Consider the following 466,398-nt stretch of genomic DNA (forward strand, 5'->3'; position numbering starts at 1 on the left):
CTAATTCATTATATGCCAGAAGCAGTGCCTAGACCACCAAAGAACTATAACCCAACCACCATGGGAACCACCTTAAGAGAAGATGCATTCCCTCTTCTATCTAAATCTAGGATGCCAGGGGCCCAGCTAGGACTGAGGACGACTCCTCAACTAAGCCTTGTCTTTTTTCCCCGTAGGGAAGATGCCCGTGATGCTCTGCATTTCCCTGTGCTATTCCTACACCTGTGCTATGTACCCAACACACAGTAAATGCCCAAACAATGTCTGCTGGCAGATCAACACTAACTTGGCTGGTGCTTATGTGCTGGGGATAGCAAGATGCTCAATAGATGCACAGTACTCTGTGGACCTAAAGGCCGTTGGAAAGAGCTTCCTCACCATTTTGGTCACTGAAGCTAGGAAGGCAGTAGATCTAATTATAACCCCAGGGCTAATCAGTTTTCCCATTTGCAAAAAGAAGACCCAGGGACTAAAAAGCACATATCACAGAGTCACTGTGGGGGTGAGCAGTACATGGCGAGTAGCAGTTGACAGCACGATAAAAATAACACACATGAAAACAGGATTTTGTGTGTGTGTGTGTTAATTTAATCATACAAATATTCATTTATACAGTAAGGAAAAACCTCCCCATCTTCAGCTCCTCCCAGGCACCAAGAGGCCCCACCACAAACACCCACCCAGCCTGCTTGCTACACACCACTGTCCAGGTTGGACGGGCAGCCACTGCTGCTCCAGCACTCAACCAAGGAAATGAAGGAAAGGCAAGGCAGGGTGGGGTGGGGAATCAGCTTGCACTTCTGAGCCCTGGCAACCCCACCGTCCTCTCCTGCTGGGGCTCCGGCTGAATTTGGGGATCCCATCTTGGCCATCCTCAAGCCACACAAGCTGTCTTGGTGAGGTTCTATGATGAGCTTAAGGTTACAGCCAATCCTTACTGGGGGAGAGAAGGCTGTTTCTTGTAGAAAAATACCCCAAATTCAACTGTCCCCATGGCAAAAAGAAAAAAAAAGGCATGCACGCGTACACACATCCACACACACCTCACTCCATGCACACAATAGGTTCTTCCCAGGCCTGAGTCTCTCTGCCTCCCTCGCTGGGCTCAGGCCCCTAAGGATGCTGCTGTCTGCCTCCTCTCACGGGTGCCAGACACTGGTGGTCCTGCCTAGAGGCAGCCTGACTTTTGGGGAAGAGTCCAAGAGGAGCAGAGCACACTGGGGCTGAGAGAGTCACTTCTATCACCACACTAGGCAGGGGAGGAGAAGGGGCTCCAGGCACTGCTCAGAACTCAGACTAGTGAGAGGGGACTGAATGGTCCTGGGGCAGCCATGGAATCCCTTACTCCTATCGCATGGCTTATGCTTGCTCTGGCCCTCTGCAAGGAGCTCACCTCTCCAAGGATGTGTACAGAAATGGTTTGCTCTTGGGAGGGGAGTCAACGTGCTTGGGACAGTCACCTTGCCTCCAAGCAAGAGGAGGAGTGGGATGCCTCTGGCAGGGTCAGACTCACTAATGGTGACCTACTAAAGCCCCAGCTGAATCAAGCCAGACAGCCTCTCCTGGGAAGTGGGGAAGGGACACCTGGTGTGGGGCTGATGAGGAAGCTAAGAAACCAGGTGATGTAAAGCCTCCCATGATCCTGCCAGCAGTAGCTGGAGACGTGCTGTCTTGAGGGCCATCAAACCAGGAGAATGGCTGGGGTGTCTGTGGGCTCCAGGGTGGCAGTGTCCCAGGAGGTTGGCACCAACAGTAGTGGCAATCTGGGCCTCAGAGGGCCCTCAGACAAAAAGCCATGGTGAGCCCCTGGCTTGGGCCGGTGATGGCCTGGGCACCCAGAGGGACTTCCCTCTGCTCAGGAGCGGGGCACTTGTGTGCACTGGAAGCGGCTGCTTGGGGTGAGCCGTAGTCTCACCCCAGACCCAGCTGCACTGCTCTCCTTGGCAGGCTGGCCCCACCTTCCCCCAGCACTTTTCCACTGGACCAAAGCTTATCCTTTTATTTTCTGGGAGGTGGGGAGGTAAAGGGGGAACTTCATACAAGCTTTTCTCCCACAGTCAAGCTTTAAAAAACAACAGTCTCAGAAGAGGATGAGGAGGAACAAACAACACACATTTTTGGAACTCAGACACTCAAGAGACAGACAGGCAGGCAGACCCTCACCCACACCCAGGCTATATGACCCCTTGCAGCCGCTCATCACCTGGTCTCTCTGCTCGTCTCTCACCCCTGGGGTGGATGGAGGTGTGAGAACAGGCAGGTGACCCTGCAACCGCACCCTAGATCCACATCCCCGACTATCACACCAACCAAGACTCAAGGGAAGGAGGGGGTGAGAAAAAAAGAGAAGAGGGACTTTGCATATTCTTGTATCTTTGGCAGACAGCTGTTCTAGCCTGGTTCGAGCATCCCATGGAGAGGTCCACATCTCAATCTGCTTGGGATCCACAGGATGCCAGTGGGGCCACATGCCCAAGTGGGCAGCCAGCCGATCATCTTCTGCTCTGGCTGGGCTGCCCCTCGCCCACCACCTCCCAAGAGCCAAGCATTCTGCTGAGGGTGGGGGTGCTCTCATTTCATCAAAGTGTGGTCTCCCAAATCACATAGTCAGTAACTGTGGCCCTTCCCCATGGTCAATTCCCCATCTGGGGCTGTAACTTCATATGTTAACAGCTCAGCCTCCACTAACAGGCTGTGAAAATAGCACAAAAGACAATGGGAGGGAAACAAGGGAAGGGAGTTTGTTAACAACAGAGAAGCCTGGACACCTTTCCACCTGCCTGCCGCATGTTTGCTGGTGAGCTGCACCAACACTCGTGTGTGTGTGTGTGCATGTGGCACACACACACACAGAGGCACTGTTTCCAGCGCAAACGGGGAGCCACTGTGTATGAAGAATCCAAAAGAGCAGTAAGCGTGATGGCATTTCTCTCTGCCAAGAGAAACATGGAAAAAAGCAATCTGAATTGTTGTGTGTGCAGAAGGACACCTCTCGGCCTCAGAAACTTCCATGTTGCCCAAGATCTGTCTTCAAGACTTCCTCTGCTGGCCACACAGGGAAGTTTGGTCTTCAGAGAGGTTCTGATGGTAACAAGCCACAGGGTTGATGAATACAAATGTCAAAGGTGTAAATCAACAGAAGATTAAGCAGAAAAGAAGAGGAAAAGGGTGATAACTCATTGGCTGATGCCATTAAAAACAAATGGGGTCAGAGACTGCTGGAGTCAGGTGGCACAGGAGATGTCCACCTGTAGCACAGACCCACAGAGTCCCCAAACATGCCACACCAGCTTGTAACCTGAATCGCTTCCAGAGCAAGCAGCTATTCTAGAAAGGGTATATTATCCCTTACCTTAAAAAAAAAAAGAAAAAAAGAAAAAAAGAGTGGGGAAAGAGGGAAAAAAATTAACGTGTGCTCAAAACTACAACCTGTTTGTAGGCAAAGTAATTTTTGTTTAAAAAGATGGCTTTTTTTCCCCCATTTGAAACTTTGTTTTCCTTCCCAAGTGACCTAATGACTTGTTAGACTGATGCCTAATAAACAAAACCCAAGGCGGCTGCATGGGTTTCTTCTTAGTAGCCTCAACACCATTCCTGCGATTCAGCATTCACACATGCATACTGAGTTTACTCAAAACTAGTCTGTTTTGCTTCTTCCTCTTCTTCCAGGATTGGGGGAGAGGGGGGTCAGAGCCAGGGGTCCATGCGGTATGGTCTGCAATCCAGAGGAACCCCCTGCCCTCCCCCCCACCCCAAAGTCAGGCCTTCTGTCTTTTGTTAATTTTTCTTCTTGCCGGTGTCCGTTTAAGACTGGCCGAAGGGGTAAGGCCCGTGGAGCCCCTGGAAGAGAGTGAACATAGTCAGTGATGATAAACAAAGCAGGTACAACTTGACAATTAAACCAAGTTAAAGAATCTATGGTCCCCAGTGAGCCAGAAGGAAGCCCCAAGGCATAGACAAAGCCTGAGGTGTTGTCCTTGCTACCCAAAACCTCAAGGGGCCACATATCAGCATTTCTGCCCTTAAGTGTTCCCACTCCATCACACCAACCAAAGAGATGGGAGGCAGTGGGGGCAGTCCTCATCTTTCAACTGCTACATCAATCAGTGTCAACTTTCCTCCATCCAGGTCACAAAGCCTTCCTTTCTGCTGGACAACAACGTCTCAACCTTTCTGCTAAAGATCCCAGTGCACCATTTTCTGCACCTTAACCTTCTGGCTAATGCCCCTTATACCAACAACAGCACTGCAGCAGAAATGGCAACTGTCTAAGCACGTAGATAACAGGCATGGTACTAGCAGCTTTGCACACATTGTCTTTAAACCTTACCTGAAAGCCAGGTGAGTATTACGACGCTCATTTAACTCGGGCCCATCTGACTGCAGAGAGTAAAAGACCTGCTCCAAGTCACATGGGTAGAATAAGGCAGAGCCAAGGTTTAAAACTAAGTCTGATTTTTGCTCTCCCACACTGCCTCTCCCTTGCCACGTGATAATAAGGTTTATTCTCTATTCCCAAAGTTATTTTCAGTACTGTTTGGGTGGAAAAAGCTTCATAGTCTCACTTTTCCCTTATATTCAGAATGAGACACCAAGATGTGCCGACACCAAAAAGCAGCGGCATGAACTTGCTGGAGGATGCCCTGTGACTCCCTCCACCTTCCCACCCTCCTCCTGGAGTGTGTTCTTTGGAAAGAGTTGGTCAATGCCAAGACCTAGAAGGGCAAAAGCTAACTGGTGACCAGCCTCCCTAGGGTCCTACACCCTAAAGTGGCCTATGGGCAGCTGGACCCTTGGACCAAATGGACCAAAGGGGTACAAAGAGCAGATGCCTCAACCATAACTGTGACAAATGATTGGAGAGTGTTGATGCTTGACAACTAGGTTAAGAATCCTGAAACTAGGCACAACCGAGAGTGAGAAGGCACAAGAATGACTGACATGAAATTTCCTATTAGCTTGATGGGATATGGGCAGTCAGAATTTGATTGTCTTAAAAAAAAAAAATGACACAGAGGCACCAGGGTGACTCAGTGGTTGAGCATCTGCCTTTGGCTCAGGTCATGATCTCTTGGGGTCCTGGGATCAAGTCCTGCACTGGGCTCCCCACAGGGAGCCTGCTTCTCCCTCTGTCTGTGTCTCTGCCTCTCTCTGTGTCTCTCATGAATAAATAAAATCTTTAAAAAAAATAAAAATAAATTAAAAAAATTAAAATATGACACATTTCTTTGAGGAGGGAAAACAGTGTCTGCTTGCTGGGTTGGCAGTGATTAGAATCCTTTTCGGTATAACTTTGTCCTGTTTGCTTCCATCTCCCCAGCATCTAGCATGATGCCTGGCCCAAGAGGTACCCAATAAACATTTGTTGAATTAATAACTAAAAGAGGACAGGTATTTCCCAGACTACTATCTGGAGTGTCAGACACCTCTGAGTCGAAGGAATATTGGCCATTCCAAATCCAAGTTTTAAAATAGCTGCTTAGGCCTGGCGACACAAGTGCCTGGGGGTCATACCATCTATCTGGTCACAGTCTCCTAGGTCCCAAGAGAGGCAGGGCTCTCTGAAGGTAGTTAGCCTGGAGATGCAAGACCCTCCCTGTTTCCACTGCTGTGGGATGTAGGCCGCTCAGAACTGGGAGGAGGGGATCTGGGTTCTACTCCCAGTTTTGCACCAGCTCACAAAGTGACCATAAGGTCCTTTCTCCTCAGAGGGTCTCGGGTTCCTCTCTGAATCTTTCCAGGATTTCAAGCTCTAGGAGTATTGACTCAATATACTGCCTGGCTCAAGAGACTGAAAAATAGGACTCTAAGAAAGGATGCCCTTTGGTCATGTTTAGGCCAGAGGTCAAAGATGACAAGAATAGGGAACATGAGATTAAAGTTTCTATAGTGTTTTCAGTGGAAGGCACTGAAACTGCTTTCGCTTTTTTCCCCTCCCCTACATAATGCCTCAAAAGACCGGGAGTATGTCTCTAGCTGCTTGGTGGTTATCACTGAACAAAAAATCCTGACCAGGTGAATTTGGAGGATGGGCAGGCCTTCATGGATTGAGCATCAACTACACACGAGATGCTGCTGGGGCACTTTAACATATTCTCTGTAATTCTTGCAAAGATTCACTGAGACAAACCAAGATCTCCAAACTCAGAGAGGTGACCAACTTCAAGGGCACATAACTGGTAAGAGCAGTGGTGTTTAAAATGGCCACATGTTTGCCAGTCCCCAAGTGAACTACATTCCAGCAGGTAGGCTAAGGCTGTAACCATCTCAGCTACCATGGTACAACCTGATTAACAAGGGTGGGCTGGGGAGCCAAAGGGCTCTCAGACTCCATTCTGTAGGGCCTGGTTGGAGGTCACACACACCATTAGTAGAAAGTATAGAAAGCTTACAACAAGGTGTCCTCAGTACTTCCCAGTATTTGTTCATCTGGAATAACCCAAGGAAAGCAGTAACGGCCTTGATTCCTACAAGAGTTAGAACCAATACAATGCTCAAAGGTCTCTGTGCAGGAAAAAATGCACAGACAAAAGAAAAACCGAAAGACACCAAAAGACAAACAGCATTTGCTTTCTATGAAATATTTTCCCCTAAATTTAACTGTCTTCCAGACCAAACCTCCACACACTTCAACATGGGCCTTAATATCCAACCAATAGCCGTGTGACTTGCCTGGAATGCTTGGAGAAGGGAGTTCGTGACCTTGCTAAGGAGCTGTTGCACATTCCCATTTTACAGATAAATAGAATGGGTCCTGGGCAACCGGCAGAGGGAGGAACAAAAGCACGATGAGCATTTTCAGACTTCCACTTTTGACTGCCTTGGCCCTTGGACATTCAGTGTGGTATATAACTAGCTTAGATTATGGATTTGTTGGCCTTTAGCTTGGTGGCTGAAGTTCTGTGTCTTTTGGGGAAAAAAAATGCTACCTAATCCCTTTTTATCCAGAGAATGGCATATTGGAAGTTGTTGATGTTTTATTGGTGCAGAAAGGTGGCTTGAAGAACAAACTCTAGTCCCACCCACCCTACCCTTCAAATTAACTACCATCACTTCCAGGAAGGGAGAGGGAACCAATTCTATTTCAAAACCACTTTATCATCTAGACTCCCCACACGCAGGATTATAGGTGTCATAGATGGATCACAGAACACAGGCAATGCATTACTAGTGGTGGAGGAAAAGCCTGGCAGAGATTCCAAGAACAGCTTGTTCAGGGCATCCAATGGCAGGAGGCCAAGCAGGAGGCTACGCAGGAAGTGCCTTTCCTAGCAGTGGGATGGAGGTATATTTGAAACAGGAGGCCCATCCACATTTCAGGTTCCACTGGAGTTCCAAGGCCCAGTGTAACAGGTTTTAGTGGCTCATGTCTCCAACCCCAGCCTAAAAGCAGGGTTTGGCAATAGAGATAACGTTCATTCTCTTCTGGGCCTAGCAACTCTTCAACCTCCATCCAGAGGAACAAGAAACTGGCTTCAACTGACACCTCTCCTAAAACAGCTGTGACTCTACTAATAAGAAAAACAGGGACAGAGGCATCAGGTGGTAGGTTAGTACAGAGCCCTGAATTAAACCAACTCAAGTGAAAATTGTGGCCATCAGCATGATTGCAAAGCTCAGGAGTCTGGTGCAGAAGGCTGCCCTTCTCTCTCTGAGGAATCACTCCTCATCACACAGAGACCAACCACAAGGCTGGATTTATCCATGCTAAGAGAGGGTATGAATAATCAAACCCTGAAAAGAAGTCCTGTTATCTGACTCCAAGTCTAAAGGCCAGTTCCCCAGGGCCTATTTGAGTTGCACAGTTTTCAAGGCTTTCAAAGGCTACATCTGTTAAGGGGACAGGAAAGTTTTCCTGGCAAAGGAGAGACAGCCTTTAGGTCCACAGGGACTGAGGTGTTGCCTGTGTGCTTCAGCCTTCCCTAAGCCCTTCACTGCACAGCTGCAGTAGCTATGAGCCCTGGGACCTAAATTCTACTTGGCTCCAGGGCAGGCAAGCTCTCTTAAAGCACAGAAGCTCCATACCCACCAGCTAAGACAGAGGTGCCTCTCTGTTCCTTGGTGTCTGGGAAAAAGACCTCGGCCTCAGGCCAGCTGAATCATCACAGTAGTTGGACCAGGTCCTGAACTGAACTTCCATGATGGAAAAACTACTGAGAGCCATAACTTAGCTAAAATTCTAAAATATTTTAAATATTTTTAGAAGACAACATTTATGGACAAAACATAACTCAGTCCCATTTACCACAATCTCCTAAAAAAGACAATTTAAGATCCAGTACTTGTGATCTGTTCTCAAACAAACCTAAAAATAATCTGTGATTTTTCACAATAGTTTATAGTTGCCCCCTGTGGACTAGCAGAGTCACTCTCAGCCAGTGATCTGGTTATCACTAATCTTATGTGAGTGTGGACCTGCAAAAGTTCTCTTAAAATACAGAGAAATCAAAGTAACTTTTTGAAGAGTACTAAAAATTGTCACTCAGAGAAAACATTAACTCTATGTTAAGGTACTAAAAAGACAGGACACGAGTTCTGTTTCAGCTGGACTATTTTTAAAAAGTTTCCTCATCAATTTTCAACAGTAGGAAGTATGGGGCTATGAGGAGAGTAAGTTGCCCTTGAAGAGGGTGGAACCTGCTTCTGCCAATTCTTTATGCCTTGCATACAGTTAAGTCTCAAATAGCAGCAACACAAATGAGTGAATGACGGTGAACTACTCTGCACTGATGAGCCATTTGGTTTTTAACATTCCAGGGAGAAAAAAAGGAGGCTGAAAAACCTACTGAAACAACGGTGTGTCTTACAAGGGTTTTTTGGGGTACACCTTTTCTATTTGGAAGTTAGTTGTGTAGATAAAGCACCACAACATGGACACTTTCACATACCTGTCTTTATTTTGCTTTTATTTGTGATTTAAATAAATAAAAAGGTTCACACACATTAACAAAAAGGAGCGTATGCTGCAGGGCTGTGAAATAACATGCTCTCCCGGTGTATACTGATGGCAGCATCAGATAACATCGGGAGAGCCCTCCTCCGCCTTACTGCCTGAGCCAGTCCTGGTCAGCGCTGCTTCTGCCTAGTGCTCCTTTTGTATCACTAACTACACTGAATGCAAACACAGAAGAATACAAGATTTAGTACTAAGTTCTGTCCTGATCCTGTACTGCAAACATGGTGTGGTGGGGCCCTGCTCACAAGGCTGGCTTGACTGACCACGCCCTGATCAAACCTGTTCTTCTCTTATTAATTAGAAATAAAGTCTCTATTGGAATAATGGGCAGAGTAATGAGGACTCTCTCAAGAAAATTCAAACCAGGATCCTTCCCTCAATGGCGGCTGACTGCTCCAGGAGGTTTCCTACTGGAAGAGCAGGGCCACGTGAGCAGGAGAGGTACTTCTGTAGATGCTTCCACACTGGTGTTCAAGCCACTTTCATGTGACAGTCCTCAAAATTTCAAAGATATATTTGATGCACTGGCTGAGGATGAGTATGAGAACCAGCCAAAGGAAAGAAAATAAACCTATTTTTATGCATGAGGGCTGATCATGGGGCAGGCTCAGTTCACAGCCTTCTGCTTGTGCCAAAGCTGCTCAAAGCTTGACTCAGTCGAAGTGTGATGATTTTTTTTTTAAAGCCCTGCAAAACCAATTTTTTATACTTATCTCTGTAACAGTTTTTCTGTTGCTCTTAACTAACTTCTACAATCCTGCTGGGGACCTGGTCATCTATCCATCCATTCTCCCTCTACCCATCCATCCAACCCTTCATCATGCAACTCTTTTTTTAAAAAAATATTTTATTATTCATTCATGAGAGACACACAGATACAGAGACATAGAGGGAGAAGCAGGCTTCCTGCGAGAGCCTGATATGGGACTTGATCCCAGGATCCCAGAATTAGGACCTGAGCCAAAGGCAGGGGTTCAACCACTGAGCCAGCCACCCAGGTGCCCCTCATCATGCAACTCTTATTCTTCCTCTCTTCATCATCCCTCTTCCCATCCTCCCTCCAGTCTTCCTCCTATCTATCTAGAGCTCCCTATGGCCAAAGGCAACTCTCAGAGCATTCACCTATCCTACTGTGTGGCAACTCAAGAATATCACCATAAAGAATAAAACTCAAACAAGATTGTGAATTAAACATATAATTTATAGTTCTAAAACAAGGAGATGAAGAACACTGGCTGGGTTTGACTTTCCCTTTCAGTAAAGACTTCAGAAAAAGTTATTTACAATTTGGCATTCTAGCTGCCAAATCCCATGTAACAGCAGGTGTGTTAGAATCCAGTTGGGGGGCTAGCACACAGAGCTTTCTCATGGTCACCTCCTAGGGCGGAGGAACTTCCTAAACAGGAAGAAAGAACTGACAGGAGTCTCACTGGGGAGGGCACCCAAAGGGAGAGAAGCTTACTCAAGTTCCTAGCCCTCTCACCATTGGTGCTGGCTGCACTGCGGGGATTCTGCTGTAGCACTGGGGGAGGCGGCTGGTCCCATTTCCTCTTAGAATTTCCTTCCAAATTTCTGTAACCTGTCAACTATACCCTTCCTTACAGGCTACTGCAGTCTCCCACCTCTTTTACAATTAATTCACAGAATCACTTGCCGCCCTCCAGTGTCTGGCTAACTGAGGTAGGAAAACAAATGGTCTCTCCTTGGTCTCATTCAGCCATACTTGCTGTCATCTTGCCATGATCCTGCTCAAGAGTGTTGCTGTTACTCTGCTTCTTTCCACATTAAACATTGGCTCTCCTTTGCTTGGCTTTCAAAGGTCTTCCTTCAAAATTCGCCCCACCCTCTTTAAGCACACCGTACTCTGCAGCAGGCTGGCCGGTGTCCCGTGAACACACACCACCTGTGGATGCCTCTGGGCCTTCCTACGTGTGATTCCTCTTCCTCCAATTCAGTTTGAACCTAACAAGTACCAAGGTACCAGTGCCTTCTCCGTCCTCAAACTTCATATGAACACTTACTTAAAAGTCAAGTGGAACTCAATATACTCCTTTACTAGCTGTTATTCTTTCCCATGAGCTAGTCACATGTATGTAATCAGACAGTAAATACTTTGAAGATAAGGATTAGCATGGGTTGAGCACTCATTTATGAACTAAATAGTATCAAAGCTATCTCTCTGTATAAAGCAGTTTTAATTGGTCTTTGGGCAATGAAATCACAGCAAAAAGTTCAAGATTCTCAGGCCTTGCAAGTGGATGTGTCCAAAGCTTTGGAAAAAACCTCCCTTGCAGCTGAACTCTAAGGAAGCCCCCATTTCCCCTGAAGTCCAACAGCTCCCAGCTTCTAACCTTGAATTCCCCACCTGTCCTGCTAGAACACAGTTACAGCAGACTTAGCTGAGAACACACCAGGGGGAAATTTCTCACACTTCTGAATTTCGCTTATCTGTTTGAACCTGTGATTTCACTAGTCCTACACTTTGAGAACTTCCATCAGAAATTAAAATGCTAAATTCAGAACATAGGAAAGAAAAACACCCTCATAACCAAAATAAAATATTCTGGCAATCCTGGGAACACTGGCTGCATTTTAGCTACAAGACTGCCCAGCATCAAACCAGTTTAAAACAATGCTCAGAGCCCCAAAGCAAATAAAATGGAGCTGAACAACTTTGAAGCTCTTGAGGGACAAAGGGGAGAGTTCCTGGAGATACTTTTTATTTTCAGTCAGACAGTAACGTTACAAACAACAAAAGACATTTTCTAAGGCTCATAGTGTTTGCTTAATTTATTTTTAAAATGCACACATGACCCATGCCAATGCAAACACCAGCAAGGCTGGGAGGACTTTCCTGGCTCCTCTGGGTTTTCAAAAGAGAGTCATGGTAATATCATTAAACCAGAGTTTCCTGACAATTCCCTTCTGGTACAGAATGTACTAATTGGGCAATGAACAGGACAGGTTCCTCAGTTTTGCACTGCTTCCTCCCTGGTCATAAATTCTTTTGGAGCTCCAAAAGATGAACGGGAAAGTCCCTACGACCTGACAGTAAGTGTAGACTACTTTCAGTGAACAACCAATGGTCGTTGCTTCTGCCAGCAAACCTCATCATAGTGTGGTCTAGAAGAACACTAGACTCAAACTGGGTTCCTGGGTTCCAGCCCATGCCCCACCCCTAATCTGCTATGTGAGGGTGAACAAGTCACTTACAACTTCCCTATTTTGTCAAATGAAGGGTGTAACTACAGAAGTCATGAGACTGTTACAAATTGAGAATAAGTACAGTAAATGTGCTTTGAATAACATGAAGTAGTTTGTTTAAATGTTAGACAGTATTAAGCCCAGTCCGGTCTTTGGACCTCTTCTCTACCTGTACCAATGATTCACAAGTAGGGAGATTTTGTCATCTTCCTGCCCAAGGGACAGTTGACAATGTTTGGAGATATTTTTGGTTGTTACACTTGGGGTTGGGAAGGTACTACTGCCATGTACTGGGACTGGGTAAAGGCCAGGAATGCTGCTAAATATCTTACAATGCATTTAGACACCCCCTCCTACTCCCCACCTCAAGACAGATCTGGCCTAAAATGTCAATAGTCTTAGTACTTCAGCTGAGAAATCCTGCTCTACACTCATCACTTAGTGGACTGCAGCCAGTCTTATAGCATTACATATAATCCGTATGTCACAATTCTCAGATTTGTATCTCCACCCAGACCTTTCTCCTAAACTTTAAATGCAACCTGGATATACAACAGCCCACTTGACATCTCCATTTGGATATTTAAAGAAATCTCCAGTGTGCCTCAAATGGACCTCCTGACTTCTCCCCATTTCTACCATAGTCTTTTCCCTTTCCATTGATGGCAATTCCATCCTTTTAGTTGCTTAGACCAAAAACCTTGGTGTCATCTTTACTCCACTGTCTTTTACAACCCCCTTCCAAAGGCAAGGGGTTTATTTATCACCCCTCTGCTCAAAACCCTTTAATGGTTTCCTCTGCTCCTAAGAGAGAAAGCCCAAAGCTTTGGAAGGGCCCACAAAGCCCCCCCACGATCTAGTTTCCATCCTCTGACTTCATATTTCTCTACTCTCCTTCACCTCCACTCTGTTCCTTAAACAAACCAGGTAAACTTCAACCTCAGGGTGTGTACTGGCTATCCCTTTGCCTAAAATATGCTTTCTCTAGATAGCTTTTACAGAAATAAAATCTGACTTTAAAGGGAATAAGCATGTTCAAAAAGAGATTTTAAATTCATTCCAGAAAAGTAAAACTTCAGAGACTATATCTTTAGGCCATAATAGAGGAATACAGACAGGTTTTGTGGCTTCAAGACGGTACAGATGTTGCCGTCACAAGAGTGATTTAATGGAAATTTCAATGTCAGCAAAGATCTAAACCCAAGTAACTATGGAGGGTCTAGGGAATCTTTTTCTTTGGGAGGCTAGAGAGAAAAACTGGTTTCTACAGTTTCCATAAGAGCTTGTGAGGGGAGAGGGTTTAGTAGTAGAGAAGTCACATAATATTTAGTTAATAACTGGCTTGATCCTCATTTGAAATGTAGCACTATAGTATAGAAAGCATTCTCTCCTAACCCACTGCTGTTAGCTAAACTGGTAAGAATATGTACTTGAACACTATTTATGATTTATGAATGCAGTACACTGTTAAGAAAGCAGGCTCAAGAGTCAAAGACAATTGCTTTTGTTCAGATCCTAGTTTTACCATTTCCTAGCTGCATGACCTTGAGCAAATCATGGAACCTGTGTACTTCAAGTCTCTGCAACTGCAAAGGAGGGAAGAGAGCAATCCCTGAACCATGGTACTGTTGTGTGCACTAAATGAAGTAATGCATATCAAACATTGAGCCTGCTGCCTCTGAGGAGCAAATGCTGGGGGTGGGGAGGAAGGGAGGCGACCAGTGTTTTTGTAATAAACTTTGTAGAACTACTTGGCTCTTTAAACTATATACATTGATAATTTTAACAAAAATTAAATTTAAAAAGTTCTCGGCACAGTGCCTGGACATAGTAAGTGCTCAATAAATGGTAGTTTTATAGCTCTAATTACGGCATTCTGATTGGCCTCTACCTGAGTGTCCTGTGCTTTTGCTACCTGTCCCCTGCCAAAAGAAAACAAAAACTGGATAAAATATCAAGTGACTCAAGTTTTCCTTCTAGTTTCTCTCTGAATCATCTCTAAACCTTTCACAAAAGGGTAGGCATCTGAGAGCGAAAACTCAAGTCCCATGGCAGTGGGAAGGTCACACTGCCCTCTACTCCCTCACAAAACCAATTATCCCAGCTATAGACACCAACCACCTGCCTTCTGGTCAAATTCAGGGCCCTCTGCTCTGGGCAAATGTTGAACCCAATTCCATTATGTCACCCCAACCTCACCCCCTATTATTATGTTAAACTGGCTACTTCAAAATAGATAAGAAGATCCATCACTCTTATATCCTCAGGCCCACATAGCAAAAGATTTGCCTTTTCCAAACCTCCCCAGGCAACCTCTACTAAGATTTCTAAACTCTCACCTAAATGGAGGGAAAATAACTCCTCTATGCCTTAGTCAACATAGATTGTAGCAGATCTAGAGAGAGCTGACTTCCGATGTAATAAAAGCAGACTGACTCCTGCTCTATCTCCAGAGCCAAAACATACTAAAGGTTGGCTGTCAGAGAGAGATAGGAAGAGAAGCAGGTGGGAATGTGGGCAGGCAGGGCAGATGGCGCTCGGCAGTGGCTGACACTGGAGGAGCACGATGAACCTCCCCACAAAGATAATAACAAGTTTCTCCTTCTGAACCAGCACTTGGCGGAAGTAATAACAGTGGCTCAGACTGTAATCCAGTTTAAAGGAGGAGTATATGACATATACCAGCTCCAAACATTTTTTAAAGTAAGAACAAATACAAAATAAGAGCCATAGGCCAAGTAACAAAATAAATGAATCTGGGATTCTTTTCAGCTCCCTCAGTGTAAATTATTACTTTTTTAAGAGAAAGGAAGTGAAGCATTTGGCCTTCCTTAAGAACAGCCCCTTGGTTTTTGACAGCCACACGCCTATTACCATCTGTCCTGCATCAGACTGTTTGGCGTGCTTTTCCTCTGTAAGAAAGCCTTCTTAGAAAACATTTAGATATTAAAAAAATTACTGGCAAATAAGGGGGAAAAGCCATCTAATTTTAACAGGACTTTTCTCCTTCCACACCTCTATAAAAAAATTTTTTTTTAAACTATTCTCACACTGTCCAAACAGAAGCTATCCTGGCCTCCAGAGATGAGTCAGAGAGCTAGAATGCATGGCAACACTAGCCTTGAGTCAACAGAGTAAGCACCTATCCTACTGTGACTGTTTGTCCTCAGAGGCTCTTGAGCTAATCACATAAAAAGGGTTCACTATAACAGCACCTAACCTTCATCAATACTTGATCTGACTGTTCACATGGGACAGGTCAGCCACAATTGAGCAATGAGACCAGCTAATTTCTAACAAAAAGCAGGGAGTCAGATTTATGAATATTTGGAGGAGGTCAGCATATACTTACTTTTCTGACTCTCTTTGACAGCTCTCACACAGGGAGGGGCCAGGCCTTCTGAGTTGTGGGATGGAACTAGAGCTGGCATTCTCACCCAGAGCTTCCCCCCAGACATGGAGCACTGAGTCCAGAGAGCTTATGATTATTCAAGTACAGCTGGGGAAGGGCTCCTGGGGTGTCCAGTTCCTGGCACTGCCATATGTGTCATTATGATGACATACCTATGCAGCCCTCCTAGAGCAGATGCATGAAGCAATCTTTTCATTTCATCCTACCAACCTCACCAAGTTAAACTGTAACTATGGAGGCAGTAGGAAACCATATCTATTATAGTTGTGGTCATGGGCTTCCAAGAGCATCATGTTCTTTCCCAGCCTTAATGGGAGGCAGGGAGTAAGTCAAATCTACTGTTTACTCTGATCCCTGACATGGGGGCATCAGGTACTCCTCCTCCCTATCCAATAAAGGTGGCACCTGGGGTGAACTGCAAACACACAACCCAAGTCTAAAGCCCAGAGGTTCCCTTCATTCTTTCCACTCATTTAATAAACAAAAGGGTGCTAATCATTATAAACACCACAAAGGTTTTGCACCCTAAGTTCTTATTTTTATTAACCAGGAAAACTACTTTAAAGACAAACAAGGGAACTCTTCAAAAAGAAGATGCCACAGGCAATTTTCAGTTTACATTAGAGCCACTGATCTTATTTCAACTCTGCTTTTTTTCACTCTTTGATGATACCGATCATCAACTCAGTAAATGCTTTAACCAAATACAGCCTCCAGCCCAACAGGAGGATCTAGGGAGAGCCCAGGTTTACCTACTAATACTACATTTTAATAATGTGGCACCTTGGATTGGAATTCCAACTCTGCCTCTCAATAGCTATGTAATATTGAGCAAGTTACTGAGTCCCTTGGAGCTTTGTTTTCTTGTCCAAAAAATGAGATCAAACATGTAAAGTACGTGGCAACACACTTGCCATATAGGAATAGTTAGAACATAACTTTGGTATACCCAATCTCATCACTGTGTCAAGCATACTCTCGAGCTGACTCAAGCATGCCTGCCTTCAAAAATAAATAAATCTGGAGGTGCCATGTTAGTATACATTATGTATATTATAATGTATAGTATACATTAACTCAGTTAAGTGTCTGCCTTCACCTTCGGCTTGGGTCATAATCCCAGGGTCCTGGGATAGCGCCTGCATCAGGCTCCCTGCTCAGCAGGGAGTCTGCTTCTCCCTCCCCCTCTGCCTGCAGCTCCCCCCTGCTTGTGCTCTGTGTCAAACAAACAAATAAAGATAAATCTGTATTCTCAAGCCAAACACAAATGTTTAGCATTATGAATAAGCTCTGCTTTAAGATATCCATTTAAGTACAGTCTCAATTCTTTTCAAAGCCATTTATGACTATTTCATCCACTGCTCCTCAAAGAAAAGCACCGCAACCTGAACCCATCTCTGTCACCCACATCTCCTGAGAACATGTCTCTTACTCATTCTGCCCTCAGCACTTAAAGTGTTCTCCACTGTCCTTCCTCTTTCCAAATCTATCCTTTGAAAAGACCAACTCAATCTCTTCTTCCTCTCTGCCCTAAATTTAATCCACAGCCATACACACAAACTGCACATTTTGACTGTTTTTGTCTCTCCATACTTAACTAAATTGTTTCCTAATTGCTGTATGCATATTTCATCTCCCCTACTACACTGTATGCTGCTAGTTGATAGGGGTAAGTTCTTTTATTCTTCAAGTCTCCATCTGAACAATGTACACTGATCTAAAATGTACACAGATGTGTTAATAAATACTTAGTGATGTCTGTCTATACCCTATCCTGTTCTCTTACTGCCTTAAGAGGTGGAGCTGACTCAACTTTAACCAGAAATCCTTTCAGAGCAATTGCTAGATGCACACATAAATGCATTCTGAATAAGATTCTCCTTAAATTAAGAAACAAGAAGGGTGCCTGAGTGGTGCAGTCAGTTAAGTGACTGACTTTTGATTTCAGCTCAGGTCATGATCTCAGGGTCATGAGACTGAGCCCTACACTGGCTCCCTGCTCAGTGAGAACGGAGGTCTGCTTGTTTCTCTCCTTCCTCCTCTCCTCTGCCCTTCCCTTAACCTTAAAAATCAATCAATCAACCAATCAATCAATCAATCTTTAAGGAAGGAAGGAAAAAAAGAGAGAAAGAAACAAGGAGGCTCCAGTTTTTCTTTGGGACCTAAGTGCCACATTCTCAATGCATTATAGCCAATAGTCTTCTTGAATATCATCTCCAATGAGAACCTTTTCACTGTGGTTCTTGCAAATATTACTTCTAAATGATCCTACAGAGTTCATGGAAAAAAAAAAAAAAAGGCAACATACCATGAATTCATCAACCTCATCAACCTCAAGAAATCTCAATAGTCTCTACCCTCACCATAGCCTAGTCCTTCAAAGAAAAAAAAAAAAGACAACATGGTAGGACCTCAACTAAGGCTGGTAGGTAATCCACTCTGACCCCTTGCCAATCCCACCCTAGCCCCCACCCCCTAGGCCTGGGCAATCACCACAGAATTGGCGAAAAGGCATCAGTCCCTAAAGGAGTGGCAAACAACTAACAGTTTCACAACTTAGGACGATGAATGCAGTGCTGTGGCCAAGAACAGCCGCCTCCTTAAACCACAGGAACTACTGATCCAAGTAATTCACAGTTGGGAGAGGGGCTTGTATTATACAAAGCACCAAAGCAACTCGTTTTGCCTCCTCTGACTCTCATCTTCCCATTGAATTCAACTGCAAATTCCAATTCTAACAGGACATGCTTACCCTAGGGCTTGGCTCACTTAACTACCTGGAATGGTTATACTCTGGAGGGTTAAATTTAAGGAGGAAAATCTGGAGAAATAGGAGCTTAGAGGAAAAAACCTTTTATTATAGTGTTACAATATGAAGTCTTAACTCAAATACAGGCATTTTACTGTCTTGCCAATTGACTTCTCTTATATCCTGTGCAACTAACATGACTCCACAGAATCCTTTATGACAACCATTCAAACAACAAAAAAAATTAATCCTCTGTTACACCACTACTGAATGAAGTCTCTCTTACTAACTAGAATGTGTGGAGAAATAGGATTCACATCACCAGGTTTCTTTTCTTAATTTGCCTCTTGATCTGAACCATATATAAAGCATTAGTCAGAAAAATACCATTCTTACAACAGACAATTTGTCCTCAAATAAACATCAATTTTATTTTTCAAAATTTGAGGGTAAATCCCAACATGATGCAAGGGCAGACTTAACAGTTATATGATTGTATAGGGTGGGGTGCTGGGCCTAATACATAGCATTGTTAACCAGAGAAGAATGAAAAGGAATGCTCACAGGCCCGTACCATATGAAACATCTGTAACTGTGAGCGCTCAGCATCAAGACTTTACTCAACCAACCAAAACCAACAACCAAGAACCATCATCACCTTAGCAGAGGGTAGAAGACACTGTTTAATCAGCTAGCAAGGAGAAGCAGATCAATAAATCAAACACAGAGAAGAGTGTCTCAGAACTATCAAAATATTTAAATTCATGGTGAACTCAACAATTCTCTCACTTACTGTCCCACACATAAAAAGTCAAAATATCACTTGGGCCACTCTGGGTTGTGGGTGAGGAGGTAGACAGGCCGTAATAGACTGAAAATACATCAACAAGAAGACATGCAAATAAGGTAAATAAAGCGAAAGCCCAACAACAATATTTAGGATATATAATTGAGTTTGTCTTTGTTCCTTGGAAAAATGAAAGCCCCACCCAAAGCCAAAGTAAAAACATAAACAAAAACAACAAAGCAGGAAGAGATTCCAAAGGCATGTGGTCTAGGTTTAGTATACATTTACACTGGAAGGACAGTTGGTGATATTTTGACTTTATTTTTTTAAATGCTAAATGTAAAAAACTTTGTTCTTTCAACACCCAAACCAGAGCAGAGAGACAGTAGTAAATTATAAATGTGGATAAAGTAATCCACAGGACATGAAGATGGGGGAGGGGGAGGGGAGAAGGGGTAGGTTTTTGTATTGTTGCTGTTGGCAGGAGAGCTAAGCAGTCTTAAAGAACATTCTAGGCTTCTAGGTTTGCCATGAAAGGGTATCACAAATCCCAAGGCCCACCACCTACCCCTTCTCCTCTTCTCCGAGGGCACCTACCTTACTGTAAGTCACTACTGATAAGTTGTTTGCGTGACTGCTGGGGGACAGATTTACAGAGTTCTGTGAGAGTCTATTCTCATCTTGCTCGGTTTGGTCAGGAGCAGGAGCCCATGTGTTTTTGCTGATCGAGTCGAACCCGGAACCCCCAGGGTCTTTTAAGTTGTTTTCATCTGATTGTCGGTTCTTTTGGGGAGAGGCAAACGGGTTGAAGTTTCCTTCTACCTTGCGATGTGGCTGTGTGTTGAACTCCGTTTCAAAAGATGACAGCTGCTGCGTTACTCCTAAAAGTCCACCCACCTCCACACTGAGAATCACCCAGATGACATCTGAAACAAAAGGGCAATTCATGTCAGTGACAGGCATTCCTTCAAGACCCAAAGCAGCCACCACCATTACTCCAAAATGCCTCTCAAAGCCACCCAAATCTTAGGAAGGAATGTCCTTTAAAAGCTGGCTGACAAAGTAGTCCAGTACATTTGCACTGCATGCATTTCTACATTTTTGATAATATCACATTCAAACTCCAGTACACATTCAGTATAGGTCTATGGTAAGACCTGTGAAAGTATCTGTTAAAAGGTTACCAGTTGATCCTGATGCACAGCCATATTTGGAAATCACTGTTCCAGAGAACAATGATCTATAGACAGAAACCTAAAAACTATTTTCCCAGAATTATAAGCTCGTGGTTTTGCTTTGGTTTGAATGTATGTAACTAGAAAACTCAGGGCAGAGGTGCCTGAGTGGCTCAGTCGGTTAAGTGTCTGCCTTCCACTTCATCCTGGGGTCCAGGGATTGGGCTCTGTGTTGAGCTCCCTGCTCAGCGAGGCGTCTGCTTCTCCTTCTCCCTCTCCCCTTCTCCCCCACCCTGTGCTCTCTCTCTCTCTCACTCTGTCTCACTCTCTCTCCCTTGAATAAATTCATTTTAAAACAATCTTAAAAAAAAAATAGAAAACTCAGGGCAGGCATAATTCTTGAGCCAAAAAATGCTTATAATTACTAAAATTGCAACTTATCAACTACCTCCTCTCTACTTCTTTGAGCAATTTAGAATGACAACATACTGTCCAAATAGGACAACGGAGAGTAAAGAGGGGAGCTAGTAATAATGACCACCAGGACACACATGTAAACCAGCATTAACCATGAGTATATTAAGACAAATATCACTTGGGGTGTTTTCTTTTTCTAATGATCTATGTGATCAAAAGATACCAAAAATTCAGTATGCCCAGACTTTCTAAAATAATCCAATTTAACACCAACTTTGCCTTTGTCATATAGAAGCCTTACCATCTACATTGAAACCATAAGGATGTGTCTTAAAAAGAGGACTTTTGGTCGTAATTCAGTTATTTTTCTCAACTGCCAAAGCAAAGGGTTCAAATAGAAGAGTAAAGAGTTCCCTTTGATGTTCTGCACCTCAATTCAGAGAACAGTGACATCAACTTTCCTGCTAGGAAGGCCTTTAAAAAGCAAGCTACAGAAAGGTCAAGAAGCTTTTAAGTATGAATCCAGCTGAAGCAAATGTGAAAAGTTATCCAAAGCTCCTGAATAACTGCTAAATGGTTGATACAAAAAGGCTAATAAATTCCATTAGTTACTCACACAGAAATTCAGATAATATTAAGAATAGGGAACCCCCCGCCCTACCAATACTAAAAGGAATAGTGAAAGAAACTGGGGAAAACACTCTTGGGCTGTGCTTAATCTCAATTTTCAATCTGGGTTCTGTGTCTGATGAAGGCCATAAATACCCCATTTGCATTAGGTGGTTTGGGAGCTTCATTAAACAGCTAGGAGCCAGAACCCAGCTAGGAGCCAGAACTGTAGTAAGCAGAGATGCAGTGACATCTGCTGTTGACTTCTGGAATTAGCACCTCTGCAGCCACTAGCTGCACTAGCAGGACTCCTAGGAATGGGAATCCATTCCAGACACAATTTTTCATTAAAGCAAATGTGAATCCTCATGTAAACTTGTGCCAGAAAAGTTCAATCTGTTGATTAACACAGGATATGCAGCATGCCACTTCATTTGGAAATATGGGATGGTGCTAGGTCAGAGGACTTTGATTCAGAGCTCTTAAGTCAATCTCATAAACCAACATGACGTAGGCCTTAAAGAACAATTCAGTGGCAGGCAGCTAAGGAAGATTCATTCCATGCTTTCCTAGCCTATCTTTCTAACCAAAGTCAACATTTTTTCACTTTATTTTTTGTTTTTCTCAAACAGATATGCCCTATCTTACAGTACATTAATTCGTACTACTTCTCTTTCACCCATCTATTTTCCAAAGTTCTTTTAAGCACATGATATGTTTCACATACTCAGTTACAGGTCATACACTTCCTTCATTTTGCTCAGGAAACTAAATGCTTACAAGCAGAGAAAAGATAGTCTTCTGAAGACTATTATCAGTATATAAGACTAATGACATCTTCTCCCCTGGCTTTAAGAACTAAAACTTCTTTCGTGTAACTCATTGGGCCATATCATACGTAAGCCACTGCACTCTCTTTACTGTGGCTATTCTTCCATACTGTTCACAGATTTTACATTGTAGCTATAAAGAGAGGGTCATTTAAGAAACCACTGATTTATAAACATCCAACAATGAACACTCCAGCTCTGATCCTCCCAAGTTATTATTACCATGATGGGTCATTATGAACAGCAAAGTACACCTTCTACATGGTATAATCTAAGCCATCTAAATAAGCACTACTAGCCCGCATGTTTCTTTTTTTTTTTTTTAAGATTTATTTATTTATTTATTCATGATAGAGAGAGAGAGAGAGAATGAGAGAGAGAGAGAGAGGCCCACACAGGAGGAGGGAGAAGCAGGCTCCATGCCAGGAGCCCGACGCGGGACTCGATCCTGGGACTCCAGGATCACGCCCTGGGCCAAAGGCAGGCGCTAAACTGCTGAGCCACCCAGGGATCCCCAGCCCTCATGTTTCAAAATGTGTTCGTCCCATGCAGAATGTGCGAGAATGAGCGTGTGTTAAACAAAGAGAAAAAAGTGATCAAAATGGACCAAATAAGCTTGTTTCAGAGAGGCTGACCACCGATTCTTGCCAGAATGCCTTACTTACTGAGGTAAGAACTGCCAGCCATGTATTTTACTACTTGTGATGGAAGGAATCGTAGGGGTCATCAAATGAAAGGCTACACCTTCTAGATACAGGATTCGAGGTCTGGAGACAGAAATGATGGACCCGATATCAGTCTTCAAGTTAAACGCCAACTTGTACTGATGACTAAGAACACTCAACTCTCAGAATAGCTTTTCCAACTCATACTTATTTCTCCTCAACAGGAACTTGGGAATCCAAGAACTCAGGGAACTACAGCTATATTAAGTCAGTCCCATTTCCCAGGCTATAATATCTTTACCAACAAACATATATGATTTTTGGTACCAATAACAAGAATGAGCCAACAGGATGTCCTAGAAAAGTAGCCAATAAAGTAGAATCAAGTGCCAAGCCTATACTTTATGGGTTAGTAAAGCCAATGGAGAAACTGATTTTAGAATGTCTTGCCTTAAGGTGTTTTACAAAAAGAATCTGAGCCAGGACTTTGGAGATAAATGGTACTATAAATAGTTTCATTCAGCTTGTCCCTTTTACATATAAAACCTTTAATAAGTATATAACTTTAATAATAAGTATAAACTTCCTTTTGTAGAAATGTATGATCAATTACTAAAGAGAGTACACAAACTTTGTACTTTTTTTTTTTTTTTGTAATTTTTATTTATTTATGATAGTCACACAGAGAGAGAGAGAGAGAGAGAGAGAGAGAGGCAGAGACATAGGCAGAGGGAGAAGCAGGCTCCATGCACCGGGAGCCCGACGTGGGATTCGATCCCGGGTCTCCAGGATCGCGCCCTGGGCCAAAGGCAGGCGCTAAACTGCTGCGCCACCCAGGGATCCCTGTACTTCTTTAGTTTAGATTTATTAGAAATGCAGAGCAAAAGGAAAGTATTTTGGGGTGCCTGAATGGCTCAGTCAGTTGGGCATCCAAATCTTGATCTCAGCTTAGGTCCTGAACTCAGAGTTATGAGTTCAAGCCCCATGTTTAGGGAAAAAAAAAAAAAAAAGAGGAAAATACTTTACTTGAAGCCCAACTCCATAATCTTAAGGAACCATACTGATGTACAAAGACATCTCAGATTATGGTAGGAATGTTAGAAACATTGCATACGTCTAAAGGCTGGCATCACAGATCAAATCACGTGATAATAAAAAAATCAGTACAATATTCGAACTGGTAAGTTTGTTCCTTGTAGGGTTATGGGTTATAATACATGCATAGCATGGGTACATGTTAACTGGAGTTGAATAAGTAAATGAATTGTGAAATGTGGGAGAGCAAGGTTTCTCATTGTTGAAGAAGGATATTACAGATGATCAAGAAAGGAACATTCTAAAATGAACTCTGTGGTACCGGATTAAAGTCAGAGACAGAAGTATAAACTCATGTTTATCTTAATATATATACAGATGAGGAAACACAGAAACAAGGATAGATATGTCTGTTTACAGAGGTTAGGATGTATACACACATGACCTAGCTCTGTCTGCTGAGAAGGCCTAGAAGTAATAACAGCCCAGTAGTACTGAACATATCCAGTGCCCAGTGGTTTCTGAATAGCATTCGCTAATAGAAAAAGAGAAATGGCTGATTCTGGGCTAAGACATGGAAAATATAAGATGAGCCTGGAATATCTTTGTAATATCAGAAACTAAGAAAGTGTTCAAAAAAACACTTTCAAAAAAAAGGATAGAAGTATGTCACAGGGATACAGGTGCAACCTGAAAGAGCTCCTTCTGGCCAAAGCTGGAACAATTTAGGCAATAAAATAACATAGTACTGGATTATAACTCAAAATATAAAATAGATATTAGATACACATGAGTCCATAGTGATACAAATAAATGACTTAATGGGTAAGTAGAGATAAATTTCTTTACATAAGAACTCCAAATAATATATGTAGTTACTTCCCCTTCTACAAGATGGAGTTTAATTCTATATATCCCCCAATCCATATTGAATGTGGGACAGACTTAGTGATTTGCTTCCAAGGAACAGAACAGGGAGAAAGACGCCTGGTGGTTCAGCGGTTGAGCGTCTGCCTTGGGCTCCCTTCAAGATTGAGTCCCGCATCGGGCTCCTTTCAAGGAGCCTGCTTTTCCCTCTGCCTATGTCTCTGCCTCTCTCTCTGTGTCTCTCATGAATAAATATTAAAAAAAAAAAAAAGAATAGGGAAAGAGAAAAACAGTAACTTTACAATGGAGAAACTGGCAACAAACAATTTAATCAAGTGACCCATGTTAATATCACCAGTGATGTTATGTACATATCAGGTGCCCCCTGGTAAGGTACTTCATCTCTGTAGTATTCCCCAAATCTATAACATTAGTCTAAATAAATTTAAGAAAACATCAGAGAAGCTCAAATTGGGGTATGTTATGAAGGATACCTGCCATTATTCCTCCAAACAGTCATGGGTCATGAAAACAGAAAAGACTCTGAGAAACTGTCACAGGTCAAGAGACTAAAGCCAAGATAACTACATGTCATGTGGTGCCATAGACCAGATGCTGGGAACAGAAAGTCATGAATGGAACGATGAAATAAAATCTAAAGAAAGATAAAATCTAAAGAAAGTCTATGCTCACTTCAGCAATACATCCATGAAAACTAGAATGTTATAGACATTAGCATGGCCCCTGCACAAGGATATGCAAATTCATGAAGCGGTCCATATTTTTTAAAAAATCTAAATAAAGTCTGGAGTTCAGTTAATAGTAACTCAACATGTGCCACAGTGTTGAGGTCTTCATTCTAACAAGTTGTCCATTCAAACTAGACACAGGAGTTCACTCCTATATGCAGTGTGATGGCTCTTTTCTTCCTGGGCTACCCTATTTCAGTACAGCAGTAAGGGCCAGTCAACAGTCTTCAAACAGATGTAACAGCAACAGCTATACAAATGAGCCATCACCTTGATGTGCATGTTAGGCTGAAGCTGCCCAATGACTTCCAGAGCATGCCTCTGGCATGCACAAAATACAAACGCAAGTCACTTGAAGAAAGCAATAATGTGCCATATCAGTATGCTCCACTTGGGTCTAGGCTTCCCAAGGGACAAGGCTAGGGGACTTGAGAAAGCACAACTTTTACAAACTCAGTTTACGAAGACACCTCAAAATGGTTCAAACTGTGCCTCGGACTGAAATCTGATGGGCTTCTGATCCCCAGAGCAAATGCCCTGGGCGTGTCCCAGGGAGCAATGAGACCAGAGGGCCCCAACACCAGGAGACACATCCTGGCTTCTGTCAGCATGCACATGGAAGACTACGATGGAGGTCACACCTAGGTTTGGGAGTGCTAGATTCAAATCCTTCCTAAAGCTCCACCCATCTTCCAAGCATGACAGAAACTCACATTTGCCCTGAGGATTAAGAAACAACTTGGAAAAAAAAAAAGAAACAACTTGGATCCAGACAGGTGCACAGGCTCCAGTCAACTGCTCAGCTAAAGGCTGTAGGCTCACATTTCATCTCCCACAGGAAGGCTGGATATGTACTGCCTAGTCTGAGCACTGCTAGTCTATGCCTGAAACATTCCCAGACAGTAAGTAGTGCAAAGGACAGCATTATGAGCAAGTCTCAACATATTTGTGTCTGTCTCTTGGAACTACTAAGGCGGCAGTGTTTGTGTACCACTGGGAAAAGAAGGTACTTCCAATTGTCAGCACTAATCTAACTAGTCTCAACTTCCAGTCTACATTTCCACACTATTTATTCAACACAGAGCTCCCATGACAATGGCCAGGCACTTAGACACTCACTATATCTATCAACACACCACCTACCTACCTTGGCATTGAAGGGAGAAGAGGGTAGAACTGGGCTCCATCCAGTTCATGAGGTGCTCCGAGTGACACCTGAAGGACTGCCTCTGCTCAAACTCTGTTCCCTACCCACCCTTACTCCCCACCTCATCTTAACACAAATGCATTAAAACCTTGTTCCTGGATTTCAGTATTATTCTCAGGAATTTCCAATTAAAATGCAAATGCCCCTCAAAGGAATATAGTAAGCTACCTTAAACTCATTATCAAATCAACCACTAGGCCCAAGTTCACATAGGGGAAAAGAAAAAGGCCTAAGAGCAATGAAAGCCTGGATGAGACGAGACAGTGATGGGTCCCTGGGGCCCCTAATAGGGATAGAGGTCCACAAAGAAAAGTTGAAATGGCAACAACAAAGTAACTATTCCTACTTCACAATTTTCCTAAATCATGCCCTATTTAAAAATTATGAGCTTCTACCTTGATTTGGGGATAGGATGGGGGACTACAGTGATCATTTAACCATTTAATTACTGGCTTCAGTTTTAGGAAACAAGAATTTCAACCTCTCAAATCTAGGAAATCAGTGCCATAGAAGTTAAAGAGTCAAAACATATCTGAGATCAAAGATGAAAATCAGGGTGCCTGGGTGCCTTAGATGGTTGAGCATCTGCCTTTGGCTCAGGTCGTGATCCTGGAGTCTTGGGATAGAGGACTGCGTGGGGCATCCTGCTCAGCCAGAGAGCCTGCTTCTCCCTCTCCCTCTGCCCCTCCCCTTGCTCGTGCTCTCACTCTCATTTACTCTCTTAAATAAAACCTTTAAAAAATATTTTTTAAAAAGATGAAAATAAGCTCAGAATGAAAAAGAAAAAAACAACCCTATTAACTGGGCTGGAAGGACAGACACTTATTTACAAAGGCAGGTGCAAAGTTAAGAGAAAACATGATTTCTCCCAAGATCATGTAGCTGCTATAAAATGCTCTAACAACCCTCGGATTGACTACTGCTTTCTTACCAACGATACCCCCAGACTCATTTTGTTGTAGCATCAATTACTGAGGATTGTTGATTGTTAAAATGCCCCTGCCTCAAGATAGCACCCAAACCTTAATTAATCCTCCCTTCTAATCCTGCCTCAGAAATAGCAACCAATCCAAAATTGATCCCCACTTTCCGTTGAGCCCTCTCAGGAATCCTTCAGCAGGAACCCAAACTGTATGAAGACTGCTTCCCTTCTCCCTCTCGTTGTGTGGCATTCCACAATTCCCCCTAGAAAGCCTGCCCTCACCGAATTACATTAATAAATTCTGGTTGTATCAGGCTAGGGGCTTGTTTCAGGTGACCTTTGAAACCTTCTGGCTTTCTCTTTCCCCTCCCAGCTTCAACTTCTAGATGCAGACTCCATCCCTTCCTACTTCCCTTCTCTTACAGACTGCCCTCTCATGAAGTGGGCCAGGTTGGCCCAGCCATCAGCTGATACCACAGGAAAGAGGAATGCATTCATTCAATGATAAGAGGGTCAGAGAAAAGAGAGAAGGAACAGCCTCAAGAGTAGAGAAAACCCAGGAGTATATGGTGTTCTAGAAGCCTAGTCACAAGCGTTTCATCAATTGGGTCCAGTGCAGCTAATAATCCAAGTAAGGCTGAGAAGTGAGAACAAAGCATTGGAGGTAGCATTATGTAAGTCCACTGGTACTGAAAAGAGCAGTTTCAGTGGAGTGGTGGGGGCAGAAGCCTGATGGAAAGAATTCAGGAGTACAGAAATCAAGAGGTGGGGATAGTCATTACTGACACAAAATATTCCAAGGAGTTTTGCTATGAAGGAGAGCAGCAAAATGGGAGAGAAGCTGGAGGAAATAACAGCATTATATTATATGTAACAGCAAGAAATTTTTAGAAACTTGAATGTCCATCAGTAGTGACCGGCTGGAAAAATGATGACACATCGACCTGAGAGGGGACACTCCACAGCCATAAAAAGTAATGAAGATTTCTAGAGTGGGGCACCTGGGTGGTTCAGTTAAGTGTCGGTCTTTGGCTCAGGTCATGATCTGAAGGTCCTGGGATGAACCCCACATCAGGCCCCCTGCTCAGTGGGGAGCGTGCTTCTTTCTCCCTCTCTCTCTGCTACTCCCTTGCTTGTGCTTTCTGTCAAATAAATAATTAAATTTTTAAAAAAGGTTTCTAGGGAATCCCTGGGTGGCTCAGCGGTTTGGCGCCTGCCTTTGGCCCAGAGCGTGATCCTGGGGTCCCGGGATCAAGTCCCACGTCGGGCTCTCTGCATGGAGCCTGCTTCTCTCTCTGTGTCTCTCATGAATAAATAAATAAAATATTTAAAATAAATAAATAAATAATAAAAAAATAAAAAAGGTTTCTAGAGCGATCTCTAGAATATATTATTAAGTGGGGAGAACAAGATGCAGATCAGTATCTATCGTTATGGGACTTTTGTGTAAGCATAGGGTCAGACTTACATATATTGGCTAGCATTTGAAAGACAAAGCAAAACAACAGTGTACAGATAAACCATAAATGAATAAATAAAAATGGGTATCTCGTTGAAGGAGGCAGTAATGGGAGACTCTTCTAATTATATCATTAGTAAATTGTGACTTAAGATTAGTAGAAATGCCCTAGATACTGAAAAAACAAACAACAAACAACAAAAAGAAAACAGAAAAAAAAAAAAAAAGAAAACAGAAACAAAAAAACCTAGGTCAAAAGGAGATGGAATAAGCGCTGGAGATAAATTTTGCAGGATGGTGATTGGCATAGGATAGGAGCACAATAAACAGCCAATTATTTACACAACACTACTTGCATTAAAAAACAAACAAAAAAATGTTTATTTTGTTGCCCTGTTGGAAGTCAGTCAATGTTAAGAGTAACTATAGCTGAAGGATTGTAACAATGACAGTTAACGAAAAGCAGAAAAGACCTTATTTAAGCAAGTTAACATTTAATGCCGTAATTTAAAAATCAAATACTTTGGTAAGATTGGGCATTATCTTGTCAGTGAACACCTCCTGTGGTATGGAAGACAACACAACAAAACAGTAAACAGTTTTCAATTGATAATGTAACTTTATAAGCAGTCTGCTCTGCAGACCACCTATATCAAGACCATGTGGGGGGCAGCCCTGGTGGCTCGGCGGTTTAGCGCCGCCTTCAGTCCAGGGTCTGATCCGGGAGACCCGGGATCAAGTCCCACGTGGGGCTCCCTGTATGGAGCTTGCATCTCCCTCTGCCTGTGTCTCTGCCTCTCTCTGTCTCTCTCTCTCTCTCATGAATAAATAAATAAAATCTTAAAAAAAAAAAAGACCATGTGGTTTGTATGTGAAAAATACAGATTCCTGGGTCCCTAACTACAATGAACTAAAATGGGTTTCATATATGAAATCTAAGTGTTTATGATATCTCTAAGAAGGGTATATAACCCTTTAACTTTTAATCCTCACATATTAGTTTCACTGAAAGCAATCAGAGCACCAACTCCTTCCTCTAAAAACTGGCAATTAAAGGTAAAGAATTTAACCTAGCCTTATTATAAAAACATGAATTTCAAGTTGTCATTGTTGATGAAAAAAAATTTACTTTTTTTTTTAAATTTTATTTATTCATTCATGAGAGACACACAGAGAGACATAGGCAGAGGGAGAAGCAGGCTCCCTGTAGGGAGCCTGATGCCGAAATCAATCCCAGGATCTCGGGATCGTGACCCAAGCCAAAGGCAGATGTTCAACCACTGAGTCAACCCAGGTGCCCCATAAAATTTTTCTTTTTATCCCAGAACTACTCCAGCTAATGTATGAGGAAGACATAATCACATTGTGACCCCTGATGAAATGATTCAGGCAGTAATTATCAATGAATGAAAACCATTAGGGAAAAGGTTGGTTGACAGGGAGGACCTCTGCAACTGAAGGATCAGGCTATCACTACCTAAAACCTTTGATTACTTTTAGCATCACTCAAACCCTAACAATTTTCAATAGCCAAAACAATTTGAAAAAGAAGGAAGTTGGAAGTCTCACATTTCCTGATTTCAAAACTTATTATAGCACTACAGTAATCAAAACAGTGTGGTATTGTTAAAAAGATGGACAGACCAATAGAAGAGAAGAGAGAGTTCAGAAGCAAACCCTCACATATATGGTCAAATGGTTACTGACAAAACTAGAAAGGCCATTCAAAGGGGAAAGGACAGCCTTTTCAACAAGTGGTGCTGGGAAAACTGAACATCATATGCAAAAGAATAAAGTTGGACCCTTACTTCACACCATATACAAAAATTGACTCAAAATTGATCAAAGACCTAAACATCACAGCCTAAACTATAAAACTCTTAGAAGAAAACACTGAGATGAAGCTTCATGACACTAGACTTGGAAATCATTTCTTGGACATGACCAAAAAAAAAAAAAAAAAAAACACAGGCAACCAAAGAAAAAATAAATTGGACTACATCAAAATTAAAACTTTTGTGCATCAAAGGACACAACAGTGAAAAGGCAACCCGCAGAATAAAGAAAGTATATGCAAACTGTATATCTCATAAGGAGTTAATACTCAGAATATATAAAGAACTCCTACTTAAAAAACAAACAAACAAAGAAAACCAAAGCCTGGGGTGCCTGGGTGGCTCAGTCAGTTAAGTATCTATCTGCCTCTGGGTCGAGTCATGATCCTAGGGTCCTGGGATGGAGCCTGACATCAGACTCCCTACTCAATAGTGAGTCTGTTTCTCCCTCTCCCTCTATTCCTCTACCCACTTGTGCTCACTTGCTCTCTCTCAAATAAATAAAATCTTTAAAAAATGAAAAATGTGATTAAAAAATGGCTTGAATTGACAAGCTGAATGACCAAAAAGCACATGAAAAGATGCTCAACATCACCAACCATTAGGGAAATGCAAATCAAAACTGTAAAACTTACTACCCATTAGGACGGCTACTATCAAAAAAACAGAAAATAACAAGTGTTGGCAGGGAGGGGAGAAATGGGAATTCTTGTGCACTGTTGATGGGAGAGTAAAATGGTACAGCCACTATGGAAAACAGTATGGCGGTTCCTCAAAAAATTAAAAATACAACTGTCACATGGTCTAGCAATTCCACTTCTAGATGGATACCCAAGAGAACTAAAAGTAGGCTCTCAAAGAAATATTTCTATACCCTTGTTCATAGCAGCATCATTCATAGTACTAAAAGGCAGAAGCAATCCAAGTATCCATTGATGTATGAATGCATTCTAAAAGTGCAGTATAGGCAGCCCGGGTGGCTCAGGGGTTTAGGGCTGCCTTCAGTCCAGGGTGTGATCCTGGAGACCTGGGATCGAGTCCTGCATCAGGCTCTCTGCAAGGAGCCTGCTTCTCCCTCTGCCTGTGTCTCTGCCTCTCTCTCTCTCTCTCATGAATAAATAAAATCTTTAAAAATAAATAAATAGGGATCCCTGGGTGGCGCAGCGGTTTGGCGCCTGCCTTTGGCCCAGGGCGCGATACTGCAGACCCGGGATCGAATCCCACATCGGGCTCCCGGTGCATGGAGCCTGCTTCTCCCTCTGCCTGTGTCTCTGCGCCTCTCTCTCTCTCTCTGTGGCTATCATAAATAAATAAAAATTAAAAAAAATAAATAAATAAATAAATAAATAAATAAATAAATAAATAAATAAAATAAAAGTGTTGTATATACATATAATTGAATATTATTCAGCCTTAAAAAAGAAGGAAATTCTGATCCATGCTACAATTTGGATGAACCTTCAGGACATTATGCTAAGTGAAATAAGGCAGTCACCAAAAGACAAATCCTATAATACTGTCTGAAACCACTTATATGAGGTACCTAGAGGCGTCAAATTTATACAGACAGAAAGTAGGATGGTGATGTCAAGGGCTGGAGAGAGAGAGAGAAATGAGAAGTTATTATTTCATGGGTACAGAGTTTCAGTTTCACAAGATAAAAATACTAGAAGTGGATAGTGATGATGGTTGAATAACAACGTGAAAGCACTTAATGCCACTGAATCATATACTTATAAATGGTTAAGATGATAAATTTTGTTATGTGTATTTCACCACAATTAAAACATACAAAAAATACCCTGAAGCCCAGTAACTTTAAGTTAGTCCTCCAAGGGGCACCTGGGTGCATGGCTCAGTTGGAGAGCCTGCTTCTACCTCTGCACCTCCCCCTGCTTGTTCTTTCTCTATCTCTATCTCTCTCTCTCTCAAATAAATAAAATCTTTTAAAAACCCTAAAACCTTAGTTCTTCAAGGCCAAATCAGTAATACATTATTTGGCAGAATGAAAAACAAAAACAGAAGTCAGCTATTTTTAATCCTAATCTAGTGCTTATCTATAATACCATGTAGCACTCCCATCCCTGGTCAGTTTTGAATGTTCCACCAATCAGGAAAGAGATAACAGTTAACACAGACAACTATTCCTGGCAAAAAAAAGATGGAAATATTAACATTCTCATTATTTAAACTTCTATAGCCTACAAATAAAGCATAATCTGAGTGGGTAACAGCACAACTGCAGGAAATTAAGATAGATTACAAGTACACTGAAGCAACTTAAAATACTAATTTGAGTACAATTAAGTTTAAGAATAATGCAGGGAATCAAAACTACAGCTACAGCACATTAAGAGCCAAACTTATGCAAGTGGCATAAAAATACAGATTAAACGGACATTTTAACAATCATTTTGGCAGTTATGTTGAAAAGCACTTAAACATAATGCTGGATAAAAAGGACTTAATATTTAAATATTATCCATTTTATATGCAAATAGGTAGAAAGATAGCTGGTGTTTTTTTTGTTTTGTTTTGTTTTTTGTTTTTTTTGTTGTTGTTGTTTTTTAAATGATAGTCACACAGAGAGAGAGAGGCAGAGACACAGGCAGAGGGAGAAGCAGGCTCCACGCACCGGGAGCCTGACGTGGGACTCGTCTCCAGGATCGCGCCCCGGGCCAAAGGCAGGCGCTAAACCGCTGCGCCACCCAGGGATCCCCGGTGTTCTTTTTCTTTCACTACTACTGCTGAATTTCTCAACCAGTTTGACTAGCACACACTTGGAACTTCTTGCTATCTGTAATATTTTCATCAAAGGACAATTTAAAATAGAATATTTAAGCAGAAATACTTCCAACTAAGTATTTAGTTCATCAGAAAGTCAAATTTATTTTTTTAATTTATTTAATTAATTAATTTATTTTTATGATAGTCACAGAGAGAGAGAGAGAGAGAGGCAGAGACACAGGCAGAGGGAGAAGCAGGCTCCACGCAACAGGAGCCTGACGTGGGACTCGATCCCGGGTCTCCAAGATCGCACGCTGGGCCAAAGGCAGGCGCCAAACCGTTGCGCCACCCAGGGATCCCCAGAAAGTCAAATTTAAACCACTGATTTACCTAATTCAAACTTAAATATACATATATTTTTAAAAAGGCCATTCCTCTTTGTACACATGCTTCTAAGATGAAGTTTAATTTAGGACTATGATACCTTTCTATAGAGTTACTATGTATGTTCTGAATACTTAAAGGCATAACAAGACATAGGCCCCATTTGTCTTTTTTAGAAATTCAAATCTTGTATCTTTGACATAATTATGGACAAAAAGTAGTAAACAGCATTACAGATGACAATTAGTTATTCCTGGTGAAAGCTTTTCTGTCCTAGAGATCTGGTAACACACTACATTAACTCTGTTCTCCCTTCCCCCTCCTCCTAAAAGAGGACAGGCTTTGTTTCTGGCTTCAGAGAAACTGCTGCCAGTCAACATCACCATCCAAGCAGGACCAACGCAAGAACTAGCAAAACAAAACCCCTTCCTCCTCAATGTTCTCTCCAGAATTACATTACAGACCTCACATTCACTGACAAGTCAGAGTCAAAGACAGTGACAAAGCAGAACTTCCTAAATGTTTCTTCATTCTCCTCCTCACATTTTTACTTTCTCCTTCATTTCTTTGGTCTGGCATATCTTGCACAAGCACCCTGTCCTCTTTCATTTCCTATTGCAGCCTCCTAATAGGCCAAATTATTTTCCTGGCTCAAATCTGGGCACAGACCTTTGGAGAAATGAATAAGTACTCATTCCTAAGCTGAAGAAGGTCTAGCAAAATCCACACATGTGGGATCTTAGGGTTCACTTATGACCATCTGGACTTGTCAATCCTCTAAAAGAAAGTCAATCTCACTACTCACACACATTTGAGGTGTACAGCATATACAGACGCCTCTCCTAGGTCCCTTAGTCTGGGCCATGATAGCTGCTACTCATCTCTCTTCCAGATGACTGATGGTGTAAATATTCCTCAGAGTACTATCACCTCCAATCCATTTTCCATTCTTTCCCACACAAAATTCTCACTCATGTCAAACTGCACAAGTCACACTTAACCAGAGTTTATGCTTACTTATTGCAGTCTGAAAATGTGGTGCCTTGTCCCTGTCACCAATCTGAATCCATTTAGTTCAAATACCACATATTAGGGCAAGCCTTTCTAGACCATTTGATCTAGAAAGTTTTTTTCTAATATTTATTATTGAAGAGAAGTATTTTTAATAGACTTTATTTTTCAAGATTTTATTTTTAGAACAGTTTTTAGGTTCACAGCAACACCGAGAAGATGCATATATCCTCTCTACCTCCATCTATGTACAACCTCCTCCACTATCAACATCCCTCACCAAGGGAATATTTGTTATAATCAATGAACCTACACAGGCACATCATTATGTTCCAAGTCCATACTTCATATTAGAGGTTACTCTTGGTGTTGTACATTCTGTGGGTTTTGATAAATGCATAATGATGTGCATCCACCACTATGGTATCATACAGAATAATCTTACTGCCCTAAAAATCCTCTGCACTCTGCCTATTCATCCCTCCCTCCCCTGGCCTTCACTGATCTTTTTACTGTCTCCAGTTTTGCCTTTTCCAGAATGTCATATAGGAATCATACAGGATGTAGCCTTTTCAAATCGGCTTCTTTCACTTAAGAGATATGCATTAGGGGGATTCCTGGGTGGCTCAGTGGTTTAGCGCCTGGCTTCGGCCTAGGGCATGACCCTGGAGTCCCCGGATCGAATCCCACATCGGGCTCCCTGCATGGAGCCTGCTTCTCCCTCTGCCTGTGTCTCTGCCTCTCTGTGTGTCTCTCATGAATAAATAAATAAAAATCTTAAAAAAAAAAGATACGCATTAAAAATTTCTCCATGCCTTTTCATGGAATAAGTGCTCATTTCTTTTTAGTGCTAGAAGTATTCCATTGTCTGGATGTACCAGTTTATTTACCCATTTACCTATTGATAACATCTTGGTTGCGTTCAATTTTTTGCAATTATGAATAAAACAGTTATAAACACAGCAAGAGTATTTGTTTTATAAGAAACTTTCAAACAGTCTTCCAAAGTGACTAACTATACCATCTTGCACTCACGTTCACAGTAAATGACAGTTCCTGTGGCTCCACATTCTCACCAGCACTTGGTGGTGTCAATGTTCTGGATTTGGTGCATTTAATAGGTAAAGAGTAACTATCATGTTTTAATTTAATTGGCAATTCTCCAATGATGTGATAATGACAACTTTTCAAATGCTTATTTGCTATCTATATATCTTCTCTGGTGCAATGTCTTTTTTACATTTAGATTTATGATCCATTTTGAGTTCATTTTTGCCAAGGATATATAAGATCTGTGTCTAGATTCACTTTTTTTTTTTTTTTAATGATACTCACAGAGAGAGAGAGAGGGGGGCAGAGACACAGGCAGAGGGAGAAGCAGGCTCCATGCACTGGGAGCCCGTTGTGGGATTCGATCCCGGGTCTCCAGGATCGCGCCCTGGGCCAAAGGCAGGCACCAAACCGCTGCGCCACCCAGGGATCCCTAGATTCACTTCTTTGCATGTAGATATCTAGTTGATTCAGCACCATTTGTTGAAAAGACTATCTTTTCTCCATTGTCTTTGCTTTTAAAGATTTATTTATTTGACAGAGAAAGAGAGAGCAAGCATGCACAAGCAGGGGGAATGGCAGGCAGAGGGAGAAGCAGGCCCCCCATGGAGTAGGGAGCCTGATGCAGGGCTCAATCCCAGGACCACGGGATCATGACCTGAGTTGAAAGCAGACACTTAACTGACTGAGCTGCCCAGGCGCCCCTGTCTTTGCTTCTTTATGAAAGATCAGCTGACTGTATCTGTATCCATTTCTGGACCTTCTATTCTGTTGTTCTATCAAACTATTAGTTTATTCTTTCACCAATACCACGTGGTCTTGATTACTGTAGCTTTATATAATAAGTCTTGAAGTCAGGGAGTATCATTTCTTCACCTTTGTCTTTCTCTAATATGAGTTGGCTACTCTGGGTAGCATCTTCACAAAAAATTTAGAATCAATCAGTTGATATCGACACAAAAACCTGCCGTAATTCTGACTGGGAATGTGTTGAATCTATTGATCAAGATGGGAAGAAATAACATCTTGACAACACTGTCTTCCTACCTGTGAACATGGAAAACCTTTCCTCTTACTTAATTCTTTGATTTCTTTCATCAGAGTTGTATTGTTTTCCCTCATATAAATCTTGTTCATATTGTGACAGATTTATACTTTGGTATTTCATTTTGGAGGGATGCTAACATAATTTCAAATTCAAGTTGTTCATTGCTAGTGTTACAGGAAAGTGATTGACTTTTACATATTAACTTTGTATAATTGCTTATTAGTTCCAGGAGTTTTAGTCATTTTTTAAATTATCTATATAGATAGTCATCTGCAAAAAAGTGCAGTTTTAGCTCTTCTTTCCCAATCTATATACCTTATTTCCTTTATTTGTGTTATCACATTAGCTATAACTTCCACTATGATGCTGAAAAGCAGTGGTCTTTTCCTTGCCTTATTTCTGATCTTAGAGGGAAAGTTTCTAATTTCTCACCATTATTTTTTTTTAAGATTTATTTATTCATGAGAGAGAGAGAGAGAGAGAGAGAGAGAGAGAGGCAGAGACACAGGCAGAGGGAGAAGCAGGCTCCATGCAGGAAGCCCGACGTGGGACTCGATCCCAGGTCCCCAGGATCAGGCCCTGGGCTGAAGGCGGCGCTAAACCGCTGAGTTACCCGGGCTGCCCAAGGATAAATTTCTTTAAAAGATAAAAGCCTATTCATATTTTCTACTTCTTCCTGTGTAAGCTTTGGCAGATTACATCTTTCAAAGAACTGGTCCATTACATCTAGGCACAGAGTTGCTCATAATATGCCTTTATTATCCTTTTAATGTTCACAGGTTCTGTAGTAATGTCCCTTCTTTCATTTCTTATTTTAGTAATTTGTGTCTTGTCTTAGCCTATCTAGAGGCTTACTGATTTATTTATTTTTTTATTTATTTATGATAGTCACACAGAGGGCGGGGGGGGGGGGGCAGAGACACAGGCAGAGGGAGAAGCAGGCTCCATGCACTGGGAGCCCGACGTGGGATTCGATCCCGGGTCTCCAGGATTACGCCCTGGGCCAAAGGCAGGCACCAAACCGCTGCACCACCCAGGGATCCCAAGGCTTACTGATTTAAATGATCTTTTCAAAGAACCAGTTTCTGGTTTTGCTGATTTTCTCTATTGACTTTCTATTTGTAATTTCATTGATTCTTGATCTAATTTTTATTATTTTTCTTCTGTGTACTTTGGATTTAACTTGCTCTTCTTTTTCTAGTTTCTTAAGATAAAAGCTTTTAAGATTATAGATTTTAGGCCTTTTTTCACATTAAGCTGAATATTCTTCTGCCTTGGGTATTCAACACAAATGTTCAACACCTTTCTGATTTTAGGACCTAGAATCTCCGACTTCACCATTAAGATCCCACGAGAACTCCAAAAACAAAACAAAACAAAACAAAACAAAACAAAACAAAAAACAGATCCCTGGGATATCTGAGATGACAGAAGCCTTAAGGAATCTTTACTAAGTAGTTAATACAAAACAAGTTAACAGTTGAGGAGTGACTACTGTACTACAGGTTTCACAATATAGTCAGGTCTTTTAATAATAATAACAAAATGCTAAAATAATAACAGCATCTAACAATTAATGCTTATCATGCCAGATGCTGGTTTATAAACTTTTACATGCATTAACTCTCTAATTCCCTCAAAATCCTATGAAGTAGGTACTGTTTTCCTTATTTTATAGATTAAAAAAATCTGTCACTAAGAGATAAAATAATTTCCTACCAGTCATATTCCTAATTACTATTAACCAGAAGTCAAAACCAGATGGTATGATTTCAGAGCCCACACTACGACTCTATTGCCCTATATGTTACTAATATAAAATTTATGAATTTAACTATAAGTAAGCCAAAAAAGTTATGTTTTACTCATTCTTAGCAAGCAGCCCAGATTCTATTATTCAGATGGCTGTCTAATACATCTATTATTTTATCATTATTTATACACTTTGCCCCACCTCAGCAAAAAGAATTAGCAACCCACAGAGACAGAAGGCACATTAGTTGTTGCCAGAGGCTATGACAATAGGGAGTGATTGTTTAATGGGCATGGGGTTTCCTTTTGGTGTAATAAGAATGTGTGGGAGCTAAATAGATGACAATTGTACAATATTGCAAATGTACTAAATGCCACAGAGTTGTACACTTTAACATTTTACCACAATATATATATATATATATTTATTTATTATTATTTATTTAAATGGGACATCTTTTTTTTTCTTTTCTTTTTTTTTTTTTTAAAGATTTATTCATGAGATACACAGAGAGAGGCAGAAACAGAAGCAGAGGGAGAAGCTGGCTCAATGCAGGGAGGCCGTATACAGGACTCGAACCCTGGGACTGCGGGATCACGCCCTGAGCCGAAGGCAGACGCTCAACCGCTAAGTTACCCAGGCATCCCTTACCACAATTTTTTAAAAGAAGAATTATCTAGGGCAGGCTGGGTGGCTCAACTGGTTAAGTGTCGAACTCTGCACCGGGCATGGAGTCTGCTTAGGATTCTCTCTCCCACTGCCCTTCCCTGACCCTGTCTCTCTCTTTCCCTCTTGAAAGCAAGCAAGCAAGCAACCAAGAAGGAAATAAGAGAAAAGAAAAGAATTATCTACAATATTTTGATTAATAATAATCCAATGGAATGATATTCAACTCCTAAAAATTGTGTTTTTGAAGAGTATTTAACAAGGGGAAAGATCCTAAAATATTAGTGAGTAGGGAAAAAAGTAGGTTACACAACTGTGTAGCATAACATCAAATTTGAAAAATAAATTTTTATTTTTATTTATTTATTTTTTTGAAAAATAAATTTTTAAAAAATATTTGGACACATACATTAACAGTGTTTATATCCATATAGAAGAGTAAATATTTTGTTTTCTTCTTTATATTTTTTGTATATTCTAAGTTCTATATTTCTTTTATTATCAGAAAAAATACACTTATAAAAGAATTTAATTGCAAATACCTAATAAGTTTAGTGATATAACAGACTTAAAAGTCCCTCAAATAAGAGAACACAAAACATATAAAATGATTGAAATAAATTCAAATATATCAATAAACATTAAATGTGAGTAATCTAAATATACCAATTAGAAGACAGAGATGATCAGACTGGGTGAAAAGTTAGTCTAACTATATGCTGTCTCCAAGAAACTCCAAATATATAGACACAGGTAGGTTGAAAGTAAAAGGCTGGAAAAGGATATATCACGTAAACACTAATCAAAGAAAGCTAGAATGGCTCTATTAATATCAAAGTAGACTTCAGAGTGAAGAAAATTATCAGGGAAAAGGGGGACATTACGCAAAAATAAATGGGTCATTCACCTAGAAGACATAATTTTAAATGTGTATGCACCTAACAACTGACCTTCAAAATAAATGGACCAAACACTGACAGAACTGAAAGGAGAAATACGCAAATCCAAAGCTGTAGGTAGAGACTTCAACACTTCATTTTCAATAATAGATAGAACTATTAGACTAAAACAAGCAAATGATAAAGACACAGAGAAATTGAAAAACCAATACCAACCAACTGGATCTAACTGACAGTTATACAACACTCCACTCAAGATACCAGAACACTCTTTTGAAGTATGCATAAAATATTCACGAACAAACCCCCCCCCCCCAAAAAAATATTCACAAACAAGACAGACAATATCTTCTGGGACAAAAACATCTTAACAAATTCAAAGAACCAAAATCAAAATAAATTGTGTTCTCTGACCATAATGGAATGAAACTAGAAATGATTAAATAAGGTAATGGGAAAACCATCAAACATTTGGAAATTTAACAACACATTTCTATATAACCCATGGCTCAAAGAGAAATTTCTCAAGAGAAATTAGAAAATATTTTTGAGTGAATAAAAATAAAAACACAATATTTCAAAATTTGTGCTATGTAGCTAAAAGTAATGCTTAGAGGGAAATTTACAGTTGCTATAAAGTAAGTGTTTATGCCCCCATCCCCAAATTCTTATGTTGAAACCTAATCTCCAATGTGATTGTATTTGGCAGTGGGGCCTTAGGAAGATGATTAGGTTGAGGGTAGAGTCTTCAAGAATGGGTTAAGAATGCTCTTAAGAAAAAACAAACAACCACCGAGAGAGCCCTTACTCTCTGCCTTGTGAGAACATAGAAGACAGCCTTCTATGAACTAAGAAGCAAACAGCAGACACCCAATCTGCTGGAGTTTTGACCTCAGACTTCCCAACCTCTAGAACTGTGGGAAATAAATTTGTTTACAACACACTTCATCTATAATAGGTTTGTTACAGCAGCCCAAATGGGCTAAGAAAATAGTTTTAAACACCTATATTATAAAAGAAAGGTCTCGGGTCAACCTTAGCTTCCATCTTAAGATGGAAGGGCTAAACAATTAAAAGCAGAAATACAATAACTGAAAACAGAAAAATAAAGAAAAATCAATGAAACTAAAGACTGGTTCTCTGAAAATACCAATAAAATTAAGAAATCTAGCAAGAAAAAAGGAGAGAAGTGGTGCCTGGGTGGCTCAGTCGGTTAAGCATCTGCCTTTGGTTCAGTCATGATACCAGGGTCCTGGGATCCAGCCCTGCACTGGGCTCCCTGATCAATGGGAGCCTGGTTCTCCCTCTCCTCCCTGGTTTGTGCTCTCTCAATAAAATAAATAAAATCTCTTTTTTAAAAAAAAAAGCAAAAAGAAAAAAGGACAAAAAACATAAAACATCAAGAATGAGAGAAGAGGGGGCGCCTGGGTGGTTCAATAGTTAAGCATCTGACTTGATTTCGGCTCGGGTCATGATCTCCAGGTTGTGGAACCAAGCTGCACGTGGGCCTCTGAGCCTGGTGTGGAGTATGCCTATCCTTCTCCCTCTGCTCCTCCCCCCCCCCAGGTGCGTCCACACACGCATGAGCTCCCTCTCTCTCAGGAAGGAAGGGAGGGAGGGAAAGAAAGAAAGAAGAAAGAAAACCTTAAAAAAAAAAAAAAAAGAAAAAGAATGAGAGAAGAGATTATTACTACTGACAGAAGGCATTAAAACAATAACAAAGGTACTACAAACAACTCTACACACAAAAATTTGACAATTTAGTGAAAAGGACCAATTCCTTGAAATTAACCAAAGTCATCCAAGATGAAATAGACAACTTGAACAGATCTATAACTATGACAATATACTGTAGTAATTTTAATTCCAAAGAGAACCCTCCCAGATGATTTCACTGGCAAATTTCTTAAAAGAAAAACACCCCCATTTCTATACAATTTCTTAAAGGAAAAAAAAATTAGCACAACATATTAGTTTATAGAACTGCATTGTCCATGAGGCAGGCTACTGGCCACAGACAGATAGCTATTGATTACCAAAAATGTGGCTACAGCCTCATGTTGAAATGACCCTATTTTGGCTATCCTAACATAAAATATATTACTTTGAACATTTTTAAAAGTCCTCACATAAGATTTAGGTCAGAGGTAGGATCTGTTTTCTTAATCACTTCTGATTTCTAAACATAAAACAGAAACTAAAACTAAAAAGAAAAAATGACTTTGAAGTGGCTACTAAGCCACAGCTTAACTCACTCTAGAATTCAATTGCTCTCAAAATCATCTCAAAACAAAGTACAAGCAAAACTCTTAGAAATCAAGTGGGAGGGGGGAACGCCTGAGTGGTGCAGTTGGTTGAGTGTCTGACTCGTGGCTTCAGTTTGGTCATGATCTCAGTGTGGGATCCATGCTCAATGTGGAGCCTGCTTGGGATTCTCTCTCCCTCCCTCCCTGCTTGTGTTCTCTTTCTCTCACAAATACATAAATACACCTTAAAAAAAAAAAAGAAAAAAGAAAGAAATCAAGAGGAACTGGAAGAACACTGATCACTACAAATCAAAATCCAGAGGTTAACAGGTACACATAGCATTCCTTTCTAGAGCCCCAAGGTCCAATACTGACAACTCTCTTTGTAAAGAAAGGGAAGTACAAGCTCTTTAGAGATAAAAGGAGAAAAATAAAGAAAGCTTTAAAAAATGTAATTTTTTTTAGAATGAACTGATTTCTAAATGACAAGTATCTTTGCTGTTTCAGGGAAAAACCCCTTAGAGTATTATGGGGCTAGAGTCAAAGCATCATTTACAGGAACAGAATGCATTTGCTTTTCAGTAAGGAGACACCCTTTTCAAAGACTCCCACCTTTAACTACAAGACTAATGGGAGGTTTCTAAAAATACAGTAATGGCTACATTCTGAGCAGTAATTGAGGAATATAAATTCCATCTGAAAAACTAAGATATCAGATAAAGCTTAAGAGACCAATACATGGATCATTTTAGACACTAATCATCAATCTGTTACAAAATAACCACACAATTTTCAGCAGGTTTATAGCACATACTGATAAAGTAGGTATTCACGATTTGAATGGAAAGCAATTATGCTTGCTTCCTTACTTTTATAAGAGATATGATCTGGCCTAATTCAGTAGAAACTGCACACAATGGCACTTACTAAAAATTCCCATCATATGATAATCCAGTAAAACCTTAAGAATTTCTCACGTGAAACAATTTCAACATATATGGACATATTTTTTTTTGAGAAGTGGAAATATACATATCCCGTCATGTCCTTTTTTCCTCATTTTTATTATTTCTGAAATTAAAAGTATCATATAATCAAATGTGTTCATTTAATATAATGGCTCTACACTCCCCTCCCTGCAAGAAAGGTAATCATTAAATGAATGATGTATATTAAAATTGCTATCACATAAGATCAAAGAAATGCAGTTTTTACGTGTTTTACTATGATAGGGTTATGCTAAGTAACAACACTTTTTAAAAAAAATATTTTCTATCTGACTTTTTTTTAAAGATTTTTATTTATTTATTCATGAGAAACACACACAGAGAGAGAGAGAGAGAGAGAGAGAGAGGCAGAGACACAGGCAGAAGGAGTAGCAGACTCCATGCAGGAAGCCTGACATGGGACTCGATCCCAGGTCTCCGGGATCACAGCCTGGACCGAAGGCGGCGCTAAACTGCTGAGCCACAGGGCTGCCCTAACTAAAAACACTTTTAAACTAGATCCAGCCCCCAGCTACAGCCCTTACCAATGCATACACACAAAAGAGTTAGGGATTCTATATACGTATTTTTTTTAAAGATTTATTTATTTATGATAGACATAGAGAGAGGCAGAGACACAGAGGGAGAAGCAGGCTCCATGCTGGGAGCCCTATGCGGGACTCAATCCCGAGACTCCAGGATCGCGCCCTGGGCCAAAGGCAGGCGCGAAACCGCTGAGCCACCCAGGGATTCCCTATATACATATTTTTTTAAAAGCAAATTATGCTTAAGTATTTAATCTTTAAAATTGTCAGGGATTTTATAACTATTTTCTTTTTAATAAGAAATATATTCATATTTTAAGAAAGAATTATATTTGGTTAAAAACATTTTTAAGGGGGCTCTTGAGTGGCTCAGTGGTTGAGTGTCTGCCTTTGGCTCAGGTGTGATCTCAGGGTCCTGGGATCAGCTTGCCACAGGGAGCCTGCTTCTCCCTATGCGTATGTCTCTGTCTCTGTCTGTGTGTTTCTCATAAATAAATAAATAAGATCTTTAAAATCAAAATAAAACAACATTTTTTAAGGAACTGTCATGTCAATCCCTAAATTTTGAATCCTTGAAACCTAACATTCTAGATCAGAGAAGTTTCTGTTAACAACAAAAGGGCTTTAGCTACCATAAGAAAAATAGATGCTGCTTTCAAATTATATTTTGCCCTATCAAACATATATACACACACACACACATATATGTATTAAACGTATATATATACATATATATATGTATATTCTTCTGATTTCTTGATTTTCTATGTTCCAAACAGGTTCATGACACATATGTGCATTTTAGAGGCTAATCTGAACACTACAGCCATTTTACATTGCCTTCGACTCATTTGGAACTACCTAGACACAACCACCAAATAATTACCACCATCTGGTAACACTACCACCAACAGTAGGCTTTCTTCTCTGAAGCTGAAATAGCAAATCACCTGATAGACTTAATATTAATCTTACAACATAAACATATTTAAGGATTCCAGATTCATTTACATTTGAGACGTCCCTTCTAATAAAAACATTTCCTACACAAGTCACAATCAGCTTAGGCTAGAAGGGCTACTCATATTTCTGATATTACAGAATTCTAGAGACCAGAATCCAAACAAAGAATGCCTACTGAGGATCTTCTAGAAGCAAATGAGGCAACCTTTTGAGTATAACATATAAAAGAGAAAAGTTCTAATGGTAACGTCAACTAAATAGACATTTTTCCAAAGATATCTAGATGGCTAACAGACACATGAAAAGATGCTCAGTAACACCAATCATCAGGAAAATGAAAATTAAAACCAAAATGTAATACCATCTCGCACCTGTCAGAATGGTTATTATCAAAAGATAAGAAATATCAAGGCTTTTTGTTTTTTTTAAAGTAGGCTCCATGCCCAACATTGGGCTCAAACTCACGACCTCAAGTCATTCTTTAACTGGAGAAGATGTAAGAACTTTAAAAAGTTTTAGGAAATAAACTGTGGTTTATATAGAGCACCCAATAAGTTTCCTAGCATGTGGGACTTATTATGGCTTAGGAACTTAATAAGGTAAGTTCCAGGGGCACCTGGGTGGCACAGTCGGTTAAGCATCTGACTCTTGGTTTCGACTCAGGTCGTGATCTCAGGGTGGTGAGGAGCCCCGCATCAGGCTCCCTACTCAGCAAGAAGTCTGCTGGAGATCTTCTTTTTCTCTCTTCCTCTCTCTCTCCCACACCTGCTCTCCCTAAAATAAATACATCTTTTAAAAAATGAGGAAAGTTCCATTTCTACCTCAGAAAAATGAAATGAATAACATGTAAGTATTTAATGTACATTTGCAATGTCCCTAGGAACCCATGTGAACTATTAAAAAGAAGAGCTACTTCAAGCAGGAGAAACCTTCATTAGCAGATGATGACCACACTATTACTTCATCTTAGCTTACTTCACAACCAGAATGCCTACACAGGAGTAAATCTCTCTTACAGAACTGGGAAGAGGGTACTCTATTATTGGAAGAGAGGAAGCATATTACTGTTGGTATCAAGACTAAAATGGTGACAACCACTCATGCTGCTTACTGCTTCCCAAGAGTCAAGTGTCCTAAGTGTTCTTAAGAAGTGTGCCATCTGGGATCTCTGGGTGGCGCAACGGTTTGGCGCCTGCCTTTGGCCCAGGGCGCGATCCTGGAGACCTGGGATCGAATCCCACGTCGGGCTCCCAGTGCATGGAGCCTGCTTCTCCCTCTGCCTGTGTCTTTGCCTCTCTCTCTCTGTGTGTGTGTGACTATCATTAAAAAAAAAAAAAAAAAAAAAAAAGTGTGCCATCTTCTAGAAGGCAGGAACTCCTTTGAAGAACACTGATATTTACCCAACTACCTAAGAGTCGCCTCACCAATATTAATCCCATCCTCATCCCTAACTTACTCTAGAAATGTAGAGAAGACTTGGGGACTAATACCCCATCTACCCTAAGCTCTGACAGGAACCAATACCCTGCAGTCAAAGTTTCTTTGTGAACCCCATGTAGTAGTGAAGACCAAATTAATGACAAAGATCATTTTATCAAAATGATAAAACTACTTTTCTTAATTTATAGCTATAATTTATAACTTTTACTGAACACCATATTATTATCTCTTGTCTTCAGTTTCCTCATCCATAAAATGTAGCCAATACTTCCTTTATAAAAAGTAATTTATATGTACACAGCCCAATACAGTGTCTGACATACAGCAGGTATTAAATAACAGGTTGCTTTTATCTAAAAAGCAAATCTGTAAAAGAAGATAAAAGAAAATATTTGGGTTTGAAAATAAAGCTGCCAGGAATCAGATATGATTAGAAATGTGTGCGGTCAAAAAGGATTGCTGGTAAAGATAAATATGTGAAGCTAAGGTATTTAGTAAGGGCCAAGGGCCATATACACACACCCCACATAATGAAGAACTGTCCATACAACACACCAACAGCACCTCTCTTGAGAGATTTTCAGAGCACAGCCAACTGAAAATGGGTAGGTGCCCCACTTTATAAATTATTCAATATAGCAAAAATTCCCTTTGAGGACAAGAAATGAACTGAAACAACAGAAGTCTTATTATAAAAAATAAAGAAAATTATTCTTTCTAGAGAAGACCATCTAAAGACTGTAGAAGAGACCACCCACCAAAAACAAAACAAATAAACTTTGCTGTTAAGACAGGAAGATGAGACCCAAGGTAGTTACCTAACTTGTACAAGTTTGTGTCCAGGCAACCTAGGCCTACTTTCCAAACACTTTCCACTATACTATACTCTATGAGCTTACAAGGTGAGAGCAGAAAAACTGGGAAGGGTAAAGAATGCTTAACAAGGCAGGTTTTTTTTCATGTGCTCATAGCTATGGTTTTATGTATACTATATCACATTCTGCCAGCAATCTACCATGTCTGCTATCAGCATGTATTATGATCAATAGTAATCTGGATTCAGTGAAATATTGTAATATTACAGAATTATATTCTTTACTAGAGAAGATGAACCGTTTACAAACTCTAGGTCACACAGCACCAGAGGTCATCAGAGAAGGCAAGAAGGCAAACAAAGCTTAAGGAGGCTCCTAATTCAACAAGATCAGTTTCATTTTTAGGTTTTCCCTTTTTTTGAAGGGGCATTCATAAATGCTCTTATAAAGGAAAGGGTTCTACTGATTTTTTTAAAATGCTTTGAAAATCATGGAAGTAAATCAATTATTAAGATCTCTTGAAGGTATTAGATTTCACAAAGTCCTGAGAAACAATTCACAGATTATATGACCACAAAAGGCTTTAAATTCTTTATTGCCTCCAAAGCTAGTATATTTATATCTACCTCTAGAATTGATGACAGATGTTATAGGTACAAATTTTAATGTCCCACATAGTGATAATTTTTATATTACCACTAAAACACACCACACGACCAGAGTTTTGAAACACTAGAGAACAGTAAGAAGCAGTATCTTTGCATCAAAGGGATTTTTTTTAAAGTCACATCCCTCCCTTAAAAACACTGACATTCATTTAAAAAAAATCTCCACTCTGCTTTGGGCTCAGCTTTCTGAAGTTACAAAATAAATAAGACATGTATCACCTTACGTTTTAAAGGTATGTGAAGGATTCATCGAATTTAATTGGGTAGAAAGAGGAAAAATGCCAAAGAGACGTAAGGGGGTAAGTGCAGAGAAACTGCAATGGCTGGCGGGGAGAAAATGCAAATGGGATCTCAGCAGTGGAAGAAGCTAGTTGATCCTTGAACAACATAGGTTTGAACTGCCCAGATCCACTTATACATGGATTTTTTAAAAAATAAATATAGCGCAGTACTGTAAATGTATTTTCTCAATTTTCTGAAAAACAGCTTACTTTACCAGAACAGAACAGCACAGTATATAATACATATAACTACAAAACATGTGTTAATTAGCTGTTAATATTATTGGTAAGGTTTCTGGTCAACAGGCTATTAGTAAAGTTTTCGGGGAGTCAAAAACTTATAGGGGGCATCTGGGTGGCTCAGTTGGTTAGGCATCTGCCTTCAGCTCAAGTCATGATTCAGGGGTCCTAGGATGGAGCCCTACATCAGGCTCCTTGCTCAGCAGGGGAGTCTCTCTCTCTCTCTCTCTCTCTCGTTCTCTCTCAAAATAAATAAATAAAATCTTAAAAAAAAAGTTATGCTGGATTTTCACATGTCAGCATCCCCAACCCCCTATGCTGTTCAAGGGTTAACTGTACAGGTACAAAGGTTCTTAGAAAAAGTAGCCTGAAAAGGGAGTCCAGAGGGAAAAAACAAGTAATTTCTGCATTCTGATACATGATTGCATATTCATTTGTCATTCAACAAATAGTTCACAGTCTAGCAGGAGAGAAGGATGAGTAAAAAGTAAACAAACACCTAAAATACAATGTGTCAAGCGTAATAACAAGCTCGTGCATAATATTAATGAAAAAAGGAGGGATGAATTTCCATGGGGTAGTGAGGAGAGTAAGCAAGGAGGGAAGGAGGAATGGTGACTTCATCCCTGAGGATGAATTTACTGGAAAGAGAAAAGATATTTCTGGCGATAGGAACAACATGAGCAAGGACATGGTGAAGTGAAAGCATGTGGTGTCTTTGGGGACTGGCTGTGGGGGAGTAAAGAGGAGACTGACAATGAAAGTGAAAATGAGGCCAGATCGTGAGCAGCTTTAAGCCCCACGCCAAGGAACTGGGCTTCAGGACAGTAGGCAGGGAGGTTTCAGGCAAAGAATGATGTCATATAAGCACTATGAGACACCCTTTCTAACATTAAGATTTTTTTTTTGAGGCTACTAAAAATATGTAGTTTCCCCTGGTTGCAAAAACACAGAGACGAACATTAATTCCAGGACCCCTTGAAATCACTCCAAAGGCCCCACTGGCCTTGGGTCCAGTTAGGAGCTCCCAGAGGGTGGGAACTATTCACTATATATATTTTTTTGGATTACCAGGACATGGGATATAGTGGAACCAAGAAGAACCAGTTTGTGACAAAGGACGGTTAAGACTGAACAAAATATGACTCCAAGGTTCCTGACTGATCACCTCGGTGGGGTGTTGTTGAGAAGAATGTAAGTTTTGCCTGGAAGATAATAAGATTCAGAAATCTACAAGATGTCTACATGTTCTGTCCAAAAGCAGTTAAAACATAGGGTTGGAGCTCCAAAAAGAGTTTGCAGACACAGAGATGAATCTGAACATTGCCATGTACACTGAACTGGTGACAGCTGAACCTACATGGATGGATGAGGTCACTGAGCATGAAGAGGACCCAGCTCAGACACTAGCAATCCTGGGGCAAAGATGAAACTAGACAGAGAGAGATCATTCAGAAGAGGAGAAACAAGACAGGTATCATGTGAGCCTAGGAAGATATAGATTTCAAAAAACACTTGGAGCAGGTGCCAAATGACAGAGGGGTAAGCTAGTATGAAGACTACGTGGCTGCTGAATTTGGAAACTGGGTAATCTCTGATTTTCATTTCTCTAGAGTGGAGAAAGAATAGACTAGGTTGAAGAACAAATGAAAAAGGGAAGAAGAGGCAGTTTAGCTTACTCTGCTCAAAAAGTATACCCATAAAGAGTGGAGAGAGGTGTCGTCAGGTCCTCAGGTTGGGAGAAGTACACACATTATGCATTATCTTTTTTAGGACTTATATCTAGAGACTCTGAGAACAAGGACTGCCTTTAGCATTTCTATAGCACCTACTAGATTATATAATAAAAAGAGCAGAACTACTAAATCATTGTTTAGAATGCACAATAGATATATATCTATATATCTATATCTATATATATATCTCACACACTATCTATATATATATCTCACACACTTCACTAAATTTTAACTAAACTGCTAGTGTAAAAGGGAGAGCACTTGGGGATCCCTGGGTGGCGCAGCGGTTTGGCGCCTGCCTTTGGCCCAGGGCGCGATCCTGGAGACCCGGGATCGAATCCCACATCGGGCTCCCGGTGCATGGAGCCTGCTTCTCCCTCTGCCTGTGTCTCTGCCTCTCTCTCTCTCTGTAACTATCATAAATAAATAAAAATTTAAAAAAAAAAAAAAAAAAAAAAAATAAAAGGGAGAGCACTAGACTGAATCTGTTAGATAGTCACTGAATGAAAATCATTTACCTGCATGGGGTGACTGTTTAAAAGAGGTCATGCCTTGTTATGTAATTTGACAGGCTCTGTGAGCAACACTGGGAATGCTGTAAGATATTACCTTAATTCCTTCACCCCGGGCTGCATAAGAACATACTCACCTCCATAGTAGAGTCCTGTAGCAGTGCACATCCGCCACTGTCCCTGATACATTCCTGCTCTGCTGGGGCTGCACATCTGGACGCTGACATCTGCAATCTCCTGGGGCTCTAGCGATCTCACCATCACCATGTTCACATGTCCAAATTGGTCTCCCCCGACATATTTAAGACAAACCCCTGGAGGCCAGGCCTCTGCCCCTGAGTTCAAGCAAAAGAAAAAAATGTTAGGCAATTAGTGGTCCTATGCTGGGTGCAGTTCATTACAAAACTGTAGAAGAGCCCTTTTTCTCTTTCACACATACGTGAACCTAGCCACATATCCTTGAGCTATAAAATGTCACAAGACTGACCAGAAGGAATTATCAGAGTTAACAACCTCTGACCAACAGTCTATCCCTAAGATAAGGCACATATGACCAAAGCAAGGCAGTTCCTCAAGAAAATGTGTTTTAAGAGACCCCAGGAAAGGCCACCCATCACACCGAATCTGCAGAACCTAACTAAGAATGATGTCTGCGAAGAGCTGTGGAAATGAAGCATAGGCCACATCTTTGGAGGCCTGCTTTCTTCACTAAGGTTACTTACACATGCCCATTTTCACTAGAACTTTTTAAGCTAATTCTAAGTAAAAACATATTTGATTGTCACCAGTTTTTCTATCAAGGCAAGCTGATGAAACACATGAGGAATAATTTCTATATTATGTTCTTTTTAAAACTTTTCCCCTGATGTATGACTTTTCCTTCTGGAGTCCTTAACTATGAAAAGACCAAGGTGCAAATGACCCTACAAGTTCGAGAGAGAGGAGTCAAGTGAAAGTTTCATTTTCAGGTTCAAACAAGTAGTGGGGAAAACAGGAACAGTGGGGTGAACTCCCCTGGTAACAACACACTGATCTGTGGTCTCAGAGGTGAATGACACCAGCAAGAGGTACCTGCACAAAGAGTAGGAATAGCAATACAAAGACAAGGCACGGGCAGAAACGTCTTTCCTTCTTTGGTCTTTCCTCCTTTGGAAGTGACAAAGATCTTATTTGGGTACCTCCTCCTGTGTACCTGTAAACTAATCCAAAATAAGCAATCCATATATGGACTAGTTCTGAGAGCCAAAGGGCCACACAGTGACTAGAGGCTATCTTTCTGGTGAAATCTCTCCAGTATACTCTTTTTTACTACAGACAGAAACCTCTATATATCTTTTGGGGGGGATACATAAATTCACTATAAAAAATAAATCACTGTGAAAAAATGGGCATGGCAGGACTCTAGGACAAAGCATGCTTGAAATGTAACTCCTGAGAGCATTCTAGGATGCCTCAATACCTTGTTCTCAAAGTGTGAGACTGGTTTTGATATACTCGATGACTTACTACTGAAAAGGGAATCACAGAGAAAGGTAACTACAGCTCTACTGCTGAGATCTCAGTCCCATAACGAATGGCACATTCTGTGGCTCTTGGATCTGAAGGGGTAGCAGATGAAACAGTAAGCACAATGTTTTGTCAGACCCTCTTAAAAACATACCTGCTAGCAAAGTGCTCTCCTTAAGTTAACATTATAAAGGGCAACCACTGCTGGTGGAAAGCTTGTGATGATACCCTGGCAATACATGCAAATTGTTTCTCATTTCTGGAGCCCATGGTCTTGGCAAAAGCGTATTTGTCTGAGGTCAAGAATAGTAGCAGCTGGCATGGAGCACCTTGGAAATTGCCAGTCTCTTTAAAGACCAAGATCCAAGAGAAAAGTTAAGCTGCTATATTAGGGTTGAATTCACAATTATTCTTTCAAACACACACACGTACACATGCACACACCTGTAACAAGACATGTTAGTATGAAAACCCAAGAATGTCTGATTTTGAACTTCTAAGAAAATGAAAACCAAGACTGGGTGTGGGAAATACTTGGCTGTCCTGCACAGACAACCATAAGCAGCTGAGATGGACAGAGCTCTCAGCTATGCAAAAGAGGAGTGCCAATATTCTCTAGGGAGACTGCGTTAGTTGGTAAACATGAAGCGATTAACAAATTATGCAGCTACTGTCCTGATCTTTTTTAATATGCCAGATACTCTATTCGTATGGTGCCTGGGGAGCTTGTTGGAGAAAAAAAGTTGATGAGTTATCCACCATCAACCCTAAAGTATTAATTTACTATAAAGTGAAGAACCAATCATTTACCTTATAAGAATTACCAATAGTGTTTACTAAGACATTTAGTTCTTACAGCCTGGTAAGTCATGTAACTCTAAAAAGGTCAAAGATACTAGTTCTTAACACAGAAGGAAAGGAAATACTGGTAAGGGGCATGGACCACCAGCATATCTAAAATCTAGATTTGAGAAGTATAATACAACAGACCTTCATATTAAGTCTCAGTTACAAATTGGCTTAATGGAGGGTAGATACATCTAAAAGAAAAGAAAGACCAATCTGTGTTTTATGACTTAAGTATCACAAGCACACATTTGATCAAGGCTATGATTCTCCAGTTATCATAGAATATAATTTTATTCAAAAAAATTAAAAGTAAAAACAAAACAAAAAATCCTGACATATGGCAACTTGAGATGATAGAGAACACGGCAAAAAATGAAATAAAAGTCCACCAGTTCCAGAAAGCCTGGATTTACTAGGTATAAGTGATTACAGAAACAGTTGGAAGATAGTAAGGAACATCCAGAGACCAATGAGGAAGACAAACCTTGATAAAGACCTATTCTTTTTAAGCCCTAAAAGTCTGGAGACTACATTTCAAATTAAGCTGCATGTGAACAGGGACCTTCATTGATCTTGTCACTATTTTCTTCCTGTACTTGATATAAAGTGACTGGAATATAATAAAATTTGCTGAATGGATGAAGCAGAATTGCCTTTTCTATAGTCGTCCTGAAGAGAAAGGCAGAAATTAACTGTTTTAAGGAGCCAAAAGAAAAATGGAGGAAACAGTTGTTCTTTCTTAAGTTCTTTTCTCAACTCTTATGTTCACAAATAAAGTTGACTGTGAAGCCACTTTCTCATACAACAATCACACATACTTTGCCAAAGTCCAAGAAACAGCAGAGTTATACTCAGCTTAACATTCACTATGACTGGAAAACAGAGCATGGTTGTAAAAACTCAGAAGCTAAAGTATTGGTAAAGAAAACTGTCTATTTTCACCTTGGAGAGGCAGTTTCAAATTTTTACTTTCAATTTTGATTATAAGACTTCCTGTTCAAGTTTCCCAAGCTTCTAATACTCATATAGTGCCAAAAGTCTGGATCCTGGGATTCTGCATCTATGTCATGAAATGTCTGACTTCTGTTTTGGCATGGTCTGTATCTAAGGATTTAAACAATATTAAAAGTTGAATTTTAAACAATGTGTAACATTTATCTTCTTTGGGGAAACTGCTGGGACAGCTATATGCAATTCCTTTACATCTCATCTGTTGTATATTTGAATGCCTGACATGCCTGAAACATGACAGCAGAGAGATACCATGAAAATTATTTATGAAACTATTTCAGTGAGCACTTCTCTCGTGGAGAAGGTTATGAATGAAAGTAAAAGAGCCAAAGGAGAAATAGCTAAGGCCTGCCCTATTTCTGTTACTATATTTCCAGGAAGAACTCAGGCCAGATTAGGATGACGCCGATGCCAGTACACGTGCATGCTTTCCCTCTTTAATATCTATTACTTAGTTATGGAAGGTCAGTTTCTCCTTAATCGAATGGAAAGCATGCAGCTTATAGATACAAAACTATTTAAAAATGGATGAACAATTTCCAAAAGGATAAAAAAAATCTTTGTGTTCAAAGTAACTTAAATGGTAAAAACTCCAGCCAACTGTTGCCCAAACTCTTCAAAAAGTGTTCAGGCACAAGAATGGCCTTTCAAAGAACAAACAATGCAGACCCAGAGGCTGTTTTAAACTGGAGTTACCATGCAAAAGCAGGCGGAAAGAGCAGCGAGCCCCACCGATACAGATTTTCTCCAAGTCAAGGTGAAAGAAAGGCAGGCTCTTTGGGGTTCTGATCTGACATTTAACAATTTTATATCAACCCCTCCCAATTCCCCATTAACTCAAGGAGCTGTGTGGTAAGTGAATGGATGTATCAAGAGGATGTTTGACATACAAATCGGTTTCTGCAAAAAAGAGTAGCTCAAATATTTCAGTGGTACTCTCAGAACTTTTAATATTTAAAAACACTATAAAGAATTCACAGCAAGCCAGACTATTTTCAGTAGTTTCACTATAAATAAACAAGGTCTTAATTTTTTAAAAAATAAAACTGAATTCATGAATAAGCTTCAAAAGCAGTTTTGAGCAGCAACTAGAAGGTTTTAGTAATTCAAAGAAGAAACATGATGAACAGAAGCTGAACTAAAGAGACTGTTTTAGGGGCACCTGGGCATCTGACTCTTGATTTCGGTTCAGGTCATGATCTGGGATCAAAGGATCAAGTCTCACATTGAGCTCTGTGCTCAGCACAGAGTCTACTTGGGATTCTCTCTCTCTTCCTCTGTCCCTCCCCATGTAAGCTCATTCTCACTCGCTCTAAAAAATAAATGAAATCTTTAAAAAAGAAATTGTTTTAATACTTTTAAAAGCCTACAACACTGGGACGCCTGGGTAGCTCAGCAGTTGAGCATCTTCCTTGGGCTCAGGGTGTGATCCCGGGGTCCTGGGAGCCAGTCCCACATCGGGCTCCCTGCAGGGAGCCTGCTTCTCCCTCTGCCTATGTCTCTGTCCCCTCTCTGTGTCTTTCATGAATAAATAAATAAAAATCTTAAAAAAAAAAAGGGCCTACAACATTAAGAAAAGAAAGAAAGAAATCAGACCAATAAAAGGGAAAGAAATCAGGCAAAAATAATTAAGCTTTGAAAAAAAGCTTCTTTTTTGGAAAAAAAAAAGAATTTCAAGAAAAACAGAAAACATGGCTATTTTCCCATACCACCATGTGTCCCTCAAACTAACAATGCCCTACACAGTTACAACCAAAAGGGAAAAGAAGCTAATGAAAATTTTATAAAGCCATGGATATCTCCAGTCATCTACAACATCGGGTCAATCCGGATTATACACTGAACTTTCATCCAAAGGAGAGTTACTCCTAAAAAAGTCAGAAAAACTAAGAATAAAACTTTGGTACATTAGTTAGTATATAAGGGGATCCCTGGGTGGCGCAGCGGTTTAGCGCCTGCCTTTGGCCCAGGGCGCGATCCTGGAGACCCAGGATCGAGTCCCACGTCGGGCTCCCAGTGCATGGAGCCTGCTTCTCCCTCTGCCTGTGTCTCTGCCTCTCTCTCTCTCTCTGTGACTATCATAAATAAATAAAAATTAAAAAAAAAAATGCTAGCTTAGCCAGTCTTTCCCCATCATAAGAAAATTACAGTACAAAAACTTAAAAGTAAACAGTCAATAAAAGGTCACTTTTACAGGTTTATTTGAGCCCTGAGAGTTTTTTTTATCACGTCACATCAGATCACCTTGCTAGACAGAGTTCCCCCACATACACAGATTTTTAGCTAAATATGCCTTCTGCCAAGATTCCCAACTCTCAGAATTTCTCTGTTAAGTCCTCAGTAACAAGGAAGTTAAAGCGCCCTGATCTAGTCAGCCGCATGAATAACTACTGCATGAAAAAAGCAATACTAACTCCACTCAAATTTAAAGTCATTAAAAAGAATTTTACTAGCAAAAGGAATAATTGTTACCAGACATATACTCAGATCCTATTTTCAAAGAACTATCACTAACTTATTTTTAATTTTTCTTAAAGTCGGCAGTACATTACAACAATGCTTCAAAAAAATTTCTCAATCTTTCCATATTTCCCATTCTGAGCAAATGTCCACACCTCTTACCCTATTTTTCAAAGTGGTATTAACATTTCAGAGAGATATCTCAATGAAATTTCATAAAGAAAAAAAAAAGAAATTTCATAAAGAATCATCCCTGTGGTTTCAAAGAAATGAGCTTTCAAAAGAGCAGATGCTCACAGCTCTTTCTAACCACCTTGTTCTATTCAAGGATGTACCTCCTCTAGCCTTCTGGAAAGAACTGGAAGATTAATTAGAGCAGAATTAAAATGACAGAGTAGAACTGTACAGGTGGAGATAATACTACCACCACACACAGGCTTAGTTGCTGGTATCAAATGAATACTGAATTGTTTAGAGGCCATCAAGACCTGGAAAAAAAAAAAGAAAGAAAGAAAAAGATCTAAATCATTTTTCCTGATCCATGGCAGGGGACCTTTCATTGATTTCTCGTCATCACACCAGTATAAAAAAGTACTACATCAGGGTGCCTGGGTGGCTCAGCCAGTTAAACGTCTGCCTTCGGCTCAGATCATGATCCTGGGATCCTAGGATCAAGCCCTGCATTGAGCTCCCTGCTCAATGGGGAGCCTGCTTCTCCCTCTTCTCTGCCTCTGCCCCCACCCCCACCCTCCATTTGTGCTCTCTGTCAAATAAATAAAATCTTTAAAAAAAGTACTACATCATATATAAGAAAAAGTTCAGTTACAAAAGCACATAACTTAAGCTAAAACATTTCCTTATTTCTTTTACTACTAAAAAAAAAAGAAAACTGGGCAATGAAGAATTGACCATTATGTATTTACCAGAATTCTGGATCCGCCATGTTTTTATAAATTGAGTATCAGGAGGTATCGACTCCCCTTCTCCTATGGTGACATCTTCAACAAATGACATAGAGGGCACACTGATGTTTGGGCTCTCAAAGTCGTAATAGGCGCCAATTGCTGCTTGTAGGTTCCTACAAACAAAAAGAAAAGGCAAAAGACTTTACTTTAGTCCTGGCCAGAGTATATGATCCTGATTGTCAAAATAAATGAAAAAAGCCTTTTTCTTAGGGTTTGGAATAGAACTTAAGGCTCCTGGTATATAAATCTTCAGAGCCACTGATTCTGGCTGAGGCACGCCTGGGACTGATAAACTTATGCATCACTTTCCTCCTAAGGTGTGCACACAAAAAATAAGAAACATTAGCACCATCAGCAACATCTCCTCTTACCCACAAGGAGAGCAAGTATGGGTAAGGAAGTCAATTAAGAGACGGCTCCCTCTACAACCTTTTGACTGGAATTCTAAAAACCCCTCTATTTTAAAAGACAAGCTAATTATTTAATTTTTTGAAAAGGCAACACATGCAGATAGTTTAAAGAGTTTTGTAAAATGAAAAGTAATCATCTTGTCTCTTCTTTCCTACACACACACATACACACACACGTAACTGCTCATATTACTTTCTTCAGTAACCTTCCAGAACTTCCTCATGAATATACAAGCAAATGATATATATTCTTACTTCTCCCCCTTTTATACAATTAGTGACATATTATACACTTCCCTTTGCTTTATTCTCGTGAAGATATTCCCTGTCAGTACATAATGAATATCCTGTTTTTAATAGCTGTATCCATTGTACAGATACATCATTATTTATGTAACCAGTCCACTTGCGAGTTTGTTTTCAGTCTTTAGTTCTTCCATAAATAAGCTTAAACACATATTGTTTTTATAAACATGCAAGTGTATCTGTAGGATAAATTCCTCTAAGAGATAGTGCTGGGTCAAAGAGTATATATTTGTGTTTTTTTTGTTTTTTTTTTTTTAAGATTTTACTTATTTATTTATTTATGGTAGACATAGAGAGAGAGAGGCAGAGACACAGGAGGAGGGAGAAACAGGCTCCATGCTGGGAGCCCGACGTGGGACTCGATCCAGAACTCCAGGATCGCGCCCTGGGCCAAAGGCAGGTGCTAAACCGCTGAGCCACCCAGGGATCCCCCATATTTGTGGTTTTAATAGATATATCCTAAACCTTCCTCCATAAAGTTGTACACTTACTGCTCCCATCAAGAATGTATCAGAGTGTCTATTTCCCCATTTGCTCATCAACAGTGTTCATCCAAAGTTTTGGATTTGTGTCAATCTGATAGGTAAAAAATAAGATCTCAGTGAGCCCTTAAAATGGTTTTCTCTTGTTACATAAAAGGTTAAGTATCTTTTACCTGTTTAGGAGCCATTTGAAGTTTCTGTTTTAGAACCACCATTTTGTAAATGTTAGTGTTCTTTTTAATTACTCATAAACCCCCTTATGTCAGAAGGAACTACCAACCACACAAATCGAGTCTCTAATTAAACTGAAACACATGATTGACAGCAGATTCATTCATGCCAGAAACCAAAGGCCACTAAGGGTTAGTTTAAGCAAGCTGTGTTCATTAGAGAGACCAAAGAAATTGCTAGTAATTACATTAACTGCTCCTCTTAAGGTCTTACTTAAACTAGTGACATCATCTCCAGTCCCCACAGTAGACAGCAATACAAATTGAATTTTTCTAAACATAACCCAACCATAAGCCAATGGATCCAGTGGGTTGTTTTTAATTATGCATAAACATAGCATGAAAAAAGCTCCAACAGTAGTATACAATTGTTCAACAGACATATTATTGACAGCAAATACTTTCTGCTGGGGGCCTGCCTGTTCCTCCAGGTGTTTGCAGCTGCCAGAAAGGAAGGCTATATTTAGAGCAGCTGCCTCAGGTCAAGCCTCACGCAATGGTGGCCCGTCATATTAGTCAGTAATAACTAGAATTACACCACTAACAACTGCCTGCCTGTTGTGTGTGTACTAGATAAAATTTACATGGAGCTGAGCTGGGCCAGGGGCCAAACTGCCTGTTTGCTTGACTATTCAATAGGAAGGCTTGGACTTTAGTCTTCCCAGCAACTTCCTTCTCTAGCTGTGATGCAAAATGAGTAATGTGACTGGCCAAACTTGGGGACGCCCAGCCACTACCACCCACAAACAGGCCATAGGAGTGTATCTGAAACCAGCCATACACTTAGGAATCAGGGAATGAAAAACTGAAATGTAAGCCCAGTTTGCCTTTTGTTCTTCTAAAAACTCTTCATAAAAGCTATGTGTCTATCATTTTATAAAGATAATTTTCTGCTGCAGGAACTTCAGCAAACAGCCTGCTGAATTGTTTTCTGTTCACTTGGCTGTAAAATATGCTTGGGAGGAAGAAACTATTTGTGCACTCAGGACAATTGCCAATTCTCATCCCCAGCATGTATCATATTTCACCACTTGGCTCTGCCTGATATCAGAAAGGACTTCAAGACCACTCCAGTAGAAACATAAGCACATTCAGCTACCCTACTGAGACAGAGCTGGCCCCCTCCTCAAATCCTGTTTCACACAGCCCAACTCATCCCATGGCCAAGCCAACAAAACTACTTATTTGTACCTGTATTATATAGGTAATTCATCCAGAGAAAGATTAAGAAGCACTTTTAAAGCCCAAAATGAAACCAAAAGTAGTGAACTGGACTTCTGGCAGGAAGCAGGAGTGGAGGATGACAAAGCAAATTAATTTCCCAAGTACAAAGCCAAGTGTGGACTTCAGCCCAATGCTGCTCTAACCCATCCGGCAGGTACACAGCTTAAAATGTGGGTACGCAGCTTTTTGGCACTTAAATCACTTATATCACTGCCGTGCTGGGCCAAGCAATGGCAGAAATAGACCAAACAGCTCCAATTCAGTGTGAGAACAAGTAGATATGAGAGCATGTATCCCCGTTCAAATCAACATACTCAGTTATTATTAGCCAACAAGAAATTCTACATGAAACAGAGCTGGCTGAGGAAATGGGAAAAGGAAGAACACAGACTCTGTATTCAACCCAAGCTGAAAGTTTAAACTTTCAGGTTCCTCCAGCATTTTTGCTCAGAAAAAGTCTTTAATCTGATTTCAGATTAAACCAAGAGCACCCTAAAGAACAAAGGAAGACAGTGTAACTGAGGAAAAAGGCACAGGCCAAGACGATGGTGATGGCTATGAATATGCTTAATGCCACAGAACGGTACACTGAAAAATGGTTAAAATAGTAAAATTTAAAATGGCTCTGAGGCAGCTCCTATGCCTGGCTGTGGGGTTTTGAACAAGTGGCTAGGAATCTATGTCATCTTACTCATCTACAAAACTGAGTTTTCTGTTATCAGAAGGCTGGCTTATATTACAAAGTTGGCACGATAAGGTTAGCTGCAAAGACTGTATGAGACAATGTGTGTAAAAGCCCTAGGGCTGGCATTCAACCAATATTTAACTAATAATGAGCATTTATCCACATGTTAAGCACTCAAACAGAGACTAGGGGACAGAACAGATAGGAAGACAGGCAAGGCCCCTCTACACAGCTTAGTTTAGCAGACTTCACAAACAAGGGACATTCAGAAAGGGTAACTCCCAACTGTCTCTCACACTGAGGTAATTTATCAGCCCAAGGCAGCTTTTCCTACTGTGTGAAAAACGGGCTTGGTGCACAAAACAGTCTCTACTGCACTGATAATCAGGTTAACCTGATTCAGAGTAGAAAAATTTGGTGATGTTGATATGTGTTCCCTGATGAAATGCAATTTTGTAACTCAGAAGCAATACTGTCCAACATTAATTTTATAGAGGAGGCTACAAATCCAGTAACAGGTAAATAACCTGTCTCATGCTAGACTATTAGAAGATTTATTCAAAGACATAAAACTTCACTTACCTAGAACTTTCCAATTATCTAATAACCTTCCGAACACCTGATTTTCTTAAGAACATAATAATTACCATCATGAATTTTTTTTAAGATTTTACTTATTTATTAACTTTAAAGTAAAGAGAGAGAGCCCGTATGAGTGGAGGAAGGGGCAGAGGAAGAAAGAAAGAATCTCAAGCAGACTCCTCACTGAGCATGGAGCCCAATGCAGGACTTGATCTCATCACCCTGAGGTCATGACCTGAGCCGAAATCAAGAGTCAGACACTTAACGAAATAAGCCACCCAGTCACCCCCACCATCATGAATTCTATGAACAAATTAGTTGTAACCTTCCCTTAAGCTGAATTATGGCCAAGTATCTAATCCTGCAAAAATTCACAAACACAGAACATTTATTTTTGTACTATGTATACATATTTAGGTCAGATTACTGATCTTATGAGGAAAAATAATCTATTTGCTGAATGTATATGAGAGTAGAAAAGAGTTAAGAAAATCAGGAAATCAGAATTAAAGAGGGAATGTCAGAAGACTAAGAATTAGCTTAGATTCTAAGGAAAATAAAATCAGATACCTTCTCTTTCTGTTCTCTGAACAAGAATTCAAAAAGACCCAAATTATTTATGAGGTGGAAAAAAAAAAAAACTACCCAAATTTTGGACACAAATGAAAATGGGAAATCAGAATAATGAACCGAACCAGTTAAGCACAAACAACAGCATCTTTGGGCTGTGAGCCATGATTATTCCAAACCACAAGAAGCTTCTCTCACCTCTGGACAGGCTGCTGCTAAGGCCACAAGCCCAGTGGCAGTCTCTGATGTAACTGAAAAACCAAACTAGAAAAAGGATCAGCAAAATAGAGAAGGTTCTTACTAGGGCTTTCCAACATCAACTCGACAGGAATCAAATGTGGAAGACCAGAAAGAGAAGTCAAAAAATAAGTACTTGTGACTATATGAAGAAACTGAGAATTTCATGAAACGAGAAAGATGACTGCAGGTAGGCAACAGGAGATGGGCTGAAGAAAGCTCAGTATTTTTAAACCTAAAAAATAACTCAAGGAAGATACTATTTAACATGTTAAGATTGGTGGGGTAGTGGAAGAACTTGTGAAAAGTTTCATCAAAAGGAGCAAGTTCACACCAGCATTCACCCACTTCTTAGAGCCCTAGTAAGTTCAAGATCATTTCTTCTCTCTTTTTTTTCCTGGCTATTTATTGATCCATTAATTTTATTACTTTTAGAACTGATCCTTCTAACTAGCATCAGTAGTTATACTTTTTCCAAAAAGAAAGTAAAGAACAAGCATTGGGCCATGAAAAGGCAAGGTGGATGATTTTTTTTAAGATTTTTTTTTTTTTTTTTTTTTTTAATTCATGAGAGACAGAGAGGTAGAGGCAGACATAAGCAGAGAGAGAAGCAGGCTCCCTCTGGGGAGCCTGATATGGGACTTGATCCCAGAACCACAGGATCACGACCTGAGCCAAAGGCAGATGAGCCACCCAGGCACCCAGCACTAGATTTAAAGGGATGTAACCACCAAACACAACACATGGTCTTGAAGTCCTTGATTGAATTCAGACTCTTTAAAAACACAAAAGAAGGTTATAAAAGATACATTTGGGGACAACTAAGGAAATTTAAACATGGACTAGATAATTTTTACTAGTAAAAAATTTTTGTAAATTATCTTCATATCTTAGTATGTGGTTATTTAAGAGAATGCCTATTTTTAAGAGAAGCATGCTGAAATCTTTAAGGATGAAGAGTTGTGATGTCTACAACTTTCAAATGATTAAAAAAAAGTTTATACAGAGAAAACAAATTATGACAAAAATGTTTACCACTGTTGAATCTAGGTAAACACTACAATTCTTCAAAATTTTCTGTAGGTTTGAAAAGTTTATGATAAAAAGGCCAATGGAAAAAAGAGAGAGAGAAGGGGAGAGAAGGTATCCTTTTGTCCTGCCACTGGAAGATACCAAGAAAATTCAGTGAACAGAATTACTGCAACTATCTTCAGAACATGAAGAGATCCAGCAGGAGCCTCAGGGTACCTAATGAGGATGTGGCTGATATACAAAAAGTAACCATCCAGAAAGAGGGAAAAACTGTTGTGTCCTTGAAGATATAAACCACTAAATTAAATCTGGCAACTCTAGAGCCATGTTACATTGGGTATTCTTGTCATCTTGAGATAATTAAACTGGCTAATTGTTTAAAAAAGCAGATTCTAAGGACACAGAAAATTCAACACTGGCATTGTAGAAGTTTAGTATCTAAGTGCCTTTGACTAATAGGTCATAATCAAACGACTTTTCCTTTTTTAAAAAATTGAGGTGCGATTAGCATAGCAAATTAACTACTTTAAAGTATATAATTCGGGGGCATTTAGTATTTTCACAATGTTGCACAACCACTGCCTCTCCAGCTCCAAAACTTTTTCATCACCTAATACCTATTGAGAACACCCTATACCCGTTAAGTAATCATTACTCATTCCTCCTTCTCCCTATTCCCCCCTATTCCTTGGCAACTATTAATCTTCTCTACAAATCTGCCTATTATGGATAACTTAGATAAAGGGAATCATACAATATGAGACCCTCTGTGTCTCGCTTCTTTCACTTACATAATGTTTTCCAGATTCATCTAGAATTGTAGCATGTTAATCAGTATTTCATTCCTTTTAATGGCTGAATAATATTCCATGATATGTACACACTACATTTTGTTTATCCATGCATCTGTTGACGGGCATTTCGGTTGTTTCTACTTTTTGATTATGAGTAATGCTGCTATGGACATTTATATACACTATCTTTGTGAGTATATGGCTTCATTTCTTTAAGTATACACCTATAAGTAAACCTGCTAGGTTATATGGTAATTCAATGCTTAAGTCTTGGATGAACCACCAAACTGTTTTCTATAGTTGCAGAACCATTTTACTTTTCCACCAACAATGTATAAGTGTTCCTATTTCTCCACAACCTTGCTAACACTTTTCTTTTTTTCCAATTATAATTATCCTACCAGGTGCAAACTGATATCTGATGGTTTTGATTTGCATTTCCTTAATGATTAATGACCTTAAACATTTTTTTCTTGTACTTTTTGGCCATTTGTATAGCCTCTTCAGAGAAATGTCTGCTCAAATCCTTTGTTCATTTTTTGACTAAGCTGCTTACTATCCTGCTGCTAACCTGTAAGAGTTCTCTATATATTCTGGACAGTAGACCTTATCAAATAGATGATTTGCAAACAGGCTGGTTTTTCTTTTTCTTAATAATAATGTCCTTGAGGACACTAGTACCTGGGTGGCTTAGTCAGTTAAGCATCTGACTCTTGATTTCAGCTCAGGTCATGATCTCAGGGTTGTGAGATTAAGCCCTGCATCTGGTTTCAGGCTCAGCATGGCTCTCTCTCCTTCTGATCTGCTCCCTCCCCCGCCAGCTCATGCACACTCTCTCAAATAGATAAAATCTTTAAAAATAATAATATTGTCCTTTGATAACCAAAAGCTTTAATTTTGATGAAATCCAATTTATCTAGTTTTTCTTTTGTGACTCATGCTTTTGTCATCAAATCCAAGGTCATACAGATTTAACCCTTAACCCTCTCTGCTTCTAAACAGCTTATTTTAGCTTTTATATTTAATATTTTTATTTATTTTTGAGGGAAAGCATACATGCACACAAGCAGGGGGAGGGGCAGAGGGAGAAGCAGACTCCCCGCTGAGCAAGAAGCCCAATGCAGGATTGATCCCAGGACCCTGGGATCATGACCTGAGCTGAAGGCAGATGCTTAACCACTGAGCTACCCAGCTTTTATATTTAAACCATTGATCCATTTTAGTTACTTTTTATATAGGAGTAAGGTAGGGGTTGAACTTAATTCTTTTGCCTTTGGTTATCCAGTTGTCCCAGCACCACATGTTGAAGAAAATCAAACATTTTTAAGAGAAAAAAAAGCTGGACAAACTCTTGGGTATGGGTGGAATCCTGCTCTATTTAAGATCATAGCTCTTGGTGACACTTACAGGACAAGTCCAATCAACAGTGTGAAGCTCAGATTTGGGAAATCAAGTGGGAGAACAAGTTGAGACATGCATGGCACCTCATCTTAAGTATTGTAATCCTTATGCTCAAGATCACCCTAAATGGTATTTCCTGTTCCCACCAGTTTCTAGGACTAAAGGAAGCAACAACATATATCTAAGGATCAAACTATATTATAAGCACTAAGTTTTTCCCTCTCTGCCTATCAGTATAGAATATTTACTCATTTATTTTTTGACTTATTCATGATTGTAGGTACTGAAAACATAAAGATAAATAAGACAAAGTATTTGCAAAGTCTATTAAGAAAGATTTGGGAACAATTAATCACAATTCAGTGTGATAAATGTCAGAGGAGAAATATAACTAACAACTATGAAAGTACAGAGGAGGAAATACCTAATTCAAACTAAGGCATCGAGAGAAAGCTTCATCAGCCAGGTAGTATCAAAACTGATAGACTCATTAATCACCTAGAGGAGAAGTAAAGGGGCAGTTAGATGGAGAATGTGCAAAGGCACACAGATGAAGAAAAATCACCAATAAAGTCCTGATAAGAGACTGAAGTATTGCAAAAGTGACAAACCCAAAATGTGTCACAAAGTTAAAGTGAAATGGGGCTTCCTCCATCTCAGGCTGGGAAACCTAGCAGTCCTGTTGTAGGTATAGCAAAACAGTTGGTTACACTCCAAAGGAGCTTTGGACAAAAAAAAAGAAATTGCTCACAGAAGTTTGTGCTAACCTCAGTAAGGTTCTGCAAAACAATCCAATCTGCAAAACACAATCCAGCCCAATCCTGCCTACTAGAGAGCTGTGACACATAAGACAAGAATATAACAATTAAGCAAAGCCCTTTCTGCTAAAGCCAGAGATCCAAAACCTCTAATGGTCAAATAATTACTTTGCTGAATTTCAGCAACTGAATTCTTTGTGCCACTAAGAGACTGAGACTCTGGATAAATACAATGTAGACAGCCCCGTTCAGAACACTGAGGTGTTCTGAAAGGGTTCCCCTTAACTGCTATACCCTCTCATCATAAAGTATTTTTTAAGATTTTATTTATTTATTCATGAGAGACACAGAGAGAGAGGTAGAAACATAGGTGGAGGGAGAAGCAGGCTCTCTGTAGGGAGTCTGATGTGGGACTCGATCCCAGGACTCCAGGATCACGAACTGAGCAGAAGGCAGATGCTCACCACTGAGCAACCCAAGCGTGTCCCCCACCTCCCCCCATCATAAAGTATTATCTGACAGAAATGCAGCTGGGGAGGGGGGACAATTATTCAGGGCTGACTCCACAGAAGACTTGAGAAAACTCTAAATCCAGAATTTTTCACCTATGCCCTGAGGTAGAAAGATAAGCAAAACTAAGGAGAATTAAACCTGGTCCTAGTTATTCTCTTCAGCAATCTTAGAGATGAAAAAGCCTAAATACTACTGGAGTTGGTTATCAAAGGGAATGATCCAATATGAAATAGGTGAGCAGTGGACTACAGTTTTAAAGGAGTCTATCAGCAGGAGGCTGTAATTATTATACTCCTGGTCAAACCCTAGGTCCAAAAGGTTGCATCTTATTGGAAGGGGAAAAAAGCTAAACCAGCATGGCCCTCATAAAAGGAACAATCTTCCACTCTGTCCTTCTATCCCCTGTGCTCCTCTCAAGGGTGGTCCTGAAGAATATCAGACATGGGGAATCTTCTGGGGCAAGCCAGGCTAAAGCCTTCAATCCTCTGCCAGTGAAATGAGTTAACAGGGGACCATGAAACTTGCTGATTGTATTATACTGCTCCTGCCCTGTAGAAGACAGTATATGCTCTGTTTTCTTCTGCTTATATACCCCAGGTTGAGAATACTGCCTGACACACAAAAGGTGCTTAATAAATGAAATAAACTAGAAACCAAAATATAGTATTTTTCCTTTCTCCTTTTTATCTGGTCTTCCTCTCAAGATTATATACTGGGACTATATGACAGAGGCCAGAGGAATGACGAGAACCAAAAAAATCTATGAGTTAGGGATGCCTGGGTAGCTCGGCAGGTTAGGATAGGCATCTGCCTTTCAGCTCAGGTTGTGATCCTGTGGTCCTGGGACTGAGCCCCGCATCCAGCTCCCTGCTCAGCAGGGAGCCTGCTTCTCCCTCTCCCTCTGCCTGTGTTGTCTATCTCAAATAAATAAATGAAATCTTAAAAAAAAAAAATCTATCAGCCCACAAGCTGCAGGATCATGCAAGTGTTTATCTGGACCAATCAAGACCAAACTAGGGAAAGCAAAGCTATCATCCTGAGACCTTCAGCTGGTGGGATGGGATACCTTTGAAGGTAAGTCACCATGTGATAGCTGGACCTGACTAGGTAGGAGTCATCTCCCATTGGGGAGGGAGATGAGAGAATCTGTAGCTGTTACTTGTTTAGCCAAATGGCCTCACTTCCACATATGACTCCTTAGGGACAGAGTGAGGTCACTGCACAGTTAACAGAAGGGTGAGGGCACCCTGGAATTTGGAACCGAGAGTTTTTCCCATAGTGTCTGGGCTGCAAATGACACATCTGGGAGCTTCTGACAGTGATGGTTTTCTTCAGCAGAGATAGAAGACCACTGAAAACCTACACAGAACATACATAAAAGGAAACCTGAGGGGGTGCCTGGCTGGCTCAGTGTTGGAACATACAACCCTTGATCTCAGGGATGTGAGTTCAAGCCCCATGTTGGACGTGGGGCCTAATTTTAAAAAAGAAAAAGAAAAAGAAAAAGAAAAAGAGAAAGAAACCTAAGATATTTAAAGTCCAGTTTTTCCTAAAGCCCAAACACATTCCAGTCTTTGGGTTCTGTGTAACATAGCGACATCCTTAAAATACCTCCCCCCACTCCAACACACACATCTTTAGCATTATCTAGTCTGAAGTGAGTTTGTTACCTGCAACATAATAGGCCCAGATGAATTCAAAATTACATAGTGTGTCCAGGGATAGAATCTGTATGTAGGGGCAAAGTGTCTGTTATAAGAGGCAGAAGAGGAGCTGGAAAGATAAATTAAAACTCAATTCAAATCCTGTAATCCCACATTTGGGTATATATATCCAAAAGAACTGAAAGTAGAGTCTCAAAGAGATATGTACACATCAATGCTGAGAGCATTATTCATAACAGCTGAAAGGTAGAAGCAACTTAAGTGTCCATCTGAACAGGTGAATGGGTGAATAAAAATAGTATATGCATACAATGGAGTGTTATTAAGTCTTTTTTTTTTTTTTGTTATTAAGTCTTAAAAAGGAAAATCAGTCACATGCTAAAACATAGATGAACTTGGATTACAATAAGCCATAACAAAAAAACAAGTACTTTATCATTCCACTGATATGAGGTATCTAGAGTAGTCAAATTCATAGAAACAAAGTAGAAGGATGACTAACAGGGGCTGATGGGAGGGGGGAGATGGAGAATTACTGTCTAATGAGTATAGAGTTTCAGTTTTACAAGATGAAAAAGTTCTGAAGGTTGGTTGTACAACATGCTTAACACTACTGAACTATATACTTAAAAATGATTACTATGGTTATGTTTTGTCACAATTTTTAAAAATTTAATTAGTATGAAACCATTATGTTTCATTAAGAAATTTGGACTTCTAGGGATACCTGGGTGGCTCAGTCAGTTAAGTGCCTGCCTTTGGCTCAGATCAGGATCCCAGGGTTCTGGGATGGAGCCCCATGTCGGGCTCTCTGCTCAACAGGGAGTCTGCTTTTCCCCCTCCCTCTGAATCTCCTCGCCACCTGTGCTTTCTCTGTCTCAAAAAAATAAATAAAATCTTAAAAGAAAATAAATTTGGAGTTCTAAAAGCAAAGGAGAAAAGCTAAAGGTTTAAAAAAAAACTTCATGGAAATATAATTTACATAGTATAAAATTCACCCATTTCAACTGTAAATATAATAATTTTCTAGTAAAGTTACTGAATTGTAAAACCATCACCATGTTTTAGAACACTTTCATCAACCCCAAAATGTCCTACTCTCTGTAACATGTAAAAGTTAAGGTATGTGAATTAAGGCTGCTAATCAGCTGACCTGAAAATGGGGCAATTATCCTGGATTATCCAGGGGAACTCAATGTAGTCACTTCTCTAAGAGAGGACTGAGGGAACTGGAAGAGAGAACCAGGGTGATAGCCACATGAGGACACTCAAAGCATGCTGGCTTTGAAGATGGAAAAATGAGACCATAAGCTGAGGAACGCATGCGGCCTCTGGATGCGGGGAAAAGGTAATGAAATGGATTCTCCAGCAAGAACACAGCTCTGATAACACCTTAATTTTAGCCCAGTAAGACCCATTTTGGACTTCTGAACTTCATAATTGTAAAATAATAAACTGATATATTTTTAAACCACTAAGTTTGTGATAATATATTACAGTAGCAAAAAACTATGAATGGCTGGCTATTTGTCTTATTATTCTTTCTCCTTTACTATATATTTGAAAATACTCATTAAAGAAAAAAAACTATGAATATGAAAGGAGACTAAAGAAAGATCACAATAAGGTACTGAGTCATTTCTTTCATCATAACTCTGCTTTCAAGAACTCAACTAACCATTAAAGATGTATATTTAGAAATAACTCCCATTTTTCTGGCCCCCAATTTAACAGTCATGAATAGTTCCTGAAAAGGTAACAATCACTAGTTTCAGCGCTAACTGAAATTTCTGAAGATACTTAACTAGAACAGCCCAGAGGAGACATGAAAATGTATGATATCTGAAAAGTCCCAGAATGACAAACAAAAATGGTGATTCAAAGATAGACAAAGCTATCTTCATAAACAAAACATCTGTGGTTTATTGTTATTCACGAAACTTTCTTTGGGACATAATTTTAAGTAGCAGTTATGAAATGATCAGGTAAATCTTTAAGTAAGTATGGTTTTCAAAAGCATGTTTACCTAACAGGAAACTTACAATACACCAGCAGTGGTCAAATGTGTCTTATCCTGTAGCCTAGTCAGAGAGCTAATACTAGAACTTATGGGGTTTTTATTTTTAAAAAAAAGGACAAAGGGCCTAGAGGCTAAATTGTAAATATTCTATTCTCAAATCTAGTTTTGTTTCCACATACAAAAGAAAATGCATGAACTTTGAAGAGAAATACTACACATCTTTTTATATACACTATTGATTAAAATGCTCTATACCTAAGTGTCTTGCCTTTGATATATTTTTTTAAGATTTTATTTATTCATGAGACACACACACACATACAGAGGCAGAGACACAGGCAGAGGGAGAAGCAGGGTCCATGCCCGGAGCCTGATATGGGACTCAATCCTCGGTCTCCAGGATCATGCCTTGGGCTGAAGGCGGTGCTAAAGCCTTCACCTGGGCTGCCCAACCTTTGAGATTTCTTAATGGCATGCTACCAAGGCCAGCTTCAAAGCCTTTTCAGTTTCATCTCCCCTAATGAACAATGCCAACCATACCATCTTTGGAGATAATTCAAAAGAAGACCTCGGTATACCTCATCTCCAAAAACACATACTGAAGACACATCTAAGAGAGAATCTAAAGCCCTTATGTTATCAATCTTACTTTTTCCCGTAAGAACAAAAAGGTACATAAACCTTGACTAAGTTCTGTGTAACATGATAAACAAAACCAATGCAATGTTATCATCACTACCAAAAAATGCTACATAGCGTTAACGCCAACTCTACTCTTCAACCAACCCATCTCCAAAACTCTATGGCTACATTTGGCTACTCCCTGGTACATATGAGATAGGTACCTTTAAAACGCTATTTACATACTTACAGCTAGGAGACTAAATTAAATGGAACTTGTAGAAATATGATAAAGGTAGATTTTATGATAGCTCACAAACCTGAGAAGACCTTTTTCTTTTACACAATAATAAAATGACAGTATAAATATGTCAGAGATTGCTGCCATTTTTCAGTAACTAATCACAGAGAACAAGAAAGTAAGACAACATTTAAAGACAATTTCCTGGGCAGCCCGGGTGGCTCAGCAGTTTAGAGCTGCCTCCAGCCCAGGCTGTGATCCTGGAGACCTGGGATCAAGTCCCATGTCAGGCTCCCTGCATGGAGCCTGCTTCTCCCTCTGCCTGTGTCTCTGCCTCTCTTTCTCTCTGTGTCTCTCATGAATAAATAAAATCTTTAAAAAAATAAATAAATAAAGACAATTTCCTTTAAAAGTCCTAGGACACTGGCAAACAATCTCACATATTCTATTAATATTTCAATGTTCTGGGCAACTAGCTACAAATGACAAGTAGTCAAGTCTAGACAGCTCATCCAAATATGGCATTTCTTATACATTACGAAAGAAAAGTATTTTTAAAAATAGCTACTTACATGACACTGCATACTTGCTACCAGTTAGACTGGTATCAAAAATAGTCATAAAATGATGAAAGAAGAAAGAAAGAAAGAAGAAAGAAAGAAAGAAAGAAAGAAAGAAAGAAAGAAAGAAAGAAAGAAGAGAGAAAGAAAGAAAGAAAGAAAGAAAGAAAGAAAGAAAGAAAGAAAGAAAGAAAAGAAAGAAAAGAAAAGAAAAGAAAAGAAAAGAAAACAAAACCAGGGGAAAGAAATCGACCTGATTGGTTTACAAAGAAAAAGTAATAAAAACAGAAAAAAATCTTTCTGTAGCTTTTTCTGATTCTTTCTAAAAAAAGAGTGGTCTCTCAAAGAGAGAAAAGCAAGCAAACACACCAAAATAATAACACAGTACAGGAGTTTCTGTATTTCTGGCTTTACAAAAATCAAGGAGATCTGTCTCTCTGCAGCACCTTTTCTTTGGATCCTCTGTGGCTGATGGCAAAGCAAATACACTTCTTTCCACACTATTAACACACACTAAAAAATAACCAAAAATTTTGTTCATTCAGCATAAAATCCTTCACGACTCTATTTTTCTAAGTTCCACTTAAAAATCAGCAGTATCAGGATCCCTGGGTGGCGCAGCGGTTTGGCGCCTGCCTTTGGCCCAGGGCGCGATCCTGGAGACCCGGGATCGAATCCCACATCGGGTGCACCCACCTGGTGCATGGAGCCTGCTTCTCCCTCTGCCTGTGTCTCTGCCTCTCTCTCTCTCTCTCTGTGTGACTATCATAAATAAATAAAAATTTTTAAAAAATCAGCAATATCTTTACAAAAGATTTGCCAACTAATAAATCAAGTAACAAAAGAATTAGAAATTTACCTTTTTGCAACCCACTCAGGCAATAAACTCAGGGCAAGGATCATCAATGGATACTAATACACCTGGGAGGGCAGCCCTGGTGGCTCAGCGGTTTAGTGCCTGCCTTCAGCCCAAGGCCTGATCCTGGAGACCCAGGATTGAGTCCCGTTTCGGGCTCCCTGCGTGGAGCCTGCTTCTCCCTCTGCCTGTGTCTCTGCCTCTCTCTCTCTCTCTCTCTCTCTCTGTGTCTATCATGAATAAATAAAATCTTAAAAAAAAAATACACCTGGGAGAAAGATTGATGGGGAAAAGGATATTTTCTGTCAAAGACTACTTATTAATTACAAAGGAAAAAAAAAAGAAAAAAATTACAAAGGAAAAAAAAAGAGGTAGATGTGGGACTCGATCCCAGGACTCCGGAATCACATCCTGAGCCAAAGGCAGATGCTCAACCGCTGAGCCACCCAGGAGTCCCTCATGCATTATTTCTAACAACAACAACAAAAGTGTTTGACCTGAACCTAATTGTGAGGAAACAATCAGACTAATCAAGACAGGACAAATGGAATCTTAAAAATTTTTAATGTCATAAAACATCCAAACGACAAAGGTGACGGATACATTTTCTAGGTTGATGGCAACTAAAGAGACATGACAACCAAATATAACATGAGATGTTTGAGAAGATCCTGGATTTAAACAAAAACACAAAGTAAACACATTATAAATAAAGAGTATTTGGGGAATAGGAAAATCTACATATGGCATATATATTGGATTAATACTACAGTTTCCTCACTAAATTCCTAGAGAATGACAATAATATTGCAGCAATGTAATGATGTCACTGTTCTTAACAGATATTTGCTGAAGGGCCAAGGGTTGAAATACCATGCTATCTGCAGTTTATCTCAAATGATTCAAGAGATACAGAGAGAATTCTCATATATTGCTGGTGGGAATGTAAATGGTTACATTTCGAAAGAGACTGGCAGTTTCATAAAAAGTTAAATACAAAATAGCAATCCATTCCTAAGTATCTACTCAAAAGAAATTAAAACCTACATCCACACAAAGTCTTCCTAGAGAATGTTCACAGCAATTTTATTCATACAGCCAAAAATAGAAACAATCCAAATGTCCATCAACTGGTAAATGAATAAACAAAATGCTACATATCTATACAATGGAATACTGCTCAGAAATAAAAATGAAATACTGATACATAAAGGGATGCCTCACAAGCATTATGCTAAGTAAGAAAAGCCAGATACAAAAGATCACATATTATATGATTCTACTGATATAAAAGTGAAGAAAGAAGGAACCCCTGAGTGGCTCAGTGGTTGAGCGTCCGCCTGGCTCAAGGCATGATCCTGGGAGTCCTGGAATCAAGTCCCAAATAGGGCTCCCTGCAGGGAGCCTGCTTCTCCCTTTGCCTGTGTCTCTGCTTCTCTCTCTCTCATTAATAAATAAAATGTTTAAAAAAAAAAAAAGTGGAGAAAAACACTACTTAGAGACAGAAAAAAGATCAGTGGCTGCCTGAGGTTGGGGGGTAGTAATGAGAATTAACAGTAAATAGGCAGGGGTACCCAGCTCAGTTGGTGGAACTTGTGACTTTTGATCTTGGGCTTGTGAGTTCCAGCCCCATGTTGGGTATAGAGATTACTCAAAAATAAAATTCTTGGGGATCTCTGGGTGGCGCAGTGGTTTGGCGCCTGCCTTTGGCCCAGGGCACGATCCTGGAGACCCGGGATCAAATCCCACGTCAGGCTCCCGGTGCATGGAGCCAGCTTCTCCCTCTGCCTGTGTCTCTGCCTCTCTCTCTCTGTGTGTGTGTGACTATCATAAATAAATAAAAAATAAATAAAATAAAATAAAATAAAATAAAATAAAATAAAATAAAATAAAATAAAATAAAATAAAATTCTTTAAGATTTTATTTATTTGACAGGGAGAGAGGCAACAAAAGCAAGGGGAGTGGGGAAAGGGAGAAGCAGACTCCACACCAAGCAGAGAGTCTGATGCAGGGCTCAATCCCAGTATCCCAGGATCATGACCCATGCTGAAGGCAGCTGCTTAACCAACTGAGCCACCAGGAGTCCCTAAAATTAAAATTTTAAAGAAAAAAAAAAAAAAACAGAAAACAGACAAAACTCTTACTGGAGTGATGAAAGTATTATTCAACTGGATTATACTGATAGTTGCTCAATTCTTACTAAAAATCATTCAATTATTAAATGGGTTATTTATAGTATGTAAATTATGCTTCAGTAAAGGTATATAAAAATAAAACAAGTGTGGTAAAATGGTGATTATATAGGTATTCATTGTGCTAGTCTTTCAACTTTTCTACAATTTTGAAATTCTTCAAAATAAAAAGTTAAGGGTTAGATTAGAATGAATTCTGCAAAACACACACACTCAAAATTTAGTGTTTGTAACTGCAGATTACCTAAAGGAAGTAAAGGACATGTGTACCACAACTGTGATAAATGTAGGATTAAAGTATTTAACTGTGTAAAAAAGAACACAGTATGTTGAAATCTAGGGCCAATTTTTATCCAAGGATTTGATTAATAATTTTTCTCAACTTAGGTGTTCTTTTTTCCTAATTACACAAGTAATGCATATTTATTGTAGAAATTTTAGAAATTAAAGTGAAAAGGAAAGATTTAGAATTAAAGTATAAAAAAGAAAATAAAAGCTAACTATAATCTCATAGCCAAAGATAACTATTAATAATTTGTTCCTCAGCTTTCAGGTGTAACAGTTCCATTTCAGCAAAAGCAAGCTATCTATATATGACATCATCACAACTTGATCAATTGGCATGCTGAAATTTTATATCGCACCCAATCACATAAATCATAATAAGAATGAAAAGGCAAAATAAAAAAATTTAGATGGAAATCCAATGCTTCCTTTCAGTTTTCAATTAAAAAAATGCATGCACTGGGACGCCTGGGTGGCTTAGCGGTTTGAGCATCTGCCTTTGGCTCTGGGCATGATCCCAGAGTTCCAGGATCAAGTCCCACATCGGGCTGGCTCCCTATAGGGAGCCTCCTTCTCCCTCTGCCTATGTCTCTGTTTGTCTCTCTCTCTCATGAATAAAGAAATAAAATCTTTAAAAAATTAATGCATGTACTAGCCTCAGGTCTCCCCCCAAACCCTTCTAAAATACAGATATGATGCTGCAGATTGTAACAATGTACATTTGTAACCCCCAAAATTCACATGTTGAAACCTAACCCCCAATGTGACAGTTTTAGGAGGTGGAGCCTTTGGGGATGATTAGGTCATATGGGTGGAGCCCTCATAAATGAGATAAGAGAGCTCCCTCACCCCCTCCACCATGTGGGATTTCAATAAGAAGTCAGCCATCTATGAACCAGGATCAGGCCCTCACTAGACATCAAATATGCTGGCACCTTGATCTGGGACTTCCAAGCCTCTAGATCTTGTGAGAAATAAATTTCTGGGGTTTATAAACCACACAGTCTATGATGTTGTTACAGCAGCCCGAACAAACTAAGACAAATCAGAGAAAAAGTCATAAATTCACAAGGACAAAATGAACAAGTGAGGAAGCTATATTTGGGGCCCTGGAAGGTAGACAGACAAGTGGTAAATGACTTAGCCAACCTGAGAAAGCTGAATCCTCCTCAGCCAGCAGTGGGGAAAAGTAGAGAAGCAACAACCCGACTTAAAATGAAGATTCCCAATAGGTTCAGGAATTAACAGCACCGGTACCCTACAAGTGAAGGTGAAGATATGGATAAAAACAGGAGAGATTATGCATTTACCTAAACCCAACAGGTAGACCTGTCTAAACACTGTGTATGCAGCCTGGTGAATGCCTCACCCTGGAGGAAACGGGTGGGTTTTTTTTAAGCTCTCACTTAACAAAAACTATGTTCAGGTCCAACAGCTTCCAATTCACTTTCTGTGTCCGATTTTTAAATAGAAGTAGATAAACAAAAACAAGCAAATACTTAAGGTAAAGAAGACATCGAATGTGAAAGAAAAAGACTATAACAAGCACACAGAAATGGAAACTTGAAGAAACAACACTGAGATCTCCCAGAAAACAGCAACAAAACAAAAACCGTCAGAAGCTGAAAAGAGAAAAGATAGAGAGACAACCAGACCAGAAGGTCCAATCTAAAAATAGAAGATCTAAGAAAAGAGAACACAGAAAACGAAAAGAAGAAAATTAAAGGATTAACTCAAGAAATCTCCCAAGAACAAGAGGAGGACAGTTTCCAGATTGAAAGGGCTCCCTAAAGCTGAGCACAGGTAAGAAAATACATGTTGAAATGTATCACCATCAAACTTCAGGACACCAGGACACAGCAAAGTTACCAAAAGCTTCCAGAGAGGGAAAAGACAGGATTCATACAAAGAACAAAGAATCAGAACAGCATCACATTTCAACGTTTCTACTGAGAAACAGAAGATAAAGGAACAATGCCTTCAAAATTCTGAGAAAAATATTTCCAACCTTAAAATTGCTACCTAACCAAAACTGGGATACCAACTAAGCATCAGAGTAAAATATAGTTTCAGAATATAAAAGTCTCAAATTTTATCTCCTCTACATTCTCAGGAAATTTTTAAAAATGGGGTCCAGGAAACAAGGTTTCCAACAAAGGGTGGGGAGTAGGAGTGTGAAAGAAATCCCCGGGGTACCCAAGATGTTAAGAGCTGCGTAGCACACCCAGAGCTCAATCAGTCCAGATCAGAGTATGTCAAATTCTCTACAAGAAACTTCAAAAAGGTAAAACAAATATAACAGTTTGAACTTACCAAGGGATTCATAGTTGGCAAGGACTTTGAGGGTAACTTAGGAAAAAAATACCTAAGAGACTAAGCAAACCAAAAATCAACACATTTATTATCCTTGGGGTAGCAAAAGATTGTACAGGAAAGGAAAATGAATCTTAAGTATACTAATAAACTCAAGTGTCAATAAGCATTTAAACAATTAAAACAATACAAAACTGAAGACTGACTTAACCAAATTACAAATGATAAAAATAGGAGAATGGGAGATAGGGTGACTGACATCAAAAATTTCCATGTGCCAGGCACAGCTATCTTTTGTCTAATCATCAGATAAAAACAGATATTGTCCTTATATGTGAGGAAACCAAAGCACAGACAGGGTAATAATTTGCCAAAAGTCACACAAATAGTAAGTAGCAGAAGAACTTTGAACTTTTTTGCTCTTCACCATCACATTGGCTATCAAAGAATGAAATCTCCATCTCCCAGCGGGAAATCAACAGGTAATGGTTAAAACTGGAAAAAAAAAAAAAAAAATCAGTAGAGAGGTAAAAATCTCAAAATCAGTCAAAAGAACTGTTTGTTTTGGGGAGTGAAAGAAGGAAAAAGGGGTCTAGAATTCTTGTTCTTAATCCCTGTAGAACTACTTTACTCTTGAAAACTGTGCATTTATAACTTGGATAAAGTGAAAATTAAATTTTTAAGTAAACCTTAAAACTCTTTTTCAACCCTAGAAAACTGGACATAAACACTAATATGACAGAAGAAAAAGTGAAAAAATAAGACCAAAAATATAAATAAGTATTTGATACATGATAAAGATAGCATTTCAAATCTTTGGGGGGACGAGGGTGTGGATATGAATTTCTCAAAAAAGTAGGGGAAAATAACCAATTATCTGAAAAATATATTAGATATTGATCTCCCACCACACTGCCAAATATATTTCAACTATATAAAAGATTTATATGTAAATTTTGAAATCATAAAGAAAACAGAAGTGAGTAATAATTAATATTAACAATTATGAGGGGAAAAGATTTCTAAGCATGAAACCAAAAGCAGAAATCAAAAAAGGCTGCTGGTTTCAGCTTCATAAAAATTCACAAAAAAAGTACCACAGAGTAAAAAAAAAAAAATTATAAACCAAGTTAAAAGACAAACTAGAGGAAAAGCAAGTATTTAATAAGAGGCTAATTTCCTTAATATGCAAACAAGTCAACAAGAGAAAAAAATAACAATCCAATTAAGGTAGACAAGAAAACACTAGTAAGTCATAGAAAAGCACAAAAGGCCTCAATAAATCTGGGGGAAAATACAAATAGCCAATAAAGATATGGAAAGATGTCCTACCTCGTTCATAATTAAAGGAATACAAAATAAAATGAATACACCTTTAACCCATCAGATCAGCAACAATGTAAATATAAAGATCATTCTTGGGTTGAAAAAAGTGTGTGGCAAACAAGCACTCTTGTACACTGACAGTAAAAATGAAATGTCACAATATTTTTGAAGTGAATTTGATATTACCTATCAAAATTTAAATTGCCCATACACCCAGCCCCAGTAATTACACTTCTAGAACTGTACCCATACCAGGGTAGCTTTTTAAAGCAAATACGTATACCCTAGCTGTCCATCAACAAGGAACTATTTAAATAAAATATCATCAGCCACAATGAAAAAAATACCATGCATCCATTAAAATAAATGATGTCTTCAGCATTATTTTGACGTGAAGCTAATCTAAGAACAGTATGTATAGTATGACTCCATTTGCATGTGTATGCGTATTTTCAAGCATGGGGTAGGAGATAAGACCTCTATGCAAGTGATGGTGCATCTACAGATCATGATCTCTGTCGGAAAAACTCTTGACAAGTGAAGTAGATGATAGATCTGAAATGACCTGGCCTAAAGTCCACACTTAACATATCAAAGTTTTTTTTTTTTTTAAGATTTTATTTATTTATTCCTGAGAGACACACACACACAGAGAGGCAGAGACACAGGCAGAGGGAGAAGCAGGCTCCATGCAGGGAGCCTGACGTGGGACTCAATCCCAGGTCTCCAGGATCATGCCCTGGGCTGAAGGCAGGGCTAAACCGCTGAGCCACTCAGGCTGCCCTCAAAGTTTGTTTTAAAGTGCCGTGGAGGAGAAAAATTTCCCAAGACCTAACATATAAGACTTAAAGACTACTATCACGAACACTGACTTTTAACTGTCTATACAGAAGACAGTTCTTTTTCAGAAAGAAAGAAAAAAAACTGTAGGAGGAAGGATTTAAATCTGTGTGTAGAATGGAGGAGATATAGCTATAATCTTCATTAGCATACATATGGACTCTGTGACCACTATGATCAAATACAGGCCTACAAAGGTACATAGCGTCTCTGAAGAAACAGAATAACGGCCACTTCTGGAGAGTCAGTCAAGGGAGACAAAACACAAGGATTTACATACTAACTTTTCACAAAAAACGTGTACTGTTTGGTACTGTTTGAATATTTTTTTAACAATAATGATTATTTTTTTATGTATCTAGACTATTCATCAGTAAAACAGAATAGAATGAATTTCCATAAAAGATCCATGCTATAACACAGATAAACCTCGAAAACATTATGCTCAGGAAAAGAAGCCAGCCACAAAGGCCACATACTGCACATTTAAATGGTGGTCAGCTGGTGCTGAAGGCAACAGGACTGACCACAAATTGGCATAAACCTCACTGGAGTGACAGAAATGTTCTAAAACTGGGGGTGCCTGGGTGGCTCAGTTAGTTGGTTAAGGGATTGACTAATTAATTAATTAATTAATTTTGGCTCAGGTCAGGATCTCAGGATTGTGCGATCCCTGCACTAGGGGTGGAGCTTGCTTAAGATTCTCCTTCCTTCCCTCCCAGCTTCAGCAGTGCCCCCTACCCCCACCCCCCAGGGCTCTCTGAGGGGGGGAGGAGGGAGTAAAATACTGTCCTTCTGGTGAGAAAAAATGAAGAAAAAAAAAGACAAAAAGATTAATGACTGTGAAATCAGAATGATGGGTACTCAGGCTTCATTACACTTTTTTTTTTTTCAAATTAAAAATGTAAGTCTATTAAAAAATAGCCAATGTACACACATAAAACTTAAGATCTCACCAAGCAAACAAAGAAATGCAAATTAGGGGCCCCTGAGTGGCTCAGTCAGTTAAGCTGTTAAGTGTCTGCCTTCCCTAAATCATGATCCCAGGGGTCCTTGAATTGAGCCCCAAATTGAGGTCCCTGCTCAGTGGGAAGCCTGTTTCTCCTGCTCCCTCTGCCTCTCCCCCTGCTTCTGCATGCTGTCAGATAAATAAAATCTTTAAACTATATACCTCTCTCACGTACAAATATCTACATATGCATACTTGTGAACACAAACTGACAACTGAGTAGTATTGTCAAGTGGCTTTATTTCTTTATTGTCTTCCTTCAACATTTCTGAATTTGTTGGTTTTCAGTATTACTACTTTTGTAGTCAGGGGGGAAAAATTCCACTTTCCAAAAAGCATACTTCGTTACAAAAAAAAAAAAAAAAGGACAGGGCAGCCCAGGTGGCTCAGCAGTTCAGCGCCGCCTTCAGCCCAGGGTGTGATCCTGGAGACCCGGGACAGGGTCCCACATCCGGCTCCCTGCAGGGAGCCTGCTTCTCTCTCAGCCTGTGTCTCTCTCTCTCTGCCTCTCTCTCTCTCTCTCTCTCTCTGTCTCTTATGAATAAATAAAATCTTTTTTAAAAAAATGGACAAAGGCCATGTTCAGCCAATTCATAAAAAAATACAATGGATATTTAGGACATAAAAGTACTCATCAGAAATGACAAAATACAAATTAAAACAAGTCTCATTTTTTTTAATCTACCAAGCTGAAAAAAAATTTTAATTGTAATATTCTGCATTGATGAGGTATTATTACTCACACAGTAGTGGTGGAAATACAAATTAGCCTGACCTTTATGAGATAGAGAATTTGGCAATTAAATATTAAGAGCACTAAAAGCCATGTTTATCTTTAGCTCGGCAACCTAATTCTAGGAAAAAATTCTTTTTTTTTTTTTTTTTTTTTAGGAAAAAATTCTAAGGAAATAATTAAGAATGCCAAGCAAGACTTACCTACAAGGATATTCAATACTGAGGCTATAGTGACAAAAAATTAAAAACCCTGATATCCAATGAAAAAGGATTATTAAATTATTTTATATCCATGTAACAGAATACTATGAAGCCTTTAAAAGTGTAGAATCGTATTTATTAAAAACTAAGAACAGCCATAAGAGATTTTAAGTGAAAGCAGATTACAAATAGTGTGTGTAGCAGATGAAGAGTATCCACCAAAATTCTCATCTACTCAGAACCTCAGAAAGTGGTCTTATTTGGAAAGAGTCTGCAGTTTAGAAGAGATCAGGTTAGGCTGGGCCCAAAATCCAACTGCCTAGTGTCTTTCTGGGGAGGGAGAAATCTGGAGACACATACACAAGGAAGAAGGCCACGTGATTACTGAGGCAGAGATCAGAGTGAAAACAGCTACAAACCTAGAGAACCCCAAGAAATGTCATCAGAAGCTAAAAGATAAGGGAGGATTCTTCTCTAAAACCTTAGAGGGAACACAGCCATACTGATGCCCTGACTTCAACTTCTAGCCTCCCCAGAACTGTAAGAACATAACTTTTTGTTTTAAGCCACCCTATTTGTGATAATTTGTTATGGCAGCCCTAGCAACGTCCCTAGTGTATAAAACAGCAATCGGGTGCACACTGCTTAAATCTGAATCATACTTCTACCACTATTATCCATGTAACTTTAGGCAAATTATTTAACCTTACTGAATCTCTTTTCCTTTTCGTAAAATGAGGATAATGTTACTTACTTCCTAAAATTATTGTGAACATTAAATTATAGAGTAAACAATTACTTGGAAAGGTATCTGGAATATAGTAAATATTCCACTTTTGTAAAACATACAGGTACACACACATACTGTAGTATGAGAAAAATAGAGATGAAAAGGTTAAAATTATTTATCTCTGGCTCCTGTGAGTATGGCTTATTTCTGCTCCCTTTTTGCTGACTGGCACTTTCTAGCTTATCTGCAATGATTTATGTAACAATAAAACTTTATATCATAATAAAATAGTTATTTTTTAATTTAAAATTTTTAAAGGCAGTTGGTTTCCAGTTGTAGTTATATGCAAAACCCACCCTGCAGCCAGTGATCTCCATTTTCCCAAACCCTATTATCAAAGTATTACAAAAAATTAAAAAGTAAAATTTACTATAGAACAGAAATGCGGGGGTGCCAGGGTGGCTCACTCTATTAAGTGTCTGCCTTTGGCTCAGATCATGATCCCAAGGTGTGGGGATCAAGCCCCATATTAGGCTCCCTGCTGAGCAGGGAGTCTGCCTCTCCCTCTCCCTCTGCTTGTGCTCCATTGAAAGAAAGGAAAGGGAAAGAAAAGGGAAAGGGGAGGGGAGGGGAGGGGAGGGGAGGAAAGAGGCCAAAGCAAAGGAAAGGAAAGCTAACCAGAAAGCACTTTAGAAAGCACACTGTGTATCATTCAATGGAGTAGTAGGCTGTTGCTCCATAATAGGCTGTGAATCACTGACCTCAAGCACAATAATTCAAGTGTGAACCTTTGGAAACACTTCACAGAGCCAAGGCTCAAACATAAGAAAACACCACTGTTCATTTTTTAAAGTGAGTCTTTTAAAATCCAGTACATAGTAATTTCAGTGGGCCTGAGTTCCATATTTGGAATAAATTGTTCCCTCCCAAGACATATATTAACTTTGGCAAATCATTAGAAAACCACTCACAAAATCAATTACGCTTACAAGTGAAAAATGTATTAGTTTCATCTGCACAAGGCAACTTAATAATAAGAGCTAAACCTCTTCTGTGAGTTTCAGTCTTGTGTTTTAGGTTCCTAAAAAGTTTAACTCATAAAATGTGTTCCCTGACAATCTCTCATAAGCAAATTCAGATGAACTCACTAGTTAACACATTTTGCTCTTAACATAGCAAAAGAACTTTTTAATAATTATATGTAATTACTGGATGAGAGGCTGTTGCTCAATACAGTGAAGAAATTCTACTGTACTTGAAGAGATCAAATCTACCTCTGCACTTTTAGAAAAGTATGTATCTATTCGATCATCCCATCCAAGTATCATGACAACTAATTCAGTTCAAGGGCTGTGGTATCCATTATACTGGATAGGAAGAACAATTATTCAAATTGCAATACCACTGCTGTTAAAATACATATATGCACACACACTTCTCTAAGTATATATGTGTATATATATGCATGCAAAATTCTAAAGGCATAGAAATTTTCTAAAAGGTACAGAAAAAAACAGACAGTAGTGGCTATATGTGGAAAGGAAAGGGGACTTCTGCTTCTCACTTTTAGCCCAGAGTTTGCAAATTAGTGGCCCAAGGACCACATCCTACCTATAGATGTGCTTTATTTGGCCCATACAGTGTTTTAAAAATATTTGAATTAGTTGCCAACATTTGAAAATCAGGAAATTTTCCATAAAACTCTGATTTACTGGCTTCTCTTGAAAAAATGGAAAAATCTAAGAACACTAGGACGCCATTCCATCCTGGTAATATTTGAATTAAGGGAAGTAACCTTCTTAAAAAAGACAAGTACTTTCTAGCGCTTGTTTCTTTCCAACACTTCAACTGTTCAGATTCGCCTCCTGACATCTATAGACATTTTAGTTTGCAACCCCTGTGAAGGCCTTTCTAAACTACTTGAACTTACTATGTGCTTATATTACTTTTTAAATTTTTTCCTCAATGAAATACAGAAAAACTTTAGAGACCCCACAAAATATTTTTCTCCATTCACATCTAAATAAATGTTACCTAATATTCAGTTCAAGGAAATATGCCTGAAAAGGTAGGTATATAAGGTGGGCCAATATTTAGAGGGCTCAAATTGCTTCCAGATACAATATTCTTGCTGTTTAATTTTAATTTCTTTCACGTCATGTTTGGAATATATACTGGCAACATTTAAATCTTATGGCAAATGAAATCCACAAAGAAAAAAAAGCCTTAAAAAGAGCCTAGATTATAGAACTTATTTCTTCAAGATTTCTATAAAAACGAAGTCTTTACTCCATTTACCTAAACAGCTTACTTCAAATATTTACTGAGCACCAAATATATACCATTCATGGCAGCAGATGTTCTGGGAGAACCAAAAACTATTAGGGTGTATTTTCCCCTCCTGCGTACGTATCATATGTGATCAATGATATTAAAAAGGCAAGAGTGGAGTTTAGAGAAGACAGCACTACTACAGTGATTAGTGTCCCAATTTCAAAAAAAAAAAAAAAAAAAAAGGATCTCATGAGGCATAAGAAAAGGAAAGAACATTCTAGGTAGAAGAAAAAGTTTAAAATTGGGAAAACAAAAGTAGGTGTGGAAAATGACCAACAAATCAGTTTGAATGGAACAGAGAGAAAGAAGATATCCAGAATAAAGATATACCAGAAAGGTTTTTGTTGGGGGCACCTGGCTGGCTCAGTCAGTTGTCTGTCTTTGGCTTATGTCATAATCTCAGGGTTCTCAGGCTGCCTGCTCAGTTGAGAGCCTGCTTCTCCTGCTCCTAGTGCTCCCCCCCCCCAACTTATGCATGTGCACACTCCCTCTGCCTCAAATAAATAAATAAAATCTTAAAAAAAAAAAAAAAAAAAAAAAGAAAAGATACGCCAGAAAGGTAGAGATAGATAAACCAGGACCAATCTTTGGAGGGCCCTGAATGTCAAGCTCTGTTCTTTTTCTAGTATTCAACAAGGGCATTGTTAAAGGTTTTTAAGAAGAAAAAAAATGCACCAAAATAAAGCTGTGATTTAAAAGATTAATCTGGGTGGGTGGAGGGACAGGGTAACTGAGTGACAGGCATTAAGGAAGGCATGTGATGTGATGAGCACTGGATATATGTTGGCAAATTGAATTTAAATTAAAAAAAAAAAAAAAGGACGCCTGGATGGCTTAGCAGTTGAGCGTCTGCCTTTGACTCCGGTCGTGATCCCGGAGTCCTGGGATCGAGTCCGACATTGGGCTTCCAGCATGGAGCCTGCTTCTCCCTCTGCCTGTCTCTGCCTCTTTTTCTCTCATGAATAAATAAATAAAAATCTTATTAAAAAAAGAAAGATAGATTTATCTGGTAGTGGTGTGTCCATTAAATGGATTAGAAGGAAGAGCGCCAGGTGTAGAAAGCCAATTTGGAGAGTGTTCCTGTTAAGGTTGTGGCAAGGGGAATGGAAAAAAGAGTTGGGAAGTGCACTGCAGAGTGGAAACGAATGGGGTTTGGCAAATGATTTGAGGTCTCCAGGAACAAGAGGGCATTGGATAGAATTCAGTTCGAGCCTAATGTCTGGAAGACCAATGGAGCTATTAACAGAAAAGGGAAAAATCAGAATGAAAAGCGGGCTAGTAGGATGGGGAAAAGGATAGATTGACTTTTTAAAAACACATTTAGTTTTGCCAACAATATAACATCCATAACATATTCCACCATGAGAAAACCTTGCACCCTTTTCTGGCCCAATTTTTAGGTTTAGCCAAAGAGAGTATATATCTATACAAGTAAAGGATATATTTAATACAGAGTCAATGAGAAGCCAGTCACAGAGCATATTAAGCTAAATTAAAATTAAGCTACAAGGCAGCCCAGGTGGCTCAGCAGTTTAGCGCCACCTTTGGTCTGGGGCATGATCCTGGAGTCCCGGGATCAAGCTCTCCCTGCATGGAGCCTGCTTCTCCCTCTGCTTGTGTCTCTGCCTCTCTCTCTCTCTCTCTCTCTCTCTGAATAAATCTTTTATAAAAACAAAACAAAATTAAGCTACAATAGGATTAAGTTGGACTCCTACCTCACTTTCTATACAAAAATTAACTCAAAATAGGTCAGTCATCTAAATATAAAACATGAGGGAACCCTGGGTGGCGCAGCGGTTTAGCGCCTGCCTTTGGCCCAGGGCGCGATCCTGGAGACCCGGGATCGAGTCCCACGTCGGGCTCCCGGTGCATGGAGCCTGCTTCTCCCTCTGCCTGTGTTTCTGCCTCTCTGTGTGTGTGTGTGTGAGACTATCATAAATAAAAAAAAAAAAAAATTAAATATAAAACATGAAATCTTAAAACTCTAAGAAAAAACATAGAGATAAATCTTCATGACCTTGGGATTAGCAATAGATTATTATATCCAATGCAAAAAGCACAAGCAACAACAAAAAAATTAGATAAACTAGATGGCATCCAAAATAAAAACATGTGCATTGAAGGATGTTATCAAGAAAATGAAAAGACAACCTATAGAATGGGAGACAATACTTGCAAATCACATATCTGATAAGGGTCTAGTATACAGAACATATAAAGAACTCTTACAACTGAACAAAAAAGACAACCCAAATTAAAAAAAAAAAAACAAAAGGACTTGAAAAAACACTTCTCCAAGGAAGTATACAAATGGCTAAAAAACATACTAAAAGGCATTCAGTATCATTAGTAATCAGAGCAATAGAAATAAAAATTGCAATGAGGTTCCACTTCATACTCATATGAATAGCTATAATTTAATAAAGGATAATAGTGGTTGGTAAGGTTATGGAGAAACTGGGACAGACCTTTGTTCATTGCTGGGGGATATAAAATAATTCAATTGCTATGGAAAATACTTCGATGGTTCCTCAAAAAGTTAAACATAGAATTACCGTTAAGACCCAGCAATTCAATTCCTAAGTATTTAACCAAAAGAAGTAAAAACAGGTACTCAAATATGTGTACATGCATTCTCATACAGCACTATTCACAATAGCCAGAAGCTGGAAGTGGCTTGAACATCCATCAACAGATGAATGGATAAATTGTGGTATCAGCATACATTGAAATATTATTTAGCCACAAAAAGTAATGAAATACTGATACATGCTATACAATATGGATGAACCTTTAGAAGACATTAGACACAAAAGGACTAATATTGTATGGCTCCCTTCATATGAAATATCCAGAATAGGTACACATCCATAGATAAAGACTTCAGATTGATGGTTGTCAAGGCAAAGGAAGAAAATGGTGACCCGGGTGATTGCCAGAGCTTGGGTTTCCAGGGAATGAGGAGCAACTGCTTTGACAGGTATAGGGTTTCCTTTTGGGGTGTTGAAAATGTTTTGGCTACAAAGAAGTGGTAGCTACCACATTGTGAATGTGGTAAATGCCACTGAATTGTTCACTTTGTCATGGTTTGATTTCATGTTATGTTGATTTCATCTCAATTTTTAAAAAATCAACAATATTTCAAACAAAAAATAAAAATAAATCCATGTCTTGTCATTCCTGAGTCCATTAACCAACCATATTTTACCCAAGCCAAGCTCCTAGATGGCTCTGCTCCACTTGCTCCTTCCTGGTTTCACTCAGGAAATAGACTTTACCTACAATATACTGCTTTTCCATCAATTCAAATCCACTAATTATTTCAAAACTTCTAAGAACACAACTTGCCTATGGCAGCCATTCAATCTTTGTGAATCACTGGTTGTATTTGATTCAGTCCATTCCTACCTGTCTGAAATTTTATACAGTTAATTCGGTATTGATATATGAATGTTTCTGCATTATCCTGAAAATTTTCTCTGATCATTTCAGACATGTTCTTTTCCTACCAGAGCACAAATTATAATAGTAGCTGTCTTCTGCTTTTTGTATTACACTGTCTGCTAAGGATCTATCCGAAATACATTCATTTAAATACTATCCGGTTGATAGTTTTTGCTGTTATGTGCTACACAAATTTTGTGTGGAAGGAGTGGGAAGATAAGATATGGTAAAGAAACCACTTCCACCCACCCTAGCTATAATGGAGATTAGTTTTGACTTCATCTATGATCAGGAATACAAGTCCCACAGCAATACCGTTTGTAAAGACTTCCTGTAAGGCAACAATGTATGTTTTACTGTGCTCCTTTTAAAACTAAAATGAATCTAAATGCTCTATTTGTAAACTTGTTTATATCATACCCAGAGTCCCACTTTGTATGTGTCACTCAAAAAAGGTAAGAACAGGGATCCCTGGGTGGCGCAGCGGTTTGGCGCCTGCCTTTGGCCCAGGGCGCGATCCTGGAGACCCAGGATCGAGTCCCACATCGGGCTTCCGGTGCGTGGAGCCTGCTTCTCCCTCTGCCTATGTCTCTGCCTCTCTCTCTCTCTGTGACTATCATAAATAAATAAAATTTTAAAAAAAAAGATAAAAAAAAATAAATAAAAAAAAAAGAAAAAAAAAAAAGGTAAGAACAAAGTAGAAGAGAAGAACTCCAAAGCAAGAACTCCCAATCTTCTTGAAAATGTCATAGAGTGTAGGACACTGGGGTGGCTCAGTCTGTTGAGAATCCGACTCGATTTCGGCTCAGGTCATGATCTCAGATCAGGGTCATGGTCTTAGGGTTGTGAGATCTAGTGAGTGGGGCTTGTGCTCAGCAGGGAATCTGCTTGAGATTCTCTCTCTCTCTCCTTTTCCCTCTGCCCCTCTCCCACTTTAAATAAATATTTTTTAAAAAGGTCATAGAATGTTATGCAATCCTTCCCTACCCTCTTCCTAAAATTGCTGCTTGGCACAAATTATTTTCAAGAAACCCAGTATTAATATATGGTTTATCTGTTATAAAGGGACTTTTCCTAGACTCATGCATATAAACCAGAGAATGGATCAGAAACTCATTTACCATGCAGGTGACTGAGAAATGGATTAAGATCAGGCAGGAGAGGTACTGTGAAATAAGAGGTACAACTGAGGGCAGCCCCGGTGGCGCAGCGGTTTGGCGCCGCCTGCAGCCTGGGGTGTGATCCTGGAGACCCCGGGATCGAGTCCCACATCGGGCTTCCTGCATGGAGCCTGCTTCTCCCTCTCCCTGTGTCTCTGCCTCTCTCTCTGTGTCTATGAATAAATAAATAAAATCTTTAAAAAAAAAAAAAAAAAAAGAGGTACAACTGATTTTCATGTCTAGATTCTGATTTTCCTTCACTGTGTCAGTTATACCTTTATTTTATTCAGTTGGGTGCCTCTGACAATGTTGACAAAGTCAACAGGACAAGACTGATAAAAACATTTTCCTCCAAGTTACTTTTCTAGAAAACATCTGTTCCATCCATGATGGGCATATGTAATGTTCCAAAAAATACAAAATACTTCCTGAAGATACCTGCAGGTAACCTAGGATGTTGCAACACCACAACTGCAAAGCACTAGCCAAATGAACAGTCAATACAGGCTATATGCTAGTCAAAATTATTGTATTTATACCTGTAACTCCTAAGTTAATGTCCTCTAAAAACCTAGAAGTATTAAAAAATAAAATAAAATCTAGGGGATCTGGTTAGCTCAGTTAGTAGAGCATGCAACTCTCAATCTCGAGGTCTTGAGTTCAAGCTCCAAGATGCGCATGGAGCCTACTTTAATTAAAAATAAAATCTAAAAGTGTTATTTGCCTCTTGTCACAAATGCTAAAGAACTCACTTTAAAAACACGAGACAAAAGATTTTGAAGGCCAGAAGTGAATTTAAAATCTTATGTAACGTTAAACTGTACACTTAAATAAAATGGCTTACGTTAAATTTTTATGCTGGTTTCCCCTTAAAACAAAAAATGTATTAGACTACATTAAAGGATGAGAAACCACTAAATTGAATGTGCTTAAATTATAAAAGGTTAAAAAGCTTTAGTGATTTGATTAACAGAAACTTTCTGACCTCTTAAGGAAGATGTTTATTAGATATTCTCCATCTCCAAGGAGGGTATAAGCAATGAAAAAGTCTAAACTGTAGTAAGAGAGATTTAGTTTTGACAAAATTCTAACTAGAAAAGTAATTAAACACAATAATAAGGTATCATGCAAATCTCTGCCCTCAGGGATGTAAGAATAAGCTGATCTTGGAAGTATTATACTCAATTCTTCAGGAAAAACTGAAATGAACTAGAGGATCTCTTAAGCAGCTTCCAGTTTTAGAATTCCAGATTCTATACTCAAAGCCCAGTAGTATCTCTCTGCAAGACATTATACCTACAGAAAGTTTTTTTTTTTTTTTTTTCCTACAGAAAGTTATACTAATCTATAAGCCATTCCAGTTGGCTTCAGATATTGGGTCTTTTCACACCATTTATTCATTTTATGTACTCACTTAGGAACTGAAAATTGACTACTTTTTTTAAGAGGCAGTTCTATCAATTCTCCAGCAGCATGGCTGCCAACTCAGGTTTATCACTACAAAAAAATGCTTACATTGAAACATACTTGGTTCCAAATTAAACAAATAAATATATCTACATACTGCACAAGGAACAACTAGAAAAAAAAAATTCTAGGGTAGATAATTTACAAAGCCAAAACATTCAATTTAGTTCAACAGCTTCTTAAAAAGTTGTTTGTTACTGAAAACAAAAAATACTTACTTTTGAAAACAGAAGCATAGTCTTTCCAACTTGAGTTTCATTTTAGAAAACTTATGGCCTACATTTTAAAATAATTTTTAACTTACCATATTATTTTCTAACAGTTATCAAACAACTAAATGATGGTTATTTATTAAAATGCACAGCAGGCACTTATGAAGTCACAGTAAAGTTAATCATCTCAAATTCAACAGGTTAATCACAACAATTTGAGAGAGATTTTGCTAACCTGTATTAGGATTATCTCAACAGTTTACAAAACTGGATATTAAACGATACTTAAAAATAATAAGTATCTAGATCATATATTTCTTTTTTTTAAAGATTTTATTTATTTATTCATGAGAAGCAGAGAGAAAGGCAGAGACATAGGCAGAGGAAGAAGCAGGCTCCCTGTGGGGAGCCTGATGCGGGACTTGATCCCAGGACCCCAGTATCACCCCCTGAACCAAAGGCAGAGGCTCAACCCACTGAGCCACCTAGTTGCCCCTAGACTATGTAACACACAAATGTTTTGACCAAGTACAAATGTACAATTTCATTTATTTTAACTAGATCTTATTAATTATAATGAGTATTTGTTTAAAACAAAAATCTAAGAAGACAAATTTAGCCAGGTCAAAATAGCAATCAAAATACAATACTGCAGCTAACTACTTTCATTAGAAAGAAAAGAATACCAAGCCTCCTTTCAGTTCAGAAATAGTTTTTCATTTTATAATCAAAGACAAAAAATATGACTTCTACAGCCAAAAAATAAGGTAATGTAGCTTATAGCTGAGTTATCACTTAATTGCCTGGATTTCTAAGAAGCTACTAACTTCTAACCACTTTAAAACCTGATATGACTTTACAGCCAAAAAATAAGGTAGTGTAGCTTAAAGCTGAGTTATCACTTAATTGCCTGGATTTCTAAGAAGCTACTAACTTCTAACTACTTTAAAACCTGAATCCATCTTTTAATGGCTCATTGCTTTGTTCAGAAGTGTATCGCACCTTGTTCCCCCCCTCCCTTTTTTTAAGATTTTATTTATTTATTAATGAGAGAGAGAGATAGAGACAGGCATAGACATAGGCAGAGGGAGAAACAGGCTCCACGCAGGAAGCCCGATGTGGGACCCAATCACAGAACTACGGGATCACACCCTGAGCCAAAGGCAGCCACTCAACCACTGAGCCACCCAGGCGTCCCTATCACACCTTGTTTCTTACAGATGTCATCTCATTAGAATACATGGTGTCTTTGAGCTTAATAATTTTTTATTTAAAAATCCAAGTAAAATTTTTATAAGGCAACTATAATTTTTAAGTTATTTTTTTTCTTATCCACACTGGGCCTCATCTTTCACAACACCTAAAAACAATCTTAGATGTTAAACACACACACCTCAAACATATAAAATTCATTACACTGGTTCTGTAGCCATAATAATTATACTAATAAATACTGACTCTAAAGAACTAAAAACTTATAAGGGCAGGGTTTCAGTGGTACAACTCAAAAAGCAGTGGGGAGAAATAATGATCCTCCCCTACCAAACTGGTAGCAACAATATGCCATTTCCTATGCTAAAGTAGTATAAACAAGGAAGAAAAAGAGCTGGAGGTACAGAAGTAGGTAGATAAGAGAACCCTCATCAAGATACAGCTTTACTTCCAAATTTCACTAGTGTAATACTTGTTCTCAATGTTTTCAATAACCTCTACCACGGACTATTTAAACACCATAGGTTGGTGTTCAGAAAACTACTAGAAGCTGTAAGTCCCTCTCTTAGATAATCCCAGACATAAAAGATAGAAGTGGGGATCACAAATGCTTCTTCAATTATAAAGACTTTCTCCTGCATTCAATGCCTCAAAAAGTTTTCTAAAATCTAAAAAACTCCACTCTTGCTACAACAATCAAGTTTAAAGGTAAAATAACAAGACCTACCAATGATGCAACAATGAAAAACAATTCACACACCACTCTTGGTGTGACCACAGCTACAAGTAAGATGAGCATCATTCCAGAAAGGACTAGAAGAAGAATGAGATAAAGAGGAGGCTTACAGCCTCTTTTTTTTTTTTTTTCTGGCATTGCCTGAGGCATTCAGTGGACATGGAATAAAGGGAAAGCTGGTTGTATAAGTGATGCCAAGAGAAACAAGATTCCACATGTCAGGGGACTGAATGCCCAAACACAGAGAGCAAAGGGCACTCATCCCATGGCTTTCTGACCAAAGAAAAATGAGTTGTTTCACCTGAAATCCTTTCAAAGTAAGTCTGATGGTCTCTACTTCATCACTCACCCTAAGTGAACTCCACAACCCCTTCTCCTAGAACAAGGAGAAGCCCTGCTTATCAAAAATAGCAAGTGCTACATTCAAAGCCAAGAAACACTCCTTTAGTCTAAGTGCCATGGTCTTCTGCCTTAATTCTACAAGGAGACACCAAGCCAAAAAACTGGTTCCCAGCCTAAGCCAAGCTCTCCATTTTCCCAAACATCCCAAATAACTCAGCTTTATTTCAGATAAGCCCCTCCCCACTCTGACATCCTGGGGTCCAGGGCTCCAGTCCCCTCAGAAAGTTCCCTCGTCCAAGATGATCTCCTTTCCTTCACCTTTCCTAAGGCTTTCCCGGACCCAGCCCCAGGTCCAGCACTTTTCTGGTCTTCCGTTAGTAGATCTACTAGCATACCCCCCCACTCCTCTCTGGCACAACTCTTCAGGAAAGTCATCTCTCTTACCGTACTCACTTGTCCTCCCCCATAATATTGTTTTCCTTTTTCCCTATCATTCCTCGAATGGAGAAACCCAAACAAACACGCACACGCACGCACACACAATATGTGTTCTCAGCTCCCAACTCCCAAGTCTCTCCCGTGCCCCAGGTTCTTCCATTAACACCGAATTATCTCCCGGAGTTCCCCCTTATCCCGGTCTTCCTCGACCCTAACTCCATACTCCCAGCTTTTTTCCCACTCCCCAAATTCCTATTTCCTATTCTGCTTACTCTTAACCAACACCACAGCCCTCTTGCGCTCAGGTCTACTCCTGTGCCTCCGTACTCAAGTCTCTCCCGACGTTCCTCGGCCCCTAATTCTCCGCAGAACCTCAGGAGCCCCTCCCCAACCTCCCCTCCGCCCCTCCTGCACCCGTGGCCCCCCACTCCCCTCGAACGTCCTCTCTAGCCTTGCTCAGCCCCCCAATTTCTCCCCAGTCCCCGAGGCACCCCACACGCCGTCCACGCCCTGGGAAGGGGGTGCCCCTCAGTGCCCGCCCGGCCCGCCCTACCGCCGAGCTCGGGTGTCCCTTCCCTTCCCCGCGGGCCCCAGTGCTGGCGCGGCGGGGCCGGCTCACCAGTTGGTCATGTCCAGGAAGAAGGCGCAGCCGGCCGGGTTGAGCTGGAAGCCGAGGAGCCGCTGGAACTCGGAGATGAGCACGTCCTTGTCGGTGGTGCCCAAGCAGCTGAACTTCTGCATCAGCTCGGGGTCCAGGTCCACGTCCATGCCCTCCATGGCTGGGGCCGGACACCCGCCTCCCCGCCTCCTCGCAACCTAGCCGCCGCCGCCGCCGCCGCCGCCGCCGCCGCCGCGCCGCCGGGCCCGGGGACAGGGAGGGGGCCCGCTGCTAGCAGGCGCCGCGACCCCGCTCCTTTGAGGTAGGCCCCGGGCCTCTCACCGCCTCATAGGGATAAACTCACTCAGCCACTCACTCACACTCTCGCTCCCCCCCCTCCCACCCCCCCCAGCGCCGCCGCCTCCGCCGCCGCCGCCTCTCGCTTCGCCGCCGCCTCCGCCTCCTCCCGCGCCGCGCCCACTGCGCAAGCGCCGCCCGCCTTGCCCCGCCCCTTCCTCTCCAGGGGCCCCGCCCCTCGGCGGCGTCACAACCCCGTGACGTCCCCCGCGTGACCTCACCGCGGTGGAGCGACGGAGCGGGGAGTGGGAAGGAGGAGAGGGACCGCCCCGCGGCTGGGGGTGACTCCTGGTCTGACCTTCTGCTCGCCCCACCCCCACCCTCAAGGGGAGGAGTTAGAGCTCGGGGTTTGGGGAGAATCTCGGGGATGTCGGTCTGCGGCAATTCCACCATTTTGCAGGTGAGGAAACCAGTCTGGGAGGAGAAGCGACCAGGGCAAGGTCAAGTACCAGGGTGTACGCAGGACAGTCTTCTCGGTCAGGGGTTTGCCCCTCGCCCTGAAACGGTTTGTTTGCGTTAAGTTTTAAGAGCTGCTTTCCCGGATAGGCAGTGCCGTGACTCCCTGGTTTCCAGCCATCCTTCGTAAGGGTTACTACAATTTATCAGTGTTGTTTCTGTTATGCAACAGTGGTATCAAGTCTCTGGAAAGTAAAGGAGGCCTTGGATACGAACGTCAATCACAGGTCCAGACCGCAGCACCCGCAATCTCCTGCTCATTCTGTCAAGACCAACCCTCTCAAAGTAAAGGTTAAGTAATGAGTATTGGGCATGCCTTCTTCTGTTTTTAAAATAGAAAGCAAAATATTGCTGTACAAATGGTACACCTGCCTGGTCAAGATCCCATTTGAAGATCAGAGATTGAGAAAGGCAGCATAGAGACGATCTTGTCTACCCCCTTCCATTCCTATTTGTCCAACACCGCTATATCCAAAGGGGAAAAAGATGAGTAAGAAATGGCCTTCTACCTTTCAGTAGCTCTCTGTTTTACGAATAAGGAAAGTGAGATCCAGAAAGCTTATATCTTGTCCAAAAAAACCCCAATTTCAGATTCCTAATGGGGTATGTTTTCCTTTTTTTTTTTTAAAGATTTTATTTATTTATTCATGATAGACATAGAGAGAGAGAGAGGCAGAGACACAGGGAGAGGGAGAAGCAGGCTCCATGCAGGGAGCCCGACGCGGGACTCGATCCCGGGACTCGAGGATTGCGTTCTGAGGCCAAAGGCAGGCACCAAACCGCTGAGCCACCCAGGGATCCCCCTGGGGTATGTTTTCCATGACGATTTCAACGCCACACAGCACTAGAATAAGTCACCAGTAGTGTCTGGGTTTCTAGGAGGTTTTAGAAAGGGAAAGCATTCTACTTCCTTATGTCCCAGTACCAAATAAGAGTTAGTAGGGGGATCCCTGGGTGGCTCAGCGGTTTGGCGCCTGCCTTTGGCTCAGGGCACAATCCTGCAGTCCCGGGATCGAGTACCGCATCAGGCTCCTTGCACGGAGCCTGCTTCTCCCTCTGCCTGTGTCTCTGCCTCTCTCTTTCTCTATGTCTATCATGAATAAATAAAACCTTCAAATAAATAAAGTATTAAAAAAAATAAGAGTTAGTAAAATATGATGGCTTTAAAAGCTTGGGTTCTGGGTCATATATCTGTAAGATTCAAATTCTCATTCTGCCAATAAGTGGTATTCACAGTGCCTGCCCACATAGGATTGCTGTGAGAATTAAATGAGATAAAATATGTAAGCTCAACACAGTGCCTATTCCTTAAAAAACACTTCGAGAAATGATGACTATTGTGGCCATAAACATGACTATAGAAATAGACAATGGTACAAGTAGCCTACGTTACTACTTCACTTGGATCCCCTTCTACTTCATTTTGCTTCCTTGTCCTCTATTAAAATTTGAATTATATGCCCTTTCTCTTCTTTAATGATTTTTTCCCCTCCAACATGACTATCTTATGGGAAACAACTGTATCAGCATACAGATACATTATTTACAAACTCCTACTGTACAGTAGTTATAAACATTTTATAAGAAACTGGTTTTAGGCCTCTAATACCTGTGGAAGCTTAGATCATTGCCAGGACCTAACTTTTGAATGGCCACAATGTTGAAATATTTTACTAATATTAAGGAAAATTCTGTCTCTCTCAGAGGTAAACACATATTGTCCCTATCTTATGGGTGATGGAATGGGAACACAGATTATTAAAAAATCCCAATATTAGACCTATAAAAGAACCAGACTGTCTAGCCCAACCTCCCCATTTTACAGATGAAGAAATTGAAACCAAAAGAGGGGAACTGATTCACTCAAAATTAGGCAGTAAGTAAGGGATCTCCAAACTCCCAGTTTAGCACTCTATCCACTATATCCTGCTACAATTCCCTTTATGCTTTGAGTTCAACTTGGCCTTACATACAAAATAATCAGAAATTGATGTTAGTCTACTGACTAAAATTTAAGTTAACTTGTAATACCTATGAATTAAAGTTGTGTTAACCAAGGATCCAAAAGAAGAAAATGTTATTGGAACCTGACAACTCCCTTAGAATGCTGACCCAAGGAGAACAAACAACTCTTGGCCAGCCCCATGCAATACTAGGGTCTTAGCTCACATATAAATAGCCCATAAAATGCAAAGAGATCCTGGCAAATAAGAGACCCAAGTAGCTCAGAACTTCAGTTCATGGCAGAAGTTATCTCAAAGGAGCGCAACTATTCCTCAAATTACTTCTGAAACATTGTGGGGACATTTTTAGTTCTCATGAGATTGGAAGTGGTACCCCAGCCATTAATTCCTTGAGGACCAAGAATGCTAAACATCTGCAATTCTTATGTCATCCACACACAATAAAGAACTGACCCATTCCAATACACTATGCAAAAACACTGACCAAAATGAGGTATTACCCAATCAGGACACTCACAGAAATGTGAGTTTCCACTTAAATCTGAGGGGTTAATAACACATATGGTTCTTCTATAATGGCTCTGTAGCTGTGTTTTGTTTTATTGGGAAGAAGGCATGGAGAAGGACTGGTTGAGAGACAAAGGGACAAATTGCTGAGTGCCACCCTAAGGAAGAAAAGCTGATGGCAATATTCCCAAAGGGCTTTTAGGTTTTATGTCAGAACAGTGTCAGGAGCTATGCCTGGAAAGGCCACTGCCTGGAATATGCCCAAGACGAGCCAGTTTCTTTCTGAATTTCTTGGGCTGGTGATCTCGATTGAGAAATTTAAATGGGCACTTGAGTGGCTCAGTTGGTTGAGTGTCTGCCTTTGGTTCAGGTCATGATCTCAGGGTCCTGGGTTTGAGTCCCGCATGCGACTCCCTGCTCAGTGGGGAGTCTGCTTCTCCCTCTGCCCCTCCCCCTGCTCTCTTTCTCTTTCTCAGTCTCAACTAAATAAATAAATTTTTAAAAAAAATTTTAAATGAATCCCAAGTCCCCAGATGAAGCCAAAGTTTCTTAAAGGAATTAAGCCATTCTATCATTAGAAGTTGAAAGTCTAGGAGAAAAGTGATTCATCTTACCAGGGCAGCTGAGATTGTGTCCAGATCTCTAAGTCCTTAAGATTCAGAATTGCCAAGACCAGCTAATACTAAGATTATGCCACAGCATAACTGATTAAGAGAACAGAGTCCAAATTGGCATTAGGGTACATTATATGATAATAGCAACTTGTAGTCAAAACCTTTTAGGTATATATCCAAACTGTGATGACCTCCTTTTCTGCAAATCATTAATGACCCTCTATGTGGCCTCCAGCAGCCATATCTGCCCTACATGGCCCTGTCCTTTAGCCCCCATTGATTGGAGGAGAGGGAGATGCTTAACTTAGATCAGCCAATCAGATTCTCTCTCAGGAATTTCGAACTGAACTCAGTGAGTTTGTGGAACAGGCCTGTTTACTTGAAAGTGAGAGAAATATAGAAAAAGGTCCATCTTTGTGGAGCACCCATGAAAACGAGAAAATGCCTATCTGCAGAAAGACAGAAACAGAGAAAAACAGAGAAACAAAGATGGGAGACCTAAAGACTTGAGAGAGAAGTTCCTCAATCATCCTGAGTTCTGATTATTCAGCTTCCTTTAGATTCCATGAGAATCTCCAGGTTCCATTCAAAATATGTTATCTCTTAGATGAAATTATTCTTTTTTAATCTTTTTTTTTTTAATTTTTATTTATCTATGATAGCCACACAGGGAGAGAGAGAGACAGAGGCAGAGACACAGGCAGAGGGAGAAGCAGGCTCCATGCACTGGGAGCCCGACGTGGGACTCGATCCCGGGTCTCCAGGATCGCGCCCTGGGCCAAAGGCAGGCGCCAAACCGCTGCGCCACCCAGGGATCCCTCTTAGATGAAATTAAAAAAGAATCAAGTTAATAAATAAGTGAAGTGAATACAGTATTTGATTTCTAGATAGAGATGGACATCCTACTCTTAAAAATAATGAAAACTTGAGGCTAGATTGGTAGAGCATGCAACTCTTGATCTCAGGATTTGGTGTTCAAGCCCCACATTGGGTATAGAGATTTCTGAAAACTAATTAATTAAAAAATTAATGGGGGCACCTGGTGGCTCAATCAATTAAGCATCTGACTCTTGATTTCAGCTCAGGTCATGATCTCAGGGTTGGGAGATCGAGCTCAGATCAATCCAGTTCCATGCTCAGCAGGGAATCTGCTTAGGATTCTCTCTCTGTCTCTCCTTCTGCCCGTACTCCTCCTGCACCCACCTACCATTTGCACATGCATTCTCTTTCTAAAATAAATAAATCTTTAAAAGAAATAATGAAAACTCCCGTAGGAAAAAAAAATAAGGATGCAAAAAGGCAATTCACAAAAGAAGAAATACAAATGGCCAATAAACATGTTGAAAGATGTATTATGCTACTCATAGTTAAATAAATGGATTAAAACAACAATAAGGCATCACTTTTTTCTAATCAGATTGTTAATGCTTTATAACATAATAGTTTTTGTTGGCAAGAGTATGGAGAAACATGTCCTCTCAAATACCACTGCTTCTGGGAATGTAATTGATATAATTTTTCCTAAAGATGAGTAGATGTGAATTTAGATGAATTGATATGAGGAACTTTAATAATATTTATATATAATAGTCCCCAAATCCCCAAAAAGCTTTTTTATTAGAAGTATTATAATACATATAATAATAAAAAGTTGGAAATAACCCAAATGTCCATCAATAGGGGAGCTATTGAAAAAAACGTAGCAGAGGTGGATTCATTCTTTTTTTTATTTAAATTTAATTAAATAACATATAATGTATTATTAGTTTCAAATATGGAGGTCAGTGATTCATCAGTCTTATTTAATACCCAGTACTTATCACATCATGTACCCTCCATAATGTCCATCACCCAGTTATCTCATCCCTTTGCCTCCTCCCCTCCAGCAACCTTCAGTTTGTTTCCTATTATTAAGAGTGTGTCTTATGGTTTGTCTCCCTCTCTGATTTCATCTTGTTTTATTTTTTACCTTTCTTCCCCTATGATCCTCTCTTTTGTTTCTTAAATTCCACATATGAGTGAGCTGATATGATAATTGACTGATTTCACTTCGCATAATACCCTCTAGTTCCATCCACATCATTGCAAATGGCATGAAGGGGTGAATCATTCTTTTCATCAATATAATTTTACATGAATCTGTGACCAAAAAAGTAAGGAACTGGAAAGAAACTTAAATGAATATTTTAATAATCTGAGAGAGAAGAAGAAATATCCAATTATGAAATCAAAGAAAAGACTGATAGTATAAAAAATTTAAAATTTCTTTGGGCAGCCCGGTGGCTCAGTGGCTTAGGGCTGCTTTCAGCCCAGGACGTGATCCTGGAGACCCGGGATCGAGTCCCACGTCGGGCTCCCTGCATGGAGCCTGCTTCTCCCTCTGCCTGTGTCTCTGCTTCTCTCTCTCCCGCTCTGTAACTCTCATGAGTAAATAAAATAAAATCTTTTTAAAAAATAGAATAAAATCAACAAGGAAAAAACAATCTAAAGGGAAAATTGGTAAAGGACATGAATGGGCATTTGATAAGAAAAATTATAAATGGCCTACAACTGTATGAAAATATTTTGAATACCATGAATAATCAAGAAGTGCAAATTAAAAGCACAATATCATTTTTATCTGTCAGTTTGGCAAAGATTGATCATAGCCAGTATTCTATAAGATGTGAAGAAAAAGGCAATTTCATACAATATTAATAGGATTACAGATTGGTAGAAACCTTTTTGGAGGATATTTTGGCCATGGCTATTAAAATTTTAAATGTGCACCTTATCTTAGATTTCATATAGATAACTAAAAAAGATGGCCAAAGATATATGTTGAAGGCTGATCACTACAGATTTGTAATGCTGGAAAATTGGAAACAATCTAAATGACCAACCGTAAAGTTTTGATTCGATTATACTAGATTTATGCTATAGAATACTACACCACCATTTAAAAAATGAAGTAGGTCTATATGAACTAACATGACAAGATGTAGATTTTTTTTAAGCAAGCTGTGGGGGATCCCTGGGTGGCTCAGTGGTTTAGCGCCTGCCTTTGGCCCAGGGTGTGATCCTGGAGTCCCGGGATCGAGTCCCGCGTTGGGCTCCCAGCATGGAGCCTGCTTCTCCCTCTGCCTGTGTCTCTGCCTCTCTCTCTCTGCCTCTCTCTCTCTCTATATATATATGTCTATCATGAACAAATAAATAAATCTTAAAAAAAAAACAAGCTGTGAAACAGTATATATATATTATGATCTCTTTTGTATTAAAAAGCATAGTAAGTGTATATGTTTATGCATGTGTGTGGAATATACACATAACAAAATATTTGGGGAGATATATATCAATAGTTAAGGAAGGTGGGTTTATGGTAGAGTTGCCATATAACAACTGGATATCCAGTTAGATTTGAATTTCAGGTAAACAATTTTTTTTTTACCATAAGTATGTCACAAGCATTAACTGGGTATCCTGTATTTTTTTTATTTGCTAAATCTAGCAATCCAATTTATGGGGAATGTTCACTTTTAATGTTAAATTTCTGTATTGCTTGAGTTTTTACACTGAGCATGTATTCATTTTTAAAAGATAAAAATTTTAAATAACACTTTAAAATAATTTTATGTTGGTAATGTAGAATTTTATATGGCTCTTTGAAAACACATTTTGGGGGACACCTGGATGGCTCAGTGGTTGAGCATCTTCCTTTGGCTTAGGTTGTGATCCCAGAGTCCCAGAATCAAGTCCCACATCGGGCTCCCCATGAGGAGCCTGCTTCTCCCTCTGCCCATGTCTCTGTGTGTCTCATGAATAAATAAATAAAATATTTTAAAAAATGATAAAAGCTGTAAGAAAACAGTACTATTACCTATGCTCCAATTTCTAACAGATGCAGGAATGAGTGAATGCAAGAGATGTATAGAAGGTTATACTTCAAGGTATTAATGATGACAGTGTCTGAGTGTGGGAAATTATGGGTATTTTTACATTTTTAATCTACATTTTTAAACTTTCAATAAAATGCTCATGTCATAAAACATCAAGAGACACTTCATTTTAAAGAAAAGAAAATTAGGTGACCTAAGGGTTTGTCAAACATGTGTTCATTTTAGTTCTGGACACTCTCTTCCCCATGTCAGCTGGCTTAAATTTTGTAAACTGCAAAAGCTAGGAAGCAGCTAACAGTCCAATGAACTATCCAGTTGAGCAAGCAATGTCTGCTGACTTACTATCAGCAAGGATGAATTAGGGGCCTTGTGCTATATGACCATGAACAAATGACCATGAACAAATTACTGAGTCTCTCTATAGACCTCAGTTTACTCATTTCTGTATAAAGAATGCTGCAAAAAGATCACTGAAGTGGAGTAAAATAGTAAGTCAAACAAAAGAAAAAAAGTTTTTGGAATTTAACCTATGGCTACAATTAGAATTTGCATAAACATAACTGTGAAACAAATCTTACATTCTATGCTTATTCCCCAGGACTGGAAGTTCCAACAAAGTAGGCATAACTGCTTGTTGAATATTAAGGTATTACATGGCAAGAGGGGAGATACAAGGACATACATTTCTATAAATAATTATACTTGTATATATGTTTATATATTATACATATGTGTGTGTGTGTATATATACATATATATATATATGTATATATATATATATATATTTGTTATATTGAACATGTGCTCAAGTGCCAAATGAGCAGTAGACAAAGACTGAGTAGGACTTGGGAGGAGGGAGGGGTCAACGGTGGCTTGGGATACCCATAGAGACCTTTAAGATTCCTTGACCAGGCCTTGGATGATTCTCCACAGGATTTAAGGAACAGGCTAGAGAAGTGACACATGACAACAAAGTCATTTAGGGGACTGGGTAGCTTAGTGGTTGAGCATCTGCCTTTGGCTCAGGTTGTGATCCTGGGGGTCCTGGGATCGAGTCCCGCTTCCTTCAGGGAGTCTACTTCTCCCTCCACCTATATCTCTGCCTCTCTCTGTGTCTCTCATGCATAAATAAATAAAATCTTAAAAACAAAGTCATTAGACATTTATTTATTCTTTAAAGTGTGACCAAAAACCCCGCACATAACAAAACTTACCATCTTAACTATTTTTAAGTGTACAGTTAAGAAGTATTACCCATATTCACATTGTTGTGCAGCCAATCTCTAGAACTTTTTCATCCTGTAAAACTGAAACTCTGTACCCTTTATTTTTTTATTTTATTTTTTTTTAAGATTTTATTTATTTGTTCATGAGAGACAGAGAGAGAGAGAGAGAAGCAGAGACACAGGAAGCAGGCTCCATTCAGGGAACCCGACGTGGGACTCAATCCTGGGTCTCCAGGATCAGGCCCTGGGCTAAAGGCGGCGCTAAACCGCTGCGCCACCAGGGCTGCCCCAACTCTGTACCCTTTAAATAACAACCCCCCCAACTCCCTCTTCCCAGTCTCTGGAAACCACCATTCTAACTTTCTGTTTCTGTGAATTTTTAGATACTTCATATAGGTGGAATCATACAATATTTTTGTGATGCACAAAAGTTTTAAGTTTGATGTAATCCCATTTGTCTATTTTTGCTTTCATTGCCTATGTTTTTGGCGTCATTTACAAGAAAGCATTGCCAAGTTCCAATGTTGTGAAGTTTTTTCCACCATGTTTTCTTCTAAGAAGTTGTATAGTTTGGGTTGTACATTTAGGTCTTTAATCCATTTTAAGTTAATTTTCATATATGTTGTAAGATAAGAATCCAACTTCCTTCTTTTGCTCAAAATGGGAGTCATTCACATCTATAAGACCCAGGCTCCTCTTTGCCTATGCTGATCACTGCCTATGCTGATCACAGAAATATACCTGAAAGTGGATTCAGGTAAAGGAAATAAAATCTAAGGTGTACCTGAGGGGGTACAGGTTCATTTCCCTTAAAAATGAATGGGTGAGATTGAAGAGCAGCCTATGACAGTGAGTGGTACCTCTGCTTTCAACATCCCAGAGCGTGAAGGGAAAGAACCAGATCCCCTACATTTGAGGATCCCTTTTTCCAGTTCTTCTATCCTATTTCCCTATTGAAGAGATTTAAAAAAAGTAGAAGGCACTAACCCACTGTACTATCTTGTCTTCTAGAGAGAGCATCTGATGCCCTGGGTCTCCCTGTTCTTACTGTGGTGAATGGGACAATGCGGGGGTGAAGGGTGGGGAACTTGATTGTCTTTATCTCCTATCCCACAGTCCCTCAACCTAGATATCCAGAAGTAGTCCGTTCTTTTCTTTTCTTCCTTCTCCTCCCCCTCTCCTTCTCACTCCTCCTTCCTCTTTCTTTCCTTTGTCTTTTTTCTTGCATCTTTTCTTGGCCCCTTTAATCTCCCAGATCCAAAACATTATCTAAGGAAACACCAACTCCTCACCTCTCCCTCATGTAAAAAACAAACAAAAATACCTCACAACTCTTCTTGTTTTACTATGATCACTCTTTACACACTCTCCAACTGGGTTACCATGTGTGAATCATCTTGCTATATGCATCCAAGCTAGCAGTAAGAATGAGGAAACATAGTTAATGAACCCTTACAATATGCCCAATGCCCAGCACTTTAACTACTTCAACTCATTTAATCCTCACAGCCAAATGAAACCAATATTATTATTATTCCCATTTTGCAGATAAGGAAATAGAGAGTGAGAGAGTTTAAATAATGCACCCAAGGGGACAGCCAGGATTTAAGCCCAAGGCTCAGAAAGGAACTTGTGCCTTCCTTTTTGCCCCAGATTTCTTCCAGTTCTAGGAATTTTTCCTTTTCACCATGTTCAACTTGATTGTGTTTGCATTGAGCAGTCATTCCTGCTTCTAATTGTTTCTTCGATAATTTCTAGGATACTGCCAGAAAAGACTGGGGTAACAAATACTAAATACTAATATTTTCAATTTATGTGATAACATCTCATAATTTCTCAACAGAGCCATCCATTCTCTCATCTTATTCTCAAGAAAAACAGGTTGTATAAGTTTATTTTTTAACAGCTTCATTATTCTGCAAGGACTCATACTGCCTATTGCAAATAAAACTAAGCAATATAGAAAATTACATAGAAGAAAGTAAAAAAGAATGCCTTAAATCCCACTACCCAGAGATAACCATTATTAATATTTTAGAATATGTCTTTCATATAACTCTCCATTTGTATAGTTTGCCTCAATGATAGTATACTGTATCTGCCTCTCTAGCCTGCTTTGTTTTTTTTTTTAGATTTTATTATTTATTTATTCATGAGAGACACAGAGAAAGGCAGAGACACAGGCAGAGGGAGAAGCAGGCTCCATGCAGGGAGCCCGATGTGGGACCCGATCCCAGGTCCCCAGGATCACGACCTGGGCTGAAGGTGGTGCTAAACCGCTGAGCCACCCAGGCTGCCCCTAGCCTGCTTCTTTCATTCACGGTATGTTGAAAACAGCTTTTCACATCAATAAATACATATTTACATCATCCTTTTTAATGGCTATATGGTATTCCAATTTAGGAATGTACTTTACTTGACCAATCTATTGATGAACTCTGAGACTACTTTCAATTTTTTATTGTTGGAAGAAATTGTTAACCCCCATATAAAGAAATTGGTCCAAAAAAAAAAAAAAAAAAAAAGAAATTGTTCCCTCATAGGGAACTGAAGCTCTGAGGGAACTGGGCTCTATGACCTCTTTTTAAAAATCCAGGTCTGGAAGTAAATGCTTAGGCTAAACTGCTGACTTTTGACTCTTTTTTTTTTTTTTTTTTTTTTTTAAGATTTTATCTATATATTCACAAGAGACACAGAGAGAGCAGCAGAGACACAGGCAGAGGGAGAAGCAGGCTCCATGCACCGGGAGCCCGACGCGGGATTTGATCCTGGTCTCCAGGACCGCGCCCTGGGCCAAAGGCAGGCGCCAAACCGCTGCGCCACCCAGGGATCCCACTGACTTCTGACTCTTAAAACAGTGCTTTTTTCAACTAAACTACCAAGATCAGGAAACTGGAATTCTTAACATATATATGGATTTGATAACTAGAAATGAGATTTTTAAATAACGGGCCCATTTTTTAAGAAATTAAGTATATGGCGCGACGGATCCACCCGGGGACGAGCCTGCCCAGCACCTGCGAGCGCCATGAATGGTTCCTCCAGCATCGCCACGATGAAGAAAGTGGTTCAGCAGCTCCGGCTGGAAGCGGGGCTCAACCGCGTGAAAGTTTCCCAGGCAGCTGCAGATTTGAAACAATTCTGTCTGCAGAATGCCCAACACGACCCCCTGCTAACTGGTGTATCTTCAAGTACGAATCCCTTCAGACCCCAGAAAGTCTGTTCCTTTTATTTTTTTTTATTTTTTATTTTTTTAATTTATTTATTCATGAGAGACAGAGAGAGAGAGAGGCAGAGACACAGGCAGAGGGAGAAGCAGGCCCCATGCAGGGAGCCCGATGTGGGATTCGATCCTGGGTCTCCAGGATCATGCCCTGGGCTGAAGGCAGCGCCAAACCGCTGAGCCACCAGGGCTGCCCCAAGTCTGTTCCTTTTTGTAGTAAAACGAATCTTTTGATGGTTTTCTAAGCCACTTTACATGAACAAGTGAATATTCAAAGGAGAACTAAATTTGAAGCCTGTACAAAAGCTTATCCCTATAACACGTGCCATACTATATAAACTCCTACTTTTGTCAGTCCTTAACATTTACCTCTCGGAATTTTCATAAATTCCTTTTTTTTAATTTTTATTTATTTATGATAGTCACAGAGAGAGAGAGAGAGAGGCAGAGACATAGGCAGAGGGAGAAGCAGGCTCCATGCCCCGGGAGCCCGACGTGGGACTCGATCCCGGGTCTCTAGGATCGTGCCCTGGGCCAAAGGCAGGCGCTAAACCGCCGTGCCACCCAGGGATCCCTGAATTTTCATAAATTTCTATTTCACAAGGGTAATTATTTTATATATACTGGCAGCAGCATACAATAAAATACTTAAGTGTAAAAAAAAAAAAAGGAATTAAGTATATACTTACCATAAAAACCAGCCATTCCACTCCTATGTGTTAACCCCAAATAAACAAAAGCATATGTCCATACAAATATTTTTACATAGATGTTGATAGCAGCTATATCTAGTATTCAAATAATGTAAACAACCTAAATATATTTATCAACAGGAAAATGGCTAAACAAATTCTGATATATCTCTACAATGGGATAGTACTCAGCAATAAAAAGGTATGAACTATTGGCCATACAACATGGATGAATCTTGACTATTATATTGAACAAAAGAAGCCAGACACAAAGGACTATATACTGCATATCTCACTTATATGAAGTTCAACAGGCAAGAGTAAGCTATAGCATTGGAAAGTGACTAGTGAGACCTAGGGTTGCAGGGAAGTTTGAATGGATGGTGAGGGGTTGCCTGGGAAGAGGCATAAACAGACTTTTGGGGTTGGATTCATAGAATTGTTCTAGATCTTAATTCAGTAATGGTTAGATGGGTGTATCCATTTGTCAAAAGTCATCAAATGGTAGGTATGCTTTACTTTTTTTTTTATTAGAGACAGGGAGGTGGGCAGGGGCAGAGGGAGAGAGAGAATCTCAAGCCGACTCCCCGCAGAGCATGGAGCCCGATGCAGGACTCAGTCTCACAACCCTGAGATTATGACCTGAGCCGAAATCATGAGTTGGACGTTTAGCTGACTGAGGCACCCAGGGACCCCTCAAATGATACTCTTCATTTTTTTAAGACTTTATTTATTCTTGAGAGACACACACACACACACACACACACACACACAGAGGCAGAGACACAGGCAGAGGGAGAAGCAGGCTCCATGCAGGGAGCCTGATGTGGAACTCGATTCTGGAACTCCAGGATCATGCCCTGAGCCGAAGGCAGACTCTCAACTGCTGAGCCACCCAGGTATCCCAATGGTACACTTTAAATGGGTGAATTTTATTGTATGTAAACTATACCTCAATAGAGGTTTTTTCTTTAAAACTGGCCATCTGGTTTTATTAACAAGCCTGTCTACAACAGGCGGTAGAGATAAGCATTTGGCATAAATAATAAATGGCTGTCAGTGAATGAATGACTATATTTGCTGCTTAAAAGAAGAGGATGAAAGACACTTGTTTGAACCTTTCACAGGAGCAGGGATTTACAACCTATCAGGTGAATAAATTGCTTTCGTGGACTTGACCCTGAAGAGATGAGACCCCACTTAGCCATACGTGATTATGGGTGTTGCTGCTTTGGCCTAGCCCTTCGTAGACGGGAGGATCCCCAACAATAGGCCTCAGGCAGGCATCTGAGTAGGAGCAAGGCCTCAGGGACACAGCCCTCCCCTCAGCATACACTTCTCAGGCAGACCTGTCTAGGAGGGCCACCTGCTAAAGGCCCGGGGCAAGCCACCGCCCATGCAAAAGCTGAAGGGTTCCCTGAGAAAGAAGCCTTGGTGTTAAAAAAAATTAACTTTCAAGGGGAAAAACAAAAGCCATTTTCTGAAGCTGGGCAAAGGTGAGCATTTCCTGGAAAGTTAAATGCCTCAAAAGTTAATTTGAATTTCAGAGGGCCATGGTAATGACTCAAATGTGAGAGCACCTCAAGGGCCCTGCATGAGAGGCAATAGAATTTGCTGGCCTCCTTCAGTCTATCTCCTGGGGCTGCCAGAACCTTGGAGACCAGTTTTAAGGTTATCTCAGTTTCTACAGAAAAGGGGAAATTAAGTGAATTGCAGGTGCTCAATTGATTAGGAATGTCAGAGGTACTTGCTTGGAAAGAGAGCAAAACAAAACAAAACTGAAAAGCCCTAAAGAAGAATCTCTATAAAGAAATGTGTCTCTGTAACTGATTACAACAGCCAAAGCAAAATGTTTGTTTTCTCTGCAAAAGCATGATGTATATATGTGTGTGTAAGTGAGAGAGAAAGAGAGAGAGAGAATGCTATAAATGAGCCTGAGAGAGAGAGAGAAAGTGAATTTTTTATTTCTTACCAGACCTCACATGACCAAAAGGTACTTGGGTCCATAACCAACGAATTCCCAACCTTCCTCTGTGTGTATTCTTTTTTTCTTCCTCTGTGTGTATTCTTAAGCAAGTGTTCCTCTGAGTGTAATTTCCTGCACTACTTAGATCAGAGTCACTTGGGGGAGGGAGAACTCTTAAAATGGTCCATTCCTGGGTCTCAGGCCCCTAAAACCTGAGTTAGTGTGTCTGGGGTGGAGCCCAGGAATCACCAGGTGATCCTTATGAACACTAAAACTTGAATATCATTGCTTTAAACAAACAGTGAATTGTTTATTGATGATTTGCTCAATAGTACAACTCGATTTTAGGTTCACAAATTGAACTGTATTTTCACTGGTATATTTGAATTACAACTGTCTCAAGAAAAGCAACTATGAATTGGTGAAGAAGCAGACCAGAAAAAAACAAAACAAAAAACATTGATGGTTAGGAATGTAAATCCACCACAACCTTTCTGAGATTGGTTGCAATATGTATCAAAATCCTTCCAAATGCTTTGACCCAGATTTTCCACTCTTAGTCATGTATCTTAAAAAAATAACCTAAAGAGACCTGAGATATGTACAAGAATGTTTATTTTGCTATTGTTCATTATAGTGAAAAACTAGCACCATCTAAATGTCTAACAACAGGAGGTTAGTTAAATAAATTATGATAGCATCATATAATAAATCCAGATTGATATTTATAGAAATGGAAACATGTTTACAATACCATATTGTTCAAGAGAAAAAGATTACCAAAAAATTTTTACACATTTCATTTTTGTACAAAATTAAAAAGAATTGGAAGATAAGAAAATGTTAACAGTAATTATCTCTGAGTGGTAGCATTACAAGAAGCATACATTTTTCTTCTTTGTAACTTTTCTAAGTTGTTTTAAAATAAGATATATTATTTTCAATCAGGAAAAAAAAAAAACAAGGCTGTATTCATTTCAAATAAAAGGGTAGTAGGCCACTGAATTCCATGTCAGAAGATTGAGTTAGGTGTGCCTGGGTGCCTCAGTCTGTTGGGCATTTGACTTCTGGCTAAGGTCATGATTTCAGGGTCCCGGTATTGAGCCCTATGTCAGGCTCTGCGCTCAACAGGGAGTCTGCTTCTCCCACTCCCTCCTCCTACTCATGCTCCTGTGCTCACTCTCTCTCTCTTTCTCTCTCTCTCCCTCCTTACCCTCTCTCTCTCTCAAATAAATCTTTTTTTAAAAAATTGGGTTGAAGTCCCAGATCTGCTGTTTTGAACCTCACTCTTCTTTTCTCTGAAATGAAGATGGTAACACCTGCACTACCCACCTCAGACATTACTAGAGAGTTAAATACGGGGGCACCTGGGTGGCTCAGTGGTTGAGCGTCTGCCTTTGGCTAGGGCGTGATCCTGGAGACAGGGTCCTGGGATCGAGTCCTGCATCAGGCTCCTTGCAGTGAGCCTGCTTCTCCCTCTGCCTCTGTGTCTGCCTCTCTCTGTGTCTCTATGAATAAATAAATACATTTTTAAAAAGTGTTAAATATGGAATTGCTTTGTAAACTATAAGATGTTTTATAGAGTTAGTGTATTGTGTTGATTTTTCACATCAGAATCTTGAATTCAGGGCAGCCCAGGTCGGGTGGCTCAGCGGTTTAGTGCCGCCTTCAGCCCAGGCGTGATCCTGGAGACTGGGGATCAAGTCCCACATCGGTCTCCATGCATGGAGCCTGCTTCTCACTCTGCCTGTGTCTCTGCCTCTCTCTCTCTGTCTGTCTCTCATGAATAAATAAATAAAAATTTTTTTAAAAAAAAGAAACCTGAATTCATTCAATACCTATATATAATACATAAAGATCTGTCATTAAAGCATAATGCTAGACTTTATTTTTTTTAATTTTTTAATTTTTTTTAACGCTAGGCTTTAAAAGAATTTTTTTTTTACTTTAAAATAATTTTTATAGACGCAATCATATAATAAAACTCCAGGTATACATCACCTAGTTTCAATATTATCAACTCAGGGCCATTCTTGTTTTAGTATATTTGCCACCCTCTCTCTCTTCTCCCACATTAACAAAGCACCAGACTTTCAACTGACATTGACTCTCTGTAACTTTCATGTACACAGGAGAATGTTTCAGTTCTTAGTTTCTCATCTGAAAAGGGTAGAGTTGTACACTTTAAAAAGGTGAATTTTCCGGTATTTGAATTGCATTTCAGTTAAAAGACAGGGGTACCTGGGTGTTCAGTCAGTTGAGCATCTGACTCTTGGCTTGGGTCATGATGTCAGGGTCGTGGATCCAGGCCTCTGTGGGGCTCTGCACTCAGTAGGAAGTCTGCTTGAGATTCTCTCTCTCTCTCTCCCTCTCTCCCTCTCTGTCTCCCTCCCTCTCTCACTCTCTAAAAATAAATACATAAATATATTTTTTAAAAAGACAGGAATTAACATATGTGCAAAACTTAGCATAAATGTCTGGCATTTAGGAATGACTTACTATGGGTAATTTCTCATCCATGGTGTTGTCATCACTTCAAGCTCTAAGGTGGCTACAAACCTTCTTAAAAAAAAAAAAAAAAACAGGGATCCCTGGGTGGCGCAGTGGTTTAGCGCCTGCCTTTGGCCCAGGGCGCGATCCTGGAGACCTGGGATCGAATCCCACGTCAGGCTCCCCGGTGCATGGAGCCTGCTTCTCCCTCTGCCTGTGTCTCTGCCTCTCTCTCTCTCTCTCTGTGACTATCATAAATAAATAAAAATTTAAAAAAAAATTAAAAAAAAAAAAAAAAAAACCAGGGATCCCTGGGTGGCACAGTGGTTTGGCGCCTGCCTTTGGCCCAGGGCGCGATCCTGGAGATCCGGGATCGAATCCCACATCGGGCTCCCGGTGCATGGAGCCTGCTTCTCTCTCTGCCTCTCTCTCTCTGTGTGACTATCATAAATGAATAAAAAATTAAAAAAAAAAAACACTCACTAAAAAACAACTAGAGTGTAACAGTGACAATATTGTGTCAAATGTAGTCATGAGATTGTGAGTGACATTTTCCCCCTCAATATATATGGAAACCCTCTATGACTTAAATTAAAATCTTGTATGATTCAAAATATATGCCACTTAAATTGGGGAAAAAATACCCAAAATGGTAGCCAGCCATATTATCTCTCCAGATTGTTCATTCTTGGAAGGCATTCTACCAGAAATTCGACACCACCATGATGAGTTGATTTAATGCCATTCCTAAAGATTAAGCGTGCATCTCAGCATTAGGATAATCAGAGACCTTGAAGCCTGACACACTTGAGTTCAAATTCCAGCCCTGTCACCTATCACCCACGTGATGTTGGAAAAGTGAATTACTCTTTCGACGTCTTATATTCTACCTCTGACAATGAGTAAGAGACCCAAATAGGAGAATGTATATAAAAGCACTTAACATGATGCCAAACGCATAGTGGATTGGCAGTGACATCTTACAAGATACTCACTTCATTTATAGAATACCCTTAAGAAGCATACCATAACATTGATTTCCTTTGGATGAATGAAGAAAGTGACAAACTTAATTAGTATTGCTGAGAGTGTGGAGCCAGATGATGCTCATTTGCTACTGGAAAAGTTAAAATAGGGACAAGCACTCGGCACAGCCACTATTTGGCAGTGTCTAGGAAAGATGAAGAGGCGGTTTTCCCTGCATTCCAGCAAGTCCATTTCTAGGTATATGCCCTAGAAAATGTGTGGGAAGGAGACAGACGCGAGAATGTTCATTGTAACAATGATTATGAGAGCCAAAAATTGGAAGCAATTTAAACGTCCATCATCAGGGAAATGTTTAAATCAATTGTGATATAATCATGAAATGAAACACCTATAGCAATTAAAATGACTCAACTAGGGACGCCTAGGTGGCTCAGTGGTTGAGTGCCTGCCTTTGGCTTAGGGCGTGATCCCAGAGTTCCGGCATCGAGTCCCACATCAGGGTCCCTACATGGAGCCTGCTTCTCCTCCCTCTGCCTGCGTCTCTGACTCTCTCTCTCTCTCTGTGTTTCTCGTGAATAAATAAAATCTTTAAAAAAAATGACTGAACTAGTTACATGTGCAACATGGATAAATCTCAAAACCATGAGGTTAAAAAAAATAGTGGTGGAAAAATTTGTACAATATGATGTGATTTAAAAAAAATATGATGTGATTTTTATAAGTTTTAAAGATGGGTGAAACAATAGTATACAATCTTTATGGAATCATATATATCAGCTTTTAAAAATAATAAGCAGGAGCAGCTGGCTGGCTAAGTTGGAAGAACGTGTGACTCTTGATCTCAGGGTCATGAGTTCAAACCCCACACTGTACGTAGAGATTGTTTAGAAATGAAGGAATGAATAAATAAATAAACAAACTTAAAAATATATAATAAGTAATGAATTTAGGAGGATGCTTACCTCAAGAAAGAAAAAGGAGGGAATGTAATAGGGGAGATATATATGTGCATGTGTGTGTAATTGTTTCTGTAATATTTTATATCTTTAAGAGTATCTAGGGGCGCCTGACTGGCTGAGCCGCTGGAGTGTAAGACTCTTTGATTTTGGAGTTGTGGATTCCAGCCCCATGTTGGGTGTAGAGATTACTTAAAAAATAAAATCTTTTAGGGGATCCCTGGGTGGCTCAGTGGCTTGGTGCCTGCCTTTGGCCCAGGGCGCGATCCTGGAGTCCCGGGATCGAGTCCCACGTCAGGTCCCGGCATAGAGCCTGCTTCTCCCTCCTCCTGTGTCTCTGTGCCTCTCTCTCTCTGTATGTCTATCATAAGTAAATAAATAAATCTTTTAAAAAATTTTTAAAAATAAAATCTTTAAAAAGAAAATTTTAAAAAATCAAAGTATCTAAAGTAAAAAGATCATAATGTTAGGATTTGTGTGTAAGGGCTTGGATGTTTATTATTCTTTTTTTGTATTATTCTTCATACATAGATATGTATATGTTTATAAGCAGGAAATATACAGTGCTTACAATATCATAGGCACTGTTAGGTTCTTTACATGTCTTAACTAATGTAATTATTTCTACCTGTAAGGTAATTACTATGATTATCCCCACTTTACAGATGAGAAAACTTGCTCAACGTCACATTTTTGGTAAGTAATCCTGGAAGTTGAAGGCAATCTGGTTTGAGTCTGATCTCTTAACAACCATACCCTACTGACCCTTGAAACACTTTAAAATTTTTAAATTTAAATTTTATTTATTTAATTTTATTTTTAAAGTAAACTCCACCCCCCAAAGTGGGGCTTAAACTCACAAACCTGAGATCAAGAGTCACAAACTCTACTGACTGAGCCAGCCAGGAGCCCCCCTCCAAAAAACTTTTTTTTCACATAAGAGGGAGGTCATGGGACAAACTAGGAAGTAAAACCCTCTAGCATCACACAGGTCAGTGAAAAGGCATTTCAACAACCTTTCCTAACCTACTTCTGCTCTTGGTAGGAAATACTTAAATTTTCCACCAGACCACATAACAAAGCCAGAGAGCGCTGCCTGGACCCATAGACCATACAACATCACCAAGACTGTGGTAACACAACAGTAAAAGCCAAGTCACCTCTAATTTGGGAAGAGGAGGATAAGTCAAACAATAAACTCTGAGAAGACCCTTTGGAGGTCTTACACCTGGAAGAAATTCCCTGGAAGGCAATGCAAGCAGGATAATTCTATGAGTGAAGAAAATTTTTTTGTATTTTTTTTATTGGAGTTCGATTTGCCAACATATAGCATAACACTCAGTGCTCATCCCATCAAGTGCCCTCCTCAGTGCCCGTCACTCAGTCACCCCAACCCCCCGCCCACCTCCCTTCCCACCACCCCTTTTTCGTTTCCCAGAGTTAGGAGTCTCTCATGTTCTATCATCCTCTCTGATATTTCCCACTCATTTCCTCTCCTTTCCCCTTTATTCCCTTTCACTATTTTTTATATTCCCCAAATGAATGAGACCTTATAATGTTTGTCCTTCTCCATCTGACTTACTTCACTCAGCATAATACCCTCCAGTTCCATCCATGTTGAAGCAAATGGTGGGTATTTGTTATTTCTAATGGCTGAGTAATATTCCATTGTATACATGTACCACATAGTGAAGAAATTTTTTTTATTTAGAGTCTGAGATAATAATCCTGAGAGTTTTGAGTGTTGCTAAATTACTGTCTGCATTTGGGCAGGACCAGTTGAATGGGCAAATTCCCAAATGAGTCAAAATCCACACGAATACAATAAAAGTGGAATCCAAGCTTCTGCTGTATTACACCAGAGCACAATTAAGACTAGATTATAAATCAAATATAATAATCTGCTTCCAGATCTGTTGGTAGCCTCTGCCAACCCTTTGGGGTGGATCAGAGGCCATTATGGACAGCTGGCCTGTGGAAGATGGCTAACAGCCTCCTCCAAAGATCTTCCATAGCCCTGCCTCCATGTTCCGCATCCAGGCATAGTGTGGTTCAAAGGTTTGGGGAGGCTGATGACTTGGACTGCTGGTGGCAAGTCTCACAGCAAAGAGAACTTAACTGAGCAAGCAAAATGCTTTAGGGGGGAAGTTAGGGGACCATTTTTCAAATGGATAATTTATTTTTGGATGATAGAGGATATTTTTACTTCTGTCATAACTCTGAATTTTATGATTTTATTTTCCCTCTAAGAAGTCCCTGTGATCATCCATCTGTTCCCACGAAAGAGTGAACACCTCTATGGATAAATCAATCCTTAGATTTCCAGAGGAATTTCTTCTTTATAAAGAGGTTCCACATCCATTATGCTATTTGGTTCTCAAACTATCTTAGTCATAGGAAATAAGAATAACAACAATAATAGCAATCATATTGAATGTCTTATGATAATGAAAGCTAATCAAAAAGACAGCATATTATAGATTCCATGTATATGATTGTCCAAAATAGGTAAATCTGTAGAGATTACTCGTTGCCAGGGGTGATAAGGAAGGGCTCCTGGAGAGTGACTGCTAATGAGGACGGGGTTTCTTTTTGAGGTGATGGAAAAGTTCTGGAGTTAGATAGTGGTGGTGGTTGCACAACTTTGTGGATATATGAAAAAACCACTGAATCATATGCTTTAGACTGGTGAGTTTTATGGAATGTGAATTTTTAAAAATTCACTGATTTTTTTAAATTGCAGAACAAAAAAAAAATGGTACTCACCATGTGCTAAGACAAGAGAAAGGGCTTTACTTGGTTCAAGCCACCTATGTCACCTAATTATCCTGACAAACTTAGGAGATAGTATAATTTCCTTATTTTATAGATGGGGACACAGGCTCAGACAGATGATCAGTCCGTAGTGATGTGGCAACCAGTAAGCACCAAGCAAAATTTCAGTTTCTCACCTTCATTCTCCAAATCAGTCTCCTAATTGTCATTCCATTCCAGTAATTCAAAGAGATATTTCCAAGTGAAGTTCATCCAATAGTATTTCTTCTGCTCAACTCTTTTAGTAAAAGGTCTTTTTTTTTTTTTAAGATTTTATCTATTTGAGGAAGTGCAGGAAAGAGTACAAGTGGTGGAGAGGGAGAAGCAGGCTGCCCATCAAGGAGGGAGCCTGATGCGGGGTTCAATATGGGGTTCTATACGGGGTTCAACATGAGGCTCCATGCAGGGTTCAATCCCAGGACCCTGGGATCATGACCTGAGCTGAAGGCAACCACTTAACCAACTGAGCCACTCAGGTGTCCCTTGGTAAAAGGTCTTCATGCTTTTACCTTTTTTCATGTCTTTTTAAATTTAGGATTCTTTCTCCCCAATTTTAGAGAGTTAAACACAACAGTGATTTCCTCTCTGAAAATACTTAATTCTCTAAACTACCTGTCTTCTGATAAAAAGCAAACCTTCATTTCTTAGCTCCCAGGGAAGTCCCTTAGGGTCACACAACCACGGCTGATTTTAAGCAGAGATGTGATGTATATCCCCTACACTCGTTCTGCCCCAAGACATGATTACCTTGTCACGCAGTTCCCAAAGGTTTTTGTTTACTCTGACCTAATAGATCGCTTGGATTACAAATGAGTCACTCAAAATACCAGAGATAGCAGCAGCCTCCGTGATGGGTAAATCCTCAGACATTCAGAGCTGGAGCAAACCTTATAGAATATGTGTTCTGACCTCTCAAACATGGAGCATTCCAAGGTGGGGAGATGTTGAATGACTTTCCCTTGGTGGTGGAGTTAGCAGCAGAACTGAAGTTGAATTTCTGACACTATGTATCATTGCCTTGGTAAATGTCTCAAATGATTCTCTATCCTTGAGGCAGTTCCATTTAGTGTTACTGATATTGCTTGTTAATATATTACTATGTGAACTTTTCCATACTTTTGGCATATCCATCCTATGGATTATTGCATAATCATTAAAAATTATGAGGATGAGGGGCGCCTGGGTGACTCGGTTGATTGAGCATCTGCCTTCAGCTCAGGTCATGATCCCAGGACCTTGGGAGTCCTGCCAAGCAGGGAGCTGGCTTCTCCCTCTGCCCCCTTCTCCTGATCATTCTCTCTCTCTCTCTCTCAAATAAATAAATCTAAAAAAAAGTTATGAGGATGAGTATTTATTGATATTTATATAAAATGTGTTTTAAAAGGTTAACTAAAAAGTACAGTACAATCCACTCTTTTGGGAAAAAAACAGCAAAAAACTATATGTATAAACATTTATAAGTACTAGAATATGTACTGAAATGTTAACAGAGGTTATATCTCTGGATGGTATCATTGTGGGTAATTATTTTTCTTCTTCTTTGTGATAATCTACCCGTTATAATATTTTTACAATTTACTTTTGAAAAGAATAATTTTGTATTTTTAAAAAAGAGTAGGCAAATGATTTTTAAATAGGACACAAAAAATACTGGATATAAAATAAGTAATTGACAGAATGAATGAATTATTTTAAAATTATGAAAGACATCATTAAGAGAATGAAAAGGTGAGTCCCAGAGTGGAAAAATATATTCATACATGCATCCAATAATGGACTTGAATCCAAAATATATATTATAAAAAAGTTTTAGAAATAACTAAGTAAAAGATAGACAACTCAATAGTTAGAAAAGAGACTGAAACAAGCACTCACAAAAGGGAATATCCAAAATTTCCAATAAGCCTATCCTATATACCTTTTAAGATGCTGTTGCAAATTAAAACATACAAATGAGATACATACTCATTAGAATGGTACAATTTTTTTCTGATTTTTTAAAAAATAAGTTCTAGGCTCAACATGGGGCTCAAACTCACATCCCTGAGACCAAGAGTTGCATGCTCTACCAACTGAACCAGCCAGATTCATTCCTAGGCCTTTTTTTTTTTTTTAAGATTTTATTTATTTATTCATGAGAGACACAGAGAGGCAGAGATACAGGCAGAGAGAGAGGCAGAGAGAGAGAAGCAGGCTCCATGCAGGGAACGCGACGTGGGACTCAATCCCAGGGCTCCAGGATCACGCCCTGGGCTGAAGGCAGGTGCCAAACTGCTGAGCCACCCAGGCATCCCTGTTCCTAGGCTTTTTGATTTTTTTTTTAATACGTTGAATAACACAAGTTTTTTTTAAAAGGCCATACTGAATACTAAGAAGGTTGTGGAACAATTAGAACTCTCATACATTTGTGGTTGGAATAAATTGGTACAACCACTTTGAAAAACTGTTTGTCAGGGACGCCTGGGTGGCTCAGTGGTTGAGCATCTGCCTTCAGCTTGGGGCGTGATCCCAGAGTCCCAGGATCCAGTTCCACATTGGGCTCCCTGCATGGAGCCTGCTTCTCTCTCTGCCTGTGTCTCTGCTTTTCTCTCTGTGTCTCTCATGAATAAATAAATAAAATCTTTTTTAAAAAAGGAAAACTGTTAATAGGTAACTATTGAAATTAAACCCATGCTTACACTCTGATCCAACAATTTCTCTCCTAAGTACAGACCTGAGGGAAGAGAGCTTATATCTACTAACAGACATAAGGATGTTCATAGCAGTGCAATTCATAATCACTAAAACCCTACTGATTTTAGGCTTGGAAACATCCAATGCCAATGAACAGTTGGAAGGATAAATTGTGACCTCTCCACACAGTGGGATACTACATACAAACTTGAACTTCTGCTATGTGCGACAACATGGATGAATGGCACATACATAATGTTGAAAGAGCATATGCAGCATATTGTCTCTGATCGCATTGATAAGATTGGCAAAACTAATTTCTGCTGATAGAGGCTGGACTGTTGTTTACCTGAGAAGATGGAGAGGAAGGACAAGGCTGGGTGGAATCCACGAGAGAGCTTCTAAAGTGCTGTAAACATTCACTATAAACCAATCTAGAATTACACAGGTATAAACATGGGTAAAAATTCATCAATGAAGATGTTACCTGAAGAAGTGTCAGCTGTTCCTTTCCTCCAGGGGCACTTGCATTACAAAAGGGGACTTTACAGACACTGTGGACAAAAATACGCAGGAGGAAGAAAGGGAGTTTACAAAAACAAGTCACAATTGAAATGATTGTCAGTTTCCTTAAAATTTTTTGAGGGAATTCCAAGAAGCCCAAAAACTTTTAGATAAACTGAAACTTAAAATCTGTAGCAATCAAATCCCTCACTACACTCTCACATTATTATCGTAGTCGAGTCTCACAACAACCTGTGAGGTGGTCTGGGTCACTGACCCCATTTTACAGACCAGGAGACTGATTGGGAAAGAGAAGCACTTTTCACAGGATTAAGTAACTGGAGCTACAGGTCAGAATGTGAACTTGAGTCATCTGAATCATGACCCCACACTGCTCTCCTCTTCCAGAAAAGCCTTTTCACCAACATGGGTTCATGAAATGTCCTTCCTGGAACCAGCAGAGAGGAAGAGCCAGTACATGCAGAATTGCCTCTGGAATATTCTTTCTCTTTTTTCTCTCCTTTTCTAGTTTTTAGTTCAGTGTTACTTGTGCTGTGTCACCTCTTGAACCTTTGGAAGGTGTTGGTAGCAACTGCAAACTACCACAACCTTTGATTTCAAATTTTCTCCACACTTTATTTTCACCTCTAGTCATGGGTGGGTAGTGGTGACAACAAGAGGTGGTGCGAGGAGAGCTTTAGCCTCCTTACTCATCAAGCCACTCCAAGTAAAAATGTAGTTTAAGTAGAAAAAGTGCTAGGGAAATTTGGCCTCATAACAACTTCCGGAAATTAAGACTCCTAAACCCCATAGCCCCAAGAAGTGTCATTTATGTGAAATACCAGCTAAGGGATGCCCCTAGAATTGCACAAGAGGGAAGATATGCCAAACCATCTTCCAAAGAGTCTGCCCTGTTTAAGAATCCCCATGACAGAAATTCTGGAGCCACCTTTGTTTTTGGTAAGTGGTAGGAAATCAGGACTCCCCAGGATCTGGGAGATACCAGCAGAAAGGATCAAGTCCACAGAGATCACAAGAGCAAGGGAGAAATGGAATAGGACCATAGGGTGAGACCGGTAAGGTCCAGAGTCCCAGAGGTCAGGGAGTTCAATCAGCAAACATAACATGATTAAGCAGGGCCTCACATTGACCCTGGGGGAAGGCTGTCTGAACTTTGGTCTTGTGTGGAGATGAGAAGAGTTCTGAACCCACTCATGCTGATTTCAGCCACAAGGAAGTCCAGGGCTTGCAAATAACCACTAGAAATACTCAGAGAACTTCTTGTAAGAATGACTAAAATTGTATGTTTGAGTTAAGACTTCGGTAAAAGTTGCTATTTGTTTCAAGTGGATTCATATTTTGATCTGGAGTCTGGAGTTTTTACTTTACTGTATTCTCAAATCTGGGACATCAACTAATCCAAGAGAGGATTAATTTGGCTATACCACTGAATTACATTGTTTATGAAATGTGAAAATTTCTCAACTCTGGAAGATTGGTGGAAGGTGAAACCACAGTCTGTGTTGGTGGGCCAAATTCTGGTTTGGTTATGTATAGGAGGAAATGGAGTAAGGTCTATGTAAGCTGCAGGTCTCAAATTCTGGTCCCAGGTGCCCATTTCCAAACTGAAAGGGACATTTCTATCTGGGAGAAAAGACGTGGTCATGCATGACTCTTTGGAGTCCATCCTACTCAGGCTCATGAATCCCAGTGTTCTGTTTTTCAGGTCACCAGGAGGCCCAGAGTGTCCCTAGTTGGGTCTCTCTGGAGGACTACCTACTGTGGCACTGAGTGTGGGGAAAGTTGTGAACTCTGGACAGATGTTACATCTGATGTCTCCTGAATATCACTCTTTCCTTTCCCTCTAAATTCCAGAGTAGAGAATAGGCTCCTTAGCCAGCTTTGTTGGAAGTTTGTCAACACCTGTTGTTTGTTCAGAATAATCAGAGGGGCCATCTCAGCAACCCCAGGGAGTTCAGGGGTGCCTGCACTGCTACTATGTATCTGCATTAAGATATATTTTGCAAAAACGACACCCTGTGACCCATTGCTCTTCTATTACATCCTGCCATGTGGGCCCTGCTCTAAGGCCTTGATCTTTCTTTTTGAAGAGACTAATGTCCATTACATTGTGGTCATAGAGCAAGGTACAAATGGGCAGCAGGTGGAAAGGATTGGCATGAATAACTCCACCACTAACCAGGGAATTGATATAACTAAGACTATAAGAGACATGAGAAGTTGTGGAATCCTAATAACATGCAATTAGGTTCATTATGTGTGAGGCCCTGTGCTACACATGTCATGTATATTAGTTGCTTCATTTAATACAACAACCCTATGTAGTCTTATCGTCTCTATTCAATGAATGAGAAAACCTAGAAAGAGTTTAAATAAATTGCTCGAGTTTACATAGCAATTATGGCAGAGCCAAAGCTGGGTGTTCACACAACTTTTTATTTTCCTTTGGACCACACAGAAAGACTACATTTTCCAGATCTCCATGCATTTAGATGAGATCATGTGATTGAATACTGGTGAATTAGATGTAGATGCGATATACCCCATTTCTCGGTTTAAAACATTCCACGGGCACTTCTGCTATCTCTTCCTTATTCACACAGCTGGAAGCCCAGGACCACCTTGCTTCCCTCTCCCTCCCAAGGACACAGCCCAGATACCCTAAATAACTACCTGGTGGAGAGCGTCTCAAGGGAGCTGACTGGCTTACGTTACACCGTAATGGGAACAATAAATAAACCTTAGCTTGGTTGTGCTAAGCAGTTGACATTTCAGGGTTGATTTGTCATTATTGTGTAACCTACCTACCTTGAGTAGTAGCCAAGATTTGAGCGCAGGTCCGTCTGACTTCAAACCACTCTTAACCAATTCCTTAAATGAGCACAGAAGGATCAAGAAAGACTCTAATCCCTGAATCTGCCACTAACCTCACAAAGGATCTTGAGTAAGTCATTTAAGTGACTCGGTTTTTCATTTGTCCATTGGGAATAAAAATGTCTGCCCTTCTAATCCTTCAGACTTGTTGCAAAGAGAATATAAAACCATTCCTACGAAATAACTTAAAAAACGAGCACCGTACAAGAGCAACGAAGTGTTATTATCTGGCCCATTTTCCCACCTCTGATTAGGAAACTATTCCACTGACCTTAGAATTGGCATGAAACTTTAGTTTTGTAGCCCTGCCTCTGTTTTCTCTAATAGTTGTTCTTCTGGTACCTTTAAATTTTAGCATAATCAAACTTACAGAAGGGTTGCAAAAATAGTCCAAGGAGCTCCTGTATAACCCTTTACCCAGATTTCCCAATTGTTTACATCTTGCCCCATTTCTGATTTATTCAAAAGTAAATTGGAGACATTATGTGCTTTACCACTACTGAGGGAACACGACCTTGCCAACACCTTGATTTCAGCCCAGTGAAACGGATTTCAGGTTTCTGGTCTTCAGAACTATAAAAGAATAAATGTGTGTTATTTTAATGTACCAAATTTGTAGCAATTTGTGACAGCAGTTATAGGAAACTAATACAGTCCATATTCAAAAAATTTGTCCAGGGATCCCTGGGTGGCTCAGCGGTTTGGCGCCTGCCTTTGGCCCAGGGCGTGATCCTGGATCCTGGGATCGAGTCCCACATTGGGTTCCCTGCATGGAGCCTGCTTCTGCCTCTGCCTGTGTCTCTGCTTCTCTCTCTCTCTCTGTATCTCTCATGAATAAATAAATAAAATCTTTAAAAAATATATTTGTCCAGATAGAATCCATTACACTTGCTTTGGTTCTCAATCCAATCTCCAGTTCAGAACCATACTTTGCATTTATTTGGTGTGTGTAGTTTTCTTCTAAAATGAAACAATTCCTCAGCCTTACTTTGCCTTCCTTGACCTCGACACTTTATTTATTTATTTATTTATTTATTTATTTATTTATTTATTTATTTATGAGAGACACAGAGAGCGAGAGAGGCAGAGACGCAGGCAGAGACACAGGCAGAGGGAGAAGCAGAGGGAGAAGCAGAGGGAGAAGCAGGCTCCATGCAGGGAACCTGATGCGGGACTTGATCCTGGCACTCCAGGATCATGCCCTGGGCCGAAGGCAGGCGCTAAACCTGCTGAGCCACTCAGGGATCCCCGACCTTGACATTTTTTAAAAGTGCAGCTTTTTATTTGTAGAATGTCACTCATTTTTTGTTTAGCTGATGTTCCCTCAACCTTAAATTCAGATTATGCATTTTGACAGGAATATAATATGATATCAGGAAGTATATGAAGTTGCTCTGTCTCAAGATCAATAATGTTTATTTTGATCAAGTGGTTAACCTAGACACTGCTAGATCCCTCCACTCTAAACTTACTAGTTTCCCCCTCTATAGCTAAAAGTAATTTGTGGGGAGATACTTTGAGAATTTTCCTCATTACACTTTAACTCTCAAGTTTCCATGTCCATGATGATTTTCTTTTTTTTTTAAGATTTTATTTATTTATTCACAAGAGACACACAGAGAGAGGCAGAGACACAGGCAGAGAGAGAAGCAGGCTCCCTGCAGGGAGCCCGATGTGGGACTCGATCCTGGGACTCCAGGATCACGCCCTGGGCCAAAGGCAGGCGCCAAACTGCTGAGCCACCCAGGGATTCCCCCCATGATTATTTTCTATCCCCATCATTTCCTTCTGTATTAGCAGATATGATTCTACTGTAAGGAAGATCTCCTTCTTCTTCATTATCTATCTATCTATCTATCTATCTATCTATCTATCTATCTATCTATTTCAGGGGCACCTGGCTGGTGCAGCAGTAGAGCACACCACTCTTAATCTCAGGGTGGTGAGTTCAAGCCCCATGTTGGGCATAGAGCCTACTTTAAAAATAAGTAAATATTTATTTATTTCAGAATAGACTCATAGATTCTTAGTTAATGCAATGGGCTATAATCTACTGACATCATTATTTATTTTTGATGCTCAGATCATCCCAGATTTGGCTGGTGGGAGCCCCCTTAGGCTGGTTCCTGTGCTTTTTTTTTTTAAGATTTGTTTATTTAATAGAGATAGAGCGAGACGGTGAGCGGGAGGCAGGGCAGGGAGAGAGGGAGAGAGAGAGAGAGAGAGAGAATCTCAAGCAGACTCCATGCTGGGTACAGACCCTGACATGGGGCTCAACTCCAGGACCCTTAGATCATGAGCCGAACTGAAATCAGGAGTTGGCTGCTTAATTGACTGAGCCACCTCTGCGCCCCTCCTGTGTTCTTTTGATATATCCCCAGAATTTATGGAGTACTTTCCTACTTTCCGGCACAAGAAGGTATTTCAGGTTCATCTTATTCTTTCTTTGCAGAAGTCTGTTCTCCAAGAAACCCTGGTTTCCCTCCTTGGAAAATGGTATTTAGAAACCAAAATCTGGAGGGGTGCCTGAGTGGCTCAGTCAGTTGAGTGTCTGTCTTCAGCTCAGGTCATTATATCGGGGTCCTGGAATGGAGCCCTGCATCAGGCTTCTCACTCAGCAGGGCGTTTGCTTCTCCCTCTGCCCCTCACCCTGCTCATGCTTTCTCTCTCTCTCATAAATAAATAAATAAATAAATAAATAAATAAATAAATAAATAAATAAAATCTTAAACCAAAAAGAAACCAAGAGCTAGCTCATTGCAGCTGGTATGTCGTTGCTTCTCTAGGCTCCCTCAGTGGACAAAACCAGAAAATTTGTATAAAACCCTAAGTTCATACTGATACCTCCAATTCTAATCCAACATCACATGGTATATTCCCTCTTTTTGTAACTCCCTTTAACCAACTGTGAGAAAACTGGCTCCCATTGCCCTCAGTATATTTTCTTATTTACTCAAGCCTAATCTACCAAGTATAGGTCAATATTTATTTATAGATTTGGCAGGGGGAATGGACAGTGAGATGCAGACATTTTAAGTACATAATTTGATGAGTTTTGACAAATGCCTACATTTATGAGGCCCACATCCCTACCAAAACAAAATAGTTTCATCATCTTCCTTGCCTCAGCAATTTGACCCCCCCAGACACAACCAATTTTTAAATTTTATTCCACCATAAATTAGATTTTCCTGTTCTAGATCTCATATAATTGAAAATAAACTGTGTGCACTCTTTTGTATCTAGTTTCTTTGGTTCAGCATAATGATTTTATCTGTGAAGTTCATTCACATTGTTATGTATATTGTTAGTTCCCTTTAGTGGTTGACTAATTTTCTATTGTATGAATTTGTTTAACCATTGTACTAGGATGCACACTGGGTTGTTTCCAGCTTGAGGTTATTATGAAAAAAACTTCTTTGAACATTTTTGTACAAGTTTTTGAAAGGACATATGTTTCATTTCCCTTGGGTAATTGCTTAAGAATGAAATTCTTGAGTCATAGGGTAGGTGTGTATTTAATTTTATAAGAAACCCAAACATTTCCCCAAAGTAGTTGTACCATTTTTCACTACTTCCAGCAACAAATGAGTATGCTAGTTGCTCCACCCTTGCCAACATTTGGTATATTCAGTCTTTTTAATTTTAACCATTACAGTGAATTTAGGGAGGTATCTCACTGTGATTTTATTTTATTATTTTTTTAAATTTTTATTTATTTATGATAGTCACACAGAGACAGGGAGAGAGGCAGAGACACAGGCAGAGGGAGAAGCAGGCTCCATGCACCGGGAGCCCGATGTGGGATTCGATCCTGGGTCCTCAGGATCGGGCCCTGGGCCAAAGGCAGGCGCCAAACCGCTGCGCCACTCAGGGATCCCTCACTGTGATTTTAATAGACATTTCCCTAATGCATGACATTTTTAAGCTATTTTTTAAAAGACTTATTTATTTATTCATGATAGACACACACACAGAGAGAGAGGCAGAGACACAGGAGGAGGGAGAAGCAGGCTCCATGCCGGGAGCCTGACGCAGGACTCGATCCCAGGACTCCAGGATCGCGCCCTGGGCCAAAGGCAGGTGCTAAACTGCTGAGCCACCCAGGGATCCCTTTTAAGCAATTTGTTATGGGCTTATTGGCCTTTTGTACATTTTCTTTCGAGTGTTCAGGTCTTTTGCTCATTAAATATTTTGGAGTCCTTTTCTTATAGATTTTTAAAAATAAATTTCAGGGTGCCTGAGTGGCTTAGTCAGTTAAGTGTCCAACTTTTGGTTTCAGCTTAGGTCATGATCTCAGGGTCCTGAGACTGAGCCCTGAGTTGGGCTCCTCTGTTCCTCCCCCTGCTCTCTCTCTCTCTTCCTCACTCTCTCAAATAAATAAATAAAAATTTTCAAAAAATGTTTTTAAATACACTTCAGGGGCACCTAGATGGCTCAGTCAGTTGGGTGTCTACATTTGGCTTGAGTCACGATCTCAGGGTCCTGGGATTGAGCCCCAAGTCATGCTCCCTGATGAGCAGGGAGCCTGCTTCTCCTTCTCCCTCCCCGTGCTGTGCTCTCTCTCTCTCAAACACTCTCTCTCTCTCTCAAATAGATAAATAAAATCTTTTTAAAAATCAAAATAAAAATACACTTCAGATGCAAGTCATTTGTGAAACAAATGTTTTATGAACATATAGCGTCTCAGGCTATGGGTTTCCTATTCATTTTCTGAACTATATCTTGTCATAAGCAGAAGTTTTAAATTCTGAAAAAGTCTAATTTATCAAATCTTTAAATAGGGGGATCCCTGGGTGGCTCAGTGGTTTAGCGTCTGCCTTTGGCTCGGGGCGTGACCCCTGAGTCCCGGGATCGAGTCCCACATCAGGCTGCCTGCATGGAGCCTGCTTCTCCCTCTGCCTGTGTCTCTGCCTCTCTCTGTATGTCTCTCATTAATAAATAAATAAAATCTTTAAAATAAAATCTTTAAATGGTTATTTGCTTTCTAAGTCTTAAGAAATGTCGGCCTACCTCCAGGTTGTGAATCCCAAGTACTTTACATGAGTACTGGAATCAAATGAACAAATTATAAATTCAGGAAGCCAAAAACCAAACAGACTTTGTTGGTGAGCAAATGAAAGATTTTAAAGGACATCCAAGAGAAAAGGAATGAGAGCAGGACTAAAAGCTGCTTTTTCAAGTGTCATTGATGGAGCTTAGATGAGAGTCATCAACCAGGCTGAATCACTTGCAGTCTGAGAACACCTAACAAAGCAGCCATACTCCTTCCCACGATCCCAGGGATTTGGGGGGAGGGTGTTGAAGGGTGTCAGTTTAGGAGACTACATGTTAATTTGAGTCACTTCTTTTAATGAAGAGTCTGTCCACTCAAGAAGGCAGTTTGTAGATGGATTGGAGTGACAGTCCTATAGTGCAGCCAGAATACATATGATGTGCCCCAATACCACATTGCTTTTCTTTATTCCTTTTATTGTAAAAACAATCATTCTTAATTTTAAAAATTCATGAAGTTTAAACATCAAAATTTTAAAAAGGTATACAGTGAAATACATCCCTCCCACTGTTACTTCCACAATAGATAACCAGTCACTAGTTTTCTTGCATCTCTGTTAAGAGATTTTGAATGCATTTACAAGATAATACACATACATGGTATTTCCCTTTTTTATGTAAATGATATCTACTGTATACACTGTTCTGTGTCTTGCTTTTTTCAAATCAATAATATGTGTTAGAATGTTTTCCAATCAGTACACAAAAATATTTCTCATTCTTTTCCTCAGCTGCATAGTGTTCCACTGTATGGATGTCCCATAATTTATTTAACCAGGCCCTTTTAAAAAAAAATGTTATTTGTTTGTTTATTTATTTATTTATTTATTTATTTGAGAGAGAGAGAGAGAGACATCGAGTGATGTGAACAAATTTTTCTTTTATAAATTCAAGTAGCTAGAAACCAAACAGACTTTGTTGGTGAGCCAATGAAAGATTTTAAAGGACATCCGAGAGATAAGGAATGACAGCAGGACTAAAAGCCGCTTTTTCAAGTGTCATTGATGGAGCTTAGATGAGAGTCATCAAGCAGGAGGAGGGGCAGAGGGAGAGGGAAAGGGAGAAGCAGACTCCTCACTGGGCAGGGAACCCAATGACACAATGACACAGGGGCTGATCCCAGGACCCTGGGATCATGACCTGAGCTGAAGGCAGACACTTAACCAACTGAGCCACACAGGTGCCCCATAACCAGGCCCTTATTGATGGATATTTAACTTTTCAGATTTTTGATGTTTCTTTCAAGTACTGCTTCAGTGAAAAACCTTGTATATACATCATTTTGCATACCCACAACTATAACTGTAAAGCAAATTCCTAGAAACGAGCTTGGTGAGTCAGAGGGTATATACATATATTATTTTGGTAGTCATGACCAAATTGCCTTTAATAGGAATTATCTCAACACTGGTAATGTATGATAGCTCCTATTTATCCACATTTATGGCTAATCTAAGTGTTATCAATCCTTTGGATTTTTATCAGTCCAATACATAATAAATAAATCTCAGTGACTTTTAGTTTGAACTCATATTAAGTAAGGAGTATCTTTTCATGTGCTTAATAGACACTTTATATTTCACTTTCATTAAGATTTATTTTTTAAAAGACTTTATTTATTTAATTGAGAGAGAGAGAGCATGAACAGGGGGAGGGGCAGAGGAAGAGGGAGACATAGGCTCCCCATTGACCCAGGACCCTGGGATCATGACCTGAGCTGAAGATAGACGCTTAACTGACTGAGCCACCCAGGTGCCTCAATATTTACTTATTATTATTATTTTTTTAAGTAAGCTCTATACCCAGTGTGGGGCTTGAACTCACAACCTCAAGATCAAGAGTCATATGCTCTACTAATTGAGCCAGCCAGGTGCCCCTCATTTGTACTTTTTAACTGAGTTGATGATCATTTTATTATTGTTTTACAGATGCTTTTTATCCCCAGTGTCTTCATTAAAAGCCGTATATTATTTGAAGTTCAAATTGCATACAATAAGATTCAACTTTCCAAGGACTGTCCCTTGTATGTGGGAGGCCTTGCCACACAATGGTGTTTTGAAGTACTTTTTTGAAAAACTCCAGAGCAGTAAGAGAGTTATAGGGAGCAGGTTACATTCAGGCCACAATTTCAAAAGTCTCATATGCACAGGCAGTGTGTTTAACAGAAAGAAGTTAAGCTCTGGAATCTAGTAATTTGGGTTCAAATCCTATCTTTGCCATGTATTAACTATGCAATTTTGTTCAGATTATGTCACCTCTTTGGGTCTTGGTGTCCTCATCAGTAAAAAACCCTCAAAATCAAATCCTATCAGATAACACAATGAAAGCACACTGTCCAGTGCTGACACAAACTAGGTGCTTTATAAATATGTTTCCCTTTCTGCGGGGAAAGCCAGTCACCAGAGACAACATGCCCTGGGGCAGCAGAATGGTGTGCGCATGTTTGTGTGTGTGAGCGTGCACATGTACATGTGCTTGCGCACACCATTCCCAACCATGACCTCAGATCCTATTAAAGTATTAAGCCACGAAAAAGCCACTTATGTTTCTGTTTCCAGCTTTCCAACGTGGCACTTCTAGGATCAGGCTGAAAGCTTCCTGTGTTCATAAAATGGGCTCAGGAAGAAAATACTACACCTAAGAGAGGACATTCCAAGAGTAATAACTCCTTTTCAGTAGAGTTACTCAAAACCACCCTGCCAAACCTGTTCTTCTGCCTTGTTGATTAGTGCCTAACCAGGCTTCCACCTGTTCATCCAACAGCGTTAGATTAGAGTTTCAAAAAAAGAACTTGCTCCTCAGATCCTGGGGCATTGGCTTTTCCTATTCCCAGTTGTGAACCCTCTGTTTACTGTGAGGGAGACAAGACAATCACGGCAGAACTAATGAATAATCATTCTCTCCCCACTCAGCCAGACAAAAATGGATGAGGTCTGCTGCCATCCTGAAGGTGTCAGATGCTCATACTCACTGAGGTTCTAGTGTTGCCCAGGCTAGGTGGCAAAAGCCTTGCCTCCAGGCACTGGCTTTGGAAAGCAGCATCTAGGTCACCTCTCAATGATTTCACTTGCAGGGTAGACTGGGCTAAAGATTGGGTGAAGTCCTCAGAAGGACTTCCCTTCCTCCTACCAGTTATGGTCATGAGTCCTCAGCCATAGCTATGTTTATACCCATCTGGGACACCCGGTGTGAACTTCTAAAGCTGGTGCCCTTTGTCCTTCTGTTGTTTCCAAATAGAAAGGTCAAGTGTTAGCCTTCTGAGTCTACCTCATGGTAGCAAGGTCTCAGTTCAAAAAGAAAAGTTAGGGGATAAAGTCACAGTTGTATGATCCTCCCCACGGAGGTATCTATCAACAGATCAGCTCTCTCTGAACTGGAAGTACAACTCAGAGTGCAGAGGCACGTCCACCTGGGATTCAGCCTCTCCCCCACATTTTGGGGCCCTGAGGTCTGGGAAGGAAATAAGAATGGCGGATTCTGGGGTGTTTGGGTGGCTCAGTCAGTAGAGCATCTGCCTTCAGCTTGAGTCATGGCCCCAGAGTTCCAGGATCCTGGGATTGAGCTCCACATCAGGCTCTCTGCTCAGTGAGGAGCCCGCTTCTTCCTCTCTTTCTGCCTTTTCCCCTGACTCATGTTCTCTTTCACTCACTCTGCTCTCTCTCAAATAAGTAATCTTAAAAAAAAAAAAAAAGGTGAATTCTGAAGAGTGCCTCATAGATAGAAGAGTCAGCAGCCACTGACAGCTGCAAAGTGGATCTGAAGTCTTTTATTGGAAGGGAGACGGAAAATGACTCTGAGTTCTGCAGCTCATCTCTTGTGTGGCCCTGAAGAGGCCTGGAAGGATTCCTAGATGTGTGTGGAATTCAGGAGACCTGGTTTTTAATACTGAGTCTTACTATTGACAGTGCCAACACTATTTGTCAATTATTGCAGGGCTAACCTGTGCTAAGTGCTTTGTAATAATTATTTTATTCAGTCCTTACAACCATGACCCCATGAAGTAGGCATTATTACTGTCCCCCTTTTACAGATGAGGAAGCTAAGACTGAAAGAGGTTAAGCAACTTTCCCAAGGTCCAAGCAATAGCTTGTGGTACTGGGATTTAAACCCAGGCATTTTGGGTCTAGAAATTGTGCTTATTACTTCTTTTTTTTTTTTTAAGATTTTATTTACTTATTCATGAGAGATACAGAGACCAGACAGAGGGAGAAGCAGGCTCCCTGCAGGGAGCCCAACACAGGACTCGATCCCAGAACCCCCGGGGATCACCACCTCAGCCAAAGGCAGGCACTCAACCATTGAGCCACCCATGGTACTTCTTCTTGATGAAGTTGTCTTATCATTGTCCTTATTATATAATGCTCTATAGCTCTTTGTTTAAATGCTTACTGTGTACACTAAACTTAATGGTGGACATAGCATGTTTAATCATTTTCCATTGATGGTGGCCAACACTGACCTGAACAACAACTGGGTAGTCAGCAAACATTTATTGAATAAATATTAAATAACTGAATATTACTTCCTGTGCCTTAGCATTGGGAAAAGATGAGGGTGAGAGGAAGGGAAGTACAATGTTGGTCATTGAAGGCACTAGGGACTCAAGTCCTCTGGTGGTTACAATGGAAATTACCACCTTAAACTGGGTATTTCCTTTGAGCTGGGTTTTGCAAACTGGGTTACATATGAGCAACGGTGGCAGCTGTACACGCCATTTGTGGCCCGGGAGGCTTTTCTCTTCTTCCTTGAAAACAGTACCCACCACCCATCACCTCTGGATACTCCTGTCTCATTCCCTCAGGTTTTAGTGGGACCGTTATTACAATTCCCCACCCATCCCTATCCAAGGAAAATTCTTGACTCAAGCCTAGCCATTCAGGCCGCTCCCTGGCTTTTGGCACTATGGTGCTAGAAGAATGGAATTTTGGAAATATTTGACGGTATCTTGCCTGGTTGTGTAGAGGAAGCCAGGCTGAAATGTGAGAAGTTGAAGCCAATGTACAAAGAGAAGCAGACAAGCAGAGATGAGATGAGAGATGGAGAGACAAAGAGACAAAGTAACAACATTTTTTGAGACCATACCTGGAGATAAATCTACCCTGAGATGTCCCAATTTCTGGGCTTCTGTAGGGAGCTATTTGCCAAAGCTAGTTTAAGTTGGTTTTGTCACATGTAACTAAGATAATTCTTTCTTTTCTTTTAAAAGATTTTATTTATTTATTTTAGAGAGCACGCTCATACAGGACTCGGGGGGAGGAGCAAAAGGAGACGGAGAAGCAGGCTTTCTGCTGAGCAGGGAGCTTGACACAGGGCTCAATCTCGGGACTCTGAGATCATGACCTAGTGAAGGCAGATGCCTAACGAACTGAGCCATGCTGGCACCCTATTCTCTCTTTTTTTTTTTTTTTTTTTAAGATTTTATTTATTTATTCATGAGAGAGACAGAGAGCAAGAGGCAGAGACACAGGCAGAGGGAGAAGCAGGCTCCATGCAGGGAGCCCGATGTGGGACTTGATCCTGGGTCTCCAGGATTATGCCCTGGGCCGAAGGCAGGTGCCAAACTGCTGAGCCACCCAAGGCTCCCCTTCTTCTTCTTCTTCTTTTTTTTTTTTTTTAAAGATTTTATCATTTTTAAATAATCTCTACAGCCAATGTGGGGATCGAACTCACAACCCTGAGATCAAGAGTTGCACACTCCACCAACTAAGTCAGCCAGGTGCCGCAGATTCTTTAAGGCTCTTAAACATATGAAAAAAATGCTCAACTTTATTCATAAGAGAAATTAAAATTATAATACAGTGGCACTTTTGGATTGAAAAGATGAAGAAACACTCTTAAATACAATCACAATAGAGGGAAATTTTGCAATATTTTTCAAAATGATAGATGCAAAGCTCTTTAACCTAGTAATTCCAGTTTTAGAAATCCATCCTACAAATATATATATATGCCAATTAACTGTGTGCTTCAGCATCATTGTCATAGCAAAAGACAAGAAATAATTTAAGTGTTCATCAATAAAGGACTGGTTAATATATTAAGGTACATCTATACAACAAAATACTGTGCCATATTGGGAAATAGAATCAGGAAACATATGCTTATATTTGCATATGTGTGGTTTTTCCCTGAAAGGATATGCAAGAAACTGACAAGGGGATGTGTGTCTGGGAACATACTTTTGTCTTTTCCTAATCTTGCATCATGTGTACTTATTACTTATTAAAACATAAGCAAAATACATTTTATGTTTAAAATACCTTAAGAGGGATCCCTGGGTGGCACCGCGGTTTGGCGCATGCCTTTGGCCCAGGGCGTGACCCTGGAGACCCAGGATCGAATCCCACATCAGGCTCGCGGTGCATCGAGCCTGCTTCTCCCTCTGCCTGTGTCTCTGCCTCTCTCTCTCTCTCTCTGTGACTATCATAAATTAAAAAAATAAATAAATAAATAAAATAAAATAAAATACCTTAAGAAAAATTGAAAAATATAAATGTTATGTATAAAGTAGATTGCAAATATTTTAAGATATCATCTAGAAAGTTCCAGGGCATTTCAAGCTCAGGTAGGCACTTGGGATTTTCACCTGAGACCTACGGCAATGAGGGTAAAAAAATGAACTCTCTCAATTGCTTGGGACACTCAGGAAAAGTGTGAAAAGCACTGCTTTCTAGATAATAAGGCCCATATGCAAGACTCAGGGGAGATACCATTTGGAACTCGGAAGTAAAGTTACTTTCTGAGTTCTAGAAAACAGACAATTCTAAGTTTTTAAAGCAGAAGGAATTTAATTCAAATGAGTGGTTTATATAGGTTTTGGCAGAGATTAAAAGTGAAACAGAGAAAAGTGAAACAGTCCAGAGACAAGCAATAGGAAGAAACTACTGCCGCCCTCACACTGGAGGAACAGAAGGAAGACATTTTGTTACCAGAGTTGGGGCTGAGGATCTGCTGCTAGAAATCCGAGCCAGGTAGGTGGGAGGAGACAGCTTGAGTTTGGGGTGGGGTGGAGGTGGGGATACTCTACCTTCTTCCTCCATCTCTCCAATTTCCAGGAGTGCCCCTCTTCGGATGTTGCCCAGTAACAGCCTGGAAGCAAAACAGCACAAGAGTGCAAGACACACAGCCTTCATGGCATCACTGCCATACTGAAAAGAGCAAGGGAAAGGTGAAGAATGGATCTGAGGGTAAAGCAGGCCCAAGATCAGCACAGAAGGAAATCGGACAGGGGGTGGGGTGGTGGGTAAAAACATGGTTGACAAATCTATCTCCTTTGAAAAGAATCAACTCAGGGTGCCTACACAAAGGTGGGTTTCTAGAACTGCAACATTAAGGCCCAGATAATTTCCCCAAAATGTTCTTTAGAGCTGGTTCTCCAAACTAGGATCTAACCCTGAGCTATATGCTATGTCTAATTGTTCTGTCTCTCAAAAACACGTAAATCCAGAATGACATCTTTTCTTGATTTGGTGAAGGAAAGAGGCCATTTGTCCTATAGAATATCCCAACTTCTGAATCCGTTTGCTGCCTTTTGCTTTACTTTAGCTTGATCCTCTTGCCTAGCCTATAAACTTGAGTAGATCCAATTGAAACATTTTTTGGTAAGAATAGGTCATACTTGATGATGCCTATTGAATGTTGACATCCTAGCAGGAGACACATAATATGATTGTTCTACCATTAATAATGCTAGGATTTACTATTGTTAGAGTGATGAAAGCCTGATAATTTCATTGGGCAGTTAACTTTTAAGACGGGGCTAGTAGTTCTTGTGGTACACTTTCCCTTGTTAAAACTAGTTTCCTCATCTGAAATGTGAATAATAGAATTGGGCTTTTTATAAGTATTTTTTAAAATATTTTATTTTTAAGTAATCTCTACACCTAACCAGGGGCTCAAACTCACAACCTGGAGATCAAGAGTGGCATGCTCTATTGACTGCACCAGCCAAGCACCCTGAAATGTGAATAGGGTTTTTGAATAGATCAAATAAATTAATGCATTCAAAGCACCTAGGACATAGTAAACATTCAAATAAAGCAGCAATTATTATTTTGATTGCAACGCCACCATCGGAGAATATGGAGAAGAATCAAAAGCTCTAACTCACCATTCTAAACAATTACTTGGACGCCTGGGTGGCTCAGCGGTTAAGAGCCTGCCTTCAGCCCAAGGCCTGATCCTGGAGACCTGGGATCGAGTCCCACGTCGGGCTCCCTGCACGGAGCCTGCTTCTCCCTCTGCCTGTGTCTCTGCCTCTCACGAATAAATAAATAAAAACCTTAAGAAAAAAAAAATTACTTCCCTTTTCTGAGACCGGTCGGGTCATTCTGGAGTCTGGCAGGCCACGCTGGGAGCTTGGCCTTGCTGTTGCGCGGGTTAGGTCTGTGGACAAGATACGTAACTGCCATATGCGGAGGACTTAGCATGTACAGACGTTGCACCAAACACTTTACAAGCATTTTCACATTTAATTCTTAAGCTCCACAAGTGAGAATTATCACCCATACTCTTCAGATGCGACTGAGTCTCAGAAAGATCAAATAACTTGCTCAGGTGGCACCGCCAGGAAGCCGAGATAGGACTACCATCTCCTCGGGTCCACGAGACCCAAGAAGAAGACGCATCGTAAAAACTTTTGCATCGGGCTTATTGCTCTAAGAGACCTATGACTTCCCTGCTGTCACCTTCTCAGCAGGCTTTCTGGGTCTTACAAGTTGAACTCCTCTCTTCCTAGCGTCACTCCCTTCCCCCAACGCCCCTGCACAGGACTCCCCCTAACCGACATTCATTCGTCTTCCCCAACTCCATGAGGGCAGGGAGTTCTGTCTGTTTTGGTCACTGCTGTCTTCTTAGCATTTACAGCAGTGCCTGGCACACAGCGGACGACGCTTAAGAAGTTGTAGACAGGGATCCCTGGGTGGCGCAGCGGTTTGGCGCCTGCCTTTGGCCCAGGGCGCGATCCTGGAGACCCGGGATCGAGTCCCGCGTCGGGCTCCCGGTGCATGGAGCCTGCTTCTCCCTCTGCCTATGTCTCTGCCTCTCTCTCTCTCTCTCTCTCTCTCTCTCTCTCTCTGTGACTATCATAAATAAATTAAAAAAAAAAAAAAGAAGTTGTAGACAAACGAAAAACGCTTTCGGAAACGTCAGGGAGCCAGAGTGCAGCGGCGCGGATTGAACCTCGCAGGGACCCTTCATACACCCCCTTCCGCCTTCCTGTAGGCGGGGGGAGAAGGAGGAAAGCCCCGCCTAAGGCCGGCGCGCCGCAGCAGGCCCCGCGGACTGGAGGACTAGCGGGAGTTTCTGGAGTCGCGTTTGACGCGTCAGCTCCGCGGCGTCGGCGCCTGCTGTGTGCGTCATTTCCGGGCGGCGCGGGACGGAGTGGCCAACGGCCTGCAGAGCAACATGCCTAAGTGAGTCGGGGGCCCGAATCTGCGGGTGTTGGCGCTCACGGGCAATCACTGTGGCCCAGTGGGGGAGTGGAGAGCGGGTTCTAGCTCTTGAGGTTTCCCGGAGAGCGGCAGGCTTGGGCGAGGGAGCCCCGGAATTCTAGACGCTGCCGTCTTTCGGAATGTGGAGGTCGACTCCGCGCAAGGCAACCCCCCTCCCTCCCCTCCCCCCCCCCCCCCCCCATCCAGCTTGTGTCAGGTCGCTTTGTAGGAAGTCTTGGAATCGCGGGTAGATCTTTTCATAGTTTACGTTCATTGAACAGCACGTCGGTGGGTGGGCTCTGTTAACTGGCTGTCGTCTTCTCTTTTTCTCTGCTTTCTATCTCTTCCCAGGTTTTATTGTGACTACTGCGACACATACCTCACCCATGACTCTGTAAGTAGCGTCTCTTTTCATTTTCAAAGCACCTGTGTGTGACAAATTAGATGTATTTATTTATTTTTTAGGTGTAAATTTGTGCTTTCCATCCTGTGGGAGTTTAAGTGCGTCTGCTTGGAGAAAATCTGGATTTCTTTTTCCCCATCCTTCCTGTAACTGTTTTCGTAATTTGTAGTTATGAGTCTTCCAGCGGTTGGTGTTTTCAGTTGAGACCCAAAATAAAGGTGAAAATTGAAGGTGAAAAAAGTTTATGACAAGTGAAAATTCCAGGGAGATCTAAAGTTCAAATATTTGATTGTGACAAGGCACTCACACATTTGATTGACTAAACTGGAAAGAAATGCCTAGATTTGAAACCTGAGTACTGTCCTTTCATTTGATTAAAAGCTGCCCCCCAAAATTAAGATCGAATATTTACTGTGTGTCAGGCAGTGTTCCAGATGCATAACATATATCATTTTGTTTAATGCTTATGATAAGTTAGTATTATCTTCATTTTACAGAGGAGGAAACTGAGGCAGAGTATGGATACATGACTGGGTGTGTTGCTAAACCAGGAAGTTGTACAGAGCTAAAAGGTTAGCCTAAGCAGTCTAAGTCCAGGGCTTCTGTGCCAGCAGTTCCCAAACTTCTTTGGTCCCTTCCACTCTTAAAAATTACTGGGTTATTAAAAAACAAACAAACAAAAAAAGTTACATGAGTTATATTGGTTTAGCTATTAATATTTGTTGTATTTGAAGTTAAAACTTAAGATACTTATTGATTCATTTGAAAGTAGTATTAACAGACGCTTTAATTGTAATACAAATAACATTTTAAAAGTGAAAAATAGCAATTTTCAAAAAAAGTTAGTGTGAAGAATGGCATTGCTTTAATCTTTTTGCAAGCCTCTGTAATGTCTGACTTGATGGAAGACAGCTGGGTTTTTCTGCATTAAATTTGTTGCACTATATTTTGGTTGAATTGTATGAAGACTTCAACCGCACAAGCATAAGGAGTACTTTACTAGCCTTTTTAGATAATTGTGGATATTCTTTAATACTTTATATTACTATATCCAAACTAGTTTCAGTGTGGGCTCTTGAAACCATATCAAATTTTTCATACTGTTACATCAGAATTCACTGATCTGGGGATGCGTGGGTGCCTGAGTCAGTTAAGTGTTTGACTCTTTTGGCTCAGGTCATGATCTTAGGGTTGTGAGAGATGAAGCCCTGTGTCCAGCTCTATGCTGAGCATCAAGCGTGCTTAAGATTCTCTCTCCCTCCCCCCCCCCCCCACCAAATTTCACTGATCTGTCTTGTACTTTGAATATTTTACCAGACATGATTTTGTAACATGCTTTGGTCAATTGGAAAATGAATATTGGAATATTGGTTCACTCAATTTTACAGGTCTTCCAAATGTTGACACATTTGATTATGTAATATAAATATTCACATTAATGTCACAATCTAATAAAAAAAATACTTCCTAAGTATTAGGAAGCTGACAAGCTCATGGTAGTAAATAAGGTTTTCTAAAATTCTGAGTTTTGGGGATCCCTGGGTGGCTCAGCGGTTTAGCGCCTACCTTTGGCCCAGGGAACGATCCTGGAGTCCCGGGATCGAGTCCCGCGTCGGGCTCCCGGCATGGAGCCTGCTTCTCCTTCCTCCTGTGTCTCTGCCTCTCTCTCTGTCTATCATGAATAAATAAATAAATCTTTAAAATAAAATAAAATAAAATTCTGACTTTTGTTTGAAAGCTCAAATTTTTTTTTTTTTTAATATTTTTTTTCAACTTTTTTTATTTATTTATGATAGTCACAGAGAGAGAGAGAGAGAGAGGCAGAGACACAGGCCGAGGGAGAAGCAGGCTCCATGCACCGGGAGCCCGATGTGGGATTCGATCCCGGGTCTCCAGGATCGCGCCCTGGGCCAAAGGCAGGCGCCAAACCGCTGCGCCACCCAGGGATCCCGAAAGCTCAAATTTTATTGTTGGCAGTAAATAGTACCAATTGCTTCCTTAAAGTGACAGGCTCACTTGATTTATTTCTAAGAAGTCTAAATTTCCAGTTTGTGTCTCAGCTCTGTCAGATAAAAATGTTCCATTGAAGAGGCAGCTGGTAGAGCTTACAACTTGAACCATTTACATTCCTGCTTTTCTTTGGAATGGCTCCATATTTTGGCATGTGGCTGAAGTACTTTGTATATCTCATTTTCACCCAGAATATTCAAAAGACATGAACACAAGAGTATATATAACAGTTATATATTAGTAGGTATGATAGAATTAATAACTTTGCTGCTTCAGCAAGGACAGTCTCCATGAAACTGGATATTTTCCCCCTGTGAGTGCATAGTGTTGAAAAAATACAATAATCCCTAATGAATTGGGTTGCCATTGCCTCAGGTCATTCTAAAGTGTCAGAAGTTTGGCATCATCTGGAATTGTCAATACAGTGAAAAAGAAATGTCTTTGTATTATGAAACTACTTTGACCTTGCACATCTTCCCAAAAGGTGGGTCTGAGACACCCTTAGATGCTCGTGAGCTGCACCTTGAAGACTACAGCTCTATACTTTGCTGCCTCTGCAGAAACCTAATTAAACCAGAACTTTTGATCATCTTGTCCTCTTGAAATGTAGCTTCAAGGACCCTAGCCCATGATTTCTGTGTTGTTACTTCATTTGGAATTCTAACACTTGGTCAGATGTAGTTCAGCATTCATTTGTGGAATATTGAAATAAGATGGTCCCTCTTGAAGGAATAATAGTTTTGAATATTACTTATAGTTTGTCCTGGATGGGACTCCTCCAATAAGTTGGTATTATGGTAGCTTGCCTTTAGAATCCCAGTCTTGGGACACCTGGGTGGCTCAGTGGTTGAGTGTCTGCCTTTGGCTCAGTGTGTGATCCTGGAGTTCCGGAATTGAGTCACACATTGGGCTCCCTGCATAGAGCCTGCTTCTCCCTCTGCCTGTGTCTCTGCCTCCCTCTCTGTCTCTCATGAAATAAACAAATAAAAATCTTAAAAAAAAAAAAGAACCCCAGTCTTTTTGTTTGGTCAAACCCCTCATCATCATTTTCTGATATAGCGAGTAGGCTAATTATAGCTTATCTGCTAATGCCAGCATTTAGAGAATTGAAGAATTGAAGAATATTTCTTTAAAATGCATGTCTCTTTGTGAGAAATGCCAGGTGCCTTTGTGATATTGTTGTCCTAACATGATAGTTTGTGAATGTAGTAAAATTCCATAGTGATTGAACCGGTTCTCTGTGGTGGACTTTGATATGCAGTAAACAATCAGTGCTGCAACTTCTGAGTTTTTGCTGACTTTTAGGCATGATTTTGTTATTAGGCTTAAGGCCTCATTGTTGTATTACATAATAAGTCATTGAGGAGTCAGGGAACAATATTTTGAAATGTAGACCATGAAAAGACAGTCTCTGTTCATGTGATATTGGTCATACCTGGTTCTAGTGAAGCAATCCTATGAAGAGAGGATCTATCAGTAGGAGGTAGTTAGGCAGTCCTGAGGAGCATCTGAGTAAGATCTGGGCTCCAGGCCTTCGTTTGCTACTTACCAGCTAGTTGGGTTTTTTTGTTTGTTTGTTTTGTTTTTTTAAGATTTTATTTATTCATGAGAGACGCAGAGGGAGAGACAGACTCCTGTTGGGGAGCCTGATGTGGGACTCAATTCCAGGACCCTGGGGTCACGACCTGAGCTAAAGACAGACGTTCAACCACTGAGCCACCCGGGTACCCCTGCCAGCTATGTGTTTTATCAGACAAGTCTTTAAGCACAAATTGAAGATAGTAAGCTTGTGATTTTTTTTTTTTAAGATTTTATTTATTTATTCATGAGAGACACACAGAGAGAGAGAGAGAGAGAGGCAGAGACACAGGCAGAGGGAGAAGCAGGCTCTATGCAGGGACCCTGACGTGGGACTCGATCCCAGGACTCCAGGATCATGCCCCGGGCCAAAGGCAGGCGTTTGCCACCGCTGCGCCACCCAGGGATCCCAAGCTTGTGATTTTTTAATCAATTTCATTGAATTATATTTTGATTAAATGCATACATTCTAAGCATACAGTCTGATGATTTGGCAAATAATTACAGTTCAGTGTATACATTGAAATACAGGACATTTCCATCATCCCAGAAAGTTCCTTTGTGTCTTTTTATAGTCAGTCCCCTACACCCTTGGCCCCAGTTGATCTGGGTTTTATTATGAAAGATTAGTGTTACTGGTTTTAAAACTTTATATGAATGGAATCTTAGAGTATTTAGTCTGTGTACCTCATTTTGTTTGCTAAGCATGCTTTATTTTTTTAAAGGTTATTTATTAGCAAGCAGTCGAGCACTAGTGGAGGAAGGGGCAGAGGGACAAGCAAACTCCCTGTTGAGTGAGATGCCCCATGTGGGGCTCAATCCTAGGACCCTGAGATCATGACCTGAGCCAAAGTCAAACACTTAACTGACTGAGCCACCCAGGCCCCTCTGAGCATAGTTTTGAGATTTGTCCATAATTGTGTGATTCAGTGATTGGTTCTTTCTGATTAACATTCCATTGTACCATGCACATGTGATTATTATGACAATTGAGACACTGCTTGTAAAGTAAATAGCATGGTGTTTAGCATGTAGTAAGTGTTAAATAAATGTTAACTTGTTAACAATGGTTAAATGTGTGGAGTTTATCTTAATGTCAATTCTACCTGAGTAAAACTGTTAAAGAACAAAAGGATTAGTGGGCTAGAGACACAAGTCTGTATGTGACTCACATAGTCTGTATTCTAGACCCATAGTCATTTAAAAGACGATATTCTCATAAACAGTATAATTTAAATATATATAAACTATATTATTTTGCTATAGGATAATCTTAGAGCATCAAAAGGCATATTCTAGATCAGAAGTTTGCAGACTTTTCCTTAAAGTGTCAGATTGTAATTATTTTAGGTTTGTGGACCATATCATCTTTGTTTTGATGACTTGTAGAGGAAAGAAATAGATAGTACCTTAATAAATGAATGTGGCTGTGTTCTATTATGTTGTTTTACAAAATCAGGTGGCTGGCCCGTAGGCCATAGTTTGCTGATCTCTGGTTTAGATGACATAGTAGTTAAATGACCACAGTGCATTGTTGGATAATGTTTGTGAGTGATGCTTTAGCACCCAGCTAAAGCTGCTAAAGGTACCCAGGCCACCTATATAAAGGAAAGGGTTTATAAAATTTCTAGTTTGGAAAACTTGTTTCTTTGACTGATAATGACCTTTTTGTTTTACAGCCATCTGTGAGAAAGACACACTGCAGTGGTAGGAAACACAAAGAGAATGTGAAAGACTACTATCAGAAATGGATGGAAGAGCAGGCTCAGAGCCTGATCGACAAAACAAGTACATTTCAGTGTCTTGTTCTGATGCTCTTGATGTGGTAAAATGGTTCCATTCTTTCTCAAATCCCCGTCTCTCTGTTGTTTTTCACAGAAGCAACTCATTCTGAGTGATAAATAGCGTTCTGATGTGTTGAACAAAAGGATTAGAAGGTTGTCGGTTTCTCAGGGAATATAGGAACACATTAATATTATTGAGATTAGAGCAAAATGTATTGCTTAGATTAGGAATGGTGGCAGAGGAGAATGAGTTACCTAATATTTCTTTATTCACATGGACTAGATTTTGTAGCAAATTTGTATGAAACCTCCTTTGTAGTGATCGTTGTTTTTAGAACTATTTTCTTTTTATAGTAGGAAAAGGTGGAGGTGGGTTTATCGTTACCTTCAAAGAGTCTGAGAGACTTTGAGTTTCTTATTCTTATAGTTCTGACAAAGATAACCAGTCAAGAAGGAAGTAATGGATGTGACATAATGATCTGAGTATGTTTTGACCTCTGTCGGACATTCCATACTCTTTTTCTTTTGTTTTATGTAGGCTCCGTGCCAGCATGGAGTCCAACACTTGTTTGAACTAACTACCGTAAGATTAAGACTTGAGCTGAGATCAAGAGTTAGATGTTTAACCATCTGAGCCACCCAGGAGCTCCTCTTTTTGTTTATTTAGGGAAATTTTTGTTTAGGCTAGTTGAGTTCAAGACACTGACAGAAGATGTTGCATTTCTATCTTAGATCATTCTGGTGTGTTTGACACATGGCCTTTCTTAGTTATTCAGAGCTGGCAGGCAAATGTGGGCTTTGATGGTGTTGCGATTTTAAGGAAAAAAAAAAAAAGCTTATGGAAAATCTCAAAGTAGAAAGGTTAATGAATGAGACTCCCATGGCTGACCCCCACCCCTGATTTCCATCACCTAGTTGTAACAGTCTTGTTTTGTTTAAACATAGGTTCTTGGGATCCCTGGGTGGCTCAGCGGTTTGGTGCCTGCCTTCCACCCTGGGCATGATCCTGGAGTCCCGGGATCGAGTCCAACGTCAGGCTCCTTGCATGGGGCCTGCTTCTCTCTCTGCCTGTGTCTCTGCCTCTCTCTGTGTCTCTCATGAATACATGAATAAAATCTTTAAAAAAAATAAAAAATAAAGAAATAAATGTAGGTTCTCAAACTTAGCACTGCTGACATTTGGGGCTAGATAATTCTTTGTTGTGGGGCTGTCCTGAGCATTTTAGGGTGTTTAGCAGTAGCCCTGGCATCTGCCCACTCGTTCCCAGTAGCAGTTCCCAGTTGTGACAACTAAAAATGTCACCAAGCATTCCCCGGTGTCCCCAGGGGGTCAAAGTGCCCATAGTTGAGAATACTTTTATCTTCTCCCTTTCTCCATCCTGGATTATTAAGGAGTAAACTCAGATATTGTCCCATTTCATTAGAAAAAAATACATTATAATGTAATCTTTTTTTTTTCTATTTGAAAATATGTTAGAAATTTCTTGGTATTAAAGGTTAGAATTATATTCATTTACTTATTTTCTGTATGAAGCAAAAGAATTTAGGATGAGTAAATGTTTTTGATGGATTATGGAAGAGAGAAGGCAAGCCATCAGGGACACCATGTGCTGCTGTCCATGATTATGTTGGCTTTGAGTCTGCTGTCTACTCCTCAATCTTTACAAGTTGTTCTTCTGCTTAGGGTGTGGGAAGTGACATTTTGATTGGAAAAGCCTTTGTTGAGCTATGATCCCCTATAGAGCACAGGCTCTATTCAGAGGCATATGAATGGCTAGCTTTATGTAAATCTCTACTGTAGGTCATTTTTTGGGATCTGACCTTTAGGAGTTGGCAGTGATTTGCTTGAGTAATTTGACCTACGTTGTACTGGTCGGGTAGAAAGGGACTGGACTGCAGATTGCACTGAATTGGAAAGGGCTTATATTTAGGAATAGCTTTCTGAGTGTATATTTTACTTTTTCTTTTTCCTTTTCTTTTCTTTTCTTTTCTCTTTTCTTTTCTTTTCTTTTCTTTTCTTTTTGAAGATTTTATTTATTTATTCATGAGAGACACGGAGAGAAGGCAGAGACAGAGAGAGGGAGAAGCAGGTGCCTCCAAAACTCCATCTTGGAACTCTGGGATCACGCCCCAGGCCACAGACAGACGCTCAACCGCTGAGCCACCCAGGAGTCCCTATATTTTACTTTCATTTAGAATTTTTATTTATTGGGGCACCTGAGTAGCTTAGCGGTTGGGCTCCTGCCTTTGGCTTGGGATGTGATCCTGGGGTCCTGGGATTGAGTCCCACATCGGGCTCCCCACAGCGAGCAGGCTTCTTCCTCTGCCTATGTCTCTGCCTCTCTCTCTGTGTTTCTCATGAATAAATAAAAAATTTTTATTTATTTTTTTATTTTATTTTATTTTATTTTTTTAATTTTTATTTATTTATGATAGTCACACACACAGAGAGAGAGAGAGGCAGAGACACAGGCAGAGGGAGAAGCAGGCTCCATGCACTGGGAGCCCAACGTGGGACTCGATCCCGGGTCTCCAGGATCGCGCCCTGGGCCAAAGGCAGGCGCCAAACCGCTGCGCGACCCAGGGATCCCCTTATTTTATTTTTTTAAAGATTTATTTATACGTGAGAGACAGAGAGAGAGAGAGAGAGAAGGGAGGCAGAGGGAGAAGCAGGCTCCATGCAGGGAGCCTGATGTGGGACTCCAGGATTACACCCTGGGCTGAAGGCACGCGCTAAACCACTGAGCTACCCAGGGATACCCTAAATAAAATTTTTAAAAATTTATTTCTTAATTTTAGTTTCAGTATAGTTAACTGAGTATATATTTTAGTATTTATGCGTGACTTCTTTGTAAAGCTATATATAAAATATCTTCAGTTTCTTTTGTTTTCATTTGTGCCTCATATTGTCTGTATTAGATATTTTTTCAGATCAGAATCTCCTTCTGGGCAGGCTCTTGCTTTAAAATTTTTGTTTCTTTTTTATGTCTCTTAGCTCAGTATATTAATTTCAAACCTAAACCAACATATGAAGTTTTACAAAGCCTGGCCTTTGGGCAGATACACACTCTTTTTCAAATAAAACTGTGAATGGTTCACGCTGTTTGTAAACCACATCTACTGATTAAAGATGACTGCGTCTCTTTGCTAGACGCTGGTAGATTGGAGGTCTTCATTCCATTCTCCTGTTGATAATTCAGCCATAGAAATGCTGACTAAATAAAAATAGGTTAAAAAACCCAAATCAATAAACCAATCAATTGTAATTTTTGCTGGTGAATTTCTATGATTGATTTAAGAACTATAGAGGCCATGAAATAATAATCTTAAATGAATACTCTGTAGGTAAAGTGAAATAATTGAGACCATTAAGGATTTTTTGATTTTTAAAAGATTTTATTTATTTATTCATGAGAGACAGAGAGAGAGAGGGAGGCAGAGACACAGGCAGAGGGAGAAGCAGGCTCCATGCAGGGAGCCCGATGTGGGACTCGATCCCAGGTCTCCAGGATCCTGCCCTGGGCTGAAGGCGGTACTAAACCGCTGAGCCACCAGGGCTGCCCAAGAGACCGTTAAAGATTTAAAAGAAAAGTGTTATTTTATCAATTGGGTTGTTGAGTTCTTATTTACCGTGTGGTGTTTTTTATCTCACTCTCTCCAAAGCCGCTGCATTTCAACAAGGAAAGATACCTCCTACTCCATTCTCTGCTCCTCCTCCTGCAGGGGCAATGATCCCACCTCCCCCCAGTCTCCGTAAGTTTACAGTTTTTATCTTAACAGCCATAACTTAAGGGGGGGAGATTATCCTTTGATTTTGTTAGATTATCTTACAGTTGACTTTTGAATGCTTATTGAATGAATATATAGGTAGTGAAAAAAACAACTTCAGTGGTATCATTTCTGAAATATCATCAGAGTTGCCTTCTGATCAGGTTATTACTAGGATATTGTATTTGTGACATCCCATGTGGATCTGAGAAATTCAGTGGAAAGGTCAGACTGTCTCTGTGATTAGACGACCTAAAATATGAAAAGGTATAGATGAGTACATTAAATTATTTACTGCTGTGAACCCCACACTGGAGGATTAAAACTCTTCAGTCTTTATTTTCTAACCCACCTGGCACCAATATATATTCCTTTGGAAAGACAAGAATTGGACAAGAATTGGACAGTTGAAAGTGGAGTGGAGAGTGGCCTCTCCTCTCTGTGAAGGTTTTTGTTTCTGAATGACAGAAGAGTGAGTAACTAGGCTATAAGTTTCATTGATCTCCTGGGAGGGCTTAGACTGTAATTGAATTCAAAAACCTAAACTTGGTCCTGTAAGTAACCATGGATATGAACATTGGAGTAGTCTGTTTATAGTAGCTGCACACTAATGTAACTAGACCACTAATGTACTTACACCATCCTGGGAACAGGTTAGGCCTTGCTTGAGTCACAACAGCTCTCAGGTCACCTCTCTGTCCTACTCTGTATTTTGGCTAGCTGGCACCCAACTCCATTATTTTTAGTAGTGAAATAATCTATACTATTAATGTACCATAATTAGCCTCACCATTTTCATATTGTTGGACACTTAAGTTCCAAATTGTTGTAAATAATTTCGTCAAGAATATCTCTACATATGTTTTTCATAATTTAAGTATTTTCATAATTTAAGGATTTTTCTTTTAAGGGTTTTATTTATTTATTCATGAGAGACACTGAGAAAGAGAGAGGCAGAGACACAGGCAGAGGAAGAAGCAGACTCCATGCAGGGAGCCTGATGAGGGACTCAATCCTGGGATTCCAGGATCACACCCTGGGGTGAAGTTGGCACTAAACCGCTGAGCCACCCAGGGATCCCCATTTTCATATTTCTAAAGAATATTTTAAATATTTTGATATTTTGAAAAACAGATCTGAAATTAGGTACTTCTGGTTTTAGTTTGACAGGAACTCTATAGAAGGCATAATTCTTAATAATTATGCTTAGAATATTAATAATAATTCTCATAATTCTTTTTAAAAAGGAATTTAAAAAATTAAATTTTCGGGATTTTTTTTTTTAACCTAGAGAACCTGACTTCATTTTATACTTCTGTCTAGACAGTCTTATTCTTGTTTTTTAGACATAAAGTGATTAAAGTTTTGTGGCATATTGATTTTTGTGGCTTTACTGTTATAAAAGAAACCATAAGAAGTCTATTGTTCCAGAACTTGGACAGGACCATGAAGCCCAACTAGTTTCATAGAAGAGAAAAAAAAAATTAATATGTAAGCCTATCTTAACCTCCACCCTCGTTCGATATTCCAGCGGGTCCTCCTCGCCCTGGTATGATGCCAGCCCCCCATATGGGGGGCCCTCCCATGATGCCAATGATGGGCCCTCCTCCTCCTGGGATGATGCCAGTGGGACCTGGTGAGTTTGAATCTCTTTCCTTTTAGGATGCTCCATTGTGTTTCAGTTCTCCATTTAAATGTAATTCTTAATTCATTGTAAATAATAGGTTTAGTATTATTGCAACAAATTATATTTGGTGAATATGTAATGATGAAAATAAATAATTGTTTTATCAGTATAATTGAATGCTACCCAAAGACCTATGCTACTAAAACCAGGATAAAGCTGCCTTTTTTTTTCTTCTCTTCCTCCCTACTGCTTACTTGCCTCCTGACTTTTGGCCATTTACAATGGAGAAAAAAGTAAATGAGTTTGTTCCAAGGGGGGTGGGGGGGGGTGGATAAAGGGCACGGTAGGTAAATACTTGTGCTGCTACTTTTTTCAGTTTTGATCTAGAGCAGAGCTACCTTGTTGCTGATTTAATCTTGCTGGTTAAATAAGCCAAATTAGTATATGAAGAGGGCCTTAGCACTGTAGTTAGTCAGGAAGGGTGTAAAGATACCTCAAACATTTTATTTTAATATAAATAAGAATGTACATTAGTTTGCAGATTTATCTGAAAGCCGGTCAGGGCCTTTGCTTTGAAAATGAGGCTACTGATTTGAGCACCATATATTTTTTTCCTTTTTTTTTTTTCATATATTTCTTTCCTAAATCAATAATCCATATCCATAATATATTCTTTAACAACTTTTTTTCATTTTCTTTCAATGTTAAAACCCTTGTGAGGCAGTCTAGTTCTGATCTTTTATGATCCTCTTATCCATTAAATTTGTGAGCACTTTTTGGGATGATTTACTTGAGTTTTTTGAAATATCTACTTAGTTTTCATGGAAACAGTTCTTTTTTTATACTCATTTTATTGATTGCAGAATAAATTATGTAATTATAGTAAATCCAATGCCCATAAGAAACCTACAACTCAACTGGTTGGACAAGGTGCAAAAGTATTAGAGTAGCTTTCCAGCCAGAAGCATTCAGTGTGCTTATTACTGTGGGTATCATTTAGAGAGATGTTAGGAGAGTCTACATAAGAGCTCCTGCCTTACTGCCTTGTGAACCCAAAACAAGGTGACTTGGCTTCTTTTGCATTCTTATATCAGGATCACAAATTCAGATTCTTCGAGGGGTTAGGAATGTGGTCAACTGGTCAATGCATGACACACCTAAAGAAGGCTTCTAGAAACTCAGCTTCAGCCTGTGGTTGATATTTGAGAATGCAGGCTTGGTATTGCCGGTTCTCCTGAGTATTTTGTTGTTGTTTTCAGCCAGGATAAAATAATAAGATTATTTAAATTAAAATAATTAAGTAGTTGGGGGTGGGCAGGTATAAGATAGAAGGTTGGGGGGATCCCTGGGTGGCGCAGCGGTTTAGCGCCTGCCTTTGGCCCAGGGCGCGATCCTGGAGACCCGGGATCGAATCCCACATCGGGCTCCCGGTGCATGGAGCCTGCTTCTCCCTCTGCCTGTGTCTCTGCCTCTCTCTCTCTCTCTCTCTCGCTCTCTGATGACTATCATAAATAAATAAGTTAATTAAAAAAAATTAAAAAAAAAAAAAAAAGATAGAAGGTTGGCCAGGAGTGAATAATTATTAAAGCTGGATGATGGGTACATGGATGTTTTTTATACTCTTTTTTTTTCTATTCTTGTCTATGTTTGAACATTTCCATAATAAGTTGAAAAAAACAATCTAGAGTTACTGCTTACTAGTGATTAGATTTAGTAGTTGCTAATGTTGGCAATTAATTACAAGTAAATGCCCTGTGGAGACCAAAGTAAACAACTTTTCAGATGCCTTGTTTTCAATCTTTGGCCTGGATGAGTTTCCTCTAGGAAATGCAGAATATGAATTATGTTATAGTGGGTTTTTAAAGTAAGATACTTAGAAGTTTAGTAGTATTCTCTGTTCCTGTTGATCTTAAAAAATTCTGTACCTGTTTTGTCTTTGCATATACTTGTGTTTTACTTTTTATGATAAGACTGTATTTGACTTTGAATATAGTTTTCTCTTGAACCATTTATTGCAAGCCTTTAATTAAAATGGTTTAATAAGTAATTAGGGAAATTTTTATATTTAAAAGAAGACCTGAAAATTATGAGGCATAATAATAAAATGAATACCCGTGAACCCACCACTCAGCTGAGGAAGTAGAATATCTGTGAAGCTACCTATGCTCTTCCCCATCTTGTCCTCCCTTCCCTAGCTCATATATTTGGCTGGTATATTGATGGGACACCTCAAAAAATTCCTTAACAGTTTCTAAAATGCATTAGAAAACCAGATTTTTGTGTGTGTGCTAATTGTTGTAAATCACATTATTGCTTATCTTTCTTGACTTGAGCTAAGTATGGTTACTAACAGGTTCTCAGCATGGGCCTCCTGCTCACCTTTCCTACAACTCCGAACAAACGCTTAGTGGTAAGATTGTCCTCCGTGCCTGTGTACATTCATGAAATAGCTCCTGGTTTTATGGTGAATAGAACTGATTAAAAATGCTGACTGAGTAACATGTGATTTAGTTGTGAATTTCCCTGAGTGAGAAAAGGTCAATGTAGGGAACTAGTATCCCTGGTGGTTTCTGAAAAGCAGTCTATTAATAGTTTCCCCCTTTACTATCATTATATCATGATTCCCATATGGTTCTTCTGTTGACCTTTGTTTTTTGTTTGAGAATGTCTAACTAATTTACAGATGTGATGAATTTGTTGCATTTCTTCTGTCAAGTATGTCTTTCTTTCAGCATTTTGCGGGGGGGGGGCCTACTTTTTTGTCTTTAATTGAAGTCCCATCAAGCTTGCTCATAAGTCATATTTTCTGACTTTTTTTTTCCTTTTCTTTGTTTTGTCCTGCAGCTCCTGGAATGAGGCCGCCTATGGGAGGCCATATGCCAATGATGCCTGGGCCCCCAATGATGAGACCTCCTGCTCGTCCCATGATGGTGCCCACTCGGCCAGGAATGACTCGACCAGACAGATAAGGAGAGACAGGAACCTCTTTATATTCATTTTATATTACTTGTTCTACTTCACCAGGAGATCATGGTGCTGTGACTCTGGGTGTTTTCTAACAGCATGACAAGGAAGACTTGCTTCCCCTTCCTATTGAGAATAGTTTTTGCAGGGGAGTAGTGAGACAAAAAAAAAGGCAATTTTCATTTGTATTGTGAAATGTGAAAATAAAATTGTCAACTGTTTTAGTTAAAAACGTGTTCCCTTTTTTCTCTCCTCTGTATTCCTTGTGTATTATAAAAGAGATAAAGTACTTCAGTTGTGTTTCTCTAGCACATTATCTCTGCAGCATGCCCTCCACATGACATTCTTTTTCCTTAGCTATAGTGGTTCTTTTGGACAACTTGCCTTTATTTAGTAAAGTTCTCTTGTGCAAGACTTGGTAAATCTAACACTTGTAGAACTTTTTGTTGATTAAAACAACAGCACAATTGGTTACTTTTTCACATGAACAACACTTGGTGTATTAAGTGGAAAATTTAAAATCTTTTATGCCGCAGTAGGAAAAAAGACTTTCCAGTCTGTATATGTCAGCTAAAGTTGGCAAGAACTGCCTTAACCTCAGCTTCTCCTTTCTCTTAGTTCCTCTTTTTCTTGGGCTTCAATAATCAGAAAACTTTCTAATAGCAATGGTAAAATTATACAGATTTCCATGGTAAAGAAGTTGTCTTCAGAATGTCCTTTGTTAAATTACTGGGCTATAAAAGTAGGATATCAGAGAAACACCTAGAAAGTAAGCCATTGATATTGTTTATATTCTGCTCAGTGTAAAAGCTAAGCTTTTTCACATTGCAAATGGGAGTGAAAATTACTGTACTTGGGGAGGGCAACTTAGCAATATCTGTAACAATTATAGTACCTTTGACTTAACATTTCCATGCCTAGGAATTTATCATACAAGTAGACTTGCGCATGTACAAGATGACGTGAGTATAAGACTGCATTGTAACACAAGATGGGAAGTAACATAGATGCCTACTGAAGGGGGACTGATTTATCAAGTATGATACAACCGCAAAATGGCATATACGCCAAGCAGGTTAAAACAGAATAAAGAAGCCTATATATACTGATGGGGAAGGAGCTCCAAGATACACATTGTACTGAAAATTGATTTGTTCAAAATGTATTGTTTGCTATCTTTAGAAGAAATACCCATATGTTCCTGTGGATGCATGAAGGCTCTCTAGAAGGACAGATAAGCAATTGGTAATACTGGTTGCCCGTGAAGAGTAAATGGATGGCTGGGTGGGGACAGGGATGAATGAAAAAGGCTTGTCACCTTTTATATCTTTTAGATTTTGAATCATTACTTATAAAACAAATTATCTTTGCCATCTGATGTTATTGTTACAGTGATGTTATGGCAAAGGTGCCCTAAACCAGCAGTTACAACCTGGCTGATGATTAGAATCATGGGGGATCTTTTTTAAAAGTAAGGATTGCAGATTTTGATTCAATACATCTGAGGTGAGGCTTAGGAAGTTGGCATTTTGGGAAAGCTCCCTAGGAAATTTTTAATATTAGTGGGTTTAGCAAACTCTTAGGATTTATTCTACAAGGAATGTAATACTGGATGTATATGTGTGTCTATAATTTTTCATAGATGTGCGGTAGAAATTGAAATGGCAATAGGTGGATGGCTTTTTTTCCTAGAAACTTGTAAAAGGGCTACTATAGGCAAATGAACAACCTCCTCTAGGTAAACAAGAGGCTAGAAATAGAGATTCTGACAGGTGATTTTATGCCCAGCCTCTATAAAGCTGAGTCAGCTTCCAAATCTGAGCCTTTGCTAGGACTACTTAATTGCTTTTTAATATCTCATTGTTACATCTTTTAAAGAAGGACTTACTAGAAATTGATAGTTTATATATCTGAGTTCTGTGGCTCAGATTTGTTATAAAATCTTTGTAGACTTAAGATATGGGAAACCTTGCCAACTGAGCTTACATTGACTCAGCAAGTTTCTGGCTTGATGCTCTGTCAGACTCAAGGTGCAGAGGGTGTCTTTAGTGTATACATAGAAAGCTTACAGGTACCTATTTTGCTTTTTAAAATAGCCTCAGGTATTTCCTAAAAGGAATAACCCAGGTCTTCCTAAAAGGAAGCTTTTTCCAAAGTATGTTTTTAAGGTTGACTATCCATTCCAGAAACATTTTTTTCTTTCAAGATTTCATTTTTTTTTTTTAAAGATTTTATTTATTCATGAGAGACACACACACACACCAGAGGCAGAGACACAGGCAGAGGGAGAAGCAGAGGGAGAGGCAGAAGGGGAAGCAGGCTCCATGCAGGGAGCCCAACATGGGACTCAATCCTGGGACTCCAGGATCACGCCCTGGGCTGAAGGCAGGTGCTAAACCACCGAGCGACCCAGGGATCCCCCCAAAATTTCATTTTTTAAGTAATCTCCACACCCACCGTGGACTCAAACTGACAACCATGGGATCAAGAGTCCCACACTCCACTGACTAAGCCAGCTAGGTGCCCAGAATCATTTCTTTGAAGAAAGTATTTTACATAGTTTTAGAAAAACAATACGATGACTTAAAAGTTTAACAAACTTTACAATGAATGTATGTAGGGATAAATAGTTCTAATAAGGTTCTTTTTGTCTTTTAAGTCAAACTTTATAGTTAATGAATATAAGATACTTCCTTTGTAAGAGGCTATGAAGAATACAAACAATGCTGTTGGTCTATGCCTTTAAGCATCTGGTTTTAATTGTAAAATATGAATCAACTATAATGTGGGAATTTGTATAGTGCAAACAAGAATGCCACTAGATCTCAAGCAAAGTTAGTTTAGATGTGGGCTTAACACACTTGCTTCCTTTCTGTGGGCAAATCCAAAGTCATAGGAGTGCATTTAAAGTCCAAGCTAGCATCATTTCCACTGTCTTGGCTTTAGTGGTTTGTCAGAATGCCAGTCTCCTCAATTCCCAGCTGCATAAGAAACGGGATCCTTGCATAGAACCACAGGCTAATTTGGTCATCCTATATGGAAAAAGTCCAGTGGTGATTAAGTGTTTGTCCCAATTAAATAGCTTCAGTCAGATGATATCTCTTATTTAGGCTCCTAGATATATTTAGTGAACAAAAGAAAAAAGCCTGGCTGCCTTAGTTTTTTATTATAGAAGTATCCTGAATAAATGCTAGCTAATTGGGGTAATTTTTTTGCCTCTCAATTGAAAGCCTAAGGGTTAGATTTTCTGGCACAGAATCAAATACAGTATCTAAAGTAGTTTGTCAGCTGCAGGAATAAGGTAAATCTGAATGTTGCTTACTGTCCTTACTCTTTAGGCATGAGGGATTTCAGACTTAAAGAAAAGTTGGCAAGAGCTGTACAAAGAACACTTATATACCCTTTGACCAGAATCACCGGTTTGTTGTCAGCTATTGGCATCTTAACTCCATTTGCTTATTTGCACGCATGTTTTCTCCCTCTCGCTATATATATGTATGTATGTATTTCGCCTGAACTATTTGAAAGTTGCTCATATCATACCTTTTACCATAAATGCTTAAGTCGGTATTTCCTAAGAATAAACACATTTTCTTACACAACTGTGGTTTAGTTCTCAAGTCCAGCAAATATAACCTTGACTCAGTAATTTAATCTGCCAGTCACATTTCATTTTTGTCCAGTGGTCTGACATTGTCCTTGTATTTTTTTTTCCCCCTTTTCTGTACAGGATTCTTTGCAGAATCACGTACTTTATTTTTTGGTCAGATGTCCTTTGTCTCCTTTAATCTAGAATAATTCTCAGCCTTTGTCTTTTATGACGCTGACAATCTTAACTACCTTCTGTTCAATATATTGTTCCTCATTCCTCATTTTGGGATTGCCTGATGTTTCTCCGTGATTATATTCTGGACATGTCCTCATTGTATCCCTAGGATATCACATCTGTAGGCAGGCTCACAGGATCCATCTGCCTTTCATTGGTGATGATAATTTTGATCAAAGCTTTAAAAATTTTGTTGTGTACTTTGATACATATCAATCATATCTCAATAGAGTCGTTTTAAAAAGTCATAACTAGGGATCCCTGGGTGGCGCAGCAGTTTGGTGCCTGCCTTTGGCCCAGGGCGCGATCCTGGAGACCCCGGGATCGAATCCCACGTCGGGCTCCCAGTGCATGGAGCCTGCTTCTCCCTCTACCTATATCTCTGCCCCCCCCCTCTCTTTCTGTCTCTGTGTGACTATCATAAATAAATAAAAATTAAAAAAAATAATAAAAAGTCATAACTACCACAAACTAAAAGACTACTCTCAAGAACCATTAGTCAGTAATAACCTATCTTTGCTATTCAGCACTCTAAAATCAGTTACCATGAAGAAGAACAAGTTAGCAGTTGCTAGAGGTTAGAGGTTAGTGGTGGCCAGGGATTAGGGTGTTGGGGTGAGGGGAGCAGGAAATTACTATAAAGGGGTAGCATGAGGGAGATTTTTGTAGTGATGGAGTAGTCTGTATCTTGACTGTGGTAGTGGTTATACAAGTCTACATATGATAAAATGATGGAATTATACACACACATCAATACAAGCATATCTGGTTTTATTAGCTTCACTTTATTGTGCTTTGCAGATACTGTGTTTTTTACAAATTGAAAGTTTGTGACAACTGTTGAGCAAGTCTGTTGGTGCCATTTCACATTGTGTCTCTGTGTCCATTTTGTTAATTCTCTCAACATTTAAAACTCATTATTGTAATATTTGAATTGCTACAAATCTCATAAAATTTTAACAGATGAGGAGTTGCTTCTTACTGATGAGCAAGATATTTTCTTGATATGAAATCTACTCCTGGCGTAGATGCTGTGGAGATTGTTGAAATGACAAAAAAGATTAGAATATTACATAAACTTAGTTGATAAAGTAGAGGCAGGGTTTGAGAAGACAGACTCCAATTTTAAAGACCTACTATGGGTAAAACACCATCAAAGAGCATTGCCTGCTACAGAGAAATCATTTGTGAAAGGAAGAGTTAATTGATGAGATAAATTTCATTGTTGTCTATTTTAAGAAATGGCTACAGCCTCTCCACCCTCCAGTAACAACCACCACCTTGATCAGTCAGCAGCCATCAGCGTTGAGGCAAGACTTTCCACCATCAAAAAGATTATAACTCTTTGAAAGACAAGGATGGTTAGCATTTCTTAGCAATAAGGTTTTTGTTTGTTTTTTTTAAGTAGGCTCCATGCCTAACATGGGGGACTCACAACCCTGAGATTGAGAGTCACCATGCTTTAATGCTGAGCACCCACACAAACCAGCAGTAAGGTATTTTTAAAAATAAGGTATGTATATAATTTTTTGGACATAATGCTATCACACACTTAATAGACTATATACAGTATAAACTTAACTTACATGTGCTAAGAAACCAAAAAACTTATTTGACTTGTCTTGTGATACTTCGTTTATTGTGGTGGTCTGGAACCAAACTCAACCTGCAATATCTATGAGATATGCTTGTATCCATTTCCTGAATTTTATGTTGTACTCTAGTTATATAAGGTGTAACTCTTGCAGGAAAGTGAGTGAAGAGTACATAGGACTAATCTGTATTATCTTTACAACTTCTTGTGAATCTGTAAGTCATAATAAAACATTAAAACATTTTTAGAAACATGGACTTATGCTTCCAGAAAGATAGAATTGATGATGTACTTTTCCCTATTCCTACTGCTAAGTACAGCTAAAACACTGGAATGAGTGTGTGTGTGTGTGTGTGTGTGTGTGTGTGTGTGTGTATGAAAAGCATAAGAAGACTGAAAGGTGAAAAGAAGTGAGATCTGTTAGAGAACTTGGGACCCAAGGAACAACTAAATGAGCTCTGGATTTTCTTTTTGCTTCATATATACCAGACTTGTTGCTGAAGGAGCTGGCAACCAAGAAACAGTGATGGGCCACAGACAAAAAACACCCCAAGAAGAGCCTGCTTTCTGAAGTCAAAGGACTAGAAAAGAGGTTAGCAAGACAGAAGACTTTTAGATAATAATCACTCTGCTCCAGCCAAACATCACAGGGAATATACAATATAGATACCCAGGGAATATACATACTCCCACTCATGCCATCCTCGTGGGAAGCTTATTCTTCCACCCTTCCCCAAACTCCTAGGGTGGTATCAGAAAAGGCCAAATAGGGAGCTGAGATTATCATCCCCTATTAGGCAATAACAAGCCCTCCCGAGAGTCAGAAGAGGGCTAATCAGGACTTTAAGGATTTTCAGCAATGTCCAGTGGTAATGAGGCTGCATATACCCCCATGTCAGTGGAGGCCTTGTGAGAAGCATTAATAAGGCAGTCTGCTATACCTTGCTAGGAAAGAATTAGCTGAGTCCTACTAGAGAGTCAGAACTCCCATCTTAGCAGTAATAAGGAACCCTTCCCTGGGTGTCCAAGGAGGCTAATTGTCAACCTGGACCTCTGTTTTCACCTGACCATAACAAGAGGTCCCCTCCCCCTTTTGCCAGACCAGTGTGAGAAAAAGCAAAACAGAGGGTTTAAATAAGATCCCAAGTCTTAGAACATAATATGAAAATGTTCAGGTTTCAATCTAAAATCACTCATCATACCAAGAATCAGGAAGAATCAAATTGAATTTAAAAAGGCAATCAATTGATATCAATGCCAAGATGGCATAGATGCTGGAACTATTTGACAAGGATTTTAGAGCAGCCATCATAAAAATGCTTCAATGAGCAATTATGAGTATGCTTGAAACATGAAGAAATAGAAAATCTCAGCAAAGAAATAGAAGACGTGAAGAAGAACCAAATGGAACTTTTGGAACCAAAAATTAAGTAAATTCAGTGGATGGACTCAACAGCAAACAATCAGTAACATGAAATAATCAACTTGAAGATAGAATACTAAAAATATCTGATGTGAACAACAGAGAGGAAATAGACTAAAAAAAAAAAAAAAAAAAAAAGCAAATCTTCATGGGCCTGTGGAACTATAAATAAAAGATTTAACATTCAGGGATCCCTGGGTGGCACAGCGGTTTGGCGCCTGCCTTTGGCCCAGGGCACGATCCTGGAGACCCGGGATCGAATCCCACGTCGGGCTCCCGGTGCATGGAGCCTGCTTCTCCCTCTGCCTGTGTCTCTGCCTCTCTCTCTCTCTGTGTGACTATCATAAATTAAAAAAAAAAAAAAAAAAAAAAAAAAAAAAGATTTAACATTCATGTTGTAAGAGTCCCAGGAGAAGAAATAACCAAAGAAGGTACTGGAACAAATATTTGTTGAAAATGTCCCAGATTTGCAAGAAACATAAACCTATATAAGAAGTTGAGTAAACCTCAATCAGGATAATCTTGTACTTTTCAAGATTTTATTTTTAAGTAACCTCTGCACCCAGTATGGGGCGCTAACTCACAATCCCAAGATCAAGAGTCACAGGCTTCACTGACTCAGCCAGCTGAGCAGTCTTCAATCAGGGTAACTCAAAGAAATCCACACATCAAGATATGTTGGAATCAAACTTCTGAAAACTAAAGACAAAAAAAAAAAAAGAAAATATCCAGAGAAAACGACACCTTATTCTTGAGGGAAAACATTTTTGAAGGACAGATTTCTCATCAAAAATTATGGACGCCCGAGGGAAGTGCAGCACTTCTTTCAAGTACTGAGTCCAATATCCAGTAAAAACGAGCTTCAGGAATGAAGGGGAAATAACAAATGTCCTCTGATGAAGGAAAACTAAGAGAATTTATTGCCAGCAGACCTACTTTAAAAGAATGGCTAAAATGTCTCAAAACAGGGAACAATAAATGAATGAATCTTACAACATCAGGAAGGAAGAAAGGACAGTAAGCAAAAGTATGGGTAAGTGTAATAGACCTTACTTTTTTTGAGTTTTCTAAATTATTTTGGATGGTTGAAGCAAAAGATTGTAATATTGATTAATGTAGCTCCAAATGTATGTAGAGAAAATATTTAAAGCAATTATACTTCTGGGAAGGAAAAGAGACCGAAAGAGAGGTCAAATTTCTGTACTTCACTTAAATTGGTAACTGGCAATACAGTAGGCTGTGATCAGATTATGATAGAAATAATGTAATAACTAGAGAACTAAAAGCTGTGCACCTAAAAGTTACCAAAGCTATACAAAAACATTATGGATTCAAAATTATTTCAAAACTTCTTACAAAGCTACAGTAATCAAAACACTGTTACTGGTGTAAGGATAGATACAGATGAATGGAACAGAAATGAGAATCCAGAAATGGATTATTGCTTTTATCAGCAACTAATTTTCACCAAGACATTCCAATGGGAAAGATTATTCTTTTCAACATATGATGCTAAAATAACTAGAAATCCACATGATATCTAAATGAAGTTGGTCCCATTCATCACATCATATACAAAAAAGTTAGCTCAACATGGATAAAATTCCTAAATGTCAGAGCTAAAACTGTACAACTTTTAGATGAAAACATAGATGTAAATCTTCCTGACCTTGGATTACAACTATTCCATAGGTGTAACACCACGAGCACAGCAACAACAACAAAAAAACTGGATATCATCAAAATTAAAAAATTTTGTGCTTCAGGGCTGGCTCAGTCACAAGAGCATGTGACTCTTGGTCTCAGGGCCGTGAGTTAAGCCCCATGTTGGGTGTAGAGATTACTTGAATAAATACATAAACTAAAAAAAATTTTTTTGTGTGTACTTAAAAGGACACACAGGAAAATGAAAAGACAACTCACGGAATTGGAGAGCATTTTTGCAAATAATATATCTGACAAGGAACTTGTATCTAGAATATAAAACTGCAGCTGAATGATAAAAAGACAACCCAATTTAAAAGGGACCTGAATAGACATTTCTCCAAAGATATACAAATGGCCTATAAGCTAAAAGATGCTGCGCACCATTAGCCATCAAGAAAATATACGCAAATTCTTAAGCAAACATTAACAAATATAATTCAGCAATATATGAAAGTAATATACACCAGGCCCAAATGAGATTTTAAGGATGCAGGCTGGTTCAGTATTTGAAAATCCATCAGTGTAGGAGTGTGTGGGTGGCTCAGTCAGTTAAATGTCTGCCTTCAACTCAGGTCATGATCTCAGGGTCCTAGGATTGAGTGCCCTGCTCAGCAGGAAGTCTGCTCTCCTTCTTCCTTGGCCCCTCCCCCTCCACTCTTGCATTCTTTCTCTCAAATAAATATGTATAAAATCTTAAAAAAGGGATACCTGGGTGGCTCGGCGGTTGAGCGTTTGCCTTCAGCCCAGGGCGTGATCCCGGAGTCCCAGGATGGAGTCCCACACTGGGCTCCCTGCATGGAGCCTGCTTCTCTCTGCCTATATCTCTGCCTCTCTCTCTTTCTCTGTGCCTCTCATGAATATATAAATAAAATTCTTAAAAAAAATAAAAAATAAAATCTTAAAAATCCATCACGGGACTCCGGGGTGGCTCAGCAGTTAAGCGTCTGCCTTCGGCTCAGGTGTGATCCTGGGATTCCAGGATCCAGTCCCATACCGGGCTCCCTGCATGGAGCCTGCTTCTCCCTCTGCCTGTGTCTCTGCCTCTCTCTCTCTGTGTTTCTCATGAATAAATAAATAAAATCTTAAATCCATCAATGTAATCTACCATGTTAACAAGCTGAAGAAAAGTCACATGAACATAACATTCAATGCAGAAAAAAGCATTTGAAAAAATTAAATTCTTGATAAAAACTCAAAAATAGGAATAGTGGAGAACCTCCTGAATTTGATAAAGAGCATCCACAAAAAAATGTACAATTAACATTTATACTTTATACTTAATGGTGAAAGACTGAATGAGTGCTTTTTCCCTTAAGATTGAGAACACAGAGTATATCTACTGTCACTGTAACAGCATTCCAACTGGTCTTAAGGGTTAACTTCCTTCCAGTTCATGCACCCCTTGCTTGCTGACTGAAGTCCCTTGGTCTGTAGTAGACCTAACATAATCTTGAGATTTGCAGACCACTGGCCTTGAGTGAAGGATGCAACTTTCCCAGAAGATAAAGTCTGACTAAATTTGAAAACAATTGCCACTGATGGGAGTAAATATGTTCAGGGTCATGTCAACAAAGGACTAACCTTTGGCTGGGCACTTGTTTCTTCTGCACATAGCCCTCCTCCCTTTACCCATGACTTCCCCTTTTAAAACCTCCAGTTTCCCCTCGGTGGAGAGCCTCGGTCTTTGAGATGTTAGTCCACCATCTTTCCAGGGGGCCAGCTTCCTGAATAAAGCAACCTTTCCTTTCCCACCATGACTTGTCTTCTGAGTATTGATTTTCAAGTGGTGAGCAGCCGAACCTGAGTTCAGAACCGGTTCTCAGTTTATCACCAGTTCTGCTACGCAAAGTGCCAGGAATTGTGGCCTGCTTAATAGATGAAGAAAAGGAAATAAAAAGCATTCATATCAGAAAGGAAGAAATGTTCTGTATACTGAGTGTATTAATGTCAATGTTCTGGTTGTGATATACTAAAAGTTCTCAACATGTTGCCCTTTGGGGAAACTGAGTAAAGGACACAAGGTTCTCTTTGTATTATTTCTTACAACTAAGAGTTAATATACAATCATCTCAAAATAAAGTGTTTTAAGTTTAAAAAATGTACGGATTGGGCCCAAATTCCTCTTATTTTTGTATGCTTTGCAGTCTTAGTATTGCAGGGAAAGATAAACACATTCAAACTATAGGTTAGAGTATACTCTAAGTAATTCTCCTGACTCTGTCTCTGCCTCTGTGTCTCTCATTAAATAAATTGTTTAAAAAAGCAATTTGGGGATAACTTGTAGGGAAAATTGAACTTTCCATAAGATACACATAGGAATGCACGAAGTTTGTAGATTGTTTAAAAAATTTAACATTTATATAGTTGACCATGCTTGAACTGCCTCTGGAATCAGGTAACATTGTATTATGTGCATATATTACCTAGTCACAAAAATGAATAGGTGGCCAGATTTCCGATAAGCATATCTCAGTATTTTACTCAGGTTTTTGTCATAAGATTCAAGTCCAGAAAGCTGCCACCTTTTCACCTTTTGACAGGTTTTACAGGTGTCCCCAGCATACGGATTACACTTGAAAGTGTATGAACGACATAGAATGGACGTAACTCTGGATCCAGAGGAAGAATCCTTGAGTCCTCACCCTGAGTTTCACTAAGTAGTTGTGGCCTTGGGCAGAGTTTTTCAACTATTTTTCCTAGGTTCAGTTCCTTATGTATTGAGTAAACATTTGCCTATTGGTTCGCCTGGCGGAGGCTAAGAGGGGCAGAGAGAAGATGGTGAGGTGCTCCCTCCCCAGCTCTTTCGCACAGAGCAGCAGACCGAGGTGGTTGTAAGGGCCGGGGAGGTTCTTGAGACCACTTGTCACTCCTCAGCCCGATTCCCGGAGTAGAGTTAGTCGGTGCTCAGCAAGCAATGATGAACGTGCGAAGGAAATGAATGAGAAATGGACGGGGCACTGCGCAATTGTCTAGAGAATTCCTGCAAAAAATTACAAACATGCAGCCTTTCCCGTACGCTTCAAAGCACCTGCCGGAACCTGACACACTTCAGAGGGGAAGACTTTCTGGTCTCGGTGGGTGGAGAGAGAGGCGGACCGCGCACGCAGCGCAGGGAGCCAGCCCGGAGCCGCCCCCGCCCTCCGCCCGCCCCGCCCCGCCCCGCCCCGCCCCGCCCCGCCCCGCCCCGCCCCCACCCTCCGCCCGCCCCGCCCCTCGCCGCGTGCGCGCGCCCTTGTCGCCGCGCGCGCCTCGGGCCGCTGCGAGCCGGGCGGGCTGCGCGCCATCTCCGCGTCGCTCCGGGCTGGCGGCCGCGGCGCCGCGCGGGGGTTGGGCTCGCGGCGGAGCTCCCGGCGCCGGGGCAGGGGCGGGGGGGCACCATGGCGGCGGCGGCGGCGGCGGCGGCGCCATCTGGTCCCCGCGCCGCGGCGAGGTGACGGGCCGCCCCTTCCCGACTGAGGAGGCCACGGCTGCCGGCCTGCCCTCCACGCGGCCGCGGCTCCGGCATGGCCGGGATCATTAAGAAGCAGATCCTGAAGCACCTGTCCCGGTGAGAGCGCCAGCGCCGGCCCCCCGCCGTCCCGGGCCCCGTCCTCACCCTCGCCGCCCCGCCCCCCCCCCCGTCCGCCCTCCTGCCGGCCCGAGCCGGGACTCGAGCTGGACCGCCCCCCGCCCCCCGCCCCCCGCCCCCCGCCGGCCGCCGCGCCGCTCTGCCCCTCTTCGCCCCGGCCCTGCGGTGCTGGGCGCCTCTGCCCTTGCGGGGCGGGGGTGCCGGGCTTTCCCTCCACTCCCGCAGCCTCCCGACGCCTCCCGCGCTGGGTCACCCCCTCCTCGCCGCGCGCCTCCTAGACGCCCAGACGGGCCCCGGGGAGGTGAGGTCTCCCCCGGCTGCGCGCCCCCTCGTTTCCTCTCCGCGTCGCCGGCCCCTCTGCCCGCCTCTTTGCCCGCCCCACCACCCCCTCCGCTGCTTCCTCTCCTTCCTGGTACCAGCTCCGCACCAGACTCTTCATGCTCCGGCCCCTTCTAAATAACCCATTTTCTGCTCGGATTTCCAACTCCAGCACTGGTGCTCTGCCTCCGAGGAGCTCCAGCTCCTCCACTTCTTGGTTTGGCCGACCCTGTTGCTTCACCCCTGAAGTGGATACGATCCTTACACCCAGGGCCGTTCCCTGATCTCTTTTCTCTCTCCTTTGCTTCTCTTCTCATTACACAGACTAAATGGAGAAAGGTCATGAGAGTTGGGCATAAAGTTTCAACAACCTTCCCTTTAAGATGTGGAGGATTTTTGACAGCCTGTGAAAAGAATTAACCAAGTCCACTTCTCTGCAGCCATTTATTAAGCTGTGTTATGTCTCTCAGTAGTTTTGTCGGTCAAAACCGTTTTCAGGTGTGCCTGGGTGACTGCTGACTCCTGTGCGATTTTGCAGGTTGTCAGAACCGGTGTCCACAAAAATTGGAAGCAAGCCTTCCATTTCGTTTCCACTCTTTATTCCAGGCAGGTGTTGGAGATGCCTTAATACTTTTAGCCAGCCTTGTATCTCAAGGGGAGGGTGATTCCAGCCTTGTCCACGCTGCTTTCCCTGAGGTAGGAATAGGGGATTGGAGCCAGTCAACAGGGGACACAGGGGCCTTGCACTAATCTGCCTTCCTGGTGTTCTCATTGCCTCCGTGAGTGATATGTGAGACACTTTTGCTGCCACTGCATCCCTTTTTTGGCTGACACTCTGGCTTATTTACTGTTGCTTTGATTTTAGACTTTAATTAGTAATTAGATTCAGATACACCTGTTGGTTAATCACCATCCTATAAAAGTAAAAGCGAATTGGAGGCTGGAGCCAGAAGGTGCCTTCAGACCCTTTACTCTGATTGACTATCTAATAAATTCTTTCTTAGGTAGCATTCATCTGGGTGTTCCATGAATTTGGTTGTAGAAAGATTTAAAAGTAGGACTAGTGATTGTGAAATTGTATAGAAAATTTAAAGGAAAACTGTTCATTTGAATAGAGTCAGAGCATTTTAGGATTTAGAGATGATCTAAGCTAACATAGCGTTGTGTTTTAGAGTCCAGACTCTTTCTGGTTTACTTTCTTCAATTGTAAAATGAGGATAATAATAATCTAACTCACAGGGTTATTATTTTTTTAAAGATTTTTTATTTATTTATTTGAGAAAGATAGAACATGAGTAGGGGGAGGGCTAGAGAGAGAGGGAGAAGCAGACTTCCTGCTGAACAGGGAGCCCAGCTCAGGCTCGATCCCAGGACCCCAGGATCATGACCTGAGTAGAAGGCAAGCACTTACTTAACCCACTGAGCCACCCAGGTGCCCCTCAAAGTGTTATTTTGAGGGTTACATGAATAAATATATGTAAAGACTTAGCACAGTGCCTAGCACATAGAAAGTGCCCAATAAAACAGGAGCTATAGTTATTTTTGGGGCTACCACTTGTTTGACAGTTTGATATAAGCCATAGACTTCTCCAGAAAAATCCACATATGCAAATAGGTAGTTTTTTATGTAAATTCTGGGGGAGAGTTTTGAACTTCAAAATTACATGCCTGAATCCTGCAAGGCATCCTGGAACTAGGTGAAGAACCCCCGACTAGTTCCACTCCCTCATTTTATGTCTGAAGAAACTAAAGCCTAAAAAGGATAAACAACTTGCCCAAGTTGCAATGGAAGGTAAGGTAGTGAAAAAGAACCTAGCTTTTTTTTTTTTTCTTTCTTTCTTTTTGTTTTAAAGATTTTATTATTTTTAAGTAATCTCTATACCCAATCCAGGGTTCGAAATCATAGACCTGAGATCGAATTGCTCTTTCCACCGACTAAGCCAGGCACCCCTAGAACGTAGGTTTCTAATTCTGATATGTTTTCCCCTTTAGTGCACATGTATTCTCTGCATTCGCTATGAGTATAGAGTTTTTAAGGGAAAATTTTAATATGATTTCTTTGGGAGAAATTTCTGGTTTCCTCAGTGTTGTGTGGTTGACTGAGGAGGAAGAGGAAGAGAAGGTTATTTTGGGCTGCAGCATCAGGGCTCCGGGAAAAGGTGGTAGGACATGGACCTGGAAGATGGACGGTCAAACTCTTTGGGCCTTTCTATTTGTTTATCCTGGAAAAATGGCCTAATCATGTATGACATTTGTATCTCTGTATGGTCTCTATGATACCTACAGAGGCTGGCCCACCTGGGGCGGAATTATAGCTTCCTTGGCTTGCCAAATCTCATGGGGAAAGAGAAGAGAAGGTATATGGAGTTACTATGTTAAATAAACATTTGTAGGTGTTTAATAATTACTTGATGATGATAGTGCCACTTGACCTGGAGGAGAGTGTTTTAACAGCAGGAAGGATATCCCAGTGACTCTCGTGTTTAATTTTGGTCATGAAGTTTCGGACATTACTAATGTTTTGTTGGAATGCATCTTCGTTAGTAGTATTCTGGTAAACAAGATTGGAGGGAGGTGGTCTTCAAGATATTTTCTTTAAGTGCCTGCACTAGGCCCAGGCCCTGATCTGGGCACCAGGGATTCAGCAGGGAAGAAATATAAACATCTTTTAAGGGCTTTAACCTATCGTTTGGATGACTACTGTGTAGTACAAGTAGCTGCAATGCACAGTATTCTTTTAAATAGACCCAGGAAGAGACCTTTGCTTAGAAACCAAAGTAATCATTTAAAAAATAGCCAAAATTGATTTTTCACTAAGTTGGATTATTCTTGTTTTAGCTTACCTTAACTAATGACCTTTCGTAAGAAGAAATGTGATTGATTGTCAAGTAAGTCAAGGGACTAAGGCTCATGGGAAGAGCGTGGACTCTGGAGCCAGAGAAGCCTGATTCACCCTCCAGCTCTGCCACTTAATGAACAGGTCAGCCTTTCTGAGCCTTAGTTTTCTTATCCATGAAAGATGAGAATAAGGAAGAATGTTACGTAGCTAGCAAAGTTTTTTGAGAATTAGGGATAAAGTATTTATTATAATACTTTATAGCATATAAGTAGCATGTAAGTAGGGTTTAATAAAGAGTAGCTATTATAACATGACTAGAGAAGTTAGGGACACTGCCATGGTGTTATTGACAGTAACCTACCTGACTGGCTTTTTTAGAAACCTACCAGAAGTCTTGATTATTTAAATAGCAGCAGGAAATGTGACTCTAAGTGACAGAAACACAGCTGATAGACATGATAGATATTTTAAAGACATAAGTATTTGGTGAAATCCAGAAGCATACAATATTTCAGAGTCCTCTTGGAGGATAAGAGAGCCTGCTGTGAGCTCAGCCCTCTTAGTTCCTGATCAGTGCCTCCCTTCATTATTATTTTTCATCCTGAAGAGATCTTCATGGCCAGCTGCCAGTGAACAGAGGGGAGCTACAGGCTCAGAGAGGCTGACTGCTAGCCCCGGGTCTGTGTAGGGAAGGATTTGCAGGAGTAGGCTCAACTTCTAGGTCATGCCTCTTTGTACTAGACTTTATTTATTATCACCTTCATTTCCTAAATAATTATTTTGTTCATTTCCTAGTGATGGTCAAATCATATATGTCTTTGTTTCCCTTCTGCATTTTTTTGTGTTGCTTCAGAATAAAGCTTTTTTTTTCTTAGCAAATAATAATAACCAACTGCAAATAAGCACTTTACATGTCTTATGATGATGTAACTCTCAGACTAATCTTATGAGGTAGTTACTAGTCCTACTTTATAGTTGAAGAAATGAAGCACAGAGAGGTTAAGCAACTTGCCCCAAATCATAACTATTAAGTGGTGGAACTGAGATTCATATATAAACACTTCAATTCTCTTTATGACTCTGCTGCTGTTTGCTTCTCATCTACTGAATATACTCTTGCCACCAGCATCCATGTGAAGAAACGATATTGCCAGCAGCTATGAAGCCTTCTTGTGTCTTCTTCTGTCATTATCTTTACCGAGGGATGACCACTGTCCTGAGTTCTAACAACACATATTAGTTTTGTCTGTTTTTGTACTTCATATAAGTGGAATCATATCGTATGTATGCTTCTATGTCTGGCTTCTTTAGCCCAACATTATTTTTGTGAGATCAATCCCTATTGTTGAATTAAGTTGTAGATCCTGCGTTTTTATTGCTGTATGGCATTCTATTATGTGAATATACCTCAATTTATTTATATAATGTACTACTGATGGACATTTGGTTAGTTTCCCAGTTTAGGGCTCTCATGAATAGTGCTGCTAGGAACATTCTAGTATATATTCTTTGGTGAACAAGTATACACGTATCTGTTGGGAATATACATAGGAGTGGAATTTCTGGATTATAGGATATGTATATGTTACATTTTAATAGATACTATTTTTTTTTAAAGATTTTATTTTTATTTATTCATGATAGTCACACAGAGAGAGAGAGAGAGAGAGAGGCAGAGACACAGGCAGAGGGAGAAGCAGGCTCCATGCACCGGGAGCCTGACGTGGGACTCGATCCCAGGTCCCCAGGATCGCGCCCTGGGCCAAAGGCAGGCGCCAAACCGCTGCTGCCACCCAGGGATCCCTAATAGATACTATTAAACAGTTTTCCAAAGTGGCTATACTAATTTGCTCTTCCACTGAAAGTGTTTGAGAGTTCTGCTTACTCTTCATCCTTGCCAACACTTGGTATTTTTCATCTGTTTCATTTTAGCCATTCTGGTGGATGTGTTTTGAAAATTTATTTACTTCAGCAGTAAACCAGATGGCCACTTTGTTTTTGCCTCTGTTTAGTTTTAAAATTCTGATTTATTTGTAAATTTTAGTCACAAGCAAATGTCGGAACACTGAAAACAAGATCTTTTTGGAGCAATGTTCAAATTAAGCAGGTTCAATAAAAATAATTAGGGTAATTTATAACTACAAACCCATAACATATCTTTTTTTTTTTTTTTTTTTAAGATTTACTTATTCATTTCAGAGAGGAAAGAGAGAGCATTCACGGGGTGGGGAGAATAGCAGAGGGAGAGAAAACTCAAGCAGACTCCATGCTGAGTGCAGAGCCTGATCTGGGGCTTGATTTCACAACCCATGAGATCACTACCTATGACATCACCACCTGAACCAAAATCAAAAGTTGGGCATTTAACCAACTGCGCCACACAGGCACCCCTAGCCCATAACATTTCTTACTTGGAATGGATCTGAGGCTTAGTTCCCTGTCAAAATAGCTGTCATGTACATTAAGAAAAAGGGGGTGCTATTCTTCAGGCATTTGGGTTTTTGTTAAATATTTGGTCTGCAGACTATCCTGGATATGAAATAGTTACACTCAGTTCTGTAAGCTGGGCACCCCATTTGCATAAATTTTTTTTATCTTTACTAAAGAAACTAAAGAAACTAAAATTTGAATTTCATAGCTTTTGTATTACAATCTTTACACCTTTCTAGGGTCTATTGTAAGATGTTGTCTCACATCTTAAAAGGTAACATTTAAAAGCAATACAGATTCAAAGCAGTGCTTGTATATGTATCTGACACACAACAGCTTAATGTGTGGTGCACAAAGAATGAAATTACCTGCTTTGAAAAATTGATTGAGAGGCACATCAATGTAGCAGAAAAAACTAGGACTTCATGAAGAACATTTTCCAGTATTTATGGGAGCCCCATACTCCAGTAGAGTCAATCAGTATCTATAGTAAAGGGGAAAACTTAGGTGTAAAGTAATACACATTAGAATTTAGGTAAAAGATAGGTTGTTTGTACCTTTTTGCCATAGAACATTGATGGTGAGAAGTCAGTATGTTTAAGTCTCTTACTTATGGATGTAGTATGTTCTCAGATTCTAAACTTGGTATTTGGAGTGTGTATTCCAGTAGAAATAGTGTATTAAATGTTGACTAGGTTTCAAGTTAGTCCGCAAAACCCATAATGGGTTAACTATAATATCAGCTCAGTAGATGGAGTTCTGGGTCTTGGTTGTTAGGGAAACATTTGAAGGAAGGGTGGAGGTGAAGGAGAGGAAGAAAAACGTTTTTTCTCTCCCATTTCTTGGAGTAAGATCTTTTAGATTATTGAGATCATTTTATCTCAGCAAGGAGTTTTTATGCTTGTGATTAAGGGGTGTGACCAGCATTTAGTCAGCAGGCTTGAGATGCTGATATCCAGTTTGCTGAATAATCTCACACAAAGAAGCATTGTCCTTTGTCATTTTTGAATTTTGAATATTTGTTTGATGTATAGGTGAATTACCCGTTTATGTAAACCTAGAATCTAATTCTGTTGTAATAAACACACAATATTGTAAGCTTTAAACTATAGTGAATGTTCTAGACAGCAGCTACCATGAGGGAAAATTGTTTTGAACTTTACCAAATGTTTGTCATTATTTTAGAAAATATTGTTACTCTGGGCAGCACCGCTCGTGGAAATGAATCTGTTAGGGTTGAGAAACACCAATTTACACTAAATTTTGCAACACTTGAAGTTTGCTCTTGATATACTCTCTCTTCCCTTGATGCCTCTTTCCTACCTCTTAAAGCCCTCCTCATGGACCCCATCACCCCAATTCTTCCCTTAGCCCTCCTCACTTTTTTTTTTTTTTAATTTTATTTATTTATGATAGTCACATAGAGAGAGAGAGAGAGAGAGAGAGAGAGGCAGAGACATAGGCAGAGGGAGAAGCAGGCTCCATGCACCGGGAGCCTGACATGGGATTCGATCCGGGGTTTCCAGGATCGCGCTCTGGGCCAAAGGCAGGCGCCAAACCGCTGCGCCACCCAGGGATCCCAGCCCTCCTCACTTTTACACCAAAATTCCCAGTTCTTTAGGTTATATGATTTCAGCTAAGTCAGCAGGGGATATGGAGATAGTATTTTTGGAGCAGGAATGCTACTCTAATTAGACCAATTCTAATTCAGAATATGTCCCACAGGGTCAGCTTTCTTAAGTTACAGTTACTTTCATAGCTTTTAAATCCACAGATGCTCTGGAAGTTCCCAGTTTGCTTTTAGTTTTCCAAAAATGGTTTCTAATTGGAACCATTCTATTTGGGATGGAGCAGCCATTTGTGGCATGTATGAGCCCTTTGAAAGTTGGAGAATTCCAATATATAGAAAATCCAGATAAGAGTTGGCTAATTTCATTCAAGCTGAGTGTTTCCAGCCCTCTGGTTTAGTGCTTTCTCAGGCAGACCTGAAAACATGTATTTCCCTTTTCTAAGAGAAATCTGTTTTTATTTTCTATTTCTCTTTATTTACTTCTTTCTTTCTCTCTCTCTGAAGTCTATGAAAGAAGGGTCTGCAGTTCAGGAATACATTTCATTTGAGAATTATGTCTTACTAGATTGATGGGAAGTTACAGGCATGGATGGCAGTGTATTATGAGATACCCTTTTCCTGAACCTCAGCAGAGTCCTCGTTGTCTCCCTTCCTTTCAGGTGGAGTTGGCTGTGGCTCCTTAGTTCTCTGAGCCCACAGGAGAGTTTCCTCAGTCTCTTTGAGGAAGATTTGCTGCAAGATAGTTGGATGGTCAGCTGCAGTTGGTGTGTCAGCCATTCTCAAAGGGAGTCTAGCCTTCCCCCAGATAGCCCCATACTCTGGGCTGCCTTTGGGGACTCTGTTTCTGAGACCATTTATTCATTGATTCTATCAGGAAACTTTACTGACCACCTTAATTTTATGGTAAGAGCACTAACAACTCGAAAACAAATGAGAAAAGATTCCCTTTCAGGGACTCCGCTGCCTAAAGTAATAGACCTGTAAACAGCCCAGTAAGGCATTAAGAAGTACCTGTGGAGCCTGGTGGGGGGGCACAGGTAGTCAGGGGCTGAAAGGTGATGCCAGGCAGAGGGAGTTACATGAGTAATGGTACAGAGTTGAGAAACACTAGGGGATCTTTAAGAGACTACATATGGTTCTGTGTCACTTGTATGTAGGATTTGAGGGTGGAACATAGCTAGAGATAATATTGGAAAGATAGAGGCTGAATCATAGATGCCTGTAAACTATGTATAGGCATCTAGATATGGCTCAGCTTGTTCTCTATTCCCATTGATCTGGGTCTTAGGCAACTGAAACTTCTCCAAAACTCTGTGATTCTGTTCACTTTGTTAAAAGTGAGAGAAATGGAGGAAAAAGAGAGATGGTATAGTGTAGTTAAGGCTACAAGTTCTTGAGTCATGCTACTTGATTTTGAATCCTGGCTTGCTATGATCTTGGATAAGTTATTTAACATTTCTATGCTTCAGTTCTCTCCTCTATAAAATGGAGATAATAGTTGTCTTTTATATCATAGGGTCATTGAGAGAAGTAAATTAATTAAAAATGTATATTAAAGTACTTATTAGGATCGTGTTTGGAATAAAGTAAGCAACAATTAAATGTTAGCTACTATTTTATTTTATTTTATTTTATTTTATTTATTTTTTAAATAATACATTTATTTTTTATTGGTGTTCAATTTGCCAACATACAGAATAACACCCAGTGCTCATCCCGTCAAGTGCCCCCCTCAGTGCCTGTCACCCATTCTCCCCCACCCCCCGCCCTCCTCCCCTTCCACCACCCCTAGTTCGTTTTCCAGAGTTAGGAGTCTTTATGTTCTGTCTCCTGTTAGCTACTATTTTAAAAATAGTTTTTGTTCTCAGAGAAATATCATCCTTCTTTTTCATTTTCCTGTTTATTTTTTTATTATAAAAGCTTCTAGACAGAGCTTTTAGAATATACTAATCTCTCTCTCTCTCTCCTTAAAAACCTTGCACTTTCTAATTGTCTCCAACAGGAAGGGTATGCCTTCTACTTCAGCTTCACAGATAAATTTATTTCCGTGTTTACATATGACAATTCTTTTTATTTTTTATTTTTTTTTACATATGACAATTCTTTTTTTTTAAATCATTTTTTAAATTTTTTTAAATTTTTATTTATTTATGATAGTCACAGAGAGAGAGAGAGAGGCAGAGACATAGGCAGAGGGAGAAGCAGGCTCCATGCACCGGGAGCCTGATGTGGGATTCGATCCCGGGTCTCCAGGATCGCGCCCTGGGCCAAAGGCAGGCGCCAAACCGCTGTGCCACCCAGGGATCCCACATATGACAATTCTTAAACCTGGTTTAACACGTCTGGTTTATCAGAGTATTATAGTTGGTTTACAGTGTGTGAAAGAATGTGGATGGATTGTTGGATATGCCCTTTAGTTCATTCCATCTGTTCGACAATTATCATTTATTTGCTCTGTATTATCAATAAACATTGATTAAGCATTCTTATCCTAGACTTTGTGCCAGACACAGATCTAAATGAAACAGTTCTAGCTTTTGAAGAACACATCGTCCTTCTTGGAGTTAGAGACCTTCATTTTTATTTTAAGCTCTTTGTTTCCTCCACAGCTACTTATATGATTTGTACCTATTTATTTAAGTGAGTGAATGTGCTACTATCTTAGGTATTTGTTCATTGAATGATCTCTGCAGGGGAAACTACTCAAAGGTTTGCCAGGGCTTTTCTTTCACCATTGGATGTGAAAGATGGCTCATTTTGAGGAGTCTTTGCACCCCCCCCGGTCCCTCCCCCCTCCACTTTTTAAAAGTAGGCTCCATGCCCAGTTTCAATCCCAGTGTGGGGCTTGAACTCACAACCCTGAGATCAAGACCTGATCTGAAATTAAGAGTCAGATACATAACCAGCTGAGCCACCTAGATGCCCCAGAGCAGTCTCTGCCTCTTAAATAAGCTATGTTAGGGCCAGTTCTGCTCAAAAATTAAAGACAGCCTTGTGTATGCAATCTTTTTTCCTCAGTTTCCTCCTTGAAAATTTCCAAAGCTCAGATAATTTATATGCCATACTTCCCTAAATAATTGACGCTATGCCATGAAGAAATATGTTAACATTCAGTATTGAATAACCAACAATATCTGTTAGAACGGTCCTTTTCTGAGCATTAACAACTACAGTTTCTTTTTTTTTTAAGACTTTATTTGAAAGAGAGCACAAAAGGGGCAGAGGGAGAGACAGAGGGAGAAGCAGACTCCCCACTGAGCAGGGAGCCTGATATGGGTCTTGATCCCAGGACCCTGAGATCATGACTTGAGCCGAAGGCAGACACTTAATTGAGTGAGCCACCCAGGTGCCCAAGTATTCAGTTCCAGAAGAAGACTGGCTTGAGACACATGGCTGGTACAGTTGTGTAGCATGTGACTCTTGATTTTGGGGTTGTGAATTCGAGTCCCATGTTGAGTATAAAGATTACTTTGAAAAAAATAAAATCTTAAAAAAAAAAAAAAAAAAAAGACTGGCTCAAACCAGAGTATTAGGACTTCAGCTAAATAGGCTAAGTTTTAGCAAGATTCCAGGCTTATGGAAGGGAATTAGAATGTTCATCAGGTTACTGTTGAGCATTAAGGAAAGCGCGCTTCACAGTCTCCAGAACGTCAACTGGCCTAGTATTGGAATGGGAAGTTAGGGTAAATGGCAGTGCTTCAAGTCATTGGCTACATAACTACTGTGGATGTGGGGAAATTTGTATAATTGGTTACAGTGTAGAGAGTGTAAATCAGTATCATACTTATAGGGAGAAATTTGGCAATATATGTTAAAATGTAAAATGTACAATTTTACTTTTATGAATTCATCCTACAGAAGGAACCAAACAAGTGAGCAAAACCTAGAAGGCTATTTAGTGAAATTAATGTAAAAGAGCAATCAGTAGGGACTTTATTAAATAAATTATGATATTCCATACAGAGGAGTTGCTTGTAAATAACTTTCCAATTATTTTTGTCAATTATTAAAAAGTACTTAAAAATTTGACAGTATAAAATGCCCAAGATATATTGTTTATTGAAAATAAACACAAGTTTTAAAAGAGTATGTATGGAATAATTCTATTTTATATATCTATCTAGATATATAATTACTTCCATGTATTGGAAATTCATCTTTTCCTTTATACCTTTATATATTGTTTCAATTTTTTTATGGTAAACACTTCACCAGCAGATCAAGACGGTGATTTCTCTATTACTGTCTGTCATACTGTTTTGAGATGGTACATTTGTGCACATCTAGTCATATGTATTTTTTGGTAACTCACATCATGGTTGCCTCTTGGGATATAATACCACTGAGATTTAGTGGAAAGGGTTCTCCTAGTAATATAGGTATATCTTATATTGATCTAGCTCTTTCTCAGATAAAAGTTATGAACTCTGGACAGTATGTAAAAAAATAACTAGTTGAAGACATTGGAAAGTGACCAAATCAGGCAGAAATTGATAGGAAACTTGAAAGATGGGAATTGTACTGGCATGCTTCTCATTTGTACAATTCTTTTGCCTGAGGATACTCCCCAGTTTGTCATGGTGGGTGGTGGCTAGAACTCAAGCAAAAGTCTATAGTTTTATAGTTTGGGGAGTTGGAGGATTGAGTTTAGGACTAAAAGAGGGACTGGAGAATGAGGGGAGAATTCTCAGAGAGGAGGGAACAACAGAAAAGGGAGTCCTAAAATCTGCTTTTAAATTCTGTCGAAATCCTTGGCATGCATGGGGAAAGGCTTCATGGAGCCTAGAAAAGGGGTAGTTGGAAAGGTGAATGAATTGAGTTGAGATTTAGCTGTTGCCCCTTGTGGGGGAGACAGAGTTTGGAGTATGAATCTAGCCAAGTTAATTTCCCAGTAGAATAAAATTCATTCTTCAGAGGCTGATAGACAGAATTTGGAATCCTAATAATGTTCAGTATACAATAATAAATGACTAGATGTGCAATGAAGGAAAATACGACTCATTGTTGAGAATAGCTGTCAATAGAAATTGACTCCAAGATGACTCATATTGGAATTTTCAGACAAGAACATTAAACTTGGTATTAATAAATGAACAGGTGGAGAATCTCAGCAGAGAAGTGGGAACTATAAAAAGAACCAAATGTAAAATCTAGAACTTGAAAGTATAATATCTGAAATGAAAAATTTATTAGATGTGCTTAACAGCAGATTGGAGATAGCTAAAGAAAGAGTTGGTGGACTTGAAAACAGAGTAGCAGGAATTATCCACTCTGAAGAGAAAAAAAGATTAAAAAACGAAAACAGCCACAATGACTGTGGGGCATTATTAATATATACATAATTGGAGTCCTAGTGGTAAAAGAGAAGACATCTGGCAGACTGTATTTTCCAAAGATGGCTGCAACAGTAGCTACTATCCTACATGTTCCTCTCTTGGCCAATAGAATCGAGTTGGAAATGACATCCATGCTACACAGAGCAACCTATGTAAGTGCTCCTAGTTAATAGCCCTGGCTTTTAAGACGTTTCAGCCCAGGAACCAACAATGTGAGTGAGGAAGCCACTAGGTGATCCCAGCTGCCAGTCATTCGTTGGTGTCCCAGATGAGGCCCCAGAATTCATGAATCAGAGTAAAGCTATCTCAGTTGTTCCTTGGATGAATTTCTAATGCATAAAGCCTGTGAACTTAATAAAATGCTTACTGTTATATGGAGCTAGGTTTGGAGTGATTTGTTATGCTGTAGTAGATAACTAAAACAAGACAAAAATATTTGAAGAAACAATGGCTGACAACTAAGCAATAAAAAGATTAAAAATGAGCAAAGGATCTGAATAGACATTTCTTAAAGAATATGCATAAATAGCCACAAATATATGAAAAGACACTCAACATTATCAGCCATAAGGAAATGCAGATCAAAATTAAAATGGCTACAAGGATGACTGATAAAAAAGATAATATAATAGTGTTGGTGAAGATAGAGAGAAATAATAACAAATGTTGGTGAGGATGTGGAGCAACTGGAACTCTCAAACACTGCTGATAGGGCTATAACCTGGTGTGGCCACTTAGGAAAACAGCAGGGCAGGTCCTCAAAAAGTAAAATGGAGTTACCATTTTACCCAGCAATTCACTCCTACATATATACCCCAAAGAAATAAAAGCATATGTCCACACAAGGACTTGTACTTGCACGTTCATAGCATCGTTATTCATAATATCCCCAAAGTGGAAACAACCCATATGGCCATCAGCTGATGAATGGATAAACAAAATGTGGACTATCCATACAATGGAATATTTTTTACCATAAAAAAGAAAGAAGTGCTGATTCCTGTTACAACATGGATGAACCTTAAAAATGTGCTAAATGAAAGAAGCTAGTCACAAGAGACCACATATTATGTAATTCTATTTATATTAGAAAATATATAGAGACAGAAAATAGAATAATGGTTACCAGATTAGGGGAAATAGGGAAAATGGGGATGATAGCTGAAGGGTAGTTTTTTTTTTTTTTTTTTTTTTTTTGGAAGAGGGTAATGAGAACATTCTAAAATAGATTAAGCTTATGGTTGCACATCTCTGTGAGTATACTAAAAGCCATTGAATTGTACATTTTAAATGTGTATATAGCATGTGAATTTCAGTAGAGCTGTTACTAAGAAATAAGAGCTAAAAGTTCCAAGTTTGGTGAAAAACATTTATAGAATCCAAGAAGCTCAGTCAACCCTAAGCAGGATGGATGCAATGAAGACTACTCCAGGCACATCATAGTCATGTTGCTAAAAACTAAAAGAGAAAAACTTAGGAGCAGCCAAAGGAAAATGATTTATCACATAAAGGAGAACAGTGTTCTAAATTAATGGCTCACTTCTCATTGATAACAACGGAGGCAAGAAGACAATGGAATGATATCTTTAAAATGCTGAAAGAAGCTTTCAACCTAGAATTCCATATCCAGCTTAAATGATTTTTAAAAATGGGAAGTAAAGGCATTTTTAGACAAATGAAAACTGAGAGAATCCTAGCAGTACAAGAGATAATGAAGAAAGTTCTTCATTTTGAAGAGAATTGATACCAGAGGGAAGTTTGGATCTTTAGGAAAGTGAAGAATGCTGGAAATGTAGGTGTAAAAGACTATATGTATATTTTTTATTCTCAGTTTCTTTAAAAGTCAAGACTTAGGTCTAACACTATTTTGTGGGTCTGTAACATATGTACAGTAGTCCCCGTTATCCACAGTTTTGCTTTCCATGGTTTCAGTTTTCTGTGGTCAACTGCAGTCTAGAAGCAGATTATCCTCCTGACATATCAAAAGGACAGTAGTAGCCTGACACGTGTCATAGTACCTATGTCAGTCACCTTACTTCAACTCATCCCATAGCCATTTTATCATTTTACATCATCACAAGAAGAGTGAGTACAGTAAGATATTTTGAGAGAGAGAACACATTCACATAACTTTTATTACAGTGTATATAGTTGTTCTATTTTATTATTGTTAATCTCTTTGCCTAATTTATAAATTAAACTTTATAATAGTTCTGTATGAAAAAAACCCCAGTATATATAGGATTTAGTATATTTCAGGCATTAATTACAACATGCCTGCAATTTCAGGCATCCACTGGAGGTTTTGAGATGTAGCCCTTGTGGATAAAGGGGGACTACTGTAATATATATGACAGTTATAGTCCAAAAGTTGAAGGGAAATAAAGAACTATTTTGTTGCAAAAGTTCTTACATTTTTATGTGAAGTATTACAATATTAACTGTGAGTAGATGTGATAAGTTAAGTTTGCATATTGTATCCCTAGAGCAGTCTCTCCGTCTCTCTCACACACATGTATAAAGATGTATAGCTAAAAAGTATGTAAAATAATTACGATGAAATGCTAAAAATAATTAGGTTAACCTAAAAAGAAGGCAGCAAAGGAGGAATAGAGGGGAAAAAATCAAATGAAACAGAATGAATGATAAACCAAAATCCAGCCAGTAAAAAGAATTACATTAAGTGTAAGTGAATTGACCACTCCAATTTAATGGCATAGGTTGTCAGACTGGATGAAAGATAAACAGGTTGAAAGTGAGAGGATGAAAAAAGGTACACCACCATGTGAACAGTAAGCACAAGAATGCTGGAGTGGCTATATTATCATCAGACAAAGTAGACTTCAAGACAAAGTTTACTACTAGAGATAAACATTTCACAGTAAAAGGATCATTTCATTAGAAACACAGTCATTAATGTATATGAGCTTAATAAAAGTTTCAATACATATGAAACAAGGAGCACCTAGATGGCTCAGTTGTTTAAGTGTCTGACTCTTGATTTCAGCTCAGGTCATGGTCTCAGGGTCATGAGATCAAGCCCTGCATCCGGCACTATGCTCATGGAGAGGGTCTGCTTAAAATTCTCTCTCCTCTCCCTCTGTCCCTACTCCCTGCTCACACTTGCACATGTGCTCTCTCTCTCTCTTTCTAAAATGAATAAATTCTTTAAGAAAGAACAGTTAAAAAAATAACACATGAAACAAAATTAAACAATTAAAAGCAGAAAAGGGCAAAGCCACAATTACAGTTGGGTGTTTTTAATACTCTTCTCTCGGTAGTTGATAGAACAACTTGAAAAATATCTAAAGATACAGAAGATCTGGGGTGCCTGGGGGGCTCAATTGCTTAGGCATCTGCCTTTGGCTTAGGTCATAATCCCAGTGTCCTAGGATCAAGCCTTGTGGGGCTCTGCTCAGTGGTGAAGCTGCTTTTCTCTCTCCTCCTCTTCCCTCTCCCCTGCTTGTGCTCTCTGTCTTATTCTCTCTCAAATAAATAAAATCTTTAAGACAAAACAAAAAATGTTTATTAAAAAAAGATGTAGAAGATCTGAATAACATGCATTGCCTTGCCTAATTGACATTTATAGAACACTGCACATAACAACTGAAGAATAAATATATGTTCTTTTTCAAGTGTACAGGGAATGTTCACCAAAATAGACAATACATTAAACTATAAAATATGTCTCAACACATTTCAAAATATTGAGAAGTTACATAGTGTATTCCCTAACTGAAGTTTGGAATTTAATTAAAAATCAATACCAATAAGATAACTGGAAAGGGCTGCAAATTAGGAATATTTATTTATTTTTAAAGTTTTTATTTACCTATTTGAGAGAGAGCACAAGTGAGGGGCAGCGAGAGGGGGAAGCAGGCTCTACACTGAACAGGGAGTGCAGCTTGGGGCTCAAGGACCCAGGGATCACAACCTGAGCTGAAGGCAGACACTTAACTGACTGAGCCACCCAGGCACCCCCAAATTTGGAATATTTAAAATAACATTTCTAAATAACTGATGATCAAAGAAAAACATTATAAAAGAAATTAGAAAATATTTCTAGCTAGTTGGCAATAAAAATTCAACATATTAAAACCTGTGGGATGAAGTAAAGTGAGTAGCTTTAAACACTTCTATTAGGGAAAAATTTAAAAATCAGTGGTTGAACTTTCCAACTTAAGATGATAGAAAAAGGGATCCCTGGGTGGCTCAGTGTTTGAGCATCGGCCTTTGGTTCAGGTCATGATCCCAGGGTCTCGGGATCGAGTCCCACATTAGGCTCCCTGCAGGGAGCCTGCATCTCCCTCTGCCTATATCTCTGCCTCTTTCTGTGTCATGAATAAATAAGTAAATCTTAAAAAAAAAAAAAAAAAAAGAATGTTGGAAAAAGATGAGCAAAATAAACCCAAGTAAGTAGAATAAAGGAAAAAGTAGAAATCACTGAAATTGAAAATAGGAAAAAAAAATAGGACAAAAATAGAGAAAATTAATAAAGACAAAAGGTTTTTTTTTGAATATCAAAATTAACCTTTAGTGAAACTGATCAAGAAAAAAGTCATAAATACTACCAGGAATGAAAGAGAGGATATAGATAGATCTTACAGATGTTAAAAGGTATTGAGGGATATTATGAATATCTTTTGTCAAAAAAAATTGAACAACTTAGATGAAATGTACATAATTATTTGAAAAAAATAACTTACCAGACCATTTAAGTAAGAAATAAGATTCATTTAACACGAATTCCTTAGGGAAATAGAGAAGGGAAACACTTCCTATCTTGTTTAACATGTGTCCATCATAACCTTGGTAACAGAAGCTTGACAGAGATGTTGCAGACAACAACATGAATGTCTATATAGAAATCTTGCGGCTTCTTAAAGTTACTAGAACTGATATGTTAGCAAGGTTGCGACATACAAGATCAATTTATATCAAGTTTCAAAAAGATTGGAAATGAAGAAGTAAAACTCTTTTCACAGATAAAATTTTTTACGTAGAAAATCCAAAGGAACCTACAAAACAACCACTAGAGATAATAACTGAATTTTTAGTAAGTTTGTAGGATACGAAGTCAATGTAGGGGCACCTGCTGGCTGGCTCAGTCAATGGAGCATATGACTCTTGATCTGAGGGTTGTAAGTTTGAGCCCCATGTTGGGTGTAGAGATTACTTAAAAATAAAATCTTAAAAAAAAGGTCAATATGAAAATATCACTTTGATTTCTGTCTTCTAGCACTAAACATTTAGAAAAAGTTTTTAAAGTTTCCTTTTAAATATTCCTTTACTACATAGATAGATACACAGATAAATTGAAGAAAAGATGTATACTGAGAACTATAAAACATTGCCTAGAGAAGTTAAAAAAGACCCAAATAAATATGCTTACTTTGATTGTATACTGTGTTCAAGAATAGGCTGACTCAGTTTTGTTAGTATGTCAGATCTCCCCACAAACTGAGCTATTCAATCCTAATCAGAATTTCATCAAGTGCTTCCCCCCCCATATAAAGTCGCAGTCTGATTAAACAATTTTTTTTTAATTTTTATTTATTCATGATAGGCACACAGTGAGAGAGAGAGAGGCAGAGACACAGGCAGAGGGAGAAGCAGGCTCCATGCACCGGGAGCCTGACGTGGGATTCGATCCCGGATCTCCAGGATCGCGCCCTGGGCCAAAGGCAGGCGCCAAACCGCTGCGCCACCCAGGGATCCCCTGATTAAACAATTTAGTGGAAATGAAAAGGACCTAGAATGGCCAAAATAATCTTGGGAAAAGAGGCAAAATGAGGTTTATACTTTACTTTCCATCACATCCAGAATGGAAAAACTGATAGCTACTTTAGTGATTGAGATGTTTTGTTTAGATGATTTGGGGGTCCTATGTTTAAATCAATAGCTTGATGTGTTATTTTTTTTGCTAAAAGGTATGCCTGTGGTGTGGCTGAGCAGTGAAAATACTTGATATGGCTTTGGGTAGAAAGTTTAGAAACCAAGGCCTGAGCTGTGATCACCTTAGGAGAAAAAGTAGTAAAGGAAGCAAAGTGTGCTTGCAGTCATTTTTGCTTTTGTGGGGGTTCAATTTCTATGGAGCCTGAAGCAGACTGCTTATTGCAACTTACTGACTGTATTACTAACAATAAAAGTACTGAATTACAGGGTACAGGGTAGTGGAAGAATTGAATGAATGCTGGGTAAGATCTCATTTCTGCCATTTACTTAGTTGCAGGTTTTCCACGGGCTAGCTGGACAAGTCATTTAACTTTCTGGCCATTTGCAAATTGTAGATTTGGACTAAATGATTATTTAAGATTCCTTCTACTCTGAAATTCTGCAAATCCAAAAATCTAAGAATTCTCACTTCCTAACATTGTGGTACATTTTCACAAAGATGTCTGAGAGTCTTTCTCTGTTGTCTCTTTGGCAGATTGCAGTCCCCTGGCAGAAATGAAACCTGATCAAAATCTGTTTCTCCAGCTTGATTTCATCTTAGTTTCAATGCTCTGTAACAGCAACAGATGGCTAGAAAAATGTTTCGTGACATACTTGAAATGGAATAAATAGCAAGCTTCCATTAGCCTTTTCAGCAACCCTGGAATCAGTGATGCCATTCATAATCAGGAACACAGATGCTAAATAAAGTGGTTTCAGATCAGATCTCCAATCTGGTTTCCTTGTTTGAACAAACCTCCACAATCCTCCACAACAGGCCCCGGATTACCTTTTCACCTGTTTTTTGTTATTACTGTAAAATCCAGTCAAAATCAGTTGAGAAATTCTTATTGCCTTTTTTGAGAAGAGAATAACATGATATCCACCTTTTGTTGAATACTAAAAGTAAATTGATATATGAAAAAGCAAATTATATATCATTATTACTGTTGGAGAGAATAGCCATTATAGTCCAGCAAACCTGCATGTAATCTCTAGAGAGATTCTTTATTCTGATAGCCAAAATTATATAATAAAAGGAAATTTATCCTCTTACTTGGTTATTCTTCTGTGCCTTACCTGGAAATATGAATGATCACTTTTCATCTGGGGCCTCATCACACTTTGGGGTAGGAAGACAGGTTCTTCTGGGTTTTGTGCTTTTCTAGTTCCTCCGTGTAAACGCTGTTGAAGAGCAGGATGTCAAGATGCTGGTGAGCAGTCCTCACTGAGATTAGTCTGTGATCCTGGCTGGTTGCTGTTCATACAGTTGCACTTATTTCCAAGATCAGTTCACCTGGTTTCTATCAGAATAGAGTGGGCACAGTGTTCTCTCCCCCACAGAACTACCCTGAAGCAGTCAGTGCTGTCATTTGCCAGATGACATGATTATGACATTCATATAACTCTGCTGGTTACCAACTGTAGGCCTTTGTTTTTAGTTGTTTGGCCTTGCCTTTACGCACTTGATTTTGACTACCTTCATTGATAATTTTGTTCCCTGTCCTCAGTTCTCTTGTGACCCAGTAGTACTAGAGAGACAAGAGATGAAAATCTGTTATTGGAGCCAGAGTGGGATATAATGGAAAGAAAGGCTTTCTGGGGAAAATTAATTTAGTTTTAACCTTGTCTAGATATCAATTTGTAGACACCTGGGTGGAAAGGATAGAAATAGGCATACTTGAGAATAGGGGATCATATGTTGTGATAGAAAGATAGCTGAGGGGTTGTCTCTTGACATCTTGAGTCCCAGGATAATAATATAAGCCTCCTAAACCTTTTTTTTTTTTTCCTCCTAAACCTTTTTGAAAAAGATAATAATTTAATCCTTGTCTAAAGGCAGAGAGCAGTGGAATCCAGAAATAATAATGATTATGATTTATTTATTGAGCACTTAACAAATGCCAAATATTTATATGTTAGTTAGCTCTGTTAATCCCCGCAGTCCTGTGAAGTTGGCTTTACAGTTTGCCTAGAGTCACAGCAATTAGTCAGTGAGAGAGCCAGGTTTTGAGCCCAAGTCTAACTCTAAAGCCTGTGCTCTTAAACACCAAGCCATAATAAGAATAGAAGTTGAAAACTTCTCTGCTCTTGAAGAATTGATTTGTGCATCTCTTTTCCATCTCATTTTCCCTTCCTTGAATCACCTTAGCTGGTTAACTGAAAACTAAAACCATTTTCAAACTTGAGAAAACAGAAGAATCACCCTGAGTTTGTTTAAAATGCAGGTCCCAAATAAATGAATAAATGAATAAATGAATAAATAAATAAAAATTGCAGATCCCTTACTCCCTTCCCCATTGTGATTCAGCGTTTCTGGAGTGTGGTCCAATAATCTGCATGTTAATACAAACATACACCAAAGTGATTCTGCTTATGTGATCACAGGACCATAGTTTGAGACACAGTGCCCTATATACTGGCAAGGTTAGGTTGAAATATAACACAATCTCATACTTTTTTTTTTCAAGGCTTGAAAAATGACACATTTTATATGGAGCTGTAAATAGATTTTGCATAGAGCACAATGTAGAAATTAGATACATGGTGCTTATATAGTATCATTTTGAGAATGTCAGTGCTAATATGTGGCATAACTTACTATTGGCTGTGCTTATGTTTCATTCAAAATATGTTCCTTTTATTTTTTTTAGAGGAATGTACTTGAAAAAGTCCCTGTTACTTTCTTTTCTTAAAAATGGTTTTTATTATAAAGAAAAGTAAATTGTCTTAGTGATTCCCAGCCTTTTATCTTCTGCATATTATTATTATTATTAAAAATATTTGTTTGAGAGAGAACAGAGAGCACAAGTGGGGGCATAAGGGGGGTGCAGAGGGAGGAGAAGCAGGTTCCCCGATGAGCAGAGAGTCCAACATGGGGCTTGATCCCAGAACCTTGGGATCATGCCCTGAACTGAAGGCAGACACTTCACCAACTGAGCCATCCAGGCACCCCTCTCTCCTGCATATTAAAGGGTCCTTATTCTCATCTCTGACAGTGACTCACCCTACCATGATTCCCAATTGAAGCAGGGAGGTAGGGTCTTATCATAATTTGTGGGGAGGGGAGGAAGAGACATACAGTCTTCAAAACTAATTTTACATTTTCAAAAATTATTATTTTTAAGACTTAATACTTCTGAAGGATGCCTCACCTGAATTTGTGAGCTGATATGGCTTCCCTGAATACTTAAGAATAAAGGAAGGGTTGCTAGAAGGAAATAACAATAATAATAATAATATGTCTGACCTAACATCTTATCTGACATAGAGACAGTGTGGTTATTAATCAGCACTTCTTTAATTTTCTCTTTTTTCCAAATTGAAAAGTGTTATTGGCTATAATGACCATTTAGTGGATTTCCATGGAAATAATAGCTTCTTATCTTTACTCTTTTCAGGTTCACCAAGAATCTTTCCCCAGACAAAATCAATTTGAGCACCTTGAAAGGAGAGGGTCAGCTGACCAACCTGGAGCTGGATGAAGAGGTTCTGCAGAATGTGCTGGAGCTGCCCACCTGGTTAGCCATTACTCGGGTCTACTGCAACAGGGCCTCTATCCGGGTGAGAATGGGGGTCAGAGTGCTGTTGCTGTCCTTGGCCAGCAGGCATGCTTTCTGGAGGGGCAGCTCCCACAGCCCTGAGTCTTGCTTTCCTCTTTCAGATCCAGTGGACAAAGTTGAAGACACACCCCATTTGCTTGGTAATGACCTTTCTTGATTGCAAGTAATCAAATGGGAATGGCTGGGATGGGGTTTTAATAGATCTGAGAAAGGATGGGGAAGAGTCCTGATAGGTTAGCCCTTTTGGGAGTGGTGATTGCTGTCTTGCTTGTGAGCTTCCCTCTGAGACAGAGTGACCACTGTCTGGGCTTATTCTGAAATTACTGTGATGTATAGTAGCACCGAGACACAATACCCAGGAGTCCTGAGTTGGTTGTTTTGCCTTTGTTTTTTATAACAAATTTTGCTGTCCAGGTTCTTTTAGATTTTCTTTGGAATCCTGACAGAGAAAAAATTAGAAATTTACTTCATGTTGACTATTGAGTGATGATCAGCTGAAAGCCCTTCAAGAAAAGAAAAATAGCATGCAATAAATGTACACTGTAATGTGGAAAAAAAAAAAAAAAAAGAACAGATCAGTGCATATCTTTATCCAAAGATTAGGATCCCCAGGGATAGTAATACCTCTGTAACTTGGATTTATGTGTCTGCTGTGAGCTAATCCCGTGCTTGTCCTGGAGTTCTGCTGCTAATGGACATAGAAGAGGGAAGATGAGGCCTCTCCTTGCATTTCAGTTTGTTCATTCATTCAACAAACATTTATTGTTTGCCCACTGTGGTCACAGCACTCTACTAGGAATTAGAGCATAGGGATGAATAGATGCAGTGTGTGCTGTGTGGGGTTTTGTGGAGTTGCTTAGCTCTCTATGGCTTTTATTTCAGTGTCTGGATAAGGTGGAGGTGGAAATGAAGACATGTGAGGAGCCTCGGCCCCCGAATGGACAGTCTCCCATTGCTCTTGCTTCAGGACAGAGGTTAGTTGCTTAGGTCCCTATTATTTCCAACATGTTAACTGTTCATATCAACTTTCAGTGAAAAATAAAAACTTTCCTTACAGGAATTTTCCAACATACACTAAAAGTAGAGGGAATAGTGTAATCGACCACCATGCACCCAAGATCTGACTTCAATTATCAACATTTTGCCATTCTGTTTTCACCTTTTCCCTAACACTGGGTTTGTGTGCATACACATGTGTGTATTTGAAAGCAAATCCCAGGTAGTACATGATTCCATCTGTAAATACTTCTGGATACTATGTCTTAGTAGACAGGGATTGTAAAGAAAGGAAGAAAAAACACAATACTATTATCACAATCAATAAAATTACTAGGAATTTGTTAATATTTATTTCATATTCAGGTTTCCTGAATTGTCTCTCAAATATTTTTTCCAGTGCAGTGTGGATCCAAAGAGCTCCATATATTACATTTGGGGATATGCCTTTCAAAGCTCTTTAATTGTAAACCATCCCCCACCCTTACTCTTTAATATACCATTTATTCTTTGTAGAAATTAGGTAGTTTTTTCTTTTTTTTTTTTATATATATTTTTTAATTTTTATTTATTTATGATAGTCACATCAGAGAGAGAGAGAGAGGCAGAGACACAGGCAGAGGGAGAAGCAGGCTCCACGCACCAGAAGCCCGACGTGGGATTCGATCCCGGGTCTCCAGGATCGCGCCCTGGGACAAAGGCAGGCGCTAAACCGCTGCACCACCCAGGGATCCCTAGGTAGTTTTTTCTAAAGAATTTCCCACATTTTGTATTTCAATTGATTGTGTCAAGGTGATATTTTAAATGTTTCTTTTTTTTTTTTTTTTTTTTTATTTTAAATGTTTCTCATTTAACCTGGTAGTAGGATTTATTTTTTATTTTTATTTTTTTAAATTTTTATTTATTTATGATAGTCACACAGAGAGAGAGAGAAAGAGAGGCAGAGACATAGGCAGAGGGAGAAGCAGGCTCCATGCACCAGGAGCCCGACGTGGGATTCGATCCCGGGTCTCCAGGATCACGCCCTGGGCCAAAGGCAGGCGCCAAACCGCTGCGCCACCCAGGGATCCCTGGTAGTAGGATTTAAAGGCTTGATTTCAATGCATGCTTTTTGTTTTCTTGGTAAGAATACTTTAGAAATTGTACCATGTATTTCCTATGGTAACATATCAGGAGGCACAAAATGTTCCTTTGGTTAAGATTAATCAGTGGATTCAGATGGTGATGGCCTGATTTGTACATTGTGATAAGTTCCTCATCTGCCTTTCACCTCATGATGTAAGGACCGTTGATGATATTTGTCTAGATCTGTTATTTCACTGTAGGGTGCAAAACAGGGATTTTATAATTCTTTTCTTTCTATTGCATTTATTAGCTATGATTTTTTATTTTTTTATTTTCTTTAAAAATTTTGTTTATGGAGACAGAGAGAGAAGGCAGAGACATAGGCAGAGGGAGAAGCAGGCTCCCTGCAGAGCCTGATGCAGGATTCAATTCCTGGACCCCAGGATCATGACCTGAGCCAAAGGCAAACTCTGAACCGCTGAGCCACCCAGGCATCCCAGCTGTGATTTTTTTTTTTTAAATTTTATTTATTTATGATAGTCACATAGAGAGAGAGAGAGAGAGAGAGAGAGGCAGAGACACAGGCAGAGGGAGAAGCAGGCTCCATGCACCGGGAGCCCGACGTGGGATTCGATCCGGGGTCTCCAGGATCGCGCCCTGGACCAAAGGCAGGCGCCAAACCGCTGCGCCACCCAGGGATCCCCCAGCTGTGATTTTTTTATAAGAAACTTTCTTTCACCAACTATTTGATTACCCTGAAGTACAGTTTGTATGAGAATGTTAGGATAATTGCTGAATTTTTTACTTTTATTTATCAAATGTAAGAATTATAATTGACATCCTAATAATCTCCAAGGAGATTTTTTATGGGTGTGTGTGGGGGGTATGAAGGAGGCTTATCATTTTGAATTTATGTGGTTTTTTTGGATAGCTTTAGTAAAGTATAATCAATACAAAATAGACTACACATATAAAGTATACAATTTGATAAGTTTTGGCATATGTATATACACCATGAAATCATCAACATAATGAAGACAATGAACATATCCATTAATCCTTAAACATATTGCTATTCTCCTTTGTATTCCTTCTCTTTCCTTTCACACCCTCTCCTATCCCCAAACATGGCTTTCTGTGACTATAGTTTACAATTTCTATAATTTTATATAAATGGAACCGTATAGAATGTACTGGTTTTTGTCTGACTTCTTTTACTCAGCATAATTACTTTGAGATTCACCCATGTTACTGAGTGTCATTCCTTTTATTATTGATTAATATATTCCATTGTGTAGGTAGATCACTGTTTATCCACTTGTTAATGGACATTTTATTTACAGTTTTTGGCTATTGTGAGTAATGCTGCTATGAACATTCATATACAAGTTTTTGTGTGGTCATGTGCTTTTCTTTTGGGTAAATTCCTAGGAATGGAATGGTCAGGTGGTATGGTAGGTAAGATTTAACTTTTTTTTTTTTTAAGATTTTATTTATTTATTCATGAGAGACACACAGAAAGAGGCAGGGACACAGGCAGAGGGAGAAGCAGGCTCCCTGCAAGGAGCCCAGTGTGGGATTCAGTCCTGGGACTCTGGGATCAGAACCTGAGCCAAAGGCAGATGCTCAACCACTGAGCCACCCAGGCGTCCCAAGATTTAGTTTTTTAAGAAACAATCAAACTTTTCTAGAGTGGTTTACTATTTTACATTCTTTTTGCATTTTACATTCTTTTTACATGATTTTATTTATTTATTTATTTTTTCTTTTTACATGATTTTACATTTAAATTTTCTTTCTTTTTTTTTTTTTTACATTTAAATTTTCTAACATCCTACTCTTCCATTTACTTTTAAAAAAATTTGTTGTCTTTCATACATCTATAGTCCTCATTTGTCTTGATATTCAGATGTCCTTATCTTTGGCCAATGAGAGCTTTTTGGAGACACCTCCTATGTCTTTTAGAGAAGACCCCAATAATCTTTTTTCTTTTAGACAGAACAAGATGTTTCAGGCTTCTCATATACATCCTTACTTCAGACCTGGAATCTGACATTACTCCAAAGAACCCTGATTCCTTTTAGTGAGAAATGCTATTTAGAGAGAACAATCTGGGCAAAATGTATTCATTGAGTTGTAATTGAATAAGGACTTTTAAGTGTTCAGTTCTAGAGTAAAGTTATTTTTAAGAGAGAGAAGAATAGGGGAGCCTGGGTGGTTCAGTTGGGTAAGCATCTGCTTTTAGCTCAGGTCATGATCCTGGAGTCATGGGATTGAGTCCTGTGTCAGGCTCCCTGCAGGGGTGACTCTGCATCTCCCTCTCCCACTGCCCCTCCCCCTGCTCATGCTCTCTTGCTCTCTCTGTCAAATAAATAAATAAATAGAATCTTTAAAAAAAGAGAGAGAGAAGAATAAAGATAATATGCTGATATTTCTCAATTCAAATTAAAAAAGAGAATTTTAAATTAGCTTTTTAGATTTAATGTTTGTATTTTTGTTCATATGCTGAATCTTGGTTCCTAACAACAATAATGTAATAAATGATTTACTTTTTAAATTGTTTAAAAAATATCAAAACCAGTATTATAACTATCAATACAACTAGATTACTGTACAGTAGATTTCTGTGTGTGTGTGTGTGTGTGTGTGTGTGTGTGTGTTTTAAACTTATAATATGTCTCATAGAGAAGAATGGTCAAATGCTGTGTTTTAAAGTCACTTGAAATCATTTTTTATGCGGTTGGGATACCAATTTGACTACAAAGTAGTTCTTTTTTTTTTTTTAAGACGAATTTTGCAGTTTTAGGCTCACAATAAAATTAGAGGAAGGTACACAGATTTCCCATATCCCCTTTCCCCCCACACATGCATAGCCTTTTCCATTGTTAACATCCCCCCCAGAGTGTGGTACGTTTGTTACAGTGGTTAAACCTACATTGACGTCACAGTCACCCAAAGTCTATAGATTATGTTAAGGTTTACTCTTGGTTTTGTACATTCTCTGGATTGGGACAAATGTATAATGACACGTATCCACCATTACGATATCACAGTATATTTCACTGCCCTAAAAATTCTGTGTGCTCCTTTATTTATCTCTATCCTTGCCCTCAACCCCTGAAGTCAATGGTCTTTTTTCATTCTCCATTATTTTTCCTTTTCCAAAATGTCATATAGTTGGATCCATACAGTGTGATTCCATCTTTTTAGATTGGCTTTTTTCACTTAATAATATACATTTAAGATTCCTCCATGTCTTTTGCAATTCTATAGCTCATTTCGTTTTAGAATTGAAAATACTCCATTGTCTGGATGTACCACAGTTTATCTGTTTACCTACTGAGGGACAGCTTGGTTACTTTCATATTCTGGCAGTTATGAATAAAGCTGTTGTAAATATCCATGTGCAGGTTTTTATGTGGACATAAATTTTCAACTTTTTTGGGTGAATATGAGGAGCATGATGATTGCTGGATCATATGGTTAGAGTATGTTTAGTTTTGGAAGAAACCACCCAACTGTCTTCCAAAGTGGCTACACCATTTTGCATTCCCACCAGCAGTGCAGCTCCACAACCTTGCCTGTATTGGGTGTTGTCAGTGTTCCAGATTTTGGCCATTCTAACAGGTGTGTAGTGGAATTTCATTATTTTCATTTCATTTCTTTATATATAGTGTAGAGCATATTTTCATATGCTTATTTGCCATCTGTAGATCTACTTTGGTGAGTTGTCTTTCAAGGCCTTTGGTACAATTTTTTATTTGGGTTGTTTGTTTTCTTATTGTGAATACGTGTTCTTTTATATTTTGGGTAACGGTCTTTTATCAGATGTGTCTTTTGCAGATATACTGCAAAATACTCTCACAGTCTGAGACTTGTCTTTTCATTCTCTTAACACTGTCTTTGCAGAGCACAACTTTAATTTTTTAAAATATTTTATTCATTTATTCATGAGAGACAGAGAGAGAAAAAAAGAGGAGAGAGAGAGAGAGAGAGAGAGAGGCATGGACGCAGGCAGAGGGAGAAGCAGGCTTCATGCAGGGAGCCCGACATGGGACTCGATCCCGGGACTCCAGGATCACACCCCGGGCTGAAGGCGGGCGCCAAACCGCTGAGCCACCCAGGGAAGTTTTTAATTTTAATGAAGTCCAGTTCATCAATTATTTCTTCCCTGGATTGTGCTTTTGGTGTTAAATCTAAAGAGTCATTGCTATACCTAATGTCATCTAGGTTTTCTCTTATGCTATCTTCTAGGAGTTTTTTAAAGTTTTTTTTGTTTTTGTTTTTGTTTTTGTTTTTTTTTATTTATGATAGTCACAGAGAGAGAGAGAGAGAGAGAGAGAGGCAGAGACATAGGCAGAGGGAGAAGCAGGCTCCATGCACCGGGAGCCCAACGTGGGATTCGATCCCGGGTCTCCAGGATCGCTCCCTGGGCCAAAGGCAGGCGCCAAACCGCTGCGCCACCCAGGGATCCCTTTCTAGGAGTTTTTATATCAGTTTGTTTTAAATTTTTGAATTGTCTTAAAACTTATTTTTAAAAAATATTTATTCATTCATTCATTCATTCATTCATGATAGACACACAGAGATAGAGATAGAGAGAGAGAGAGAGAGGCAGAGAGACAGGCAGAGGGAGAAGCAGGCAGAGGGAGAAACAGGCTCCAGCAGGGAGCTCGATACGGGACTCAATCCTGGGACTCCGAGATCACGCCCTGGGCCAAAGGCAGGCACTAAACCGCTGAGCCACCCAGGGATCCCCATTATTTTTAACTATGTAAGATACAAAACTAAAGTTCCAAAGTTAAAACTATAATACAAGGTATATGTATGCATGTTTGTTTGTGTTGTCCCTTTTCTTACACAAAATGTAGTATATCATAAACACTTTCCACATTGCTTTTTTAAAAAAACTATGTCCTGGTGATCACTCTATAGAAGTATATACAGCAATGTTCCTTATCCCCCCTGCCCTTTTTTTTAGTAGGCTCTACGCCCAACATATGGGACTTGAACTCATGACCCTGAAATCAAGAGTTGCCTGGTGTACTGACAGAGCCAGCCAGGCACTTCCCCTACTCCTTTTTGAATTTATAGAATATTCAGAATATTATAGGGAGGCATCATAGTTTGCATAGCCAGTTCTCTATTGATGTTTGAGTTATTTTCAGGGTGTTTGCTTTTACAAATAGTGCAGCAATAAATGGCCTTATCACTTATCATAAGTGTATATGATAGCCTAGTGATTCTGTTTTTTTTTTTTTTTTTTTAAGATTTTATTTACTTGAGAGAGAGTGAGAGAGCATAAGCAGGGGGAAGGGCAGAAGGAGAGAGAGAAGCAGGCTCTCCACTGAGCAGGGAGTCCAACACAAGGCTTGATCCCAGGACTCTGGGATCATGACCTGAGCTGAAGGCAGATACTTAACTGACTGAGCCACCCAGGTGCCCCTAGCCTAGTGATTTTTTACAAAGTTTACACATCAATAAGCAGACTACTGACTTTGAGAATCCCAGAAGCCTCCTGTGCCCTTTCTAGTCCTATCTGCTCTCAAGGGGAATTTATTGTGATTTTTAAACATCGTACCTTAGTTTTCTCTATTTTTAAAGTTATATAAATGTAGTCATGTAGTATGTCATCATTTCTGTCTAGTTACTTTAGCTTCATGTGATGTTTCTGAGAGTTGTCCATGTTACATGTATTTGTAGTTCATTCATCCTCATTACTGTATATTCTTACGTTGCATGTCACAGTGTGTTCTGTTGTAGATGGACATGTGGTTTGTTTCTAGTTTCTGGATATTAGGTATACTGTTGCTATATGGAACTGTCTCTATCATGACTGTGGTGGCCTCTGCATCTGTTGAAACCCTTGACTTGGGCACCATAAAGAATGAATTTTTCTGTATGTAAGTTAAACATATGTAAGAAAACATAATGCTACTATGAATATTCTTGTACATATCTCTTGGTGTACACATTTCTGTTTTATATAGAAGAGGTGCAGGGTCATAGGCTGTGCGTGTGTTCTTTAGTAGATACTGCTAGATGGTTTTCCAAAGTTTTTGTGCCACTTTTCCCACTAGCAGTGCATAAGAGTTCCAGTTGCTAGCACTTAGTATTGTCTATTTTTTTATTTTAGCCATCTGATAGATATGTAGTTGTATCACATTGTGATTTTATTTTATTTTTTTTTAAGATTTTATTTATTTATTCATGAGAGTCACAGAGAGAGAGAGAGAGAGAGAGAGAGAGAGGCAGAGACATAGGCAGAGGGAGAAGCAGGCCCCATGCAGGGAGCCCGATGTGGGACTTGATCCCAGGTCTCCAGGATTTGGCCCTGGACTGAAGGTGGCGCTAAGCCGCTAAGCCACTTGGGCTGCCCCACATTGTGATTTTAATTTGCATTTTCTTGATGGTTGGTTTATTGGAATTTTGAATATCTTGTTTAATAAAATATTGATATAAGTATTTTTCCTATTTATCTTTTGGGTGGTTTGTCTTTTTCTTATTAATTTGTAGAAGTGCTTTATATATCCTGGAGTCGCTCCTTTTGTCTTCTCTTTTTTATTGAGGTATAACTGACATATAACATGATATTAGTTTCAGGTGTACAGCAAAATGATTTGATATTTGTATATATTGCAAAATGACCACCAGGATAAGTCTAGTCAACATCCATCACTATACATTACCACTGTCCCTTTTATTTTTATTATTTATTTATTTCATTGTATTTTTAAAAAATATATTATTTTTAAGTAATCTCCACACCCAACATGGGGCTCAAACCCACAATCCCCGAGATTAAGAGTTGTGTGCTCCACTGACTGAGCAAGCCAGGCACACCTGCTATCCCTTTTATTTTATTTTTTACTTTTTTAAAAAAAGATTTTATTTATTTATTAGAGAGAGAGAGAGAGAAAGCACACACAATTGATGGGGTGGGGCAGAGGGAGGGGAAGAAGCAAACTCCCCAATGAGCAGGTTGCTTGACATGGGGCTCTATCCCAGGACCCTGGGTTTATGACTTGAGCCGAGGGCAGATGTTTAACCCACTGAGCCACCCAGGTGCGCCACCTGTTGTCCCTTTTAAATTGCTCTATTATAATTATTGTAAATTGTCTCCTCTGTATTTCATGTCTTTTTAAAAGATTTATTTATTTATTTTTTTTAGAGAGAGAGAGAGAGAGAGAGAGAACAAGTGGGAGGAGTGGAGAGAGAGGGAGAGAATCTCAAGCCAACTCTGCACTGAGCATAAGAGCCTGACATGGGGCCCAGTATCACATCTCTTAGATCACCACCCAACCGAAACTAAGAATCAGAAACTTTTTTTTTTTAAAGATTTTATTTATTTATTCATAGAAACAGAGAGAGAGGCAGAGACAGAGACAGAGGGAGAAGCAGGCATCATACAGAGAGCCCGATGTGGGACTCGATCCAGAGTCTCCAGGATCACGCCCTGGGCTGCAGGCAGCACTAAACCGCTGCACCACCGGGGCTGCCCAAGAATCAGAAACTTAACTGCACCACCCAGGCGCCCCTTTATTTCATGTCTTTTTAACAATTTTTAAAAATTGTGCTAAGAAACACAATATAAAATTTACCATCTTAACCATTTTTAAGCATACCGTTCAGTAGTGTTAACTGTATTCACACCCTGCAGCAAATCCCTAGAGCTTTTTTCATCTTCTGAAATTGGAACTCTGTATCCATTTGTATTGGTTTGCTATAACTCCATGACATAATACCACAGAAGGGCCACCAAAATAGTTAAAATTAAAATTTTTTCACAGTTCTAGGGCTCGAAATCCAATATCAAGGTGTCAGCAGGTCCTGAGGCCTCTCTCCTTGGCTTGTAGACCTGACTCATCAGCATTTTCTCACATGGATTTTTCTCTGTACCTGCTCATCCCTGGTGGTGTTTCCTTTTTTTCTTTTTAATTGAAGTACAGTTAATATACAATGTTTTTATTGGTTTCAGATGTACAATATAGTGATTTGACAGTTCTACGCATTATGTAATGCTCATCATGATAAGTGTAGCTACCATATATTATTACAGTATTATTGACTATATTCCCTATGTTGTACTTTTTATCCTGATTTATTACTTGAAGTATGTACCTCTTCATCACTTCACCTATTTTGCCCATTTCTCCTACCCCTTCCCTCTGGCAACCACCAGTTTGTTCTCTATATATGAGTTTGGTTTTATTTTGTTTTTTAAAATTCCAATCTAAGTGAAATGGTATTTGTCTTTCTTTGTCTGACTTGTTTTACTTAACATAATACCTTCTAGGTTCAACCATGTTATCACAAATGGCAAGATTTCATTCTTTTTTATAGCTGAGTAATATTTCATTATATATATGTGTGTGTTTATATATAAATACATATATACATATATACATTTATATATAAACACATATATACATTTTTATATATACATACATATATTTATCCATGCATTTGTCGATAGACCCCTGGGTTGCTTCCATATCTTGGCTACTGTAAATAATGCTGCCATAAACATAGGGGTGCAGATGTGTTCTTAAATTAGTGTTTTCATTTTTCTTAAGTAAATATCCAGAAGTAGAATTACTGGATCGTATGATACTTCTATTTTTAGTTTTTTGAGGAACCTCCATACTATTTTCCACAGTGGCTGCACCAAATTGCTATTCCCACCAACAGTGCATAGAAGTTCCCTTTTTTCCATATCTTCACCAACACTTGTTTCTTGGTGTTTTGATACTAGCCATTCTGATAGATGCCAGACGATATCTCATTGTGGTTTTCATTTGCTTCACTGAGGATGAGTGATGTGGATCACCAATATCATTCTTAATGTGTTTTTTTTAACAGAAATGATTAATTCTTTTTTTTTTAATTTTTATTTATTTATGATAGTCACAGAGAGAGAAAGAGAGAGAGGCAGAGACATAGGCAGAGGGAGAAGCAGGCTCCATGCACCAGAAGCCCGATGTGGGATTCGATCCCGGGTCTCCAGGATCACGCCCTGGGCCAAAGGCAGGCGCCAAACCGCTGCGCCACCCAGGGATCCCCTGCGCCACCCAGGGATCCCCAGAAATGATTAATTCTAATGTAGTACAGTATACCTATTTTTTCTCTTTATGGATTAGCTCTTTTTGTATCTTATTTAAGGGCTCTTTTCTTGTCCTAGGTATGAAGATATTCTCCTTTGTTTTCTTCTAAAAGTTTTATTGTTTGACCTTTCACATTTAGATACAATCAGTCTTAAAACTGATTATTTTTCTTTTTTGGTGTAAGATAGGAGTCAATATTATTTTTTCCCTGTCGGCATCTTCAAATTGACCATGCCCTGTTATTGAAAGACCATGTTTTCCCAACTGCTCTGTCACCTTTATTATAAATTAAGTGTGTCTCAGTCTAGTTTTGATTTATAAATGAGGTAGAACATTTATATATATATATATATTTTAAAAGATTTTATTTATTTATTCATGAGAGACACAAAGAGAGAGAGAGAGAGAGGCAGAGGCAGAGGGAGAAGCAGGCTTCATGCAGGGAGCCCAATGTGGGACTCGATCCTGGGACTCCAGGATCACGCCCTGGGCCGAAGGCAGGGACCAAACAGCTGAGCCACCCAGGGATCCCAACATTTTTATATTTAATATCATTTGCACTTCTCTGTGAACTGTCCATATTTTATCCCATTTTTATTGGCCTGTAGGTCTCTTTCTTTTCAGTTTCCTAAAACTCTTCATACATTTGAGATGTTAGTCCTTTGTGATATAAATTGCAAATATATGTATTTTTCCAGTTTATAATTTCCATACCTTCTTTTTCTCTTGTAATGAGAACTGATTTCATTTACATGTCAGGAATGTCTGTGTTTTCTACATTCAGAAGGATTTTAACATGGCCTTCATTCTTCTCCTCACCATTTCTGACCTCTCACTGTGGAAGTATAGCTATAATCTTTGGGATATATTTGACAGGGTCAACTAGACAGGGTCTAGTTGGGATTGTTCTTGACCTCTTGCTCACCTAGCTGTAGTTCTTTCCTCTTTCTACTACCTTTGCAGAGTATGCTTGTGTCTTTGAAGATTTTATAGAGACCTAGCATTTCCTTTCCTCTCACACAACATTCACATTTAGGTAGTTTGTGGACTGTATGAATATTTTTCAGCATGCTTGGGTGGCTCAGTCGGTTAAGTGACTAACTCTTGGTTTGGGCTAGGTCACGATCTCACGGTTGTGGGATGGAGCCCTGAGTCAGGCTCTGTGCTCAGCAGAGTCTTGCTTCATATTCTCTCTCCCTCTCCCTTTCCCTCCCACTCACTCTCTCAAATAAATAAATAAATCTTTAAAAATACATATATATTTATATTTTTTGAATATAATGGAGGAGATATATTTATATGTGTGTATATTTTAAGATTTATTTATTTATTCATGAGAGTCACACAGAGAAGCAGAGACCTAGGCAGAGGGAGAAGCAGGCTTCCTGCAGGGAGCCTGATGCGGGACTCGATCTGGGATCCCGTGAGCTGAAGGCTGATGCCCAACTCTTGAGCCACCCAGGCATTCCTAAAAATATATTTTTCAATTTATTCTTTCTAACAGAAGGGGGATTATTTCCAGGTCAACTTTTTTTCTTTCATTTCATTCTTCAAAAAATCCAATTAAAAAGAGTACAAAAAATTTTCAAAATTAAAAAAATTTAAGTAGAAATAGGAAGAGAGAAATAAAGAAGTCACCCACGATTCCTAGTACCCAAAGAGAGATAGTGTTAATAATCTTGTCTGATGTCTTCCACTATAAAGAGTGTGTACCATGTCTTACCTGATTCTGAACATTGGTCTGCCTCATTTGTTGTAGTGAGTATGGCTTTGCTGAGAAGGTGGTGGAAGGGATGTTCATCATCGTCAATTCTATCACCGTCAAGATTCACTCCAAGGCCTTCCACGCTTCTTTTGAATTGTGGCAGCTCCAGGGCTACAGTGTCAACCCCAATTGGCAGCAGAGTGACCTCCGCCTCACCCGCATCACTGACCCCCACCGAGGAGAGGTGACAGCCCTAGTATTACAAGAGGAGAGAAAGGGGAGATTCAAAATGGGACTCATTTTTAAAGGATATTATTCCTGCTTTGGGGATTTCCTCAGATATGTCCCCCATTCCTGTGAACCCAAGAATCCCAGCGTTACTGTTACATCTTTTCTTCTCTCAGGGATCTCTGATCCATTCTATTCTATTGGTAGGATCCCAACTGAGAATGGTGGGAGTTCCTGCTTTGCTCATCTTTTCCCCTTGGACTTCCTGCTTCTTGGTTAATTTCCATAGAATTAAGGGATTTTACCTTTTTTCCTTCTAGGTTTTAACATTTAAGGAAATAACTTGGCAAACACTTCGCATTGAGGCAGATGCTACAGACAATGGTGATCAGGATCCAGTTACCACTCCACTAAGGCTTATTACCAACCAAGGCAGGATCCAAATAGCCCTCAAGAGAAGAGTGAGTATGTTTTCTGACTCCATGAAAACTTCCATCTTTTATTCTCCTAGATAGCCTGGGAGTTGGTGTTCTTTCCTTTTTGAATATATTGGCTCCAGGAATAACCATCGAAAGGGGCAGACCTGTAATTCAGTGTTGTACAGAACGTTTCTGTGAACATTTGCACCTCCTTGTCACCTGAATTTTGGAAACCACAAATTTTACCCATATATAGGGACTGTGACATAGGTACCTAGCAGTTGACTACTGTTGTTTCTTGTTAATCCAGAAAACATTAGTAGTTTTGTAAGAAATTGACTCTCCATAGTGTTTGCTGCTTTCCTTTCATGTTCTGGGGATTGAAAAGCCATTTCTGGAATTAACTGGGCAATCATCACATGGAGGAGTTGGAATGAGACCAGATGTTGAACCCCATGTTTTATGTGGCTCCTTCAGACCAAAGATTGCAATGTGGTAGCCTCCAAGCTGATGTTCCTGTTGGATGACCTGCTGTGGGTGCTAACTGACTCACAGCTCAAAGCTATGATGAAGTATGCAGAGTCGCTGAGTGAGGCCATGGAGAAGTCAGCCCAGCAGAGAAAGAGCCTGGCCCCTGAACCTGTACAGGTTAGAGGCAAAATAGATACCCTTGGTGGGGCTAGGGAGATGGTAGGCCAGACCTAATTCATGTTCATACCAACATAGATGGAGTTGATACTTTATTTGGGGCATTTGTCATTTGGATAGGCTTTGTTATGCTTCTAATTTATTCATTTATTCTGTTCATTGGGTACCTCCAGTGTATTAACTATATAGTACTAGCCACTGGGAAGGAAAAGTAGAATAAGCCTCTTATTCCTGTCCTTGGAGCTCTCACTGTCTTAAAATATGGACTGTACACAAATTATTACAATAGGAGGTAGTAAGTGCTGTGTTATAGGTAGACACTATGCCATGAGAGCACAAAAAAGAGGGACCTCACTACACAGGCTTAGCATCAGTCAGCTAAGTCCTGGGGGATGAGAGCTTGGGGGCAGTTCAAACCTCAGAACAGTACTCTGACTTGAGTTACTAGACTAATTATAATTAGGCTTTTTGGAGTTTGGGTTATTTAGGTGGGACAGACCTAAGTGAGCTATCAGGTGAATAGTTAAGAAAAGGAGGGGGCATATTGCTAAATTGTGGCTTTCTTTAGCCTGAGCTAAAGCTTAAGAAAGCCTGTGCGGAGCCTCTCTGGGTTTGGACTTCTTGTTTTTCTCTGTCACATGTAGATCACCTCACCTGCTCCCAGTGCCCAGCAGTCCTGGGCCCAGGCATTCAGTGGTGGCCAGGGCAGCAGCAACAGCAGCAGCAGTCGCCTCAGCCAGTATTTTGAGAAATTTGATGTGAAAGAGTCTTCCTACCATCTGCTCATCTCCCGCCTGGATCTGCACATTTGCGATGATAGCCAGTCCCGAGAGCCAGGTACCCTGTCGGTTCTGAGCCTGGGCTGCCTGGTCTGTTAGCTCCTTCAGCTCCAGACAAAGCTTTGGGATGGAAGGCTCTTTGCAAGATGCTGTGGAGTAATTTAGTTGGCTTCCCTTAATTCCAGGCATTCCTTGGGCCTCAGTCTTTGTGGCACCTCTGTCTGTTGGTGTGAGGTAGTGCTTACAGCCATTAGGGTGTAGTGGGACCACTGGTAATACTTAATGAGATACAGAGGCCAGCACTCTCCCAGGCTTCACTAAGTTAGAATCTTTAGGGGCAGACCTCAAGCAGTGTATACATTTTTTTCTCCCCAGTGTGTCTTGGGCAATGCTGAACACTGGTTTAACCTTGTAGGAAAGTAAATTCAAGTATAGGAAACACCAGGATTTTCAGGTTTTTGAGTCAATTTAAGTATTTTTTATTTATTTTTACTTTTTTGTTGTTGTTGTTTAAAGATTTTATTTATTTATTTGTGAGAGACACAGAGAGAGAGGCAGAGACACAGGCAGAGGGAGAAGCAGGCTCCATGCAGGGAGCCTGACATGGGACTCGATCCTGGGTCTCCAAGATCACGCCCTGGGCTGAAGGTGGCACCAAACCGCTAAGCCACTGGGACTGCCCCAATTTAAGTATTTTTTAAAAATATTTTATTTATTAATTTGAGAGACAGAGAGAGAGAGAAAGAGAGAGAATGAACAGGGAGGAGGAAGGGACAGGGAGAGGGAGAAGTAATTCCCTGTTGAGCAGGGAGCCTGACACAGGGCTCAATCCCAGGACCCCAGGACTCCAGTACCATGACCTGAGCTGAGGGCAGAGGCTCAACCGACTGAGCCACCCAGGTGACCCCAATTTAAATATTTTTTATGTGTAAATGCCCTCTTCCCAAGCAGAGAGGTTATGTTGCATTCTCTTCATGCTTTTACATTCATTAGGGCAGTTAGTATTACATACACATATATGTTTATTCAAAGTGAGAAAGGAATTGACTAATTTTTTTCTTTCACGAACCTTGGGAAAATCACCTAACCTCCTGCTTAACCTCTGAGTTTCTTCATTTGTGAACTTGAGTTAAATCATATCTGACTCCTTTACTGCATTGGTTGTCGGTCTCAACTGAAATAATATACTGAATTTGGGGGACCCTAATTATAGTCACATACTCGGTATTATTATTCCTTTGCTGCCTGTTCCTTTAATACTCTGTATTTATTTATTTATTTATTTATTTATTTATTTATTTATTTATTTATTTATTTATTTATTTAAATTCAATTTGCCAACATATAGTATAATACCCGGTGCTCATCCCATCAAGTTATAGTCCCTTTATACTCCCCTTTGCACCACCTTTTGGCTTGAGATGCTCTCATATGGTAGATTTTTTTTCTTGTGCTACCTTATCCTTTCTGAAGGTTATGTCTGCCTCTTAATGACACCTATACTATTTTCTTGGGGGATCTTACCTTTCCTTTCTGGGGCTTCAGGCAGCATTGTCTCTCTTGCTTAGCTATTCCTTGGTGTTGAAGTGACTTCAGTCCCAATCTACTCCCACTCTGAGAGAGCTAAAAGAAGCAGTGACAACATAGATTGCTTTTGTGACTACAAGAAATAAATTGCTCACTGGTTTGCCACCAGTTATTTTGGAAGTTCTTTCCTAAAACGATTATTATTTTGTTTGGTTGTTTTTTCCAAGTGTAACTCCAAAGGCTTTGGGTTTTTTCTCTTGTTTTATCTTGAATCCTTTCAGAGGTCTTTATTAAGAGTATATTGTTAAGAGTTTTATCCTTTTGGGATGCATAGGTGGCTCAATGGTTGAGCATCTGCTTTTGGCTCAGGGTGTGATCCCCAAGTCCTGGGATCAAGTCCCACACTGGGCTCCCGGGAGAGAGCCTGTTTCTGTCTCTGCCTATGTATTTGGCGCTCTCTCTGTGTCTCTTAGAATAAATAAATAAAATCTTAAAAAAAAGTTTTATACTCTTTCTTGATGGAGAGGTATTGAGCACTGTCCTCTTCATATGGCCAGGACCCATAATCCAAAGGAAGATATGAATGATTAGCCTCTCCTGCAGCCCTCATATATTTATTTATTAAACTAAATTTCTCTACTTGGTGGAATTTAGGGAATTTTTGAATGAGATATTTTTAGGTATGGGGATAACTCCCAACCTACCTTACCAAAGTATGGTATATGACTCTCTCTCTTTTTTTTTTTTTTTTTTGGTGTATGACTCTTAAAGGAGCAAGAAACAGAACAAGTTTTTGTGAACTTGACTCTTCTGGGATTTGGGGAAAAGGGGAAAGGAGAACTAGCTGGCACAGCAAGAGCTCTATAATTCTCTGGAATTGTTCTATCTAACATGGAGCCACATGTGATTATTGTTGGCTGATCCAAATTGAGATGGGCTGCAAATTAATATATGCATGAGATTTTGAAGATATAATAGATAATTATTATCATATTATATCTTGAAATGATAAAATATTGATTATATTCATTTAAGTAGTAGTATGTATTATTAAAGTTAATTTCACTTTTTTAAAAAACTTTTTTTTGTATGGCTACTAGATAATTTAAAATTACTTATGTGGCTTACATTCTATTTCTACTGGATAGCATTGCTCTAGAACTGTCTGTCTAGTATGGTAGCCAATAGCCACATGTGGCTGTTAAGATTAGAATTAAATAAACTAAAAAATTCAGTTCTGGGACGCCTGAGTGGCTCAGCGGTTGAGTGTCTGCCTTGTCTTGGGGCGTGATCTGGAGTCCCAGAATCAAGTCCCACATTGGGCTTCCTGCATGGAACCTGCTTTTCCCTCTGCCTATGTATCTGCCTCTCTCTCTCTGTGTGTCTCTCATGAATAAATAAATAAAATCTTTAAAAAAGAAATTCAGTTCCTCACTTGCAATGGCCACATTTCAAGTGTTCAGTACAATCTATAGACCATATAAGATTTTCATCATCACAGAACATTCTAGTGCTGCTCTAGAGGCTTGTTAAAGGCTAGATCTATCTGCTTTTTCATCAAGGGACACCATAGGCTGGGATGTTGGGTCCTTGAGCAACCTACCTCTCTCTTACCTCTCTCCCTTGGTATTGGAAGTGAAATTATTAGAAAATGGGTGGGTCCTCGGGGACAGCTTAGTGTGAGGTGGGGCAGCATTATCTCTAAAAATAAAACGGAGCAGTGTATACTCCAGCCTTCAGTTGATGAGGAAGAGTGTCATCTGCCTCTTTAATCTTTTTTCCTTAGGATGAGGCCTGTGAGCCAAAAACTTTCTTTCCCTCTTAAGGCCACACGGTCCTCATCCCACCAGTTCGTTGGAGAATTTTAATTAGTCTTTTATGGATACTACTTATTATTTATGTCCCATATATCATTATGTGCATATAATTAACCATGTTGGTAATTGATAATTAAATATAATTAGATTTTGATTTTAATTCTACACCCTACTTTAATATGCACAGTCTGTGTAGTTTATTCTTCTTTTAGGTCTAACTAACTCCAATGAGGGGAGCATTGCTGTGAAACCCTCTCCTTCCAGTAGTCTCACTCATGCATTTTTTTTTAAAGATTTTTTTTAAAAATTTATTTATGAGAGACACAGAGAGAGAATGAGAGAGAGAGAGAGAGAGGCAGAGACAGGCAGAAGGAGAAGCAGGCTCCATGTAGGGAGACCGATGTGGGACTCTATCCTGGGTCTCCAGGATCACGCCCTGGGCCGATGGCGCTAAACCATTGAGCCACCCGGGCTGCCCAGTCATGCATTTTTAACTAGGATGCTATCACCCAACGGCAGAGAAAAATTGGCTCTTTTAAACATCTTTATTGAGATTGAATTCACATAGCATACAATTCACCCATTTAGAATATACAACTAAGCATTTTTTAGTACATTCATGGGGTTGTGCAATCATCACTACAATCTAATTTTAGAACATTTTTGTCCCGGCAGCCCCGGTGGCGCAGCGGTTTGGCGCCGCCTGCAGCCTGGGGCGTGATCCTGGAGACCCTGGATCGAGTCCTGCGTCAGGCTCTCTGCATGGAGCCTGCTTCTCCCTCTACCTGTGTCTCTGCCTCTCATTCTCTCTCTGTGTCTCTATAAATAAATAAAATCTGTAAAAAAAAAAAAAAAAACAAAACATTTTTGTCCTTCCTAAAAGAAATCATGTACCCATTAGCTGTCACTTTCCATTTTGTAGCTCTAAGCAACCACTGATCTCCCTTCTGTTTTGAATTTTGCCTATTCTGGACATTAAAAAATGAGTTCTTTGGTGAGATGTGGGGGCAAAAAATAGTCTTAGCTATAACATGGTTTCTGCCCTTCCAAAGCTTAACCCTGCATGAAAAAATTTTATTCCTTATATTTAATTTCTTTCATTGGGTTTTCTTGGTTATCACATGAGGAGCATTGACATTGAATTCATGGAAGAAGCACAAGATATGGTGAATAGATGGCTGTGAATAGAGTACTTTTCCCTATTGATTGCTTAATTTGAAAATCATGCAGTGGGAGTGGCCTTGCACATAAATGCCTGTTGGTTGCCATTGACTGCCTTGTTGGTGGTGTTATATTTGAGCCTCAGTGCTTTTGTGATTTGAACTTAAAGAAATAAAAATAGTTTTTATTTTATTATTTATTTCTACAAGTTATTCAGCAAATCATTAAGTGTGAAAAGAAAAAATATGACCTAGTCTTAATGAATACCTAGAAGCTAGATAGGCTAAAAGATTTTTTCTCATAATAAGTGAAAGTTAAAAGTTATGTTTACTGAGGTGCACCTGGCTGGCTCAGTTGGTAGAGCATGAACCCTTGATCTCGGGGTAGTGAATAAGCCCCACATTGGGCATAGAGCTTACTTTAAAAAGTTCATTAAAATTCATTTTAAGAAATTTATTTAAATTTTCCATTTTTTTGCTGAAAAATACTTTTGAATAATTAAAAATTTGATTATATTGCTGTTGTGTATTTCTGATTTGCATATGTAATTTGATACATTATGATTTATATAAAATAAATTTCATTAAAGGTTATTCAGCAAATATACATATAAAGTTGTTAAATATTAATAGCTTTAACTTTTATTTATTTATTTATTTATATTTTTTAAAGATTTTATTTTTTTATTCATGACAGAGGCAGAGACACAGGCGGAGGGAGAAGCAGGCTCTATGCAAAGAGCCTGATGTGGGACTCGATCTCAGGACTGGGACTCTGGGATCATGCCCTGAGCTGAAGGCAGACACTCAACTGCTGAGCCACCCAGGCTTCCCAATAGCTTTAAGTCTTAAATTTAACTTTTGATTTAAAACAATTATTTAATCTTTCATAACCATGCATTGAATAAAAGGAGTAAACTTCATACTTATTCTTTTTATGTATAAAGCACAGGTAGCATATAGTACATAAGCAGATACATAGTGTATCTGTGGTATGAAAATTTCATGAAGAGGGGGCAGTTGGGGAAAAAATGTCTAAACAAGCTTAGAGGTAGTGATAATAAATACAAAGATTGAGAAATAGGAATGTGAATGTAGGATGGTGATTAGTCCAGAATTTGGGGTGGTAAAATCTAGATTAGACAGAAATGTATTAGCTTACCCCTTGAGGATCCCATGGTATTTCCCTTCACCCTAATAAGAGAAGTATAGAACAGTATAGTTCAGACATATAGTTCATGCATATGTAGGAGAAAGTTTCTACTCTAACTACTACTAACAGTTCTTAGAGTGTAGTTGGAGAGATAGGTAGAAATAGGGAAAGTTCATTCATTTAGTAAGCATTAAATGTAAATTCAAGATAAACATAATACTTTGTTTGACTTAACACTAAAAATTCCAGTTTACCTACAATATCCTGTATGTGTCATTTACAGTGTCCTTGTTAGTGCAGTGTTTTAGTGTTCATGGTACTGTGTATGTACAGTATGGAATGATTATCTAATTAGCTCTGAGGCTAGAATATGAAAGTAAATAATATGGGTTCTGTTTTGGGGGAATTTGGCTTATGCTTCTCCAAGTGTTGGGCCAAGGAATAGCATTCCTAGCATTTTTAGTTTTGGGGGGAACCAATCAATTAGGGTTTTAGAATGTATTGGTAGGATACCTAGGATTCTAATTCCTGAATCCTGAGTTTTGCAGTTTCTTTTGCCTTTCTGGAAATCTGGCAGCCATTTACAGAGATAATGGAATATACTTTTTTTGGGTCTTATCCATTGACTGTTAGAGATGAAGAGAGGAGGGCCTCAACCTTGCAAATCCTTGACATCATGGCCTTTCAGTTGCAGTTGCACTTGTGTATCAACTAGGCTTTTTTTTTTTTAGAGAGCGAGGAGGGGGTGGGGAAGGGCAGAGGGAGAGGGATTGAGAGAGAATCTTAAGCAGGTCCAAGCTCAGCACAGGGCTAGATGCAGGTCTATCTCACAACTCTGAGATCATGACCTGAGCCAAAATCAAGAGTTGGTCACTAAACTGACAGGCGCCCCCAGGCTTTGGAACTGATCCTCAAGAGGACCTAAGTACTTTAAGTGGTGTTTAGGCTTCTTTGTTTCTTCTGCTGCTGTTCACCTTTATTTTTCTTTTATAGGTGTCTCTGCAAACAGACTGACGGGTGGTGCAATGCAGCTTACTTTCCGCAAGATGGCATTTGACTATTACCCCTTCCACTGGGCAGGTAGGACAGCCCTGAATGGCAGCAGTTCTAGTGTGTCCCTTGTACCTATGTATTGAGGACATATTCCATGGGTTCATTCCTGTCTGCCCAGCAGGAGGGTACCAGGAATTGCAGCTCAGAGAGGTATTGGGAATAGCCCTCTTCAAGAAACTTGTAGGTCTGCTATCGATGATTCTTTATCAGTGATGGAAAGAAGTAGGAGGAGAGGCAGTGCTTGAGATGTTGCTTTTGATTCCGTGTTCTGCCCCTTACTTCCACTATTTTTAGATCTCTCTAGTAGTCCATGGTCAAAGATGGTGACAGCATGTTTGCTGGCCTTTTTCGGAACCTTAGGGAAAAATCACATATGGAATCCAGAAGAACTTGAATGTTCTCACTAGATTTTTACTTTTCTCAGAGAACTCTGGATTGGAGTGAGGGATCAGATTCTGAAGTAGGACTATACCAATGGAAGATAAAAATCAGAATGTTGGATTATGATCTTGAACTAAAATCTTATTGCTTTATTGTTGTATAGGTGACAGCTGCAAACATTGGGTACGGCACTGTGAGGCCATGGAGACCCGAGGCCAGTGGGCCCAGAAGCTGGTGATGGAGTTTCAGAGTAAAATGGAGAAGTGGCATGAGGAGATGGGTTTCAAACCACCTTGGCATCTGGGAGTAGAGTCTCCCTTCCAGAAGAAAGCAGGTAGGTTATAAGGAACTGGAAGACTCCCATAGCTTAGCCTTTTGCTATTTACTTTTGACTCTCCAGTGAAGATAAAGCCCTGGACTAACTAATTATCCCAACCTCATCCCATGGAGAGTTGTCAGTGACTTCTTTTCTTTTTCTTTTATTTTTTTTAAAAAGATTTTATTTATTTATTCATGAGAGATACAGAGAGAGGCAGAGACATAGCCAGAGGGAGAAGCAGGCTCCCTGCAGGGAGCCTGATGAGGGACTCAATCCTGGTTCTCCAGGATCACGCCCTGAGCCTAAGGCAGACACTTAACTGCTGGTTGACATCACAACCTGAGCTGAAAGCAGGCACTCAACCATTGAGCCACCTAGGTGTCCCAGTGACTTTTTTTCTTTACAGAGTCCTAGCTGTCTTTAGAACTAGCCGCAATGTTGAGGAGAGGTTGTCGTCCCCTTTATTCCATAGGCTGTGGCCTTGGTCTTAAGGAGAATACAGTTTTTTAGTTTCTTCCAAAAATTAGATGGTATTAATCAGTCTTTCCTAATTATAGCCTTGATGATCTTAGGATTTTTACTTTCCTTATTCTATTAATAATGAGAGTTGAATGTATCTGATTCTCTTTCCTACCTTCTTATTTTTATTTAGATTCTCTCTCCAGTCCTCGAAAGAACCCCCTTGAGAGAAGCCCCTCTCAGGGCCGACAGGCTCCCTTTTGGCCTCCAGCCTGGAATCGTTTACGCTCTAGTTGCATGGTAATACGAGTGGATGACTTGGACATCCACCAGGTGAGAAGCCCAATGCAGGGAGACATGGTTGGAAAGGGGTGGAGCAGTTCACTTGGAAGGCAACAGGTGTGAACAAGATTGTGGAATTTGAGGACTGCTTACTTGACTTCTGAATGGGTTGATAACACTGGTCTGTTTCTTTCTGAGCATGGCTGCTGAGATCAGGACCTGCAATTCCCCTAGTTTCCTCTGATACCCTACTATAACCGTTCCCCTGAGAAAAATGCACTTTTTTTTTTAAGATTTTCTTTATTCGGGCAACCCTGGTGGCTCAGTGGTTTAGTGCCGCCTGCAGCCCAGGGCGTGATCCTGGAGACCCTGGATGGAGTCTGCATCGGGCTCCCTGCATGGAGCCTGCTTCTCCCTCTGCCTGTGTCTTTGCCTCTCTCTCTCTGTGTCTCTGTGAATAAATAAATGCAATCTTAAAAAAAAAAAAAGATTTTATTTATTCATGAGATAGATAAGAGAGAAAGAGAGAGAGAGAGGCAGAGACACAGTCAGAGGGAGAAGCAGGCTCCATGCAGGGAGCCCGATGTGGGACTTGATCCTGGAACTCCAGGATCACGCCCTTATCTGAACGCAGGCGCTGAACCGTTGAGCCACCCAGGGATCCCTGAGAAAATAAACTTGCAGAAGATGTGAGGCAGGTGTGAGAATGCCTGCAGTAAGTGTGCAAAGCACTCTGTTTCCTGTGAGAGACTTTGCAAGGATTGTAGTGGCTTTTATATGACCTCAGAGGAAATTGAGGAAATTCTATTATAGATGCTGTACGGGTACTAACAGCAACTTGTGTGTGGTTGTGTAGGTTTCTTCAGCTGGACAGCCAAGTAAGAAGCCATCTACACTCCTCTCCTGCAGTCGGAAGCTTCACAACCTACCCACTAAGGTCTCTGCCATTCATATTGAATTCACAGAGTATTACTTCCCCGATAATCAGGAGCTTCCAGGTAAAGCATCTCATCTGGTCACTTCTTACTTTGCAGCCAGCCTTGGGGCCATGGCTTGTATTCTCATTTGTTGCTAGGAATTTTAGGTGTTTGAGTTAGTTTAGCACACTTTTGTTAAAAATTCTCCCTTTATAAACATGTATCTTTGCTTTCTTCATAATAAGATGAATATCAGCTGGTAAGTAGGAATTGACTTGCTACTCTATATATGATGATTCTTTTTTTTTTTTTTCCTGCTTTCTAGTTCCCTGTCCCAATCTCTACATTCAGTTAAATGGTCTGACATTTACTATGGATCCTGTCAGCTTGCTCTGGGGAAACCTCTTCTGCCTGGATTTATATCGCAGTTTAGAGCAGTTCAAAGCTATCTACAAGCTGGAAGATTCAAGCCAGAAAGATGAACACTTGGATATCCGACTGGATGCCTTCTGGTTGAAGGTAGGGGAGAGTGGGATTTTTGTTCCTTGTTGGCAGCCCTAGCTGCATTTCTTCCATGGCTATAATCCTGGGTTCTACTCACCCCTTTGATAGAAATAAGAAAAACTATAACAGCTCAAATGGTTGGTCTTTTACATGTGTATTAAAAACAGGTTGTGGAGCTACTCAGATATCCATTCTGAATTGGGTTTCATTTTCTTTCTGAAGGTTAGCTTCCCGCTGGAGAAGAGAGAGCAGGCTGGGTTGCATCGTCCTCAGGCCCTCGTCTTTTCTGCGTCGGGCATGACTGCCACCAATACACGTCATGCCCCACATTGTAGTTGTCCAGACCTCCAAAGTCTCTTCCGAGGTTTTGCGGCTGCTGAGTTCTTTCATTCCAATTATGTTCACTTTCCCAAGGTTCCAGGTGGCTTTAGCCTTCTGCACATGCTTTTTTTACATCATGCTTTCCAGATGGATTCCCGACTCCCTCAACCCAGTACCCTCCCTCCCCAGAGGCTTAAGGCTTCCCAGGATCTGTGGTCCATCCACTTCACCCAGATCTCATTGGACTTTGAGGGAACAGAGAACTTCAAAGGTCATACTTTGAATTTCGTGGCCCCCTTCCCCTTGTCCATTTGGGCCTGCCTACCCCTCCGCTGGCAGCAAGCTCAGGCACGGAAGCTCCTTTTGGCCACAGAAGGGAGGTTGAAACCATCAGCTAGCTTTGGCAGTCCTGTCCATTCTGAGGCCCTTGCCTCTGATGCCGTGCCCCATCAGCGGTCAAAGACTGAGCATGATTTGAAAAGCCTATCAGGCCTCACAGAAGTCATGGATGTTTTGAAAGAAGACAGCCGTGGTGTGGACAACAAAGGGCCTCTGACTGAACTTGAGGATGCAGCAGATGTCCACATGCTTGTACACTCCCCTGCACATGTTCGTGTGAGGCTTGACCATTACCAGTACTTGGCTCTACTCCGCCTGAAGGAGGTGCTACAAGGTCTTCAAGAACAGCTGACTAAGGATACAGAGGCTATGACTGGCTCCCCACTGCAGGACCAGACAGCTTGCATTGGGGTCCTCTTCCCCAGTGCTGAGGTGGCTCTGCTCATGCATCCTGCCCCTGGGGCTGTTGAAGCTGACTCTGCAGGTTCAGATACCACCAGCCTCATTGATTCAGAGCTGTCTCCTTCAGAGGATAGGGAGCTGAAATCTGATGCCTCCTCAGACCAGGGCCTAGCAAGCCCTGAGAAGGTTCTGGAGGATAGTGGCATTGAAAATTTAGATGCATCCCATGACAGGTCAGTGCCTCTTCATAGCAATGAAATACTACAGGATTCAGATTCTCTTGCACAGCAGGAGGCAGGGAAGGGCCATGAAGCAGTCGATTCCTTACAGGCGAAGAGACTGAGCAGAACCCAGACATCCACCTCACCAGCTGTGGTGAAGCCTCCATGTGGTAGGGATACCGCTGTGAATGGACAGGCAGAGCTCAAGCCCTTGAAGAACATTGAGGGAGAATTGTCAAGTGCTATTCACATGACCAAGGATGCCACAAAGGAGGCCATACATGCCACTATGGACCTTACCAAGGAAGCTGTATCCATGACTAAGGATGCCTTCAGTCTGGGCAGAGACCGAATGACCTCCACCATGCACAAGATGCTGTCACTGCCCCCAGCCAAGTGAGTGGCTCTCTGCCTCCTTCATTCATCCTGTCTCTTCCTCCTAGCTCTGGTCTTTGGGCTTAAGGCCTTCTGCTGCGTGTGCTGTTAGATTGGGAAGTGCCATGTAGTCCAGGAGAATGCATAGAATGGCCTCTTTAATGTGCGAAGCCTTTAGTTTTCAGTGCTGCCTGCAGGGCAGTGGAAGAATTTTCAGGCTACTTAGAAGATATAGGTATACCAACTGGAGAGACTTATTTTCAGGACTACATCTAATTCTGTGATAGGTGAAGAACCAGAAATTGGATTTGCACATGCCTCCATGTAGCTTAGCCGATTCTTTTTTTTTTTTTTTTTTTTAGCTTAGCCTATTCTTGGGCAGTTTTCAAGTCAACATTTATTGCTTCATAGGATCTTCCCTTCTCTTTCACTGATTCGCTCTTATAGATACAGCTATGCTCTGTGAGAATAATAATAATAATAATACCTGGCATCTGCATGATATTTTATTCTTTTTAGTGGCCTTTCACATAACATTTTGTTTGATCATCACAGCAGCCCTATGAGATAGTGATAAAAATTCGTATCCTCAGTTTATAACTGAGGGAACTGAAGTTTCAAAAAGGATGAGCCCATGGATGTTGTATCTTATAAATAGAGAAGCTGGGGCTTTGGATTTGCTCTTTCTGGTACACCTTATCAATGTCTGCCAGAGTAATAGAGAAGGAAGAATTTCATCTGTTCATTCAACAAAAAATTTTGGAGCCCCTACTTTGTGCCCAGCTCTGTGTCAGACACTGAAGAAACAGTAGGGAGTAAGCAGAAAAATACAGAAATGCATAGTTAGAAGAGTGGAAAAGGTATGGATTTTTCCATTGGTGCCTTGTGGTTTTAGGAATGATAATGAAGATTATGGGAAATCTTTGTTGGGACTCTTTGTGCTTTGGGGACCATGGTTTGAAGAACAGTGGCTTTGGAGCTTTGTCTAAGTGAATTGTGGGTCTAAGTGGGTGTCTGAGCAATGTCAGTGCTAGTACTTGCTAGGTGCAGAAAGCCTAGAAGGAAGGAGAAGGGAAAACTTTCAGGGATAAATGATATAGTAATATGAGGCAACACTTACAGAGTGTTACAGTGTGTGTAAGCACAGTCCTGAGTGCTTACAATGTTAATCCATTGAATTCTTGTAACAACCCTGTAGGGCAGGTACTAATATCAGTCCTCATTTTACGGACGAAGAAATTGAGCTCAAAGAGGTAAGAAACTTGCTTAGGGTCACATAACTCTTGAGTGGCGGGGCAAGGATTGAAAGCCTTGAGTCCCAGACACCAAATGTGCTACTTTTTCCAAATGGAGAAGCATAAGGGAGGTGGGAAAAGAGGAGAGAGAGGTGATAAAGGGAAGAGAAAGGTGTGTGACGCAAGCCCTTTTTTTCACTCACAACCTTGACATGCTGACTGCCCAGCCCACGGTCTCTTCGCAGTCCTCCCTGTCCTCGGCTTCTCTGTGGTGTTTGTACTTGCAGTTGCTCTGAACGCTTACAGGTCTCAACCTGTGTGGCCGCTCATGCTTCTGGGCAGGAGGAGTCTTTCCTTCTTCCTTGGCTGCTCTCTTCTGCCTTGAGTTCTATAAACCTAACTGCTCCATTGCACCAGGCTGTCCGTATTCTCATCACTTTTATTACAATCTTTATGTTTTAAATTATAAAAACTAGTTTTGTTCGTTTTGTTGACAATGTAGGAAAAGAATAAAGAAGAAAAGAAAGTCATTCGTGACAATGCAGAGATAGCCACTATTCACATCTGGATCTGTTTTCTTCCAATTTTCATACCTATATTTGGATACCCATTGTGAATGCTTTTATGTGTATACACGTACACTTACACGAATATTATTTTACAATAATACAATTATTTCTCTATCATCTAGAAAATTTCTAGTTTTATTCACTTAATGTTTGTGAATTATTTCCCATTCGTTAGGTATCTGAATACATAATTTTTAATTGCTCTATTATATTCTGGCAAATGGATGTATCCTAATTCATTCATTCATCTCACTATGGGAGAGGGCTTTAGTGTGTTTCCAGTTTTTCTCAGAACCAAAGCTCTATTAAATGCCCTTGTTTTTGTGAACATAACTCTTTTTTAAAAGATTTATTTCTTTGAGAAAGTAAGACTGAGACAGAGAGCACGAGAGGGGCTAGGAGCAGAGGGAGAGGGAGAAGCAGACTCCCTGCCAAACAAGGAGCCTGACACAGGGCTCAGTCTTAGGACTCCAGGATCATGACCTGTGCCAATGCAGATGCTTAACTGACTGAGCCACCCAGGCGCCCCAATGTGCACATTAGTCTTTATGCATATCTAAATCTTTAAAATAAAAACCTAGAAGTGGGTTATTATTGGGTCAAACGCTGCAAACATTTTTAAGGTTCTTGATGTATTTGCCAAACTTCAGGAAGGTTTATATCAGTGCATTTTTCCATACCTTCTCTCAAGGTTATTTTATTCATCTCTTCCTCTACTGTAAAGTCTGTATTTTCGGTTCTGACTTTTCTCCCCTCTCCTGCTCTTCGTTAAAAACCATCTACTGCATGTGGTTCCCCATGGATTTCCTAGGGATATGGCGAACCTCACATACATAAAACTAAATTCCCTATCCCTCCCAGACCAGTTCTTTCTTTTTTCAGTAATATCATTCTCCTGCCTGTTCCAGTCATTTGTCAGACTCTGACTGTAATTTCTAGAACAGGGGTTCTCAAACTGAAGCATGTTGCAGAATCACCTGGAGCGCTTGTTCAGACGGCTGAGCCCCACCTCAGAGTTCCTCATCTAGTAGGTCTGAGATGGGGCCTGAGAATATATATTTCTCTAAGCCCCTTTTTTCTCCCTGTTGATGCTGATGCTCCTACCTGTGTGACACTTTGAGAATACTACTTTATGGAGTCTTGTATCCATTTCTGCTGTCTGTTCCTACATGTGGACTATTTCAGTAAACTATTTTTTTTTTAAAGATTTTCTTTATTCATGAGAGGCACAGAGAGAGAGAGAGAGAGAGAGAGAGGGGCAGAGACACAGGCAGAGGGAGAAGCAGGCTCCATGCAAGGAGCCCGATGTGGGACTCAAACCCAGGAATCCGGGATCACATCCTGAGCCAAAGGCAGGCCCTCAACCACTGAGCCACTCAGGCGTCCCTATTTCAGTAAACTATTAACTGATTTCCTCATTGGAGCTCTTTTCCTCATTAGCTTGTGTGAAAGAGCCAGGTCAACCTTCTTAAAACACAGGTCTGATTTGTTATTTCATCATTCTAAAACTTTCAGGCTTTTTCCTTACACCCTCTAGTTTTAGTTTGAACCTACTTCTGTGACATAATCAATTATGCCACACAATTATGCCAAAAATTCTATATATAGATATAGATACCACTTTTTGGCTTTGTTTTTAAAGTAGGCTGCATGCTAGGGCTTGAACTCATGATCCTGAGATCAAGACCTAAACTGGATCAAGAGTTGGATGCTTAACTGACTGAGCCACCTAGGTGCCCCCACTTTATGGTTTTTTAATTGATTATTTTTTAGAATAGTTTTAGGTTCATAGCAATATTGAACAGAAGGTACAGAGATTTCCCATATACCCTCTCTACTTTATAGTTTTAAAAGCACTTTCATATATAACCTTTTATCCACGTTTTTCTGTAATCTGGCTGCAATCCGTGTGGTGAAAGTGGCAGGAAAAAACACTTAGCAGGAAGTTAGGAGACTTGGATTTTTCTTAATTCTCGTCTTTAACTATGACCTTGAGTCAGTTTCTTCATCTATAATATGGGAAGGTAAGAACAAAAGATCTTTAAAGATTTCTTTTCAGTGTGTTGTGCCTTTCTAACTTTATCTTCCATTGCTCTCCCCAACAAAACCTAAGCTCTAGCTGTCTCCAAAGGTACTTTTTGTTGTCTAGCTCCATGTCCTTGCTCATGCTGTTTCTTCCCAATAAAATGCCACTTCCCTGTCTCTTTCACAGTCCTTCAAGGGCCCGCTCAAATGCCATCTCCTTCCATAAAGCCATTACTGATATCCTTCTTGTCATCCTTTCCCCTCTTTGATATGGCCTAGCCTTTGGCTGGTACTGCTGTCCCTCTCTTCTGGTGTGTGTGATTTACTCCCATACAGTGATAGTTGTATTTAAATTTCCTCTCTCCTGATAGACTATACATTCATTGAGGACAGGGGATACCTTATTCATTATTTTATTCACTTCCCACCCCCACCCTGTGCCTAGTATGGTGCCTTATATGCAGAAGAATCTCAGTAAATACTTGTGGAATGGGTGTGGGTGGCTTCAGGTGTCATTCATTTGTGCTGGGGCTGTAAGTAGTTGGTCTCCTCTGTATATGGGATGACCTTGAAAGTTTGGCATTTAATGTTGATATGGCAGAGGCACTTACGCAGTTTGAAATGCCAGATTCAGAAAGGCCAGCCGTTGAAAAATTATATGACCTCCTTATAGCAGATAATAATTGATACCAAAATTTATGTATAAATAACTATTTGGGCTGAAAGTGTTGGGCGTTGCAAGGGACAAAACATATCTTCTAAACCACGTTTGTGGTTTTTGTTTTTTAAACAGGGAGCCCATGGCCAAAATAGATGAGGGGGCAGTAGCACCATTGAGTGGAGGAGCTGCCCGACTCCGATTTTTCTCCATGAAGAGGACAGTATCTCAGCAGTCATTTGATGGCGCTTCATTGGATAACAGTGGTCCTGAAGACCGGATTTCCGTGGACAGTGATGGCAGTGATAGCTTTGTGATGCTCTTGGAGTCTGGTAGGTGGAAGCAACCATGTGGCATTGAAGTCCAGAAAGCGTTCTTTCTGCTCCCTATATACTGGCAGGATACAAAAGGAGCTGAGATTTGATAAAATAGACATTTTCTTAACCAAACCAAAAACCAGAGAAATGTTAGTGGATTTGTGGCTCTGGCTTTATCTACACATCTTCTAGGTTATTGATTAACACTTGACCTTTATCACAGAATGAGACTCAGACCAAAAGAGAGAGTGCTAGTCTTATAGTCATGTAGCTATGGCAGTAGGATTAGTTTGGTGGCTGGTGTCAGTGGTGTGTGTTTGTTGTCTGGTGTTTCTTTGTTTTTTTGCTTAACTATGTATTTTATTGTTGGAAAATAGGAGCTTTTGTCTCTGGTACAATGAGTAACTACTGAGAATTGAATCACTCACTACTGGAAGTTACACTGGTTTTTTTCATCTTTTTGAACTGGAGACTTTTTAAATGGTCCCTTAAGAGTGTCTAAGTGAAAATAAAATAAAAATAAAATGAAAACACTGTTTCTTAAGATGGGTGTTGTGTACCTCTGTTTTGTTTTATTCTGGAATATGGAATAATATGGGAAGTTTCAAATATGCAAAAGAGTAGATGGAATCAAATAATGATGAACCCTCATGTACCCATTATCTAGCTTCAAATATTAAGAACTCATGGCCATTCTTATTTCATATATACTTCTGTTCATTTCTCTTCTTCTCATGTTATTTTGAAGCAAATTCCAAACATACAGTTTTATCCATAAATATTTTTATTATGTATCTCTAGAAAATAGACTTTAAAATATTTGAAAAAAATTTAAATTGTGGTAAATATATATTATTTAAACTTTACAATTTTAACCATTTTTAGCTATAATTCAGTGGCATTACATATCACTGTGCAACCATCATCACTATCCATCTCCAGAACTTTTTTCATCTCGTAAAATTGAAAATATGTACCCATTAAATAATAATTCCTCATTTCCTTCTCCTCCAGCCCCTGGCAACCACCATTCCACTTCGTATTTCAGAATTTGACCATTCCGGGTACTTCATAGAAGTGGAATCATACAGTATTTGTCCTTTTGGAACTGGCTTGTTTCACTTAACATAATGGCCTCAGGGTTCATTCACTTCATAGTATGTGTCAGAATTTTCTTCCTTTAAGGCTAGTACCCTATTATATGTTTATACCATATTTTGTTAATCCATTCATCTGTCTGTGGACTCTGTCTGTGGACTCTGTGGACTCATTTATAGAGTTTTTAAAAATGTGCCCAAATATCACTATCCCATTTTTAAAAATTAGCAATTCTTTAAATTTATCAAATTACCAGTTTTCAAATTCCCAATTGCATCATAAGTGTCATAAGTGTTTTTTTTTTTTTTTCCACAGTTGTCATTGTATTTAGAGATTGAATTTGAACAGAAATTTTTGACTTTCAAACTCATTTGTTGTCTTTCTTATGCAGAGTCTGGTCCAGAATTTCTTCCACCAGGAGCTCTTCCAAATGACTTAGACAATGCTGGAGTTCAAGGGAGCCCTGTTATGGAGAGTTATGGCCAGGGGTCACCAGAGGCCAACAGTTTGGTCTCACCCAGTGGAGAAGGCCTCAGCCCTCACCCGGTCAGCTGCTCTACTCTTCTTTGCAGAGGGAAGGCTGTAGCTAGAAGCTTCCAAGGGGCTCATCTAAAAGAGTATCCTTCTACAGGTCTCCATTCTGGTCCTGAAGGTGAATGAAGTGTCTTTGGGGATTGAGGTACGTGGTGAGGATCTGACTGTAGCCCTGCAGGCAGAAGAACTGACCCTCCAACAGCTGGGAACCGTTGGACTCTGGCAATTCCTGCATGGACAGTGCTCAGGTAAGGATGGTGGCCATTCCAGGAGAACTGGGATTTATCTAGGGCAGCTCTAGCTTCTTGCTCCTGTCACTGTGTCCCAAGGTTAGCTGTCCTTGTGCCAAGCCTATGGTCCTGTCCAGCAGCAGTTAGGAGGAGAAACTCTAGTGATGCCTTCTTCTTGCAGGGAACCTCCCAGAGCTCTTTGCATTCAATGGCTGTTCATCATCTTCATTACCCAGGTGCTCCTTAAGCTTATACAGGAAGCCACTGTCCACTTCTTCATTTGTGTAGCTGCTGACATCAAACTATATCTGATCCGGGAATTTCTGTCATTCATATTCAGTCCTTTTATATTTGTAAATTAGGAGATAACAGGAAAGAGCTGAGCTTTAGCATTTAAAAAATATTTTTTAAAATGTTGGGTAGATACCAAGGAATACTTAAAAAATATATGTAAGGTATGAAATAATAAAAATACAGTGAACCCATGTACACTACCACCTAGTTTAATAAACAGAACCATACTATTAACTTTGAAGTCCCCAGGAGCCCCTCTCTTGAATATTTCTCTACCACTCACCTGTCATAGAGAATCCCTATTCTGAATTTTGTGTTATTTATGGCAGACCTGGGTGGCTCAGTGGGTTAAGTGTCTGTCTTTGGCTCAGGTCATGATCCCAGGGTCCTGGGATCGAGCCCCACATTGGGCTTCCTGCTCAGTGGGGAGCCTGCTTCTCCGTCTCTCTCTGCTGCTTCCCCTGCTTGTGCTTGATGATAATACTTTTGGCATTGGATTGCTATGAATATTAAATATATGTAAAGTGCTTAGAATAGTCCCTGCTAATTAATTTTTTCCTTCTGTCTCTCTCCTCAAAGGTACAAGTTTTCAGGAATCCTCAACTTTGAAGACTAACCACATCAGACCAGCTGTGGGCCTTCGCTTTGAGGTGGGGCCTGGTGCAGCTGTTCATTCCTCACTGGCCACACAGAACGGCTTCCTGCATTTCTTGCTTCAAGGCTGTGACCTTGAGCTGTTCACTTCGGTGCTCAATGGCCTGGGGCCCTTCTTGGAGGATGAGGAGATCCCAGTGGTAGTTCCCATGCAGATTGAGCTCCTGCACTCCAGGATCACCCTAAAGGTGAGAGGAGCTTTTTGGATTTTACCTCAGACTCTGTCAGGCAAAGAATTCTGGCAGTGATAGCTATTCACTTCTTCCCTTGTCATGGTACAACATGGTGACTATCAAGTGAGTAAATGCATATTAGCATTGTTAGTGAAGGTTATAATAATACATAAATGTGTGTTGCATCAAAATGTTCTGGATTTAGGTGAGGAGACCTTGTCTCTAGCCCTGACCATGTCTCTGGCTTGCAGCATGACTGTAAATAAGCCCATTAGATTATCTAGTCCTCAGTTTAACCATCTCTAGAATAGGAGGTACTCAGTTATGCTTCTCTACCTTGCAAGAGTGTATGGATACATAATTAATGGCATAAAGCTGCTTTAAGCTGAATGGTAGAAGCATAGATTGTTATCTGAAGTGCTCTCAGCTGGTTGGCGGCATCGGCTTCTTTCCTACAGGATGTGGTTTCCTTCTTTCCTACAGGATGATATCCCCCCCATCTATCCAACATCTCCAGGCCCTATCCCCATCACTCTAGCCATGGAGCATATTGTGTTGAAGCGGAGTGATGATGGTGTGTTCCACATAGGCGGTGAGTTGGGCTTGTCAACCTCCCGGCTTCTCTGCCTTTTTTCTCCTATAAGGGAATAGGTGATAACGAGGAACTGTTTGCGTGTTTGCAGCAGTTTGCCATTCAGAACCTTTACTTTTTTCCAGCTGCTCCTCAAGACAGACCATCGGCTGAAGTCCATAAAATTGAGAAGAGCCAGCCCCCAAAAGAACAGATGTTTCTGGTGCCCACAGAAGCTTTTGGACAGCAGGTAGGGACCTAACTGAACAGTACCCACAGACCCTTAATGGCTGTAATTACAGAAGCTGGTAAAACTCAGAGGGCTGAAAAGGTTGTCTATGCTGTGTACAGCTGGGTGGTTGGGGCTCCTGTCACCTAGCAGCAACTTCTAGAAGTGCTTAATAGAGGATATAAGTCAGGAACTGTAGGTAAATGGTTAGTGATCATATTATATTCCACCTGTTGCTGTCCTTACAACTGATGAACTCTGAAGATGGGATTAGGCTTTTTTTTTTTTGAGAAAAGCCAGCATAAAGCACTTTTATTGCAATAATAAAACTTGAAACTCATACGTAGTGCGGGCAGGTGGGGGTGGGGGGGTAGGCAGCAATAATTTCTCTCACCAAATCACTACACAGGACAGCAAAGGGGTGAGAGGGGGAGGAGGAAAAGCCAGGAAACTCTGAGATCAGCCGGGGGAGCCGAACATCAAAAACCAGGAGATGCTGAAGCTGTGATGACCAGCATCATTTTCTCAAGACAACACTCAAGGGTTTGTCATGATGGCTGGGCTTTCATTGGGTGTTATGTGTCTACAAACAGCACCTTCAATTTAAACTTTCAATTAAAGTTCTTAAAATTTGGAAAGTGGAGCTCAAATAGCTATGAGATTACAAAAGTCCTGAATATCCATTAGAAAAACCACAGGATGGAAAAAAAACAAAACAAAACAAAGAGCCAGGCCATGAAGAAGGCTTCAGAGGTCCCTGCTGGCCTGGGGACAGATACCTGTAGTGTCCAATATCGCAGTGAGAACAATCTGCTTCCAAAAGGCAGAGGGTTTATTATTGGGGGGGGGGGGGAGAGCAGGGGAGGGGTAGTGGAGGCAGAGGCTCTCCCCCTCCCCACTTCAGTTTCAGGTAGGGCTTTAATTCAACCCAAGGACATCTCTCAACTGGGAGAGTTACTTCGGCCCTCAACAGTGCCTCAAATCTGCTATGGCTTTGCAGCGCAGCAGCAAGAATGTTTAATATATAATAGATAAAAATTTCATCCAAAAAAAAATAAATAAATAAAATAAAGATTCTTGTAATCCCCCCCAAACATCAATTCCTATTCTAAAGTTAACCCATGACTTGTGCTGTTAATACTTGACTAATACTTAAGTGGAAACCTAGATCCAAAAGACTGAAACTGAACCTTCACCCCAAAATGAAAACGAAATCAAATGAGTAACTTGAGGTTTATGGCATATAGTTTAGGTCAACACACACACGAGGAGAAAGGGAAAGAGCAAAGCTGGGTGACAGAACACATTCAGTCGGGGTCGATGTTTATACAAAGAGTGTAGTGGAACATCAGGAAAAGCTCCATACGGACTCGCGTGTGCGCATCTGGAGGCGCCACATCCCTCCATGGCACATCCAAGAATGGGGAGCTCAGGGAGGAAGCCATTCCTGTTATTCCAGTTTCAGAAGCTCCACGTCAAAGACGAGAGTGGCATTTGGTGGGATGATGCCTGGGTGCCCAGTAGCACCATAGGCGTAGTCTGGGGAGATAGTCAGTTTGGCTCTCTGACCCACACTCATCTGGGCAACCCCTTCTTCCCAGCCTCGGATCACCTCCTGCTTGCCTAGCATAAACTTAAAGGGCTTGTTTCTGTCCCGGGAGGAATCAAATTTCTTTCCATCTTCAAGCATCCCCGTGTAGTGCACCACGCAGGTCTGACCGCGCTTCGGGAAGGTGCGTCCGTCTCCGGGGGAGATGGTCTCCACCTGCACTCCCATGGCGGCGGCGGCGGGGGGAGGAGGGGGGGGGGAGGGGGGAGGGGGGGAGGGGAGGGGGAGGGGGGGGAGGCGCTGGGCGGGCGGCGGGCGGCGTGGACCGACGGCGGACCTGGCGGCGCGGCCCGGCTCTGCTTCGGCCCTCGGCGCTGGGCGGGCGGCGGGCGGCGTGGACCGACAGCGGACCTGGCGGCGCGGCCCCGGCTCTGCTTCAGCCCTCGGCGTCTCGCCTCGCCTCGGGATTAGGCTTTTAGAAAGTTCTGGTTGGGTTCTCTTGATCACCAAATTTGTGGATTTTTCTGCTTGAATTCTGACTCCTTATTCCCTTACCAGATGTTTTTGCAAAGCGTGTTACTTTATTTATTAACTGTAAATTACTTATTATTCTCCAGGTGAAAGAATTGCATACCCTACAAAAGGAACTTACAGAAACTAAACAAGCATTGGCCAATGCCAACCAGGATAAAGAAAGACTGCTTCAGGAGATTAGGAAATATAATCCCCTCTTTGAGCTGTGATAACAGTGGCTCAGCCATGTGTGCCAAGGGGAGAGGAGGAGGTCACCAGCAATAGCACCACCTATGACAGAAGGCAGCAGCCAGCACTGAAATCTGCTAAGGATGCCAGAGGGACTGGGGAGCACTCAACTCACTCCTCATGCTGTCCTTCCTCCTAGCTGTTCTGATCTGGGCGGAACACAGGGCAAAGAACGACTACGTTCTAAGGAATGGGGGGCAGCTTTGCACGTGGCTCAAGCATCATGTCATGCCTATATAAAGCCTTTTGGCCCTTTGCACACTAGGTGGATCTGCTCAACACCATAGGGCCATTTCACCACTTGGTTTCATGGCAGAGACATTTGTTTCCTCTACAACCTGTGCGAACAAGAGAAAGTACCCACTCCTCAGTCACCCACAGAGCCACCAAAGATTCTATGTCCCAGAGCTTCCTGTAGCCGACCTGAAAAGTCTCTGGCCTGAGCTTTGGCCATGGTAGTAGAGTGGAATAGGAAATAGCCAGCAGGGCAGGGGCTAGGAGAGGCACAGGAGTAAGGGAGACTTGGAAACTGCCTTTTTTGGGAAAGGAGCCAAGCTTATACCATCTTGGCTGATACTGCAATCACATTTTTCAGGGTTAAGGTTCTTTTGTTATACTATATCATTGTGATGCTATGGTAGAAAGTAAACGATGGTACTGGCTCAGTTGTGTCATCTTACCTTTCTATAACATAATTTATTTGAAAATTTAAATCAAGAAAAAAATACGAGCTAGGCTGAAGGTATAATGTGTAAGAATCATTAGGGGAGCTTGTCCTGAGCCCACTGTTGTCTGCTGGAGTGCTCTCTGTCTTCCACAGCTGTACTTCAGAAGTGATTTCCTCTGTCTCCCTGGGCTCCCTGGCACATCTGCTCTCCCAGTTCTGGGACTTTCTACCAGCACTCTCCTTTGCACTTGGCGGTTTGGGAGCTGAAAATGTGTTTTAAACTGTAATGTAAACATCTCAACTTGTTGCCTCTCATAACCCTCTATCACTGTGGCTTTTTAAAATCATGTAATTTTGGCTTAAGTAAAAAAACAAAACAAAACCCCTTCAACCTACCTAGGTTTTCTCCTTGCCCCATGAAAGAGCTATTTCCCCCCTTTCTTTCCTATCTGATTCTTCCCCAGCATTCTACCTTCATCCATACTGCTCTGTAATATACTTCAACCTATGTTTATTGGACAGAAGTTCATCAGCTAACTTACCTTGAATTGGTAAGATGGTAAAATTAGTGATTCGGTGGTGTCACATAAGTCTTAATCACATGACATATTGGAGAAAGAGAAATGTTTTCCTTTATGGGAAATCATGCCTGACTTGCATATTCTAGTTTTTTGAGGATAAAAAGAAACATACATCCAAGAATGAACAAGATACAATTTTCTCAGACTGGTAAAGAACTTTTGTCAAGGTCTTCACTAAAGCAACTTTAAAAACACCAGTTACTATGACATACAGGAATATTTTGTCATGCTTAGGAAACAACTTAGAGACTTAAGAATAAACATCTTTCTGGAGATAATGCTAACAGAGGAACAGAGGAAGTTTCCTGTGGGTTGATGCTTAGTTTAACCTTAAGGTTTTTATAAATTACCTGAAAGTAGGATATTATAATGCAGTCAGTAAAGATAAACCAGAAGGGATTAAAAAAACAAAACAAAACCACAGAAGGCCCACAAGCCAAACTGTGACAACACAGGAAAAGGATAGGTAAGGTTCAGTCTAGGGAAGTATAAAGTAATAGAAGAATCAGCAAGGCAGCAAGCTGTTAGAACTCAGCACAGTAACCTAACCATTGCTGAGGAGAAGGTGGGGTCAATGTGCTGCTCTGGCTCAAAGCCCAAATGGGTTATCAGGAAGGGCTCACAGAGACAACACAGAAAATAGGGCTTCATAGAAAACCATTTCAATGGCTTAGATTATCTGTGCACTGATAGTGACCTTATTTATAAAATACGTGGTAAAGGGAGGAAAGGTCCAGAGAATAGCAAAAATTATAAGGGGGTGGAGATACTTCCACACGAGGACACGTGTAGAATGTTGGCTCTGACTCTGGAAAGATAAAAGTTGAGGGTAGTGTGAAATCAGATATCCAGCTGAGAGGAAGGACATGCTCACCAAGTCCTGATATACTAGCTCTGGGGCTTAGCCTCATGGCCTTAGGTACAAGAAAGCACTTCTCATAGTAAATCAGAAACTTAAGTTGCTCATTGTTCAGCAAGTGATGCTGGCAGAGCTATATATGAGTGGCGGAGGTTTTAGAGGAATCCTTGTATGGTGGCCTTCCAAAGGAATCATGGAAAACTAGTGCTATTTGATACACCACAACTGAGAGGGTAACTGTGTTCCTCTATGCACTCCCCCTTAATGCTCCTTTGGAGGCATAATATTGAACAAAATGATCACTGGTCCTCTCAGGTACGGCCTTTCTAATGTTCTTAGAGGAGGCCTTGAGGAGGGAGATCAGTGGCCGGAAAATAGAATCATTCAAACTTAGACTCACCCGAATTGGTTTTTTTATTTTATTAAAAAAGATTTTATTTACTTATTCATGAGACACACACACACACAGATTGAGAGAGAGAGAGAGAGAGAGAGAGAGAGGCACAGACACAGGCAGAGGGAGAAGCAGGCTCCATGCAGGGAGCCCATCATGGGACTCAGTCCAAGGTCTCCAGGATCACACCCTGGGTGGAAGGCAGGCACTAAACTGCTGAGCCACCTGGGCTGCCCCCTGAATTGGTTTAAAATCACATTCTGATTCTCTTTCCCTTCCCTCCTCCCCCCACCTCCCCAGTGTCCCTCTGGTCCCTCTCGTATCCCTCCATGCAAAGAAAATGCCTAATGGGCATTGCTTGATATATCTTCACTTTAAGCCTGTGCTTGCTGATATGCAATACAAGCAAATCTGGCAAACATCCAGGCAAAGCCCTTCAGTGGCCAGAGTTCAGTCAGGTTCCAGGTTCTCTGGATTTCTTGTCCATATGAAGAGATGGAGCTCTAGAATTTCTGACTTTCCTATGTGGCATCCTTGGCTCTGTGTCTTGAAATCCTCCTGCAGCAAATGGTAGGGGTCATTGTCTCAATGCATTTTATTAACAAATATCTTGTATAATTTCATACTCCTGTTTGTTGGAGGAAATACGCATAATGAAGAAATGTGATCTGGTTGTTAGTCCTTAGGATAGATATAATGTAAAGGAAAAAAAAAAGAAAGGAAAACAGTAGTGCTTTGGACTGCTATGATTTCTGTCTTGGAGCTTTAAGACTCTGAACAAGAAATAACAATACCTCAAGAAAATGTCTGGAGTGATAGCACCACTATCCCTCAAAGACCTCAGCTGCTGCACATCACCATTTCAGCTGTGAAGCATTTACAACTATATATCATCTATGATTGTCAAGGTTTCCTGTTTACATGGGTGTATTGGAGATAGGTGTTAGTGCATATGGACTAGTTTAAATATCTCTTAGCTGAGCTGCAGGGTGGTTATTGATCTCAAATTTGTTTTCAACTCACTGGAATAATTAACCTCATTTCTTTGACTTAAGTCCAAAGGAATGGGTTCTATTCTTGTGATGGCTGCTTTTGCTGTTTTATGTAACCTGACCCTCATTTTGCCATGGGCCTCAAATTCTATGTACCCTTTTCGTGGTTCTGAAAGGAATGGTTTTTGTGTACAGAATATATATAAGGGATAAACACTGCCCCTCAACATACCCCATAATTTAAATGCTTGCATTTAGCTCATTTACATTAGTTCCCCCTTAGCCCAGTTCACCGGGGCAGTGGAAGGCAGGTAGTTTGAAGTATTACCATAGTGATACAGGAATTTGCCATTCTAAACCTTTACACTAAAGGTCTGTTTTTTTTATCATTTAATACTCACCTATACTTCTAAAATCAGTTTTAGTAATGTGACAACACTGTGGAAACAAATGAACATTGCTGAAGTGCTAATAGACATTTGGTTATTTGTGAACTGCAAAAGCTGTCATTACCTTGCGATTTACCATAGTCATTGCTGTTTCAAGAGAAGCTGGTGTGCTGAAACATCCTTTAGCGGACTACAGCCCTCACCTCGATCTTCCCCCACCTTCTACTAGAGTAGGAATATTCCCATTCTCTGGATAGGTATGGATGGTAGCTCTTGTTGAGTGGGGATTATTTTCCCTATCTTACAACAGACATAAGGAGAAACACTCTAGGAGAATCTTATTGTTAGGTGGCTAGACTTGAGATGTGACCTTTCTCCCTTATTATTTTTAAATTTCAGCCTCATCCAGTATCTCAAATTGCAATAGATACAGTTCTTATAATCGTTAAAAAAATAAATAAAAATTCCTGTTAGAGCTGAGAGACTATCTGCCTTTCCCCTCTCCAGTTTATTAGTTTTCAGTCAAGATTTAACCTGAGTCTTACAGCATTTCTTTGTGGAATGCCCCACTGAAATGTCTTCTTCACTGGCTACATGTATGTTTAAAGACTGGTTTTAATGTAAGATACTAAAAGTCAGATTTGCTCAACTTTGTGAGTCCAAGCTGTTTCCCCTCCATCAGGGTGCTGAACAGATTGACATCTTTTAAGATGTGCTCAGGAAAGCATCAAAAGAGAACAGCTTTAAAACTCTTCTTCCTATAACACTGAATGACAGAGGAAAGAATTCTTGGGGATTGCCAATTATATACAGTAAGTAGCCTTATTACTGCTAATCACTGTCAATAAAAGGTCACTCCATTCCCCCCTATTTGAGGAAACCAATGAGAATGTATCTAATGAACTGGAATACTGGTCAGTGTTGGGAAGTTTTAATGTTGCATTATCTAATCAAACCTTGAGCGTACTGGTTCTGTGAACCGCCTGAAAAAAGCAAATTAAACTTACTAAACGTTGGTTGTGGTATTTCTGTTTATAGGAACCTGAAATATATGGGCTTTTACATTATTTTTAAGGGTTTAAATACTCTTTAATTTTAATGATTCTAGTAGAAAATGGGAAGGGCTCAAATTTTCGAAAAAAGCCAAGACCAGTTTTATTCTGGCACCAAAAAAGAATGATGAACTTCTCCCCATTCCAACCAACTAGACGTAAAATGAATACACATATGGCAAGTTGGAAAACAGTTTAATGATCACTCACCAAAATCCATAGGAGAACTTTACACATTTACAAGGGCAAACTTTTCTGCTACTTCCATTATCACTGTGTTCTTCATGGTAAAATATCTCGTGTCAAAAGCTTCTGGTAGTTTCATTTACTTAAAACCAGATGGAGGAAACAACCTAAGTCAGCAACTTCATGCTTCAGTGTGAAACTATCAAAGCTCTCTTAGAAAGGTTTTTCTCTCTGAAAGTAGCTTCCCTGTCTAGAAGATGCTTAAAGGCCCAGGTACCTTCTTCCAACTAGCCAAGAAACAGTTAAATGCCTCAAAATACCCAAAGAGGTCCCAATATTTAGTCAAGCATGTATGAAACAGGCTGCATGCCTTTTAGATGTGATGAATATCAGAGTTCTGAGAAAGACATTAAAAATCATCATGGAATCCTTGGAGGACTGCGATACTAAAGCACCAGTGCAAAAGTCTCATGTAGTAGGAAGTCCAGAACCAGTACTTCCTCCTTCAGTACCAGGCCTTTCTAGGCTTTGATCTAGAAAAAGATGATTTTTTTGTGCTTTGAGTTGGGGATCTGTCCCTTCGACTTTAACCTCCGAACAGCCTCCCTCATATGTTTGGGTTGTAGTGGTGGCATTTCTCCCCACTTCTCACACACATCCAGTGCTAAAAAAGAGGACAGGAAGAAAGCTTCATTGTCACACAAAGACTTCATATCACACAATCCATTTGAATCCTGTAATTCCCATTAACCCTTCTTAAGCTTGCTAAGGAAATAAACCAAGACATTTTCCCTTCTTAAGAGAATGCTGTGAAACAGGTCATGTTAACTTTAGTATAATATATCATATCAGGCTTTGTCATAGGCAACAGTTTAAAACATATCTTCTGCTTGAAAAAATAAAACATTCCTCTGACAAGATTAGCGATACATTGTGGCCAGGTTCTTTCCTGACGGAGAGAGGGCAGTTCCCATGGGTCATAACACTGGGGACTATACCTCATCCACCACACTGGTGAGCCCCCGTGATTGCTTTTCTTGTGTCTTTAATTTGGCATCAGAAATGAACAAAGTCCATTGGAGAAAAATAAGTTTGCTTCTGTCACCCTGGGCTGAGGACAAGAATCAAAGGAGATTTCCCAGATGCTTCCTTGTCTCTGAGTATTAAAACTTTTGAGGAATAATGGTCATGCCCTCCTGAATACAAGGTGCCCCACTTGGTTAACTCCTACTAATGCAAATGGAAACTCCCACAAGTACTCTAATAGGTCCCTTAGTATAGATCTTCTTGAAAATAAGACCACCAGAGTATCAATAATACTCACCTTCTTCTACCACTTCCCCGACAAAGACCTTGGAAATACCAGACATAGCAATAACGACATTCTGAGACACAGAGGTTCCAGTGATGGACTGGATCAGCTTGAAAGAAGGACAAAGACCATGAATTAAGATAGTCAAGAACTGGTTTTGGAATACAGTACCCTTAAGAGTTTTTCTCTAAAAAAGTGCTAAAGGCTGGATGCTGAAATTAAGACTATTAAAACAAGGATTTGGGTGTACAGTGACTTATTCTGTATGTAGAGACCGTATCCTTATAATATAAAACTCCCAATTCATAATTGAGGGGCATGTTACTTTTATTTTCCTGCATGAATGATCCACCCGTTTGACTAACACCTCACTCAAAATGCCAATGGACATAGCTCATGCATTTAGTTCAGCTCTCATATTTGATGGAAATGAAGTGTGGTAGTCCATTCTTACCCTTTTAATGGCTGCCTTAGGGAAAGCTGACCGGCGATACATTTCATAACGGTTCAGCTGCTCCTCCGAAAAAGAAGAAACCAGGATTCTAGACAAAGATTCAGGTAATTAAAGTGGCTTACAAGAATGAATGCTTAAGATATATTATTACATCAATAAAAGCAAGTTTCGGACAATTAGTGAATTTTCAAGGGGTCAATAGCATTAGGCTTTGTGCATACAAGGAATGAAGATAAAATATTTTTATTCTTAAGGAACTTGAGAAAAAAGTGAAAATACAACTTCCTTTCTACTTCATTAAGCATAAAAACTTGAATAACAATGTTGGGTCACTATATAATATACTATCTAGATTGTATTTTCAGCACTTTGCTCTCTCCTTGTAACTCTATACCTTTACTACACATTGATGGTAAACATTTGATACATAAATTTATATTCAAACCAGTAGTTAGATTTGGGGGAAAATATTTGTAAAATATATGGAAAATGATTAATACTTTCAAATAATTAAAAAGATGGCTATATTAATTTAGAAAACAAGCAAATGACATGAATAGGGAATTTGCAAAAATACCAATGGCCAATACAGAAGAAAAATTAACCTTCATTATTAACTAAAGAAATTAAAATTAATAAAATAACATTTTCATGAATCAGACAAGTATTATAAAGCACAGTATTAGTAAGAATGGGAGGATAAAAAAACTCATACCTGCTGGTAGAGTGTGAAGTGAACAACCTTTCTGGAGAAGAATTTGGAAATGTGTATGAGGAATATTTGAAAATATTCATACTGTTTGAACTGGCAATTCACTTCTAGGAGTTTATTTAGGAAATAGATGGACAAGTATGTGAAGGATGTGCTCAAAGATACTCGTCATAATGTTGTCAAAAGAAAAAAAGGAACTATAGGGGTTATTTATCTGCATAATGGAATATAATGAAGCCATTGCAACTGAGGATTTATGGGCATATTTACTGACAGGAAAATATTTAGCTACACATATCAAACATTAAAAACAAATCTGAAAAAAAAAAAAAAATCTGAAAACAACAACAACAACCAAAACCCCCAAATCTGAAGAAGTATATAATCAAATATATATCCGGGGTTACTCTGGGTGGTAGGATTATAGGTAATTATTTTTTCCATTTTTCTGTATTCTCTGAATAATTTCCAACGAGCCCATACTACTTTTATAATCAGAAAACACAATGAGGGGTGCCTGGCTGGCTCAGCCCAGGGGAGTGTGTGACTCTTGATCTAGGGCTTGTGGGTTTGAGCCCCATGTTGGGTGTAGAGATTACTTAAAAATAAAATCTTAAAACAACCCCAAAACACTACAATGAAGCTACTTCCAAGTAAAGAAAATTATGACCTAGATATATAATTACTGATATGGAAAACATTCACCATATATAATATGAAAAACAGGTTACAAATAGTAGTATCTTTGAAAAAAATTCTAGATATGTATGTATAGAAAATATCTTGGAGACTATATACCAAAATATGAACAGTGTTTATCTCTGGTAATAAAGTGATATCTTTCTTTTTACTTATATTTCCTAAAATGTAACATAGGATATTTGCTTTATTTTCTTTTGAATATAAAAAAGTAAAAAAAATTTAAAGGCCAAAGAAACTTATTAACTTTGTGTGGTCAAAGTAGAGCCTTGGAATGGGGGAAAAAATCACAAAGTGACTTACTGCATCTTTTGAATCTCATCTTCATCCACTTTTTGCTTCTTCTCTTTCTTTTCTTTGGTATCTATTTTTATTTTTTTGGCTGCAGGAGTAAGCAAAGAGGAGTCTTCCCTTTCAACTGCTGTTAAATCTGAGATGTCCTGATTCTTGAGCTGAAAAGATGAAAGAAACCCTATTACATATATATTCAAGCCTACATTCCAGACTTGGGCAAGGTAAGAGTTCATTCACATTACAACACAACAAACTTATTATTCAGTAGTTTTTTGGTCCCAAGCCCTGGCTGTGCCATCATACGTAAGACACACTCTCTCTCCTAGAGAAGTTTATAGCTCAGCTGTGTAATCCAGTTTTCCAGTTTAGCTATGAACATAGCTCTAGTATGTATTTACAAAAGAAACGATGTGCCAAAGATCATGAAAACCACTCTGCCTCCTTGAGCCCACTTTCCTGACCTCATTCTTTAGAGGGGATGTCAGAAAAGTCCTCTCCAACCAGCCAGCTCTTCTGCCTCTAAATCTATAGAACTCTTTATTGCTGATGATTCCATCTGGAAAGAACATTAAAAAGGAGGCACCTTCTCATCAAAACAGTGTTTCTTTGGATTTGGAAATTTTAATAATTTTTTTAAAAGTAATTTCTACCCTCAGCTAGGGCTTGAACTCATGACCCTGAGATCAAGAGTCCCATGTTCTACCTATTGAGCCAGCCAGGCGCCCCTGGATTTGGAACTTAAAAGTGAGCTTCTCTAACATGTAGTGCTCTTCTCTTCCTATCTTTCATTCTACTGTATCATACTAATATTTATTTCCCATTGCTAGACTGAAAACTTTTTTTTAAAAAGATTTTATTTATTTATTTATTCATGAGAGACACAGAGAAAAGCAAAGACATAGGCAGAGGGAGGAGCAGGCTCCATGCAGGGAGCCCAATGTGGGACTCAATCCCGGGTCTCCAGGATCATGCCGAGCCAAAGGCAGATGTTTAACTGCTGAGCCACCCAGGCGTCCCCTAGACTGAAAACTTTTTGAAGATAGATTTCTTATTAATCTCTCCCCACATAAGCATTTAACATAAATTTACTCGTACTAGATGTTTAATAGCAATTAAAATCCAAATTCATCCTCTCCATCTTAATGTAAGATCAAAAGACACAACAAACCTCATTAATGGGATTTAATCTGTTTTCCCTAAAGAGGAACTCACATAAACTCATACAGGAATATGAGGGGACAGGTGAAAGTGAAGGTAGTATATCTTTAAAAAACTTTTCCATTTCTTCTCTAGTTATTTAATACACATTTTCTAACCTCTCTGTGCTTTAATTTTGGTGATTTCTATTTTCCTTAAAAATGAGCCATTTTTCTTAGACATTAAAATTTATTTGGCCTAAACTTGAACATCAAATATTTCTGGTTTGTTCTGTTCTTCTCGTTTCTTGAGTTGGGTGCTTATCTCCTGTTTGTTAACAAAAATATAGAAAGCTATGAATTTTTCTGTAAATAAGGTATTGGCCAAAGCCCATAGGATTTGATGTCACGTTCTCTTTGGTCAATGCAGTAGTTAAATGTTGGAAGGAGGTAAAAATGTGACTAACCCAGTAAGTCCCTCACAGTCTCCATTGAACGATTCTGCAGCGTGTAATGACAAAGTTATGCTTGAGCAACATCTAGGAGAAACCATATTTCGGTCAAAGGGGTTCTAGAATCCTGGCTTCTAGCTCTTGCATAAAGTCTTAGTGTGACATCAGGTCCCAATTCTTCACCAGGAAAACCAAGAGGCTATGCCAAAGTCCCTGAGGGGCGCCTGGGTGGCTTCCTGAGTGGGGAAGGAGGCACTCTTGATCTCACCGTCGTGTTCAAGTCCCACCTTGGGGGGGGAGAGTTTACGTAAAAAAAAAAAAAAAAAAATCCCTTATAAGTAGCCTCGACAGGTAAGGGCAAGGATTAAAAGTATTAAACCCAATGGCTAGGTCTCTGGAACCGAAGCAGCATTAAAGTTTTGTCTCTTCCCTCTCCCCGCCCACCTTTTCATATCTAGAGAGTTATGGTGAGTTAAGAGTTTTATCTTAGCTTGGAGGGACCAACCAGGAAGGCGGTCGGGAGAGCACTAAAAATCTCGGAATACTCCTCTAGCCTCATCAACACTTCCCTCCCTACCTCGCCGTCTTCGGCCGTGGCTTCCTTCAAGTCCCCATCTCCGTCCACGTCAGTTTCCTCCGGGATTCCGTCAGTATCTGTAGGCCCGGGGACCCCGGGAGCAGGGGCCGTTTCATCTGACTCCCTTGCCTCTCCACCTTTTTCCGTGGGCGACTCGCAGGCATTATCCATAGCGGTAAGAAAAAGAGCGGAGAGATCGCCCTCCTGTCAGATCCTGGAGCTCACGCACGACCTACTGGAGCACAGCAGCCCCGAAGCTTACTTCCTGTCGTCGCTCTGTGATGACATCACTCCTACCGCTCCTCGGAGGGGACAGTTTGAAGCACGTTTAGAGTACTTCAGGACTCCCTTTTAACTCTGATTCGGTGACGGTTGGAGAGGGAAGACTGAGGTTACAGAATTCAGTTTGTGGATTTTCCACACTGGGAAAGAAGAGTTGTGTTGCTTACTGAAGGACTTTTTTCTCTTTTTTCCCCCTCCGTTCTGCCTTTCCAAAAACGAAGTTAACTGCTTAATCCGCTTTTCTCAGAGTCAAGTTTGGGGACGGGAGAAAACTCCATTCCATTGTACGCGGGTGTGGTGGGATGCGGCTACCTGGTAAATTTATAGGCGGGGACACAGCTTCGTACATTTCAATTGGTTAGCGATCGTGGGCCTGTGTGAATCGCCAGCATTTCTCTTCGGTTCCTTATGCACCTTAAAAAAAAAAAAAAAAAAAAAAGTCATATAGCTCGAACAGAATTGATCCAACCCATTTATTCACGCCACAACTGTTGAGCGCCTACTTCGAGCTAGGGACAGTTCTAGTAGCAACAACACATAGTTTCTACCCGCATAAGTGATTTTTCAATTCACCGGTCCTAAAGATCGAGGTCGGTTTTACAAACCTGACTTCTTAGGTCAGTTTGGTTAATCTCATCAAAAGGAGAGGAAACGGATTCTACTGGGAAGGGAGGTCTCGTCTTTGCATATTTCACTTTAACGAGCCATGTCAGAGATTGGGACCATCAAGAAGTGGAGGGATTTTTATTTAAAAATTTTCCTCTCTCCCGTGATTGAGGTAAGAGTGGGGCATTTTATTCACCTCTGTATCACTAGGCCCCCACAGACACCACAGATTTAATTTATGCGTGCTCAAAGAATGGACTTGGAAATGTAGGTGGGCGTTACCGTATTTCTCTCTTTGTTTGCACGCTGCCTGGGTGAATTACCGTATTTCCTGTCCTGTGGGCTCCCAGAACCTTTGGGGAAGGAGCGCACTTCGGGAGGCGCCTACAGGTGGACTCCGTCTGTCCCCTTCCACCCGTACAGCGGGAATCTCCAAGTCGCTTTCCTCTTGCCGCTGGAGGCGTATCTCCGCACTCCCGGGTCCACTTCCCGCGGCCCAAAGCCACCTGCGCCCGCCGGCCGAGCCCCGCCCAGCTAGGTGGGCAAGGGGGCGGGGCGTGGGGGCGCGGTGACGCGTGACGCCAGATCCCGGAAGTGACGCGCTCCTGGGGCGAAAAGGCGGGGGGAGGGGGGTGGTGTCCCCGGCCGGTTTGGGGGGTGCGTTGCCCGGAGACGGAAAGTTTGGGAGCAGGAGCAGGCTCGGCCGCAGCCCTGGGAAGGGGGTCCAGGGGGCGGTGGCCCTGGGGATGGGGAAGGAGCAGGAGCTGCTGGAGGCGGCCCGCACCGGGCACCTCCCGGCCGTGGAGAAGCTGCTGTCGGGGAAGCGGCTTTCCTCGGGCTTCGGGGGTGGCGGCGGCGGCGGCAGCGGCTCCTCCGGGAGCGGCGGCGGCGGCGGCGGCGGCGGCGGCCTCGGCCTCGGGTCCTCTAGCCATCCGCTCTCCAGTCTGCTCAGGTGAGTGACGCGCCGGGGCGGGACCGCCGCCCGGGGATCCCCTCTCCCCCGCCTGTCCCCTGGGTGTCGAGAGAGGTCCGCGCTCCGGAGAGCCGTCGGGGTGGGCTTGCGGCACGCCGGGCCGAGGGCGGGCGGCCCACGGGGCGAGGGGCGCCCGTGCAGGTTCGCGCGGCGCCGGGCTGCCGTCTGGCGTCCCGACTCGGCTGTGGAGAATGGTGGGAGTGCCCAGGCGCAGCCTCCGCGCCGCATGGCACGGCCGGGCTTCACCTCGCCCGCCTCGGGTGCCAGCTGCCGCTTCTCACACGGCACTTCAGAGCAAAGGAATATTCATTTTAAATCTCCCTCACCTCGTGCAGAAACTCCCACGCCTTGCAGAATCTCGCCGCTCCCCTGGAGGAAATTCTCATGATTTCCTTCTTTTGGGAACTTGGAATCTTCCACCACGCCCCACGGGACCTGGCTTTTGTTGTTTACGTTAAAATTGTGTCTGGATTTACCACGTCCCGAGTGTTCTTTTAGCCCCTCTTGTGCTCGGAGCTTAGATTCTAGTGCGTTGTAATGAAGCTCATTGGGTTAGTCCTGCTGAGTGGCGTACGCAGGATTCGTCAAGGGGTTTATTCGTCAAGAGACAAAGCTTTAGAAAGAGTGATTTCGGAAACTGAGGGGTGCTTTAAACTTTTCCGAGGTTTGTTGTTAAACACTTGATCTGGAGCTATCTGGATTCAGAGAAGAAGGTCACTTTTGCCTGGATTGGAGGGGGAGTTGGAGGCGCTTTGTCAGTGTGAGTAAAATGTGTTGGTCAGCAGCACTTTCATTGCCTGTTTTCTTTTCCTTCCTTGTTCTTTTGAGGTTTTCAAGAAGTGGAAGTTCATTTAGAAATGGCTTCGTTGGCTTTTGTTCCCTATTAGTTTACGTAACTTCAGTTCGAGTGAGCTTGGACCAAAGCAACCTAAGGAGGTAATAAATGTTAGGTATTAAGCACTAAGTACAAACCCAGGTCTACACAGGAAGGTTTTTAAGTAGCCGTGTAAGGGGCATCTGGGTGGCTCAAATGGTTGGATGTCTGCCTCTGGCTCAGGTCAAGATCCAGGGATCCGGTCCCACCTTGTGCTCCCTGCTCTGCCCACTCATGCTCGCGCGCTCTCGCTCTCTCGCGCTTTCTCTGAAATAAATAGTCTTTAAAAAAATAAGTGAATAAAAAGCAGTGTAAGAGAAGAACTCTCCCCAGGAGTTCTTTCGTGGAAGCTAAAACCAGTGCTATTTGCCACAGTTTCTCTAGCCCCTAGAACAATGTTGCCACACAGTTGGTACTCAGGATTCATTGAACAAATAGAAATATCAGTTAAAGGATGACAACTTTCTAAATAGACTCATGGTGGTACTGGCAGTAATTGTTAGTAGTTCTGAGAAATGAGACATAACTTTGGGAGGGAGGTGGAGATCAGAGCTTCCAGGAGAAGTACTTCAGCTGGCTTTGAGGGATGTGAGGATTTAGATTAGGTGAAGTTACAGTGAGAGCATTCCAGGCTGGCAAGCCATGATCAGCGGCACAGAAGCAGGAAAGGAAACTTATCTGGTGCTAGTGGGGCACTAGAAGAACTTCCTGCTGGAGCCTTGAGTGGTTGGGCTTGATAAAGGGTAATAGTAATGAATGGTTACACTTCCATCTTTTAGAGTGACTTAGTTTTTCTTATGTTTATAGTCCCAGTCCCTAGATCAGTGCCTGACAACTCATGGGTGTTCAATAGATGTACTTTGAACACATGCATTAGGTTTGGAATCTTTCTTGGATTACTTTGATATTTCTGCACTTCTGATGTCCGAGAGATGAGAGAAAGACTATACAAGTTTGGAGGTGCCTATCTCTAATTAGATGAATAATGTAACTTTTGGAAGTTTGTCAGAGATAACCTTAACCCTTAATATATCCTGCTGAAGTGAGAAACTTCCACATATCTCCCACCTTCAAGGATGGGTCAGATTACTCTTACTGGTGACATTCAGAGACTTGAAATTTTGCTGAAGATTTAGCTGCCCTGTGGTTAATCAAGATTGGGAAATCTTTGTTGACTACAGTGTTTTTACTTTTGGCCTCATGCTAATATATCCGGTCTCTGTCATAAAGTGTAGATGGTGGCTCCATTTCCATGCATAAGAGAGTTGACTCCTGACTTGCTCTTGTATCTCTTGTAGAGATGGCCTCAGAGCTGCCTTAGCCTCTCATCCCTGTGATTCCTATGGGCAGGGAGGATCTGCAGGCGCTAGTTACACTAGGTGTGTCATTAATTAGAGATGATTCTGGTTCAACCTAGTGAAAGATTTCTGAGCAAATGACACTCTGTATTTAAATAGTCCCCAGGTCAGCATGTCCTTCCTTTTTAGGTTTGGAAATAGTAGAGGGTAGGTTCCCTGTGCCCACACTCCCCACCTCTAAGGACCTCACAAAAGCTGTGGAATCATAGCTTCAGATCTGGCCTTTGCATTAGCTGTCATGTCTTACCCTCACTAGTGCAGCTAACTGCAACCTGTGTTTGTCCAGCTGTTTGAGTGACCAAGTAAGGCTGGCAAGAATGGGAGCTTACAGCTGTAGTGGATATAAATGTTCTAAACCACATGTGTGTTTTTCTGTTCATCCACCCCAGTTCCACAAAGGTTTTGTATTTATTCTTAAGCTACAAAATGCTCCCTCTCTCACCCCATTTCTTTACTCTTACACTTCTTGGACTTAGGTCTTAACCCTCCCTAATGGCCCTAATACAGATCTCTCAGGCTTCTACTTCTTTGGAACCTATCATCTCTAGTGTACAGTAGCTTATTGGCTCATACTTTACCTGCCTACCTTTCATAGTTTATTGCTGTGGCCTATCAGTATAATGTTTGCATATAGTAACCCTCACCAACGGAGAACGTACCTGAGAATCAGATAGTCCGCAAAAACTTCTACTAGGAAAAAAAAAGCTGTTACAAACTTCATATCTTTCTGCCCTTCACTTATTTATTGCACGTTTATTCAGAGGCAGATAGTATAATGCTCAAGACCACTTGTTTTGCAGTCAGACTGCATGAATTCACAGAGTACTGCCACTGCTGCCTAGCTGCTTGAGTTTATACAAATTGCTCAGCCACTTGAAGCCTCAATTTCTTTTATCTGTAAAATGGGGACATTATTGTGTGCCTTATAGGTATCATCTTGGATACTGTGTGTAAGACATTTCCACAGTTCTGGCACATTGTAAGTGCTCACTGTTAACCATCTTCAGTTCAGCACATACAGTTTTGCTGTACTGCCCCTGCTGTGTGCAAAGTACTCTTCCAGACATATTATAAATTGTGTTCTTTCACATTTGGATATGTGTTTTCTGGACTATGGCAGATTAGAAACAGTAAATAAAGAAGAGGGCCTGCTTAGGTAGGCACATCAGTGCTGTTCATTTATCTAGTGTTTATCCATCATCTACTTTGTGCTAGGCTGATTGCTAGATGCACTGCAAAGTTTAGCTCAGACCTGGCGCATAGTAGGAACTTTATGAAAATTACCCCCTCTCTTGATACGTGGTCTGTTTCCTTACAGCATTTATAGCAGTATGTCTGTGTGACAGATCGACAAAATAAGAGACAGAAAAAGCAATTAAAATCTATCATAATTTTTCCCACCTCAGTAATTTGAGACTATTAACATAGATGAGCATATCTTATACACTTGCCCAAGCCCCAGGCATCATTGTATTGTAATTTAGTGCTGTAACTGCTGTTTATTATGGCTCTTAGCCATCAAATACAGATTAAATTATGTTCAGTGTAGCATGTTAATGAAACTAGGAGAGACAGATTTTAGTTTTTTTATCCAATATGATTCAAATAAAAATTTTATTACTTAAAAGGACAAGCAATAGATTATTTAGAAAGCATAGTTATCTATAATGTCTAGTCCTAGAAAGGCTCTGGATGGCATGGATTTTGCTTTATATAATATTACCTCATTTTCTGATTGTTGAACAGATGCATGCCTTTAGTTGGTACCCTGAGACAGACACTTTGTTAAACTTCTTTTTAACTCATGGTATTTTTCAGCCCTGGGTACAAATTTTTGTGTAATGCAGAGTTTGATATGTTGATGGTCATACTGAGACTACTGATTTCCAGGAAAGGAAAGCAAATTTTAAATGAGAAGGCAGTAAGATTTGACTTAGAAGTGAATTCTATCAACTAAAGGGCCAAAAGACCTGACAAAAGGAAATGTTACAGGAAAACATCATGTATTACCTTAAAACTGTATTGAATTATGAACTAAATACTGATATATATGAACAATGTAAAGTGAAATGCATTCCCAAGGGTTCAGAAGCTTAGAGAAACAAAACCAAAGGCTAGGATTGAGGAGTAGATTGTGTCATGGTTTAGGAGAATTCTATACTTAATTTCTCAAGCATGAGAAGAGCGAACAAGAAAAGAAGCCAAGGAGTCTTAGTGGAGAAATTGGAAAATTTATAGACAGTAGCAATAAATGTGGCTATAAATTTTAGTTTTTGCTCTACCATTTGGTGTGTATGGGGGGAGACTATCCAGAAATAGTCACGAGTTTGCCAAAAATATGAAATATTTTTTGAAATAAGGAATGAAGAATGAAAACTTTTGAAAAATGGACCCCACTTTGGGAACCATAAAAAGTTCTTCCAATATCAGAATGTATGACAACTTATTCGTTGTTTTTAAGAAAGATTCCTAATGTTTATGTCAGGAATTCAGACTTAAAAAAAAGAAAGAATGGTTAACATAACCCTTCCATTACAGTGGTCCTTCATTCACCCCCTCGAGTGGATGTGTTGCTTGGAAATGATAATGACATGACAGGTTTTCTCATGCTGGCCCTGCTACTTTTGCCCTTCTCTGGTGCCAGATTTCTTTTGAATATGCCTAAGTTGAGCAAAAATGATTTTAACATCCTAAGGAGTAGGACAGTGCTGACCAAGAATTGTAGAATGTCAAGTCCTGAAGGAGAATCTCATGGGCTTGTGTGATCTAAGTTCTAATTCTTCCAAGAGAATGCAACAAAACAAACAAAACACAATTATCCATTAGGATAACCATTTTCTAGATCTTACACTAAGCCTTCCTAATTCATTAAAAATGATTTTTTAAGAACTTCCTAATATATATCTGTTAAGTATGATTTATTGGGATTGGAGTCCTTTTCCTTATTTTGGAATTGCTGTGCATTTTTGCTTTCTTTAAAGCAAAGTATGACTTTGTGTGATTATTTTGTATGCAAAAATAGTGCCTAATCTTAAACTGAGTAAGGCATGTAATTGTAGAAAAAGCTAATTTAACAGAAATTTGAAAAGTCAGACATCTCTTTTTCTGAATTCTCCAATTGAAGTTCAGTTTTTACTGTCTTAGTTACAAATTAGAGACTGGGTACAGTGAAACAATCTTGTGGTCTAAAGAATTTGATTTGTATCCAGTAAACTTCAGCATGTTCACTTGTCCTGGGAGATTATGGTCCCAGTGAAAGTTGCATGGGTGGCCAGAAAAATCCCTTCAGAAGATTCTTTTTTTCTTCTTGGTTTGTTCACCCCAAACAGCTGTGAATTTTGGTTTGCAAAAAGGAAGTCGAGGCTATTTCTACCCTAGTTTTCAGCAGGGAAAGTAAATCACTGGGTTTTATAGCTCAGAGACACCAAGGAAACCCCAAAAGTAGATAGTGGAGAGTTTGTTCTTGGAAATGTCAGGCTCTCCTGTGGGTAGGAACTTGGTCTCTTCTGGACAGCTCTCAGAAAATGTTCCCCACACTGATTTCCAAAAGATTACTGGGAGATTTTTTTTGTGGTACAGAAAATTATATTGTTAAATTCATAGAACATCTTCAAATAACTTTGGTGTGGTTAGAGTTAATGGTGGTAATACTAGAAATTATATGTTATGGCTTCATATTTATCCTTTCTTAGTAATTTGTAGATCAAGTTTGTTTAGTTTACAAATCAAAAAAGAGTTTTTCAAACAAGTCCATTTTCTCTGCTTCATTTGTGATGTTATTACCACTATTAAAAATGGTGGAGATGGTCCAGGAAGCTGAACTGCCCCCCCGGGTTGCTTAACTGGCAGAGGTTTAGCATGGCTGTTGAAGGTCAGGCTCTGACCCAACTCTGTCTTGTGAGTTAGGCAAGTTATATAACCTCTCTGAACATCTGTGTCTTCATATGTATAATGGACATGGGATAGCAGCTACTTCCTGAAGCGGCATCACATGAGCTGAAATATGAAAGGCACATAATGCCTGGTACATGCCAGGGACTTGGTACCTAGGCTGCTAAAATCATCTGTTGGGAACCCGATGCTTGACAGCTTGATAAACTGGAATGATAATCCTGTTGTTAAAGGACATATTTTATATTGATGCCCTTTCAAAATGTATAATAATTGATAGCAGAAACTCCCAACCTTTTCAAATGTAGTCCCATTTTTAGAAGCCTAAAAATGGTAATAGTGGCAAATTACAAGCTGATACAGGTCCACAATCTTTGGCTGGAAACATTGAGATTTAGTATCCAGAATTTTGGGGTTGTTGGAGAGGAATAGCGAGCCCCTAGTGGAATCTGGGTCAACACTCTGAAACATTGTATTACTGAAGTGAAATCTGTCAATATTCACACTAAAGGGGATAAATATGAAGCAGTTTATCAGTTTAGGACGGGTTTAGTACCTAAACTTTTAAAAATTTATTTTCAGAGATTTTTGGATATCTGGATTGTAAATAAAGGATTATGGATCTCCATATTTACTATAGAAAAATTACTAGACACATAAAAGCACAAAGAAGAAAATAAAATCATCTGTAATTCCACCACCTAAAGGAATTAACTGTTGTAGTTTTGGTGTATATTCTTTGGTCTTTCTTCCCTGCAATTTTTTTGGCAGAAATGACGTTGTTCTGTACCCACTTTGTCTAAAAATTTCATTTAGTATATTATAAACACTTTCCTACCATTTTCTCTTCAACCTCATTTTAAATGAATGTGATATTCCATAGTGGTTATGAACTAATTTGTTTAATCCCTCCTCTGCTGTTAGATAGGAGTTTTAGTTTTCTGCTATTGGAACGGCACTGGGATGTACCATCTTGTATCTAACATTTTGTGCATACTCATACTTGTAACATTTTATACACAGGATAGTAGATGTAATTTGAGTATTCAGCTATTGCAAAAAATCATACATGGATTTGCATTTTGAGGACTTTATAGTCATTCTAAGGACCCTTAAATCTCCTGGGTCCTTCTGATTGGAAAGCAATGTACTGAACTATGGCTGCTAAACACTACTTATATTTAGAAAGTTATCTTTGTGCAGGCATTAGATTTTTAATGGTCAAGTTGGGACCTCTTGGGTCCTCCTTCAGAGGCTAATATTTAGAAGAGGGCCATTAATAACAAATGCATGGAACAGTATGCTCCAAGCAAAATGAGACAAAAGCCATTTTCTTTTGTTGTTCTAGCTTTTATCAGGGGAAATTTCAAACATAAAGAAGTCAAGAGAATAAAATAATGAATCCCTGTGTACCATATATACTCATCAAACAATTACCGGCTTATGACCAATTTTGTTACTTTATATCATCTCTCCAACTAAATTATTTTGAGGAGAATCCTATATATCATATTAAGTACATCCTTAAAAGATAGGGACTCTTTAAAAAATATTCACAATACTGTTGTCACATCTAAAAACTGGCAATTCCTTAAAATCATCAAATGTTTAGTTACAGTTAAAATTTTCCATGTTGTCTAAAACATTTTATATTTTACAGTTGGTTTGTTCAAATCTGTATCCAAACAAGGTCTACACATTGTTTTTTTTTTTTTTTTTCAAGATTTTATTTACTTATTTATGAGAGACAGAGGCAGAGACACAGGCAGAGGGAGAAGCAGGCTCCATGCAGGGAGCCCAACGTGGGACTCAGCCCCGGGTCCCCAGGATCACGGCATGGCCAAGGCCCAAAGTGGCGTGAGCCACCCAGGCTGCCCCCTACACATTGTATTCACATTGTATTCACTTGGTATAGCTCTTAGTCTCCTTAAATCTGTGGGTTTCATCTTTGTTATTTTTTCTCCAGTTTATTTTTTTATTTTTTTAAGATTTTATTTATTTACTTATGTGTGTGTGTGTGAGAGAGAGAGAGAGAGAGAGAGAGAGAGAGAGGCGCAGAGACACAGACAGAGGGAGGAGAAGCAGGCTCCATGCAGGGAGCCTGACGTGGCACTCAATCCTGGGTCTCCGGGATCATGCCCTGGGCTGAAGGTGGCGCTAAACCACTGAGCCACTCGGGCTGCCCTCCAGTTTATCGGTTGAAGAAAAAAGGGTATTTGCCCCATTTCCCACAATCTCAGTTTTGCTGATTGCATCTCTGAGGTGTCATTTAACATGTTTATCTGTACCTTATATTTTCTATAAGCTGGAAATCAGATCTAGAGACTTGATCTGATTCAGGTTCAAAGTTTTTGGTAGGATTTCTTCCTGGGGGCGTCATGTACTCCTTCATTCATTCAGTCTTTCTTTATCATGATGTCAGCAGCCATTGGGGACTACTACTTAGATCCATGATTTAATTAAAGTTGGAAAAATGGTGATATTTCGTTTCTGTTTTGCCTTCTTCACTTATTAAAAGGTATTTTTTAAATTTATTTTTATTTTTTAGAGAGGGAGAGAGAGAGAACTTGAGCAGGAGCAGGGCAGGAGCAGAGGGAGAGGAAGAGAGAGAATCTTAAGCAGGCTCCATGCCCAGTGCGGAGCCAGATGACCCTGAGATCAAGACCTGAGCCCAAATGAGGAGTCAGATGCTTAGCAAACTGAGCCACCTAGGCACCTCTGGAATACTTTTTAGAGAGAAACTTTGTAAAGAAGCCTCCTGCTATCAGGAGGTACAGTTTATTCAGGAAAGATGAGTTAAATGCTTATTTCTTTTCTGTTATTTGCCAGTTTTCAGATCAAGTTGGTTACTTAGTAGTCTTCAGAGGTGTCTAATGAGTTTTTTGTAAATGTTATTATGAAATGTATTTAAACATATCTATGCTTCAATAATAACCTTCTTAAAAACTTTTTGGGGTGGAGCGTGGGAGGGGGCAGAGGGAAAGGGAAAGAGAAACTTAAGCAGGCTCCACGCGCAGTGTTGAGCCAGATGTGGGGCTTAATCTCACAACCTGAGATCATGACCTCAGTCAAAATTAAGAGTTGGATGCTTAACTGACTGAGCCACCTAGGTGCCCCCAATAATAACCTTTTAAAAATGTTACACTTAGACTGTCAGTTTTACTTTACTATGAAAAGCAGTTGAATTGGTTTATAAGGAAGAAGTGTTGTGTGTTTGTGTATTTTACTTGAGTGATATTTCTACTCAGTCTCCCAGTTTGTGCTGGTTCATATGGCCATTTGCAAATCAAGTGTTCTTATCTTTGAGAGTAGATTAGTTCAGCTAGGTTCCAATCTTTTTTCTCTTTTAAATTTTGTGCGGGTCATAGATAGCCCTATAGATGACAAAGCCGTAAAAAAGATGCTCTGGGGACTTGAATAATCAAATTTCTTAGCTTCTACTTTTGGAAGAGCAACTTTATTTTTTATTTTTTAAAGATTTTATTTATTTATTCATGAGAAACACACACACACAGAGAGAGAGAGAGAGAGAGAGAGAGAGAGAGAGAGAGGCAGAGACATAGGCAGGAGAAGTAGGCTCCATGCGGGGAGCCTGACATGGGACTCGATCCCAGGTCTCCAGGATCAGGCCCTGGGCTGAAGGCGGCGCTAAACCGCTGAGCCACCTGGGCTTGCCCCTGGAAGACCAACTTTAAATGGTGTTTTCCCACCAGCTTTATGGATTGGCTCTAGATAAGAAGCTAGATGTGTCAAACTGAGTTACTTAGATTATTCAGCCTCATTTGTTACTCTGATTTCATGGTGTTATACTTTTTATATGAATATTGAAGAGCCCACTGAGTTATCTTTTATTAAGTGTACCAAGCATATTTTTCCATGTACTTATTGTTGATTTCTGTTACTGCATTGGGAATTCCCATTCACAGCTCTGATTTTGAGTTCCTGTTCTGACGTCTGTGTATTTTCTTTGCTTAGTTTGGAGCTCAAATATATACAAAAGCATTTCTTTTGTTATATTTTATTCATTGGTTTTACATATTTGGAGTAAGGTTGGGCGGTTTGGGTCTGGGTCCTTCTGCATTGGCCCAGATTCCCCCATTGGCTAGTCATTCAAATGCTACATTTTAGAGTCAATTTAAAAGTGATAAAAGCAGCATATGGAACCACTTATTTTTTTATTTTTGACAGTTGTTGGGACAGTCTGTGTTCTACTTTATTTTATTTTTTTTTAATTTTTATTTATTTATGATAGTCACACAGAGAGAGAGAGAGAGAGAGAGGCAGAGACATAGGCAGAGGGAGAAGCAGGCTCCATGCACCGGGAGCCCGACGTGGGATTCGATCCCGGGTCTCCAGGATCGCGCCCTGGGCCAAAGGCAGGCGCCAAACCGCTGCGCCACCCAGGGATCCCTGTGTTCTACTTTAGAGAGATTTTGACCTCTATTAGACAATGACAGCATCCAGTGCCATTATACTGACTGATTTCCTGGCACTTTCACATTGGGCTCTCAGATTCCTTAAAGAGCATTTTCATTAGTTAAGATGAAAAATGAAAAGTAAGAGAAATATACTGAACTTCTTTACTCAGAAAGGCAAATGTATCTTAAAACACTTCGGTTTCATTGTGCCAAGTAGTTATCAATACCTTGGAATTGGATGGTGCATGATTCTTGCAAGACTGAGGCTGTGACTCTGTCTCCCTGTGATGGGGTCCGTCCTTTGTCATGATTACACTGCATGCTTATCCTTGCCTGTAGTGACTAGAGGTGACATGATGTATGGGGTGAGTCAAACTTTTTACTGTGCCTGGAAAAGTAGCTCCAAATGGATATCCCACTAATAAGACCGGTAGTCAGCATTCATTGAATATGCATTGATCCTAGATTAGCAGCATTGATTTTTACATTTGGAAGGCATTACCAGGTGCTTGTCTTTACTAGGATTGAGAAAGTAAAATTTTTTTGTCCATCCTGTCATGCATTTTATGACTTTCAGCTTTGAATGCATACAATTAGATCTACTAATTACAGTAGTTCTCAGTCATAGCGGAAGTTTAAAATCTCAGGGATTTTGATTTTTTCTTTTTTTAAGAAATTCTTATAGGTGAAAGGTAGACAAAGTAGTACTGTTACTTGAGGTATCAGCTATTATAAGAAAACACAAGCTAGTTTATTATTGAACCTCAGAAAAAGATCCTTCTTAAAGGGGATTTCTGCCTGTGTCACAGCTCTTGTCTGAGTGAACCAACTTATTGACTTTGTTTTCCTTTCACTCGAGTAAGCATTCATTGTGATTTCCCTTTGTTTCCTCTAAACACAATTTGTGTCTCGAATTATTTTTCCTTCTGGATTATAGTCAGGATCCACTTAAAAGAAGTTCAACCACCAGGAAAGCTTACCAAACAGATCGGTTCAGGGCTGTTTACATGAATCATTGCAAGATTCTGAGGCTTTCTTGTGTTTGTGGATCTGTAGCTCTTTGCGGGGCCTGGAGAAGAGCCCTAGTCCTGGCTTAGTTTGTAACAGAGCATTGTTCCCTGCTCTTCCTCTGATGCTGTTTGATAAAGCCTGTGCATCGGTTGACTCTTCCCTGGGTTGGGTCCAGCTAGCTGATTTCTTGCTTCTTGAGGTCGTCCCACTGTCGTGATAAAACGTGCAAAAGCCAGCCCATATTACAGTATTTGGGGTAGTGAACTTACGAGTGAATTCATAATAGCTCAGAGTTGTTGCTATAGATTGTATTGTAGGTGAGTATGTACATGTGTACCGGGGAGAGGGATAGTTTCACTTCTTGAGCAATTAATACTTTGTGCCAGGAACTTTACATCTATATTTTCTCAGTTTACCTTTAAAACGTGCCTAGTAGATAGTTATTGTTATTCCCATTTTGCAGATGAAGAAGCAAAGGTTCAGGGACAGGTTAAAGTGACCAGCACAGGGCTATACAGAGGTTACAGAGCCAAGAGTTTCTCTGGCTCCAAACCGTTGCTTGTGTAGAACTATACAGGACCACTTGGAGAATTCCATCTCTTTGGTAAGATTCAAACATCACATACTTTATGCTTAAGTAATATCTTACCGAAAAAGATGAATTAGGGATTTATTTAAATTTAATAGTTACTTTTATGACACTTTGTGCCATGCACTGTTCTTAGAACAGTGAACTGGTTCTTTTTTTTTTTAATTTTTATTTATTTATGATAGTCGCACAGAGAGAGAGAGAGAGAGAGAGAGAGAGGCAGAGACACAGGCAGAGGGAGAAGCAGGCTCCATGCACTGGGAGCCCGACGTGGGATTTGATCCCGGGTCTCCAGGATTGCGCCCTGGGCCAAAGGCAGGCGCCAAACCGCTGCGCCACCCAGGGATCCCTGGTTCTATTAAAATTCTAATATTTACAAATATTGACTCCTTTTGTTCTCGTGACAACTCTTTGGGAAAGGCACTAGTATCTTTGCCATTTTATTGATGAGAAAACTGATGAGAAAACAAAGTAGTCACATAGCTTGCCCCCGGTAGTAAGTTAGGAAGTGGTAGAGCTTGGTTTTGAACACAGGCAGACTGGCTCTGGAGTCCTTGCCCTTATTTTTTATGCAACTGGGGATTCTTCTGTTTATCCAAGAATGTAACACAAGATCCCTTTGGAACACTTTGACTACATAAAGTGAAAGGCTTATTTAAAAAAAAAAAATTGGCAATTTCCCTGGAATATAGGAAAATTAGATGAGGGGAATGTCTTTAAACTTATGCCAAATAATATATTAGTTTAGAGGATATAGGGGAATGCCCCGCAGCTCATGAAGAGGAAAAAGCCTCCCATATTGTTTCTTTCAAACTTTTCTTCTAGAAAATTCCCATCTTCCTCTAAAGCAGGTTAATATGTTCATGAATTTCATCTGGGAGAAAATTCAGCCTCCTCCAACTCCTTCCCCAAGTTCAAAGTGATAAAGATTTGTTTTGGACACGTGACTGCCAGATGTACCACCAAGGCCAAAGTGTGTGCAAGGGAAGTAAATCTAAACAATTGGCAAGAAACCAGGGGCCTGTATATTTGAAGTTATTTCAAACTCTTGCTACCCACTCTGCTTTTTTGCAGCTCTCTCCTCCTGCCTCTTATGACCAAATTTTGTATCTCAAATAATAATTAGTTTACCCATAAAATGATTTTCAGAGAATATTACCTGACCAGTTCAAATGAGCATTGATACTAGTTTGAAGCCTGGGATTTGGGGATAGGAGATGTTACTTTCCATAATCCTTGGTGCTTTAATCTTCACAATCCTGTGGTAGAGGTATTAGTGACCACTCTACTGATGAGATTCAGAGAGGTTAAGTGACTTGCCCAGGACTGAGGCTTTCTATTTGGGCCTTTAGAGTCTGATCATGGCTACCAGAAAGAAAATCGTCTGAGCTCCCAGGTTGTAGAAGTAGAAGGAAAATGTAGTATTCTATATCCTAGTTAAACAGCTCTGAAAACACCTATGGGTCCTATACGCTTAGCAGTAATAGAAGAGCTCTATTACTTTTTACCTACAAATACCAATACCTCAGATACTGAAATTGGCAGAGATTCCAGATTTGCTACTTTTTAATCTATTTCTATCTCCATAATTGTGTATTTAAGACCTAGCTGGAGAATAGTTCTCTTGCTAGTCACTCATCAGCAGTCCTTTGGCTATCATTAGCAGACCCAGAGCAGATTTTCAAAAAGGTTTTTAAGTAAATGATTCAGGACTTACTGCTTCATTTTAAAGTTGAACTGTTTGATTCATTTTTTTAATTTTTATTTTTTTTAAATTTATTTTTTAAGATTTAATTTATTTGAGAGAGAGAGTACAGGTGGGGAGAAGGGGCAGAGGGAGAGGAAGAGAATCTTAAACAGGCTCCAGGCCCAGTGTGGAGCTCAATGTAGGGCTGGATCTAATGACCCTGAGATCATGACCTGAGCAGAAATCAAGAGTTGGACGCCTAACTGAGCCACCCAGGCATCCTTGTTTGTTTTTTATTTTTTATTTTTATTTATTTTTTTCTTATTTGTTTTTTAAAAGAAAGAGTGTATAAGAAATTAGGATCCAGTAAGTTTACTTGCTATGTTTTGTCAATCAGATTGATAGAGCTGTCTTTTTTTAATGTCTTTTCTGTACCCATTATGATCTGTTAGATGCATTGTCTTCAGTTACCATCACTTCTTTTTACCTCTCTTTAATATTTACTCTTTACTTTTACTATATCATTAAGTTACAGAGAGAACTGGTGAAAATGGCAGCCGAGGCATACGTTAGCTTCTGCTCATTCAATTGGCAGGTGTTTATGAAGAGGTAATTCTTGTGAGTGAGTTTTCATAATCATTTAAAAATATCTATCGGGGCACCTGGTGGCTCAGTCAGTTGAGCATATGCCTTTGGCTCAGGTCATGATCCCAGAGTCCTGGGTTCTAGCCTCATGTTGGGAATCCCCGCTCAACAGGGAGTCTACTTCTCCCTCTCCCTCTGCTCCATCCCACTCGTTCTCTCTCTCTCTCTCAAATAAATAAAATCTTTAAAAAAAAAGTACTTATGTTTCCTGAGAGGAATGCATATGTAATTGTAAATTTTGTATAAGCTGCTGGTACTAGCAAAATGGTCTAAATCCAAGATTTATTTTGTGTGTGTGTGTGGGGGGGGGGTGGATAGAGAGGAGGTCCCACTGTAATCTATAAAATTGATTGCTCATAACTTGTGTGTTTTTTATCTTGATATTTATGCTTTCTAACTGCCTTATTGTTGGTTTTGGTCATCATTCAGAAAAACCAATTTACCAATAAGCCACTTCTTTAAAAGCCAAATCACCAGATAGAAGTACATTTTTTGGTGGATCAAATCAGCTGTGAGTTCAGACCACAGTCTGGGTCTCTAAAAAATTGTGAATGTTATCTAAAAACATAATGACCACCATTTTACCAAATTGGTGGTAAATGGTCTGAATTATTTTTATTTTTATTTATATTTATATTTATATTTATATTTATATTTATATTTATATTTATATTTATATTTGTATTTATTTGTTTTGTTTTGTTTTGTTTTTTTGAATGCTTTCCTATTGCTAAGGTGTTATCTGATTTTCTTTTGGTGATGAAATAATGAGGTTACTGGGGTCATCATGATAATGAATCTGACTGGTATCACATTTCCTCATTACCAGGTACTGGGACTCGTGAGATATTGACACATAGAGGCTTAACTGACTGCTTTTTTATTATTGTTTTGATTGTGATTCACATTTGTTTTTGTTTTTGCTTTTTTAAGATTTACTTGTTTATTTGAGAGAGAGTGAGAGCATGCATATGAATTGTGGGGAAGGGCAGAGGGAAAGGGAGAGAATCTCAAGCAGACTTTCAACTGAGGTTGGAGCCTGACTCAAGGCTCAGTCTCATGATCCTGAAATAATGACCTGAGTCAAAACCAAGAGCCGGCCAATCAACCAACTAAGCCACTTAGATGCCCCTTGATTCACAGTTGTTTTAACCTCTTTGTTTCTCATTCCACACTTAGTATTTATACTTAGAATTGATCTTTGGGTTCGTGTGGCCATCTGGGTTTGAGTAGAGCAAAATCTAAGTCTTGTCTCTCCTTCCTTCATGGATTTTAATTTTAGCTTTTGATCTGTTGTTGTAGATACCTGGACAAAACCTGCAAATTAAGCTTTAAGTTCTTCATGTCCCTAGAGTTTTATTTTTATTTTATTTTATTTTTTTAAAGATTTTATTAATTTATTCATGAGAGACACACACAGAAAGAGAGAGAGAGAGAGGCAGAGACAGGCAGAGGAAGAAGCAGGCTCCATGCAGAGAGACCGACGTGGGACTTGATCCTGGGTTTCCAAGATCAGGCCCTGGGCAGAAGGCAGCGCTAAACTGCTGAGCCACCCTGGCTGCCCTCATGTCCCTAGAGTTTTAGCTTGGTCTAGGCCCTCTCTAGATCCCTGGGATCTGAAAAGTACATAGGTCTCCTAGTCTTAATCCTCTAGTCTCTCCATGGGCTACACAGAAAAATCAATCTGCATGAAACATTGTCTCCAGGAACCTTCCTCCTCCCAAGTGCACACTGCCTCTGGGAGAGTGCTTGGAGAGTAGTCCCTCAGGGCCTCCCACCTAGTACCACCTCAGCCACACTCTAGCTGAATGATCTTGGGAATGTTTTTGTACTTTGTTTTCTCATCCATGAAACAAGGCGATGTTTGGGTCCTACTAGGGGTCCTAAGGAAGGTGCGTTAGCAAGTCTTAAAGGAGTTGCAGAGTCAGACTGTGGCTTGATGTCCTCTCACTGTGTGTGGGAACGGGGCCAGGCCTTTCATATACCTCGTCCAGAAGGGTAGGTCAGGAGAGGAGGAAGTCTGTCTGTCCCCTCCCTTGTCTATGGGAGTGTGTAAGTAGGCCATTGCTCCTGTCCTTGAAGCTTTCATAAACAAACATTGGTTAGTGACTGATCACTGTATGTTATGCAGACTCACATAGGAGATTTTTAGGAATACAAAATTTGTCAGTTCCCTTAAGAAATTGGCTTGATTCAAACAATGATACAGTGGCCCTATCAACTTCTCAGAGAACTGGTTGATTCCAGGACTGGGGCAGGGAAAAGAAAAAAGACAGGGACACATCAAAAGGACACAGAAATCAACCTAAAAGAGCTCTCAATAGCTAAAGCTGGAATAATTTGAACAACAAAATAAATAACAGTAGTATTAGATTATAAACCAAAGAATAAAATAAATACCCACAAGTTTTGAATAAATAAATGAGGGTGAAGAGATAGCTCTTCCTTTCATAAGAATTCCAAATAATAAATGTATAAGGAATGAGGGGAATGAATAGAAAATCGCTTTAGTGCACCACAGTAATAATTGCTGCAGGCAAGATCTCCAATGGAGGCTCAAATTAGTGGGTAAAAGTTTAAGGGGAAACAATATTTGCATGGCCTCAAAGCATCTTCCCTAAAGTATCTATTGATTGCTGTTACGCTTTCAACCTATGCTCACATATTCTTTGAAACTCTTCTCTCCAGGAGGTGGAGTTTGATTCCCCTCCTCTTGAGTGTAGGCTGGACTTAGAGACTGGCTTCCAAATCACAGAGCATGGAAAGGGAAAAAAGTAATTTTACAGTGGAAGAACCTGACAGACACCACCTTAACCAAGTGATCAAGGTTACCATTAGCGATGGTAAGTCATGTTGCTATCACTTACCCCTACTAGGATGTGGTAAGGGGGTAACTTGACCTCTTAGGTTCTCCGAAATCTGTCCCCACGGTGTAATCTTGAGAAAACAGATAAACTCAAGTTGAAGGACATCCTACAAGATACCTGACTAGTATTCTTTAAAAGTGACAGGGTCATGAAAGACAAGGAAAGACTATGGAACTGTAAGAAATTATGAGAACTAAGTGTATAGATCAATCTTGGAACAGGAAAGGGGCATGTGTGTAAAAACTGGGGAAATCTGAATAAAGTCTGCAGTTTAGTTAATAGTATATTGTACTATTACAATATACCATATACAATATAGTGTTAATGTCTTAAGTTTTGGTCAGTGTGCCATGGATATAGAAGATGTTGACATAAGGGGAAAGTGGGTGAAAGGTATACAGGAACTCCATAGTATCTTTGCCATTCTTCTGTAAGCCTAAAATTATTTCAAAATAAAAACTAAATAGACGAAGTATCAGATAGTGGCTCTGGAATCCTATTGTCTGGGTTCAAGTCTTGCCTTTGCCACTTACCAATTGAGAGATACTAAATGACTTTCTTAATTTCTTTGCCTTTTCCCTCATCTGTAATAATAATTCCTCCTCCTTAGGTACTCAGTATGTAGCCATGGATATAAACAATGTTTGCTAAAGGATTTTGGAAGAGGAGAAGATGGTGAGGGGGATATCTGGCTAGAGTGGCCTGGAGATCCCTCCTCCTATAGACTCCTGGGAGGTGGGACTTGAGCCCTGCCCTTGAAGAAAGCCCAAGCTGTAGCTGATGGGAGATTGCTGTGGAGGAGGAAAAGGAACAGATAGGGGCAAAGGTAGAGAAACTGTATTGGGAAAGATCTGTTTGAGCAGTGAGTAAACCATCCCAGGAGAGTGAAGACTGCCTGTGGAACCAATGAGGGGGAGGCTGGCAGTGGCAGGGTGGGTGAGTGCCAGCTTGGATGCTGGCTTGATCAGGTGTAGGCTTTAGCTCTAGGCCTGAGAGAGGTGGGGAGGGGGGGAGTACGAAAGGAAATGGGCAAGAAAGAGGAGAAAGGGAAGGGGGAAGGAAGGAGGGAGGGAGAGAGAGAGAGATTGAAAAATTGTTTCAGTCCCAACAGGATTGTGGTTGTACTTTGAGTATCTGTTGATTGAGGAAATATATTATGACAGAATGACTGTGAAGGTAGTAATAATCTGCAGTAAGTGTGTTTTATTAAGTGTGGTAGCTTCTCTGTACCTCTAGGATATTGTAATATGTGTGGGTGAGACCTTTATTCTGCCTCCTGACAATGTCCACTGACCTTTTATAGTAACACTTTGGCCCCAAGGCTAAGAATCACTGCTCTAGGTGACCAGGAGTCTTCAGTGTGCAAGCATACTTTGACTTCAGAGCCCTGTCTTTGGGGCTGTCTTCCATCACACAGAGAGTGTGTTTCTTTAAAAAAAAAAAAAATCTTGAGGTTTAACTTATGTACAGAGTACATGGACATTAAGTGTACAGAACAGTGTAGTGTTATCAGTGTATATATCTGTGTAGTTATCAAGTAGATCAAGATATAGAACATATCCAAGACTTCAGAAGGCTCTCTTGGTCACTGCCCAGCCAAAAATGCCCTTCCTTGAGGAAACCACTATTCTGACTTCTCTTGCCATCAGTTTTTGCCTGGGAATGTGTTTCTTTTTCTCCCCCTATACGTAAGTCCATGTGGTACAGAGAAACTGGAACAGGGATGGGTGTGTATGTGCCAAATACTACACTAGACAGATTTCCAGGCTTAAATAAATTCTCCCATAAAACCACAGACCTAGGCTTTGTGTTACTTATCTAAATTCAATCCCATATCTCACTGACTGAAGAGTCTGTGCTTTTTCCATGACAACATGCTCTGTGCCTTCAATTGACATTTGCCATAATAATTATCATCATCATTAGTGTAAAGTCACTTTAATAGTTTTAAATTTTTTAATTTAAAAATTTTTATTTATTCATTTAACAGAGTGCAAGAGAGCACAAGCAGGGGGAGCTGCAGAGGGAGAGGGAGAGACAAGCTCCCCACTGAGCAGGGAGCCCAACATGGGGCTCGATCCCAGGACCCTGGAACCATGACATGAGCTGAAGGCAGATGCCCAAACTGAGCCACCCAGGCGCCCCTTTTTCTTTTTCCTTTCAGTAGTTTACATGGTAGTCATAAAGCAGCAGTTAACACCCAATCCCCTTTCAGTGCTTTTTTTTCTAACTCTCTTGGATGTAGGGGGAGTTGTGCTGATTTGGAACCAAAGAACAATGGCAGTTTCTTCATTTACTGGATGCCAGACCATGTGCTAGTCAGTGGAGTTAGAAAAAGAATCTCAATTCCAACTTCTAATCTTGTAAGGGGGGACGGAGATAATAGTGTGATAAGTCCTGTGAAGCAGAGGGATGCTGTGAGATCACATAGAATTAAAAGGGCAGGGTTGCGGGTGGAGGCAGCTCCAGGTGTGAGGGAAACGTGCCTCCTAGAAGAAGTGAAGTTCGAGTGGAGTTTCAGAGCTCATAGGAGTTGTATAGGCAAAGAAGAGGGAAAGCGGGGGCTCCTTTTAGCTGGAGTGAGAGTGTATGGTGTATTCAGGGAATGAGTATATGGAGAGTATGGTGCATTCAGGAAACTACAGGTAATTGCCTGGTGGGAGTGATAGTGGTGGGGTGCTATGGAGTAGGGAAAGACAATCTGAGATAGCAGGCAAAGGCAAGGCCCTCATGCCCCTCTTAAGGAGCTGGGTTTTGTCCTGAAAGTAATGATGGATTTGCAATTTTGGAAGATCACTTCAGGTTTTTGGGAAATGGATCCATGCGGTTGAAATTGAGTAGGACGGCAATTCGATTAAGGCTAGTAACTATGGGTAGGGAGAGGAGGCCAAATTGGAGAGATATTTAGGAGGTCACCTGAACAGGCCTTGGTAGTTGTTGATTTGCAATTGAGAGGTTGATGACTACTACATAGAATTTAAATACGATGTTACCATGTAAAGAGAATGGATTTTTTTAGGACTGGATTTCTGTAAGTCACAACTGAAATGACCTACTTTTCCTCCTCCTCAGCACAAGGACCTTGTTTGCTTTAAAACAGCCCCATTACTTATTTGGGGGTCATAGCAGTTTGTAGATGGAGGCCTACAGTTGTATGATACCTTTTTAAAAATCAGACAGATAAATTAGTCTTCTGGTTTGTTTTATTCATCCTTTGTTCCTTGTAATGAAAGCTAAATATCCCAAGTGGGTATTTCCAGAGAAGACCCACAAATCCCTAAATGGAAGGAGCCCAGTGATATGGAAAGAAGAAAAGGCAGACCTTATTCCTTTCAGGATTTTCAGTTATTTATTTACTGAGACATGTGCAGAAAGCCAAACCAGCACCTCTTGTGAAATGGTGTATAGACTTGATTCTAAGGGTTTTATGCAGTTTAGAGCCAACCCTGTCTTTGCTTTTGCCTGCTAAAACAAGCTCCTCTGTGTGCACAGGATAGCAGCAAGGGGGATCCTTAAACCCACCGGGCTATTATCTAGATGCCCAGGACTTCCTCACTCACAATCCTGGTCCTTAGCTATGGGAATGTATCCTCCTGAAGCTCAGGGACCACGTGCATAGGACTGAAAACTTCTAGAAAAGGCAACACAAGCTGCCTGGGCCTTGTGATTGGCAGCATCTGGAGTTCCAACCCTGAATGGTCCCAAACCACACCCTTTATGTTGAGGGGAAGCTTTTCTCTCCAGTCAGCCAAAATCCAGCCATCTGCCTGCCCCAACTCCAAATTTTCTATTATAAATTCTTGGCATCTTAGAGCAAGAGATGTTGTGTGGGGGCAGAGAATCCTTAGATGAACAGAAGAGAAACGGCAGTTTGGCTCCAGAGACTTCTATAATAAAACTGCAAGATACATTTCTTGCCTCTGGAATCACTATGTAGTGTTCTGAGCCACCATGAAGCTCCGCTATTCCAGTTTACAAGTTGTGCCCAGGGACTGTTAATGCTTTTACAACAACACAAGTTCTTGTTTACCCAGAAATGCTCATTGCAGTTTGAAGTTGTAGAGTGAACAAGCATGCTAGGTGTGGAACAATTTATGAGTGACTTCAGTGGAGTGTTTTGATGAAATCTAATAATCACATGCTAATCTAACACCTCTGATCATATGCATGATCATTATTGTGCTGCATGGTAATTATAAGCAGTTCACATAAGTGGCTGTAGTTAGTATTAAGTTTTATGTGGCCAAATCCAATTTTCACAGGTTCTTGTTTATTAATTTGTTGGTTCTCCAGCATCTATAATTAGCATCAATGTCAGCATTTTGCATTGATACCTCATGTAGTCTGATTCTCATCACTGGCATGCTTTGGTTCCCCTGTGTTTAAAACAGAGAAGTCTAGATTCTCTTCTATAGAACCCCCTGGAGGGAGAGAGTTGTCCTCAGTCCCATTCTCTCTCCCCAACCAACCTCAACCTCAGAGCAACTCCTACAACATCTCCCTGATCTCAGGTATTTTGAAAGTCAGGGGTCTTTAGAGAATTGAAGGTCCAGTTCCTGAGAATGAGTGGCCTGCCCAGGGGTAGGAGAGCACACTCTGTTGGGGTGAGAGACTCCTTCACATCTGAGAGGAGTTGACAACATATTAAAGAGTAAGGATTGAAATAACTGAAAACTTCTCACTTAGATAGTAAGGATTTAATAGACATTTATTTATAGAACTATCTTATTCTACCACACAGTTGATTTTAGGTTTTAAGAGTGCGCTTACAAGAGTAGTGTGAGGGGCACCTGGGTGGCTCAGTCAGTTAAGCAGCTGACTTGATTTTGGCTCTGGTCGTTATCTCAGGGTGGTGAGATTGAGCCCCGTGTCTGGCTCCATGTTCAGTGGAGCCTGCTTGAAATCTTCACTCTGCCTTTGCTCCACCGTCCCTCCCCCCCCCTCCCCCCCCCCCCCCCCGGTTATGCACTCTTGCTCTCTCTCTCAAATAAATCTTTTTTTTTTTTTTAAGATTTTATTTATTTATTCATGGGAGACACAGAGAGAAAGAGAGGCAGAGACACAGGCAGAGGAATGGGAGAAGCAGGCTTCATGCAGGGAGCCCGATGCAGGACTCGATTCCAGATCTCCAAGATCACACCCTGGGCTGAAGGCAGCGCTAAACCACTGAGCCACCAGGGCTGCCCTTTCTTTTCTTTTTTTTTTTTTTTAAGAATACTTTGATATCTTGGTTAGAGGTTCATTGAAAAGAAATGATACATTTTAGATGGAATGAGATACAGAATTGGTTTTGAGTGATGTTTTTAATCTACCCTTGTGTATCTATGTGGCATGTAGTGATGGGTGGTTCAGTTTTTGGTGGTGAGATGCAGAGCCTTTTATTGTGGTCCTGCTGCCTGAGTGTGTATTGTCTATTTTTATTGTGGTTAACCTGACCCGCCATTTGGTTCCCTAAGGTTAGAATTTCCTTTCCTGTACTTGATGAATGCTATCAGCTTCTGTAGAAGTGAACTTTGTTCTTTCTTCAAACATTTATTGACTTTCTGTGCTGTGATAGGTTCTGTGCTAGGAGCTAGGTACAGAAAGATGATCAAATATCTCGACTTTAAATAATACCTTTTGCATTTACCTCTGTAATCTCTTTTGGCCTCAACTACCCCTGTAAAATGCAGAAAGGCTCTTCATGTACCCACAATAAAGATAAGTAATCACAGAGCAATGAACCAAGTTGTTTAAGATTGCATATCATAATAGTGGCTGAGCTGAAGCCTCGGTCTCTTGACCCCCCAAGTATTCACTAGGTAGGAAAGATTAAATAAACAGTCTTTGAATCTAAAACCAATCAGTCAGGAAGGATGGCATCTTCTCCGAGAAGTTTATGCAGACATTTTTTAAAAATTCATACAAATGATTGAGACATACTTTTGAAAATTTGAGAATTAAAAACATTCAGAATTTAGGGGTGCCTGGATGGCACAGTTGTTTGGGTGTCCAGTTCTTGGTTTTGGCTTGGGTCATGATCTCATGGTTGTGAAATTGAGCCCTGCATCAGGATCCGGGCTCAGTGTGAAGTCTACTTGGGATTCTCTCTCCTTCTATCCCTCTTGCTTGTGCGAGTATGCTCACTCACTCTCTCATAAATAAATAAATCTTAAAAAAAATTCAGAATTTAGACAGTAAATTTTAAAAACTCAAAAAAAAAAAAAAAACCTCATAGTTTGCTCAACAAAAATATTCATCACCTAGTAAATCACCCTGGGCCTAGAATGATATAGTCATCACCTTTTGATTTATATGTATTTTCAGGAAGATACTGTTCAGTTTATTTTTAAATTGGTTTGGGAGGGGATCCCTGGGTGGCTCAGCAGTTTCGTGCCTGCCTTCGGCCCAGGGCATGATCCTGGAGTCCCAGGATCGAGTCCTGTATCGGGCTCCCTGAATGGAGCCTGCTTCTTCCTCTGCCTATATCTCTACCTCTCTCTCTGTGTGTCTCTCATGAATAAATAAATAAAATCTTTTTAAAAAAATTGGTTTGGGAGATCGTAGGTTTCTTCTAAGATTGAGGAGGAAATGTTTTTGAAAATTCGGTTAGCCAATATTGAGTTGGCTAGGATGAGAAAAACAGAGCTAAGTAAGGTAATGTGCCAGCCCATTTTCTTGCGCAGCTAGAAATCCTCCAGGGTCTAATAGCCATTTGAGGTTTATTCTGTGAAAAAGGCCTTTGGGTTCTTTGTGTTATTGACTCTTTTCAGTTTCTGAAGAACTTAGGAAGGAAAATTTCCTCACAAGTGAAGTGAGAAGAGAAGAGCATTAAACATTGCATTGTAGACTCCAAGAAAACAGTGTTTATTGAACACAGGCCTGTCTGAAGGCTCTGAGTATGGCAACAGGATGTGTCACAGAGTTATTTTTTCCTGGTGCTCTTAGTGAGGGCTTCTGGCAGCAGCAGTAAGAGGGCTGAGGTGGCTCGGTATAGTCAGAGAGTATGGACTTGAGACCTTGCTGAACTGAGGTGCTTAGTTGTATGATCTTGACAGATTGCTTGACAGATTGTATCTCGTTTTTTCAGCCATAAAATCGGGATGATCTTGGGGCACCTGGGTGGCTGAGTGTTTGAGCGTCTGCTTTCAGCTCAGGTCATAATCCTGGGGTCCAGGACGAGTCCCACATCAGGCTCCCCGGGGGGAAGCCTGCTTCTCCCTCTGTCACTGCCTCTCTCTGTCTCTCATAAACAAACAAACAAACAAACAAATAAATCCTTTAGAAAATAAATAAATACAACTTTTTTAGAAAGGAAAGTTTAGAGTATCCTGTATCTAGAAGGTCCTCAGTGGGAAGTATTAACTAGCTCTTTATGTATGTTTATTTCTGGGATCATTTGAAGTCTGTCTCACCCATCAGAATATACATTCCATGAAGGCCAAGCCCATATCTGTCTGGTTTGCTAACAAGTATCCCTGTCCCTATGGCAGTGCCTAGAGCTTAGTAGATACTTCTATACTTGGTAAGTGAAGGAGTACCCACAGTACTGTAGCATCTGAGAAAAAATGTAGACCTGCTGTCAATAAGCATAGATCTATATTTGTTAGCATCTGGGCACTTCAGGTCTAGGCAGGTTTTGGGGTTTTTTGTTTTTTGTTTTTTTGTTTTGTTTTGTTTTGTTTTTGTAGGTCTTTCTTTTTTTCTTTTTTGGTTGATGAGGTACAGTTTGGGTTTTTGTATTCCCAAGATTTCCTATTTCCTTCTGGGGGATTTTCTTCTTCTAAGTCAGCTTGTTTGATGAAAATGCAATAATGGGGATGCCTGGGTGCTCAGTGGTTGAGCATCTGCCTTCAGCTTGGGTCGTGATCCCGGGGTCCTGGGATCGAGTCCCACATTGGCCTCCCCAGAGGGAGCCTGCTTCTCCCTCTGCCTATGTCTCTGCCTTTCTCTGTGTCTCTTATGAATAAATAAATAAAATGTCTAAAACAACAATAACAACAACAACAACAACATAACTCTCTTTTAAAAAATGCAATAATGAAGTGAAAGAAAATACTGGCTATGGTTTTGTTTTGAGGTGACTGGCATATTCTTGAAGCCCTGATCTCTGAGCCCCTCAGTGGTTTGGGGTCCACTCTTGGCTTAAGGCAGAGCCTGATTCTCTCCACTCTCGTCTTCTCAGAGAATGTATTTAGTTCCAGGACTGAGCTGTTTTCCTTCTTGTAGTCTGTTAAAAGCTTCTGAGGGATTTGAGGGTAAGGGAGCATCGTGTCTGCATCTTACTTTTTGACACATTAAGGAAATCTGGACACAGAGATTTATGAAAGGGTGAGCCCAGAGTCAATCACAGGACACTTTTCAACAAATATTGCTGAATTGGAGTTAAAATGTTAATTAATATGAAAATGAAAAATTACTTTGAATTGAGACTGCTGCTTCCTCTGTGTTCTCAATGGAGCCTACCGTGGAAGAATAATTAGACAAAATGCTCTCTATAAAGCATCTATTTTAAGAAGAATGATTCAAAGAGGAACTCAGGTCCAAGAAATGTTCATCAGCAAACAAAAACTGAATTGCCAGGTTTGCCAGATGTCTCGTTTTAAAGAAAGTTTTCCTCATTTGGTCTCTTGTAAGAGTCTTCCCTTTGGCTCTGAAATATGTTCTGCCCCCATGTAACTTAAAAAGTTTCACAATGTTCAGAATCCCATCTCTGAAGGTCTTATAATTCCGTGTGGTTCAGCTGGGAATTGCATTGCATAAAAATAAGGGCAAAAAAATACTACACTACTGGACTACAGAGTTCTGGGAAATTTTCCTAAGTTATTTAGTATATACAGTCTTGGTCTTTGGCTCAACATTTATTGAGCACCAGCTGTGAACAGACACTTCTCATTCTTTAAGGCAGCAAGCAGCAACATCACTGCTGCCTGCAGTGTGGTTGTCCCTCATTAAAGGTATACTCGACAGCCCTCCTACCTTACCTGGGGTAACAGAATAGAATGGCTATGGTTCAAGGGGGCTTTCCTTTTTATAGTTAGAAGACAAAGTACTTTCTAAAGGGCATCTCTTTTGGGGGTACAACATAAAACACTTCTGCGAATTCCTTAATTTGATCCACTGCTGAACCTCTCCCTGCAGGCTGTCTCAGTGTCCCGTGTACATTGGCAGATGAAGAGCAAGGGAGAGAAGACAGAGAAGTTTAAGGAGCTAGCTGAGCAGCCTCTCCTGCTTTGCCCAAGCATGGCAGGCAGGGCTGCCTAGGGAGATACGGGAGTAGGTCCTTGGCTGAGTGGAGAGGCTCTTCCTGTGTGGTTTATGGAAAGGCAGCTTTCACTTGAGGTACATTTAGACATCAGTAATGTTTTCTTTTGCACCTTTTCATTTGTGTGACCTCTTTACTTTGCATCCATCCAAGTTCCCCTGCCCCTCTAAATGTTCCAAATTACCTATCACAACCCCTCTAACATAGCTAGGTTGGACTTGGTGTTAGAAAATCAGAATTCACATTAAAGTGCAAATGAAGTGGCAGTCTGCCCTGTCCCACTATGTTTGTCTGTTAAACTAACCAAAAAATCTGATGGTGTGCTGCAGGAAAAAACCTTTGAGATAGAGGTTCTTTGCTTTCTTCCAGCTGGGTAGAATAAAGGGGCATTTTGTCCCTACGGAATCCACAGCTGACTGCTCTGTATGCCCTCCTTGCTCACTGACCTCTTCTCTGGACCTAAGGCTGGGCCCAGCTGGGCCCCACCTCACCACCCTGTGGCTTCCCTGTAGGTGTTTCGCTCTGGTGAGGGTCACAACAGTTTATGAGGGTGGAGCTGTGGGTGGGAGGGAGCCGATAAGCAACTTCCAGAAATCCCAGACTCTACAGTCCTTAGAGAGAGGAAGAGGCTGTCTCTGGTCTCCAGCTGAGCTCCCTGTACCTGGTATCACATACAACTGGCTCTCCTTGAGAAGGCTTTTCTGCTCCCCTCAAATTTTCTGTCTCAGGCTCACTCCAGAAATGTTTCCCTGTTTCTCATTCTGCCCTCTCTGTTTTGTGCCTAGAACCAGCCCCTGACTTGTTCCTTCCAGAGACCAAGTTTAGCCAGCATTGAACTCAAAGCCTTGAGAGTTTGTGGTTGTAGAACAACCTTCTGGTTGAGAATCAAAGGATGTGGAATTCCGTGCAGTTGGGGAGTGGGATTGGCGATTCTGTTTCAAGGCAGGCATAACTTGGGAGAGGCAGTGTGCACGGTGCTCAGGAATATAGATTTTGGGACTGCTCAGCCTGGGTCCAAATGCCAGCTCTCTGCATAGCAGTAAGTTATTTAAACTCTCTGTGCCTCGGTTTTCTTACTTCCAAATTGGGAATATTAATAGTACCTACCTACCTCATAGTGTCCTTGTGAGGATCTTTAATATTTAATGTATGGAGATGTTTTGAACAGCACCTGGCACATGGTAGATGCTTATTCAATGAAACCTTTATGACTGTTACACAAGGTGAGGCTGTGGGGCTGCTGAAGTGGCTGCCAACAGGTTCATCCCCGACCTGCCTCTGTGCTTTCTATGTAGAACATTATGATGAGGACAAGAAAGTGGCAAAAGGTATCTCTGGATGACTTTCACAAAAGCTATCACATGTGTTAGCATGTTGTCTCAAGATCTCCTTAAAGCTGGCTACTAAATCTGTTTCCTGAATTTTACAGTCCAACGAAAATTATTCTGTTGCCTTCTGATCTATTGAAAGAAAAAATTGATGCAAGCATAAGAAGTTTTTTTTTTAACAGAACACCATGTAATTTTGCATATTAAATGTGACTTTGACACGTTACGGTTTCATTTTGAAGTTTATATACACCTTAAAAAACTTGATCCTGAATGAATATCAGGTATGATTGGTAAACTGTAATGTTTGTAGTTCTTTATGCAAGAAGTTAGAAGTTAGTCCCTTGGAAAGGTTCCCTCAGGAGACTATTGTTTCTAGAAAACATTAAATATTGGCTTGGAGCACCTTTTCAGGATCGTGGCTTGCCCTTGAGCCCAGTCTCTTTAATGTGTGAGGCTTGTGCTTTATGGCTCATTTCTCTTTCTTCATTTCTCACCACTGGTGGCTCTGTACTGGATGCTTCAGCATGATTTAATTTAACAAATATTAAATGCCCATTTGCAATTCCCTTGGACCTGGGCCCTGTACTGACTCACATCTAGAGCTGTACATAACACCTCTTCCTCTAAAACCTTCATGGTCTGATTTTTGCAGCTTCTGGTCTCATCTTAGGGAAAGCAGTAGTTATGGTGGTTAAGTGCCTAGACTCTGCAGTCAGACAGCATGGATTCAAATCCTAGCTCTGCCACTTGCAAATGGTATAACCTTGGAGAAAGTTCTTAACCTCTTTGTTTCATCTTTAATGGCAGTAATAGTAGTGAGTGTCTCACACTGTTCAGATAATTACAAGAGGTGATCCATAGTACATTTAGCATGTTCCAGGTACATAGATTAGCTTCTCAGCAAGTGGTAGCTATTATTATTGCTGTTGTTGTCATAAATATTTCCTGCGGGAAGTCTTCCAATTCTACATGTGAAGGGGAGGGAGCCTTTCCTTTGTGCTCCCAGAACCTGTTCTGTAACTTCTGGTGTTGCATTTGTCATGCAGTGTTGTAATTTCCTTGCTGTCTTGTTTCTGTCCACTGCAAGCCCCTTCAGATACTCAAGGTCTCTGTCTTGGCTACAGTTGTATCCTCATTACCTGGTATACATTATTTTTTTCTTCTCCCTGCTCTAAAATGTTAGGGTAGGTGCTTTCTTCTTCTTCTTCTTCTTCTTTTGTATTTTAAAAAAGGAGTCCTTACCTAAATTGCTGTTGATTTTTTTTTTTTAATTTACTTAATCCCTACACCCAACTTGGGGCTTCAACTCATGACCCCGAGATCAAGTGTTGCACACACTTCCAACCAAACCAGCCAGGCTCCCCAGCTGCTGTAGATTTTTTTTTTTTTTTAAGATTTTGTTTATTTAGTGAAAGGGAATAAAGGGGAAAGGAGAAAAAATGAGTGGGAAATATCAGAAAGGGAGATAGAATACGAGAGACTCCTAACTCTGGGAAATGAACAAGGGGTGGTGGAAAGGGAGGTGGGTAGGGGGTGGGGTGACTGGGTGACAGGCACTGAGGGGGGCACTTGATGGGATGAGCACTGGGTGTTATGGTATATGTTGGCAAATTGAACTCCAATAAAAAAAAGATTATAAAAAAAGATTAAAAAAAAAGATTTTTATTTATTCATGAGAGACATAGAGAGAGAGAGAGAGAGGCAGAGATAAAGGCAGAGGGAGAAACAGGCTCCATGCAGGAAGCCTGATGCGGGACTCGACCCCCGGTGTCCTGGATCACGCCCTGGGCCAAAGGCAGGCACCAAACTGCTGAGCCACCTGGGCTGACCTGCTGTTGATTTTTTTTTTTTTTTTAAGATTTTATTTATTTATTCATGATAGACATAGAGAGAGAGAGAGAGAGAGAGAGAGAGAGAGAGAGGCAGAGATACAGGCAGAGGGAAAAGCAGACTCCATGCCAGGAGCCCGACGCGAGACTCAATCCCGGGACCCCAGGATCATGCCCTGGGCCAAAGGCAGGCGCCAAACCGCTGAGCCACCCAGAGATCCTCCCCACTGTTGATTTTTGATGAATGGGTCTGCTTGCCTGTTTTGTCATGAGCCAAGAGGTACAAATGTTTCCCTATACCCTCATTAGGGCAGTTTTTAAAGATGCATCAAATTTGGGGGATGAAAAATCACATTTATTAAGCCTATTGTGCTAGGCTCTTTAGATACATTCTTATGAATTTTTCTTCAGCTTCTCTGAGTTAGGTGTGAATAGACCCATTTAAGAATTGTGCAAGGTGGGCAGCCCCAGTGGCTTAGCGGTTAAGCGCCACTTTCGGCCCAGGGCGTGATCCTGGAGGCCTGGGATCAAGTCCCACATCAGGCTCCCTGCATGGAGCCTGCTTCTCCCTCTGCCTGTGTCTTGGCCTCTCTCTCTCTGTTTCTAATAAATAAATAAAATCTTAAAAAAAAAAAAAAAGAATTGTGTAAGGTGCTCAAGCATCATTCAGCTTTAGTAAATGTCAGAGTTGGGCTCTAAACCTAGTCTGATTGTTCCCTAGCCCACAGTTAAACCATTGCAGAGCCTTATTGTCTCTACTCTTAAGGAGCAGTACAAGTAGACTTCAAAACTAATCAAAGGGCTTGATTCTGTTGGGAAGATACTGAGTTGGATATGATCTCATATATTGAGCAACTGCAGTACTTTAATAGCATAAAACGTTGAGACTGTCCTGCAAGCAGATAAAGATTTTGGACATAAACAAGCTTGGGAACATTAGGGAGAAGAGAGCAGAGAATCATCTATTTTTATAGTTTCATTTCTTAGTTTTCCAAGAGTTAAAAATAGAGCTAATCATGCCCTCTAGGCCCCTGGATCTTTGGTTGGTACAAAAAACTTAGTGTATCCAAAGGATAGTCTTATAGACTTTCTATCAAAATAGGCCATTGTCAAAGAATAGGTTCTACCTCTCTTCTGAATATGTTTTTTTTTTGGACAACAAAACACAGATGGGCTTGGAAACTAAGGTTTACTGGGGACAGAGATGATTTAAGTGGTAAGATAAGCTAATCAGAATAATACAGTGTTTGTTTTTTATTCCAGGAAACATTAGAGTACCAGCCTTTTGTAATATTGTTAAATTTTAATTTTCTATTTGCAATATTAAAAAACAACAGAGTGGGAATGGCATGCTCTTAGGTGATTAATTAGTGCCCCAGGGCTGAGCTGTTTCTAGTGTAATAGGCCTGCCAACTTGCATGGCCACCTAAAGGAATCCCCTTCTCCTCTGGTTTGTTCAGTCCCTCACCCAAACTGACTACACAAGGACCACTCAGAGGAGCTTCCTAATATAGCTGCTGATGAAAGCCTTGGCTTCAAAAATATCGAAGGCTCCTTCTAGCTATGAAATTGTATAAGAACTCTGAAGATACAGAAGAAAGGAAAATCTTTGTTGTTCATTTTAAGTCCTTCAGAAATGTTCACATCTTTTCAACGTTAACATCTTCAACAAATTTTATTTAAAATTTTTTTCTAATGGTAGGTACCTGTGCAATGACTTCTCTTCTCAAAAAGCCCAAGTGTAACTTAAAGCTTTCTGATCAGAAGATGGTGAAGGTAACGACTTATTTATCAAGACAACTGATGTTTGTTGTTCACAACAGCGTGAGCCACTTTGGGGAGTTCTTTTGGGACGCGGATCCATCTAGTCAAACTTGCAGACTCAGTGTTGTTAGCATCTGTTGGCTAGTGAAAGAATCAGGCACTTTTGTAAACAAATGTTATGAGCATTAGAGGTTTGTGGGGAGACTCAGAAGAACGTATCTAAGATCTTTTGAATAAATCGATACCCTCCTCTAGGTTGTTGCATACAGATCATTTAAAACCTTGTTCTTTGCTCTGTTTCCTGTGTGGATTATTCCCCTCTGTCCTTGTAATTGACATTCTTTTTTTGACTAAGCCTCTGAATGTAAGGGTAAGGCAACAGCAGCTAAAATTTCAAGCACACTTAACTGTATTTGAAGCACTGTGCCAACACTTTACATTGAATCTTCCCAAAACCTCATGAATGGGTACTGTTATCCGCATTTTATGGATGAAGACACTGAGTCATAGAGAAGCTAAGTAACATGTCTAAGGCCAGAGAGCTAGCTAATGGATGAGCCAGGATTCGATGTGGCTCTGGCCCACATTCCTAACCACAACACTGTTCCTGTCAGGGCTGGAGGCATCATGAGAAATGTAGACTTTCCAATTGAAGCTGTTATTTTCATACATTGTTTTGGCCACAGACATCACCTTCCCATTGTGATCAGCACACCTGGTTTTGTTTTCCAGCAGATTTGCAGAGGTGAAATCTGTCCTCATAGGACTGAAGTTTCCTTTACACACATATAAGACTGCTCAGGCCCACTCACAGTTAGCCTTTGTAGCTCTGGGGCCCACCCCAATGGAAGACAGAGAAAGAGGGTCCAGAGTACGGAGGCCCAAGTGTTCCTCCAGGGAGCAGCCAGAAAAGCCACCACAGGAGGAACCAGCAAGAACTAAAGGAGAAGTCTCAGAAGGCCATGACAGAGAAACCAAGGAAAAGTTTGATCAACTGTATCAAGTGCTTTAGAGATCATGCAAAATGAAAACAGAAATCAGATGAGTTGCTGATCTTTGAGGGTGCAGTTCCATTAAAGTGGGAAATGCTGATGGTGGCCTTGTGAGGCTGTGCACGAGTGTGTAGGGAGTCCACTCTGAGGCTGTTGTATATGGAACACTGACTTCCAGAGTTTGGCAAGGACAGTAAGAATTGAAATAGGATGGCTTTTGGAGCCATGGAACCCAGTGAAGCTCTATTCTTCTGTGTGGTTCTCTGTTCTAACTATATCCAAAGGCAGTAGAAAAACCTGGGGGAAGGGAGCAATTGAAGATGCTGCTACAGTAATGTTAATCGCACATATTGAACGCTTACTGGGTGCCGGGTACTGGATAAGCATATTTCCTGTTGTGTCTTTTTTAATGTCACATTAATTCTTATTTAATAAGGTTAAGCCACTTGTCCACACTCAGAATGCTGCTATGTTGTGTAGTTTGAAACTGAGGTCTGCTGGGCTACATCATGGGTATGATGGAATGAGCAGATTATAGGGGAGATAGAGTCTGAGAAGGGAGATGCTTTTCTTCTTTTGAGACCCTGGGAGAGGATTCCTGAATTCTGGTAGAGAGAGGAAGACGGATTAACTAACTCTCTGACTCTTAGTTACGTGTGCTGTGCTCAGTGGCAGGCTCCATATGCTCCTCATAGCTTCGTACACAAAAAGCCTGCAAGTTGTCTGAAGGATGTCTGCTTTTTTTTTTTTTTTTTTTTTTTTTATGGTCCAAGCCCTTTTGCGGAGGCAGGATCTTCAGACATCTAGAGGAGGTTTAAAAAAAAGTGAATACACTAGGAATGTTGGCTTGGCTCCACAGCCTCCCAGGATCTATTTGTACTTGGCATTGAATGGAGGGTTTTTTTGGTGTGTGTATTTTCTTTTCTCGTGTATTTATGGATGTTAATATGAACCATTCAGCCAGGTCTATGAAGTCTGATAGAGGTTGGTCAGAGTTTGGTTTTAGATAAGTTTTCCTCTAGTTTTTCTTTCAACAAAATCCTTATGCATTTATTGGCCCCAGAGACCTGTGTCCTCAGTACTCACTACAGTCCTCATAAAGTCGTTGAAGATTTGTACAAATTTTTTACTTCAGAAAGCTTCTACAGTGGTGAACATAGTTGCTTTAAAAAAAGCTTCTACAAGTGCAGTTTCCCTGTTTTTCCAACCTTTAACCCTTCCTAAAGGAGACATTCTTTGGGGGCAAGTTGTTAAGTTTCGTGTTTCTCTGCAGCACTGCTATTTCTGAATGTGGTTTGGCAACCACTGACAAAGGGACTTTTGGGTTTCCAAATGGGTGGCTCCTGCTATTTCAAGAAAATCTGTGTGAAACAATCAAGGACATGGAGGAGGAGGCAAAATGATAGAGACAAAGGCATAAGAATCTGCTAGTATATTTATCAATATTATCCGATCTTAGAAGAGTCTTAATTGCCTCTAGTGTCATTCTTATTTTTCCTAATTATGTCAATCTTTTTTGCCTCTTTGTTGTTGAAGACTAATTTTTAAAAATTGGTGCTCAGCAGTTACTATTTTGTTTATTTCTCTTAGTCTTTTAAGTGTTCTCATATTTCTTCCTTGCATTTATTTACAAGGAGACATTGAATTCTTAGTACCTTACCAGTCTGTATGAATTATAGTTACACATTACTCTTTTCTTTTTCTCAGAAGCCTTGACTGTCTTAGCAGACTCTTGATTTCTTTCCTGTCCCCCATAAATGATTATTTCTTAATAAAATCCATTTGTTTGGGGCCTTCGGTAAACCCTCTTTTAATATATTTTTCTCCTCCTAGTTTCTGTAGAATGGCTTTACTGAAGTCCTATATGATAGATGACATGAAAGGTGCAGGAAAAAGGAGTCTCATTGGTCCCTGGTCATGACCAGATACTGAGCATGTAATTAGGCCTTGGAGCAAAGGCCTTCACACATTGTGTATGATAGCCCTATGGACCCAGGGCTAAAAGAGTAAGAAACTTAGCACCTTTCTAGAGAAATAGCTGAGAAACCATGGAGGCCTCAGTGATAAAACATGAAGGAAGAGCCTTTTCCCCAAGAATTAGAGAATTTTATTTATTTTTATTATTATTATTTTTTAAATTTTTATTTATTTATGATAGTCACACAGAGAGAGAGAGAGAGAGAGAGGCAGAGACATAGGCAGAGGAAGAAGCAGGCTCCATGCACCAGGAGCCCGATGTGGGATTCGATCCCGGGTCTCCAGGATCGTGCCCTGGGCCAAAGGCAGGCGCTAAACCACTGCGCCACCCAGGGATCCCGAGAATTTTATTGAGGGTGATTTTGTTCATAGAATTCTGGTGAACTGTGTCTGGAAATGAGAAAACTGAGGAAAAAGTAATTTTAGCTTGAAGCTGGGTTCAGGGGTGGGGAGTGCTCTTTGGGATTCAGACCAAATGGAGCTGTCTTTAGTTCTTTAGAGCAGTGATTATCAACCAGGAATGATCCTCCCCATTCTCTGACATTGATGATGTTTGTTGTCAACGATGCAGGGGTGGGGAGTGGTGCTACTGGTATCTAGTGGGATGCTATGAATATATACAATATACAAAACAGTTACCCCAGGGATGCTATGAATATATACAATACACAAAACAGTTACCCCAAACCAAGAATTATCTGGCCAAAATATCAGTAGTGAGAAAGTTGAGAAACCCTGCTTTAGAGAGAGTCTTGAGAGCTTTTCACCAGGAGGGATTAGAATTAGGAAGACTAGAGGAGGCTGTAAAAACACTCGGATCTTATTATATGCACTAACGTGTCCAGGCTAACATGAAGCAAAACTATGACTAAGGTTGTATTTGTGTATTTCTCGCTCTGGTGTAGTTTTGTCTTCTGATGATTACAAGTTATAGAAAAGAAATTTTGATGTTCCTAGCCACTGGTGTGCTATCCTGCAGAGGACATAGGTGAGGGATGCTCATCAGTAACAGTGGCAGAACATTCTGGAGTCTTGGACTCTCCACAGCAGTCTCTGGGTGACGGCCGCTTGGGAAACTTACTTGTGGTAGTTGAGAAACTTCTTTGATGGCTCATGGCCTCCCTTGACCATCCATAACCTTCTATTGGATTGGTTTGAGGAAGAAAGACAGCCCCTCAAATGTTTCTAGGATTTTCTGAAAGTACAGTGTTCTCAGCCTCTTAGAGCCATTCCTCTTGGGGCTAATGATGTTAGATGTGTGATTTCTGTCTTTGACTTATACTAGTGCAGGGATGGGAGAATGTTGATGATGCCAAAGATCCTTTCTTTAAGGAGACATCATCATTTAATTCGTAGTTTCCAAAATGGAACCTTTTGAATTGTTTTGTGACTCCCTTCTAATTTGTGTCATAGCACTTATTCGAATTCTTAAAACAAGTATTTCTTACCATTGAATCCCAGATCCCAAAACTGTGGACTTTGAGGTGCAGAGTGTGTAGACAAGGAGACAAAATGTGTTCTATCTCCGTACTTGAGGTGGATTTTTATATTGGAACACTCACATTAGTCAGATGTTAGTTTAAAGAGTTTATGGCTCACTCATGGACGGCCTTGTTACCCTGGTTCCAGCCTCCCAGGAGGAGAAAATCTCCTCTTTCAGCTGCTGCTAGACACTAGAACCAGTCCCTGATTGTGGGTTTGACCTTGTTTCTTGTCATCAATTAACCAGGTATTAGTAGTGTGCAGCTTGGGGTTGGGCTGTAGGGCATATAGACATGAATCCTGCTAGCGAGTAACTTAAAATCATGGTGCAGTATAAAGCAGTGTGTAATTATTATATAGTGATTAGGAGTACAGGCTCTGGCACCAGGCTTGAATCCTGACTCCAGGGCTTTCTGCTGTGTATTTTGAGGCAGATAGGCTAAGTTTGTCTCAGTTTGTCCATTTGTAAAATGAGAATAATTCCATTAGGTTGTTGTAAGGATTAAATTAACATAAAATATTTGGAATGGTGCCTAGCACATACTAAGTATTCAATGACTTTTTTTTTTTTACATGAAGAGGTACAAAATATAGGAACTAGAGGAATTCAGAGGAGGAGGAGGTAAGTTGAGGCAGATGTGGTCAGAAGAGGTTTCATTGGTGGGCCTTGACATGAGCTGTAGGTTTGAGTCGGGCAAAGAGAACATTGTGCATGAGGGTAAGAAGGGACTTGATGTGTTTTAGAAGCTATAAGGAAACATTAAGGTAATGGGAATTTAGTTTGGGTTATGTGATTTTATGTGTGGGAGGTGGGAGAGATTGATAAAATCTAACACTATTCTAAGGGTTCATTACTATAGAAGGGCACCAGGGGCAATTTGGGTCACAAGGCATTTCTGAGCTGTGGAATGACATAAGGACCCAGAAATTCAAACAGATGAGTCTGGTAAACTGAGAGAGTGGGTTGAAGTAAGGAGAATGACAAGGGTCAGAAGGCCAGCTAGGAAGCTGTTCTGTAAATTATCTCATCTGGGTCAAGACTAAGTGATAGCCATGGGAATAAAGAGGAAAGGATAGGTGTAGGTAGTCTTTTGAAGTAGTGCTAACATATAGGACTTGATGCTTGTTGGAGACACAGGGGGAGACAAGTATGAGGTGAGCTGAATCTTCCATCCTGTACGAATGGCTGTGTAAAAATCTGGTCAGAGAGAGAATGAAAAGGAGGAGCAGGTTAGGGGAAGGTTTCATGAGAAACAAGAAAGTAGTTACCCCTCACAACCAAGAGCAACTCTAAGAGCAGCTCCATTCCCCAAACTGAGAGGACTTCCTTTGGGCTGCAATTTGCATGCAGGAGCAGTAGGCAACATTAGCATTTCCCCTGCTTGTTCAGGGCGTTCAGCTTAACTTGGTCTGCTGTAAGCATGGCCCAGACTTGGCACTTACCGTAGCACTTAGTGGCTACTGTTCAACTTGACTGCCAGTTCCCCCAGATACTCTTGAGCACAGGCTTCTCAGAGAATTGAGTGGTATTTGGGCCACAGCCCTAGTTTTCCCTGAGGGAGCCTCTGAACCTTGATAGAGGTTGGAGATACTATCTCCCCTTCCCTGTTTTCACAAACCACAGACTTCTGCTGTTTCAAATATCTATAAAAAAAACTCGGTTACCATGATAAGGCACCAATGGTGATATGATTGCTTTTGAGATTGCAAAGGAAGAAACATAGTGGAAGAAGGGGAGCAGACTTGCAGAGCCCCAGGCACCACAGGATTGTCTGAAAGGTCTCAGATTTTCATGCTTGGAATCACTCTGTCAGGAGCACTCTGTCACAGAGATGACACTGCAGTCTTCTGATAAGGAAGGGCCCTGGCCTCCCCCAGGCCAGGGCTATAGCCCAAAAGCCCAAATAAAGGCATTATCCCAGCAGGGGGGATTGGGCTAAGGACCTTCTCCATATTTGCTTTGTTTCAGTGATTCTTTTTTGAACAGATTTTTGGTTTGTCTTTGTTTTCTGTTTTTTTCCTTCCCTGCTTTGTGTCAGACACTGTTCTAATATTTTCCAGGTACTGGCTCATTGAATCTTCACAACAATCCCATTTGAGGAGGATACAGTTGCTACCCTATTTTATAGATGAGGAAACTGAGGCACAGCATGGCCGAGCACCTTGCCCACAGTTGCACATCTAGTACTGTGGCTGGGGTTCAAATCCTGGCAGGCTAGCTCTTGGGTCTCTGTTCTTCGTTACCTTGTCTCCTGGGCTCTCATCGGTTAGCTGGGGCCATCGTTTTTAAGGTGGCATTTTCTCTTTCCTCTTTTAGAGGAATTTGTTTTAGGAATGTCACATATAATGTAAGAGGGAATGGGTGCTTTTTTGAGTCCTATAGACCTGCTGTGAAGACTAGCTGTGCTCCCTTATTCACTGTGTAACCTTGGGCAGGTCTCTTAACCTCTTTTAGCCTCAGCTTCTAAGTCTAATGTAACAAAGATAAGACTGGTCATGAAGATGTAAGACAGTTTTTGTAAAGTGCCTAGAATTTAGCAGTTGCGGGGTCTTGAGCCCACAGGATTCAAACCCTAGCCACAGTACTAGGTGTGTAACTCTGGACAAGGGGCTTCACCATGCTGTGCCTCAGTTTCCTCATCTGTAAAATAGGGTAACAACTGTACTCTCCTCATAAGAGATCTTTGTATAGAGAGGGAGAGAGAGATATCAATGACAGATAACTAAAAAAGAAAAATCTCTTTCATGGATTTCAGAAGTCCTACAACAGCAACACAGAGAGTAAACCAGAATTATATGGGAAAAAGGTAAAAGTGAGGCCTAATAGAGACTTTTTAGGTCTCTGGGTCTCATAACTAAAAGTAATGGTTATATACCTGAAACAAATGTAGCATTGTATGGTATCTATACTTCAATTAAAAAAACTTTTTGGGGTGCGTGGTGGCTCAGTCAGTTAAGTGTCTAACTTTTGATTTCAGCTTGGGTCACGATCTCAGGATAGATCGTAGATCGATTGCCACATTGGGCTCTGCACTCAGCATGAAGCCTGCTTAAGATTCTCTCATTCTAACTCTTCCCACCCCTCATCACATGCGTGCACTCTTTCTCAAAGAACAAGACAAACAAAACAAAACACCTCTTTAAAATAATGAAAGTAATGGTTAACCAATACAATCTTTATAGTAAAGAGAGAGAGAAAATATTTCAAAAGCATAAAAAAAATGAAGAAAAAATTTTAAGCAAACTGGCAGATGGCTAAATACTCCAATGACAATGGTAAAGAACAAAACTACCTCTACTAGGATAGATATCTGGATGATTACTCATTTTTCATTACTTTTAGGGGAGGACTTAGCAAGGGAGGAGGGGTGGTAGGTTCATCTCTCCAAGGCTGTGTTTGGAAGGCCAACAACTGAAGTAGGTAAAGCTTAGGAAAGGAATGGAGAGAGAAGTTTCTGTGAGAAGGAAAGTAAGTGGATGGTCCTGGAGGCAATACAAGCGCAAGCTGCAGAGCCCAGCAAAACAGGATTCATACTCCAGCCTTACCACATATTCTCTGTGTGACTCGGGCAAGCTGTTGAATTCTTTTAAATCCCAGATTCCTATAAAATAGGGATGTCAATGTTTACTGCACAGAATTCCATTAGGGTTGATGAAGATGACTGTGGCAGGCCCTAATTGTCTTTCCCCCTTCTTTTGGCCTTCTTCCCTGTTCTTCTGCTCGACTCTAATGAAGCCAGTTTCTCTGCCTTTGCACAATTTCCTGTCATGGAAATTAACAGCAATTTTGCAAACTTAGGAATGTTATGTCTTCTAAGAAGTATCATTTGCTTCATACCCTGATAGCTACCACAGATGTAGCCAAGTCCCCTTCCTAGTTGGTAAGCTACCCATGAGAAGTGACCCTTCTTCCTTAGTACTTTGGTATAGGGGACGGTTTTATGCTTATCTCAAATAAAGGCTTGGACCTTCATGCTTTCTTAGCTTTGAGATTTTTCAGAAACATGTTTTATCTTTGTAAAAAGAATCTGTATCCCCTCCCTTTCTGCTTTTTTTGCTCCTTACAAATGACATTATTTCATGGAGCCACCAAGTCTTAAGAAGTATTTAAATCTTATAAAAACCTGGATGACTTAAAATGGTTGAAGGAGGGAACTGCTGTACCTTTTCTTCCAACCAGTCTAGGTTGAGGATGAAGCCAATTTGCTGAGTTCTTTTTCCTTCATTTAGGAAAGTCTCTTATAGTCTACATGCAAGCCTGGGAAAATCCACACTCAGATGAATGTATGACAAATAATACCCCTTTATGTTCTGGACACTTCCAAAGAGCTAACGGGTAGAGAAATGGTTGTGTAAGAAGCAAAAAATAGAAGATTAATAATCAAAGTTTTTTTTTTCTGTAAGATCTCTTTTTCACAATAATATATTTTTATGAGTGAATCTGTTGTGTTTGTAAAATAGAGACTGTAGGAGAACCACCTGTATTTATTTCTGCAATTCCATGGTAATAGCCACTATGCAGAATAGGTAGTGTTGAATGATGACTCAACATTTTACTATTCTCACACTTTCAGATAATGTACACTTATCTTTATCTTTTCCTTCGTTTTATGTATTACTTTCTAACTGAAGAATCTGTATGCATACCCTTTAGATCAGAGGCTTGGAACATTGACTGTATTTGAGTCTGTATTCAAAGTTTAATAAACATATATTGCAGAAGAGTGTGTTACCCTAAAACAATCAATAGCTTCTGGAGAAGAGATGAGGTGAACTGTTATAGGCTGAGGCTTCCAGCAGCCAGTTGGATGACTGTGGGTAGTTCTGACACAGTTTAAGATAACAGAGAGAAACTGAGGATCTGGAATGGAATTAGGCCTTCAGTTCTAGCCTCAACTCTGCCTTAGAGTCATTTCTCCCCTTTTGACCATGCTTTTTTCATATATAATATAAGGGAGTTGGTTTGGATGCTTCCTAGGGTCCCTTCTAGCTCCAAAGCTTCTGATTCTTAGCAGCTTTCTGCTTGTATTAGAGACAAGACAGATACAGGTTCATAGGCCATAATGTGTGTGTTATTCTTGTTCTTTAACTTGGTCATATCGACCAAATGGTGTGTGGTGGTGGTGCTTTTTCTTAAAGCTTATTGAGGTATATTTCACATGCTATAAAATTCACCTACTTAGAGTATACAGTTTAGTAGTTTATAGTATAGCCACAGCCTTGAACAGATATCACCATAGTCTTATTTATTTTTATTTTTCTTAAAGATTTTATTTATTTAGTTGGAGAGAGAGAGCATGAGCAGAGAGAGGGAGAAGCAGCCCCCTCACTGAGCAGAGAGCCCAATGCAGGGCTTAATTCCAGGACCTGAGATCATAACCTGAGCCTAAGGCAGATGCTTAACCGACTAAGCCACTCAGGTGCCTCATCACATAGTCTTAATTTTAGAACATTTTTTATCATTCCCAAAAAGAAACTCCCATACACATTGGAATTCACTCCCCATTTCCTCCAATCTCCCCAGGTAACTACTATCTTTCTTTTTCTATGGATTTGCCAATTCTGGACATTTCATACAAATGGAAGATAAAAACAGATAAAAGAAGAAACCTGGGGGTACCTGGGTGGCTCTGTTGGTTAAGCGTCTGCCTTCGGCTCAGGTCATGATCCCAGGGCCCTAGGATGGAGTCCTATGTCATTGGGCTCCCTGTTCAGCAGGGAGTCTGCTGTTCCCTCTCCCTCTGTTCCACCCCTCCCCGCCCCCATGCACTCTCTCTCTCAAATAAATAAAATCTATAAATGAATGAATGAAGAAACTCAAGCAACCTGGTGTGTGAAATAAGCGGAAAAAGTGATCCATGACAGTCTGGATTGTGCCTGGAGTCTTAGCATAATGTTTTCCGGGTTCGTCTACATTATAGCAAGTATCGGTACTTCATTTTATTAAATTGCCAAGTAATACTTCATTGTATGGGGATGCCAGATTTACTTATCCATTCAGCTGATGAAAATTTAGATTGTGTCCATGTTTTGGTCATTATGAATAATGCTACTTTGAACATTAATGTACAAATTTTGTGTGGGCATAGGCTTTCATTTCTCTTGGAGTGAGTTGCTGAGTTCTATGGTAACTCTCTTTACCTTTTTCAGGACCTGATAAATTGTTTTCCAAAATGACGGCACCGTTTTTGCAGTCCCATCAGTGTTTGAGGGTGCCCGTTTTTTCTTATCCTTGCTAGCATTTGTTATTGTACATTTTATTTTAGCTATCCTAGTGGGCATAAAGTGATTTTTTATTTGCTTTTCCCTCATAGCTAATGATATTGAGCAACTTTTCATGTGCTTATTAGCCATTTGTATATCTTTTTTGGAGAGCTGTCTTTTAAAATCCTTTGGCCACATCTGATTAGTTATTTTTATTTTTATTGTTGAGTGAGAAGAGTGAGTCCTTTTTTAAAGTTTTTTTTGGCAGTGTGGAATTTAAATTTGTGTCACTGATCATTCCAGCACTACTTTGGTAGACTAAATATCACTGGTTAAATGGATTTTTTGAAGTCAATATTAGAAGTGGAAGCTTGAAAAGATTTTAAATGCAGGGTGGCCGAAGGGTCATGCATGGAGTGATGGGAAGAAGGTTGTTTTGTGGGGTTTTTTTGTTTTGTTTTGTTTTGTTTTTTTGTTTTGTTTTGTGTTTATACATGGAAAAACTTTAAGTTTTCTGGAAGCAACTGCCCTTCCTTCAAACATTTGACTTCCTTTGATAGCATACCATGCCTGATTTCTTCCCACCTCCTTGTGGCTTTGACTGACATCTTCCAAAAGCATTTTCAGGGCTAATGGCTTTGAAAAATACTAATGAATTAGATGGAAATTAATGCAATCAAACATTGTTTTCATTTGAGGATATTGTGGGTTTAAAAAAAAAAGGCAGTCAATAGCTGATATTTTATGGCTTGTTATTCCAGAAAGTGTGGCTCTAGACTGGTATACTGTGATATCTGGAGGAATGAGCTGGAGAAAGGGAGAAGAATGGAAGAACCAACCAAATAACTGTGTATGTTGGTAGATTGAAAGCTTTGTTTTTTCTTTTGCTCTCCTTAAAATTGAAGCATTTTTAAGAAAGTTGATGAGAAAGGAAACTCTCATCTTAGTTCCCAGGATACTTACAACACTAGGTGAAATGGGCTTCTATTCACCGAAGTCTTTGGAGCTTGCCTAGAGCTTGGTTAGCTTTAAATTATTTTGGCCTTATTCAAGGACCCTGTCTAGTTATTGTCCATGTTTTCATTTGCATGTGGGTATAGCTCAGGGGTCTTCCCTGTGCTCCTTCCCTTGGGACTTAACACAAGAAGAAAAAAAATCTTGCAATTTTGCCGCTTAGTGAGTGTTGGAAACTGGGCTTCATGACAAGTTGGCTCTGAACCAAGCTTCCTTGCTCTTACACATGTGAAACCTGTTTCTTTTGGCTAAGGTATTTAAAGAAAAAAAAGTATCTACATCTCAGCTAAAACAATCTTGCCCTACTCTCCTCCCTTTCCGTTACCCCGCTTCTCTTAAACTTGTTCCCTCTTTCTTCCTTCCCAATTTATTAAGACTGCTGTGGCTCACTTTTTCCAGTTAATTCAAAGAGCAGGCTGCTCAGGTTTCTTCTGTCGCATGTTTTTATCTCCCTTAGAGCAGTGGCCATGTTAGGCCATTTGCATTCACTCTAATATAAGAAAATCTTTTTGAGTTTTGTCCTTTCAATATGCTTGGGAGATCTGACCCTGTTTTCATGCATGGGGATGGACTGATTTACATTTTTTAATGCCCATCTTCTGAATCCGAAGTAAGACTACCTAGTGTTTGCATTAAAAACTGCCAAGATTAAATGTGGAGCTGGGACTTTCTGACATTGTTGGACTTTATTTTTTGTACTTGAATTGGTGAAAGGAAAATGCTTACAGTAATAAGTTGGTATCCTCATTCCTGGGGTTTTTGACATCTGCTGTGTTAAAACTAAATCATGGAGGCATAAAACTCTTTAATATATGTTGTTAAAAGCCCCACTGGATAAAATACACATTAATATTTTATTTTATTTTTTATTTTATTTTTTATTTTTTTTATTTTATTTTATTTTATTTTATTTTTATTTTTTATTTTTTATTTTTATTTATTTATTTTTTTTTTATTTATAGAGACAGAGAGAGAGAGAGGGAGGCAGAGACACAGGCAGAGGGAGAAGCAGGCTCCGTGTAGGGAGGCTGACGTGGGACTGGATCCTGGGCATCCAGGATCACACCCCAGGCTGCAGGCGGCGCTAAACCGCTGCTCCACAGGGGCTGCCCACATTAACATTTTAATATTAAAAGTGTGATCGAGGGCAACCCCCGGTGGCTCAGCGGTTCAGCGCTGCCTTCAGCCCAGGGCGTGATCCTGGAGACCCGGATCGAGTCTCATGTCAGGCTCCCTGCATGGAGCCTGCTTCTGCGTCTGCCTGTCTCTGCCTCTCTCTCTCTCTCTCTCTCTCATACATAAATAAAATCTAAAAAAAAAAAAAAGTGTCATCGATACCTCCTGTAGATCTCTGGCCACCACCAACTGTGTAAGAAGAACCATGAAAGAAAAAAGGTGCAAGTTACTTATTTAAAATAAATAACTTGGGTCACCTGGGTGGCTCAGTGGTTAAGCATCTGCCTTCAGCTCAGGTCTTGATCCCGGGGTCCTAGGATCGAGTCTTGCATGAGGCTACCTGTGAGGAGCCTGCTTCTCCCTCTGTCTATGTCTCTACCTCTCTCTGTGTGTCTCTCATGAATAAATAAATAAATCTTTAAAAATAACTCCCCCGTGAAGTGGTGATGGAGTTATCCTGTCCCCAGCAACTGGGAAGGGAGCTTTAGGAACTTGTTTTCAAGTGCTCAGCACGCCCTACTCTGTAGTGTGCATCCAAGAAGTATGCATCATAGGGAGAGAGGTAGATGAGGAAAGCATTGAAAGGGAAGAGGCAGTGTATATTTGGAGAAAGGTGATATTTTGCTGAATCAATGGGGATATGAAGCAGTGAAAAAGAAAGTAAGAATGGGAAGTATAAGTTGTGACTGGACCACACAAGTAACCAATCTTTCACTGAGTCATTTTGGCCTCATTTTGAAGTCTGAGGGGTGCCACTGAAGGTTTTAGAGTAGCTTAGGAATGATTAGACTCTGGCTTTAGGAAAATTAACCTGGCAAAAATCTTTATAGTGTTCATCGTGGGGAAACTAAATTAGGACAAGGTGCTAGGGGGCAACCTGGGTTTAGCACCACCTTCGGGGCAGGGCGTAATCCTGGAGACCCAGGATTGGGTCCCATGTCAGGCTCCCTACATGGAGCCTGCTTCTCCCTCTGCCTGTGTCTCTCATGAATAAATAAATAAAAGTCTTAAAAAAAAAAAAAAAGGACAAAGTCCCAGGGCCTAAAATAAGTCAGTTGTTTTGTAGCCTGTACTCTTCTAGAATTTGCTCTTTTATATATAATATATTATATATATATATAACTTTTATAATATAATCATATAATATATATTATATATATTATATATTTGGTCATATATATATATATATATCATGGACATGTTCCTTTGTCATTGAACTTTCTTTCTTTTTTTCTTTTCCTTTCCTTCCTTTCTAAAAGATTTTATTTATTTGAAAGAGAGAGTGAGCCAGTGAGAGAGAACACAAACAGGGGGAGCTAGATATACCACTTTTATTACCAATAAAAGTGTTTGACAGTTGTGGCCTTGAGCTGCAGCCAAATGAGCGCACTCATTTTAACATCTGAAGTGGACAACAGGCTTACAGACTAATCACTAGCAGAAGTGTCACAGGAGCCATTCCCTGAAGGGCAGGCTCTTTACTTCTTGGGATGGGACAGATCAGAAAACATGCTTCCTGCAGACTGAGAATACAAGTCTCTTTCACAGCTTCACTGAACTGAGTTCACAAGTGTTCTCAACAAACTCACTTAATTTGATCCTGTATGTTTCATCAGATTTGTGGAATTTGCTTGCAGATCTTGTTGCTTGAGAGGACATCTAGGTTGCAGTATGCATTTGTTAAATATTGTTATCACAAATTAGTCCAGTTTGCCTTAGCAATATTATGATAGGCACAATGGTGAAGTAAGGATTTAGTTGCCTTTTGCTATTTGCTTTCAAGCAATCAGAAGTAAAAAGAATAAGGCAGCCCGGATGGCTCAGTGGTTTAGTGCCGCCTTTGGTCCAGGGCGTGATCCTGGAGACCTGGGATTGAGTCCCATGTCGGGCTTCCTGCACGGAGCCTGCTTCTCCCTCTGCCTGTGTCTCTGCCTCTCTTTCTCTCTCTCTCTCTCTGTGTGTGTGTGTGTCTCTCATGAATAAATAAATAAAATCTTTAAAAAAATAAAAAGAATATGCTAAGGACAATAAATGCTTTGCATTTATTTGAATAGTGTTTGTTAATGGCTTCCTCATTCTGCTTCAAAGAAATATCTGCAAAGTATATGACAGTACAAAAGTCAACCACAGCAAGCTTGAACAGTCAGGAGTATTTTCTGTTTCTCTGCCCTTTTCATGTCTTGCTCATCTAAGAAACGTGACTGCTGCTCCCAGCACTTGTGGGCGGTGGCTGAAGCTGCTTGACTAGACTTTAAAGGAAGTGCTGTGGTACAAGCATAATGAGTTTTAGTCAGCTTGATCCTGTTTAGATGGCCACTAATGCTCTCATTTCCAGATTTGACTTCGCAGGGACTATTCACTTATCTTTTGAGCCAAGAATAGTCCTAAGATAAGAGGTTATGTGGATTAAGAACAGAGTGCATTTTGCACCATCTAATGAGCACTTTGTGTCTCTAAAGTTGAGATTCCACAAAGGGAGCTCTGGAAAACAACTGCCCATAAATTTAGAAGATACTGAAAAGATTAATTATACATTCCTTATCTCACTGAGCACCCTGAGCTGACCGATATAGTTCACTGACCTGAAGATGGATCCAAGAAGTCTGGAATGTGCTGTTTCACATTGTTTCTCTTGAGAAATGTATTTGATCAATGTGCAGAGCCTTCGGGGCAATACACTTGGTATGACCTTTATCCTTGAGGTACCTATGGGAGTCTGTATGTGACATACACGATGAGGATGAGGATTTGGAGGAAAAATGGAAATGAGAGATGATTTACATTGTATCAGTCTATATAACTGAGAAATACTTTTTTCTGATTATTCTTAGTAGACAGTCTTTTCTATACATTTGATATAAAATTGAGCCAAGATTAGGAATGCTACTAATCCTAACTTTTCTAAAACAATATAATTTTAAAATTATTAAGATAATGCATCTTCATGATGGGAAAAGTCAGTATAAAAATCTATAATGTCTCTTTATTCCTTCAGTTTTTTCAGTTCTATGAATATATATATTTTAAATTTTTTTCCTATGCTTTACAAATATATTCCATTTTTGTTTTGATAATGATACATAATTTGCAGTATAAAAATCTATAATGTCTCTTTATTCCTTCAGTTTTTTCAGTTCTATGAATATATATATTTTAAATTTTTTTCCTATGCTTTACAAATATATTCCATTTTTGTTTTGATAATGATACATAATTTGCAGGTTGGGTTTCTTTACTTAACACATTGACATTAGTTAATTGAAGGATTTTTTTAAATCACCAATGAGTATTGAGTCAACAAATATTTTGTATCTAATGAAAGGAACATATGATTTTTCCTCTTTAATATGTTAATAGATACATCAGATTTGATGTTCAACACTCCTGACATTCTTTTTTTTTAATTTAATTTAATTTTTTTTTTTAATTTTTATTTATGATAGTCACACACAGAGAGAGAGAGAGGCAGAGACATAGGCAGAGGGAGAAGCAGGCCCCATGCACTGGGAGCCCGACGTGGGATTCGATCCCGGGTCTCCAGGATCGCGCCCTGGGCCAAAGGCAGGCGCCAAACCGCTGCGCCACCCAGGGATCCCCACTCCTGACATTCTTAGTATCACTTTAGTCAGTCCTTAAAATGAACAGCTGCTCTTTTTTAAAGACATTTCAGAGATGTCACCAAGCAGCAGTGTGTGACCTGGGCTAGGATACCTGAGAGGGGCGTGGTCTGACTTAGGCTGGAAATAGGGCTGAGCACACAGTGTAGGAGTCAGGAAATTGAATTGAGATCCGACACTTTGGGAGCTGTTCTCAGTGTAGTTGTTGGTGGTTAGAAGTTATACCTTTATTAAGAAAAAAAAGAAGGAGAGAGAGAAAAGAAGTGATACCTTATTAGGGGTTAATAATATCATCAGTCTACAAAGTATTGGATCTAAGGAACATTGTCCTAGTTGTAACCTTGAGGAGTTTGCATACAGAGAGGTTTTAGCACTATGACTGCTTTCAATTTTTGGAGTTTATTATGTCTAATTTTCTTTCAGAGTCCTTTGGGGAGATGTCTTAGTGGCCAGGTGGAATTTCTCATGCCATTCTGCAATTAAAATATTTGGGTGTCTTTCAAGTACTAGGTCACAACCATGGTCATTTCATTTCTTCGAGGAATCTGATTCCAAGGGTAAATTTCTCTGCTTTACCAGCTCTTTCTAGAATAACTGGTGACTTAGCAGTACATGACAGAGTAATTGGAGATGTGCTGTGAACAGTCATCATAAGTGCCAGAGCTCAAGTACTCTTGGGTTTATATGGTCTAGATTTAAGATTAGTAGCTTGAAAGAGATGTGATCTGTTGGCTTCTCAGAGCTAAGACAGTTTAAACATTTAGGTTTCATGCTCCCAATCTAAAGAGTGACTGAATGGGTGATCTCTACAGTTTCTTTTATCTCCATAATATTTCAATTTTGTGTAATCGCACCCACTTCTCTTAGACTCATCCCTCAGTTGAGAACTGAAGATTGCAGGCAGGGGTGGGAAGTTAGCATCTTGGCTTGTGTTTAAATTGTGTCACCCTTGTTGGCTTATGCCCCGTTTCATTCTGATGCTGATTTTTGTCTTCCCAGGTTTTGGACTATACATTGCTATTTCTGGCATTAGTGTTCATTTTTTAGGGACTGTGGGATTTTTTCAGTAGACTTAATTTTTAAATTTATAGAAAAAATTGCTCAAAGGACAGATTCCTATATACCCCTTCCACTCCCTCACCCCCACAGTTTATTATTAACATGCTATATGCATGGTATTAGCATTCTGACTGTGTGATACGCTTGTTATAATTGATGAACCAATATTGATATGCCATTATTAACTACTCTACTAGGGTTCACTCTGTGTTGCACAGTTTTGACAAATGCATAATGTATATACCCATCATTACAATAATCATACAAGATAATTTCACTGACCTAAAAATAACCTGTGTTTCATCTATTTACTTATCCTCCACACCCCCCTGAGTCCCAGGCAACCTCTGATCTTTTACTGTCTTTAATTGTTTTGCCTCTACTGGAATGTCATATACAGTTAACCATTGAATAACATGGGGGTTAGGGGTACTAACAGTCAAAAATCTGCATATAACCTTTGCCTCCCCCCAAACCTATACTAATCTCTCACAGTAGGCCAAAAGCCTTTCTAACAACATAAACACTTGATTAACACATATTTTGTATATTGTTTGTACTGTATACTGTATTACTACAATAAAGTAAGCCAGAGTTAAGAAAATCATAAGAGAAAATATATTTGTATTATTGTACTGTATTTATTTTTTAAAAATCCATGTATAAGTGGACCTGCTCATTTCAAATCTGTATGTTCAAGGGTCAACTGTAGTTAGACTATATGTTGCCTTTCCAGACTGGCTTCTTTCACTTAGTAATGCACATTTAAGTTTCCTCTATGTCTTTTAGGCTTGATAGCTCATTTCCTTTTAGCAGAATAATATTCCATTTCCTGGGTGTAGCAAAGTTTATCCATTCACCTACTGAAGGACATCTTGGTTGCTTCCAAGTTTTGGCAATTATGAATAAAGCTGGTATAAACATTCATTTGCAAGTTTTTATGGACATACATTTTCAGCTCATTTGAGTACTTCAAGTGCAATTACTAGATCATATGGTAAGTCTATAGTTTTGTAAGAAATTGCCAAACTTAACTTTCAAAGTGATTGTTCGCATTCCCGATCACTTCGCATTCCCACAGGCAATGAATGAGAATCTTGTTGCTTCACATCTTCACCAATATTTTGTGTTATGTTTCTGATTTTATTTAATTGTAGTTTAATTTGCAGTTCCCTAATTCCCTAATTCAACATGTGATGTTGAGTATCTTTTCATATGCTTTGTTACCACCCATATGTCTTCTTTGGCAAGGTGTCTGTTCAGATCTTTTGCCTGTTTTTAAGTTGCATTGTTTGTTTTCTTATTGCTGAATTTTAAGAGTTATTTGTATGTATTGGATACATGTCCTTTATCAGATATGTGTTTTTCTCCCAGTCTGTGTCTTGTCTTTTCATTCTCCTAACAGTCTTTTTCAATGAGCAGACTTTTATTTCAATGAAGTCCAGCTTATTAATATTTCCCTTCATGGCTCATGTTTCTGATGCTGTATCCATAGAGTCCAAGCTCATCTAGATTTTCTCCTATTATCTTCTAGAATTTTATAGTTTTGCATTTTACATTTAGGTCTATGATCCATTTTATGTTCATTTTGTAAGAGACATAAGGTCTATGTCTAAATTCATTTTTTGCATATGGATGTCTAGTTGTTGCAACACCATTTGTTTTAAAGGCTATCCTTTCTCCATTGAATTACTTTCGTTCCTTTGTCAAAGATTCATATATTTCTGTGACTATTTTTGGGCTCTGTGTTCTATTGATCTTTTGTCTGTTTGGTGGTAGTGTTGTTTTTGTTTGTTTTTGTTTCTGCCAATACCAAACAGTCTTGATAATTGCAGTTTCAGTAAGTCTTGAAGTCAGATACTGTCAGTCCTCCAACTTGTTCTTCTCCTTCAATGTTGTGTTAGCTATTCTGTCTTTTGCCTTTCCATTAAAACTTTAGAATCAGTTTATTGATATCCACAAAATAACTTGCTGAGATTTTGATTGGGATTGTTGAATCTATAGATCAGTTTGGTAAGAATTGATATCTTACTAATATTGAATCTTCCTATTCATGAACATGGAATGCCTCTCTATTTAGATCTTTGATTTCTTTCATCAGAGTTTTATCATTTTCCTCATATAGATCTTGTTCATATTTTGTTAGATTCATACTAAAGTATTTCATTTTGCAGTGCTAATTATTGTAAGTGGTGTTATGTTTTTAATGTCAACTTCAGTGGTTCATTACTAGTATCTAGGAAAGCAATTGACTTTTGTATAGTTTGTGTCCTGCACCCTTACTATAATTACTGAGTTTTAGGAGGATTATTTTTTGATTCTTCAGGATTTTGCATGTTATGTTTTATTTCTTTCCCAATCTGAATACTTAAAAATTTTTTTAAAAAATAATCTCTATCCCAATATGGGGCTCAAACTCATGACCCTAAGATCAAGAGTTGCACACTTCTCTGACTGAGCCAGCCAAGCACCCCTCAATTGGAATACTTTTTATTTCCTTTTTTTAAGTAGGCTTCACCCTAACTCACGACCCTGAGATCAAGACCTGAGCTGAGATCAAGAGTCGAATGTTCAACCATCTGAGCCACCCCTTTGTTTTTCCTTTTCTTACTGCATTAGCTAGGACACTGAGTAGGAGTGATGAAGGGGGGACATCCTTGTTTTGTTCTTGATCTTAGGGGAAAGCATCTAGTTTCTCATCATTAAGTATGATATTAGCTACAGGTATATTTATTCTTAATCAAATGTGGAGGCTCTTCTTTATTCCTAATTTTCTGAGAATTTTTATCATGAGGGGGTGTTGGGTTTTTGTCAGATGCTTTTTCTGCATATCTTGATATGAACATATGATTTCTCTTCTTTACCTTGTTGATATGATAGGTTACATTAATTGATTCTCAAATGTTGAACCACTCTTGTATACCTGGAATAAATTCCACTCAGTCATGGCATATAATTCTATTCATGTATTGTTATGTTTGATTTACTAGTCTTTTTTTGAAGATATTTGCATCTATGTCATGAGAGAAAGTGGTCTGTAATTTTCTTTTCTTGTAATATCTTTGTCTGGTTTTGGTATTAAGGTAGTGCTGGCCTCTTCAAATGAGTTAGGAGGTCTTCCCTTTGCTTTGCTTTTCTGGAAGAGATTGCAGAGAATTGGTATCATTTCTTTAAATGTTTGGTAAAATTAATTAGTGAAACCATCTGGGCATGGTGCCTTGTGTTTTGTAAGGTTATTAATTTTTATGTCAGTTTTTAAACTAGATATAAGACCATTCAGATGATCTATTTCTTGTGTGAATTTTGGTAAGAATTCATCTATTTCCTTTTTTTCTTTTTAAAGATTGTATTTATTTATTTGAGAGAGAGAGAGCACATAAGCTGGGTGAGGGGCAGAAGGAGATAGAGAAGTAGACTTTTTGCTGAGCAGGGAGCCCAACGCGATGCGGGGCTCAATCCCAGGACCCTGAGATCGATCATGACCTGAGCTGAAGGCAGATACTTAATTGACTGAGCCACCCAGGTACCCCCTCTCCTTTTAAAGATTGATTGATTGATTTGAGAGAGCATTCACAAGCAAGGGGGAAGGGGCACAGGGAAAGGGAGAGGATCTCAAGCAGACTACCCGCTGAGCATGGACCCCTCCCCCCTACATGGGGCTCTATCCCAGGATCCTGAGATCATGACTGGAGCCAAAATCAAGAGTCAGACACTTAACTAACTGAGACACTCAGGTGCCCCCAAAATTTGTCTGTTTCATGTAAATTATGAAATTTGTGGATATAGAGTTGTTTATAATCTTTTATTATCCTATTAAAGTCCATGGGATCAGTAATAATGACTCCTCTTTCATTTTTGATGTTAGTAATTGTGTCTTCTCTTTTTTTCCTTGATTAGCCTGGCTAGACATTTATTAATTATATCAATCTTTTCAAAGAACCAGTTGGAAGGACGGGATTTTTGGTTCATGTTATAGGTAAGAGGCATAATCTTGACTTTGAGTCAGTCTCTAAATTTTTGCCAGTAATCGCTGTATTTGTGTGTGCACAAAGGCATAAGTATGAAGATCTAATACAGAGATATCATTAGAACTTTTTAAGGACTTTCATTAATAAGACTAAGGCTTTCATTATTAACAGAATGGTGGGTCAGGGAGAACAACTTTGCTTGCTGGCTCCCTATGCTAGCTATGTATCACTGGGCAAGTGACTTCACCTGTCTTTAGTTTTATGTACTAATCGCTTCTCTGAGCATGTTAAAACTTGTAGCGCGCAAGTTCTTATTTTACTGTTTAGAATGAAAAATAGAGCTAACATAAAGTGTCTAATATATACCTAGTAGACTCTGTTTGCAGCTATTGTATTTCTAAAACACATCTTAGACTCATTAAAGATTCTCTGGGTTAAAAAAAAAAAGATTCTCTGGGTTTCTTCATACTCTAGGTCTTTGGGAAGTGATAAGGGCTTTCCTCTTATTCATTGATATGTGAAGCTGTATTTCTTCCCATAGAGAGTTTTTGGTTTTTGTAAATGGCTGCCTCTTGACTTGTACATTTAAAATTTGAGAAAGAAAAAGTTGTTTGTGGGAAAGCCATCCAGTTTGGGAAACTATTTTCCAGCCTTTATGGTCAAGTCTCTTATTTCTGATTTGGTAGATACTGGACACAGCATGGCCTTGCTTTTTCTGTCAGGTGTTTTGCCATGGTTCCTAGTCATCCAGTGTGAGTGCTGATTTTTGGCCAGACTCCAAGGACAGGGTAATGGGTGCTTTTGGGGAAAGGTAGGAAAGGAATTGGGCAAATAGCACAGATTTGGGAGGCTGATTAAATGCAGATCGCAGCAGAGTTCCTGAGACAGGCTCTGGGATTAAACTAGATTGAAACATAGTACAAATAGAGACAAAAAAGTGAGTGGACTTAGTTAAAGCCAAAAGTTCTGTTGTTGTTTTGTTTTGTTTTGTTTTTAATTTTCCAAAGTAATGTGCCTTGTTTAGCTGTTTTCACTAATGGAAATTGCAACTAGGTGGCTACAGCACTTACTAAGTTAGGGAGAAATGACTTTAAAAATTAGTTTTTTGGGGTTTTTTTTTTTTTAAGATTTTATTCATTTATTAGTGAGAGACAGAGATAGAGAGAGAGAGAGGCAGAGACACAGGCAGAGGGAGAAGCAGGCTTCACGCAGGGAGCCCGATGCGGACTCAATTCCGGGATCCAGGATCACGCCCTGGGCCAAAGGCAGATGCTCAACCACTGAGCCACCCAGGTGTCCCTAAAAATTAGTTTATTTTTTATTTTTATTTTTTAAAAGATTTTATTTATTTATTTATGAGAATACACAGAGAGGAGAGAGAGAGAGGCAGAGACACAGGCAGAAGGAGAAGCAGGCTCCACGCAGGGAGCCCGACGTGGGACTCAATCCCTGGTCTCTAGGATCACGCCCTGGGCTGAAGGCAGCGCTAAACCGCTGAGCCACCCGGGCTGCCCTCTAAAAATAAGTTTAATCAGAAAAGCTTAACACAGCAAAATTCATCTGTATAACCTGTTAAGTATGTATTTTCAGAAATAATTGCCTTGTTTTCTTTAAGAACAGAGTGTGATTTTTAGATATGAAACCATCTGCTTGGGGGAAGTTACTTTGGCTATGTAGAATGAAAGCAGGGAGGGGGTTACTAGTAAAGTGATTCTGAGAAGGAGATAGTTACTTATATCCTGAGTCTCTTGGTTCAGAGTAGATGGTGGCACTTGAATAAGAAGTCTTGGTCATGGACCAGATGCCGGGGGTGGGGTGGGGGGGCACAGTTAGCCACAGCCGAGAGATTACTTGCTGCCCCTTAGCCCCCTCAGAGTGCTCTGGCTTCATCTGCAAACCTCATGGACTTCACCTCACCTCCTTTCCTTTCACCTGGCCTTACAGTACCAGACCATTCCTCACACTGGGATTTACCCATTCGCAGAATGACTCTGAGCCTTAACAATGAGAGTGTTTAATTGTGTGCTGGACTGAATGTTCAAACCTCTTGGTCACTTCATGAAGAGAAGAAGTAAGGGAAGGAAGGCAGGGAAGGTGATGGAAGGAGAGAGCTCAGGACAAATGTCATATGAGGAAGGAAGGAAGGTTTCTCCTCGCAGGTGGTATAGTAAAAAGAACATTTCACAGGAAGATAGGCGGCTTCCATTTTCAGTCTAGTTCAGCTATTTACTGGCTGTTTTCTTTTCTTTTCTTTTTTTTTTTTTTTTTTTTTTTTACTGGCTGTTTTCTTTTCCGCAGTTTTCCCGTCTCTAAATTAAAAGTTTTGGGCAAGATGGTTTTAGGCACTGGAGATTGAGAGAGGAATAAAAACAAGGCCCCTGCCCTTGAGGAGTTCATACTCTGATGAAGGAGACAGGTTTGTTGTAAGCAAATAAAACAGAGTATTGGAAGGTTTTGAATAGAGGACTATAAAGAAAAGCTGTGGGTGAAGTTAATTCAGTCTGAAAAGTGGGATGACATTTCACTGGGGCTTTGAAGGATGTTTGAGATTTCACAGAGTTTAAAATAGGATGAGTCAGAATAGCAAGCATAAAGACAGGGGACACGTAGCTGGTGTCCAGGATGTGTACAAGAGTGTGGAAGGTGGTAGAGTCAGGTGACTGGGTAACTGGGAAGGGCTTGGGAAGATCCTTATTGCATGGCAGACTACGAAGCTTTCCCCATAGGCAAGAGAGAGCCATCAAAAGCTCTTTGGGAGGAATATCTGATTGTGTACGTATTTTAGAAAGTTAATAGTGACAACATTGTAGAAAAAAAAATTTTTTTAAGATTTTTGTTTATTTGACAAAGAGAGAGAGTGTGCACAAGCAAGGAGAATGGGAGGGGAAGAAGCAGACTCTCCGCTGAACAGGGAGCCCAATGACCTGAGCCGAAGGCAGACGTTTAACCGACTGAGCCACCCAGGCACCCCAAAAGTGTTTTTTATTTTTTGTTGAGAGAGAGAGACTTAAGGCAATCAAGATCATTTTGGAGATTATTTCAGGAGTAAGATAGCAATTTTGGAAGTGGAGAGGAAGGGACAAATTTGTGAACAGTTTTAGGATGTGGAATATCTGGGATTCGGTAACCCCCTGTTGACTCACTCACCTCCCCTAACCTCACTGTCACTTAAACTAGAGGTAAAGAGCCATTATGTACAATTCCTACAACATCCCCTAAAGTCCACTAGCCTTTGAAATCACTGACTCATTTGTTCCCTTCCCCTGGGGACTGGTACTGCCCTCTTTTGGGCAAGCTTGTTCTTAGCCTCTGTAATTGAAGAGCTCCATTCAGAAGCAAATGGGAATAATTGATTTTCATCCGCCAGAGGCTGGAAAAATCAAACACCACAAGAGGTTTTTTTAAAAAGGAGGCCAAGTCCAGAAATCAATTTTCTCCATACTCCTTCTTAAAAGAACTCTTAAGAATCTCATAAACAGAATTTGTGTCCCTGAAATAGATCTGGCTTCACTTAAAAAAAGAAAAAAAAGAAAAAAGAAAAGGTAGGCGTGTATTTGGGGAGGGGTTAAAAATTGTCTCACTATTGATAAAACAGTAAGGAAGAGTTTGTTGAAGACCACTGCAAGTGAAAAAAGATGAGGCTCCCTTCTGAATATAACAAGGACAAGTAGGGATTTATAGCCAAGGAGCAGGGAGGGTAAAGGGTCAGGGGATGAAACATTCCTAAGAGGAAGCAGCAGGGTAGGGGGATTCTTGCTAAACTGACCTAACTGGATTCTTGCCAAAGGCAGGCCAAGGACTTAAACCGCAAAGGTGGGGGATGAGAAACTGTATCAGATAGGGTGGGGAAAGCTCTTGTTGAACTTAACAGGATTCTTGCTAAAACTTACCTCAGCAGTCCAAAGACAGGATGAGGACCAAAGTCAAGGCCTAGTTGAAAAGAATACTCAGAGGAACCTGACTAAAGTTTGGTCAAGGAGAGAAGTGAGTCTTTATCAGTTTGTGTATGTGTGTGTGTACGTCTGTGTATATATTTGTGTGTTCTATTACATAAGTAATGCATGACTCACTCCCCAGAACTCATCAATCTAAACTGTTTGGTACATAGCCTTCCATATATAAGCAAAGGATTAGAAAAATACACCATTCCAACAGAAATGAGATCATACTCTATATACTGTTATGCAGGTGCATTTCCCACATCATATATCTTGCATGTTTTCTCGTGTCAGCACGTATATACTGACTGTTCTCATTCTTTAGAATGCCTTGCCTCACTTTAGATCCTGAGTCAAGCCCTTATATTTTTTTCAGGTTTTTTCATGCACATTCTCTCATTTATTCCATAAAAATAACCAGTTTACAGGGTTTTTCACCCACATTCTCCCATTTATTCCATAAAAATAACCCTCTCAGGTTAGGGAGAGGGCAAGTGACATCTCTACTGTACATAGGGGTTAGGTTATTTACTAGAGATTTTGCAGCTTAATCTGTTTGAAGTCTAGGCTTTACACATATGGGTCAGTTGCATGTGTGAATAAAATTGAGATCTTTGACATTAAGATTTCATGTTAGCCACATCCATAATACTATTTTTGTCTGTGGTGCTTGGGCCCTTAGGAACATGGTGTATGTAGGACCTGGAATCTCATAATAAATTTCATTTGAGGTGTTCATCCCTTTTGCAGGTATTAACTTCCATATATTGAAATTTTTGTCATTTTAATTTCCTTAAAACAACGGTAGTCATCTTAAATACCTTTAGATTAAATGAATTCAGTCAATTTGTATCTTTATACTGTTGATACTTTCAATAGTTACCTTAAGTAATGAAGTTTGTCACTAATTGGATTTCTGAAAATGTTATTAAGAGTCTTTCAGTTAACTGCCTCTACTCCTTGCCCTCTGGGACTTATTTTCTACCTAGAACGTAGTGCCTTTCTCTCTCAGCCCTTTTTATTAGTTTCCTATGACCCTGGTGAGAAAGAAAAGGAGCAAGACAGAATGAATGAGGAGTAGGGAATGTGAAGCAGGGCAGAAATAAGAGAGTATGAGCTATGGGGGAGTCATCTTATTCATGAATGAGAAAAATAGTGGGGAGAGCATATTTCAAGAAGTTGCATATAGCACAGTGGTTAAGATTTTGGAGTTAAACCCAGTGTCACCCATTCTAGCTCTATACCCCCGGTTAAGTTATTTACCTCTCAACTTGTCAGTTTCCTAGGACTCCCTTTTAGAGTTCTGGTGAAAAGTAAATAGTTATTTAATCCGCTTAATTAAAGTCTACTTGGGTCAAGGTAAACATTTAATGTTTGCTGTTGTTTCTAGGCCTTTTAGAGTCAAAATTAAAGAAATGGGTCTCAAAGTCTGGATGGAGTAAAGTGACCATATAATTTATTGTCCAGGTCAGGATGCTGTTAATAATTATTCTGGGACAACAGATATAAGTCAAGATTTATGATTTCTCTAAGGCAAGGCATCTTTGTCCTCAAATGTGACTGATTAAGGTACCCTACCTTCCCACCTCAGCCCAGTGAAGCCCCTGGACTTTGACAAGCCAGGGAGCAAATCATTCTTATAAGCACTTATTCAGACACACACACAGACACACACACAGACACAGACACACACACATTTTCACTAAACAAGAGAAGAAATAGTGCTTTTTCTTTCTAGGTAACATGTTATCTTAGGGTGGAATGAATCTGCATGCATATGTAGTAAAATTTGTGCAGTATTTTTTTTTTTAAGATTTCATTTATTTATTCATGAGAGACACACACACACACAGAGACAGAGGGAGAAACAGGCTCCATGCAGGGAGGGACCCCAATGTGGGACTCGACCCCGGGTCTCCAGGATCACACCCTGGGCCGAAAGCGGCGCTAAACCACTGAGTTACCCGGGCTGCCCTGTGCAGTATTTTTTTACCTAAGAAATCACTTGGCAGGGGCGCCTAGGTGGCTCAGTCGGTTAGGTGTCTGCCTTTGGCTCAGGTCGTGATCTCAGGGTCATGGGGCCAAGCCCCCACATCAGGCTCCCTGCTCAGAGTCTGCTTTTCCTCTCCCTCCCTGCTCAGTCTCTCTCTCTCTCTCTCTCTCTCTCTCTCTCTAATAAATAAAATATTTAAGAAAGGAAAGAAGGAACTTGACAGAAGATATTTGAGTTCTTATAGTCTCTATAATCTAAAAATTACCATACTTTTCTTTGAGTAGCTAGTCCCCCCTCATGCCATTAGATGTAGATTTCTCTTAATCTTTGAGCTTGCAGCGTGTGGCAGGTGCACTGCTTTCTTGGCAGTGAGTATATAGTGGTAAGCATAGTTGTTTGTATTCTAGTGAGAAAGACAGTCAAATAGTGACAAATACAGAACTCCACAAACTGAAATTGGAGCAATAAGGGCAAAGTAAAAGAAGCTCTATAAGTAGCTCATGAAGAGCCAGTCTTGCCTGGCCTGGGAAGAAAAGAAAGGAGTTCCCTGAGGAGGAGAGCTTTGCTCAAGCTGGATAGGAATTAAAGAGGTCAGTTGGAATGGGGAGTTGAAGAGGAGGGACAAAGGAGCCTGGCCTTCTAGGACAGGAGACCCTGAGTGGAAGAATGCAGAAAACCATGAAGTGTCTGCTTTTACAAGATCACCTTGGCTGCAGTGTGATCACACATTCTCCCTGCTGTCTGCAAATCCTGCTCATCCCTTTTCTTGCTAATGGAATGCCATTCATCCCAGCCTTCTTCCCTTAGCGTTTGCACAGTTCTTTATTTATTTTTTTTTAGAAGATTTATTTATTTATTTTTTTTATGATAGACACAGAGAGAGGCAGAGACACAGGAGGAGGGAGAAGCAGGCTCCATGCCGGGAGCCCAACGTGGGACTCGATCCAATCCGGGGACTCCAGGATCACGCCCTGGGCCAAAGGCAGGCGCCAAACCCCTGAGCCACCCAGGGATCCCCCGCACAGTTCTTTTATAACACAAATCACATTGCATTTTTGTTTCTGTGTCTCTGAAGTTCTTTAGAGCAGGGACTTGGTCTCATTTACTGCAAGGTACCTAGAAAAGCACAATGGCATTTCTCTTTCTTCCTTCTGGGCTCCAGATACTATGTAGTTGCTGCTTGGGAAGGTGGCACGAGACAGGCACAGTCCCTGCTGTCATAGAGCATACAGTGTGACAGCTGTTTGTCTTGCTCGGGGACTGAACGCATTGACTGATTCGCCAGTTCGAATCAGAATTTTGAACTCTAGAGGTCATTTTCATGCAGTTTAGTACTAACTTTTCTTGCAGCTATGGAACAGAAACAGTGTTAAGAAGCCATGTCAAGGTAAATTGAATCAAATAAAAGATAAGGGCCCCAAAGTAATAGTGTAAACCATGGGGGAGCTATGGCTTGGAAAAATTTCATTTATACATCAATCCTTCTGAATACATTATAGTAACAGCAGAGAACTCCTTTAGTGGCGTTCGCTTCATGGCAGCATACCTCCTAGGTGTCATGTCCAAGTCCACAGTGAGACAGCAGTTTCATTGTGCACCCCCTCATGCTGCCAGCTCAGATTCTGGCCCCCTGCTGTAGACATTGGAGGCAGTGCTAGGCTTACCTCAGAAAGTAGCCATTCTTGCAGTGAATGTCCAAGGACTGTCTCCCTGCCATAATGCAACTTGCTGACATGTGTGTGTATGTGGTCTAGAAGCAGAAGGGCCCCGAATAGAATGCCGTAGAGAGCAACACTGGACGTAACCAGTGTGTCTCTTCTGAACACCGTTGTTCTTGGCAGAAGGCAAAGGAGCACTCTTTGCTGGCTTTGTGGACCAAGGAGGCCATCCTTCCAAGGTAGAGGGTGTCAGTCATGTCAGCTGGGAAGTTAAAAGGAAGCATTGCCTTTCTGCTGGTGTTTCTCCCTCATGAGGGAATAAAGCCTTCAAGGTCACTGCCTCTCATTGTGCTCAAAACATAAAACACATGGCCACAAAAAGCCACAGTTACCAGAATTATACATTTCATAGTTTATTAGGGCTTATCCAATCTGTCATGTAGTGTCAGAATTGTTTCTGACGTTTTTACCAGAAGGCCATTTACACACACCTGAGTTCCTTTCCGGTAACCATTTCCAGCTCATAGCCCTCTGTAGCTGTATCATCCATATTTTGGATTATTATGCTTATTGCTGTTGTTTCTGGATTTTTAACTTTTAGGCATCCTCTGTCAGTCTTTGTTGTGAAGAGGTTTTAGCCTTCTTGCACTGTGTTAATCCACTGCCTCTTCACCCATCAGATAGTTCACAATTTTTAGTTATAGCAGTAACTAATGTTTATGTTGATATTATAATGGCTGTTAGTATTATTCACCTGCTGGCCCAATTAGCATACTACAATCTGATTTTTTTTTCCTATACAGTCCACTAACTACCTATCTTGTCAGTCTTCTAGTTTCCTATGCCCAGCTCATTCTTAATTCCCAAACTACAACCATATTTTTTAAATCCTTAAATGCTATTTTCCACATCCCGGGCAGACATATCTGTAGATCTTATCAGTTTCTTTTTCTCCTACAGGCAGGCCTCTGGAGCCCTGCGTCCTTTAGCCACGCTTGAGGCTTGCTGCATGGCTGATCCCCTTTGCCTTTTTTTTTTGCCCCATTTCCTGGATGTCTGTTTTCCCCTTTCTTGGTTTGCTCATTTATTTGGTAAAGCATATCCTCGAGTTGCTTCCTGATAAAAGGTGTGTGGGAGGTAAAATTTGAGACCCGGCATGTCTAAAAATAACTTTATTCTCTTCTCATACTTGTCTGATAATTTGTCTGCTATAGAATTCTAGGTTGGAAATCATTTCACCTCTTGAATTTTGAAATCATCACTCTTTTGTCTTATGGCTTCCAGAGATACTATTGAAAATTCTGATGCCACTCGATCCTTTGTGTGCCAACTGTTTTTTATTCCTGGAAAATGTATTCTCTTTATCCCATGACTTCTGAAATGTATTCAGAAATTTCACAGTGTTCCTTGGGGATGGGTCTTTTTAAAAATTATTCATTGTACTGAGCATAGGATGGACTCTCAACTGGAAGTTCGTATCCTTCAGTTCTAGGAGAATCTCTCAAGTTTTGTCTTTGATAATATTCTCCTTTCTGCTTTTCTCTTCTCTCTGGAACTCTTGGTCTTATAATCTGCTTATCTTTTCTCTTGTATTTCCCATCTTTTTCTTTGGTTACACTTTTTGTGAGACTTACTCAGATGTATCTTCTAGCTCTTTATTTCTGCTGTCCTTTTTTAGTTGCCAAAAACTTTGCACTGATTATTGCAGTTTTTTTCTGGTCCTGTTTTTGTGTGATAATAGTTTGTTGTTGCTGCTGTTGTTTTGGGTTGAGATTTTATTTGGTTTTCTGATTTCTATTCCTTTGAGTCCCTTTATTCTGTTTTGTGCTGTTTAATTTCATGTTAAACACCCTCCTCAAATGTCTTTGGTTGTCATTTTCATTTAAGAGCAAGTCACTAAAGAACCAATTGCATGGTCTGTATAGAGGTGGGAAGAACTTGACAAGGATAGGTTTTATATCATATAGAGTGATTGGGCAGGAACCCACCTGCTTTGATGGGGAATCCCCCAAAGTCAGGATCTGTTGAATTTTTCCAGGGAGTCCTTTGGCTTCTGCAGGAAAGACTCTTCCAAGTTTCTGTTTGGGGATGGGAGTGGGGCTGCCAGCATTCTGGGAGCAGAGCTGAGATCACATCCTTCAGGATATAGACTTCCTTTTAGGGTTTCTGTTTTCAGTACCGTGCTTCTCTGCCTTCTGCTGTTCCTGATGTCCCCACCTCTGGAGCTCATCTAGTTCAATTTCTTCACAGAACAGATCTACCTTCTCCTGCCTGGATACAGGGAGTAACCATCTACTGGCTGCCCTAGATGTAACCAGAGATGTAATGCTCTAACACCTCCATATAAACAGAATTTGTATCAAGTTCTTGTTTTTAACTGCTCCTTACCCCTGGCTTCATGTACCACCTGGTATCTCTAATCCCTGAGCCTTCCCAGGCTATGTATGTGTGAAGGCAAAAAAGGCATCCCCTTTTATGGCCACGGGGATTCACTTTCTCAGTTCTGCTAACTTCTATACTTTTCATTTTCCAAAAAATGTTGACATTTTATGTTCACTGTTCTCTTTCTCCTGTCCCTTGTTGGTTTTTACTTGCATTTTAATGGGGTTCAGGAGTGAGCAGAAATAAAATACATGTTCAGTTTTTCACCCTTAACTTGATTTTAGGGGAGGTTGCACTGTTTCTGGAGTTATGTGTCTAATTGCTTCATGTTGGTGAGCTGTGTCTTTTTCCAAAGATCACAAGCTTCTTTGACATTGGGGATGATTTCAGGGGCTCCTTGTTACCTCTTCGTTTAAACCTTAATAGTTAAGTATGTAGAAGGCATTTTAGTGAGGATGTGTCAAATTTGAGTAACATGAAGTCTTTTTAAAATTAGACTGGCTTTGGATAATGTTTCATTATATTGAAAAACTGCCAGCCCCACTTCAAGTTCAGAGAGAAATATGCCTTTGCTAGGATAACTGAAAGAGGAAAACAGCAAAGGCCTTTGGCAGAAAAACTGCTATTTAGACCTTAATGACTTCATGAAACTGTATGGAAAACTGCTCAGAACCTCTTACCCCTCATGTTTATTGCCATTGCTCTCTCTTCATAGAGCTGTGCTAGAGAAGGCCCTTTCCTGGCTTAGCACTCTGAGAGCCTTTGACCTCCTGAGAATTAGCACAGGAGGTGGACAGAGCTCCAAGTTGTTTCAACAGTCAAGTTCAAGATCCTGGAGAAACTGGGAAAAACATGCACTGACAGTCAAACATGGGATTTTGTTTCAGGGCTGCATGAATTAGCTGTATGATGATTAGCAGGTCATTCGAACTTCAGTTTTCTTACCTATAAAGATGGAAATAACACTCTGTACTTTGGTACTCCATAATATGGTTGTAGGGGTCAAATGTGGGGAACACACATGCAGGTAAACACTTGAACATGATCATTTTAAATTAATTACGTAACCAACACAGGGCATTCGGGACCCTCATCGACCCACCTGCTGACTAGACATCTATGTGTGGGAGTCCAAATCCATTTCAACCCTGAATAATCTGGTTCAAACTTTCTCTCCCTCCCCTCTTTTCTTCTCCCCTACCTGACAACATCACCATCACAAAACAAAGTGACCCTGGTTTTCCTCCCGAATTTACTCTCATTTGGCTCTTAATTTTTCCCTTCTCACCCACCCTCATGCTCCTACCCTGATTTAGCCACCAGATTTTCTTTTCATTGATTCTATCCTTTTTCCTCTGTCCTCCTTATGACTGCCTTCATTCAGGTCCTCACTTCATGCCTGAATTGCTAACTTCCAGCCAGGCTCCCTGGATCTAGTCACACACTTCTTCCTCTCCATCATCTACACAACTGCTTAGCATAATGATTTTTTTTTTCAAATTCTGAAATATATAAGACCATCACAACAGCATGGTAAATAGCAAGTTAGCTGTTGAGGTTCCCATCTCCTAGCTGTTAACAGAAGGATTTCTCTAAAACATACATCTGATTCTCCTCAAAACTTCAGTAGTTTCCGTGACCTTTCATAGCTGGCTCTGCCTGCCTCTCCATGCTTGCATTCACCATCCTTTCACTTCTGTGCTCCGGCCACTTCCAGTTACTTGTGTTGCCCCAGCAAACTGGGGCAACTTGGGAGACCGTGAATTGAGGTGTTTCCTCTTTGTTTCTTCTGTCTGGCAGATTCCTTCTCAACATTAAGGCTCTGTCCAAGGATCTTCTCTTCTGTAAAGCCTCTCATATTTCCATTTCCCTATAAGCTGCCCTTTGCGTATGTATGTAAGCTACTTCCTTCCCAGAATGTCACACACTGTTCAGTATTGTCATTTGTTTACTTGTGTGACTTCCCCAGTCTACTCAAGGATGGAGACTCTGTAGCACCCTGGCATATGGAAGATAGTGCATAAACATTTATTGAATTAAACTGGATTGAACACTGCTGGCGCATCGAGATGCCATTATTTGTGTAAAGTAAGCAGTCAAGTAGCTGGGCAGCCACACGAAGCAAGCTTACTGCCAGCAGAGACCACTATGGGGTATCATTGGGTCTTGAGACCTGATTCCATGGAGTAGTCACAGATGAAAATGTGCTGGGTACTTTGGTGCTAACTATGGTTCTTCTCTCTCTGTACTTTATGGACAGACATCTCAAATGCAGTATTCTTATGGTCCCATCAAGAGACTGTTGCCATTTTTAATGATTAGGTGTAGCAAGTCTGTTACTGCAAAGAGACCTTGTCTATTTAGGTAGCAGGTTGGTAAAAACCCAGTGTTAGAAGTTGCATAGTGGTGGCCCCAAGTCAATTCCCTGCATAGTTCTGTGCTCTTGGAAACATGAGGGATTTCCCTAAAGAGCTTAAAATATATGGTGCAGGGCAGCCCGGGTGGCTCAGCGGTTTAGCACCACCTTCAGCCCAGGGCCTGATTCTGAAGACCCAGGATCGAGTCCCACATCAGGCTCCCTGCATGGAGCCTGCTTCTTCCTCTGCCTGTGTCTCTGCCTCTGTGTGTGTGTGTGTGTGTGTGTGTGTGTGTGTGTGTCTCATGAATAAATAAAATCTTTAAAAATATATATATATGGTGCAGATGAGCAGCATAAAGAATTCACAATAGTTCAAGGTCAAAAATGATAAATGCCGTGGTGAAGCTGCCATAGATGATCTGGAAAATCTGAGGTGAGTGAGATTAATATCAGCCAGTGCAGTCAGGAAAGGTGTCATGGGCGAGGGCACATTTGAATGGGCCACTTTCTGTACTGGATAGAGTGTCTCCATGTATTTTCTGTTCTTACTTGATTTCACAGAGACTTCCGGTTTTTGCCTGAGTTTTGCTAGGTCTGAAGAGCGATATGTAGCTTTAAATATGGGTGTCATCGGGGATCCCTGGGTGGCTCAGCAGTTTGGTGCCTGCCTTTGGCCCAGGGCGTGATCCTGAAGACCCAGGATCGAGTCCCGCATTGGGTTCCCGGCATGGAGCCTGCTTCTCCCTCCTCCTGTGTTCTCTGCCTCTCTCTCTCTCTCTCTCTCTCTCTCTATCATAAATAAATAAATCTTTAAAAAAAATAAATATGGGTGTCATCAATGGACCTCTTAATTCAAATTGAAGGAACTCTGATTCCCTTTTAGAGATTTTGTGTTTGATCCCCATGGTTTGGACTTATTTTGAAAGTGCTCCCCCTCTCCTTTAGTGTGGACTTTGTGTCTTTCCCCAAGCCTGATGTATAGTAGGTGCTTATGGTTACTTCGCTGACCTTAACTCACCTGGGTGGCCTCTGTGAGCCTGATCCCTGCGCTCAGAGCCCCCTGCACTCAGAGCCCCCTGCTCCTCCTTGCTCTCCAGTTACACATCAAGCCTGCTCCTTCTCAGGCTGTTTGCATATGATGTTCTCTCTACCTGTCCTCCCCAACACACACACTGCACCTTTCTTCCCTTCATTCACATCTCTTCTCCGAGGTTCACCTTCTTAATGGGGTCTTTCCTGAGCCTGTCAGCCTTATTTAAATTGTCAGCCTGTCACATTTTATTCTCTTACTTTGCTTTGTTTCTTTATGGTACTTATCATTACCCACCACCATATTTCTATTTATTTGTTTATTTGCTCACTCTACCTCCCTCTAGATTCAAGATCCATGAAGGCAGAGACTTTGTCTTTTCCCATTTGCATTTCCAGGCCATGGAACAGGGCCCGGCACATAGAGGCCCACTTCACTTATCTATTGAATACATGCAAAGTAGCCTCATGAGCAGGCCCTCCGTCAGCACCTGTCCCACTGTAGAGAGTGGACTGTGTCTATATGGCTGGCCTGTTCTTCTTCATCACTACTTCCAGAGCCAGCATGCCACCTGCCATGGATCAATGTGTAGTCAGTTTGTAAATGGATGGAGAGAGGCCTTTCAGGTGGGACTCAAAGGCCACAGGTTCTCATCAGCCATATTCTTCCTTGCCCTCTCCAGTGTCTTTAGATGCCATCCCAAATGTAGGCACTTCTGAGTCCCAGAAGGCAAGACTTGCTGTCTGTGTGGTTGGGTTGCTGTGACACAGCTTAGGCTTCTCAACCCTAATACTATTAAACTGGTTCAAACCAGTTCTCGTTTTCATGAGCCAGTTAAGTCCTGGGGAGCCTATCACAGAAGAATTAACAGATGCAGAACAAGATTTGAAGGATTAAGGGACTTGTCCTACAACTGACAAGTGGCAGAGGTAGCTAACTACAGAGCCTCAACTCTTAGCCTGGGTACTATAGTTGCTTCATTCAGGGTCACTGGCACTCTTCTAAGACCCATCAAGGGTAGTGTGAGGGTTTGTTTTACAAATCAAGGGCAGCAATTGCATTTCTGTACGATCTATACAGGTTAGACTTGGTTTCAGAATCTCCTGGACTGTCCCTCTGTCACGCCACCCATTTTCTTGGTGCATTGTATTTTGCTTTTGTTTATTGGTGAACAACCCTTTGGTATTTACTATCAGAAAAACCTAATAGGACAGCTGTGATAGAGAGGAAGACCCAGACTGTAAATAGCTCTTTCTTGGGCTGCCATAAAGGAAGAAACTTGGGTGGAGGGGGATGTTACTACCATCCTGTGTGAAGCGAAAATTCTAAGCAGAGAGATTCAGTTCTCTGTTTTCATTTAGATGTTATTTAATATATTCCCCATTCGCCCAAATTTCTAGATGGATATTCAGAGGAGATGCTAGTTAGGGAAAAAAGCAGGGGAGGCGGGGAAGATCTTATTAGTTGGAGATGTTGCAGCTTTATGCAGGGAAGTCTTTTTCTTTCTTCCTTGTCCTTTGGAATTGTTTTTAGGGATATACAAGGGTAACCACCTCTAGACCAGAGACATGGAGGTAGGTGTTAGAGAGTGAAAGAAAGCTTGCTCAGTCCTGCCTTTCTGTTAAAAGCAAGGGCAGTTTAAGTCTTATATTCAGGTTATTTTGGGACCTGGACTGAGATCATTGTGGAGCTAACAGGTTCCTGAACGAGTCCTCAGAGCCCACAGACCTGTGCTCCTGACCACCTGACCCAGTACTGGTATTTTCTTTTTCCCAACTCCTGTTGGTTTATTCCAGTCATCTTGCTGTTGGATTGTTATTCCAGCCTTGTACTACGACATCTTTATGTCCTCTTGTCATCCCAGTTAGGTCATAAAGTCCTTGTGTGGCCAAATGCCAGACTCCAAATGTGAAGTTTGGGATCTGCCACCGATTTGGGGCCAATTATTTGTTTTTTGATTCTAAGTGTGTCATCTATTTCTTAATAGAATGACGATGTTTTGTCTGGTGGGTCACTTTGAAAATGAGTATGAGTATGAAAATCATACATCCTAGATTTCCAGACCCATTTCACTTTCTATCATTCTCATTGTCAGGTACAGGCATACAATTTTTGGTTTAGAAAATGAGGTTATCATATACATGTGACAAAGAGATATAATTGCTTTTAATTCTTTGCTTGGAAAGTGCTGTACGAATCCAAGCTCAATGGAGGATAGGGATGCCAGGATGTACCTCAGGCTCCTGACGCTGTTACCAGCATCCTTAATTGACAATCAACAAATAACCTGGATACTAAAGCATACGTATCTTCTCTTTTCACTTAAAATTTATCTTAAGATTTTAAACCTAATGTAGACATGCTCATTAAAGTGACCCAGGTCACACATATATAACCACTTATTATTAACAGTTCTCTTTTCCCTGTGCATAGTTTCTTTCCCCTCTTTTAAAAAATTATTAGTATAAAAACACATGAATGCATTTCTCATTGTGTTTTAAACAGTGTGTTGAAATACAGAGCAGAACATGAGAATCTCTCTTCACCATCTGTAGTGTCCCCCAATACACATTTCCTTACCCTTGGTAACCACTGTCAACTCTTGGCAACCACTTTTCCCATCACTCTCCACCCTATATGTGTATGTACATTCATACTTCTAAAGCAAGGACTCATATTTTGTGTACTACACAATGACTACTTTTTTTTTTTTTTTGCTTACCCATAACACAGTATGTTTTGGGAAATTTTTCTGTGTCAGGACACATAGTCCCAACTTGTTTTTTCCCCTTTGTTGTGGTTCTTATTGTTAATGGTTATGTAATAATTCATCATATGGGCATACCTGGTATATAACTGCCCACCTGTTGACAGACATGAAGTTTGTAGTTTTTGCTTTCACAGTGAAGCAGTCCTTTATAAGCAAATATCTTTGTGCATGTGTACAAGTATTTCTGTTGAATAGTTGCCAGGAAGTGGAAATGCTGGCTCAAACTGAATACCTATTTTTGGTTTGGCGGATGCTGCCAAATTGTCTTCCCAGAGGAATTCACCAATTCAAACTCATACCAGTGGTATATAAGAGTGCTTGTTTTCCTGATCTTTATAAATACTGTTATTCTCATTTTATTGTCAGTCTGATTGGTGAAAAGCAGTGTGTGATTAGTTTTTTAATTTTAAGTAATCTCTAAACGCAGTGTGGGGCTCAAACTCATAACCCTGAGATCAAGAGTCACATGCTCTACTGACTGAGCCAGCCAGATGCCGTAGAGTGTGATTATTTTAATTTCATTTTTCTAGGCTGTACCTCTGTAGATCAGACCTTGTCTAATTTCTGCTTTTTAGGAATTCCTCAACATTGTCAGTTACTTGATGAGTCTTTCTCTTTTTCTTGCCTGAATCTACCTGTTTGTCTGTCTTATCATCTATCCATCTGTGGTGTAGGGTGGGACTTGTTTCTATACTTCATAGAACTTTAGATAGGAATGGAGTAAACTTGTGTACTGAATCCAGTATCCTGGTCAGTTTCCCGGATAGTTTCTTTCTATATGGTATTAATAGTTTTGTTTCTTTTTTCTCCTTAACATCATATTATAATCTCTTTTCTTTCTTATTACATAGCAATATAAATTGTGATATCAGTGTGATGTTCTACTATATTCCTTAGTTATTTATCATAATCATTTCTCTATTGATGGACTTTTGGGCTATTTCCAAAATTTATTGTTATAACTAATGCTGTGTCCTACATCTAAGCATAAAGGCTTTGGGCCCAAATGGTTTTACTGGTAATTCTTTATGATTTAGGTGCTCTATGCTAATAATGATTCCTGAATATAGAAATGGGTAGATGGCTGCCCAGCTGATCTGTGACCCAGACCTAATACTAATATCCAATAGCCATACCACAAGAAACAAAAACTTTATTTTTTTAAATATTTTATTAATTTATTCATGAAAGACACACACACACACACACACACACACACAGAGAGGCAGAGACACAGGCAGAGGGAGTAGCAGGCTCCATGCAGGGAGCCCGATGCGGGACTCTATCCTGGGATTCCAGGATCACACCCTGGGCCAAAGGCAGGCACCCAACCGCTGAGCCACCCAGGGCCTCCCAAACAAAAACTTTAGATCAGCCTCATTTATGAATGCAGTTGTGAGAATCCTAATTAAAATACTCTTAAGTAGACACTCTTAAGTACAGTTCACCAAGATAGACATAATAGATAATGGCCAAATTAGAGGAATGAAAGAATGGCTCAGTATTAAACCTATTGATAACAACATGTTAGTTGGTTAAATGTAGAAAAACTGGGATTATTGTTACAGATGCAGAAAATGCATTTAAATTAACTATTTTTTTAAAAGTGTTTTTTTTTTTTTTATTTTTAAGTAATCTCTATACCCTATGTGGGGCTTAAACTCACAACCCTGAGATCCAGAGTCACATGCTCTGCTGACTGAGTCAGCCAGGCACCCCTAAATGACTATTTTTAATAACATTTTTAAAAGGAAAAAAAAGATACTTCTGGGGTGCCTGGGTGGCTCAATTGGTTAAGCATCTGCCTTTGATTCAAATCATGATCCCAGGGTCTTGGGATCAAGCCACACATTGGGCTCCCTGCTCCCTGCTTCTCCCTCTTCCTCTGCCTGCTTCTCCCCTATACTTGTGCTCGCTCGCTCTCTCTCTTTCTCTCTCTCTGTGTCAAATGAATAAATAAAATCTTTTTTTAAAAAAATAAGATACTTACTTTACATGTTACAGAGTATCTCAAACCAACTGCCAACAGTAGAGACATTCATTAAAAGCAAGAACAAAACAAGACTGTCCTCTGCTATTTAATATTATTTTGGAAATTCTGGCCAAGGGGCCTCTGGGTGGCTCAGTCAATTGAGCATCTGACTCTTGATTTTGGTTGGGTCCTGATCTCACCATCATGAGATCAAGCCTGCATCGGGCTCACACTGAGCAGGGAGCCTGCTTGAGGTTCTCTCCTTCCCCCCTCTTAAAAAAAAAAAAAAAAAGCTGCTCTGGCAGTGCAGTAAGGTGCGAAACAGAGGTAAAAATTAAGGCTTTGAGGATTAAGTTAGATGACACTTCAGCTTTCATAGTACAGTATTTTTTTTAAGATTTTATTTATTCATGAGAGAAACACACACACACACACACAGAGACAGAGACAGAGGCAGAGAGAGAAGCAGGCTCCATGCAGGAAGCTCAATGTAGGACTCGATCTTGGGACCCTGAGATCACACCCTGAGCCAAAGGCAGATGCTCAACCACTAAGCCACCCAGGCATCCCCATAGTTTTTCTGATTCAAATAAAGCATTCAAATTATAGATCTTTTTACTCTTCTTTTTAACAATAAGACATTTACAAAGGAAAGACCCATTGTCTCTTGCATCTTAACACACGTCCTGATGCTTTTATTAATGTGGATTCTTTCATCTTGGTTCTTGCTGGTTAAGTCATCCAGATTATCTGTAGGTCTGTGTTGAAGTCTCTCTTAAGTCTTCGGTCACCAGTGCAGAGCTTGGTATTAAATACCTGTGACTGAATGGTTGATTCTGTGCTATTTTTGATGATCTTTCAATGAACTGTTTTTACAATCCTGGGAGTATTCAGAGGCACAAGTCCCAGACTGAGTGAATAATGTGGTTAAAAATGAGAAGGGTACATGGGGTGCCTGGCTGGCTCAGTTGGTAGAGGGCATGTGACTCCTCTCAGGGTTGTGAGTTTGAGCCCTACGTTGTGGGTAGAGTTTACTTAGAGGAAAATGCACAAAAGAAGATGTAACACTTCAATGGCTTGTCATGGAGCAGAATTCAAACATATGAAGAGAAATGGATTTAATTTTTTAAAAATTAAAAAAAAAAAAAGATGAGAAGGGTACCGAAGAGCAAGCTCTTAAATGATGACACTATTATCTTGACACCTGACACCCTGTTCAGCAAACAATTGTGTATCCTTGGTGTTGTGCATTTCTGTAGTAAATAGCTACTGTCCTTTATCAGAAGTCATGTGGATGTAACTGGTTTGGTTAAACACCACAGAGAATTATTTTCTAAGCGATTAGCTGGCTCTAAATTTGGTTTGTGACTTCAGTCTTTTTTCCCCCCACCTCTATAGCATCTGGAGAGGGCCAAATGTGAACTGTGTTGACAGCACTGGCTATACACCTCTACACCATGCTGCTTTGAATGGCCATAAGTAAGTATTAATGTGCTATATTCTTGTCCTACTCTCTAGAACCCAGGCCTTTTGGTGGTCTTTTTGGGTTTCTATAAAGAATTACCAAGCAGTAGTGTTGAGGAACAGGGGAAAAACAAAACTAAATTCAGTCCAACCAGAGTTTCTGAGTCTCTTTTAGTGTATAATTTAAGCATCCTACTCCACCCCTTAAAAAACTTCAAAAGCTAAGTTTTACCTTTTCTTCTGTTTGTCCTTTTCTACTTGGAAAATGGTGCAGGGCTACATGATGATCTGAATATAAAGGTCATATTTGGGCAGCCAGATCATAAAGGTGCTGGATAATCTCTTAGGTAACCAGCACCTTTGTAACCTGAAAATAGATTAAGTGGTCATAAGAAACGTCCCTCCTATTAAAGTAGTTATTTATTTACTCTGTCTTTTTGCTTGCCATTCTTCCCTCGTACAGTTAGCCTTGTAAACAAAGGACCATTTTTAAGGAGAAAAATACCTAAATCATACGGCCTATTTAATTCTCTTAGGTGTTGGTTAGTAGTTGTTGGGTGGGATTTCTACAGAAAGTTTTCTGGAGAAGCTGTGCTTTGGGAGGAAGTCTAAAAGAAGATGACACAGGTATAAATGGTTTGGCAGCCTTTTCCAGAGGGCACTGTCCTCCAAATGAGAGAGAATGTGATGGCTCAGCCCAAGGGCAGGCACTGTAGTGGAGGACATTGAGTAGAATTGCCAGGACTTGGAAGAATGGAAACCAGAGTGCAGTAGTGTAGAGGGTGATAAGGAGAGTTTGAGGCATCATGCTCTAGGAGATACAAAGAAGTTTCATTTTTATAAGGAGGGATTATTGGAACCCTTTTAGATTCTGTTGAGCCAGGAGCAGGGTGCTTGCCACCTTGTGATATTCTGTATCACTTGTACAGTATTTGGCCCAGCCTAATGGACTCTGATGTGCCAAAAAGAGGTGATGATTGTTTCCTCCTACATGAAACTTTTCTGAAATATATCAGATGTGCTCATTATGTCTTCTCTCTGGCCATCTTCGACAAAGCTAACAAGGACTCTGTAGTGAACCCTCCCAACCCACTCAATAACTAGTGGGGTCACCCAAATTAAAGCGAATCTTGAACTTAAGTGACTAGGGCTTGTTAGCCAAGTTTATCTCCAGATGCTGTTTTTGTTTACAGTGGGGGTTTTCTTTGACCCCATGCACATGGAAATAATTATACATTTGTATCTGCTTCATTAGCGGTGTCACCACTAAGAAAGCCAACCCCTTCTTTCTGGATGTATCAAATGATACCATATGTGTCTGGCTTATGTTTGCAGCGACTTTAATTCTGCTCTGCCTGTCTGCTCTTAGCTCCCACATAACCAAATGCTCTGAATGATGTGGTGAATAATGATACTTGTTTTGCATGACTACCTTTATGTAAATTTTATCCCCATATGCTGTTTAAACATCACAAGCAAGGAAACATTGCAAGGTTTAGACAAGGGGACCAGACATATTCAAAATAATGGAATATAGATGGATTGTCTAGAAAACCTAGAGAAATGAGGAGGTGATAGGCAGTATCGGTTTGGCTCAAGATGTTTCAGCTGCATATCAGCAGCTGTACATGTAGCTCATGGAATAAAAGGAGGAGACTGGGTGATGAGCTCAGGTAGAAGGGGGCCAAGTGAGCTAGTATCTGAAAGGGCTTCATGCTGCTCACATGTGAAGCGCTGTTCTGCAAACTCATCATTGATTTTTGCCTTCTAGGGATGTGGTTGAGGTTCTTTTGAGGAACGATGCGCTGACCAACGTGGCTGATTCTAAAGGCTGTTACCCTCTGCACTTGGCAGCCTGGAAAGGAGATGCCCAGATAGTGCGGTTGCTCATCCATCAAGGGCCCTCACACACCAGAGTCAACGAACAGGTTGGAAGGAAGAGAAGTGTTCTTCCATTCGGTGATAGCCCGACCGTGGTGGGCCTAGCACTGTTTCAGTTCCATAGCACAGATCTCAGGGAACCAGCTCTTCCAGGCCCTACAAATGGTTCCCCTCATCCCAGCACTATGCTTGTGAGTGCACCAGGGAGATCTTAAACCCCAAGGATGCATTTTACATGCATTTACATTGTGCAGGTTTGGAGTCATGCTATAATGAAGATCTAAATACCTCACATGCAAAATGGGAAATAATGCAAATCCCGGAAAATTGCCTAGAGGCCATTGCAAACCTGCAGGCTTAATTAATTATACATTGTGTTTAGACCATTCACATGGCAGTGCAACGTTAGCCAGTAAATAGCAATCCTCCCAGTATGTATCAGTGCTCTGTGGACCATGCTGTTGTCTTACCTACATCACAGCTGGCAGAAGTGGACAGACTTGTACCGGGACTGAAAAAGGAACTCACAAAAACATCTGAGTAACCTCAGAGGTCAGAGGTAATTCAGCAGAGTGAAAATCATTTACACTTCAGAGTGTCATGTCAACTTCAGAGTGACCATGCTTTGACAAAGCAGAGATAATTCTTAGAAAATAAAAAAGACAGCATTTGAGCAAAAATACCTTAAAATGGCCATGGATTAGGTACTCTGAGACCATACTTCCTCTTTTTTACATTGATTCCTTTGGAAAAAGTTCTACTTCCATAATGCAAGTTCTAGACAGTCCTCTGATAAAATATCGTTTCCTGTAGTTTGGATCTGAGATCATGTGTCCCTTTGAGAGGAGGTGGGCTTTCTGTGTGTGACAAGCCATTCTGTGTTCCTCTGTGCTCTGAACTAAAGCAGGTACTTTTTTTAGTTGCTTGAATGAGAGAGATGCTGCTCTTTCTCAGTGAGCTCGGGACTATTCTCCTAATGACTTTGCTGAGAGGAGATTGTTACATTACCTGTAGGATTAGATCAAGGTTATTCCTCAAAAAATAGGAAATCACTCTTGCGAGCCCACCTATCAGCAAGGCTATGCACATTCTCATTGAGCTGTTAAGAGCATGACTGACTCAGAAGGGGAGCTTTACTCTGAGTTGTTTAAGAAAATTAAAGCAATGTGCCCAAATCTCTCAATTTGGAGATTGTGTGTTTGTAGCTGTTAATCAGCTTCCCTCTCCCCTCTCAGGCTGTTTTTTCTGGATAGGTAAGCCACAGAAATTTAAGATCATTGATGAGGATGTTTTTAAGAATGAAAATTGTCTCTAGAATTGCAGCTTTAGAATCTAAATGCAGTTTTACTCCTCCTGGCTAAAGTGATTATAATTTCTCCTATCTGGAGGAAATGTACAAGGAGGTTTGCTTTTAATCTAATATTCCTCAATGTTAAACAAACTATTAATGGGTGTTAAACACCCATTAAGTCCTTCTCGTTTAAGAAATTTTCGGCAACCATTTCTAATCCTGTCTTTGCTCACTTTTGCCTTGGAACACAGCTGCTTGGATTTTTGAACCACTTGAATGTGCTAGCTTGTCCTGCTCACAGCTGCCTCCCCCCTGGAGTATCCTGTTGATAGGTGGGACACCAGCCCAGTGTTCTGAGTATCTGACAGGCAGGTGGGTGGGGCAGGGGCTGGGCAAGACGTTTGCAGTAGCTGGAAGAACCTAATGGCTCGAGATAGTAGTACCACATTGATCTATTTAAAAACCATTAATGTGGTTCCAGTTGGATGCTTGGATAAGAGGGGGTGATGAGTGCTGTGCCCTCAAACCTGCCTTCCCCATTAACTTCCTTTCCAGGCACCCAGAAGGCAGATCCGAGTTGTTCTCATGTTGGGCCCCCTCGGAGCTGGGCATTGCTTTGATATATTTCATCCATTTTATCATCACATTTTCTTTTCCTCTCCTTTTTATAGAATACTCTTGAGATCAAAGAATTCAAAAAGTACGGCCCCTTTGACCCTTATATCAATGCCAAGGTGTGTACTTTGCTGCCAGGATTTCTCTGCATCATTTCTCCAAGCTGCGCTCCCTCTTTGGTCCTCTCTGGCTTCTACTCTTGTCCACTCAGGCTCCTCATCATCACCCTGGCTATTGTCTGCTTCGGCCCATCTGCTTTTGGCTTGTCTGGGAGTGGGAAAGTGCAGCTTCAGTGGGTTTGGGCTTTATTTTTAAAACCCATGCTAATTCTGGAAAGGTTGGGTGCTTTTCCTAGAATGTCTGAAGAGCTTAGAAATGGCCGAAATGGGGAAAGAGAAGGAACCATAATATACACATAATTTACCATTGTGATTGCTAAATTCATTTAAATTCAAAAAAGAAAAATTCAATTAAGAAATGTCAAACACATTAGCTTTTTAATAAGCATAGAAAAATGGTTAAATTGTACTTGCTGGATTAGCTTTTTTTTTTTTTTTCCTCTGCTTTATTTCTTTTAACGTAGAATCTAATTTTCAATAGCTGGTAGTGGAGATGTTGGGGAAGGGATATGGTGACTCTTGTTTTACTCTTAAAAGCTGTCCCTTGTGACTCCCTCCATATTTCCTAGAGTTCGTGCCTTTCTTCCTAGGACTTGAAAGCCTCAGTTGCTTCTCCCCAGCCATTAGCTTCTCTCACTGCTTGCTCATTCTTGGCCCTTGGAAGGGCTCTGAAATAGAAAAGGAAGTCACAGGGTCAAGCAGGGCACTGGCCTCAAGTCTCCCTCCTTGTGAGGCTGGGGAGAGTAGTGGCCTGGTAGGCCTGGTGATGAACGGCTCAGCCCCTCTGGCCTTGGCCACATCAAGAGGCAGAGCTTGTGCGTTGGTAATGGTTAGCCTCTCTCCTCAGTGCTCTCACCTGCTGGTTTTGATCTGAACCATTCACGTTGAGGTTTGCTTTTTGGCATCAGTCTGGAGTTTGGTTGAGTCAGTGCATTATTCACATTAGCTCCTTTCCCTTGCTCTGAATATAGTAACCTCAGGGAAGAGAAACATAAGGTACTTCTGCATGTTGCCAGATACAAGGCAGATATTCCTTAAGAAATACTGATTTAGCAAATGGACCTCCCCGTGGGCTGGATCTCCACAGCTTCTGTGGGCCATTTATTCAGCTGTCTGGCCTTGATGGGAATGGCAGATAAGCAGTTTGGGAATAGTGGAATCCATTAGCTTTTGTTTGGCCCTTTCTCTATAAATTCTGTTTTCTAATATTCAAAATAGGAAGATACTTTGTTTTCTTCTTTTTTGGGACATAGTGTAGTAGAGGAGAAAACTCTTAAATGTCACAGCCTTTCAAGTCAGGCCTAAGTTTGAATTCTGTGCTACTGCTTACTGGTTTTGTTGACTTCTATAAGTTACATTTCTGTAAGCCTCAGTTTCCTCTTCTGTAAAGTGCAGTGTACTATCTGTCTACCTTGCTGGATTAATTTGAAGTTAAAAATAAGAGAATGTACATTAAGTACAACTATCTAGTAACTAGTAATATTTGAAATCTGACTTTTAAAGGGTATATACCTTGTGGTATTTCTGAAACGGCACTTTGGAATTTGTTCTTTGTTACTGGTGGGTTGAAGCTTAATGAAACATTGCTCAATTAGTCTATTTAGGGTTTTGTTTTGTGGGGAGGCACCTTGAAGTGATTGTTTTCCCACTCGGTGGTTAGTTCAGTTAGCTTCTAAAGCTCTGATTAAAGGGTAGGCCTTTGGTTCTTAAAAGCACATTTTCTTACCCCTTGATTTCCCACACAAAAAAGAAAATTGGTCTAAATGGAATAAGAGCATACTTCTCTTTCTGAAAATACTGCCCTTTGCCTCCCTCCCACCCCGCAAAGACCAAATGATACAAACTGCACAAAGAGATAAAGTTGTTTGGATTTTACTACAAATGCAAATTCTCCTTGAGCTAGTTTGACTCTAACTTCACTAGGTTTTATCCTAATTTGCAGGTTTTTATTGACCTAGATTGTGTCTGGGAATTGTTTTGTGTGCTAAGTCCATTCAGGCACCTGTAGAAATTAGGAGTTCTGGGAGCAGAGGTGGTTTTCATGAGCTTTCATCTTCTTTGACATATGGAGCCTTTTCTTTTTCAGCAACTCAGCATAAATCAGTCCAAAATGTAGGTCATTCATAGCTAAGGTGCAACTACTAAAATTGTTTATTTGCCCCCTTTAAAAATAATTTTAACTTACTCTGAATATCATAAGATGAGCAATAGTCAACTTGGTTTTAGATCTATTTTCCTGCACACTTAAAAATAATTAAGTTTCAGAGCTGGAAGAGACCTGGAAGTTGTCTTGACCAATTGCCTCCACATTCTGGTGAGCTTATCTGGTTGCACCTGAAGCTTTTGTAAAACTTTTTATCTTGAAAAAATTTTCAATTTACATAAAGTTGCAAGCATGATTCAGTAGACTGCATTGTACTCTTCACCTAGGTTCACCAGTTGTTAACATTCTATCACATTTGCATGCATGTTTTCTCTCTCAAACATATATGTATATTGTTGCTATAGTTGATGATGAACTGTTTAATACTTAGTCATGACATCATGACTGTTTAACCTTGGAACTTCAGCATGTGTCTCCTAAAAACAAGGGCATTCACTTGTGTAATCACAGTACAGTTATCAAAATCAGAAAATTCAACATTGATAGAATACTAGAATCTAATACAGAATCTGTGTTCAGATTTCACCAGTTTCTCCAATAATATCCTTTAGAGCAATTTTTTTCCTGGCCCAGGATACAACCTAGGATCATATATAATCTGGAACAATTCTTTCACCCTTCTTAGTGTTTCATGACTAAGAAATACAAACATTATGTCTCTGGCTGTGACCGAACCACCAACCTTTCAGTAACAGCTAAACACGCTAACCATTTGCCACAGAGACCCCCAACATTGACAGTTTAGATTCAGGAATGCCACAGGAGTGATGTTATATCCTTCCTTCACGTCACAAGGCACATGATGTCAGTTTGTCTTGCTTTTTACCATGATAGATGATTGCTTGGTCAAGTTGGTACCTGCTAGGTTGGTAAGCATTTTAATAACAATCTTCCTGGGCTTTACCCTCTGAGGTGCTACCTTGGCAGGCCTGGGTGGGACTTAGTTACTTTTAAGCACTCATGTAATTCCAGGATGAAGCCAGTTTGAGAGCTACTGATCTAGGCCAACTTTCCATCCGGAATAGGAATCCTCTTCTCTCACCTGAAAGATGAGCCATCTACCCTTTGTTTCATCTGGTTGGTTGTTTCTCTTGGTAACGACCAGGCTTACCACTTGGCAGCATCTTTTTGGATTCTACTGATTTTGGTTTCTTATACTTGACTGATACCTGTCTTCTTAAACATTCCATCTTGTTGGTTAGGGTTCTGCCTTCCAGAGCACTGCAGAGTAAGTCTAACTCTTCTTCCATGTGGACTCTGTTCTCACGTTTCTCCTTTGTCTGCTAAATTTCAGGAGGCCCAGTTTGTCCTTTTGTTCCAATTTTAGTATATTTCTGAAACCTATACCTCTGCTGCTACAGAGATCTCTGTTGTTTCTAACTTAAGTATTTATCAACAGTGGACAAGAGTACAGTTGGGCTAAAATCTAAGCACTGGGAAGTGATGGTTTAGAATAGTTTCAAAAAAAAAAAAATAGAATAGTTTCAAGACGAGAAAAGCCACCAAATGTTTCTGTATAGTTTTCTATTGCTTGTAGTTTATGCATATGTTAGATAAATAGACGTAGACAATGCAGAAATATAACGGATTTACACGTTAAATGGGGTCTCCATATGTAAAGTATATTGGTATCTTTTTTCTTAGAGGTACTAACTGTAGCAAGGAGAAATGAAAGTGAGTATCCTCAAGATGGGCAGGAATGGAGAGTTTGTGCAAAGACCTTGGGGAAAATTGGGGTATTTGATCTTAGTCTCCTTCCTCAGTCCAAATACATAGTAATATGATTCTGGGAACTCTTGAGGTATATGGTGAGCACCTGTGGTGTGACTTGGTAGGTGTGAAAGAGGAAGATTCCAGGTCATGACAAATCTGTACTTCCTTGGAATCCTCCCTTCCTTTGGGTCCCTGAATCAACACTTAGTGGCTTCCTGCCCTGATAGTTGTCCCGTTCAAAGGGGAGCAGGTAGGAAGAGCTCATTATAATGGCCTGTGTTCAATAATCGAGAGATGGGGTCACCACAGACTTCAACTCAAGAGTATTATAGTTACCAGACCAGGTTTGACAAAGACTGAAGCATGAAAAAGATGCTTTCTACACTGTGAATTTGAGTACAACATTCTGCAGAGATGTGGTTAGGCCATTTTTAACAGAAGCAGGAAATTTGTCTGGTAGTGATCAAGACTTTGCTTTCAGTAAGGCAGCTTTGTGGTAGTTGCTTTAGTTCTCAAAAAAAAAAAAAAACAGAAAATTTTTCTTTTCTTTTCTTTTTTTTTTTTCTCCTGCTGGATAGTTTAGAGTTTTACAGTTCTTCAGGCCCTAACGGTATACTACTATTTTTTTTTTTAACAAAATCGAGGACAGATTATTCGAGTTGTTGGGAGACAACTTGGATATAAAAGAGACAGCAGTGTCTGCCTCAGAGTAAACAAGTTTTTCTGAATTGGAGTCTTAATAAGAATAAGCTGACTTTCTTGGCCCTGCTGTCATGCTAATCTTGAGATGTAAAACCCTGAGAATCCTCTTAAAACTTCTCTGGGTTGCTGCTCTGCCCTGGAACCACTGTAAAGAAAGCTCCTGTGTATTTTGTTGATGTAGCTGCCTTTCATGGTGAGAACATGAAGTGACAGCTCTAAGTTGGCTCAGGGAGCACCTGGTGTTCAATTGGAAATGGGCATTCCAAATGGGGGTCTTAAGTGGTTGGTTTGGCACTGGGAACCCCAAAGATCTGCTTTCTGCCCAGAGTTTCCCCTTCCCTTCAGACTTTTAGGTTGACATGTAACCCACCCCTTGGGCCCAGTTGTATCCTAGGAGGCCATTGCTAACCAGCTGTGTCCTGTGGCCAGTGAAGGCTGCCTGCACTTCAGCTGCTGTTCTCTTTGAGCTGTGTTTGAGCTCAGTGCTGCTTCCTCTATTTATCTGTGTGCATTTATCTTTGCATGTGGCTCCTGCTACCACCTTTTCTGTCCTTATTTCATTTAAAATTTCTTCTTTCTATCATTCTGACCTTGGGGGCTTCACTCCCAGTGGCTCTGGATCTTTCTGGTACACTTGGTGTAGCTGGAAAAAGTGATGCAGTCAAATGCCAGATTGAAAGCAGATGGAATTGCATGTGTGTTTGGGTAACTCCTGGACTTACTTTTAATGTAATTAATAGAATTAAAGCAGTTGTGGAAACATTGCATTTTTACCTTTTGATCACTGAAAGGTGCACAATATTGACTTGATGGACACATCACCCTCTAAGCTTTGTTTCCCTAAAGTGGCAGAAGACTCCTGGTTAAACTTAGGAATCTCAAAATCTTGTGGGAGAATTATTTTCATTAGTGCATCTAAAAAAGGGGAGAAGTCATGGAAATTACTTTATTCCTGCTCTAATTATACATTGGCAGTAGTAGTAAAAGAAGGAGCACAATTGGAATGACTAACATTTTGCTCCTGATGGTTGAAGCACAAACTTCTCCTATTTCATCCCAGGTTCTACCTGTTTTGAAACAAAATTGGCATTAAAGGACCATGGGGTTGTGAATTTGAATTGATGGTCCTGTTACAACTTTGAATATTTTGCACCTCTCACAAAACATTCCCGTGTGTGTGATTGTGATTGAATCTTTCCTACATAAGAAACACTTCCCTGTGTTGTCATTTGTGCATGCATTGTTTGGTGCAGGCTCTGGGAGTAGGCACAGGGTGACAGCAGGCCCCCCTCTCCCCCAAGTTCCTCTGTGACAGAGCTCCAGTACCTCCCTCCCCCTGGAAATGGCTGTGGCTGATATCTGAATGAGCGTGATGAGCGTGATGCTCCACTCTGTTACTTTGATTGTTGGCTGGTTGATTTGCATGCAAGAAGCTATGCAAATGACACACTCTTTCAAGAAAGCTTTCATATAAGGCAGTGGATGGTCAACAAATCTAGAATCAGTACTGCAGGGCTAACTGAATATAAACTGTAAAACCAGTTGAAGTTTAAAATGAGTCAATGGCAGTGATACTATTGGCATTCATGTGTTCCAGGGCTTCGGCCCAAGGCCTGCCACCTTCCCTCAGTTCACCTCCTTGCAAGGAGATACTTCCTTCATGGCACACAGGAGGAGACTATAAATCTGATAGTCTCTGATGACAGCTCCCCTCTGGCAGTACTGGGGCACAGTGTGGCTGATGGGAGTGGCCAGGCTTATTTGCTGGGGAGTATATCTGGAATCTGACCGACTTCTAGTAGCCTCCAAATATCGCTGCTATTTTTCTCATTTAAATTTCAGTGGTTTTCCACGTGTGCATCCCAAGTCATATGCCAGTCTGCCAGTTACCTTTCTGACAGGATCTGCTTGTTAAACTCTTTAGAACAACGACAACGAGACGGCCCTGCATTGTGCGGCACAGTACGGCCACACAGAGGTGGTGAAGGTCCTTTTAGAGGAGCTGACGGACCCCACCATGCGCAACAACAAGTTTGAGACCCCTCTGGACCTGGCCGCGCTGTACGGGAGACTAGAGGTGGTGAAGATGCTCCTCAATGCACACCCCAACCTCTTGAGCTGCAACACTAAAAAGCACACCCCTCTGCACCTGGCAGCAAGGAATGGCCACAAAGCTGTGGTCCAGGTCCTCCTTGACGCCGGCATGGATAGCAACTACCAGGTAGTGGGGCACATCTACCTCCTGGGCTCAGGGGGCCTGGTCTCTCTAGGGAAGGCACAAGTACCATGCTGCTGGGCTGTGTTCTCATTTAGCACGTTTCTCACCACGTGTCAAATGCTTCCATTTGTTGACTCATTTTAATGTGAAAACTTCAGGGAAACTCCTCAAGTGAGTCCATTACTGTTTTATTGTTATTTTTTATGTTTTTCTTTTCAGGGGTAACATATAGTCATTATGCCCTGAAAAGATGTGCTTGCGGACTCCCTCTCAAAATTAGAACAGTTTCATTATCTTCCTATACAGGTGTTCCCACCGCACGCATTGGCCACCTGCAAAGTCCCCTCAACTTGATCTTGCCAGCAGGAGACTTGGCATTTCCCTGCTGTCTTTAGGATTTGCATTGACCAAACCACATGGGACGTCAAGGTGGTTTTTTGTTTTTCCCCTGGTACTTTTCTTCTCATTACTCCTTTCAGCCAGGAAGGGGGAGCTTTGAGGAGCTCTCACCAATAGGTGGCTCCAAGAGCTGCTACACAGTTATTCCTGTGTGGCCTGATGGTGGCATTTCAAACACACTTCATGTCTGGGCCACAATTGTGGTTCCGGAATACAGACAAGAAAAGTAGGAAAGATAATGACAGAGGACTTTGTGTGGTTTATTTTATTTTCCTGCCCCTTCTTGTCTATATCCCGTTTGTCGTGTGGAGCCACACCAAACCTGGGTCACTGTTCTGATGACATGCTGCTCTGCGCTCTCGTTTGCTTTCCAGACGGAGAAGGGCAGTGCTTTGCATGAGGCTGCTCTGTTTGGCAAGACTGATGTGGTGCAAATCCTGCTGGCTGCAGGTGAGAGGTCGGCAGCGCTCTCGTCTACACAGCATGCCCGGGGTGGGCTTGTTTCTCCCTAGCCTCCCTGGAGGGGGATTTTTGCTGGCTGCCCTCCAACCCAATGTATGTATGTCTCCATTGGTTGATTGCAAGTGTACAAATTGTTCTACAAGAGCTGGATTAAATGTCTTTGGATGAAAAATGTTGGTTGTGCTACTGGGAGCGTTAGGAGTCCTGGAATTGGACCCCCTTTAAGGCTGTCTTGCAACTGCTCACTCCCCCTGTTCAACCTGGTGTGCCTTTCTAGGAATCGATGTCAACATCAAAGATAACCGTGGCCTGACTGCCCTAGACACTGTCCGGGAACTGCCTTCTCAAAAGAGCCAGCAGATAGCAGCACTTATTGAAGGTACCCGTTCATCTGCCTGTCGGGTTGGCCTGGGGACACACTAGCCAAACCAAGGAATTTGTATTTGCTGAAGCTTTTTTTGTCTTTCCACGTAGATCACATGACTGGAAAAAGAAGTGCAAAAGAGGTTGATAAAACCCTCAGGTCCCAGGGACCTCTCATCTCCAATATGGACTCCATATCCCAGAAGTCTCAGGGTAAGGCGGCCTTTCTCTGCCAACCAATGGGCTCTCACCTTGAAGAGTTGAACTGGCTTTGGTAGAATGCAAAAAGCTTCATTTAAATAATAACTTCAGGGGGTTGGGAGTACTTAATAAGTTCATAATCAAATGTATTGGTTTCCAGCTAGTATATGAACTTTTTTTTATTGGATATACCTTAGGCCTTTGAGCTTGGACCTCTTCTTTCCTACTTTATCTTATTCTCTAATTTATAGTTGGCTCTGTGAGGTCTGTTTTGGGATGTGTCATAGACAGGGTGATCTCAAGATGAATTCAAATCTCAAGGAAACCTTTTTCTATACACACGCTATCATGCTTTAAGCACAGTTGGCCCTCAATAAATAATAAACGAGTGTCATCTGGTTGGTAGACAGTATATGGCAGATTTTGATACTATATCATTTGGCTAACAAATGCAGTCTGGGCACTAGGTTGGGCAGTCCAGCCTCTCCATCATTAGCCCCTGAAATCCACCATTTCAGATTTATCGAGCAGCCTTTTGGGTCCCAGGTATGATGAACAAGAAAGACAAAATACTGACTGACACCTTCCTTCAGGTATTTACAAAGCACGGTAAAGACAGCCAGAGGAACAGAACAAAACCAGACACTGGAAGGGGAAAGGGATTTTTCAGAGGAGTGCAGGATGAGGTTAGAGGGTGCTCGGCCTGTCTTCACTGTGGAGTCCTCGTCTACCCCCTCCTCCACCACCCCCATACATTTTCTTGACCTCATAATCTACTAGTAATGGGATTAGTAGTTCACTAAGATGTTAGCTTTCAAGGATTTTACAGTTACGGTTTTGACTATTTGCCAGAGACCCGGAGATGGCTGATCCACAACAGTCCGTAACTTTTCAGAGTCGCAGACTCAGATCCCAGGTAGTCTGAGGTTCCTAGGTCTCTGGTGAGTGAGTTTAACCTTGCACAGCCTCCAAGATGTCAGAAAGGCATCACAGAATTTAAAGGATTACTTAAGTTTGCAGTTATACTTTGCTACGTTCTATGGTTTAAGGTTATGCTGTGATGGCATTGAGGTCCTTGGGAATTCATAAAGGTCTTGGGGAGGTATCCCTCATAGACGTCAAGGATTTGCTATAGTGAATTAGAGAAAAATCTCTTTAAGTCTCAGGGTATAAAGAGCAACTGAAACTCTCTGTATTGATTCCTGTCCCTGGAGCAAAGCAGTCATTTTCTTTTCCTGCTCTCAGCTACTGTTCATCAAATTCAGGCTGATGAGGGGCTTTGGGTGGTTGCAGTGGTTGGAAATCCGAAACTGCTCTCCAGCCATTGACTCTCACTCTCTGACCTTTTCAGGTGATGTGGAGAAAGCAGTGACTGAACTGATCATTGATTTTGACACAAATGCTGAAGAGGAGGGTCCCTACGAGGCGCTATATAATGCCGTCTCCTGCCATTCGTTGGACAGCATGGCCAGTGGGCGATCGTCTGACCGAGACTCTGTGAACAAGGAGACTGAGGCAGCAGGAGTGAAGGCTGCTGGAGTGAGGCCTGTATGTGGCCTGGGGCCCTCACCAAGCTGGGGACTGTGTTGTCAGCCTGTGCTTCACTGGGGCATGGCAGAGGGACTGTGCTCCGAGGGTGGCTCGCTTTCCAGAGGCCTGCACCCTGCTTCCGTGTCCCTCTGGGCACTGTCACATCTCACTCTTGCTTAGTGTGGCTAAATCGTATAGAGTGCCTTGAGGTCGAATTTTGGTTTTTCTGATTTCAGCATAATATGTGTGCATTGTCCTGTTAGTTTTGGGCCTTAGAGCAGATCGAAGCATTTTATTCCCCTTTGGCATCTGCTACTTCTGTCTTTGGGGTCTCTGCTGTGTATTGTTAGTTTTCTCTCTGGAGAGCAGTTCCACGGTGAAAGAGCTCAGTGAAGTAAGTTCTTGACTACCTGGAGTGCATTTGCACCTTCCATTTGCCCTCGGAGCATTATCCATTTGGATCTGGACAGATTCTGCCTTCAGCAGGGCGGTAGCAAGGCTTAATCAGACATCATATGTGTTAGCATGCAGCATTCCCATTTTTTCCCAATTACAATCTCTCCAGCCATTTCTTTCCCAAGGTCTACCTTCCCATCTCACTGCTTCTTTCTCTAGTACTTGCTTCTGCTTCCAGTCTTGTCCATCCTTCTCAAGATGTTTTACTCTCTTTTTCTCCCTCAGGGTTTTACTCTGAGCCTAAGCCTGAATCCATAGTCCCATCAACCTTCCTTTCTGCATTGCCGGGCACAAGAATTTCAGGCTTAGAGCACCACATTTTTGCCGAACTTGCCGTTGCTCTAACAGAATCCCAGTGATCCCAACTTGCAGCATATTTTCAGGTGTATATTAATTCTTCCTGTTGGAGAGGCTGGCCTTTCTGTTTGGTCTGAATCTTCCCCATGACTATTTGGATGACCCTTTGGCTACCAGGTGATCCTTTTCAGATGTGCCTGGGGATGGCTTGATGTTTCTTCATGTTCTTTTTTGGTTAGGCTCTGTGCCTTGTCCTAGAATAGTCCCATCATTTCTGTATGGATTTTGGCAAAGCCCACCAGTCTTGCAGTAGACCGCCATAGTGGGTATTATCAAGGGCTGATAAAACCCCCCGTGAGCGGTGGAAGCACACATACATGCCAAGCACCACCAGCACGGTGCTTCCGTGGTCAGAGCTGGTTTGTTTCACTTTCACCTGTGGAGAAGAGCATCGCTTTATGGTCCTTACAGGTGATGTCCATTAGAGGGAGCTGGAGGCTTTACAAGAAGAACGCAGGGTTCCTGAAGTAAGCTCTGAATGACCCAGTTCCTGTGGGTTTAGCCGCTCGCTGATTTATAGTCTCTTTGTTCCGTCCCACTCCAGGAATCTATCCTCTGGTGGTCTTGCTAAGTAAAAACTGACGCATTTGGGGGTGGTGGTGGGGGGGCGTTTGCGTGCTTTGCTATTTTTACTATGTTGTGGCTGTGCTACCTTCCTGGCCTTTGGTAATTAACTGTGGCCAAGGGACTGACTGTTCTGTGTCTTACAAATGCAATGGACGGTGAGCATAAATCAGCCTGGTGCTTACAGGACCTGGGTCAGGGTTTTCACATTAGAAAAGCAGAGGCTTTTGCTTCTCTCTCTCTTTCCAGAGTCCCTGGTGATCACTTCTTGCACGAGAAGAGCTCGTATTGTTTTTTCTAGGCTCCTTTAGTCTTGAGAAGGCTTCTGGGATGGACCCTTTTTGCTGTTGTTGTGTTTCATTTCATTTTTCCTCAGCTATCTTTACCCCAGGGTTGGATAACTGGTGTAGATTACAGGCCTGCTGCTTTTCCCATCCCCTTCCTTGTGGAGGTGACACCTGGAAGGAACCAAGCTTGTTTCTGCACTCCTGCAGTTAGACAGCTAGGAAAAGTGGATCCGAGTGGACAATCTGATCTAATAGTTTTGTTTGGCTTGAAAAGACGAATCTGTTTTGAAGTTGTTGCCGTGGGGCATCCATCTGGTTCCAGTAACTATTGGAAGGGCTGATTTATCAAGAATACTGAGTGCCGAGGCATATTTTAACAGAGAGAGATCATGGATGCCAAATGCTAACCAAATGCTAACTGACCCTGGTGGCTCCTGGGACATGGGAGACATCCTGCAGACTTCTCTGAGGCTCTTGCATAATTCAGCAGGTGCCTCCACCCTGGCTTTTATAAATATTCCTGTTCTAGCAACACAGTACACTAACCTACAAGCCAGGGAATGAGGCTACAAGCCAACTTCTGGTTCAGGTTTGTGGTAGGAATGTTGATTATGAAGCATGGTTTGGACTTTGGACTGTTGATAGTGCTGACGATATTGCAGGTACAACGGCAAACCTCTCCAGCTTTCTGCCACCAGATGTTGTGTGTATTCCTAAAGTCATCTACCTCGCTTGACCTCATGAATCTCTGCTTAAGGGTGCTTCTTGCTCTAGGGCATGGATTGGCAACATATGGCCCACAGACAGCTGCCCATTTTTGTGAATAAAGTTTTATTGGAATGCAGCCACACTCATCTACATATCTTCTCTGTCTACATTGTACTACAGTGGCAGGGTTGACCACAAAGCCTAAAATATTTCCTCTCTTGGAGAGGCCCTTTGAGAAAGAGCTTACCAGTCCTTGCTATAGGGCAGATAACTGACAAATACTCCATTTTTAAATAAGCTGAGATGAAAGGTTTTCATATATGAATGATACATAATAGTAATCATTGAAGGAGGTGACCAAGGATTAGAGACCTGTTCTGAGCTTTGATGAATAAATGGGGGTAGCATTTGAGTTTGAACAGAAATTGATATTTTTATCTTTGATTACTTTCCTCATTACTTCCTTAATAACTTGGGTTTGTTAGAACTTAGACAAATTGGTTCTTTTGATTTACTTCCTCTTTTTAACATTGTCAGAAAGTTGAGCCATTGGCCTTCCTAGGCTAGAGTTTTATTATGGATATGATGAAGGACATTTTCTGATGATGCAGCTCCATGGTTTCAGTGCTAATATTTCTCACCATGGTGTAGAATATGAAAGAAGTGTTTACAATCTCCGCCACAAACATCAAAAAGCGAGGCGCGTGCTGATTGAATTTTACGTGTGTATGTGTGTGGAGGAGGTGGTATATGTGCAGATACTAAGCCATCTGTTTAGATACAGATCCTTGAGTTTAGTCTCTCAGGGGAGTTCTTTACAGTATTCTTTTTCATTTCCAAGGGCTAAGATAAGAACAGAAAGTTAGATATTTGAAAAAAGAGGTAGTGAAATACTTTTTCTCTTCTACAGAGGGAACGTCCACCACCTCCTGCAAAGCCACCACCCGATGAAGAGGAGGAAGAGCGCATAGATAAGAAGTATTTTCCCTTGACAGCTTCTGAGGTAGAGGGTTGAGGGTTTATTGCCATCACTGAAATATGATTTTTTGGAAAATACGTTGATGTGTGCTTAAAGACGACTGTGCTTTTTCATTTTCTTATCGCCTCTTTGGATCAGTAAATTTGTATTGTGTATGTCAGTAATCTGGAACAAGACCTTTCCAACTCACTCAGAAGTATTAAGCAAAGAATTTTAATGGAGCTGTCTAGCAGACGGGCATTATTGATCTACATTGCATATTAATTATAACCATGCCTAATTTCTTCTGGCTCCAGTAGCTAAAGAGTTTGATTTTTTGCTTTTTTTTTTTCCTGTGTCATCTTTTGACACAAAATGTAGACTATGCCCCTAATCACTGTTGTAGAGACTATGTCACATTAGCAAGCTTTGGTGCTTCTGCCCCAAGTGTCATATTTCTGTTTTCATATTTTTCTTCTTCATTTCACGTGAAGAATCTACCAAGACAAATATGGAAAATGTCACAAAGACTCAATTAGAAGAGAAGTGGGAGTTGTGGGGGTGGGAGAAATCAAAGAAGTTTATTTGAGAAGTCTAGTCCATCTTTTTTAAAAAATAAATATTATCATAGAGTCAATAGTTCAATATTACCTCTTGGTTATATGAAGAAAATATCTTCTATGATCTTTCATTTTCAGAATGCTCCTTTAATACTTCCCACTGTGCAGAAAATGTTCAGTATTTATTTAAAATATTACATAATTTGGTTACTTTACAGCTCATTCAGTGGCCTATTGTTCTTTAATTTAAAAATCAGCTGTGGGGAATGTCTGGGTGGCTCAGCGGTTTAGCGCTGCCTTTGGCCCAGAGCATAATCCTGGAGTCCCGGGATTGAGTTCCATGTCGGGCTCCTTGCATGGAACCTGCTTTTCCCTCTGCCTGTGTCTCTGCCTCTCTGTCTCTCATGAATAAATAAAATAAAATCTTTAAAAGGAGAAACCTGGAGCAGATTCATTGGAGCTATGTCTCTATAAATGCCTTATGCCACTTCTTTTTTATTTTTTTTCAATTTTTTATATTGGAGTTCAATTTGCCAACATTTAGCATAACACCCAGTGCTCATCCCAAGTGCCCCGCTCAGTGCCCATCACCCAGTCACTCCAACCCCCCGCCCACCTCCCTTTCCACTACCCCTTGTTCATTTCCCAGTTAGGTGTCTCTCATGTTTTGTCACCCTCACTGATATTTTCACTCATTTTCTCTCCTTTTCCTTTATTACCTTTCACTAATTTTTATATTCCCCAAATGAATGAGACCATATAATGTTTGTCCTTTTCTGATCGACTTATTTCACTCAGCATAATACCCTCCAGGTCCACCCACGTCGGAGCAAATGGTGGGTATTTGTCATTTCTAATGGCTGAGTAATATTCCATTGTATACATAGACCACATCTTCTTTATCCATTCATCTTTTGATGGACACCGAGGCGCCTTCCACAGTTTGGCTATTGTGGACATTGCTGCTATAAACGTCGGTGTGCAGGTGTCCCGGCATTTCACTGGATCTGTATCTTTGGGGTAAATCCCCAGCAGTGCAATTGCTGGGTCATAGGGCAGATCTATTTTTAACTCTTTGAGGAACCTCCACACAGTTTTCCAGAGTGGCTGCACCAGTTCACATTTCCACCAACAGTGCAAGAGGGTTCCCCTTTCTCCACATCCTCTCCAACATTTGTTGTTTCCTGTCTTGTTAATTTTCCCCATTCTCATTGGTGTGAGGTGGTATCTCATTGTGGTTTTGATTTATATTTCCCTGATGGCCAATGATGCGGAGCATTTTCTCATGTGCTTGTTGGCCATGTCTATGTCTTCCTCTGTGAAATTGCTGTTCATGTCTTTTGTCCATTTCATGATTGGATTGTTTGTTTCTTTGCTGTTGGGTTTAATAAGTTCTTTATAGATCTTGGATACTAGCCCTTTATCTGATATGTCATTTGCAAATACCTTCTCCCATTCTGTAGGTTGTCTTTTAGTTTTGTTGACTGTTTCTTTTGCTGTGCAGAAGCTTTTTATCTTGATGAAGTCCCAATAATTCATTTTTGCTTTTGTTTCTCTTGCCTTCATGGATGTATCTTGCAAGAGGTTGCTGTGGCCAAGTTCAAAAAGGGTGTTGCCTGTGTTCTCCTCTAGGATTTTGATGGAATCTTGTCTCACATTTAGATCTTTCATCCATTTTGAGTTTATCTTTGTGTCTGGATGTATGAAAATGGTCTCGTTTCATTCTTCTGCGTGTGGATGTCCAATTTTCCCAGCACCATTTATTGAAGAGACTGTCTTTTTTCCAGTGGATAGTCTTTCTTGCTTTGTCGAATATTAGTTGACCGTAAAGTTGAGGGTCCACTTCTGGATTCTCTGTTCTGTTCCATTGATCTATGTGTCTGTTTTTGTGCCAGTACCACACTGTCTTGATGACCACAGCTTTGTAGTACAACCTTAAATCTGGCATTGTGATGCCCCCAGCTATGGTTTTCTTTTTTAATATTCCCCTGGCTATTCAAGGTCTTTTCTGATTCCACAGAAATCTTAAGATGATGTTCCAACTCTCTAAAGAAAGTCCATGGTATTTTGATAGGGATTGCATTAAATGTGTAAATTGCCCTGGGTAGCATGGACATTTTCACAATATTAATTCTTCCAATCCATGAGTGTGGAATAGTTTTTCACCTCTTTGTGTCTTTCTCAATTTCTTTCAGAAGCGTTCTGTAGTTTTTAGGGTATAGATCCTTTACCTCTTTGGTTAGGTTTATTCCTAGGTATCTTATGCTTTTGGGTGCAATTGTAAATAGGATTGACTCCTTAATTTCTCTTTCTTCAGTCTCATTGTTAGTGTATAGAAATGCCACTGATTTCTGGGCATTGATTTTGTATCCTGCCACACTGCCGAATTGCTGTATGAGTTCTAGCAATCTTGGGGTGGAGTCTTTTGGGTTTTCTATGTACAGTATCATCTCATCTGTGAAGGGAGAGTTTGTCTTCTTCTTTGCCAATTTGAACGTCTTTTATTTCTTTTTGTTGCCTGATTGCAGAGCTTATGCCACCTCTTTAACAATGACTTGGATTAGAATTCCTAATGTCCAAGGATAAGGGCAAGGCTCTTAAAGAAATATTAGATAATGAGGACTTTCTGTTCTCCCAAGGCTTTTCAGAGCATAAAATTTGTCAAAAAAGTGTCAAGAGAGGGGTACCTGGGTGGCTCAGTCAGTTGAGCATCTGTCTTCAGCTCAGGTCATGATCTCGGGTCCTGGGATCTGGCCTCATGTGAGGCTTCCTGCTCAGTGGGGAGTCTGCTTCTCTCTACCCGTCCTCTCAAATTAAAAAAATAAAATCTTAAAAAAAATAAAAACAGTGTCAAGAGATGGATGGAGAAATCTCCATATTACTCTTCTGGATAAGGGACTCTGAGATACTTATAGGACTTATTTCTGAATAGCCTGGGAGTCTGAATCAGTTGGACCACTGCAGTCAGAAGTTAGAAGACCATGAGAACCCCGGCTTTGCTTACTTAGTGATTATAAGTGCATAAATAAAGAGATGATGTGGTCTACATCATTATCCTTTTAATGATCAAGATAGATTATTTTTGCTATAGTTTGAATGAATAGGTCTTCTCCAAAAGTGAAGGGTTTTTTTTTTGTTTTGATTTGTTTTTTTTTGTTGTTGTTGTTGTTGTTTTGACTCTAGTCTTCTTTGTCTCGATTTCTTATACTCTAATAGCTTTACTACCGTAACACTCATATCCTAGGAAGCACTGGCTCATCACAGTTTAGACTTTTATATTTGGCACGCAATCAGCTTCAGTGTTTGTGTCCTATTCCCAAGACTTGCCATTGTCAGATGACCTGTAGAAGTCTTTTAAGGGGGGACAACTGGACAGCTCAGTGGTTGAGCGTCTGCCTTTGGCTCAGGTCATGATCCTGGGGTTCTGGATTGAGTCCTGCATCAAGCTCCCCACAGGGACCCTGCTTCTCCCTCTGCCTATGTTTCTGCCTCTTTTTCTGTGTCTCTAATAAATAAATAAATAAAATCTTAAGAAAGAGAAGCCATTAAAGGAAGCTGAGTATGGCTGGCCCTAGGAGAGCTTATTAGATTAATGACCAGGTCACGAAACTGGCTTAAAGAAATTAAACACACATGTGTGTGCACACATGCTATTGAGATGTTTTTGCCCTGCCAAATGGGCTGCCAGCTGCATCATACTGACCATGGTCTTTTCAGTGTTCAGATGTGTTAAACATTCATGGGAAGGTGCAGCTACTATGGTATCTCTTCCCAGAAAACTGCCCACACCCCGACCAGTCACTCAGTTGGTTACAGTTAGGTGGTGACTGGTAGTAGCTTCTCTCTGGTGCAAAAATATTGCTTTACTTATAGCAGAAAATATGGCTTTTTGGCTTTGATTTATTGCCAGCCCTAGAAGAAAGGGGCAGAAAAGATTAGGGAATAATCTAGTAAAGAGCAGAATCCTTTCTATTGAAAATCCGTTATTGCTATATTCAGTGTGACACAGGGCTTCTTGAGTGGGAGTTAGGAAGGCTCAAAGCAAAGCAGTCTATTGCTTTATTATGAGATTTTAATCCCCATAACTGGTGGGAGCCAGGACTAAAGCAGAAAAGATCACCCTAGAAGTTGTCTGGGTGTGAGCAGGGGACTCTCACTAGAGAGTCTGAAGAAGGGAAAGAGTTACAAATTGGATGGAAAGTCCTATTTCCCAGGAAAAAATGAGGCCATCTTGGTCCAGAATCAGGGGAAGTGAATTTTATGGCCCTGGTTCTTTCTGCTAGTTGCTCTCTATGTAACCTTGGGCAAGTCCCTAGACCCACCTGGGAACCTGGTTTGGGCATCTGCAAAATGACAGAGCCAGGTGCTCTTGAGCTGTGATTTTAATGGTTTGGGTCTCTCCCAGCATTTGTTGCTTCTATGCTTCAGTTGTTGTGCAAGGAGCCAGGCACAGAATGAATGAAGGTCGAGTGGACCTGATTTTCCAGATGGAAGTCATCAGCTGTCCTGCTTAAGAAAAAAGGATATTATAGGCTGGGTATCCAGACTGTCAACTACCTCTCAGACAAGCATGCCTGGGGCTATATGAGGGCCCTTGCTGTGTGCAGAACACTTACTGGAATCAGATTTCCAGGGCTCTGGCTAAGTGATAGCTATGGGTGTGTAAACCTGCAGAACACAAATTCCTGTCTGTAAAGCCTGTGGTATTAAGTTGACACTGTATGAACTGCTTAATGGTCCCTCTTTGTTCCTTTAATTGTGTTCCTATGAAGAGGTGAAAGGAGTAACTAATACAGGCAAATGGCTCGTTGTAATGAAATAGCTTTTAGCTTCCAGGTGGCTTTCAGTAAGTGGAGGTCCCTGCTGTGCTTAGCAGAATTTCAGAAAGGAACTATCATTCTGCCTTTGGAGTGGCAGTCTTGTTACCAAACAGGAGCCACAGCCTCTCATTTAGTCTGAGGCCACTAGAATCCTTGTTGTCTCATTAGGCTGTAATACTGTGAGCTACATCTCCCAGAAGCAAAACCCTGACGAGTCACAAACCCGATTCATTTCCAGTGAGCTGTGAGGCATATCTGAAGGAAGAGGTTTCTGCATGTACCAGAGAATCACATTTGTTAGGCTACCATTATTTGTTAGGTGGACTTGCGAGTTCCTCTGAACCCCTTTGTTCATAATCTATCCCTTCTCCTAGCCAAACTGCACAAGAAGAGGTTTTGTGGAATCAATTTAAACTTGTATTGCCATAAGTGTAGTAGGAAGCCAGCTTTTGAGAGAAACTTCCCTGTAACCCCCAGGGACCTATGAAGAAAGGCTCACAAAAATAGAGAAGGATACACAGGGTACTTTGTTTCTGGTAAATGTCAGTCATTCAGGGTCAGTCAGAAGTCATTTGATTCCTTCTTGAGAAGGTGGAAAGGATTCCAGCCTTGGAGTAGTATGTGTGCATATTAGGAAAGAATCATGGAGAGAGAAGGCCTTTGTGATGCACCCTAGCTAAAAACTGCTTGGAAGCTACTATCCACTGAAAAGAGACCGTGTAGACCACTGTGATGATGGGAGAGGAAGCAAGGGAAGGGTGGATCTTAGATTTTCTTAATGGCTTTTTGAAGGATAAAATGAGGTAAGAAAAGGAGAGTGTTTTAATCAAAGGCCATTGAGATTTGAGGTACAGGTGCATATCCAGAGAAGCAGATGTGGTTCCCTGTGACCCTGGAGCTGTTTACCTTCTCTCCCCATCTCCCTTCTTCTCTGGTGAAAAAGGAGCCAATAATCTCGAATTTGTTCTGCACAACCTGTCCTGGTATTAGCTACCCCATAAGAAGTTCTATGGTGTTTTCTCTCTTAGGTCTTGGCCATGAGGCCCTGGATTCAGGGAAGTGCAGCCAGGGAGGAGGACGAGCATCCTTATGAGCTGTTGTTAACAGCAGAAACAAAGAAGCTGGGATCCATGGATGGGGACGGAAAACCAAAAGGTACACCCCCTCCCCCACCCTGCTCCCAACAGAAGCAACCTCAACAGGATTTTTTAAATGTGTGATCCTGGGTGGGAAGGAGAGGGTGACAGTCCTTGAGATGGGGAAGTTGGGTGTCACAGCGTTGGAGGTGGCAGGTATATTATGACCTTTCATTTTAATACCCCGTGTCAGAGTTGGCTTGCCCCCCTTTAGCACGCAAAGGAAGGAGGTGGTGTTAGGTCAGACAGACCAGGTGGTCCCTGTGGAAGGAGAGATGGACCACAGTGTTACAAAGATTGATTTGGGGTCTCAAGTCAGAAACCCTCAAGTGAATGCTGTGGAAAAACCAGCCCAACAAGTCGGTCCCTTTGGGTTTAGGCTGACAGCACAGGCTCTGCTTTGAGTCCTGACCTCAGAGTGAGATGCTCCTGGGGAGGGGCCTGTGATTGGCTGCCATCCGGTAACTAGAATGCTCTGTCGCCTTGGCCTACTTTTATTGCCTCTGCAAAAATCTGTTTCCTCTGTGAGGGAGTGAGTGCTGCAGGACCGAGAGCCAGGCCACCGACCTAAACGCAGTCACAACAGAGGTGAGCATGCTGCCCTACCGGAGGATGGGCGACAGCCTCTGTTCTCAGAAAGAACAAGGGGCAGTGCCATTCCCACTGCACTTTGAAGGAACTACTGTGGCCTCTTCCAGCTCTTTATAGCTTCCAGGTACTAGGTCCTCCATGGGGTATTATTTGGCGCCTCCCCTCAATCCTGACAGTCACTGTTTGGTAAGAATGGGGGGTGCAATGGTTTCTTTGGAACCACCTTTTACTGGGCCTGTCGGAGGGTAGGGGGTGACAAAGAGAACATGTGCATAGTATGTGTATGACATTGTAGATATTCTTTTTAACGATCGGGTTTAAAAGGTTTCTCTTCCAGCACACAGAAACTTTGTGGTCATTTTTATAGTAGTTGTTTTGGTTTGGTTTTTTTAGGTTTCCATTTGGAGCTTTCTCTAAAAAGTTATAATTTAAATACAGTAACATTTACCCTTTTTGTGTACAGTTCCGTGAGTTGTGACAAGTACAGTTATATAACTACCACCCCAGTCAAAATATAGAATGGTTTTATCATACCAAAAATTCTCTTGTGTCCTTCTATAATTGGTCCTACACCCTTCCCTTACCTCTGGCAACCACTGTTTTTATGTCAATCCCAATAATTTTGCCTTTTCCAGAATGTCCTATAAATGGGAATAGTGCAGTATGTACTCTTTGAGTCAGGTACCTTGCACTTAGCATAATTCACTGAAAATTCATCCATGTTGTTGTGTATATCAGTAATTTGTTATTTTTCATTGCCAAGTAGTACTCTGCTGTGTGGATGTAGCACAGTTTATCCATCCTCTAGTTGAGGGGCATTTGGGTCATTTATAGTTCTTAGCAATTACAAATAAAACTATAAACATTTGCAGGGTTTTATGTGAACATTGTTTCACACCTCTTGGAAAAACACTAAAGTTGGGATTGCTGGGTCCTAGGTAACCATAGGTCCTAGGTAACTATATGTCACACTTTATAAGAGACTGCCAGGTCATGATCCTGAGGTCCTGGGATCGAGTCCCGCATCGGGCTCCTTGCAGGGAGCCTACTTCTCCCTCTGCCTCTCTCTCTGCCTCTCTCTGTGTCTCTCATGAATAAATAAAAATCTTGGAAAGGAAAGGAAAGGAAAGGAAAGGAAAGGAAAGGAAAGGAAAGGAAAGAAGGAAAGGAAGGAAAGGAGGAAGGAAGGAAGGAAGGAAGGAAGGAAGGAAGGAAGGAAGGAAGGAAGGAAGGAGAAAGAAAGAGAGAGAAAGAAAGAAAGAAAGAAAGAAAGAAAGAAAGAAAGAAAGAAAGAAAGAAAGAAAGAAAGAAAGAAAGGAAAAGAAATAAGAGAGGGAGAGAGGGAGGGAGGGAGGGAGGGAGGGAGGAAGGAAGGAAGGAAGGAAGGAAGGAAGGAAGGAAGGAAGGAAGGAAGGAAGGAAAAAGAAAAAGAAAGTAACTGCCACACCATTTTCCAGAGTGGTTATACCATTTTGCTTTTCCATCAGAGTTACAGTTGCTAGTGTCCTCCCTAGCACTTGATATTGTCAGTTTTTTAAAAATTGTAGTCATTCTAGTGAGTGTGTAGTACTATTTCATTGTGGATTTAATTTGTATTCCCCTAATGACTTATGATGTGAACATCTATTAATGTGATCATTTGACATCCATATAGCTAGTGAAGTGTCTGTTGAACTCTTTTACTCATTTTTAAAAATTGAGTTGTTTGTGTTCTGATTATTGAGTTGCAAGAGTTCTTTATATATTTTGGACATTATCAGATATGTAACTTTCTCCTAGTCTGTGATTTGTCTCTATTCCCTTAACAGTGTCTTTTGAAGAGCAGAGGTTCTTAATTTTGATGACATTCCATGTACCTTTTCTATTGTTTTATTCTTTCTTTTGGATAAGATCATAAATATTTTTTCCTATATTTCCTTCTAGAAATTTTGTAGGTTCAAGTATATATTTAGGTGTGTGACCCATTTTGAGGTAATTTTTTAATGTGATATGTGGTATAGGTAGAGATTCATTTTTTGCATATGGATAGCCAATTGTTTGAATGATCTGTCAAAGACCATCCTTTTCTTGCCTTGGTCACTTTGCTATTCTTTTTCAGAATTGTTTTAGATATTCTATTTCCTTTATCTTTCCATACAAAAATTTAGAATGAGCTGGTTGATTTCTATAAAAAGTCCTGCTGGATTTTTATTGGGATTGTGTTGGATCTGTATAGCAATTTGGAGAGCTATCTTAACTGTAGTGAGTCTTCTAATCATATTGGTAGGCTTTTAATTGAAACATTTAGAGAGGACAGCCCCAGTGGTGCAGCGGTTTAGCACCGCCTGCAGCCTGGGGTGTGATCCTGGGAACCCTGGATCGAGTCCTACATCGGGCTGCCTGTATGGAGCCTGCTTCTCCCTCTGGCTGTGCCTCTGCCCCCCCCGCCCCGCCCCTCTCTCTGTCTCTATGAATAAATAAATAAAATCTTTAAAAAAAAAAAAAAAGAAACATTTAGAGAGAGTGTAGTAGAGCACCAATGCATTCTCTAGTTGTTTAAGAATAAATCATACTGAAATTAACCCTTAAATAACAAGTACCTAGTTAATGTAATGCTCTATTTGAAAGCTGTTCTTAGGGAAGAATTTTTAGCATCAAGGAGGAAGTAGATTATGATTCTTTCTCTCTTTCAAAGGCTTATTCTGGACCCACTATAAGATAGCTGGCTCAGCATTTGGAAGGATGAAAAAGAGAAAGTCAGACAAACTTCATACATAAGGCTGGTCTCCTTGGCTGCCAACTCCAGGAACTTTCTTTTTTTTTTTTTTAAGATTTTATTTATTCATGAGAGACAGAGAGAGAGAAGACAGAGAGAGAGAGAGAGAGAGAGAGAGAGAGGCAGAGACACAGGCAGAGGGAGAAGCAGGCCCCATGCAGGGAGCCCAACATGGGACTCGATACCAGGTCTCCAGGATCACACCCTGGGCTGAAGGCGGCTCTAAACCACTGAGCCACCTGGGATGCCCCTCCAGGAACTTTCAATCCTCAAGTCAAGAGATCTCCAGGTTAAGGAGGGAACTGCCACAGAGGACTTAAGGCCTCACATCTCCTCCTCCTTTGCTTTGGTTCCTTCCAGCGTGGCAATACTGGGCTAACTGTTAAAAGTAGTGGTGCAGGAAGCAGATTTAATTGGACCACAGCATGTGGGGTGTGCCTGCCCCCAGGCAAGCTGTTGGATCACTCAAAGAGCTTTTAGACAAAGGAGTTGAGACATTAAATATGAAAATAGGCTCTGCCAGTTTCTCAGTAGCCTGGAAGAAATGCCTGCTAGAGTTGATAACTGAGCCAGTCAGCAGATGATATTATAGATTAGTACACAGTCAATCTTATCTGCTCTTCCACTAATGTCATTATCTTAAGCAGCTTTTATGAATTAATTCATCAATTCTCAAAAGGCCGTGTTAATAAGATTACTAGAGCTTTCAGCCCTCCTTACTATAATTCAAGAACTTAAGGTTAGGAGTAGGATGGGAGATTGTTTAAAGTAAGTTTAAAAAGTATATTTGTATTAGCTCACAGGAAAAAGAAAATTCAAACAATATAGAAGTGAATACAAGTAAAATGGTCAAGTCTTGTCACCACTTGGCTACTCACAGTTGGTAGAGGTGACCATAGTTTGAAAGTGTAGTGTCTGCTTCAGGCCTTTTGCTATCTTTATTTTTCAAAAAGTGACTATGTGAGATCATTTTGTTTTTAACCTAAAATAGGACCATATTTAATGAACTGTTTTGCATTCTTGTTTTGTTTTTTTAATTTACCTTGTCTATAGATCATGGGTACAATTTTTAGTTCTTAAAGATCTACCTTATTCTTTTCAAATGGTCGTTAACTATCCCATGACTAATTTTTCCATTCTCTAGTAGATGGATGTTTACATTTCCTCCAGTATTTCTCTGTTTTAAATGAAACTGCTATGGGCTTTCTATACACATATTCTTACATGCTTCCAAATGTATTTCCTTTTTTAAAAAAGTTTTTTAGGGATCCCTGGGTGGCACAGCGGTTTGGCACCTGCCTTTGGCCCAGGGCGCGATCCTGGAGACCCGGGATCGAATCCCACATCGGGCTCCCGGTACATGGAGCCTGCTTCTCCCTCTGCCTGTGTCTCTGCCTCTCTCTCTCTCTGTGACTATCATAAATAAATAAAAAATTAAAAAAAAAATTTTTTTTAAAGATTTTATTTTCTTTGTTAGAGCAAGTGAGCATGAGTAGGGGGAGGAGCAGAAGGAGAAGCAGACTCCCCGCTGAGCAAGGAGCCAATCCCAAGACCCCGGAATCATGACCTGAGCCAAAGACAGGCACTTACTTAATCATCTGAGCCACCCAGGCACCTCAAGAGTATTTCTTAAAAGACATTGATAGGAAGTAGAATTAGCTAGTCAGAGTTTAGGTACATGTCTAGGTCTAACTGGTGAAGCTGAATTGCCCTCTCTAGATGGTAAAGGAGAATACACTCTCCCATTCCTTCACCAACATGGCATATTAGCACTCTTTAATGGTTTTTTTACCATGATAAGCCAAAGAAATGTCTTTTGTAATTGGTCTCTGCCTGATCCCCAGTGAAATTGAGCATCTTGGTCATTAGTGTTAGGTAGTCTGTGAGTTATCTATCTTTTTTTCCTATTTTTATACTTAGAAAAGTAATTAATGGTGGTGGAAACAGTTCATGTTCTGATAATATTTGGCCAAAGTGATACTCAGAAGAAAGTTTATATCCTTAAATTTATTTGTTATAAATCAAGAAAGACCAGAGTTACTTGGGTGGCTCAGTTGGTTAAGCATCTGACTCTCGATTTCAGCTCAACTCTTGATTTCAGGGTCGTGAGTTTAAGCCCTGTAATGGACTCTGTGCCCAACAACCAACCAATAAACAAACAAACAAACTAAAACTTAACCAAAAGAAAGTAGCAGAGAGGAATTAATAAAGATAAAAGCATACTTTATGGTGTGCATGTTACACCTCATTTAGTTAAAGAAAAAATAAAGAAGAAAATAAAAGCAGAAATAATAAAGTAAAAAAAAAAAACAAACCAGTAGATTTGACCATTATAATGAAAACTTGTTTGCTTAAAAATTTTTTTTGATTATTTAATCAAGAAAAGAGGGGAAAAAACACAACATGGAGGAATAACATAATGAACACATACAAACAATTTAGAGATTTTAAAAATTAATAGTAAGACTTTATAGAAATAAATTTTTGTGCTTAGTTTGAGTTGCTGCCATCCTCCAGGATGAATTGTCTAGGAGACTTACTCGTCCATCACAATGACCAATTGCAGTAGAGTTTCTGGTGGCATTTAGTGCTCAGTGACTAAGCATCTTGCACTATCTATGCTAATTCCACAATTGCTGGATTGCTGTTTATGTCAGTAGATATAACAAAAATTGACAGAAGGAGAAAGCAGCCCATGAAGTAGAAAACTCATTCCTCCAGAAAGGTACTAGGCCCAGATGGTTTTATGATAGTTTTTTCCAATGAGGTATTCCTCTGTTATTTAAATGATTTCCAACATAGAAGTCTTCTGAAATATATTATTCAGGGCTAGCATAATTAGCAATGAAAGCAGTGTTTCTCCAGTTTCATGTGGCATAGTCATTAATTTCCCTTTGGCATTTAACTCTTTGCCCACTGGACATTCTGGACATACTGTTCAGAGAAACAGTAGACAACTTTCCAGGTTTGATAGCAAATGGGAAAGTAGCCAAGAGCTCTAAAAATCGTTGTTCTCTGTGATGCTCTTTTGCAGCATCCACTAATAGTGCTTAGGTCCCGGTGAAGTGGTTACTTAGCTGAGGACAGTGATACATGTGGACTCTTTGGCACACAGCTACATTCTGAGGTTTTTAAGAAGCAAGTAAGTCAATATTCCTGAGAGCCATGCATTTAGACCTAAGTGAAGTTTGTGCATGAGCATGATGAAGACGTCTATCGTTTTGGAGGGGAGGAAAATGTTCTCTTCGCTTCTTCCTCTACTCCCACATCCAGAGTGCTGCCAATCCCGAGCCTATAGGGAAATCTATAGTGTAAGCCTTGGCTTTTCCTTTTGCCAGCTTGGGATTCTTAGGTGTACATCCATGTGCAGCCCCATTTTTACATTTGGTTTAGTAAGACTTCAGGAAGAAGGCCAGATAAGTGTTCAATCTACCATCCTCACCTGGAAGCCCAGGCCAGATTCTCATGATCTATTCCAAGGAATAAGTTTGGATGCTTTTCCCAAAAGCAAAAAAAACATTAAATGACACAGTTTAATAATTAAGCCTTATCTTCAGCAGCTTCCTCTTCTCTCACCTTTGTGCATTAGAGGAACTCCTGCCAAAAGCCCTACAGTATAACTGTCTTGCTCTTATCAATTTATATTTCTGAGTTGAAATAGTTGCTTTTCTTTCCATTGTGGAACAAGTCCAAACCTTGTGAACTGTACATTCATATTTTCTCCCATGAAATGTATTGACAACCATTTATATACATATGTATACATGAGACATATGTAAAATACATAAAAGGGCAGAATATGTTAAAATTCTATAAAGTGGTACAAAGTAATTTTGGAGTTCAAAATAGGAATAAATTATGTTAGTGCAGGAGATCAGGGATGGCTTTGTGAAGGAAATAGCATTTGAGCTTAACCCCAAAATAGAGAATTCTTCTTGCTAGGCAGAAGTAAGGAGGAAGAAGAGGCCATTCCAGCCAGAGGGAGTGGCATAAACAACGGTAAGGTGTTGGGAGATGATAGAGCTCATGTTTAGAAAATGGTAAGTAATCCAGTTCAGCTGGAACAAAGAACTGGTTGTAGAGTATTGGATCTCAAATGTCAGTCATTATTCCAAAGACAGTGCAGTGTTGTTGAAGCTTTTTGAGTGAGATGGCAAGATAGAAGCCATGCTTTTATCATTGTGGAATCTTAGATTGCAGTTGGGGGAGACTAGAGGCAGGAATACTTTGAAGTCAAGAGACTTCAAGGAATCTCTTGAAGGAAATTAGGGTCCAACAATCAAATATGGGAGAATCAGGAAGAGAGGGTATTAAGGATGATTCTGAGGTTTTGAGCCTGGGAAAATAATGTGCAGCTAACAAATGGGGGATTGAGGAGGGATATGCTTGAAGGAAGATGTCAAGTTCAGTTTTGAGTTTGAGGGTTTCAGGTCCTAGGAGAACATCCAGCTAAAGACACTCCATAAACACTTAGAAATGTGAGTCTAGTTTTCAGGAGAGATAGAAAGGTTAGAAATGCAGATTCACTGATCATCCAAATTGAGGTGATGGTTAATGTAAAAGATAATCAGTTGCTGAGAGAAAAACTAGAAAGAGTGAAGAAGTCAAGAATACAACCTATATTTAGAATCACAAGGGTAAAGAAACACAGGAAGATAACCAGGATAATGCAGTGCCTTCGAGCTGAGGCTGAAAAAGATGGAACCCCAAAATAACTGTTGTTTAAACAAGATAGAAGTCCATAAACAAGGAATCCAGGGCTAGCATGGCAATTCATGGTGGTCAAGGAACCAGTCTTTTTCTGCCATCTCATGGTTCAAGGTGACTATTCAGGTTCATACTGTCAGCACAGGAAGGAAGGAAGGGGAGAAAGGAGGGTGCTTTAAAGTTCTCAAAAATTGCACACACCACTTTCACTTATAACTCATAGGCCAGAATTTGGTTATGTGACTATACCCACCTACAAAGAAGCTGGGAAATGTAGTCTTCAATATAAGTGGCTGTGAGCCAATCTAAAAAAATCCCATGACCCAGAAAGAAGGAGAGAGAGAGTACCAGGGATAACTGGTAAACTGTGTCAAATGATACAGAAAGAACTAGGCGAATGAAGACTAGCAAAAGGGTTCAGCAGTTAGAAGGCCATTGGTAAATTCAGGATGGGGAGATACTTCTCGGAGGTACGTGGGAAAAGATCAATCTGTCCCCAGGTTTTAACGTGTTATTGACAGTAGTTAAGGAGGTTTCTCTGGTCAGAGTCTTCTCAGGAAATTGGTGTGATTCTATCCAAGAGTGGAGGTGCTGTGGGAAAGATGACAATCTGAACAAAGTGGGGGAGATGAGGAATTCATCCTACAGTGACAGCACAGTTTTCCAGAGATAGATACAAGAGTGGGTAGGCCTGCTAGTCCACTTGGATCCTTGCTCTATGGCCTGAGGAAGCCGTTTAACCTGTGTGAGCCTGACTTTCTACATGTAAGGTAGGGATACAGATTCTTACCTCATGGTTGCTGTGAATATTAAGAAAAGGCTTAGCCGGGTGTCCAGCATAGAATAACTAGTACCTAACACCATGTAGCTGTTGAACGCTGGCTGAGCTAAAGAAATTGGTAGAGGACTCAGTCAGTTGTTTCTTGAGTATTCAGTGGGGCTCAACATTCCAGCAACTGGAGAAGAGAAGGCAAATGGTCACGATACCCAGTGTTGGAACTGGCAGAAGATCAAGGGGACAGAGATGTCAAGTGTGCTGTTAAATTAGGCACGGTTAAGTATCATGGCTGGTTGGAAACCGATCCAAGCAGAGCTGGTATACTGGGGCGGGGGTGGGGGAGGTTCAGGGGCCAGAGGTCCCCCAGCAGGAGTGAACAGACTGCCCAAGAGGAGCTGAAGGAAATGGGGGAGCTGTAAGGTAATCAGGACCGAGTCAAGGCAGGACAGTCCTGAGTCCCCAAACTGGGCTGTACCTATGGGTGTTGCAGTGGGTAGAGATGGGTCCTGACCTGAACATTCCCCACTGTGCTGCTACACGTCACCCTGCACTAAACTTGCAAGACTATTGGACAGTCCCCATCAGTGGAGTCTTATTCTGTCTAGTTCACAGGGCCCACAGAGAAGAAACCAGCCTCCTTTGCAGAGTTGGGAGAAAGGAAACCAGCCTCTGTGTGCAGTGTTAGTGTGAAGAGCAGTTCGGAAATGGTTGTAAATGAAGAATGATGATAATGATTGTAGCTACCACTTAATGAGTGCTTCTCAGGGACACCCATGTGCTGAGCCCGTCTACACTGATTAGGTCATTGTGTATCTCATGACAAATCTTCCGGGTGGGGGCTATTTTTATCACTGTGCAATAGATGAGGAAGAAGTTCAACGTTAGAGCTGGGTCTTCAGCCCTAGTCTGGCTGAATCCAAAGCCTGTTTAGCCATGAGGTTAAACCATTTTCATCCAGGGCCCTGCTGCTATACACATTCTTAAAGTCCTAGAACTGGAAGATTAGTTCATCTAATAAAAATCAAATCTTACTAACTCTCACAGCCCTAGAGAAATGCATCCCAGCCTTTCTTTCTCTCTTTCCCTTTTTTTTCTCTCTCTCTCCCTCTCTTTTTCCTTCCTTCCTTCCTTCCTTCCTTCCTTCCTTCCTTCCTTCCTTCCTTCCTTCCTTCCTTCCTTCCTTCCTTCCTTCCTTCTTCTTCTTCCCTTCTTTCCTTCTTTCCTTCCCTCTCTCCCTCCCTCCCTTCCCAGAGAGGGAGAAAAAAAATCACAGAGCTTGGACTATAATTTGGACCTCCTGAATCCCAGTCCAGACCTCTTTCTGTTTCTCTGGTTGCCGTGGACCAGAAAATGGACTTTAGGTCTACTTGTCTTATCAGATCACAGTGGCTGGCAAGTGTCTGCATAACCTAGTTAGCACCTTCCTTCTGAGGAAAACACAGTGACCTTCCATAAGTAGCCCTGTACTTGGGCATTTTCCTGGACACACACACTTTCTGGTTCCCACTGCCGTGACTGGGCATTTAGAGGGTTCCAATCCTAATGGAATAAAGAAAGTGGAGCAGTCTGGGTAACTGGGGTAACCTTCTTCAGGTTGGAGGGTTGATTTGACTTAGCAAGTTCTCATACAAGCCACATTTTTTTAACCTTAATCTAAACAGACAGGGGGGTGACTGAAAATGTGTAAATGTTAAAATGTTATTATTCAGAAGCCCTTGAGATCCCCATGGATCATCATCATAATTAGAATGCAACACAGAAGACCCCTTGCTTCAGCAGTTCACAGGGTAAAAGGAAAATGAATGTTCAGAATGAATAAAGATTGAAAGTTGAAGGGGCTGGTAATTAGCATGCTGGTGTGTGCCATTCAGTAGAGCAGCTGGCCTTGATATGTGGGGAGAGTAAGGAAACAGCTGTCCTTGTGTCCCGGCCCATTGTTTCTCTCCTAGAAGGGCAGGCTGTGGGACTGCTGAGGGCAGCTCAGGAGGAGGATCAGAAGCTGCATAGTTCTGAGGTGGGAGTGCAGTGATTCCCAGTAAGAGGGAGAGCCTCAGGCCTGATGGTCCTCTTCTGCAAGTCTGGGAGTCCCAGGAGTGCCCACACACGAGGTTCACATCCCTGATTTTTCTAATGTGTTTCTGCCAAACTGGAAGCCTGTCAAGGTCTTACTTGTCCTTCAGCACCCAGCTGATACTCTTCTGAGAATCCTTCTGGTTGAAAGTAATCACTCTCCCTCCTGCTCACTGTGTTTTTGGTTTATACTTTTCTAAAAGCATCTATTAATTTTGGCGTTGAATTCTAGTCATTTCTTCTGATAGCTGGTAAGCCCATTGGGGAAACTCAGAGTCTTCATCTTTTTAGCTCCTAGGTGCTCCCTGAAGGCAAACATTTTGCACATGCCCAGCCACAGTTCTGGGGCCCATTTCCCACTTCAGCCTTCTCACTGTATTATCTTCTATCTCCTCCTTCTGCTGTCCAGAGCTGTAAGGATAATGAAGGCAATGGATACTCTCACACATCATGTATACTGTCTTTGGTGATCTTTTCGACAGACCTATGAGCAACAGACTAGTTGTTGGTCTGATCTGTGAGCAAAGTATATTGTAATGGATCTGGTGTGGAGAATAATAATAATTGTTAACATCTCTTGAGAGCTGGCATGTGCCAGGTGTGGTTCTTGACATGTATAATTTAATTCTCACAACAATTCTATGAAGTCAGTGCTGTGGTGATCCCAAAATTATAGATGAGAATTCTGGGCACAGAGAAGTTAAGTAATTTGCTCAAGATCTGGTTCATGATCAGTACATTATATTGTTGCCACCTTGTTCCTAAGAGACCTAATATTATCCTGACTTTGCAGAAGGAAAGGATCACTGAGTAGTTCTTTTCCTACCTACAATTTGCCAGGATATCTAGCTTAGTCTTGGATATGGTTTTCTATGGGGAAGAGATCACTAGCTTATTAAGATCCTGAAGATCTTTGATCCTGACAAGCTTTTCAACCACCAAGGTATCTTTCCTAGAGAATTGCCTGGGTAAGTCATATAATCCTAAGAATCCTTTCCCAAGCTTTCTTATACTCCATAAAGTACTGGTAGGTTATGTTTCCCCTAATGGGATTATGGCCCTCAGGAATTCTTCCTCTTCACTTATTTCCTCCTTCCATAAGTTTCCATTCCTTCTTTCTGCCCACTTCCTTCCCCCGGCATCTGTCTGGTATTAAGCTCTTGGCATCGGTCTCTCTTTCTTCATTGATGGCTAGCATGAATGGGTGGCTGTTAGACAAGGCCTTCATTGTCAGCTCCCACAGCAGCAGTCAGAACATTCTCCATGGCCTGGCTTCTGAGGTCCACCCAGGCAGCATGAGCCAGGCTGACTCCCAGTTCTGGACTCCAGTGTTTCTCTTTTGTTGTTGGACTCCTCTCCCTCCCCAAAATATTGTGAAATAAGGAGCTAGATGCTGGCACAAAGGATTAGAAGCCTGTGTTCCTGCTACCAGAGTCCTCTTTTTGTATTCAAATGTAGTCAGAGGAACGTTGCACCTTGGGCCAAACTCTAGGACATTGGCCATTTTGGGTAGGGTCTGAGAGGTACCAATTTTGACTCTCCCCATCAGCCTCTCCTAGGAAGCACTGTTGGTCTGAACCACCAGTAGATGGTCATGTGTCATCCTCTCTGGCCCCACCTTGCAACGCTACAGGGCAGTTTTGTTCAGGCTGCCAGTTGTCATACGCGGAATTCATAGCTGTGAAGTCATGGCTTCCTGGGGCTGAGTTAAGCTGGACGGAACTCTTATGTATGTGTGTACAACGTTTTTTCTTCCTAGAGAAATGATTTGAGTTGTTCAGGGCTTGTTCAGTGCGCTGGACCTGACCTTTGGGGGATACAGTTTGTGAGTTAGGGGTGTGAAAATCCCGAAGCAGTCAAGTGTAGAGGAAGGAGATTCCAAAGTTCATACTCCTGGACTCCTGTGGATAAGTAATCAGTGCCATAAAGTGGAGCTAATTGGCTGCCTCCTTGAAGCCCCAGCAGGCTTACCAAAAGCTAAACAGACTGTGGAGACTGAACCATTTTCTTGAGAAAGTGAGGTGAGTGGAACCATGTCCATGCTCAGGCCTCAGGGTGATGGGCTCAATATGAGAACTGGTTGTTGGCGGTCTTAAAGGCGGTCTTGGAAAAGCCAGCATTGTGGGACTTTGGCATTGGGCATGGGCAGTAAACACTGTGTCTTAACGCATCATGTTTATAAAGCACCCCCCTCCTCACCTCACGACCCTGTTCAGTTGTGGAACTGAGCTTCAAGGAGTCTTGGGCTGCAGGCAGGCTATTGAGGGAGAGTGGGTGCTATGTAAGAAGTTCCTGAGAGAAGCCCCTAGGCAGGGATCTGCAGCACTCCCCAAAGGGGAGAAATTTGCCATCACAGTGTGGTTAAGACTTGGATACTCATCACCATTGGAGCATAAAAGGGATTTTTAACAACTATGCAGTCCATCCTACTTATTTTAGATACCGAAGCTCAGCAGGATGAGGTCACACAGCTAGAGAGGAGCATAACCAGGACCAGAGTCAGGTGTTCAGAAAAGCCTAGGTTAAAGTCTTCTCCCCCACCACCTTGGACAAACCACTAAAGGCCTGAGGGCCTTAGATTTCTCATCTGTAAAAATAATTGAACTTGATCCTTTGGGTTCTAAGATTCTCTGAACCCACGAACAGTACTTAGGAACTTTGGGCAGACTAGGGAATTTAGTATCTATACTGTAGATTCCAATTATAGAGAAAATAACACTGAATATCAGCTTAGGAACATGAGCTAGTGCTGGGCACAGGGTTGTTCATCTATCCTGCTTATGTGGGTGAAAATCTCTCATGGGTCTGAGTTCATTCAGGGCAAGTCCCTTAGGTGTCCTAGTGTGATACTGATGTTGGACTCTGATTTGGTCAATTATTTATGCCACTCCAGGGCAGGGTATTTGATATCTTGGGTGAGTATACAGTCGTAGTTGGCCTCATGAGCTGGTAGTGTCAGATTTCTGGGATGTTGAGGAGGCCTTGAGAGAACTGCAAATGTTTCTGGGCATTGACAAATTAGACCATCCTGTTTTCAGTGGATCAGCTGAGGCTAAACTTAAGCAAATAGGAGCAGCTGGGAGGCTTTGGAAGGAGTGAGATGTGCACATTCTCAAAAAAAAAAAAAAAAAAAAAAAAAAGTCTGTGCTCCCTGAGGAAGGAAGGATGAGGCGTGGAGCCCTGAGCAGCCCCCCTGTGAGGAAGGAAGCAGTTATTTCTCTGCTGTTTTGTTTTGCACGTTCAGTCAAAGAATTCCAGAAGTTGCAGGTTGTGGATCCTGACCTCCATTTTTTCACCCTCTGTTGCTGCTTGCCAGAGGAAGGGAGGGCGGGTGGCTCTAAATAACACTTTGGCCTTTATGGAAATGTATCAGATGTTCCAGGAGTGAGTCTTGCCTGCTCCCTGGCGCTCTCTCTCTCTCTCTCTCTCTCTCTCTCTCTCTTTCTCTTTCTCACTTTTACTCCAGATTTGCTGTCTCCTTACCCGTGTCCTTTCTGTAGGATATAGTTAGTACTTCTCGCCTTATATAGCAAGGTCTGGTCGTTAATGTTAACAGAAACTTAACAACAGGGAAGGCTGCCAGCTAGCATTAATCAGGCCAGTGTTTGGAATTTCATAAATGCTCTGACTTTGGGTACAAATTGAACATTAAGAACAATATGAAACTGTTTTCTTCCTTCCTCTCTCTTCTTCTTTCCCTCTGCCCTCTCTCCAGCCCATCCAGCTTTTCTCTCTTTCCCCGTTTTTGAATTCCTCAGCTCTGCCGTACACTCGCTGCACTGGAACTTTGTTGATTTTTGCCACATTTAATTTTTTATTTCTCTGTCTCTCCGTCCACTCCAAGACCACAGGCGGAGCAGCAGCAGCCGGAGCCAGGACTCTGCGGAGGGGCAGGACGGGCAGGTCCCAGAGCAGTTCTCAGGTCTCCTCCACGGCTCCTCCCCGGTGTGTGAGGTGGGGCAGGACCCTTTCCAGCTGCTCTCTGCCACTGGCCAGAGCCATCCAGAAGGGTCCCCCGCACAGGGCGCCTGTCACGAGGCCAGCATGCAGCTGGAGGAGACGGGTGTACACGCTCCTGGAGCCTCCCCACCCAGTGTCCTGGACCAGGGTAAGAGAGTGGGTTACCCGGCCGGCCTGCCCACCACCACCAGCCAATCGCACCCCGAAACTTTGACTCACACAGCATCGCAACACCCTGGTGGTGCCGAGGAAGAAAAAGACCGGAGTGGGACTAGGAGCCGAGCCCCTCCCACCAGCAAACCCAAAGCTGAACTCAAACTCAGCCGCAGCTTGTCCAAGTCTGACTCTGATCTCCTGACCTGCTCACCCACGGAGGACACTACAATGGGGAGCCGGAGCGAGTCCTTGTCTAACTGCAGCATCGGGAAGAAGAGGCTGGAGAAATCGCCCTCCTTTGCCTCTGAGTGGGATGAGGTAAGGCCACGTGACATTAAAGGGAGCTGGGCTGGCCACAGCCCACCACAGCTACCCTGTGTGCTGACTCCCGGGCCCAGGACATGTGGGCCAGGGTTGCCCTGGTTCCTTCATACTGTGACTAGAGCATTTCTGACAACTGTGATGAGGCAAGCCCAAGTTGCTGGGGCAGGGGATCTTACTGTCCAGATGGCAAAGGATAGGCCCATTCATGGTTAAAACTAGAGGGTGGCGGCTCCAAGCAGAGCAAGTCTGAGGGTGAGGCAGTTCCTAGAAATGACACGCTGTTTGGAAATATTTGGATCCCATTAGCCACCATCCAGGGAGTCATACATACCCTGAAGCTGCTTAAGAAGAGCTAGAAAACCTAGTAGGAGTCTTCAGAAGGAAGAAGGAAGGTCCAGGGTCAGCTAGGAGGGGGTAAGAAGGGTGAGCTTTGGGATGCCTGGGTGGCTCAGCGGTTGGGCGCCTGCCTTTGGCTCAGGTCGTGATCCTGGGATCCAGGATCAAGTCCTGAATCAGGCTCCCTGCGAGGAGCCTTCTCCCTCTGTGTCTCTGCCTCTCTCTCTCTCTCTCTCTCTCTCTCTCTCTCTCTCCCCCCCTCCGCCCCCCCCCCGTCTGTGTCTCTCATGAATAAATAAATAAATCTTTAAAAAAAAAAAAAGGGTGAGCTTTGGGAGAAGCTGCTGAAAAGGGATCAGATGGGCTTTTCTATTCTCCACTCCTCCATGATTTTTCATACTGCATTCCCCTGGAAGACCAAACGTCTCTCCCAACAGAAACATTCTGCCCGTCCCACATTCCCGGGTTGATGAGGCAGAGGGCTAGGTGGTTCCAAAAACAAGGAGAGATTAGAGAGGAGAAAACATTTGGAGTCTGAGGCCCGGGTTCCTTTCACAACCATTGTTAGAGAATAGTTAGAAATATGTACCTGAATATTTTTTCAGTGACCTGTGACATGTCTTACTAGGCACAAGAATGTGTTTGTCAAAGATTGGTAAATACCCAGAGAATGTTCAAGTGCTACCTTTGCAGGCTTCTTGCTGAAAGGGAGCTGCCTCTGAAGGGGACTGGGTCTGTCTCCCAGGAACATTCTTAGGAGATGAATTTAGCTTGCAAATTGGAGGGGAACAGTGCAGCTGCCGTGTCCATTTGAGCAGTCTGTAGACAAAACGCCCTACCCAAATCTATTCAGGTTGCAGCTGCAAAGTTATATAAACCAAAGCGAATCCCATTCCCAGCGTGGGAACAGAGTGGGGGCAATTCCTACGGCACTCTTATCTCCAGATAAGATGTGGTTTAGGACTCAGGGACTGAGGGATCCTGTGCAATAGAAAGTTTTTACAGGTTCAGAAACCGAGATTGAGTGAGCCTGGACTAGACAGACGCTAGACCACTTAAGGAGAATCAGTTTGAGTTAACAGAGCTCCTGGCCCGTGGGAGATTACACACAAGAGTCTGTGTGCTCTACCTTTGCTTTTTCTTTCTTTTTTTTTTTTTAACTTTTTTTTAAAAAGATTTATTTATTTATTCATCAGAGACAGAGAGGCAGAGACATATGCAGAGGGAGAAGCAGGCTCCCTGCAGGGAACCCAGTGTGGGACTCGATCCTGAATCCTGGGATCATGCTCCGCATCCAGAATCCTGGGATCATGCTCCGCACGGAAGGCAGACGCCCAACCTCAGAGCCACCCAGGCATCCCTACCTTTGCTTTTTCAAAACAGAGGTTTTACTTGTTTACAGACAAGGATATAGGCTAAGGCAGCTTAAGAGTAAGAGAAGTCCAGTGTACTCTAAAATGGGAGGAGGGGCCAACGGAGAAAAACATCAGTGGGGGTGGGAGGGTGGAGATAAGTTTGAAGACAGAGGGTGGGAGGAGGCTTCAGGAAAGATCCCAGAGACATGGAATTTGATGTGGATTTAAAAAACCAAGTGCTTCAGGTTTCCCTGAAGCAGGTTGCAACTAGTTGAAATGAAGAAAGAGTTCTGGTGGAGAGAATAGTGTAAGCAAAGGCATCAAGCTGGGAAAGCTTGGGTCATTGGGTTTCCATAGAGAGTAGAGGTCGCATAGGGGAGCATAAGGAACAGGGGCATCACCTGGCTGGCTCAGTCAGTGGAACAGTGACTCTTGATCCCAGGGTTTTAAATTCGAGCCCCATGATATAGAGATCACTTAAGAATTAAAATCTAAAAGAAAAAGAAATAAGGGTAGAGGGTGAGATTGGGACCACCTAGTGGGAGTAGTCTGAACGTGAGGCTCAGAGTGTGTATTTGGTTTGAGATCAAGGCAGTATCTCAGAATCTTTCAAATGGGCTGGAAGACAGCTTTACCAATCGAATGAATTACCTCTTCTTTTTGGCTCTATCTCCTGAGCATGTACCTTCCACCCAAGAGGTCAATAATGCTGGGTGATTTGCCACAGGATTTCCATGCTCTGTTAACATGCAGCTTTGCCAGGCAGGCTTATAGCCTCACTATTTCCTCCTGGAGAAGAAACATGAAATCACTGAAGCACAGCCCAGCTTAATTGAAGTTGGCTGTTCAGGCTAACATGCTAGTTGTCCCTTGGCACCTTAGCGACAGGAGGTTCATATGTTTACATTTCTGTTCTTGGTAGAGCTTGCAGGTGGCTATAGTGAACCCTGGGACTGTTTGAGGTCTGGATGTCCTGGACCAGTTTGTAATGTGACTGAACCACCAGAAGCACTGTTACGCTTTAAATTTGAAAACCTAAGGCAACTGAGATCTTACTGGAAAAAATTCGGAAGATTGAGATTTGCTCATGAGATTTGCTTGTGTAGAGTATATTAGCAGGGCCCTCCATGTGTAATCCTTCATTGCTGTTTTTGAGTCACATTATACTTGGTTTTGGTGGATACCTCTGTCTAAAGAGAAACTTCAGAAGTGTTCTCCGCAGGGGTTGGCCCTAGACCGGAGAAGCCCTTGGCAGACTTTCCTAAAACAGGTCATTAGTTAATGGCTGCTCCCTGCCCTACCCCTGACCAATGCCTGAAGGCTGCTCTGCCTTATCTTGTACTTGAGATCTTTTCTTTATCTTCCCTAGATCCCTGGGAGGTTGGGGAAAGCTGCCCTGAAGGAGCTTGGGTCCCCGCTCAGCTCCTCACTGTGGAGCCCAGGCAGCTGTGATCCCTGCACAGATGGAGTTGCAGGCCAGTCTGCCAGGTTACTCCTAGAAGGCAGTGCAGGGAGATACACAGGACTCAGGCTCCAGAGTCAGCAGATGGAGCTTTGAGCCCCGGCTCCACCATTAGCTCCACCTTGTCGCATGAGTGGCCTCAGGAAACCGTCACGTTGTTACCAGTTCCTGTGAGACAGGCAGTCAGCTCTGTGTTTCAGAGGGATTTTGACCAGTTAGACATGTGTTTAAGTGCCTAACACAGTTTCTACTGTGCATAAAGTATTGAGTAAATGGTAGCTCTTCCTCTGATTGTTATGCCTGGAGCTTGGGAGAATGGCACCTGAGGCTCAGAGTGTCTCCAGAAATAAAGGCAGAATGTTGGGAGGCTTGTCTGGTGCTGGCAGAATGCTGGGGAAGCAGTGGAGTTCAAGCCCCTCACGTGGTGACCTATTGCGTGACTCAGGCCCGCCCTGGAGATAGAAGGGCCTGCCCAGCCTGGGAAAGTAGGGCAGCAGCCCCCCATTGTTCTTTGAGAAATTAATGAGCCTTCCTGCCAACTCCCAGGAGAAGAGAGAAGTAGGAGAGAAATCTGTGGCCTACTCTGTGGTTTATTTTTCAGATGTAGTCTTCTGTATAAGGGCTGGCAGTGGCTGCTTGATCGGTTGCTTGTTGGAGCTGATGTTATGTAGCTGGAGAACCTGCACAGCTGGTAGGTTAGGAGTCACTTTTTCCAAATACAGACTGCTCCTTGCAGGTGCTTCAGCCAGCCCTTGTTGATAACCCAGAATGAGAGGACTTTGAAAAGTTAGCCTGGTTAAGATGAACCTCTGAGATGGTATCCATTATGACACTAGCATTCTCCCTATTTTCCATTAGATTCTTAGTAACAAAAAATAATAGAGTTTGCTTTGAAAAGAGTTCAGCCTAGGAGGAAATCTAAATCCAAGCTTCAGTAGATACTTTTCTCTGTTCACCAGTCAAAAGTCAAAGCACTCCTTGTTATCTTAATGATGGGCAATAGAATAGGGGCATGATAGAAGGCAAATTGGAAAGCTATCCACCAAATATAACTTTAAAAATACATAGATTAGGAACGGGAGAATCACCTACATCTCTCTACAGGTTGTTAACCTCTGTTAACATTTTATGTATATCCAAATTTGAGCTCTTAGTGTATTTACCAAACTGTAGTTTGTGTTTCTTACCTAATTACTACATTTTGTGGGTATCTAACCGTGGCAGCATCCATAAGATCTGGATTCAAATCTGAATTCTGAAAGGCACAGTATCCTGTTATGTGGCTGTGTCAGAAGGCTAGTTTGTTGTTGTTGAAGCTATCCTCCAGTTGGGTGTCAAGGCACCTTGCAGGGCATCTTCTGTCTGCCCCTGGGATGTTTCTTACCTTTCTCTGCCTGCCCATGCACCCCAGAAGGTTCATCTGTGTGGCCTGCATCACAAAGCCAAGGAATCTTGGGTTGACCGTGTCCCCCTACTTAAGACCTGCTCTCCTATGGGGACCTTTCCTGAAAGCTGCTATCTCTGGGTTCTGGTAACCAGTCCCTCCCCTTGATACTTCCAGCCTGGGGCTTTTGGCTATGACTCCCTCTCCTCGCTTGTCACTCTCCTCCCTTGTTGCTCTCTCTTTTTCTCTCTTTCCTCTATCCAAATCTGTGTAAATTATCCCTTTATTAAGCTCCTTTGGTTGCCCAGTTTGTGTCATCTTTTTCCTGAGGGGACACTGAGTGGTACAGCCATTTGTAGCACTATTTCTGTCAAGGGTAAGCAAGCATAGATGGCTGTGTGCTGGAGCTGTAAACATGGCTCCTGCATGTAAATTGTGAATGAATCTTCATTTGCAGATGAGCCAGAGGTGTGGATATTCAGCGTACTTAGGATGCAGGAGAAGTTCATCATCTAACTTGAAATGTTTCCACCTCTGACTGTAGGGAAGAAGCCTGTTCTCCTTTCCAGAGTTGTTGGTGTGCCCAGAACCACCATCCCCTGATGGATTTCCATCCTATCTCTGCTGCGCTGCTGTGTGGTATGCCCCCGAGTGCACACAGCAGCAGCAGCAATTAGTGTCTGAAATACATAGCTCCTAAATAGAACAAAAATTACCTTCTGGTTGGATTGTGGCTTGGATGTATATAGTCTTGGGGGTCAGGTAGGTCTCTCATATATCAGCCTTTGAACGGGATTGAAGTTTATGGGAGACAAAACCTCAGAAGGCTGCATGTTTACTTAGCATAAACATTTGAGTAATTGAAAACTTGGCTGAACGCTTAAGTGATAAATTTGTGTTTTGTTGTTTTTTTTTTTTTAATTTGTGTTTTGTAATCAGCTTTCACAAGTGGGAAATGGGTGAAGAGCAAGGTCATGTGTTTTGTGTGCATTTTGTACGAGCTGAGAAAAATTTCTGGCCAGGGATTTGAGGAATGCCCTGGTTTCACCTGAAATAGTAGCCGAGGGAACCCTTGGCCCTCAGATCCCTCATTGAGCAGTGAAGTGGCAGCAGCAGGGAGGGCACCCTTCCCTTCGGGTCCCAGCCGCCCCACCCTTCCGGGCACACCAGTTGGAAGCATGATGTCATCAAGGGAAGAACTGATTGGTTGAACTCCACAGAGGCTTCGGTTGCTTTTAACCCTTGAGGGTTGAGTATGCTAAAAGAAGAATGGCCTAGATGTGAAATAAAGAGATCGGAGCTGGAGTTTCTGCTGACAATGACTAAAATTTCCATCCCATAGCCTGCAGTTTGTATTGTTCTTTATTATGTAAACAAGGATGCTGTGTGGTCTTTCTGGCTGAGCATTGCCTGCCCACTCTAGCTAGACAAGAATGTGACTCCTACCTCTAGAGACAAATCGGAGCCTGGAATGTCTGTTTAGTTGTTTCCTGGTATACACAGGAGTCATAACTTTTGTCCTAGAACCTCAAAATTTCCCTTGGTTTTAAGTGGCTTGGTAAAATTGAGGGGGTTTTCCCCCCCATATTTTATTTTTATTGTATATTTATTTATTTGTGAGAGATACAAAGAGGCAGAGACATAGGCAGAGGAAGAAGCAGGCTCCCTGTGGGGAGCCCGATGTGGGACTCGATCCCAGGACCCCAGGATCACATCCTGAACCAAAGGCAGACCCTCAATCACTGAGCCACCCAGGCGTCCCTTCCCCCGTATTTTAAAAAGAAACTCACTTAGTTTTAGGCACTCCTGAATAAACAGTTTTGCCTTTCTAGCTGCTAAATCCAGGTGATTTTGGTTGGCTCTGATTTAAAAAGGACATCTCCATGGCCTTGATGCTAACAGAACACCATACATAGTGTTATAAATAAGCCAGCATTAGTCCTGGCTGTACAGTTAGTGAGGGGAGGACTGGTGTGCTTGACCCCCGCCACAACCCACAGGACCACCCTTGATCACATCATGCCTCTGAGTGGACACCATGCCGTGCTGGAAGGGCGGGCCTGGCACCCAGTCTAGACGGGTACCCTCCCAGCTGCTGCCACTTCATTTAGCCTGGGGTTCTGGAGGGCCTGGCTTTTATCCTCCCTGTTCTCATTTCCCAGCATTCCTGTCCTCTCCAGCTTTCTTCCTGACTGCTTTACTACCTTTTTACCCCATCTGCTTCTTTCTTTTCATTTCCTTTTTTCCCCTTTACTCTTTCCTCTCTGTTCCTCTATGCTCTTTCCTGTCTTTTTTACTTTCTTCCTCCATACTTTCCTCATTGACTTTTCTTTTCATTCTTATCCTTCCTGCTGGCATCAAAGAGAGGCTTTTCTGATAGCCATTCCTCAGCCTTCACCACCTGAAGGGCTTTTCTTTTCTCTTTTTAACCCTTTCACCAGCATCCATTCATTTCTATATTCTACAGAGCATTTTAGTGCTCAGAGTTTTAGTGTTCAGTGTCCAGTGTGTATTTCACATCTAGGCCACTCTTTTAGCATATTCAACCCTCAAGGGTTAAAAGCAACTCTGTGGAGTTAAACCAATCAGCTCTTCCTTGCCCACAGGAGACTCATCCACACTGTCTGTCCCCCTGTCCTTTCAGAAACAACCTGGTTCCATTTAGCCTCATCAGCACAGCACCATCAAGGACTGGGTAGGGGGACGCCTGGGTGGCTCAGCGGTTGAGCGTCTGCCTTCGGCTCAGGGTGTGATCCCAGAGTCTGGGGATCGAGTCCCACATCAGGCTCCCTGCATAGAGCACAGAGCCTGCTTCTCCCTCTGTCTGTGTCTCTTCTCCCTCTCTCTCTGTGTCTCTCATGAATAAATAAATAAAATATTTAAAAAAAAAAAAAAGGACTGGGTAGGGATTTTGTGGTATTTGTGAAATTGCCAGAATATGAGAACTTTCCTTCTTTGCTCCTTTTTGTTTCCTTACATTTTGTTTTTTTTGAACACCAGACCAAAAGTATGGGTGACAGTGAATGTTAGTGAATCTGAGAAGAATTTGATCTTTAATGCCAGTGCATACAGATGCCAAGAATCACAGGAACATTTTCTGAAACATTCTTTTTATATACTTTGCTTCTGGTTTTATATCTCTCTTCCTTCTTTTTTTCTAGTAATGACATCCAGTTGGATACAGACTGATTTTATGTAATTTAAGGAATAGTAGTTGGTCTTACATGCTAAGCAATTGTGTTTGAAAATCATGTAGAGGTATTTTCACAAGATTGACAATATAAAATTGGAGTATACTTTTATTAGAATTTTTCATTCATTCAATTAATTTGTTGAATACCTGCTAAATTCCAGGTATTCTATTATTCAAGCACTGGAGATGAGCAGTGAACAAAACATACAAAAATCCCCTGCCTCAAGTAACTGACACACTAGAAAGCTAGAGGGGAAAGAGAGAAGACAGGAAGTAAAATCCTAGTATGCTAGTTGGTGATAAGAGTGCTAATGAGAAAAATAAAGCTAAGAGGAGGGATAGTGTGGTATGGGGGTAGGGTTGCGGGGGAGGGGGCTCCTAAAAGGAGGGACAGGGCGGGCTGTGCTGAGCCACCAAGCTGCTTTCTCTGTTAGTGATTAATTTTCCTGTCAGACAAATTTGAAATTCTATTCTACACTTATGTTGTCTTACAAGTGTAACTTATTACTTGACTTTTACTTTTAACTTTCTTTCTTTTTAACCACTACTACCACCTGCTTCTTTTCTCTTGTTTACCCCCCTCCCTCACTGATTTTTTTTTCTGGTAATTTGTGTTGGGGGATGTTTTATACATACATGTGTATGTACATATGTGCATATTTATGTATGTACATGCATACATATATTTATTAAGCTACTAAAGTAAAATGAAATATGAATTTACAAGAATTTCTCAAACTTGGGGGCACCTGGCTGGCTCAGTCAGAAGAGCATATGACTCTTGATCTGAGATCATGAGTTTGAGCCCTACATGTGGTGTAGAGATTGCTTAAACAAATAAAATTTAGGGACGCCTGGGGGCTCAGTAGTTTAGTGCCTGCCTTCAGCCCAGCCATGATCCTGGGGTCCTGGGATCGAGTCCTGCATCGGGCTCCCCATTGGGAGCCTGCTTCTCCCCGTGCCTGTCTCTGCCTCTCTCTGTGTGTCTCTCATGAATAAATAAATTAACGTAAGACTGGAAGAATGCAATTAATCTGGACCTCACCTGTAACGCAGAGCTCTTTCCTGGACCGTGGTGTTATCCCACCACCCTCGAGATGTGCTCTCTGCTTTCAGTTCTGTGTTTTCGTGGATGGCTCTCTGCCTTTACTTCCTTTACTTTTTTGTCCTGCTTTCTTCCCATGGATGTTCCCTTTTGATGCTTCCAGGTGAGTAGCCAGTGGGTAAGAAGAATGCCTGTGGCCTGGACAGGGCCAAGATGCTAAGCAGTCTTTCTCAGGCATCCTGTTCTGTCTTGCTCACATGCTCTAATGACCGAGTCCGTGGCGCCACAGGGCCCACCTGTCCATAACTCAAGGCAGCATGTTTATTTGTCTGGACAGGTGGAAAACTGCCCAAGCTCACCAGGGGCCTACAAATGACAATTTGTCTGGCAGTCTGTTCTTGCCTGTCCTGATTTAGATGGCCAGGAAGCCATCGTAAACTCAGATGAAATGGTGTGGTTTGTGTAAATGTTCTGGTGCTTTTCCACCTTGGAGCTAATTATTTTCAGCAGAGCCACCCCAAAAACCCACGGGAGGAGTGCCTTGTGTCTGTTATGCAGTCATTGTGCAGTCCTGGAAGAGCTTCCCTCACTGACTCCTGGAAGGTGAATGACCCTGGAGAAGTTTATCTCCAGGGCCTCACTGTTCCCTCTTTGCTGACCCAGAGGATAGGAGGGAAAACCATGCAACTTGGGGTGTAGTGGCAGAGGAGAGTACTTCAAGGGTAGGAATTGCCAAAACCCAAGGCGTTGACCTGTGCTGTGGGAGGGAATAGTTATCTTAAACAGCCTTCATATCTAACTGCGTATAGATGTTCAGGCAAAGCCAACCCTGGTAATGGAATTTTTGTACACTGGGGATTTTTTTTAAGCCATAATACTCAGTATTATATGGCTGAAATTTAAAAGGTACCAAAGAACATATAATTGTTTTAATGCTTCCCTCTCTCTCAGTCCTCCAGACACCCAGGTCCTTTCCTGAGTTTTAAGTATCCTTCTAGAAATATTTGTGCATTTATAAGCATATTGGACATATCAAATATTTTTCTTTTTAGGATAAGTGGTGCCATATTCTACTTCCTTTTCTCATTGAATAGTATATTTTTGGGATCCCTGGGTGACGCAGCGGTTTGGCGCCTGCCTTTGGCCCAGGGCGCGATCCTGGAGACCCGGGATCAAATCCCACATCAGGCTCCCGGTGCATGGAGCCTGCTTCTCCCTCTGCCTATGTCTCTGCCTCTCTCTCTCTGTGACTATCATAAATAAATAAAAAACTAAAAAAAATAGTATATTTTTGAAAATCATTCTAATTAAGTACATAAAGTATTTCCTTTTCTTTTTTATATTTCATAGGATTCTACAGTATAGATATACTTAATCATTTATTTTAAAAGTTTTCTCTAGATGGATATTTTAGATGTTACTCAGTTTTTACTAATTATAAGTAGAACTACAATGCTTATCCTCATATAAAGTCATTTTTAAGATAAATTTCTCGACACCTCACCGACCTGGAGGTGGTCAGCTTTTTAATCTCTTTTTGGTTAACAGATTGGTAATGTTATCTTGGTATAGTTTTGGGGTTTTTTTAAGATTTTATTTGTTTATTCATGAGAGACGCAGAGACATAGGAAGAGGGAGAAGCAGGCTTCCTGTGGGGAGCCCGGTGCAGGACTTGATCCCAGGACCCAGGATCACGCCCTGAGCCCAAGGCTCAACCACTGAGCCACCCAGGAGCCCCATCTTCGTATAGTTTTAAAGTGGGTGTCTTTTTTATTATGAGTGAGGCCAGCATCTTTTCACATGTTTAAAAAACACTTTTTCTTTTCTGGGCTCTGCTTGTTCCTTTGCTTTCTGTTTCCTCCCTCCTCCTCCTTTTCTTTTTCTTTTCTCATTATTCCCTTTCTTTTCTTTCTTAATTGCTGTTGTTGATTTGATCTCTTTCTTTGAATTTTTTTTTTTTTTTTTATTTATGATAGTCACAGAGAGAGAGAGGCGCAGAGACACAGGCAGAGGGAGAAGCAGGCTCCATGCACCGGGAGCCCGATGTGGGATTCGATCCCGGGTCTCCAGGATCGCGCCCTGGGCCAAAGGCAGGCGCCAAACCGCTGCGCCACCCAGGGATCCCTCTTTCTTTGAATTTATAGAAGCTCTTTATGTTTGAAGAAATTAGCCCTTTATCTAGAATATGAGTTGTCTTTTGGCTTTGTTTATGGCATTCAATGGATTTTTTAAAATTATTATTGAGTTATTATTGACATATAACACTGGATTTTTTTAACACAGAAATTTAAAATTTTGTACAGTTGAATCAATCTTTTCTTTAATGACTTCTGGATTTTGTGTCCTAGTTAAAAGGATCTTTCCTACTCACATTTTTAAAAAAATAATTTTCTTATTTTCTTCTAGTACTTTCATGGTTTTATGTTTCAGGTTTAAGTTTTTGTTTTTTTCTGGAATTTATTTTTATACAAGAGAGGATAAGCATCCTGTTGACTTTTTTCTAGCTTTATTTCTAACTTTACTTATTGTTTTAAAGATTTTATTTATTCATGAGAAACGAAAGAGAGAGAGAGAGAGAGAAAGAGACACAGGCAGAGGGAGAAGCAGGCTCCATGCAGGGAGCCTGACGAGGGACTCAATCCCGGGGCTCCAGGATCACACCGTGGGCTGAAGGTAGTGCTAAACTGCTGAGCCACCCAGGCTGCCCCAAGTTGATGATTTGATACACGTATACACTATGAAAGAATTCTCCTCATTGAGTTAATTAACATGTCCATCATCTCACATATTTTCCTCCTCCTCCTCCTCCTCCTCCTCCTCCTCCTCCTCCTGTTTTGTGAGAACATTTAAATTCTACTCTATCAGCAAATTTCAATTATATAATACATTGTTATCAACTATAGTCATTGTGTATGACTGTACACACAGTTTTTACTAATGTAAAATGTATAGATCTTCAGACCTTATAACTGAAAACTTGTACCCTTTTAACAGCCTCTCCCTGTTTCCCCCCCACCCTACAGCCCCTTCTTCTATAAGTTGGAGTTTTGTTGTTTTAATTTTTTTATGATTCCACGTATAAGTGATACCATACAGTTCTTATCCTTCTCTGATTTATTTCACCTTGCAGAGTATCCTCCAGTTTTTTTTTTTAATACCCTCCAGGTTTATTCATGTTGCAGCAAATGACAGGATTTCCTTCTTTTTTTTTTTTTTTTAATTTTTATTTATTTATGATAGTCACACAGAGAGAGAGAGGCAGAGACACAGGCAGAGGGAGAAGCAGGCTCCATGCACTGGGAGCCCGATGTGGGATTCGATCCCGGGTCTCCAGGATCGCGCCCTGGGCCAAAGGCAGGCGCCAAACCGCTGCGCCACCCAGGGATCCCGATTTCCTTCTTTTTTTAAGGCTGAATAATACTCCACTGTATATATACATACTATATGCATAATTATGTATAAATTGTATAAGTTATGCATACATAAATGTACATTACTATATTTCCTTATTCTATCCATCAATGAACACTTGGGTTGTTTCCATACTTTGGCTATCGTGAATAATGCTGTTGTAAACATGGGGGTGCATATATCTCTTCAAAATACTGATTATTTCCTTTGGATATATACCCAAAAGTGAAATTGCTGTATCATATGGTAGTTCTATTTTTAATTTCTTAAGGAACTTCCATACTGTTCTCCATAGTGGCTATACCAGTTTGCATTCCCACCAACAGGTTGCAGGGCTCCCTTTTCTCCACTTCCTTGGCAACGTTGGTTATTTCTTGTCTTTTGATTATAACCATTCTAACATATGTGAGGTGATCACTCACTGAGGTTTTGATTTGCATTTCCTTGATGTTGAGTGAAGTGGAGCATCTTTTCATGCACCTGTTAGCCATTGGTATATTTTCTTTGGAAAAATACTTCGTTACATCTTTTGCCCATCTTATTTTAAGTTAAGTTATTAACTTATTTATTTTAGAAATAGCAAGTAAGAAGGGGGAAGGGGCAGAGGAAGAGGGAGAAGGAGGATCTCAAGTAGACTCCACACTGAATGTGGAGCCCAGTGTGGGGCTCAACCCCATGTCCCTGAGATCACAACCCAAGCTGAAATCAAGAGTTAGACACTCAACTGACTGAGCCATCCAGGCGCTCCTCTTTAGCCCATGCTCGTTTTAAATTGAATTGGTGTTTTTTAGTTTGTTCGGTTTAGGTTAGGTTTTTTGGTGGGGGAGGGGGTTTGTTTTTTTGCTATTGAGTTTAAGCGCTCCTTGTATATTTTGAGTATCAAATATGTAGTTTGCAAATATCTTCTCCCATTCCATAGGTTGCCTTTTCGTTTTCTTGATAGTTTCCTTCACTGTGCAGAAGCTTTTTAGTTTGATGTACTCCCATTTCTTTATTATTGCTTTTGGTGTCAAATCCAAAAAATTGCCAAGACCAAACTTCCTGCTCATTTTTAGCAACTATTCGATCTAGCCCACCATTTGATTCCATTTTCCAAGTAAGGAAACTAAATTTCTAAGAGTTGAAAGAACTTGTTTAAGGTGTTAGAGTTGATAAATGAGGGAGGCCAGTTGGAGCTATCGCTTCTAAGTCTTAATAAGAGTGAATTTAAAGTAGAGGTGAGTTAAAGTATTGTTTTCACATTAATTTACAGTTACTTTTCAATTCCTCTTTTTTCAACCCAACTTATTACAGCGCTATCCTACTGCCCCCCTCCGCTCCCTGCTCACCCCGAACTCCAGACAAAAATGTTGTCAGTATATAAAGGAAAGTGACTTGGGAGAGGGAACTCCTGAGAGAAAACATGAGTTTTCCATTTCACTGTTTAAAGCTCGAATCATTTCTTCCCCTTCCTGCTGTCCAAGATGGAGGACTCTTACTTAGGTTTGGGATCTTTTCTGCTTTTGTTTTTATTTTGTGTAGGACTTGCAGAGTGGTGTGGTGATTTCAAACAAACTCTCAAATTAAGAGATTGAAGGAAACCTGAGTTACTCTGTCACCCACCTGCCTTAAACACAGTCACCTGTGTGTTGTCTAAAAGCAAACTTCTCCATAGAAACTCCAAGTGACTACCTCTGTGGTCCACCATTACTTGTGTGAAATCTCAGAAAATCCTTTCTCATTTCTGACTAAGATCTGTGCTTTCCACCCCATCAGTCTTAGTTCTACCTTGAGGGTCATGCACGCTGTTGTGCTTAATGGCTGTTTTGATATTTGAAGCTGCAGTTATGTCCTGCTGCTCTCAAACCTTTTTGTTTCCTTGCCAGGCACCCCAGTTCCTTCTCCTTTTCCTCAGATGACTTGACTTGTTCTCAAACTGCATCTGTCCTGGCTGTTGATGCATCCAGGTCATCAGGTCCTCTTGAAGTTGTATGACGTCATTGCAGATTTAATTATACAGTATGATGATTTTACTTGTCACATGGCCCCTGATAAAGCCTCATCAAGGAGTGTGATTGCCTCCTGCCCTCCTGAAAAATTAAAGGGGATAAATGTGTCTGTGAGCCCAAATCAAGGACTGTACGCAGGTACTCTCCAGAGCCCCTACACCCTCCTCAGGATGCCTTACACAGAGCTGCTCTGTGAAGTGACTGAGCTGCATGTGGCCTTGGGAAGCTTCTGCCTGTGAGACACAGCTGAGCCTCTCCCCTGTTGTGCAGACTCAATGTAGGTCCTCCTGGCACTCCATTATGGAACAATGCTTGTGACTGTTCTCCACCTGCCGGCAGAATATCTTGCTCTCGGTCCCCGAACCTTTCTCAGGCATTGTTGAACTCCCCATACCCTTAATTTGCAGGGAAAGCTGCTTTGGTACCAATTTTTCACTTGAAGTCAATAGGAGAGATGGGAACTAGGAAAGCCTATGTTGTATAAATGACCCCCTAGCAGGCCCTGTAAAGAGTGTCTAAAACCCTCACTTTCCCTGGACTCGAAACTCTTCCTCTTCTTCCCTCTTGTATCAGTGACCAGGTTTCTCCCCGCCATCTCTCCCATTCCCACCCACCGTCCTGGTACCCCCTCAACAGCTGCCTCCTTGGGATTCTCCTGCTCACCTTTGGGCTTCTGCTCTAGTCCTTCTTTCTTGTGGCTGCTTTTCACAATCCTGAATAGTTTGTATTACCTAGAAACCACCTTTGGTCCCTGATTTCTGCAGTACAGAGTCCACATTCTTCGCCTAGAGTTCATCGTACTCCAGGGATCCCTGGGTGGCACAGCGGTTTGGCGCCTGCCTTTGGCCCAGGGCATGATCCTGGAGACCCGGGATCGAATCCCACATCGGGCTCCCGGTGCATGGAGCCTGCTTCTCCCTCTGCCTGTGTCTCTGCCTCTCTCTCTCGCTCTCTCTGTGACTATCATAAATAAATAAAAATTAAAAAAAAAAAAATAGAGTTCATCGTACTCCAGAGAAAATGACCCCAGGGTCCAGCTTCTATACCTGGCTTTCTCTCTCATCTTCACTCTATTTTTTCCTGGCTCCAGGCAATTCCTTTACCCACAATTTTCCTCTACATTTTGGTTTACACCTTTTTTTTTCCTGCTGGAATGGCTGTCAACGTTTTATTGAAATTCTACCCTTCCTTAAAGGCCCGCTCATTCATTTATTCAACACATTATCAAGAGCCTGTTGCACAGCAGAGATTGGTTTAGGAGCTGGGTGTACAGAAGTGAAATAGCAAACAAACACTCAGCTTTTGAGGGACTTACAGTCCAAGGGGAAGATAGATGTTAAACCAGCACAAACAAAAATATTTCACAAATGAAGACAAATGCTCTTAAAGAAGAACACAGTGCTGTGAGGGATGAGAGGTGGGGTAGGCTGCGTTTAGATCGAAGGAGTTAGCCTGATGATGAACAGTGGTAGGGACCAGAGAGCCCAGTTGATGGAGAGAAGGAGGTCCAGTCTCTACTACAAACCCACCCGTGGGCACCTCAAGATCGCAGAGGCATCCCCTTTGGCTGTTGACTCCTCAAGGCACCGATTTGCACTTATGGGCATTGCTGATCTTATTTTTTTGTGCATGGCCTATCTCCCTAATGGGATCAGAGACATTTCAAGGATAGTAATCACAGTTCATTTTTACAAGCCCTTAGGTTCCCCTTCCCAGAATGGGCACTTAGAAATGTGAGCCAGTGGTTAAGGACCTCAGATGTTGGAGGTCCTGAGTCCATAAAATGTCATGTTCACTCCAAAGAGCTCAAGGTTTGGATTGCTAAAGACCTTGCCGTGTTTGGGCATAGATCTCTTTTTTTTTCTTCTCAAGGGAAATATAATAATTAAGTCCTTCTCCATCTCCCCCTTAAATTTTGAATTTTTTTTTTCATTCTCTAGTAATAAATCATAGGCCTTTTGTACTACCACTGAGGGATTCTAGAAAATATGTGATATAATTTGCTTCACAGATGAGAGCATAGAAATTTATGGGTTTCAGAAAAGGTTTATTGCTAATGTTTTGTGGATTTCTCAGTTTGATAGATTAGCTCCCCCCCCTTAATTTAAGTTGAAAATGTTTTACTAAAACATTTTGATTTTTGAAAGGGAGGGTTGAATTTGACATTTAAATGCCAGTATAAGTTTTAAGCTAACTCCATTTACTGCCTGCCCTCTCATACATAAACTAGTTAACATTTATAAAGAATGTTGAGAACAGAAGCCCCCTTGGAAATGTCACAGTGGATGTTACAACCCTTTCTACTTTCAAATCGCATATATTTAAGTCAAGAACAAAAATAGGTTTGGACTGTTCTTGGCCCTTCATCTTTTAAATTAGATTGAGAACAGAAAAGAACCAAACCAGATATGGGATATTTCAGTTAAAATACCAGCTTCTGCCCAGGTAGCTCCATCTGTCCCTGTAAGTCTCCAGAAGGGCTCGCTGCGGTGGAGTGAATGCATAACTAAACAAATCCTTAGCTGGGTCCGTGTGTTTAAAGCCATTTACAGACTTTATAGGCACTTAGTCGATAGAGCAGAAGAGTTAAGTTAGCATTTCTGACATATATGAATGCTGGTGGAATTGATTTGGCTAAAGAGAAAATTTCCCGACGCCCATTTTTTAAAAATCAGAAATATTGCTGCTAATTTAGAAATAAGGTCTTTGATGAGTCTCCCCCATTGGGGTATTAACCCAGAGATCTGGCCATGCTCCAGTTCAGATAATGCTGTTTCTCTGTGCTAAATTCCTCCTGAAGGTTCAATTAGATTTGGCCTTTATTCATCCTGGGCAACGACTGGAAAACTGCCAATTTCTAAGGCCGGAGCTTAGTGATGGATGCATTTGTCTCACTGCTGACAAAGATTTCAATGTATAATGTCCCAGGCCCTTGAGGGTGGAAACAGAGACTGATCTCAGTGAGGAACAAGTCTATTGGCCCTCACGCTGAGATGCGTTAACGTCTCTCTGTGCTCTGGAAAGGGTTCGCTTGCTAGGGTGGGCCCAAGCAGGCTGGATTTTGCTGCCTATTCAGACCCTGTAACTGGGAAAGAGGTCCACTAATTCGGTGTTTTATTCAAAGCCATCAGTGGTGTTAACATCCCCAGTTCCTTTGGTCTGTCAGTACACAAAGCAACATCTACTGGGTCTTGACACAGCTTGCGGAAAATGCCACCTGCATTTGGGGAGCATTGTGTGCCTCTACCAAGTTTGGGGCTGCGCACTTTACTGAATTTAGTTTAGACAGTGCTTCCTACTTGGATTAATGAAAATATATTTCCAAGTCTTTGTAGGCTTGACATTTCTTGGGTCATTGCATCATTTGCTAAATTTTATTCACTATGGTAATTGTGTCTATATTTCTTCAGTGTTGAGCTGGGAAAGGATGCAGCATCATAAATCAGGGGAGCTTAGTGAGAGGCAATCAAATCTACAAAGGTGAGGGCTCCACATTCAAAGAAAGGAAGCCTGAGCTGAGAGTGTGATTGACACCTGTAAAATCACAGGACTACAGAGGCCAGTCACAGCCCCGTTCCCAAATCCTAGCATAATGAGGTAAAACACAGATGTGGAAACTTGAAGGTGGTGTGTTAGAACAGCTCAACGAAACCACTCACGTTCCCTGGGTGGTAGTAATCCTGTGGGACTCATTACCCTCATGAATACGTTTGCTTAGGAACTGTCTTGCCATGAGTAACAGATGAAAAGGCATAGTCTGGGCTGGCCTCCCTGGAGCCCTGTTCCTAGCCACACTGCCTGTGGCCATCCAGGCTGGCTGAGAGGGTACACTTTATCAGCAGTTTGCTATAAGATGCCAACTACATGTCAGGCATTGTGCTAGGTGTTGGGTACAGGAGGTATAGATAAGGACACAGCTCTTTCTCTTAGGGCACTTTCTTGAAGGATATCAGGGGTGGCTTCTGAATTTTGTATAAGGAAGGTTTGGAGGCAGCAGTCTGATTGGAAGCAGAGGCTTGTCTTAATGATATACTTCACTGTTTTCACTTAAGTTTTATGTGTTAGATCAACAAAAATCGTTTCTAGATATGCTTTTATTTATGTCGTATGTAAGACTAAGAAAATGTTAGTTGTTTATACATTAAAGAATCTTTTCTTTGGGTTGGCTTGTCAAGGGACTGTTGAAATCACAGGTGGATAAATGTGCCCCAGCTCCAAGGTGCCCCTCCTTGAGGCAGCCATTGCCAGGCCCCATTTCTACATGTTTAATCTTAATGCCACATTGACATATGAGTCTTAAGGTAGTTGTTTGTTTTGCTGAGTTCCTTTCTACCTCAAGCCTGGCTACCTACCGGCCTAGAGGTTGCCATCCTGGGTCTGTCAGAGATCAGACAACTTCACCTCTCTTCCCAGTCTCACAGTTGATCTGTTGGTGATTTTGAGCAAATTATGGCCAACTCTGAGTAACAGTTTCTCCTTCTATAAAATAAAATAAAATGAGAATTTTCCGGCAGGCTCTCCCCATGGAATCTGAAAGGTCAGTGCTTTGCCTAGGACACATCAGGAGATTTGTTCAAAAGCCCAGCCTCTCAGAAATATAGTGGTGTCATCAGTGGCTGCCCTTCACAGGTGGCTGCCCCACCTCTCTCCACTCGCATCCTGCTTTGCATTCAGAGCAGGAAAGCTGTTCACACTAGGCTCATTTAAAACCACAGTTGAGGAGGTTATCATAGGATCCTTAATTTAGTGAGAGGCTCCAGTTTTCCCCTCAGCAGTTGGAGTGATTAAATGTCACACTATATCAGGGGAGTACCATTTAAGAACATGGATTTCATGCTGGGTGCTTCTACGTTCCCTGGTTGGTTTGGGGCATAGGACTGACCTACCTTGGCAGCACCTTGAATTGGGGCATTCGTTGAATTGAATTGGACTGACCAGCCAGAAGGATCTCAGGACCAGGACTGCTGTGAGGGCTTCACCTGCCCTGTCACAGTCAGCCCCCTGGAGCAGCTAAGATGTTATCCATATTTCTCATCATGCTGCCCAGACAGCCGGGCAGAACATTTTTGCTTTGAGCTCCAGTGCTTGCTTTCATTCATTGTAAAATGTTTGAGCCAGATAGTTCCCCAAATAGTAGTTCCTCTCCTTACAGATTAGTAAACTGAGGCCCACAAAGGATGCGACCTATCCAGAGTCTTGCAAGACCTTTGACGGTGCCCAGACCTCTGTTGCCTAGCAACATCTTTGGGACAGAGTAGGGACTGTTACTTGTTGAATAAATGAACACACCCAGATCTCCTGGGATTTTGAGTAACAGTTCATTTTTCCTTTTTTGGTTTAAACTGTCAGCCTACCAAATCTGTTGGTTCAATGACTGATCTAGAATGATAGAAGATTACACCTATTTTCATGAAACAGATGATCACCCTTCCTGTTGCAAATGCCAAATGGAAAGTTTAACTCCTCATTGTTCTTTCCCTCATTTATGGCACTTTCAAGTAGTGGTCCTCAGGGTGTGAGTACAGACCGCACATAGGGACGTAGTAGAAATGAGAATCTTGGACTACTGAATTGACCCCTCTGGGGGTGAAGCCCAGCAACCAAAAACAGCCTCTCTAGGCAATTCCCTTGGTGCCGAAGTTTGACAACCACTGCTTCAAGAGCTGTCTTGGCAGAGTTTCCTCTAATGTAGGGTTGTATAACATTAGTAATCAAATAAAATTTAGTGCAAGTTTTATCTGACACATTTAATATATCCGTGGTAGTTAGTGTGCTAGCAGTAATTAGGCAAATGAAAAGCAGTTCTTTTAAATGGCTATTAGGAGTATTACCCAGGCAAATCAAGTTTTTATAGTTTTTTTCCCCCCCTCTGTTAGCTTTCTCCAGTATCTGATAGCGGCCATGCTGTTGGCAATTTCCCTCATTACACAGATCTACATCCTTCAGACACCCACAGAAATAACACTCATTCATATTTGAAGCTAGCTCTAATTTCTCAATTGTTGCAGTTCCCTGTGACCATCTATCTTAGGTTGAGTTCCCCTCAAAAGCAGGATTTAGATGCAAATAGTTTATTTGGGAGGTGATCTCCAGAAGCACTGGTAGGGGTTGGGGTCGTGAGAAAGAAAAGAAAGCAAGAAAAGGTTTGTGATCTCGGGGTTACCTCTCTGAACCCTGCAGCTCAGCCCCACTGGGAAACTCTGACAGATGGCTTCAGTTATCCCAGTGGAGGGTCGAGGGGGCAGGGTGTTCACTACCTCCAGTCAGTCTGGGTGAGAGCTGCCCCCATAGTTGGAAGAGAGGCAAGACATTACTGCCCTGGCACTTCCAGTCTACTCAGGATTTGGGCCTGGAGGGCTCTGGTGGCCAGAGAAAACCCACAGAGGGTTGCAGGTGCTTGTGGTTGCACACTCTCTGATGAAGCAGGCTCAGAAATGATGAGTGCTGAGAGAATATAGGCCAGTACTGATGGTACCTGTGACACCACCCATCAGTGGTCCCAGGTTTTTTTGCATGCACCCCTCCCCACCCCCAGGAGGTCTTTGTGGAGCACCACCATTATCCCTCTTGGCACTTCTTGGGACAGACCTGCTCCTGGGGTCCCGGTCCTGGAGGGGACCTAAAAGCAGCTACCAAGGATGGTGTCAGGAGGAAGGGAGACTGTGCTGTGAGAATACTCTGGATCTTAGAGTCTGAGCCAGGGAGAGGGCAAGATAGAGTAAATGAAAAAAGTCTGGCACTGTGCAAAGACGAAAAGGCAAAGCAGAGGATTCTAGGTAAGAGGAGTAGAAGGCAGAAGAGAAACTTAAATTTCTTGTCAGCAAAGCCTAACATGCCCTTTCCCCCAACCCTGAACAGCACTCTCGACTTGCCCACTCTTGGGTTCTAGTCTCTCCTGGCTACAAAGAATGATCAGAAGCCAGCCAGGCTGAGAAGAAAGGGAGCTGTGTGCCAGGCCTCCCTTTGGGTGGATCTGTTGGCACATTGTGGTTGCTTGCCAGACTGCAGAGGATAGAGGAACCAGAATTTTGCACTCTTACTGAGGTAGTCCTAACCTAGTTTTGACCGGTCAATGATAAAAGGAAAAAACTAAGGACAATGAGGAATGTCATGGTAGCACTGATAGGGTTTGGTTACCAGCTGTCTTTATTCAGATTATGTCTATTCTTTTTTTGTGCTTCATTGTCCTTTCTTCTATAAAACGAAGGAGATAATTTTCATGTTAACTTAATTTTTTTCCCATATTCAAGTTTTTTATTTTGAAATAATTATAGATTCACAGGGAGTTGTGGAAATAATAACAGAGAGATCCTTCACCCAGTGCCCTTCACCCAGCCTCTGCAATGGTAGTATATTACATAACCCTCATACAATATCAGAACCAGAAAAATTACATTGGTATAATCCACACACCTTACCCACATTCCACCAGTTTAACATGTTCATGTGTGCACACACACATGCATGTATGGTTCTTAATGGTTTTATTAGGTAGTAGGTTCATGTAATAACCACCACCACAATCAAGATAAGAACTGCTCTGTCATAAAGCTCTCCCTTGTACTTCCATCATGTTCATTTCTAAAGTCCTTGTTTACCATGAGAAATAAAATGGCAACCATATAACTTTCCCTTGATCCCAGTTAGGAGGGAAAATGGCCTACAAACTTGCTAAGTTTAGGGACCACTGCCCTGTGTCCCTTGTTGGAGTGAGACAGCGCAACACTCTGCCCAGAAGCCATTTTCCTTCCAGAGGCAAGTGTCCAGGGATGCAGAGACTTAAGGATAAGAACACTCATCTCTACCTGAGGCCTTTGCCTTCAGGGTTCAGCCTCTAGGGGCTTCAGTATCTTCCCCAAAGGTTGCTCCATGTTCTGACACTTCCCCAACTTGCAAAATCAGTGGGTATCTCAGCAGAGAGGCAGGAAGCAAGGTTGTAGGCCCTGTCTTGCCCATCTCCTTGCCTTGGTCAGGTTACTTAGCCTCTCCAAGCCCTTGTTTCCTTACTTGCCAAACTGAGAGCCATGTCTTCCTGTCCTTTTGTCACCACTGGCATGGTGATGAGTCCAGACGGCTAAATTCATTGATCCTTGTACCAGCTGTACTCACTTATTCCCACTTCTGGGAGCAAAGCATTTTTGAAAAAGGGGTAGAAGTTTTGTACTTCACAGTTTTGACTAGAACCATCCTGTTTATTTTCAACTGTGTAGGAGCATATTTGAGATTCTGATGCATGTGCACACACACAGAAACACACACTCACACATAGACAGCCTGAGCTCAAAGACGTTTGAGAAAAACAAATCTCTTGTTGATCATGGCTACAGTGGATACTACACTTCCTTCAGTCTAAACTTACACTTTCTCTACACCAGTTCATGTGTTGCCCAATCCTTTAATTGGATAAGAGGTAGAATCTTAGATGACAAAGTATCCTGTACATCAGTTGATGGTAGCACCAGGAAGCCCCTCCTGGAACCCCTGCCTGATCTTTTGCCAGGGACTCTTGGGGGCCTCAACAAGCTTCTCCTTGTCCCATTCATTCTCTCCTCTAGGCCTAAGGGATTGGCACGCCTGTTCAGGCTAGATGGCCTGCCCTCTGTCTCTTCCCTCTCTCGTCTTATTCCAGCACTCTATGAGGAAATGACAAAGTTTTCCAGGGTCTCCCCAGTTTTGCTATAACTGAAATAGCCACACAGTCCTCTTTTTACTGCTGGTAACAAAAATGGAAAACTCAGAGGCCAGAAGAAATAGCCAATAAGTGGCCAACAATGGAGATGTTATAAAGTTATTGGAAATATTTAAGGCAATAATTATCCTGGGTATTAACTCAAACATTAATAAACCAGTTCTTTCCTTGGCTCCTCTGACTGACTTCTTCCTCATGAGGTTGTTGTCTTGAGGCTATGCATAGCTCCCTACCTCCTGGGCCTGCATGCAAAGCCCCTAGAGAACAGTTCTTGGCAGTGATAAATGCTTGCAAAAGAGTTGAGCCTGGTTGGTTGTGGTTGCTCGGGAATCTCGGTGCAGGCTGAGGCTAGAGATGGTCTTTGGTGGGTGGCCTGGGGATCTCCCAGACCAAAGGTTTTGCAATGTGGAGAGTACAGCATGTCCATCTTTTCTGCCTTTCTTCTCCCTGTATGCCACTTTTATTGATGATCTTCCTGAGAATATTCGTGCACTCTGTAATTGCAAAGCTCCCTTGGTAACAGGCCCAAGGGTGCAAGTCCACAGGGCTTCTTCTGGTGCAGGCAGTCTTCAGTGAGACTGTTTTGAAAAGGCTGTGTTTTTTCTGGTTATATGATGTGGTTGTATATTTGAACATGTAAGTTTAGCCCACACAGTTTCATGCTGCTGCCCATATAGGGAATAGCTTCTCTCAGGAGTCCCAGAAGACTGTGACCTTGCCCTGCCAGCCCACTGAGAAGCAAGGGCTTATGGCTCTCCCTTTACCAGTGTTCTTTCTTCAGCTGCTGGATCCTTTCCAAGGCCTCCCACTCCCCCTGCAGTCAAAGAGAGCATCTGACCTTGAGCCAGCGTCTCAGAATTTATTGGGCTAATTCAAGGATATCAAGTGAGATGGCAACTGACATGCTTTAGGAATACTGACATGGATGGCAAACTCCAAAGAAAAGCCAAGGGGGTGATAGCATTTAATCCAAGAGGCCCATGGCCCAGAGGAGCATGGAAGGGAGGCAGTGGCTTAGGAAAGGCATGCTGTTTAGTGACCGTGTTCTATTTCCTACAGTGGGTGGTGGGCTTATGGATGAGTTATTTCTTCCTGATGTCTGAAATCATAATATTATAAAATAGACCCTTTGGAATTTAAGAAATACTTCATTTTTTCAAGAGGAAAGAACACAGTTACTTGTGGAGGCCAGCCTAGGACTGATAATAGAGGTTGTTGACTGAGGAGTTTAGCAGTGAGACAGTGAGGGTGCAGATGGAGGCATGTTAGGTGGAAAGACTCCACATATCTGGGAAAGCTACCACTTTCCTCCTCTCATTTTCTCTTTGGGGAAAAAAAAATCTCAGATCCAAGAGAGATGGATTGTTCTAAACCCATCCCTCCCTAAGAATCGGTTAGATGTAACCACTTTAAAGGCTCTTCATCTGTTTTTCCACTGGGTATTGACTACACCCGTTCAGTGCTGGGTACTGGCTAGGAACCCCCATGGGAAATACAGAAGGAGCTGAAGGGGCATGGCGTGCACATGTTGAAGGACCAGGGATCATCCTCAGACTATATGTGAGATGTTTGCATTAGTATAGTATAGCTGGGCTGCCTCTGCCCAGAGATCCTAAAACAATGACCTTAGATGCAATTAGTCCAGAAAGGGTGCTGGCAGGGAACCGTGCTTTTCAAACACCAGCTGTGTGCCAGCCACTTACCCATGTTACCACATTTAATCCCATACCTTAGTGTGAAGCAGGTGTCATCATCCAAATTTATAGACGAGGTTCAGGTAGGTTCTGCATTTTGCCAGAGGGACAATCCAAGGAGAGAGCCTTGCTCTGACCCCCAAAACTTGTTTATGTTAGACTGCACACAATGTGGATAAGCATGGATGACTTGAGCTAGTCCTGGACAGAATCATAGGGTGAGGATTTGGGGACCACAGAGAAATTGAGAGAGAAGAGGCCTGCCCAGCTCGGGCTTGGGATCTCTCAAGCAGCAGGGATGTAGGTTGGTAGGTAGGGTGGGGTAAGAGGTAGACACCACCATTAGGCCTCCGACCAGGGTCAGATATCCCAGGTGCACCATTGTCCCTGGTCTCAAATTCTGCCTTCCTACCCAGAAAGTAATCATCCTCCATGTCCTTATTCTCATGGATAAGAGAGTTATTGGAAATATTTAAGGCAATAATTATCCTGGGTATTACTCAAACATTAATAAACCAGTTCTTTCCTTGGCTCCTCTGACTGACTTCTTCCTCATGAGGTTGTTCCACATATCTTACCCCCATGAGTATACTTGGGGGATATAAGGATGCCATTCCCATAGTTTTTTGGACTCCCTGATGGGTAGGGCAGGGCACAGACTAGTTCCTAGCTCAGGTTTTTACTTTAGGGTGACCTTAGATGCCCTTGAGCTTCAGAAAACATGTAAAAGACTTGGAAGACTCAGGGTAGGTAAAGGGTACCATGTGGAGGGGAAGGATCTTAGTTAGCCTGGTGACTCTCTGTCTCAGAGCTCCAGTTTGAGATCTGGGCTGCCAGGAATTCCTGCTACCAAGTGCTGTGTGCAAGTGAATGGTGGCTGGAAATTTGACTTGCCTAAGATAGCCTCTGAGTGGATAGAATGTAAGAGGCCATGACTTGCTATTGCCTTTGATCTGTAACTCACACGGCCCTAGCTGGTTGGCCCTGGCCCCTGGCAGTGATTAGTGAAGGCATAAGGCATTGTGCAAACAGGAACTGCAGTGAGGAAGAAGGAAGGGCTGAGAGTACTCTGGGATTCACCTAGGTTTGTTTACCAGCCCTCAGTGGAGAGGCTTTTCAGAAAGAAGAAGCCAGAGAGGGGTTCTGGGTCTCTGGTGTTTAGACTTATTTGATAATGAAAGCAGTTTGTGAATTACGGTGTGTCCGGGCTCCCAGTATCCATGATGCGCTAGTGTTTATCGGGCACTGCTGCTGGCTCCCCACAGAGGCTTTCTATGTGGAGACTTGGGACGGGAGTAATTACAAAACTCTGTTAAAGGAGGAAATCACTTTTAAAGAGAATACAAACATTTTAATTTAACCCAAAACGGATAGGTGGGAGTCCCCATTTTTTGATGTGGAGCTGGAGACTTTTCTTCCCCTATTGACCTGCTAATTTGGAGTTCTCTGTCCACTCTGTTCCATGAATCACAGTCCTAAAACATCACTGGTTAATACCTCCAGCTCAAATTTCTTAAAAGTAAAGCAAGAATTTAGCCATTTATGAAACAATTGGAGTATAGAATCCTTTTAGGATGTTTTGTAGTTTATTTCTCCAACGATGCCTAATCCAAGAGCGTATTTTTAAAAATGATTCTATTGTTGGGTCTCTTCAAAGCTTCCACTTGATTGTCACAGAAACTGCTATTTCTCTGCTCATTCCATCATTTATGTAACGTTTAATTAAATTTTCTGTTCTCATCAACAAATATACAACCGTCCTAAACAGTTTAGGAAAAGATCCCAACTGATCCTTGGTAAGTGGTACACCCAGTGGGTAGAAGCAGAAGACCTGCAGGTGCGCTCAGGAGAATCCTGCGGGCTGGGAATGTGGGCATGAGTTTACTGAGGGGAATAGCCAGTGTGCATTTCAGTCAGCAAGGTAGAGGTCATTAACGGACCTGGGAGGTAGATGTCATTAGTTCTGTTGCAGATGGCCCTGCTGATTCCACAATCTGCCTGTCTTTACTGCCTGCTGACCCTGCCCTGCGGGAGCCAGCTTCCTCAGAGACACAGGGCATGCCGGCAGCACCATGGCCTCTAGGCCTCACCTCTACCTCTGCCAGGCTGAATTGAGACCCTGCTTCCTCTCCCTCCCTCTCCTCTTTCCAGTGTTGTCTTGGGTCCTCCGTGTTCTTGCCAAAGAGCTCCCTTATAGAAAAGCGGCACCTCCCTCACATGAAACGTTTTGTCCTGAATGGAGAAGCAGCCTCCAGCTGAGTGTCCAGGAAGTGAGCTATTGTTCACACAGCACGTTCTAAACATTTTCTGCCAGAAGGAAGCCCTTTCCCTCTGGTTTGTCCCTTCTTTTTTTTTTTTTTTTTTTTTTTTAACAAAACAAACAGAGGAACCTGGGTTTTGATTAACTTGTTTTTAAGGTAGACTTCTGCTTATTTTGGAACCAGATGAATGTGAATCATGAGTGCAGACCCCTTCTAATCTCTATAAACTGAAATGAGCAACAGAGTAGGACTGTCTGGGCTGTTTGCCTGGCATCTGTGCTTTTATAAGATCCACAGACATTTCTCAATGTAAGCAATCCTTACATCTGGCCAAGTGGGTTCCAGAGTGGAATCTAAATGACTCTTAGGCTCAACCCTATTTTTTCCAAGGACTTAACTTTACAATGCTCCTTGGTAGTTTCTGCTATGGCCCCAGGACAAGGACACCAAAGCTTCCCAGTAACAGGGGCAGACAGACATTGCCTTGGGAGAAGGAGCAATCTCATTTTCTGTGCTTACAGTAGCAAGAAGCTTGTCTTCACCTACAGGATGGGAAAGAATGAATCACACAAGGACCCCATTTCTTTTAGACAGTGCAGAGCTTGCTCAAGTATCATAATAAATGAACTCCTCATCACAGCTTCCCCTGGGAACCAGACTTCTTGTACAATGTCCCGCAACTGTGAAGCGGCCCTGTGCTGATATCTTCATGTTGTTGTCTTTGAAGAAACCGAGGCTTGAAGAGGGGTCAAGTAGTTTGCTCGTGGCGGTGATCCCATATATGAGGAATTTTTCCACACTTAATGGAAGAGGAAATTGAAGTTAAATGACTTAAGGTTCTGCAACTGATTTTAAGAGGATCTTCAGAATTTTTTTTATTCCAAAGTCTTGGTTCTTTTCTCCACTGTGCAAACCCCATTTAGTGTTTCCCAGTCCCGTGTATTTGAAATTGTGCCCTGAGCTTTAATAGAGCAGAAGCTAAGCCTTAAGTAAGCTGGACAGCATGAGCTAGAAAAATAATGAGTTGGGCACTGGTTCTGTATTTCTAGAACTCTGACCATGGGTGTTATTTAACTTCTCTAAATATTTGGTTTCCTCTTCTGTAAAGTGGGCAGAATGAGAGCTCTACCCTGGGCTGACTGTCAGGACGAAGCAAACCACTGGCAGTGTACTTAGTCAATGCTCAGAGCAGAGTGCCCCCACTGACAGAACCTGGCCCTGGGACCTAACAACCCTAGAAGGCCCGAGTGGTAATGTTGATCAAAAGTATTTTCCAGGGACGCCTGGATGGTTCAGTGGTTAGGCATCTACCTTTGCGGCTCAGGGAGTGATCCTGGGTCCAGGGATCAAGTCCCACATTGGGCTCCCTGCAAGGAGCCTGCTTCTCCCTCTATGTCTCTGCCTCTTTCTGTGTGTATCTCATGAATAAATAAATAAAATCTTAAAAAAAAAAAAAAAAAAAAAAAACACTTTCCAAAGGATACCTTACTGTGAGCACCCAAATTCGATTTTCAGGAAAGACGACCTCCCGAAGTAGGAAAGGGATCATCTAGTAAGTAAGCTCTCTACACAATCCACCCCCGTTTCCCTTGTCCTGTCAGTGTTCTGAGGGCGGATTTGATCTCATTTTATTGATTCAGGCCATAGAGGATACAAGTGCATTCTCTTAGCTGAGTATTCTAATGTACTACTTATCATGCCGATGTAAGTCAACGATGGAGGGATCAGGGTCTTTTTGAGTCAGATTAATATGAACCAGTTTCCCAGGGTTTGCTCTCATCCTTGGGAACACTGATAATTGAGCTTTCAGACTGTCAAGACTGAGGTTAGCCTGGGTTCCAGAATAGAGAAAGCCACACCACAACAGAGAAGCTATGCTGAGAGCCCTTCACCCTGAAAGCCTGGTGACACGGAATAATGGTAAAGTCAGCTTTCCCACATTCCTTTCTGTTTGTTTCCTTTGCCTGCTGGGCAATGTCTCTGCTTATTAGCATGTTGAGTGGAGTTCATTACAAATGATGAAACTCACATCAGTGTTGATCTTAAAATTTATTGTTTTCTAAAAGATGTGATCCTGAAAGAAATATTTTTCCCAGTCTTTTATTCTGAAAATTTTTGAACTTGCATAAACTTGAAAGAGACTCAAATAGTGAATACCTGTATATCCACCACCCGGAGCCTAGATTCTACAATTGCAATTTACTATACTTGTTTTATCTCACATCAACCCATCCCCCAGTCCACTTAGAAATTGCCTATTTTTTGATGCACTTTAGAGTAACTTACAGACGTCATACATTTCACCCCTAAACAGTTTAACCATGTGTACCACTAACTAGAGTTTGAGAGATACTTGTTCATAGGGTTTGGGGGGAGAGGCAACTCTACCATTCCCTGAGTTTTGATAGATACCTATCTTTGTGTGGCCCAAATTCCTACCAAGATGCAGAATATTGCCATAAACCCAGAAAGTCCCTCATGCCCCTTCCCAGGTACTCCTTACCACTCCCTTACACCCAACAACTACTCTTCTGAAATTTTTCCATCTCCATAGATTAGTTCTCCCTGTTCTAGAACTTTATAAATGGAATCAATGCATGTGTGTGCTTTTGTGTAAGGCTTGTTAAAAACAAAACCACAGGCAGGCCCAAAATGGCATCCACTGGGCCAGGTCACCAGACTGGGGCTTTTTTTTTTTTTTTTTTTAATTATTTATTCATGAGAGACAGAGACAGAGAGAGAGGCAGAGACACACAGGCAGAGGGAGAAGCAGGCTCCATGCAGGGAGCCTGACATAGGACTCGATCCCAGGTCTCCAGGATCACACCCTGGGCTGAGGGCAGGCGCTAAACCGCTGTGCCACCCAGGCTGCCCATAGACTGGGGCTTCATTAACCTAACCTAATTGCACTTTGAACCTCCTCTAGAAATGTACTCTTAATGGATCAGTCTGGAATTTTTCTGGTCAGCACCAATAAGCTAACCTATGACATTCCCCAAAGAAAGACAAGGTAATCTACCTGTCAAGACCCTTTGGTCCCCCAAAGAAGGTGACCTTACCTGAAATAATCCTTTTTTCTGTTTTTTGACTTCCTCGTCCTGTCTTTAAAATCCTTTCCCTTCCTGTAGCTCTTTGGAGCTCTCATCTACTTGCTAGATGGGATGCTGCTCGATTCATGAATCATTTAGTAAAGCCAATTAGACCTTTAAATTTACTCAGTTGAATTTTGTTTTTTAACAGGCTTATCTGAAGGATTTTAACTAGTGCTTTAAAATGAATTTTGAGAATTCTGTCAACTTAATTTATCTAACTTCTTCCTATTTTGTAGCATCAGAGACAGAAAAATCTGCAGATTTGCCGAAAATCTAGGGCAGCTGATGGGTATTAAATATATATGAATTAAATGTATTAAATATAATGTATTAAATATATATGAATTTTTTATAAAATATAAAAATATAATATCTAGGGCAGCTGATGGGTATTAAATATATATGAATTAAATGTATTAAATATAGTGTATTAAATATATATGAATTTTTTTTTTTAACATCTTAAGTGTATGTCATTTGGTGCTTCCAAGTTTTACATCTGACTCCCCTCATATTATGAGCCAGATGTTCCCCTGCAGAATCTGAGGAGCCGGTGGTTGTAGGATCCTTTCCCGGGCCACACTAGGGAGGAGAAATCCATTCTGAATGGAAATTTAGAGTGTTTTCCTTGGGCTGGTTTAATCGATAGCCAGGCTGACAGTACAGCCTGCATGCAATCATGAAATTCGATTATGGAAGAATGGGAGCAAGGGAAGGTTAGTTACTTGGTGATAGTGAAAGAAAAACCAAGGAAGGTCCTCAAAGCTGGTTGCCTGGTATGTGAGAGAACTGCAGCGTCTCTGAGGTGTGTGTACTTCCTCCTCATTCCTCCCCACTCCCTGAATATAAGCCTCCTCTTGAATAGAAAGAAGATTAGAATAGAACTCAGATACATAATCCTCATTAATCTTTCAGATTCTCATCCCACTTATTAAAGCCAGTATTTGGCACATAACCCAGAGTTATGTGGTAAGCAATAATAAAGTTAATTGGAATCTAGGTCTCCCAACTTTATTCTTCTTTCAGCAGCTTCTTGGGGCCTTTTGAGTTAAAGAATGCCTGGGTAGCAGGCTGCTCTAGAATGAGAAGGTCGTTGGCAAGGCTTGTTGGCCCATAAGGTCTTCCTCCCTGTCAAAGATGCCAGGTCTGGAGTGTGCTGGAAGAAGTGGAGTGGGAGCTACTTTGGAGGGCAAGGCCCAGTCAGTATCCCAAGAGATGTGTGAAAGGTAGGAATGAGGAAGGAAGAGAGGGTTTGGGGACTGAAGTGCAGTGGGGAAGCAGGAGTGTCTCTGGCTTTCCCATCTCTACCAGCCTAGCCTGGGGCAAGTGCACACCAGCTTTAATGTGAGATGGTCAGCAACACAAGTATAAAACACTTCTGAAACAGAACCACTCTGTGGTCTCCCAGCCTGGTCAAAAGTGAGGGATTGAGAAGGAAGGTAACAATGTAAAGGGGATTCAAGTGGAAGTGTGGGTAGGGGTACAACCATAAATACAGCAGCAATCTGTGTGCCCCCCTGAGATGAGACAATTAAAGCCTCCACTAACAAAAAAAAAAAAAAAAAAAAAAAAAAAAAAAAAAAAAAAAAAAAAAAAGCCTCCACTAACAATGTGCTCTGCGGAAAAGAAGTCTCATTGCTAGCGGAGCTGCCACCACAACCTCTGCCTCCTCCCTGCCTCAAAAGGCAGCCCTGTCTGTTGGCAGACTTTTATTCATTCCCTGCCCTCTTCTCTCCTCCCCCATCCTCTCCTGCCTCCCTCTCCTAAAAGCAGTTGGCAAGGTTAGAAAATCAGGACAAATAATTTACTTCAATCCATCTCTGTCTTTCCCGAGGCCGTGTGTAATTTGCTCAGGGGTGGGGCGAGAGGGAAAAGAGTAACCTCAGACCCTGGTCAGTGACCCTTTTTCAAATGTGGAATCAAAGCCCACTCTAGGCTGCAAGTCTGTCTGCTGCTGAGAGGCAATAAGACAGAGATGGTGATGAATTCTTATGTGGTTTCTGGGCCCAGGAGTGCAGCTGTCAGCAATCTTTAGGGCTCCTTGCCCAGCTGGACGAGTGAGCCAGCCGACTTGCACGTCAGCAGTCACCTGATGGCATGGACACAGCAGCCAGAGAGATGGAGATGGTTAAGGCTCAGTTCCTTAGCCCTGTGCTCCTGGGAATGGGGAGCGCTGTCCAAGCAAAGCCATCTGGCCGGAGGAGAAGGCCTGCCCCCTAGGTACCCCAGCTCAGGGAACTCGAGCTCACCGGGGGAGCAGGCTCAGCCACTGATGGCACTTAGCAGAAGTGAGAGCTGTGGCATCCATGAGGAGTTTGGGAGTCTGCCCGCAGAGTAAAGCTCCAATTCCCTCACCTGAAAAATGGGATAATACGTTTGCTTGGCAGTGAGTTGAGGCTCTGCAGGACTTTTGAGGGAAAGGGCCAGCTGGTAGTTGGAGGGTGTGAGATTGCTGTGCCAGCAACCTGGGGAAGTTGGAGAAAGAGAAACATGAAGGCAGGGAAGTTGGAGAATCGAGGCTGGGGTCCAGAAGTGTCGGCTGCCTCTCCCTTCCTACTCTAATAGTGAGGTGACTAGCCTGACGTGGGCATTTAACAGTGTAGCTGTTCTTTGTCACCGGCCACCTCCAGTGGGCCAGCTCTCTCTGTGCATGGCCCCATGTGGAATCTAAAAGAGACAATATACGGGTCCTTACCATTAGTGATTCTATAGTCTATGTGTCTCTGGGACACATCATAGAACAGTTAATCAGGGAAGTAACAGTGCAAACAAGAGTGTATTCCTGAGCCAATAATATATTAAACATTGGGGCACAGAAGGAGAGGTAGAAGGAGTCTCCAGCTCTGGTGGTACAGGCCCAAGGGGACTAGTACATATTTTCCAACTGGTAGGAGAGTCATAGGGAGCTGAGAACTACCCAGGCAGCAGAAAGAGGGTTGGGAGGGAATGTCTGACATCAGGAGCCAAATGTGGCTGGTGAATCTCAGAAACCCCTCCCTTTGTGTTCCCATTTGCCCCAAAGGAAGATAGGAGAAAGGTGATTCCTTTCCCTTTCTCCTCTACATTAGCCCCAAACTTATGGGCATGTTGACCAGACTAATTGCTCTGTCCTGATATTTGACTATGGCACAAATGGGAGCCCCATTGCTTCTAACTTGTACCACCTTCCGGAAGGGAGGTTTCACATAGGCCTTGGCACCAAGTTGCACCAAGGCTTGTGGTCCTCCTGTGGACTTCCTGTGCCTGGAGAAGTATTTCTGTCCCCAACAGCTGTCTTCTCCCTCCCCTCACTCCAATAAAAAGAGTAGTATAATCTGACTTGTTCCTGGAAGCCAGGGCATAGTGATAGGGTATGGAGGCCTCTTTATCTGTATATAGAATATCACCTCCCATTGCCAGCTTTTGAGCACCCAGGATCCTGTGTTCTAAACAAGCACATGTCAGCAGACCTGAACAGCAGTATCTCTAGTGTTTGTTCTTATTTTTCAGCCACATGGGGAATATGATTATACATCCCTAGTGGGGGTGGGAGGGAAGAGTCTGATCCTGAATGCATTCTGAAATGGAATATTTCCAAGCATTTTTAAAATACATGTATCCATCATGGTGATAAATTTCAGGCATTACCTTACCAAACACAAACAAGTTCCCTATAGAGCTTATGTGAAGTGCAATATTAAAGTGTGGCCATTGTCTATCTCTCCGCCAACATACCAGTAAAGAGAACATTGAACTGTGCCTTTCCATGACATTCCACCTGTCTCTTTCTTCCTTGAGATGCAGAACATTTCTGGGAAAACAGCCTAATCAGATTGGTTTTAAACTCAAGCCTAAATGGTGAAACTACACAAAGCATATAGATCAGAATGGAATCTCTTTTCTGTGACAGCTCCTCTTTGTCTAGACTGAAGTGACCATATTCTGTCTCTACTGGTTCTAGGCCATGGAGGGTATGGCAGAGACAGAAAATGAGGTGCAGCTTCTTCCTGTGTCCCCAGCCCAGATTGAGGGGCTGGATAGGATCACAGCCCCAGACAGCTCAGTGCTTCTAGTGTCCGGGTGGGCATCTGCCAGTCTCTGCCCAAATAGGACCCCTTCACTACCAATATTCCTCCTAGGCCTGTGTCTCCACCAAGACAGGAAGGGGTGCTTGGTTATAAACTGTCAATAAGTTGCTGAGTACTCCTAGTTCCTCTATAAACTAGAATCTTCTCAGTTTGACTTAGCTACTACAGTTCACAGGACAACAAAGCATAGTGTACAGTTTCAATGAAACAGTTGTGAGTGTCCTTGCATACCCCCACCAGAGGGTAGGCTGTGGAAACATGGGCTGTCCCTAGCCCTTTGTAGTTGGTGTGAGAGTGACTCCTGGGGCAGGCAGGCAGGAAGGAACAGAGCAAAGAAGCAGCAGGGTGTTCTGTTCATTGTGATTTCAAAAGGCCCTTTGGCAAAATCTCATGAATTGGGCCAGGAGGCATTGATTGGTTAGGTCTGCAGGTGCTTTGGATGTCAGGTGATTATGAGGACAATGAAATATGTACTGTAGGTGACTTGACTTTATATGAAAAGCTACTTGGGATCATCCTCTATTTCAACTCTTTCTCCCTTGACACTCTGCATGGCCTTGGGAAAACAGCTTTTTCACTACTGGCTCTAAGTAAGTGGAAACTCCCCCCATCCTACTTGTTTCATTCATTCAGTAGGTTGCCTATTTAAGAAGAGCCAAGCCAAGGGAGTAAAAGGGCAAGTAAAACATGCTTTCTTCTAACCCTCATGGTTCTTGCAGTGGTGATCTTCCCACCTATACCCTCTTTAGCCTGAAAGAGGGATCCATAGCCTGGTGGAGCCATTCCAGGGAAAAGGACCCATCATCCCCTCTCCACTACCATGTAGGAAAAAGTTTTCTCACCTGGACCACCATACTTTTTTTTTTTTTTTTTTAAGATTTATTTATTTATTTGAGAGAGAGCACAAGCAGGCGGGGAGGGGCAAAGGAAAGAGGGAGGGGAAGCAGGCTCCCTGTGGAGCCAGATTTGGAGCTCAATCTCTCCAGACCCTGAGATCATGACCTGAACCGAAATCTAGAGATCTAGAGACGGATACCCAACTGACTGAGCCACCCAAGTGCCCTCCGAGGACCCTAATTTTCTCCTATAAATATAGAAAAGGGCAAGGAAGGCACATCAGCAGATATCTACAGAGTACCTGCTCTTTGCCCAGTGTGGAGGGTTCTGTGATCTGAGTAACCCAGGCTTTTCAGTGCAGCCTCTGTGTGGGGGAGCATCTTGGTCTGTAAAACTAAAAGCTGTCTACCAATATCCCTAAGCCTTCCCTGTGAAAGAGGAGGTGCTCTAGGGGAATAACCAGACCAGTGGGTTGAAGTTGGATAAAAAAAAGTTTGAATCTGTAAAAAGACAGATGTTACAAATTTGGCACTTTCTGCAAATAGGACAAACTGATGAGAGATAACAAGTGTCCCATCTCTAGAAGGCCCTTAGCAAAATTAGACATGGAGTTGGAGTTGAGATTATATGACTTGTGGGGTCCCTGCTGCAAATTCCAGATTTTGTGCCTGGAAGAACTGTCAAGAGAGAAATTAGGATTTATCCTACAGATACCCTTACATGTGTTTGTTCTACAAATGTGTATAGAATAGTCATGGCACTGTTGAGAATCGAAAAGATTGGAAACTACACATGTGCCCACCAAGGGACTGGTTAAATAAATAGCCACACACTGGAAGACATACCTTATCCATTAAAAAAAAAAAAAAAAAAAAGATGTTCTTATGAACCGTGGAAAGAATTCCAATGTATTATTAGAGAACAAGATGCAGAACAGCATATATAGACATCCTCTTAGTATGGGAGTAGAATATCTTTATATGTTTACTTACATGTGACTGCAACAGTCATCTGGAAGCATACTTAAGAAACTAGTTATACCAGTTTCTGCAGAGAGGAGAGCTAGACAGCTGGGAGATAAAGATAGGGAGGTTTTTCTCTGAATAACCTTTGTACCTTTTGAACTTTGAACATATAGATGTAGGACTTGTCAAAACATACAAGTAAAAACATTTTAAAAATAACAAGGTCTTACTAGATTAGAGTTCTGAGAAAAACAGAAGGGAAGTGGAAAACAAATGAGCCTTTTACTGGGTATCTACTAAGCCAGGTCTTTGGCCAGATGCTACTTTTAATCCATACAACAACCACTTACCGGAGGCAAGACCCATGCCTGTTTTTGTAGATTTAACTGAGGCTGGGAAAGGGTGAACATGCTAGCCTGTCCACATGGGTGGACATTGCACCATGCTGTCCGTTGAAGGAAGCAGCTCTTGAAATGGGGGCAGGGGAGGCCAAAGAAAGTGATACAGTAGGAAGGGAAGGAGGAGGGCATTATCTTCCAGGGACAGGGCAGACCTGCTGTGGTACCGCCCATTTCTCTGCCAGCCTCTGCACTGTGGGGCCAGTAAGCAGAGGCACACCTCCCTGTGCTCCACAGGTCAGATGTGTTGTGTTTCTCTTGGCTCTTGCTGAGCTCAGGGATGGAGTTCACCATGCCTGTCAACAGGCCATCAGGTGACTGCTGGGTAGGCAGTCATTTCTGTGGCTGGAGGAAAACAGCCTCAGCTCCCAGCTGCAAAGGGAACAACGGTGCTTGTTCTGTGCTCTTCTGCTAGGTGTCAAATGTGCCATCTTTATCTGCCAGCTGGAGGCTGGCTGGAAAGTTGTTGGGTTTTTTGTTTGTTTGTTTGTTTGTTGTGATTGTCAGACCCAGGCTCCTTACTTACACTTGAGGGAAAAGGCATCCAAGTTCTGGTACAAAAGGTTCTCGTTTCTTTTTTTCTTTTTTTTTTTTTTTTTTTGGAAAAAAAGCTACAAATGAGCTCATTATCACAGCAAACCCAAAAGAGGGGGAGGAGAGGAAAAGAAGGTGGCCTCCTTGTTACTGCTGTGTCCTGCCCCTGGCCAGATTTCCTGGAGTGGGGGGTCTTGGATCTGGCTCAGGGTGACCAAAGCCAGATGGCTGGAACAGGTGGTCCACACAGGGGGCAATGCCGGAGACATTGTGTACTTTGAGACCAGCTCTCTCTGCTGAGATCCAGAGGAAGGATACGTGTCTGTACCTTCAGGGATCAAAAAATCATGCCTACCTCCTTTTGACTTCTAAGAGGTTCCTGTGTTCAGGTTCTCTGCTGGTCCCAGCTCTCAAAATTGTCAGACCTCAGAGCCAGCAGTCAGGCAATATCAGTTATATGTTGAATCCTTAGGATTTTGGCAGGCACTGCTCTAGGCACTGGGGGTGTTGCACGAGACCAAGTTGGCGAAGTCTCTACTCATGGAATTTAAGTTCTGGTGTGACCAGTGAAATGTGCCAGGTCTGGCCTGCTGTTGGCCCCAGTGCCCTGTCTCTGCTGGGCTGGGGGAACTGCTGCAAGGAATGATACATAAATGCCTTGGAAGGAAGATTCTCTGGCATTTCCAGCAGCTGAGCACAGGTTGTTTCCCACTTCCTCTCTTTGGAGCGTGTCTTTCACCCCCCTGTTAGGCTGTGGTCACAGAACAGCCTTGGTCTGTGCGGCAGAGTTCTGATCCCTTGCAGGTTGGTGCTGGACCTTGGAATTCCCTGGAAGAGACCTGGAGGGCTTCCCCACCCTCCCACCCCCGCCCCAGGCGCTGATGGTGAGCTGGCAATGTTTAACCTGAACCTGACAGCCTCTCTTTGTTCCTCTTCTGTTTCAGATTGAGAAAATCATGAGCTCTATTGGAGAAGGAATTGACTTTTCTCAGGAACAGAAGAAGATCTCAGGTATTGTACCAAGCAGCCGTTCTTGCCATGACTCTTTTCTGGCTTGGGTTTTTTCCTCTGACTCAGAAGACAGACATTTGGTGTGTGAGAGAGAGGTCAGCCTCAGCCCCGAATCATGCTCTTGCAGTTCAGAATCTCATGTGTCTATATGGCCTATTGAGCTGTTACTTTAGGGCTATGACACTTTTTACATACTGGAGGGGAAATTGCATTTTTGGCGGGCCTTTTAGGAAAGTTTCTCTCTCTCTCTCTCTCTCTCTTTAAAGGTTGTCACTTATCCATAATTATTTCTGTAAATATAGGCTTTTTTCAATTGGCCCATATTGGAGTGTACCTCAGCGTTGGTCTCTCCAGCTTCCCAGACAGGTCTGGCACTAGCCCTTCGTGAGAAAGTGGCTCTCCTTTGCCTGCTCCATGGCAGTGGCAGTGTTGGGTTGGATCAGTGGGCTCAGACTGTTAGCCTGTATCACCCAGAGGGAGTGGCTTTGCCGCTCCTCCTTGTCTTTTTCTTCATTTTTACATTTATTTAGTCATTCATCATTTTTACTCCAGATCACTGCTACTCTGGACATTGTTTTCTTTTCAAAGCCCTATGGGGTGAGGCCTGCCTCATTTTCCTTTGTTTGAAGCAGGCAGCTAGAGAGGCCATATCTGAGCTGTTTTCTTTGATAATGGAATTGTGGTTGTGTTATTTTCTCGAGTGAGGTGACCTTTCTAAAGGTGCCTCTTAGCTAGAGCAAATCTCACACCTTATCCTTAAGCATCTGTAGACCATCCTGCTGCCAGAACCCCTGCTGAGAACAGCTTCATGGGGCCTGGCCTCTCCCTATCTTTGAGGAAATGCCTCTCTAACTGAAGGGATGGTATTCCCTGCTCACTCAGGAGGCTGCATCCAGGATTGACCTGTGACCCCTCTCATTCCTCTGGCCGTGTCAGGAAGTCTGAGGGGTGGGGACAAGTATATCAGTGCTTGTGGAAAGAGCATGGGTTACATACAGGTCTTGGGCGAGTCACTTAGTCTCCCTAAGCCCCCAATTCTCTATCTTCAACATTTGAATAAGAGTACCTGCCTCATGGATTTGTTGGGAATGAGTACTCTATACAAATACTTGAGCAGAAGAGGTAAACAGTAGATCTGCTTGGTTTTTGTCCATGAAATAATTACTTAATTGTACTGAAAAACCTAAAGGAGAGGGGCATCTGCTCCCCTGGCTTGTCTCCCTCTACCACTTTTCCACCTGGGATTCCTGGAGCCTCTTCCCTCCAGCAGCCTTCTTTCCCTGGTTCCTAGCAAAGAGGGCCCAGCTGGGTTTGGTCTGTCTCTGTTGGTCTTGGATCATGCTGGGGTCTGCAGAGGTGGCTCTGCTGGCTAAGAGTTTGTGGCTCTGTTTCCCCATGCTCAGGCAAACAACCTCACACTCTGTTGTAGCATGCGGGCTTTATCAAGAGTCAAGTGTTTGTTGGGAATAGATGTTCAGTACTGAGACAAACACCGTTGCCTGTTTTCCAAGCTGTGCTTTGGGGGCAGCCAAGAATGGAGTAGATAGCATTCAGTTCAGTTGAAGCTGCTTTCTGCTTCCCTGTACCCCTGCATGTCCAGGACTGCATGTGCTTGCGAGTTTGGGTCAGAGTAGGCCATTACCTCTCAACTTTGATAAATCAGGAGATGGGGCAGCACCTCTGAAAAACACATTTCTGGAAGAGCCCCTCTCGGAGATGGTGACACTGAGCTCTTTCCTTGCCCCATGGGTCCCACCCAGCAGTTCTTACCCCTGCAAACCCATATGAGTGGTGAGAGCTGGTCTGGCTACCTGCCTACATCATTGGATCCCAACCAGTGGTCCTGTTTTAGCACTGTGGAGTTGAGCTATCCTCCATCTAGCCCCTTAGGAGAGTCCAGGGCAAGCACAAAAGAACAGCTACCTGAACAGAGGGTGCGTCCACCCAAGCTGCAGAGTCCTGGCCCACTGTGTGTGTACTGCTACCAGGCCAGGAAGCATGGAGAGAGTAGAACTGTCTGCCCATGAACTCTGTCTTCTACCAGATGAGTCAGGAAGAGGCTTTCCCCAGGACCTCAGGGAGCATTAGCCTTCATCTCAGACCAGAGCAGAATTCTTATTTATTTTGAATGGTCAGTAGCAGGGTCCAGATTGTCCTTAGATTTCTGGATCTAGAAGAGGCCTGGGCTCTGGGGTTGCCAGCCTAGGAAGAAGAGGAGCAGGCCTTCCAGCAGGAAGCCATTAACAAGCATAGTATTGCTCAGTGTGACTGGTTTTGCAGAGGACATGTCCTGAAGGATGAGACCCTAAGAGGAACTGGAGTCTTATTCTTGTCTTGGGCCTTGGGAACCTCAGCTGCCAGCAATGGACCTAGTTACCCAAATCCCCAACAGACAGGTTTCACAACTCATTCTGCTGTCAGGAGTCCCAGGAAGGGATGCCTTCCTCCTGGCCCAGGCCCCCTGGCTGCTTTCAACAAAAGCTTGTGTGTGGAGCAGCAGAAGAGATCACTTGCTTTCTTTTGCTAAAGCCAGCCTTTTAGCTGTTGAGTAGCCGTTCAATGCAGGCTCCTTCCGGAGCCTGACCTCCCTGCACACAGAGCCCCCTTCTTCGCCAGGGCCATCTACAGCCTGTTGAGCTGTAGGTACCCCCCAGCATGTTTAGAGGTGACCTATGGTCCCAGGGTCTTTGTTTCTACATGTTCCCTTCGCTGTCTTCACAGCTGTACTTGGGCTTTGGTCCTTTACCTTGGCACCTCCCCTCCCATGTCCTCCTCTAGGTTGTGAGGAGCCTGCTCTGGGCCTGGTGCTTCTCCCTTGGGCTCCGAGAGGCCCCAAGAGAAGTCTCTTGCCAAGTTGTTGAGTACGCTCGCTCACCTGAGGAATATTAGGTGTAACATCTTTATTTCATTGCCGTTTTTGTGATGCCCCATGGCTTTTCCTCTTGGCAGGGAGGCACACTCTTTCTTACATGGTGAGTGGGGTAGGGGGGTCACTTCACCTGTGGGCTGTGCCCTCAGGGCCGTGTCATTCCTCTGTCCCCTTCTCTGGCTGTCCTAGAAGCTAATGGCCCAAACTGTAGGAATGTGCCTTCTGCCCCCGATAAGCTGTTTCCAGCCCCTTGAGCTGCAGGTAGAGTCTCCTCCATCTCCGCCTTTCATACGCATGTGTGTCAGCCGACATGAGATGCTGAGGAACCTGTCATTTTGCTCTGGTGCTTGTGCTGCCGTGTCCTTCTCTCTTGGTGGCGGCAGCAGCAGCTTCTGCTCCGATGTCCGATCCCTGATGTATTTTCCTGAGCGTGGAAGGGAGGAGGGTGATGGGGAGGGGAGAGGGGGAGGGCCAGACATTATGAGAGCGAGCGAGGGCTGTGGGGCCGGCAGCAGGCAGCGTGGAGCCCAGGAGCCTCCAGACAAAGCACTCTGCTGCCGTTCTGTGAGGGCACACATCCACCGGCAGCAGGACCACAGCTGCCTGGCTGGGGGATTACAAGCAGGAATGAATCAGCAGCCGGGGACACTTGACTTCATAGACACACAAGAGCCTGCCGCCTAGGTTCCCTGGAGCAGACAGCCCCACTCAAGGGCAGGGCACCCAGCGTCTCGGAGGGCTGCTGCAGCGTGCATCGGGAGGCCGCCGGGTCCCAGACCACCAGCTGTTCTGCAGAGGACAGAGGAAGGGGAGCCTAGGACAGTGGGTTGCCAGGGGCTCCCAGATAACCAGGCCAGTTGGCCTTGGCCCGCCTCGAAGGGCAGAAAGTGCCAGGAACAACAGAATGACTTTCACCGTGTCAAGAGTTCTCTGGAGGTGATGTTTTCATAGTTGGTTCTTCTTTTTCCTTCCTTGCTCTTTTTCCCTTCTTTCATCCGTTCTTACCCAGGAGAACTGGAGAAGCAGGTGGGGTTTAGGTGCTCAGCCTAGGTCTGTAGGGAGGGCTGAACTCGGTTCCTCCCCACCCCACCACACGCCCCTGTCCGCCGTGAGCAGAGCAGATACATGTCGTCCCTTCCCCACTTGCCCTCAGAGGAGAACGTCAAGATCAGGAGACCCAGGGAGGACAGTTGCTGTCTTTATCACTCAGCCGAACAGAGGACGGCGCCGAACGTGAATAGACTTAAGCTGCCACAGCTCAGCTGACAGAGGACTGCTTCCTTTTCCCCTTTCTTTCATCCGGGCTGGGTTTTGTCATCTTTAGCCAAGGACTGGATTGCCTGCCGGCTTTCCACCTGAGCAGGCAGGCGAGTCACAGGAGCAGCCACTATCAGGAGAGGAAAATGAATGCCCAGCCCCGGCAAAAGAGCCCGGCCCGGGAAGGCAACCCTTCAGACAGCGTCCTGGCGTGGGAGACGCCCCGCTCGCCAGCAGCCAGAGTCTAGCTGGGGACTGGGCTCCTGGCCTCCGCTGGCCACGCAGCCCAAAGGAGTGCCATGTCACCGTCACAGCCGAGCCACACCTGAGCCCAACCCCCGGGCCCCTGGCCCATGCGCCACTCCTGGCCCCTCTGCCTTGAGCCTCTGAGCACAAAGGGCCGGTGGCCATGGTGTGCTTATTCCGGGACTGCTGGGGCAAAACAAGTAAAAGTCTCTTTTCTCCCCACTGCCGGGTTCTGTGCTGCTTGCGTTGCATGTGCCGGGTCCCTGTGAACGCCGCCGCCACCGCTTGGCCCTCGGAGCCCTCGCTGTGTGCCTGTGCCCCTCAGCTGCATGAAGATGTGTGTGCTCTCCTGACCAGTGTGTGCTGCCAGGTTGCAGGACTTGCCCCTCGCCCACAGCCCCACGGGGGCTCCAGAAGTTGCATGGATGAGAGGAGCCCCTGAGCCCCTCTAGTGCCCGTGGGAACAGACTTCCTGAAATACCTCAGTGTGAACGCTGACACGGAGTCCCCCCGATCTGTGGGCAGAGACCGTGCATGTGCCACTGCGGCCCTGGAGCAGCTCGGACAGAGGGGGTGGGTGTGTGTGCAGCCCAGGCTGTCCTGCCCTTGGCCTGCACCCGGAAGAGGAGCTGCGGGTCCTCTGCTCTCTGGTCTCTTATACATAGTCTGGCTGCTTTATGGTAATGACTATGATGTGGCAGTGCCACCTGTCTTCCTCTGAGTGCCGCTGCTACCACCTTAATGGTTTTTCCCTTTTCAAGCGTCTGCCGATTCCTCTCTCGTCAGGTTCGCGGACGCTGGAGCAGAGCGTTGGGGAGTGGCTGGAGGCGGTGGGGCTGCAGCAGTATGAGAGCAAGTTGCTTCTGAATGGCTTTGACGATGTCCGCTTCCTGGTAAGTGCCCAGAGGCCTCCTCAGGGGCGGGGTGCAGCCCCGAGGAACCCTGCCTCTGATCTCCCTGTGGGCATGTGAGAAACAGTAGGTAGAGTTCTCTAAAGTGACTTTCGACATCTGGGAAGTCAGCCTGAGTGTCTTGTGCCTTCTTTCTAAACTCTGTTCCCTTCAGCTCTGCTCCCTGAAACAGTTCTGTAGTGAGAGCTCTTTGCCAGTCTGTGTCTGAAGGGGTAGGGTCCCTGCCTGCAGACTTTTTCCCTGCACTGGTCCCCTTCTCGGCTTTCAGACCCAGTGTTGTGCGGTGAGGCCTCAAGGCTGTCTTGTTCTGGGTCAGACCCTAGGAGTTTGGGAGGGCAAGACAGCCAAGTTTCCTGTGATGACTCCCTGTCCCATCTTTGTTGGATACCAGAAGTTTCCTTTATCTGGAAGTTTCCTTCCAGAGTGCTGTTGTCAGGCAGGTAGTCATTGAAGCAAGGAGCCTTGTCCAACAGAAAGGCTTCTTCCCTGCCTACCCCACGCCAAGCATCAGGGCTGGGAAATGTGGCCATGAAACCTCAGGGAATCATAACCTCAGGGATGGCCCAGAGGAGAGGCTGAATTAGTGGTTTGAAGGATTGGTTGCTTTTCCGAGGTATAATTTTGTACTATCTTTTTATACAGCACAAGGTGCCAAAGAAAAAGAAAAATCTAGGTGCCTTTCCTCAGGTTGCCTGTGAAGTACAGGCTGGCTGTGATCCTGGGCGTAGAATCCAGTGCTCCTTTTTTCGGTCCAGAAAGTAGCTCAGGCAGGGTACCCACGAGCATCCCTCTCCTGGAGGCCCTCCAGGAAATGGTAAAGTAAAGGAGTCAGGGCCAGTCAGCCCAGAGCTCCTGTCTCCAGTGTGGGTTCCTGTGGGCTTCCCACTGATGGGCTTGCATTTGGTGCTTCCCAAATAGCAGCTTGCCCCGAGTGCTAGTCTGGGGCTGCCGGGAGCAACGCTGACAAGGACAGACTCACCTCACCTGGGCCATCTCCATCTCCAGGGCAGACAGTAAAGTTTGCAGCAAACAACCCTTCCAAAGCCAGCTGACAGCCAGTTATTTTTCAGCCTTTAAAATTCTTAGGTTCTTAAATAGCAATTTTTTAAAGTTAAACTGGATATGTTTATGGTTCTTATAACCTAACCCCTGACTCACCATGTTCCTGGGGGAAGGCTGACAAATCCAGCATAGAGGTGGTGGCTCAGCCAGTGAGCTGGGCAGTTGGTTCCTGGTGCTGAGCACTGAGGAACCTTCCCTCTCCGAGCACGCCCTCTTCACCAGACCAGCTGTCAGACAGGCAAGGGAGGGGAGCTGTGGACTTCACAGTGTCCCTTCCTTTTGCTTCAGGATTTTAGAGGCTGAGCTCTTAACTTCTCACCCCTTCTGCTAATTTTGGAAAGGGTAAGGTTCCCAACCCTTGAACATCAAGACTCCCTTTAAAACCGCTTCCCTGCCCCTCCCCATGCTCAGACCCAGAAAGTAGCTAGGCGGGCATCTTGGTTAAGTCTGGCCCTGAACCAAATGTCCATGCAGGATATAGGGCCTCTGTTAGAACGGCTCTTTCTTTTGGGGAAGGATACTCATTGAGGGAGGCAGGTACCTCAGTCTTTCCAGGACCCTTCTAGGCCCCTCCCATTGCCCTGGGTAGAGTCTGTTAGTCCTCACTGCTCTCTCATTTCGGGTGGGGTGCTGGCAGGTGGAATCTGTGTAGGAAGAAATGCTGATTACACCTCAGTTGAACATGTTACTTCTGATACCTAGAGTGGCCTAAGTAGCCATGCAAAGCATCCTGGGTAATTGCATGTAAATTGCCAGATGTACTGGAAGACTAATTGTTTTAGCAACCAGAAAAAGGGTAAAAAATACACAAGAAGGGGACATATTTATTTAGAAACGTTCTCTTGGTACATATGGTATAATTTCCGTCGCATTAGCTATGGTATGTGCCCATGTAGTTAGGCTTTCGGTAGATTGTAAATGTTTTTCTCGGTTCTGAAATGCCCGGGAGACTCTTCTACAAGATACACAAGTAACTGCCAGGGAGCCAGGCTCTAGATGTTGGTCATCTGGACATGAAGAGTGTTTCACAGACAAGGTGTTGCTGTATCACTTCCCTGTGACAAGGGTCCCAATCAGGGTGGGAGGGACTTTACCATCACATGTTCTAATCATCTGTGCCTTTAACCCTTCCAGATAATCTTGGCTTTGGTGCTTTCTAGTGACACAGAATTCACCATCTTACAAAGTAGTAGCCTCTCATTCTTTGCATTGCTCAGGCTGAGCCAAGATCTCTTTCCTTGTGGTTTCTGTCTCCTGGCCCCAGGTTTACCTTTTGGGCCAAATAGAACACACTGAAGCCCTTTAGAAAATTGAAGACTTTCTGTCCTGTCCCCCTGGGTCTGGTCTTGTCTAGGTCCAGCATCCTCTTACTCCAGGCTGTTCCTCCTGTGATGTGAGGACTGAGCTGGGCAAACATTGTACCTTGAACTTTATTCACATCCTCTTGCCTATTGGCAGAAAGCACCTTTGATTTGCAGGTGTCAGGGCCAGGGCAGCAGGAGCTGCCAAGTGTTCCCGAGGCTGATCCAGCTGATGCCTAAGAGACAGGGCCAGGAATGTAGCTCCCACCTCTGCTGGCCAGCCCCCAACCCTGACTCACACATCACAGCCAGTCCATTTTTCACAAGTCCTGCCCATAGGAAGGGGGCTTTCTTAGGAGAAGAGTGAAAGTGTATTGTATCAACATGGCAGGAAGGTAATTGGTGGTGGACGAGTTTGTGGCTCAATGCATGCTGATGCAGGAGGTCTCCACATCTGGGGACTGAAACTGACCTCCTTCAGAGGGTGATAGTTGAATCAGGGATGGTGCTCCACGTGCTGGAATGTCATGTGGGTGTTAAAAACATGTTTTTGAAGAACGTCTGACGTTCACCAAGGGGAAACGTTCACCTCGGAATGTTGAGTGAAGAAATCAAGACACAGAAATCCATATGCGACACAATCTTAATTTCCAAAAAAGAAAACCTCTGCACGAGAGGTGCAAGGGTGTAAGCCAAAACATTTTCGGTGGTTATCTAAAGAGGATTGTAGTTGACTTCCTCTCTTTTTTAGAATGTAATAGTTGTTCTGCATTTCCTACAATGAATGGATCAGAAGTCAGAAAAGCAAATAATGCATGTGTCTGAAGGAACTTGATGGTCTAGCTGGGAAAACAAGACACATAAAGCAATTAAAAACAATAGACCAGCTAGGTGTCAAGTGCTGTGGTGAGGCATATAGATGCTGCAGGAGCACAGGGGAGGAGAACCCACCTTCCCAAGCATGGACCGTGTGCTGGGTGCTGAGCTGGCTCACAACCCTGGGCATACTGTTGGTCGAGTCTTCAGATGGAGCTGTAAGGTCCAGAGGATGAAGGCACTGCCAGTAAGTAGCAGGGTCAAGATGCTAGCCCAGATCTGTCCAGCTTTGAACTTCTGGGTTGTGCTTGCTCTGTGAGAGTTTACAGAGGCTGTGGGACTTGGAGGGACCACACAGAGGAGGGGCGAGTGTGGGGCTGAGCGACCTGCTGTGAGTAAGGAGACCAGTGGAGTGAGTATTGTGAGGGAGGGGGCCTTGGCTAGGCAGGAGAGGTGGGCTGGGCTCGACCGTGAGGGACTTTGACAGCCACATTACAGGAGGCCCTCTGGTTACGCCCTCATCAGATGGAGAGCCCCCGGAGTCCGGGTGCACCTTAGATGGCAGGGCACAGTGGAGAGCGGGCACTGGTGGATGCAGCGCTGGGTGGACAAATGGAATGTGGAAATGAGTCTGAGCCAGCTCAGGATGGGTTAGAAACAGACTGAGCCACAAGCCTGTCACCTCGAACAGCATCGTCAGGGAGGCCTCTAGCTCCTCCTGTCAATTTATTTCTCCACAGGTTTCTACCACGTGAAGATAGGCTCCTACTGTTTTCCTGTCTGTTTCTGAGACCATGGCCAGCTTGTTCCTGTGCATTGGGGAGAGATGACTGACAAATAGGAGTAGTCCCCGAAAGAGCTAAAAGGCACAGGCTCAGGGAGGAGGTCATTCTTTATTGTTTCCAGCCTGGTCCTCAGACCCTGGAGCTTCTCTTTCTGTTCTGTCCCTAGATTATCTCCTCACTCTTTAGCCCCGGAAGCCAGCATTCTGTGCATAGTGAGGCCATGCCCTTGGGTTCCTACCCTGGCTTCCTGTGCTCCTTCCCTTTGCCTTCTTCCTCTCAGGCTCCAAAGGGCCTCTTTTGGCCTGGGCAGAAGTGCTATGGCACTGCTGCCTGGACACCTCCCTGCCCCGACTTCCTCTCCAGCTGCCCAGCCCTGTCTTCTCCCCACATAGCACTCTAACTGCTGGCTGCTGTGTCAGAATTTTCTGTGCCCCAGTGTGAAGCAGGACCCAAGAGGGAAATTTTCCTCAACTAGGGACATTGGAGGGTCCATAGAGCTGGGCTTTGAAAGGGATACTGTCAGTGTGGCTCCTGCCTCCTGGACTAATTTCTGTGACCACTTAACTCTGGGGTGGCGGAGGCGGTGGTGGTCAAGGGTTGACACACCACCAAATGCTTCCTCATCTCTGCTGGGCCCTTTAACCTTGAGACAAAGCAGGCTTACTCTGGGGCCCTTTCCAGACCAAGCCTCTTGCTCTTCTTCTTCCTTTCTCTCTGCCAGACCATGTGGAGTTCTTCGGGGTTGAGGTATCAGCTGGCATCCCCAGTAACTCCACTCTGGCTTTGTCCTGTCCCCTTTACAGTAGAAGAAATTGAGAACTGTTTTCATGGCTGTGAAATTAACTAAGTACACTTTAAGATGGATTCGGACTGTTCCGTGGCTTCTGATTGCTAACACCTCAATGTGAACAGCAACAGGGGGTTCTGTGTTGGTGTCTCAGACTGTCCGAGTGTTTATGTATTCCAGTCTGTACCATGTGCATGTGCAGAAAGTGAAGCCAGCGAGGCAGGGCCCAGGGACCCATATGTCTCTATCGGAGGCACAGACCTCCTCACACACCAAGTGTCAGGTAAAATCCAGGTGTTCACTGGCATCCCTGAAGCCCGTCAGCAGACTCTTGGGGTCCATAGACTCCCACTGAGGACTCTTGGATTAAGTCATTTGCCCAAGGTTACTCCTCAAACAGATGGCTGAGCGTAACTAGAAGTTCTCCGGGACCCAGAGCCGTCTCCCACTGACCACTCTAGTCTCCACACCTCCTTTCCCAGGAACATGCTATGCCTGGGCCTTGTGCTCCAGTGTATCGCCTCAAAGAAGGGGCCTGGTGTGTGAGCCAGTGAGCTAGGCTAGTGCTACTGCCATCCCTTGCAGGTGCCAATCTGAGTCAGGCAGACCATTCCATCTATCTACTGTGTGTTGGGGGCCACTCCCAAGAAGGCTGGGAAAAGGAGCCCATGGGAATCAGATCCCAGTAAGCTCTTGGCCTTGGCTAGGGGCCCCACAGAAGCCCTTTGGCTCTGCAGCTCCCACCAGCACAGGTCAGTGATGGTAGGTGCCCCTGCTTTGCATTCTCAGCGAAGGTCAGCAGCTGGCTGAGGCCACAGTTAAATTGAACTGGGGGGAGAAAGCCTCAAAGGAAAAGTTGAGGTTCTACTTACTTGTAAGAGAACCAGACTAGGAGTCAGGAAATTTGAGTTTTCCTCTAGGCACCCCCATAAGATTTTGGACAGGTTGTTCAGCTGCCCTGTTAATCCCATCCCATGGCATCTCATTTGACTGCTTATTTTAGGGGGGCATTAGCTCTTGCAGGGGACATACTGTTCCCTGTGGTGATGCAGAATAGCCACTGAGACCAACCATGACCATACTAGCATAAGGCAGTAAGGTGGCATGTTCTTTGCAATGGAGGGCAGATAGCAGTTGTTCTCTGCAGGATGCAGATTGGCTTTGTCCTCAGATGCATGGTGTAAAGCTTGCTTTGAGGCGGTCTTGGAACTTGAGCCCTTTGACTCCAGATTGCCTTGGGCCTAGCTAACTTCCACTGTTGATTTGGGGGGCAGGGTGAATACAGCACCTTAACCTCTACTAAGGCTTCAAAAAGGCAGATGTTCGGAGGTAATGGGTAGCAGATGGATGGCAGGATGCTGTGCCTGGTATGAAGAGAATGGGGATGCCAAGACCTGACCAGGAAAGCAAGGGTCATGAAGGGGTGTTGTTTCCACGAAATTGGGAGGTGAGGCCCAACAGAGGTGCTGTTGTTGGCACCCATCCTCAGGAGCCCTTTGAAGATTGACGGGTGGAGAGGGCCTCTGGCTTCGGAAACAGAACTGGTAATGTTTGTGCTTCTTCCTCCTCTTCTATGAAACTGCACTTGTCACCATCAAGCTCTCTCTCCAGGTGAGGACAGGTCTGTGCTGCAGCGGGGTAGGGGATCACTAGGAGAGCAGGGAGTGTGGGGTTGAGATAAGCTGCTCTTGCTGCTCAGGGCACTGAGCTGAGGGAAGGTGTCAGTTCGGGAAGTTCTGTGACACAGCCCCCGGGAGGCACAGATTGGCTGGGCCAGACTGCAGTGAACAGAGAAACACAAGACGACTCCTTGAGCACCTGGCTCCTGCCAGCAGGTCCATGCTCAGGGCTATGGGAAAGAAGCAGCTCTGTGAACTGAATATGGCAGGGACGGGGCTATGTGACCTCAGGCAAGTTAGTCCTTTGCTGGACCTCAGCTTTCTTGTGACTAAACAGGATAGCTTCCCTCTGCCCTGAGCAGGACCAGCTAACTCCCTGGCATAGCCCCCGAGCCCAGGCCCACATCCCCGCTTCCACTGCCCGGAACTTGTCACTGCCCTCAACTTGTCACTGCCCTCAACTTGTCACTGCCCTCAAGAATGGTGGCTTCTGTCACAGCTACCTGTGCTTGTGCTGTGCCCTCAGCTGGGGAGGCTCATGACCCACTTCTCTGCCCTCTTCCCACCTCCATGTCAAACTCCCCCCTGGACCCGGCCACCACCCTGCCCCCGAGGCCTGCACATCCCTGAGGCTCCCCTTCCCCACCCCAGCACATCCCCACCTCTCCCAGTCCTCATCCTTGTCCCTCACAGAGGTCTCCAAAAGGTCACAATTGTAAAGTCAGCAGCACTTATTTTGACTATTCAGACTCTTCTTTTTATATCTGTGGTGTCCCCTCCAACCATAAGTTCCCTTGGTCACTCAACATTTTTATTGCATACGGACAACATACCAGGCATTGCTCTAGATGTAGGTGACAAAGCTATGAGTGAAACAGGCAGAGGTCTCTGGCCTCTAACAGCCTTGGAACCCTCTCAGCAAGCCTCTCAGCCTCTTTTCCCTTTGGCTGAGAAGGGTCCACCCCAATGTGCCACATTCCCAAATGTTCGTTCTTAGGCCTTTCTGCTATTTTTTGAAGACATGCCCAACAGTTAAAGAAATTTCCAGCAAAATATCAACAAGTGAGATACCTCTCAAGACACAAAAGAATGTTTCCTTCTGCTAAAATTATATGGTCAGGAAGACTCTGAAGATAACCAGAGCCCTGGAGGGCCAGGGAAACCTAGGGAGAAAGGGCTGTGGGTCCTGCAACAGCCCTTCCCTCCACCTCTGCCAGGACTCTCCTCTGGACTCCCAGAGGCATTTCTTGCTGTCCATGCTCCTTCCCTGGCCCCTGGCTGCAGGTATCTCTGTTCCCCTCTCCACATATCCACTGAGCTATATGCCCAGGCTCTGGGCCTTGGAATCCCCACTCGGCACCAACAAGCCCCGTTTGAGATAACTTTCTGTGCCCACACTGGTGAAGCCCAATGACGGATACTGGCAGGAAGGAGAAACCATTCAAATGGAAAGTAAAATTAATTACAGCTGCGACAGCAGGCACAATTTCTCATTTATACATTCTCAAGGAAGGACACCCAGATGCTGTGTGGTGGTGTGAGTCAGTCCACTGAGCAGGTTCAAGCTGTCCTGCATGAGCTCTGACGGGTCAGCCTCTCCCTGAGTCAGCCTGCTCTAGGCCCCTAGATGCTGAAGGCCCTGGGCCCGGTGCTTGGGCTGCATATACCAAGGCCTGGGCCATGTCCTGACCCTGCTTCTCCCTCACTGTGAGGCCATGGCCAGCCCTCCCCTCACCCACCTCCAGAGGTCCACGCAGTGCTAAGAGTTGGGATTCTGTATCGGTAAAGAAGTAATCACTGCCCCTGCCCCAGAGGTGGAGAGCAGGTGGGTGAGAGGGAGGTTCTGCGGTAGGGACATTAGTGCTAGAGCCCAAGTGCGCCCCGGCCCTAGGATGGATTCCCTGCTCTGGTTCTCTGGCTGCTGCTCCCTGCACCTTCCACACTCTGCTTTGTCTACAACAGACCCCACCTAAGCAAGAAGAAAGAGCCTGGAACACGACTTTAGGGTTTGTCAGATAGAGGTTTAACTGTCCCTTTGTCACTGAAAAGCTCTGTGACCTTGGATAAGCCACTTCTCTTTGAGCCTCAGTTTCTTTGTATAATTGGGCAGTTCCTATTTCAAAGGTTTGTTGACAGAGCTTTTTTTCAAGTGATGAATGCACAGTCCTTGCACAGTGTCAGGATGTAGTCAGGACCCGTGGTCACAGGCACTTTGTGTGTCACCTCCCCCACAAAGACCAGCAGACGGTGCCCGGGGAACTCTTGTGACCCTGAGGACTAATGCTTGCTGTGCTTTTCCTTAGATGTCTAGAGAGCAGGTGTGGCCAAGATGGCAGGATCCTGGCACCACCACTGGCCGTGAAGCCTGGTTCCTGGCCTGTAAAGGGAGGAACAGGGTAAACACCTGCCAGGTTGTGAGCACGGAGTGACAGGACAGTGAATGGCTGAAGCAGAGTCTGGAATGAGGAGGCCCTGACACTCTGTCCCACCTCTGTCCTCCTTCCTTGGAACTGAACCCAGCCAGGCAGAGTGTCAACTAGTTATGGGTTTCAGATTTCTCTTAGACTAAGAAGCCTTTTTTTTTTTTAATCTAAGAAATAACCTCTATTCACTGAAATGCTTAGGTCAATGAGCTGTTCTACTTTCTTAGCTCCCTAATTAGGAACTCAGCGCAGTGCCTGGTTCATAGTAGCCCTTGGTTATAAACATTCGTGGTAGAAGGTGAAATAGAAATTCTAGTCTCTACCCCATAGCCCTCCTCAGGAAGATGCTTCTGAAAGGCAGGGGCCCCTTTCTCCCTTTAGTAAAGAGGTGTGGAAACTTCTAGAATGTTTCTGGCCTTTGAAGATTTGGAGCACCTTAGAGTCCCCCCATAAACTAATCCAGGAGGATGTCAATGTGGCATGTGCAGGAAATCAGGAGACCCTGCCTGCCCCCAGGATGAGCTTGGCAACTGCCCACTTTGATTTTCTGTCACATCCTTTGTTTTTATTTTGTTTCCCTCTGTCTGTGTCTCCTCAAAGCCACATGCAGCCCCCGGGCCTCCTGACTGGGTAATGAAGGCCCTGTCTCCAGCTGGATTTGGGCTTCCTGGTTGTCTTCAATTCAGCATTAATGTTGCCTGAAAAGCTTGTGAGGGGTTGGGAGTAAATGTTGGAGCTTCAGCAGGACTTCAGAAACTTCCTGAACTGCACTGTTCTGTGCAGGAACTGAACTCACCAGTGTCCTCATCATCAGGCAGAGAGTCTGTGCGGGTAGCTGCCTCTCTCTGCCTTTCCCATCAGCACACGCTAAACCTGGGCCCAGAGGGACTACAGGAACTCTGGGTGCTGACTCCTGGGCTTGGGGTGACTAAGGAGCTGCCCTCACCTGGGGTGGTGCCCTTTCACAGGGGCCTTTCCGTAGGCCCAGGCCTCCCTGATGTCCCTGCAAAGGAGTGTGTTCTATCTGCAGGCTGAGCAGAGGGAGCTTCCAGCCTGGCTTCAAAGCTCCCTCCACCTGGGCTCCCTTGAGCTTAACGCTTGGAAGGTATCCTCTGTGGGGCAAAGGTTTTGTCACCATGCACAGGCTCCGGGGAGGCTACCGCAGTGGCATTCAGTGTAGCTCAGGTACAAAGGTGAGGCCACCAGGTGATGGTCTCTGTGAGCTGCCATGAGTCACTCAACCTCTTTTATCTGTAAAGTGGGCATAGAAATACTCACATCAGTAGAATAGGTAGTCCAGAAAGAATCTCAGAAACACAGGAATTGAGGAAACATCAGAGGTCATCTCAGATTGGTAGGGAAAAGATAGCTCCTTCAAGAAATGGACAACTTGGGATGCCTGGGTGGCTCAGCAGTTTAGCACCACCTTCAACCCAGGAAGTGATCCTGGAGACCAGGGATCAAGTCCCACGTCGGGCTCCCTGCATGGAGCCTGCTTCTCCCTCTGCCTATGTCTCTGCCTCTCTCTCTCTCTCTGTGTATCTCTCATGAATAAGTAAATAAAAATCTTTTTAAAAATCCAGATAGATTAAAGATTTAGTTTTAAAAAAATGAAATTAAAACTACAGCAAGAAAATATGCAAGAATTGTTTTTATAAATCTTGGAGAGGGGAAGAGAAGAGTTCTTTCTAAGTCTGATAGCACTGAGGGAAGCTCTACAAGGTACAGGTACAGACCAATAACATTTCTGCACAAATAAAGCCAACATGAAAGTCATGTTGAAAAACAAATGTCTTATAAATGTTTCTTATTCATAGATAAAAGGCATTAATTTTCTTTATAAAGAATTTCTCCAAATCCAATACAGAAAAGATCAGCACCTCCAGAGATAAACACACAAAGGCTATCAGGGGGTCATTCCTGGAAAAGGAGCTACGGATGCTCCCACACGTGTGGTCCTAGAGCATCTGGACAGGAGCCCCTGGCCGAATCCTGGCTCCATGCTTACATATGTGACCCCCACAAGGTCTTCATGTTCTCTGGGCCTCAACTTCCTGAGCATAAAGTGGAGGTAACCACAGTCCACTTTATTAAGTGGGTTAGCAAGCATCAAGAATGTGGAGTGGGATAGTAATTGTTATGTAAATGCTTGATTGATAAAACCTGGAGAGATGCCATGGTGCCCCTATGAGTAGGACGCTCTTACGATAAGAAATAAGCAGTGATGAGCCATTTCTCCGCCATGCTGCTGACAGTGCAAGGAATCTAGCACCCATATCACTGATGGGAGTATAGATACGTGTTAGACTTCTAAATACGCTGTGACCAAGCAGTCTCTTGGATAACCATCCTTGAGATGACGCACATATGGAAGTATTCCTACAATACTACTTGTAAAAGCTAAAATTGGAAATAGTCCTCCTTCAGTGGGGAACTGGTTAAATACTTTATAATATCAATATGCTTCTAATCTCAATGATTATGCAGCTTGGAAAAAAGGGGCAAGTTTACCTGTACTGATAGGGAGCAATCTCCTGTGTCCAGGCTTACCTTGTTTTATTGCACTTTGCTTTATTGTACTTTGAAGATACCGCATTTTTTTGTTTGTTTGTTTGTTTGCAAATTGAAGGTTTGTGGTAACTCTGTGTCAATCAAGTCTGTGGGCACCATTTTTCCAACAGCATTTGTTCATTTAGTGTCTGTCATATTTTGGTGATTCTTGCAATATTCTAAATTTTTTTATTATTTTTTACGATGATCTGTGATTATAACTCACTGAAAGTTTAGATGGTGGTTAGCATTTTTTAGAAGCATTTTACAATTAAGGTATGTTTATAATTTTTAAAGACATAATTGCTATTGCATACTCAATGGACTGCAGTATTGTATGAGATAGAAACCAAAAATTTCATTTGACTCATTTTATTGCAATATTCACCCAACTCATAATATCTCCAAGGCATGCCTGTGTATTAAGTAGTAAGAATAAGGTGTCAAACAACATGTACAAGAATTCCATTCGTGGGAAAGGGAAGCTGGCTCCGAAGGGACATTCGAGAAAGCAATCAGTTGCTTCTGGGGGCATGCTGGGGCTGAAAGCGGAATGGAACCTGTGAGTTTTCGTGGATCATAATCTGATAAAACCTACAAGGCAACACTACTGTGAGGGGTGTAACATCCTCCTAGAGGCCGGAGACAGGGAGCAGCCAGGTCTTAGCTCCACCACGAGATGCGTGGCCTCAGTACGTTCCTGACCTTTGTGCCTCTTTTTCCTCATCCGCAAAATAAGGATGCAGACAACCCCCAAGGTCATGAGTGTGAAATGGGGTAATCCGAGTCAAAGCACTGGGGCCCTGTGAGCACCAGCCCTCCTCCTCCCCATCACGTTCAGTGGCCCAGCCCTAGCATTCCCCAGTTCCCTGGCCAGCCAGACGCCTTTTTCTAAGGGCTCCGCTTTGAGGCTCCCTGCCTCCCTGGGATAAGTCTGGTTCCTAGGCTGCCCATCTGACTTGGCTGCTACAGCCTTCCCTTCAAGTTAGGAAAGCATGTCTGTGAGGAAGCTCTCAGATGCTTGTGAACCTGAGGCACATGCACTCAGGGTGAGCCAGGGCACACTGTGCCCCCCAAGGCCCCATCAGCACTGGCACGCAGCACTGCAGAGCTCACCTGGGGGCTGCTCAGGCAGGAGTGGGCTGTCTGGGCAGACTTGTCTGCTGCTTGCCGCACCCCCTACCTGCACAAGACTTCTCGTTGCCTGGTCTGGCCTCTGTGGGTTGCTGGGGTCTGCATTCCTCTTAGTGCCTTTGGGGAAGGAGGAGAATTTGGTTAAGGGGCCACAGGAAGCTGCCACTAGGCTTGCATCCGTTCGGCAGGGTGCTTACGTTAATCTCTTCTGCTTGCAGGGGTCTAACGTGATGGAGGAGCAAGACCTGCGGGATATTGGCATCACTGACCCCCAGCACCGGCGAAAGCTTCTCCAGGCAGCAAAGTCCCTGCCCAAGGTGACTGGCAGCTCTGTAGCCTCAGCCTGGGTTGGAGCCGGGTCCCCTCCCTGATGCCCCCTGGACCCAGAAGAGGGAAAGTGCTCAGCTCCAGGGCATACAGATTACTGCAAGGTGTCTGCCCTGCATCCTGGGGGACCCAGCAGGCAGCATAGAGGCCTGTTTGCCTTGTTGCCCAGTCTTAAGGCCCCAGAAAGGCAGCAGAGACTAGGGACAGTTGACTCAGTCCAGGGTCCGGAGGGAGGCTCCAGGCTTCTGCCCAGCACAGGAGCTGGTACCCACAGGCTTGACCTGTCACCTGGAGCCTCTTTGGGTTCTTTCCTGACTTTGAAGACCAGGCCAGCCTGCATCTGACCCCCAACATCACACTTTCCTCAGGAAGGCAGAGGGATGCTCAGGGCAGCAGACGAGGCAGTTTTTCCCTGGAGAGCCAGGGGCCAGTAGGCCCACAGGTCTCTCCCTTGACCTCACTGGTGCTAATAAGTCCAGTGTACCCTTGTTCGTTCCACTCACCCCAAGCTTGGGAAGTACAAACAAGTCCCACCAGTGAGCCCAGTACCCACTTCACAGGTGCCACCAAGTCTGTGACCTTGCCAGAGCTCAGTGAGAGCCCTTCTGCAAACCCTTCCTCCCCGCTAGCCATACCCTCTAGGGCTGTCTGCCCCAGGCTGGTGTGCTCTCAGAGCCCTGCCTCTCAGATAGGGGAGCCGAAACCAGAGCAGCAGAAGAAGGGGCTGTGTGAAGGGAGGGGCCCCTGGGCTTTTGTCCCATGAGGGCTGTGATGTCAGTCCTTCCACCCCTTCTCGGCACATAGGTGAAAGCTCTGGGCTATGATGGCAACAGCCCCCCATCAGTGCCCTCCTGGCTGGACTCCCTGGGGCTGCAGGACTATGTGCACTCCTTCCTGTCGAGTGGCTACAGCTCTATTGATACTGTGAAGAACCTCTGGGAACTGGAGCTTGTCAACGTGAGTGTAGCCTGTGCTTGGGCCTGGCCTGGCCCCCCAAGGGTGCAGACTGGGGGTGGGAGAGGAGCTGTGGGTGCAGGCACAGCCTGACCCTTCCTCCCACCCCCGTCCAGGTCCTGAAGGTGCACCTCCTTGGCCATCGCAAGCGCATCATCGCCTCGCTCGCAGACAGGCCCTATGAGGAACCACCCCAGAAGCCCCCACGGTTTTCCCAGCTGAGGGTGAGTCGGAGAGGGATGGAAAGGGAGAGATGTGTGTTCTTCGTATTGCTAGGAATTAAAAATAATTCTTGAGGAATTCTTTGGAGACAGTGTGACCTCCATAGAAGAGGTGCGAACAATCTGATACCTCTTGTCACTGGGGCCAGTCTGTCCCCGGTGCACATCTTGAGAGGAGCATGGGGCAGGAGTTGTTAAGACTTGATTATTTATCAATTACGTGCCTCCTATCTCCATCGGAGAAGTCTGGCGGGGCCTATGATAAAGCGTCAAGTTGAAATATAAGTAGAAACTAAAATGTTAGAAAAAGTAGGAAAACAAATATCCAAATCCCAGCTGTTAGGCATGAGTGGCAGTTCAGGTGAGGGGCAGGAGGACCCCCTTCCAGATAGTCTGACATGAACCCGAGACCAAGCTGGAAATCTATGACAGGACTTGTATCCTCCCCAGGTCCTCTGAAGTAAAATCCCTGCAGTGGGGTGGACTAGAGAAGCAGCGACTTTAAAAACCTCACAGATGCTTTGTTGCTCAAGCCAGATAATCCCTGACTGCAGGTTAGAGTCAGGGCCCCACGGAGGTCTGGGACTATATCTGTTCTTGAGCCAGAGTGCCCGACAGGTGCTGCACCTCCACCCATTCCCGGCAGCCTCACCCAGTGGGTGTCATCTTATCCCCCTTGTACACAGGAGCCCGGTCTGAGGAGCAAATGCAGGGCTGGTATTCAGTTATAAAAGCTGAGGAGACAGGACCTCAGGGTGCTGACAGCGCTGTGTGTTTTCTCAAGGAAATGCTTTGCATTTGGTCGTGTGCCCCAGGAAGCTGCAGTGAATTATGACAGATGATTCTATCTTTGATGAATATAAAAGCAGCTTCCCCTACGGCTCCAGGCCGAGGAGTGTGCTGGTAAAGTGAGGGTGCCATGGTGACTGTGTGCCCGCAGGACTGGGACGCCAGGGCCTCCTGGCAGGTCAGAGCTGGTTGCTTTGACTGTACCTGGGCTGGGCCCAGGGGCCAGGCTCCCCACAGGTCTGTGGGCCAGCGTGCCATCTATTTGGTGCCCACTGGTGTCGGTCCTTAGCTTCACCCCAATTCTCACTGATACACCTGCCCCTCTTGGGCCCTAAGTAGCCCCAGCACTGGCTGACATCTACAATTTAGAGACTGGCTGAACGGGTTCCAAGTTTTACCTGGATTTCTCCCCACCACAGTGCCAAGATTTGCTCTCCCAGACATCGTCCCCACTGAGCCAAAATGACTCCTGCACTGGCCGTTCTGCTGACCTGCTGCTGCCTCCTGGGGACACAGGCAAGAGGAGGCATGACAGTCTTCATGACCCTGCAGCACCTTCCCGAGCAGAGCGCTTCAGAGTCCAGGTGGGGCAGGCGGGGAGCTGTGAACGGGGGTCCCCAGACCAGGCCAGAGCCCCCAGAACCCTTCACTGTCCTTGTGTCCCCTGAGGCAGACCCTGAGTGGGAGAAGGGGGGATAGGAGGCCACTATGATCCAGGTGCCAGGATCAGCAGCAGGAGGAAGCCACCGCCTCCTCTCCTCAGCCCCACCCAGCCTGTGTCTGGCATCCAGCCCCAAGACTCCCAGGGCTATAACAACATGACTGTCATCAGCTGTCACTGCATGTGGCCACAGAAGTTCAGATCCACTGTCTGTTCTTTGACTACAGCCTCTACCTTCCAGCCCCTCAGGCCACCAGTCCCATTTCTGCCCCACTCTCAGCTGCTTCTTGGTCCCCAGTTGCTTGCCCTCCTATTCCCCAGAGCAGCTTTCTCCCCTCCACAGCTCCACACCCTGTACCCCACCTGCCCAGCAAAATCACAGCCCAGGTTAGACTCCGTTCTTCCTGCTGCGTTTCTGCAGGAAGGGTCAGGTGCAACAGGGAGGCACATCTAGCTGTGCCATCTCCCCTCACAGAAGCCCCTCAACCCCTATTGTGCCCTGCAGCCCTTGCCCTAGGCCGGCCCCGGCCCACAGTCCTGGTTCACCCGCACGGGGCCTTGCATTCGGGCTCCTGGTTGTATTTCCCTGCCCTTCCTCCTGCCCTACACATGGATCCCGGGCTTTGTCTCTTGTCCCCCATCTTGCCAGCTGGACACAGGATTGGCACCTGTCCCTCACACCCACCCCATTCACTGCTTTTTCCTCTTGACTCATACTCCTCCTCTCCAGTACCTGGGGATGTCCTTCACCTTTGTACAGTCACAGCTGTGAATTTGACAAGATTTGAAAAAGCATGTTTTCCAGGAGTTTCAGTTGTTCCATATCAGACTTCTGCACAGTGCCAGGAACAGAAATCATAAATATTTCCTCTTTTCCCGCCTCCCCATTCTTTGTATCCTAGTTAGGGCACCCGTCAGCTGGCACCTGCATTTCGGTGGCTTCCTGCCCCTTCCTCTGCACCAGGTTCCACCTCAGGAGACAATATAAAATGCCTCCCTAGCACTGGACACTTGCCCATCCCAGAATCAGATCCAGAGGCCCTGACTTGGAGGTGGGGCTTCCAGGGATCTGGAATCCTTCCTGCTTTGTACTTATTTTCCCCTCTTTGGTTTTAGTCATTTCCTATCTCTACCTCAGAGCCTTCCCCACAGAGCCTGCCTTCAGGTGGCTTAGGTCCCTGCCTCTCCACCTTTCCCCTCCGCCACAGTGCATCTGCTTGGCTTGTCTCCCGCCCTCCCCCACTACCCTTGAACCCCCGTGGCTGGCTCCTGTGCCCTCAAGTGTGCTGGAGCCCGCAGAGCACCCAGGAGTTCCTCTGGAGGGGGTAGGCAGATCTGTGACCCCACCCGTTGTACAGGAAGAGCAGCGCGAAGCCAAACTGACCCTTCGGCCCCCCAGCCTGGCTGCGCCTTACGCCCCAGTGCAGAGTTGGCAACACCAGCCAGAGAAACTCATCTTCGAGTCCTGCGGTTACGAAGCCAATGTGAGTTGCCCGTGCCCTCCCGGCCTGGCCAGACTCCCTGCTGCCTGCCCCTGGGGCCAGGTCCAGGGCTCCAGTGCTGTTCTCTGCTCCCCAGACACCCCAGCACCTGGGGGACGGGGGCCTCCCAGCCAGGCTAGGGGAAGGAGGTTGGGAGAGGGAACCGTCTGACTGTGGTCCCAGCCTGGCTACTGCCCTGCTCCCTCAGTATCTGGGCTCCATGCTGATCAAAGATCTCCGAGGGACAGAATCCACACAGGATGCCTGTGCCAAGATGCGGGTAGGTTGTCTGTGTGTGTGGTGGATGGGGGCTGGCAGGGCTGGGAGGCTTCGCTAGGGGCACCTGCTGCAGCCTCTTGGCCCTTACACATTATGTGAGGTTTGGGGGGAGGCTGGGGCCTAGGGGCCCCGAGGGGCGTGGCCTTGAGAAGGGACATTCACAGGCCCACTCCTCGTTTCCTGTAGAAATCCACCGAGCACATGAAGAAGATCCCCACTATCATCCTGTCCATCACATACAAAGGTGTCAAGTTCATCGATGCCTCCAACAAGGTGCGCTTCTCACAGCACTGTCGGTGGGAGGGGATCCCTCTCCCTACCCTCAGTGCCCAGCCCCCGGCAGCTGGGCATCCTGCCTAGTGTGTTCCCAGCCCTTTGTCTTCCTCTGTATTCCTACTGCCTTGCCCAGGTGCCTGCCTCTCAGCTGCCACACGTCCTGATCCTGGGGCCCTGCCCAAGTGACAGGTGCCCCTGGTCTTCCTCAGCGTGGGTTCCTCTTACCTGTTCACACCTAGCGATGTGATTCTCTTAAGGAGCAAAGGACTCCCTCCATGCTCCACACCTGGTACCCCACCCACCTGATGCCCTCCCCACCTTGCCCCAACCCTGGAGAGCTGGTGGTCACATGTGAACGTTTTACCCCTCGGTTGCTGTGGTCCAGGGTGGAGACCCCTAAACCTAAATTGGGCAAGGTTAGACACCACCCCCCCCACCACCAGACAGACTGATAAGAGAAGTCGTGGCATTGGGCTAACAGCCTGGGCTGGAACAAAGAAAAGGTGGTGGTGCAGAAGGCTCGAGGTGTGCCTCGGGCCGAGGATTCCAGACCCCACTTTCCCTGGCAGAATGTTATTGCGGAGCACGAGATCCGGAACATTTCCTGTGCGGCCCAGGACCCAGAGGACCTCTGTACCTTTGCCTACATCACCAAGGACCTGCAGACCAGCCACCACTATTGCCATGTTTTCAGCACAGTGGACGTGGTGGGTGGCGACCCGCAGCCAGGGGGGGCCTCAGGGCCGTGCTGTCTCAGCACGCGGGTGGCACTGGGCCAGCATCTGGTTCAGGGTGAGGTCCCAGCGGCCATCTGGGCTAGGCCCCTGTAGACAGTGATGGAACTGAAGCACAGAGGTGGAGGGTGGCTCACCTGGGGTTCTAGGGACAGGTTTTCCCCGCTTCCAGCCAGGGGTCTCCTCCCTGCAGCTGCATGTCCACTCGCCACCCCATCCCCCAACCCTGCAGGGGCCGGTTCCCTGAAGTGCCCTGGAGCTTCCTCTGGGGGGCAGCAGTGCCCTCCTGACAGCCGGCTTCCTTTTCACAGTGGTGCTGAGAGGGGGGCCTCCCCCCAGGCCCCTCTCCAGAGCTCTGCCATCCTTCGGGAGAATAGCTAGTTCCCAAATCTCTGGCTTCTGGAACACAGCTGGCCAGGCATTCTCAGCCCCAGGAAGTCCATGCTTGCTCCAGCCTGGCATCAGACACCTGGCTCTGCCACTTGCTAGCTGTGTGGTCTTAGAATTGGGCTCTGCGTCTGAAAAGGGGCTATAATGTGAGCAATTTCATGGGGTTTGTTCTGAAGGTAAAGGGGGTCCTCTACCCATACTTGTAGTTCCTGCCACTTTTACCCAGAGCTCACATTTCCCAGTCATTTCTGCTGTAACACAGTACACACGCTCCTGAAGATCAAAGGCTACAGCTCACCTAGTAAAAAGCAGGGTTTGTGGGGAGACAGGGCTGGGGGCACAACACTCAGAAACTTCGTCAGTGGCACATTAGAACAGGAACCTAATAAAAACACCGGCCCTGCTCTGTTCACATCTGCTGGTTGAGAAGTCCATAGCTGCTCCGGTCAGCAACCCCCCGCGCCCCTGACCACCACCACCAGCCTGTGCTCAGGGCCGTGAGGCTGGGCTGGGGGTCTGGGCAAAGGGGTCCGTCTGGTGGCTCCTCGACCTTGGTGCTGAAGCTGGGCTCTGTCTCCTCCCAGAACCTGACCTACGAGATCATCCTGACGCTGGGGCAGGCGTTTGAGGTGGCCTACCAGCTGGCCCTGCAGGCCCAAAAGTCCCGGCCGCTAGGGGCCTCCGCTGCCGAGACGATTGAAACAAAATCTTCCAAGCCGGTGCCTAAGCCTCGGGTTGGCACGAGGAAGTCAGCAGTACGTGGGCCCAGACCCCTACCCCCCACCCCAGCGGGCTCTGGGGGCTTGGGGTGGAGCGGGCACCAGGAGGGGCTTCTCACGCAGCAGCCAGCACCTCCCCCATGAGCCCCCACTGTCCCCCACGGGCTTCCATCCCCTCCCTCGCCGGGCACCCCTGGTAACACCACCCCGTGTCTGTGTCTGCTTTGCTCTGCACCCCAGGTGCCGCTGCCCCCCGATAGTCGCTGTTGTCACTGTCACACCTGCACCACCCATCGTCCTTCCTACGTACCGCTGCCGTCTGTTAGTCCCGGAGTCAAGGTCTTTACACCTCCTGCTGTCTGTGTGTCAGTCTCCCCGAAGTGACTGTGAGCTTCCTGAGATGCTAGTGCCTCTCTTCCCTGAGCTGCCCTCCTGCTGTCCCTGCATCTGCTTCAGCTGTCTGTCTGTGTGTCCTCACTGCACAGGCCTACCCGGGGTGCGCCCTCAGCCTGGCCCAGGAAACCGGAGGCTTGGTGTTTTCCTGCCTCCATGAATAGGTCTGGGGCTCAGAGCATGAGGCTCTTTACCTGAGCAGCTCTGAGAAGTTGCCCCTGAGAGGCCTAGAGGTAGCCCTCCTGTGAAGCTCCGGGAGGGTGCCACTCCTGCCACCCCAGCCCTAGGGAGCTTGCTCTTCAAGGAGAACGGAGGCTGCCCCTCATGTGCCCTGTGCTGGCATGACATCAGCATGGCCCCGGCAGGAGGAAGGGACAGCTGGGCCCTGGCCCACCCTGGCCCGGCCCGGCCCAGCCCGGCGCTCCCTCTCTGACCCCTTGCCCTCCTTCTTGGCAGCTGGAACCGCCCGACCTGGACCCGGACACCCAGTCCCATGCCAGCGTCTCCTGGGTTGTGGACCCTAAGCCAGACTCTAAGCGGAGCCTCAGCACCAAGTATGAGACCACTATCTTCTAACTGCTCGCTCCCTGTCTCCACTAGTCTCACTGTGCCTTGCCATCCGACCTCTACTCTTCTCAGCTCTCCTTCCAGCTGCTGACACCAAGGCCGCAGTCCTGGGGGGACCTGCTCTCCTCCCGGGCGGCAGCTCTAGACACTCTCCACTCACAGCTTGTACCCAACACCACCGGACACTGTGAAGTCCCCCCTGGGCAAGAACAGCTTGGCGGGGAGGGGGGTGAGTTGCCCCAGAAGTGGGCGCCCCGAGGGCTGAGGGTGCCCTGGTGTGCCCAGGAGGCCTCAGCGGGAAGGTGCTGTGAGTCCTGAGGGGTGGGCAGTCTTCAAGCAGCATCCAGACAGCGCCAGTGACCACTCCCTCTGAGCAGGCGGGCCTGTGTGCTCCCCTCTCCCGTCTTCTGTGCCGAGCCGTGGCTGGCTGCCGCTGCCCAGAGAAAACTGTCTTTTTGCACCTTTCCTGACACAACCAACCACTGTGACCACTGGTGCCAGAACCCCTTGCACTCTGCTCACGCTGGCCTGCGGCCCTGTCCCTCTGTCCTCTGCTGTATGGTGCTGGCCTCCCCACAGGAGAGCCCGAGCTCAGCGGTGTGGCCTGACTGGGGTCCGACTGCGTTCTGTGAGGGGCCCAAGGGCCTCGGGCACATGCCTGACTCCACAGCCTGGAGCTCTGCGCATCTGGACCCCGCGGGCTGGCTTCCCTCAGCAGGGCTCCTGTCCCGCTGGGCCTTCCGCTCCGAGGAATGGGACGGCAGGTGTGCGGTCGGCCCCTCAGGTCTTCGCCAGCGAGTCACGAGGAGGCTGGCTCCGGGGCCCAGCTCGCCAAGGGGCAGGCCCTTCCGTAGGCCCCGGCCAGAGGGAGGCCTGTCCCAGCACACACGGTCTGCCTTCTTCCCTCCCAGAACGGAGCCGCTCGAGGACAGGGAGCCCATTGCCCTCTGGGGGCTGACACCTGTCCACGGTGTGGGGTCAGAGCTAGGCAGCCACCACCCACTCCTTCCCCGGTTGGCCACCCTCGGCCCCCTGCGTCCCCTGAGAGGGGAGGCCGTACGGGCTGCCCAGCTGGGATGGTGGAGCTGAGGCTTTTGAAGAAGCCACAGTCGCCCCTAAGGGCAGATCAGCTCAGAGGCAGGAACCGGGAGCAACGGTTCCGGGAGGAAGCGTAGACCAGTAGAGAAGCCGGGCAGCTCCAGCAGCGAGTTCAGAGCAGAAGCCCCAGGTGATGAAGCAGAGAGGGTGTCCTGTCTGCCCGCCTGTCCTGGGGCCTCCCGCGCAGAGGCCGCAGTGGGCGCTGGGCGCTCGGGGGAGGCTGTGCGGGACGGTCAGGCTGCTTCCACGTTTCCCTTCAGTTTCCTCCACCCTGTGCAGGCCCCCACGGTTAACCCTTTCCTCCCCCCATTGTGTTTGCTTCTGCCAAGCTGAGCCACTGAGGAGCCAACCGTGCTGCGGAGACACAGACGTGGGGAGCACAGGCTCCCGCCGCTGCCACCGCCGCCACCACTACTGTGTCACCTGCAGCTTTGAAGACCCAGGCCCAGCCTCTACCTGTCGCAGCCCCTTGGGGCTGCTTGGCCTGGACCTGCCACCACCAGGTCTTACAGAGCAAGCCGCACTCCAGGCCTCGAGCAGACGAGACTGAACTCCAGAGAGTCAAGAAGTGACTTGTCCAGAAGACATTTTTTAATAGAAAACAACTTTTCTATAAAATGAATTTTTAAGACTTGGCTCAAACCTCCAGGTTAAACTGCCAACCTTTAGACAGGCGGCCATCGGATCAGAGGGCAGGGGACCCAAGCATGGCTATAAGGCCAGTCTGAGAAGCCTTCTGTCCTAGGACAGGATGTTGGCGTGTTCCAGGAAGGCGCCGGCCTCTGGGTGCACTGAAAGCAGGCACGAGTGGGCAAAATCGAGCGGGTTTGTTCGAGTCTACCTTTCAAACCCAACCACGTCTGTCGCTGTTCCTTACGAGCTGCGCAACTTCCCGTGCCCGTCCGGAGCTGGATACCGCCTCTGCGGTAAGAACACAGCCGCAGAGACACGTGGCAAAGCAAAGGCTCCCGGCCCATTTCAGGGGTTCCAAATGTGCAGGCCCCGAGGCCAGAGCTGAGGGAGCAGTTCCTGGTGCCACAAAGTCTGAGCCGGCACCAGAGCCCTGGGCCACCCCTGGGTGCCTGCCCTGCTGGCGGCCAGGCACTTGCCCATGCTGCCCGGCAGCCTCGGGTCGCCCGAGTTCAGTCAGAAAGTAGAAAAGCAGCTTTGTTTCGGGCATTAACAGGTAGGTCGCTAAGACTGCTACCTGCCAATCTGTGATTTGTCTGATCAGGTCTGTGTGATTAGGACTCACTTTGATTCTCTGAATTATTGGTTTGACTGTTGTATTTCAGCTGCTGGATTCATCCCTGGCTCCAAGTGTAGAGAAGGCTAAATAAGGTGACAGTTGATTCGAGTCTCCCCCAGTGTGGCCTTCGGGGTGGGCTGGGGTCCTGGTGCACCACTGCCACCACCCTTCTGCTGCCTTGCTTGGTTTTTTAACTGGGAATCTTGCTCTGTACTCCTGAAGTTGGTAGAGGCAACCGGGGTCATTCCCGTGAGGCCAAGGGGCAGAGGCGGCTCAGCTGCTTGTCTGGTACCTTCCAGAGTAGGGAACAGAGGGGAGCCCTTCCTCCTGTGGGTAATTGAGCAGTCCTCTTGCTTTACTGGCATGGGGCACGCTGCTCCCTGGGCCCACATCCTCAGCTTCGTGGGACTTCTTTCCCAGCAAAGGCTGTGAATTGACCTTCCCTGTGGGTTCTGTGCAGGGAGAGTGCTCTTAGGCGCACTCACAACCCCTGCGATTGGCCAGACATGGAAAGCCTGGCCCCCGCCAACTTGAGGCTGGACCCCAGGGGTGGCACCCCCCTCTCTGGGCAAGGGTAGGGGACCCTCCACTCTCCGGTACTAAACAAGGACCTCAATGCCTGCGCATCACTTCGCTTCCTGCTTCTCTCAAGGCCCGTGAGCCTGCCATCAGCTGCCACCATGCGGTGCTGGCACAGTTCCCTCCCCCCTGCAAGAGGCCTGGCCCCGGCTACATGCACCTCTCTGGAGGCGGCAGGTCCAAACAGCAAACTGTAGACACTACGATGAGCTGCTCGAGCTGTCTTTTTGTTTTTAAATCATATGTAGGTGTTTCCTCCCCTTGAAGCTGCTATATATTTATTCAGGGTGTTTTTGTATTGGAAAGCCTTGGCTAGTGGCTCTGGCTCTGGGTTTGCTTTTGAGATTGGTTTATTTCTGAATAGTCAAGCAGGGTAGGAACTGGATCTTTCTTTCCTCTTTACTTCTCCTCTGGGGCAGGTACTCCCTATTCCCTAGACAGCAGTGGTGTGACTCCAAGGACAGGCTTCAGGTAGAAAAGCCTCGGCTTCTGCACCTGTCGGAGTTCCGAGCGGGCTCCGAGCTGTGCAAGGCCCCTTCTAGGCGGACTTCAGGGGACCCAGTGTCTTCACCAGCCACAGGTTCTCCGCTTGCCCCTCTCCTGCTTTCGTAGGACCCTTCCCGCTGCTCCACATTCACAGTGCCCCACATCCCCCTGGTCTCTAGCACCACGTTCTAGCAGGAGTTCCCCGAGAAGCCTCGGGCTGCATAGGCAGCAAACACGGCTGCAATCGGTCCCACACGAGAGAGTTAGCCTGATCCGGGCCCACTCCTGAGATGCCTGGGCCTGCGGGAGGCTGGTCAGGTGCGGTTCACAACAGTGTTGTTGCTTGCTAATGGGGTGGCAATGGGACTGAATTGTAATAAAACTGTTATTTAATCTTTGTCTCTGTATTTTGATACTTGAATGAATTCCCCTTTTATTTTACTGTACATATAATTGTTAGTCTGATTTTGTCCGATTTACGAACATCTTGTGGTACCAAACATACCCACTCTGTGCAACGACATAGACTGACCTCACTACACAGGAGAGAGTGTAAATATTCCTGGGCTTCCGGCTTTGGTTTTGTTATTTTCATAACTGTACAACTTAGAACGATTAATAATAAATGAGAAGCAACACGAAATCAGCCTTCCTTTTTGGGAGTTCTTGAATTAGCTTCTTGGCAGTTTTCTGGCAGAAGCACAGGCACAGGCTGTACGCTGGCTCCAGCTCACTGATGAGCATCCGCACTGTCTGGGGTAAGTGTGGGGACCTGCTCTGTCCAGCACGCTTCCAGGGGGGAAGCTGCCAAGGCTCGTCCGTTCCCGTTCACTCTTTTAGCTGTAAGGCCCCTGTGGGTCCCCTTCTCCTCCTTAGAACATCTCATGTGAATCCCAAGCAGGGGCCATATGCTGGTTATGGCTGTGGCTCCTCTGCGTCCTGGTCTGGGCTCCTGGACCCACAAATATGTATCAAATGTCTGCTTCCAAGGCCAGGGTGGAGGATTGACAGCTGTGGAAGAAGAGTGTCCCCCTCAAGGAACTTCATCCAATTGTGGAGATTCAGTTTGACACACGTACAACTAGCTACTGGCCCAAAGCCACACCGTGAGGCCACGATGTATGGTCCTGTGAGCACCCACAAGGGCAGGAGTGCTCCCGGAGCTGGGGGCGGGGTGGGAGGGGGCAGGGGAGGAGGGGCAGGCACCTGAGCTGGTATTTAAAGGCAAGGGTTTAGAAAGGCACAGATGATATGACTAACCCCCCCCACGGTGCCCCAAACCCCAAAGATGGGAGCTTTGCAGGCACCCATCTTGTTCTGACAACTTTCTGGGTGTGATCTCTATAGAGTAAGCAACAGAGGCTCGGAAAGTCCCGCACCTTCCCAGGGCCAGCTGGCTTCACGCGTCCTCAGAGCCCCTCGCCCCATGCTGGCTTCCACCCAAGCTGCCCAGCACTGAACACTTAGGAGGACGGACTGACTAGAGTGAGAGACTCGGGGGAAGGGCAGAGGGAGAGGGAGAGACTCTCGAGTAGACCCTGCACTGAGCACAGTGCCAGACATGGGGCTTGGGGTTTGATCTCAGGACCCTGAGACCATGACCAGAGCCAAAACCAAGAGTTGGATGCTTAACAGACTGAGCCACCCAGGCACTGAGCGCTTATAAGTTTCTGTGAAATACTGTCAAGGGCTTTAAAAGCAAAAATCACTGATTTAATCTAATATCCCGTTGTATATTTATGAAGAAAACAAGGCCCAGAGCAGGGAAATCTCCTTCCCAGCCAGCCAGCTAATGGAGAGGCGACCAGTCCTAGCCGCTGAGGCCAGGTCGCACCTGCCATCAGGCAGACGGAAGCCTGGCCGTGGACGGCCCCACCTGGCTTTCCAGCCCAGGCAGTTCACCGCCCCCGCACCCCCACACACACCCGTGCTCTCGGGCCTTGGCGCTCTTCCCTACGCAAAAGAAACCCTACAGCTAGGAGAGAAAGGTCTGGTCATAATCGGGGTCCCTGTTGCTCTGGGGGACAGGGCTGCAGGATGTGTTCCATCCCCTTGGCACCATTCAGAAGCCTCACAGCTGTGACTCGGGCCGCCCAGGCCGAGCACTGCGGGGCTCATCGTGCCTCGGGAGCCTGCCGGGTGCGTAGACGGACTGATTCCTGCCGTCGGGCCACAGGTAGAGCTGGCAGGAGGAGTGGGTTGAGGCAGCTCCAAGAAAGGAACGGATGCGGCCCCCGAGCTGCCCGCCCTGCTCGCCGCGCCTCCGTCTAGAAAGGGCTCTACACACACGTCTCTGGCAGGCCCCCCACGCCCCCTCTGTCATCTCAGCGAGGAGTGAGGTAGAGCCTCCCAGGCCTCCCCTCTCCGCCATCACACCCCCAGGTCCTCAGTGGTTCCCCTCAGACACCCTGTGGCCCAGGAAGCCGGGCGGCAGGGTGGCCCTTCGAGCAGTGGCCAGGCCACCGAGGAAGCAGAACTGCATGGACCGGAGCACGTCCCAGGGCAGCTCCAAACGCCCTCAGCCCTGGCCACCCCTGGCCTCCTACACTGACAGGCTGCCGGGTCCCACCGGCTCCTGGCACGCGGCCACTTTCAGAATGGACGTGGTCCAAGCTGTGTGGCTCCCACAGCACCAGCTGCCATCACCTAACACCCAAGGAGTACAGGGGTGCAAACTGGCCATTGCTCAGGGCCGTGTCTACACCTCTGCCATTCCGTCCTTCCGGACTCTGCTATTAGGAACATTATTTTAAGCAAGTCTTTTTTTTTATAATTTTTTTTAATAATTTTTTAAAAATTTATTTATGATAGTCACACAGAGAGAGAGGGGGGCAGAGACACAGGCAGAGGGAGAAGCAGGCTCCATGCATCGGGAGCCCGACGTGGGACTCGATCCCTGGTCTCTAGGATCATGCCCTGGGCCAAAGGCAGGCGCTAAACCACTGCGCCACCCAGGGATCCCAGCAACTCTTTATCAGGTAAAAGAATTTCCCTAACACCACAAAATAGTTGTTATCCAGTACATGGGCCTGGGACGACTGCATGGCCATGAGGCTGGTGGGGACAGTACAGGGAGATTCCTAGGCCTACTTACAACAAAATAAATTCCAGGTGGCTCACATACTTAAAATGTAGAAAAAAAAAAAAATCCCAACAAAGCTAGAAGAAAATGGAGACTTTTTTCATAATCTTAGTACAACAAAGCTCTTTCCAAGCATGCTACAGAACTCTGAATCCATTTTTTAAAAGATTCATATATTCAACTATATAAAAATCAAACATTTCTGCAAAGCCCAGTGCACATTTAAAAAATTGAAAATAATATTTTATCACATGTAACAAAGGACAAAACTTGACAATAGCTATTAAAAAGTAACTGGGTTAATGGGATCCCTGGGTGGCGCAGCGGTTTGGCGCCTGCATTTGGCCCAGGGCGTGATCCCGGAGTCCCGGGATCGAATCCCACGTCAGGCTCCCGGTGCATGGAGCCTGCTTCTCCCTCTGCCTGTGTCTCTGCGCCTCTCTCTCTCTATCATAAATAAATAAAAATTTAAAAAAAATAAAATAAAAAGTAAACTGGAACGTTTAGTTCCAGGAAGATCAAGTAGACATACTTTTCCCTATTCTTCTTGCGAAGGACAAATAAAAGCCCCAGCCAAGACAATGGCACAGACAAAGCCCAAACAACAGTCTTCTCTCTCTAGCCAAAGGACCAGAAGAGAGGCAGCCTGGCAGGACAGAAAGATGTGAAGACACTGGGTACCTAGGTGCCTCAGTGGTTGAGCAACTGCCTCTGGCTCAGGGCGTGGTCACGGGATCGAGTCCTGTGTTGGGCTCCCCACAGAAGCTCCCTGCTTCTCCCTCTGTGTGTCTCATAAATAAATATAAAATAAATAAAATCTTTTTAAAAAATATGAAGACACTAACTGCTGTACTCCATCCAAACAAGACAGAAAAACAGCTGTGCCCACCAGAGGCCAGCAGAGACCTCACTTTCTACCCTCACCAGGTTACCATAGGGGCCCACTTGCCCACCAGGATGGTACCAGAGGAGGCCTGGTAGAAACCCACTGTTGCCCAGCAGTACCAGGGCTATTCCTGAAAAATACAATAACCAAAACTGAAATCCCAGTGGACGGACAGGAAAGAGAATCCACCCACTAGAAGAACAATGGAGACGACCCAATCTGGACAGAAAGAGAACATAGACTGGGAGGAATGAATATAGAGTCTCAGGGACCCAGAACTCTTAACATAAGATCGAACATTTGTGTCATCAGAGTCCCAAAAGGTGGGGTGGGGGCGGGAGGGTTAAAAAAGCACCCAAAAAATAATGGCTGAAAACTTCTCAAATTTGGTGGGAGAAGTCAACCTGCAGATTCAAGAAGCTGAGTACACCCTAAGCCAGACAAACTGGAAAAAAATCCATCACACATCATATCCAAGATACATCAACCTTAACTTTCTGAAAATGAAAAACAAAACATTTCTGAGTGCACGTTACGTTGCCTACAAGGGACAAGTAATGTGAATAACGGTGGATTTCTCAGCAGAGCTGTGGAGCCAGAAGGAAGTAGTGTATTTCTCGGGTGCTGAAAAAAACGAGCCAGGTCCTACAGCCTCCAGAGATATCCTTCAGGAATGAAGAAGAATCAAGACATCCTCAGATGAAGGACAAGAAAGGACTTAGCTGCCAGCAGACCTACCCTAAAAGAATGATGAAAAAGCTTTCCAAACAGAAAAAGGAAATGATGTAGGAAGGAGCTTTGGAACATCTTTGGAAGCTTTGGAGCTTTGGAAAGATGACCAAATGTTAAACAAAGATACGAGTAAACCCAAAAGATTTTCCCTCTCCTCTTCAGCTTTCTAAAGTGTTTGATAGTTGAAGCAAAAATCGAAATACAGTCTATTGTGTTTCTAAATATACGTAGAAGAAATATTTTAAATGATTATCTTTTAAATGGGGAAGGTAAAGGGACCAGTAGACTGTGGAGACTGTGGTGAGCTATGCATACATGTAATACCTAGGGAAGACACCAAAAAAATTACACAAAGAGATAAACTCAAAAACGCTATGAGTAAATCAAAAAGTGTCACTTTTTTTCAAGTAACTCAAAGGAAGTCAGAAAAAAATACAAATATGAGAACAGAATAGCCAGAAAACAAAAAATGGCACATGTAAGCACTAACATCATAATTACACCTAATTAAATGGTCTAAAAACACCAATTAAAAGAGATTGGCAGAGTAAATTAAAAAATATGAACTATATGCTCTCAAGAAACACACCGCAAATAATAATATAAACAGGCCGAGAGCAAAAGGATAGAAAAAGAGACATAACACAAACCTCAATCAAAGGAGAGCAGGCGTGGTGGTGTTAGTATCTCATAGAGTTCAGAGCGGGAGAAAATTACAAGAGAGAGGGAGCGTCACCTAACAATACAGGGGCAGAGCGCCAAACACCAGGACTGCCAAGTACACAGAGCAAAACCCTGACTGAACTGAAAAGGGAAGTGGACAGATCCATAAACACTGCAGGTGGAAATGTGTCCTTCCAAAATTCCTAGGGTGAAGCCCTAACCCGGGGGGGGGGGGGGGGGGGGCTGTACTTGAAGATAGAGCTTTTAGGAGGTAATTAAGGTTAAAGGAGCTCCTCGGGGTGAGGTCCCAGTCCAGTTGGACTGCTGGCCTTGCAGGCGGGGGGAGGGCAGGGAAGGGAGAGGGAGATCTCCAGGCACAGGCACAGTGGGAAGACCCAGGAGGACATAGTGGGAAGCGTCCCATCCACAAGCCAGGAAGTGAGTCCTTGTCAGAAACTGACCCTGCCAGTCTGGGACTTCCCAGCTTTCCAAACGTGAAAAACAAAGTTTTGTTTTTTAAGCCACCCAGTCTATGGTTAATTTGTATGGCAGCCTGAGAAGACGAATACAATAAATAGAGCTGGAGACTTCAACTCAACTAGAGACTATCAACAACTGATAGAACAACTAGAGAGAAGATCGTCAAGGATATATTAGAACCCAACACCATCGACCAACAGGATCTCACTGATATTTATAAAACAGTTTGGCCACAAAAGCACATTGCACATTGTTTTCAAGTGCCCATGGAACACATACCGAGATAAACTGATCCTGGGCCACAGAACAAACCTCAACAAATTTAAAAGAATTAGAAATCATACACAATGTGCTCTTGAACAACAACAGAATCAAAGTAAAAATCAGTAACATGAAGATAACAGGAAGTTCTCTAAACATTTGTAATAAATACGCTTCTACAAAACACATGAGTCAAAAAGAAAGCCTCAAGGGAAATCAGAATATACATTACACTGAATGAAAATGTACACAAATGTACACAAATCAAAATTTGTGGAACAAGGTAAAGTAGTACCAAGAGGGAAATTCACAGCACTAAATAAATGCATACATTGGGAAAGAAGAAAAGTCTTAAATCAATAGGCTAAGCCTCTATCCTCAAGAGCCTTGAAAAAAAGAGAATAAAGCCAAAGCAAGGAAAAGGAAAGAAAAGGAAAGATAAAAACAAATCAACGGAAACGCTTGGGGGGCTTAGTGGTTGAATGTCTCCTTCGACTCAGGTTGTGATCCTGGTGTCCCGGGATTGAGTCCCACACTGGGTTCCCTGCCTGGAGCCTGCTTCTCCCTCTGCCTGTCTCTGCTTCTCTCTGTGTGTCTCTCATGAATAAGTAAATAAAATCTTTAAAAAACCCAAATCAATGAAAATGAAACACAAAAATTGGGAAAGTATCAACGAAGCAGAGGTTTTTAAATGAAATGACCAATAAAACTGACAAACCTGTAGCCAAACTGACCAAAAAAAAAAAAAAAAAAAAAGAGAGATTACCAATATTAAGAATGAAACAAGGACTCACTACAGACCCTATAAACACCAAAAGGATGTGAGTACTTTGCACAACCCTACACATAAATTTGGGAATTTAGACAAAATAGACCAATTCCTCAAAAATTATATACTACCATAACTCACTCAATGTGAAATAGATAATTCAAATAGCATTATAAATATTGGATCTATAATTTTTAAAAATTTCCAAAACCAGATAAATTCGCTGGAGACTCCTACCAAATGTTTAAAGAATAATTAACACCCAACACTACACAATCTGTTCCAGAAGACAGAAGAGGAGGAACACTTCCTAATTCATTCAATGAGCTAGTATTACCCTGATACTAAACCAAAGTACAAAAAAAAAAAAAAAAAAAAAAAAAAAGGCCCTATGGATTAATACACCCCATGAGTATAGGCACAAAAAAATCAGTAACAAAATAGTAGCAAACAGGGGATCCCTGGGTGGCTCAGCGGTTGAGCGTCTGCCTTCAGCCCAGGGTGTGATCCTGGAGACCTGGGATCGAGTCCCACATCGGGCTCCCTGCATGGAGCCTGCTTCTGCCTCTGCCCGTGTCTCTGCCACCCCCTCCCCCGTGTCTCTCATGAATAAACAAATAAATAAATATTTTTTAAAAACCCAAAATAATAGCAAACAGAATTCAGATATATAGGGGCACTGGGTGGCTCAGTCCATTAAGCATCTGCCTTTGGCTCAGGTTATGATACCAGGGTCCTGGGATGGAGCCCCATGCCTCTGCTCATCAGGGAGCCTGCTTCTCCCTCTCCCTCTGCCTGCTGATCCCCCTGTTTGTGCATGCATGTGCACTATCAAATAAATAAAATCTTTTTTTAAGATTTTATTTATTTCTTCATGATAGACATAGAGAGAGAGAAGCAGAAACACAGAGAGAGGGAGAAGCAAGCTCCCCATAGGGAGCCTGATGCGGGACTCAATCCCCAGACCCCAAGATCACAACCTGAGCCAAAGGCAGATGCTCAACCACTGAGCCACCCAGGTGTCCCAATAAAATATTTTTCTAAAAAAGAATTCAAATATATAACAAGAATTATACACTATAACTAAAGGAAGTTAATTCTGAGGATACAAGGCTGGTCAATAGTTGAAGATCAGTCGATATAATCTGACATATTAACAATCTAAAGAAAAAAATTCCCATTAACTATTGATGCAGAGAAAAACACTGACAAAATTCAGTACCTATTCATGATGAAAAAAAAAAAACTCTCAAGAAAATGGAAATAGAGGGTGAATAATAGCTCCCTAAAGATGTCCACATCCTAGTCAACAGAACCTATGATTATGTTACCTTAAATGGCAAAAGATAATTTGCAAATCTGATTCAATCTTGTAATGGGGAGATTACCCTGGATTATGTGGATGGGCCTTAAATCCAGTCATAAGTATCCTTGTAAGAGAGAGGCAGAGGGAGTTTAGATACACACAGAAGATCATGTAACTCCATGTGACCATGGCAGCAGACATTAGAGTAATGCAGCCACAAGCCAAGGAATGCCAGCAGCCACTAGAAGCTAGAAGAAGCAAGAAGAGATTCTCCCCTAAAGTCTCCAGTGGTAGCACAGCTTTCCCCACAGTTTGATTTTTGACCTTCAGAACTGTGAAAGACTATATTTCTGGTTTTGTTAAGCCACTCAGTTTGTGTGAATTGGTTGCAGCTACCATAGGAAACTAATTCCTCCCTGGAGCCTCATGCAGCTTAATTTTAGCCTGTAAGATTCACTGTGGACTTCTCACACCCAGAACTGTAGATAATAAATTTGCCTTGTCTCGAGACATTAAATTTGTGGTACTTAACACAGACAGGGATTTCTTCAACTTAAGAACATTTACAAAAACCTACAACCAATATTATATTTCTTTGTGAAAAACTGAATGTTTTCCCCTTAAAACTAGGAACAAGAAAGGGATTCCACTATTATCAGTCTTAAAATTCTGGGAGTTCTGTCAGTGCAATAAGGCAAGAAAAGGAAATAATAGGCATCAATATCAAAAAAGAAATAAATCTGTCCCTATCTGCAGATCACATGATTATCTATGTAGAAAATTCCAAAGAATCTACAAGAAAATTATTAGAATGAGTTAAGATCACAGAATATAAAATAAACATGCAGAAGTCCATTCTATTTGTAGAAATGAACATGTGGACACCACAATTAAAAATAAAACACCATTTGTAATCACACACACAAAAAAGAAATTCTTAGATGTAAATCTAACATGTTCCAGACTTAAATAATAAAAACTACACAGTCCTAGGGTTCCTGGCTGGCTCAGTCAGAAGAGCATGTGACTCTTGATCTCAGGATTTTAAGTTCTGGGTGTTGAGATTACTAAAAAAAAAATAAAACTTAAAAAAAAATCTACACAGTCCTGATGAAAGACTTTAAGATCTAAATAACTTGAGAGATATACCATACTCATGGACTGGAACTTTCAACTTAGTAAAAATGTCAATTCTCCCCAAATTGATACACAGGTTTAATATAATATCTATCAAAATTCCAGCAAGGTTGTATTTTTTTGGTAGATATAGACAAGATTAGTCCATAGAAAGGCAAAGAAACTAGAATTGCTTAAAAAAACAACAAAAAAAAAAAACACTGAAAAAGAATAAAATGGGAAGAATCATTCTACTCAATTTCAAGACTTATTATATAGTTACAGTAATCAATACTGTGTTGCATGGAAGAGAGACAGGCACATACATCAGTGGAATGGAATAGAAAACCCAGAAAGAGACCCAGACAAATACACCAACCTTTTTTTTTTTTTTAATTTATTTACTTGTTTATTCAGAGAGAGAGAGAGAGGCAGAGACACAGGCAGACTCCATGCCCAACGTGGGACTCGATCCCGGGCCTCCAGGATCACACCCCGGGCTGCAGGCAGTGCTAAACCGCTGCACCACAGGGTCTGCCCACACCAACCTTATTAAATGCAAAAACAAGAGAGAAAAGGTAGCCTTTTCAATAAATGATACTGGAGCAATTGGACATCCATAGACAAGTGGGGGAAAACAAAGTAACTCAACCAAGTCTCATGCCTTACAGAAAATTAACTCTAAATGGATCATAAACTTAAATGTAAAACACAAAATGATACTTTTAGCAAAAAAACATAAAAGGAAATCTGAGCAGCACCAGTGGCGCAGTGGTTTAGCGCCACCTGCAGCCTGGGGTGTGATCCTGGAGACCCCAGATCGAGTCCTACATCAGGCTTCCTGGATCCTGCTTCTCCCTCTGCCTGTGTGTGTGTGTGTGTGTGTGTGTGTGTGTGTGTGTGTCTATGAATAAATAAAAATAATAATAATAAGGAAATATTTAAGATCTAGGGCCAAGCACAGAGTTCCTAAGCTTGATGGCAAAAGCACAATCCATAAAAAGGAAACTTGATAAATTGGACTTCATCAAAATTAAAACTTTTGTGCATCAAAGGACACTATAAAGAAAGTAAAGAAAGTATCCACAGAACAGGAGAATATATTTTCAAATCATTTACCTACCAAGCGTCTACTATCCAGAATATATAAAGAACTCCTACAACCCAACAACAACAACAAAAAACCAATTCAAAAATGGGCAGGGATGCCTGGGTGGCTCAGGGGTTTGAGAGTCTGCCTTCTGCCTAGGGCATGATCCCTGGAGTCCCAGGATCTAGTCCCACATCAGGCTCCCCACAGGAGGCCTGCTTCTCCCTCTGCCTGTATCTCTTCCTCTCTCTCCTGAATAAATAAAATCTTAAAAAAAAAGGGGGGGGAACTAAAATAAACATCTTCCCCCAGAAGAGATACAAACACCCAAGAAAACATTAAAAGATGCCCAAGATCATTAACTATCAGGGAAATGGAAATCAAACCACAGTGAGATTTCACTTCACACCCACCAAAATTTCTGTAATTTAAAGAAAAAAATCAGTGTTAGTGGAAATGTGAAGACACTGGAACCCCTCACACACTGCTGGTGGGAATGTAAAAATGATGCAGCCACTGTGTAAAACAGGTTAGTAGTTTCTCAGTAAACCAAGAAATACCATACAACCCACCAATTCCATTTCTGGGTATAAGCACTGAAAATAAGTATTCAAACAAAAACTTATACCGTACACAAATATTCACAGGAGCACTATTCACAAAAAGCCAAAAGGTGAGGGTTGCCTGGGTGGTTCAGTTGGTTGTCAGACTCTTGGTTTCAGCTCAGGTCATGATCTCAGGGGCATGGGATCAAGCCCCGTGTCGGGCTCTGCAGTCAACAGGGAGTCTGCTTGAGATTCTCGCTCTCCCTCTGCCCCTTTCCTGCTGGTGTGCACCTGTGCACCTGCATGTGCTCTCTCTCTCTCAAATAAACCTTTAAGAAAAAAAATTCATTGAAACAAAAAGCAGAGTAGTGGGTGCCAGAGGCTCGGAAGAGGGAAGAATAAAAAGTGAGAGGTTAATGGGTATTTGATTTCCTTTTGAGGTAATGAAAATGTTCTATGGTAAATTTTATGTGTATTTTCCCCACAATGTTAAAAATATATATCCGTCAAGCCAGGGGCAAGATGAAATGGAGCTAGCTTTCGTTATTTAGGAAAATAGCTTTCCTTATTCAGGATCCCTGTGTCCTCTGTGTGGAAGCACAAGAAAATCAACTCAAAATTTGTAAGAAATGGGTCATTCCAGATCTTAACGATGAAGCATAAAGCAAGGTTCCACTGTCCGCTCAGTGTCTGCAGCCACCGCCCAGCAGTCCTTCTCATAGATGTCCCTGCAGAGCACCTCTGGCTCTATGAAGAGGCTTCCAAACTGTGGATTTTTTTAAAAAAGATTTTATTCATGAGAAACAGAGAGAGAGATGCAAAGACACAGGCAGAGGGAAAAGCAGGCTCCCTGTAGGGAGCCCGATGTGGGACTCGATCCTGGGACCCCAGGATCATGCCTGAGCCAAAGGCAGACACTCAACCACTGAGCCACCCAGACATCCCTAAGATCTGGGCTTTTAAGAAATTCAAACCCATCATTGCAGATTGGAGAACCCATCTGGGCAAGTTTTGCTGTTGATGAAACACGCCCCTTTCCTAGGCTTCCCCATCCTGAGGGGGGTCTCTCCAGGCCCTCCAGCCTGTCACAGCCACTCTGGTGACCCGGCTGCATCCCCCTTCTGGGTTATCCTTCTAGAAAGGAAGTCAGTTAAGAACAAACCCGGGGCTGATGGAACTCAGATGCCTCTTCTGCGTCCTTCCTGGATTCTGTGTCACACATGGCTCCCTCCATTCTCAAAATGGTAAGAACATTGTTCCCTTCACATTACCTTGACAGCCCATAAGGGAATGTTCATTTCCCCTTGACTGATATTTAAAGGGGGCCAAGCCTAAGGGCAACATGTTCCTCACCTTGCCACCCTAGATGGGACTGGTCGGTTTGCAGTCAGCTGGAGGAGGGTAGGCTGCATCTCTCCAGTGCCAGCAGGCAAGGGCTGGCCCTCCCCAGAACCAACCGACAGAGTCCCAGCCTGGAAGAGGGAAGGAGGACAGAGGCTGAAGCACCTTTAAGTGCCCACTTGGCCTGTCAGAGCGGGGTGTCTAAGCTTAGAGACGAGGGAACAGGAAACTGGCACAGTCGTAGGATAGGACCAACTGCAGACATGATGGAAGTCAATCACAGAGCAAACCGTTCAAGCCCACCCCTTGACTGCTGGAGAGGAGTCCCAGGAACCCCAAGACCCGCCCTCTATGAATCGCAGGCTCACAGCCAACACCCATTCCTGTGCCCTTAGTCTGCGCCCCTGCTCTTGCTCCCCACAGATCCACCCACAGAAGCAGCAGCTGAGCCTCTTACTATTTCTTGATTTCTTGCTGCATCATTGGAAACCTTCAGGGGAATCTGGTCCTAGAAATGAAGTTTCCAAAAACTTTGTTCACATGCCCAATCCTGAGCTGAACTGGACAAAATGAATTTCTGGCTTTCAGAGAAGCCCTTATACTCACACTTTGGATACCTCTACAGGCTTCTCAGAGCCCTGAGATAAATGTTTTACCCTTAAGAACACTAGGGCCTGGGTGTCTCAGCTTCTCAGCTCCACATGCCAGAGGGAGTGCCCAGCCCGTGGAGGAAGACTGGGGGTCTTCTGGCTTCTCGGCTAGTCGGGGGCTCAGGGCACAGGGCCCAGACACAGCCACAGCACAGGAGGAGTGGAGGTTTGCCTGGGGTTCAGAAGTTTATTAGTAAGGGAGTTTGGGCCAGCGGGTATTTACACGCTGCTTGCTACAGCCCTGGTGTGCCAGCTGCAGGAGGGAGGAGGGCTTCCTGCTCTGACGGTCACTGGTCAGCCACCCCAGAGAACGATGAGCTTCTCTCCTGGGATCCAGGGGCCAGGGCTTTGAGCTGGTGCATTCAGATGGACTCCACCTCTGTGTCCAGGGCCTGGGCTGGAGGGACGAGGGTTTTTAGGATCTCTGTGTAGTAGGGGCCAAACACTTTCTGATTGTGATGCGTTAGGCTGACAAACTTTTGGCCTAGTTCCGCCAGTTCTGCTTCGATGACAGTGAGGCCTCCAGGGAGGTCTAAGAGAGATCTCTGCACACCGAGGACCAAACAGCATTTGAGAAACAGGTGGATCCGCTGATCTATGAGCAGGATAAGACAGTGAGCAAACAACTTTCAGGAAGCAACACAGCCTCTACACTCCACTCACTCAAGTTCTAAGTTAACCAAGATATTCACTAGCCTACCCACTCACCTGGAGATAAGGAAATTTGTGTTGCTCCAGAAGGGGGATGCTATCTAGCTCCCAAGGACAAAGCAAAGGTCACAGACTAGTGGGCTAGTAAATTCCTGACTAGTCAAAAGATGACTTAAGCTTCCACCAGTAGATCTTGAGTGAGTATCTAACATGAAGGATCTTAGACTGATGCTTTGGATGGCTGAGGTTAAGAGCAAGGTCAGGTTCATGCCGTCCATTCCAACAGGGATGAGTCCTTGCTGCAGGAACATGTCCTCTAGCTGATTCAGCATCAGTTTCTTGTTGCTGGTAGGTGAGGGCTATGTCATGTCTTGGACTAATCAGAAAATGACCCAGAAGGCCAGGGATGACTTAACCAGGTTGGTTGAACAGGATGTCATACCCAGAAGTCATGAATCCTGGGTGCAAACATTCCTTAGAACCAGAATCAGTCTTTAAACTGAAAGAAACAGGGCAGCCCCGGTGGCTCAGCGGTTTAGCACTGCCTTCAGTCCAGGGCATGATCCTGGAGACCCCGGATCGAGTCCCACATCGGGCTCCCTGCATAAAGCCTGCTTCTCCCTCTACCTGTGTCTCTGCCTCTCTCTCTCTCTTTCTCTCTCTCTGTGTGTCTCACTAATAAATAAATAAAATCTTTAAAAAAATAAACTGAAAGAAATATATTTTCAACCCAGCATTTTGAAAAAACTAAAGCCTAAACAAGTGACTTGTCTAGTAATCATGCTTTCTATCATTAAATGGTTCAGTAACTGACTTCCAGGGATGGGATCTACCTCTCCCCAAAACACTCTCACCACTTCCATGGTCACGCTCACCAATGACACTGCGGACACAATTTTCCTTCTTGGCAATGTTCTGGAGCTGTCCTATCAGAGATGCTGTGTTGTCACTGCTCAGAGCAGCAAGGCCCATGTTCTTGAGGCTTTGATGGATTTCCTGAGACACCTGTTCACTCACAGTCTGCAGAGCCTCCTCAGGCCTAGACCATGAAGGAGAGTAAGCTGGGACCCAGCAGATGGCAATGCCACAGACCCAGAGCCACAGAGCCGGGGAAGCTCCATGCCAAAAGCTGGGCCCATTTGAGGGAGACTCTCAGTCATCTCCCTGCCCTCACCCCAGTCCCTGTAAGTAGGTAGGTTCACCCTCCTCACTGCTATGCTCCAGATCCTGACTACTCTCTATATATGATACCATGTTCTACTTCTTAGAAAACAAGATAAATTATAAAATCAACTCTGGGTAAGAGTTTGGTGTCCACTCAATTCTTCAGCCCTGTGGAATTTATTTATATATGTGTATATATACATTTTTAAGACTTTCTTGGACATTTTCCATGGTCATTGGTCCTACTGTCACCAAAAATCCATGCAGCTCACCTGGACTTAAACTCCTCCATCAGGTCTTTGGTTATATGTTTCAGCTTATCCACAAACTGAGGTGAGCCAAACAAAACACTGCCTGAGAAACTACTGGCCACTAGCAGAACTGAGGCCAGGATGGTCAACTGGTGCAACTGAGACTCCAGCTCCTGCAGCCGGGTCCTGTCCATCAGCAGTGTCTGGGGAAGCCAGGAAGGAGAGGCCGTCAGGAGGGGAGAGTCATGAGGGAGTGCCGAGTACACTGTCAGGGGATGCCCTCCACAGGCCTACCTCAGGGAACTCTTCATTTTCCGGGTCCCAGAGAAGGAGGTTCAGGAAACCCTGCGATAGCACCATTGTAGGGCTAAGGGGCTCTGGGCTGCTGACTGCCTCGTTCGGGGAGGAGGAGGCCATACTGGTGGAGTCCAAAGTGTCGGGGCAAGTCGGGAGTGGCATGGTGAGGTCTGCTGCTGCTTGGGTCAGCCACTTGGTGGTGTGATCTAGGAGACCTAGGGTAGGAAGAGGGTGGGCAGGCATCTTCAGCATCCAGTGTTCCTAAAGCTTCAAGACTAACGTTCTTTTCAAGATCTGCTCCTGGTCAATAAATAAATGCTTTGGTTGGGGGGAAGGGGGAGTGGTTTGTCTTAGACCACTCTTCCGTCTCCCCTACCCCAACCCCACCTGAGGAAGAAATTTTCTGTTCCCAAGAGACAGAGTATTCTCTAACATCACAGAAGCCAGATCCAAACAAGATCACATCTTCTCACTTCTGCCCTCAAGTTATTTACATACTTGGCTGTTTATTGAGGAGTTCCTGGAACGTAGCCCGTTCGTGCTGGATGGAATGTTCCTGCAGGTGAGGCTGAAGGCTCTGGATAGTGTAGTTCACCATGTCCATTTTCATCAGCCCCAGAACCTGGAAGATCCCTCTGACATAAAAGAAAATAAAATATACCATGAAAGGAAATCCAGCGAGAGGGAAGTGTCATTAAATCACTGTATTCCAGGGTTAGAAGGGGCTTGAAAATTAGTCCCATCTCCTAAATTTACAAAAGATGGCTCTGTGGACCCGAGGCCCCAGAGTAAGTGATGGCAGAGCAAGGAACAGAGAGGTCTCTGGAACTTGAAGCCTCCAGGCTAGCTCTCTTTCCACAGGATGATTCTATCGTCTTTTTAAAAGGTAGAGTCAGAGAAAGGAAACACACCCGCGTGCTAATTAATCTGTCTGGAAAGAGGGATTATAGGTGATGCTGTATCTGAAGCAATTTCTAGGCCAATCGCTTGTCCCCCCACCCTTCTTCTAATTTTCTGGGTCTTGGTTCCTACAGTTATTAAGTAGGGATAGCCTCCCATCCCTGTCCCCTCATGCTGTATAAACTGCAATGAGAAAATGTGGGGACAGGGTATTTGAATACCTTGGAAGGATCACATACTCTAACGTTTTATGATATGATGTTCTACAGGAGGCCTGACCAACCTAAGGCCATCTTTGGGACAAAAAAAGAAGCTAACAGGTCAGTGAAGAGCAAAGAACAATGCTCAGGTCTTCAGGAGGGAAGAGCCAGCCAAGACAGGGGTTGTAATTGAGTGTCTGGCCCTGCTTTTCCTGGCCCAGGGGCTGAGGCAGGTTTCCAAGGACAGCAGCCAAGTTTCACACCTCAGCAACCGAACAGGGTCCGTAATGTTCTCTAGATTCTGTACTGCTTCGTCTCGAACTGGTGCGCACAGCAAAGTCATCATGTTGAGAATGTACTTAGAGAGATGAGGGACATTCAGGGCTCCATGTTCTGCTTTCTGATTGAGGAGCTCTGTATCCAGTGCTTCTTCAATCTCACTTCTTAGGCGGCTCTGGCGTGGTAACAGCAGTGAGAGCAAGATCTGCCCAAGAAAGAAAGTCAGAGGGAGTTGCACTCTGTGTGGAGCCCCAAACCTTCTCTAACGCACAACCCCTTTAGCCAAGGGCATCAGCCTGTCTCTTAGGAACCGAGAAGCAGGGTCACTAAATTTTCCCGAGAATATTATTTATCTTTGTTGAGAGGCCAATGATAGTTCAGGGCTTTAGGTCAGTACAACCACAGTGCATCATTTTCTAGGCAGAATGAGATGAAGAGATAAGTAAAATCAAGGAATGTGGAAAAAAGAAATGCAAAGTACAACAAATATAAAATACACATATCACATGGTGATGAGGTGCTCTTAATTTTAAAAGGTGGGTTTGCTTTATTATTTATTTGTTTGAGAGAGCAAGTGCTTAGGGGAAGGGGGGCAGAGAGAGAGAGTGAGTGAGAATCTCAAGCAGACTTTGCAGAGTGTGGGGCTTGACATGGGGCTTGATCTTATGACCTGAGATCATAACTTGAGCTGAAAGCAAGAGTCACACGCCTACCTGACTGAGCCACCCACATGCCCCAAAGCAGGCATTTTTAAAGATTATTTTACTTCAAATGGCAAGGATGAAATAGGCCAAGGACCAGTTAAGAGGCATTGGAAATAGCCTTTTAACTCCAAAACATAAGCTCCCTGTGAAGAGAGACTCTCTTATTCATTTCTGTGCCTCAGTAACACCATGCCGGGGGATGCAGTGGTGTGGTCCAGTTACCAGTTGTTTTTAATTGAATGGACTACTGTGTGGTCAGAGCAGGATTCCCAGCTGTTTCACTTCATCTTAAATACAAGTTTCTCTGCACTATTTAAAATGGTGCAGCTCACCGGTTAGCAGTCGAAGGCCCTCTGTGCCAACTCTACCCTCCTTCAGGGCCTACGCAATGGTAACAGAGCCAAGCCCTTCATCTGTTTTTCCCTTGCTGGCTGGCATGAGGTTAAGTTTTGTTAATAGAGGGTGCTAAAGAGAAACTGCCCAAGGGAGAGGTCCCCCTGCCTGGGCTCTGGTGAGCTCCTCTGTGGCACCACCTATGCTGCTGCAGCTTTGCTTCACTCAGAAGCAAAGTGTGGGTTCCTTCTCCTGATCGGACCCTGACTGATACAAAATCGTATCGTACCACGGGTGAGGCCTGACTCAAAGGCCATATATCCACTGGCTCTGATGAGCATGAGTAGCACGAGTAGCAAGTACCTTAGATGCCTTAGGGAAATGTGCAAATTACAGGATGGCAGATAATCCCCACAAAATGTCAGCAGCCTCTCACCTCAGTGAAGGTGCCAGAGCTTCAGTGGTCTGCACCTTGTCAAGCTATCCCCCTCCAAGCTGAGTCAACTTGCTGTACCTCAGACCACCTACCATGAAAGAAGAGGCACAATACTTGTAGGCCTTTCTGGGTTTTTGAGGCAACATAGGCCACCTTTGAGTTTACTCCTGCAGAACTCATTTAGAGTCACTCAAAAGGTTTCCAGTTTCAAGTGGGAACCAGAGCAAAAGTAGGCTCTGCCATTTGGGCTTTATAATCCAGCAGGTTCAATGATACTTACAGTGTCTGCGGCAAGTAAGGTTGCTGTAATACAGCCTCTGGCAGGTTCCAAAGAGAGCATCACAACAAGACCTTTAGGAATTTAGAGCAAATCTATGCCTTTTTCTGCCAATCATGGTTTGCCTTTTGAGAAATAGTTTCTGGCTTGCTCCTGGGCTTCTGTAGAAGTAAACACCTCACATACGACATGGGTGGCCACGTGGCCTGAGCTTTCCATGAGGAACTATGTGTTGTCCAGCCTACCTAACCATAAGATTAGGCCCGGCCCACAGCAATCTATTACCAGATGAAATGGCCCAAAGGTGACCAAGCATATACTGGAATAGGACAGATCTACAGAACAGAAGAACAGAATAGGAAGCCCAGAAATAAAACCTGGAGATATGGTCAAATGTTTTTAAACAATGCCAAGACCATTCAATGGAAAAAGGACAGTATCTTCAACAAATGGTGAATAAACTGGGTAGTTATCCATGCAAAAGAATGAAGTCGGGTGGGTCAGCTGCGAGTTGGCTTCAACTCAGGTTGTGATCTCTGGGTCATGAGATCAAGCCTAGCATTGGGCTCTGTGCTAAGCATGGAGTCTGCTTAAGACTTTTCCCCTCTTCCTCCTTCTGCCCCTTCCCTACTCTCTAAAATAAGTAAATTAATATTTTTTTAAAAGTTGAAGTTGGGGGATCCCTGGGTGGTTCAGCGGTTTAGACCTGCCTGGAGGTGCCAGGGCGAGATCCTGGAGACCCGGGATCGAGTCCCACATTGGGCTCCCTGCGTGGAGCCTGCTTCTCCCTCTCTGTGTCTCTGCCCCTCTCTGTGTCTTTCATGAATGAATTAATAAATAAAATCTTAAAAAAAAGTTGAAGTTGGACCCTTATCTAACATCTTATTTTAAAAAATAGCTCAAAATGGGGGATCCCTGGGTGGTGCAGTGGTTTGGCCCCTGCCTTTGGCCCAGGGCACGATCCTGGAGACCCGGGATGGAATCCCACGTCAGGCTCCCGGTGCAAAAGTCTGCTTCTCCTCTGCCTGTGTCTCTGCCTCTCTCTCTCTCTCTCTCTCTGTGACTATCATAAATAAATAAAAATTTAAAAAAAAAAAAAGCTCAAAATGGATCAAAGATCTAAACAGAGGAGCTAAAATTCTAAAACTCTTCAAAGAAAATAAAGGGATAAATCTTCATAATCCTGGATCTGGTAAGACAGGACACCAAAGGCAGAAGGAACAGGCTGGATCAACTGGGCTTCATCAGAAATAAAACTTTTGTGCCCAAGAAACTATCAAGAGAGTGAAAAGACTACCCACAGAATGGGAGAATATATTTGCAAATCACTTACCTAACAAGGGGCTACTTTCCTTGAATAGAATATATAAAGAACTCTTACAACTCAACAAAAGACAAACAACCTCATTTAAAAATGGACAAGGCGGGGGGGGGGGGGGGGGGGGGATTCCTGGGTGGCTCAGTGGTTTAGCACTGCCTTTGGCTCAGGGCATAATCCTGGAGACCTGGATCGAGTCCCACATTGGGCTCCCTGTGTGGAGCCTGCTTCTCCCTCTCTGTGTCTCTGCCTCTCTCTGTGTCTCTCATGAATAAATAAATAAAATCTTAAAAAAAAAAAAAAAAAAAAAAAAAAGGTTGACAAAGGGCTTGAGTCAACCTTTCTCCAAAGATGGCAGACCTTGGGCAATAAGCACAGGGAAAGATGCTCAACACCATTAACCACCCATCAGGGAAGTGCAGACCTAAACCACAGTGAGATTCCACTTCATAGCCACTAAGATGGCTATAATGATAAGAGAAAAAAAGCATTGGGGAAAACGTGGGAAAAACTGGAACCCTTATACCTTGCTGGCAGGAATGTAAAGCGGCGCAGCCACTGTAGTTTCTCAAATTCAGCAATGGCACCCCTTGGTATATACCCAAAAGAGCAGAAAACAGGCGTTCAAACAAAAACTTGCACACAAATATTCATAGCAGTATTACTCACAATAGCAAAAATGTGAAAACGACACAAACATCCATCAACAGATAAATGGGTAAACAAAACACAGAATATCTCCATACAATGGAATTTTATGGGGTCATAAAGAGGAATGAAATTCTGACCCATGCTGACAACAGGGATGAACCTTGAAAACATTATACTAAAGTGAAATCTGCCATATACAAAAGGACAAATATCATACAATTCCCCTTATAGGAGGTACCTAGGGTAGTCAAGCACACAGACACAAAAGTATAATGGAGGATACCAGACTCCGGAGGAAGAAGAGAATGAAGAGTTACTGTTAATGGGTACAGTTTCTGCTTGGGAAGAGAAGAACGTTCTGGAAATGGATAGTATGATGGTCACAAAACATTGTGAATGTACTTAATGCCACTGAATTTTAACACTGAGAAATAATTAAAATGGTGGGGTGTCTGGCTAGCTCAATTGGTAGAGCCTAAAGCTCTTGATCTCAGGGTCATGAGTTCAATCCCCACGTTGGTCACGGAGCCTACTTTAAAAAGAAAATAATAATTAAAACGGTAAAAATTTTATGTATGTTTACAATTTAAAAAATCCTAAAAAACACAAATGACTAAGCCATTCCCCAGGAAGGATGAGCCAGCCACCTAGTGGCAGATGACTTCTTTGGACCTTCTACCACTATGGAGGCAGCAGTCACTCTCACTGTAACAGATATATATTTTGGATATGGATTTGTCTTCTCTCTCTGCAATGCTTCTATCAGCACCAACATCTGTGTACTTACAGACTGCCTGATCCACCGTCTCGGCATGCCCCATACCATTGCCCCTGATCACAGAGCACTTTATAACACAGGAAATACAGCAATGGGTTCATACCCCTTGAATCAACAGGCCTTAACTGAAAAGTGGAATGGCTTATTGAAGACTCTATTACAGCATGAGTTGAGGGACAATATCTTGAAAAGAAGAGGTTCTATCTTATAAGATGCAATATATTCTTTGAATCAAAGGCCATTCCATGGTACAGTTTCCCAAAGCCAGAAAACAGGGTCCTAGGAATCTAGGGGTGGAAAGAGGACTGGTTCCTTTTACTATTATACTTAATAACCTCTCTGCAGAATTTTTGTTGCCCATCTTGCCAACTTTAGGCTTTGCTGATTTGGGAGGAATGCTTGCACTGGTCCCAGTGAATTAGAAGATGAGACTGCATATGTTCATTCTGTGCTCCTTATACCACTGAACCAATATGGTGAAAAAGGGATTATTCTACAGGTGAGAGTAAATGATCCTGAGTATGGGGACACCTGGGTGGCTTGGCGGTTGGGTTTCTGCCTTTGGCTCAGGGCTCCCGGGATCAAGTCTCACATTGGGCTCCCTGCATGGAGCTCTGCTTCTCCCTCTGCCTGTGTCTCTGCTTCTCTCTCTGTGTCTCTCATGAATAAGTCAATAAAATCTTTTTAAAAAAACATGATCCTGAGTATGAAGGAGAAACCAGGTTGATGCTACACAATGAAGGCAAGATGATTCTCTTAGGTTTCTTTCAGTGCTTTCACATCCAGTAACAAAAGTTAATGGAAAACCACAGCAAACAAACAACAGCAAAATGCTTAAGGACTCAGACTCTTTGGCAGTGAAGGTTTGGGTCACTTCACCATATAAAGACATCCAACCCAGCTAAGGCTTGGGCTGAGGGCAAGGGAAATATGGAATAAAAAGTAGAAGGAAGCCATGGATATCCACCATAGACTTGTGACCAATTACAGAAATGATGACTACAAGTTTTCTCTTTGCCTGTCACAGGCACAGGTTTATCTGTACACGTTAACCACTTTCTTCTCTCCTCCTCTTCCCACTATTATTTTACAGATTGGTTGTTGTAAGCTAACTGTACAATTTAGACTTTAAGTAACAGAATATTTGGTGGCACTCTGAATTTGATAACAAAAGACACAGCAACTGTTGGGACCGTGAGTCTCCTCATTTTCTGGAAAGAATGAAAATGAGGAAATGTCTGGAAAGACAACTGCATCTTAGCAGGCAGAAATAGAGATCTTTTCATAAACTGAAATGCGTGTGGACAGGTGCATACAGAAGCTGAGCAGCCAGCAGAGGGGAATGTGACAGTTATCAACTGTCTCTCAATTCCAAATTCATCATTCATGTCTCTGCTCTGAGAAAATGAAGCCCTTGCAATATCTTTTCTTTACCAGGTGGCACAATGGTTAAGTTTAATCTGTAGAGGGCACTAGTAGTTTTCTGGGCTGTATAACAAATTACTATAAACGGAGAGGTTAAAAAATAAATAAAATAATAAAATAATAAAATAAAATAAAATTAAATTAAATTAAATTAAATTAAATTAAAATAAAATAAAATAAAATAAAATAAATAAAATAAAATAATAAACAGGTTTACCACAGCACATACATTTATCTCACAATTTCTGTGGGGCAGGAGCCCAGGCATGGTTTAACTTGGCCCTCTGTCCCGCATCCCGCAAGGTGTTGTCAAGGTGTTGGCTGAGGTACATTCTCACTGGGAAGCTTGACTGGGTAGGACTCTGCTACCAAGCTCATTCAAATGGCACAGTTCGTTACAGCAGACTTGCTGGATGGATGCTGCTGTCAGATCCTACAGGCCGTGCATTTCCCTGCCCCATGACCCTCTCCAGAGGCAGTTCACTATACACCCATCCACTTCTTCAAGGCCAGCAAGAGAGTTTCTCCAGTCGGCTAAGACAGAGTCTCACCTAGCGAAATGTATTTCTAGGAGCAGCATCTCAGCACCCTTGCATATTGGTTAGAGGCAAATTATAGATCTCATCCACACTCAAGGAGAGCGGACTATATACAAAGGTGTGGATCACTGGGGGGTCACCCTAGGGTGTGCCCACCACATACTACAAAGACATTGGAAGAGGCAAGAGCTTCTCTTCACGGTTCTGCAATACTCACTTCGCGTTCTGCAAAATGGGTGTGTGGCTTTGCCTGTGGCTGGCTCCTGCAGCCTGAGCACCTTCACCAGTGTGTTCAGCTCCTGCAGGGCAAGTGGCTACTTGTCCAGTGCCAGGCTCCGCCTGCACAGGCAGCTGTCCCAGCACCAGATCCTGCAGCGCAGGATGGGCAGAAGCAACACACCCACACCCTCCCAAACACTGCTGTGAGTGTTCTATCGCAGCCCTAGGGGTAGGGTGTATCTTCCTCCTCTCTGATATTTTAGCACACTTTAGAGTTTTCTTTGCTTTTTATTAGCTCAAAGCTCTTGTTTCTTTGATTCCATGTTATAATCATTTTTATGTTGAAACTACTGTGTGATTTCTGTCTACTGATGAGACTCTGACTGAGTCCTGGACTGTGTTCAGGTTGGATCTGTTAGCCACTGCCACCCAATGACCTTGGGGATGTGTAGGAAATTTACATCTACAGATGGAAGATCGGTCACTCACCTCTTTAATTTCTTTCAGAAGTTCAAGAGCACAGCTGAAGTCTGGGGGAGTAGCTGACAATTGCTCTTTGAGATGGTTCCAAAAGGCATTGTGCATGGTCTCCTTGACCTTATCTTCCAAACTGTAAAGAGGGTTAAATGAGCAAATTACTTTCTCTAAAAACTGTTATAAGGTCATTCTCTCCCAAGACCCAAATAAACATATTTGATATGACAAAGACAATCACACTGACAGGAAAAGGCCAGGAACTATGTTTGGGCCGCAGCAAAGTTGAACAAGCTGGGGTCAGACCTGGATGCCAAGCACATTAGTGAAAGCTCTCAAGAGGGCTTCTCATGATTCCAAGCAGCCCTCCCTCTGCAGCAGGAAGAACCCTCAAGAGAGGTCAAGCCAGCTTTAGTACCGACTTTGCAACTAGGCTAGATAATACATGACTTAGTTTCCATTTATGCATACATACAGCAAGAAACTAAAGGATCTTTTATTCTCTTATAGTCCTAAAATCTGGAAAAGGATTCTCCTTCCTTGCTAATACTGAAATATCCACAGGTACTTCCAAATCAGCAGGTCTAAAACTCAATTCAGTATCTTCCCCTTCCAAACCTGTCCCTCCTGTATTCCCAATCGTAGTGGCACTACCAGGTAGCCAGTGATGGAGGCCAGAAAGATGTTATCTCTTCTCCTTTAAAAAAAAAAATAGTGATGCCTGGGTGGCTCAGGCAGTTGAGCATCTGCCTTAAGCTCAGGGGGTGATCCCGGGTCCTGAGATCGAGTCCTGCATCGGGTTCCCTGCAGGGAGCTTGCTTCTCCCTCTGTGTCTCTGCTCTCTCTCTGTGTCTCTCATGAACAAATAAAATCTTTAAATAAAATAAAAAATAGAAGCAAAAGGCAATTCAATTTAGACAGGATAGGCTCTTCAGCATGTGGTGCTAGAACAAGTGGATCTCCATAAACAAACAAAAAAAATGTATCTTATAGCTTCCACAGATAGATCCCAGACCTACATGTAAAATGTAGATGACAACACAGGAGAAAAGTAGGTGACCTTGGGTTTGGCAGTGACGTTTTAAATACAACAACAAGGGACGCCTGGGTGGCTCAGCGATTGAGCGCCGCCTTCAGCCCAGGGCCTGATCCTGGAGACCTGGGATGGAGTCCCACATCAGGCTCCCTGCATGGAGCCTGCTTCTCCCTCTGCCTGTGTCTCTGCCTCTCTCTCTCTGTCTTTCATGAATAAATAAATAAGATCTTTAAAAAAAAAAAAAAAAAAGACCCAATATCCAAAATACTGAGTCTTAAGACTCAGCAAGAAGAAAACAACTCAATTTTTAAAATGGGGAAAGCTCTGAACAGACACTTCACCAAAGTCATCATACAGATGGCAAATAAGCATATGAAAGATGTTCAACATCTTGTCATCAGGGAACTGCAAGTTAAAATAACAATGACATACCCATATAAGCCTATGAGACTGCCCCGATCAAAATACTGACACCACCAAAATGCTGGTGAGGATATGGAGCAATTCTAGGAACTCTAACTCATTGCTGGGGGAAATGCAAAATGGTACAGCCACTCTGGAAGACAGTTTGGCAGTTTCGTTTCTTTTCTTTTTTTAAAAGATTTATTCATTCATTCATTCATTCATTCATTCATGAGAGACACAGACAGGCAGAGACACAGGCAGAGGAAGAAGCAGGCTCCATGCAGGGAGCCCAATGCAGGACTCAATCCTAGATCCCGGGATCACGACCTGAGCCTAAGACAGGTGCCCAACCGCTGCGCCACCCAGGCATCCCAGTTTGGCAGTTTCTTAGAAAATTAAACATACTCTTGTCATATGGTCTAGCAATTGTCCTTTGTATTTGAGCAAATGAGGTGAAAACTTATATCCACCCAAAAACTTGCACAGGGAGGTTTAGACCAGTTTTATTCATAATTTCCAAAACTTGGAAGCCACCAAGATGTCATCCTGTAGGTGAGTGGTAAATAAACTGTGGTATATCTGGATAATGGGATATTATTCAGCATTAAAAAGAAATGAACCATCAAGCCCCAAAAAGACACAGAAGAATCTTAAATGCATACTGCTAAATGAAAGAAGCCAACCTGAAAAGGCTACATACTGTAAGATTCTAATTATAGGACATTCTGGGAATCAATGGAAACAGTAAAAAGATCAGTGGTTGCTGAGGAATCATGGGGCAGGAAGAAAAAGGTGTACAGGAGATTTTTAGGACAGTGAAATCACTGCTTTGGATACAAAAATGATGAATACATAACATTATACATTTGTAAAAAAAACCCACAAAATATACAAAAAACGAACTCTAATGTACACTATGGACTTGAGTTAATAATAACATATTAATACTAGGATCACCAACTATGATAAATGACTTACTGCAAGACGTAAACAATGAGGGAATCTGTGTGCTGCAGAGGGAGGGGTGTGTGGGAACTCTGTACTTTCTGATTTTTCTGTAAAACAAAACTACTTTTAAAAATGTGTCTGGTGGGTGGGGGATTGGGGTAATTGGGTGACAAGCACTTGAGGAAATGAGCATTGGGTATTATATGCTCAACTGATGAATCACTAAACTCTACCTCTGAAACTAATAATACACTATATGTTAACTAAATTGAAAATATGTTAATAGAAAATTTAAAAACTAAACATTTAATGTGTTTTTTTTTAATTTTTATTTATTTATGATAGTCACACAGAGAGAGAGAGAGAGAGAGAGGCAGAGACATAGGCAGAGGGAGAAGCAGGCTCCATGCACCGGGAGCCTGATGTGGGATTCGATCTCGGGTCTCCAGGATCGCGCCCTGGGCCAAAGGCAGGCGCCAAACCGCTGCGCCACCCAGGGATCCCCATTTAATGTGTATTAATTTAAAAAAAGAAATGACAAGAATTTTCCTCTCAAAGTTTATTAAAATGTTTCTTGTCTACAGGTGAGAGTTGTAAGAAGAAAAAGAAGCATTTGAAAAGTACAAGTCTGTACCTAGTCATTGCCAAGTAGCTACTGGTTTTCTTGAATTAAACATCCCCCTTAAAAAAAAATACAGCAGTAACACATGCTCCTTGTGAAAGAAACAAAAAACAAGCAATATGAGGATGAATAAAACAAAAAGTCAAAGTTCCTCTCCCAATACACCACTTTCACTCATCAGAGGTAACCAACTATAATCTGCCCAATGATCTAAAGTGTACTAGACTTGTTCTCAACTCTTCTCTTCATCCTGTCTATCCAATCCATCTCCAAGTTTCATAAATCGTGCTTCTTAAGTGCCTCCGGAATCCATCCCTTCCTTCCATGATCTCTTACCTGGACTACTGCCATAGTCCATTCACTGGTCCCCCTGCTTTCAGTCTTGTCCCTTTTCAATCGGTTCTCCACCAATTCATTCTAAAACCAAGGACTTCTAAAGTGTGATTCTCATCAGGATGCCACGCTCATTTAAAGTCCTCACCATAGCAAAAACCACTTACAGGACCCTTCTGGATACTGCTCTGCCTCCCACTCTGGTTTATCTCCTCCTATCTCACATTTCATGCTCAGCCACACCAAGGTACCTGTAAAAAACATACCATATTCTTGCCTCTGACATAGCTTCCTCTACCAGGAGCATTCTTTCTCATGTTGACCATCTGGACAGCATCTATTCCTCCTCTAAAATCAACTCAAGTCTTCATAAGCAACTCAGGTCTTCCTCTCTAGGCAGATCTTCTCTGACCCTCCTTAAGCAATTGAGCACTCTCATGAGACTCTATAGACACAACTATGAGTGAACTGATCATTTTTTTTTCTGTTATTCAACTGTCCCCCTACAAAAGCTTCCTGACAGCGGTGACAGTCCCTTATCTATCTATAGCTATATCTCTATCTATCCCCAGCACCCAGCATTTTGCCCGCCACATAAGTGCTCAATATATGCCTGATGAGTGAATGCTCAAATGTGGGATTTCCCTTTGTAGTGTGCAATTGTCACTAGCACTGTCCTTTGCACAAAGGAGAGCCAATTGCCAAAAATGAGTCAAACTCTATTTCAACCTCTTTCTTGATCTAAATTCTGTATTACCTTATGTGAAAACACAGCTCTGACTAGTACTATTTACTCTGTTCATTCCTCCCTCTCTCATCACCTCTACCTGCCCCCCCAACTCCCTCATTAGCACCCCTTTAGCAGACCTTCACTCCCGGTTTTAGTTTTGCTCTTCTCTCCTGCCGTCAACAACATACCTAAGCAGTGACAGAGACGTTAGGGGATGTGGGTTTAGGTGAAAACCTGGTCCCACAGAAGCTGTGCTTGGTATGGACAACCTGCTGGCAGCAGGCAAGGGCATGGAGAGGAGGGGAATGAAGTGTGGTAGAGAACAGCACTTAGTAACTGCTGCCAGATAACAAAGGCATTCAAGGAAGCCGAATGATCACGAGCTGCCCTCATGTAGCTACTGGTGGGAAATTAGAACTGTTTTTAAAACCTGACACTGAATTTACCCATTCAACCACCAATAAACCAGCACAGCCATTGAATTCATACTTCCTAAATGGTTCTTATTTGTGACACCTTCCATATAACTAAGAACCAAAGCAAAGCTTGATGGAGGTGGGAGAGCATTATTTATCAACAGAGTTCTGATCCTGATTCATAAATTAAACTGACTTATGAAGTCGGAAAGAAAAGAAATGAAAACACTACTATTCGAACATTCACATTTTATCTGTGCCTGCTTCATCTATGGTCACTTAAAAGAGTAACTGGAGGGAACTATGAGGCAGGCAGCCAACAGGATAATCCCAAAGATCTAGGATTCCTGGTATTCACGCTGGTGTATAGTCTCATCTCTGGGAGTTGTGGGCTGGGTTTAGCATCTACCTTCTGGCAAACAGAATGTAGCCAAGGTGATGGGATGTCACTTCTGAGATGAGGCAACAAAAATACTGTGGGTTCTGTCTTGGGCACCATCTCCTCACATCCTTATTCTCTCACTCACTCTGAGTGTGGCAAGGAGCTGAGGAGGCTCTGGCCAACACTCAACACGTTGACTGCAGCCTCGTGGGGAACCGAGAGCCAGAGGCACACCGTTAAGCCATGCCCATATCTCTGACCCACAGAAACCGTGAAATAATGAACACCATTTCAGCCACTAAGTTTTGGGATAACTTGATGGCCACAATAGCTAGCTACTCAGGCTACTTCCTCCACATCTATCAGAGAAGATCTGAAATCCATCAGACTGATGTTTTATTATTAATGGGGGCTGCAAAGTGAACATTCCAATAATAATCACTTTGGCTTATTCACTCATTAAATAACATTTGCTTCTTGACCCTCTAATACTAAAAACTATTATTTTTTAAGTTGTTGAGATCTTTTAAGTTTTATAGTCAAACATCATATCCCCCCCCCCCCCCCCCCCCCCGGTTTTCTTGACTATTATTAAATAAAAATGCTTCGAGTCTGGTCAAAAGCCATTATTGCTAAATAGTTATGCCGGGATGAATAAAATGGGAAAATCAGAAGAGCCGGTACCTGCTTGGAGGCGAAACCTTTTCTTCCATGTGCAAACCACGATTCTTTCCAACCTTGTTGCTCAGCTTAGAAACATCATCAACCGTGTCTATCAGACCTGGGACAGAAAGAACTTTGGGTGAACACCTGAAACTAATGTTAACATCAATTTTACCTCCATTAAAAAAAAGAAAAAGAACTTACAGTGGACACAAGTCATTCTGAATTTCTATTTTATTCAGAGATTCCCTCTGAGTAGGCCCCAAATTTAGATTCATCAAACTGATCTTATACAAACTCATTCAACTGTTCTAGTCATTTATATTTTCTGAACTTTGGGCCTAGAGTACTCCAGCACATAGTAGCCAGCAGTCCTTGGCCTGGATGCATAGTAGTGCTGTGTGGTGGTAAGGGAAGACAGAGCATCTCTTTTACAAATAACAAAAACTAATTACAAGCTTTTCTCTTGAAAAGTAAAATAATAATTAAGGCATCAAAGAAACAATAATTTGTGAGTTGCAAAAATAAGCATTTCTCTAGGGTTATTCTGATTCTACTTTCCTCGTCCTGCCTCTGATGAAAGCTAAATTCTCCATACAGATGGGACTGAACAGCACCAGTGTCACTTGGTCTCAGAAAACAGTTCCAGGTGTTGGAATTTCACAGGCTACTAACATTTCCAAAAAGATTCTGAGCAACCGACAACTTGCCAACTTTGGACAGTGAGACAAGCACATAAGCAAATAAAAAAATCCACTCTACCATCATTTCATAAAAGAAGAACTTAACTGCCCAAAAAAACAAACCCCCCCCCACACACACACACAAACAGAAAGGGACTGTTGTCAGAATAAAGAGTAGTCCTTTACATTGAATCAATTTAGCTTTAGGAAAAACTCATTACAGCATCTTTATTTCCTTTCACTAAATATTGCTAAGAATTTTGTCACAAACCAGCACTAGCATTTGGGAACCACTGCCTTAAGTTCTTAGTAAAGACCCAGCTGAGGGCATTCTCATGTAATAGGCAGAACATAGTTATAAGGACCACGTGGTATGTGGAACAAAGCTGCACAGAGTAAATTGTATTTTCTCATTCTCTTTCAGTAGCGCTTCATAATTTGTCCACAGAAGAGTATCTGGTTCCGAGATGTGGAAGGGATATAGATGAAGTAAGATGCACCATGGAGTTGATCATTGTTGAAGCTGGGTAATGAGTAAACATGGTTCCTCACGCTAGTCTACTTTTGTAAATGTTTAAATTGTCCATAAGTAAGAAGATTTAAAAAAGGAAAAAGCGTTATTGTTGAAAAGAGGTTACATGAGAATGCCTTTATTCTTAGGAGATACATGATCACATTTTTGAAGCCATGACTCCAACTTTCAGTAAGAAAGGAAAATTATACATATATGTAGAGAGAGAGTGCAATGTCACAGAATGTTAACAATGTGGGCATTCACTGATTAGTTTACTTTTCAACAAAGTTGAATATTTTGAAATTAAAATAAAAATTTATGGGTAAAAAGTGATTGAAAATTTACCAAAAAGCCACTGAGCCCTTGCTTAGGTAAAAATAAAGATGAACTGAGCCTCAAGTGGACAGTTGAAGTTCCCTTTGTTTTTGAAGCCTCTTGGAAGCCTTTGGTTTCAGCTAAAATGGCAAAACACAGTCAAATATGTAAAGAGACAATCCATTACTTCATTAATCAGAAATAAAAGAAAATCTTCCACGGGAAACTGAGATATAGCAGCTTATTGAAGGACTGAAGGAAAAATTATCCACAGAAACAGTTTCCAACTATAAGTCAAAGTCCAGAGCCTCCTTTGACAAGATGGTTTGGCCGCTCACAAGAACGGTACTATTCAACTCTATAAAAATTCAGGGAAGGGGAGGGACCAAAGAGAAATGAGAGGTAAAATACAACTAAAGTAGATTTCTAAAATCCATATCCCAAGAACAAAGAAATTTTCAACACGATATATAGTAACTGAACCAAGTCAACCTCACCTACAAAATTTCAAATTCCTTTTTATTTAAAGGGGGAATTTCGTTACTCATTTTAGGGCTGTTTTGCCTATGGATTCATTTAAACAGCCGCTTAAGAACTTAAGTCGTTTACACCGTATTTACCAAAAAATTGGCTTTCACCCTACAATAGGTTCATTCACATCTAAATAAATCCTCAGGCACCCGATGTGCCACTTTGGGGCCATTTTGTTAGCCAGCAGCGACCCCATGCGGCTACAGGAGAAACCGGTGTCCTTCAACCTCGTAGCCCCGGGACCTTGAACTACTTTCTGCCGTTTCAATCTTCAAGAGGTCAACTCTGCCTGTGGAGAGAGGCCTTCGGACTGAGGCCTGTTTACGTTCGCGAGAGGCACTGCTGTAAGAGGGATGCCGGAGTCCCGGGGAGGGCAGACCTACGGAAGCATGGAAGAGACCTGGGACCCGAAGGAACGCTGAAATACTAGAGCCCGGGGCAGTCGTTTGCGAGTCCATGAAGCGCCCAGCGATTCCCATCAGGGATCACCGGGGGTCTCTAAAAACCCTCAAGTTCCACCTGCAAACTCAAACGACAAGGATGGCTGCGAACGCACTGGGCCCCAGACCCCGTCCGACTCAAGTAAGGCCGCCTGGGTCACTGCTCCCCGCGGGCCGAGCGGGAGGCCGGAGCCGTGAGCAGACGCCCGGCGGGGGCAGCGGAGGCGGGCGGGGCCGAGGGCGAACCCCGGGCCCGAGGCCCCTCCCCTCCGCCCGGCCGCACCCCTGGCGCCCTGGAGCGGCGGCGGGCGGGCGCGCGGGACCTACAGGCGGGGGCGTCCTCCACGCCGCTCGCGCCGTCCCGGGTCGGGGCGGAGGTCTCGGGCCTGCAGGACCTGCACTCGGCGTCGCCCGGGTCCGTCAGGGGCATTCTGTCCTCGACGTCCGGCATGTTGCGGATGGAATCTGGACTGGGGAGAAAGGACGCGCCGTGGGCGTCGGGGAAGGGGGCTCTCCACCTGCCGCCGCGGGTGCGGAGCCCCGCCCGGCGCGCCCGGCCTGGCCACGCGGCGGGAGCAGGCGGGCGGCTCCGGGGCCGCTCGGGGGCCAGCGGGACAGGGGAGCCGGGCGGCGGGGTGCGGGGGCCCGAGGGGCGGCGCGGGGGGCGGCCCTCCTGGCCCGGGACCCCCGGCTCGAGCCCGCTGCGGCTCCGGCGGCAGGGGGAGCCCTCGGCGCTCCGGCCCCGCGCCGCTCACCTCCTCCCGGGCCACCGGCCGCCGGCTCTGGGTAGGCGTGGCGGCTGCGCGGCCTGGAGGCCCGGACCGTACCACCCGCGGCGCGGCGGCGGGGGGCGGGCGGCCGCGAGGGGCCGCGAGGGGCCGCGCGGCGACGCGGAGGCCCCGGGCCGACCCCGCGCGCACCCCCGCCGCCGCGCCGGGCCGCCGGGTGGCACAGTCGGGGCTTGGGGAACAAAGCGCCGCCCGTCTCCCGGGCAACCGGCGGGGTCACGTGGCCGCCCCGCGCTCCGCCGCGCGCCCGGGGGCTGGGACCCGGGCGGCCGGGCTCAGGCTGGGTGTCGCGTAGCCCCTGAGGCCCGGGGTGCCGTGGGCTCCGCGGCCGGGCCCTGCCTGGTATCTCGGGGCCGCCGCGAGAAAGATCACCTGCAACCACTCAGGGAGGGGAGAGGCCGCGGCTCAGCTAACCCGAGAAACGAGCGCACCCGGGAGGGTCGTTTCTTTCCAGCAAGGCCCCGCTACCTGGCGCTCGGCAGGCGCGGAAACCCAGCCCCGGCCGGTCCCGGTTGGTGGCGGCGGGGCGGCAGCGTGGGCTCGTCCACTGGACTCCTGGGCTGGGCTCACCTGGACCTGCAGGCTGGCCCCCCGGACTCCGGGCTCCGTCCCGGGCCTGTCTCGGTCCCGAGTCGGCTGTTGCCCCTGGAGTGACTTAGGACCCCTGTCCCCTCCAACGATCACTGTACTTCGGGGGGTGGGGGACGAAAAGAAGTGTCCGCTGTACTCTCCTATCCCTTTTTATTAACGGACTTGATTTCTTACAACAAAAGCTTGCTTTAAAAAAATAAAATAGGGCAGCCCCGGTGCCTTAGCGGTTTAGCCCCGCCTTCAGCCTGGGCCATGATCCTGGAGACCAAATCGAGTCCCACGTCGGGCTCCCTGCATGGAGCCTGCTTCTCCCTCTGCCTGTGTCTCTGCCTCTCTGTGTGTATGTGTCTCTAATAAAAAAATAAAATCTTTTAAAAAAATGAATAAAATAGAGCGACTGAGTGGCTCAGTGATTAAACATTCTGCCTTCAGCCCAGGGCGTGATCCCAGAGTCCCAGGATCGAGTCCCGAGTCGGGCTCCTTGCATGAAGCCTGCTTCTCCCTCTGCCTGTGTCTCTGCCTCTCTGTGTGTCTCTCATGAATAAATAAGCTAAAACATAAGATGAAATCATTGCCTGTATCAAGTTCTTATTATAACCTTTGCCTTGTTAGTGTGCAATGTGGATTTTTCTTGCACAACATACGCGTTTTGAGGGAGAGGATCATGAAGAGGCCCAAGAACACTTTTTTTCCTTCCTGCCTGCCTGCCTGCCTTCCTCTCTATGCCTAACATGAGGTCTGAACTCATAACCCCAGAGATCAAGAGTTGCGTGCTCTACTAACTGAACCAGCCGCGGGTCCCTGAACACACATTTCTGCATAAGAAAGTCCGCTCTAGGATCCCTGGGTGGCTCAGCAGTTTAGCGCCTGCCTTCAGCTCAGGTTGTGATCCTGGAGTCCTGGGATCGAGTCCTGCTTCTGGCTCCCTGCACGGAGCCTGCTTCTCCCTCTGCCTGGGTCTCTGCCTCTCTCTGTGTCTTATGAATAAATAAATAAAATATTTTTTTTTAAAAGTCCACTCTGAGGTCAAAGAAGATATGAGGGGAACGGCCTAGTAAATTACCGTTCAGCTGAAGGGTTCTTAATCCTGTACATGTTAAACCTGCCCCTTACCCCCTCCTCAACCTTTCCTGGTATTTCCCGCAGAGATGTTAACTGTGAAGCAAGCAGGCAGGTCTTCACCGCAAACTCAGAAGGGAGGGGAATTGTCTGAGTTCACCAAAGAATTCAATGAAAATATGATTTTTCATTATTACATAGGAGTTATTTTGGCTGGGTCTCCTCAAAACAAAACAAAACAAAACAAAACAAAAAACAGATCTCTGTTTGGGCGTTTTATTCTGGGAGAAAGTTTCCAGAATAACACCAGTTCATTTGCCCACAAAAATGGCATTGCCATAAAGCTTTTCTTGCTGATGTCTGAAATTACCTCCAGCAGTTCATTGATATACATTACACAGCCTCCTTAAGTGCCCTCTTAATACCCGAATGCTCTGGAAGGGGCAGTGGGAAGAAAAGCAGTGTGGGAGCATGTGGGGGTGGGTGGGGGTAGGGACTGAAGCCAGAAAGGGAGTAAAGGATGGGGGTAGGAGAGAAAGCCAGAGCTAGAGTTTTCCCAGGGTCAACCTGGGGACAGCAGTTCATGGTCTTTATCACTAATAGTTATCAGAACCAACTAGGCAAAGTTAAAAGTTGAGGGGAATAGAAAGATGATGTGAGAGATATGCCCTCCTTCTCTTTGGGGTCTTAGTTAATAATAACTGATTTTTGTTTAATGATTTACAAAACACTCTTACATTGCAAATCCATATGCTCTGCACACAATCCTACCCAGTTGGGTGGGCAAGGTGGGTGTTACTTTGCACCTTGTAATAGATGAGCAAACTGGCAACCAGAGAGATTTCAGGAAGTAACCAAAAGTCACATGGCAAGCAAGGTCTTGACTCTCAATTACATGTTTTTTTTCTTAATTCACCCTACCTCCCTGACTCTAGCTGAGAAGCTGTATAAACAAGAAAATATAACTAACGTGAAATGGTATGTTCAGGACCAGAGCTGGGGGTACAGACGTGAAATAATCGCAGAGGTCAGAGAAAGGGTGAGAGATCTTCTAGATGTTTGGAGCAGTTCGAACCCAGCCTGTAGCCAGGATACTAAGCAAGATTATGTAACCAATTTGGGTTTTGGAAATGGGTTCTTTGTTCAGCCTGGTTCCCTCTCAACCTCAGGACTCTCTTTGAACTCTCCTAATGGATGAAATTGGATTTTCCACCCATGACCACTATTTATCAGGAATGCCCTTCCTGAGTGACTTTGCACCTTTACTTCACACTCTGATAGTGTGCACATCTCAAAAGACCTATAAGACAATTTTCTCTCACATTGCAGTGTGCCAAAGCTGTCCAACTCCAGGTTCTTCTTTTATATTAAAATATCATATGACTTTTATCTTCCATTCACAATATATCCATATTCATCTCGATATTTTCGCTCCTCAAATCTTTGAGTAGAATTCTTGTTCCAGAAGGAAGGGTTTCCTTCTCGCTGGCACACCTCCATATACCCGTATGGGTTCATACATCCCAGGTTGAGAAGCCATCTAAAGAAATCTCAGGCCTGTAGCTAGAATGTCCCTGCTTCTCAGCCACTTCCTCACATATGTGAGCTTTATTTTTTTTTTAAGATTTTATTTATTTATTCATGAGAGGCAGAGAGAGAGAGAGGCAGAAACATAGGCTGAGGGAGAAGCAGGCTCCATGCAGGGAGCCCGACGTGGGACTCGATCCTGGGACTCCAGGAGCACACCCTGGCTGAAGGCAGACGCTCAACCACCCAGGTGTACCTCATATGTGAGCTTTAACCCATGCTCAACAGTATGCTGTGTTTTCATTTACTAAATACTATCCTGGGTGTGCTACCACACTAAAGCAATTATACAGAGAGTTGGTCCTACCCTCAAAGACACTCTGAAAGAAGGGTGGATCGAGACAAAAATGTAAGAAAAATAGTACTGGATGACTGTAAGAGGCACAGAACCTCAGAATTTCAGAGGAATCCTGAATATGGATCCGCTAGCTTCCTAAAACAGAACAAAATAACGGAAATAAAAAAAAAAAAAACACCTAGTTTTACAAAGTATCTTAGGCTTGGTGAGGTTAAATGACTTGACTAAGGTCATCCCCAGTTTATGGAAAAGTTCAGGACTAGAACCCATATCACAGGCTGTGTGCTTTCTGACATATAGGGCTCAGCAAGAGTAAAAACTAATACTGTAAATAAATATTCACATTTCCTAACGAAAAATGTAAATGACAGGCCACGGAACGGAAAAAGTAAGAGACGGAATTACATAGAGGCCAAGCCTGCAAGTTCAGTAGACTACACTGGAAGATAAACAGTCAACTAAAGCAGGGACTCGTAAATACAGGGTGGGACATTTAAATGAAACCATTTGGAGTCATGTAAACCGGGACTGACTTCATTATAGCCTCCCTTATGGTACAGAACCGCACGTCAAAACTATTGACTTTAGTCTTTTGATAAATGTGTTTTCTTCATAGAACCCAAGAGGAATGTGAGAAAGGTTTCGGTAATCTGAGGGCAGTCTGGACATAGCCCTTTGAAGCTCAAAGTGAAGTGTGATGGATGGGGAAGCCATTACAAATGTTTTAAGGAAAGAGGACAAAGAAAATTCTGGAGCCGCATTAAACATCCTACTTCGTTAGCCACATCATTTCACCATACCAGCAAGACCCAAGAGGCCCTTGCTCCTTCCTGCCTCAGGGTCTTTGCACACGCTATCCCTTCCCTCTGGGATCCTTCCCCTTCCTCTACCCCCTCATACCTCACTGACTCCCTCTCATTCTTCAGCTCCAGCTTACCAGGCCTGACTTCCTCAGAGAAACTTCTATGAACCTCATGAGCTTCTCTCAACACCCCCTACGTTGCATTCATAGCCTTCACTGCAGTTTGTAATTATGTGTTTGTTGGCATGATTGCCTTTGTTCAGTGCTGAACTCCGCCACGAGACTGTAAGCTGTCTGAGAGTAGGGACCCTGTGCACTCCATTTACCGCTTTGCCTGGAACAGGGGAGATGGCCAATCCCGACCGGTAGCACCAACAGGCAGGCGCAAACAGGGGCACGGCAGGGTGGCGGGGCCACCTAGCATGAGCCCCTGCTCCCCCACACGCTGGAGAAGTCAGGCAAACTGTGTCTCTCTGGACCCAGTTTCAGTTACCAGCATGTCTTTCTTTTTATGTCACAGACACATTTCCTCTCTTTCCATCTCTCTGCCCTTGAATCTTTGAAACCCTCAGACAACTTCTGAGAGAAAAGGAAGGGTGTTTAGGGTCCTGTGACAGGGAGGTTCCCCCAACTTGGACCGGAAGGTGGCAGTAGAGGGCAGTGGCACCCTGGGAGTAACTTCCAGAAGGAGGCTCCTGGTTTGAGAGAGGGACTCTCTCTCTCTCTCTCTCTAGAGCAAGCCAGGGTCAGCAGCAGCCCAAAGCCACAAAAACTGACTTTAAAAGTCCTCCTAAGAGCTACGTCTTTCGACTCCCCAAAACAATCCTGCCTTGTGCCCCAGGACACGGCGCAGAGTTACACACTTAAAGCAGTTTCCACAGAACCGCATTCAGTTGGTTTTAAACTCTGGGGAAAGCTGGCAGCCTCTTTGTGGGTTTTTTAAAAAAACTAGTTAGAGGGACAATTAAACCTTTATGGGTCCCAGAATGTACCTATGCAGACGTAAATAAGGATCATTCTTCATCACCACAGAGAATCCACTTTCTGGCAATAGATATGTTTTCCTACCTTCACAGGACAGAGTTGAGCTCCCACCTGAGAGCCTTTATGATGAGGGCAGGTGATGGGGGGTCAGCCCGGGCAGAGGTAGAACTTTGTTCTCAAAATGGACACATCACAGACCTTGGGCTTAGCTGGTCTTAAATAAATCACAAACTCCCAAAGCCTTCCCAGAAAGCTGCCCAGATTTGAGGCCAAGAAAACTCGTCTTGCTACCCACCCCCCCCTTGTGTTACTTTGGGCCAAAATGGTCCATTTGTCAAAGAGTCCTGACTCCTTTATTCCCACCCTTACAACACAATACAATGCATTCACGTATTTACAGTGCAGTGTCCTTGAATGGTCGGATGGCTTTTTTTTTTTTAATCCAATAATATCATTAAATGCACCAGGGAGCTAACTTTTTAAAGGAACCTTTGAGTAAACTCTTTTGTTAAGTGAATCAGTCTTTTGTAAGGCAAATCATCAGCCACCAATTTGTTTTCCAAATCAGAGATTTCACATAGGAGATTTTCTTAAACCAGGCCCACTTGAGATGGAGGCCTGTACGTTTTCTTTGATTTTTCTGTCTTTGGTAAAGACGAGCTCTTCCTAAATAGACAGTCTTGGGTAGGGATGAAGGAATCTCAAACACTTGAGAAGTAAATCAGTTTCAATCATTCCTGTCTGTCATCCATAATTCTCTAGAACCACCAGCCTAAAGCAAAGTATAATGATCTCCTGACAAAGAATCCGGCTGCTTAGATTCGAAGGCCAGTCTATTTGAAGTCAGTTTCAAAAGAAATGCAAAGAATGGGGTTTTGAAAAAAAAAAAAAAAAAAAACTTGTAGATTTTTCTACTGAGGCCAAATACACAGCATGATATTTATTGTTTTAACAATTCGTAAGTGTACCATTCAGTTGCATTAAATAAACTAAATTCACAATGTTGTGTAACCAACACCACTATTGATATCCAAATTTTTCATCATCCCCCACAAAAAACTCTACCCATTAAACAACAACTCTTCCGCCCCTCCTCCCAACCGTCCTTCTCAGCACCCCATAACCTCTATTCTACTTTTTGGGTCTATGAATAGGGGGATAGTTTTAGACTCTGGCTCTGCTTTGGGCCTCTTTTTCTTCCTGTGCTGTGGTGTGGCGGGAGAAGAGAGAAAGTATGGCCACCCTCTTTTCACCCCATAAACTCTTCCCATTGCTGCCTCGCTGCTCCCCTTTCCTCCACCTCCCGGGCTAGGAGCTGTGGGGCGGCGGGCTGGGCAGGCGGGCGGCAGGAGTTCACTTGGATGGTGGAACTTGCAGAGGGGCTGCAGCCCCCAGTGGGAACAAAAGGAGGTCACTGGGTCTAAGTCTCCCTTACTAGCTCAGGAATGGCAAGAATTTTCTGACTTCAATAGTCTGAGGAAGTAGGAACAGGATGAGTAGATGGCTGCTTTGGCCTCCGCAGGCAGCATGTGGCCTCCACTGAGCACCCATCAACTCCTGCCTTACACACATCTGAGATCTGTCAGGGCTAAGAGAGATGGGACTGCAAGGGCAGGCATAAGGGCTCCCTTGGGTATCCTCAAACTCCATGCTTGGGATTTCTTGCATTGAAAAACACTGGCTAAACCACTCATAACCCCCCCTCCCCCAGAATTTACATTTCTTGGATCCTTTGGTGGCCAATAGAGGCACACTCTGAATGATTCCCATCCTACAGTTTGAGGTTTACTTTGTTGGCCATGCTTAGAAATTCTCCAAGTTAGCACTTACCCACCCCCTCTCTTCCCCCCACATCCCCCAACTCTGCCTCCCCCCTTCCCCAAATGCACAACCCAGGATAAGAGGAGACTTGGCTTAGGAAATCTGATTTGCAATTGGTTCAAGTTCTCCTTGGGGACCCCAGCCTTGCCTCCCTAACTCCAGGAACCGTGAGTCTGCCTGCCAGGGCCTCTAGGGCAACTGGAGCAAAGTGGTTCTTGGCACAGAGAAACAGCTATGGGGTGGAGAGAGGGGAATCACCTCAAAAGCAGGAGGCCTGAATTCCTTCTACTGCCCACTTGCTGGTGACCTGGGGCAAGTCAATTTTACAGCTCTGTCCTCATTTCCCTCAAGCTGTGTGGGAGGGCCCTCCAACTATGAGAATTTGTGATAAGAGAGAGAAACAAGGCTTCCTGATATCTGGAATTCTCAAAATAGGAATCCAAATCCATTGTTTCTCATTGGCGCTGACATTCATGGAAGTATGGCTGCAGGGAGGTAGAGGAGGAAATTTCGGTAAAGAGAACAGTGGATGGGTATATTGTAGGACAGGTTGAGAATAAAGTTTTGGTTGGATCTTTATGAGAAAATGTTCAACAGGTAGGCAGGACTAAGCAGCTGGAATTAGGGAGAGAGATTGAAACAAATGGATAACAAGAACAGAGTCCAGAGAGATGGTTAATAGATGAAATAGTCTTAATAATACCAGAAACAAATCAAATGCTTAGCATGTGCCAGGACCTTGGGGAGCCCTTCACATGCATGTGCTATTACCATTCTCACAACACCCGTATGAGGTTGTTAAAAGATTTATTTTTACACCTGCTTTACAGATGAGGAAAGCTTTAGTATCCTGCTCAAGGTCACACAAGGAATAAGTGGTAGCAAGACAGGGACTTGAACTTGGTGAGTCTAACCTCAGAGCCTTTGATCAGTTGTTTGTTTGTTAAGGTTTTATTTATTTATTTGAGAAAGAACGAGCAGGGGGAGGGGAGGGGCAAAGGGAGGAGGAGACTCCTAGCTGAGTGAGGAACTTAAGACAGGACTCATCCCAGGACCCTGAGATCTTGACCTGAGTGGAAGGCAGATGCTCAACCCACTGAGCCACCAGGCGCCCCTGGACCAGTCTTTCACACCTCCTAAAAGGGGAGGGGGAGGAACCCAAGAGAATAGCAATGCAGGTGAAAGACAGAACTTTGACAAATACCTGTAAGTAGTACTCTCTATTCTTGATTGACTGTGACCTAAAATCAGATTCTGAGAAGATGAAGATGTGGGTCAGAAACAAACTGAGAAGCATCCAGGTGTATCTAGTGATGCTGTCAACTGGTCTGGCTCTGCACTGGCTCCACAGCGATACTGAGCGCTTCCTGTGAGCCAGGCACTGTCCTCAGAGGCATCACCTCTGTCATCGCATTTTGTCCGCTCACAAATCCCATGAAGAAGGTGCCCGTTTCATAGGAGAGGAAACGGGGGTCCCAAGGGCTTAAGGGATGTTACCCAGCTAAAAAGGCTCAGGACCAGGCACTCAGAGGTCCTTCCTGACTGCCTCTCAACAGTCACAGAGTGAAACCACTAGACATTTCTGAAACGTTTGTCTAAGTTTACTCCCTTGAATTAGTTTGTAATTGAAAACTGTATTTGAAGTCAATGATTCTGGAAGTTGCTAAAGGGTTATCAGCTGCCTGGAACTCATGTTTGAGTTTACAATGTGCATATTTGAGTTAATTTGGCCCAACTAGAAGAAAGCAGGGACTCTCCCTTTTGATCTGGGAGACAAACCCAGCCAGGTCCTGCCACCCCCATTTCTTAAGCAGCACCCTGATTTGTCTAAGAGTAATCCCTCTAAGTCCACTTCATCACGCTTCTGTCTGGAAGGGAGGGTCTTTCCTCCAGACTTTGTCTGGCTGGGGTGATAGCCAGGGAACTGGCCCTGGCGGCAGTGTCACTACCAAGCCTCTCCCTCAGAGGGTCACAGGGAACCCGTGAAGCCCTGCCTCCTGTCTAAGATTGCTCAGCATCAAGCCAATACATTTATTGTTTAAGCCAGTTAGACTTGGGATGTTGACAGCTCCCAGCTTCCACTGGAATGTAAGCAGTGTGAGCATAAATCACATCTCCCTTCTTACCTGCTGTATCCCCAGCCTTTACTACATCATCTAGCACAAAGGTAGAACTCATTATGTACTTGAATGAGTGTGTGACAGGAGCAATGAAAGAATCTCAGATGATAAAATAGCTGGAAAACATTTTTTAAAAGTTCTTTTAGTTTATTCATGAAAGACACAGAAAGAGAGAGGCAGAGACAGAGGCAGAGGGAGAAGCAGGCTCCATGCAGGGAGCCCGATGTGGGACTCAATCTGGGATCACAAGATCACACCCTGGGCCAAAGGCGGATGCCCAACGGCTGAGCCACCCAGGCGTCCCTGGAAAACACTTTTAAAATCTTGAATCCAAGTCTTCTCTCTTTTCTTTCTTTTTAGATTTTTTTATTTTTAAGTAATCCCTACACCCAGTGTGGGGCTCAATCTCATAACCTTGAGATCAAGAATCACAAGCTCCAGCTCCACCAACTGAGCCAGCCACACACCCCTCTCTTCTTTCTACTCTGTGATGAGAAAAGAAGCAAGAGTTGCTGTGTTAGGTTAATAGTAATTTTCCCTCTTAATTAGGGCAGACACACTCTGGTGCCTGCAGCAGGAGCCTTCATTCTCCATTAGGCAAGCATCCTGGAGGGGCTTTGATGCGGTGCCGAGTCCAAGCTAGAGAACAAGACATCAGGAAGGACTCATCCCCAGGGTTAATAAAACCAACATCTGTTGAGGATGGAAATGGGGACTTGGCAAGAAAGATACCAAATTTTACATTATAAATTTAAGTACAAAATATCTCTGAGTGTTGGTTAATATTTATTGTTGACTATTTTTCATGAATAAACAATGGGAAATACATGGTTATAACTCTATGGGCCTTTAGAATGGGGAGCTCCATCTGTGTCTTTGGACATAGGCTGAGACTACCCGCAGATCCCTTTGCTGGAGACACACCTCTGCAAAACTCCAAAATTACAAAATGAAAGACATGAAGCATTGGTAGACTTCATGACTCTCTCACATTGCATGTCCTTTTCACATAATATTTTGTTTAAAATCAACTTTATTGAGAGATACCTGGGTAGCCCAGTTAATTAAACATCCAGCTCTTGATTTTGGCTCAGGTCATGATCTCAGGGTCGTGAAACTCATCCCTGTGTTGGTCTCTGCACTCAGCAGGGAGGGAGTCTACTTGAGATTCTCTTCCTCTCCCTCTCCCCATTCCCCCACTCACATGGGCTCTTTCTCTCAAAGAAACAAATCTTTAAAAAATAAAATCAGCTTTATTGAGGTATAATTTTCATGAATAAAATGTACCAACTTTAACTATACAGTTTAATGAGTTTTGACAAATATATATACCAGGTAACCATCACCACCACCACCACCACCACTACCACAGTCAGAATACTTCTATTATATCCAAAATTTCCTTGAGCCCATTTCCAGTTAATACCCATCTCTTTATCCCAGGCCCCAGGCAACCACTGATCTACTTTCTGTCACTATAGATTAGGTTTACCTGTTCTAAAACTTTATATAAATGTAGTTTATATAATTGTATTAGTCAAGTACCTTTTTTTTTTTTTGAGAGAGTGTATGCATGCGAGCAGAGAGGGTTAGGGGCATATTGAGAGAGAGAGAGAGAGAGAGAGAGAGAATCTTAAGCAGGCTCCAGGCTGAGAATGGAGCCTGAAGCAGGGCTCAATCCCACCACCCCAAGATCATGACCCCAGGCCAAATCAAGAGTTCAAGGCTTAACCAACTGAGCCACCCAGGTACCATGATACTTTTTTAAAAGATTGATTGATTGGTTGATTGACTGATTGATTGATTAATTTGAGAGAGAGAGAGAGAATGTGTGTGGGCGAGAGCAAGGAGACAGCCAGAAGGAGAGAGAGTCTCAAGCAGACTCCCTGTTGAGCGCTGAGCCCTGGGGCTCCATCTCACGACCTTGAGATTTATGGGATTTATGAGAGGACTAAATGAGATAATATAGGTGATGCCTCTGAGTACAGTGCCTGGCTCGCCGCAGTAAGTGCTCAGTATTACCGTGGAACCCATGAGGAGGTAATCCAAGAATCATGACCCAAGTAGAAATCAAGAGTCGGACGCCCAACCGACTGAGCCACCTCCTTTTTTTTATGTTTCTTTATTTAAAAGAATTGTTTGGGGGTGCACTGTGAGGAAGATATACTTTCAAGGGAGAACACAGGTTCTAGAAGGAATGACTGGGGCAGAAACACATGGGAGTGAGGAGGGGGGAGGTCCCTGGGGGCTGCCATAAAATACCATAAACTGGGAGGCTGACACAACAGAACTTTATTTTCTCACTGTTCTAGAGGTTGGAAGACCAAGATCAAGGTGTTGACAGGTGTGGTTTCTCCTGAGGCCTTTCTCTTTGCCTTGCAGATGTCTGCCTTCTCGCTATGTCCTTATATGCCCTTTTCTCTGTATGGGCACATCACTGGTGTCTCTTCCTCTTTTTTTAAGGACACTGGTCCTATTGGATTAGGGTCCCACAATCCTTATGACCTTATTCAACCTTAATTACTTCCCTAAAGTCCCTGTCTCCAAATACAGTCACATTGGTTAGAGCTTCAACATATGAATTTGGAGACACAATTCAGTCCATAACACTAGTCTTGTGTCTAATGTCTGTGACTCAGCATAATGTCTGTGTGATTCATCCATTTTGTGGCACTCATTGGTAGTTTTTTCCTTTTTATTGCAGAGTAGTAGTCCACTGTATGAATATACCACAGTTTGTTTATCTATTTATCTATGATGGATATTTAGGTTATTTCTAGTTTTTTTTTTTTGTTTTTTTTTTTTACTATTATGAATAAAGCTCCTATAAATATCCCAGCGTGTCTTTTTGTGGATATATGTTTTTATTTCTCCCTTGGGTAAATACCTGAGAGTGGAATTGGTGGATTACATGGTAAATAAGTTTAATTTTATAAGAAACTGTCAAACATTTCTCAGGGTGGTTGTCTCATTTTATACCTCCACCAGCAGTGTACAGAAGTTTCCATTGTTCCACATCCTTACCAATACTTGATATTGTTCATCCCTCTCTTTTCTAAAAGCTGTTCTAGGGTGTAGTGGTTTCTCATTGTGGTTTTATTTGCATTTCCATGATGACTAATAATGTTGAGTAACTTTTTTTTTTTAATTTTTATTTATTTACAATAGTCACAGAGAGAGAGAGAGAGAGAGAGAGAGAGAGAGAGGCAGAGGCACAGGCAGAGGGAGAAGCAGGCTCCATGCACTGGGAGCCTGATGTGGGATTCGATCCCAGGTCTCCAGGATCGTGCCCTGGGCCAAAGGCAGGTGCCAAACCGCTGCGCCACCCAGGGATCCCCTGTTGAGTAACTTTTAATGTGCTTATTTATCACCTACATGTCTCCTTCGGTGAAATGTCCATTCAAAGCTTTTGCTTGGTTTTAAAATTGCGTTGTTTTCTTATTACTAAGTTATAAGAGCTCTTTACATGCTCCAACTACAACTTCTTTATCGGTTAAATGCTTTGTAAATGTTTTTCTCTCAGTGTTTTGGCTTTTTATTCTCCTAATAGCATCTTTCATAGAGGAGAAGTTTTTCATTTGAAGTCTGGCTTATCAAATTTTCTTTAAGAATCATGCTTGGCTTAAATAAAGACCGTTTTACTACTTCCTTCCCAATATAAATGCCTTTTTTTTTCTTGCCTCATTGCACTGGTTAAAACCAGTTCAAACTATGTTGAATAGAAGTGATATGAGCAGTATCCTTTATCTTGCTCCTCATCTTATTTTTTTTAAGATTTTATTTATTTATTCATGATAGTCACACAGAGAGAGAGGGAGAGAGAGAGGCAGAGACACAGGCAGAGGGAGAAGCAGGCTCCATGCATGGAACCCGACATGGGATTCGATCCCGGGTCTCCAAGATCACGCCCTGGGCCAAAGGCAGGCGCCAAACCGCTGCGCCACCCAGGGATCTCTTTGCTCCTAATCTTAGAGGGAAAGCGTTCAGTCTTACCATTAAGTATGATGTTAGCCATAGGTTTTTCATGGATGGTCCTGATCAGGTTGAGGAAGTTCTTTTCTATTACTAGTTTGCTGAGTTTTTAATTCGGTTTGTTTTTCTATTTCTTTTTTCTTTTCTCTCTCTCTCTCTCTCTGTTTTTTTTTGTTTTGTTTTGTTTTTTGTTTTTGTTTTTGTTTTTTGAGAGAGAGGAGAGAGGACAAGCTGGGGCTGGAGGAACAGAGGAAGAGGGAGAGAGAGAATCTTAAGCAGGTTCCGTGCCCAGCATGGAGCTCAACACAGGGCTCAGTCTCATGGCCCTAAGATCATGACCTGAGCTGAAATCAAGAATTGGATGCTTAAAAAAAAAAAAAAAAAAAAGAATTGGATGCTTAACCAATTGAGCCACCAGGTGCCCCTGGATGTTGTATTTTCGTCAAGTTTTTTTTTTTCTTCATCTGTTAAGATGCTTGTATGCTTTTTTTTCTTATTTTGTTAATATTGTGAAGTGTATTGATTTTCTAATGTTAAATCAACCCCACTGAAATAAACCCCACTTGATCATGATATATTTTATCTTTTTACATATTGTTAGATTTGATTTGATAAAATTTTGTTTGGAATTTTTCTATGTTCATGAGGGCTGTTGGTCTATAGTTTTCTTATAAATGTGTTTGTCTGATTTCAGTATCAGAGTTAATACTCGCCTCAAAATGAGGTGGGAAGTTTCTCTCCCCTTCAGTCTTTTGGATTTGTATGGAATTGGTATTTTTTTCCTTCTTTAATATTTGTTGAATTTACCAGTGAAGTTGTCTAAGCCTGGAGTTTTCTTTAGGGAAAAGTTTTAAATTAGAAACTCAATTTAGAGAGATACCTGAGTGGCTCAGTCAGTTGGGTACATGCCTTCAGCTTGGGTCATGATCTTGAGGTCCTGGGATCAAGCCCTATGTTGGGCTCTCTGCTCAGTGGGGAGTCTGCTTCTCCCTCTCCCTCTGTGCTTTCTCGTTCTCAAATAAATAAATAAAATTTTTAAAAATATATTTTATTTATTTATTTGTGAGGGACACACAGAGAGAGGCAGAGACATAGGCAGAGGGAGAAGCAGGCTCCATGCAGGGTGTCCAATGCAGGACTCGATCCTGGTACACCGGGATCACAACCTGAGCCAAAGGCAGACACTCAACCACTGAGCCACCTAGGCGTCCCTAATTAAATAAAATCTTAAAAAAAAAAAAGAAATTCAATTTAGATATTATTCAGATTATTGATTCTTATGAAATGAGTTTCAGTAGTTTATCTTTCAAGGAATTTGTCCATTGTCTTATGTGTTGGTATTTATTGTTCATTGTTGACAATGACAAAGTTGTCCAAAATATTCTCTTATCCTTTTTTTAACCTATAAAGTCTGTAGGGATGTCATCTCCCTCATTACTGATATTGGTCATTTGTGTCTCCTCTCCATTTTCCTTATCCATGTGGCTGAAGGTTTATCAATTATTACCGATCTTCTCACCTAACTATCTTTTGGTTCCATTGATCTTCATTGCTTTGCTGTAGTCAATTTCATTAATTAATTAATTAATTTCTGCTCTGATTTTTACTATTTCATTACTTCTGCACATATCAGGTTTCATTTGCTTTTCTTTTTTTAGTTCTTTAAGGTAGAAGCTGAGATTATTGACTTGAGAACTTTCAAGTACCAATTTTGGTAGGATGAGTTTTATTTTATTTTCATTCCATTCAATATACATTCTGGTTTCCCTTTTGTATTTTAATTCAACCATGGGAATTTAGAAGGGTATTGTCTAGTTTCAAAATATTTGGAGATTTTCCAGGAATCTTTTTGTCACTGACTTCTAACTTAATTCCATTATGATGAGAGGACATATTTTTTATGACTTGAGTCTTTTAAAATTATTGTGATTTGTTTTATGGCCCAGAATATGGCCTATTTTGGTAAATGTTCCATACGCATTTCAAAAGAATGTACATACTGCTCTTGTTGGATGGAATGTTCTATAAATATCAATTAGGTCAAGTTGATTGATGTTTTTTTTTTCTGCTATACCCTTGATTATGTTCTACCTGTCAATATCATTTATTAAGAGGGACTGTTAAAATCTCTCACTATAGTTGTGATTTGCTTATTTGTCTTTGCCATTCTGTCAGTTTTTGTTTCATGTATTTTGAAACTCTGTTACTAGGTGCATAAACTTTTAGAATTAAGTAATCTTGATGAACTGACCCCTTTATCATATGAAATTATATATATATATATATTTGATATTCTTTATACCTGGCAACATTCTTTGTTCTGAAATCTACTTTTTCTCTTTCATTTTTTAAAAGATTTTATTTGTTTATTTGAGAGACATAGCACGAGAGAGAGAGAGCGAGAGAGAGAGAGAGCAAACATGAGTTAGGGGCAGAGGGGAGGGAGAAGCAGGTTCTCCGCTGACCAGGGAACCTGATGTGGGGCTCCATCCCAGGACCTTGGGATCACAACCTGAGCTGAAGGCAGACGCTTAACCAACTGAGCCACCCAGGAGCCCATGAAACCTACTTTTTCTGATGTTAATCAGCCTTCTTCCCTTCCTTTCTTCCTTCTTTCCTTTCTTTTTCTTTTTATTTTGTTGCACAACTATGTTAAATTTAATAGATCATGGACATATTTCCAAGTCATAGATCTCTTTTTTGAGATAAAATTGACATATAGCATTATAGTAGTTTCATGATATAACATATTGATTCAATTCAAAATGGTCACCACATTAAGTCTAGTTAACATCCATCATCATACAGTTATAAATTTTTTTCTTATGTTGAGAAATTTTTAAAAGGATTTATTTATTTATTTTAGGGGGGTTAGTGAGGGGAGAGGAAGAGGCAGAGAGGGAATCCCAAGCAGACTCCCTGGTGAGCACAGAGCCTGATGACCCAGAGATCATGGCCTGAACAAAAATCAAGAGTTGGATGCCTAAACAGTGCCTAACCTGAGTCACCCAGGTGCCCCTCATGCTGAGAACTTTTAAGATCTACTCTCTTATGGGCAGCCCGGGTGGCTCAGCCGTTTAGCACCGACTTCGGCCGGGCCTGATCCTGGGGTGCCGGGATCGAGTCCCACGTCGGGCTCCCTGCATGGAGCCTTCTTCTCCCTCTGCCTGTGTCTCTGCCTCTCTCTCTCTCTGTCTCTCATGAATAAATACGTAAAATCTTAAAAAAATATATCTACTCTCTTAGCAACTTCCAAGTATACAGTACAGTAGTATTAACTATAGTCACCATGCTGTACATTACATTGCCAGGTCCATCTTTCTTTTTATTAATGTTAGCATGGTATATCTTTTCCTACCCTTCTATTTTTTTTTTAGGATTTTATTTATTTATTCAGGAGAGAGAGAGAGAGAGAGAGAGAGAGAGAGAGAGACAGGCAGAGGGAGAAGCAGGCTCCATGCAGGGAGCCTGATGTGGGACTCGATCCTGGGTCTCCAGGATCACACCCTGGGCTGAAGGCAGTGCTAAATCGCTGAGCCACCTGGGCTGCCCTACTTTTTTTTTTTTTTTAAGATTTTATTTATTTATTCATGAGAGACAGAGAGAGAGAGAGAGAGAGAGAGATACCCTTCTACTTTTTGACATATCTGTGTCTTTATATTTAAAGTGTATTTCCTTTACCCAAGATCACATAGTTTATGCCACACAGTGATGGAGCGAGGATTATGAGCTCAATCAGGCCATCCCTGTAGTCCATGCTCTTGACCTCAATGATATATGATCTCCTAAAGATTGTCTTGAACCTACTTTTCTTTATCTCCAACACCCTATCCGCACTCAAGACCATCTCTCTCCTGATATACCTACATCAGAGCAGAATGAAAACTTTTCCTCTACCCTTTTAGCTTCAGTAGCTAGGGACTATGAATTAAATTGACAAAAGACGGACTAACAAAAAAGACAGATTTTTATTCAAGTACTAGGCAGTTAGAATTTGAGAGCTTATTACCAACTTAATAAGGGAAGCAGAGAAGGTGAAGGTTCTTACAAGGAAAACAAATGACATTTAGGAAAGATGAATGGACCCACAGGAGAACTGATGAGAGGTATTATTGATGGTTTGGTGACAATGTCTGGGTTTATCAGGTGATAAAAGCCAATCTTTCCCTGGTTGCTCCTGAGAAGGGGATTTAGGACAACTGAGTTATTTTGGGAGGCCTTGCTTTTAGTTAAGGGAGTTCAGGAAAAAGCCTATTTTCAGCTCAAAATAATTTTCATGCCACAGTGGCATATTTGGATCCCTCCACCTGTAACAGCCCCTGGCTTATCTCCCTGCTCCCTCTTACTCTCTCCAGTCCCTTCTCCTTGCCTGCTATAGTGATCATTTCAAAATGTAGATATGACTGTCTTGATCCCATGGCAACCCACAGTCTTCCCTTGCTTAGGATGTTCCCCATACCTCCAAGGTTGAAAAACAAAATCCCTGACAAGATGTGCATGATCCTGCTGCTCTGCCCTGCCCCTGTCTGCCCCCTGCCCTCTCTCTCACTGACCTGTACCCAGGCCTGCCTGAGGGCTCCTCCACCAGAGGCATTTACCTGGCCACTTTTGCTGAGGCATCTCCTCCTTCTCCCCTTGGTCATACTGCTAACCTCGTTTTCCCAGGAAGGCCCACTGTCTTTGGACAAGGTAATTCCCCCCACTGTAAACTTTCTGAGCCCCATGACCTTACCCTTTCAGCATTGGGTGTGGTGGCCACAGGCAGGACTCCATCAGGGCAGGGACTGACCAGGTGGATGTCAGTGCACATGTGTCTGTGTCTCTAGGGACTCAAGCATGACTGGCACACAGTGGGCACTCAGAACATCTGTTATGAGTGAGTATGGAAATGAGTCATCTGAGGAAAGAAGGGCCAGCTAGGGATGAGGTGAGGCATAGGGCAGAACTTCCAAACTCACTGTGTAGAGAGATACTCTCAGCATCTGGAAAAGACAATGGATCCCTGCCTGGAACCTTCCTTTGAACTATTTTAAATAATATATTGCATTACAAAAGGAGTACTAATACTGAAATGCAAATACCAAAATATAAAAATACAGACACATTTGTGATTAAATAAAATAAAGTGTGTTTCTTATAAGCACCATATAATTTGGCCTTGTTTTTTTTATCCAATCTGGCCTCTGCCTTTTAATTAAAACATTTAGACTTGTTTTCACCTCAGAGAAATACATGGATTTTTTTCTTGTTTGATTTGGTTTGGTTTTGTGGTAAAATACACAAAAGAGAATTTAACATCTTAACCATTTTAAATATACAGTTCAGTAGCGTTAACAGTGTCACATTGTTTCGCAAACAATTTCTAGGACTTTTTCATCTTGCAAAACTGAAACTCTACCCATAAGCAATTAAGTCCTTCTTTGCCCCTCCCCCAACCCCTGGCAAGCATCATTCTACTTTCTATTTCTTTCTTCTTTCTTTCTTTCTTTCTTTCTTTCTTTCTTTCTTTCTTTCTTTCTTTCTTTCTTTCTTTCTTTCTCTTTCTTTCTTCCTTTCTTCCTTTCTTCCTTTCTTTCTTTCTTTCTTTCTTCTTTCTTTCTTCTTTCTTTCTTTCTTTCTTTCTTTCTTTCTTTCTTTCTTTCTTTCTTTCTTTCTTTCTTTCAAGATTTTATTCATTGATTCATGAGAGACATGGAGAGAGAGGTAGAGACACAGGCAGAGGGAGAAGCAGGCTCTCTGTGGGAAGCTGATGTGGGACTCCATCCCAGGATCACGCCCTGAGCCAAAGGCAGATGCTTAACCACTGAGCCACCCAGATGCCCCTGTACTTTCTATTTCTAAGACTTTGGCTACTCTAGTAACCTCATATAAGTGAAATTATACAGTATAGACCATTTATTTTTTATTTGTATTTATTTTTTTATTTTAAAGACTTTATTTATTTATTAATGAGAGACACGGAGAGAGGCAGAAACACAGGCAGAGGGAGAAGCAGGCTCCCTGCCGGGGATCCCGACATGGGACTCAATCCCGGGATTCCAGGATCACCCCCTGAGCCGAAGGTAGACACCCAATCGCTGAGCCACCCAGGCGCCCCGCAGACCATTTATTTTTAAGCGACTATTAATATGATTCAACTGAAGTCTATAGTCCTGCTATTTTACATTTGTTTCATTTCTTTTTTTGTTCCTTTTTTTCTCTTTTTCTACCTTCTTTTTGACTGAGTATTTTCTATGATTCCATTTTATTTCCTCTGTTGGGCCTAGTACTATAATTCTGTTTTATTATCTCTGTGGCCACTTTAGGGTTCAGGGTCTATCTTAATACAGTCAGCCTTGGATATTATACCACTTCACATATAAGAATTCCACTATAATATATCTGCACTTCTCCCCTCCTGGGCTGTATGCTTTTGTTGTCATATTTTTTAAAGATTTATTTATTTATTAATGAGAGAGAGAGAGAGGCAGAGACATAGGCAGAGGGAGAAGCAGGCTCCATGTAGGGAACCCCACGTGGGACTCGATCCCAGGACCTGGATGACGCCCTGAGCCAAAGGCAGATGCTCAACTGCTGAGCCATCCAGGTGCCCCTATTGTCATACTTTTTCCTAATATGTGTGTATTAAACCACAATCTTTTTGTTTAAGCAATTACCTTTAAAAGATATATACACAATTAAAATATGTGTGTGTGTGTGCATGTGTATGTGTATTTCCCTTAGCATATATCTTTTCCAGTGCTCCTCACTCCTTAGGGGAGACTCATGGTTCTATCTGATATCATCTTCCTTCTGCCTGAAGGACTTCTTTCACGTTTCTTAGAGTCTAGTTCTATTGGTGATGAATTCTGCCCAAAGATATCTGTATGGTACCTTCATTTTTAAAGATATTTTTGCTGGGTATAGGATTTAGACTGAGGGGTTTCCTTTTTCCTTTTGGTATTTAAACTATTTTGCTCCCCTGGCTTCTCATTTGCACCATTTCTAGTGAGAAATCTGCAGCTATCTTTATATTTGTCTCTCTGTATGTAACATGTCTTTTCTCTCTAGCCACTTCTAAGATGTTCTTTTAACCACAAGTATTGAGCACTTGGATCATATGTGCATTGGTGTAGTTCTCTTCGGATTTCTTGTACCCGGGCCTCACTGAGCTTCTTGGATCTGTGTACCAGTTTTTATCAAATTTATTTATTTATTATTTATTAAAGATTTTATTTATTTATTAGAGACACATAGAGGAGAGAGAGAGAGAGGGAGGCTGAGAGGGAGAGGCAAAGACACAGGCAGAGGGAAGCAGGCTCCATGCAGGGAGCCTGACGTAGGACTCGATCCCGGGGCCTCCAGGATCACCCCCTAGGCTGAAGGTGGCACTAAACCACTAAGCCACCGGGGCTGCCCAGTTTTCATCAAATTTAGAAGAAATATGGCCA

At 42.1% G+C, this 466,398-nt stretch overlaps 8 protein-coding genes, 1 long non-coding RNA gene and 1 other non-coding gene across 38 annotated transcripts; 5 read left to right on the top strand and 5 right to left on the bottom strand.

The window, feature by feature from the left end:
- Positions 1-565: 565 nt before the first annotated feature.
- ILRUN (inflammation and lipid regulator with UBA-like and NBR1-like domains) lies at positions 566-94,782 on the bottom strand. Of its 2 annotated transcripts, XM_035697616.2 has the most exons (5): positions 94,425-94,768; positions 57,601-57,755; positions 50,989-51,186; positions 19,706-20,034; positions 566-3,840 (listed from the first exon to the last, which is right to left on the bottom strand). In XM_035697616.2, the coding sequence occupies exons 1-5, from the start codon at positions 94,580-94,582 to the stop codon at positions 3,805-3,807; spliced, it is 876 nt and encodes a 291-aa protein (XP_035553509.1). In that variant the 5' UTR covers positions 94,583-94,768; the 3' UTR covers positions 566-3,804. The 2 variants fall into 2 exon arrangements, with proteins under 2 accessions (XP_035553509.1, XP_035553510.1); XM_035697617.2 differs by lacking the exon at positions 50,989-51,186 and having other exon boundaries at positions 94,425-94,782.
- Positions 25,388-25,492, top strand: LOC112641902 (U6 spliceosomal RNA). Its single transcript, XR_003124886.1, has one exon. It is a non-coding gene; the product is annotated as a U6 spliceosomal RNA (small nuclear RNA).
- A 180-nt stretch (positions 94,783-94,962) lies between the features above and the next one.
- Positions 94,963-106,987, top strand: LOC112641449 (guanine nucleotide-binding protein G(I)/G(S)/G(O) subunit gamma-5-like). 5 transcript variants are annotated; one of them, XM_049092038.1, is made up of 4 exons: positions 94,963-95,160; positions 95,389-95,507; positions 105,535-105,724; positions 106,069-106,987. In XM_049092038.1, the coding sequence occupies exon 4, from the start codon at positions 106,431-106,433 to the stop codon at positions 106,803-106,805; it is 375 nt and encodes a 124-aa protein (XP_048947995.1). In that variant the 5' UTR covers positions 94,963-95,160; positions 95,389-95,507; positions 105,535-105,724; positions 106,069-106,430; the 3' UTR covers positions 106,806-106,987. The 5 variants fall into 5 exon arrangements, with proteins under 5 accessions (XP_048947995.1, XP_048947997.1, XP_048947996.1 ...); XM_049092040.1 differs by having other exon boundaries at positions 95,389-95,501; XM_049092039.1 differs by lacking the exon at positions 105,535-105,724.
- An 8,111-nt stretch (positions 106,988-115,098) lies between these two features.
- Positions 115,099-136,947, bottom strand: LOC118350411 (uncharacterized). Of its 2 annotated transcripts, XR_007401108.1 has the most exons (3): positions 135,768-136,947; positions 122,537-123,175; positions 115,099-119,757 (listed from the first exon to the last, which is right to left on the bottom strand). It is a non-coding gene; the product is annotated as an uncharacterized LOC118350411 (long non-coding RNA). The 2 variants fall into 2 exon arrangements; XR_007401107.1 differs by lacking the exon at positions 115,099-119,757 and having other exon boundaries at positions 122,145-123,175.
- Positions 136,948-136,958: 11 nt separating this feature from the next.
- Positions 136,959-156,898, top strand: SNRPC (small nuclear ribonucleoprotein polypeptide C). Of its 3 annotated transcripts, none has more exons than XM_025418495.3 (6): positions 136,959-137,070; positions 137,440-137,482; positions 142,759-142,867; positions 146,526-146,615; positions 148,162-148,266; positions 151,102-156,898. In XM_025418495.3, exons 1-6 carry the CDS (start codon positions 137,063-137,065, stop codon positions 151,224-151,226), a joined length of 480 nt encoding a protein of 159 aa, XP_025274280.1. In that variant the 5' UTR covers positions 136,959-137,062; the 3' UTR covers positions 151,227-156,898. The 3 variants fall into 3 exon arrangements, with proteins under 3 accessions (XP_025274280.1, XP_048947993.1, XP_048947994.1); XM_049092036.1 differs by lacking the exon at positions 136,959-137,070 and adding an exon at positions 137,159-137,236 and having other exon boundaries at positions 142,759-142,904; XM_049092037.1 differs by lacking the exon at positions 136,959-137,070 and adding an exon at positions 137,214-137,335.
- Positions 156,899-163,018: 6,120 nt separating this feature from the next.
- Positions 163,019-227,298, top strand: BLTP3A (bridge-like lipid transfer protein family member 3A). 5 transcript variants are annotated; one of them, XM_025418496.3, is made up of 21 exons: positions 163,019-163,318; positions 185,168-185,330; positions 185,431-185,469; positions 186,212-186,303; positions 198,254-198,443; positions 198,748-198,888; positions 199,324-199,494; positions 200,139-200,331; positions 206,924-207,010; positions 207,528-207,698; positions 208,336-208,475; positions 209,281-209,422; positions 209,667-209,860; positions 210,068-211,524; positions 216,126-216,322; positions 217,797-217,951; positions 218,037-218,187; positions 219,043-219,305; positions 219,774-219,882; positions 220,008-220,111; positions 222,257-227,298. In XM_025418496.3, exons 1-21 carry the CDS (start codon positions 163,275-163,277, stop codon positions 222,380-222,382), a joined length of 4,329 nt encoding a protein of 1,442 aa, XP_025274281.1. In that variant the 5' UTR covers positions 163,019-163,274; the 3' UTR covers positions 222,383-227,298. The 5 variants fall into 5 exon arrangements, with proteins under 5 accessions (XP_025274281.1, XP_035553511.1, XP_048948001.1 ...); XM_035697619.2 differs by lacking the exon at positions 163,019-163,318 and adding an exon at positions 163,512-163,640 and having other exon boundaries at positions 185,168-185,287; XM_025418497.3 differs by lacking the exon at positions 163,019-163,318 and adding an exon at positions 166,496-166,637.
- Positions 221,310-221,893, bottom strand: LOC112641457 (peptidyl-prolyl cis-trans isomerase FKBP1A). The gene has a single exon (XM_035697625.2). It carries the CDS (start codon positions 221,865-221,867, stop codon positions 221,541-221,543), a length of 327 nt encoding a protein of 108 aa, XP_035553518.1. The 5' UTR covers positions 221,868-221,893; the 3' UTR covers positions 221,310-221,540.
- A 215-nt stretch (positions 227,299-227,513) lies between the features above and the next one.
- TAF11 (TATA-box binding protein associated factor 11) lies at positions 227,514-234,610 on the bottom strand. 3 transcript variants are annotated; one of them, XM_025418513.3, is made up of 6 exons: positions 234,369-234,610; positions 233,158-233,853; positions 231,002-231,150; positions 229,288-229,375; positions 228,846-228,942; positions 227,514-228,185 (listed from the first exon to the last, which is right to left on the bottom strand). In XM_025418513.3, exons 2-6 carry the CDS (start codon positions 233,326-233,328, stop codon positions 228,055-228,057), a joined length of 636 nt encoding a protein of 211 aa, XP_025274298.1. In that variant the 5' UTR covers positions 233,329-233,853; positions 234,369-234,610; the 3' UTR covers positions 227,514-228,054. The 3 variants fall into 3 exon arrangements, with proteins under 3 accessions (XP_025274298.1, XP_025274300.1, XP_025274299.1); XM_025418515.3 differs by having other exon boundaries at positions 234,328-234,599; XM_025418514.3 differs by lacking the exon at positions 234,369-234,610 and adding an exon at positions 234,242-234,304.
- A 67-nt stretch (positions 234,611-234,677) lies between these two features.
- Positions 234,678-413,754, top strand: ANKS1A (ankyrin repeat and sterile alpha motif domain containing 1A). Of its 9 annotated transcripts, none has more exons than XM_035697620.2 (26): positions 234,679-234,997; positions 307,516-307,596; positions 309,353-309,509; positions 311,425-311,487; positions 317,991-318,287; positions 319,058-319,133; positions 319,423-319,524; positions 319,620-319,721; positions 321,061-321,257; positions 324,522-324,614; positions 330,978-331,104; positions 345,831-346,420; positions 384,082-384,148; positions 389,307-389,413; positions 402,127-402,225; positions 403,040-403,192; positions 403,306-403,413; positions 404,619-404,783; positions 406,219-406,344; positions 406,550-406,621; positions 406,807-406,893; positions 407,466-407,603; positions 408,605-408,775; positions 408,980-409,078; positions 409,589-409,686; positions 411,127-413,754. In XM_035697620.2, exons 1-26 carry the CDS (start codon positions 234,792-234,794, stop codon positions 411,128-411,130), a joined length of 3,585 nt encoding a protein of 1,194 aa, XP_035553513.2. In that variant the 5' UTR covers positions 234,679-234,791; the 3' UTR covers positions 411,131-413,754. The 9 variants fall into 9 exon arrangements, with proteins under 9 accessions (XP_025274291.3, XP_035553513.2, XP_025274294.3 ...); XM_049092046.1 differs by lacking the exon at positions 234,679-234,997 and adding an exon at positions 235,743-235,778; XM_035697621.2 differs by lacking the exon at positions 234,679-234,997 and adding an exon at positions 235,786-235,954.
- Positions 413,755-426,193: 12,439 nt separating this feature from the next.
- Positions 426,194-445,845, bottom strand: TCP11 (t-complex 11). Of its 7 annotated transcripts, none has more exons than XM_049092053.1 (10): positions 445,702-445,756; positions 445,274-445,416; positions 442,485-442,581; positions 436,944-437,064; positions 429,759-429,979; positions 428,894-429,030; positions 428,393-428,610; positions 428,120-428,301; positions 427,559-427,722; positions 426,194-426,627 (listed from the first exon to the last, which is right to left on the bottom strand). In XM_049092053.1, the coding sequence occupies exons 2-10, from the start codon at positions 445,395-445,397 to the stop codon at positions 426,395-426,397; spliced, it is 1,497 nt and encodes a 498-aa protein (XP_048948010.1). In that variant the 5' UTR covers positions 445,398-445,416; positions 445,702-445,756; the 3' UTR covers positions 426,194-426,394. The 7 variants fall into 7 exon arrangements, 6 of the variants coding, with proteins under 6 accessions (XP_048948010.1, XP_048948011.1, XP_035553527.1 ...); XM_049092054.1 differs by lacking the exon at positions 445,702-445,756 and adding an exon at positions 444,006-444,115 and having other exon boundaries at positions 445,274-445,379; XR_004804155.2 differs by lacking the exon at positions 445,702-445,756 and adding an exon at positions 426,741-427,059 and having other exon boundaries at positions 426,490-426,627; positions 445,274-445,470.
- Positions 445,846-466,398: the final 20,553 nt, after the last annotated feature.

This window comes from Canis lupus, chromosome 12, assembly GCF_003254725.2.
Source record: "Canis lupus dingo isolate Sandy chromosome 12, ASM325472v2, whole genome shotgun sequence".
Lineage (NCBI taxonomy): Eukaryota > Metazoa > Chordata > Mammalia > Carnivora > Canidae > Canis > Canis lupus.

Coding starts and splice junctions, on each gene's coding strand:
- SNRPC (XM_049092036.1), top strand. Junction 142,905..146,525: donor GTTCTGATGCTCTTGATGTG/GTAAAATGGTTC, acceptor CTCTCTCCAAAG/CCGCTGCATTTCAACAAGGA. Junction 148,267..151,101: donor GATGATGCCAGTGGGACCTG/GTGAGTTTGAAT, acceptor TTTGTCCTGCAG/CTCCTGGAATGAGGCCGCCT.
- ILRUN (XM_035697616.2), bottom strand. CDS start 94,582: ATGGAGGGCATGGACGTGGACCTGGACCCCGAGCTGATGCAGAAGTTC. Junction 57,756..94,424: donor TTCCTGGACATGACCAACTG/GTGAGCCGGCCC, acceptor TTTTGTTTGTAG/GAACCTACAAGCAGCAATTG. Junction 20,035..50,988: donor TACAGGACTCTACTATGGAG/GTGAGTATGTTC, acceptor CTTTTGTTTCAG/ATGTCATCTGGGTGATTCTC.
- TCP11 (XM_049092053.1), bottom strand. CDS start 445,397: ATGCCGGACGTCGAGGACAGAATGCCCCTGACGGACCCGGGCGACGCC. Junction 437,065..442,484: donor AAGGTTTCGCCTCCAAGCAG/GTACCGGCTCTT, acceptor CCCTCTTTACAG/TTTGGAAGATAAGGTCAAGG. Junction 426,628..427,558: donor TTGTGTCCGCAGTGTCATTG/GTGAGCGTGACC, acceptor TCCTGCTCATAG/ATCAGCGGATCCACCTGTTT.
- LOC112641457 (XM_035697625.2), bottom strand. CDS start 221,867: ATGGGAGTGCAGGTGGAGACCATCTCCCCCGGAGACGGACGCACCTTC.
- LOC112641449 (XM_049092038.1), top strand. CDS start 106,431: ATGAATGGTTCCTCCAGCATCGCCACGATGAAGAAAGTGGTTCAGCAG.
- ANKS1A (XM_025418506.3), top strand. CDS start 234,792: ATGGGGAAGGAGCAGGAGCTGCTGGAGGCGGCCCGCACCGGGCACCTC. Junction 389,414..402,126: donor TTGACGATGTCCGCTTCCTG/GTAAGTGCCCAG, acceptor TTCTGCTTGCAG/GGGTCTAACGTGATGGAGGA. Junction 407,604..408,604: donor TTTTCAGCACAGTGGACGTG/GTGGGTGGCGAC, acceptor GTCTCCTCCCAG/AACCTGACCTACGAGATCAT.
- BLTP3A (XM_025418496.3), top strand. CDS start 163,275: ATGGCCGGGATCATTAAGAAGCAGATCCTGAAGCACCTGTCCCG. Junction 200,332..206,923: donor TAGCCAGTCCCGAGAGCCAG/GTACCCTGTCGG, acceptor TTTCTTTTATAG/GTGTCTCTGCAAACAGACTG. Junction 207,011..207,527: donor TTACCCCTTCCACTGGGCAG/GTAGGACAGCCC, acceptor ATTGTTGTATAG/GTGACAGCTGCAAACATTGG.
- TAF11 (XM_025418513.3), bottom strand. CDS start 233,328: ATGGATAATGCCTGCGAGTCGCCCACGGAAAAAGGTGGAGAGGCAAGG. Junction 228,943..229,287: donor CTAAGGCAGCCATTAAAAGG/GTAAGAATGGAC, acceptor CCTTCTTTCAAG/CTGATCCAGTCCATCACTGG. Junction 228,186..228,845: donor CGGGGAAGTGGTAGAAGAAG/GTGAGTATTATT, acceptor CCTCTTTTTTAG/CACTGGATGTGTGTGAGAAG.